Source organism: Nycticebus coucang, chromosome X, assembly GCF_027406575.1.
Source record: "Nycticebus coucang isolate mNycCou1 chromosome X, mNycCou1.pri, whole genome shotgun sequence".
NCBI lineage: Eukaryota > Metazoa > Chordata > Mammalia > Primates > Lorisidae > Nycticebus > Nycticebus coucang.
This window is the reverse complement of record NC_069804.1, coordinates 96,066,929-96,643,644: the sequence shown is the minus strand read 5'-3', so window position 1 is coordinate 96,643,644 and position 576,716 is coordinate 96,066,929. Positions and strand designations below refer to the sequence as shown.

The 576,716-nt window shown below is 36.2% G+C and overlaps 1 protein-coding gene, 1 non-coding gene and 3 pseudogenes across 2 annotated transcripts; 3 read left to right on the top strand and 2 right to left on the bottom strand.

Moving 5' to 3' along the window:
* Positions 1 to 77,497: 77,497 nt before the first annotated feature.
* On the bottom strand, positions 77,498 to 77,604 carry LOC128578720 (U6 spliceosomal RNA). Its single transcript, XR_008377856.1, has one exon. It is a non-coding gene; the product is annotated as a U6 spliceosomal RNA (small nuclear RNA).
* A 111,540-nt stretch (positions 77,605 to 189,144) lies between these two features.
* LOC128576911 (peroxisomal membrane protein 11B-like) lies at positions 189,145 to 195,400 on the bottom strand (annotated as a pseudogene).
* Positions 195,401 to 233,329: 37,929 nt separating this feature from the next.
* On the top strand, positions 233,330 to 551,023 carry HDX (highly divergent homeobox). Its single transcript, XM_053581081.1, has 10 exons — positions 233,330 to 233,456; positions 296,964 to 297,110; positions 329,233 to 330,348; positions 391,919 to 391,972; positions 485,955 to 486,101; positions 509,999 to 510,206; positions 527,307 to 527,386; positions 540,400 to 540,483; positions 545,983 to 546,105; positions 550,327 to 551,023. The coding sequence occupies exons 2-10, from the start codon at positions 296,964 to 296,966 to the stop codon at positions 550,450 to 550,452; spliced, it is 2,085 nt and encodes a 694-aa protein (XP_053437056.1). The 5' UTR covers positions 233,330 to 233,456; the 3' UTR covers positions 550,453 to 551,023.
* Positions 254,490 to 254,588, top strand: LOC128578789 (uncharacterized; annotated as a pseudogene).
* On the top strand, positions 534,902 to 536,878 carry LOC128578441 (ESF1 homolog; annotated as a pseudogene).
* Positions 551,024 to 576,716: the final 25,693 nt, after the last annotated feature.

The following is a 576,716-nucleotide window of genomic DNA, read 5'->3' as shown; positions in this document are numbered from 1 at the left end:
GAGATTCTGAAATTCAGATAGTAGACAGGTGCAGAACCCCAGCACGACTCAATCCCAATAAGACATCCCCCAGGCATATCACAATTAACTTCACTAAAGTTAATATGAAGGAAAAAATTCTGAAAGCAGCCAGACGTATGAAATCCATTACCTAGAAAGGGAAGAATATTAGAATGACTGCAGATCTCTCTGCTGAAACTTTTCAAGCCAGAAGAGGGTGGTCATCAACTTTTAATCTCCTAAAGCAAAATAACTTTCAACCCTGGATCCTGTATCCACCTAAACTAAGTTTCATTTATGATGGAGAAATTAAATACTTTAATGACATTCATATGTTGAAGAAATTTGCCATAACCAAACCAGCACTTAACGATATTCTCAGACCTATCCTCTATACTGACCAGCTCAATCCTCTACCACAAAAGTAAACTCACTTAGAAACTGTTGATCAAATTCCAACTTCCACATTGGTGAAAGGATTAAAAATGTCCATGGGACTTTCGAAAAACGTGATACCCAAAATTTTACCAGACATATCAATATTCTCCATTAATGTGAATGGCTTAAACTGTCCTCTAAAAAGACACAGGTTAGCTGAGTGGATACAAAAATTCAGGCCAGATATTTGTTGCATACAACAGTCACATCTTAACTTAAATGAAAAATGCCTACTCAGGGTGAAAGAATGGTCAACCATATTTCAGGCAAATGGTAATCAGAAAAAAGCAGGTGTTGCAATTTTATTTGCAGATACAATAGGCTTTAAACCAACAAAAGTATGGAAGGATAAGAATGGTCACTTCATATTTGTTAAGGGTAATACTCAATATGATGAGATTTCAACTATTAATATGTATGCACCCAACCAGAATGCACCTCATTTTATAAGAGAAACTCTAACAGACATGAGCAACTTGATTTCCTCCAACTCCATAATAGTTGGAGATTTCAACACTTCTTTGGCAGTGTTGGATCGATCCTCCAATAAGAAGCTGAGCAAAAAAAAAATTAGGTTTAAACCTAACCATCCAACATTTGGATTTAGCAGACATCTACAGAACATTTCATCCCAACAAAACTGAATACACATACTTCTCATCAGCCCACGGAACTTACTCCAAAATTGAACACATATTAGGTCACAAGTATAACCTCAGTAAATTTAAAGAAATAGAAATTATTCCTTGCTTCTTCTCGGACCACCATGGAATAAAAGTTGAGCTCAGTAACAACAGGAATCTGCATACTCATTCAAAAACATGGAAGTTAAATAACCTTATGCTGAATGATTGCTGGGTCAGAGATGAGATTAAGAAGGAAAGTGCCAAATTTTAGGAACAAAATTAAAATTAAGACACGAATTATCAGAGCCTCTGGAACACCACAAAGGTAGTCCTAAGAGGGAAATTTATATCACTGCAAGCCTTCCTCAAGAGAATGGAAAGAGAGGAACTTAACAACTTAACGGGACATCTCAAGCAACTGGAATAGGAAGAACATTCCAACCCCAAACCCAGTAGAAGAAAAAGAAAATAACCAAAATAAGAGCAGAATTAAATGAAATTGAAAACAAAAGAATTATACAAGAGATCAATAAATCAAAAAGTTGGTTTTCTAAAAAGGTCAATAAAATAGATAAACCTTTGGCTAACCTAATCAGGAGAAAAAAGAGTAAAATCTCTAATCTCATTAATCAGAAATGACAAAAACAAAATAACAACAGATTCCTCCAGAAATTAAAAAAATCTTTAATGAATATTACAAGAACTTTATTCTCAGAAACATGAAAATCTGAAGGAAATTGACCGATACTTGGAAGCATGTCTCTTTCCAAGACTTAGCCAGAAGCAAGTAGAAATTTTGAGTAGGGTCATATAAAGTTCAAAAATAGCAGCAACCATACAAAACATCCCTAAAAAGAAAAGCCTTGGACCAGATGGCTTCATGTCAGAATTCTACCAAACCTGTAAAGAGGACTTAGTATCTATATTAGTCAAAATGTTACAAAATGTAGAAAAAGAAGGAAGACTACCCAGTATGTTCTATGAAGCAAACATCACCCAGATCTCCAAACCAGGAAATGACCTAATAATAAAAGAATATTATAGACCAATATCACTAATGAATATAGATGGAAAAATATTCAACAAGATCCTAACAAACAGAATCCAGCAACACATCAAACAAATTATTCATCATGACCAAGTCGGTTTTATCCCAGGGTCTCAAGGCTGGTTCAATATACGTAAATCTATAAGTATAATTCAACACATAAACCAATTAAAAAAAAAACACCATATGATTCTCTCAATTGATGCAGAAAAGCTTTTGATAATATACAGCATCCCTTCATGATCAGAACACTTAAGAAAATTGGTATAGAAGAAACATTTCTTAAACTGATAGAGGCCATCTACAGCAAATCCACAGCCAATATCATATTGAATGGAGTTAAATTGAAATCATTTCCACTCAGATCAGGAACTAGACAAGGCTGCCCATTGTCTCCACTGCTCTTTAACATTGTAATAGTAGTTTTAGGCACCAAAATTAGGGAACAAAAGGCAATCAATGGTATCCATTTAGGGTCAGAAGAGATCAAACTTTTGCTCTTCACAGATGATATGATTGTATATCTGGAAAACACCAGGGATTCTACTACAAAACTCCTAGAAGTGATCAAGGAATACAGCAGCATCTCAGGTTACAAAATGAACATTCATAAATTGGTAGCCTTTTTATACACCAACAATAGTCAAGCTCAAAAAACAGTTAAGGACTCTATTCCATTCACAGTAGTGCAAAGAAGATGAAATATTTGGGAGTTTATCTGACAAGGGATGTGAAAGATCTCTATGAAGAGAACTATGAAACTCTAAGAAAAGAAATAGCTGAAAATGTTAACAGATGTAAAAACATGCCATGCTCATGGCTGAGAAGAATCAACATTGTTAAAATGTCCATACTACCCAAAGCAATATATAATTTTAATGCAATCCCAATTTAAGCTCCACTGTCATACTTAAAGATCTTGAAAAAACAAAACTTTGTTTTATATGGAATCAGAAGAAAACCTCAGATTGCCAAGACATTACTCATAAATAAAAACAAAGCAGGAGGAATCACGCTACTAGACCTCAAACTATATTACAAATCGATAGTGATCAAAACAGCATGGTACTGACACCAAAACAGACAATTAGATGTCTGGAACAGAATAGAGAAGCAAGAGATGAATTCAGCTACTTACCATTATCTGATATTTGACAAGCCTATTAAAAACATTCAGTGGGGAACAGATTCCCTATTTAAAAAATTGTGCTGGGTGAACTGGCTGGCAACCTGCAGAAGACTGAAACTGGACCCACACCTTTCACCATTAACTAAGATAGACTCTCACTGGATTAAAGATTAAAACTTAAGACATGAAACTCTAAAAATACTAGAGGAGAGTGCAGGAAAAACCCTTGAAGAAATTGATCTGGCTAGTATTTTATGAGGAGGACCCCCTGGGCAATTTAAGCAGCTTCAAAAACACACTACTGGGACCTGATCAAACTAAAAAGCTTCTGCACAGCGAAGAACACAGTAAGTAAAGCAAACAAACAGCCATCAGAATGGGAGAAGATATTTGCGGGTTATGTCTCCGACAAAGGTTTAATAACCAGAATCCACAGGGAACTCAAACGTGTAAGCAAGAAAAGAACAAGTGATTCCATCATAGGTTGGGCAAGGGACTTGAAGAGAAACTTCTCTGAAGAAGACAGGGGCGTGGCCTACAGACATATGAAAAAATGCCCACCACCTTTAATCATCAGAGGAATGCAAATCAAAACTACTTTGAGATATCATCTAACTCCAGTAAGATTAACCTATATCACAAAATCCCAAGACCAGAGATGTTGGTATGGATGTGGATAAAAGGGAACACTTCTACACTGCTGCTGGGAATGCAAATTAATACATTCATTTTGGAACAATATATGGAGAACACTTAGAGATCTAAAAATAGACCTGCCATTCAATCCTATAATTCCTCTACTAGGCATATACCCAGAAGACCAAAAATCACATCATAACAAAGATATTTGTACCAGAATGTTATTGCAGCCCAATTCATAATTTCTAAGTCATGGAAAAATCCCAAGTGCCCATCAATCTACGAATGGATTAAGAAATTGTGGTATATGTACACCATGGAATATTTTGCAGCCTTAAAGAAAGATGGAGACTTTATCTCTTTCATGTTTACATGGATGGAGGTGGAACATATTCTTCTTAGTAAAGTATCTCAAGAATGCAAGAAAAAGTGTCCAGTGTGCTCAGCCCTACTACGAAACTAATTTATGGCTTTCACATGAAAGTTATAACCCAGTTGTAACCCAATAATGGGGGGAAGGGGGAAAGGGAGGGGAGGGAAGGGGGAGTTGGGCTATTGGTGGGATTACACCTGTGGTGCATCTTACAAGGGTATATGTGAAACTTAGTAAATGTAGAATTTAAATATCTTAACACAATAACTAATAAAATGCCAGGAAGGCCACATTAACCAGTGTGATGAAAATGTGTCAAATGTTCTATAAAAGCAGTGTATGGTGCCCCATGATCGCATTAATGTAGACAGGTATGATTTAATTTAAAAAAAAAAAAAGAAAAAATTTAGAGATAAAGAATAATAGCATAGGGAAGAGAAGAGATGTTTGGAACAAGGGAAGAATTTAGCCTTCAGGAGTAATAGTATATACTTCTTCTGCAAGACAGGAAAAATGGTATAGTGGGGAAGTGGAGGACGGTAGTTGGGGAAGTTCTGCCTGATTGCTCCAAATGTCTTTGTAAGGTAAAATGTGAGTAGATCTGAGAATGAGGGTGGAGGCAATAGGGTTGTAGTATGAAGGAAAATGCTGAAAGTTTAAAATATCTTGTGAAGAAAATTCCAGGAATGCTTTGTTAACTAGTGTGATGAAAATGTGTCAAACTGTTTATAAAACCAGTGTAAGGTGCCCCATGATCATATTACTGTACACAGCTATGATCTAATACTAATAAAAAATAAATAAAACATAATTGAGTTTTGACTTAAGAGACAAGTCTAAGTGGAAATATAGGTTGGAAATTGTCTCCATTTGAGTAATAATAGCTAAAAATTATGGGGCTTTCCTTAAGGTGAAACTGCCAAAGAAAGGCTGTGTTTCTTAAACATTGGTTTGCATCAGGTTCACTGATAGGTCTTTAGGAGTTGCACATTTCTGGCCCCCACCTTCTCAGGAGTCTGCATTTTTAAGAAGTGCTTCTAAATGATTCTGATGTGCATAATATAAAAAATATCTTGAAAAACATTGGTTCAGAGGAAGCAGAGAAAAAAACACACCTCAAGATAAAATATTTGAGAATATTAACGTTTATGGGAAAAAAAGACTGGATCCAATAAAAGATACTGAAAAATAGTCATATAATTGGAAGAAGAAGTTAGAGTATAGTGTCATAAAACCCTATGGAAGAAAGAGTATCATAGAAGTGATCAACTGCATTTCAGATACATAAGATGAGGACTGAAGTTTTGGTAGAGAAGTTGGGATATATTCTTGGTTCCTATGGGTTGAGTAGTGGGTGAGAAGTGAAGGACTTAAATGTAGATTATACTTTTAGGAATCCTAGCTTAGAAGTAAGGAAGAAAGGCAATGAAATAATTAAAAAAAATATGGAATAAAGGGATTTTATTTGAGGTGATGGTAGAGATTTGTGATTATTTTTTGATTGAGAGGAAGAAACCAGTGAGTGAGAATAAAGTCAAGTAGTAAAAAAAAAAAAATGAAAAGGGGCAGTGCCTGTGGCTCAAAGGAGTAGGGTGCCAGCCCCAAATACCAGAGTTGGCGGGTTCAAACCTAGCCCCAGCAAAATCAATCAATCAATCAATAAATAAATAAGTAAATAAAAATAAAGAAAAGAAACAAGGGGTAGGATGATATAAGAAGATAAGAAGAGGATTAGAAAGGAGGAGAAATGTGATTCTCTATATTTGGAGAAAAGAAATAAAGTTGTCTGTGAATCAGAATTTTGTAAGTGGGAATGCAAGAAACTGAAAGGGTTAACATCTTTTCCTTTATTTATTTTTACACTGTGATAATTATATGCATTTCTTTACCTTTCTGATAAAACTAACATTTTATCTTATAAAAATATAAATCTTTATCTTTAGCAATTCTTTTTACCTTTAGATCATTGTATGATATTCCAGCTATCTTTTAGTAATTGTTTGCAAGGTATATCTTTTTTTAATCATTTTCACACATTGCATATTTTTGAATTTTAGATATGTCTGCTGTAAGAAGCCTCTAGTTGTTTTTTTTTTTCTACCTGGTATGAAATTCTTTATCTTTTAATTGGACCATTTAGTCTCTTTACATTTAATGTTATTACTAATATATATGGGTTTAAATCTACCTAACTACCTGATTTCTGTTTTTCTTGTGTATTTTTTCCATTTCTTCTCTTTTACTATTTTCTTTTGGAATATTAATACCAATTTTCTCCTCTTTTGATTGATAGTTATACATGACTTTATTATTATTATGGTAGGTATCACAAGCATCCATGGTTTATCATAGTCATATTTAAATTATTGGATAATGCAAGAATGTTAGAATATTTTACTCCATTTATCCTCCTCCCACCTAATTTGCTTCTGTTATAATAAGTTTAAATTCCATATAATTTAAATCCCATAGTATTATATTGCTACTATTTTATGTAGTCAATAATCACTTAGATTTACATACATATTCACCATTTTGTTGCTCTTCATTCCTTTCTTTATTCTTGAAGTTGTATCTGGGATCATTTTTCTTCTGCTGAATAATAAAACTCTCAAGGATTGTTTCCCAAAATATCTTTATTGCATTTTAATATTTGAAGGGTACTTTCATAGGAAATAGAATTCTAAGTTGATAGTTATTTTCATTCAGCACCTTCAGTTCACTTTTTGCAATATCATTCTATTGTGTTCTGGCTTGTATTGTTTTATAGTCTAGGTTTTCTTCTTCTCCCAGATCATTGTCTCATATATTTCATTAGTTGTTAGCTCTTCAATGTCTTTAATTTTTTTTAATTGTCAATCTTTCATGGTTGTTTTCAGTTGGAAGTTAGCCACAGAATACCAAGTCCATCATTATTGGAAGTACTCCCAAAAATTTTGTAACTGATTGGCCTAATATTTTTGTTGAAAAGGGAGGTAGGGCCATAAACCAAGATTAAAGAGGATCTGTAGTTGGATAGGGTGAATTTTTTGGATAGCTCTGAAATTTGAGATTATGAGAAATATTCTAAGTTTATGAGAAAAAAAAAAAAACAGCTGACCACAGGTCATCAAATTGATAAATAAGTGATATTAATGTTCCACATGAACTTGAGAGATAGCAGTGACGAGCAGGGATAGAAAGGGTTTAGACCTCTATTTATTAATTTTTTAATGTGTATGATAATATTTCCTGCTCTTTCCAGCATAGAGTAATTTTAATGACCTAATGAGATGATGGCATGCATTTCAAAAGAAATATGGATGTGAAAATTAAACTATGAAGTGGTACAAATATTGGCTATTTGCACACATGTAGAGTTTTAAAATTAAGGAAGACATGTGAAATTTCTTCTCTTATTCCAGAGAAGAAAATGTACTGAAGTGTGTCTTCCATAGTTTACTTTTTAGGATTATGTGTATTCTTTACATTTTCATTCACAGAAATTACATTCAATGCCACATTCCCATAGTACTGAAGTAAATATTCAGGGAAGAAAGGCTGTGGGCAGATAAACAACTGATTATACATACCACGATTGGATTAAATAGGAGAAAAAATGGAAGGAAAGAAGAGGGATAGAGCGGGAGGAGAAAGAAAACAAGATAAGGGCAGGTACTCTGTGCATTTCAAATATATAATTTCTTCTTTAATTTGAGATCTTATAAAGCACCTTCCTAATGAAGATAATTTAGTGCAGCCGTCTAACTCAGTCTAGCTGTTACTGGGAGAATATTAGAGTTGTTGACCAAATAATTACTTTAGAAAATTCCATTGATTCATAACATGAAAATATCTTCTACCATTCTGAAGGCTGTCTGTTTGCTTTGTTTGTGGTACCCTTAGCTGTGCAAAAGATTTCTAGCAAATTAAAATCCCAGTTATCTATTGTTGGTGTTGCTGCAATAGCTGGGGGTGGGTCTTCCTAATAAAGTTTTTTTCATGGGGGAATATCTTCAAGTGTTTTCCCCACATTCTATTCTAGAATTTTATTGTTTGGTGTCTTAAATTTAAATCTTTTATACAACAAGAATCAATTTTTGTTGATAGTGAGAGGTGCAGGTACAGTTTTAGTCTTCTACATGTGGATAACAAGTTCTCCCAGAACCATTTGTTAAATAAGGATTCTTTTCTCCTTTGAATGCTTTTGTTAGGCTTATAAAAGGTTGAATGATGATATGTGGCTGAGGTCATCTCTAGGTTCTCTATCCTATTCCATAGATCTATGTCTCTATTTTTGTGCCAGTAACATGATGTTTTGATCACTGAAATCTGGCAACATGATACCTCCAGACTTGTTTTTATTTCTAAGAACAGTATTGGATATTTGGTGTTTTTCTGGTTCCATATGAATCAAAGTACTATTTTTTCAAGCTCTTTAAAATGTACACCATGGAATACTATGCAGCCTTGAAGAAAGATGGAGACTTTACCTCTTTCATGTTTACATGGATGGAGCTGGAACATATTCTTCTCAGTAAAGTGTCTCAAGAATGGAAGAAAAAAATATCCAATGTATTCACCCCTACTATGAAACTAACCTAGGACTTTCACATGAAAGCTATAACCAAGCTACAACCTAAGAACAGGGGGAAGGGGGAAAGCGTGGGGAGGCAGGGGGAGGTGTGTAGAGGGAGGGGTATTGAAAGGATCACACCTGTGGTGCATCTTACAAGGGTACATGTGAGCCTTGGCAAATATGGAATGCAAATGTCTTGGCAAAGTAACTAAGAAAATGCCAGGAGGGCTATGTTAACTAATGAGATGAAAATATGTCAAATATTCTATGAAACAAGTGTGTGGTGCCCCATGATCATATTGATGTACACAGCTATGATTTAATAAAAAAAAAAGAAAAAAAATAAAGTATGACACTGGCACTTTGATGGGGATTTCATTAAATGTACAGATTGTTTGGGATAGTATGTATATGTTAACAATGTTGAGTCTTCCCAGCCATGAGCATGGTATGTTCTTCCATTTGTTAACATCTTCTGCTATTTCCTTTCTCAAAGTTTCATAATTATCTTTATGGAGATCTTTCACTTTTTTGTTAGATATATTCCCACATATTTAATCTCCTTTGGTGCTACTGTAAAAGGAATAGTCTTTGATTTTATTCTTAGCTTAATGATTGTTGGCATATATGAAGGATACTTATTTGTGAGTATTGATTTTGTAACCTGAGATGTTGTATATTCCTTGATCATTTCTAAGAGCTTTGTAGTTGAGTCCCTGGGCTTTTCCAAGTATTAGATTATGTCATCTGTGAAGATGGAGAGTTTGACCTCCTCTGTCCCCAAATGGATTCTGTTGATCTCCTTATATTTCCTGATTGTGATGGCTATAACTTACAAAACTATGTTAAATAGCAGTGGAGACAGTAGGCATCCTTGTCAGGTTCCATATTTGAGTTGAAATGCTATGATAGAATCTACAGAGAACACAAATTAAACAATAAGAAAAGTACATATAACCCTCTCTATAAGTGGGCAAGAGATTTGAATAGAAACCTCTCTGAGGATGATAGATGAATGATCAACAAACACAGGAAAAAATGCTCATTGTCTTTAATCATCAGAGACATGCAAATCAAAACTACTTTAAAATATCACCTAACTTCAGTAAGATTAGCCCACATAACAAAGTCCCAAAAGACCAGATGCTTCTACGGATGTGGAGAGTAGAGAACACTTCTATACTGCTGGTGAGATTGCAAACTAATACAGCCTTTTTGGAGAGAAGTATGGAGAATCCTCAAAGATCTAAAAGTAGACCTTCCATTTGACCCTGCAATCCCATTACTAAGTATCTATCCTGAAGAAAAAAATAATTTTACCACAAAGACATTTGCACTAGAATGTCTATTGTGGCTCAGTTTATAATTGCCAGGTCATGGAAGCAACCTAAGTGTCCATGAACCCATGAATGGTTCAAAGAATTGTGGTATAAGTATACCATGGAATATTATTCAGCCTTTAAACAAGATGGAGACTTTACATCTTTACATTTATCTGGATGGAGTTGAAATACATTCTTCTTAGTAAAGTATTGCAAGAATGGAAAAATCTGTATTCAATGTACTCCATACTAATATGAAATCAATGTATAAACAATTATGTGCTGATAAAAACAATAAAAAACTAATGTAGTCTCATTTGGGGGTAGAGGGAAGACATAGTAAGGGGGAGGACGTTTGTCAGAGGATGTTATGCAGAAGGAAGGAGGACATAAGGTGGGATCTTACCTAATGTGCACATTGTGAGGGTTTATAACAGGCCCCCTAGGTGGGGGACTCTTCTATAAATAGAACTTTACCCTTGAAATGAAAACAGTGTGGGGAGGAGACAAGATGACTGACTGAAGCCAGCTTCCCCAGAGGCTCCCGTCCAGAAGGAGAGTTAAAAAACAAAAATTCAGCAAGTAACCTGGTGGATTTGAGCTGCACTAAGACAGAAGGATGAAGAATGCACATCAACCCCACTGAGGTGAGCTGCGACCACAAGGATACTAACAAAAGGTACAAAATCCGTTACCAAGTGGACGGGAGTCCCCCTCAACCATGAGAATGGCTCGGAGTGCCCCACAAACAATCGGGCAGAGTTCAAAGGTCCTCCCACTACACTCCACGGGAGAGACCCTCTAAAAACTGGACCTACCTCCACTACTAGGGTGCTATGGCATCCTCCTGCCAGGGATAAAACTGTATAAAACTGTATATAGTCTCTACCTGGAATTCTGAGTCCCAGTGCTCCTCTCCACTCACACTGAGGTCTGGAGGCCAGTCCCCTGGGAGTTCAGAGTCTTGGGTGATTTCTCGAGGGGTGTGGACAGTGCCTGGACTGCAGCTGGTTGGTGCCAGCTCCGGGGCATGGGAATGAAGAGAGGATGGTCAGCAGAGAGGGAATGCACCGGAGCAGCAGTTCCCTGAGGCACAGTGTGACAGCTGTCTTTTGGCAACAATACGGCCAGGCATAAAACTGTGTAAAACTGTGTGTGTTCTCTGCCTGCAACCCTGGGCTCCCAGCGCACCCCTCTGCTCTTGCTCCAAGGTCTGGAGGTCTGTCCCCCAGGAGTCCAGACTCTTGGGCGATTGCTCAAGGGGTGTAGACAGTGCCAGGGCTGCAGCCGGTCGGTGAAGACTCTGGGGCGCAGGATCGGAGAGAGGACGATTGGCCAGAAGGGAGCTGCAGCGGAGCAGTGGTACCATGAAGCATAAAACAGCAGCCATTTTTTTTTTTTTTTTTGTAGAGACAGAGTCTCACTTTACCGCCCTCGGGTAGAGTGCCATGGTGTCACACGGCTCACAGCAACCTCTAACTCTTGGGCTTACGCAATTCTCTTGCCTCAGCCTCCCGAGCAGCTGCGACTACAGGTGCCCGCCACAACGCCCGGCTAAGCAGCACTCTTTTGCTAGAAATACAGCTCACTACTGAATATTCTGAAGCCACACACCCTGTCCCTCTGGGCAACCAGGGAATGTGAGTATAGCATTTGCCTGAGGCAACACCAGCTTGCAAACCGGGGAAACTCCCAGGGCAGGGCTGACCCAGAGGTCCGCTTTACTGAACCTAAGATGCACCTGGCCCTCAGGAGATCGTCAGCCTATAGACAATACAAGAGAAAAAACAAGCTGATTTGGAACTCAATCTAGCTTCGCTTCCGCAGGGGAACCACAAAGTTGTTCTGTTCTGTTCTGTCAGTAACATTAATCAGGGGCGAGACTGGACCTGAGTGAAAACACCCCAACCTTCATCAAGTGCTGGAGGTTGTCAGGCCTCACCTCCTCCTGCTGCAGAGAGGCAGAGTGCAGCGGACTGGCAGACTTCCTTGTGATTCAGGCAGGTGCAAACAACAGGAGTACTGGTTCACTACAGGCAACGGGGTCAGCCAACTGCAGGGCTATCAGTGACTGGGTGTGACAGTGGCGCAAGGTGGGGAAAGAGGCATCCACCTTCCCAGACTGATCTATTGGCTGGGTGGCTCCTCCTGACTCCACATAGCATTGGAGCTAGCCACACCAGAGTAGTCACCAGACCCCTGTGACCCAGTTCCAGAGACCTCTTAAACGCTATAACTGGGGACAGGTGCAGACTGAGACAATTGATTTGGACCTTTTGAACTGAACCAATCACCTGAGGACAAATCAGGTGGTGCCCTGGGTGCACAGTGGTAGGAAGGTTTGATTTTCCTTTTCCAATTGTTTGCCTGTGAAGGGTGGGGTGACTTAATTGCTGATATTTCTCCACAGCTGAGACGTCAATCCAGAGTATCTGTTTCACTAGGGTGGAACAGAAACCAGCTGAAAACCAGACAGAACCACTTAACCCCACCACACCAGACAGGGCCCCAGTTTATCAGGCCACAACAATGTACAGGCCCTCAACAAAGCCCCACGGGAAAAAATCAAAGGTAGCAAAACAACCATGGGGCAGAATCAGTGGAAAAGCTCCGGTAACATGAATAACCAGAATAGATCAACTCCCCCAAGAAAAGATATGGCAGATGTAACTTACGATCCCATTCATAAACAACTGGCTGAGATAACAGAAATCAAATTCATAATTTGTATTGCAGACAAGATTAATAAAGTAGAACTAGGAATTGAAGGAGAAATTAAAAAAGTTGTCTCAAGAATTTAACTAATTTAAAGACAAAACCACCAATGACTTACACACACTGAAGCAAGAATGAGCAGCCCTCAAAGATATGAAAAATACAGTAGAATCCCTCAGCAACAGAATGGAGCAAGCAGAAGAAAGGATTTCTGACATTGAAGACAAAGCCTTTGAATGCTCCCAAACTCTCAAAGAGGAAGAGAAATGGAGAGCAAAAAACGGATCATTCTCTCAGACAGCTCTGGGATAATTCGAAGAAGGCGAATATCCGAATCATTGGAGTGCCTGAAACAGATGAAGTGGCCTCGCTGGGCGCAGAGGCCCTTCTGCATGAAATTATGAAAGAGAATTTTCCAGACGTGCCTAGAGATACTGAAATTCAGATAGCAGACAGCTTCAGAACCTCAGTATGACTCAACCCCAATAAGACATCCCCCAGGCATATCATAATTAACATCACTAAAGTTAATATGAATGAGAAAATTCTCAAAGCTGCCAGGAGAAAGAAAACCATTGCCTTCAAAGTGAAGAATATTAGAATGACTGCAGATCTCTCTGCTGAAACTTTTCAAGCCAGAAGAAGGTGGTCATCGACTTTTAATCTCCTAAAGCAAAATAACTTTCAACGCTGGATCCTGTATCAAGCTAAACTAAGTTTCATTTATGATGGAGAAATTAAATACTTTAATGACATTCATATGTTCAAGAAGTTTGCCATATCCAAACCAGCTATTCAGGATATTCTCAGACCTATCCTCCATACTGACCAGCACAATCCTCTATCACAAAAGAAAACTCACTCAGAAACTTCGGATCAAACTTGAACTTCCACACTGGCAAAAGGATTAAAAACGTAAAATGGACTATTGAAAAACTCGATACCCAAAATTTCACCAGACTTATCAATATTCTCCATTAATGTGAACGGCTTAAACTGTCCTCTAAGGAGGCATAGGTTAGCTGAATGGATACAAAAACTCAGGCCAGATATTTGTTCCATACAAGAGTCACATCTTAACTTAAAAGTCAAATACAGACTCAGGGTGAAAGGATGGTCATCCATATTTCAGGCAAATGGTAATCAGAAAAAAGCAGGTGTTGCAATTTTATTTGCAGATACAATAGGCTTTAACAAAAGTAAGGAAGGACAAAAATGGTCAGTTCATATTTGTTAAGGGTAATACTCAATATGATGAGATCTCAATTATTAATGTCTATGTACCCAAACAGAATGCACTTCAATTTATAAGAGAAACTCTAACAGACATGAGCAACTTGATTTCCTCTAGCTAAATGATAGTCGGAGAATTCAACACTCCTTTGGCAGTGTTGGATCGATCTTCCAACAAGAAGCTGAGCAAAGAAATCTTAGATTTAAACCTAACTATCCAACATTTGGATTTAGCAGAAATCTACAGAACATTTCATCCCAACAAAACTGAATACACATACTTCTCATCAGCCCATGGAACTTACTCCAAAATTGATCACATCTTAAGTCACAAGTCTAAGCTCAGTAAATTTAAAGTAATAGAAATGATTCCATGCATCTTCTTGGACCACCATGGATTAAAACTTGAGCTGAGTAACAAAAGGAATCTGCAAACTCATACAAAAACATGGAAGTTAAATAACCTTATGCTGAATGATAGCTGGGTCAGAGATGAGATTAAGAAAGGAATCGCCAATTTTTTGGAACAAAACGACAATGAAGACACAAACTATCAGAACCTCTGGGACATTGCAAAGGCAGTTCTAAGAGGGAAATTTATAGCACTGCAAGCCTTCCTCAAGAGAATGGAAAGAGAGGAAGTTAACAACTTAATCGGACATCTCAAGCAAATGGAAAAGAAAGAACATTCCAACCCAAAACCCAGTAGAAGAAATTAAATAACCAAAATCAGAGCGGAATTAAATGAAACTGAAAACAGAAGGATAATACAACGGATCAATAAATCAAAAAGCTAGTTGTTCGAAAAGGTCAATAAAATAGATAAACCTTTGGTTAACCTAATTAGGAACAAAAGAGTAAAATCTCTAATCTCATAAATCAGAAACAACAAAGACAAAATAACAACAGACTCTTCAGAAATCAAAAAAATCCTTAATGAATATTACAAGAAAATTTATTCTCAGAAACATGAAAATCTGAAGGAAATTGACCGATATTGGAAGCACATCACCTTCCAAGACTTAGCCAGAAGCAAGTGGAATTGCTGAACAGGCACATATCAAGTTCTGAAATAGCATCAAGCATACAAAACATCCCTAAAAAGAAAAGCCTGGGACCAGATGGTTTCACGTCAGAATTCTACCATACCTTTAAAGAGGAATTAGTATCTATATTAGTCAACCTGTTCCAAAATGTAGAAAAAGAAGGAAGACTACCCAACACATCCTATGAAGCAAACATCACCCAGATCCCCAAACCAGGAAAAGACCCAATAATAAAAGAAAATTATAGACCAATATCACTATTGAATATTGATGTAAAAGTATTCAACAAGATCCTAACAAACTGAATCCAGCAACACATCAAACAAATTATACATCATAACCAAGTTGGTTTTATCCCAGGGTCTCAAGGCTGGTTCAATATATGTAAATCTATAAATGTAATCCAGCACATTAACAAATTAAAAAACAAAGACCATATGATTCTCTCAATCAATGCAGAAAAAGCTTTTGATAATATCTAGCATCCCTTCATGATCAGAACACTTAAGAAAATTGGTATAGGAGGGACATTTCTTAAAGTGATAGAGACCATCTACATAAAACCACAGCCAATATCATATTGAATGGAGTTAAATTGGAATCATTTCCACTCAGTCCAGGAACCAGACAAGGCTGACCATTGTCTCCATTGGTTTTTAACATTGTAATGGAAGTTTTAGCCACTGCAATTAGGGAAGAAAAGGTGATCAAGGGTATCCATATAGGGTCAGAAGAGATCAAACATTTGCTCTTTGCAGATGATATCATTGTATATTCGGAAAACAGTAGGGACTCTACTACAAAACTCTCAGAAGTGATCAAGGAATACAGCAATGTCTCAGGTTACAAAACCAACATTCGTAAATCGGTAGCCTTTATATATACCAACAATAGTCAAGTTGAAAAAATAGTTATGGACCCTATCTCATTCACAGTAGTGCCCAAGAAGTTGAAATATTTGGGATTTTATCTAACAAAGGATGTGAAAGATCTCTATAAAGGGAACTACAAAACTCTAAGAAAAGAAATAGCTGAAAATGTTAACAAATGGAAAAACATACCCTGCTCATGGCTGGGATGAATCAACATTGTTAAAATGTTCATACTACCCAAAGCAATATATAATTTCAACGCAATCCCTATTAAATCTCCACTGTCATACTTTAAAGATCTTGAAAAAATAATACTTTGTTTTATATGGAATGAGAAAATACCTCAAATAGCGAAAACATTACTCAGAAATAAAGCAAACAGGAGGAATTATGCTACCAGACCTCAGACTATACTACAAATCGATAGTGATCAATACAGCATGGTATTGGCACAAAAACAGAGAAGTAGATGTCTGCAACACAATAGAGAACCAAGACATGAATCCAGCTACTTACCATTATTTAATCTTTGACAAGCCAATTAAAAACCTTCAATGGGAAAATATTTCCTATTTAACAAATTGTGCTGGGTGAACTGCCTGGCAACCTGCAGAAGACTAAAACTCGACCCACACCTTTCACCATTAACTAAGATAGACTCTCATTGGATTAAAGATTTAAACTTAAGACATGAAACTATAAAAATACTAGAGGAGAGTGCAGGGAAAACCCTTGAAGAAATCAGTCTGGGCGAGTATTTTATGAGGAGAACCCCTTGGGCAATTGAAGCAGCTTCAAAAATACACTACTGGGACTTGATCAAACTAATACGCTTCTGCACAGCCAAGAACACAGTAAGTAAAACAAGCAAACAGCCCACAGAGTGGGAGAAGATATTTGCAGGTTATGTCTCCGACAAATGTTTAATAACCAGAATCCACAGAGAACTCAAACGCATTAGCAAGAAAAGAACAAGGGATCCCATAGCAGGCTGGGGAAGGCATTTGAAGAGAAACTTCTCTGAAGAAGACAGGCGTGTGGCCTTGAGACATATGAAAAAATGCTCATCATCTTTAATCATCAGATAAATGCAAATCAAAACTACTTTGAGAGATCATCTAACTACAGTGAGACTAGCCTATATCACAAAATCCCAAGACCAGAGATGTTGGCACGGATATGGAGAAAAGCGAACAGTTTTGCACTGCTGATGGGAATGCAAATTAATACATTCCTTTGGAAAGAGATATGGAGAAGACTTAGAGATCTAAAAATAGATCTGCCATTCAATCCTTTAATCCCTCTACTGGGCATATACCCAGAAGACCAAAAATCACATCATATGAAAGGTATTCACACCAGAATGTTTATTGCAGCCCTATTCATAATTGCTAAGTCATGGAAAAATCCCAAGTGCCCATCGATCCACGAATGGATTAATAAATTGTGATATATGTACACCATGGAATATTATGCAGTCTTAAAGAAAGATGGAGACTTTACCTCTTTCATGTTTACATGGATGGAACTGGAACATATTCTTCTTAGTAAAGTATCTCAAGAATGGAAGAAAAAGTACCCAATCTACACAGCCCTACTATGAAACTAATTTAGGGTTTTCACATGAAAGCTATAACCCAGTTACAGCCTAAGAATAGGGGGAAGGGGGAAATGGAGGGGAGGGAGGGGAAAGGTGGGTAGAGGGAAGGGGATTGGTGGGATTATACCAGCGGTGCATCTTAGAAGGGTGTATGTGAAACTTGGTAAATGTGGAATGTAAGTTTCTTGGCACAGTAACTGAGAGACTGCCAGGAGGCTATGTTAACCAGTGTGATGAAAGTGTGTCAAACGGTCTGTGAAGCTAGTGAATGATGCCCCATGATTATATCAATATACACAGCTGTGATTTAATAAAAAAATAATAATAAATGAAAACAGTGTAACCTAAAAGTTGTACCCTCATATTAATTTGAAAAAAAAAATAACCTCAAAAATAATAAAAAGTAGAAAAGGAAGTTTCAATGAGCAAACAACAAGCCTAGTGTAGAACTGTGAACTCCTGTTCTCCTGGGTCTTGCCACTTGAATGGAAACAAGACATCAGCTAAGTGACTCTAGGCTTCTCTTTCTGAGCAGTGATGAACTCTTTATATTTGACTATTTTGTAATATAGTTCATGATTTGCCATTGTCCAATGGGGATAGGGATAATTTAAACCTGGTTTCTAAAAAGGATGTAAGGACACATTTTGTGAGCTAAAGATTTTCATAATTTACTTTAGTGACACATTTTGGAAACCAAAGTACACCTTATAGTCAATGCAACTTTTTTCTGGCAGCATCAGGAAGTATCAAGCAAAAGTCAATGTATCTTAATAATGAAAATACGTTGTAGTCATGCAGTATTTCAGCATACAAACACATATGTTGTAATTCTTTTCTAACTGGGAATGGAAATGATTCCACTGGAAATGATTCCACTATTGACTTATTTTTAAAACAGACAAGTAAAAAATATTGGATAAATTTTGCATTGACTTAGATACAGTTACTTCTGAGTTGTTCCCCTTTTAGGGCATTAATTCTGATTTTTCCTGTCATCTAGTCACTTCTGATGACTTTCTTCTATTGTTAGTTAGTTTTCTCCACAAGGCATATTAACTTATGTCCATATTTATTAATTAGAATGTTATGTACTATATTCCAAAGGTAGAATTAAATTTTGTGTCTTTAATTTTCATTTTCAATGGCTGATAATGATAATTAAGGGTTGACATGGATGTTATACTTTCTTGGAATATTACTGATTTCAAAATTGACTGTAGTATCATTGACTACTCACAGCATTGTAATTTTGGAAACATTGTATTTTAGACAATTACAAAAAGAAAAAAGGGCACACATGTATAAAAGTTCATAGTATACAATGAAGATCTCAGATTTCACAGGAATTTATGGACTATAACAATGAAAGCTTATGAGATCTTCACAATTATTGATAAAGTCAGAGGTCACAATTACACAACAAGTGCACAGAAAATACATGGATCTAATCAACTTAGATGAAAGATGAGTGTGGCAAAATGCTGGTAGAGACAATACCAGTGTGCCAGTACATTTCCCTAGACATGAAATAATGGTCTCGGGGGGAACATATTAGTTATTCCGACTGGGGTTAGAACAGGCCCACATTTGTGGGTAGGTGTTTTTAGTCATCTAAATGAAAGCATCCTCTAATCTTTTCAACCAGGACAAACTGGTTGCAAATTTGTGGTGAGTATTTAGTGAAGTATAGCAGAAATAATTCAGGCTGTTGATTCAGAAGGAAGCCTACAGGCTTGGTGCATTCCTTGCTGACACAAAAGCTGTATCTATAGAGTACTTATTATTTCATTTTCAGTTCTGTTTACTTCTTTCATGGTATTTGTGTCCATGGAGTTAGAACTACTAAAGATAAGGAGTGGAGCCAGAGAGAAGTATGCAGGGGAAAAAACATTCCTAATCCCAGAAATAGATCTACCGTGAAGCCAATGAAACTTAAATTTCAGGAGCTTTTTCTTGCACAGGTCCTTTCCAAGCATCTAAGATTGTTTAATGTTTTCAATATTATTCACCTTTTTAAAATTTATAGTTTGTTGTGATTTTGTATCATTCAAAGTATTTAACTTTTAAATATGCATATATATAACTTTCTATTTATAATTTTGTATTTTTTAAAAAATGGGACCACCAAACTGTTTAAGATTCAGGCTCCTCAAAATAAGGATCTTCCCAATTTGTGTGCTTCAAGAATAGCCAGTAGAATTTTATCTGATATGTTCCAAAGTCCTACCATCCTCTCCCTTGCCCCAATACAGCAGAACCTTTAGGTAAAAGGCAAACATTTTGATGAACATCAATAACACTCAATCCATGTCTGTGTTAGGAATTAATTAACTACAAGGCAGATTATATGGACTAGTTAATTATTTTTTTGATAATCCACAATAAAAAGAAATAAAAATGTGGGCTTGCTAAACCATATTAGATTTATAGAACTTTAAGTGACCAAAATTGTCATTAACTTAACTCCTGCATTTTACATATGAGAAAACTGAGTATTAGAGAGAAAATATTATTTGTTTAAGTTCACATCTCGATAATTAGTGATTAAGCCGGAATTTCAAGAAAACTAATCCATACTTACACTAATTTCTGCTATTGTTCCAAATTCCTTGCTTCTTCATTTATGAAGCTTTTTTCCTAACATTTTTTAAATATGTATATTTTGCACAATAAGGTTAAAATCCATCTTGACTCTATATGACTGAAAGCCAAATTATTATTAAATATTTTAAATCATCACTTTGTGTACTTCTCTATCAGACTATAATGCCATGTTATTTTTGCATTCAGTTCACACTTTAATTATATCCTTGATCCAACTGAAAAATAATAGCTTCTATTTTTAAAAGTCTATCCTTTATTTTTTATGTCATTAACTAATTATTTCAACTCAAGTACTTCTACCCTCTCTTTCATTTAATGATTATGTTAAAATTAGATTTTTCATACAACTATAATAATAATTTTGCTATGCTAAAATAGATTATAATAAACATTTAGCAACTGATGAAAATTATTCTGAAAATATTAGTATGACATTTGAAAGGTTAGTTCTAATTATAGCTTGAGAAAAACTCACATTGTATCACTCTTTTTTTTGTTTTCTTCTGTTTTATGTTTTTGAGACAGAGTCTCCCTCTCTTGCCCCAGTTTAGAGTGCCATGGTATCATACCATTGTAGTTCATAGCAATATCAAACTCCTGGGTTCAAGAGATCCTCTTGCCTCAGACTCCCAAGTAGCTGGGACTACAGGCATGCACCACAACACCGGGCCCAGCTAATTTGAATAATTCTTTTTGTTGGACAAAGTCTGAAGTTTATTTTGCCCTTTGGGGAGATATAAGTCTTAACTGCATTGCTTTTTAATAGTCCTGTAAACAAACATAAAGACAAAGACATATGCAATCATATTGTGACTGAACCAAAACATAGCCCTTAAAAATGCAAGCTGACTTTCCTGGGAATTAATATTTAGACTTCTTGTTTCTAACATTAAAAATTCCCTATCTCAGTGTATTTTAAAAACCTTTATAATAAATTTGATCCATATACATATAAAATATAATGCACATAAATTACTATTAAGACCCCAATGGTTAAATGGAAAAGGGTAATGAATGGGCAATCCAGGCAGAAGGAAAATAAAATAACTGATAAATATAAGGGAAAACATTTAATATTGTAAATTATAAAAGAAATGATATATAACTAAGATTATATTTATGAGTACTTTTCTATAAATAATACTATTTTTTAAATAGTGAAAGTGTTATAAGTTGATTATACATGTATGCTCCTGATAGAAGTGTAAACTGATACAAGCATTTAGGAAAGAAATTTTCTAATATGTGTTAAGAAACTTAAAAATGTTCATAACCCTTACACCAATAATTACATGCCTAAGCAGCTTTTTCTGAAAAAAAAAAAAAAGCCTTATGTTTGAAGATGTATGATTATATGAATCATGGCAGTATTCATAATAATAAACAGCATGAATATGAATGATTTGAATATCAACAGTGAAGAAAATATCAATTAAATTACATTATGTCCACATGATCATATAATTTGGTCATGTATATCACATATGTGTGTATTACAAATGTAAGTAAAATATTAATAGACAAAGGACTGGAATATCTAAATATGATTAATAGGGGGAGACAAGATGGCGGACTGAAGCCAGCTTTCAACAAAGTCCAGAAGGAGAGTTAAGGGACAGGAATTTAGTAAGTATCCTGGTGGACTTGAGCCTCACCAAGAGAGAAGGCTGAAGAACGCACATCAACACCGCTGAGGCAAGTTGTGATCACAAGGACGCAAACAAAAGGTACAAAATCCACCACCAAGCAGACGGGAGTCCCCCTCCCCCATGAGACCGGCTCTAGAGCCCCACAATTGAACAAGCGGGCAGAAATTAAAGGCCCTCCCACTACACTCCACGGGAGAGACCTTCTAAAAACTGGACCTACCTCCCCTACTGGGGTGCCGAAGCGTTCTCCTGCCGGACATAGGGCTGAATAAAACTTTGGGAATCCTTTGCCAGCAACCCTGAATCCCCGGCGCTCCCCTCCCGCCCACTGAGGTCTGGAGGCCTGTCCCCCAGGACTTCGGATCCTTGGGTGATTTCTCAAGGGGAGTGGACAGTCCCCTAGTTGTGACTGGTGAGCGTTGACTCTGAGGCGCGCCGAGTGAGAAGAGGGCACCGGGCTGAGGGGGAGTCACGCCTCGCGGCACTTCCCTGCGGTGCAGTGCACCAACCCTCCCCTGGCATATGGGGCCCAAGACTGAATAAGACTCTGGCCTCCCCGCTGAGAGCTGAGAACCCCTACTCTCACTCGGGGTCTGAGGGCCTATCCCCCAGGAGTTCGGCTCCTTGGGTGATTTCTCGAGGGGAGTGCACAGTGCCTGAGCTGCGTCAGGTCAGCGCTGACTCTGGGACACGTGAGCGAGGAGAGGGCACTCTGCTGAGGGGAAATCAAGCCTTGGCGGCACTTCCCTGCGGTGCAGTGCAGGAGCCCTCCCCGGACCATAGTATTGCGTGAAACTGAATGAAACTCTAGCTTCCCCCCGCCCCACTCCCAATCGGGGTCTGGGGGCCCATCCCCCAAGAGTTCTGATTCTTGGGGGATCTCTTAAGGGGTGTGGACCCAGCACAAACTGCGGCCGCTCAGTGCTGACTCTGGGGCGTGGGACAGAGGAGAAAAGGGTCGCCTGAGTGCCCACACCAGAGCAGCAGTTCCCTGGAGGTAGATCAACAGCCGTTTTTTCTTTAACGGCAGAACTCTCACTTCTGGATATTCTCAGGCCACACCCCCTGTCTCTCTGGGCAACCAGAGGAGGCCACCGGTGACGGCTCACAAACCCGGAAGCCTCCAGGGCGGGGCCGACCCAGAGAGGTGTTCAGACGCAATTCTCCAGCAGCAAAGACGTTTGAACTCAAAACAGCCCGTCTCCTGTAGGCGACGACAGGAACAGAGACAGAACCTCACAAAGTTGTCTGTTCTGTTCTGTTCTGTTAGCAGCATGCATCAGGGACGGGGCTAAGCCTGAGTGAACACCTCCTTCCCATCACCTGCATCAAACACTCAAAGATGTCAGGCCCCATCTCCTCCTGCTAGATAGCGGCAGTCTGCGGGGGCCTGGCAGACTTCCTTGTGATTCAGGCAGGTGCAAACACCTGGAGTGTCTGTTCACTGCAGGCAACTGGGTTAGCCATCTGCAGAGATACCAGTGACTGGGTCCGATGGAGGGGCAAAGTGGGGAAGGAGACGTCAACCTTCCCAGACTGCTCTGTTTGCTGGGTGGCTCCTCCTGACTCCACGCTGCACTGGGGTGAGCTGTGTCAGAGGAGTCACCGGGCCCCTGTGATCCAGTTCCCAGAGACCTCTTAAACCCTTCCACCCGATACAAGTGCCGATTCAGACAGCTGATTCGGACCTTTTGAACTGGGCTAATAGACTGAGGACTTTTCAGGCGGTGCCCTGGGTGTGCAATTGTAGGAAGGTTTGATTCTCCTTTTCCAACTGGGGCCAGAGGTGGGCAGGCGGGGTGACTTAATTGCTGATTTTTCCACACAGCTGAGACTTCAAGCCAGAGTAGAAGTTGCAATAGGATCGAACAGAAACCAGCTGAAAACAAGACAGAACCACTTTGCTCCACCACACCAGACAGGGCCCCAGTTTCTCAGGCCACAACACTGTACGGGCCCTTGATAAAACCCCAGGGGAAAAACCAAACGGAGTAAACCATGGGGTGGAATCAGCGGAAAAACTCTGGTAACATGAATAACCAGAATAGATCAACCCCCCCAAGAAAAGATACAGCAGATGTGTTTGAAGATCCCATTCATAAACAACTGGCTGAGATGTCAGAAGTCAAATTCAGAATTTGGTTTGCAGACAAGATTAATAAAATGGAATTAGGAATTCGAGGAGAAATTCAAAAACTGTCTCAAGAATTTAACGAATTTAAAGACAAAACCACCAAAGACTTAGACACACTGAAACAAGAACTTACAGCCCTCAAAGATATGAAAAATACAGTAGAATCCCTCAGTAACAGAATGGAGCAAGCAGAAGAAAGGATTTCTGACATTGAAGATAAAGTCTGAGAACGGTCCCAATCTCTCAAAGAGGAAGAGAAATGGAGAGCAAAAACGGATCACTCACTCAGAGAACTCTCGGATAATTCGAAAAAAAAACAACATAAGGGTTATAGTAATTTCGGAGAACGATGAAGTAGCTGCCAAGGGCACAGAGGCCCTTCTACATGAAATTATGAAAGAAAATTTTCCAGACATGCCTAGAGAATCTGAAATTCAGATAGCAGACAGCTTCAGAACCCCAGCACGATTCAACCCCAATAAGCCATCTCCCAGACATATCATAATTAGCTTCACTAAAGTTAACATGAAAGAGAAGATTCTCAAAGCAGCCCGGCGAAAGAAAACTATAACGTACAAAGGTAAGAATATTAGAATAACTGCAGATCTCTCTGCTGAAACTTTTCAAGCCAGAAGAGGCTGGTCATCAACTTTTAATCTCCTAAAGCAAAAAAACTTTCAACCCAGGGTCTTGTATCCAGCTAAACTGAGTTTCCTCTATGATGGAGAAATTAAATACTTCAATGACATTCATATGTTGAAAAAATTTGCCACAAGTAAACCAGCTCTTAAGGATGTTCTCAGACCTATCCTCCACAATGACCAACCCAATCCTATACCACAAAAGTAAACTCACTCAGAAACTTCGGATCAAACTCCAACTTCCACACTGGCAAAAGGATTAAAAATGTCCACTGGACCTTTGAAAAACTCGATACCCAAAATTCCACCAGACTTATCAATACTCTCCATCAATGTGAATGGCTTAAACTGTCCTCTAAAGAGGCATAGATTAGCTGACTGGATACAAAAACTCAAGCCAGATATTTGTTGCATGCAAGAGTCACATCTCAACTTATAAGACAAATACAGACTCAGGGTGAAAGGATGGTCATCCATATTTCAGGCAAAAGGCAACCAGAAAAAAGCAGGTATTGCAATTTTATTTGCAGATACAGTAGGCTTTAAACCATCAAAAGTAAGGAAGGACAAGAATGGTCACTTCATATTTGTTAAGGGTAATAGTCAATATGACGAGATCTCAATTATTAATATCTATGCACCCAACCAGAATGCACCTCAATTTATAAGAGAAACTCTAACAGACATGAGTAACTTGATTTCCTCCAGCTCCATAATCACTGGAGATTTCAACACTCCCTTGGCAGTGTTGGATTGATCCTCCAGAAAGAAGCTGAGCAAAGAAATCTGAGATTTAAAACTAACCATCCAATATTTGGATTTAGCAGACATCTACAGAACATTTCATCCCAACAAAACTGAATACACATACTTCTCATCAGCCCACGGAACTTACTCCAAAATTGATCACATTTTAGGTCACAAGTCTAACCTCAGTAAATTTAAAGGAATAGAAATTATTCCATGCTTCTTCTCGGACCATCATGGAATAAAACTTGAATTGAGTAACAACAGGAATCTGCATACCCATACAAAAACATGGAAGTTAAATAACCTTATGCTGAATGATAGCTGGGTCAGAGATGAGATTAAGAAAGAAATCACCAATTTTATGGAACAAAATGACAATGAAGACACAAACTATCAGAACCTCTGGGACACTGCAAAGGCAGTTCTAAGAGGGAAATTTATAGCACTGCAAGCCTTCCTCAAGAGAACGGAAAGAGAGGAAGTTAACAACTTAATGGGACATCTCACGCAACTGGAAAAGGAAGAACATTCCAACCCCAAACCCAGTAGAAGAAAAGAAATAACCAAAATTAGAGCAGAATTAAATGAAATTGAACAAAAAAGAATAATACAACAGATCAATAAATCAAAAAGCTGGTTTTTTGAAAAGGTCAATAAAATAGATAAACCTCTGGCCAACCTAATCAGGAAAAAAAGAGTAAAATCTCTAATATCATCAATCAGAAACAACAAAGATGAAATAACCACAGACTCATCAGAAATCCAAAAAATCCTTAATGAGTATTACAAGGAACTTTATTCTCAGAAATATGAAAATCTGAAGGAAATAGACCGATACTTGGAAGCACGCCACCTTCCAAGACTTAACCAGAATCAAGTGGAAATGTTGAACAGACCCATATCAAGTTCAGAAATAGCATCAACTATACAAAACCTCCCTAAAAAGAAAAGCCCGGGACCAGATGGTTTCACGTCAGAATTCTACCAAACCTTTAAAGAGGAATTAGTACCTATATTACTCAACCTGTTCCAAAATGTAGAAAAAGAAGGAAGACTACCCAACACGTTCTATGAAGCAAATATCACCCTGATCTCCAAACCAGGAAAAGACCCAACAAGAAAAGAAAATTATAGACCAATATCACTAAGGAATATAGATGCAAAAATATTCAACAAGATCCTAACAAACAGAATCCAGCAACACATCAAACAAATTATACATCATGACCAAGTTGGTTTTATCCCAGGGTCTCAAGGCTGGTTCAATATACGTAAATCTATAAATGTAATTCAGCACATAAACAAATTAAAAAACAAAGACCATATGATTCTCTCAATTGATGCAGAAAAAGCTTTTGATAATATCCAGCATCCCTTCATGATCAGAACACTCAAGAAAATTGGTCTAGAAGGGACTTTTCTTAAACTGATAGAGGCCATCTACAGCAAAAACACAGCCAGTATCATATTGAATGGAGTTAAATTGGAATCATTTCCACTCAGATCAGGAACCAGACAAGGCTGCCCATTGTCTCCATTGCTTTTCAACATTGTAATGGAAGTTTTAGCCACCGCAATTAGGGAAGAAAAGGCGATCAAGGGTATCCATATAGGGTCAGAAGAGATCAAACTCTCACTCTTTGCTGATGATATGATTGTGTATCTGGAAAACACTAGGGACTCTACTACAAAACTCCTAGAAGTGATCAAGGAATACAGCAGCGTCTCAGGTTACAAAATCAACATTCATAAATCGGTAACCTTTATATACACCAACAACAGTCAAATTGAAAAAGCAGTTAAGGACTCTATCCCATTCACAATAGTGCCAAAGAAGATGAAATATTTGGGAATTTACCTAACAAAAGACGTGAAAGATCTCTATAAAGAGAACTATGAAACTCTAAGAAAAGAAATAGCTGAAAATGTTAACAAATGGAAAAACATACCATGCTCATGGCTGGGAAGAATCAACATTGTCAAAATGTCCATACTACCCAAAGCAATATATAATTTCAACGCACTCCCTATTAAAGCTCCACTGTCATATTTTAAAGATCTTGAAAAAACATTACTTCGTTTTATATGGAATCAGAAAAAACCTCGAATAGCCAAGACATTACTCAGAAATAAAAACAAAACAGGAGGAATTGCACTACCAGACCTCAGACTTTACTACAAATCGATAGTGATCAAAACAGCATGGTATTGGCACAAAAACAGTGAAGTAGATATCTGGAACAGAAGAGAGAACCAAGAGATGAATCCAGCTACTTACCGCTATTTGATTTTTGACAAGCCAATTAAAAACATTCAGTGGGGAAAAGATTCCCTATTTAACAAATGGTGCTGGGTGAACTTGTTGGCAACCTGCAGAAGACTGAAATTGGACCCACACCTTTCACCATTAACTAAGATAGACTCTCATTGGATTAAAGATTTAAACTTAAGACATGAAATTATAAAAATACTAGAGGAGAATGCAGGGAAAACCCTTGAAGAAATTGGTCTGGGTGATTATTTCATGAGGAGAACCCCCCAGGCAATTGAAGCAGCTTCAAAAATACACTACTGGGACTTGATCAAACTAAAAAGCTTCTGCACAGCTAAGAACACAGTAAGCAGAGCAAGCAGACAGCCCTCAGAATGGGAGAAGATATTTGCAGGGTATAACTCTGACAAAGGTTTAATAACCAGAATCCACAGAGAACTCAAACGCATCAGCAAGAAAAAAACAAGGGATCCCATCGCAGGCTGGGCAAGGGATTTGAAGAGAAACTTCTCTGAAGAAGACAGGCGCACGGCCTTCAGACATATGAAAAAATGCTCATCATCTTTAATCATCAGAGAAATGCAAATCAAAACTACTTTGAGATATCATCTAACTCCAATGAGACTAGCCTATATCACAAAATCTCAAGACCAGAGATGTTGGCGTGGATGCGGAGAAAAGGGAACACTTCTGCACTGCTGGTGGGAATGCAAATTAATACATTCCTTTTGGAAAGATATATGGAGAACACTCAGAGATCTAAAAATAGATCTGCCATTCAATCCTGTAATTCCTCTGCTGGGCATATACCCAGAAGACCAAAAATCACATTATAACAAAGATATTTTTACCAGAATGTTTATTGCAGCCCAATTCATAATAGCTAAGTCATGGAAAAAGCCCACGTGCCCATCAATCCACGAATGGATTAATAAATGGTGGTATATGTATACCATGGAATACTATGCAACCTTAAAGAAAGATGGAGACTTTACCTCTTTCATGTTTACATGGATGGAGCTGGAACATATTCTTCTTAGTAAAGTATCCCAAGAATGGAAGAAAAAATACCCAATGTACACAGCCCTACTATGAAACTAATTTGGGACTCTCACATGAAAGCTATAACCCAGCTACAACTTAACAATAGGGGGAAGTGGGAAAGGAGGGGGTGGGTAGAGGGAGGGGAATCGGTGGGATCACACCTGTGGTGCATATTACAGGGGTATTTGCGAAACTTGGTAAATGTAGAATGTAAATGTTTTGGCACAGTAACTGAGATAACGCCGGAAAGGCTATGTTAACCACTGTGATAAAAATGTGTCAAATGGTTTATGAAGTGAGTGTATGATGCCCCATAATCATATCATTGTATACAGTTATGATTTAATAAAAAAATTAAAAATAAATAAATAAATAAATATGATTAATAGTTAAATAATTAAATGTTTTACTATATTCTATGGATTTTATATAATAAACAGTTAATATTTTGAAGCTTAAATAATAATTTTAATAAAAAGTTATAAAATAGATAATATAGTAAATGCACATATAGAATATATAAAAATTGTCCAAGCAATTAAATATATACTAAAATAAAAGTGAAGACTCATTTTCAAATTCTGGAAAAATAAGGAAGAAAAATAAAACCCAACACAGGTAAGAATATAGAGTTTAATTTTGCTGAATTCTTCTGGTAGTTAATTGAATAATACAAATAATCGTAAAACAGTTGTACACTCTTTCATCATAATCAGAATCGTAGTAATATATTCAAGGAAATTGTTCAAATGCTTAAAAGTACAAGGTACTTCACAAAGATACTATATCAGCTCTGTCTATAACATGTAGAAACTTGAAATATCCTAAATAATCCAACAATAATTGAATGATTAAATAAATAACTGTATGTAAATACTATAAAATGCATTTACTTGAAATTATTAATTAATACATGAAAAAAAGAGATGTAATTATATAATCTTCCATACTGTGATCATTGAGAAGGAAACAAAATTCCCGAAATAATTGCTGTGATAAAATAGAGAGGATTTAAGGGAGATTTACCAATTTTTTATAAGTGCTTTATATTAATGATAAATCTTTTTCTAAAATTGCTTACCAATGGCACCATATGTGGCCTCTCTTCAGGGGTAATAAATTCTGGAATATGTGTTTCTGGCCCTGGAAGATCAAGTGGCTTAACAATTATCTAATGTCAGATTTTAGTTACATCCTTGCACTAAAAAGGAAGGAAAAAAAAATAGATGTATGAAACTCATACCAAAGTTATTAACTCAGTGCTACCATATAATTACTATAATTTGCATAAAATGAATATATTCAAAGAAAAATATTCCAAGAGTTATGTATGAAAAGTGTGAAAAGTGTATTTGTTTGGCCAACAAGTAAGAAGGATTTCCAGAATTAACTATATATTATCAACACATAAAACTGGACACAATTAACTTTAGGTAATATGCAGATGGGTGAGCATAGTTGAAAGTACATTTTAAATGTTCATTTATTATGAAATACATATTTTCATGGAAATCATAAAAAAGCAGATGAGCCTAAGAAGAAAATAATCATCACCCCAAATCCCACCAAGAAACAAGTTAAGATTAAATTCATTTATCATTGCATCTATAAGTATCTATTTACTGTGCTTTTATTTCAAAACACATTTTGGAAGGAATTTTTGTATATCCCTGTGTATGTGCCTCAGGGATCATGGTGTCATTTCCTTTCAATGTAGCAAACTCCCTGGAGAAAACATGAATTGTGTAAATTTTAATGTTATGATACAATACAAAGAATTTCATTTTAAAATGCTAGTATCTGTAAGGCAAGGGATTAAAATTTTTAAATACAAAGAAAGCTCTACGAATAATTACCCCCCAAATGACCTACCTATCAGTAAGTCTAAATCTCATAGTAAGAAATGTAGTTTATCAATACCTTTTTAATTCTCATCAATTATATATATACATATATATGTGTGTGTGTATATATATATAGAGAGAGAGATAGACAGAGATATCTATCTTTTTCCAGGGATATATATATCTTATATATATCTATATCTGTCTATATATAATGTATATACATAGAGAGAGAAAGAGAGCTTTAACTTTTAGAAGGGATATATATATATATATCCCTTGAAAAAGTGTGAGAATTGATTTTATGCTTTTATATGTGGGGATATAAAAGATAATTATATATATGATTTTATATGTATATATATAAAATATCAAGGGATATATATATATATATATATATATATATCCCTTGAGAGAGAGTTGCATTGTTACTCTTGGACATTAAAAAAGTACAGAAAAATTAAATATAACAATGGTGTTAGATAGAGGGGTTCCTAAAAACAATGGTTATTTTTATTTCAGATTAATGTGAGGCTACAATCAACTAGGTTACAATATTTGCATTTGGTAGGTGGAGTCCAACTTGTAGTTGTGTCCTGCACTTAAGAGGTATGCCATATACCTTTACATTATGTCCATTAAGTGGAAGCACATCAGTATCCCTTCCTCCTCCCCTCTTCCCCGTCCCTCATGATCCCCCAAGTTGAATTGAATCGAGTTTTTCTCTTATGTGGGCGTGATTAGATCATCTACTGGCTTCATATTAGTATTGAGTACAGGGTAATTGCTTTTCCATTCTTGTGATGCTTTACTAAGAACAATGTGTTTCAACTCAATCCAGGTTAATATAAAAGATGTAAAATATCCCTCTTTATTGTGGCTAAATAGTATTCAGTGGTACACATTTACCACAATTTGTTAATCCCTTCCTCGGTTAGTGTGCATTTAGGTTTTTCTGTATCTTGGCCATTGTTAATTGAGCTGTGATAAACAATTTAGTGCAAATGTCCTTATGATAAAATATTTTTCATCTGGGTAGAAGCTGAGCAAAGGGATTGCAGGATCAAATGGGAAGTTTAATTTAAGTTCTTTGAGGGACTTCCATACTTCTTTACAAAGAGGATATATTAATTTGCAGTACCATAAACTGAGGAAAAGAATCCCTATTAAATAAATGGATAGTGCTGGGAGAACTGGATAACCACATGTAAATGATTGAAACTGGACCTTCACCTTTCACCACTTACAAAAATTAATTCAGGTGGAATAAAAGATTTAAATCTAAAGCATGAAACAATAATCATCCTTGAAGAATGTGTGGAGAAAACACTTGAAGATAGCGGCCAGGGGAAAGATTTTCTAAAGAAGACTTCTGTGGCAATTGCAACAATAATAAAAATGAATAAATAGGTCTTTTTCTGTATTTTATAAATTTGAGGTGCAGGTGCTTGTGTTTGCATTTTCATTTATTTTGAAAAATTTCAAATATTTTTCTTAATCTGCATTGAACTAGTAATTCGGGAACATATTGTTTAATTTCCATGTGTATTTACAAATTATAATGTTCCACTTATTATTGATTCCTAGTTTTATTTCATTGTGGACAGAAAAATTACTTGATATAATTTCATGTTTTTTGATTTTCAAGACTTGTTTTGTGGCCTATATATGGTCTGTTCTTTAGAATGGTTCATGAGCTGAGGAACAGCATGTGCATTCTATGCTTATTGGATGAAATGTTCTATAAATATCTCTTAGGTCTATTTGGTTATAATGCAGATTAAATACAAATTTCTTTGTTAACATTTTGTCAGAGTGATATGTCTAATGCTTAAAGTGGGATATTGAGGTCTACAGCAATTTTCGTATGGGGTCTATCTCTATAGGTCTGATAATATTTGTTATGTAAATACACACACATACATATATATATATATATATATATATATATATATATATATATATAATCTTACTCTGTGCCCAGATTAGAGTGCTATGGCATCACAGAGGACATCAACCTCCAACTTTTAGGCGCTCGGGCAATTCTCTTGCCTTAGCCTCCTGAGTAGTTGAGATTACAGGTGCCTGCCACAAGACCTGGCTATATTTCACATATATGAACATAACTAAACCAAAAGGCAAGGAAAGGAATATACAGAGTAATTTTCTAATTGTCAAAGTCAAATATTATATTTTTAAAATAAATTTTAAGAGTGATTCAAATTTCCTTACACTGTACAGCTTCTTTATCCAATTTACACCAAAGGAAAACCTATTTCCCACATCCTTAATCATTGATATGAATTAACATTGAAAAAGTAAACTATCATCTGTTTATATTCTGTTTACTCTTACCTTGCTAGAGTTCTCAAAGTTGATAATGCCCCTCACCATAGTCCTATGAACAATTGCACTATTTTATAAACAGTGGATAAGAAGATCTCCCAGGAGAGGGGAAACAAGATGGCAGAGTGAAGCCAGCTTTCAACAGAGGCTCCCGTCCAGAAGGAGAGTTAAGGGACAGGAACTGAGTAAGTATCCTGGTGGACTTGAGCCACACCAAGAGAGAAGGTTGAAGAACGCACATCAACACTGCTGAGGCAAGCTGTGATCACAAGGACGCAAACAAAAGGTACAAAATCCACCACCAAGCGGACGGGAGTCCCCCTCCCTCATGAGACCGGCTCAAGAGCCCCACAATTAAAAAAGCGGGCAGAAATTAAAGGCCCTCCCACTACACTCCAAGGGGGACCTTCTAAAAACTGGACCTACCTCCCCTACTGGGGTGACGTGGCGTTCTCCTTCCGGGCATAAAACTGAATAAAACTTTAAAAATACTTTGCCAGCAACCCTGAATCCCCAACACTCCCCTCCTGCCCACTGAGGTCTGGAGGCCTGTCCCCCAGGAGTTCGGATTCTTGAGTGATTTCTCAAGGGGAGTGGACAGTCCCTGATTTGCGACTGGTCAGCATTGACTCTGAGGCACGCGAGTGAGGAGAGGGCACCAGGCTGAGGGGGAGTCACGCCTCCACGGCACTTCCCTGTAGTGCGGTGCAGCAGCCCTCCCCGTGCACCAATACAGCCAGGCATAAAACTGAATGAAACTCTAGCTTCCCCCCCACTCTCACTCGGGGTCTGGGGGCCTGTCCCCCAGGAGTTCGGATCCTTGGGTCATTTATCGAGGGGAGTGCACAGTGCCCAAGCTGCAACAGGTCAGCGCTGACTCTGAGACATGTGAGCGAGGAGAGGGCACTCTGCTGAGGGGAAATCAAGCCTTGGTGGCACTTCCCTGCGGTGCGGTGCAGCAGCCCTCCCCGGGGGTGGCAACAGAACGTCTGGGCATAAAACTGAATGAAACTCTAGCTTCCCCCCCACTCCCACTCGGGTTCTGGGGGCCTGTCCCCCAAGAGTTTGGATTCTTGGGGGATCTCTCGAGGGGTATGCACCCAGCATAAACTGCGGCCGCTCAGTGCTGACTCTGGGGTGCAAGACAGAGGAGAAAAGGGTCAGCTGAGTGCCCACACAAGAGCGGCAGTTCCCTGGAGGCAGAGCAACAGCCGTTTTTTCTTTAACGGCAGAACGGCTCACTTCTGGATATTCTGAGGCCACACCCCCTGTCTCCCTGGGCAACCAGAGGAGGCCACCAGTGAGCGGGGGATTTCCTGACACTTCTCACAAACCCGGGAAGCTTCCAGAGCGGGGCCGACCCAGAGAGGTGATCGGACGCAAGCCTTCAGCAGCAAAGAGGACACAAACCTCCAGCAGAAAAGATGTTTGAACTCAGAACAGCCCGTCTTCTTTAGGCGATTTCGGCAAGAACAGAGACAGAACCCCGCAAAGTTGTCTGTTCTGTTCTGTTAACAGCATCCATCAGGGACAGGGCTAAGCCTGAGTGAACACCTCCTTCCCATCACCTGCATCAAGCACTCAAAGATGTCAGGCCCCATCTCCTTCTGCTAAATAGCGGAGGTCTGAGGGGGCCTGGCAGACTTCCTTGCGATTCAGGCAGGTGAAAACCCCTGGAGTGTCTGTTCACTGCAGGCAACTGGGTTAGCCATCTGCAGAGACACCAGTGACTGGGTCCGATGGAGGGCTAAAGTGGAGAAGGAGACGTCAACCTTCCCAGACTTCTCTGTTTGCTGGGTGGCTCATCCTAACTCCACGCTGCACTGGGATGAGCCGTGTCAGAGGAGTCACCAGGCCCCTGTGGTCCAGTTCCCAGAGACCTCTTAAACTCTCCCACCTGAGACAGGTGCCGATTGAGACAGTTGATTTGGACCTTTTGAACTGGGCTAATACACTGAGGACTTTTCAGGCGGTGCCCTGGGTGTGCAATTGTAGGAAGGTTTGATTCTCCTTTTACAACTGGGCCAGAGGGGGGCAGGCGGGGTGACTTAATTGCTGATTTTTCCACACAGCTGACACTTCAAGCCAGAGTAGAATTTGCAATAGGATTGAACAGAAACCAGCTGAAAACAAGACAGAACCACTTAGCTTCACCACACAAGACAGGGCCCCAGTTTCTCAAGCCACAACAATGTGCGGGCCCTTGATAAAGCCCCAGGGGGGAAATCAAAGGGAGTGAAATAACCATGGGGGGGAATCAGCGGAAAAAATCTGGTAACATGAATAACCAGAATAGATCAACCCCGCCAAGAAAAGATACGGCAGATGTGATTGAAGATCCCATTCATAAACAACTGGCTGAGATGTCAGAAATCAAATTCAGAATTTGGATTGCAGACAAGATTAATAAAATGGAATTAGGAATTTGAGGAGAAATTCAAAAGTTGTCTCAAGAATTTAACGAATTTAAAGACAAAACCACCAAAGACTTAGACACACTGAAGCAAGAATTTACAGCCCTCAAACATATGAAAAATACAGTAGAATCCCTCAGCAACAGAATGGAGCAAGCAGAAGAAAGGATTTCTGACATTGAAGATAAAGTCTTTGAATGCTCCCAATCTCTCAAAGAGGAAGAGAAATGGAGAGCAAAAACGGATCACTCACTCAGAGAGCTCTCAGATAATTTGAAAAAAAGCAATATACGAATTATTGAGATTTCTGAGAATGATGAAGTGGCCTCGAAGGGCACAGAGGCCCTTCTGCATGAAATTATGAAAGAAAATTTTCCAGACATGCCTAGAGAATCTGAAATTCAGATAGCAGACAGCTTCAGAACCCCAGCACGATTCAACCCCAATAAGTCATCCCCCAGACATATCATAATTAGCTTCACTAAAGTTAACATGAAAGAGAAGATTGTCAAAGCAGCCCAGCGAAAGAAAACTATTACGTACAAAGGTAAGAATATTAGAATAACTGCAGATCTCTCTGCTGAAACTTTTCAAGCCAGAAGAGGGTGGTCATCAACTTTTAATCTCCTAAAGCAAAATAACTTTCAACCCAGGATTTTGTATCCAGCTAAACTGAGTTTCCTCTATGATGGAGAAATTAAATACTTCAATGACATTCATATGTTGAAAACATTTGCCATAAGTAAACCAGCTCTTCAGGATATTCTAAGACCTATCCTCCACAGTGACCAACCCAATCCTATACCACAAAAGTAAACTCAATCAGAAACTTCGGATCAAACTCCAACTTCCACACTGGTGAAAGGATTAAAAATGTCCACTGGACTTTTGAAAAACTTGATACCCAAAATTCCACCAGACTTATCAATATTCTCCATCAATGTGAATGGCTTAAACTATCCTCTAAGGAGGCATAGGTTAGCTGACTGGATACAAAAAATCAAGCCAGATATTTGTTGCACACAAGAGTCACATCTTAACTTAAAAGACAAATACAGACTCAGGGTGAAAGGATGGTCACCCATATTTCAGGCAAATGGTAACCAGAAAAAAGCAGGTGTTGCAATTTTATTTGGAGATGCAGTAGGCTTTAAACCATCAAAAGTAAGGAAGGACAAGAATGGTCACTTCATATCTGTTAAGGGTAATACTCAACATGATGCAATCTCAATTATTAATATCTATGTACCGAACCAGAATGCACCTCAATTTATAAGAGAAAATCTAACAGACATGAATAACTTGATTTCTTCCAGCTCCATAATCGTCGGAGATTTCAACACTCCTTTGGCAGTGTTGGATCGATCCTCCAGCAGGAACCTGAGCAAAGAAATCTTAGATTTAAACCTAACCATCCAATATTTAGATTTAGCAGACATCTACAGAACATTTCATCCCAACAAAACTGAATACACATACTTCTCATCAGCCCACGGAACTCACTCCAAAATTGACCACATTTTAGGTCACAAGTCTAACCTCAGTAAATTTAAAGGAATAGAAATTATTCTATGCATCTTCTCGGACCATCATGGAATAAAACTTGAATTGAGTAACAATAGGAATCTTCATACTCATACAAAAACATGGAAATTAAATAACCTTATGCTGAATGATAGTTGGGTCAGAGATGAGATTAAGAAAGAAATCGCCAATTTTTTGGAACAAAACGACAATGAGGACACAAACTATCAGAACCTCTGGGACACCGCAAAGGCAGTTCTAAGAGGGAAATTTATAGCACTGCAAGCCTTCCTCAAGAGAACGGAAAGAGAGGAAGTTAACAACTTAATGGGAAATCTCAAGCATCTGGAAAAGGAAGAACATTCCAACCCCAAACCCAGAAGAAGAAAAGAAATAACCAAAATTAGAGCAGAATTAAATGAAATTGAAAACAAAAGAATAATACAACAGATCAATAAATCAAAAAGCTGGTTTTTTGAAAAGGTCAATAAAATAGATAAACCTCTGGCCAACCTAATCAGGAAAAAAGAGTAAAATCTCTAATCTCATCAATCAGAAACAACAAAGACCAAATAACACCAGACTCATCAGAAATCCAAAAAATCCTTAATGAATATTACAAGAAATTTTATTCTCAGAAATACGAAAATCTGAAGGAAATTGACCGATACTTGGAAGCATGCCACCTTCCAAGACTTAACCAGAATCAAGTGGATATGTTGAACAGACCCATATCAAGTTCAGAAATAGCATCAACTATACAAAACCTCCCTAAAAAGAAAAGCTCGGGACCAGATGTTTTCACGTCAGAATTCTACCAAACCTTTAAAGAGGAATTAGTACCTATATTACTCAACCTGTTCCAAAATGTAGAAAAAGAAGGAAGACTACCCAACACGTTCTATGAAGCAAACATCACCCTGATCCCCAAACCAGGAAAAGACCCAACAAGAAAAGAAAATTATAGACCAATATCACTAATGAATATAGATGCAAAAATATTCAACAAGATCCTAACAAACAGAATCCAGAAACACATCAAACAAATTATACATCATGACCAAGTTGGTTTTATCCCAGGGTCTCAAGGCTGGTTCAATATACGTAAATCTATAAATGTAATTCAGCACATAAACAAATTAAAAAACAAAGACCATATGATTCTCTCAATTGATGCAAAAAAAGCTTTTGATAATATCCAGCATCCCTTCATGATCAGAACACTCAAGAAAATTGGTCTAGAAGGGACTTTTCTTAAACTGATAGAGGCCATCTACAGCAAACCCACAGCCAATATCATACTGAATGGAGTTAAATTGGAATCATTTCCACTCAGATCAGGAACCAGACAAGGCTGCCCATTGTCTCCATTGCTTTTCAACATTGTAATGGAAGTTTTAGCTACCACAATTAGGGAAGAAAAGGCGATCAAGGGTATCCATATAGGGTCAGAAGAGATCAAACTTTCGCTCTTCGCAGATGATATGATTGTGTATCTGGAAAACACTAGGGACTCTACTACAAAACTCCTAGAAGTGATCAAGGAATACAGCAGTGTCTCAGGTTACAAAATCAATATCCATAAATTGGTAGCCTTTATATACACCAACAACAGTCAAGTTGAAAAAGCAGTTAAGGACTCCATCCCATTTACATTAGTGCCAAAAAATATGAAATATTTGGGAATTTACCTAACAAAAGACGTGAAAGATCTCTATAAAGAGAACTATGAAACTCTAGGAAAAGAAATAGCTGAAAATGTTAACAAATGGAAAAACATACCATGCTCATGGCTGGGAAGAATCAACATTGTCAAAATGTCCATACTACCCAAAGTAATATATAATTTCAACGCACTCCCTATTAAAGTTCCACTGTCATATTTTAAAGATCTTGAAAAAACAATACTTCCTTTTATATGGAATCAGAAAAAACCTCGAATAGCCAAGACATTACTCAGAAATAAAAACAAAACAGGAGGAATTGCACTACCAGACCTCAGACTTTACTACAAATCAATAGTGATCAAAACAGCATGGTATTGGCACAAAAACAGAGAAGTAGATATCTGGAACAGAAGAGAGAACCAAGAGATGAATCCAGCTACTTACCGCTATTTGATTTTTGACAAGCCAATTAAAAACATTCAGTGGGGAAAAGATTCCCTATTTAACAAATGGTGCTGGGTGAACTTGTTGGCAACCTGCAGAAGACTGAAATTGGACCCACACCTTTCACCATTAACTAAGATAGACTCTCCTTGGATTAAAGATTTAAATTTAAGACATGAAACTATAAAAATACTTGAGGAGAATGCAGAGAAAACCCTTGAAGAAATTGGTCTGGGTCAGTATTTCATGAGGAGAACCCCCCGGGCAATTGAAGCAGCTTCAAAAATACACTACTGGGACTTGATCAAACTAAAAACCTTCTGCACAGCTAAGAACACTGTAAGTAAAGCAAGCAAACAGCCCTCAGAATGGGAGAAGATATCTGCAGGGTATATCTCTGACAAAGGTTTAGTAACCAGAATCCACAGAGAACTCAAACGCATCAGCAAGAAAAAAACAAGGGATCCCATTGCAGGCTGGGCAAGGGATTTGAAGAGAAACTTCTCTGAAGAAGACAGGCGCTCGGCCTTCAGACATATGAAAAAATGCTCATCATCTTTAATCATCAGAGAAATGCAAATCAAAACTACTTTGAGATATCATCTAACTCCAGTGAGACTAGCCTATATCACAAAATCTCAAGACCAGAGATGTTGGCGTGGATGCGGAGAAAAGGGAACACTTCTGCACTGCTGGTGGGAATGCAAATTAATACATTCCTTTTGGAAATATATATGGAGAACACTCAGAGATCTAAAAATAGATCTGCCATTCAATCCTGTAATCCCTCTGCTGGGCATATACCCAGAAGACCACAAATCACAACATAACAAAGATATTTGTACCAGAATGTTTATTGCAGCCCAATTCATAATTGCTAAGTCATGGAAAAAGCCCACGTGCCCATCGGTCCATGAATGGATTAATAAATTGTGGTATATGTACACCATGGAATACTATGCAGCCTTAAAGAAAGATGTAGACTTTACCTCTTTCATGTTTACATGGATGGAGCTGGAATATATTCTTCTTAGTAAAGTATCTCAAGAATGGAACAAAAATTACCCAATGTACTCAGCCCTACTATGAAACTAATTTGGTGCTGTCACATGAAAAGTATAACCCAGTTACAACCTAATAATAGGTGGTCGTGAGAAAGGGAGAGGGGGTGGTGGGTAGAGGGAGGGGGATCGGTGGGATCACACCTGTGCTGCATCATACAGGGGTATTTGCGGAAGTTGGTAAATGTAGAATGTAAATGTTTTGGCACAGTAACTGAGATAACGCCAGAAAGGCTATGTTAACCATTGTGATAAAAATGTGTCAAATGGTCTATGATGCGAGTGTATGATGCCCCATGATCACATCAATGTATACAGCTATGATTTAATAAAAAAAAGGAAAATAAAAAAAGTAGAATAAAGAATGAAATAGAACAAAAGAGACCACGAAAAAAATAAAAATAAATAACATTAAAAACGTTAAAAAAAAAAGAATATCTCCCAGGCGGCACCTGTGGCTCAGTGAGTAGGGCGCTGGCCCCATATGCCGAGGGTGGCGGGTTCAAACTCAGTCCCGGCCAAACTGCAACAAAAAAATAGCCGGGCGTTGTGGTTTGCACCTGTAGTCCCAGCTGGTCGGGAGGCTGAGGCAAGAGAATCGTGTAAACCCAAGAGTTAGAGGTTGCTGTGAGCCATGTGACGCCAGGGCACTCTGCCCGAGGGCGGTACAGTGAGACTCTGTCTCTACAAAAAAAAAAAAAAAATGAAGATCTCCCAAATGCTCACACCATGCGACATTAGTGGTCTGCTTCAGTTTAAAATTTCAAATGCAATTATCAACTTAGAGACACATATTTGGAAGCACCAAAGAATCTTTAAGCCAAAATTATTATCCTCTACCATAATTTAAAAGGATAAAAGATTTGATTTTACTGAAGAGTGCACAATAGAATACTCCCAATAGACTAGTCAGGAGCTAAAAGAGACATGATGTTGACCCTAAAATGATCACTAAGCACATTTGTAAATAATAAGAATCATAAAAGCAAATTACCAGATACAATAGTTCAAATAGCAGCTTACTATTTATTAAATGGAAAGCTACATAAAGAGATGGAAAATTTGCAATCCAACTGCAGCATAGAATTTCAACTTATTACACATAGATTATCTTAGGCAAATAAGTTTTCTGACACTTGTCTTTATCATTTTTAAAATAAGAAATACAGCAGCTTTCCTCACAGACTATTCATTGTGCATCTACTTCATGTTAGGCAGTGTGGTGAGTGCACGGGTATGTTGTGTGTGTGTCTGCACAATTAATTTAATTTAACTTAAAAATAACTTTATGAGTTAGGTTATTAGTCCCAACTATCAGAAGAGGATATCAAGTGATATTAAATGATGTACCTAAATCATATATATGATAAGAGGTAGAGATAGTATTTGACCCTGTATCTGCTGTGTTTCAAAGATTATGCCTGACCATTATACAATATTGTCTCTCTCAACATACAAAACAGTGCCTTTAAAATTACAACAACTTATAGCTGTTTAATGTGGTATCATCATTATTGTATTTAGACCTAATAAAATAAAAAGTACAGTTGGTCTAAGCAGTAGAAAGGATGAAGCAGGGGCACTTGGCTGGATGACATGATTTTTTGGTTTTTCTTTTCTTTTCTTTTCTTTTTTTTTTTTTTTTTTAGCTCCAGAAATCTTTAGTTGAATGTGTAAAATAATATGTTCATCTATGTGATTAATTATAACACAGACAGAAAGATTTACTTAAGCCATTTATCTCTTTAGTTTGTGGTGGGGATGCTAAGACCTCCTATTTGTAGATTTATTAAGACTCATGGGATCAGCATATGGTTGTACTCCTGTCTAAGATTTATTCTAGTGGTATAGCAAGAATATACAGCAGGCTGATAAGAGAAAAATGACAATGGCAAGTCTGAAGAAATCCATAAACAAACTTCCTTATGCTCTCTCCTTATTATTGAGGAGCCACACATTGCATGCTTCCCCTAGCAGTAAAAATGCAGGAATATGTGTACAATGTTTTTACCCAGATTACCATTGGAAGATCAGTACCCAAGGTTTGTTTGGGGGAGGGATAAGATAGGTTAGAGGGGTGGTTATGTAGGCACCCACTCCCTAGTGAACAGCAAAATGTCAGATAACCAGAAATAAGTGGGATATTTAACACAAACCACATTGTACACTGCAGAAACTTCTCCATAGCTTTGAGAAAAAAGGAATTTCCCCAAACACATTCTATGAAGCAAACATCACCCTGATACCAAAACCTTGAAAAGACCCAACCAAAAAGGAGAATTACAGACCAATTTCACTAAAGAATATAGATGTAAAAATACTCAACAAAATCTTAGTCAAGAGATTATAGCTAATACACACACACACACACACACACACACACTACAAACAAGTAGTCTTCATCCAAGGGATGCAAGTCTGGCTTAACATAGACAAACCCATAACTGTAACTTACCACATAAATAGAAGCATAGAAGCAAAAAAAAAAAAAATCCTCTCAATCGGTGTAGAAAATGAATTTGATAAAATTCAGCATTCTTTTCTAACAAGAACACTTAAGAATACAGGCATAGGTGGCTCATTTCTTAAACTAGTTAAGCTATCCATGAAAAACCAACCTATAATATCAAACTTAATGGTCATAACTGGGTTATAGCTTTCATGAGAAAGCCCTAAATTAGTTTCATAGTAGGGCTGAACACATTGGATACTTTTTCTTCCATTCTTGAGATACTTTACTAAGAAGGATATGTTCTGGAGGGGGGAAAGGAGGGGAGGGAGGGGGTAGAGGGTAGACAGAGGGGGATTGATGGGATTACACCTGCGGTGCATCTTACAAGGGTATATGTGAAACATAGTAAATGTGGAATGTAAATATCTTAACACAATAACTGGGAAAATGCCAGGAAGGCTATGTCAATGATTGTGATGAAAGTGTGTCAAACGCTCTGTGAAACTAGTGTATGATGCCCCATGATCATATCAATGTACACAGCTATGATTTAATAAAAAAAAAACTGAACGGAATAAAACTGAGTGCTTTTGTACTTAGGACTGGAACCAGATAAGGATGTCCTCTTATCGGTACTACTATTCAATATTGTGCTGGAAGTTCTAGCTGAAGAAATCAGGCAAGATAAGGGTATAGAGGACACCCATCAGTGGAGGTCAAACCCTCAACAATGATATGATCTTATGCTTAGAGAACTCCAGAGACTCAACCACAAGACCCCTGGAAGTGATAAAGAAATACAGTAATGTCTCAGGATATAAAATGTAGTCTTTTTTTATGTTAATAACAGTCAAGTTGAGAAACTAATCAAGGAACAATTCCCTTCACAGTAGTTTCAAAGAACATGAAATGCTTAGGACTATACCTAAGAAAAGAGGTAAAGAACCCTACAGATAGAATTATGAAACCCTAAGAAGAGAAATAGCATCTGTAGTTTTGGGGGAACACATCTACACTGCTGGTGGGATTGAAAACTAATACAACCTTTGTGGAAAGAAGTATGGAGAATATGCTAAGGAACTAAAAATTGAAATTTCATTTGATCCTGCAATTCTATTACTAGGTATCTACTCAGAAGAAGAACAATCATTTTACCACAAAGATATTTGCACCAGAATGTTTACCTCAGCCCAATGTGTAATTGCCAAGTCATGGAAGCAACCCAAATGCCCATCAACCCATGAATGAATTAACAAATTATGGTATATATATACCATGGAATACTATTCAGCCAAAAAAGATGAAGATTTTACATCTTTTATGTCTACTTTGATGAAATTGGAACACATTCTTATTAGTCAACTATCTCAAGAATGGGGGAAAATGTACTCAATACTATTAAGAAATCAATACATAAGCACTTACACCCTCATACAAATGATGAAACAAAAATATAGTCTAGTAAGGGGGAGACAAAGAGGGGGAGGGGAGGGAAAGGAGAGGATGATTGTTGGAAAGAGGGAGCGCATTTGATGGGATATAACTTAATAGAAACAATGCAAGGGTATATTTGAAAATAACTGAGAGTAATTTTTTATTTTTTTTTAAAGAGACAGAGTCTCACTTTGTTGCCCTCGGTAGAGTGCCATAACATTACAGCTCTCAGCAACCTCCAGCTCTTGGGCTTAGGCAATTATCTTGTCTCAGCCTCCCGAGTAGCTGGGACTACAGGTGCTCGCCACAATGCCCGGCTATTTTTTTGTTGCAGTTTGACCGTGACTGGGTTTGAACCCACCACCCTCAGTATATGGGACCAGCATCCTACTCACTGAGCCACAGGTGCCACACAAATAAATTTTTAATGCCTTACAACAATGGACAAATAAAGGAGGAGATGGAGATGTTAGTAAGTTTGATTTAAGCATTCCACACTGTATATCAAATTATCACATTGTAGCAAACAAATGTATATAGTTATGATTTTAATTAAAAATAAATTTCTAAGAAAGGATGAGAAATAGCAGATAGCTTGACAAATGGAAGAGTATACCATGCAACTGGCTGGGAACTATTAACATTGTTAAAATGTCTACACTTCTTAAAGTAATCTACAGATTCAATGAAATCCCCATTAAAATACCAACATGATACTTTGAAGAACTGGAAAAAATACATTTTAAGTTCATATAGAACCAACCCCCCCCAACAAACAAACAAACAAACAAAAATACCCATATAAACAAGCCAATTTTTTTGTGATAAAAACAAAGCTGGAAGCATCACCCTACTAGATTTTAGGCTATATTATAAATCCACATTAATCAAAACAGCACGGTGTTGGCACAAAAAATAGACATAGACATTTGGAAGCAAATATAATACCAAGAATGAAACTGGTTTCTTACAGCCATCTGATTTTTGATAAAACAAACAAACACGTAAATTGGGGAAAAGAATTCCTATTCAATAAATGGTGCTGGGAAAACTGGATAATTATATTTATCACACAGAAAGTGAGCCTGCATCACTTACAAAAATTGACTCACAATGGGTAAAATATTTAAATCTAAGACATGAAACAATAAATATCCTAGGAGAATGTGTGGAAAAACCTCTCAGAGATGTTAGCCTGGGGAAATATTTTATGAAGTAGTCTTCTTTGTTGTTGCAACAAAAGCAAAAATAAATAAATGAGACTTAGTTAAAACTAAAAACTTCTCTCCACAGCTAAGGACACAACAATCGATGCAAATAGATAACCTTCAGAATGGGAAAATATTTGCAGATTAGAAATCTGACAAATACTTGATAACTAGAATGTATAGAGAACTTAATCAACAACAAGTCCCCCTCCCCCAAAGAGCTAACAGTCCCATCTATCACTGGGCAAGAGACATGAACAGAACCTTTTCTGAGGAAGGACAGACTAATAGCTAACAAACATTTGGGAAAAAATGCTCATTGTCCCTAATTATCAGAGAAATGCAAATCAAAACCACCTTGAGATATGACCTAACCCTAAAGAGAATAGCCCACATGACAAAGTTCCAAATTTGTAGGTGCTGACATAGATGTGGAGATAAGTGAAGGTTTTTAACACTGTTGATGGAGCTGCAAACCAATACAGCCTCTTTGTAAAGAAGTATGGAGAGGCTTGCTGTCCGCAGCTCAGTGAGTAGGGCTCCAATCACATACACCAAGGCTGGTACATTCAAGCCCAGGCCGGCCTGCTAAATAACAATGAAAACTGCAACAACAAAATAGCCAGGCATTGTGGCATGTGCCTGTAGTCCCAGCTACTCTGAGGCTTAGGCAAGAGAATCACTGAAGCCCAAGATTTTGACGTTGCTGTGAGCTGTGACTCCATGGCACTTTACTGAGGGCAACAAAGTGAGACTGTCTTAAAAAAAAAGAAGTTTCAGGACTGGAATAAATTCATAAGGCAGTTAGAAATAAAAGGCTGCAGTCATTGGGAAATTCCTTCAATTGTTCTGGCTCAGAGCAAGAGGACCTGGGGGACACACCACCCAGTGAGACATTAGTGATTGCATCCAAACCAGTGACTGTGTCATTTCTACCTCAACTGCAGGAAGTGCAACTCAGGGAATGTTTGTTTCCACTTGGGAAAAAAGGAAAGTGAAGGGTTCAAAGGACTCTCCTTTTCAACTTGGATACTAGCTTAGCCACTGTAATATAAAATACCAAGCAGATACCTTAAGACATTCAGAGATGTACCCTGGTCTAGAAGGAAACCTGCAGACTTGAAAAAAGGACTGAATTCTAGAAGGATTCATGATGTGATTATTAAAGAGAACTTGGGCTTTGAATAAACATGAATGATAGCCAAGCAGAAGATACTATAGGCTTTGATTGAGTCTGGGCATACTCGAGTGTGACTTGATACAGTCTCAGCAGCACTGAACATGACAGATTGCCAATGTCACTGTTCTCCCAAGTGTAGCACCACAGCACAGAGATTGAGGAAAGAGAGTGAAAGACTCTCCAAAAATCTCCTCTATCATATTCATTTGCATCCAGGTGGTACCACCATAAGTCTGTGAGATTGATAACATTACTGGCTTAAGATGGCCCCAGTATGGATATGGGTGCAGGGACCAAAGGCTTAGAGCAAAATTTGGACTTTACCTAACAGATGCAAACAATGTAATCTAATCATTTGTACCTATATATTAATCTGAAATTATACAAAAGAAAAAATCAATTGATAAACCAGAAAAATGCATCCAAGTCTCTCAACAGCAGAAATAATTCACGAGCTTGAAGACAATTTAGAGATACACAGAAGAGAAAAGTTGGGGGATAAAAGGAGAGAAAAAAGTGGCTGGGTGCAGTGGCTCACGTCTGTAATTCTAGCACTCTGGGAGGATTAGGTGGGTGGATTTCCTGAGCTCAGGAGCTGAAGACCAGTCTGACCAAAGTGAGACCCCATCTCTACCAAAAATAGAAAAACTAGCTAGGTATTGTGGCAAGCACCTGTAGTTCCAGCTACTCAGAAGGTTGAGACAAGAGGATCACTTAAGGCCAAGAGTTTTAGGTTTCTGTGAATAAGGAAGCCATGGCACTCTGCCCAGGGTGACTGTGTGACACTGTCTCAAAAAAAAAAAAAAGGACTTATGCATACATGTACAATCTAGAAAATAGCCCCCAAAGGGCAAAACTAAGACTAATTTGCCTCAAACAGGAGGTAGAGAGATAGCAGTAGAATGTTTATTTTTTAAAAATGAGAGAAAACTTTCCAAATGCAGAGAAAGATATCAATATTCAGTTACAAAAGATAATAGAACACGAAGCAGATTTAACCCAAACACACAACCTCAAGGCATTTAATAATCAATCTCTCAAAGGTCATAGATAAAAGAAAACATCTTTACGGAAGCAAGAAATAAGAAAAGCATAACATTGAAGGAGATCCAATATATCTGGCAACAGACTTCTCAGTGGAAACTGTACAGACCTGGTGAGAGTAACATGACATATTCAAAGTGATGAAGAAGTAAACAAACAAACAAAAACTAAACACTAGGATAGTAGTATATCCTGAAAAAATATCTTCCAAACATATAGAAGAAATAAAGACTTTCTCAGACAAAAGAGATGAGGAATTTCATTAACAGGAGACCTATCTACAAGAAATACTAAAAGGAGTCATTTTATATGAAAGAGATATTAATGTATAATAAAAATTAACCTGAAGTTATAAAACTCAGTGGTAATAGTAAATACACAAGTGCTAAATATTATATTGCTAAAATTTATCTCTATAATCAACATGTATTAAACAGGAAGAATAAATTAATATTTATCAAATATAATAACTACAACATTTTTTGAGAGATAGCTAATAAAAAAATTATAAATGGAAAGACAAAGGTAAAAGCAGAGGGAGGATGAAGTTAAGTTATAGAATTTCTTTAGATTTCTCTATGCTTGTTTGTTTGTTTGTTTGTAAGTAGAGTTACATTGTCATTAAATTCACCAAGATGATCTAACAATTGTAAATAGATATGGACTTCACCTCAGTCTGGTGTGGTGGCTCACACCTGTAATCATAGCACTCTGGAAGGCTGAGGTGGGTGGATCACTTGAGCTCAGGAGTTTGAGACCAGCCTGAGCAAGATTGAGATCCATCTCTACTAAAAAACAAAAACAAAACAAAAGAAACCTAACCAGGCATAATGGCAGGTACCTGTAATCCCAGCTACTCAGGTAGCTGAAGCAAGAGGATTGCCTGAGCCCAAGAGTTTGAAGTTGCTGTGAACTATGATGTCATGGCATTGTACCCAGGGTAAAAAGAACAACAACAACTCTCTCTCTCTCTCTCTCTCTATATATATATATATATATATATATATATATATATATATCTCAAAAACTGGAGCTCCCATATATATAAATATTATCAGAGCTAAAGAGACCCCATACAAAAATTGCTGTAGATGTCAATATCCCACTTTAAGCATTAGACAGATCACTCTGGCAGATATATAACAAAGAAATTTGTATTTAATCTGCATTATAACCAAATAGACCTAATAGATATTTATAGAACATTTCATCCAATAAGTCTAGAATGCACATGCTGCACTTCAGCTCATGGAACATTCTAAAGGACAGACCATATTTTGGCCACAAAACAAGTCTTGAAAATTAAAAAATATGAAATCATATCAAGTAATTTCTCTGTCCACAATGAAATAAAATTAGGAATCAATAAGTGGAACATTATAAATTGTAAAAACACATGAAAATTAAACAATATTGTCCTGAATTACTAGAAGTTCAATGAAGAGATTAAGAAAAATATTAGAAATTTTTCAAAATAAATGAAAATTTAAACACAAATTTATAAAATACCCATTGATTCATTTTTGCAATTGTCACAGAAGTCTTCTTCATAAAATCTTTCCCCAGGCTGCTATCTTCAAGTGTTTTCCCCACACATTCTTCAAGGATGATTATTATTTCATGTCTTAGATTTAAATATTTTATCCATCTTGAATCAAATTTTGTAAGTGTGAAAGATGTGGGTCCAGTTTCCGTCTTTTACATGTGGTTAACCAGTTCTCCCAGCACCATTCATTGAACAGGGATTCTTTTCCCCAGTGCATGACTTCTGCATAGTCAACAACCAAAGCAAGGAGACAACCTTCATAATGGGAAAATATATTTGGATATTAGAAATTGTACAAAGTCTTGATAACTAGGATCTATATGGAACTCAAACTAATCAACAAAGAAAGAACTAACAATCTCATATATCACTGGGCAAGAGACATGAATAACACCTTCTCTAAGGAAGACAGACTAATGCCTAACAAACATGAAAAAAATTCTCATCATTCCTAATCATCAGAGAAATGCAAATCAAAATCTCCCTAATATATCACATAAGTCTCCAAATTACAGATGCTGGTGTGGATTTGGAGAGAAGGAAACTCTTTTACAAGGCTGGTGGGACTACAAACTGATTGAACTTTTTTGGAAGGAAGTACAGAGAATCCTCAAACAACTCAAATTAAACCTCCCATTTAATCCTACAAGCCCATCTCTAGTCATCTATCCAGAAGGAAAAAAAAATTATCATAAAGACATTTGCACTAGACTGTATCATAGCTCAATTTACAATTGCTAAAATATGGAGACAACCTCAATGCCCACCAACCCAGGAATAAATTATCAAGTTGTGCTATATGTATTCCGTGGAATAGTATGGAGACTTTACATGTTTTGTATTATCCTGGATGGAGGTGGAACACATTCTTCTTAGTAAAGCACCATAGAAAGGAGGAGCAAGAATTCTGATGTAATCAATTCTAATATGAAGCTAGTAGATGATCTAATACAAGGTGGGGGTAGAGGAATGAGGAAATTGGGAGAGGGGAGGTGGGAGGGATTTGGGCATCACAGTATATAGCACACCTTTTGGGGTAGGAGACAAGTATAAGAGGCACTTTACCTAACAAATGCAATCAGTGTAACCTACTTCTGTGTACCTTCAATGAATCCCAAACAAAAAAAAGAAAAAGAAAAAAATACTAAATGGAAAGCTCATAACAATAAGTACCTACATGGAAAAAAATAATGTTACAATGCCATTCATAGATCTAGAAAAACAAGAACAATTAAAACCTCAAATTAGTTGAAGAAAAATAATAATGATCAGAGGATAAATACATAAAATTAAAAAAAATACTCAAAAAGTCACCAAAAAGTAAACTTGATTTCTTATACCCTAATCATATGTACTTTTACATTAATCTTAAATAACAAAATTAATATAAAAATGCTATATTGAAACAGACAAATAAAAACCCTATCCTATCAAAGAGGAACCCAGGAATGGATGGCTTCACTGTTAAATTCCATCAAACATTCAAAGAGGAACTAATGCTAATCCTAAACTATTTTGAGTATTTTTTTTTTTTTTTTTTTTTTGGTTTTTGGCAGGGGCTGGGTTTGAACCCGCCACCTCCAGCTTATGGGACTGGCGCCCTACTCCTTGAGCCACAGGCGCCTCCCAATCCTAAACTATTTTAAAAAATCAAGGAGAAGAGTATATTCCTAAACTCTTTTTACAAGGCCAACATCACCCTGATACCTAAAACAAAGACCCAACCAAAAAAAATGTAGGTCAATATCTCTATTTAACATACATTCAAAACTCCTTAACAAAATACCAGCAAACTGTATTCAACAACACACTAAAAAGATTGTTCATCATGATCCAGTAGGATTCATTCCAAGGATACAATGTTGATTCAGCATACACAAATAAATTAACATCAAGAGAATAAAGGACAGAAACGATGTGGTCATTTAAACTGATGCTAAAAAGCATTCAATAAAATTAAACATCTCATGATAAACACTCTAAAAAACTGGGGTATAAAAGGAACTTACCTCAACATAACAAAAGCCACATATGACAAACCCACAGCTAATATCACTGCATGAAGATAAACTCAAAGGATTTCTTCTAAAATGTGGAACAAGACAAAGATGCCCACTTTAAGTAAAGTTGTAGGGTAAACAAGCAGCATACAAATCAGCAGCATTTCTATATGCCAACAGCAAACAGTCTCAAAAAGAAACCAAGAAAGTAAACTCATTTACTATGCTAGATGTAACCAAATAAGTGAAAGATCTCTACAATGAAAACTTTAAAATATCTTTTTGGGGAAAGACACAATTGTAAAAAGGACTTTACCTAACCAATGCAATCAGTGTAACCTGGTTTCTTGTACCCTCAATGAATTCCCAACAATAAAAAATAATAAAATAAATAAATAAATACTTTAAAATATTGATGAAATATAATCAAGAAGATACAAAAAATGTACAAATATTCCATGCTCATTGAGCGGAAGAATCAGTATTTTTTAAAATGTCCCTACTATCCAAAGCAATCTTTAGATGCAATGAAATCCCTATCAAAATACTAATGAAATTTTTCACAGAGACAGAAAAAAAGAATCGTACAATTTCTATGGAACCTCAATAGACTTAGAATAGTTAAAACCATCCAGAGGGAAAAGAACAAAACTGGAGCAATCACACTACCTTACTTCAAATTATACCATAGAGTTGTAGTAACCTAAGCAGCAGGGTACTGGCATAAAAACAGACACATGTATCAATGGCTCAGAATAAAGAACCTAGAAACAAATCCACACACTTCCAGTGAAATTATTTTAGACAAAGTTGCTAAGAACATATATTAGCAAAAGGACAGCCTCTTCAATAAATGACACTTGGAAAACTGGTTATCCATATGCAGAAGGATGAAACCAGAACCTTATCTCTTGCATATACAAAAATAAATCAAAAGGGATTAATGATTTAAATATAAGGCCTGAGCCTATGGAAATACTAAAATATAATACTAGGGAAAACTTCAGAACATTGTCTGAGATATGATTTCTTGAGCAAATACTTCAAAATATCTGACCAAGGGCAGATAAACAGCATATGTAAAGAACTCGAGCATATCAACAAGAAAAGAGCAAATAGCCCCATTAAAAACTGGGGAAAAAAATATGAACAGAAACTTTTCCTATGATGATAGATTAATGGCCAAACAACACATGACAAAATTCTCATCATTTCTAATCATCAGGTAAATGATGATCAAAACCATATGGAGATGTCACCTAATCCCAGTGGGAATGGTCCTCATCATAATATCCCAAAGCAACAGCTAAACAGTTGCTGGCATGGATGCAGAGAGAAGGGATACTCATACACTGCTGGTGGGACCAAAGCTAGTACAACCCCTAAGGAAAGTAGTATGGAGATTTCTCAAGCAAAAGGAAGTAGACCTATCATTTGATTCCGCAGTTCACTACAGGGTATATACCTGAAGGAAAATAAGACATTTTATTATAAAGGCAACTGCACTCAAATGTTTAGAGCACCACAATTCACAATGGCAAAGTCAAGGAAACAACCAAAGATATAAGATCTCCATCTTTTCTCTAATTTTTCCTTTCTTCTGCGTGTCCATTTATTACATAATATAAATAAAATTTCTGAAGAAGCATGTCTTGGAGAGAAGATATAACTACAATTGTAAAGGTGGAGTCTTATGTCAAGACACATATGCCAGTCCCTTCAGAAGTTAGGTGTTCTTATTAGTTTCTGAAGATTGACATATTCCAACAGCATGTACATTTTTTTAATAAAATGAACACATTCCCTATATTTCACACCAATACTTTACTCTCAGGTCTCATATGGAGCAGTGAGAGAGAAGACTAGAAAAAATTAAAGAAAAAATAAATGGTTAGGAAGATAATATGAAGGATAAAGAAAAATAAAATTGAATGGAAGACAAGGTGTGCTGGATAAAACAGGGTGGAAAATAAGTAGGAATTATGTAACAGCTAATATATGCTTATTAAATACCATTAGGAAAATGCATTTTATAATCTACTTAACCATATTTAAGAAGTAATATTTACTATGAATCTCAAAATATGTTCAATTTCAACGCACTCCCTATTAAAACTCCACTGTCATACTTTAAAGATCTTGAAAAAACAATACTTTGTTTTATATGGAATCAGAAAAAACCTCGAATAGCCAAGACATTACACAGAAATAAAAACAAAACAGGAGGAATCACACTACCAGACCTCAGACTTTACTACAAATTGATAGGGATCAAAACAGCATGGTAATGGCACAAAAACAGAGAAGTAGATATCTGGAACAGAATGGAGAACCAAGAGATGAATCCAGCTACTTACCGTTATTTGATCTTTGACACACCAATTAAAAACATTCAGTGGAAAAAAGATTCCCTATTTAACAAATGGTGCTGGGTGAACTGGCTGGCAACCTGCAGAAGACTGGGATTGGACCCACACCTTTCACCATTAACTAAGATAGACTCTCATTTATTAAAGATTTAAACTTCAGAAATGAAACTATAAAAATACTAGAGGAGAGTGCAGGAAAAACCCTTGAAGAAATCGGTCTGGGTGAGTATTTTATGAGGAGGACACCCCGGGCAATTGAAGCAGCTTCAAAAATACACTACTGGGACTTGGTCAAACTAAAAAGCTTCTGCACAACCAAGAACACAGTAAGTAAAGCAAGCAAACAGCCCTCAGAATGGGAGAAGATATTTGCAGGTTATATCTCTGACAAAGGTTTAGTAACCAGAATCCACAGAGAACTCAAACGCATCAGCAAGAAAAAAACAAGGGATCCCATCGCAGGCTGGGCAAGGGATTTGAAGAGAAACTTCTCTGAAGAAGACAGGCGCGTGGCCTTCAGACATATGAAAAAGTGCTCATCATCTTTAATCATCAGAGAAATGCAAATCAAAACTACTTTGAGATATCATCTAACTCCAGTGAGACTAGCCTATATCACAAAATCTCAAGACCAGAGATGTTGGTGTGGATGTGGAGAAAAGGGAACACTTCTGCACTGCTGGTGGGAATGCAAATTAATACATTCCTTTTGGAAAGATATATGGAGAACACTCAGAGATCTAAAAATAGATCTGCCATTCAATCCTGTAATTCCTCTGCTGGGCATATACCCAGAAGACCACAAATCACAACATAACAAAGATATTTGTACCAGAATCTTTATTGCAGCCCAATTCATAATTGCTAAGTCATGGAAAAAGCCCAAGTGCCCATCGATCCACGAATGGATTAATAAATTGTGGTATATGTACACCATGGAATATTATGCAGCCTTAAAGAAAGATGGAGACTTTACCTCTTTCAAGTTTACATGGATGGAGCTGGAACATATTCTTCTTAGTATAGTATCTCAAGAATGGAAGAAAAAGTTCCCAATGTACTCAGACCTACTATGAAACTAATTTGGGGCTTTCACATGAAAGCTATAACCCAGTTACAACCTAACGATAGGGGGAAGTGGGAAAGGGAGGGGAAGGAGGGGGGTGGTGGGTAGAGGGAGGAGAATTGGTGGGATTATACCTGTGGTGCATCTTACAGGGGTATTTGCAAAACTTGGTAAATGTAGAATGTAAATGTCTTGGCACAATAACTGGAATAATGCCAGGAAGGCTATGTTAACCACTGTGATGAAAATGTGTCAAATGGTCTATGAATCAAGTGTATGATGCCCCATGATCATATCAATGTACACAGCTATGATTTAATAAAGAAAAGAAAAAAAAGAAAGTAATACAAGGCATCCAAGTAAAAAGAGGAAAATTAAAAAAAGAAAAAAAAATTGTATAACATATAGTCAATACAACATTCCGGTCTATACCAGCATAAAGAATTTAACAAAAGAAATGATGTGCTTTCCATGATTTTTAAAGTAGGATAATCTGAAATACAAGACATCTTTTCAGATTATAATGAAACAGATGGAATGATTTATGACAAATACATAATTGGAATCACTTTATTTTCAAGTATAACTTTGATGGCTTTTAGTTTCTTTTTAAAGTCAAATTAGTTTTTATAGCTAGCTAAAAGCAATGCCTGTCCCTAAGAAAAACTGTCAAGTAGTCTATTTTTCCTTCTTCCTTTTCTTCTCCAGTTTAAGAATTCTGTATTCTTGTGCTACATTTCAACTTGACCTAAAAAAAAAAAAAAAATACTTATTTCAGAAAGGACACCCAAACTATCTTGCACTTTAAAGGAAAATGTGAGTTACTTTAAATGTCCATTTCACATGGAATTTTCATTTTTAAAAGTTTTAAAGCCAAAGAAACTACTTTAAAAAATAAGCAAACTAGAAAAGTAAGTAATTTACAAGGCATAAAGTTCATCTCTTTTGTATATGATTTTGTGTTAAAAGCTGAATTGGTATCAGATGCTTTGTTTTCACGTGAACAACTGCTAAGCAATGGACAATACCCCCAATGAAATAAGAAATGCTCTTAAGCCATTATATTCATATGAGTGTTTGATACTCTTAAACTTCCTTCAAATGAATACCAGCTTGATCTAGAAAGAAATAAATATAATAAACTAATGCAAAATGTAATAAATATGTTTATAATAAAATTAATCTTCTAACTGATTCAGCCACATTTAAAGTATCTCAGGCAATCTATAAATCTACAGAATTTTTAAACAAGGAGCAAACATAGGTACCAAAGATGGGGTTTCTGTTAATAGCACTTGTTGAGGAAAATTGCTTTCCTAACAGTGGCATTATTATGAAGATCAATTCCCCCCTGTGAATACTTGATATAAATAATTTCAAAGAAATTTTCAAGGAATTTTTATAAAGCGTATTAAGGTCTGTTCTCTTAGGTAATTAAAGACTCCATAGAACAGTTATAGTCTTTACCAAAAGAAAGCTTCACACATGTTAACCAGTTTGATGAAAGTATTTCAAATTGCATACAAAACCAGCACATCGTACCCCATAAATGCATTAATGTACACAGTTATGATTTAATAAAAAATCATTTCATAAGGGAAGAGTGTCCCAAATCATAAATGCCAACAAAGAAACCAGTTTTTTTTACAGAATATGCTAAGATCCTATTCACTTTTGTTCATTATAGTATACTGTCTTCACTGAGTTCCTGGTTTATTTTCCCCTCATATTCTAGAATATTTTCTTCTATAAGACATATTTAATATTTTCCTTGTTTTATCCAATTTATGTCATTAAATAAACCAAAATTTACTTTAAAAATTTACTATATATTTATCCCTCTTAATTTTTATATAGAATAATAAAGAATAATAATTATGTAATTTTTCAGTACCCTAGTATCAAGAATAATGGAATGCTCATGAAATATTTTATTTTATAAAATGAAGTCTAACAAGGCTGCTTACCACATCTATCACATCAGGATTCCATTTCATGGTTCAGATAAGACTATAAGAAAAAGGAAAAAAAAGTTAGTCTCTAATTGTTAATATAAAATCTGTTACTTATTTAAGGGCACAGAATAAATATTAACTATGAACACTAGTGTGTTTAAAATCTTTATTTCTAAGCTACAGAAGGGAATTCTTCAGAATCTGAGGGAATAGACAAACTGAAAGTCTCTGTCTTTTAACAGATGGCTTTTACCTATTTATACTTATTGTGGTTATGATACATTTGGATTTATTCTACCTCCTTGATCTTATTTCTTCTATATACCATGTTTTTTTACCTGGCTCCTTTTTCTCTCCTTCCCTACATTCTATTAAATTTTCTTCATTCCCTTTGTTTCCCCTTTTATTAGAAGGATATTTCATATTCTACTTATAAACCTTTAACCTGAAAGTTTTAACATTAATAGCAGACTTATTGTGGTTAGTCAATACATATGTTCTTTAATAAATGAAATGACATTAAAACCCTATACTCCTTTCATTGATCTCTTATGTTATCATTGTGAATATTTTCATTAGTTAGATCTCATCAACTATTAACATTAGTCTTATTTGACTTGAAAATCTTAAAAAGGTAAACATTTCAATTATTTTGCTGTTCACCGTAGCTTCTTCTAAATTAATCCATTTATTTATTTTATAATTAATAACAGACTAGTGCTATAATAATAAATATACTGCTTGATAATATTTTTACATATGTATGTTGCTATATGATCATAAAAGAAGAATATAGAACCTTTCTAGCACCCCATAAAATTCCTGCATGTTTCTTCCCAGTCTCTACTGCCAAATGGTAACTAATATTCTGAATTATCTCATAATTATTTTTTTGAACTTGATATAAAGGAAAATAAGCTGCAAATATTATTTTGTCTGTGGTTTCTCTCTTCACCATACTGTAGTTTCATTTATATCTATCATTTTTATAAATTTGCTTTGTTCCATTTCTTTTTTTATTCCTCTTTCTTGTTTCATTTATGATTAAATATTTTATTCTATTTCTTCTCATCCACTAGGCTTTGACTTATGCCACCTGTTACTATTCTTTCTACAGATACTATACAGCAGGTTGTTATTTTTTTTTCATTTTTTAGAATAAACTTTATTTACAAAAATTCAACTCAATCTGCTTTCATATCACTATTGACAAAATGCATACTGATGTATTAAAAGAGATACATTTAATTTAGCTTCACATAAAACCAGAATCCAATATTATTCCAGTTTCTTCTTCCTGTATGGCTCTGAATGCAGCTTTAAAAACAAAACAAAACAAAGCAAGACAAAACAACTCTTTATACTGTACAATGGCTTAAGCAAACCACTTTAGTTTTTTTTTTTTTTTTTTTTCCTATTTAAGGGTTGGGAGTGAGACTACTTATCTAAAATTTGCTATTTACAGGGAAATCTCTAGAGAAGAGGATAACTTAAAGACAAAGTTTATCTGGCTTTCATAACACAATATCACAATGCCTTTAGAAGAATGCAAATAAATAACATTAATAGACAGTATAGATCAATAATTTTCTGACAAACCTAATAGGATTTTATGGTGTATTTTGGAAAACTATGTACTCCCAAGATCACTTGCGGAGGTTCATGAGTTCAAAATTATTTTCATCCATTCGTGGATCGATGGGCATTTGGGTTTTTTCCATGACTTAGCAATTATGAATAGGGCTGCAATAAACATTCTGGTACAAATATCTTTGTTACGTAGTGATTTTTGGTCTTCTGGGTATATGCCCAGCAGAGGAATTACAGGATTGAATGGCAGATCTATTTTTAGATCTCTAAGTGTTCTCCATGTATTTTTCCAAAAGGAATGTATTAATTTGCATTCCCACCAGCAGTGCAGAAGTGTTCCCTTTTCTCCACATCCACGCCAACATCTCTGGTCTTGGGATTTTGTGATATAGGCTAGTCTCACTGGAGTTAGATGATATCTCAAAGTAGTTTTGATTTGCATTTCTCTGATGATTAAAGATTATAAATTGTGGTATATGTACCATGGAATACTATGCAGCTTTAAAGAAAGATGGAGACTTTACCTCTTTCATGTTTACATGGATGGAGCTGGAACATATTATTCTCAGTAAAGTATCTCGAGAATGGAAGAAAAAGTATCCAATGTACTCACCCCTACTATGAAACTAATTTAGGACCCTCACATGAAAGCTATAACCCAGTTACAGCCTAAGAATAGGGGGAAGGGGGAAAGGGTGGGGAGGGAGGGGGGAGATGGGTAGCAGGAGGAGCATTGAAAGGATCACACCTGTGGTGCATCTTACAAAGGTATGTGTGAGGCTTGGTAAATGTGGAATGTAAATGTCTTAGCAAAGTAACTAAGAAAATGCCAGGAGGGCTATGTCAACTAATGTGATGAAAATGTGTCAAATGGTCTATGAACCAAGTGTATGGTACCCCATGATCATATTGATGTACACAGCTATGATTTAATAAAAAAAATTATTTTCATAATAATAATAAGAGAGTATTTCCCTTGTTCACTCTCATTTTTAATTAGTATAAAGTGAAATATTACAGAGGGTTAATACATAAGATATCACAAAATATTAAGTGCAGAAGCAAATATGAATATTCAGCTATATTCTATTAAACCACAATTAAAAACAATTGGAAAATATAAAATGATGCAATTTTTCTCCTTGATTTTTGTTTGGCTTAAAATGTAGTTATTTTTATAAAAATGTACTACTTATATTATTATGTAGTGGGTTTATTAAAAAAATTAAATAAACTAATACTTATTTTCTAAATTCATTAGTTTAGTTTTTAATATGGAATCTATTGATAGATTTAACCCACATAAACAAAGGCTCTTTGTGACCCACAATGATTTTTAAGAATATAAGAGGCTCTTAAGAAGAAAATGTTTGCTAAATAATACACTGAAGATTACAATATGTGTCTGACTTATTTCAGTCCACACTTTAATGGGATATTCTACCACTTCTAAACACTGTCCAGAATTTTAAATGAAAATCCGTGGCATTGTTGTCATATGTTTGACTTCTTAAAATGTTATCCATAACATAAAATGTTTAATCCATAAGACATTAATATTGTTGTTCAAACATGCAAATATTCTTTCCTCTTTTATCCACACTTTTTCTAGGGTCCTTCATTTCTTTGTATAGTTTCTTACTTACACCTGAGATAATTTTCCTTGGTGCAGAACGCCTCCCTTTACTGTAGTGCAGGTCTCCAGAATTTATTGTAGTTCACCCATCCTTTCATCAATTTTTTATCTTAATTTTGTCTTTAGTTTTGAAGGACATTTGCATATACTGAATTTTGTCCTCAACTATGAAGAGCAGAATCCTAATCAGCAGGGTAGTTTCTTTTCACAGCTTTAAAGTTATCACAAAATTGTCTTCCAGCTAGAGTGACTAATGCTCCTGGTTTGCCTAGTTCTGTTCAAGTTTGAACAACAAAAGGCCTATTTCATGGCAATCCTTTAGTCCAGAGAAAGTTTGAATGGTTTGTCATTCTACTTTTGGCTTCCATTGCTTCTGCTAAAAAGTCAGTTACCAGTGTGGCTCATTTGAAGAAAGTCTTCTTTCTGTGGCTGATTTTAAGATTTTTTTTCCACCCATCTTTGATGTTTTTATTATTTCAATCATTTGACAATAATGTGTGTTAACGAGATTTTCTGGTTTGCTGAACTTTAATTTGTGGGTTGCTGTCTTATACATAAGTTAGTTAGAACTTTTGAGCCTGGTATACATGCTCTGATTTTGTGGTTGTGGTTTGCTGAACTTTAATTTGTGGGTTGCTGTCTTATACATATGTTAGTTAGAACTTTTGAGCCTGGTATACATGCTCTGTTCTTGGTTTTTACGTTTTTAGTCTCTCAGTACTTTAGTTTGATTATTTTCAATTGACTTATCTTCTAGTTTACTAAAACTGTCTGCTGTTGAATCCATTTATCAACATAGCTTTAATTTCAGATATGATATTTTGCAGTTCTATATTATACAACTAAATATTATTATACATTTTGATTACCTCTTGGAAAAAAATCATCTTTTCATCTATTTTAGCCATACTTTTTATATTTTATTTAATATAATAATCATAATTATTTTGAAGCCTTTCTCTGTTAACCCTAATATCTCTGGTGTTATCTGTCGTATACTGTTACTGAGTATTATTTTTCTTGCTTATTAATCATTTTTCCTGTCTCTTTGTATATTTTGTAATTTTTATTATATTCAAAATATTGTTGTTGGTAAATTGCAGAGACTTTTAGTTATAGATTTTATTTTTTTTGTTAAATCATAGCTGTGTACATTAATGTGATCATGGGGCACCATACACTAGTTTCATAAACCGTTTGACACATTTTCATCACACTGGTTAACATAACCTTCCTGGCATTTTCTTAGTTATTGTTCTAAGACATTTACATTCCACATTTACTAAGTTTCACATATACACTTGTTGAATGCTATTGTAGCTGACAGTTCAATTACTAGCAGATCACCTTAATCCTGTTAAGATTTAGTTTTAGAGTTTATTAAGATAATTCACCTGGGCGGTGTCTATGGCTCAAAGGAGTAGGGCACCAGTCCCATATGCTGGAGGTGGCAGGTTCAAACACAGTCCTGGCCAAAAACTGCAAAAAAAAAAAAAAAAAAAAAAAGATAATTCTCCAAGAGTATGCTCCTGAGGTCCTTTCACCATGGTTTTTTCCAAACATAAAATTCAATCGCTCAAAGACAGTGCAGCCTTTAAAATAACTTCCAAGCATTCCAAGTTTCTAAAACCTGATGTCTCATAAAACTTTCAGAGTTCTATCATATGGATTACTTAGAAATAAGTTAAATAACCAAGGGAGATTTTATTCATATTTTTTCAACTATTTCTCTGTAGTCTCTCTGGGGATTACTGGAGCTCCCCATGTTGCCATGGAGGCCCTCAGACCATCTTTCCAGAGAGGCTATTATCTGTGCTTGTGCTTTATTACTCTGTATTGTCATTTTTAAAATTCTCTTAGGGAAGATGCAGAGAGTAACTGGGGCTTACTTCACATACTTCCTCTCAAAGACTGCAGCCCTACTTGTTTTTCATTTCTTGAAAATAGTTGTTTTATATATATTATACAGCCTTTTATAGCTGTATGTCAAGGAAGTGTAATTCTAAGACTAGCTATCACTTACCATAGCTTCTTCCTTCACCATTGCTTCTCACATCCCTACCTTCCTTTAAGATCTCCTTAACAGTTCTTTAAGTAACAACATGTAAATAGTAATAAACTTTTGCAACTTACTACTATTCTGCAGCAAATACTTAATTTTTGTTTCTCTCACGAGTTAAATACTTCTACATTAAAAGTCTTTGTATTCAGAATTGAACATTATTTGATTATCTTCTGGTGTACATATATATTTTGCTAATGGGAAAATTGTTATTATTCTAATTGTCGTTTTATATCTATTTTTTTCTCTGAGGAAGATATTAACATGATTTTCTGTCTTTGATGGTATGCAATTTCACTGTTACATTTATAGATGTGTATGTAATTTTCACTTTATTAAGTTTTGGATAGGCTGAATTCTGTAAATCTAAGGACTCATATACTTTAACAGTTCTGGGTAATTTTTAGCAGTATATCTTGAAATATTGTTTCTTTTAAATTATCTCTATTCTCTATTTTAGAAAATTTTAATTAGATGTATGTTGAAACTTTTTATTAAATTCTACATGTTTTAATTTCTTTTCCATATTCATTTCTTTCAATAGAATACCTTCTGGATTCGCTTCTCTTTACCTGTTTTTTAAGATGCATTACATCATCTTTGGAATACTTAAATGTCAATTACTAAAGCTTCCTTTTTCCAAAATAGTATTTGCTTCTTTTTAAATCTCCCTGTAATTTTTTCATAGTGCTCATGTTTCATTTTATTTTTGTTAAATCATAGCTGTGTACACTAACGCAATTATGGGGTACAGTGTGCTGGTTTTATATATAATTTGAAATACTTTCATCAAACTGGTTAACATAGCCTTCACCTCATTTTCTTAATTATTGTGTTAAGACATTTATATTCTACACTTAGTAGATTTAACATGTACCCTTGTAAAATGAACCATAGGTGTGATCCCTCCAATTACTGTCCCTCCACCCTTCCTCCCCCTCTGCTACCTTCCTCCTCCTCTTTCCCCTTCATCTTGGGCTGTAGTTGAGTTATAGCTTTCAGGTGGATGTGTGGGTGTTTATAAATTGGTTTCATAGTAGAGCTGAGTACATTGGATACTTTTCCTTCCATTGTTGAGTTACTTTGCTAAGAAGAATATGTTTCAGCTCCATCCATGTAAACATATAAAAGGCAAATTCTCCATCTTTTTAAAGGCTGCATAATATTCCATGTTGTACATATAGCACAATTTATTAATCCATTCATAGGTCATGGGCACTTAGGCTTCTTCCACAACCTAGCAATTATGAATTGGGCTTAAATAAACATTCTGGTGCAAATATCTTTGTTATAAAGTGATTTTTGGTCTTCTGGATATATATACATAGTAGAGAAATTGCAGGATCCAATGGCAGGTATATTTTTAGATCCCTAAGTAATCCTCAACATTCTTTCCAAAAGGAACATATTAGCTTACATTCCCACCAGAAGTGCAGAAGTTTTCCCATTTCTCCACATCCACGCCAACATCTACGGTTATGCGATTTTGTGATGTGGGCTAATTTTACTGGAGTTAGATGATATCTCAAAGTGGTTTTGATTTGCATTTCTCTGATAATTAAAGATGATGAGCATTTTTTCCTGTGTATGTAGGCTGTGCACCTGTCTTCTTCAGAGAAGTTTCTATTCAAGTCCCTTGCCCACACTGAGATGGTACTATTTGTCCTTTTCTCACTAATACTTTTTAGTTCTCTGTGGATTCTGGTTATTAAATCTTTGTCAGAGACATAACCTGCAAATATCTTCTCCCATTCTGAAGGCTGTCTGTTTGCTTTACATACTGTGTTCTTAGCTTTACAGAAGCTTTTTAGTTTTCTCAGATCCCAGTAATGTATTTTTGGTGTTGCTTCAATTGCCCAAGGGGTCCTCCTCATAAAATATTCTCCCTGGCTGATTTATTCAAGTGTTTTCCCTGCACCTTTTCCTACTATTTTTATAGTTTCATGTCTTAAGTTTAAATCTTTATCTGGTGAGAGTCTATCTTTGTTAATGGTGAAAGGTGTAGGTACAGTTTCTGTCTTCTACATGTCGCCATATAGTTCACCCAGAACAATTTGTTAAATAGGGAGTCTTTCCCCACTGAATGTTTTTGATTACCTCACCGAAGATCAAATGATGGTAAGTAGCTGGGTTCATCTCTTGGTTCTCTATTCTGTTCCATACTTCTACCTCTCCATTTTTCTGCCAGTACCTTGCTGTTTTGATAACTATTGATTTATAGTATAGTCTGAGGTCTCGTAGCATAATTTGGCCTGACTTGTTTTTATTTCTTTTTCTTAATTTTTATTTTTTATTAAGTCTTTTGTACATAGATCATAAATACATTTATGTCATTTTCAATGTGGTAATTATTTGTACAAATTGGACTGCTTACATCATACTAATGAACATAGCTTTCACCTCATTTACCCAATTATAGCATTAGGACATTTGTGTTCTACACATGATAAATCCAACTTCTACTTGCAATGTGCTCCATAGGTGTGGTCCCCCTACCATGCCCTACAATCCCTCCCACCCCCTTCCCTCTATTGTCCCTCCACTTCCTCCTTCATCCTTGGCTAAAGTTGTGTTTCATTTTTCATATGCAAGTGTGAGTGATTATAAATTAGTTTCACAGTAGTACTAGTACATTGGACATCTTTTTTTTCCATTCCTGAGATACTTTACTAAGAATAGCATTTTCCAGCTCCATCCATGTAAACATAACAGAGGTAAAGTCTCCTTTTTTACTGCTGCATAGTATTCTATGGTATATATATACCACAATTTATTAATTCATTCATGGCTCGATGGGCACTTGGGCTTCTTCCATGACTTGGCAATTATGAATTGAGCTGAAATGAACAATCTGGTGCAAATATTTTTATTGATTTTTGTCTTTTGGATATATACCTAGAAGAGGAATTGCAGGATCAAATGGCAGATGTACATTTAGATCCCTGGGTGTTCTCCAAACTTCCTTCCTAAAGGAACATACTAGTTTGCATTCCCACCAGCAGTGCAGAAGTGTTCCCTTTTCTCCACATCCATGCCAACATCTGTTGTTTTGGGATTTTGTGATGTGGGCTACTCTTACTGGAGTTGGATGGTATCTCAGAGTAGTTTTGTTTTGCATTTCTCTGATAATTAAAGATGATGGGCATTTTTTCATGTGTCTGTAGGCCATGCATCTGTCTTCTTCACAGAAGCTTCTGTTCATGTCTTTTGCCAACAATAAAATTGGATCACTTGTTTTATGCTTAGTAATAAGTTTGAGTTCTCTGTGGATTCTGCTTATTAGACCTTTGTCAGAAGTATAACTTGCAAAATTCCTCTCCCATTATGAGGGCCATGTATTTGCTTTACTTAGTGTGTTCTTGGCAGTGCAGAAGGTTTTTAATATGATCAGATCCCAATAATGTATTTTTGATGTTGCTTCAATTGCCTGCGGTGTCTTCCTCATAAAGAATTCTCCCAGGCCAATTTTTTCAAGTGTTTCCCCTGCACTCTCTCTAAGAATATTTATAGTTTCATGTCTTAAGTTTAAGTCATTTAACCAGTAAGAATAACTTTTTGTTAGAGGAGAAAGTTGTGGGTCCAGTTTCAGTCTTCTACAAGTTGCCAACCAATTCATCCAGCACCATTTATTGAATAAGGAATCTTGCCCCCAATTTATATATTTAATAGGCTTATCAAAAATCAAATGAAGATAAGTGTCTGGGTTCACCTCCTGGTCTTCAATTCTGTTCCACACATCTACCTCTCTATTTTTGTGCCAGTACCATGGTGTTTTGATCACTATCGATTTATAGTATAGTCTTTAGTCTGGAAGCGTGATTCCTCCTGATTTGTTTTTATTTCTGAGTAATGTCTTGGCTATTTGAGGTTTTTCCTGTTTCCATATAATTTTTCCAGATCTTTAAAATATGACAGAGATGCTTAAATAGAGATTGCGTTAAATCTATAGATTGCTTTAGGTAGTATAGACATTTTAACAATGTTGATTCTTCCCAGCCATGAGCATGGTATATTTTCCAATTGGTAACATCTTCAGCTATTTCTTTTCTTAGCATTTCATAATTCTCTTTATAGAGATCTTTCATGTCCTTAGTTAGATACACTCCCAGATATTTCATCTTCTTTGGGACTATTGTAAAGGGAATAGAGTCCTTGATAGTATTTTCCCATTGACTATTGTCCGTATATATAAAAGCTACAGATTTATGAGTGTTAATTTTGTACCCTGAGACATTACTTTATTCCTTGATCACTTTTAGGAGTTTTGTACTTGAGTCCCTGGGTTTTTCCAGATATATAATCATATCATCTGTGAAGAGTGACAGTTTGATGTCCTCTGGTCCTATTTGGATTCCCTTGATTGTCTTCTCTTGCCTGATTGTGGTGGCTAAGATTTCCATTACAATGTTAAAAAGCAGTGGAGACAGTGGGCATCCTTGCCTGGTTCCTGATCTGAGTGGAAATGATTTCAATTTAACTCCATTCAGTATGATGTTGGCTGTGGGTTTGCTTGCCTCTATCAGTTTAAGAAATGTGCCTTCTATATCTATTTTCTTTTTCTTTTTTTTTTTAAGACAGAGTCTCACTTTGTCACCCTTGGTAGAGTGCTGTGGCATTACAACTCACAGCAACTTCCAACTCCTTGGCTTAGGTGATTCTCTTACCTCAGCCTTCTGAGTAGTTGGGACTTCAGGCACCTGCCACAATGCCTGGCTATTTTTTTGCTGCAGTTTGGCTGGAGCTGGGTTTGAACCTGCCACCCTCGGTATATGGGGCTGGCACCTTTCCTACTCAGCCACAGGCACCACTCTCTATACCTATTTTCCTAGGTGTTCTGATCATAAAAGGATGCTAGATATTATCAAAAGTTTTTTATGCATCAATTGAGACAATAATATGGTCTTTGTTTTTTGTTTTGTTTATGTGATGTATTATAATTGTAGATTTATGTGTATTGAGCCATCCTTGAGACCCTGGGATAAAACCAACTTGTTCATGGTGTATAATTTGTTTGATGTATTGGTGGATTCTGTTTGCTAGGATCTTATTGAATATTTTTACATCTATATTTATTAAATATTTTGGTCTATAATTTTCTTTCCTTGTTGGGTCTTTTCCTGGTTTGGGGATAAGAGTGATATTTACTTCATAGAATGTGTTAGGAAGTTTTCCTTCTTTTTCCATGCTTTGGAAAAGAAGTTTTTTGTAGTATTTATTAAGATTTTTTTCAATTTCTGAGGTTTCGGATGTTATTTCACATTTGTCATGTAATATTGGTACTAGTTCCTCTTTAAAGGTTTGGTAGAATTTCATTGTGAAGCCATCTGGTCCCAGACTCTTCTTTTTTGGGAGACTTTGTATAGCTGGTGCTATTTCAGTACTTGATATAGGGATGTTCAAGATTTCTAATTATATCTGGGTAGGTCTAGGAAGGTGCCGTGTTTCCAAGTATCGGTCAATTTCTTTCTGATTTTCGTATTTCTGAGAATAGAGTTTTTGTAGTATTCATTAAGATTTTTTTGAATGTCTGAGTTTTCTGATGTTATTTCACATTTGTCATTTCTGATTGATGAAATTAGTGATTTTTATTTTCTATTTCTGGTTAAGGTAGCCAAGGGTTTATCTACTTTGTTAAACTTTCCAAAAAAAACAACGTTTTGACTCACTGATCTTTTGAACAATTGTTTTATTTTCAATTTCATTTAATTCAGCTCTAATTTTGGTTATTTCTTTTCTTCTGCATGGTTTGGAGTTGGAGTGTCCTTCCTTTTCTAGTTGCTTGAGATGTCCCATTCAGTTGTTGACTTCCTCTCTTTCTGTTCTCTTAAGGAAGGCTTAGAGTGCTATAAATTTCCCTCTTCGGACTGCCCTTGTGGTATCCCAGAGTTTCTGATACTTCATATATTATCATTCTGTTCCAAAAACTTGGTAATTTCCTTCTTAATCTCCTCTTTGACCCAGTTACCTTTCAGCATAAGGTTATTTAGTTTCCATGTCTTTGTATGGGTATTCAGATTCCTGTTATTGGTGAGTCAACTTTTATTCTGTAATGATCTAAGAAAATACAAAGGATAATTTCTATTCTTTTAAATTTGCTGAGTTTAGCCTTCTGACTTAAGACGTAATCAATTTTGGAATGGACTGATGAGAAGAATGTGAATTCTATTTTGTTAGGATGAAATGTTCTTTAGGTGTCTATTAAATTCAATACACATCTACAGAACATGGGCTGATGAGAAGAATGTGAATTCTATTTTGTTAGGATGAAACGTTCTGTAGATCTCTGTTAAATTCAATTCTTGTATGGTTATGTTTAATTAAAGAATTTCTTTGCTTAGTTTCTTCTTGAAGGATCTCTCCAATACTGCCAAATGGATCTTAAAATCTCTTACCATTATGGTGCTAGAAGATGTTAAATTGTTCTTGTCTGTTAGGATCTTGCTTAGAAATTGAGGAGCATTTTGGTTTTGCACATAAAGGTTAATAATTGATATCTCATCAAGTTGAGTTTTTCCCTTAACAAATTACGAGTGACCATCCTTGTCTTTCCTTATTTTTGATGGTTTGAAGCCTAATGTATCTGCAAATAAAAGTGCAACCCCTGCTTTTTTATGTTTTCCATTTGCCTGGATTATAGTTGTCCATCCCTTCACCTCGAGTCTCTGTTTATCCTTTAAGATCAGACGAGATTCTTGTATGCAACAGATATCTGTCCTGAGTTTTTGTATCCAGTAGGCCAACCTGTGCCTCTTTAGCAGACAATTTAAGTCATTCACGTTAATTGAGAGTATTGATAAGCCTGGTAGTATTTTGGGTCTCAAGTTTTTTGAGAGACCAGTGGACATTTTTAATCCTTTTCCCACTGTGGAAGTTGGGTTCTGATCAATAATTTCTGAGTGAATTAACTTTGGTGGTAGAGCATTGTGGTGGTCTATGGAGGATGGGTCTGAAAATATCTTGAAGAGCTGGTTTAGTTATGGCAAATTTCTCCAACGTGTGAATGTCATTAAAGTATTTGACTTCTCCATCGTAGATGAAACTCAGTTTAGTTGGATAGAGGATCCTGAGCTGAAAGTTGTTTTCTTTTAGGAGATTGAAGGTTGATGACCATGCTCTTCTGGCAAGAAAAATTTCAGCAGAAAGATCTGCATTCATTCTAATATTCTTCCCCTTGTAGCTTATGATTTTCTTACATCTGGCTGCTTGCAGGATTTTCATATTAACTTTGGTGAAGTTAATTACAATGTGTTTAGTGATGCTTTATTTGGATTGAGTATGCTCAGGTTCTGAAACTGTCTGCTATCTGAATTTCAGTATCTATTGCCATGTTTGGACAGTGTTCCTCTAAAATCTCTTGGAGTAGAGCATCTGTGCCTTTCAGATCATTTTCATCATCTTGAGGAATTCCAATAAGGAGAATGTTTGCTTTCTTGGAGTGGTCCCAAAACTCTCTCAACAAATGATCTATCTTTACTCTCCATTTCTCTTCATCTTTGAGCATTTGGGAGTATTCAAAAACTTTATCTTCAATGTCTGACATCATTTCTTCTGCCTGTTCCATCCTATTACTGAGGGATTCTACTGTATTTCTCAGGTTTTTAAGGGATGCAACTTCTTGTCTCAATTTGTCAAAATCTTAGTTGGTTTTATTTTTTAATTCATTGAATTATTTTTTTAACATGTTATAAATTTTTAATTATGATTGCGTATTATTTTTATAATAACAAATTAATTTAAAAATTTTTATTCTTGAAATTTCTGGGCATTCAGACATGTAGTGACTTATATTGCACAAGTTTGATGAGGAACAAAATAGGAAGGAGGATGTGTTTCCCCCAGTCCTCCTCCTCTGCAGGGAGGTTTCATGCCCTTGAACTGGACACTTTTTGAACCTGCTTTTATTATGAAAATGACACAGTCTCTCCTAAGCACCATGCATTAGAGGGAGCATGATGGAAAGTGGCCATGAGATCTTGGACCTGACTTCTTGACTACCCTTTTCATTCTCTGTATTTCTGTGTTGTATGGAGGTATGTGTTATGCCTTGGCTTATGCTTCCTGCTGTAGAAGAGGTCAATATGAGGCTGTGTCACAATCTGTAACATACTAAATAACAGAAATCCAGAGGATCTTTTGCTTTCTTTGGAATTTCTTAAAAAGAGTTAAATAGCAAGAGTCCTGTTGACATAATGCTGAGATGGGAAGACCACTGGGTGCACCAGGGGCCATAGACCATTGTTACAGGACAGTGAGATGGGAACCAGAAACGTCCAGATTCCTTGTAACCAGTTTTGTGGCCTTGGGAAAGTCTCTGGTATTTTCTGAATCTTGCTTCTTTCACCTATAAGCTGAAGGAGTTGACAAGATGATCTCTGACGTTCTTTCAGCTGAATGTCTGTGCTTTCCTGACTAGATTCACAGAGATGGAATGACCACAACCAGAAGGCAATGTAATGCTTTTTGATCTGTCTCATGCAGCTTTAATTTCTTTCTTTCTTTTTTTTTTTTTTTTTGAGACAGAGACTCACTAGATCACCCTCGATAGAGTGCCATCGTGTCACCTCTCACAGCAACCTCAAACTCTTGGGCTTAAGCAATACTCTTGTCTCAGTCTCCCAAGTATCTGGGACTACAGGCACCCACCATAATGCCTGGATATTTTTCGGTTGTAGTTGTCATTGTTGTTTGGCAGGCCCAGTGGGTTCGAATGTACCAGCTCCAGAGTATGTTGCTAGGGCCCTAGCTGCTGAACTATGGGTGTGGAGCCTGTGCCTTGGATTTCTGAAAGCCCACTTTTTGTTTGTTTGTTTGTTTGTTTGTTTCCCAGAAGCTAGAATATCCATCAATGGATTTCTGTCATGCTCCAGCAATGAAAATCTATTTTAAAGGAGCTGCCTGAGCAGTATTATCCCTAAGAAGTAGCAGTTGGTATTCAGGACACTTTCCATAACAGCAGCAAAGAGTTGGACAATCTCTCATAACTTCAGTTTCCTTGTTTGAACTATTCCCAGTTGATCTCCAGGGCTGTTTCATTTCTAGTACAATTCTTGAAACACAGCAGCGGCTAGAACTGGACTAGAAGATCCTGAATTCATTGAATTCTTGAACCAACTTTTAAATTACTCCTTGAACTTCTAATTCCAATTTTATTCACTTCTGTTAATCTTATTTGCTATCCAATTTCTGAACTCAATTTCTGACATCTCAGTCATTTGTTTATGGAAAGCATCTTCTGTTGCATCTCCTTTGTTGTACCTTGGGGGAGTTGAGCTACTTTGTTATTCATGACTGCCTTTGCTCTCAATGATCTTTTCAATGACAGCAAACATCCTTTCAAGATGGAGATAATCTGATATTGAGGCAGGGAAGCTTACTTCTCATTATAAAAGATTCTGTTCCCCTGAGCTCAGATTTCCTTTTTGTAACCCAAGTCACTTTGTATTCTGGTGTCACTTGATTCTCTTCATATTATTACCTTATGAAAAGCGGGGCTCTGTGAACTTGAGCAAGAAAATGATGATAATCTGGTTATTGCTATTGCTATGGATAACAAATTAAAAAGCCCATTGGTTCTTGACAAGGAGTCTTATATATTGTGCCAAGATCCATATTACTGCAGCAGGCTAAATTATTAATTTGCTAGTAGGTTAAATATGACATTTCACTGATAATTTTAGTGATGAGGTTGGGCTTCTAATAGAGACATAGTTTTCTGGAAGAGCAAGAATAAAGGTCTTATGGATCAATTAATGGTATTTGAAGGAAGTCCATTAGAATGTGTCACAAACATGTTGGCAAAAATTTATAGCCAATTAGATAATAATGATCTTGAACTTTTCTGCTGGAAGAAATTTAAGTTATAGCTACTGGAACAAGGTACAGAAATTTTTATAATGACTTTCTATGTAAAGAAGAAATAATCCCTCAGACACTTGGAGTTACAGGAGAGGGAGAGATATTAAAGTTTTTTTTTTTTTTAATACCACTCCTAGCACCTTTGCCACAAAAGAAAATACTCCATGGTTTTTCCATACTTTTGCATAAACTTTATATTTAACAGAAATACCTTGTATTTTGAAGTTACAGAATGTTTTTTCATTTTCTTTGAAAATACAAAAGCTTTTACTGGTTATAGATATTTTGTGTTAGTTTCCCAAATTTCTGTTCTCATACAGTACTGATGGCATAACTCAGATTGTACACATGGACAAATTACATTCTTGAGTTTACAACTTCTTAAGAATATATATAATTTTTCCATTAATATTCCAAAAGGGTACAAAAATCTTCTCTATTGATTTTCTGGACTGATTGGAAGAACGTTTGCAGCCCAATTATCATGAATAGAGAAACACTTTCAAGTTGCTTACCCTACATTACAGTTTCTTTTCCATCTCTCGAAGTAAAGCCTGTCATATTATATATTCATTTGTGTTAAAACTTTGCCCTAGAAACATAAGATATATATTTGTGTCTAATAGATATGTCATTGAATCTTCAAATAATTTTTCTATTCTCTTTTTTAGTTCACTAATTTTATTAATATACAGCATCTATGAATTTCTATTTCGTGATTTTGAGCTCAAATGTTGTAAGGTGAACAAACAGCCTGAAAATTTCTGGGACAAAACAGTACATCTGAGCATATAATAGAGCAGTGGTTCAATAATGAATGCCACTCAGTAAGATACCATCAAATGTTGACATAAACACAGGTGTGAGAAACTGATAACCAAGGTTATAAAACCTTACCAAATTGCTTTTATAGTTCTGACAACATAAATACATAGTGGCAATTTCATAAACTTAATTGCCCAACCTCATACAGCATCTCTGATGGTCATTCCAGAAAGAGTTCCAAAATTGCTTTTAAGAGTGGACTAGGCTCCAGCATCAGTGTGTAGCTCCCTGAGGTGAATTCTTTAAAGTTGACTATAGTGATATGTAGCACTTTGAGTAGACTGTATTTCTGTAGTTCTATATGTATTGTACTAACTTAATTGTTAGTACTCATACATAAAAAATCCAAAATAATATACAAGAAAACTATTGCAGGTAATAAACATTTCACAAAAGTTACAAGATCAACACTCAAAAATAAGCTATATTTCTATATACCAGCAATAAAAAAACTTATACTGGCATTAAGCAAGGAATTCTATTTATAATAGCATATAAATAAATAAAATATCTCAATATAAATTTAACCAAAGAGATGAGGACTCGTGGGCTTAAAAATATAAAACAAGTATTAAAAACCTTAAAGACTTAAATAAATAAAAAGCACACATGCTCACAAATTGGAAGACCTGGCATTAAATTGACAATACTACTTAAAGGCATATACATATTCAGTGAAAACCCTCTAAAAATTCCACTGTCTTTTTGCAAAAATAGAAAAGTATATCCTCAAATTCATATGAAATTGCACCTCCTGAATAGTCAAAATCACCTTTAAAAAGAAAAATAAACTTGTAAGACTCACACCTCTCAATTTCAAAAATTTTCTACAAGGTTTCAATTATCAAACCAGTGTGATATTGGTATGTGGGTCACTACAAAAGTTTTGAGACAGACTGTGTTATGTTCCATTATTTTCCTTCCAAGAAATACAATTGACACTGTCCTTTCTGATTCACCCATGAAAATTTTAACTTTCTGAGCTTATTGGTGTTGCTGGGAGGGCATCGCTCGTTTCCATCATATGTATTTTACATTTCTTGTTTTTTGCGTATCTCAAAATTTTCATGATAACCCATGTATAAGGATAGACATATAGACTGAAGGGATAGAGTCCAGAGTCCAGAAATAGTACCTTAAATCTATGGCAAATCACTTTCAAGCAAGGGTATAAAGCCCATTCAACCAGGAAAAAATAAGTTACTCAACAAATGGTACTGGGATGGACAAATGGTCTTCCACATACGAAAGAATGAAGCAAGACCCCTACTTCACATGGCATATGCAAATATTAATTCGAAAAGGATCAATGACCTAAATATAAAAAGCTAAAAACATAAAACTCTTAGAATAAAACAAAGAGCAAACTTTCATGACCTAAACTTAGCAATGGATTCCTGGATGACACCAAAAGCAAGAGAAGCAAATTAACACAATAGATAAATTAGACTTCAGCAAAATCAAAAACATTTATGTATTAGAGAACATTGTCAAGAAGATGAAGTCAGAAAGTGAAAAAATATTTGCAAATTGGGCAGCGCCTGTGGCTCAAGGGGTAGGGCGCCGGTCCCATATGCCGGAGGTGGCGGGTTCAAACCCAACCACGGCCAAAAGCCAAAAAAAAAAAAAAAAGAAAGAAAAATATTTGCAAATTACTTGTCTGACAACGAATTAATATTCAAAACATATAAATATATTTAAGTCGAAATGCAAAGGCAATCTAATTTTTTAAATGTGCAAAGGATAAGAATAGTGGCCGGGCATTGTGGCTCATGCCTGTAATCCTAGCACTCTGGGAAGCTGAGGCAGGTAGATTGCCCTGAGCTCAGAGGTTTGAGACCAGCCTGAGCCAGGGTGAGACCTCGTCTCCTAAAAAAAAACAAAAAACAAAAAACATAAGAGTAAACATTTCTCAAAAGAAGATACATAAATGGACAATAATTGTTTTAAGAAAAAAGTGATGATTATTTTATGTTCATGCATTCCAGATGCCAATAGCAGTAAAATGAGAAATCAATAAAAGAATTCTGTCAAATAGTCATTAATTAGCAAAATGTTGCTCAAGATCATTAGCAATTATGGAAAAGTAAATCAAAGCTGAAATGAAATACTATATCATACATATTAGGATGGCTATAGTAAAACAAAATAACAATGGTAAGCATATGTAAAGATAGAAATATTTTTACATTACTGGTGGGAATGCAAAATTGTTCAAATATTGTGGAAAAGTTAGGAATTTTCTAAAAACATTAAATATACAATTCCCATATGTTCCAGCAATTCCTCCCCTAGATGTTTACCCCAAATAATTAAAAACAGGGACAAAGACACTTGGATGCAAATACTCACTGCAGCATTAAAAGTAGCAAAATAGGATAAAAAGTTCAAGTGTCTATCAACAGACGAATGAATAAATAAAATGTGGTATACACCTACAATGTAGCATTATTCAATCATAAAAAATGAATGAAGTTCTAAGACATGCTGTAACATAGATGAAACTTAAAATCATTATGCCTATTGAATTACACCAGACACAAAAGTATAATTTTTTATTATTACACTTATATGAACTGTCCCAGAATAGGTAAACTCACAGAGATACAAAGTAAATTATTTTTTACCAGATGACTAAGGAAGAGAAAAATAGGCAGTTATTGCTTATGGGTACAGAACTTTTGTTTTAAGTAATAAAAACTTATAAATAGATAGTGACAATGGTTAAATAAATAAATAAGTAAAATAAATATAATTATTGTCACTAAAGTATATGCTTAAAATTGTAAATTTTATGTTATATACAATTTTCCTACAATTACAAAAATATGAATGCCTGTTTAAAGTTTAATTAGAAAAGGAAAAAAAAAACAGCTTGAAACTTTATTTAACCACCAGGCAGAAACAATTATCCAACCTAATTTTAGAAATCTAATACAGACAGTCTCTGATATACGATGGCTTGAATCATCATTTCAGAACTTTACAATGGTGTGAAAGCAATATGCATTCAGTAGAAACCATAATTTGAGTATCTATAAAACCATTCAATTTTTTCCAATTTTAGTACATAATTTAATATTTTGCATGAGATATTAAGCACTTTATTATAAAATAGGCTTTGTATTGGGTGATTTTGCCCAACTATCGGTTACTGTGAGTCTTCAGAGAATGTTTAGGGAAGGCTAGGATAAGCTATGGTGTTTGGCAGGTTAAGTGTATTAAGGGAGTTTTTTACTTACAACATTTTCTATTTACAATTGCTTTATCAAGACCTAACCCCATTTTAACTATAGGAATATATGTACACAAATATTGAAAAAATTCCTCAGAGTGACAATTTTTGTATCACAGCTAATTCATAAATAATAAATTCACTGAATACATAATCAAGTAATGCTTACCTCTGGAGATGAGTAAGAAATCTTAAAACCATTACTTCAATCCACTCTATTTTTCATGTTAGGGTTATGTGAACTGGTTTTTAACAGATAAGCATCATATCTACACTCTAGGTGCTTAAGGATTATTCTATTAATTTAATTTATTTTTTTCTCAGATCATAACTGTGTACTTGACTGCATTTGTGGGGTACAATGTGCTGATTTTATATAAAATATGGAATGTTTATATCAAATTGGTTAACATAGCATTTGCCTCATGTAATTGTTGTATTTAGACATTTATACTCTACTCTTAATATATTTGACGTGTACCAATACAATATACACAATAGGTGAGGTCCCACCAGTTACCTTCCCTCCACCCACTCCCCCTCCCCACCTCATGTTCCCCTCTTCTCTCCTTCTTTCTGGGCTATAATTGTGTTTTATCATTCATATGAAAGTGTGGGTGATTATATATTGGTTTCATAATAGTACTGAGTACATTGGGTATTTTTTCTTCTGTTCTTGAGATACTTTACTTAGAAGTATATGATCCAGCTCCACTCATGTAAACATAAAAGAGATAAATTCTCCATCTGTTTTATGGCTGCTTAATATTCCATGGTATGCATATGCCACAATTTGTTAATTCATTCCTGGGACAATGACACTTGGACTGCTTCCATGACTTGGCAATTATGACTTGAGCTGCGATACACAATCTCGTGCAAATGTCTTTGTTGTAAAGTGATTTCTGGTCACCTGTACAAATACCTAGTGGGGAAATTGCAGGTTCAAATGGAAAGTCTACCATTATTTCACTAAGTGTTCTCCAAACTTCTTTCCAGAAGGGATGTATTAGTTTGCATTCCCACCAGCAGTGCAGAAGTGTTTCTTTCTCTACACATCCATGCCAACATCTATAGTTTTGAAATTTTGTTATGTGGGCTAATCTTACTAAAGTTAGATAATATCTCAAAGTGATTTTGATTTTCATTTCTCTGATGATTAAAGATCATGAGCATTTTTTCATGTGTCTATAAGCCATGCACCTGTCTTCTTGGGAGAAGCTTCTGTTCAAGTCTCTTGCCCACAGTGAAATGGGATCACTTGTTATTTTCTTATTGATAAGTTTGAGTTCTCTGTGGATTCTGGTTGTTAAACCCTTATCAAAAACACAACCTGCAAATATCTTCTCTAATTCTGAAGGCTGTCTGCTTGTTCTACGTACTGTGTTCTTGCCTGTGCAGAATCATTTTAGTTTGATCAGATCCCAGTAATGTATGCTTGGTGTTGTTTCAGTTGCCTGGAGGGTCCTCCTCATAAATTATTCTCCAAGACCAGTTTCTTCAAGTGTTTCCCTGAACTCTCTCCAAGAATATTTATAGTTTAATGTCTTAAGTTTAAATCTTTTATCCAGTTAGAGTCAATTTTTGTTAATGGTGAAAGGTGTGGGTCCAGTTTCAGTCTTCTACAAGTCACTTGCCAATTCACCCAGCACCATTTGTTAAATGGGAAATCTTTCCCTCAATGTATGTTTTTAATAGGCTCATCAAAGATCAAATGATGATAAGTGTCTGGGTTCATCTATTGGTTCTCTATTCTGTTCCATACATCTACCTGTCTATTTTTGTGCCAGTACCATGCTGTTTCGATAACTATGGATTTATAGTTAGAAGTATAGTATGAAGTCTCTTAGCATGATTCCTCCTGCTTTGTTTTTATTTCTGAGTAATGTCTTGGATATTCAAGGTTTTTTTCTAATGCCATATAAAATAAAGTACTATATTTTCCAGATCTTTAAAGTATGACAGTGGTGCTTTAACAGGGATTGCATTAAATTTGTATATTGCTTTGGGTAGTATGGACCTTTTTTTTTTTTTCTTTTGGTTTTGAAATATAGAACGATTCATGAATTTGTGTGTCATTCTTGCACAGGGGCCATGCTAATTTTCTCTGTATCATTTGAATTTTAGTATATGTGCTGTCAAAGCAAGCACTAGTATGGAAATTTTAACAATGTTGATTCTTCCCAGCCATGAGCATAGTATGTTGTCACATTTGTTAACATCTTCAGCTATTTCTTTTCTTAGAGTTTCATAATTATAGAGATCTTTCATGTCCTCTGTTAGGTAAATTCCCAAATATTTCATCTTCATTGGCACTACAGTAAAAGGAATAGAGTCCTTGACTGTTTTTCCGCTTGACTATTGTTGGTATATATAAAAAACCACTGATTTGTAAGTATTGATTTTGTATCCTAGGATGCTACTGTATTCCTTGATCACTTCTAGGAGTTTTGTAGTTGATTCCCCGGGGTTTTCCAGGTATAAAAGCATATCATCTGCAAATAGTGAAAATTTGCTCTCTTCTGATCATATTTGGATACCCTTTATCACCTTCTCTTGCCTGATTGTGATGGCTAGGCTTCCATTACAATGTTAATTAGCAGTGGAGACAATCGGCATACTTGCCTAGTTCCTGATCTGAGTATAAATGTTTTTAATTTTACTCCATTGTGTAGTTTAATCCTTTGTGCCATTTTAAGAGCCAAATTCTGGCCTCTGGCTTCTGGATGTATACTTTTGTGGTGGTCCATTGTGGTGTTCAGTATTGAGAATAGGTCTAAGTATTTCCTGCAGAGCTGGTCTTATTGTGGCAAATTTCCTCAGTGCTTGTAAATCCACAAATGCTTTGATTTCTCTGTCAATTTTGAAGGTATGTTTTGCAGGATACAGAATTCTACTCTGAAAATTATTTTGCTTAAGGATGTTGAAAGTAGATGACCATGCTCTCTTGGCTTGGAAGGTTTTAGTAGAAAAGTCTTCTGTCAATTTGATGGTTCTGCCCTTGTAGGTCAGTTGGTGCTTATTCCTAGCACCTTCTGAGATTTTCTCCTTCATCTTGATTTTGGACAGATTCATAATAATGTGTCTGAGAGAGGTTTTGTTAGCGTTCAGATGTCCCAGGGTTTGGTATCCATCTGAAAGGAGTGTGTCAGGATCTTTAGTAAAACATAGGAAGTTTTAATTCATTATAGCCTCCAGTAGGGCTTCCATACCTCTGGGATGGTCATCTCCCTCAGGGATTCCTATTATCCATATGCTGGAATGCTTTATGGCATCTCATATTTCTCTAAGCACCTGCTTTGCTTTTTCTCTTTTCTTTTCTGACTCTGTTATTATCTGTGTTAACTCGAAGATTTTATCCTCTAATTCTGACGTTCTTTCTTCTCCATGGTCTAATCTATTTTTGATGCTTTCGATCACTTCTTTACATTCCCTGGTTGATTCCTTCATTTATTTAAGCTCATCCATATCTTTTCTATATTCTACATATCTCTCATCTAACTTTTGGTTCTGTCTTTCCTTTTTCTTTTCCAATCTCTTCATTGTCTTAATCAACTATATTTTAAATTCCCTTTCTGTCAAATCTATTAAATCTTTATAGGAGGAGTCTTTTTATAAATTGCCTCATGGTCCCTTGGAGGAGTTGCTCTAATTTGGTTATTCATGGTGCCTGAATTTTTGTTTTGGTTCCTCCTCATGTGTGCTTTCTTCTTGTTAACTTCCTTGTGCACCTTTTTCCTTCACACTTATTCCCTTGCTTCAATTTACCTTGTCTCAGAGTTTAGGTGAGAAAGAGGCCTCTTGCTATAGGGTCAGAAGGCAGAGAAGTGTTACAGAAAGCAAAGAGAAGCAAGAGGAAAGGAGAAAAAGAAGAAGGGAAAAAGGAAATACAAAATAAAAAGGGGGAAAGTGTAGAAGAAAAGTAAAAGGAAGAAAAAGAAAGGTAAAAACAAGGGGAGAAGGGGGACTAATAAAAGAAAACTGAGAAGCAGGTCAGATGGAGGACAGTAAGGGAGGATAAGAGTGATAGAAGAGATGTTGTTGTTCAGCATGGTGCTATGGCCACTTCTATAGCTCGAGGGTTGTGAGGAACTGATCTGGGTAGGTTCCTCAAAGTTAGGCCCACCTTACTTGTCTGACTACAGCCTGTCAAAAAAAAAAAAATAGGAAGAGAAGAAGAAATGCAAACACAAAACCTAAAAAGAAAAAATTGGATAAGGAAGAAGGTAAAGGAAAAAAAAAGTAGAAAATATCTGTAGTGTGGTCTTCCTACTACTTTCTTCCTGAGCCCAAGATTAGAAAGATCTCCTAGCTTCTTTGAGCTAGGATACTGATGCAGTCAACCTTCTAGTCCACTACTGTGTCCCACTCGCCCTCAGCAAAGAAAGGGTGCAAAAAGAAAGAGAAAGAAAGAAATGCATAGATCAAGGAAAATTAAATATAAATGCATAGATCTATATAAATGCATAGATCAAGGCAAATTGAACATGCTATTGGATCAAATTAAGGGGAGGGAGGAGGGATAAAGAATGAAAATAGAAAGGCAACAAACCAAAAAAAAGAGAGAAAGACAATACTAGAAACGGGGTGGGAGTAATGTCTTGGCTGATGCTGAAGTGCTTTATGTGGGAGAGATGGGGACTCTATCAACTGAGATAATGCTGTTGAGGGTGCCAGGATGAGGGAGTAGTTCGAGCTAAAATACTATAGCCAATACCAAAAAAAAAAAAATTAAAATAATATAGAAGTTCTTGCTCTTGTTGAATGTAAAAAATGGAATCTAGGAGAAGATCCACCCTTACTAGTTAGCAAAATGCAACGCACATTGAAATAAAATATTAAAAAAGAGAAACAAAGTAAAATAAAAAAAAAAACAAAAAAAATACTAAGATAGCCTGATATAAGCACTCTTGGCAACCAAGTGAGGAAGCTAAATTAAAGGCAAGAGGTAAGGGAAAAAAAGCAACAGCAATCAAAAGAAAAAAATTAGATATTTTTTATTTGGTGTCTGCCCGCCCTGAATAATAAGGCACCATGAATAACCAAATTATACATATAAATATATACATAATAATAAATTATATGTATATTAGGGATTCTATTTCTGTAGTATATTTGTGCTGTAATATACTTCTTGGACACCAGGTGGCACTGTGAATCTGGGGGACAAACAACACAGGTATTAACCTCTCTCTGGATCCCAGTCTTAAAGGAGTATGCCAGCTTATTTGTTCCAGGTAGTTGCCCATCCACCTCAGCACTTAGCTCCCAGCTCTGGGATTCCACACTTCTCAACAGTTCCTCAGTGACAGGCCTCTGCAATCCTCCACATGGGGAAGAGGGGTCCCTGCGCCCCTCCCAAGGGAAGGATCACTCCCTTCAGGCTGAATCCTGTCCACCACGCCCTATGTCCCCAGCAAGAAGCCCGCCAGCACCCTGGGGCGCTCTTTCTGACAATTGTGCGACACTGATTGGGAACTTTCTCCCTGTATAGATGTCTCCCCCTGTTCCAAGACACAGCAAGGCCACACCATACAGCACTCCAAACTGGCCCTCAAATTCCATTTGGGAGTGCCTACTTCTTCATTATTTACAGAATCCCTGAGCCTGACACAGGAATATTTCCGCTTCCTGGTGGGCGCCCAGCAACACGTGCGCTCTCACTCTCTTCTGAGGCTCTCCTCTGTCCAGGAACCCTTTGGATGTTCCACCGGTTGCCACCTGCGTCAGAACTGTTCACGCCAGCAATCGGATCTGGCCACCTAATTCTGCTTGGGAAAGCAGTGTTTAGTCTCATAAAAGGAAGGTAGAAAATATCCCCAGGATTGTGCCATATCAGTCCAGTGCCACTGCAGCCCCAGGCGTCTGCCCGCCCAGAACCACTGCGGCCTGGAAAGCCTGCCCAACTTGCCAAGATGTGATAGTTCTCTGCAGCTCTGGCCAAATCCCACTGTCCACTTCCACACTGCACACTCCAAGCCACTGTAGTATGTCGATATTCCACACTGGGATCCATGTAGCCCTCTCCCCTTGCCCCTTTGCGCTAGAGCTTTGAAATTTTTTTAATGTAGTTTATTCTCACTGGGGTTGTGGTATTTCAGGGTGGTTTTGCTTTGCACTTCTCTGATGATTAGGATGATGAGCATTATTTCATGTGTTTCTTGGACATTTGTCTTTTTCAAAGAAGTTTCTGTTCAATTATCTTGCCCACCTATACATGGGAATGTTTGCTCTTTGTTGTTGACTCATTTGAGTTCTCTACAGATTACAGTTATTAGCCCTGTGTCTGATTTATAGCATGCAAATATTCTATCCCATTTTGAAGATTATCTGATTGCTTTAGTTTTACCCTTAGCTATGCAGAAGCTTTTTACCTTGATCATTTCTCATTAATTTATTTTTGGTGCTGCTCCAATTGCCAAGGGGGTGTCTTCATAAATTACTTTTCCAGGCTGATTTAGTCAAGAGTTTTTACCATACTTTTGTCTAAAGTTTTTATTGTTCCATGTCATAAATTTAAATCTTTTATACAGTCAATTTTTTTTCAGGGGTGAGAGGTACAGGTCCAATTTCAGTCTTGTACATGTGCCAAACCAGTTCTCTCAGCACTAATTATTAAATAGAGATTATTTTTCCCAGTGTATTCTTTTGTTTTGTTTATCAAAAATCAAATAGTGATACATGGCTGGGTTCATCTCTAGGTACTCTATTGAACCCTACATACCTGTATCTCTGTTTTTGTGCCAGTACCATGCTGTTTTGTTCACAGTTGATTTGTACTATAGCCTAAAGTCTGATAATGTGATGCCTCCATATTTGGTTTTCTTTCTTAAAATTGAATTGGCTATTCAGGATTTTTTTCTGAAAAATATATGATATGAAGTACTATTTTTTTTTAATTCTTCAAAGTATGATGTTGGTGCTTTGATGTGGATTGCATTAAATTTATAAATCACATTGGAGCGTATGGACACTTTAACAATGTTGATTCTTCCCACCCATGAGCATGGTATGTTCTTCTATTTGTTAATGACTTCTTCTATTTCTTTTCTGAGGGTTTCATACTGTAGAGAGATCTTTGATGTCTTTTTGTTGGTGTATTTCCAGGTATTTCATTTTGTTTCAAGCTACTGTGAAGGGTATTTTATCTTGGAATTAATTATCAGGTTGTCTTTTATCCTCAGATATGAAACAAATATCACAGTGACACCAAATACAGGAAAGGACCCCCAAAAAGGAAAATTACAGATCAATATCATTAATGAATATTGATGGGAAAATGTTGAAATAGAATACAGCAATACATTTTAAAAATTACATGTTTGACCAACCTTGTAACACTGGGATAAAACCAACTTGATCATGATGTATAACTTTTTTGATTTGTCATTGAATTTCATTTGCTAGGTTCTTACTAAATATTTTTGCACTGATATTCACTAATTATATTGGTCTATACTCTTCTTTCTTTGTTAGCTACTTTCCTGGTTGGGTTTCAGGATTATATTTGCTTCTTAAAATGCATTGGAGAGGATTCCTTTCTTTTCTATGTTTTGATTCCAAAATAATAATATTGTACTAGTACAATAATAATATTGATACTAGTTCCTCTTTGAAGGTTTGGTAGAATTCTGATGTGAAACCATCTGGTCTTGAGCTTCTCTTTCTTGGGAAATTTTGTATAGTTGATACTTTTTCAGTGATTGATATAGGTCTATTGAAAATTTCCATTTTTTCTGGTTGAGTTTAGAAAGGTGCTATGCCTCCAGTTATTGGTTTATTTCCTCCACATTTTAATTTTTCTGAGAATAGTGTTTTAGTAGTAATCATTGAGTATTTTTTTATATTTTTGTGGTATCTGTTGCTATGTCCCCTTTATCATTTCTAAGTGAAGTTATTAGCGATTTTACATTTCTGTTTCTGGTTAGTCTAGGTGAAGGTTTATTAATTTTATTAATCATTTCAAAGAACCATCTTTTCTTTGTTGTTAAAATTCTGAACCATTCTTTTGTTTCCAATTTCATTTCATTCTGCCTTAATTTTGATCATTTCTATTTTTGTTCATTTTATTTTCTTGTTTATTTTTATTTATTTATTGGTTAAGGTTCGTTGAGGGTAAAAAGAATTAGGTTACATTGTTTGCATTTGTTAGGTAAAGTCCCTCTTTTAATTGTACCCCACCTCCACTAATTTTGGTTAATTTTTTTTTTTTTTCTGCTGGGTTTGGGGTTGGATTGATCTCCCTTTTCCAGTTGCTTAAGTTGGCTTGAAAAGTTGTTGACATGCTCTCTTTCTGTTTTATTGATGAAGGCTTCTAATGCTATAAATTTACCTCTTAGGATTGCCTTAGCAGTATCTCACAGGTTTTCACAGTTTGTGTTGTCATTATCATATTGCTCAAAAATTTTATGATTTATTTCTTTTTTATCTTTTTTTTTCCTTTCATTAAGTCATATACAGATAGATCATGAATACATTTATGCATTTGTGGGGTACAGTGTGTTGATTTTTCTTTTTTTTTTTTTAATTTTTTTATTAAATCATAACTGTATATAATGATATGATTAGAGTGTGTTGATTTTTCATACACAATTTATTTATTTATTTTTATTAAAGCATAGCTGTGTACATTAGCATGATCATGGGGCACCATACACTTGGTTCATAGACCGTTTGACACATTTTCATCACACTAGTTAACATAGCCTTCCTGGCATTTTCTTGGTTATTTTGCTAAGACCTTTACATTCCACATTTACTAAGATTCACATATACCCTTGTAAGATGCACCGCAGGTGTAATCCCATTAATCCCCCTCCCTCCACCTACCTCCCCCCTCCCTCCCCTCCCTTTCCCCCTTCTGCCTATTCTTAGGTTGTAACTGGGTTATAGCTTTCATGTGAAGGTCCTATACCCAGAAGACCAAAAATCAAATCATAATAAAGATATTTGTACCAGAATGTTTATTGCAGCCCTATTCATACACAATTTATTAATCCATTCATGGATTGATGGGCACTTTGGCTTCTTCTGTGACTTGGCAATTATGAATTGAGCTTCAGTGAATGATCTGGTGCAAATATCTTTATTTCAAAGTGATTTTTGGTCTTTTGGATATACACCAAGTAGAGGAATTCCAGGATCAAATGGCAGGTGTATTTTTAGATCTCTGAGTGTTCTCAAAACTTCTTTCCAAAAGGAACGTATTAGATTGCATTCCCACCAGGATGGCAGAAGTGTTCCCTTTTCTCCACATCCATGCCAATATCTGTAGTTTTGGGATTTTGTGATGTGGGCCTTACTGGAGATAGATGATATCTCAAAGAGGTTTTGATTTGCATTTCTCTGATGATTAAAGATGATGAACATTTTTTTCATGTGTTTGTAGGTCATGTGCCTGTTTTCTTCAGAGAAACTTCTGTTCGAGTCTCTTGCCCACAATGAAATAGGATCACTTGTTCTTTTCTTATTAATACTTTTGAATTCTCTGTGAATTCTGGTTATTAAACCTTTGTCAGAAACATAACCTGCAAATATCCTCTCCAATTCTGAGAACTATCTACTTGCTTTATTTATTTACTTATTTTTTGTAGTTTTTTTCTGGCTGGGGCTGGGTTTGAACCCGCCACCTCCAGTATATGGGGCCAGTGCCCTACTCCTTTGAGCCACAGGCACCACCCTGTCTGCTTGCTTTAATTACTGCGTTCTTGGCAGTGCAGAAGCTTTTTAGTTTTATCAGATCACAGTAATGTATTTTGGTATTGCTTCACTTACCTGAGGGGTCCTCCTTATAAAATATTCTTGTAGGCCAATTTCTTCAAGTATTTCCCCTATGCTCTCTCCAAGAATTTCTATAGTTTCATGGTTTAATTTAAGTCTTTTATCCAGTGAGAGTCAATTTTTGTTAGAGGTGAAAAGTGTGGGTCCAGTTTCAGTCATCTACAAGTAGCCAGTCAATTCACCCACCACCATTTGTTAAATAGGGAATCATTTTCCCAATTTATATTTTTGACAGACTTATTAAAGATCAAATGATGATAAGTGTTTGAGTACATCTCTTGGTTCTCAATTATTTTTAATACTTCTACCTCTCTATTTTTATGCCAGTGCCATGCTTTTTTGATAACTATAGATTTGTAATATAGTCCGAAGTCTGAAATCATGATACTTCCTGATTTGTTTTCATTTCTGAATAATGTCTTGACTATTCAAGGTTTTTTTCTGTTTCCATATAAAATGAAGTACTAATTTTTCCAGAACGTTAAAGTATGACATAGGTGCTTTAATAGGGATTTCCTTAAATCTGTAGATTGCTTTGGGTAGTATGGACATTTTAACAATGTTGATTCCTCCCAGCCATGAGCATGGTATGTTTTTCCATTTGTTAACATCTTCAGCTATTTATTTTCTCAGAGGTTTGTAGTTCTCTTTATAGAGATCTGCCATATTCTTTGTTAGGTACACTCCAAGATATTTGATCTTTTTTGGCACTACTTAACTGTTTTTTCAGCTGGACTATGGTTAGTGTATATAAATGCCACTGATTTGTGATTACTGATTTTGTATCCTGAGACACTGCTGTAATTCGTTGATCACTTCTAAGAGTTTTGTAGTTGAGTACCTGGGGTTTCCAGGTATATAACCATATCATCTGCAAAGAGTGAAAGTTTGATCTCCTCTGACCCTATATAGATACCCTTGATCACATTCTGTTGTCTCATCACAATAGCTTCCATTACAATGTTAAAAAGCAGTGGAGACAGTGGGCAACCTTCCCTGGTACGTGATCTTGGTGCAAATGTTTTCAATTTTACTTCATTGAATATGATATGGCTGTGGGTTTGCTGTAGATGGCCTCTATCAGTTTAAGAAATGTTCCTTCTATACCTATTTTCTTAAGTATTCTTATAATGAAAGGATTCTGGATCTTATCAAAAGCTTTTTCTGCATCAGTTGAGAGAATCATATTGTCTTTTATTTTTATTTTGTTTATGTGCTATATTGTATTTATAGGTCTACATATATTGAATGAGCCTTGAGACCTTGGGATAAAACCCGCTTGGTCATGGTGTATAATTTGTTTGTTGTGTTGCTGGATTGTGCTTCCTAAGATCTTATTGAATATTTTTGCATCAATATTCATTAGTGATGTTGGTCTATAATTTTATTTTCTTGTTGGATCTTCTGATTTGGAGATCAGGGTGATATTTGCTTCATAGAATGTGTTGAGAAGGACTCCTTCTTTCTCTATGTTTTGGAAAAGGTTAAGTAATATAGGTACTAGTTCCTCTTGAAGGTTTGGCAGAATTCTTATGTGAAGCCACCTGGACCTGGACTTTTCTTTTGGTGAGATTTTGTATAGTTGATGCTATTTCAGAAATTGATATAGGCCTATTGAACATTTCCACTTCTTTCTGGCTAAGTCTAGGAAGGTGGTGTGCTTCCAAGTATTGGTCTATTTTATTCAATTTTACATTTCTGATAATAGAGTTTTTAATAATATTCATTAAGAATTTTTTGAATTTCTGAGGTGTCTATTGTTATTTCACCTCTGTCATTTCTGATTGATGAAATCACACATTTTACCCTTTTTGTTTCTGGTTAGGTTAGCCAAAGTTTTATCTATTTTATTGATCGTTTAAAAAAACCAAATTTTTGATTCATTGATCTGTTGTATAATTATTTTGTTTTCAATTTCATTAATTCTGCTTTAATTTGAGTTATTTCTTTTCTTCTGTTGAGTTTGGGATTGGAATGTCCTTCCTTTTCCAGTTGCTTGAGATTTCCTATTAAGTTGTTGGCTTCCTCTCTTTCTGTTCCCTTGAGGAAAGCTTGCAATGCTATAAACTTAACGTCTTAGAACTGCCTTTATGGTATTCTAGAAGTTCTGGTAAATTGTCTTTATTATTGTTTTGTTCCAAAAAATTGGTAAATTCCCTTCTTAATCTCATATATGACCTAGCTATCATTCAGCATAAGATAATTTACTTTCCATGTTTTTGTATGAGAATGTAGATTCTTGTTGTTACTGATTTCAACTTTTATTCCATGATGGTCAGAGAAGATACAAGGAATAATTTCTATTCTTTTAAATTTGATGATGTTATACTTGTGACCTAAAATGTGATCAATTTTGGAGAATGTTCCATGGGCTGATGAGAAAAATGTGTATTCAGTTTTATTAGGATGAAATGTTCTATAGATGTCTATTACATCCAATTGTTGAATGGCTAAGAAACTTTGCTTAGTTTCTTACTGGAGGACTTAGCGAAAACTGCCAAAGGGTTGTTAAAATCTCCAACTATTATAGTGCTGGAGGAAATCAAGTTGCTCATGTCTTTTAGAGTCTCTCTTATAAATTGAGGTGCATGCTGGTTGAGTGCATACATAATATTTGAAACCACATCATGTTGAGGGTTACCCTTAACAAATATGAAGTGACCACCATCCTTATCTTTTCTTACTTTTGTTGGTTTAACTCCTATTACATTGTATCTGTGAATAAAATTGCAACACCTGCTTTTTTCTGATTTCCATTTGTCTGAGTTATAGATGTCCACCCTTTCACCCTGAGTCTATATTTATTTCTAAAGGTAAGATGAGATTCTTGTATTCAGCAGATATCTGGCCTGAATTTTTGTACCCAGTTATCCAACCTGTGCCTCTGTAGAGGACAATTTAAACCATTCACATTAATTGAGAATATTGATAAGCCTGGTAGTATTTTGGCTGTCGAGTTTTCCAAAAGTGCAATGAACATTTTTAATCATTTCACCACTGTGGAAGTTGAGTTTTGATCAAAATTTTCTGTGTGAGTTTACTTTGGTGGTAGAGCATTGTTCTTGTCATTGTGAAGGATGGGTAAACATGTGCTGGATAGCTGGTGTAGTTATTACAAATTTTTTCAACACATGAATGTCATTAAAGTATTATTTTCTCCATCATAAATGAAACTCAGTTTAGTTAGATACAGGATCTGTGGTTGAAAGTTGTTTTGTTTTAGGAGGTTGAAGGTCGATTATCATCTGATTCTGGTGAGAAAAGTTTCAGCAGAGAGACCTGCAGTCATTCTAATATTCTTCCCCTTGTAGGTTATGGTTTTCTGACATCTGGCTGATTGTAGAACTTTCTCCTTCATGTTATCTTTGGCAAAGTTAATTATAATGTGTTTGGGAGAAGCTGTATTTGGGTTGAGTCATGCTGGGATTCTGAAACTGTCTGCTATCTGAATTTCAGTATCTCTTGCCATGTTTGGGAAGTTCTTTTTGATTATCTCTTGGAGTGGAGATAATCGAAGATTATCTGTGCCTTTTCAGAACAATCTCGTCACCTTCAGGAATTCCTATAAAGTGAATGTTTGCTTTTTTGGAGTTGTCCCTCAGCTCTCTGAGAGAATGATCCATTTTTACTCTCAACTTCTCTTCCTCTTTGAGCATTTTGGAGCATTCAAAATTTTTGTCTTCAATGTCAGAAATCCTTTCTTCTGCCTGCTCCATTCTATTACTGAGGGATTCTCCTGTATTTCTCATATCTTGGAGGGCTTCAAATTCTTTTCTCAACGTGTCAAAAACTTTGGTGGTTTTGTCTTTGAATTCATTGAATTATTGAGACAACTTTTGAATTATTCCTAGAATTTCTAATTCCTACTTTATTTCTATTCTATTTATTTTCTTTGCCATTCAAATTCAAAACTTGATTCCTGACATCTGAGCTATTCATTTATGAATGGTATCATCTGGTGTGTCTGCTTTCTCGTTCCTTGGGGTGATTGATCTACTCTGATTATTCATGTTGCCAGAGTTTTTCCACTGATTCCGCCCCATGATTATTTTTCTCCATTTTACTAGATGTGCACGTAAAGTGAAATTGGATTTGAGACTCCTGGAAATGTGATTAACCAGTGTTTCACCAAAGACTAGGACTGGTGACTGCAGCTTTTCCCCTACAGCTTTGCAAAGGACCCATACAGTAGTACAGCCTGATACTCTGGGGAACTGCTTGGTGTGGTGGGCCTGGTGGCTCTGTTTTATATTCAGCTGGTTTCTGTCCAATCTTAGTGAATCAGTAACTCTGGGTTGCATTCTCAGCTTTGCAGAAATAATAGCAACTAATACACCCTGCCCAACACAGGCAACAAATGGAAGAGGAAAATCAACCTTCCCACTAAAACACAACCAGGGTACCAACTTGGAGTGTCTTCGGGTGATTGTCCCAGGTCAAGAGTTCCAAACCAATTGTCCCAGTCAACACCAATTCTCAAGTGGGAGTGTTCAAAAGTTCAAAACAGATAGCAGGGGTCTACTGGCACACAAGTGTTGTCTACTCTGGTGCTCCATGGAGTCAGAAAAGCCCACCCTAGAGAATAGTCGGACCAAGGGTGCTGGTGCCTCTTTCCCCACCTTGAACCTCCTTCATCCCCAGTCACGGGTAACTCCATGGAGCTGTGGCCCAGTTCCCTCCGATAAGCAAATGTGCCAGGGCTTTGTACCTGCCAGAGTCAAAGGAAAGTCAATGACACCTCAGCCCGTCCACCACCCTCTGCCACCAGCCGGCAGGGGGAGCTGATGCCTACCTGCCTCAGGTACTCAATGACAACTGGGGAGTGTTTTACCTGAGCTCAGTCCAAACCTGAGGATAACAAGTTAGCAAATGTTTTTCTCCCTCTGCCACTGCACCTTTATCTCAGCTGCTCTGCAGCTCTGGTGTCCCTATAGGGCAAGGACTGGCTCCTCTGGCAGTCCTCAGAGTTGGGGAGGTGTCTCTCCAAAATTAGTCCCAAGTGGGATTGCTCTACTATCACTGAAGTTTTGTGGGAGGTGTCACTGTGTGGCTCCCAGTTGGCTTTCATGGCTCCCATGGCTCTGGCAGTTGTTGCAGCAGCTCAAGCAGGTCCTGCGGCAGCTTACATGGGTGGCTCAGTCAGGTCATATGGCAGCTAGCACAAGTGGCTCTGGTAGCTGGCTCAGAGGGTCCCATGGCTAGCATGCCTTCATCTGCTGCTGGTATGCACTTTTGCAGAGCAAAGACCGACAGGCCTCCCACCTTTGCCTGTCTGTACTACTACTGGGCTCACTATTACAGCACAGCTTCACTACCACAGCTCTTGCAATTCCTGGTCCTGGCAATATAACTCAGACATTCCAGTCTCTGTAGAGTTTTGGCTTCTGGACTGTCACAAGATGGGGGAGGAGTGTACTGGGAGTTCAAAATGGCAGGGAAAACATTTGTTCAACTTTCATGCCTGGCTACAGAATGCCCATGCTCAGATCAGGGTCCTTCTCCAGGGTCCCTCTGGAGCAGTAGTCCCTGCTTCCAGCAACTCCTTCCCGTGGGGTGATACATGAGGTCCTCAGTTCATTGCTTGCTTGTGGAGATCTCAAAGTGAAAAAAAAAATCTGTTGGGGGAGGATACGGACACTCTTTGTCTTTGGGATGGTTATGTACTTGAAATGTGCTTCCTTGGAGTCATAGGTTCCCTCAGCAGAGGTGACATGCAGTTATCACTCTTGTCTCTCGGCTTGGCTCCCAATCTTCAGCTTTATTTGGTAATTTCTGGTCATTATCCTTCCCTCTGGATGGAAGCTTCTGTTGAAAGCTGGCTCCAGTCTGCCGTTTTACCCCTCCCCTTGATTTCTTTCTTAATCTCATCTTTTACCCAGCTACCATTCAACCTAACATTATTAGCTTCCATGATTCTTATTAAGTATGAAGATTTCTCTTGCTCTTGAGTTCAAATTTTATTCCTTGATGGTCCAAAAAGAAACAAGGAATAATGTCAATTCTTTCAAATTTGTTAAGGTTAGACTTGCATCCTAAGGTATGATTAATATGTTCTAAAAATATAGTACACCACATAAATAAAATCCAAAACAAAGGCCATATGATTCTTTCAATTGATGCAGAAAGGTTTTGATAATATATTGCATCCTTTAATGATTAGAACATTTAGTAAAATAGGCTTAGATGGGAAATTTCTTAAACCAATAGAGGCCATCTACAGCAATCCACAGCCAATATGATATTAATTGGAGTAAAATTAAAAGCATTTCCATTCATATATGCAACTAGACAATGATGCCTATTTTCAGTACTGCTATTTTACATAGTACCGGAAGTCCTAGCCATGAAAATCAGGCAAGAGAAGGAGATCAAGGATATTTAAGTGGGGACAGAGGAGGTCAAACTGTCACTCTTCATGGATGACATGATCTTATACTTGGAAACCCCTAGGGACTCATCTATGAAGCTCTTAGAAGGTGATCAAGGAATATAGAAGTGTCTTGGGATACAAAATCAATAGTATCTATATATAACAACAATAGTCAAGCCAAGAATATAATAAAAGCCTATTCCTTTTATAGTAGTGCTAAAGATGATTAAATACCTTGGAATATGTCTAACAAAATATGTGAAAAATCTCTATAAAAAAACAAGTGAACCCTGAGAAAAGAAATAACAGAACATGTTAACAAATGGAAGAACATACCATGCTTGTGGTTGGGAATAATCAACATTGCTAAAATGTCCATACTACCCAAAGCCATCTATAGATTTAAGGCAATACCAATCAAAGCACCAATGTCATACTTCAAAGAACTTGAAAAAATAGTACTTCATTCTATATGGAAGCAGAAAAACTTCTGAATATTCAATATAATTCATAGATATAAGACCACATCAGGAGACATCATATTATCAGACTCCAGGTTATACTACAAATCTATAGTGATCAAAACAGCATGGTACTGGCACGAAAATAGAGACATAGATCTATGTAATAGAATGGAGAATCTACAGATGTACCAAGCCACATATCATCATTTGATTTTTGATGAGCCTAACCAAAGCATGCATTGGAGAAAAAAATCCTTATTCAACAAATGGTGTTGGGAGAACTGATTAGACACCTGTAGATGATTCAAACTGGACCCACACCTCTCACTTTGAAAATAAAAAAAGATTCTTGCTGGATAAAATATTTAAATTTAAGACATGAAACTATTAAAATACTAGAAGGGAGAACAGGGAAAATTCTTGAAGATATTGGCCTAGGAAAATATTTTATGGGGAAGGATCCCTAGCAATTGCATCAAAACTAAAAATATATAACGTATTTGATCAAGATAAAAATTTTCTGCACAGCTAAAGACAATGAAACTAAAGCTAACAGACAGCCTTCAGAATAGAAGATTTTTGCATGTCATTATTCTAACAAAGGTCTGATAAGCAGAATCTACACAGAACTCAAATTAATAAGAAAAGAGAAAATAACCCCATTTCTCTCTGGGAAGAGACATGAACAGAAATTTCTCTGAGGATGACAGATGAATGGCCAATAACACATGAAAAAATTGCTCATCATCTTTAATCTTCAGAGAATTACAAATCGAAACCACTTTGATACATCACCTAACTCCAGTGACATTAGCCCACATTATAAATTCCCCAAACTGCAGATGCTGAGGTAATTGTGGAGGGAAAGGAACACTTCTACACTGATGGGGGGATTGCAAACTAATACAACCTTTATTGAAAATAATATGGAGCATCCTCAAAGAACAAAAAGTTAATCTTCCATTTGATCCCACAATCCCATTGCTAGGTATCTACCCAGAAGAACAAAAATCATTTTACCACGAAGACTTTTGCACCAGAATGTTTATTGTAGCCCAATTCTTAATTGCCAGGTTGAAGAAGCAATCCAAATGCCAATGAACCCATGAACAGATAGGCAAACACAGATATACAAAGTGTTATATGTATACCACAAAATACTGTTTTGTCATAAAATCATAACTATTTTGTGGAAGGCTGACACCACAGCATCTATTTTGTAGGCCAAGTGCTATTTCCGGTACTAACAGACTTAAGTTTCTATTTCCCTGCAAACGCCAGGCCTCTTCTCGTAAATCACGTGAGTGAAACTTGGAAGCTTGTCATTTGGAACTTATCTCCACCAAGGCCAGGTTGCTTGGATACCTGGTGACGTAAACCTCCTCCTTCACCTACCCTTATATACCCTGGAAGAACTTTGCAATAAACGAGACTTGATCAGACTGTTGTCTTGTCTCCATTCTTCACGCCCCTTGCCCCTTCTCATTCTCACCCCCTCCTCCAGGTATCCCTGTCGACTGACCCACGGGCCGGGTCATGTGGCGCCTGACCTGGGACCTGGATACGAGGGAAAATGGTGAAGAAGCTACTGGAGGCAGCTGGCCGGCTCAGAGAAACATTGGGAGCTGGCCACGCAGTAGCCTGCTGCGCTGGAACGAGGATCTTGGTGAGTAGTAGCGATCATGGGGCAAGAAGTCAGTCAGCATGAGTTATTTGTGGAACAGTTAAGAGATGCACTCAAGACGCGAGGAGTAAAGGTCAAAATTAAACAGCTATTTCATTTTTTTGACTTCTTAAAAGAAGTCTGTCCTTGGTTTCCTCAAGAAGGAACCACAGACAAGAAAAGATGGAAAAGAGTAGGTGATGCTTTAAATGATTTTTATCAGGTATTTGGACCTGAAAAAATACCAGTCACTGCTTTCTCGTACTGGAATCTCATTAATGATATTATTAGCTATTGCAGTGTTTGTCCTGCAGTTGCAGATGTCATAAAAAAGGGAGAAGAACTGTTACATCACCACAAAGAAAAGGATATTAAATCCCAAGATCCGTTCCAGGATTTTAGGGCTGCTGGAGGCACTCCTCCTAACTGTCAGCTTAATGAGCAAGAAGATCTTATCTCACTAGAGAGTGATGAGGAATCAAACAAAGAGGAATCAGGCATTCCCAGCCCTCTATAAATTACTGGAAAAACAGACAAAAAAGGGCTAGGAAATTTATCTTAAGGGCTATTGACATTCCTGCATACCATGCAGATAAGATCACTTGGAAAAGTGACAAGCCTGTGTGGGTTGATCAATGGCCCCTATCAAAAGAAAAATTAAAAGCCGCTCAGCAGTTAGTACAGGAACAACTAAAAGCTGGGCATATAGAGGAAAGCAACTCCCCATGGAACACTCCAATCTTTGTCATAAAAAATAAATCAGGGCGATGGAGACTATTAAAAGATTTAAGAGCTGTAAACTCTAGTATGGTCCTCATGGGGGCATTGCAACCAGTATTACCCACTCCTGTGGCCATCCCTCTTGGTTACTATAAAATTATCATTAATCTTAAAGACTGTTTTTTCACTATACCACTCTATCCATTAGATCAAAAAAGATTTCCATTCAGTCTCCCCTCTATTAACTGCAAGGAACCTATGAAAAGATTCCAATGGAAAGTTTTAACACAAGTCAGGGCCAACAGCCCCACCTTATGCCAAAAATTTGTTGCCGCAGCTATTCAGGAAACTAGGCTTCGCTGGAACTCCATGTACATCATTCATTATATGGATGATATTCTTATTGCTGGAAAGAATGCTCAGCAGGTTTTACTATGTTACAGTGATTTATCATCCTCCCTCACATTTCAGGGACTTCAAATAGCCCCGGAAAAGGTTCAGCTAAAAGATCCCTACCTTTACCTTGGTTTCCACCTAACTGGACCCAGAATTACTAATACTCAAGCTGCCCTCAGATTGGACAAATTAAAAACACTAAATGATTTTCAAAAGCTCTTAGGGGATATAAACTGGCTTAGACCTTACTTAAAACTAACCACAGGGGATTTAAAACATTTATTTGCTATTTTACAAGGTGATAGCAACCCCAATTCTCCTAGAACATTAACAGAAGAAGGCCATCAGGCTTTAGTATTTGTACAACAAGCTATTCATTCACAATTTGTTACAACCATAGATTACACTCAGCCCCTGAGTTACATCATTTGTAAAACTTCTCTTACACCCAAAGCAGCATTTTGGCAAACTTCCCCCATAATGTGGATCCACTTACCTGCTTCTCCCACGAAAGTTATTTATCCTATTATCAGGCTGTCGCGGATATCATCATTATGGGAAGGGAAAATAGTAAAAAATACTTCGGTAAAGAACCAGATATCATTATACAGCCTTAAACTCAGGCACAAATTAATTGGTTATTTCAAACTACAGAACATTGGCCTATTGCTTGTGCTTCTTATTCAGGTAAACTTGACAATCATTATCCACCCAATAAATTATTACAATTTATTAGTACACATGACTTTGTATTTCCCACAAGAACTTCCAATTCCCCATTGCCCAATGCCTTATTAGCTTTCACAGGTGGCTCCTCTTCTGGTCATGCACCTTACATCTTTAATACAGAGATTGTACAATTTCAGGTAAAATCAAATTCTGCACAAATTGTAGAACTTCAAGCAGTTATTGCAGTTTTCTCCGCATTTCCCAATCGAGCTTTGAATATTTATACTGATAGTGCTTATTTAGCTCATTCAGTTCCCTTATTAGAGACAGCAGTGCAAATCAAGCATGTATCAGAAACTGCTACCTTTTTCTTGCAACTCCAAAATCTTATACACCAAAGGACCCTCCCCTTTTTCATTGGACAGCTTAGAGCTCATTCCAATTTACCTGGCCCCCTAACTGATGGTAACCACAGAGCGGACAGAGCCACTCACTTAGTCTATACTGCCCAAACCACCACAAAGCCTGATCGGATTGCATTAGCCTCCGCTGCTCACCAATTACATCATCTAAACGCTCACACCCTTAGACTCATGTGTCAAATTACCCGGGAACAAGCCCGCCACATCGTAAAGCAATGCCCTTCTTGTGTAATTCTACTCCCTACTCCCCATCTAGGAGTAAATCCTCAAGGTCTCATACCCAATGCCATCTGGCAAATGAATGTTACTCACCTACCTGAATTTGGAAAACTGAAGTATGTTCATGTAACCATAGATACCTTCAGTGGATTTATTTATGCCACTGGCCAGTCAGGGGAGGCCGGCAAACATGTCATTGCCCATGTACTAGCCACCATGGCTATACTAGGCACCCCTAAACAAATTAAAACTGATAATGGTCCAGGATACACAGGACATGCATTTAACGCCTTCTGTAAACACCTCAGTATCAAACATGTCACTGGTATACCATTTCACCCACAAGGGCAGGGCATAGTAGAACGTGCCCACTTATGTCTTAAAAACACTCTAGAAAAAATAAAGAAGGGGGAATGGTACCCTGTTAAGGGGTCCCCAAGAAATCTCTTATCCCATTCATTACTCATTTTAAATTTTTTTACACTGGACCAAGACGGCCGGTCTGGAGCAGACCGCTTCTGGCACTCAGATACTAAACGGGATTTTGCCACTGCCCTATGGAAAGATCCATTAGATAATAAATGGCAGGGCCCCGATCCAGTTTTAATTTGGGGTAGAGGTGCCGTATGCATATATTCACAGAAGATGGAAGCAGCATGATGGTTACCTGAACGACTGGTCAAACAAGTAGATAACATCATCACCTCTAAATCCGGGGAGCAAGAGGCCCCCTGAGAAGGCTTTCTTTTCTTTGCAGGTAACTATGAGCACCTGGATATGGCTACTGCTGGGAATCTCTCTCCTAATATGAAAAAATGAAGGTGGTTTTGGTAATCCCCATGAGACTCGGGCACTCTTACAAAAATTAACTCTTACTCCTTGCGAGTGCTGTGGTGGCACCTGGAACAGTGAGACAACCCCTCTCCTAAATGTAGATTGTGGTGATAAAACAGCATAGTTAGTAATGAGACAAAATATTCATGGAGCACAGGCATGGGTCTGTAGCAAAAAGGCTAAAATTATCCCCACCTCTAATAACAAGCCTGGACCATGCCCTTGTATAGAATTCCATCCATCTGTACATAATACGTGTTATGAGCAGGTTCAACTATGTAGTGGTACAGATAATAATACCTATTTTACAGCAATCTTGACCAGTAATTATTTGGGGACATTTGGAGGTGAGTGGGACACAGTCCCTCAGGTCCGGGGGACCTCAAATAAATATGCCCAATCTGGCTGTCCCGATACAGTAGGAAATACAGTTTGCTGGAATAAGACTCCACCTGTGCACGTCTCTGATGGAGGTGGACCCCAAGATCAGGTGAGACAGAATATAGCCCAAAAGCAACTGGAAAACTTTGTAAACCACGTCTCCTAAATTTAACTACCGTCCAATAACTTTTCCCAAAAATAGGGATGCAAATCTAGACCCCCAAACCCTGAAAATGCTGGACATCACACATAGGTTACTTAATCAATCCAACCCTTCTTTGGCTCAAAATTGCTGGTTATGCCTTCATTTAGGACTATCTATGCCTATTGCTATCAACATTAATTCCATTGAATTATCATCTAATAACTGCATGCCCATCATGCCTTTACCAGTACAACCTGTCTTTTCTGAAGCACCCTGTATTGTCTCCCCTTATAGAGATGACAGTTATGCTATTGATATTGGCATACTCTCTTTGACCAATTGCACTGACATCATCAATATTACTTATTCCCTGTGTGCTCCAAATTATATGATATTTGTTTGTGGCAATAACTTGGCATATACCATTCTACCCACTAATTGAACAGGATTATGTACTATCGCCCTTTTGCTACCCAATATAGATATAGTCAATGGAAATGAATCTTTACCTATACCATCCTTTGATTATATATCTGGCCATTCTAGAAGGTCTATCCAATTTCTCCCTCTCTTGGCCACTCTGGGAATCACTGCTGGCATGGCCACTGGTACCACCAGTATGGGCATTGCTGTACATAAATATACTGAACTATCTCAACTTATGGCAGAAGATATACAAGCCCTATCAGGCACAGTTAAAGATCTTCAAGATCAATTAGATTCCTTAGCTGAAGTAGTACTACAGAATAGAAGAGGTTTAGATCTTCTAACGGCTAACCAAGGAGGCATCTGCTTAGCATTACAGGAAAAATGCTACTTTTATGCAAATAAATCAGGAATTGTTCGAGACAAAATAAAGAAATTACAAGATAATCTAGAGGAAAGAAAAAGAAAAATTATGGACAACCCGTTTTGGAGCGGGCTAGATGGCTTTCTGCCTTATCTCCTTCCATTTTTAGGGCCCCTCCTTGGCTTACTAATATTACTGTCGCTAGGACCTTTTCTTTTTAACAAAGTAATGTCCTTTATAAAACAAAAAATTGATGCTATTAAAATGCAGCCCCTCCAGGTTCATTATCACAGACTTGCTATGGAAGATGAATGCATAACCGTAACTACTTAGGGGACTGGCTAGTCAAGGATGGGTAATGAGGACCCTCATCTCAGACTTTGCTTATCCTACCAACCTAAGACAGGAGCCCGGTCAGAAAGCTACCGTGTATCCCATGACGGGTAAGGAGGATCAGCTGAGATGGTAAGGCGGTCCCAACCTAAGACAGACATAGTCACCCCACCCTCTCGGTTGAGAGCTGGCAAAACTTTAAAGGTAAAATGTACATTTAAAAATATTATAAAAAAGGGGGACCTGTGGAAGACTGACACCATAGCATGTATTTTGTAGGCCAACTGCTATTTCCGGTACTAACTGACTTAAGTTTCTATTTCCCTGCAAATGCTAGGCCTAAGTTTCTATTTCCCTGCAAACGCCAGGCCTCTTCTCGTAAATCACATGAGTGAAACTTGGAAGCTTGTCATTTGGAACTTATCTCCACCAAGGCCAGGTTGCTTGGATACCTGGTGACGTAAACCTCCTCCTTCACCTACCCTTATATACCCTGGAAGAACTTTGCAATAAACGAGACTTGATCAGACTCCTGTATTATCTCCATTCTTCACGCCCCTTGCCCCTTCTCATTCTCACCCCCTCCTCCAGGTATCCCTGTCGACTGACCCGCGGGCCGGGTCACTATTTTACATCTTTTATGTTTATGTGTATGGATTTGAAACACATTCTTCTTAGTAAAGTATCTCAAGAATGGAAAAGAAAGTATTCAATGTATTCAATACTATTATGAAACCAATATATGAACACACACTCATACACATGATAAACAAAAATATAATCTAGCAAGGGGAAGATGAAAGGTGGGCGAGAGTACAGGAAGAGGGGAGGGTATTGGTGGGAGAAGGGGAGGAATTTTGTGAGATGTCACCTAATGTGCACAATGCAAGGTTATATGAAATTAACCAAGAGTAAATTTTTAATGTCTTACCATAAAAAATAAGTAAGTGAAGTGATTGTGATGTTAATCAGTTTTATTTATCCATTCCACATTGTATATCAGATCATCACATTTTACAGAATAAATGTATTCATTTATGATTTTAATAAAAAATTAATGAAAAAGAGGATGTACCATATGAAAAAACAAATTTGAGTTAATGTGTCTAATGTGGCCCAGTCTTAGGGGGCCCTGACTTTTTCAAGATTTACCTCCAGACTTTCTCACTCCAGGATTGTGAGAAGGATCTGAGAAAATTCTCCTTGTGCTTCATGAAGAAGAAGGGAAAAGTTAACATTTTAAAATAGGCACATTAATCTCTGTTCTCCTTAGTAAGGGAAACTGTTATAGCCTAACAAGCTACAGATTGAACAAAGCATAATTTATCTGATAAAAAAGAAATATCCAATTACATCCCCCTCTAAGCTTTCACATGAGGGAAGGGAAATAGTCAACAGACATCAGACATACTTTATAAGAAATGCTAAAAGAAGAAAAAAATGCTAAAATGAGTTTTTCAGATTGAAAAAAATTGGTAATGAGTAATGTGAAAATATCTGAAGATGTAAAAATCAGCAGCAAAATTCAGTATACAAATTCAGAAAATTCAATACTGTAATTGTAGAATGTAATCCACACATATCTTATGAATTACTATTAAGAGAAAAAAACATTAAAAACAATAATAGCTGTAACTACTTGTTATGGGATATACAATATAAAAATTGTGGTATTCAAAATTAAACATTTGGAGGAAAGGGAATTTAAATAAAGATTTGAGATATTTTAACATTTTTGGTGATCAAAGTTAAAATGTTATTTTAAAGTAACTTCTTCATCTTCTTCTTCTTTTTTTTTAAGAGACAGAGTTTCACTTTGTTGCCCTCGGTAGAGTACCCTGGCATCACAGCTCAGAGCAACCTCCAACTCCTGGGCTTAAGCAATTCTCTTGCCTCAGTCTCTCTAGTAGCTTGGACTAAAGGCCCCTGACACAATGCCCGGCTATTTTTTGTTGCAGTTTGGCTGGGGCCAGGTTCAACTAGTTTGAACCTGTCACCCTTGGTATATGGGGCCAGCACCCTATTCACTGAGCCATAGGTGCTGCCCTTAAAATAACATCTTATAATTATTTATAAGGTTTTTAAATTTTTTTAGTCTTGCTTACAAGATATTTTCTGTATGTCTTGGGGTAACCACAAAAATACAAATGCTTCTGTAATAGATTCACTGGAAATATAAAGCAAGGAATCAAAATATACTACAAGAAAAAGCATATAAGTACACAGGAAGATAGTAAGAGAGAAATAAATGTTTCAAAGAATAATAAAAAGAAACCAACAAATAACAATAGCAAATCCTTACCTATCAAAAAAACTTTGAATGTAATGGATTAAATTGTCCAATTGAAAGACACAGTATGACTAAATGGATAAAAAAACAAACCTCTGTTCTAGAAAAGAGTGTAGGGGGAACACTTGTAAAATTGGCCTGGTAAAAGATTTCATGAAGACTTCCTTGGCAATTGCAGCAACATCAAAAATAAATAAATGGGGCATAATTAAGCTAAAAAAGCTATTATAGGGCAGCACCTGTGGCTCAAAGGAGTAGGGTGCTGGCCCCATATGCCAGTGGTGACAGGTTCAGACCCAGCCCTGGCCAAAAACTGCAAAAAAAGAAGAAAAAAAAAAGAATAAAGAAAGGTATTATGCAGCTAAGGGTACCACAACCAAAGCAAATAGACAGCTTTCAGAATGGGAGAAGGTGGCTTGGTGCCTGTAGTTAGTGACTAGGGTGCCAGCCACATACACTGGAGCTGGTGGGTTTGAACCCAGCCCAGGCCTCCCAAACAACAACGACAATTACAACAAAAAAATAGCTGAGCATTGTGGCGGGTGCCTGTAGTCCCAGCTACTTGGGAGGCTGAGGCAGGAGAATTGCTTAAGCCTAACAGTTTTGAGGCTGATCTGAGCTGTGACGTGACCAGCACTCTACCAAGGGTGACCTAGTGAAACTCTGTCTCAAAAAAAAATAGAGAATGGGAGAAGGTATTTACCTGTTATGAATGTGACAAAGGGATGATAAATACAATCTCCAGAGAACTTAAATTAATCAAGACTAAAAAAAAAAAAAAAACCTTAAGTGCCAAGAGACTGGAACAGAAATTTCTTCAAAGATGACAGACTAATGGCCAACACAATTATTGTGTCTAATTATCAAAGGAATTTAAATCAAAAAAAGTTCTGAGATATCACCTAAACTCCAGTAGACTAGCTGACATCACAAAGTCCCAATACCTCAGATTCTAGCATGTATGTGGGAACACTTCTACACTGCTGGTGGGATTGCAAACCAAACCAATATAACCTTTATGGAAAAAAGCATGGAGAACTTTTTTTTTTTTTTTTTTTTTTAGTTTTTGGCCAGGGCTGGGTTTGAACCCACCACGCTCCGGTATATGGGGCTGGTGCACTACTCCTTTGATCCACAGGCACCACACTATGGAGAATTCTTAAAGATGTAGAAGTCAATCTTCTAATTGATCCTGAAATCTCATTACTAGGTATCTACCCAGAAGAACAAAACATTTTACTACAAAGATATTTGAACTATAATGTTTACTGCAGCTCAATTCACAATTACCAAGTCATGGAAGCAACCCAGATGCCCATAGACACATGAATGGATTAACAAACTGGCATATGTATACTATGGAGGACTATTTAGACATAAGAAAAATTGGAGACTTACATCTTTTTTATTTACCTATATGGAGTTGAAACATATTCTTTTTAGTAAAGCATCTCAAGAAATGAAGAAAAAGTATCCAGCGTACTCAGTGCTAATGTGAAAACAATATACAAAGAACTACATGCCCATAAGAAAGATTAAGCACAAGTACAGTATATTCTAGCAAGGAGCAGGATAGAGGAGGAAAGTGAGAGGAGGTAGAGGGAGGAAGATTAGCAGGAGAAGAGAGGACAACTGGAGGAATCTCACCTAATGTGCACAATGTGAGGGTGTTTAGCAGGAGCCCTATGTGAAGAGCTCAATTAAAAGTTGAATTTTATCTTGGAATTGAAAACAATGTAACCTAAACATATGAACCCCCATATTAATTTCAAATAAAAAAAGACCCAACAATATGTCATTTAAGAGAGACTTAACTTCCATTGTAAAGACACACCTAGGCTAAAATTAAGGAGATAGAAATAGATACTCCATGCAATTAGGAACTAAAAGGCAGCAAGAATAGTTACAACTGTATCTGATAAAACAGACTTTAATCAAAAACTACAAAAAGGGAAAGAAGTCCATTATATAATGATATGGATATCAATTAATCAAGAGAGCATAAAAATTGTAAATTATAAATATATATGCACACATTAAAAACAATACTAATATATCTAAAGCAGCAGTTCTCAACCTGTAGGTTGTGACCCCATTGTAACAATGAAAATACATCCTGCATATCAGATATTTATATTACAATTCATAACAGTAGCAAAATTACAGTTATGAAGTAGCTATGAAGTAACAACGAAAATAATTCTATGGTTGGGAGTTGCCACAACATGAGGAGCTGTATTAAAGGGTCATGGCATTAGGAAGGTTGAGAAGTACTGATCTAAAGGGAAAGATTTACTGTAATATAATAATAGTAGGGGACTCCAACATCACACTTTCAGCAATAGACAGATCATTCAGAATAAAAACCAATAATGAAAATTCAGTTTTAAATTACATGCGAGACAAAATAAATCTAACAGACCTTTATGAAACATTACATCTAACAACTACAGACTACATATTCTTCTCAACTATACCAGAAACATTCTCCAGCAAAAAACATATATTAGACTGCAAAGCAACACAAATATAAGAATATCCAAATCCTATCAAGCATCTTTTCTGACTACAATGGAATAAAACTAGAAATAAATAACATTAGGATCTTCGGAAATTTTACACGTACATGGCAATTAAGTGACATGCCCAAGAATAATTGATACCTCAATGAAGAAATTGCAAGGAAAAATAAAAACTTGTTCAAAGAAAAATGAAAGCACAATATACAAAACTTATCAGGTACAGAAAAAGAGATCCTAAGAGGGACCTACATAATAAAGAAGAAAAAATCTCAATATAGATCCTAACATTGCACTTCAATATTCTAAAAAATCAAGTACTAAAATAAAAATTAGTAGAATAAATCAAATAAAATTATCTGTACCTATATAAAGACAAAAATACGAGAGATCGATGAAATTAAGAGTTGGTATTTTGGGTGCAGAGCAAAATGGCAAATGAGAAGGATCATTCAGCTGAGCTCTCCTAGTACTACTGGGGAAAAAACGAGAACCCAGACATAACTGCCATGAGGACCTTACCCAGAATTGTATCTCAGGGACCACAGCAAGGAGATGGTGACCTGGATACAGCGTGTAATCAAGAATGGTGGAAATCTGACTCAATAGGCAAGTAATTGGCACCTTCCAGGATCAACCAGCCTGCCCCATAGAGGTGAGGGAAGCTGCACATTGAGTGGAAAGCTTGGAAGAGTGGGTAGACTTGAACAGTATACAGTATCCAGATTTAAATAACAGTTGGAGTGGATTTTCCATCTGTTTGGTGACTGGCAAGACAGCCACCCTGGGAAGATCTCAGTGGCCAGGGAGATCTGGGAACTCCACTCAGGACAGGCTGAGGGACACCCGCAGCCCATGGGAACTGATATCAGAAGACACTGAGAGACCTGCTATGGAAGGATTCTGGAGATTTTTAAGATTCCCAACCCAGCAGGGCCTGAATGCTGGGGAAACAATCAGGTGATCACTTAGGGCAACTCAGTTAGGAATAAGAACCACAGAGGTTGCCAGCTGTATTTTCTGTCTCCTAAAAAAATATAAGCGCCACCTGGTATCCTGAAGGCATATTGCAACATACATATTCCTATTAAACTTGGTCCCTTTTGCTATATATGGATTGTTTTTAATTTTTAGGGTTTAAAATTTTTTTATTCTTATTTTCTATTTTGTTACTATTTTCTCCTTTAATATTATTTTCTCCTCTTCTTTGTTGCTGAAGTCCCTGCAGTTTTTATCTATTTGAGGTTTTCTGTTTTTCTTTTTTTTTTTTTTTTTTTTGTGTGTGTGTGTGCTGTATTTTATTTTTGCTAATTTGGTTGGTTAGTTCTATTCTTAACCTCAATTTTTAATTTCATCAAGAGCAAAGACTCCTGTATTATTGTTCATGCTCTGAGAGAAAGTAATTTGAAGCAAAGAAGGAAATGAGAAGGAAAAGCAGGACTAGAAAATGAATGAGAAAAAAGAAAACAAGGAGAAATCAACAAAAATATTGTGGCAACACGAAAACCCAAAAAAGAGGAACTCCCCCAAGGGACCATGAGGCAGCTACTGAAGAAGACTACACCTATAAAAAAATAATGGATATGACAGAAAGGGAATTTAAGATATGGATGATTAAGACAATAAAAGGAATGGATAAGAAAATGGAAAGACAGAACCAAAAGTCAGACAAGAGAGATGTAGAAAATAAAAACATTGATGGAGCTAAAGGAAATGAAGGAGACAATCAGGGAATGTAAATATTCAGTGGAAACTATCAAAAACAGATTAGACCATGGAGAAGAACCTCAGAGCTACAGGTAAAGTTTTTGAGTTAACCTGGGTAGTCAAAGAGGCAGAAAACAAGACAGAGAAAGCAGAACAGTTGCCTATAGAACAACAAGACTCCAAGAAGCGTTCATACACACACATTTTATTTTCAGATACTAAAGAGATTTAAAACAACTAAAGTGAAAGATGATTGTCTCAAAGCAATAGAAGCCTTACTGTATACTATCACAAATGAAAACTTCCCATGTTTTACTAAACATCCCTACACACTCCTTTCAGTAAGCACAAACTGATGTACAGAGGAAGAGGCATTAGGATGACAACAGACTTTTCAACTGAAACCTTCAAGGAAGAAGAGTATTATCATCTACCATCAACATTTTTAAACTAGACAATTTTCATACCAGAATTCTGTATCCTGCTAAACTAATCTTCAGTATTGATGGAGAAATCAAATCTTTTGTGAATATACAAGCACTGAGAAAATTTGCCACTACAAGCCCAGCTCTACAGGAAATACATAGATCTATTCTCAACTGATGACTACAATGGACCACCAGCGAAGTAAACACAAAGAACCTAAAGGTCAAAACTTAGCTTTGACAATCATGCAAAGGATAAAACTACATGATAGACTTTCACAAAATAAGATGAATAGAACTCTAGTGCACTTATCAATACTCTCAATAAATGTCAATGGACTGCATTCATCACTGAAGAGACATAGGTTGGATAACTAGATAAAAAAAGCACAAGTCATACATATTCTGTCTCCACGAAAAACACCTACCTTTGAAGGACAAATCAAGACTCAGTGTTAAGGGATAGAAAACAGTACTTCAAACAAATGGAAATCAGAAGGAAGGAGGGGTTGCAATTTTATTTTCAGATACAGACCATTTTAAAGCAACTAAATTTAAGAAAGACAAAGATGGACACTTTATACTGTACAAAGGAAAAATAAAACAAGAAGGCATATCAATTTTAAATATTTATGGAACCAAGCTACATGCTCCCAGATTTATGAAACAGACCTTGATGAGCCATATGATATCCTATAACACCACAATAGCTAAGGACTTTATCACTCCCTCGACAGAAATGGACAGATCTTCCAAACAAAAACTAATCAAAGATATGAAGGACTAAAATGTGACCCTAGATGAAATAGTTTTAATAGACATATACAGATAAAGATAAGATAAAGAATATATATTTTTCTCATCAGCCCCTGGTACATAATCCAAAATGGACCACACCTTAGGATATAAATAAAACCTCAGAAAAATTAAAAGAATAAAAATTATACCTTGTATATTCTCAGAACCTAAGGCAATAAAGTTGGAACTCAACTCCGACAAAAATGGTTATTCCCACACAAAAACATTGAAATTAAACATCCTTATGCTGAATGACAGTTGGGTTCAGGAAGAGATAAAAGAGGAAATCATTAAATTCCTCAAACATAACAACAATGAAAACACAAGTTACCAAAACTTGTGGGATACAGGGAAAGTAATATTAAGAGAAAAATTCATCACATTAGATGCCTATATAGAAAAAAACAGAAAGAGAGAGTGCAGCAACAAACTGATGTACCATCTTATGCAATTGGAAAAAGAAAAATCTATTGCCAAACCCAGCAGAAGAAGAAGGAATCATCAAAATTAAATTAGAGATTAATGAAATTGAAAATGAAAAAAATCATTCAGATAATTAACAAATGGTTAGTTTTTCAAAAAATAAATAATATTGATAAACCTTTGGCCAGATTAACTATAAACAGAAAAATAAAATCTCTAATAACCTCAATTAGAAATGACAAAGGAGAAATAACCACAGAGGCCACAGAGATACAAGAGATTATCTCTGAGTACTACAAGAAAATTTATGCTCAGAAGTTTGACAATGTGGAGGAAATGGAACATTGCCTGGAATTACATCCTATCCCTAGACTTAACAAAGAAGAAATAGATGTCTTAAACATACCAATTTTAAGAACTGAGCTCTAGGAAACAATAAAAAAAATCTCCCAACAAAAAAAATGCCCTGATCCAAATGGCTTCACACAAGAATTCTATCAAATCTTCAAAGAAGAGCTTATACACATACTACATCAATAATTTAAAAAAATAGAAAAGGAAGGAATCTTTCCCAACACATTCTATGATGCAAACATCACCCTGATGCCAAAACCAGGAAAAAACCCAACTAAAAAGGAGAACTTCATACTAATTTTACTAATGAATATAGATGTAAAAATTCTCAACAAAATTCTAGCCAATTGACTGCAGCTACACATTATAAAAAATCATTCATCACAATCGAGTAGGTTTCATTCTAGGGTGCGAGGCTGGTTTAACATAAGCAAGTCCATAAATGCAATCCACCATATCAACAGAAGCAAAAACAAAGACCATGTATAATCCCCTCAGTAGATGTGACATTCGGTAAAATTCAGTACCCATTATTAATTAGAACACTGAATAACAGGGATAGATGGCACATTTCTTTTTTTTTTTTTTGGTGGGGGGAGGCCAGGGCCGGGTTATAACCCACCACCTCTGGTATATGGGTCCAGCACCCTACTCCTTTGAGCCACAGGTGCCACCCATAGGTGGTACATTTCTTAAACTGACCAAAGCCATCTACAACAAACCCACAGCTAACCTTTTACTGAATGGTGTAAAATTGAAAGGTTTCCCCTTAGAACTGGAACCAGGCAAGATTGTCCTCTATTGCCAATACTATTCAACACAGTGCTGGAAGTTCTAGCCAATACAATCAGGCAAAAGAAGGAAATAAATGGCATCCAAATGGGGCAGAGGAGGTCAAACTCTCCCTCTTTGCTGATGATATGATCTTAAACTTAGAGAACCACAAAGACTCAACCACAAGACTCCTGGATGTGTACAAAAAAATACAGTAATGTCTCAGATATAAAATCAATGTCCAAAAATCAGTAGCCTTTGCATTTGGCAATAAAACATAAGATGAGAAGGCAATCAAGGACAATATTCCATTCACTGTGGCTCCATAAAAAATGAAATACCTAAGAATATAACTAACAAAAGAGGTGAAGGAACTCTAAAAAGAAAATTACAAAACTCTAAGAAAAGAAATAGCAGAAGATATTAACAAATGGAAGAACATACAATGCTCATGGGTGGGAAGAATCAACATTGTCCAAATGTTCATATTTCAGGTGGTGCCTATAACTCAGTGAATAGGGCACCAGCCCTATATACTGAGTGTGGTGGGTTCAAATCTGGCCCTGGCCAAACTGCAACAAAAAATAGCTGGGCATTGTGGCAGGCACCTGTAATCTCAGCTAGTTGGGGGTCTGAGGCAAGAAAATTGCCTAAGCCCAAGAGCTGGAGGTTGCTGTGAGCTGTGAAACCACAGCATTCTACCAAGGGCAACAAAGTAAAACTCTGTCTCATAATAATAATAATAAATAAAAATAAAAAATAAATAAAAATGTCTATATTTCCCGAAACAATCTACACATTCAATGTGATCCCCATTAAAATACCATCATCATTCTTTGAAGATTTGGAAAAAGTAATTCTTCATTTTGTATGGAACCAGGAGAAAAAAAAAAAAAACACCTTACAGTCAAGGCAATTCTTAGTAGTAAAAACAAAGCCAGTGGTATCACCCTACCAGACTTAGGCTATACTACAACACCATGATGATGAAAACAGCATGGTACTGGCAAAAAAAGAGGGACATTGACATTTGGAACCAAATAGAAAACTATGAGAAGGAAGATCTTACAGTCACCTGATCTTTAATAAACAAAACAAGAACAAACACTGGGAAAAGTAACCCCTATTCAATAAATGACATTGGGAGAACTGGATAGCCATGTGTGAAAGACTGAAATTGGCCAATACCTCTCACCACTTATAAGAATTGACTCTAGATAGAATAAATATTTAAATCTAAGGCAAGAAACAATAAAAATCCTCAAAGAAAGTGTGGGGAAAACACTTGAAGGTATCAGGCTGAGGAAAGATTTATGAAGAAAATCTTCTGTGGCAATTGCAACAACACAAACACACACACACACACAAAATGTGACTTAATTAAACTGAAAACCTTCTGTACAGTTAAGAAAACAACAACCAAAGCAAACGGACAACCTTCAGAATGGGAAAAGATATTTGCATATTATGAATTGGACATAAACTTGATAACTAGGATCTGCAGAGAACTCAAGGGAACATAAAATAGCCAACAATCTCATATGTCACTGGGCAAGAGACATGAATTGAACCTTCTCTAAAGAAGAAAGATGAATTGCTAACAAACATGAAAAAATGGTCATTATCCTTGATCATCAGAGAAATTCAAATCAAAACTACCCTGAAATATCACATAACCCCAAGAATGGTTGACATCACAAAGTCTCATAGCTAGAGATGCTGGCGTGGACGTGGAGAGAAGGAAACACTTTTACACTGCTGGTGGGACTTCAAACTAATACAACCATTTTTGAAGGAAGTATAGAGAATCCTCAAAGAACTCAAATTAGACCTCCCATTTGATCCTGCAATCCCAGTACTAGGCATATACCTAGAAGAAAAAAAAATTCTTTTATCATAAGGATATTTGCACTAGACTGTTTATTTCAGCTCAGTTTACAATTGCTAAAGTGTAAAAACAGCCTAAATGCCCACCAACCTTGGAATGGATTAAGAAGTTGTGGTACAGTATACAATGGAATACTATTCAGCCATTATAAAGATGGAGACTGTACATGTTTTGTATTAACCTGGTTGGAGGTTGAACACATTCTTCTTAGAAAAATGTCACAAGAATGGAGAAGCAAGAATCCAATGTACTCGATTCTAATATGAAGGCAGTAGATGAGCTAATACAAGGGATGGGATAGGAGAATGAAGGAGAGAAAGAGAGCAGGAGGGAGGCGGGTGTTGGCTCATGTTGTACATCACATCTCTTGGTAGCTGGACTCAATTATAAGAGGGATTTTATCTAACAAATGCAACCAGTGTAACCTAATTCTTTGTACCCTCAATGAATCTCAAACATTAAAATAAATAAACAAATAAAAGAGTTGGTATTTTGAGAAGATAAGCAAAACTGAAAAACCTTTATTTAGACTAAGAGAAAAAGAGATAATATCCAAATGAATAAAATCAGAGATGAAAAGGAAAACAATAGAATTCATACTACAGAAAGAAAAAGTATCATGAGGTACTATTATGTGATCTTTTGGGGGTACTGAGATGGCCTGATTTTTCCACTTATCTGGGATTTTTATGCTGAATGTTTCTCATCTTGGGCTTATTCTCTCATCTCAAAGCAGATAGAAGATATGGTATACCTGTTATCCTCTGCTATGACCTTTGTTGCTTGGTGATGATGGAGGTGGGTCTATGAATGGTGTTCTCAGGTCTTAGTCGAGAAGCTTGACAAGTCAGGAGTGGGGTGAAGATTTCAATGCTGCTGTTCTGATGTGTCCTCCTGTCAATGGGATGCTATGGCAGGACTGGGCTCCAGTGCCAGGTATGCACATGAGGTGGGCTGGTTGGCGGGACAGAACATGTGTGTGGGATATAGTAGGGCTGATGGTTGCATCAGACACACTTTCAGACCTGGGAAGCTGAGATGCCAGGTGCATGGTAGGGTGATGTGAATGTAGGGCATAGTAGTTGTGCAGGGTGCATCAGGCCTACAGGGTGTAGCAGGACAGCAGCATAGAGAAGCCCATAGGGTGTGGGACAGAATGTGTACCTGTTATGGAGCAGGCTAGGAGGTTACAGTTTACATACCAGGCATAACATAACCCAGGGACAGAGTGAACCTGTGGAGTAGGGCACCTATGCAGGATGAAGCAGGTCCACATACTGTAGTGGTCATACATGTGAGCTGCGGCAGTCATGAAGAAGGCTGATGTAGGGCATACACAGAATATGGAACTAAGGGCACTTGTGCAGAGTGGTGAGGGTTTGGGATGTGAAGTCTTCCCAAATCCAAAGGCAGCAGCTTCACTGGCTTTAATCCCATTCAGGGTCTATGAAAAGTGTGGTTGAGTGGTATCACCCACGTCACAGCAGCAGACACCACGTACATGATTTCTTGCTCTGATCAGGGCTCCCAGTGTCAGTGGTAGTAGAGGAGTGCAGCTCAACTATCTTTTGGGTTCACATGAGCACAGAGATTCTCCACTCCCTCCACATTTGGCAGGGGCAAGGGGAAAGCAGACGTTACAGATCTGACCCCTGGGAAAAAGTAGCAAGTACTCCAGAGTTGAGATTTTGTAATGGCACCAGCAGCAGCTCCCAGGACTGAGAAGCCAGCTGTTCCTTCCTTCTGAAGCAACACAGCTGCACAGACTCTGGTCAAGATTCTTTATCAGTCAAGAGGCCAGCTGTAGAGAAGGGATCCTCCCACCATTCTGTTTGCAGTATCCTTAAGAGAAGCAGGGAGCTTGAGATTCTCTCCTCTGACCCTTTCCTATGTGTGTGGACTTTCCCTAATTACTTCCAGGCCTGCGGAGCAGCTCATCTCACTTGTCTTCTTCATTCTTGCCTCCTCTCTGTGGATTTTCAGTGCTCTTGCTCAGATGATTGATACAAAAGTGGATATCTATTCGTTGCTTTTGATCCTCTTCATGAGAGCAGCATTTGTCAGGCTGATTCTAGTCTGCCATCTGGGCCTCCTTCTTCTTTTTACATTTTAAAATTGGCTTGTTTATCTTTTTATCACTGCATCATATGAGTTATTTTATATATACATACATACATGTACATGTGTATATATACACATGTTTATCTTTTTATCACTGCATCATATGAGTTATTTTATATATACATACATGTACATGTGTATATACATGCATATATACATATATATTCTAGAAATTAAACATTTCTTACATATAATTTGGGCAAACATTTTCTTGATCCTAAAAAAGTCACTTCCTTCTGTATAATATCCTTTGATGTGTATATATGTTTTTTTTTTCTTTTTTTGTTTTTGTTTTTTTTTTGAGATAGCATCTCACTCTGTCACTTTAGGTAGAGTGCCATGGTGTCATAGTTCACAACAATCCCTTGGCCTCAGATTCCCGAGTATCTGGAACTATAGTCATGCACCACCAACACCACACCCAGTTAGTTTTTCTTTTTTATAGTAGAGACAGGGTCTCACTCTTGCTCAGTTTGATCCTGAACTCCTGAGCTCAAGCAATCTACCACCTCACCTCCCAGAGTACAAGGTTTATAAGCTTGAGCCACTGCACTTGGCCTCATATTATTTTTAAATTTGATTAAGTCAAATTTCCTTTTTTTTTCTTTTTTTACTCATTATTTTGGTGCCTTATTCAGAAATCCTTGACAAATCCAAGGCCATATTTATCCTTATTGTTTCTTATAAAAGCTATATGCTTTTAGCTCCCATATTCAGGTCATTTATCCTTTATGAGTTAATTTTTGCATAATGTGTACATTGAGGGTCCACCATCATTCTATTGCATATGGAAATAGAGTTGCCTCAGAAAAATTTGTAAAAAGAAGAGGATCTTCTTTTCTGATTGAATGAAATCATTTATACATAGGTATATCAATTTATTCCTGGACTTTCAATTTTATTGTATTGATTTATATGTTTATCCTTATGCCAGTAAGACACTGTTTTGATTCCCATGGGTTTGCATACAGCTTTAGAATATGGAAGAGAAAGCTATCTGCTACTGTTCTTTTTAAAGATTATTTTGGCTATATGGGCCTTTTACAATTCCATATGAATTTGAAGATCAGCTTTTCCATTTCTTCAAAACAAGGCACTTGAAATTTTTATAGGGATTGCTTTGAAACTGTAGCTCACTTTGTGTATTGTTGACCTATTAACAATGTTAATTCTTCCCAGCTATGGATATATTTTCATTCATATATATATATAATATATATGTTATATACATATTTCCATCCACTTATTTAGTTCTTCAATTTATTTTAGCCATGTTTTGTAATGTTTAGTGTATGGCTTTCATCTACTTTGGTGAATTTATTCTTAAGAATACTATTCTTTTAGATGCTACTATAATTGGAATTTTAAGCTTCATTTTCAGATTTTTGCAGATATTATAAAAACACAACTGATTTTCATTGCCATGCAACTTTGCTGATCTCATTTATTAGTTCTCGTAACTTTGTTGTATATTCTTTGGGATTTCCTATATATAGGATCATATCATTCGCAAATAGAGATAGTTCTGCTTCTTCCTTTCTAATTTGCAAGTCCTTTATTTATTTGATTTCTCTTGCTAGTGTTGCTGTACACCAGCCCAATCAACAACACAGAGATATCACTGCAGACGGAATGATTTATTAAGGGAAGACTGAGGCTTGCTCAGGCCTACAGTGATTGTACATCTTTATTCACTGTATTATATATCCAGACTCATCAGATAAGAATAAGTAAGAATAAAGAACAAAAGCATTAATTGAGACTGCTATAAAAAATTTCTCCTCAGTATGAATGTTTCAAACCATGTACACATCATTTCTAAGTTTGGAGCATTTAACTTAAAGACAAACTACAAGAACACCAGGCTGTCTGTTCTTTTGCCCACCTCCCTAAAAGGTTAAATTAAACTTTTGTGTAATTTGAAGTTAGGGAATGAAGAGTAACAGTTTATCTACAGACAGGTGCTAAAATCTCCAGCTACGATTTAGAGGGGACCTCAGGAAAACATTTCTCAAGGCCTTTTCAGCAAGCTGGGAAGAATTAACCTCTACATTTCTGCTGTTTTAGCAAACAGGGAAGAATTAACCCCTGAGTCTCACTTATAGCTGAGGATGGAATTTTCCTGTCTTAGTTTCTCATACCACAAGGAGCACATATGAGACAAAGACACTTTCTGGGGTGCTGAAAACCGTGCACTTTCAGGCTAGAACTTCCATAACAATGTTCAGTAGTAGTGGGTAAAGTAGGTATCATCATGTTCCTGATCTTGGGTGTAACTTTCAGTTTTTACCATTGACACATATTAAATATATTAAAAATTAAGCATTACTTATTCAAATATCTCATTATGTGGTAAAATTTTAAGGTAATTAATTCTCCCTTATTGTATGCTCCATGACATCTTGCATATGTATCTGCACAAAAGATGATGAAATTTAAATAATCTTATGAAACATCATCTGCTGAATTCTATGAACCAGAAACTAGAAAAGAAGGAGGATTCACCTTGTTTGACTGGTGGAAGGATGAATGTATAAATGGTAGCCTGGATGAATGGATGAATGAATTAAATAACTAGTCATTTTAAAAAGTATATTTAGTTAAGGGGAAAACTTATCATAATAGATTCTAGATGGAGCAAATAGTATAATAAAAAGCACAAAGATTGAAATACACAAGAAACATTTAAAGTTGAATGAATAAAATTGAAGAATGGTAGTATGGGGTCACATAAAATTGAAGGATAAGTAATAGATTATTGTGGGCTAGGTAGGGCCTTGAAAACTAATTAATCAAGTTTACACAGTGTTCACTAGATGACAGTGATCTTTTTGAAGGTTTCTAATCAGATCAATACCTTTAAAAAAAATCCAGAAATAGTGGTAACTTCTGATTGAACAGAAAATAGATTTTAGTTGACAACTGCATTTTTTGACAATATATGTATTTTAGAAGGTCCTGAACTTCAGTTTTGTTACTGGAAATGGTAAAAAGAGAACTAAAAAGACTTGACAAATAAGTGCATGTAAAGATGTATGGATAAAAGCACAACAAAAACTATGGCTTACCTGTTCAGATAAATGTTTCAGTAAGTTGACATGTTTAATGAAGTGGTTTTTCAGACTGGAAATCAAACGACATGCAATCCCTGACATGCAATTATATGGAGGACTGTCAGGGAAGGATGGCAAGAGATTCCATCAGGTTGAGTTTCACTAAATTACTCCATCTTTATAATTTAGGAAATTAAAAATCATAATCCATAACATAGAGAACTTTAGATAAAATGTAAAAATGGTAACTCAAATTCTAAATATCACATTATTATATCAAAACAATAACAGAATTATTATATGAAAGATTACAAACATAATATTTACATGGCCTCAATAAACTGACAGGAAAATAGGAGCAAAATTTGTAATAGTTATACCTGTTTTCAAATTAATATAAAAAGGTGGAAGGCAGAGTAAGTCTCTTTTATATTATTTACTTTTTCTTAACTTCCTTACTGTACAAATATAACATGAAAAAGGATATAATGGGTAAAAATTACTTAACTATATAATAGGCAAGTAGATTATGTATTTCTTGAAAAATAAAGACTGGCAGTTTTCTAGTAATTCATTTTGTTTGCCACAAATAAAAAAATATTTTATTTAAGACACTAAAGCTAATTAAAATGTTTGGACTTTATTATTTTCATCTATTATGGTTTTTAGTCTTGTGTGGTTTTAAGGATCTGCAGTCAAAGTAGAAATGAGTGTGAGGTCATAAAACATATGCAGTTTTGTTGGAAATGACTACCCACATTATCTGTACTATTAAGGGTATTCAAAAAATAGAAAACAATTTTTCAGACATCACTAGTAAAATAAGAAGCTTTGCAGTGCTGAACCCATACTTAATCTCACAAGGGAAATTAAGTTTTTATAGGAATTTATAGGAATTAGCAAGAAAAAGTAATTTGTAAGCCCCCTGCAAAAACAATTCCTAAAAAACTAAAATATCTATTGTTTGTATGCAAGTGCCACTTTCTGAAGGTCTATTTCTAAGTCACATAACATGGGCAATGTTCAAATTACTTCTTCTAATTGATCTTATAAAATTATGTCGTAAAAGTAGCTGCCAGAATCCACAGGAAATCTGTACCTCTGTCCAAGGTATGAAACATGGGCAAAATTATTTGGGTAGTTTTTCCCTTCTCATCTAGCTCTAGACCAAAAAGAAATTATGAGCAAATAGACAAGAAAACATTGACATACTTTTCTTAAATGGAGCCTATCCTCGTCATTCTACCCTACCTCTTAATTTTTGACATGAGAAATGTTGAATTTTTATTTCCTTACAATTGTAATCTTGGTTAGTTTTATTTAGTTAAGTGATCATGAGTTAATGTATAACCCCGCCACAATGAATTTTTTTTCTATTTTTGTGTATTTATTTATTTTTTATTAAATCATAGCTGTGTACATAGATATGATCATGCGGCATCATACACTAACTTCATAGACCATTTGACATATTTTCATCACAATGGTTAACATAGCATTCCTGGCATTATCTTAGTTATTGTGCTAAGAAATTTACATTCCACATTTACTAAGTTTCACATATACCCTTGTAAGATGCACCGCAGATGTAATTACCACCAATCCCCCTCCCTTTACCCTCTCTTCCCTTTCACCCCTCACTTTCCCCTTCCCCTTATTCTTAGGTTGTAACTGGGTTATAGCTTTCATGTGAAAGCCCTAAATTAGATTCATAGTAGGGCTGAGTACATTGTGTACTTTCTCTTCCATTCTTGAGATACTATACTAAGAAGAATATGTTCCAGCTCCATCCATGTAAACATGAAAGAGGTAAAGTCTCCATCTTTCTTTAAGGCTGCATAATATTCCATGGTGTACAAATACCATAATTTATGAATCCATTCGTGGATCGATGGGCACTTGGGCCTTTTCCATGACTTAATAATCATGAATAGGGCTGCAGTAAACATTCTGGTACAAATATCTTTGTTATGATGTCATTTTTGGTCTTCTGGGTATATGACTAGTAGAGGAATTGCAGGATTGAATGGCAGATCTATTTTTAGATATTTAAGTGTTCTCCATATATCTTTCCAAAAGGAATGTATTAATTTGCATTCCCACCAGCAGTGCAAAAGTGTTCCCTTTTCTCCACATCCATACCAACATCTCTGGTTTTGAGATTTTGTGATATAGGCTAGTCTCACTGGAGTTAGATGATATCTCAAAGTAGTTTTGATTTGAATGTCTCTGATGATTAAAGATAATGAGCATTTTTTCATATGTTTGAGGCCACATGCCTGTCTTCTTCAGAGAAGTTTCTCTTCAAGTCCCTTGCCCAGCCTGCGATGGGATCCCTTGTTCTTCTCTTGCTAATGTGTTTGAGTTCTCTGTGGATTCTGGTTATTAAATCTTTGTCGGAGACATAACCTGCAAATAGCTTCTCCCATTCTGAGGGCTGTTTGCTTGCTTTACTTACTGTTTTCTTGGCTGTGCAGAAGCCTTTTAGTTTGATCAAGTCCCAGTAGTGTATTTTTGAAGCTGCTTCAATTGCACAGGGGGTCCTCCTCATAAAATACTCACCCAGACCGAATTCTTCAAGGGTTTTCCCTGCACTCTCCTCTAGTATTTATGTAGTTTCATGACTTAAGCTTAAATCTTTAATCCAGTGAAAGTCTATCTTAGTTAATGGTGAAAGGTGTGGGTCAAATTTCAGTCTTCTGCAGGTTGCCAGCCAGTTCACCCAGCACCATTTGTTAAATAGGGAATCTTTTCCACACTGAATGTTTTTAATTGGCTTTTCAAAGATTAAGTAATGGCACGTAGCTGGATTCATCTCTTGGTTCTCTCTTCTGTTCCAGACATCTATTTCTCTGTCTTTGTGCCAATACCATGCTGTTTTGATCACTATCGATTTGTAGTATACTCTGAGGTCTGGTAGCATGATTCCTCCTGCTTTGTTTTTATTACTAAGCAATGTCTTGGCTATTCGAGTTTTTTTCTGATTCAACAAAAAATTAAGTATCGTTTTTTAAAGATCTTTAAAGTATGACAGTGGAGTTTAATAGGGATTGCTTTGAAATTATATTTGCTTTGGGTAGTATGGACATTTTAATGATGCTGATTCTTCCCAGCCATGAGCATGGTATGTTTTTCCATTCGTTGACATTTTCAGCTATTTCTTTTCTTAGAGTTTCATATTTCTGTTTATAGAGATCTTTCACGTCCTTTGTTAGATAAATTCCCAAATATTTCATCTTCTTTGGCACTACTGTGAATGGGATAGAGTCCTTAACTGTTTTTGAACTTGACTATTATTGGTATATATAAAGGCTACCGATTTATGAATGTTGATTTTGTAACCTGAGATGCTACCGTATTCCTTGATCACTTCTTAGAGTTTTGTAGTAGAGTCCCTAGTGTTTTCCAGATATACAATCATATCATCTGCAAAGAGCGAAAGTTTGATCTCTTCTGACCCTATATGGATACCCTTGATCACCTTTTCTTTCCTAATTGCGGTGGCTAATACTTCCATTGAAATGTTAAAAAGCAATGGAGATAATGGGCAGCCTTGTCTAGTTCCTGGTCTGAGTGGAAATGATTCCAATATAACTCCATTCAATATGATATTGCCTATGGGTTTGCTATAGATGGCCTCTATCACTTTAAGAAATGTGCCTTCTATACCAATTTTCTTAAGTGTTCTGATCATGAAGGGATGCTGGATATTATCAAAAGCTTTTTCTGCATTGATTGAGAGAATCTTATGGTCTCTGTTTTTTAATTTGTTTATGTGCTGAATTACATTTATAGATTTACGTATATTGAACCAACCTTGAGACCCTGGGACAAAACCGACTTGGTCATGATGTATAATTTGCTTTCATGTGTTTTTGGATTCTGTTTGTTAAGATCTTGTTGAATATGTTTGCATCTATATTCATTAGTGATATTGGTCTATAATTTTCTTTTCTTGTTGGGTCTTTTCCTGGTTTGGGGATCAGGGCAATGTTTGCTTCATAGAACGTGTTGGGTAGTCTTCCTTTTTCTACCTTTTGGAACAGGTTGAGTAATATAGGTACTAATTCCTCTTTAAAGGTTTGGTAGAATTCTGACATGAAAACATCTGGTTCTGCGCTTTTCTTTTTAGGGAGGTTTTGTATGGTTGATGCTATTTCCGAACTTGATATGTGCCTGTTCAGCATTTCCAATTGATTCTGGCTAAGTATTGGAAGGTGATGTGCTTCCAAGTATTGGTCAATTTCCTTCAGATTTTCATATTTCTGAGAATAAAGTTTCTCATAATATTCATTGAGGATTTTTTTGATTTCTGGGGACTCTGTTGTTATTTTGTCTTTGTCGTTTCTGATTGATGATATTAGAGATTTTACTCTTTTTTTTCATATTAGATTGGCCAAAGGTTTATCTATTTTATTGACCTTTTCAGAAAACCAGCTTTTTGATTTACTGATCTGTTGTATTATTCTTTTGTTTTCAATTTCATTTAATTCTGCTCTAATTTTGGTTATTTCTTTTCTTCTACTGGGTTTGGGGTTGGAATGTTCTTCCTTTTCTGGTTGCTTGAGATGTCCCATTAAGTTGTTAACTTCCTCTCTTTCTGTTCTCTTGAGGAAGGCTTGCAGTGCTATAAACTTTTCTCTTAGAACTTCCCTTGTGGTGTCCCAGAGGTTCTAATAGATTGTGTCTTATTTATCGTTTTGTTCCAAAAAATTGGCAAGTTCTTTCTTAATCTCATCTCTGACCCAGCTATCATTCAGCATAAGGTTATTTAACTTCCATGTTTTTGTATGAGTACGCAGATTCCTGTTGTTACTCAGGTCAAGTTTTAATCCATGGTGGTCCGAGAAGATGCAAGGAACAATTTTTATTCCTTTAAATTTACTGAGGTTAGACTTGCGACCTAAGATGTGATTGATTTTGGAGTAGGTTCCGTGGGCTGATGAGAAGTATGTGTATTCAGTTTTGTTGGGATAAAATGTTCTATAGATGTCTGCTAAATCCAGATATTGGATGGCTAGATTTAAATCTAAAATTTCTTTGCTCAGCTTCTTTTTTTTTTTTCTTTTAATCTAGAATAAGATTTATTACGAGAAAATTCTTTCACTTTGTGGCAGTCCTTGAATGGCCATTTTGCTTTCAGGTAAAAGTTAAAGTTTGATGTAATAGTTAAATACACAAGGAAATTAAATAAATTTGTGTTTAAGCTACATGCTGAGACAGTTATTTATTTATTTGTGTGTTTAGTTATTAAGAGACAGAGTCTTTCTCTCTGTCACTCAGGCCGGAGTGTGGCCAGAACGCAGTGGCGTCACCATAGCTCACTGCAACCACATATATATGCAGAGATTTCTTAATTCTACTATCATAGTTCCCAAACTTAATTTCATTCCTCAGCACTGAGTAAGACTTCTCACATGTACTCTTTTTTATTTATTTATTTATTTATTATTATTTTTTTTATTAAATCATAACTGTATACATTGATATGATCATGGGGCATCATACACTCACTTCATAGACCATTTGAAACATTTTGATCACAGTGGTTAACATAGCCTTTCCGGCGTTATCTCAGTTACGGTGCCAAAACCTTTACATTCTACATCTACCAAGTTTCGCAAATACCCCTGTAAGATGCACCACAGGTGTGATCCCAAAGATCCCCCTCCATCTACCCACCTCCCCCTTTCCCACTTCCCCCTATTGTTAAGTTGTAACTGGGTTATAGCTTTCATGTGAGAGCCCCAAATTAGTTTCATAGTAGGGCTGAGTACGTTGGGTACTTTTTCTTCCATTCTTGAGATATTTTACTAAGAAGAATATGTTCCAGCTCCATCCATGTAAACATGAAAGAGGTAAAGTCTCCATCTTTCTTTAAGGCTGCATAGTATTCCATGGTATACATATACCACAATTTATTAATCCATTCGTGGATCGATGGGCACTTGGGCTTTTTCCGTGAATTAGCTATTATGAATTGGGCTGCAATAAACATTCTGGTACAAATATCTTTGTTATGTTGTGATTTTTGGTCTTCTGGGTATATGCCCAGCAGAGGAATTACAGGATTGAATGGCAGATCTATTTTTAGATCTCTGAGTGTTCTCCATATATCTTTCCAAAAGGAATGTATTAATTTGCATTCCCACCAGCAGTGCAGAAGTGTTCCCTTTTCTCCGCAACCACGCCAATATCTCTGGTCTTGAGATTTTGTGATATAGGCTAGTCTCATTGGAGTTAGATGATATCTCAAGGTAGTTTTGATATGCATTTCTCTGATGATTAAAGATGATGAGCATTTCTCCATATGTCTGAAGGCCGTGCGCCTGTCTTCTTCAGAGAAGATTCTCTTCAAATCCCTTGCCCAGCCTGAGATGTGATCCCTTGTTTTTTCTTGCTGATGCGTTTGAGTTCTCTGTGGATTCTGGTTATTAAACCTTTGTCAGAGATATACCCTGCAAATATCTTCTCCCATTCTGAGGGCTGTCTGCTTGCTCTGCTTACTGTGTTCTTAGCTGTGCAGAAGCTTTTTAGTTTGATCAAGTCCCAGTACTGTATTTTTGAAGCTGCTTCAATTGCCCGGGGGGTTCTCCTCATGAAATACTCACCCAGACCAATTTCTTCAAGGGTTTTCCCTGCATTCTCCTCTAGTATTTTTATAGTTTCATGTTTTAATTTAAATCTTTAATCCACTGAGAGTCTATCTTAGTTAATGGTGAAAGGTGTGGGTCCAATTTCAGTCTTCTGCAGGTTGCCAGCCAGTTCACCCAGCACCATTTGATAAATAGGGAATCTTTTCCCCACTGAATGTTCTTAATTGGCTTGTCAAAAATCAAATAGTGGTAAGTAGCTGGATTCATCTCTTGGCTCTCTATTCTGTTCCAGATATCTACTTCTCTGTTTTTGTGCCAATACCATGCTGTTTTGATCACTATCGATTTGTAGTAAAGTCTGAGGTCTGGTAGTGTGATTCCTTCTGTTTTGTTTTTATTTCTGAGTAATGTCTTGGCTATTCGAGGCTTTTTCTGATACCATATAAAACGAAGTAATGTTTTTTCAAGATCTTTAAAATATGAAAGTGGAGCTTTAATAGGGAGTGCTTTGAAATTATATATTGCTTTGCGTAGTATGGACATTTTGATAATGTTGATTCTTCCTAGCCATGAGCATGGAATGTTTTTCCATTTATTAACATTTTCAGCTATTTCTTTTCTTAGAGTTTCATAGTTCTCTTTACAGAGATCTTTCACGTCTTTTGTTAGGTAAATTCCCAAATATTTCATCTTCTTTGGCACTACTGTGAATGGGATAGAGTCCTTAACTGCTTTTTCAACTTGACTGTTGTTGGTGTATATAAAGGCTACCGATTTATGGATGTTGATTTTGTAACCTGAGACGCTGCTGTATTCCTTGATCACTTCTAGGAGTTTTGTAGTAGAGTCCCTAGTGTTTTCCAGATACAATCATATCATCTGCGAAGAGCGAAAGTTTGATCTCTTCTGACCCTATATGCATACCCTTGATCGCCTTTTCTTCCCTAATTGCAGTGGCTAAAACTTCCATTACAATGTTGAAAAGCAATGGAGACAATGGGCAGCCTTGTCTGGTTCCTGATCTGAGTGGAAATGATTCCAATTTAACTCCATTCAATATGATATTGGCTGTGGGTTTGCTGTAGACGACCTTTATCAGTTTAAGAAAAGTCCCTTCTAGACCAATTTTCTTGAGTCTTCTGATCATGAAGGGATGCTGCATATTATCAAAGATTTTTCTGCATCAATTGAGAGAATCATTTGGTCTTTGTTTTTTAATTTGTTTATGTGCTGAATTACATTTATAGATTTATGTATATTGAACCAGCCTTGACACCCTGGGATAAAACCAAATTGGTCATGATGTATAATTTGTTTGATGTGTTGCTGGATTCTGTTTGTTAGGATCTTGTTGAATATTTTTTGCATCTATATTCACTAGTGATATTGGTCTATTATTTTCTTTTCTTGTTGGGTCTTTTCCTGGTTTGGGGATCAGGGTGATGTTTGCTTCATAGAACGTGTTGGGTAGTCTTCCTTCTTTTTCTACATTTTGGAACAGGTTGAGTAATATAGGTACTAATTCCTCTTTAAAGGTTTGGTAGAATTCTGACGTGAAACCATCTGGTGCCGGGCTTTTCTTTTTAGGAAGGTTATGTATAGTTGATGCTATTTCTGAACTTGATATGGGTCTGTTCAACATTTCCACTTGATTCTGGTTAAGTCTTGGAAGGTAGCGTGCTTCCAAGTATCGGTCAATTTCCTTCAGATTGTCATATTTCTGAGAATAAAATTTCTTGTAATATTCATTAAGGATTTTTTGGATTTCTGATGAGTCTGTTGTTATTTCGTCTTTGTTGTTTCTGATTGATGAGATTAGAGATTTTACTCTTTTTTCCTGATTAGGTTGGCCAGAGGTTTATCTATTTTATTGACCTTTTCAAAAAACCAACTTTTTGATTTATTGATCTGTTGTATTATTCTTTTCTTTTCAATTTCATTTAATTCTGCTCTATTTTCGGTTATTTCTTTTATTCTACTGGGTTTGGGGTTGGAATGTTCTTCCTTTTCCAGTTGCTTGAGATGTCCCATTAAGTTGTTAACTTCCTCTCTTTCCGTTCTCTTGAGGAAGGCTTGCAGTGCTATAAATTTCCCTCTTTGAACTGCCTTTGTGGTGTCCCAGAGGTTCTGATAGTTTGTGTCTCCATTGTCGTTTTGTTCCAAAAATTGGCGATTTCTTTCTTAATCTCATCTCTGACCCAGCTATCATTCAGCACAAGGTTATTTAACTTCCATGTTTTTGTATGAGTATGCAGATTCCTGTTGTTTCTCAATTCAAGTTTTATTCCATGATGGTCCGAGAAGATGGATGGAATAATTTCTATTCCTTTAAATTTACTGAGGTTGGACTTGTGACCTAAAATGTGGTCAATTTTGGAGTAAGTTCCGTGGGCTGATGAGAAGTATGTGTATTCAGTTTTGTTGGGATGAAATGTTCTGTAGATGTCTGCTAAATCTAAATATTGGATGGTTACGTTTAAATCTAAGATTTCTTTGCTCAGCTTCTTGCTGGAGGATGGATCCAACACTGCCAAAGGAGTGTTGAAATCTCCGACGATTATGGAGCTGCAGGAAATCAAGTTACCCATGTCTGTTAGAGTTTCTCTTATAAATTGAGGTGCATTCTGGTTGGGTGCATAGATATTAATAATTGAGATCTCATCATGTTGAGTATTACCCTTAACAAATATGAAGTTTCCATTCTTGCCCTTCCTTACTTTTGATGGTTTAAAGCCTACTGTGTCTGCAAATAAAATTGCAACACCTGCTTTTTTCTGATTAACATTTGCCTGAAATATGGATGACCATCCTTTCACCCTGAGTCTGTATTTGTCTTTTAAGTTGAGATGTGACTCTTGTATGGAACAAATATCTGGCTTGAGTTTTTGCATCCAGTCAGCTAACCTATGCCTCTTTAGAGGACAGTTTTAGCCATTCACATTGATGGAGAGTATTGATAATTCTGGTGGAATTTTGGGTATTGAGTTTTTCAAAGGTCCAGTGGACATTTTTAATCCTTTCGCTAGTGTGGAAGTTGGAGTTTGATCCAAAGTTCCTGAGTGAGTTTACTTTTGTGGTATAGGATTGGATTGGTCATTGTGGAGGATAGGTCTGAGAATATCCTGAAGAGCTGGTTTACTTATGGCAAATTTTTTCAACATATGAATGTCATTGAAGCATTTAATTTCTCCATCATAGATGAAACTCAGTTTAGCTGGAGACAAGATCCTGGGTTGAAAGTTATTTTGCTTTAGGAGATTAAAAGTTGATGACCACACTCTTCTGGCTTGAAAAGTTTCAGCAGAGAGATCTGCAGTTATTCTAATATTCTTCCCTTTGTAGATAATAGTTTTCTTTCGCCGGACTGCTTTGAGAATCTTCTCTTTCATGTTAACTTTAATGAAGCTAATTATGATATGTCTGGGGGATGACTTATTGGGGTTGAATCGTGCTGGGGTTCTGAAGCTCTCTGCTATCTGAATTTCAGATTCTCTAGGCATGTCTGGAAAATTTTCTTTCATAATTTCATGCAGAAGGGCCTCTGTGCCCTCAGAGGCCACTTCATCGTTCTCAGAAATCCCTATAATTCTTATATTGCTTTTTTTCGAATTATCTGAGACCTCTCTGAGTGAGTGATCCGTTTTTGCTCTCCATTTCTCTTCCTCTTGGAGAGATTGGGACCGTTCGCAGACTTTATCTTCAATGTCAGAAATCCTTTCTTCTGCTTGCTCCATTCTGTTGCTGAGGGATTCTACTGTATTTTTCATATGTTTGAGGGCTGTAAATTCTTGCTTCAGGGTGTCTAAGTCTTTGGTTATTTTCTCCTTAAATTCGTTAAATTCTTCAAACAACTTTTGAATTTCTCCTCGAATTCCTAATTCCATTTTATTAATCTTGTCTGCAATCCAAATTCTGAATTCGATTTCTGACATCTCAGCCAGTTGTTTATGAATGGGTTCTTCAATCACATCTGCCATATCTTTTCTTGGGGGGGTTGATCTATTCTGGTTATTCATGTTACCAGAGTTTTTCCGCTGATTCTGCCCCATGGTTATTTTACTCCCTTTGGTTTGTCCCCTGGGGCTTTATCGAGGGGCCGTACAGTGTTGTGGCCTGAGAAACTGGGGCCCGGTCTGGGGTGGTGGAGCAAAGTGGGTCTGTCTTGTTTTCAGCTGGTTTCTGTTCGATCCTATTGCAACTTCTACTCTGGCTTGAAGTCTCAGTTGTGTGGAAAAATGAGCAACTAAGTCACCCTGCCTGACCACCTCTGGCCACACTTGGAAAAGGAGAATCAAACCTTCCTACAACCACATACCCAGGGCACCGCCTGAAAAGTCCTCAGTCTATTAGCCCAGTTCAAAAGGTCCAAATCAATTGTCTCAATCGGCACCTGTCTCGGGTGGGAGTGTTCAAGAGGTCTCTGGGAACTGGATCACAGGGGCCTGGTGACTCCTCTGACACGGCTCACCCCAGTGCAGCGTGGAGTCAGGAGGAGCCACCCAGCAAACAGCAGTCTGGGAAGGTTGACGTCTCCTTCCCCACTTTGCCCCTCCGTCGGACCCAGTGACTGGTATCTCTGCAGATGGCTAACCCAGTTGCCTGTAGTGAACAGACACTCCAGGGGTTTTCATCTGCCTTAATCGCAAGGAAGTCTGCCAGGCCCCTGCAGACTGCCGCTATCTAGCAGGAGGAGATGGGGCCTGACATCTTTGAGTGCTTGATGCAGGTGATGGGACGGAGGTGTTCACTCCGGCTTAGCCCCGTCCCTGATGGATGCTGATAACAGAACAGAACAGAACAGACAACTTTGCGGGGTTCTGTCTCTGTTCCTGCCGAAATCGCCTACAGAAGACGGGCTTTCTGAGTTCAAACGTCTTTGCTGCTGGAGGTTTCACCTCTCTGGGTCGGCCCCACCCTGGAAGCTTCCCAGGTTTGTGAGCAGTGTCAGGTAATCCCCCGCTTACCGGTCGCCTCCTCTGGTTGCCCAGGGAGACAGGGGGTGTGGCCTCAGAATATCTAGAATTGAGCGTTCTTCCGTTAAAGAAAAATGGCTGTTGATCTACCTCCAGGGAACTGCTGCTCTGGTGTGGGCACTCAGCCAACCCTTTTCTCCTCTGTCTCGCGCCCCAGAATGAGCACTGAGCGGCTGCAGTTTATGCTGGGTCCACACCCCTCAAGAGATCCCCCAAGAATCCGAACTCGTTGGGGATAGGCCCCCAGACCCCGATTGGGAGTGGGGGTGAAGCTAGAGTTTCATTCAGTTTTACACCCGCCCGGGGAGGGCTGTTGCACCACACCACAGGGAAGTGCCGCCAAGGCTTGATTTCCCCTCAGCAGAGCGCCCTCTCCTTGCTCACGTGTCTCAGAGTCAGCGCTTACCTGATGCAGCTCGGGCACTGTGCACTCCCCTCGAGAAATCACCCAAGTATCCGAACTCATGGGGGACAGGTCCCCAGACCCCGAGTGAGAGTGGGGGGGAAGCTAGAGTTTCATTCAGTTTTATGGCTGGCTGTATTGATGCACAGGGAGGGCTGTTGCACCGCACCACAGGGAAGTGCCACCGAGGCGTGACTCCCCCTCAGCCTGGTGCCCTCTCCTCACTCATGTGCCTCAGAGTCAATGCTGACCAGTCACAACTCGGGGACTGTCCACTCCCCTTGAGAAATCACCCAAGGATCCGAACTCCTTTGGCACAGGCCTCCAGACCTCAGTGGGCAGGAGGGGAGTGTTGGGGATTCAGGGTTGCCGGCAAAGGAGTTTTAAAGTTTTATTCAGTTTTATGCCTGGCAGGAGAACGCCACGGCACCTGAGTAGGGGAGGTAGGTCCAGTTTTTAGAAGGTCTCCCCGTGGAGTGTAGTGGGAGGGCCTTTAATTTCTGCCCGCTTGTTTAATTGTGGGGCTCTTGACCCGGTCTCATGGGGGAGGGGGACTCCCGTCCGCTTGGTGGTGGATTTTGTACCTTTTGTTTGCATCCTTGTGATCACAGCTTGCCTCAGCGGTATTGATGTCCGTTCTTCAACCTTCTCTCTTGGTGAGGCTCAAGTCCATCAGGATATTTACTAAATTCCTGTCCCTTAACTCTCCTTCTGGACGGGAGCCTCTGTTGAAAGCTGGGTTCAGTCCGCCATCTTGTCCTCATCCCCCTGCTCAGCTTCTTATTGGAGGATCGATCCAACACTGCCAAAGGAATGTTGAAATCTCTGACTATTATGGATCTGGAGGAAATCTAGTTGCTCCTGTCAGTTAGAGTTTCTCTTATAAATTGAGGTGCATTCTGCTTGGGTGCATAGATATTAATAATTGAAATCTCATCATATTAGTCTTACCCTTAACAAATATGAAGTGACCATTCTTGACCTTCCTTACTTTTGTTGGTTTAAATCCTATTGTATCTGCAAATGAAATTGCAACACCTGCTTTTTTCTGATTACCATTTGCCTGAAATATGGATGACCATCCTTTCACCCTGAGTCTGTATTTGTCTTTTAAGGTAAGATTTGACTCTTGTATGCAACAAATATCTAGCCTGAGTTTTTGTATCCAGTCAGCCAACCTATGCCTCTTTAGAGGACAGTTTAGGCTGTTCACATTGATGGAGAATACTGATAAGTCTGGTGAAATTTTGGGTGTTGAGTTTTTCAAAGATCTAGTGGACATTTTTTTTTTTTTTTGCAGTTGTTTTAGCCAGGGCTTGGCTTGAACCCACCACCTCTGTACCTCTGGCTTATGGGGCTAGTGCCCTACTGCACTGAGCCACAGGTGCCAACCTTTTTTTTTTTTTCTCTAGTGGACATTTTTAATCCTATTGCCAGTGTGTAAGTTGGAGTTTGATCCAAAGTTTCTGAGTTAGTTTACTTTTGTGGTATAGGATTGGATTGGTCATTAAGGAGGATAGGTCTGAGAATATCCTTAAGAGCTGATTTGGTTATGGCAAATTTCTTCAACATATGAATGTCATTAAAGTATTTAATTTCTCCATCATAAATGAAACTCAGTTTAGCCGGATACAAGATCCAGGGTTGAATGTTATTTTGCTTTAGGAGATTAAAATCAATGACCACCCTCTTCTAGCTTCAAAATTTTCAGCAGAGAGATCTGTAGTCCTTCTAATATTCTTCCCTTTGCATGTAATGGCCTTCATTCACCTGGCAGCTTTGAGAATTTTCTCCTTCATATTAACTTTAGTGAAGTAAATTATGATATGCCTGGGGGATATTGGGGTTGAGTCGTGCTGGGGTTCTGAAGCTGTCTGCTATCTGAATTTCAGAATCTCTAGGCATGTCTGGAAAATTCTATTTCATAATTTCATGCAGAAGGGCCTCTGTGCCCATCGAGGTCACTTCATAGGTTTCAGGAATTCCAATTATTCGTATATTGCCCTTCTTCGAATTATCCCAGAGCTCTCTGAGAGAATGATCTGTTTTTGCTCTCCATTTCTCTTCCTCTTTGAGAGTTTGAGAGCATTCAAAGGCTTTATCTTCGATGTCAGAAATCCTTTCTTCTGCTTGTTCCATTCTGTTGCTGAGGGATTCTACTGTACTTTTCATATCTTTGAGGGCTGCAAATCCTTGCTTCAGTGTGTTTAAGTCTTTGGTGGTTTTGTTTTTAAATTTGTTAAATTCTTGAAACGACTTTTGAATTTCTCCTTGAATTCCTAATTGCACTTTATTAATCTTGTCTGCCATCCAAATTCTGAATTTGATTTCTGACATCTCAGCCAGTTGTTTATGATTGGGATCTTCAATTACATCTGCCATATCTTCCCTTGGGGTGTTGATCTATTCTGGTTATTCATGTTACCAGAGTTTTTCTGCTGATTCCTCCCCATGTTTGTTTTACTTTCTTTGGTTTTTCCCCTAGGGTTTTGTCGTGGGCCCGTATAGGGTTGTGGACTGAGAAACTTGGGCCCCGTCTGGTGTGGTGGGGCTAAGTTGTTCTGTCTTGTTTTCAGCTGGTTTCTTTTCCACCCTAGTGAAACATTTACTCCTGGTTGAAGTCTCAGCTGTGGAGAAACATCAGCAATTAAGTCACCCTGCCCACCTCTGGCACCAATTGGAAAAGGAAAATCAAACCTTCCTACAACCGCACACCCAGGGCACCACCTGAAAAGTCCTCAGTCTATTGGTTCAGTTCAAAAGGTCCAAATTGATTGTCTCAGTCGGCACCTGTCTCTGGTGGGAGAGTTCAAGAGGTCTCTGGGAGCTTGGTCACAGGGGTCTGGTGACTACTCTGATATGGCTTACTCCAGTGCTGCATGGAGTCAGGAGGAGCCACCTAGCAAATAGGTCTGTCTGGGAAGGTTGATGCCTCCTTCCCCACCTTGCCCCTTTGTCAGACCCAGTCACTGATATCACTGCAGATGGCTGACCCAGTTGCCTGTAGTGAACAGATACTCCAGGTGTTTGCACCTACCTGAATTGCAAGAAAGTCTGCCAGGCCTCTGCACTCTGCTGCTGTCTAGTAGGAGGAGGTGAGGCATTACATCCTCGGGTGCTTGATGAAGGTCTGGGGGCATTCATTCAGGCTCAGCCATGCCCCTGATTGATGTTACTGACAGAACAGAGCAGAACATAACAGAACAGAACAACTATGTGGTATTCTGTCTCTGTTCCTGGTAAAATCGCCTGCAGAAGTTAAGCTGTTCTGAGTTCCAACCTCCTTGCTGCTGGAGGTTTGTATTCGGTTACCTCTCTGAGTCGGCCCCACCCTGGAAGCTTCCTGGGTTTGTGATTAGCCTCAGGCAAATCCTTTACTCACGGTTGGCCTCCTCTGGTTGCCCATGGAGACAGGGGGTGTGGCTTCAGAATATCCAGGAGTGAGGCGTTTTGCTATTAAATAAGAATGGCTGTTGATCCGCCTCCAGGAACTGCAGCTCTGGTGTGGCTCACACCCAGCCAACCCTTCTCTCCTTGCTCCCACACCCCAGAGTCAGCACTGACCAGCCACAGTTTATGCTCTGTCCACACCCCTCGAGAGATCACCCAAAAGTTTGAACTCCTGGGGGACAGGCCTTCAGATCTCAGAGTGAGGGCGAGGGAGGGTGAGGGTGAAGGAGAGTGCTGGGAGCCCAGAGCTGCAGGTAGTGAGCACAAACAGTTCCACACATTTTTATGCCTGGCCGCACCACTGCCAGAAGACAGCTGCAGCTCTGTGTCCCAAGGAGCTGCCGGTCTGGAGCAGTTCCCTTCCAGCCAACCATCCTCTCCTCGTTCCTTCACCCCAGAGTCAGTGCAGCTCAGGCACTGTCCACACCCCACGAGAAATCACCCAAGAATCCAGACTCCTGGGGGACAGGCCCCCAGACCCCAGAGCAAGTGTGGAGGGGAGCGCTGGGAGCTCAGCATTGCCAGCGGGGAAGATACACAGTTTCACTCAGTTTTATGCCTGGCCGTATTGCTGCCCAAGGAAAGCTGTTGCAACACACTTTGAGGAAGTGCCGCCTTGGCGTGACTCCCCCTCAGCCGACTGCCCTCTCATTGCTCCCATGCCCTAAGGTCAGCGATGACCAGCCGCAGCTCAGGCACTGTCCACGCCCCTCGAGAAATCACCCAAGAATCCGAGCTCCTAGGGGACAGGCCTCCAGACCTCAGTGTGAGTAGAGGGGGGTGCTGGGAGTTCAGGGTTGCAGGTAAAGGATATTTACAGTTTTATATAGTTTTATGCCTGGCAGGAGAGAGCTATGCACCCTAGTAGGGGAGGTAGGTCCAGTTTTTAGAAGGTCTCTCCCGTGGAGTGGAGTGGAAGGTCCTTTGATTTCTGCCCATTTGTTTGTTTGTTTGTTTGTGGGGCTCTTGATCTGGTCTCGTGGGGGAGGGGAGGACTCCTGTCCACTTGGTGATGGATTTCGTACTTTTTGTTTGCATCCTTGTGGTCACAGCTCACCTCAGTGGGGTTGATGTGCGTTCTTTAACCTTCTCTCTTGGTGCAGCTCAAATCCACCAGGTTTCCTGCTAAATTTTCATCCCTTAATTCTCCTTCTGAACAGGAGCCTCTGTGGAAAGCTGGCTTCAGTCTGCCATCTTGTCTCCCCCTCCCCTACAGTGAATTTTGTCAAACATTCTCTTTACCTCAAATAAGTAAACCATTTGGAAGTTTAATAACTAATGGAAATACTGGGGAAAATCCTCATCAACAGACTGTAAAAATTTTCATCTAATATCCTTTAAATACCCTTAACTTTTACAGTAAACCTTAAAATATATCTCCCATTACTAATAAAGTATCACTAAAATACATCTCTATTGCATACATATAAGCTTATCATACTTATAGAGTCAAATTTTTTTGTATGCTAGAGTTTAGTTGAAAAAGTTCAAGCAACTAACTGTAAAGGCTACATATTTCAGCAATATACACAAAGGATCAGGAAATTCTTCTTGAGAAGAGAGCAGATTAAAAAAAATGTTTTTGCCTTTTATTCATGATGACATCTTGAATTAAACACGTGAATCAATTTCAATTCTCATAGCTACTTATTATTTCTATTACCAAGATGACTCATGAGGTTTATATCTTCTTTTTAATAAACCTGAAATAATTTTTAGGTCTGAAATCACAGATTTGATTAAACAAGGCTAAATGAGGTCAAATAATAGCTTCACGTGCAATTTAGTAAAAATTCAATATTAAAATTAATAATGGAAAATCTACATTTTAACAGTGTCTTTCCCATGTTTTGGTTTAGAAACATAGAGATGAGGAAAATTTTAGGATAAATCACAGAAGTAATTTTCCTCAGGAACATAGTCATTCAATCTCAGATACAAAAGCAGGAGAAATTTCTCTAATTAATATTCAAACCAGATCTGTGTCAAGGACAATTTTTATTGTTGTATAAGAAATTCAACTTGTCTGAGATATATACTTCATATTGCTATCTTGAATAAAATAACCCTTATGAGTCCCTGATACTAATTTTAAAACATACAAATTTCCTAAGAATCTTTATAAAATCAGAAGTTACTCAAACTAAGTAATTTAAAAGTTTATAAAATCCATGTTCAATATAAGACAAGCTATTGTGATTTTTGATGTGTTTAATTCATAAAGTTTTGGTGTTCAAAGATCATATTTATAATGATCAATGAGATTTAAACTTAGTAAAAAGGTTATTGAATATGAATGCTTCTTATTTAATAATCACTAGTTTTAAGCAAGAATTATGAGAATGTGTAGGCTTTTAAATTAAAGTTTAAAATATTCAAACAGAAAAGAAGATATGAAGATAATTCATAAATTCATCATTTTTGAAAGCTTCTATATGAGATAATTTTGTATAGATTATCTGATTTCTGAAAGATGAATCTGACTGATTGTCTTAAGAACTGTTTACTATAAAATACAGGACAAGATGAGTCCCCATTAATCTTACATGGTTCTACTGATAAGAGCAAATAAGCTTTTAAATTGGTCAATTTAGTAAAATTGTTCCAAGAAGTACGTCTTAATACTGACATCATAATGCAAATTTTGTAATGGGACTACTTTGATAAATTGAGAAAATCCAATGCTGTAAATTGTCAACTATTAGTGAAGCAGATATTTATTTGGGAGATTCCCTCTTCATTGCCACTAAATTTTTTGACTGTCTTTGCTGTATGCTCCAAATATCCCTTTCCCTACTTTTCTTCTTAAATTGAGTTTATTCCAAGGATCCAACTTGTTTGCTTTCTGATTGTGGTTTCTAGGATTTCCTTGTTTCAGCTTGTTTCCATATGGATGTCAGTAAGGAGCTCAGAGGAAAAGGGAGTAGAAAAAATGAAGATTTTGGTGAATTTCCTCTCTAATTCAACTTAAAATTTCTTTGACAAATGGAACACTCACTTCATCCCTTTTTATTTGAACAAATACATTTGTCCACCATATATTAGTTTCAATAGAAAGAGATGATAATAGATCATTATCAGAGCAGGTAACAAAGAAGTATGGAGAAAAGTATCACAATGACTTTGCTCATTGATCATTGAAGCATGGTTCTTTTCTCTCACTATACAACCTCTACTATCTTTGGGATATTATACTTAGCAAAACAAAAGGCCTAGGAATGAGTATTCACAAAATGACTCATTTGCATGTAGAATTAAGATTCAACCATAATATTTGATCAATTAGGAAATTGAAATATTAATATGTAACCTAAAATTTATTGTCAAAGCAAGATTAGAAATCATTTGACTTTGATTTCCATCAGCCTACTCTTAGTAACACAGGGTTTTAAAAACAGGATTAACTCTTGTTTACTAAAAATATCTAATTCAATTAATATACAAAGGAAAATAAAACTATAATATATCTTCCATAGTTGACTATCTCCCTATATTGACTACCTACTTAAGTTGATCTAATTTTCATGGACCAATCATGCATCACATACATGTATCAGGTCTAATTCCTTACATTAACCACCTCTGTATGGTGACTTGTTCTTTTTTTTTTTTTTACACTTCCTTGGGTGATCAACTTATAGAGGTTCTACTGTATTTTGTTGCAAAGAGTAAAGACGTGGTAATTTAGAAATTTGATATAATTTTTATGCATTTCTGAAAAAACAAAGAAAGACAAGTGTTGTTTAATTTGGCAAAAATCAATGAAAAGAATTCTGTTGTAATTAACTGACTGTATGAAACTGATAATAAAGGGTGCTATATATTTAGGCTGGGTGCAGTGGCTCATGCCTATGATCCCAGTGCCTTGGAAGGCCAAGGTGGAAGGATCACCAGAGGCCAAAGAGTTCAAGACTAGCCTGGGCAACATAGTAAGACATCTGTACCACAAATAGATGTTTTGAAAAAAAACTCAAGTGATAGAACACACGTAGCTGCTTGTCAGGTTGAAGCAGGAAGATTGCTTGAGCCCAGAAACTCAAGGTTGCAGTGAGCTATAACCACACCACTACACTCAAGCCTTGGTAAATAAAAAAATAAAATAAATAAAATAAAAAGTAAAATGCAGCAGTGGAGTTTTTTTTATATATATAAAATAAACCAAATGTGAATACTCCTTAGTAAAACAAATACTATTTTAATAAAATATATTGTTATATAAAAGGCAAATCAAATATTGTATTATTTAAAAGGAACTGAATGACTACTTCTGTATCCTAAGGAGATAATCAGAACATCAATAAAATATTTGTGAACATATTTGAAAGAAACTGTGGAAATAAAATCCAGTTCACACATAAAGTTAATGAAGGGGGAAAAAATCTATGTCCTTGGGGTTTTAAAGATTAGATATTAAGAATTAACTTTCCAGAATGTTTAGTAGCATCTTGACCATATTAATCAATTCTGGTGCAGCTGTAAGAATGTTATGGGGTGGTTGTTCATTAGTGCCATGTAGACTTGATGTCCTTCTTTCTGATATCATGACAAGAACGTGGTTAATAGTATGCTCAAAATGTTCACTTTATTTTACAAATCTGGTAGGCATATTTTTTTCATTCTGAAATTAAAGTGGGAGTTTCTGGCAAGAAATGAAGGAACATTTATTTAACACCCTATAAATACGGAATAAGTTCAACACTAACATCATTTAGCCAAAGGAATGTAGAGGGATTCAAAATTATCATGAAACACTTTCCATTCTTTATGCATTGTTTCTGGTAATACTTGCATCACTTGTGGTAGTCATTATATAAAGGACATGAAATAAATAAGGTTTAGCAATAGGAATACTGATGTATCTAATTTTAGAATCTGGCAAAAATTATTTGCTTAAAATGAGGGCATATTAATTATGATATTGGCTTATTAATAAATCTACCTCATTTCCTTTCTAGTATAATCTTTTGAAGAAAAACTCATACTTTGTATTCTGAACAAAATTGTATATAGATAGAAGACAGGAAAGAGATCCTTACTTTTCATTTATGTCAGAGCCCTGGAAACTACGCATATTACTTTTTGAGATTTGGTAATTTAAAGATGAATGAATTGTATGATTCTTAATTAGGGACTTCCATTTAAATAGACTTCTCTCGTTTACCTTTTTACTCTTTGTATGACCATGTATACACATATTTTTATTCATCACACTTTTGCTCAGGGCCTCATCAAAAACTAGCAGCACATCACACATTGTGTGCCATGCTTTACAAAGAGCACTCCTCCTTGCCCAGCATCAGTTGACAAAATATGGAAAAATGCAAACAATTCTTTGATTTTCCTGTCAATCAATTTTCATAACAAAATTAATTATAGTCCCTTATCTATTATTAAATTTTTAATCCCAGCATGGCTTCTATAGAAAAGAGAACCCCAAAAGAGAAAAATAATGAATGAAAGAAGGTTTTTCAATGAAAAGTTGACAGATGACAACTATTTTGATGATGAAAATAGAAACTCAGCCAAATTAGCAGCGAATTTGTGCATGTTTTCAAAGATTACAATTAATTATAAAAGGAATTATATGCAAAATAGTTGCCACATTCAATGTAAAGGAAGGATTGAGTTGTAAGAACAAAACAGTGGAACTGAAGAAAGTCTATCTTCTCAACTAAAACATTTTTTAAAAGTTACAAGTCAAACTCTACTGTAAAAACTAGTTACAGGATAGCACATTTAATACCCCCCCAAAATAAAAATTACTGATAAATTTGTAAAGCAACATATGGAAGCCAGGAGAGATATAATTTTCCCTGAAAAATTAGTGTATATTTTTAAGTGTTTTTCTTATCAGACTATAGCCAACTGAACTGAAGAGATTGGAAAGTCTATCAAAAAAAGTTTGGAGAATAAAGCTTCTAATTTAAAATTTTAATCTTTGGCTATGGATGACAGCACTGATACTACAAATACAGCTCAACTTGCCATTTTTATTAGAGGTATTGATTATAAATATAATATCACGGAAGAAATGGCTTCTTTAGTACCGTAAGGAGACACGACTAAATGAAGACATTTATAGGAAACATTAAAAATATGTTAAAATGATTTTCTTTGTCCATTTTGCAACATATCTAGTATAGTTATTGATGGTGCCCTGGAAATGATAGATAAAAGGGAGGTACTTATTAAATTAACAGAAGATGAAGTAACTTCCATTCAAAACTCACATTTGATGATGTATCATTGCACAGTACATCAAGAAAGATTATGCATAAAAGCTTTAGAAATGGATAAAGCATGAAAATGATCATCAAGACTGAATTTCATAAAGCCCAAGGGATTGAATGATCAATTCCAGGAGTTCCTGGAGTTGAAGCACATTTTTCATACTAAAGTATCACAAGAATGCAAAAGCGAGTATCCAATGTCCTCAATATAAATATGTAACCAATAAACAACTACATGCCACATGAGAGAAAAAAATACAATTAAACTCAAGTGGGGGAAGGGATAAGGAGGGAAAGAAGAGAGGGGAGGGGGGGTGACTGGTAAGTTCTCACTTAATGTGCACAAGGTCAGGGTGTTCAGCACACCCCTTGGGTGAACCAAGAGATGAAACAACTCTCTTACAGCCATCTGAACTTTGAAAGACAAAACAAAAGCATATACCAGGGAAAAGAACTCCTATTCAATAAATGGTGCTGGATGTACTGGATGACCATGTATAAAAGACTGAAAGCTCAATTGCAACTTGAAATTTACCATAGAAGTGAGAACAATGTAATTAAAAATTTGTACCCTAATATTAACAGAATGGAGCAAGCAGAAGAAAGGTTTTCTGACTGAACACAAAGTTTTTGAATGCTCCCAAACTCTCAGACAGGAAGCAAAATGGAGGGCAAAAAACATATCACTCTCTCAGTGAGCTCTTGGATAACTAGAAAAAAAACAATATTTGTCTTATAGAGATCCCCGAAAGCAATGAAGTGGCTTCACAAGGCACAGTCTCTTTTCCATGAGATTATGAAAGAGAACTTTCCAGACATGCCAAGAGATTCTGAAATTCAGATAGCAGACAGTTTCAGAACTCCAGCACGACTCAACCCAAATAATGCATCCCCCAGACACATCATAATCAATTCCACTAAAGTTAATATGAAGAAGAAAATTCTGAAAGCAGCCAGATGAAAGAAAACCATTATCTACAAGGTGAAGAATATTAGAATATCTGCAGATCTCTCTACTGAAACATTTCAAGCTAGAAGAGGATGGTCATCAAATTTTAATCTCCTAAAACAAAATAATTTTCAACACAGGATCCTATACCCAGCTATACTGAGTTTCATTTATGATGGAGAAATTAAATACTTTAATGTTGAAGAAATTTGCCATAACTAAACCAGCTCTTCAGGATATTCTCAGACCTATCCTTCACAAAGACCAGCATAATCCTACAACACAAAAGTAAACCCACCCAGAAAATTTTATCAAATTCCAACTTCCACACTTGGAAAAGGATTAAAAATGTCCATGGGACTCTCGAAAGGCTTAACAATATTCTCAATTAATGTGACTGGTTTAAATTGTCCTCTAAAGAGGCACAGGTTGGCTGATGGGATACAAAAACTCAAGTCAGATATCTGCTGCATACAACAGTATCATCTTACATTAAAAGACAAATATAAACTCAAGGTTAAGAGATGGCCATCTATACTCCAGGCAAATGGAAAGCAGAAAAAAGCAGGTGTTGCAATCCAATTCGCAGATGCAATAGGCTTTAAAGCAACCACAATAAGAAAGGTTAAGGATGGACACTTCATATTTGTTAAAGGTAATACTCAATATGATGAGATTTCAAATATTAATATTTATGCACCCAACCAGAAGGCACCTCAATTTATAAGAGAAACTCTAACAGACATGAGCAAATTGATTTCCTCAAGTTCCATAGTAGTTGGAGATTTTAACACCCCTATAGCAGTGCTGGATATGTCTTCCAAAAAGAAGCTAATCAAAGAAATTTTAGATTTAAACTTAACCATCAACATCCGGACTTAACAGATATCTACAAAATATTTCATCTCAATAAAACTGAATACACATTCTTCTCATCAGCCCACGGAACATACTCCAAAATCGACCACATCTTAGGCCACAAATCTAAACTCAGCAAATTTTTAAAAATGGAAATTATTCCTTGCATCATCTCAGACCATCATGGAATAAAAGTCGAACTATAACCTTATTCTGAAGGATAGATGAGTTATAGATGAGATTAAGAAGGAAATCCCAAATTTTCAGAACAAAACAACGATGAAGACATGAATTATCAGAACCTCTGGGATAATGCAAAGGCAATCCTAAGAGGGAAATTTATAGCACTGCAAACATTCCTCAAGAAAGTGGAAAGAGAAGAAGTCAAAAACTTAATAGGACATCTCAAGCAACTGGAGAAGGAAGAATATTCCAACCCCAAAACCAGCAGAAGAAAAGAAATAACCAAAATCAGAGCTGAATTAAATGAAATCGAAAACAAAAGAATTATACAACAGATCAATAAATCATAAAGTTGGTTTTTTTGAAAAGATCAATAAAATAGATAAACTTTTGGCCAACCTAACCAGGAAAAAAAGAGTAAAATCTCTAATTTCATCCATAAGAAATGGTAAAGATGAAATAACAACAGACACCTCAGAAATTCAAAAAATCCTTAACGAATATTACAAGAAACTTTACTGTCAGAAATATGAAAATCTGAAAGAAATAGACCAATACTTGGAAGTATGCCACCTACCAAGACTTAGCCAGAATCAAGTGGAATTGTTGAACAGGCCTATATCAAGTTCTGAAATAGCATCAACTATATAAAATCTCCCTAAAAAGAAAAGCCCGGGACCAGATGGCTTCATGTCAAAATTCTACTAAACCTTTAAAGAACTAGTGCCTATATTACTAAACCTCTTCCAAAATATAGAAAAAGAAGAAATACTACCCAACACATTCTATGAAGCAAACCTCACCTTGATCCTCAAACCAGGGAAAGACCCAACAAGAAAAGAAAATTATAGACCAATATCACTAATGAATATTGATGCAAAAATACTCAATAAGATCCTAACAAACAGAATCCAACAACACATCAAAAAACTTATACACCATCACCAAGTGGGATTTATCCCAGGGTCACAAGGCTGGTTCAATATATGTAAATCTATAAATGTAATTCAGCACATAAACAAACTAAAAAATAAAGACCATATGATTCTCTCAATTGATGTAGAAAAAGCTTTTGATAATATCCAGTATCCCTTCATGATCAGAACACTTAAGAAAACTGGTATAGAAGGGACATTTTTAAAACTAATAGAGGCCATCTACAGCAAACCCACAGCCAATATCATACTGAATGGAGTTAAATTGAAATAATTTCTACTGACATCAGGAACCAGGCAAGGTTGCCCATTGAATCCATTGCTTTTTAACATTGTAATGGAAGTTTCAGCCATTGCAATTAGTGAAGAAAAGACGATCAAGAGTATCCACATAGGGTCAGAAGAGATGAAACTTTCACACTTCGCAGATGATATGATCGTATATATGGAAAACACTAGGGATTCTACTAAGAAACTTTCAGAAGTGATCAAGGAATAGAGCAATGTCTCAGGCTACAAAATCAACACCCATAAATCTGTAGCCTTTATATGTACCAACAATAGCCGAGCCGAAAAACAAGTCAAGGACTCTATTTTTTTCACAGTAGTGCCAAAGGAGATGAAATATTTGGGAGTTTATCTAACAAAGGGCGTGAAAGATGTCTATAAAGAGAACTATGAAACTTTAAGAAAAGAAATAGCTGAAGATGTTAACAAATGGAAAAACATACCATGCTCATGGCTGCGAAGAATCAACACTGTTAAAATGTCTATACTACCAAAGCAATATGTATTTTTTCTTTTTTTATTAAATTATAGCTGTGTACATAAATGTGATCATGGGGCACCATACACTAGTTTCATAGACTGTTTGACACATTTTCGTCACACTGGTAAACATAGCCTGCCTGGCATTTTCTTAGTTATTGTGCTAAGACATTACATTCCACATTTACTAAGTTTCACATATACCCTTGTAAGATGCACCACAGGTGTAATCCCACCAATCCCCCTCCCTCTGCCCACCTCCTCACTCCCTCCCCTCCATTTCCCCCATCCCCCTATTCTAAGGTTGTAACTGGGTTATAGCTTTCATGTGAAAGCCATAAATTAGTTTCATAGTAGGGCTGAGTACATTGGATACTTTTTCTTCCATTCTTGAGATACTTTGCTAAGAAGAATATGTTCCAGCTCCATCCATGTAAACATGAAAGAGGTAAAGTTTCCATCTTTCTTTAAGGCTGCATAATATTCCATGGTGTACATATACCACAATTTATTAATCCATTCGTGGATTGATGGGCACTTGGGCTTTTTCCATAACTTAGAAATTATGAATAGGGCTGCAATAAACATTCTGGTACAAATATCTTTCTTATGATGTGATTTTTGGTCTTCTGGGTATATGCCTAGTAGAGTAATTAAAGGATTGAATGGCAGATCTATTTTCAGATCTCTACCTGTTCTCCATATGTCTTTCCAAAAGGAAGGTATTAATTTGCATTCCCACCAGCAGTGTAGAAGTGTTCCCGTTTCTACAAATCCAAGCCAAAATCTCTGGTCTTGGGATTTTGTGATATAGGCTAATCTTACTAGAGTTAGATGATATCTCAAAGTAGTTTTGATTTGCATTTCTCTGATGATTAAAGATGATGAGCACTTTTTCATATGTCTGTAGGCCGTGCGCCTGTCTTCTTCAGAGAAGTTTCTCTTCAAATCTTTTATGAGATCACTTATTCTTTGATTGCTTATACGTTTGAGTTCTCTGTGGATTCTGGTTATTAAACCTTTGTCAGAGACATAACCTGCAAATATCTTCTCCCATTCTGAGGGCTGTTTGCTTGCTTTACTTACTGTGCAGAAGCTTCTTGGCTGTGCAGAAGCTTTTTAGTTTGATCAGGTCCCAGTAGTGTATTTTTAAAGCTGCTTCAATTGCCCTGGGGGTCCTCCTCATAAAATACTCACCCAGACCGATTTCTTCAAGGGTTTTCCCTGCACTCTCTTCTAGTATTTTTATAGTTTCATGTCTTAAATTTAAATCTTTAATCCAGTGAGAGTCTATCTTAGTTAATGGTGAAAGTTGTGGGTTCAGTTTCAGTCTTCTGCAGGTTGCCAGCCAGTTCACCCAGCACCATTTGTTAAATAGGGAATCTTTTCCCCACTGAATGTCTTTAATTGGCTTGCCAAAGATTAAATAACAGTAGGTAGCTGGATTCATCTCTTGGTTCTCTATTCCGTTTCAGACATTTACTTCTCTGTTTTTGTGCCAATACCATGCTGTTTTGATCACTATTGATTTGTAGTATAGTCTGAGTTCTGGTAGTGTGCTTCCTCCTGCTTTGTTTTTATTTCTGAGTAATGTCTTGGCTATTCGAGGTTTTTCCTGATTCCATATAAAACGTAGCATTGAAGACTACCCAACACGTTCTATGAAGCAAACATTACCCTGATTCCCAAACCAGGAAAAGACCCAACAAGAAAAGAAAATTATAGACCAATATCAATAATGAATATAGATGCAAAAATATTCAACAAGATCCTAACAAACTGAATCCAGCAACACATCAAACAAATTAAACATCGTGACCAAGTCTGTTTTATCCCAGTGTCTCAAGGCTGGTTCAATATCCATAAATCTATAAGCATAATTCAGCACATAAACAAATTAAAAATCAAACACCATATGATTCTCTCAATCAATGCAGAAAAAGCTTTTGATAATATCCAGCATCTCTTCATGATCAGAACACTTAAGAAAATTGGTAAAGAAGGGACATTTCTTAAACTGATAGAGGCCATCTTCAGCAAACCCACAGCCAATATCATATTGAATGGATTCAACTTGAAATCATTTTCACTCAGATCAGGAACAAGACAAGGCTGCCCATTGTCTCCATCGCTCTTTAACATTGTAATGGAAGTTTTAGCCACCGCAATTAGGGAACAAAAGGCGATCAAAGGTATCCATATAGGGTCAGAAGAGATCAAACTGTCGCTCTTCACAGATGATTGATTGTATATCTGGAAAACACCAGGGATTGTACTGCAAAACACTTAGAAGTGAACAAGGAATACAGCAGCGTCTCAGGTTACAAAATCAACATTCATAAATCGGTAGCCTTTATATATACCAAAAACAGTCAAGTTGAAAAATCAGTTAAGGACTCTTTTCCATTCACAGTAGTGCCAAAGGAGATGAAATATTTGGGAGTTTATCTAACAAAAAATGTGAAAGATCTCTATAAAGAGAAACTCTAAGAAAAGACATAGCTGAACATGTTAACAAATGGAAAACATACCATGCTCATAGCTGGGAAGAATCAACATTGTTAAAATGTCCATACTACCCAAACCAATATATAATTTCAACACAATTCCTATTAAAGCTCCACTGTCATACTTTAAAGCAATATATAATTTTAATGCAATTCCTATTAAAGCTCCATTGTCATTTTTTAAAGATCTTGAAAAAAGAATACTTTGTTTTATATGGAATCAGAAAAAACCTAGAATAGCGAAGACATTACTCAGAAATAAAAACAAAGCGGGAGGAATCATGCTACCATACTTCAGAGTATACAATAAAATTATAGTGATCAAAACAGCTACCTACTGTTATTTAATCTTTGACAATCCAATTAAAAACATTCAGTGGGGAAAAGATTCCCTATTTAACAAATGGTGCTGGGTGAACTGGCTGGCAACCCATAGAAGATTGAAACTGGACCCACACATTTCACCTTTAACTAAGATAGACTCTCACTGGATAAAAGATTTAAAGTTAAGATATGAAACTATAAAAACACTTGAAGAAATTGCAGAGAAAACTCTTGAAGGAATCGGCCTGGGTGAATATTTTATAAGGAGGACTCCCCAGACAATTTAAACAGTATCAAAAATACATTACTGTTACCTGATCAAACTAAAAAGCTTCTGCACAGCCAAGAACATAGTAAGTAAAGCAAGCAGACAGCCCTCAGAATGGGAGAAAATATTTGCAGGTTATATCTCCAATAATGTTTTAATCACCAGAATCCACAGAGAACTCAAACGTATTAGCAAGAAAAGAACAAGTCATCCCATCTCAGGTGGGCAAGGGACTTGAAGAGAAACTTCTCTAAAGAAGACAGACGCACTATCTACAAACACATGAAAAAAAGCTCATCATCCTTAATCATCAGAGAAATGCAAATTAAACCTAATTTGAGATATCACCAAACCCCAGTAAAAGTAGCCCACATAACAAAATCCCAAATCCAGAGATGTTAGCATGGATGTGGAGAAAAGGGCACACTTGTACACTGCTGGTGGGAATGCACACTAATTGGATCCTTCTGAAAGGATGTTTGGAGAATACTTAGAGATCTAAAAATAGATCACCCAACAAACCTGGGTATATACCTATAATTCCTTTACTAGGTTTATACCCAGAAGACCAAAAATCACAATATAACAGAGACATCTGTACCAGCATGTTTACTGGGGCCCAATTCATAATTGCTGAGTCATGGAAGAAGCTCAAGTGCCCATCAACCCACAAATGGACTAGCAAATTGTGATACACATTTCCCATGGAATATTAAGCAGCCTTAAAGAAAGATGGAGACTTTACCTCTTTCATGTTTACATGGATGGAGCTGGAACATATTCTTCTTAGCAAAGTATCTCAAGAATGGAAGAAAAAGTATTCAATGTACTCAGCCCTACTATCAAGCTAATTTATAGCTTTCATGTGAAAGCTATAACCCAACTATAGCACAAGTATATGGGGAAAGGGCCAAGGGAGGAGAAGGGAGTGGGTGGTTAGCTTGGAGGGAGGGCAATAGGTGTGGCCACACCTACGGTGCATCTTAGAATGGGTATAGGTGAAACCTACTAAATGCAGAATACAAATGTCTACATACAATAACTAAGAAAATGCCATGAAGGCTACGTTGAACAGTTTGATGAGAATATTTCAGATTGTATATGAAATCAGCACATTGTACCCCTTGATTGCAGTAATGTACACAGCTATGATTTAACAATAAAAAAATAAAAATTAAAAAATTAAAAAATTCCACGAATTCCTTGAAAGTATTGATTCTGACTATGGTGCCATCATTTGATTTTCTGAAGTAAGATGGTTAAGTTGAGGCTATGTATTGAAAAGATTTTATGATTTCTAACATATTATCAAGTTCTTCATGGAATAAAAAAACAAATTTGTGCCATAACTTGACAATAAAAACTGGCTTGCAGTTTTAGCATTTGTAATGGATTTAACTACTAATTTAAATGAATTAAGCATGTGATTTAAAAGTTAAAAACAACTTACTTACCAATACAATAATACAATGCTTCAGATAGGTACAGTTTTCCAAATGGAACTGGTATTATGACAAGCTCAAATTGAGGTGAACAACTTCATGCATTTTGACACCTTGGCTAAACTGAGTCCTATGATCAGAAAAAGATATGCAGGCTTAATTTTTAATATGATACAAGAATTTGAAAACAAATTCAAGCTTTTTGGGAAAATAGTATTTTGGTTCATTTGCACCTCCATTTTCAGTCAACATAAAAATGTTACTTCACAATTTTCAAATTGAATGCAGAGAGCTGCAATCTAACATTTGACTTAAAGAAAAATTGAAGCATGTCTCTTTGCTGGACTTTTATGGCTCTTGTCTTCCAAGAAACAAATATCCCTCACTTCACCAACATGCCTTATTCAAATGTTACCACTTTTTTGTGGCAGCTACATTTGTGAGCAACTCTCTTCAAGAATGGAAAACATTAGTAGCAAAATTAGAACCATAATATCTAACAAGCACCTTGAGGACACACTAAAAATTGTAACCACCTTCATTGAATCAGATACTGATGCATTAGTTTCTCAAATATAATGTCAAATACCCCACTACTTTAATTTTATCTGCTTTTTTATTTTTATAATAAAAATATGAAAGAACAAAGATGTTTTAGTACTTAGGTATGTACAATTTCTATATTAATGATTGCAAACTCGGAACATACTTGAAGATATTAAAAGACTCTCTGAACAGTCCCCTGCATAATTAGAAATTATTATGTGAGGACTTTTTTTGCTTATCTGTGATGGCAAATATAAAAATTATTCACATAAATGTCTTTTTTTTTTTTTTTTAGTTTCATTAGTGTCCATGTACTTTAAGTATGATCCAAGTCAATTCTTTTTCCACTGTGAGCCGAAGAAGCCAAACATTGGACATCCCTGTCTTAGAAAATTAATCAGTAATGCTTATGAAACCAGATGGCCTATTCTGATACCACAGTTTGTGTTGAAGCAGTAAAAAGTAGTCAAATAAATACTCATCTAATATCCTGGAGATAAAGAATGTCAGTGGTACTAGAGGATAATATTCTGATCCTGAGTAAATTTAACTATAGACAGTAAAGAGAAGGTGAAGTACACATGTTTCTTATAATTGTATGACTTTACTGCACTAAACAAACTGTGTTGAGTGGCAACTATGTGCCAGACAGTGTTGAATACTGTAATAAACTTGACAGAATGGTCCTTGCATTCACATAGCTTATATTCTAAATAGAGAAGGTGGCCAACACAGAAGAAAACACAAAAATGAAAAAGTTATGTTATGCTTCCTTTGCAGTTACACAATAAATTCCTTTAAATTAAAAAAAGAAAATGAATAAGTTGATGATGTTTGAGAAAAGGCAAAATCAAAATATGTTGACACAGATTCATCTTCCAGTATGTTCCCTGGAATGTTGATTATAAATAAAAACCAATTCTACACTAAAATAATGCTCTACCTCTGACTTATTCAATAAGATAATACATTTGGCTAGTTTAATGGAAAAAAAATCCCACTATGGATGTTTTTATCCACATCACCTTTGGTAGTAAAGAAGGTGGTGTGCCCATATAAGAGGATTAAGGGCAGAGAAATTCTCTTATGATGATATCTTACACCTTTTACATAGGTAAAGGAATCGCATTTTGCTGGTAGCTATGGTTTTATTTAAATATTGCAATCATTTGTTATGGTATGAATAATTGTGTTTTCCCCAGTTTCATCTGTTGAAATCCTAACTCCAAAGACATACATAGTATTAAGACATGAGGTCTTCACAGTTGATTAAGTCATAAGGGTAAAGCCATAATGAATAGGATTAGTGCCATTACAAAAGAGGCTCCAAAGAGATCTCTTGCCTTTTCTGCTTAGTGAGGACACAGCAAAGTGATGTCTATCTATGAGGAAGCAGACCCTCACCATACCCTGAATCTCTTGGTATTCTGATCTTGAATTTCTCAGCTTCCAGAACTGTAACACATAAATTTCTATTGCTTGTAAGTCACTAGGTTTATGCTACTTTTTACAGCAGTCTGAATATACTAAGCCATCATCTAACACATTTATCTGTGTGTATATGAGTATGTGTATGTGTGTGTGTGCGTTAGAGAGAGAGAGAAAGAACATGAACTAATAACTGAATTCCTTTTTTTTTTTTCTTCCTTTCTTTTTTTTTTATTGTTGGGGATTCATTGAGGGTACAATAAGCCAGGTTACACTGATTGCAATTGTTAGGTAAAGTCCCTCTTGCAATCATGTCTTGCCCCCATAAAGTGTGACACACACCAAGGCCCCACCCCCTCCCTCCTTCCCTCTTTCTGCTTCCCGCCCCATAACCATAATTGTCATTAATTGTCCTCATATCAAAATTGAGTACATAGGATTCATGCTTCTCCATTCTTGTGATGCTTTACTAAGAATAATGCCTTCCACGTCCATCCAGGTTAATACGAAGGATGTAAAGTCTCCATTTTTTTTAATGGCTGAAAAGTATTACATGGTATACATATACCACAGCTTGTTAATCCATTCCTGGGTTGGTGGGCATTTAGGCTGTTTCCACATTTTGGCGATTGTAAATTGAGCTGCAATAAATAGTCTAGTACAAGTGTCCTTATGATAAAATAATTTTTTTCCTTCTGGGTAGATGCCCAGTAATGGGATTGCAGGATCAAATGGGAGGTCTAGCTTGAGTGCTTTGAGGTTTCTCCACACTTCCTTCCAGAAAGGTTGTACTAGTTTGCAGTCCCACCAGCACTGTAAAAGTGTTCCCTTCTCTCCACATCCATGCCAGCATCTGCAGTTTTGAGATTTTGTGATGTGGGCCATTCTCACTGGGGTTAGATGATATCTCAGGGTTGTTTTGATTTGCATTTCTCTAATACATAGAGATGATGAACATTTTTTCATGTGTTTGTTAGCCATTTGTCTGTCGTCTTTAGAGAAAGTTCTATTCATGTTTCTTGCCCATTGATATAAGGGATTGTTGGCTTTTTTCATGTGGATTAATTTGAGTTCTCCATAGATCCTAGTTATCAAGCTTTTGTCTGATTGAAAATATGCAAATATCCTTTCCCATTGTGTAGGTTGTCTCTTTGCTTTGGTTATTGTCTCCTTAGCTGTACAGAAGCTTTTCAGTTTAATGAAGTCCCATTTGTTTATTTTTGTTGTTGTTGCAATTGCCATGGCAGTCTTCTTCATGAAGTCTTTCCCCAGGCCAATATCTTCCAGTGTTTTTCCTATGCTTTCTTGGAGGATTTTTATTGTTTCATGCCTTAAATTTAAGTCCTTTATCCATCTTGAATGAATTTTTGTGAGTGGGGAAAGGTGTGGGTCCAGTTTCATGTAGACATCCAGTTCTCCCAACACCATTTATTGAATAGGGAGTCTTTCCCCCAAGGTATGTTCTTCTTTGGTTTATCAAAGATTAGGTGGTTGTAAAATGTTAGTTTCATTTCTTGTGTTTCAATTCGATTCCAAGTGTCTATGTCTCTGTTTTTGTGCCAGTACCATGCTGTCTTGAGCACTATAGCTATGAAGTACAGACTAAAATCTGGTATGCTGATGCCCCCAGCTTTATTTTTGTTAGAGAGAACTGCCTTAGCTATACGGGGTTTTTTCCAGTTCCATACAAAACGCAGAATCATTTTCTCCAAATCTTGAAAGTACGATGTTGGTATTTTGATAGGAATGGCATTGAATAGGTAGATTGCTTTGGGAAGTATAGACATTTTAACAATGTTGATTCTTCCCATCCATGAGCATGGTATGTTCTTCCATTTGTTGATATCCTCTGCTATTTCCTTTCTAAGGATTTCATAGTTTTCTTTATAGAGGTCCTTCACCTCCTTCGTTAGGTATATTCCTAGGTATTTCATTTTCTTTGAAGCTATGGTGAAGGGAGTTGTGTCCTTAATTAGCTTCTCATCTTGACTGTTATTGGTGTACACAAAGGCTACTGACTTGTGGACATTGATTTGATATCCTGAAACATTACTGTATTTTTTGATGACATCTAGGAGTCTTGTGGTTGAGTCTTTGGGGTTCTCTAAGTATAAGATCATGTCGTCAGCAAAGAGGGAGAGTTTGACCTCCTCTGCTCCCATTTGGATTCCCTTGATTTCCTTGTCTTGCCTAATTGTATTGGCTACAACTTCCAGCACTACGTTGAATAGTAAAGGCGACAGAGGACTACCTTGTCTGGTTCCAGTTCTAAGAGGAAAAGCTTTCAGTTTTACTCCATTCAGTAAAATATTGGCTGTGGGTTTGTCATAGATAGCTTCAATCAGTTTTAGAAATATGCCACCTATTCCTATACTCTTCAGTGTTCTAGTTAGAAAAGGATGCTGGATTTTATCAAATGCTTTTTCTGCGTCTATTGAGAGGATCATGTGATCTTCATTTTTGCCTCTGTTAATATGGTGGATAACGTTTATAGACTTGCGTATGTTAAACCAGCCTTTCATCCCTGGGATGAAGCCTACTTGATCATGATGAATGACTTTTTTGATGATAAGCTGTAATCTATTGGCTAGGATTTTGTGGAGAATTTTTGCATCTATATTCATGAGTGAGATTGGTCTGAAATTCTCCTTTTTGTTTGGGTCTTTTCCTGGTTTTGGTATCAGGGTGATGTTTGCTTCATAGAATGTGTTGGGGAAGATTCCTTCTTCCTCAATTTTTTGGAATAATTTCTGCAGTACAGGAATAAGCTCTTCCTTGAAGGTTTGATAGAATTCTGGAGTGAAGCCATCTGGACCAGGGCATCTTTTGGTTGGAAGATTTTTTATTGTTTCTTTGATCTCAGTGCTTAAAATTGGTCTGTTCAGGAGCTCTATTTCTTCCTGGCTGAGTCTAGGGAGAGGGTGTGATTCCAAATATTGATCCATTTCTTTCACATTGTCAAATTTCTGGGCATAGAGTTTCTGGTAGTATTCAGAGATGATCTCTTGTATCTCTGTGGGATCAGTTGTTATTTCCCCTTTATCATTTCTGATTGAGTTTACTAGAGATTTTACTTTTCTATTCCTCATTAGTCTGGCCAATGGTTTATCTATTTTATTTATTTTTTCAAAAAACCAACTCCTTGTTTCATTAATTTTCTGAATCATTCTTTTGTTTTCAATTTCATTGATCTGTGATTTGATTTTGGATATTTCTTTCCTTCTACTGAGTTTAGGCTTAGATTGTTCTTCTTTTTCCAATTCCATAAGATCTCTTCTGGGATTGTTGATGTGCTTTCCTTCTGTTTTTCGAATGTAGGCATCTAAAGCAATGAATTTTCCTCTCAAAACTGCTTTTGCAGTATCCCACAGGTTTTGGTAGCTTGTGTCTTCATTGTTGTTATGCTCAAGGAAGTTAATGATTTCCTGTTTTATTTCTTCCTGCACCCATCTGTTATTCAACAGAAGATTGTTTAATTTCCATGCCTTTGGGTGGGGTCGAGCATTTTTGTTAGAGTTGAGTTCCACCTTTAGTGCCTTATGGTCTGAGAAGATACAAGGTAAAATTTCAATTCTTTTGATTCTGTTGATATTTGTTTTGTGTCCCAGGATATGATCAATTTTGGAGAATGTTCCATGGGTGATGAGAAGAATGTATATTCTTTATCCTTGGGATGGAGTGTTCTATATGCGTCTATCAAACACAGTTGTTCTAGGGTCTCATTTAAATCTCTTATATGCTTGTTTAATTTCTGTTTAGAGGATCTGTTCAGCTCTGTAAGAGGAGTGTTAAGGTCCCCTGTTATTATGGTATTATCAGATATCATATTGCTCAGACTGAGTAAGGTCTGTTTCAAGAATCTGGAAGCATTTAAATTGGGTGCATAAATATTTAGAATTGAAATGTCTTCTTGTTGTAGTTTTCCCTTGACCAATATAAAGTGACCATCTTTGTCTTTTTTGACTTTAGTTGCTTTAAATCCACATGTATCTGAAAATAAGATTGCAACTCCTCTTTTCGTCTGAATTCCCTTTGCCTGAAAAATTGTCTTCCAACCCTTGACTCGGAGCTTTAATTTGTCTTTTGAAGCCAGGTGTGTTTCTTGCAGACAGCAAATGGATGGCTTGTGTCTTTTAATCCAGTCAACCAATCTATGTCTCTTTACTGGGGAATTCAAGCCATTAACATTTATTGAGATAATTGATAAGTGTGGTAGTATTCTATTTGTCTTATTTGGTGAGAGTCCATTGCTTAGTTTTATCTTTTGCATCAGTGTGGAGGGTAGGTTCTGTCCTTTGTTTTCTGAGTTCTTACTTTGCTGCTGATCCATTGTGGTGGTCAGTGTGCAGAACAGGTTGAAGTATTTCCTGTAGAGCTGGTCTTGTTGTGGCGAATTTCCTCAATGTTTGTATATCCGTAAATGATTTGATTTCTCCATCAATTTTGAAGCTTAGCTTAGCAGGGTACAGATTTCTGGGCTGGAAATTGTTCTGTTTAAGTAAATTAAAGGTAGATGACCATTGTCTTCTTGCTTGGAAAGTTTCATTAGAGAAGTCTGCGGTCACTCTGATGGATTTGCCCCTGTAGGTCAACTGGCGCTTACTCCTGGCAGCTTGCAGAATCTTTTCTTTTGTCTTGACTTTGGACAGGTTCATCACAATGTGTCTTGGAGAAGCTCCATTAGAGTTGAGGTGACCTGGGGTCCGATAGCCCTCTGAAAGCAGTGTATCAGAATCTTTGGTGATATTTGGGAAATTTTCTTTTATAATATTCTCTAGTATGGCTTCCATTCCTCTGGGACATTCTTCTTCCCCTTCTGGGATTCCTATAACTCATATGTTGGAACACTTCATAAAGTCCCATAATTCTGACAGTGAACGTTCTGCTTTCTCTCTCTTCTTTTCTGCCTCTTTTACTATCTGAGTTACTGCAAAACTTTGTCTTCTACCTCTGAAATTCTTTCTTCTGCATGGTCTGACCTGTTGCTGATACTTTCCATTGCATCTTTAAGTTCCCTAATTGACTGTTTCAGTTCCTTCAGCTCTTCTATATCCTTTTTATATTCTTCATATCGTTCATCATTAATTTCATTCTGTTTTTGAATTTCCTTTTGGTTATTTTCCACTTTATTAGCAGTTTCCTTCATTGTTTCCATCATTTCTTTCATTGTTTTCACATGTGTATTCTAAATTCCCTTTCTGTCATTCCTAACGTTTCTTTATAGGTGGACTCCTCTGCAGTAGCTACATCATGGTCCCTTGGCGGGGTTGTTCTGGACTGGTTCTTCATGTTGCCTGGAGTTTTCTGCTGATTCTTCCTCATGAGTGATTTCTTTTATCTGTTTCCTTGCCCTAATTTTCCTTTCACTTCCTCTTGCTCTTTAAGTTCTTGTGCCTGTGGACTAAGAGTTACAGGACCAGAAGGGTGAGAAGGTTGAAGAGCAAAAAAGGGATGAAAGAAAGGAGGACCGAGTGTTAAGAAAAAAAAAAAAGAAAAATAGAGAAAGGAGAGGGGGTGGGTAAAAGGAATATTGAGAAAAAGAAGAGAGGCACAGAAAGAGGGAGACAGAGCAATATAGGTGTACAGTAGGGTACTTTGATAAAACCTTAAAAAAAAACCACCTTCTGTGGGTGCCCAGTTGGTTGGTTGCCTTGAGGTCAGCAGCTCTTTGCTAACCTGATCAGACACAGTACCCCACCTCCACCAAGTAGAGAGGAAAGAAAAAATGCTATAAATCAAACCAAAACAAGCAAACAGAAAACTTTACGGGATAAAATTGAGTGGAAAACCAAATAATAGCGGTAGAAACACTAATAAAAATGAAGTTCTAATTATTGAAATAGGCAGCAATGGGAAATTATAATTAAACTAGAAAAATTGAGAAAGAAAAAGGATCTGTATGGAAAAGGTTGAACTTAAAAAACAAAACAACGTCAACATCAAAATAAACAAAAAAAACAGCCAAACCAAAACAACAACAACAAAAAAAAAAAAACACAACCAAAAACAAAGCGGTATGTATATGTTATTGAATATTGTCTGGGTAACACGTGGTCTTCTGGGGTATGAGATGTTAATCACAGTTCTGATACGACTGGAGGCTGCTAGTTTCTCAAACCCCAGAAGGTAGACACCCTAAATCTCTCTTCAGCCCACTTAAAAGACACTTTGAACTTGTTCACTTGCTGAGCAGAAGCTTTCCCAGGGAAGTGCTTGTCGCTGGAATCACTGCTGAAGTGGCTATCCACTTACCCTGTGTGCCAAAACTGGTTTCCCTCTGCCCTGGAGGGTTAGGGCTGCAAGGCGGCTCAAACCCCGCCCTTAGGCTACTTGGTCGCTGGGTTACCAGCTCCCACCCAATTCTAGCTCTGCAACACTGAGCGTGGAGCTTGCCGGGGCAGATTGCTCACAATGGCTGCCTGTGACCCAGAGCCAAACACTATTAGCTCCGTCTGGCTCAGCGGCTCAGACTGGGGCCCTAGACAAAGGCCAAAGTTCTCCGCACTCCCACTCAGGCTCTCCCCAAGGCAGTTCAGCTGAGTGCCAAGTCCAAAGACACCAAAACAGTTCACAGGTAAGGCCTTTCTGGTTTGCAGTCTCGCTGCTACTGAACTTACAGTTGCGGGCGGGTTTAGACGGATTGAATACATGCGACCACTTGCCAGTTTTCCACTGTTTTAGTCCTCCTCTTGGGGTCCAGAAGTCTCTCGCTGACTCCCTGTATCCTCTCAGGGGTGATGATAGGCAGATCCAACCAGCCAGAGATGCCTGGAGTCCTATCTCCCCAGACTCACGGTGCCCAGATGCAAGGAAGCTGTTACTCGGCTGCCATCTTGCTCCGCCTCCTGCCTGAATCACAAGGAAGTCTGCCAGGCTGCTGCGCTCTGCCTCTCTCCAGCAGGAGGAGGTCCTTTTTTTCTTTTTTTTGAGACTGATCAGTTTGTCACCCTCAGTAGAGTGCTATGGCACAATAGCTCGCAGCAACCTCAAACTCTTGAGCTCAAGCGACTCTCTTGCCTCAGCCACCCAAGTAGCTGGGATTACAGGCACCTGCCACAATGCCCAGCTATTTTTAGAGATGAGGTCTCACTTTGGGTCAGGCCAGTCTCAAAACTATGAGCTCAGGCAATCCACCTGCCTCAGCCTCACAGAGTGCTAGGATTAAAGGCTTGAGCCACTGTGCTCTGCAAATAACTGAATTCATTAAACTGACCTCATGAATTATGCTTATTTTATGTCTGTTTATCCTTTATTTCAATGGCCAATTGCTTAAGCAAGTGATTCTATTTCAACTAAAGCTTTTGAATGCATTAAATCTTGTGCCTGAAACTTGACTTCCTGGTGGGAAATACCAGACTTGCAAATGAAAACATACTTGCTGAATAACGATACATTTTCATAAAGTAGTTGATTTGATTCTAAAAAAGATGTAAACATTTCCCAGAATATATAATGAATTTTGAAGATTTTGCTTCTTATAATACAGACCATATCAACTACTAAACTATTATTGATTTTTGTTCACTTTTAAAATTTTCAAATGGTTTAGGATGTTATATATAATGGATGTATTTTCTTCCTTTGCAGAGGAATATTAAATTTATAAATGTTGCAGTAGAGTATTAAAAACCACAGTAACTGTGCAGTACAAATACTAACAGTGAAAAATTGCTAGGTCCTTCTGAGCACAAACTATAAATAATAAGATGATGTTCAACATAGCTCAGCTTTTTGGAAAAAGAAACTGATTTTTTTTTGTTTGTTTTTGTAGTTTTTGGCCGGGGCTGGGTTTGAACTGGCCACCTCTGGCATATGAGGCTGGCATCCTACTTCTTTGAGCCACAGGTGCCACCAAAAAAAACTGCTTTTTTTTGTTGTTGTTGTTTTTCATTGCACTTATCTATTTAGTCCCTTAATTCTATAGCAGTGATTGGCAATATTATTCCTATAAATATATCACAGGTAGAAATTAGCACATGAATAGTCAGTTTGGTTTAAAATAAGATGGTTCAAATTGAGTAACAAAGCTTCAGACTAGCACATTCCATTATATTTCTCTTTAAATATACTTTTCAGTAATTTATCATCTATGCCATATTTATCCATATGTCACAATAAGACTCCACATTTCTCAGAGAAAATTACAAAACTAATTTATCCTAAGTATTCCTTTAAAAATACTTTATGAGGTGGGGAATGGTGGCCCATGCATGTTATCCTAGCACAGTGGGAGGCAGTTGTGGGTGTATTGCTTGAGCTCAGGAATTCAGAGACCAGCCTTAGCAAGAGCAAGACCCCATTTATACTAAAAAAAAAAAAAAAATAGCTGGGGCCTTGTGGTAGGTGCCCACAGTCTCAGCTACTTTGGACGTTAAACCAAGATGATCTATTGATGCCAAGAGTTTGAGGTTGTTGTGAGTGATAATGCCATGGCACTCTATACAAGACAACAGAGTGAGACTCTGTCTCAAAAAAATATATACACTATGAGTTTAATAAAAATAGAATATAGACAGTGTTCAAAGTATCTGATCTGTGGGCAACAAAGTCTTTACAAATGCCAGAAAATTGTAGTTAGCACGGCAATCTTGAGCTTGCAGGTACTAGTCAATTTTAGGTGCTATGACATATGTGTTTCCAAATATAATAGCAAATAAGAAAACTGCTACAATTTATTTAACAGTAAAATAGTATGTCACTGAGTTGGCATAAAAAGCACTTTCATTTTATTATGGTCATGGAGAAATTAAGATAAAATTGTTTTTCATCAACATAGGAGATGAATCACATCAAGCAATGAGCTGTAATGGTAAGGCCTTACATATTTCAACAACATTTGTTACAAAGTGCATATAAAGAGCATCAAGTATGGAGATAAATCTAGTGAAGAAGTTGACCCCAAACAAAGTAAACTAAGGCAAGTGAACAAACTTCAGATATTAAGCGTGTGGTCTTGTTATTTTTCAAGTCTAATCATTATGGAGTAATTTTTAACAGTTATTTGAGGTTGAAATATTTTATATGCTCACAAATTTCCCTCCAGTAACAGCTCAATGACACACTTAAAATATTATAGCATTGACAGAAGGCACCTGTGGTTCAGTGAGTGGGGTGCTGGCCCCATATACTGAGGGTGGCAGGTTTGAACCCAGCCCCGGCTAAACGGCAACAAAAAATAGCCAGGCGTTGTGGTAGGTGCCTATAGTCCCAACTACTTGGGAGGCTGAGGCAAGAGAATTGCCTAAACCCAAGAGCTGGAGGTTGCTGTGAGCTATGATGCCATAGCACTCAACCAAAGGTGACAAACTGACACTCTGTCTCTAAGAAAAACAGACAAACAAAAAAAAAATAGCATGGAGGCTTTGATTTCAGAAAGTTTATGATTAAGAATGACCTGTGTTATTGAATGATATGTGCTCAAATGCTGGGTTTGGTAGTATGTGCTAAGGGACATGGGACGTTACTGCCTGTTGTCTACCCCTTGGGATCTAATATAGAAGTAGCGTGAGACGCCTGTGGCATCCATTTGTCATTTCTAATGTTTGCGCTCCTGATAGGAGATTGATAGAAAAGGCATGAGGGTGCCTCTACTGAAATTCACAGCTGAATTTTATTAGATCTACAAAGAAGATTTTGCACCCATACTACAAAATTTATTCCATAACATTGAGGAGAAACTCTTCCCCAACTCATTCTATGAAGCTAGTATTCCCTTGATAAGCCAGGAAATTACACAACAACAACAACAACAAGAACTACAGAACTTATGAATGTAGAAACAAAAATCATCAATAAAATATTAGCAAACTAAATTCAACAGCACATAAAAAAATAAGCCACCACAACCAAGAGAGCTTCATCCTAGGGCTACAATGCTGATTCAACATACATAACTCAATAAATTTGATTCATCACATAAACAGAAGCAAAAAAAATCATATTATCATCTCAGTAGATGTAGAAAAAGCATTGAACTGAATTCAGCACCCTTTTACAATAAAAAACCTTCAGCAAACTAGGCATAGAATGGACATACCTCAAAATTATGAAAGCCATATATGACAAACCCATAGCCAACATCATACTAAAAGGGAAAAAGTATAAAGCATTCCCACTAAGAACTGCAAGAAGAAAAGTATTCCCACTGTCACCACTTCTAAATGTAGCACTATGAAGTCCTTGGCACAGTAATCAGGCAATAGAAATAAATTAAGGGTATCCTTAATGCAAGATAAGGTCAAACTCTTGCTTTTTGCTGATGATATGATCTTGTATCTAGAAAAGCCCAAAGATTCTTTGAAGTCATTCCTCAAATTGATAAATAAATCCAGCAAAATATCATTTTACAAAATCAATGTACATAAATTAATACCATTTCTATACACCAACAACAGTCAAACCTACTCATATGAAGAACTCAGTACCATTCATAATAGCCACAAAGAAAATAAAATAGGAATATACTTAACTAAGGAGGTGAAAGATCTATGAAAAGAGAACTATGAAATACTGAGGAAAGAAACAATAGATGACACAAAGACATGGAAAAATATATCATGCTCATGGATTAGAAGAATCAGCCATGTTTTTATTTATTTATTTATTTATTTATTCGATACCCAGTCTCAAGCTGTACAGTTTCACACTACCCATTCACCGCCCTTGGTAGAGTACTGTGGTGTCACAGCTCACAGCAACCTCAAACTCTTGGGCTTAAGCGACTCTCTTGCCACAGACTCCCAAGTAGCTGGGACCACAGTTGCCCACCACAATGCCCAGCTATTTTTCGGTTGTAGTTATCATTGTGGTTTGGCAGGTCCGGTTTGGATTTGAACCCACCAGCTCTGGTATATGTGGCTGGCGCCCTAGCCGCTGAGCTACAAACGCCGAGCCAGCATTGTTTTTTAATTGGGAAATGAAGATAATTGTATACTCTCTGGATCCAAGAGCAAGAAGGCTGAATAAGAAACAAATGAACAGGGCGGCGCCTGTGGCTCAGTCGGTAAGGCGCCGGCCCCATATACCGAGGGTGGCGGGTTCAAACCCGGCCCCGGCCAAACTGCAACCAAAAATAGCCGGGCGTTGTGGCGGGCGCCTGTAGTCCCAGCTACTCGGGAGGCTGAGGCAAGAGAATCGCTTAAGCCCAGGAGTTGGAGGTTGCTGTGAGCTGTGTGAGGCCACGGCACTCTACCGAGGGCCATAAAGTGGGACTCTGTCTCTACAAAAAAAAAAAAAAGAAAAAAAAAGAAACAAATGAACATCATGTAATATAATTTTTAAAACAAACCAATTTGCATAAATCATACCTTCCCATTTTAACTTATCTATACAAAATACTAGAAACCACTGAAGTACCTACTAGGGTATTAGAACAATCTAAAAATACATAAATACTAAAATAAGACTAATTTCTTTTTTTTTTTTTTTTTTTTGTAGAGACAGAGTCTCACTTTATGGCCCTGGGTAGAGTGCCGTGGCCTCACACAGCTCACAGCAACCTCCAACTCCTGGGCTTAAGCGATTCTCTTGCCTCAGCCTCCCGAGTAGCTGGGACTACAGGCGCCCGCCACAGCACCCAGCTATTTTTTGGTTGCAGTTCAGCCGAGACCGGGTTTGAACCCGCCACCCTCGGTATATGGGGCCAGCGCCTTACCGACTGAGCCACAGGCGCCGCCCCAATAAGACTAATTTCTTAAAAACTCAGCCAGAACATAGCACAGCGTAAAGTTACAACTTTTCACATTAAAAGCCCTTTCATCTTATATACCACCAAACAATTTTAGACAGTAAAATGGAAACACAACCTATCCAACTAGTGCCACCCTTTTCAAATCAATATTGATGTTAAAAAGCTATCACCCCATTAAGATCCACATTTCACTTCTTTAACTTCATCATCTAACTCCTAGGATCTATCTAATAATTCTTCAGCCTATTCAAATTGCATGTCTTCCATCTCTGTTCTTCATTAGCCATTAGCTTGTGCAGTCACATTTTGGACCTCATCAGTAAGAATAGAAAAGAAAAGATGGATTCAAACAAACTACAAAAGAAAAACCAGTAGATCTTGGTAATTAATTGTATATTGAGTATCCAAATTAATAGAAATTTTAAAAATCAAAGGCAGCTATAGTTTCACATGACTAAGTAGCCAAACATACCGTAATGGAAAAAGTGTCTTTTGATTCAAAGGAAACCCATTATTATCTGTTGCTGATAACCAATTAAAAGTCTTTGTTACAAACCACAATGATATATTCATTTATCCTTAAAATGATTATAATGGATTAGCTATGCCAACAGTGAAAATTTGATCCATTAATGTCAGAATACAGTACTTTGGGATATTTTTCACTGGGAAATATAATCATTTAACAAGTATGTATTCTAAAGGTGATACATAACTGATGACCTAGGACTAAATGTAATTTACTTCAGATGGAACATAGTCAATAAAACATAACTATAATAATGGTTATCATGTATTGAACCCCTATTATGTGCTGGGCACTGGACTCCGGATTCACTTATACTATTTCTCACCCTTTTCTCATAAAACAGGAGATCTTTTTGATCCCTAACTAGCAGATGAAGAAACTGAAGATCAGAGAGGTTAAATAACTTTCCCAAAGTCATAAAGTAGCAAAGTAAGGATTAAATACCAGCTGTCTGAGGTAAAAAGGTAGAGAGGGTTTAACCTAACATGATATAACCTCCCCGCCAACACCTTGAGTATTTAGTCATTTTCACTTAAAGATGAATAAAATGTCTAAGAGAAGACGTTCCTAGGGGATATATGAAATAAAAATGGTAGGAGAGCACTATCCCTTAACACCAAAAGGGGTAAAAGCAGAAATAAAGGTCAGGGACCTCAAATCTTGCCTGTGGAAAAGTTCTGCGATGGTAAGCAGAATAATGGTTCCCCAAAGATGTCTATGTAATAATCCACAGAACCTGTGAATGTGTTATGTTACATGGAAAAGAAAAAAAAAATTTTTTTTTTGGCCGGGGCTAGGTTTGAACCCACAACCTCTGGTAGATGGAGTCAGCGCCCTACTCCTTGAGCCACAGGTACCACCCTGGAAAAGGAAATTAATGTTCCTGATAGAACTAAGATCACAAATGAGCTGACTTTGAAATATGCACATTATTCTAGATTAACTGAGTGAACCCAGTACAGTAGCATAGGCTTTATATTATTTTATTATTGTTTTTAGGTTTATTAAATCATTATTATTATTTTTATGAAGTCTTTTGTACATAGATCATAAATACATTTATGCTCATTTCAGTGTGTTGATTATTTGTACAAATTGGAGTGCTTACATCATACTAATCAGCATAGCTTTCATGTCATTTACCCAATAACAGCATTAGGACATTTGTGTTCTACACATGATAGAACCAACTTGTACTTGCAATGTGCTCCATAGTTGTGATCCCCCTACTATTCCCTACTAAAGAGAGAGGCTGAAAAGCAGGTATTTCCTTTTTTTTTTTTTTTACAGACAGAGTCTCATCTTATCTCTCTAAGTAGGGTGCCATGGTGTCACACAGCTCACAGCAACCTCCAACTCCTGGTATTAGGCAATTCTCTTGCCTCAGCCTCCCGAGTAGCTGGGACTACAGGTGCCCGCCACAATGCCAGATAAGAAAAGCAGATCATAGAGATGATAGAATGGAAGAAGAGGTAGGAGAGATTCAAAGAATAAGAGAGACTCAACTAGCTATTGTTGGCTTGGAAGAGAAAGGAAACGTCCTATGAGACAAAGAATGTGGGCAGCCTTTGACTCTGGGAATGGTCCTCGGCTAACATCCAGTAAGGAAACAGATAACTTCAGCCCTACAACTGCAAGAAACTGAAATTCTTCCATAAACCTAAATGATCAAGGAAATAGATTCTCCCCTAGAACATCCAGAAAGTAAAGCAGCCCTGAAAACACCTAGATTTTAGCCCACCATGACTCATACTAAACTATGGATCCACAAAAATCTCAAAATAATAAGTTTGTGTTTTTTTTAAGCCACTCAGTTTGTCATAATTTAAGGCAACAAGGGAAAAGTAAAATATCTATAGATACCTATTTCAGGGCTATTATTGAGGGTTGCCTCTTGCCACCACCTCAGTGTTCAACTCACCTCCACTCCCTCCAGACTTTACATTTCTTCTTAATTTGTTTTCTATCTTAATGTTTCCTAGTCTTTTTTTTTTTTTTTCTTTTTTTTTTTTTTGTGTGTGTGATTTTTTTTGGCCGGGGCTGGGTTTGAACCCGCCACCTCCGGCATATGGGACCGGCGCCCTACTCCTTGAGCCACAGGCGCCGCCCAATGTTTCCTAGTCTTATAATATTTATTGGTGTGTTCACTGTTTAAAAATTTATTAACTGTTTCCTAAGGAAATATGCTATAAAAAACCCCATAATAATAATAAAGATAACATTCAGGTAGAGTTAGAGATAGTAATCATTTTAATAACTATTTATTTCATTCACTGAGTTCTTCTGTATGATTAATAACAATGATTCAATATTATTGAAAACATACAAGATTACTTAAAAATTCTTAATGAATCAATAACACTAGTTATTTTTCAGTAGTATACTAAAGCTGACTGGGTTTTACTGGCTTGCTAAAGGCAACTGTCAAATTGTCAGGAATTATACACACCATTAGTTAAACACAACTGTTATTAAACATAAATAAATATACAATAAAATATATCATCTAAGAAAAGATTAAATTGAGTAATAAATGCCCAAAACCCAGCACTTCTTTATTATTTTGTTACATTTTACTTTTTTTGTGCTCTTGAGTTAATTTCATCTATTATATTTACATGGTGGTTTGCTAATAATTATCTCTTTCCAATTCAATTGATAGCTTAAAATTGAACATACAGGGAGTATTTACATCATGGAAAATGGCAAATCCTACAAATCAGGGCTTGATTTATTGTTTTGTTGAGTGTCCAGATTTATGAAAGTGATGGAGAAATGTTAATAAAATCAATCAAATTTAGAAGTGGCTGTCTTGTCTATGGCTATTATATTGTGAATAGAACAAAATGTTGGAAAAATATTCTGCTGAATTTCAAGAACTATCATTTGATTCAACAAAGATGTAACCCAAGTTAGTAATTAATGAGATATTTTTCAGCATGCATTTTGTTTCTCTTTTATTTTAGTTATTAATGTAAATAAAATATAACTTAACATACATGGCGAACTTACATTCATTTGTAAGTTGTACCAAACATAGTTGGCTACAATACAAGAGAGTCAAAACTCAATCACAGTATTACTTGAGAAACAATTGGCTATATGGGATTTACAACAAAAAATACTGTGTATTTTACTGTTATTTGTAAATTATGTACTATGCATTTGTGTTTTTTTTCTTTTTTGATACAAGGTCTCATTGTCCCCATGTTGATGTCTAACACCTGTTAGATTGTTAAGCAATCCTTCTGTCTTAGCCTTCTGGGTGACTGGGATTGTGTGTACACACCACTGCTCCCGACTATGCCTTTACAATCAGTAAAATCTATATGTACAACTGATTTATTCTTTCATTCATTTTCAGTAATCATGCCTACGAAAAGAGTAAATCCAAAACTTCTGCCATCTACAAAGGGCATAACTTCCAAGGTTAATGAGAAACTGATATTTTGACAAGTGACAGAAGCTAAGGTAACAAACACTGTTTTTATTTTTATTTTTTATTTTTTGCAGTTTTTGGCTGGGGCCAGGTTTGAATCCACCACCTCTGGTATATAGGGTCAGCGCCCTACTTCTTTGAGCCATAGGCACCGCCCAGCACTGTTTTCATATTTTCTGTACAAGGTGTCATAATAAACCAAAACATGAGGGAAAAGTAACCTACAAAAATGACCCTGTGCAAAAAGCCAACATCAATCTCTTTGGCTTCATAAGTCAAGGTGTTAGAACCCTATATTAGAATTTGGCATTACCACAACTTTTCTTCCTGGAGATAATAAAGCATTACAATCATCCATATTGATTCTCCAGCTTGATCTTCCTTTACATCCCTATAGGAAAAACTATGGTCTTTCACTATTTCCTAAACACACATTGCACTTTCTGATCTGTGTTCCTTTTCTGAAACTCTTCTTTTCATTCACTTGAAGTGATCCCACCTTACAAACTCTTAGGTGAAGAGTCTTAGACACAATACACCCCTAGGAACTTGACCATTCACTAATCTGGCTCTTCCAATAAGGCTTATGGAATTTTCTTCAAAAAAGGAGTCCTCGGGACATCAAAAACTCACCCATTATGTAGGTATGTTGGCCTTCTAGCCAAACCCTTGCCCGTTGTCTGAGTGAAGATAAACATCTATCAGGAAAGGATCTGAAAGCATTTTGTAAGTCTGAAATTATGTGTGTCTATATGATACGTTAAATATATGGTTATATATGTGTGTGTGTATGTTTTGCAGATGATAAAGGTTTATACAAATGTAAGCTGTTAATATGATTGTTTTCGTTAATATCATTATAACTTTTCAAGATAGTTGGCCTCCTTTCCTTTTCATTCATACTACCTATTGTTTCTGATCAGTAACAGGAAGGGGATTTCATAACCTTAAATAAATTAGGAAAGTTATTAAAGGTTAAAAATGAATCAGAGAGCTAGAATTTGGGCTAAGCATTAAATACAAAAGGGGGGAGATGGTAGGAAGAGGGGATGGTTGCGTAGTTGTGGAAGGAAGAGAGGGAGGAGGAAGGAGAGAAATAGCAGGGGTAGATAATATTTATTCAGCACTATGTACAAAAAAACCCAAACATTAATTATCACAAGTAATATTTACAACTTTTAGCATTGTCATCATCTCCATTCTGCATATAACGCTGGGCAAGTTCTGAGTCGCATTTGTGCACAAGGTCATACGAGTAAGCTAGTAAGTGTTACCTGGAATGTAAACCCAAGCAGACTGACTCAAGAGCCTTCCCACTGAGCCATTTTGCTGAATAATTTAGTGATGTGATTTTTTCAAGGTTGCCACATACCCAGCTAAGAGAATGTATTCCCAATAGATTTATTGAATTAAAAACAAATAAACAACCTGTATCCAAAGTATCCGTGGATAAATTAATATGATGGCTCCAGATAAAAATAGTTCAAAGTAGCAGTTTGATAAAATTTCGGCTAATAACTATAAACTTTACCAAACTTCACTTAGAATTCCAATATGTTTGTCCTTTCCTATTATAAAAGTAATTACAGTGGGGGTGGCGTCTGTGACTCAAGGAGTAGGGCGCCGGCCCCATATACTGGATGTGGCTGTTTGAAGCCTGGCCCTGGCCAAAAACTACAATAAAAAAAAAAAAATCAGTGAGAAAATATGTGAATCTCCATGAATCTCAGATCACAAAAGGGAGTTCATATCAATCCTTGCAAGTGGCTAAACAGAGAAACTTAAAAATGTAGGCTAGGTTGAAGATATTTATCTTTTTTACTATTAATAATGAATCTTCAGATTTTCTAATTGAGTGTTTACATATTCCATTTAACCGCACCAGAGATATAATGACATATTATTTTAAAATGATGAACACACATATATAAATAATGTATACTAATTTTCTTGCTTACAAGGCAATTTACAAATAATTATCCAGTTCTCCTTTACAAACCTTCCATGACTAACCATATTTAATTATTAATTTCTGTTAAGTACTGTGACTGAAAATGGATAAACTAACATCATTTTGATGACATTTATCCATGTCTTCATAGACCCTCTGTGTCTTCACTTTTTAAAACCTTAATTTTTTTAGTACAATGGTAAATTATAGATAAAATATATCTGGTAAACAGATATGCTACCTACAAAAAGAAAATGGAAATAATAGAAAAATTCCTACTTGTTAGAAACTCTTATATGTGGTAGTAAAAGTATAAAATAACTTGTTTTACTCCAGGAATAACTTGAACAACTTTGTATGCTACACACACACACACACACAGTCCAAACAATGATGAAGAAAAGGGAAGCAATAATGTATCAGTGAGTAGGGTGCCGGCCCCATATACTGAGGGTGGCAGGTTCAAACCCGGCCCAGGCCAAACTGCAACAAAAAATAGCTGGGCGTTGTGGCAGGTACCTGTAGTCCCAGCTAGTCAGGAGGCTGAGACAAGAGAATTGCCTAAGCCCAAGAGCTAGAGATTGCTGTGAGCTGTGAAGCCACAGCACTCTACCAAGGGCGACAAAGTGACACTCTGTCTCTAAAAAAAAAAAAGAAGCCAAGAGCAAAAATGATCAGGTTCTCAAACTGTTACAGAAACAGCATTAAACAGTCCCCATGCAAAGTGAACCAAATAGTCTTCCAGATATTTCCATCTGAATATATGGTTTTCTGATGAAAAAATGATCCTATTTTACTTGCTTGTGCTCATACTGTGGACGACTGTTAATAGTAGCAATTCTGAAGCAACTACATCTTAAACCATGAAAATTTAAAGCTGAGTACATCATCCACCTCATCATACTGATCCTTAGTGTTATAAATAATTATTTTTCTTTCATTCTTCTTAATAGTGTTTTTGTTGTTGTTACCGTTGTTGTCATACCCACTGTTCTCCTTGCATAATTTTTTCTTCAATTTTGTTCTAAAGTATGTAAGGGGAATGAATTATGAAGAAAATACAGCCAAGAAATAAGAGATGGGATTATAAAAAGAAGACATTAAAAAAGAATTGTAAGGTGAACTATGGGGGTATATTCTGCCTAGGGTGTTTCAGTTCTATTTATGAGGAAATTAAGTTTAGATATATTAGTTAACACTATTTTTGTTAAGTTATTTAATCATCTACAAAACCACCTCACTAAATCCATCCAAGATTTCAATATCTTTTAAAATATTTACAACCTAAGAATAGGGGGAAGGGGGAAAGGGAGGGGAGGGAGGGAGGAGGTGGGTAGAGGGAAGGGGGTTGGTGGGATTACACCAGCGGTTCATCTTACAAGGGTATATGTGAAACTTGGTAAACGGTCTGTGAAGCTAGTGAATGATGCCCCATGATTATATCAATGTACACAGCTATGATTTAATAAAAAATAAAATAAAATAAAATAAAATATTTACATTCTGAGAAACCTTACAAAACAGCCATTCATGATTAAAGAAAAAAATCTGTTTACAATATTTTGGCATATCTCCCATTCAATATTACTTACTCTGCTTCTAAATTCATACATTTATGCTTTTAGTTCCCACACCCATACCTAGAGAGAAAATTCACCAGAATCTGAAGAACTTGGTAATTTCATCTCTCTGAAAAGAAAATCATGATAAGTCAGTTTCTCAGGTCCACATTCTGACTAAGAAATAAATGAATATTTAGAAGTGATTAAAGCCTTGGGGGAGAGTGACCATATCTCTTTATGGATAGTAAGTAGTAGCAAAGGAAGGGCATGGTAAGCATAGACAGACACATGTCTTGCTATTAGTAGAATGATATTTCCACCAGCTGTCCAAATAGTTAAAGTCCACTGTGAAAATTGTAACCTCCCTCAGATTCAATGTAAAAATCAACCAACTACCAGTTCTTGAATTTAAATAACTATGAGTGAATTTGAGGAACTTCCTACTCTATAGGCTGTGTAAGTGATAAATAACCTAATGAGATAGCAACATAATTTCTCTAACTTGTGCTTGCCATGGAATCTGCTACTGTAGAACAAGATATCTAGTCAGCTGGCCAGAAATTAGTTTTTGGCACTACAGAGATTTAGTTCTTACATTTATCTTTAATTTTTATTATAACAGGACCAGAAAAATGAGATTGTAGGGAAAAAGTGAAAAGATAGGGTTATTTGGATGGCAAGGACTTATAAGCATTTAAGGCTTTTTTTTTCTCCTTGAATGCTGAGGAAAAGAAAGATATGAAGATGAATTTTAATTGAAAATGTACACTGATGGTAAGGCACAATGAGGATTTTAAAGTTTAACAATTATAAAATTGAGTTTCTTTGAGTGAGAAGGCTTAAATATGCAAACACTGAGTTCAGATCATTTCAACATAATCATCAAAAAAGAATGAAAAGGAGACAGGAAAAGCAATAATGTTTTAGAACATGCTATTAGTCATAACTATAGTATCACAGATGGCATAGTAAGACTATGTCTAGTTTACATGAAAAGAAATCTCAAACTGGCTAGGCACCTGTATCTCAGTGATTAGGGTACTGGCCAAATACAGTGAGGCAAGCAGGTTCAAACCTGGTCCAGGCTTGTTAGACAACAAGGACAACTGCACCAAAAATTAGCTGGGTGCTGTGGTGGGCTCCTGTAGTCCCAACTGCTTGGGAAGCTGGGGCAAAAGAATCGCTAGAGCCCAGGAGTTTGAGGTTGCTGTGAGATGTGATGCTATGGCACTCTACTAAGGGCAACATAATGAGACTCTGTCTCAAAAAAAAAAAAAAAAGAATCTCAAACTATAAAACCCATCTTTCTCATGATTATGCTACAACACCAGTATTTTTATATCAACGTACTTCTCTTGTTCATTATAGTGCTAGTACTTCAAATTTTGCTATTCATTAATGCATTGCTTCAATGTAATCAGTACATTTTAAACTGAGAATATTTTTTCTATTAAATTGGCTTAAACCTACTGAAATCTAATTCCATTTCACTGAAGAAAATGAAAGTATGAAGGGCATTTTTAACGAAAGCATCTGTGTGTGCCAGAAAGGTATACATGTCTTTGATGGACAATAAGACTTTTTGATTTTGTACTTAGATAATCTCTAAAGAGAAGTTTGGTGAAGGTAAATTAATTTAAATAAAATGAATCTTGAATGTCAGTTAATTTCCTTCCAACTGCTGAACAGTAACTATCCACTTTGTCATCATTTAGATCACATTTCATTCTTCTAACGTAGTTTACAACTTACAACCATTTGTTATAGCAATGTGAAACTAAAAGCAATGGGATATATTTTTAAAGGAAACTATATGGTAATCTCTACATTCCACAGGGTCCAGGGAGGAGACTTCACTGGAATTTTTTTAATTTGCTTCATGTAATAGTTCTACCACAGAAGTACAAGGAAAACAAGTTTTATATACCTTTACCTAATCCTAGTACCTGAGATACTAGCATTATAATTTTACTTAATACTTCAAGGGGAGTAATGTAAGAAGATAGACTTTTAATGTGTCTAGTGTTGTGCAAACTTCAAACCTGTAAGATATTACCAAAGCTGAACAATAGTACCCTTAAGAAGGCAACAGAATGTTTTCTTTTGTATTTTTCTAAATTTCTCAGAGAAAAAAATAATCCATAAAATAAACTATTTATATTAATTTTATGGCATTTTCTGGACTGAGAAGTTGGATAACAGAAGTCACAGCTTAGGTTTGTTATTAAGATGCATAAACCCTGCTCCAGATTTAAGGATGAGATAGTCTTGAGGGAAAATTCAGAAAAGATCACAGAAATAAATTGTGCATATAATAAAAGAAAACCCTAATTTGTTTGCATTACAATATGAGCTTTTTGAAACATGATTTTCAGCATTCCTTAATTTTTTATTTTTGAAAATATTATTTCCTACTTATTATTTCCCAACTGCTATTTTTGTTAGAATAAATGGTAAATTTGGAATACTTTCCAAGGTTCCCCAAACTCTCTAAATGGAACCAATAATAATTATGGTGATCTGTAATACTGAACAGCTGAAGTTCAACTAATCATTTTTATTTCTTTTTTTTTATTTTCATTTATACATGTGTTCATTAGGCTTCCACTTTTTTCCTTCACAAAATCAAAAGCCTTAAAATTTAATAACAATAACAATGTTTAAGATAGGGACCAGAAACAAAAACCTCGCAAAGAACGAACAAAGAAAAATAAATTCAGAAAAGAAATCAGACGATTGCTGCAATGAAGTATTAAGCAATAATAATAATAGTAATGCAAAGAAAGTAACATTCACATTGTCAAATAAGAGTATGTCTATTATTAAATGCTTTGACTCTGAGGTTCAGTATGGAGACATCAATTAAATACTTCTTTTTTTTTCTCAAGGTATCAAAGAATAGATAACTAATATTTATAAATAAAAATAAAAGATAATTTCAAAAAACAGATCATGCCAAATCTTATAGGCAACAGAAAAAGAAGAAATACTTCAAAATCATTCTACTTAATCTGGATACACCTGATATTAAAACTAGAAAAACTGTATTATTATAAAGGGGAAATTACAAACATAATTCACTTATAAATGAGGATGCAGTATCCTGTATCCTAAACAAGATATTAACAAGTTCAAGTAAAAATTACTGTTTAAGTAATGTACTTTAGTCAAAATCGAATCCAATTTATGTGAGAATTAGTCACGATTTTCTTCCTTCTTTTTTTTTCTTTTCCTTACCCTCACCCCTCCCTCTTTCTGTCTTCTCACCCCTTCCCCCATGCTCTACCATGTCATTGATTGTCATTAATTGCCCTTATATCAAAGTTAAATGCATAGGAAGCATACTTCTTCATTCCTGTGATGCTTCACTAAGGATAATGTGTTCCACTTCCATCCAAGTTACCACAAATGCTGCAAAATCTCTATTTTTGTTAACAGCTGAATAATATTCCATAGTATACATATACCACAGCTTGCCAATCTATTCCTGGGTTGAAGGGCATTTAGGCTATTTCCAGATATTAGCGATTGTAAATTGGGCTGCAATAAACAACCTAGTACAAGTATCTTTATAATAAAAGGTTTTTTTTGTTTGTTTTTGTTTTTTTTTCTTTCTGAAGATGCCCAGTAATGGAATTGCAGTATCAAAGGGGAGGTCTAGGTTGAGTTCTTTAAGGTTTCTCCATACTTCCTTCCTTAAAGGATGCAGTCCCATTAGCAGTGTAAAAGTGTTTCTTTTTCTCCAGATCTGCGCCAGCATCTGCAGTTTTGAGATTTTGTGATATAGGCCCTTCGCGCTGGGGTTAGATGATATCTCAAGGTGGTTTTAATTTGCATTTCTCTAATAATTAGGGATGATGAGCATTTTTTCATGTGTTTTCTGGCCATTCGTCTGTCTTCTTTAGAGAAGGTTCTATTCATTTTTCTTCCCCATTAATATATGGGATTGTTAATTTTTCTCTTGTGGATTAATTGAAGTTCTGTATAGAACCTAGTTACTAAGATTTTGTCTTATTCAAAATATGTGAATATTCCTTCCCATCGAGTAGGTTGTCTATTTGCTTTGATTGTTATCTCCTTGGCTGTACAGAAGCTTTTCAATTTAATTAAATCTCATTTGTTTATTGTTGCTGTTGTTGCTATTGCCATGGCAGTCTTCTTCATAAAGTCTTTCCCCAGGCCAATATCCTCCAGTGTTTTTCCTATTCTTTCTTTGAGAATTTTTATTTTTTTCAAGCCTTAAATTTAAGTCCGTTACCCATCTTGAATCAATTTTTGTGAGTGGAGAAAGGTGTGGATCCAGTTTCAGTTTTTTACATGTGGATATCCAATTCTCCCAGAACCATTTATTGAATAGGGACTCTTTCCCCCAGTGGATGTTCTTGTTAGGTTTATCGAAGATTAGTTGGCTGCAAGTTGCTGGTTTTATTTCCTAGTTTTCTGTTTGATTCCAAATATCTATGTCTCTATTTTTGTGCTAGTACTGTGCTGTCTTGGCCACTATGGCCTTCTAGTACAGCCTAAAATCTGGTATGGTGACACTCCTGGCTTTGTTTTTATTACTAAGAACTTCCTTATCTATACAGGTATTTTTCTGGTTCCATAAAAAATGCAGAATCATTTTTTTCCAAGTCTTGAAAATAGGATGTTGGTATTTTAATAGGGATGGTGTTGGAATCTGTAAATTGCTCCAGGAAGTATAGACATTTTAACAATGTTGATTCTTCCCAACCATGAGCATGGTATATTCTTCCATTTCTTAATGTCCTCTGCTATTTCCTTTCTTAGGGTTTCATCATTTTCTTTGTAGAGGTCCTTCACCTCTTTTGATAGGTATATTCCTAAGTATTTCATTTTCTTTGGTACTATGGTAAAGGGAGTTGTGTCTTTAGTTAACCTCTCAGCTTGGCTTTTGTTGGCATATACAAAAGAAACTGACTTGTGGACATTGATTTTATATCCTTAAACATTACTATATTTTTTAATGACTTCCAAGAATCTTGTAGTTGAGTCTTTAGGGTTCTCTAAGTATAAGGTCATATCATTAGCAAAGAGGGAGAGTTTGACCTGCTCTGCTCCGATTTGGATGCCCTTTATTTTCTTATCTATTCTGATTGCATTGGCTAGAACTTCCAGCACTATGTTGAATAGTAATGGTGACAGAGGACAACCTTGTCTTGTTCCAGTTCTAAGAGGAAAAGCTTTCAGTTTTACTCCATTCAGTAAATGAAATACTATAAATGAAAACTTCCCAAATATCATCAAAGATTTTGACATACTCCTTTCAGATGGATATTGGTCCCCTTGTCACCTCAACTCAAATAGGGCTTCTCCAAGCACATTGTGATGAAACTACCTAAAGTCAGGACAAAAGAAAAAATTTTGCAAGCTGTCAGGAGTAAGCCCCAACTGACATACAGGGGCAAATCTATCAGGGTTACCATGGACTTCTCTAACAAAACTTTTCAAGCCAGAAGACAATGGTCATCTACCTTTAATTTCCTTAAACAGAACAATTTCCAGCCCAGAATTCTATATTCTGATAAGTTAAGCTTTAAAATTTATGGATAAATCAAATATTTTATTGATATGCAAACATTGAGGAAATTTGCCACAAAAAGACCAGCTTTACAGGAAATATTTCAACCTGTTCTACACACTGACCATCACAATGTACCTTCAGTAAAGTAAACATCCAGAAATTAAAGGACAAAACATACTTTCCACAATGATGTAAAAGACAAAACTAAGCAATGGACTTTCACAAAATAAGCTGAATAGATCACTACCACACTTATCAATTATCTCAATAATGTCAATGTCTTAAATTCCCCACTGAAGAGGCATGGATGAGCTGATTGGATTAAAAAACACAAGCCATCTATTTGCGGTCTGCAGGAAACACACCTCACATCAAAAGACAACATAAAACTCAGAGTTAAGTGTTGGCAGTCAGTTTTTCAGGCAAACAGAATTCAGAAGAAAAGATGGGTTGCAATCTCATTTTCGGATACATGTGGATTTAAAGCAACCAAAGTCAGAAAAGACAATGATGGTCACTTGATATTGGTCAAGGGAAAATTACAACAAGAAGATATTTCAATTTTAAATATTTATGCACCCAATTTAAATGCTCCCAGATTCTTGAAACAGACCTTGCTTAGTCTGAGCAATATGATGTCCTATGACACCATAGTAGCAGAGGACTTTAACACCCCTCTCTCAGAGCTGGACAGATCCTCTATACAGAAATTAAACAAAGATAATATAGATTTAAATGAGACCCTAGAACAACTGTGCTTGATAAACTTATGTAGAACATTCCATCCCAAATATAAAGAATAGACATTCTTCTCATCATCCCATGGAACATTCTCCAAAATTGATCATATACTAGGACAAAAAAAAAAACCTCAACAGAATCAATAAAATTAAAATTCTACCTGGCATCTTCTCAGATCACAAGGCAATAAAAGTGTAACTCAACTCCAACGAAAACATTCAACCTCACACAAAGGCATGGAAGTTAAATAACCTTATGCTGAATGACAATTGGGTGCAGGAAGAAATAAAATAGGAAATAATTAACTTCCTTAAGCATAACAACAATGAAGACACAAGCTACCAAAACCCATGGGATACAGCAAAAGCAGTCCTGAGAGGAAAACTTATCACTTTAGAAGCCTACATTTGAAAAACATAAAGAGAGCATATCAACAAATTCACAAGCCATCAGGTGGAATTGGAAAAAGAAGAACAATCTAAGCCTAAACCTAGTAGAAGAAAAGAAATATCCAAAATTAAATCAGAGATTAATGAAATTGAAAAAATAAAAGAGTCATTCAGAAAATTAATGAAACAAGCAGTTGGCTTTTTGAAAAAATAAATGAAATTGATAAACCTTTGGCCAGTCTAAGTAGAAACAAAAAAGTAAAATCTCTAGTAACCTCAATCAGAAATGATAAAGGGGAAATAACAACTGATGCCACAGAGATACAAGAGATTATCTCTGAATACTACCAGAAACTTTATGCCCAGAAATTTGACAATGTGAAGGAAATGGATCAATATTTGGAATCACACCCTCTCCCTAGATTTAACCCAGATGAAATATATCTGAACAGACCAGTTTCAAGCACTGAGATCAAAGAAACAATGAAAAATCTCCCAACCAAAAAATGCCCTGGTCTGGATGGCTTCGAACCAGAATTTTATCAAACCTTCAAAAAAGAGCTTATTCCTATACTGCAGTAATTATTCAGAAAGATTGAGGATAAAGGAATCTTCTCCAACATCTTCTATGAAGCAAACATCACCCTGATAACAAAACTAGGAAAAGAACCATCTAAAAAGGAGAATTTCAGACAAACTTCACTAATGAATATAGATGAAAAAATTCTCAATAAAATCTTAGCCAATAGATTACAGCTTATCATCAAAAGAATCATACATCAGGCGGCGCCTGTGGCTCAGTGAATAGGGCGCCGGCCCCATATACCGAGGGTGGTGGGTTCAAACCCGGCCCCGGCTAAACTGCAATCAAAAAATAGCTGGGCGTTGTGGCGGGCGCCTGTAGTCCCAGCTACTCGGGAGGCTGAGGCAGGAGAATCGCTTAAGCCCAGGAGTTGGAGGTTGCTGTGAGCTGTGTGAGGCCACGGCACTCTACCGAGGGCAATAAAGTGAAACTCTGTCTCTACAAAAAAAAAAAAAAAAAAAGTCATACATCATGATCAAGTAGGTTTCATCCCAGGGATGCAAGGCTGGTTTAATGTACACAAGTGTATAAATGTTATTCACCATATCAACAGAAGTAAAATCAAAGACTATATGATCCTCTCATCCTTTTCTAATTAGAACACTGAGGAGTATAGGCACATGTGGCATATATCTTAAACTGATTGAAGGTATCTATGACAAACCCACAGCTAATATTTTACCGAATAGAGTAAAACTGAAATCCTTTTTATTTCTTTCTAGAAAAAAGAACTACTTAGGGTACCAACCCCTTATACCGGAGGTAGCAGGTTAAAAAAACAGAATTCCTCTGAGAGAAATAAGTCCTTTTTGTCACAGACCTGAACTTTTACTAATAACAATATTACCTTATCATATTTGCCAGTAATTAATTATATTTAGACAACTTAAACTTTAATTATATGAAATATAATTTTCATTTACTAATGGGTATAAAATCTCAGTGATTACCATTTCATAAATATGCAAATTAATTTACTGTGTACACAGCCAAATGTATATGAACACATCTACACACATTCATAGTATTAATAATCTGCTTTTATTTCATACTGCTCTTGCTTAGTATTATTCTTTGTAATCAGCTAAAAGAGAACAGAAATCCCAGTAGTAAAATTGATAATGTCACTAAAAAACAGATTTTCATCTTCATGCATTAATGGAAAAGCCATTGAATATTTCCTGACTTCTTGTGGCCATAGAAGAAAAAAATTAATAATAATAATTATACCTTGATACAGTATCTCTCTGTAAACCCTCGTTTTCCTTGATATTTAATGTTCCTACCAAGGTTCTTAATAATATATGATACTACTTTCTTAATTAAGAAAATATAAATATGGGAAAGAATGAAAATTCAACAATTCCTACCTATCGTTTAGATGATTTAAAATATACAATGATGATAATAGGTATAGACCATAAAGCAATTTATATATTTTAAGAAGGGTGTAGTAGAAGTAGTACAGAAAAATTATGGTGGGTTAACAGATATCTCATTGTCACAAATACTTCATTTTTAATTTAGGAAAATATTCTGCCTCAAAACTTACCACCCATAAATTTGTGATATAAATTTTCTCTCTTTGTTGCATATAACCCTGCCAAAAATCCCCTACTTCTCAGAAAAATCTCCTTTAACTTTTAGTGATTTGCTGGGTTATCTGGGTAGTCACAAAACCACTCTCATCCATTCTCTCCTCTATCCCTCCTGATCCTTTTTCTGAATATTACTTTGTGCATAAGCACACTAAGCAAGAAGATCTGAATTCTAGACCAGTTCCATCATTTATTAACCAAGCAACCATGGAGTAAGACAATTGAACTTTATAATCCTCAGTTTCTTCATCCATAAAGCGGGCATGATAACATCTATCGTTGATGTTCCTTTCTTATCTCTCAAAGTTGCTATGAAAATAAGGCTAGACTGGGTGGAGACAAGGTGGCTGACTGAAGCCAGCTTTCCACAGAGGCTCCCATCCAGAAGGAGAGTTAAAGGACAGAAATTTAGCAAGTAATCTGGTGTATTTGAGCTGCACCAAGAGAGAAGGTTGAAGAAAGCACCTCAACCCCGCTGAGGCAAGCTGCGACCACAAAGATATAAACAAATTTTACAAAATCCATCACCAAGCGAATGGGAGTCCCCTCCCCCATGAGAACGACTTGGAGTGCTCCACAAAAAAACGAGCATAGTTCAAAGGTCCTCCCACTACACTCCATGGGAGAGACCCTCTAAAAATTGGACCTACCTCCCCTACTAGGGTGCCACAGCATTCTCCTGCCAGGCATGAAACTGTCTAAAACTGTATATATTCTCTACCTGCAATTCTGAGTTCCCAGAACTCCCCTCCACTCTCACTCTGAGGTCAGGAGGCCTGTCCACCAGATTCTTGGGAGATTTCTTGAGGAGTGTGGACAGGGCCTGGATTGCAGCTGGTCAGTGCTGATTCTGTGGCATGGGAGTGAGGAGAGGATGGTCAGCTGAGAGAGAACCATACCGGAGTGGCGGTGCCCCGAGGAGCAGACAAACAGCCATTTTGGCAACAATAGGGCTCACCCCCAGATATTTCAAAGTCACACCCCCTGCCTCTCTGGGCACCCAGAGGAGGCTGGGCATCTTCTCAGGTGGCAACCACTGTGGAACAGATCTGAGATGGAAACGCAGGCCCCGTGAGTAAAGGGTTTGCCTGAGGCAGAAAAGGCTTGGGTGGAGAACGGGGACTAGAAAACACACATGCAGAGCCAGGAGATTTCCAGAGTGGGGCTGACACAGAGGACCATTTTACTGAGCCTAAGATACACCTGGCCATCAGGGGATCATCAGCCTATAGACAAATGAAGGCAGGAGGCTAGAACTGACAGCTAACCCTACTGTGAATGCAAACCTGCAAAAGCAAAGACAGGGCCTGAAGCCCAGGTTCTGAGAACTCAAAACAGCTTCTATTCTGCAGGGGAATTTAGCAGGGAAAGAAACAAATTCCTGCAAAGTTGTTCTGTCAGTAACATAAATTAGGGGCGGGGCTGGAACTGAGTGAACACCCCCCAGCCTCCCAGCCTCCATCAAGTGCCTGAAGTTGTCAGGCCTCAACTCCCCCTGCTGAATAGAGGCAGAGAGCAGCGGCCTGGCTGAGCAGATATAGATTTCCTTGTGATTCAGGCAGGAGCAACCCCCTGGAGTATCTGCTCATTAGACACAACTGGGTCATATCCCTGTGGGGTTATCAGTGACAGTGTGTGACAGAGATGCAAGGTGGGGAAGGAGGCATCAACCTTCCCAGACTAATCTATTTGCAGGGTGGGTCCTCCTGACTTCACGGAGCACCAGAACAATTCATATTTGAGTTGTCAGAAGATCCCTGCAATATAGTTGCCAGAGACCATTTAAACTCTCCCACCTGAGACAGGTGAGTATGAGACAATTGATTTGGAGCTTTTGAACTGAACTAATCGCCTGAGGACTATCCAAGTGGTGCCCTGGGTGTGTGGTTGTAGGACGGTATGATTTTCCTTTTTGAATTGTTACCTGTGGGGGTGTGTGGGGTGACTTAATTGCTCATATTTCTCCACAGCTGAGACTTCAACCTAGAGTAACTGTTTCACTAGGGTAGGACAGAGACCAACTGAAAACAAGACAGAGCCACTTAGCCCCACCACACCAAACAGGTCCCCAGTTTCTCAGCCATAGCACTGTATGGGTCCAAAACAATGCTGCAGTGGAAAAGTCCAACAGTGTAAAATAATCATTGGCAGAATCAGCAGAAAAAAACCTGGTAACAGGAATAACTAGAAAAGATCCAAGGAAAGATATGGCAGATGTAACTGAACATCCCATTCATAAACAGCTGGCAGAGATGTCAGAAATTGAATTCAGAATTTGGATTGCAAACAAGATTAATAAAATGGAGAAAAAATTGGAATTAGAAATTCGAGGAACAATTCAAAAGTTGGAATTAGAAATTCGAGGAGAAATTCAAAGTTGTCTCAAGAATTTACCAAATTTAAAGACAAAACCACCAAGGTTTTGATGCACTGAAGCAAGAATTTGCAGGCCTCAAAAATCTGAAAAATACAGTAGAATCCCTCAGTAACAGAGTGGAGCAAGCAGAAGAAAGGATTTCTGACATGGAAGACAAAGCTTTTGAACACTCCCAAACTCTAATAGAGGAACAGAAATGGAGAGGTAAAATGGATCATTCTCTAAGAGAGCTCTGGGATAATTTGAAGAAGGCTAATATTCGCCACATAGGAATTGCTTAAAGTGATAAGTGGCCTTGCAAGGCACGGAGGCCTGTGATCATGAAATTATGAAAGAGAATTTTCCAGACATGCCAAGGGATACTGAAATTTAGATAGAAGACAGTTTCAGAACCCAAGCATGACTCAACCCGAATAAGACATCCCCAGGCACAGCATAATTAACTTCACTAAAGTTAATATGAAGGAGAAAATTCTGAAAGAAGCCATACATAACAAATTCATTACCTACAAATGTAAGAATATAAGAATGACTGCAGATCTCTCTGCTGAAATTTTTCAAGCCAGAAGAGGGTGGTCATTGACTTTTAATCTTCTAAAACAAAATAACTTTCAACCCCAGATCCTGTATCCAGCTCAACTGAGTTTAATTTATGATGGAGAAATTAAATACTTTGATGATATTCATATGTTGAAGAAATTTGCCATAACCAAGCTCTTCAGGATATTCTCAGACCTATCCTCCATAATGACCAGCCCGATCCTCTACCACAAAAGCAAACTCACTCAGAAACCTTTGATCAAACTCCAACTTCCACAGTGGCAAAAGGACTAAAAATGTCCATTGGACTTTAACAAAACGCGATACCCAAAATTTTACCAGACTATCAATAATCTCCATTAATGTGAACAGCTTAAACTGTCCTCTAAAGAGGCACAGATTAGCTGACTGGATACAAAAACTCAGGCCAGATTTTTGTTGCACACAAGAATCACACCTTACCTTAAAAGATAAATATCGACTCAGGGTGAAAGAATGGTCATCCATATTTCAGGCAAATGGTAGCCAGAAAAACACAGGTGTTCAATTCTATTTGCAGATGCAATAGGCTTTAAACCAACATAAGTAAGGAAGGATAAGAATGGTCACTTCATATTTGTTAAGGGTAATACTCAATATGACGAGAGTTCAATTATGAATATGTATGCAACCAACCAGAATGTGCCTCAATTCATAAGAGAAACTCTAACAGACATGAGCAACTTAACTTCCTCCAGCTCAATAATTGTCAGAGATTTCAAAACTCCTTTGGCAGTGTTGAATAGCTCCTCCAATAAGAAGGTGAGCAAAGAAATTTTAGGTTTAAACCTAACCATCCAACATTTGGATTTAGCAGACATCTACTGAACATTTCATCCCAACAAAACTGAATACACATACTTCTCATCAACTCACGGAACATACTCCAAAATTGATCACATCTTAGGTCACAAGTATAACCTCAGTAAATTTAAAGGAATAGAAATTATTCCTTTCATCTTCTTGGACTACCATGGAATAAAAGTTGAATTCAGTAACAACAGGAAGCTGCATACTCATACAAAAACTTGGAAGTTAAATAACCATATGCTAAATGATAGCTGGGTCAGAATGAGATTAAGAAAAAAATTGCCAAATTTTTAGAACAAAATGACAATGAAGACACAAATTATCAGGACCTCTGGGACACCACAAAGGCAGTCCTAAGAAGGAAATTTATAGCACTGCAAGTCTTCCTCAAGAGAACGGAAAGAGAGGAAGTTGACAACTTAATGGGACATCTCAAGCAACTGGAAAAGGAAGAGCATTCCAACCCCAAGCCCAGTGGAAAAAAAGAAATAACCAAAATTAGAGCATAATTAAATTAAATTGCAAACAAAATAATTATACAACATATTAATAAATCAAAAAGTTGTTTTTATTAAAAGGTCAATAAAATTGATAAACCTTTGGCTAACCTAACCAGGGAAAATAGAGAAAAATTTCTAATTTCATCAATGAGACACGACAAAGGTGAAATAACAACAGACTCCTCAGAAATTCAAAAAATCCTTACTGAATATTGTAAGAAACTTTATTCTCAGAAATATCAAAATCTGAAGGAAATAGACCAATACTTGGAAGCATGTCACCTTCCAAGACTTAGCCAGAATCAAGTGGAAATGCTGAACAGGCCAATATTAATTTCTGAAATAGCATCAACCATACAAAATCTCCCTAAAAAGAAAAGCCCGGGACCAGATGGCTTCACGTCACAATTCTACCAAACCTTTAAAGAAGAACTAGTACCTATATTACTCAACCTGTTCCAAAATATAAAAAAGAAGGAAGACTACCCAACAGGTTCTATGAAGCAAACATCATCCTGTTCCCCAAACCAGGAAAAGAACCAAGAAGAAATGAAAATTATAGGCCAATATCACTAATGAATATAGATGTAAAAATATTCAACAAGATTCTAACAAATAGAATCCAGCAACACATCAGACAAATTGTACATCATGACCAATTCGGTTTTATCCCAGGGTCTCAAGGCTTGTTTAATATAGTAAAACTATAAGTATAATTCAGCACATAAACAAATTAAAAACAAAGACCATATGATTCTCTCAATTGATGCAGGAAAACCTTTTGTTAATATCCAGCATCCCTTCATGATCAGAACGCTTAAGAAAATTGGTAAAGAAGGGACATTTCTTAAACTGATAGAGGCCATCTACAGCAAACACACAGCTAATATTGTATTGAATGGAGTTAAATTGAAGTCATTTCCACTCAGATCAGGAACCAGACAAGGCTGCCCATTGTCTCCACTGCTCTTTATCATTGTAATGGAAGTTTTAGCCATCACAATTAGAAAAGTAAACTCAATCAAGCGTATCCATATAGGGTCAGAAGAGATCAAACTTTGACTCTTCAAAGATGATATGATTGTATATCTGGAAAAGACCATGGATTTTACTACAAAACTCTTAGAAGTGATCAAGGAATACAGCAGTGTCTCAGGTTACAAAATAAACATTCATAAATCGGTAGCTTTTATATATACCAACAATAGTCAAGCTGAAAAAACAGTTAAGGACTCTATTCCGTTCACTGTAGTGCCAAAGAAAATGAAATATTTGGGAGTTTATCTAACAAAGCACATGAAAGATCTCTATAAAGTGAACAATGAAACTCTAAGAAAAGAAATAGCTGAAAACTTTAACATATGGAAAAACATACCATGCTTATGGCTGGGAAGAATCAACATTGTTAAAATGTCCATTCTACCCAAAGTAATACACAATTTTAATGCAATCCCTATTAAAGCTCCACTGTCATACTTTAAAGATCTTGAAAAAATAATACTTTATTTTATATGGAATCAGATAAAAACCTTGAATAGCCAAGACATTACTCAGAAATAAAAACCAAGCAGGAGTATCATGCTACCAGAACTCAGACTGTACTATAAATCAATAGTGATCAAAACAGCATGGCCCAAAAACAGAAAAGTAGATGTCCAGAACAGAATAGAGAACCAAGAGATGAACCCCGCTACTTACTGTTATTTGATATTTGACAAGCCAATTAAAAACATTCAGTGGGGAAAAGATTACCTATTTAACAAACAGTGCTGGGTGAACTGGCTGGCGACCTGTCAAAGACTGAAACTGGACCCAAACCTTTCACCATTAATTATGATAGACTCCCACTGGATTAAAGATTTAAACTTAAGACATGAAACTATAAAAGTACTAGAAGAGAGTGCAGGGAAAACCCTTGAAGAAATTGGTCTGGCGAGTATATTATGAGGAGGATCCCCCGGGCAATTGAAGCAGCTTCAAAAATACACTACTGGGACTGGATCAAACTAAAAAGCTTCTGCACAGCCAAGAACACAGTAAGTAAAGCAAAAAAACAGCCCTCAGAATGGGAGAAGGTATTTGCAGGTTATGTCTCTGACAAAGGTTTAATAACCAGAATCCACAGAGAACTCAAACCTATAAGCAAGAAAAAGAAAATGTGATCCCATCGCAGGCTGGGCAAGGGACTTGAAGAGTAACTTCTCTGAATAAGACAGGTGCACAGTCTACAGACATATGAAAAAATGCTCATCATATTTATTCATCAGAGAAATGCAAATCAAAACTACCTTGAGATTTCATCTAACTCAAGTAAGATTAGCCCATATCACAAATTCCTAAGACCAGAGATGTTGGCATGGATGTGGAGTAAAGGGAACACTTCTACACTGCTAGTGGGAATGCAAATTAATACATTCCTTTTGGAAAGATGTTTGGAGAACACTTAGAGATCTAAAAATAGAGTTGATTGAATTGCCATTCAATCGTATATTTCCTCTACTAGGTATATACCCAGAAGACCAAAAATCACATTATAACAAAGATATTTGTACCAGAATGTTTATTGTAGCCCAATTCACAATTGCTAAGTCATGGAAAAAGCCCAAGTGTCCATCGATCCACGAATGGATTAATAAATTGTGGTATATGTACACCATGGAATATTATGCAGCCTCAAAGAAAGATGGAGACTTTACCTCTTTCATGTTTACATCTATGGAGCAGGAACATATACTTCTTAGTAAAGTATCTCAAGAATGAAAGAAAAATTATCCAATGTACGCAGCCCTACTATGAAACTAATTAATGGCTTTCATATGAAAGCTATAACCCAACCTAAGAATTTGGGGAAGGGGGAGATACAGGGGGTGAAGGGGGGACAGATGGGCAGAGGGAAGGTGATTGGTGGGATTACACTTGTGGTGCATCTTACGAGGGTACATGTGAAACTTAGTAAATGTAGAATATAATTGTTTTAACACACTATCTAAGAAAATGCCAGGAAGGCTATGTTAACCAGTGTGAGGAAAATGTATCAAAATGTTTATAAAACCGGTGTATGGTGCCCCATGATCACATTAATGTACATAGCTATGATTTAATATTAATAAAAATTAAATAATAAAAAAAGAAAAAGAAAATAAACTCTAACAGATCTGAACAATGTCCTATCCTGCAACACCATAATAGCTGGGGACCTCAACACCCCACTGAGAGAACAGGACAGATCTTACAAGCAGAAACTAAACAAAAAATAGATTAGCTTAAAAAATTCTTTAGAAAAAATGGGCTTAACAGACAAATAGAATATATAGAACATTCCGCTCCAATAATACTGAATATACATTTTTCATCAGCTCATGGATCACCTCCAAAATTGATCATATCCCAGGACACCTAAACAAATTTATAATAATAGCAATTATACTATGTATCTTTTCAGACCACACTGGGGAAAAAAAAAGAACTCAACTCTAGCAAAAACCCTCATCTCCACACAAAGTCATTGATACCAAACAATTTTATGTGAATGACATCTGGGTCAAGGATGAGGTAAAGAATAAAATTATTAGATTTCTTGAATAAAATGACAATGAAGCCACACACTATCAAAAACTGTGAGATACTGCAAAAGCAGACCTAAGAAGGGAATTTATGACATTAAATACCCATATCCAAAAAATCAGAAAGAGCAAAAATCAGAAACCTATTGAATCATCTCATGGAATTCGAAAGGCAAGAGCAATATAATCCTATGCTTAGCAGAATAAAAAAAATAATAAAAATAGATGATAACTAAATGAAATCAAGAACAACAGTTCCATTTGGATGTTTAATCAAAAATAAAAAATTATTTCTTTGAAAAAATTAATAAAATCAATAAACTTTTGTCCAGATTAACTAGATACAGAAAAGTGAGATCTCCAATAATGTCAATCACAAACAACAAAAGGACAGTAACAATAGATAGCACAGAGATGCAAAAGTTCGTCACTGACTACTACCAAAAACTCTATGGCCAGAAATTTGAAAATGTGGAGAAAATAGACCAATACCTGGAGTCACACTGCCTCCCTAGACTTAACCAGAAATAAATAGAACTCTTAAACAACGAATATCAACCACCAAAATTGCAACAACAATTAAAAGGTTTTCATCAACAACAGCAAAAATTTTTGTCCAGAGGATTTTACAACAGAATTCTATGAAAGCTTTGAAGGATAGCTCACAACTATATTACAGATTCTATTCCAAAACATTGAGAAAGAAGAAACCCTCCCCAACTCTTTCTATAAAATGAATGTCACCATTATAACAAAACCAGGATCCAACAAGAAGAAAACTATAGACCAATATCATTAATTAATATCAACAGAAAAACAATATAAACCTTGCAAATGGAATACAGGTGCACATTAGAAAAAATTTATACATCACTATCAAGTGGGATCCGTCTTAGGGATGCAAGTCTGGTTCTACATACAGAAAACCATAGTTGTAATCACCACAGAAATAGAATCACAAAGACCATATAATCACCTCAATGGATGCAGAAGAAAGGATTCAACAAAATTCATCATCATCTCCTGATAAGAACACTTAAGAAAATGGGCATAGATGGGACATTTCTTACACTGATACAAGCCATCTATGACAAACCCACAGCCAATGTCACACTAAATGGAGTTAAAATGAAATCATTTCCACTTAGAAATGTAACCAGACAATAATGTCTACTTTTACCACTATTATTAAATACTGTGCTGGAACTCTCCAGGGGTCCTCCAACTTTTTAAACAGGAGGGCTGAACTGTAGTTAAAAAAAAAAAAAAAGAGGAAAAGCTTTCAGTTTTACTCCATTCAGTAAAATATTGGCTGTGGGTTTGTCATAGATAGCTTCAATCAGTTTTAGAAATGTGCCACCTATGCCTATACTCTTCAGTGTTCAAATCAGAAAAGGATGCTGGATTTTATCAAATGCTTTTTCTGCATCTATTGAGAGAATCATGTGATCTTTATTTTTGCCTCTTTTAATATGGTGGATAACGTTTATAGACTTGCGTATGTTAAACCAGCCTTGCATCCCTGGGATGAAGCCTACTTGATCATGATGAATGACTTTTTTGATGATAAGCTGCAATCTATTGGCTAGGATTTTGTTCAGAATTTTTGTGTCTATATTCATGAGTGAGATTGGTCTGAAATTCTCCTTTTTGTTTGGGTCTTTTCCTGGTTTTGGTATCAGGGTGATGTTTGCTTCATAGAATGTGTTGGGGAAGATTCCTTCTTCCTCAATTTTTTGGAATAATTTCTGCAGTACAGGAATAAGCTCTTCCTTGAAGGTTTGATAGAATTCTGGAATCAACATTGTTAAAATGTCTATACTTCCCAAAGCAATCTACCTATTCAATGCCATTCCTATCAAAATAGCAACATCGTACTTTCAAGATTTGGAAAAAATGATTCTGCATTTTGTATGGAACCGGAAAAAAACCCTGTATAGCTAAGGCAGTTCTCTGTAACAAAAATAAAGCTAGGGGCATCAGCAAACCAGATTTTAGTCTGTACTACAAAGCCATAGTGGTCAAGACAACATGGTACTGGCGCAAAAACAGAGACATAGACACTTGGAATCGAATTGAAAACCAAGAAATGAAACTAACATTTTACAACCACCTAATCTTTGATAAACCAAACAAGAACATACCTTGGGGGAAAGACTCCCTATTCAATAAATGGTGTTGGGAGAACTGGATGTCTACATGTAAAAGACTGAAACTGGACCCACACCTTTCCCCATTCACAAAAATTGATTCAAGATGGATAAAGGACTTAAATTTAAGGCATGAAACAATAAAAATCCTCCAAGAAAGCACAGGAAAAACACTGGAAGATATTGGCCTGGGGAAAGACTTCATGAAGAAGACTGCCATGGCAATTGCAACAACAACAAAAATAAACAAATGGGACTTCATTAAACTGAAAAGCTTCTGTACAGCTAAGGAGACAATAACCAAAGCAAAGAGACAACCTACACAATGGAAAGGATATTTGCATATTTTCAATCAGACAAAAGCTTGATAACTAGGATCTATAGAGAACTCAAATTAATCCACATGAAAAAAGCCAACAATCCCATATATCAATGGGCAAGAGACATGAATAGAACTTTCTCTAAAGACGACAGACGAATGTCTAACAAACACATGAAAAAATGTTCATCATCTCTATTTATTAGAGAAATGCAAATCAAAACAACCCTGAGATATCATCTAACCCCAGTGAGAATGGCCCACATCACAAAATCTCAAAACTGCAGATGCTGGCATGGATGTGGAGAGAAGGGAACACTTTTACACTGCTGGTGGGACTGCAAACTAGTACAACCTTTCTGGAAGGAAGTATGGAGAAACCTCAAAGCACTCAAGCTAGACCTCCCATTTGATCCTGCAATCCCATTACTGGGCATCTACCCAGAAGGAAAGAAATCCTTTTATCATAAGGACACTTGTACTAGACTGTTTATTGCAGCTCAATTTATAATCGCCAAAATGTGGAAACAGCCTAAATGCCCACCAACCCAGGAATGGATTAACAAGCTGTGGTATATGTATACCATGGAATACTATTCAGCCATTAAAAAAAAATGGAGACTTTACATCCTTCGTATTAACCTGGATGGACGTGGAAGACATTATTCTTAGTAAAGCATCACAAGAATGGAGAAGCATTAATCCTATGTACTCAATTTTGATATGAGTACAATTAATGACAATTATGGTTATGGGGGGGAACAGAAAGAGGGAATGAGGGAGGGGGGTGGGGCCTTGGTGTGGGTCACACTTTATGGGGGCAAGACATGATTGCAAGAGGGACTTTACCTAACAATTGCAATCAGTGTAACCTGGCTTATTGTACCCTCAATGAATCCCCAACAATTAAAAAAAAAAAAAAACTATGAAGAAATTCCTATGCACACTGCACATATCTTATTTTGAAGTAAAAAAACATAACGAGAACAAATACAGTCACACTGTCTCATGTGGCTCACGGGCCATAGTTTGAGGACCCCTGTTAGTCAATGCAATCAGACAGGATAAGGATATTGAGGGTATCCAAGTAGGGCATATGAGGTCAAACTTTTGCTTTTTGATGATTATAGGGTCTTATATTCTGACAATTCCAGGAAATCAACCATATGACATCTGAAAGTGATCAAGAAATGCAGTAATGTCTTGGGATACAAAATCAATGTCCACAAATCAGTGGCCTTCATATATGCCAATAAGAGCCAAGCTGAGAAACAAATCAAGGACACAGTGCCCTTCTCGGTAGACTCACTGAAAATTAAATACCTTGGATAGACTTAGCACCAGAGGTGAATGATCTCCACAGAGAGAACTATGAAACTCTGGGAAAAGAAATAGAAGACATTAGCAAGTAGAATGACATACCATGCTTATGGCTGAGATGAATCAATATCATTAAAAGCAAATAAGCATCAGTCTGTTCTACCCAAAGAAATAGACAGATTTAATGCTATTCCCATTAAACACCACCATCATAGTTAGAAGAACTTGAAAAAATAGTTCTTCATAAGAAGCCAAAAAAAAATATAGCCAGTGCAGTTTTATGAAATAAAACAAATCAGTAGGCATCACATTACCAGAGTTCAGTTTATATTAAAAGTATAGTGTTCAAAACAAGATGGTACTTTCATAAAAATAAAGACATAGATAAATCTATGGAACAGAATGAAGAACCCAGAGATGGAACCAGCTTCATATCACCATCTATTCTTCAAGACACCAAATAAACCAAATAAAAGCTTACACTTGGGAAAAGAAGCACTATTTAATAAATGGTGCTGGGATTACCGGTTACCCACATGTTACAGACTGAAACTGGACCCACACACCCCTCACCACTCTCAAAAAGTAACTCATGCTGGATAAAAGATTTAAATCTAAGACATTAAACAATAAAAATCCTAGAGGAAAGTATGGGGGAAATTCTTAATGATATCAATCTTGAGAAATAATTCATCAAGAAGACTACATTATCAACTGTAGCAGCAGCAAATATAAATAAATGGGACCTGATTAAATTAAAAAAAAATAATTCGCACAGCTAAAGACACAATCAACAAAGCAAATTCACTATCTTCAGAATGGGAGAAGACATTCACGTTATGAATTGGACAAAATGCTAGAAACCAAAATATACAAACATCTCAAGCAAATAATCAAGAAAAGAGCAAACATCTCCATCCATCATTAGGCTAGGGACATGAACAGAACCTTTCCCCAAGAAGATAGATAAATAGCCAACAAACTCTGGAAAAGATGTTCCTCATCCCTAATCATCAGAGAATACAAGGATTATATGACTATCCATAACATTGACTACTACCCAGCAATAAAAAGGAACAAACTATTAAAGCAAGCAAGAGCTAGGATAAAATCTCCAAAAGATTATGCTAGTTTTTTTAGTCTAAAAAAATGCATTGTCATGGTGAAAAATAGAAATAAACTACTTACAAACTATAAGAATCCATATATATAACATTCTTGAATTGATGAAATTATACATATGGAGAACAGACTAGTAGTTGCTAAAGGTTAAAAAAGATGGTGAGGTGGGTGTGACTACAATAGAAAAGCCTGAGAGACCCTTGTGTTAATGCAAATATTCTGTATCTTGACTGTAATTTCAATATCCTAGTTGTTATATTTTACTATAATGTTGAAAGTTATCATCACTGGTGGAAACTTTTTAAAAAGTACATAAGATTTCTCTGTATTATTTCTTACAAATGTACATAAATCTATAATTATTTCAAAATAAATGTTTAATTGAAAAATTCTCAAATAATATACTTTTTTCCCCAAAACAAATAATTTTGGGTGCCCCTGATGTTATAGTTTCTACTTTTTGAGCAGCACCATATTTGTTTTATTTGATTTATTTTGTATCAAGGGAATATGACATGACAAATTCTTTAGAAAATGCATATATATAACACACATATATGTTATAAATAATATATATTATAAATATATACATGTATACATTTATAATATAATTATATATATTATATATATTATATTATAAATGTATACATATATTATAAATATATGCATGTATATACATTTATAATATATGTATACATATATATATATGTGTGTGTCTTTGTCAATGAGCAAGGTGATTTTTAATCTGCTGTCTTAGAAGGCTTGCTCTCCATTGTGGGAATGAGCCACAGCTATTTACATAGAATCATTGCCAGTAGTTACAGCAAGATGCTAGACAGAATATCATTCTGGATAGGCAAAGAAGGGATAAAAACAGACTAGGGAACAAAGCTCTGAAATCAAATATAAGCAGAATTCTGAAGGGATGGGGATAGGGAAGAAAGAATAAGGGCTAAATCATGAGGGAGGTTGGTGAGGTAGACTTGAGGGAGTAAGAGGAAGCATCAAACCATCTGAGGTGCAGAGATATAAGGGAAGAGTCCATTGTGACATATAATCTAAAAATAATAATTAAGAGTCTGAAAAAGGAAAAATATGCCACAAGCCACCTCTGTGAGAAAAAGAAAGCAGTTAAAACCTTACAGAAAATACCTCACACCTTCCCTACCAAAAAGTAATTCTGCTGATTAAATTTCTGGATAGAGGACTCAGAATGTAAATAAGAGAGACACATAGACATAGACTTTAAAAATAGACTTAAGAGACACAAAGTAAAAAGTCAAGAGAGACACAGACAATTAAAGAAGAAAGGAAAAAATGCTCAGACATATCTGGACATTAGAATCATCCTACTGACCTCATGAGTCACCCATCCTCACCTCATCTTTCCCAAAGCTTCTTTCTATATCCCTAAATTTCTGAAATTTAGCCTTAACCAAGGAGTAGAATTAGAACAAAGCTGGTACATGGAGGACGATCCAAGATTCCATCTCACCAATTCAGATCCCCTCCTTTTCCTGTACCAGAATGTCAGGGCTTCACTTGTAGCCAGGGACATATTAGGGTTGAGAATAGACAAAATAGAGGACAGGAGCCCACAAAACCCCACAATCCTAGGGCCACAGCGCCAGAGCCCTAGTTCATTCAGTGAAATGAAGAGATCACAGGCATTTCTGACTACATCCAGCAGAAGTGGGGGATGGCCTCTAAAGACTCGAGCCAGGAGCAGGACTTGAATCTGAAGCTTCAGAGCCAGCTAGGGTAAACCTCCACCTGGTGTCCCTGGTCCACCAAGTCCACCAGTTTCAATTCCTCTTGGGATTCCTCCTCCAGAACTCTTCAGTTGCCAGCTACAAGCCGAAGACTCCTGTTCCATCAATAGGTGAATCTCATAAGCATCATGTCTCAAATTCATGATGAGGGAGACAGGCTAGGCCCAATTCTGATCCACAATGGGGAGCCAGTCCAAACTTTCCAGCCCACAGGACATTGTCATAGATGAGGTACGAGGCTCAATTGAGGTGACTAACAGTGATGCAGAATCTCAGAACATCTGAGAGGTGCACAACTCTTTTGCTGGACTCAAGGGCATCTGCTGAGTTACCCAGGTGTGGAAGCTTTCTTCCAAGGCTCCAGTTGACCCTGCAGTTCAAATTTGATTCTGTAACTCAGGACTGACCTCATGTCTCCACAGGGCATGATCCGAAGACAGCAAGCATATTGATCAGCCCTCTCATCTCTAGCCTACATTTGTGAGTTACTGTGTGCACATCTCCATCAGAGATGTATATTTTTATTCTTTACAGTTAAAGCAAAGTATTCCAGAAAGAGAGAAAATTGAGAATGATGTGAAAATGTCCCACTGTTGTTTTACTTAATTCTTAAAACTATACTATGAATTTTCTAAATCTAAGATCATCTATGGAAATGTAATTTCATCTATTCCTATTTCTCAGAAACCCAGCTTTGGTTCTTACAGTTTCAAAAGGTAGTCTGATACTGGGCTGGGCGTGGTGGCTTATGCTTGTAATCCTAGAACTCTGGGAAGCTGAAGCTAGTGGATTGCTTGAGCTCAGTAGTTCGAGACTAGCCTTTAAATGAATTTTAAGAACTAATGTTAAAAACAACTCTTAGTGGGTGGCACCTGTGGCTCAAGGAGTAGGGCACTGGCCCCATGTACCAAACCTGGCCCTGGCCAAAAACTGCAAAATAAATAAATAAATAAATACTCTAGTAATTGAGGGGGGGGGATGACACAATAGAAGCAGGCTGCCAAAATGTCACTCCCAAGAAAAGCAGGAAAATTTCAGGCAATTGCTTCCATCTGTCAGACTCTCGTGTTCAATGAATGGTACTGGGAAAATTGGATAGCCACCTGTAAAAGACTTAAGCAGGGCATGCACCTCTCACCACTCACAAAAAAATAATTCATGATGGATAACAGACCTAAACCTAACACATGAAAATATAATAATTCTAGCAGAAAATTTTGCAAAATCTCTTATTTGTACCAGCTTAGAGAGACAGTTTAAGAAGACACCAAAAGCAACACAAATAAACAACACAAATAAATAGTACCTGACCAAACTAAAGCATTTCTGTACAGCCAAAGACACAATCAATAGAACAAATAGACATTATATAAAATGGGAGAAAATATTTGCATGCTCCACATCAGACATAAAATAAAGAAACTTTTTTTTTATTAAGTCATATATACATAGGTCATGAATACATTTATGCCTTTGCGGGATTCAATGTGTTGATTATTTGTACAAAGTAGAGTAGATGCAAATCCTACTAATTAATATATATTTTTTACTTCATTTGCTTAATCACAGTGGTAAAACATTTGTGTTCAATACTTGATAGATTTGACTTTTACCCTTGCAATATGCTCCATAGGTGTAGTCCCACAATTAACCCTCCCTATATTGACCCCCCTCCCTTTCCAGCCCCCTCCCATTCCTTCCTTCATCCTGGGCTATAGTTAAGATTCATCTTTTTTTTTTTTTTTAAGGGTTTTTTACTTTTTTTTTTTTTTTGGTTTTTGGCCGGGGCTAGGTTTGAACCCACCACCTCCGGCATATGGGACCGGCACCCTACTCCTTGAGCTACAGGCACCACCCAAGATTCATCTCTTATATGAAAGTGTGAGTGATTATAAACTGGTTTCATAGTAGTACTGAGTATATTGGATTTATTTTTCCGTTTCTGAGATACTTCATAAGAAGAATATTTTCTAGCTCCATCGATGTAAACATAAAAAAGGTAAAGTCTCCATCTTTTTAATGCTGCATAGTATTCTATGGTATACATATACCATAATTTATTAATCCATTCATGTGTTGATGAGCACTTGGGCTTCTTCCAAGACTTGGCAATTATGAATTGAGCTGCAATGAACAATCTTCATTGCCAGTTGATTTTTGGTCTTCTGGATATACACCTAGGAGAGGAATTGCAGGATCAAATGGCAGGTCTACATTTAGATCCCTGAGCGTTCTCCAAACTTCCTTCCAAAAGGAATGTACTAGCCTGCATTCCCACTAGCAGTGCAGTAGTATTCCCTTTTCTCCACATCCATGCCAACATCTGTAGTTTGGGGATTTTGTGATGTGCGCTACTCTTACTAGAGTTAGGTGATATCTCAAAGTGGTTTTGGATTGCATTTCTCTGATAATTAAAGATGATGAGCATTTTTTCATATGTCTGTACAGTCTGAGCCTGTCTTCTTCAGAGAATCTTCTGTTCATGTTTCTTGCAGACCATATGATTCTCTCGATTGATGCGGAAAAAGCTTTTGATAATATCCAGCATCCTTTCTTGATCAGAACACTTAAGAGAATAGGTATAGAAGGAACATTTCTTAAACAGATAGAGGCCATCTACAGCAAACCTACAGCCAATATCGTGTTGAATGGAGTAAAATTGAAATCATTTCCACTCAGATCAGGAACCAGGCAAGGTTGCCCATTGTTTCCAGTGGTTGTTAACATTGTAATGGAAGTCTTAACCATTGCAATCAGGCACGAGAAGGCAATCAAGGGTAGCCAAATAGGATCGGAGGAGATCAAACTGTCAGTCTTCACAGGTATGATTGTATATCTGAAAAACCTCAGAGATTCAACTACAAAACTTCTCAAAGTATTCAAGAAATACAGCAGCATCTCAGGATACAAAAATCAATACTCAAAAATCTGTAACCTTTATGTATACCAATAATAGTCAAGGTGAAAAAACCATTAAGGACTCTGTTCCCTTTACCATAGTGTCAAAGACAATGAGTATCTGGGCGTGTATCTAACTAAGGACCTCTGAAAAAAGAAATAGAGGAAGATGTTAACAAATGGAAAAATATACCATGATCATTACTGTGAAGGATCAACATTGTTAAAATGTCTATACTTCCCAAAGTAATCCACAGATTTAATGAAATCCCTATTAAAATACCTCTGTCATACTTTAAATGTCGGGAAAATTAGTATTTTGTTTTATATGGAAACAGTAAAAACCTTGAATAGCCAAGACATTACTCAGAAATAAAAATAAATCAGGAGGTATCACGCTTCCAGACTTCAGACAATACTATACATCTATAGTGATCAAAACAGCATGGTACTGGCACTAAAATAGAGAGGTAGATGTATGGAACAGAATTGAAAACCAAGAGATGAACCCAGACACTCATTGTCAATTGATCTTTGATAAACCTATCAAAAATATAAATTTGAGGAAAGATTCCCTATTTAACAAATGGTGCAGGGTGAATTGGTTGGCGACTTGTAGAAGACTGAAATTGGATCCACACCTTTCTCCTCTAACAAAAATTGACTCTCACTGGTTAAAGGACTTAAACTTAAGACATGAAATGATAAAAATTCTTGGAGAGAGTGCAGGGGAAACACTTCAAAAAAATGGGCTGGGAGAATACTTTATAAGGAGGACCCCCCCCAGCAATTGAAGCAACATCAAAAGTACATTATTTGGAACTAACCAGAAAGAGTTAAATTACACTCTACCAATGGACCTAAAAGTTATTTACAGAAAATTCTATTTAAGAGTTACAGAATATACATCTTTTTCAACAGCACATGGAATGTTATCTAAGATAGATCATTTGTTATGCCACTAAACAAGTCTTCACATTAAAAAAAAAACCTAAACCATTTCAAGTGTCTTTTCTGACTACAGTGGAATAAAATTATAAATCAGTGGCTCTCATCCTTCCTAATGCCATAACCCTTTAATACAGTTTCTGTGGGTAACAACCCACAGGTTAAGAACCGCTTCTATAAATCAGACAAGGGTTACTTTGGAAATTGTACAAAAACACAGAAGTTAAATAATATGCTCCTGAACAATGAGTCAATGAAGAAATTAATATGGAAATTTAAAATTTTCTGAAGAAAAATGAAAATAAGAACAAAATATACCAAAATATATGATACGAAGTAAAAGAAGTTATAAGAGGAAGACTTATGATAATAAACTCCTATATCAAAAAAGCTGAAAAATTTCAATTAAACAACCTAATGATGTCCCTAAGGAACTATAAACACAAGAACAAACTGAACTAAAATTTAGTTGAATGGAAAAAGAAATATCAGAGCAGAAATGAAGGAAATAGAGGATAAAAAACCACAATAGATCCAGAAATAAATATAAACAAAATCTAAAAATCTTCAGTAGACTAAGGGGGTAAAAAGGAAAGATGAGCCAAATTAAAAACAAAGGCGAAAAAAGAGACATTGTAACCCATATCACAGATTAAAGGATAATAAAACACTATTGCAAACAACCATAGGCCAACAAGTTAGAAATTCTAGGGAAAATGGATAAATTCCTGGACACATAAAACCTACCAAGATTTAAGCATTAAGAAACACAAAACCTGAGCAGATCAATAATGAATAATAAGATTGAATCAGTAATAAAATTTTTCCATTAAAGAAAAGCCCAAAACCAGATGGTTTCTCTGCTGATTCTACAAAATAATTTAAAAAGAACTATTATCATTTTTCCCAATAACTCCAAATAATTGAAGGGCAGGAAATCTTCCAAACTCATTCTCTTAAGTTAACATTATTCTGATACCAAAACCCTACAAGGACACAGCCAAAAAATTAAAAGTATAGTACAAGACCACTAATGAACATAGATGCAAAAACCCTCAATGAAATACTAGAAAGCCAAATTTAAGATCACAATAAAAAATCATTCACCATGATCAAGTGTGATTCATCACATAGATGCAAGGATATTTCAACCTAAGCAAATAAATAAGCATGACATATCACATTGACAGAATCAAAGATAAAACCACATGTCCTTTCAATATACACAGTAAAATCATTTGATGAAAATCAACATCCATTCATAATAAAAACCATAAAAAATAAGGATAGAGGGAATGTACCTCAACATATTTAAGGCCATATGTAAAAATTGCACAGCTAACATCTTATTTATCATCGAAAGCTTTTTCTCTAAAATCTGGACACAGACAGGGATGACCACTTCCCTCACTACTTTTTTTTTGGGGGGGGGCTGAGTACAGGGAACTTTATTGATGTTGTATGACAAGGTGGGGTTCCTTAAGCCTCTCCCATTCTTCAAGGGATCTGGTGTGGAAAATGTGTCAAGGGGAGATTTTGAGTGAGTTGGGGGACTGAGTAGGCAGGGGCACCCCAGCAGCTAAGGGTCTCTCTCTTCTTCTTATGCTCTGGCTGGGGCTGGTGGTATGGGGCTCTTATTCTCTAGAGGCCATATAGGATTGAAGTTCCACCCCCCCATTTCTGTAGCCAAATTCAATGTTGTACCTGGCAATGGGTTTGACAAAGTGGTCATTGACGGCAATGCCAGCCCCAGCATCAAAAGTGGAAGAATGAGTGTCACTGTTGACGTCGGAGGAGATGACTTGGTGCTTGGTGTAGCCCAGGATACCCTTGAGGGGGCCTTCCAATGCCTGCTTCACCACCTTCTTGATATTTGGCAGCCTTCTCAAGATGACAGGTGAGGTCCATGACAAACACATTGGCAGGGAGACACAGAGGAGCTTCCCATTCAGCTCAGGGATGACTTTGCCCACAGTCTTCCCTGCACCAGTTGAGGCAGAGATGATGTTATGGAGAGCCTTGTGGCCATCAAGCCACATCTTCCCAGAGGGTCCATCCACAGTCTTCTGGGTGGCAGTGATGGCATGGACTGTGGTCATGAGTCCCTCCACAATGCCAAAGTTGTCATGGACGACCTTGGCTAAGGGGGTTGGTGGTGCAGGAGGCATTGCTGACAATGGTGAGGCTGTTTTTGTACTTCTTGTGGTTCACACCCCTCACAAACATGGGGGCATGAGCAGAAGAGGAAAATGACCGTTTTGGCAACTCTCTGTAGGTGAAAACGCCAGTGGACTCCACAATGTAGTCAGTACCTACCTCGCCCCATTTGATTTTGGTGGGATCTCACTCCTGAAAGACTGTTATGGGATTGTCACTGATGACAAGTTTCCTGTTCTTAGCCTTGACTGTGCCATGGAATTTTCCATGGGTGGAATTATACTGGAACATGTAGACCATGTAGTTGAGGTCAATGAAGGGGTCATTGATAGAGACAACATCCACCTTGCCAGAGTTAAAAGCAGCACTAGTGACCAGGTGCCCAATATGAACAAAGCTGCTAATTCTCACCTTCACTTTCACCATGGTGCCTCAGGGATGCAGCTGGTGCTGCATGAGAAGATGAAGCTGTATGACAAATGGGAGGAAGAGAGAGCCCACTTCCCTCACTTCTATCCTGAACTGGGCTAGATGTCCAAGCCAGAGCTATTGGGTAAAAGAAAGAGATAAAGAGTAATGAAATTTAAAAACAGGAAATCTAATTATATCTATTTGAAGATGACATGTTATATATAGAAAACACTAAAGGCTCCACCAAAAATCTAGCAGATCTAGTAGATCTAATAAATGAATTTAATAAAGTTGCAGGATACAATATCAACATACAAAATTCAGTACAATTTTTGTACACCAACAACAAACTACCTGAAAAAGAAATCATGAAAATAATATCATTTATATAGCTACAAAAAAATAACACCTAGGAGCAAATGTAACCAACAGGGTGAAACAGGGCTAAAACAAAATTTATGAAACATTTAAGAAAGAAATTCAAAAGGACACAAACACAGGAAAAAAATATACTGTGTTCATGGACTGGAAGAACGAATATTGTTAAAATTTCCAGATTACTGAAAGCAATCCACAAATTCAATGCAATCTCTATCAAAAATACTAATTAAATGCTTCATGGAAATAGCAAAAAACATCCTAAAACTTGTATAAAACCATAAAAGACCATGAATAACCAGAACAATCTTAGGCAAAAACAACAAAGTTGGAGGCATCTCCAATTATGCCCACATCACAAAATCCCAAAACTGCAGATGCTAACCTAGGTGTGGAGATAAGGGAACATTTTTCACTGATGGTAGGGTTGCAAACTAATACAACCTCTGTGGAAAGAAGTATATAGATTTCTCAAAGAGCTATATGTAGACTTTTCATTTGATCCTACAATTCTATTACTAGGCATCTACCTAGAAGAATAAAAAAATCACTTTACCACTAGGACATCTGCACTAGAATGTTTATTGCTGATCAATTCACAATTTCCAAGACATGGAAGCAACTCAAGCGCCCATCAACCTATGAATAGATTAACAAATTGTGGTACACATATACCATGGAATACTATTCAGCCATAAAAAGATGGAGATTTTACATCTTTTTATATTTACCTGGATGGATTTGTAACACATTCTTCTCAGTAATGTATCACAAGAATGGAAAAACAAGGATCCAATGTACTCAGTACGAATATGAAATCAATACATAAACAACTACATGTCTACACAAAAGAAAAACACAAATATATTCTACTGAGGGGGGAGGGGAAGGGAGAAGGGGAGGCAGGTGGGTGATTGGCAGGTTCTCACCTAATGTGCACAATGTAAGGGTATTCAGCACACCCTCTGGGTGAAGGATTCAACTGCAACTTGAATTTTACTTTAGAAATGTAAACATTGTAACCTTAACATGTGTACCCGCTAATTAATCTGAAATGAAATTGTAAAAAAGAAAAGAGTAAAGGAGAATTAAAAACAATACAATCTAAAAACATGTGCTATAAAAGTATAATAATGAAAATTTCAAGATAATAACACAAAAACAGAAACATAGACCAAATGAAGCCAAATAGAGAACCCAGACATAAATCCTCATATGTACAGCAACTATTTTTTAAGAAATATGTCAAGAAAATACATAGGGGAAAGCACAGTCTTTTCAAAAAATGTTGCCTACAAAACTTTATATCCATGTGCAAAATAATTAAACTAGTCCTCCATCCTTCAGCATATACAAAACTCAACTCAAATTGAATTAAAGACTTAAATTTAAGACACAATACTGTTAAAGTATTGGAAGAAAATATAGAGAAAATGCTTCATGACACTGATTTGAGAAAGAATCTTTGGATAAGACTGCAAAAGCAATGATAACAATATCAAAAATATAAAAAAGGATTATATCATGCTAAAGATTTTCTGCAAAACAAAGGAAACAATTGACAGAGAGAAAATATAATCTATAAAATGGGAGACAATATTTTAGGGAGACAAGATTTATAGACAAACTATAAATCTGATAAGAGGCTAAATCCGAACAAGGCGTTAATATCTATAATATACAAGGAAATCAAATAACTCCACTGTAAAATAAAATAATGTGATCAAAAAAATAAAATATTCAAATAGACATTTCTTCAAAGACATACAAATGACCAATGGATATATGAAAAATGCTCAAATTCACTCATCATTAGGGAAATTCAAATAAAAACCACAGTTTAAATGTCACCTCAATTTAATGTCCATTAAAATGACAAAAAATACTGAATTCTGGTGAAAATCTGGAGAATGGGGAACTTTTATATGTTGATAGCGGTAATGTAAATTAGTAAAAGCATTGTGGACAACAATAATGAAAATTTCCTTAGAAAATTAAAAAGAGAACTGTCATAATTGCCTACTAAATACTAACACTGGACATATATTCAAAGAAAATAAAATAAATGATTTGAGGAGATATCTATACTCACATACTGATTACAGCACTATTCACAATAGCCAAGATATGGAAACAATGTAAGTGTCTATCAACAGATGAGTGAATAAATAAAAATTTGATGTGCATATATAGATAATGGAATAGTATTCACCTATAAAAAAGAATGACACATTTTCATGGATGAACCTGACATGGATGAACCTGAAAGACATTATGTTAAATAAAATAAGCCAGACACAGAAAGACAAATATATGATCTTACTCCTATGTAGCATTAAAAATGCTGATCTTGTAGAAGCAGAAAGTATAATATTGGGTATCAGATCCTGGTAAGATGAAGGAGGAGGAGAATTATGGAGAGTTTGGTCAATGCACACAAAGTGATATTTTCAATCAACACTTATGTGCACGTATGGAAATAACAATCATTGGAAATCAAGCAGGTGGGACGTGGGAGGAAGAGATGGGTAGATTCACGCCTAACCTATACAGTGCACACTATGTGGGTTATGGGCACACTTATAACTTTGAATCGAATATTACAAAAGAAATATATGTAACCAAATGTTTGTTACACCTCACCCCCATAATATTCTTAAAGATGATGGGCACAAAGTTACAGTTAGATAAAAGCAATATGTTCTAGTATTCTATCACACAGTAGAGTGACTACAATAAAATAATAACATACTATACATTTCAAAATAGCTAGAAGAGAAAAACTTGAATGTTCTGACCACAAATTAATGATAAACACACAGCTACAATAAAATGAAACTTAGGATTCACATATACCCTTGTAAAGGTCTTAGCAAAATAACTAAGAAAATGCTACAAAAGCTATGTTAACTAATGTGATGAAAATGTGTCAAACCATCTATGAACCAAGTGTATGGTGGCCCACGATCATACTAATGTACACAGCTATGGTTTAATAAAAATAAATAAAAAAAAATGAAACTTAGAAATAAAACTGCCAGATACAAAAAGCTCTGTCACCAATTTGAAATAATAAAAAAGAACAGAGAGATGAATATTCTAAGAAAGAGTCAAAAACAAATGTTACAGATCAAAGACACTGTAACAAAAATGAAAAAAAATGCCTTTCTGAACATGGGTCAGAAAAGGGAAGAAAAGACTGAAAAAAGACAGTAGAATACCCAAGAACCATGGGACAACTACAAAAGGTATAAGATTATGTGCAATAAGAAAAACAGAAGGAAAAGAAAGAAAAAAAGAAACAATCAACATTTGAAACGATAATGAGTAAAAATTATCCCAAATTTATCTCAAACACCACATCACAAATCCAGGAATCTTGGGTAACGATGAGAAGAACACATTCCCCCCCCCCCCCCAGAAGAAAAAACATACTGGCCAGGTGTGGTTTCTCACACCTGCAATCCTAGTACTTTGGGATGCCAAGGCAGGTAGATTTCTTGAGTTCAGGAGTTTGAGAACAGCCTGAGCAAAAGAGAAACCCCCGTCTCTACCAAAAATAGAAAAGTTAGCCAGGCATGATGGTGCACACCTACAATCCCAGCTGCTTGGGAGGCAGAGACAAGAGGATCACTTGAGCCCTGGAGTTTGAGGCTTTGAGCTTGGGGCAACAGACTGAGACTCTGTCTCAAAATTTAAAAGAAAAATACTACACCTAAGCATATCATATTCAAACTCCAGAATATGAAAAAAAAGGGAAGGGGAATCATGAAAGAATCCATAAATAAAAAAAAATAAAAACAACTAACTTATAGAGGAACAAGTAGCACCAATCCATCCTTCTTCTTAGAAACAATGCAGAGACAGTGGAGTAAAATATTTAAAGTGCTTAGACCAAAAAAAAAAAAAAAAAAAAAAAACAACAGAATTTTTTATCCTATGATATTATCCCTCAAAAATGAAGAAAAAATACTTTTTTTTTAGAAAGAAATTATTTTCTCTTAAGACTTTTTGTATTGAAAGCATTTTTTTTTTAATCTTTCTTAGCCTAAAAGACAATTTTCCTTGGAACACATAAGAACTGTGCAGTAGCCATTTGTGTTAAAGCAGACATGCAAGATGAACCTGAGGGATGATAGAATACAAAGAATATATTTTTGTTATGGCTGGTTACCCCAGCCTTTTTTCCCTTGTGTGTGTAGTTCAAGTGTGCACTGGGAGGAGGCTGAGGCCTGCGACGTCAACCATATGCTCCTGCCTTGCACCTCCAATATGTTTTATTATTGTTTTTAATTAATGAATATATGTAATATTAATAGTTGTTATTTACTGGTGCAGGTGGTTGACATTTTTCCCTATTTTCCTCACTTTATGAAAGAGTTACAAAAGAACATTTCTAAAACCAGAGGACAAACAGGGTTAATGTTACTTTAAAATTACATTCTATATAAATATATATAAATATATATTAAAATACCAGTTTTTTTCCTCTGGGTGCAAAGATGCACATTCTTTTAAAAAATGTTTTAAAAAAAATTCCCCTTTCCTCCCCTCAAGTCAACTTTTGTGCTCCAGAAAATTTTCTATTCTGTAAGGCTGAGCGTAAAACTCAAGTATTAAAATAATTTGTACATGTAGAAAGAAAAATGACTTTTTTTCAAAAAATATTCAGGGGCAGCTGCCAAATTGGTGTATTATATATTGCTGTTTCTGTTTCTTGAAAGAATTTTTTTTTGTTATTTTTACATCTGACAAAGGAAAAAAAAATAAAAAGAGGGTAAGAAACAATTCGGGTGGGATGATTTTAACATGCAAAATGGTCCTGGGGTTTCTTTGCTTGTTTTCTTCCTCCTTGCCCTGCCCCCATCCACACACACACTTTCCATAAAACTTGAAAATAGAAAGCAAAAACCCTCAACTGTTGTAAATCATGCAATTAAAGTTGATTACTTATAAATATGAACTTTGGATCACTGTATAGACTGTTAAATTTGATTTCTTATTACCTATTGTTAAATAAACTGTGTGAGACAGACACCCTGAAAAACAAAAAAAAAAACAAAGTAAAAAGTCCAAATGTATTAACAACATATCATAGTGGGTTGGAAAAATAGTTTTTCACCCTACAAAAATCGAGGAAATCTCTTGTCAGTATATCTGCCTTATGATAAATATTAAAAAATGTTCCTCAGAGAGAAGGAAAATAATATAGGTCAGAAATTTGGATCTACATGAAGAAAAGCAGGCCAATAAAGACAGAATAAGTGATGATAGAAGAAAAACTGTTGTTTTTCTTATTTTCTTTAGTTTTAATTGATATAATATTGTGCTCAAAATAATTACAGCAAAAATGTATTACTTGATTATAGATTATGTATAAGTGAAATAGATGACATCAATGGCTTTAAAGCATAGAAGGGAGAAACTAGAAATATTTTTGTTATTGTATGGTATACCTGTGAAGCAGTGTAGAGATACTTGAAAGGAGCCTTGGATTATTTGTATATGTATAAAGTTAATTCTATAGCAACCACTAAGAAAAGGTTTAAAATGAATACAAATTAAAAAGTATAATTAATAGGCTATGAAAGGAGAGAATCATATAACTAAAACAGCAGAAGTAAGAAAAAGAAATAAAGAACAAGGGCAACAAACAGAACACAGTAACAAGTATGGTGCATATCAGTCCAACTATATCAATTACCACTGTAAATATTAATGATATCACTGACATCAATTAAAATATACAGATTATCAGAGTGTATCAAAAACCAAGATCCAAATTTATGTCATCCATAAAAAAACAACTTTAAATATAGAGATATATGTAAATTGAAGAGATGGGGAAAGATATACTAGGCTAAGATCTATCAAAACAAAGCAGGAATAGCTGCATTCATTTCAGACAGTGTAACTTCAAAGCAATGGAAATTATCAGACACAAAGAATGGGATAATACAATGACAAAGGAGTCAATTCTCCAAGAAAATATAATAATACTTAACATACATGTACTTACAACAGAGAATCAAAATGTGTGATGCAAAAATTAATAAAAAATAAGAATAAATAAAATCCACTTTTATACTTGGAGATGTAACACCCTATATCAGAAATGGACAGATCCAATAGACAAAAAATCATAAAGGATAAAGTTGATTCTAATGGTACCTTCAATCAATTGGATAAAACACACATCTATAGAATGTTTCATTTAACAATAACAGGATGTACATTCCTCTCATGCTCACATGATGAGTAATAAATGATAGCAACCAGAGGTGGGGATGAGAAGGAGAATAAAAAGGGTAGGTAAAAAGTAAACTTCCAGTATGCCGAGGAAGTCACCAACTTGTTAAAATAGATAATTAAGTTTCATCTGATATCTATTGAGAATTTTTTAACATGAAAAGTGAATTTAAATGTATCAAAATTAATGTAACTATCAATTGAAATTATATAAAGTCCTCATTATAAATATGAGCTAAATGATTATAAATAAATCATTTTCAAATAAAACATTTTGTGAGAATGATATAATTAGCTTAGCTGACTTGTCCTACATCCCTCTACAAATACATCCAAAGATAAATCTCTAAATCGGCTGATGCTCCAATAATTCACAAAAACAGTAAATAAGAGTTTCCTTGAGCTTCAGCAGAGCTCTCTTAAAACTTAAACTGTAGACATAAAGTGTCAAAACTGGAACGAATTTTAGCGATCTCTATTTTCATATTTTATTGATGATTTTGCTTGAAATGCTAGAATTTAGGTAAAGCCATGTTAATAGAAAAGACACTAAACAGAGTCAAAAGAGCAGCTTGATTCAGTTCTACCATATACCATCAATGTGAGCGTGATGTAACCTAATTACTTGACATTATGAGTATGAATATGCATCTATAAAATGGTAACAATATTATCAGTTTAACAATGCCTTGAAATTAAAAAAAAATATTAGTCAAAAAAGCGGACCACTAAAAAAACATTAAGTAACCAATACATTATTAACTACAGTCACCATGCTGTATGTCAGATCCCCAGAACTTATTTTTACTTTAAAGAAAATATTGCAGTAATTGCATTTAACTCCTCCTTTCATTGTACCTATTTCTCTGTATAGTCATTTCTCAGCATTGGGTCCTTCCAGTAGAAGAATGCACATCATATCTACTGGTGTGTTTCACTGCCCACCTACTGTCATTATTTTAGAATGTTTGGTTGCTTCCAATAATCAGATATTAATTCTATTAAGTCCAAAATCACACATTAATATATTAATTAAAATGTAATTAATAAATTAATTTCAATATTCATACAAGAAAGACATTCATAAAGACAAAGAAATTATTCTTGGACTGTGTTTATTAAAACATAATGTTGTAACCTTAAAGTTACATATTTCAGGTGCAAATCTTTAATATTAAAACACTTTTGCAAAGTGCTGCAAAATAGTATGTTTTTATGTATGAATATTCTGTGAAATCTGGGGAAGCTGAGTATATAAAACAAGATGAAATGTGACATGCAGAGATAAGACTCTAAGATGTTTCAGAACATCTTACCTTCTATCCACACATGAACTTCACTGGGAGAGGATATCACAGTAGGATCTCCTTGGAAAAGATGAAATTATTATGCCACGTCTCACAAAAAGAAAATTTTCTGGTGGTTAATGTGTGAAGCTTAGATAATCTGAGTATCTACAGATGAAATAATAGAACTTCATCAGGCTCAGGTTATATCTATTCATACAGACTGAATTATATTAACACATGTTATAAGGTGTGGCAGTTTTGAGGAAACTAGTCTCCCAACAGCTAATAATTAAACTACTATTTATTGAGTAACAATTTACTGAAATACAAAAATTCATATATAAATCTAACATAACTTCTATCCCACAGAAATTGTGAATCTTCTAAAAAGGATCAAAAATACACAGTGTTATTTACTAACTTGAGAGCAGTGGCATTGAAAGAATATGTTAAGGAGTTTATGCATAACTGAAAAGAAAAGAAAAAGCTTCGTGTATGAGGTAGCATCCGTGTCAAGCCAAAGAAGACTAGACAGAAAAGAATGTTGAAGGAAAAAAAGTGGTAATATCTGCCTTACCTACATCATGAGTATCTTGTGTGACGCATGAAGAGAAAAAAAAATGAAAAGAAAAGCACTTTCTAGAATGTAAAATATTCATTACAGAAATGTTAATCATTATTCGTGATAGTTTTAAAGGTCCAATTTGTCGGAGCTTGCAGTGTCTATGATTGTATTACTTGGCTCTTGAAACCCTCACATTAGGAAAGGTACAAATACCCTCACTTCCCTGTTTTTGTTCGTGTTCTGCCTCATGAGGTCCCTGTGAACAAGTCTCTTCTTTCATTTCAGAAAGGGCCACCAAACAGTGACCCCCCTACTGCTAAATTGTCAGTTGGCCAGCCTAACTGTCCCCCACCCCCCACCCCTTATTCGTCTTTGGATTCTGAGGGCAGTTTTTCAGTTCTGTCTTCACCCGAAATTCCCCCACTGGTCTGTCAGGACCTCCATTTGAAATGCGGGGCTAGTAACTGAGGGAACAGGTATGAGGCTCAGGCAGCCCGACTACCTGAGACTAACCACCCAGGGGCACCTGGTCATTCTCAATTCCTCCCTGCCCTTTTGCCCAGGCAGTACAGTCGACCTCTTCCCCTCCAAAAGTACTGCCGTTCGGGTCAGACCATGTTGAGGATTGGCGCTTTCAAAGCCATGCTCCTCTGAGCCATAAACACTACCCTGCTTTCCCCCACAGCTATACTCCAGAGCTACTGCAGACAAACTCATTACTGGGCTTCTCCTCTACCTTCTCTGGCCAGACTTTGGGGGTTGGATCACTTCTGCTGCCAAACCATCCGTTGGTTCTGGGAGAAGCAACTGATCTGGCTGCCCAGCACCTCAGTCACTACCAGCCCCCAGCTCCAGCTGGTGCCAAGAAGCTTCAGACTTCTGGTGATGTAACTTAGCTCTAGCCTGGCTGGAGGTGGGGCTTTTGGCTGGAGGGCTGGTTTTCTCCCTTTCCTGGCACATAATAGCTGTTTTAAAAGTTTGTTCTCCTTGAAAAATTGCCTGAAAATCTGTGGACGTGCTTTAAGGATTCTCACAAGAAAATTAAATACACCACAACACATTAACACAAATTGAGCACGAATTCGAGGGAAGAAGAAAACTGAGAGGCAAGTGATTACAAATTTCCTAATAAAAGGGATTATCTTTGGAATGCTGAGCCGAAGTGAAGACGTGACCCTCTCTAGCATCCCTCTATCAAACGTTTCCCTCTTTCTAAATCTAACTTTATAGACCATAAAACTAAGGCCCACACTTGTATAGTACCCACATTTATAGACCATAAAACTGAGACTCACACTAGCTTCTCCTGTAACCTTATACATTGATCCTTCCACTCTGATAATTAGTTTAAAAAACTCCCATATTGACCTGCCCAGTGGATTTAGATAATGTTGGTTTAAAGTGGACCCAAGCTAGTACACAGTGTTCATGACGAAACTTAGAAAAAATATTTTTTTTCATTTGAACACAAATGACTACCAGAACACTGGACCCTTGACCTTGTGAATTTGTGAACCTCATGTTAAACAAAGCTGAAATTATCCTTCTTTTCCTGCACTAAGTTTCCTAGAGCTGTGGGCACCAGACATTGCACAATAATGGATGGATGCATTTAATTTTAAAGGAAATAAAATTAAAATAATTTTAAAATAAAACATAAAATTAAATTTAAAAGATAAGAAGAACAAGAACAAAAATAAAAGAAGAAACTTTCGAAAGTTGTGATGAAGTAAATCAAAATTTCTATTAATGTCCACATTGATTGGAAAACATTTTCCTAGGAGCTTCATGTCCCCAAAGGAGGCCATCTGGTTAACCAAAGGACTTCCTGAATTCTGAGCATAGCTGAAATGTACCTGAAAAATAATTTTATCTAATTTTCATTTTTAGATAAGGGAACTGAGGCCCAGAAAGAAGAAATTTGTTCCAGGTTACACAATAATTTAGTAGCAGACCTAGAAAAAGTGCCAAGGAATCTATACCCCAGTGTAATGTTCCACCCACCAAACGTCATTCATACCAGAATTAAACAGTATTTCAGGAGAATGGAAAACGTTTTGTGAAAAAACCCACATAGGTTTCTCTCTCTAAGGATCTAAACACAAAAAAAGGGAGGGAAAAACAAAACAAGACAAGACAAAACATCCAAACACTAATGATGAGAGAGGAAAACAGCTGATGGTGAGTGAGGAGGTAGACGTAATATAGGAAAGAGTTACTGTTTTATCAGTGTGAAAGTACATGAAATCATTTCAACCAAATGAAAGTATCAGAACCAGTTAGCAACCAGTATAAAAGGTAGTGGCTGATACCTGGTATTACAAAGATAGACCTTTATCAGCTGTCTCAAAACAGCTTCTCTACTGTTTTGCTCAATATATACATATCTACTATACAAATTTAACATTTTGTTGTTGGTGATGTAACTTTTGGAATTCTGAAGCCAAAATTATCTTACTTTGGGTATTTAAATGTATCATTCAAATGCCTATGTATTCACAGAAGCAAGGTTAGAAATGGCATATTCAAATTATGGAAGTCTTACTTTTAGTTATGCTGAAAACCACTATTACTTATGTCTTTCTCTTTTCACCCTTCTTACATTTGTTTCACTGTTTTTATTTCACCACTTTTTTCTTTTTCTTTCTTTTCTCCTTCCTGTCTCAAAGTGCTTCAGCAGGGCACTTTGACTCACCCCTGCGATTCCATGACTCTGAGGGGATGGGCCAGGTGGGTCCCTAGAGCAAAAGCAAGATCCCATCTCTGCCAACACCTAAGTACAGAGACATGAATATTTAAATATAAAAGGAAGTGAGAGTAAAAAGTATGTGAAGGAATTGAACAAGATGAAAATATACATGAGGAGGACCCAACAGAAAAATTCTAAAAATGTGAAAAACCAGAACAGATAAACCACCACCAGGAACCATGGGCTTGGTTACAAAAGAGGACCCCACATATAAAGAGTTTATGTAATGAAAGAAAGGGAATTTAGAGTATGGATGGCAAAAATAATGAAGGGAATTGAAGGGAAAATGGAAAATTACCAAAAGAAAATCCAAAAATTGACATAAGAAAAGAATTAAATACATGATTAAATTAGAAAGGGTATATCAGAGCTTAAGGAATTGAAGGAGTAATTCTGGGAACTTAAAGATGCAGTAGAAACTATGAATAACATATAAGACCATGAAAAAGACTCTCAGAGCCAGAGGATAAGGCTCTTGATCTAACTGAAGCATGCATGAGGCATAAAAGAAGAGAGTAAAGCAGAAAAATTTCATAGGAATTATGTGACTTCATGAAATGTTCAAATATATAAATTACAGGTATCCCTAAAGGGGAAGAAGAATGACCCAACGTAATGGAAGTACTACTGGAAGATATCATAAATGAAAATTCCCCAATCATCACCAAAGATTCTGAAATACTACTTTTATGTTGTCATTCTGCTCCTAGGGATGGAACGACAAGGGGACAGCATGAAAAACAAACTCTTACATTAAGTTATTTTCAAAGAAATAATCTGTGAGGCTCAGAGAGGTGAACAATTTCACCAGGACAAAGAAGATTACAAGAAAATGCCACCCCACACTGAAATCTCATGGTGTTTTTATTGTGTTCCTAACAATGTTAACATTTCAAATAATACTGAAATCAAAGAGATAATCTGGGGATAGGGAAGGAACTTTGATCACATTCATGACACATGAATGATTTGTGTCAACATCAAAGCTTGGGGAAACAAAGTATAGGGAGATAGATAAGAGGAACTATGTCAAAATTTACCTTAAAAAGAACATACATTAACATGGATGGTAAATGTCAACTACATTCTAATCTAAATTACTGATCTATTCCAACGTGCCCAAATCGGTATTTTCCAATATGACTTATTAAACTGTTTCAAACTGGTCAAGCACTCTGCCCTTTATTGATGTCTTTAGCTTTAAAAGCTAAGGACACAGGTTCTTGCATTTTTGTATTCCTTAACAAATGCTTTACAGTTTTTATTTCATTTTAACTCTTCTAGCCTTAACCCACATACTTGTCAATTCTCTTAATAAACACGAATGGCTTGAATTCCCCTTGAAGAGTCACAAGCTGGCTGAATAGATAAAAGAGCACAAGCCGATTATCTGTTGACCCTAGGAAATACACCTAAGTGTGAAGGACAAAACAAGACTTTGGATGAAGGGTTGGAAAACAATATTGCAGGCAAATGAAAAGAATAAGAAAGGAAGTGTCACAACTATATTTTCAGACACAAGTGGATTTAAAGGAACTAAAGTTAAAAAAGATAAAGATGGTCACTACATATTGGGAAAGGGAACAATATAACAGGAGGACATTTTGATTCTAAATATTTACGAAACCAACTTAAATGCTCCCAGATATATGAAACAAACCCTAATTGTTCTGAACAATATGATAACCTACAACACCATAATACCAGGGGATTTTAATGCTCCTCTTATATAACTGGACAGATCCCCTAAACACAAACAAACAAAAAAAAATAGAAGGGATTTAAACATGACCCTAGAACAATTTTGCTTAATAAACGTACAGAACACACCACCCCAAAGCTAACCAATATACTTTCTTTTCATCAGCTCATGGATCATACCCAAAAATAAATCATATGCTACGACAAAAATCAAACTTCCACAAAATTAAGATAATTGAAATTATACCTTGTACCTTTTCACACTACAAGGGGATAAAGGTAGAACACAACTCCAAATACAAATTTTCATTCCCACACAAAGTCGTGGGAAATGAAACAACTTTATTCTGAATGACAGTTGGGTCAAGTAAGTGATAAAGGATGAAATTATTTAATTCCATGCACATAAAGGAAATTAAGCCCCAATCTGCCAAAACCTGTGAAATAAGAGGGAAATTTATTGCATTAGATGCCTATATCCAAAAAACAGAAAAAGAACACACTATCAACCTAATCAATCATCTCAAGGAAATAGAAAAGGAAGAGCAATCCAATCCTATCCCAAACCTAACAGAAGAAAATAAATAACCAAAATTAATTTAAAAACAAATTAAATTGAAAACAAAACATTATTCAGATAATTAATGCAACAAAAACTGGTCCTTTGAACACATAAACAAAATTTATAAACTTTGGGCCAGATTAACTACAAACAGAAAAGAAAAATCTCTAATAATCTGAATCAGAAATGAAACTGGGGAAATAACAACATATACCACACAGATACAAGAGATTATCTCTGACTACTACAGGAAACTCTATGACCCAAAATTTGATATAGTGGAGGAAAGTTCCAATACCTGGAACCACACAACCTCCCTAGGCTTAAACAGGAAATAATAGTTCTCTTGAACAGGCCAATATCAGGCACTGAAATTGAAGAAACCATAAAAAAACTTCCAACAAAAAACAAATTCCTGGAACTAACCACTTTTTACCAGAATCCTATTCAACCTTCAAAGAACTTCTACCTATACTGCAGAACCTATTCCAAAACATTGACAAGGAAGGAACCTTCCTCAACAAGTTCTATGGAGCAAACATCACCCTGATACCAAAACCAGGAAAAGATCCAATGACAAAGGCAAACAACAGAGAAATTTCACTAATGAAGATCAATGGAAAAATACTCAATAAAATGCTATTAAAAGATTACAGCTACACATTAAAAAATTATACATCACAATCAAGTAGGCTTCTTACAAAGGATGCAAGGCTGGTTTAACATACATAAATCCATAAATGTATTTCACCATATCAGTAGGGGCAAAAACAAAGATCATATGATCCTCTCAATAAATGCAGAAAAGGCATCTGATAAAATTTGCCATCCTTTCCTAAAAAGAATATTTAAGTAATATAAGCATCAGTGGCACATTTCTTAAACTGATTGAATGCATCTATGAGAAACCCACAGCTAACATCATACTGAATGGAATAAAACTGAAAGATTTTTCACTTAGAACAGGAACCAGGCAAGGATGTCCTCTATCACTGGTACTATTCAACATAATTCTGGAAGTTCTAGCCAATGCAATCAGGCAAGAGAAGGATATTAAGGACATACAAACGAAGGCAGAGGAGGTCCAACTCTTGCTCTTTGCTGATGATATAATCTTATATTTAGTAAATGCCAAAGTCTCAACCACAAGATTCCTGGGAGTGATCAAGAAATACAGTAATGACTCAGGGTTCAAAAACAATGTCCACAATATAGTAGACTTTATTGGCTAGTTGATACAAAATCAGTGTATAACAGTCAAATTGATAATCAATGAAGGACAGAATACCCTTCACCACAGCTTCGAAGAAAATGAAATACCTAGGAATATACCCAACAAAGGAGGTGAAAGATGTCTACAAAGAGTATTATGAAACCCTAAGAAAAGAAATAGCGGAGGATAATTACAAGTGGAAGAACATACCATGCTCATGGCTGGGAAAAGTCAACATTGTTAAAATGTCTACACTATCCAAAGCAACCTACAGATTTAATGCAATCCCCATTAAAATACCAACAGCATACTTTGAAGAATTGGTAAAAAATTCTTTTCATTTTGTATGGAACTAGAAAAAATAAAACAACCCTTATACCCAAGGCAATTCTTAGCAATAAAAATAAAGCCAGAGGCATCATTCTACCATACATCAAGTTATAATACAAGCCCAAAGTGATTAAAACAGCATGGTATTGGCACAAAAAATAGAGACATAGCCATATGGAATGGAATGGAATAGAAAACCTAGAGATGAAATGATCTACCTGTTACCATCTGATATTTTATAAACCAAACAAAAGCATACACTGAAGAATAGAAACTTTATTAAATAAACAATCCTGGGAGAACTGGTTAACCACATGTAAAAGACTGGAACTAGACCATTACTTTGCACCACTTACAAAGATTGACTCAAGATGGATGAAAAATGTAAATCTCAGATATTAAACAATAAAAATTCTAAAAGAAAGCTCTGGAGGAACTCTTGATGATGTCAGCCTGGGGAAAGATTTTATGAAGAAAACTTCAATGGCAAACACAACAACAATAAAAATAACACAATGGGACTTAATTAAGCTGAAAAGCCTCTGTAGAGCTAAGGACACAACAATTAAAGCAAATAGACAACATTCAGGATCTGAAAAGATATTTGCAATGTTATGAATATGACAAAGAGTTGATAACTGTAATCTACACATAATTCAAATTAATCAAAAGGAGAAAACATTCCCATATATCACTGGGCAAGAGACATGAACAGAACCTTCTCTGAAGAGGACAAATGGTCAGCAAATGTATGAAAAAAATGTTAATCTTCACTAGTCATCAGAGAAATGCAAATCAAAACCATACTGATATATTACCTAACCCCTGAGAGAATAGCCCACATCACAAAGTGCCAAAGCTTCAGATGCTGGAGTGTATTTGGAGAGAAAGAAACACTTTTACCTTGTTGGTGGGACTGCAAACTAATACAGCCTCTTTGAAAAGAAGTAGGAACTCAAAGTATACCTTCCATTTGATTCTAAAATCCTAGTAATTGGCATATATCCAGAAGAAAAAAAATTATCATAAGGACATCTTCACTAGACTGTTTATTGCAGCTCAATTTATAATAGCCAAGATTTGGAAACAACCTAAGTGACCATCAACCCATGAATAAATAAAAAAAAACTGCTGTATATGTATATCATTAGATACTATCCAGCCTTAAAAAAAAAAAGATGGAGACTTTATGTATTTTGTTTTAACTGGATGGAGTTGAAACACATTCTTGGTAAAGTATCACAAGAATGGTAAAGCAAGTGTCCAATGTACTCAATACTAATGCTAATAGACGAAATAATGCACACCCTCAGAAGGGAAAAACTAAATTCAATTTCAGTTGGGGTGAGGGGGTGAGGTGGGATGGGGTGGAGGAATAGGGATTGGTGTGCCCTCACCTAATGGGCACAATATAACTCTATATGCCACACCTCCTGGTTGTGGGATACAAATAAAATAGATACTTTACCTAACAAGTGTAAACATTGTAGTATAATGGTTTGTTCCCTCATATTAATCTGAAATTTTAAAAAAGTAAAAAAAAAAATAACATCACAAATACATGTTTCTACACGCACATAAGTTAACAGGACTTTCTTTCTGCCACACATCAACACTGAACACTACCATAAGCCACTGATATACCAGGGTTACGAAACCTTACCGAGTTGTTTGTCCAATGCTGCCAACATATGTACACAGTGGCAAGTTCTCAAACTTAATTGTCAGACCTCATACATTACATTCTTTGTACATTATAAGAACTTCTTCATCTTATAACTGAAAGTTTACACCCTTTGATAGACATCTCCTCATTCCCCTCTAAACATCTGGAATTGAAGTTTAGTCCTTGTAGTACAAACTTATTCTTTTCTAATCCTGTTTCTAATCTTAACAAAAGAGGAGGTAGGCAGTTTTGGAAGACAAACATTAGCACTGAAACTTCATCTCTTGTTGCAGAGATTGTGATCTGAGTGGTTTATGGCTAAGGTTAGAAACCAGGAGAATTTAGCCAAGATTCAAGCTTCAAGACCCTGAAAAGCTCAAAATGATTCAGGTATGATAACTGCTTTGCCTAGCAAATTAGAAAGGAAAAAAAAAAAAAAAAAAAAGCTCTTTGGCTACAACATTTGCATATGAATGTACCTAGTGGTTAAACCTTTAGGACGCCAAGAATACATGCACAAGTGCCTGAACACTTCTGAGATTTAGATCTCTAAGTTATTTCTTGATTCCTTCAAATAGGTTTCAAGAGAGATGACTAGCATCAATTTTAGTATATTTTTAATGATCCAGGTGCTAGGATTAAAACTGTTAGGGAACTAGAACATCAGTTATCTTGAAAACTTACAGACACATCCAGGATTCAGAAGCTCATGCTGGCCCTTCTCCTTCTTCTTCTCTTCTCCTTCTCCTTCTCTTTCTCCTCCTCCTCCTCCTTCCTCTTCCTCTTCCTCTCCTCTCCTCCTTCTCCTCGTTCCTCTTCCTTTTCCTCTCCTTCTCCTCTGTTGGGGATTCATTGAGGGTACAAAGAGCCAGATTACAATGATTGCATTTGTTAGGTAATATAATATTATTGTACCCCGCCCCCCAAAAGTGTGTCACACACCATCATTCATCCCTACCACCCTCCATCCTTCCCTTTCTCTGGTCTTCCCTTCCCCCACCTTCCTCCCTCCTTCCCTCTCTCTGGTCTCCCCTTCCCCCAAACCCCACCAGGTACTAGGTCATCAACTGTCCTTATATAAGAATTAAGTACATAAGAGTCTTGCTTCTCCATTCTTGTAATGCTTTACTAAGAATAATGTATTCCACTCCCACCCATTTGATCCTGCAACCCCATTACTGGGCATCTACCCAGAAGGAAAACAATCCTTTTACCAGAAGGACACTTGCACTAGACTGTTTATGGCTTTACTACTAATGACTGAATTTTCTGATAGTTTTGAGAGTTGTAATGTTTTGATGAATGTGTATCTATTCCCTTTCACCTCAGAGAAACTATGTTTCAATATCTGAAGCTTAGTCCCATAAAAGGAGAAGGGATTACTAGAATCCAAATCTTCATGTACCATCTTCTTAATGACTTTTTATTTTTAAAAATAATTAAATACTTTGGGCATATACAAACCATAAATAATAATAGTAATGATCTTGTATAGATTTATCAACTTAAGAAAGCATCATTTTGTTCAATTGACGTCTTCTATCCTGTGTCATTCTACTGACCCTCCATTGTTATATTCTTTGTCAAATTGTTGTATTAAATTTTTGTATTGTTTTACAATCCTGCCATTGGTGTATAACTTGTTGTCAGACTTCTACTTTTTGCCATTATTATCCATGTGATCTGATAATTTACTGTTGTTTTAGTATGCTCTCCATAATCTTTAGAAAAGTTGAATGTGTTTGTTTGACATTCTTCTTTAGTCTTCTATAAAAAATCTACTCACATCTTCTGACCATTTGGCATTTGTCATATTTGTAGAACTTTTAGAATCTCTTTTGAGTATCATTATTTGTAAGTAATAGACATTGCTTGTATATTCTCAGGTTAGTTTTTTCTAGTTTTTTATCATGACTTTTGATGCAGATAAGATTTTCTGAGAGAAAGATGGAGGTAATTTATAAAAGTTATTCATGTAGCACAGAACATAGTACATACTCAGATAGCGATTACTACGATGGTTTCTCTTTTTATAGTGGTAAAATATATGCAACATAAAATTTACCATTTTAAACGATTTTTACATCTTACTTGTAAAATTAAGTGGCATTAATTATATAAACTATGTTGTGTAACTATCATCACTGTCTATTACAAGTTTTTTAAAATTCCAAATAGAAACTATGTAGCCATTATGAATATCTCCCTATTTCTCCCCCCTCTTACCCCTGGTAACCTCTATTATACATTCCACATCTATAATTTTACCTTTTCTAGGCACCTCCTATAAGTAAGATTATATAACTTTTGTCATATAGCATAATATATTCAAGGCACTTCCTTATAGCATGTGGCATAATCTCCCCTATCTCTCCTCTTTTAAGGCTGAATAATATATATAATATGTATGTGTATATATGCTGAATAATATATATAATATGTATGTGTATATGTACAGGGTGTCCATAAAGTTCATGTGCAATTTTTCCCTACTTTGAGATCATGAAGATACCTTTAAACTGTCTTTGAAAAGTTTTATACTTTTCTCTTTCATAAACAGATTCTTTTTTTTTTTGGCTGAGTAGTTCCATGGTATACACATACCACAATTTATTAATTCATTCATGGGTTGACGGCACTTGGGTTGATTCCCCATCTTTGTGATTGTGAATTCAGCTTCAATAAACATTCATTCCAGTGTGAATGTCTTTATGGTAAAATGATTTTTATATGCATTTAAAACTATATATTTCTTCAAAGAACTATTTCAGCTGTACCAAGTGTATAAACAGATTCTTTAACATGACATGAAACAGTTTGACTTTCCACCCCATGTTGATACATCATATACCAGCACAATTTATTGAAAATTCATCGGTTCCTCCCTGCTCCATAATGTTACCTCATATATATATATATATATTCCATATATTCATGCTTTATGTTCTACTAGTTTATGTGTCTATTCCTGCATCATCACCACACTGTCTTAATTATCCAAGCTTTAACATAAGTCCTGATAACTGATAGGGCAATTCTTCTCACTTTTTTTTTCTTCAGTGTCTTGGCTGCTCTTGATCATTTTTCTTTTCATGTAAATTTCAGGATCAGTTTGTCAAGTTCCTAAAAAATGGATTTTTTTACTGTAATTACACTGTATGTATAGGTCAATTTAGGGACAATTGTCATATTTACAATATTGCTTTCCAATACTTTAATATGGTACATCTCTTAAGTTTTTAGATATTCTTTAATGTTTCTTGTTGCGTGACCAGAGACGCGAATGAACGGTAGCTTTGTGGTGGGTGTAAACTCGCTCCTGTAATTATTAAATCAAGAAACAGACTACACGAAATGAGATGGCATGTAGCAAAAATCTTTATTCCAGGTTTTGACTTTATACTTTTCTAGTCACATACACACTTAATCTATTATCTATTAGTTTCATTGTTATCTTATTTTACCTATCTGAAATTAACTTGAAAGGAAATATTTTGTTATCATATTAATATAATCACCTTTGTAGTAAACCTCTTCTTCTAAACATTGCTAATTCCTGAACAGGTATCTAAAGAAAGATCACAAAGAAGAAAGTAGCCACAGGGGAACAGAGTTAATAGAAGAATATCTTCAAGCATTCACTCAGTTTTCTCAGTATAAAGTAATAACTGTGTCTTTCCTTCAGGGCAGAGTACCTATAGACCTCTGACAATATGTTGTTAACATACGTCAACCCTCTGGCCCGTATCTCTGAGGAAGGGGGGCATGCCCTTTGATCTCAGGCTTCATGGGGTGCACAGTTTCAGAGAATGGACTTGTGGAATGTTTAACTCCAGGCAAGCCAACTCTGCATGTGTTCCATGGGGGTCCAGGTCCCTTAAGCCTCTGGAAGAAAAGCAAGTCATTTTAACTCACACTGAATTTACTTTATGTGCTTGATGTAGGATATGTTTATTTCTAAATATTATCCTACATCTCTAAATAAAGTGTAAAAAGTTTCTGTGTGGAATAAATGAGGACAAGAGATGGATGACACAGTGGGTGATCTGCATATATTGTATTTGATTTCTTCCTAAATAGACAGATGATAAATAGAAATGGACATTTTAACATTATTTTTTAATTGTTTTGTGTCAGTATATTAAATAATCATTTTTTCATATTCAGGAATAGTCTAAGGTCATTTATTAATTCTAACAATTTATCTATAGATTCTTTTGAATTTTTACATAGATAATTTGCATATTATTTATGCATTATGGCAAAACTTCCAGCTAAATGTTGAATAGAGAAGATGGCAGCAGTCATTCTTGTTTTTTATCTTGAATTCAAAGGTGATATTTTCAGTGTTTCATCATGAAATGTAATACGGTAGGTAGTTATTTTTTTCTAGATACCCAGAATAAGATTTGAAATATTTATTCCTATTTTTCCCTGCTAACAGCTTTCATTTTAGTCTTAAGTAAGTTTTATCTCACTTCTCTTAATCTAGTGAGATAATTTTTATACATTTTCTTTCTTGATTTGTTATGGTGATCAATGCCATTATTCAATTTTATAAAATTAAACATACAGTGCCTTCCAAGAATAAGTTCTATTGCTCATCATCTATTATTATTTTTGCCCACTGCTGTATTTCTTCCTTTTTAATTTTTTTCTTTTTTTAGAGAGAGTGTCATTCTGTTTCCATGGGTAGAGTGTGATAGCATCATAGCTCACAGCAACCTAGAACCCCTGGGTTCCAGAGATCCTCATGCCTCATCCTCCAGGGTAGTTGGGAATACAGCGGTGCACTGCCACAGTGCACGGCTGGTTTTTCTATTTTTAGTAGATATGAAGTTTCACTCTTGCTCAGGATAGTCTAAAACTCCTGACACCAGGCAATCCATCCACCTCAGCCTCCCAGAGTGCTAGGATTACAAGCATAAACCTCAGTGCCCATCCAACACTGTTGTATTTCTGTTTATATTTTGTTTAGAAAATTTATATCTATGTTCATGAATAATATTGCCTTTATCTTTTATCATACTGTCCTTGATGGGTTGTAGTGTCATGGATATTCTATTCTCATAAAATGAGTAGAGAAATTTCTCTCTTTTTCCTATTGTCTTATAGAATTTGTTCAATAATAACTTTTTTTTCTTAGAGTGTCATTGTTTATATTCAGCTAGGTTAGAATGCTGGTGTCAGCCTAGCTCAGAGCAATCTCAAACTCCTGGGTTCAAATGATTCTCCTGCCTCATCTTCCTGGGTAACTTGGACTATAGCCACCTGCCACAATGCCTGCCTGGCTAATATGTCTACTTTTAGTAAAGACCTGTCTCATTCTTTGTCAGGCTCATCTCAAACTCCTGAGCTCAATCTATCTATCCTCCCTCCTAGGCCTTCCAGAATCCTAGGACTACATGCATGAGTAATTGCTTCTGGCCTAACAGATGTCCTCTTTCTATTTCTATATTCATGAAAGAAAAACTTTTATCAGCTCTCAGCTTTTTGAGTTTCTGCATGGGTGGTGGTGAGTCCCATCTGTTTTTGATGGATCATATCAAAAGACAAGTTGCTCATTATGGTATTTCAAATGATCACAATTACAAAGCCTTGTGCACCCAATAACCCATCCTAGTGACATACATTATACATTTCCTTTTGTTACCTATTTTTTATGAATATTTTTCTCTGCTTATAACAATTATACCCATGTGACTATTATTTGTACACTTGAATGTTTATACTTGCAAAAATATGTATGTTATTATCGCCTATTTCACTATGTATAGTTGTCTAGGAAGTGTTCTTTCTTGTTTTTATGCTTCTCAGATAACCCCCCTTTAAAAATATTAATAATTATCTTGTAAATAATTACTTTTATTATTTCTTCCACAATTATATTTTTAGGATTATGGTGTTCAGAATTGTATCTTTTAGGATTATGATTAGCTCCTGAAGTGATTCATTTTATTTATAGTGATGGTTTGTTACATTAAAGTTTCATCTTGTCTGACATAGTTATTTGAGTTTTTCTAAAGTAAATAAAATAATTTTAAAACTATATTGATAAATAATAAATATATGAAATAAAGCATAACTGCTATCTTGTGGGTATTTCCTTTTTAGAGTTCACTTATTTTTGTCACATAAAAATTGTGTATATTTATAGTGTACAGCATGTTTGCTTGAAATGTATATACATTGTAAGTAGCCAAATCAGCCTAACCGACACTTTATCTCACATACTTACCTTTTTTGTGGTGAAAACACTTGAAGTTTACTCTCAGGTATTTTTAAGAATAAAGTACATTATTATTAACTGTAGGCACTATATTATACAATAGATTTCTGTAATTCATTCCTCCTATCTAACTGAAATTTTGTATTCTTTGATTAATCTGCCCTGGAACCCCATTCCCCACTATCAGGCCTTGGAAAACACCATTATACTCTCTACTTCTATGAATTCAAATTTTTACATTCCATATTGAATTGTGGTCATTCAGTGTTTGCCTTTCTGCATCTGGCTTATTTCACGTAACATAATATCCTTTATGTTTATCCATGTTGGTGTAAATGACAAGATTTCCTTATTTTTTAAGGCTGAATATATTCCCTTGAAGATATATACTACATTTTCTTTCTTCTTTCATTTATTGATGTACACTTGGGTTGACTATTCTGTATTTTGGCTATTGTGAATAAGTGAACAATACCCAAAATATCTTGGGAGAGAAAACATCTCTTCCAGACACTTATTTCTTTTCTTTTGAATATAAACTTGGAAATGTGATGCCGGAAACTCTATTTTTAGTGTTTCAGAGAACTTACATACTGTGTTACACAATATTAATTTGCCTTTCCCCAAACAGTGTGTAAATATTGCTTTGTCTTGATATCCTCTCCAACACTTACCTTGCATCCTTTTGGTAATAGCCATAGAAACTGTTGAGAAAGGACATTTCACTGTGTTTTTAATTTGAATTTCTATTATAATTAATGATACTGAGAATTTTTTCACATATCCATTGCCATTTGTATGTCTTCTTTTGGGAAACTTCTATTAAGATCCTTTACACGTTTATTAGAGTTGTTTTCTTGCTCTAAGTTTGAATCCCTTGTGTATTTTGGATACTGCCTTATTAAATGGGTGATTTACAAATATTTTCTCCCATTTCATAGGTCTTCCCTTCATTCTGTCTATTGTTTCCTTTGCTGTGCAGAAGATTTTTAGTATGAAGCAATCCCATTTGTCTTTTTTTTTTTTTTTTTTTTGCTATTGTTGCCTATGCTTTTGGGGTCACAGATAAAAGTATCATTGTCCAGACCAATGTCATGGAGCTTTTCTCTTTTGTTTTACTCTGGTACTTTTATGATTTCAGGTTTTACATGTAAGTATTTAGTCAATTTTGAGTTTATTTCTATATATGGTATCAAATAAGGATCTAATTTCATTCTTACGTATATGGCTGTCCAGTTTTCCCACCAGCATCTATTGAACAGACTGGCCTTTTGCATTGTATTATCTTGGGATCTTTGTTAAAAATTAATTTACTGTAAATGTGTGGATTTATTTCTGAGCCTTCTATTCTATTCCATTGATCTGTGTGTCTATTTTTATACCAGTATCATACTGTTTGATTATTACAGCCTTTTAGTATATTGTGAAGTCAGGTAGTATGAGGCCTCTAACTTTGTTCATTTTGCTCAAGATTACTTTGGCTATTCTGGAGTTTTGTGGTTCTGTATGAATTTTAGAATAGAAAAACTGCTATTTTAAAATTAATAGTTTCATGGTTTAAATTTTCCTATTATTTTTTCTTTAAAATTTCCCTCAGCTTTGGTTTTTATATAGTCCTTTTTTAAAGTTTACACTTATATTTTTCCCTACAATTTTATAAACTTTACTTTTGAAATGGAATACAAATTTACTTACATTTAACATGATCATTAATATGTTTGGATTCATATTGCCCATGTTATCTTGTGCATTGCATTAGTTTGGAGCATTATTTTCTATTTCTCTTTCTTTTCTGCCTTTCAATTATTTATTTATTTATTATTTATTTATAAATACATATATTTAAAATTTCTTCCTTGAAATGTGTAATGGGTGTCACCCAGAAATGAGACCAGAAGGGAGTTGTTCAGGCCAGGTTTATTGCAAGTACAGGGTGATCTTTCTCAGCAGTGAAAAGGTGGCATCTGCACCCAGGGGCCATTAGAGACCCCTTTTATATGGTGTTGTTAGTGTGGGGAGTGACTCTACAGCTTGTGAGTAAGGTAGAGTCTTTGGCATAAACTTATCATGGATGGGGCTAGCAAAATCCTTTGGGTCTTCCTTTTAGGAGGAAAAGAGGAGGAGAAGTAGGGGAAAGAGTTTGTATGTGGCTGCATTAGACCACCCAACATTTCCACCTCTTGTTCAAAAGGGTGATGGGCAATGGTCTGTCTTCCAAAACTGCTTCTGGCTGGATAGTGTTGTAACAGTCCTCAGTGGGATGATTTGGATGTTGGTAAGGCTGTGTACATTTGGGGTACACTTGGAGAGGGTTTGGAGAGGAGTAGAAATTGGGTTGTAACTGTGGTTGACACCTTTATTACCTTCTCTTGAATAAATGAGAACAAGAGTTGTATGACACAGGGGGAGATTGTTAATAACAAGAGGATTGCAGTGAAGGGGCCCAAGAGGGGTGCAATCGCCCTGGGTGGTTGAATCAGAATCCCTCATTTTGTGAGCATAGATGGATAACTTGTTCCTAGAGCCAGGTGATGCTCTCACAGACCAGATCAGACTTGTTAGTGTATAAACCACAGGTGTCTTGTAAAAAGTTTAAAGGCCCCTTTCCTCTGCTATAATTAGATCTAAGCCTCTAAGATGGTTGAAGGAAGGGTAATTGGAATATAATAAAAAAATATGAGCAAGATAATTGTATCTTCCAGAGAACTGAGTAACTATATAAAGGGGAGGCTGTATTTTTTTTTTTATTTTAATGATAGAGATAGAAGTGAGAAAGAGAGGTCTTTACAATTTAGGAAGACTAGAGGATATGGTTCTTCTATTTATTAGAATTAATTTACTTATCTGTGCCAAAGAGTAAGTTACTTAAGGCCATCTTGATGAGATGGCTGAGCTCATTTTCAAATCAGGTATGTTAGACAGTAGAAAGCCATTCCCATGTTGATTTAGGAGATTACTGGTTCCAGACGGTGAATGTAATCTTCTGTTTTAAAGGGAATATATTCTCCCTTCTAGGGCCTTTCTCCTTTGTTGAGAAGACATGGTTCCGAGATTCTAGCAAAAGTTGTCTTTTGGGGCATTTTATTTTAAGGACCCAGAGTCATAGTGGTGGGCAGGGCTCTTGTTCTATAGAAGGGTGTGGTCTTACTTGAGTCTTTTAAGTAACTGTCTCTGGAAAAGTTTTAAAGTGGCAGCCACTATTGATAAACTTTTCTGCCTTCAGGGCTGCTGTCAGTCCCATTTTCTCTCTTTCTCTATCCTCTCTTCATCTGAAGCCAGTGGGAAGAGGGAAGTTGGTGGACAAGGGGAGGGAAGACAGCAGGAGGGATGGGGGAGCTGGAGGTAGAATGGAAAGAAGTCTGTGCAGGGGGGCTAGGCAGCTCTGGGCCTGTGAGCCTGTCCTGCCCTGCCCCACCCTGGCATCCATGCTTGTTTCAGAAGGGGCCTAGGGAGCATATATAGCTTGCAGAGGGAGCCACTGGTCCTACAGTTGCGTGATTCTACCCTGTTTCCCCGAAAATAAGACATCCTCCGAAAATAAGACCACTTACAGGAAAGATAAGACCTAGTGTATCTTTGGGAGCACACCTTAAAATAAGACACTGTCTTATTTTCAGGAAAACAGGGTATGTCATGCACTCTGCAGCCCTGCAGCCCTGCCTGTGCTGTGTAAAGGGGTGAGACGCTGTTGGACAGGCAGAGAAAGCCATGAGAAGTTCAGGGATTGTTGGGGAGGGAGAGAGCAGAGGGTCTTGAGTCTCTGGGGGGTAGGTCAAGTGGTGGAGGAGCGGTAGAAGCGTGAAAAATCCCTGAAAGAAGGAAGATAGGGAGGAAGACTATGGAAAGTAGAGGGACGTGTTTGAGCAACGATTTGTTTAGGGTGGGGTAAGAGCAGAGGAAGAGAGAGTCCTGAAGATAGGCAATTTTGTTATATCTGCCATTCTTTTTGGAATAAATTATTTACGTTCTTTAAGATATTGAAATTAAAGGTCCCACTTTCCAATTTCTATTGAGGTTGAAAGTGAGAGACATCCCCAGGGTGTCTTTGTCGATGGGGTGGAAGGGCCAGCTCCCATGTCTGAGATTTCCTTCCCTACCTGGGTGGAAAATAAGTCCCTTGTTTTCCAAGAACCAGGAGCAAAATACGAAGAAGGACTGAGAAAGGTCAGGCTTCCCTATTTTCCCTCAGAAAACTTGAAGTCTCTGGGACCTTAAAAGCCTAAAAGAGGGTTCATGTCTGGGATTGAAGCAAAAACCAAAACAATCTGTGTTTTCTGGGACCTCAGAAAAGAGCTCAGTGCTGAAATACAACAGTGTAGTTAGGCACAATTGAACAATCAAAGAAGGAAGGGTTCAAAAGAAGGAAAGGTTCTTTCAAAGAAGTGAGAAGCCTAAACTGGGGTCCAGCACTTATTTGAGGTCCCTGGGACTCCAGAAGAGATCGCAGTGCTCAAATACAGCCTTCTAATTAGACTTGAATGAATAATGGAAGAAGAAGTGAGGGGGATGTGAGGATATAGAGGCACAGAGCCAGCCAAAGACCAAGCTGAGGGGGTTCTGTTTGAAGCTATTTAGGGACCTTATGTCTGAATGGCAGTTGGGGAGAAATCCTCTAGGATTCTATAACAGGCAAGTCAGCAGAGTTAGGTCTGGGCACAACCAGACTAGATTATGAGAAAACTGGGGTGGCTAAAGAGTCTGGCATCCAGCTGCCCCTCAGATTCCAGTCCTGGTTTTTTTCTATATGGGGCTGTGGGGGTGGACAAAGTCCTCAGCTTGCTTGGGAAGTTAGGGTCTTTGGTACAAACTCCTCAGGGGTGGGGCTAGCCAAATCCTTTGTGTTTTTGTCTTAGAAAGAGAAGAGAAAGAAAAACAGGGGAAAGGGTATATGTATGGCTGCGTTAGACACCCCTTCCCCCAATTCCTGACATTTGTTTGGAAATTATGGATTCTGTTTCTCATATTTTAGTGTTTTCTTTATAAATTAAAGTATCACACTTTAAAAATTAAAGTCTAAAGTTAATGGAATTCGTTTAATTATCTTTCAGACAATATAATATCCTCCTAACACTTTAATTCATTTTATTTTTACTTATGTTATTGGTATTTTAATACTTTTTAAATAAAGTTGTGCTTATTAAGGTAGTATAAGCACATGTAATATATGATATAATTTGGATCAAAACGTGTCTTCATTTATAGAAGATGGGCTTTACAATCGATCAATTTCCATACTTCACTCCCTACATGTCTATCTAGTTACTTTAAAATAAGTACACTCAATCCTAGTTGAATATGATCTAATAGTTCCACACTTATAGGGAATTTTTCAAGTATTTTGCTATTATACTCACTCCATTCTTATAAAACAAATAAAGTACTATTTCCCTTCTAGCTCTTCCAGTGTTAGGTAACATATTTTAAGGTTTTTATTTACATTTTATTAAAAATGTACTTCTTTCTAGAAATTTAGTGTTTGTCATTGAGATTAAAAATACACCATTTTAGAGAGGCACTTCAGATCTGGAATTCTCATGCCACAAATTGAGAATTAGGCAAAATGTGTCTTTGCTTCCACTTTCTCTGGGACATTCACTTCTTTTAATTTTCTTTTTTTATTATTTATTTATTTATGTATTTTTTATTGTTAAATCATAGATAGATATGTACATTATTAGTGCAATCAAGGGTACAATGTGCTGGTTTCATATACAATCTGAAATAATCTCATCAAACTGTTCAACGTAGCCTTCATGGAATTTTCTTATTGTATGTAGACATTTGTATTCTGCATTTAGTAAGTTTCACCTGTACCCATTCTAAGATGCACCATAGGTGTGGCCCCACCCATTACTCTCCCTTCACCCTAACCTCCTCTCTCTCTTCCCCTCCCTTGGCCCTTTCTCTATATTCTTGTGCTATAGTTGGGTTACAGCCTTCATATGAAAGCTATAAATTAGTTTCATAGTAGGACTGAGTACATTGGATACTTTTTCTTCCATTCCTGAGATACTTTGCTAAGAAGAATATGTTCCAGCTCCATCCATGTAAACATGAAAGAGGTAAAGTCTCCATCTTTCTTTAAGGCTGCATAATATTCCATGGTATACATGTATCACAATTTGCTAGTCCATTCCTGGGTCGATGGGCACTTGGGCTTCTTCCATGACTTAGCAATTATGAATTGGGCTGCAATAAACATTCTGGTACAGATGTCTTTGTTATATTGCCATTTTTGGTCTTCTGGGTATATACCTAGTAAAGGAATTATAGAATTGAATGGAAGGTCTATTTTTAGATCTCTAAGTATTCTCCAAACATCCTTCCAAAAGGAACGTATTAGTGTACATTCCCACCAGCAGTGTAGAAGTATGCCCTTTTTTCCACATCCACGCCAACATCTCTGGTTTTGAGATTTTGTTATATGGGCTACTCTTACTGGGGTTAGGTGATATCTCAAAGTAGTTTTGATTTGCATTTCTCTGATTATTAAGAATGATGAGCTTTTTCTCATGTGTTTGTAGATTGTGCATCTGTCTTCTTTAGAGAAGTTTCTCTTCAAGCCCTTTGTCCACCCTGCGATGGGATGACTTGTTCTTTTCTTGCTAATACGTTTGAGTTCTTTGTGGATTCTGGTGATTAAACCTTTATCAGAGGTATAGCCTGCAAATATTTTCTCCCATTCTGAGGGCTGTCTGCTTGTTTTACTTACTATGTTCTTGGCTGTGCAGAAGCTTTTTAGTTTGATCAGGTCCCAGTAACGTATTTTTGATACTGCTTCAGTTGCCTGGTTAGTCCTCCTCATAAAATATTCACCCAGGCCGATTCCTTCAAGAGTTTTCCCTGCATTCTCTTCAAGTATTTTTAGAGTTTCATGTCTTAAGTTTAAATCTTTTATCCAGTTAGAGTCTATCTTAGTTAATGGTGAAAGGTGTGGGTCCAGTTTCAATCTTCTACAGGTTGCCAGCCAGTTCACCCAGCACCATTTGTTAAATAGGGAATCTTTTCCCCAATGAATGTTTTTAATTGGCTTGTCAAAGATCAAATAATGGTAAGTAGCTGAATTCATCTCTTGGTTCTCTGTTCTGTTTCAGATATCTACTTCTCTGTTTTTGTGCCAGTACCAAGCTGTTTTGATCACTATCGATTTATAGTACACATTCTACAAAGCAAACATCACCTTGATCCCTAAACCAGAGAAAGACCCAAAAAGAAAAGAAAATTATAGGCCAATATCACTAATGAATATTGATGCAAAAATACTCAATAAGATCCTAACAAACAGAATCCAACAACACATCAAAAAAATTATGCACCACGACCAAGTGGGATTTATCCCAGGGACTCAAGGCTGGTTCAACATACGTAAATCTATAAATGTAATCCAGCACATAAACAAACTAAAAAATAAAGACCATATGATTCTCTCAATTGATGTAGAAAAAGCTTTTGATAATATCCAGCATCCCTTCATGATCAGAACACTTAAGAAAATTGGTATAGAAGGGACATTTCTTAAACTAATAGAGGCCATCTACAGCAAACCCACAGCCAATATCGTATTGAATGGAGTTAAATTGAAATCATTTCCACTTAGATCAGTAACCAGGCATGGTTGCCCATTGTCTCCATTGTTCTTTAACATTGTAATGGAAGTTTTAGCCATTGCAATTAGGGAAGAAAAGGCGATCAAGGGTATCCACATAGGGTCAGAAGAGATCAAACTTTCACTCTTTGCAGATGACGTGATCATATATCTGGAAAACACTAGGGATTCTACTACAAAACTTTTAGAAGTGATCAAGGAATACAGCAATGTCTCAGGCTACAAAATCAATACCCATAAATCTGTAGCCTTTATATATACCAACAATAACCAAGCCAAAAAAAAAAAAAAAAAACAGTCAAGGACTCTATTCCTTTTTTTTTTTTATTATTTTTATTTTGGCCGGGGCTAGGTTTGAACCTGCCACCTCCAGCATATGGGACCGGCGCCCTACTCCTTGAGCCACAGGCGCCGCCCAGGACTCTATTCCTTTCACAGTAGTGCCAAAGAAGATGAAATATTTGGGAGTATACCTAACAAAGGACATGAAAGATCTCCATAAAGAGAACTATGCAACTTGAATAAAAGAAATAGCTGAAGATGTTAACAAATGGAAAAACATACCATGCTCATGGCTGGAAAGAATCAACATTGTTAAAATGTCTATACACCAAAGTAATTTATAATTTTAATGCAATAACTACTAAAGCTCCATTGTCATATTTTAAAGACCTTGAAAAAATAATACTTCATTTTATATGGAATCAGAATAAACCTCGAATAGCCAAAACATTAATCAGCAATGAAAACAAAGCAGGAGGAACCATGCTACCAGATCTGAGACTGTTCTTTTCATTTTCTATCCCTTTCCTAATTTCAGTGCTTACATGGTCTCTTCCTCTATGACTAGTATGAAAAAGAGGCTGATGTGCTACTTTTAAATTACATTTTAGTGTTAAGACTTTCCAGATAAGTAACAATGTAATAATTTTTTCCTTTTTATTTCTCATTTCTCTAGAGTAGATGAAGAAAACTGAAAGGTGTCAGTTCTGGTCTCAGACCCAGGTAACAAATGTACAACAATGAAAACTGAGTAAGGATCTTCATTTTACTGAAAACTAGGGCCTGGTACCCTCTCACTAACCTTTCAATGACATCAAATGATTCTGAGGACTTCAAACACGCTGAGATTCTAAACTCTCTGGTGGTTTTACTGGTTTCCCTCAGCCTTGGTCTATGCAGATCCCTTATCAAGATGGAAGATGGTTAGAAATCTTTGTTGTTCTAATAATTTCTCAGAATGGAGGTGAGAAATGTATTGTTCAAACCAGCTATTGGCCTGCAACATCTGGGAAAGTCTGTATCACCATCACCAGGCCACTAGAAGAAAGCTATCTCTTTCTAAGTTCTCAGTTAACCCTTTTCCACTTGAGTACATAAAATTATTCTTGTGTAGTAACTTTTCCCTTGACTGCTGCCAAAATCAAAAACTGACTGCAGCTACCTTTTTATTCATTTGTTATTTTATTAAACAAATATTTATTGATTGTTTATTATGAGGCATGCACTGTTCAAACTTCTTAGGATATAGCTGTAAACAAACAGAAAAGACTTTTACCTCAGGGAACTTACCATCTAGGGGAGAAATGAGAAGCCAGTTCACAAGTACACAATAATTAATATAATATCACATAGGTGATAAGTTGTATGAGCAAAACTAAGTTTGGATAAGAGTGTCAGAAAAGAGTGTGTCTTTTATATGACAGGATGATTAAGGCATAATGAGCATACTATAACTTCCAGTAGACATGAGTTTCTATTACCCTCCAGTTGTTTTGGTATCCAAAACCAAATGTAGCTGATTCCTAGGAGAAAATAGGAAATGTGAACCAGTTGATTCTGTTATGTGTGACCTTTTCGATGGAAGGCATGGTGTGGGTAAGAATATGATAACATCTCCCCTTAGGCATTGAAAGCGAGCTAAGAGAAGGGTCATAGAGGGTTTGCTGGGTGTGTGGTTTCATGATTATTATTATTTCTTCTTCTTCTTCTTCTTCTTCCTCCTCCTCCTCCTCCTCTTCTTCTCCTCCTCCTCCTCCTCCTCCTTCTTCTTCTTCTTTCTTCTTCTCCTCCTCCTCCTCCTTCTTCTTCTGTTTCACTGTGTTGCCCAGTAGAGTGCTCTGGCATCACAGCTCATAGCAACCTCCAACTCTTGGACTTAAGTGATTCTCTTGTCTCAGCTTCCCAAGGAGCTGGGACTACAGGCGCCCTCCACAATTCCCAGCTATTTTTTGGTTGTAGTTATTGTTGTTTGGCAGGCCCAGCCTGGGTTCAAACCTGCCAGCTCTGGTGTATGTAGCTGACACCCTAGCTTCTAAGCTACAAGCTCTGAGACAGTTTCATTATTTCTTTAAAAATAATAATTATATAAAGTCTAAATATACACAAAAGAACCAAGAATCATGAAATTCCCATACACACAGACCTCAGATTCAACATCTGTCATTATTTTGCCAATGTGTGCTTTATTTAAACATTTTATTTTGTTGAATATTTCAAAACAAAAGTCATGCATCACATCTTTCTTCACCTCTACATATTGCAGTATGTATCTCTATAAGGATGGACATTTTCCTACAGAAACACAATGCTAATATTATACTTACCAAAATGAAAATTTCTTGGTACCACCTATCATATAGTTTTTAGTCAAATTTAAAGATAGGACTTTAAAAAAAAAAGAATGCAAATATCACATAAGCACAGAAGGCAATATAGTGAAGTACTTATAAATAATGGGATTTGAAATCCAATATAACTAAGTTTGAATCCTGGTTCTCTCACATATAATCTTGGTGAGGTTTACCTATGTAAGACTTAGTTCTTCCTCTGAAAATGGAGCCAATAATCTCCCATAGAGTTGCTGTAGAGCTTAAATGAGAGAATACGTGCAGTTAATTTATCACAGTATTTGGCATGTGGTTATGATTCAATAAAATCACAAATATTATTGTTACTAGGTGTGGTATGAGAAAAGGGGGACAGAGTACATCCTAAATCAGAAAAAATGTATATATTCCCTTTTCTAAGTTCTAACTATGAAAAAACATTAAAACTTCTGGTTTCACTGGACAAAACTCATGCTAATTAAGGTCATTTACATGACATGTTTACAAATTTCTACTTTATTGACATAATGATTATCCATATTCTGTGTTGTCACCTGTAAAAGAGAATTTACTCCCTCCTCTCTGGGTTGTGAAGATTAAATGATATAGCATTTGTGAATATATCCAGTATAGTGCTCAATATTGTGGAAGCTTTAGTAAATGTAGATTAGATCTGAGTTTTAAAATGTCTGACTTTCTAAGTTTTATTTGATTACTACATTAAATTATTCATACATGCTGAGTCTTCATAGTTTGTTGCTTATGACATACATGAATTAAACATATTACAAAAGTTATTGTTTAGTACCAACTTATTTAGGAAGAAGAGCATTGACTAGACGGAAGCATTGACTAAGTCCTTGAAAACCCTATAAGTCAAAGTTACATTGAGCATTATTTCCCACACTTTTAGAATACCAGTGCTTACCTGTGTCCAGGTAGAGATTGTTTTTATAATTTGAGAATACTGATCATTGTCTTCAGGTAAGTTTGTTCAGAACATCCAGAGCAGCCTCATTAAAACAAGGCATTGATGTACAAATAGCTTTAGTCCATGAATATCTAAAAAGGAGTTCCCATGATCTGTTGTGGTCTTTTACTGTTGGGGGGATATTTCATTTTATTTTTATGGACACCTAATAGTTATAGATAGTTATTGGGTACATGTGATATTTTGATACAAGCATATAGTATGTAATAACTAAATCAGGGTAATTGGGTTGTCCATCACCTTAACTATTTATAATTTTTTTATGTTGGGAGAATTCTAAATCTAACCTTTTAGTTATATTAAAATATATAATACATTATTGTTAACTGCCATCACCTTATTGTGTACCAAACACTAGACGTTATTCCTATTATTTTAACTGTATTCTTGTGTCCATTTACCAACCCCTCTTTATCCCCCTTTTTTGAGACTCTGATGACCATTCTACTCTTTGCCTACATGAGATAAATTTTTTAGCTTTGGCATATGAGTAAGAACATATATTTGTCTTTCTGTGCCCGCCTTATTTCACTTAACATAATGTACTCCAGTTCCATCTATCTTGTTGCAAATCATAGGATTTCATTCATTTTTATGGCAAAAAATAGAGCAGGAAAAAGTAGTGGGCAATAAGCCCAAACTTGGAACTTTATTGCTTTATTTTATATAATTTATTACCTGTTAATTATCTTATTGTTAATTTAATGGGAAGCATTTTTAGAGCTTTAAGCAAGGTAATGATATTATCTAATTCAAACTTCATAAAGAATATTTTAAGTGGCTAAGAAAAATATTGGAGAAGGATAATAATGGAAGATAGAAAACTATATAAGATGCTTTTGCAGTAGTTCAATCTAGGGGTCATAGAGACTTTAGTATAGTAGTGAAAGAGGAGGTAAACAGTGCTCAGATTTGGGACATATTTTGAAGGTACAGCCTTCAAACTTACTGATGGCTTGGACATGGAGTATGAGGAGAAAAGAGGAATGAACAACTGAATGAATTCAATTCCCTCTTTTTTGTATTCTATTTTCATTTGTCTTTCAACTATAAAACTTAAAAGGTAGGGACCTTGGTCTTTTCCTCTTACTTCAGTTCCAGGTACATAGTAGGTACTTAATGAATATGTTAATCTATCATCAGTAGGTCTTCTGTGAATGCTCCACTTTACCCTTGTCATTCCTTATCTGAAATGTCTCAGATTCCATCATTTGTATTCATTCCTATCTTAACACCCTGATGTAGGCCCAAGCCATCTAGAAGCTGGATTACCACTACAGCTGTGTAAACTGGTCTCTCTCACTCTAGCCTATCCCAACAGAATGGAAAATACAAATTAATCACTTTAAAAAATTTGCTTTCACTCATTCATACAAGGTCTACTTACTGAGCTCTTCTTGATGTCAGGTATGTAATAATAAACAAAACAAACAAAATTTTGACTTCATGGATTTTATATTTGCAATAATTAAAAGACATAGAGTAAATGTGATAATAATAGGTGCTGTTAAGAAAAATGAAACAGGAAGCCCATTTATAGGAAGCATTAAGACTACCACAATTTTAAATAGGGAATACCTTTTTAAATAGATTGAGTTTGAACAGAAATTTTAATCAAGTAACGGGGTAGTTCATACAAAGATGAGATGGAACAACAGGATAAGGTCACTGATATGGGCATGAGCTTGACTTATTTGAGAAATGTAGAGAAGACCATAATGATTAGAAAGTGAGTTAGTGGCTGGGTGGCAGGAGATGAGTTAAGACAGTGGTAAAATCCATCCAAATCACTAGGGCCTTGAAGACACAGTACACAATTCACATTTTATTGTATACGTGAATGGAAACCATTGAATAGTCTGGAGCTGGACATAGTCTGACTTTTGTTTCTTAAAAAACATACCTGTTTCCCTGTAGATCATTGACTGTAGAGGATTGAGTTCTCCTGCCCAAAGGCTTTGGTAACTATTTTTTTTTTTTTTTGAGACAGAGTCTCACTATGTCGCCCTCTGTAGAGTGCTGTGGGGTCACAGCTCACAGCAACCTCAAACTCTTGGGCTTAAGAGATTCTCTTGCCTCAGCCTCCCAAGTAGCTGGGACTACAGACACCTGACACAGTGGCCGACTATGTTTTTGTTGTAGTTGCCATTGTTCTTTGGCAGGCCCAGGCAGGGTTCGAACCCACCAGCTCTGGTGTATGTGGCTGGTGCCCTAGCCGCTGAGCTACAGGTGTGGAACCTGCTTTAGTGACTTTTAATCAAATTAAAGTTCCAGCACATTGTATCCCATAATTGCATTAATGTACACAGCTATGATTTAATAAAAAAATTTAAAAAGAATTTTAAAAACTTATCTGCCTATTTTCAAAGATTAGCCTATCCTATCTCCATCTAGTCCCCACCATATGCCCTCTATTTGTCAAGGTGATGTCATCATGGACCACCTCATGTGTTACATATTTATACTTCTCTACCTTTGCCTATTCTTTCCTTTTAAGTTAGTGCCTTCCATCTTTTCTAATCTACCATTCAAGAACCATCTCAAGTTTTAATTATAATATAAAATGCTTCCTCAACTTTCCCTCAACCGATGTCTCCAGACATTCAACAATGTAGCTCTTGTCTGTAGTTCATAACTTAACACATGATTATATACTCTATCTTATTGTTGTGAATGTTTACTGTATCCTAATCTTATCTTCCAAATTATGTTGCAAGTTCTATGATATCTGAGGACCAATGAATTATAAATACCTTATAGCATTCAGAAAATATGAGGAATATATTAAGTCACATACTGACATGTGTTTGGATATAGTTGATGTAATGGTGTAATGCTAATAACTCAAATAATTTCTGTCAGAACAGAGAATAAAGTCAGGTGAATGGAACCCATAATTTCTTACCCCAGTCACCAGAGTCAACCAGTCACATATAATAGTATACTTACTCTTAATGAAACTACAAAAGGCTCAATGGATACCTTCTGGATTTTAGTGAAACTGAATATACAATTGTGAACTGAACACTGACCATAAGAGACTGTAGGTCTCTACACTATCTTTTGGTTTTGGCAATATAAAACAATTTTGCTGAAAGTGACTCTCAAGTTGGAAGGTCTGGCAGAACCTGCTTAAATGGAGGCATGTAACTGTAGTCGCAGGAATGGTGGGTGTTCACCGCTATTCAGAGAAGGAGAGCTACAAGGGGCCTGGCCAAACATGCAACTGATATGTGCAGGAGAAAAGGCTGCCCAATGGCAAGCAGCCATGTCTGCTCTCCCCTCCCTACTGTAAGGTTCTGGGCTGAGGCCAGGGACTGTCCAGAGCTGATCCTGGGCTCCTATTGGCTGCTGTCTTTTGTGACGTCACGATCATGAGGAGAATTGATGATCGGACACGCTGATTTCATTGTCTGAGGCAGCAGTGGAGACCCAGGAAAAATCTCGCTGAATCTGCCTGTCTCAGCAGTAGCCTATCTGAGTTCCTTTAATCCCTTCCGTGAACACACCACGCCCGAGGTAAGCACCAAATCTGGGTGGGTACGCAGGGCGAAGGAGGGCGGGCAAGGCAGAGGGATAATACTTTGCTCACGGGTGGGGGTGGGGCGTAGGTTCGGTGTCCTAAACAGACAGCCAACAAACTGGTACTGCTTCTGGGGAGCCAAATGCCTGTACCCTCCGAGCGAAGGCTGTCAGCAGCTTCAGGTTAGAAACCTGAAGATAGGGATAGAGTGGGTGTTGCCAGAGAAAGAATAACCTTGCTCCGAGAGAGGACGAGGTTTGAGACGTGCTTCTGGCACGGTTGTAGGAGGAAGCGGCACCCCTGCTTTCTAAAAAAGGAGGGGTTGAATTCTACCACTTCTAGATTTAACTGGACAGATTCCTCACCGCCTTGCTTGCTCAACCGCAGCTAGGGCACTGCGCCTGCGCATTATCACCCTGAGGAGGGTGCTTCGAGGTGAGGCTTGGAACTGAGCTTGCGCAGACGCTTTTTCCGTTTTATTGGAGAAGGTAGGGTTGAGCTCTTTCTGAGCTGAATATGGGAAGGCTTGGGGAGTTGTGCTTATGATGTTTCCAGTACTAATTGATGGGGCAGGGTATCTGCCTGTTACTTTGACTCCGGCCTACTGAGTATACCCAGGCTCAAAATGGGCTTGACAAATTTGGAGAAGGCAGTTTCTTAATCCATAGATATTAGGTGTGGAACAATAGGAAACACTCAGAAATGAATTTGTGGAATAGAAATCCTCAAATAAGAAACCTTTGGAGAAAAATAAACACGAATTAGTGTTCCAGTACATCTATTAATCTTAAAGGAGCTCTTTGATGTGGGTTAACAGTGACTTTCAACTTAAACCCCGGAGACAGAGTGAAATCCGTTTTGGAAACTCAGCGTAGGAAATTTTTCTTTGTTTTCTTTTTTCCTTGAGATAGTGTCTTATAAGTCTTTAGTTTTGGTTCCAGATTTGGTGCTGAGTCCCTCTTTCTTCTTCCTGTGCATCTCTGCTAGAACCACTGCAGTCAAATACTATTTTGAGGGACCTCTTCAACACTACTTAATTCGGAGTGATTCTATTACTCAGAAATTGTGAGGAGCAACATGCCTGTATGTCCTTGGTGGAGAAATTGTACAGTAGTGCTATTAATTGCTCTCCACCATCTTATCATGGATGTGATCTATTTCACAGAAGAATCTGGATTTTTCTCCATTTCTTGTAGTTAAAGGATTGCTGAGTCTTGGTGAATTTTCCTTTGCAAGCCCTCTCACACAATTCCCCCCTTATTTCACATCCTAAAATCCCATCACTACCCCTCTCATCACAACAGACACTTGCTAGGCAGTCTTTACCTATGCCCCAAAGCCTTAATTTATACCACAATGCTAATAGTCTCTGAATACTTCTTTCAAGGTATTTTCTTTCACCAAAATATTTTGGGCTCCCTACTTTCTATTGTTCCAAGACAAATTCCACCTGGATTTAAAAGAATTTTGTAATCTGGTCTCATTGTACCATAGGAATCTTATTTTCCTTTATTCTTTAATGCACAACTCTCCTGAATGTTCCCTGAAAAATCTTCCTCCATTCCAGTCCTCACACTTATCACATCACTGCCATACCTTTCACTTAGGATGTCCTCTCTTCTACATTCTCCACATTGCCCACTTTGGAAGCTCAGCTCAAAGCTGAGGCACCCATAAGTGCCTTTTAAGTCTAACCCAATTGTTAGCTGACTTTTGCTAGAATTCCCACATTAATTCTTTTATTTGTTACTTTCATGTAACCTGATTTGTATTATCTTTTTATTTGGTTTGTGTATGCATGTGTGTGTTGTTAGAATGGACTCCTCAGAGAGATTTTCAATCTCTTCTTAAGGGTAAGGACCATGACATTTACTTCTTTATCATCTTCCCACAGCACCTGACTGACTAATCAAAATAGCTCTAGCTACATATGTTCTTTTTTTCTCCCTAGAAAACAATTTCCTGTGAAACAATGTGATATTGTTATAGAGCAAGCTGTATATGTGTTAAATGCAAAAACTTATTGTTAGCAGGCAAGGGACCCCTGCAATGACGAAATAAACTTGAATATAAGTCAGATAAAGGGAAATATGGAGATCTATATAGTGGGTAGGCTCCAAATACATCATATTTTCATAAACATGTTCAAGGGAACATTAGCCCAGAAATGGTTCTGTCTGTAATTTTCTCAGTTTGAAAAATACTAAATTAAGAGGTATTCCATTTTTCTGTATTTCTCTTTGGTGAGATTGCATCATGTACCTTTTAGAATATTCTAATTATTTTTCATTGCTTTATATATTTAACCTTTTTACATTGATTATCCCTGATAGCTTTGATTTGTATATCCAGTGAATCACAGATGATCATTGTGATGGTTGCTATTATGGATTGGTAGTCAATTTCCTACTAGTTGGGTTTTAAACTTCATTGTTCACACAGCTCAAGTTTTATATGAATGACAGTGTGATTATGGTTTAATACAGAGGCTTTTTACACATTTGACTTTGCTGCCTCACTTTGAGACACCATCCCAATATCACATAAAGATTTTCTGCTTAGGAAAGGATTAAAAAGAAGTCCAGCAGGGTGTTATAACCTGTACATTAGAAAATCATTATAGATATTGTAAGGGCACTATGAATGTGATTTAGTATAAGGTAAAATCCTTTCTATTTGACTTTTTTTCTTATTACCCATATTGTGTGGATACCTTCAAAGATATTTTAGCCTATAGCCAGCTTTCATAGTAATTAAGACCTCCTAGATATTTGCATGTATACCAACAGAGAAAACTGTTCAAAATTAGGCAACTTTGGATAGAATGTGATTTTAGTTTGTTGTTAATTTTAGAGATCCTAAAATAGAATATGAAAAAGTAGAGTGTGGTGTTTGTATTTTAATATTTGTTTTATAATTTTTATCTGAATGAAAGAATAACATTGGATTTTGTCTTTTAAGCTGTAGAGTTTGAGTAAGAAGGGATATTCAAATCATAAGCCATTCTTCCAATTTTATAAATGATTAATCTGAAGTTTAGGTGAGTGATGTACCTTACCAGAATTAGGGATCACTAATATTTATTAAGCACTTAGTGCCAGGCATTGTGCTAAAAAATTTATGTGTTATCACATTTAAACATCACAACATCCTTAGGAAATGGCTTCTAGTAAAATATCCCGTTATACAAATGACAAAACAGGTGTTCAAGGCAATTGAGTTTTGTAGGGCAATGCAGCTACTAGATGTCACAATTGGGAAACAAATGTAGGTCTGTTTGACTTGTAATCACCAGCTTCTGCTTGACCAAGGCTATGCAATGAATTTTTGGCAGAGATTTAACTAGGATCTAAATCTCTGTAATCTTAGCCCAGTTCCAAATTGTGTATGCTTGTGGATGTGTTTGTGTGTGTGTGTAAGAGAGAGAGATGCGGGGTTTCCATTAACACCATACCAATGATTTTTAAGATTGACCAAATGCAGTATGCTTACATCTAATTTAGGGTTTGTTTTAAACACAGTGTCTCAGTCTTCATGGAAAAAAGATGGTATGAGATTTTATATAAAATATATATTTAAAAACACTTAATTCATTGTGCTTTCACAATTTTATTGTACTTCCAGAAAGAATTACATTTTTGTGTAGTGTAATCCAAAATTAGATAAAAAATTTGAATTGTTTAATTTGATTTTACAGTAGAATCAGTGAGTTAAAACTGAAATTGTTGACGTCTTAATTTACTTGCTTTGAGTACTCTGTAGTAGGGCATACTGGTTGAAAAGTAAACAACGATAATTCTATAGAGATGTAGTCTGCATAAGAAGAGAGCTAGAGTATTCAGAAACTGTCACCGACACCCTGAGACCTTTCCAGTATGCATAAAATTTCAAGGCAATAAATAGAAGCTTGTCTGTCAAATGGAATCATCCTTGTGCCAACTAATAGCAAAAATTCCTGGATACCAGAGATCTAGGTACATGGCAACTAAATACTTGATGTTATACTCTCAGTTAATTAAACATCACTGTATATCTGCCATATGTAAAGAAACCTGTAACAGCACCTGTTCTACTGTTGCGTACAGGCACAAGAGAGGGATCTCTTGAGACCCGATGGAAGGAGGAAGAGTTGACCTCAGTGGAAAGGTGGGAAATGAAGAGGGACACACACAAGAACAAAACAACATGAGAAGAGAGATAGGATGGCATCCGGAGGACTGACTCAGTTGTTGGCTGCAGCCAGCCTCTGAACCATTAAAACAGCTTTATTTATACAGCATCTTAACAAGGTTGCATAAATCTTAGCACATAGGGTAAGGGAAGAACTGTGCTTGCCCATAACAAAGAAAGTATGCATGGGCTATGTGTGACTTCTGGCAGGTGGAAAGAATGTTGTTAGAGGAGGAGAAGTGGTTGGGGGTTGCTCCCTGAGCATTTCTCAGGCTGTGGGGGCCCTGCCAGCCATAGCCCACTCACCACATCCTACTTTATTGGTGTCCTGTTGTTTTACAACTAGACTTATGTCCAACTGGGTTTACCCTTAAAATACTTAAACATGGTAGTTGGCAGAGTGGCAAAAATTCAAGAAAAATCTCCTTTCCCTCTCTTCTCTTGGAGTTGGGAAGATTTTCTTTTGTGATTGTTAAAAAAGACATGTAAACATGTGGCTTACGTATCTCCTGTAGGCACTTTTTTCATGAAAACAAGCATTTGTGGATGGTGCTTGGACAAGGTCATTCAACTATTAAATGGTAGATGTCATTCTAAATGCTGCATGCTTAACTACTAGGCTATTAGGTTTTAGGTTAAGGAGCTAGAGTGAGGCATATCTTTTATTTTTTTTCTAATTTCCTTTATATCTATAAAGATATATTTTTCCCCAACTTCTCTCTCTTTATGAGCCTCTAATGCCCATGGAAATTCTCTTTTTCTCTCAGTGGAAATGACTTTTTAATATAAAGGCTAATGTTTATGGGAAACGGGGTCAATGTGTTGACATATAATGGCTTAATTGGCAGAAAGCATGTGGACCCATATTCTTTTTTTTCAGTTTTTTTCTTTTTTTTTTTTTGGCCAGGGCTGGGTTTGAACCAACCACCTCCAGCATATGGGGCTGGCACCCCACACCTTTGAGCCACAGGCGCTGCCCCCATATTCTTTCTTACTATGAAGCAAACCAATGATAAAATCACTTCTTCATTGGATTTTATGGAAGAATAGTTTATAAGATTATATAAGTTTTCTGTCACACTAATTTGTTGCTTTAACACGTTCTTATTTGGTGACTTTGATCTATTTACTGCGTGTTTTGTGGATGGAATTGTGCTATTTGAGAAGGTAATTATCTGAGCCCCATTTTCCAAATAGCTTTGCCCTTACATAGATCAGGTATTTGTTTTGTTAAAATCTCCTGAGCAAGCAACAATTGGAAGAGACCCAGGGCATCATAAAATGTAGAAGAAGAAATATATTCTCCATTCGTGTGGATCATTGCATCAAGGATTAGAATGCTCACTCTTGACACATCCTTACAGTTCTTTAACAACAGTGTAACCAAATGAATTTATTTTTGAATACATATGCCAGCAATCAAAGTAGCCAGTCTGACATTGTATTTAGATCTTATAGGCTGACTTTTATCATCAATGAAATGTTAGAAGATATTCAAAGTCAGTTTGAGTTTTTTTTTCCCCCTACCAACTACTAATACTAGTGTAGAAAGAGGTTTTTTGAATTCAGTATTGCTTGTGATATGGAGCCAATTTACATTTTTGGTAGGGATTGTTAAATTCTATCTATTAAATTCTTGCTACTCAAGCGTGTGCCACACGATGACAGAATAGGCATCACCTGGCAACTGCTTAGAAACTGCAAAATATCCTGTCCCACCCTAGACACACTGATAAGAATCTGAATTTTATTTTATTTTGTTATTTTATTTTTTTAAGAAAGAGTTTCACTTTGTCACCCTCGGTAGAGTGCTGTGGTGTCACAGCTCACAGCAACCTTAAACTCTTGGGCTTAAGTGATTCTCTTGCCTAAGCCTCCCAAGTAGCTGGAACTACAGGCGCCCACCGCAATGCTGGGCTATTTTTTAGAGACAGGGTCTTGCTCTTGCTCCAGTTGGTCTCGAACTCATGAGCTCAGGCAATCCACCCTCCTCAGCCTCCCATGTGCTGGGATTATAGGCATGAGCCACCACAACCGACCCCAGAATCTGAATTTTAACAAGATCCCTAGATGATTTATGTACACATTAAAGCCTAAGAAGCACCCATGTAAAATAAAATCTGACTTCTTATACAAGATAATATATTTCATAAGTTCAAATCTCATCTGATTACAACAAAGGTTTATAATTATGAGGAAAGACACAGAAGCATGCTAGTTGTATAACAATCACTACCTTTGTGTCTTATATGCACATGAGAAATATGACTAGGCAGGAGAAATGTGGTGCCAAGGAAAACATTAGGAGATAATGTTAATCCTATTATTTAAACATAGATATGCCTATGATTTGACAGTAACATGCGCTTTCTACCTTACTGCCACAGACATGATACAAGATAGTGTCTCTCAAATTGAGGACTGCAGAGCCTTAGCAGTTCAAGTACATATTTTCAGAGGTCTTCAAGTTTTATGACAATTTTAAAATTTGATGTTTTTATTTAACTAGTAATCTTAAAAAGAAACCCTGCAACATGCATATACACACACGCAAAGCTTTTTCACCAGGTTTGAAGATAACGCTTCTCTTTCATAGTCATAAATCACAATTGAAATACATTTAATGGAATAAGAATTGAATATCTTAAGGCAAAGTACCCCAAACAGAGACCCAAGAATAGATTTTTCTGGTCTAGGAAAGATTTTGCTTTCATTTTTGTCTTCTTTTTTTGATGTATAAGAAAGGGACTTTTACTTGTGGCTATGAGATTTGGGGTTGTATTTACGGGGGAAGCTTTTACGTCATTAAGCAACTTCTAGGTCTATTATAAGTATTTGTAGGGATTTTTTTATTTTTATATTTTATTTTTAGCTGATAAAAGAAAATTACATACTTATGTTGTACAACATGATGTTTTGCTGCATTTGTACATATTGTGGAATTGTTAAATCAAGTAATTAACATATACATTATTTACATACCACTTTTTGAGGTTAAGACATTTAATATCTACTTTCAGCAATTTTTGAGTATACAATACACTGTCATTAACTATAGTCAAAATATTGTACAATGGATCTGTTAAACTTACTCCTCTTGTCTTACTAAAATTTTTCATCTTTTGACCAACATCTACCTAGTCCCCCACTTCATCCCCAGACACCACCATTCTACTCTCTGATTCTATGAATTAGACTTTTTTAGATTCCACATACAGACAAGATCATGCAGCATTTGTCTTTCTGTTTCTGGCTTATTTTGTTTAATATAATGTCCTCCAAATTCACACATGTTATTGCAAATGACACTATTTCTTTCTTTGTTAAGGCTCAGTAGTATTCTGTTGTATATGTATAACACATTGTCCTTATCCATTCATCTCTGTGAACATGTGGATCAATTTAATGTCTTGACTATTGTGAATAATACTCCAATGAACATGGGAATGCAGAAATGTTGTCAACATACTGATTTCATTTCCTTTGCCTATACATGAGTCACTATAAAAGTTTGAGGCAGACTAAGTTACAGTCTATTATTTAACTTCTGAGAAACATAGTCTACAACATTATTTCTGACTCACCCATGCAAGTTTCATCACGCTTGGCATATTGGTGTTGCTGGCAGAGTTTCATTTGTTTCCATACACACGGAACTTACATTTCTTGATTTTTGTGTATCACAAAGGGTTCATAATTATGACCCATGCATACCCAGAAGTGGAATTACTGGATCATATGGTAGGATGTTCTATTTTTAATTTTTTGAGGAAATTCTATACTATTTTCCTTAATATATACTAAGTTGTAATGCCACCAACAGTGTGCAAGGATTCTCTTTTTTTTTGTGGGTATAAATTTATTCTTTCACTATTTGATTGATTAAATTTGTGTGTATTTATGTATTGTTTGTATAACATTACATACTTACTGGTAGATGGTGTGCTTTAAGGATCTTCCTCTAACTCCTAAAGAATGGTTATATACTTAAACTTTATTCCCCTAAGATTTTTGCAGATTAGAGTGAAATTAGGAATGGGAGGTATTAGAGAATTGGTTAGACCATATTTTTGTTCATGAGCAAACTACCCTGAATTCTTAACATGTACTATGCAAATCTGATTCAGGACACACTAAAAGAATGTCTAATCTCCATGAAGAAACGAGGTTTTAATCATTTATGTTTTATTTCAGAATACTATATTTTGGTTACATAGTTTGCCTTTGTATATTTTAAGTAGAATTCTAAGTGTGCTCTTCACCCAGAAAGTGTGAATTTGCTCACCCACTCTTCCCTCCTCCTACCTACTTGAATTCTATTTAGTATTGCTTTCTTTTCTTTTCTTTTCTTTTTCTTTTTTTTTTGCAGTTTTTGGCCGGGGCTGGGTTTGAACCCGCCACCTCTGGTATACAGGCCGGCACCCTACTCACTGAGCCACAGACGCTGCCCATAGTATTGTTTTCATATGTGCACATTAATGTTAACCAACGTGTTCCAATTAATATTGAGTACATGTGGTGTTTGTTTTCCCATTCTTGTGATACTTTACCTAGGAGACTGTCTCCAGTTACATCTAGGTTGTTACAAAATACTAGGTCATCATTATTTTATGGATGAGTTGTATTCCATTGTATACATATGCCAAATTTTATTAATCCACTTATGTATTGATGGGCACGTGGGTTGTTTCCACATCTTTGCAATTATGAATTGTGTTGCTATAAACATTAGTGTGCAATTGTCTTTTTAAATGAAATTCCTTTTTTTCTTTGGGTAAATATCCAATAGTAGGATTGCTGAATCAAAGTGTAGGTCTATGTTTTGTTCTTTGTGGTATCTCCTACACTACTTTTCATAAAGGATGAACTAGTTTACTTCTTGATATGCATCATTCTCACTGGGGTTAGGTGATATCTCAGTGTGGTTGTGATTTTCATTTCCCTGATGATTAGAGATGTTAAGCATTATGGAGAATTTTGAAACATTGAGGAAAGAAATTGCAGAGGATGTAAACACTTGGAAAAACATATCATATTCATGGATTGCAGCATCAATATTGTTAAAATATATATACTACCAAAAATGATTTACAGATTCAATGCAATCCCCCTTAAAGTACCAATGTCATTTTTCACAGATCAAGGAAAAGTAGTTCTATTCTTTGTATAGAATCAGAACAGACCCAGAATAGCCAATGAAATCTTACACAATAAGAAGAAATCTGGAGGCATCACTTTACTACACTTCAAGCTATACTATAGGGATGTAGTAACCAAAACAGTATGGTACTAGACAAGAGACATAAACTTATGGTTATAAAATGGAGAACCCAGATTTGAAGCTATCCTCATATTCTCATCTGATTTTTGACAAAGCATACAAAAGCATATAGTGAGAAAAAAAATCTCTATTTAATAAATGGTGCTAAGAAAACTGTATAGCCACATTTAAAAGACTGTAACAAGATCTGCACCTCTCAAACTCACAAGAATTAATTTATGATGGATAACAGACTTAAATCTAAGACATGAAACTACAAAAATTCTAGAAGAAAATGTTGGGAAATCTCTTATGTCTAGGCAAAGAATTTATGAAGAAGAAACCAAAAGCAATCAAAGCAACAACAAAAATAAAGAAATTGGATTTTATCAAACTAAAAAGTTTCAACATAGCCAAGGATACAATCAATAGAGCAAATAGACAACCTACAGAATGGGATAAAATATTTGCATGTAATACGTCCAATAAAGGACTAATAACCAGAATCTACACATAACTTAATTAAATCATCAAGAAAAGATCAAACGACCCCATTAAAAAGTGGACAAAAGACATAAATACAAACTTTTAAAATGAATATACACTAATAGCTAACAAGAACATGAAGGTTTTAATCTTTTATTTTATTTATTGATTTTAATCTTTTAAACAAATTTTAACCACCAATCAAACATTGGAGCAAGGTGATAAAGAGGGTAGAGTAATGTGGATGATAAAAAAATAGTTGAGATACAATGAATATGTATATATTCTTAATATAGTGAAATTCAAGGGACACAAATTATTTTGAAATAACGGACAATTTATTTACTATAAATTTTTCAATGTGAGAATATAGGAAATTTTATAGTGATTCCCTCATTAGTAAATTAAAATACAACCTACATTTTAAACATATTAACCTAGACCATGAATTGCAAGATTGTGAAATGTTAACAGTTAATGCTTCTCATAGTTCAAATGCTTTATCCAGTGAAAGGTAGAAGTGATTATTTGCACAATTTATTTTGAATTAGGTATGTAAAAACAAAGAAAATTTATTCAACAAATATTTATGGATCAAGGTGCTATTAAGCTCACCTGGAGCTAGTACTGTATATCACTGCTCATTATTTGTCATATATTCTGTCTGGGTGTATACACGTAGGATTGTACAAAAACAGAGCTAAAGATACAAGGAAATCAGTTATCCAGTTGAGTCCCTGTTTATGTTTCTGTCTTACAACTTGAGATTATCCATTTGAAATTGGAATTTTTGGTGTAGGGAGGGTAATGGGTGGGGCCACATCTATGGTGCATCTTAGAATGGGTACAGGCGATTGCACCAATGTACACAGCTATGATTTAACAATAAAAAAAAGAAGAAAAAAATAATATGAATTTTGGCGTCCGAGTGTATAAATTATTTATAGTTCATAGGTATTTTTTATTTTAACATATTAACCACGATAAAAGCAAGTGTCATTGAATGCTAATAAATTATTATTATTGATGAAACATCCTGAGATACAGGATATGTACTTCCTAATGCTTTTTTTTTTTTTTTTGGTGAAACATTAACTCTCTTTAGAATTTATTCACTAGGGTTGTAACTATAGATGTTTATGTTGCTTTAGATGTATATATTTTCCCATATTTGTATGGAGGATATGTACATTAAAATGTCTTGAAATTCCTATGTATGTCACTTTGAATATATATGTAGATTTTTATGTAGCTGGAATGATGAATATTTATAAGACAGAATTTTAATATTTTTACAGTGAGGTCAGTTTACAATTTGTGCCCTGAGAAAGTCATGTGCTAGGTTGTTATTAAAACCTTCTTCCATATCATATTTACATCTAAGTGATAGAGGCCAATTGCAATGCTAAAAAGGTAAGATATGTGTACAATGCATTTCAGTAAATGATAACCCAACAAACAGATAATGAATATCTTTTCCACAATATTAGAATAGACAGGATATCTGTTACTAGACTTTATGCTTAGAAGATATTGGAATTTATTTTTGCAATATCTGTAAATTCTAGAAAGTTAATTCTTAAATAAGATAAGTAGAGAGCTATTTTTGTGAAGAAGAGGATCTTTAAAAGTAAATGATAGGTTAAAGTGATAGCTCCTGAAAACGGATTTATAATTGCAATTATCTTAAATGTATTCAAATTTCATTAAGTTCAAAGTATCACTTCATTACTGTATATTAATCAAACATTTGCTAAATAAAACATTATTCAATAACTTAGTTCAAATAGAATAATTCACCTAGTTTAATATAATATTCTTTTATTTTCAATATTAAGTTCATAATATTTCTGCACAGGCCTCTACATATGTACACAGCTATTGATGTGCTTAACTTTTGAATTCTTCAACATTTCAAAAGGTCAAACTCTTATCACATAGGCAGAGGTCACAGGATCAGTCTCCCTTTAGCCATGAAAATATAGTTATGTACATTTCCTTCACATGAGGTTTATATATAGATGGTATAGGAGTGCATTGGTACCTGTGAAAATATTTTTTCCAAGTAGGAATGGCCAGTTGGTGATATAAACAGCAATTGTTTAAAAAAATTAAACTGGATAACACATTATAGTTTATCAAGTATAAAATAATTCATCATGTAAAAAAGAAAATAGGTATTCTGACCCTATTTTCTAGAAGAAGGAACTGAGGTTCAAGACAGCAGTTACCTCTGCTAAGGTAAAAAGACTAGTAAGAAATAAAGTTTAACAAGTATGGAGGTATCCAGACTCTTCATGTTCCCACTTTAAAAAGGCCACCTGAACTTTTATGCAGCCATGATGAAGTAACATAAATAGGCTTTACTCTTTCATCTTAAATATCAAATACACACAGAGAGAGAGAGAGAACAAAGAGAAACAATGAATTTCTGAACCTTGACAAAAAGCATCAGATGACTGTGGTTCCTGAGAGAAGGGGAACAGATATGACAAGCCTTATGAGTGTCCCATTTCACTGCCTTGGGAAAGTTTCCAGACAAAAGCTCAGTGAAAGTAAGTCCAGATATCCCAGTAGTATCTCTAAGTTGAGGAGACAGAATTCAGAGTTCAGGGCAGGGGCTAGAATTTGAGATAAATCAAGAATAAGGGCAATTCTAGATTTTTCTGACATAAAGAAACATCAAGAGGGAGTCCTGTGGGGGCACTGGCCCCATATACCAGAGGCGACGGGTTTCAACTGGGCCCCAGCCAAAAACTGCAAAAAATGAAAAAATAAAAAATAAAAAAAGAGAGAGTACTGTGCTTCTTGATCACTCCCAGGAGTCTTGCAGTTGAGTCGCCAAGGTTTTCTAAGTCTAAGATCATACCATCAGCAAAGAGCAAGATTTGACCTCCTCTGCCCCCATTTGGACTTCCTTATATTCTTCTTTTGCCTGATTGCATTGGCTAGAACTTCCAGCACTATGTTGAATAGTAGTGGCGATAGAGGACGACCTTGTCTGGTTCTAGTTCTAAGTGGAAAATGTTTCAGTATTACTACATTCATATGATGTTAGCTGTGATTTTGTCACAGAGGGCTTTAATCAGTTTAGGAAATGTGGCACCTATACCTATTTTCTTAAGTGCTTTTGTTAGAAAAGGATGCTGAATTTTACCAGATGCTTTTTCTGCATCTATTGAGAGAATTATATGGTCTTTGTGTTTGGTCCTATTGATATGGTGAATTATATTTGTGGTTTTGCATATCTAAAACCAGTCTTACATCTCTGGAATGAAGCCTACTTGATCGTGATGTATAATTTTTTAAATGTGTAGTTGTAATCTATTAGCTTAGATATTACTGAGTATTTTTGCATCAATATTCATTAGCAAAATTGGTCTGTTGTTCTTTTTAGTTGGGTTTCTTCCTGGGTTTGGTATCAGAGTGATATTTCCTTCGTAGAGTGTGTTGGGGAAGGTTCCTTCCTTTTCACTGTTTTAAGGAATAGAGTAACATCTCAGGGTATAAAATCAGTGCCCACAAATCAGTAGCCTTTGCATATGCCAATAACAGCCAAGTTGAGAACCAAAGGACACAATTCCCCTCACACCAGCTTCAAAAAAATGAAATACCTAGGAATATGCCTAACAAAAGAGGTGAAGTGTAGATGATTATATATTGATTTCATAATAATATTGTATACAATCACCTACACTTTCATATGAAAGGTAAAACACAATTGTAGCCTAGAAAAGAGAAAAGAGAAGGGCAAGGGGAGGTGAGGGGGGTGAAAAGGTGGAGGGAAGTTAATTGGTGGTACCTCACCTACTGTGCATATTGCAAGGCTATATGTCAAATATATTAATAGTAGAGTATAAATATCTAAACACAACAATTAAATAAGTGAGCTGAATGCTATGTTAACCAGTTTGATGTAAATGTTCCAAATTGTATATAAAATCAGCACATTGTACCCCATAAATTATTGCAGTAATATACACAGTTATGATCTAGTAAAAACAATCCATCAAAGTATAAAATTAAAATGAATTACATTTATTATTTTAATTGTTATTAATTTGTGAAATTATAGGTTGTACCTCAATACAGCAAATAAATAAATAAATAAATAAATAAATAAAATATGTAGTTTCTGGCTGTTTATCTTATTTGATTCTACTGTTAAAGCATTCAACATTATTTCTCCATTAAATATTGTAATAAAGAATTATTTTTCTAATAAAAAAAAGTGAAGGATCTCTACAAAGATAATTATGAAGCCCTAAGAAAGAAATAGTAGAAGACATTAACAAATGGAAGAACATACCATGCTCTTCTCTGGGAAAAATCAACATTGTTAAAATGTCTACACTATCAAATGCAATCTACAGATACAATGCATTCCCCATTAAAACACTTACAGCATACTTAGAAGAAATGGATAAATTAGTTCTTCGTTTTGTATGGAACCATAAAAATAACCCATATAGCCAAGGCTATTCTTGGAAAAAAATACAAACAAACCTGGAAGCATCACTCTAGCAGATTTTAGGTTATATTACAAGTTGACAGTGATCACAACAGCATGGTATTGCCACAGAAATATATACTTAGACATATGGAACTGAATAGAAAACCAAGAGATGATACCAGTCTCTTATTGCCATCTGATCTTTGATAAACCAAACAAAAGCATACACTGGGGTAAAATATCTGTATTCAATAAATGGTGCTGGGAGAAATGGATAGTCACGTGTAAAAGACTGAAACTAGACCCACACCTTTCACCATTTACCAAAATTGACTGAAGGTGGATAGAAAACTTAAAATGTAAGACATGATAAAAATCCTAGAAGAAAGTAGAGAAAAACTTATGATGATGTCAGACTAGGGAAAGATTTCATGAAGAAGACTTCAGTGGCAATGTCAACACAATAAAAATAAACAAACAAGACTTAATTAAACTGAAAAGGTTATGCGCATCTAAGGACACAACAGTTGTAGCAAATAGGCAACCTTCAGAATAAGAAAAGATATTTCTGTGTTAGAAGTCTAATAAAGGGTCGAAAACTAGAATCTACAGAAAACACAAACTAATCAACAAAAAGATTAAACAATCTCATCTTATTGGGCAAGAGATATGAACAGAACCTTCTCTGAGGAAGACATATGAATGGCTAATAAAATATATGAAAAATGCTTATTGTTCCTAATCATCACAGAAGGGAAAATCAAAACCACCCTGAGATATCACCTAACCCCAGTGAGCATAGTTCACATCACAAAGTCCCAAAGTTGTAGATGTGGAGAGAAGTTAACACTTTTACACTGTGGGTTAGACTGCAACTAATACAGCCTCTTTGTAAAGAAGTATGGAGAATTCTCAAAGAACTCAAATTAGACCTCCAATTTGATCCCACAATCCCATTATGGAGCATCTACCCAGAAGAAAAAGAAATAATTTTATCATAAGGACATTTGAACAAGATTGTTTATCACAGTAAAATTAACAATTGCAAAAATGTAGAAGCAACCGAAATGCTCACCAACCCAGGAATGGGTTAACAAACTATGGTATATTAATACCATAGAATACTATTCAGCCATAAAAAGATGAATGCTTTACATTTTTTGTATTTATATGATGGAGTTGAAGCACATCTTCATAAAGTATAAGAATGGAAAAACAAGTATCCAATATACTCAATATGAAGCCTGTAGATGACCTAAAACATGCCTATATTAGATAAAAAAAAATCAATTCAATTGAAGGTGGGGGGAGGGTGAATGGGGAGGTGGGAGAATGGAGGAGTTTGGGGAATTGGTGTGCTCCCACTTAATGGGCACAATGTAAGGATATATGGCACACCTCCTGGGTGGGGGACACGGCTACAAAAGGGACTCTACCTAGCAAATGCAAACATTGTAACCTAGTTGTTTGAACCCTCACATTAACCTGAAAAAAAAAGAATAAAAATTTAAAAGTAACCTCAAAATAATCAAAACATTTCCTAGTAGCTTAACTATATCCAAGAACAAAGCCCAAACCTAGTAATAAAATTCACAGTATCTACCATTAAGTGAAAAATTACCAACCATGAAAAGAAACAGAAAAATTTACAACCCATAGTCCAGTGAAAAATCAAGAATGAAAAAGAGTAAAAAATAATAGATACAGAATTAGTGGAAAAGAATGTTGAAGCAACTGTTATTGTTGCTTTCCAGTATGTTCAAGAAAGTAGAAGGAAGCACAAGTGGAATTAGAAAGAGTGGAAGACTTTCTTTAAATATACATATTGAAATTCTAGAGGCAAAATACAGCATATGAAATGATGACTTCACTAGACATCTCTAATAACAGAATAGCCACTACAGAGGTAATAAATTAGTGAACTTGAATACATAAAAGTGGAAATTATCCAAAATGAAAAATAAAAAAATACTGGATGGGGAAAACACTTGAATGTATTGGGTTGGAGAGACTTTATGAAGAAGACTTCAGTGGCAATTGCAACAGCAGCAAAAATAAACAAATGGGACTCAATTAAACTAAATAGCTTCTGAATAGCTAAGGAGACAACAACCAAAGCAAAAAGACAATCATCAGAATGGGAAAAGATATTTGCATATTATGAATCGGACAAAAGATTGGTAATTAGGATCTACAGAGAACTAAAATTAATCAACATAAAAAGAGCCATAAAAAGAGCCAATTATAACAATGGGCAAGAACATGAATAGAACCTTCTCCAAAGAAGACAGATCAATGGTTAACAAACATATGAAAAAATGCCCCCTGCCCCTATTTATCAGAGAAATGCAAATCAAAACCACCCTGTGATATCACCTAACCCCAGTGAGAATGGCCCACATTATAAAGTATCAAAGTTGCAGATGCTGGCATAAATGTGGAGAGAAGGGAACACTTTTACATTGCTGGTGGGACTGCAAACTAATACAACCTTTTTGGAAGGAAGTATGGAGAATCATCAAATAACTCAAACTAGGCCTCCCATTTGATCCTGCAATCCCATTACTGGACATCTACCCAGAAAAAGAAAATAATTCTTTTATCGTAAGGAAAAAATTACTTTTCCACATCCCATTTCTGGAACTCAAAAAAAAAAAAAAATATATATATATATATATATATGTATGCTTGGTTGAATGACATTGTTTCAGAGCTCACTGTTCCTCCATTAATCTTTCCAGTATTTTTTTTTTTTTTTTGGGTTGGGGATTTACTGAGGGTAAAAAGAACCAGGTTACACTAATTGCTTTTGTCAGGCAAAATCCCTCTTGTAAATATGCTCCTCCCCCAGAGGTGTGCCAAACACCATGATCACCCCCAAACTCCCTCCCTCCTTTACTTGCTCCACTCCCCCATTCCCCTATCTTCTACCATGTATTATGTCATTAATTGTCCTCATATCAAAATTGAATACATTGGATTCTTGTTTCTCCATTCTTGTGATGCTTTACCAAAAAGAATGTGATACAATTCCACACAAGTTAGTAAAAAAGATGTATAGTCCCCATCTTTTTTAGTGGCTGAATAATATTTCATTGTATACATACACCACAATTTGTTAATCCATTCCTAGATTGGTGGGAATTTAGTTTGTTTCCACACTTTGGAGATTGTAAATTGAGCTTTGAAAAACACTCTAGTGCAAATGTCCTTATGATAAAAGGATTATTTTCTTCTTCTGGATAGATGTCCAGTTATGGGATTGCAGGATCAAATGGGAGGCCTAGTTTGAGTTATTTGATGATTCTCCATACTTCCTTCCAAAAAGGTTGTATTAGTTTGCAGTTCTACTAGCAATGTAAAAGTGTTTCCTTCTCTCCACATCCATGCCAGTATCTGTAACTTTGAGACTTTATAACTTTGGGCCATTCTCACTGGGGTTAGGTGATATCACAGGGTGGTTTATCATGTCTTACATTTTAAATTTTCTATCCACCTTCAGTCAATTTTGGTAAATGGTGAAAGGTGTGGGTCTAGTTTCAGTCTTTTACATGTGATTATCCAGTTCCCCAGCACCATTTATTGAATACAGATATTTTACCCCAGTGTATGCTTTTGTTTGGTTTATCAAAGATCAGACAGCAATAAGAGACTGGTATCATTTCTTGGTTTTCTATTCAGTTCCATATGCCTAAGTATATATTTCTGTGGTAATACCATGCTGTTTTGAACACTGTCAACTTGTAATATAACCTAAAATCTGGCTGCTAGAGTGATGCTTCCAGGTTTGTTTGTATTTTTTTCCAAGAATAGCCTTGGCTATATGGGTTATTTTTATGGTTCCATACAAAACGAAGAACTAATTTATCCATTTCTTCTAAGTATGCTGTATGTGTTTTAATGGGGATTGCATTGTATCTGTAGATTGCGTTTGATAGTGTAGACATTTTAACAATGTTGATTTTTCCCAGAGAAGAGCATGGTATGTTCTTCCATTTGTTAATGTCTTCTACTATTTCTTTCTTAGGGCTTCATAATTATCCTTGTAGAGATCCTTCACTTCTTTTTTTATTCGAGAAATAATCCTTTATTACAATATTATCATGGAGAAGCAAGAACCTCAGAACTAGAGGATAAAGTGTTCAAGTTAACCCAGATAGTTAAAGAGGCAGAGAGAAAGTGTGTGGGGTGAAACGAGAGAGAGAGAGCGAGAGCGAGAACAGAACAGTTGCTTAGAGAACTACGAGAATTCATGAAGCATTCAAACCTATAAATATTAGGGATCTGTAAAGGGGAAGAGAATTGTCTTAAAGTAATGAAAGCCCTACTGGATACTATCATAAATGAAAACTTTCCAAGGTTTACTAACACTCCCAACACACTCCTTTTGGACAGAGTGTGTTGAACTCTGGGTCATCTCAATTCAAACAGAGCTTCTCCAAGACACATTGTAATGAACCTGTTTAAAGTCAAGATAAAACAGAGGATTATGCAAGCATCCAGGAGTAAGTGCGAACTGACATAGAGAGCACAGCCATTAGGATGACAGCAGACATTTCAACTGAAACTTTACAAGTCAGAAGAGAATGGTTATCCACTTTCAACATTTTTGGACAGGACAATTTTCAGCCCAGAATTCAGTATCCTACTAAGCCAAGCTTCAAGATTGATGGAGAGGGCAGGACTTTTATGGATATACAAACACCAAAGAGGTTCACCATGACAAGAACAGCTCTACAGTAAATACTTGGCCCTATTCTCAGCACTGAACATCTCAGTGGATGCCCAACTAGAGTGAATGCTCAAAAGCTAAAGGTCTAGCCTCAGTTTCCTCAGTTGCACAAGGGATGGCATTTCACAGTAGACTTTTGCAGAATGTGATGAATGGAATTCACCACACTCGTTATATAAAAACAGTTCATGTCAATGGATTGAATTTCTTACTGAGAAGGCACAGGCTGACTGATTGGATGGAAGGGCACAGGCCATCCATATATTGTCTTCAGGGACACACTTGGTTTGGGGGGACAAATCAGGACTCAGGATTAATAGATGAAGAATGATGTCTCAAGCAGATGAAAGTCAGAAGAAAGGAGGGGTTGTATCATTGTATCATTGTATTGTTTTCAGATACAAGTAGATATAAAGTGGGTGAAGTTGGGAAAGACAAAGATGGACACTTCATAATGGTAGAGGGCACAGTGCAACAAGAAGATATTTCAATTTTGAATGTTTGTACACCCAACTTGAATGCTCCAAGATTTGTGAAACAGACCTTGAGTGGCCTCAGCATTGTGGTGTCCCATAGGACCATGCTAGCTGGAGACTTTGGCACCCCTCAGGCAGAGGCTGAATGAGGATACCAAGGACTTAAATGTGACCCTAGAACAAATTGGATTCATGGACATGTACAGAATACACTATCACAAAGTTGAAGAATATACATTTTTCTCCTCAACCCATGGAACATGCTCCAAAATAGATCATATCCTAGGATACAAGTCAAAACTTAGCAAAATTAAAAGAATAGAAATTATACCTTGTATCTTCTCAGACCACAAGGCAATAAAGTTGGAACTTGTCGCCAATGAAAATGTTCATCCCCACACAAAGACATAGAAATTAAACAACCTTATGCTAAATGATAGACAATTGGGTTCAGGAAAAGATAAAAGTGGAAATTGTGAAATTCCTCAAACATAACAACAATGAAGACACAAGTCGCCAAAACCTGTGGGATAGAGCAAAGGCAGTCCTAAGAGGGATATTTATCACATTAGATGTCTACATTTGAAAAACAGAAAGAGATCATATCAAGAAACTCAAGAACCATCTTATGCAGTGGTTTTCAACCTTCCTAATGCTGCAGCCCGTTAATACAGTTCTTGTGGGTCACAACCCACAGGTTGAGAACCACTGATCTTATGGCATTGGAAAAAGAAAAACAATCAAATCCCAAACCCAACAGAAGAAAAAAATCAACAAAATTAAATCAGAGAGTAATGAAATTGAAAAAAAATGAATCATGAAGAAAATTAACAAAACAAAACATTGGGGCTCGGAGGCTATAACACAGTGGTTATGGTGCCACCCACATACACTGAGGGTGGTGAGTTCGAACCCTGCATGGGCCAGCTAAAACAATGATGATAACTGCACAAAAAATAGCTGGGCATTGTGGCAGGTGCCTGTAATCCCAGCTACTTTGGAGGCTGAGGCAAGAAAATCTCTTGAGCCTAAGAGTTTAAGGTTGCTGTGAGCTGTGGCAGATGCCATGGCACTCTACCAAGGGTGACATAATGATACTCTGTCTCAAAATAACAACAAAAACAACACCCTCTAAAATACAAAATGTTGGTTTTTCAAAAAAATAAATGAACTCGATCAACCTTTGACCAGATTAACTAGAAACTGAAAAGTAAAATCAATAATAACATCAAACAGAAACAATAAAGGGGAAATAACAACACATGCTACAGAGATACAAGAGATTATCTCTGAATATTATAAGAATTTCCATTCCCATAAATTTCACAATATGGAGGAAATGGATCAGTACCTTCAATGGATGACCCTCTCCCTAGACATAATCAAGAAGTAATAGATCCCATGAACAGACCAATTTCAAGGACTGAGATCAAAGACACAATAAAAAACTCCATGCTCGCTTCAGCAGCACATATACTAAAATTGGAATGATGAAGAGATTAGCCTCTGCACAAGGATGGCATGCAAATTCATGAAGCATTCATATTAAAAAAAAAATCTCCCAACAAAAAAATACCTTGGTCCAGATGGCTTCACAACAGAATTCTATGAAACCTTTAAAGAGCTTACACTCGTCTCAGTCAGCACCTGTCCTGGGTGGGAGAGTTCAAGAGGAGAACTCTGGGAACTGTATCACAGGGGTCTGGTGACTACTCTGATATGGCTTGCTCCCGTGCTGCGTGGAGTCAGGAGGAGCCACCCAGCATATAGATCAGTCTGGGAAGGTTGATGCCTCCTTCCCCACCTTGCCCCTCTGTTGGACCCAGTTACTGATATCCCTGCAGATGGCTGAACAGTTGCCTGTAGTGAACAGATACTCCAGGGGCTTGCACCTGTCTGAATCACAGGGAAATCTGCCAGGCCTCTGCACTCTGCTGCTATCTATTAGGAGGAGGTGAGGTCTGACATCCTCGGGCGCTTGATGAAGGTAAGGGGGTGTTCATTCAAGCCCAGCCCCACCCCTGATTGATGTAACTGACAGAATAGAACATAACAGAACAGAACAACTTTGTGGGATTCTGTCTCTTTCCTGCTAAATTCTCCTGCAGAAGAGAAGCTGTTGAACTGAACCAATAGACTGAGGACATTTTGCTTGGTGCCATGGGTGTGCTGTTCTAGGAAGGTTTGATTTTCCTTTTCCAATTGGTGCCAGTGGTGGGCAGAGTGACTTAATTGCTGGTATTTCTCCACAGCTGAGACTTCAACCAGAGTAAATGTTTCACTAGGGTCGAACAGAAAACAGCTGAAAATAAGACAGAACCACTTAGCCCCACCACACCAGACAGAGCCCCAGTTACTCAGGCCACAACACTGTACGGGCCCTCAACAAAGCCCCAGTGGAAAAATCAAAGGGAGTAAAACAACCATGGGGCAGAATCAGTGGAAAAACTCTGGTAACATGAATAATGAGAATAGATCAAGCCCCACAAAAAAAGATATGGCAGATGTAATTGAAGATCTCATTCAGAAACAACTGGCTGAGATGTCAGAAATCAAATTCAGAATTTGGATTGCAGACAAGATTAATAAAGTGGAATTAGGAATTCGAGGAGAAATTCAAAATTGTCTCAAGAATTTAACAAATTTATGGAATTAGGAATCCAAGTAGAAATTCAAAAGTTGTCTCAAGAACTTAACGAATTTAAAGACAAAACCACCAAAGACTTAGACACACTGAAGCATAAATTTGCAGCCCTCAAAGATATGAAAAATACAGTAGAATCACTTAGCAACAGAATGGACCAAGCAGAAGAAAGGATTTCTGACATTGAAGATAAAGCCTTTGAACACTGCCAAACTCTCAAAAAGGAAGAGAAATGGAGAGCAAAAATGGATCATTCTCTCAGAGAGCTCTGGGATAACTCAAAGAAGGCAAATATCCGAATCATAGGAATTTCTGAAACCAATGAAATGACCTCACTGGGCACAGAGGCCCTTCTGCAGGAAATTATGAAAGAGAATTTTCCAGACATGCCTAGACATTCTGAAATTCAGATAGCAGATAGCTTCAGAACCCATGCACGACTCAACCCCAATAAGACATCCCCCAAGCATATCATAATTAATTTCACTAAAGTTAATATGAAGGAGAAAATTCTCAAAGGAGCCAGGCAAAAGAAAACTATTGCCTTCAAAAGGAAGAACACTACAATGACTGCAGATCTCTCTGCTGAAACTTTTCAAGTCAGAAGAGTGTGGTCATCAAATTTTAATCTCCTAAAGGAAAATAACTTTCAACCCCAGATCTTGTATCCGGCTAAACTAAGTTTCATTTACGATGGAGAAATTAAATACTTTAATGACATTCATATGTTGAAGGAATTTGCTATAACCAAACAAGCTCTTCAGGATATTCTCAGACCTATCCTCCATAATGACCAACCCAATCCTCTACTACAAAAGTAAACTCACTCAGAAACTTCTGATCAAACTCCAACTTCCACAATCACGAAAGGATTAAAAATGCCCACTGGACTTTTGAAAAACTTGATACTCAAAATTTCACCAAACTTATCAATATTCTCCATTAATGCGAAAGGCTTAAACTGCCCTCTCAAGAGACGTAAGTTAGCTGACTGGATACGAAAACTCAGGCCAGATATTTGTTGCATACAAGAGTCACATCTTAACTTAAAAGACAAATACAGACTCAGGGTGAAAGGATGGTCATCCATATTTCAGGCAAATGGTAATCAGAAAAAAGCAGGTGTTGCAATTTTATTTGCAGATACAATAGGCTTTAAACCAACAAAAGTAAGGAAGGACAAGAATGATCACTTCATATTTGTTAAGGGTAATACTCAATATGATGAGATTTCAATTATTAATATCTATGAACCCAACCAGACTGCACCTCAATTTATAAGAGAAACTCTAACAGACATGAGCAACTTGATTTCCTCCTGCTCCATAATAGTTGGAAATTTTAACACTCTGTTAGCAGTGATGGATCGATCCTCCAACAAAATCTGAGTAAAGAAATTCTAGATTTAAATCTAACCATCCAGCATTTAGATTTAGCAGCAATCTATAGAACATTTCATCCCAACAAAGCGGGACACACATACTTCTCATCAGCCCACGGAACTTACTCCAAAATCGATCACATCTTAGTTCACAAGTCTAACCTGAGTAAATTTAAAGGAATGGAAATTATCCCATGCATCTTCTTGGACCACCATGGAATAAAACTTGAGCTGAGTGACGACAGGAATCTGAATACTCATACAAAAACATGGCAGTAAAATAACAATATGCTGAATGATAGCTGGGTCTAGGAAGAGATCCAGAAGGAAATTGCAAAATTTTTGGAACAAAACGACAATGACAACACGAACTATCAGAACCTATGGGACACCGCAAAGGCAGTTCTAAGAGGGAAATTTATAGCACTGCAAGCCTTCCTGAGGAGAACCGAAAGAGAGGAAGTTAGCAACTTAATGGGACATCTCAAGCAACTGGAAATGGAAGAACACTACAACCCCAAACCCAGTAGAAGAAAAGAAATAACCAAAATCAGAGCAGAACTAAAGAAATTGAAAACAAATGAGTAATGCAACATCAATAAATCAAAAATCTGGTTTTTTGAACTGGTCAACAAAATAGATAAACCTTTGGCCAACCTACTCAGGAAAAAAAGAGTAAAATCTCTAATCTCATCAATCAGAAATGACAAAGACAAAATAACAACAAACTCCTCTGAAATCCAAAAAATCCTTAATGAATATTACAAGAAACTTTATTCTCAGAAATACGAAAATCTGAAGGAAATTCACCGATACTTGGAAGCACGTTACCTTCAAAGACTTAGCCAGAATCAAGTGGAATTGTTGAACAGGCCCATATCAAGTTCGGAAATAACATCAACCATTCAAAACCTTCCCCAAAAGTAAAGACTGGGACCAGATGGTTTTACGTCAGACTTCTGCCAAACCTTTAAAGAGGATTTAGGACCTATATTACTCAACCTGTTTCAAAAGGCAGAAAAAAAGCAAGACTACCCAACACGTTCTATGAAGCAAACATCACCCTGATCCCCAAAGCAGGAAAAGACCGAACAAGAAAAGAAAATTATAGACCAATATCACTAATTAAATACTTTAATATTATTAAATTATTCAACAATATCCTAACAAACAGAATCCAGCAACATATCAAACAAATTATACATCATGACCAAGTTGGTTTTATCCCAGGGTCTCAAGTCTCGTTCAATATACACAAATCTAAAAATGTAATTCAGCACATAAACAAATTAAAAAACAAAGACCATATGATTCTCTCAATCGATGCAGAAAAACCTTTTGATAACATCCAACATCCCTTCATGATCAGAACACTTAAAAAATTGGTATAGAAGGGACATTTCTTAAACTGATAGAGGCCATCTACAGCAAACCCACAGCCAATATCATATTGAATGGAGTTAAATTGGAATCATTTCCACTCAGATCAGGAACCAGACAAGGCTGTCCATTTTCTCCATTGCTTTTTAACATTGTAATGGAAGCTTTAGCCACCGCAATTAGGGTAGAAAAGGCGATCAAGGCTATTCACGTAGGGTCAGAAGAGATCAATCTTACACTCTTCACAGATGATATGATTGTATATCTGGAAAACACTAGGGACTCTACTACCAAACTCTTAGAAGTGATCAAGGAATACAGCAGTGTCTCAGGTTACCTAATCAACATTCATAAATCGGTAGCCTTTATATATACCAACAACAGTCAAGTTGAAAAAACAGTTAAGGACTCTATCCCATTCACAGTAGTGCCAAAGAAGATGAAATATTTGGGAGTTTATCTAACAAAAGACATGAAAGATCTATATAAAGAGAACTATGAAACTCTAAGAAAAGACATAGCTGAGAATGTTAACAAATGGAAAAATATACCATGCTCATGGCTGGGAAGAATCAACATGGTTAAAATATCCATACTACCCAAAGCAATATATAATTTCAACGCAATCGCCATTAAAGCTCCACTGTCATAGTTTAAAGATCTAAAAAAACAATACTTCATTTTATATGGAATCAGAAAAAACCTCGAATAGCCAAGACATTACTCAAAAATTAAAACAAATCATGAGGAATCACACTACCAGACCTCAAACTATACTACAAATTTATAGTGATCAAAACAGCATGATACTTTCACAAAAACAGAGAAGTGCATGTCTGGAACAGAGTAGAGAATCAAGAGGTGAATCCAGCTACTTACTGTTATTTAATCTTTGACAAGCCAATTAAAAACATTTAATGAGCAAAATATTCTCCATTTAACAAATCGTGCTGGGTGAACTGGCTGGCAATCTGTAGAAAACTGAAACTAGACACATACCTCTCACCACTAACAAAGATAGACCCTCAGTGGATTAAAGATTTAAACCTAAGACATGAAACTATAAAAATACTAGAAGAGAGTGCAGGGGAAACCCTTGACGAAATTGTGTTGCACGAGGTTTTTATGAGCCGGACCCCCCAGGCAATTGAAGCTGCTTCAAAAATACACTACTGGGACTTGATCAAACTAAAAAGTTTCTGCACAGCCAAGAGCACAGTAAGTAAAGCAAGCAAACAGCCCTCAGAATGGGGCTTGTGTTGCGCGAGGTTTTTATGAGCCGGACCCCTCAGGCAATTGAAGTTGCTTCAAAAATGCACTACTGGGACTTGATCAAACTTAAAAAGCTTCTGCACATCCAAGAGCACAGTAAGTAAAGCAAGCAAACAGACCTCAGAATGGGGCTTGTGTTGCGCGAGGTTTTTATGAGCCAGACCCCTCAGACAATTGAAGCTGCTTCACAAATACACTACTGGGACTTGATCAAAAAGCTTGTGCACAGCCAAGAGCACAGTAAGTAAAGCAAGCAAACAGCCCTCAGAATGGGAGAAGATATTTGCAGGTTATGTCTCTGACAAATGTTTAATAACCAGAATCCACAGAGAACCCAAACGCATTAGCAAGAAAAGAACAAGGGAACTTATCGCAGGCTGGGCAAGGGACTTGAAGAGAAACTTCTCTGAAGAAGACAGGCACGCGACCTTCAGATATATGAAAAAATGCTCATCATCTTTAACCATCAGAGAAATACAAATGAAAACTACTTTGAGATATCATCTAACTCCATGAAACTAGGCTATACCACAAAATCCCAAGACCAGAGATGTTGGCGTGGATGTGGACAAAAGGGAACACTTTTGCACTGCTGGTGGGATTGCAAATTAATGCATTCCTTTTGGAAAGGTATATGGAGAACACTTAGAGATCTAAAAATAGACCTGCCATTCAATCTTGTAATTCCTATAGTGGGCAAATACCCAGAAGACCAAAAATCAAATTGTAATAAAAATTTTTATACCAGAATATTTACTGAAGCCCTATTCATAATTGCTAAGTCATGAAATAAGCCCAAATGGCCATTGATCCATGCATGGATTAAAATTGTGGTATATGTACACCATGGAATACTATGTAGCCTTAAAGAAAGATGGAGACCTTACCTCTTTCACGTTTACATGGATGGAGCTGGCACATATTCTTCTTAGCAAAGTGTCTCAAGAATGGAAGAAAAAGTACCCAATGTACTAACCCTTACTCTGAAACTAATTTAGGGTTTTCACATGAAAGCTATAACCCAGTTACAACCTAAGAATATGGAAGGGAGTGGTGGGAGTTGGGAGGTAGGTGGAGGGAGGGGGATTGATGGGATTACCCCTGTGGTATATCTTACAAGGGTATATGTGAATCTTTATAAATGTGGAATGTAAAGGTCTTAGCAGAATAACTAAGAAAATGCTAGGCAGGCTATGTAACCAGTGTGATGAAAATGTGTCAAACAGTCTATGAACCAAGTGTATGGTGCCCCATGATCATACTAATGTACACAGCTATGTTTTAATAAAAAAATAAATAAAATAAAATTAAAAAAAGAAAAAAATTTAATGAACTTAAAGACAAAAGCACCAAAGACTTAGACACACTGAAGGAAGGATTTGCAGCCCCCAAAGATAGGAAAAATACAGATGAATCCCTCAGCAACAGAATGTAGCCAGCAGAAGGAAGGATTTCTGACATTGAAGATAAAGCCTTTGAACACTTCCAAACTCTCAAAGAAAAAGAGAAATGGAGAGCAAAAATGGTTCATTCTCTCAGACAACTGTGGGAAAATTCGAAGAAGGCCAGTATTTGAATCATGGGAATTTCTGAAACTGATGAAGTAGCCTCGCTGGGCACAGAGGCCCTGCATGAAATTATGAAAGATAATTTTCCATACATGCCTAGAGCTTCTGAAATTCAGATATCAGACAGCTTCAGAACCCCAGCACGACTCAACCCCAATAAGACATCCCCCAGGCATATCATAATTAACTTCACTAAAGTTAATATGAAGGAGAAAATTCTCAAAGATGCCACGAAATAAAAAACCATTATCTACAAAGGGAAGAATATTAGAATGACTGCAGATCTCTCTGCTGAAATTTTTCAAGTCAGAAGATGGTGGTCATAGACTTTTGATCTCCTAAAGCTAAAATACTTTCAACCCCAGATCTTGTATCTAGCTAAACTGAGTTTCATTTATGATGGAGAAATTAAATACTTTAATGACATTCAAATGTTGAAGTAATTTGCCATAACCAAACCAGCTCTTCAGGATTTTCTCAGACCTACCCTCCATAATGACCAACCCAATCCTATACCGCAAAAGTAAACTCACTCACAAACTTCGTATCAAACTCCAACTTCCCCACTGGCAAAAGGATTAAAAATGTCCACTGGAGTTTTGAAAAACTTGATACCCAAAATTTCACAAGACTTATCAATATTCTCCATTAATGTGAACAGCTTAAACTGTCCTCTAAAAAGGCATAGGATAGCTGACTGGATACAAAAACTCAGGCCAGAGATTCGTTGCTTACAAGAGTTACATCTTAAGATAAAAGACAAATACAGACTGAGCATAAAAGGATGGTCATCCATATTTGAGGCAAATGGTAATCAGAAAAAATCAGGTTTTGCAATTTTATTTGGAGGTACAATAGTATTTAAACTAACAAAAGTAAAGAAAAACAAGAATGGTCACTTCATACATTTTTTTTTTGTAAGGACAGAGTCTCATGGTACCCCCCTCGGTAGAGTGCCGTGGCGTCACACGGCTCACAACAACCTCTACTCTTGGGCTTATGCAATTCTCTTGCCTCAGCCTCCCGAGCAGCTGGGACTACAGGTGCCTGCCACAACGCCCAGCTATTTTTTTGTTGCAGTTTGGCCTTGGCTGGGTTTGAACCCGCCACCCTCAGCATACGGGGCCGGCACTCTACTCACTGAGCCACAGGCGCCACCCTTCATATTTGTTAAGGGTAATACTCAATATGATGAGATTTCAATTATTAATATCTATGCACCCAACCAGAATGCACCTCAGTTTATAAGAGAAACTCTAACAGACATGAGCAACTTGATTTCCTCCTGCTCCATTATAGTCGGAGAATTCAACACTCCTTTGGCAGTGTTGGATCGATCCTCCAACAGGAAGCTCAGCAAAGAAATCTTAGATTTAAGCCTAACCATCCAACATTTGGATTTAGCAGACATCTACAGAACATTTCATCCCAACGAAACTGAATACATATACTTCTCATCAGCCCACAGAACTTACTCCAAAATCAATCACATCTTACGTCACAAGTCTAACCTCAGTAAATTTAAAGGAATAGAAATTATTCCATGCACCTTCTTGGACCATCGCGGAATAAAACTTGAGCTGAGTAACAACAGGAATCTGCATACTCATACAAAAACATGGAACATAACCTTATGCTGAATGATAGCTGGGTCAGAGATGAGATTAAGAAAGAAATTGCCAAATTTTTGGAACAAAACGACAATGAAGACACGAACTACAAGAACCTCTGGGAAACTGCAAAGGTAGTTACAGGAGGGGAATTTGTAGCACTGCAAGCCTTCCTCAAGAGAACGGAAAGAGAGGAAGTTAACAACTTAATTGGACAATTCAAGCAACTGGAGAAGGAAGACATTCCAACCCCAAACCCAGTAGACGGAAAGAAATAACCAAAATTAGAGCAGATTTAAATGAAATTGAAAACAAAAGAATTATACAGCAGATCAATATATCAAAAAGCTGTTTTTTTGAAAAGGTCAATAAAATAGATAAACCTTTGGCCAACCTAATCAGGAAAAAAAGAGTAAAATCTCTAATCTCATCAATTGGAAATGACAAAGACAAAATAACGACAGACTCCTCAGAAATCCAAAAAATCCTTAATGAATATTATAAGAAACTTTATTCTCAGAAATATGAAAATCTGAATGAAATTGGCCGATACTTGGAAGCACGTCACCTTCCAAGACTCAGCCAGAATCAAGTGGAAATGTTCAACAGGCCCATATCAAGTTTGGAAATAGCATCAACCATACAAAACCTCCCTAAAAAGAAAAGCCCAGGACCAGATGTTTTCATGTCAGAATTCTACCAAACCTTTAAAGAGGAATTAGGACCTATATTATTCAACCTGTTCCAAAAGGTAGAAAAAGAAGGAAGACTACCCAACACATTCTATGAAGCAAACATCACCCTGATCCCCAAACCAGGAAAAGACCCAACAAGAAAAGAAAATTACAGACCAATGCCACTAATGAATATAGATGCAAAAATATTGAACAAGATACTAACAAACAGAATCCAGCAACACATCAAACAAATACATCATGACCAAGTCGGTTTTATCCCAGTGTCTCAAGGCTTGTTCAATATATGTAAATCTATAAATGTAATTCAGCACATAAACAAATTAAAAAACAAAGACCATAGGATTCTCTCAATAGATGCAGAAAAAGCTTTTGATAATATCCAGCATCCCTTCATGATCAGAACACTTAAGAAAATTCGTATAGAAGGGATATTTCTTAAATTGATAGAGGCCATGTACAGCAAACCCACAGACAATATCATATTGAATGGAGTTAAATTGGAATCATTTCCACTCAGATCAGGAACCAGACAAGGATGCCTATTGTCTCAATTGCTTTGTAACATTTTAATGGAAGTTTTAGCCACCACAATTAGAGAAGAAAAGGTGATCAAGTGTATCCATATAGGGTCAGAAGAGATCAAACTTTCGCTCTTCACAAATGATATGATTGTATATGTGGAAAACACTAGGGACTCTACTACAAAACTCTTAGAAGTGATCAAGGAATACAGCAGTCTCTCAGCTTAGAAAATCAACATTCATAAATTGGTACCCCTTATATATACCAGCAATAGTCATGTTGAAAAAACAGTTAAGGACTCTATCCCATTCACATTAGTGCCAAAGAAGATGAAATATTTGGGAATTTATCTAACAAAGGATGTGAAATATGTTTATAAAGAGAACTATGGAACTCTCAGAAAAGAAGTAGCTGAAAATGTTAAGAAATCGAAAAACATACCATGCTATTGGCTGGGAAGAATCAACATTGTTAAAACGTCTATACTGCAAAGGAATATATAATTTCAACGCAATCCCTATTAAAGCTCCACTGTCATAATTTAATTTCTTGAAAAAAACAATACTTTGTTTTCTATGATATCAGAAAAAAACATTGAATAGCCAAGACATTACACAGAAATAAAAACAAAGCAGGAGGAATCATGCTACAAGACCTCAGACTATACTACAAATCAATAGTGATCAAAACAACATGGTATTGGCACAAAAACAGAGAATTAGATGTCTGGAACAGAAGAGAGAACCAAGAGATGAATCCAGCTACTTACCGTTATTTAATCTTTGACAAGCCAATTAAAAGCATTCAGTGGGGAAAAGATTCCCTATTTAACAAATTGTGCTGGGTGAACTGGCTGGCAACCTGTGGAAGACTGAAACTGGACCCACATCTTTCTGCCGCGGACCGCCGGTCGATGGGCCTCAGTCCGAGGGTGCTCAGGGAGAACGGTACAGGTTGGCTGAAAGGTCGACGCAGGATAAAATGACAGACTGCCACACACCACGAGTGATGAAGAAAGCAGCTGTACTTTACTGAATTTTTGTATTGGTATTTATACATTTTTGACAAAGCATTACAAATTACAAAAGGTATTTTTACAACTTGCTGAGCCTTACAAGTTATTATCTAACCTTGTAGATGTGAGTATTCAACCATCCCACTTGAACAATGTCCTGCCCGCAAGGGGTTTTGCCCGCAAGGGGTTCTGCCCGCAAGGGGGAATAAAGGTTATTGGTTATCAGTTGTGTCTTTCACTACCCCTTATCTAAGTAAATGCTTCAAAGGTTAAAGTTTTAAAACGTGAAAATTCTTTCTTTATAACTACTAGTATTAGTAATAATTCACAAATTATTTACTTCTAATGTGATTAAAAGATTTCATATATGTGTGGGTTATGTAAGTGATTATAGTATTAGGAAATATATGAAATGTAAGGGTATGTGGAAAGTTTTAAGTCGTGGGTGGCTGTGGGTGGTGTAAGCACATATCTAGATGGAACATCTTGTTTGCTGTTCCTGCATTGTCTCAATGCACTGTCTCAATTCACTGACATTTATGATAGGGGCGTGCTATTGCACCGTTCCCCCTGGAGACACTGAGTCTCCACAGGCATTCTTACTATGTTTAATTATGGATCAGTAAGTCATTATGTTTATTCTTAGTTTTCTAAAGACAATCAGGCATTCAACTGAACACACAGGTTTCATTCACAGGCATTCCTCAGGCTTTTATGCCGCACCTTAAGTAATTACGTTCAACAAACAGCATGCTAGGCAACTTCTGCGCTGCTGTGGCATACTAGGGGTGCTGGGGGCTTCGCTCCGGGGAGCACAGACCACCTACCCATGCGTCTTACAACGCGGACAGCGCCACCTCGCTGCGGCTTGATGCCGAGGGTGCGGCATCTTTCACCATTAACTAAGATAGAAACTTAAGACATGAAACTATAAAAATACTAGAGGAGAGTGCAGGGATAACCCTTGAAGAAATCAGTCTGGGCGAATATTTTATGAGGAGGACCGCCCCCCCCCCAGGCAATTGAAGCAGCTTCAAAAATACACTACTGGGACTTGATCAAACTAAAAAGCTTCTGCACAGCCAAGAACACAGTAAGTAAAGCAAGCAAACAGCCCTCAGAATGGGAGAAGATATTTGCAGGTTATTTCTCCGACAAGGTTCATTAACCAGAATGCACAGAGAACTCAAATGCATTAGGAAGAAAAGAACAAGGGATCCCATCACAGGCTCGACAAGGGATTTGAAGAGAAACTTCTCTGAAGTAGTTTCAGAGAAACATCAGACATTAAAAAATGTTCATCATCTTTAATCATCAGAGAAATGAAAATCAAAACAACTTTGAGATATTATCTAACTCCAGTGAGACTAGCCTATATCACAATATCCCAAGACCAGAGATATTGGCGTGGATGTGGAGAAAAGGGAACACTTTTGCACTGCTGGTGGGAATGCAAATTAATACATTCCTTTTGGAAAGAGATATGGAGAACACTTAGAGATCTAAAAATAGATCTGCCATTCAATCCTATAATTCCTCTACTAGGCATATACCCAGAAAACCAAAAATCACGGCACAACAAAGATATTTGTACCAGAATATTTATTGCAGCCCTATTCATAATTGCTAAGTCATGGAAAAAGCCCATGTGCCCATCGATCCATGAATGGATTAATAAATTGTGGTATATGTACACCATGAAATATTATGCAGCTTTAAAGAAAGATGGAGACTTTACCTCTTTAATGTTTACATGGATGGACCTTGAACATATCCTTCTTAGTAAAGTATCTGAAGAATGGAAGAAAAAGTACCCAATGTACTCAGCCGTACTATGAAACTAATTTGGGGCTTTCACATGAAAGCTATAACCTAGTTACAACCTAAGAATAGAGGGAAGGGTGAAAAGAAGGGGAGAGAGGGTCGAGGTGGGTAGAGGGAGGGGAATTGGTGGGATTACACCTGCGGTGCATCTGACAAGGGTATATGTGAAACTTGGTAAATGTGGAATGTAAATGTCTTAGCACAATAACTAAGATAATGCTAGGAACATTATTTTAATCAGTGTTATGAAAGTGTTTCAAATGGTCTGTGAAGCTAGTGTATGATGTCCCATGGTCATATCAATGTACACAGCTGTGATTTAATAAAAATAAAAAAAATAAAAAGAAATAAAAATTAAAAAGAGCTTATACTCATACTGTAAAATTATTCCAAAAATATGAGAAGGAAGAAATTTTCCCCCAATGTTTTCCATGAAGTGAATGTTACTCTGATACCAAAATCAGGAAAAGACCCAAGTAAAAAGCAGAACTTCAGACTAAGTTCAATAATAAATATAGATACATAGACTCTCAATAAAATCATAGCCAATAGATTACAGCTTATCATTAAGAAAACAATACACCACGATCAGTTATGTTTTATCCCAGGGATACAAGGCTGGTTTCACCTATGCAACGCTATAAACATAATTCACCATATCTGCAGAAGCAAAAACAAAGATGATATGATCCTCTCAATTGTTGCAGAAAAAGCATTGAATGCAAATCAGCATTTTTTTTCTAATTAGAACACTTAAGAATACAGGCATAGGTGGCACATTTCTTAAACTGAGCAAAGCTATCTATGACAAACCCATAACTAATATTTTACTGAATGGAGTAAAACCGAAAGCTTTTCCACTTAGAACTGGAGCCAGACAAGGTTGTTTTCCATCACCACCTCTATTCAACATAGTGCTGGAAATTTTAGAGACTATAGTCAGGGAATAGAAGAAAATAAAGGGCATCCTAATGGGGGCAGTGGACATCAAACTCATGCTCTTTAATGACAATATGATCTTAGAGAACCCCAAAGAGTCAGCCACAAGACTCCTGGAAGTGATCAAAAAAATAGGGTAATGTCTCAAGATATAAAATCCATGTCCAGAAATCAGTAGCCTTTGTATAAATCAAAAACAAGCAACTTGAGAAGCTAATCAAGGACACAATTCCCTTCACAGTTGCTTTAATAAAATGAAATATCTAGGAATATACCTAACAAAAGAGGTGAAGGAACTCTATAAAGAAAATTACAAAACCCTAAGAAAAGAAACAGGAGAAGATAATAACAAATGGAAGAACATACCATGCTCTTCTCTAGGAAAACATCAACATTGTTAAAATGTCTATACTTCCCCAAAAATCTACAGATTCAGTGCAATTCCCATTAAACTACCAACATCATACAATCAAGATTTGGAAAAAAAAATCAAAACAGCATATTTGGCACAAATATAGAGACATTGAAGTTTAGAACCAAATAGAAAACCATGGAATTAAAATAACATCTTACAGCCACCTGACCTTTGATACACCAAACAAGAACATAAACTGGAGAAATGAATCCCTATTCAATACATAGGGTCTGAAGAACTGGATATCCACAGGTAAAAGACTGAAACTGGACCCAAACCTTTCACCACTTAGAAAAATTGATTCAAGATGGATAAAAGATTTAATTCTAAGTCATGAAACAATAAAATCCTTGAAGATAGTGTGGGGACAACACTTGAGGATATCATCCTGGGGAATGATTTTATGAAGACTTCCATGGCATTTGCAACAAAAATAAAAATAAACAAGTGGGAATTAATTAAACTGAATTGCTTCTGTACAGTTCTGGAGACAACAAACAAAGCAAATAGACAACTTTCAGAATGAATTGCACAAAATCTTGATAACTAGGATCTACAGAGAACTTAAATTAATCAGAAAACAACCAAACATCAACAACAAATAAAAACACAACAGCTAACAGTCCCATGTATAACTGGGTAAAAATCATGAATAGAACCTTCTCTAGAGAAGACAGACAAATGGCTAACACATATATGAAAAAAATACTCATTGTCCCTAATCATAAGAGAAATGCAAATCAAAACCACCCTGTGATATCACCTAATCCCCAGTGAGAATAAGCCACATCACAAAGTTTCAAAGCTGTAGATGCTGGCATGAATGTGGAGAGAAGGGAACACTTTTACACTGCTGGTGGGACCACAAATTGATGCAATCTTTTTGGAAGGAAATATGGAGAATGCTAAAAGAACTCAAGTTAGACCTCCTATTTGATCCTATAATCTCATTACTGGGCATCTACCCAGAAGAAGAAAAATTATTTTATCATCAGGATATTTGCACTAGACTGTTTATCACAGCTCAATTTACAATTGCCAAGATGTGGAAACAACCTAAATTCCCACCAATCCAGGAATGGATTAAGAAATTGTGGTATATATATACCACGGAACATTATTTGGCCACTAAAAAGATGGGGACTATACATCTTTTGTACTAACTTGGGTGTAGTTGTATTGCATTCTTTTTAATAAAGCATCACAAGAATGGAGAAGCAAGAATATAATGTATTCAATTATAATATAAAAGCTGTAGATGACCTAATACATGGTAGGGGGTAGGAGAATGAGGGAGTGTGGAGAGGACAACGGGGAGGTGGTTGCGGGTCACGGTGTATTTCACATCTCTTTTGTCCAGAAACAATTATAAAAGGGAATTTACCTAACATACTCAGTGTAACTAATTCTTTGTACCCTCAATGAATCCCAAACAATGAAAAAAAAATGCTAAAACCAGTAGGAAGAAAAATAAATAACTGTTTAAGACTTGAACAATATTTTCAGTCCATTTGACATAATAGGATAGTATATTTCTCCAAACAGCAGCAGAATACACATTATTCTCCACTGTATTTGGGCTATAAAACAAACTGTTCAAAATTAAAAATTTAAATAATATAAATGATATTTTCTGATCATAATGTAATTAATCGAAAATAAATAAAAATCTTTAAAATTTGCAAACATTTGGAAAGTATATGATACTCTTGTAAATAATCAATGAATCAAAGAACGTACCATAAGAAAGTGCTTTTAATTAGTAAAAATGAAATAAAAACATATTAAAATAATAAAATGCAGTTAAATCTATGTTTAAATGATAATTTATAGCATTAAAAACTTGGAGTGTGTCAATGAAAAACTTGAACATTTACTATTTATGTGTCACCTTAACAAACCATTCCTAGAAGAGTATATTATTCCCACAGCAAGACTTTAAGAAAAAGAATAAAAATAGGAGCACTAATAGAAATAAATGAAATAAAAAATGGCAAAGCAATAAAAAAATACACGAAATCAGACTCTGAATCTTTCAGGAAAGAAAGAGACAGAGGACACAATTTACCAATATTGGAAATGAGGAAGAAGGTATCACAACACAATGTATGGACATTAAAACGTATCCTGAGAAACTTTTAACATTACACTTACAAATTCAAAAACTTAAAGAAAATAGATGGAAAATACTAAAATACTAAATACTAGATACTAAAATTTGCTTGTGGTTCTTCACTAGTAAATTCTACAAAACATTTCAGAATGAAGTATTATAAATTCTACACAAACTGTTTAAGGAAATGGAAGTAAAGATAGTATTTTACAACTCATTTGAGCACTATGTCTTAGGTATTGTTCTATATGCTGGTTAATAAAAAAAGATGAAAATTTGATTCCTGTCCTCCAGGACCTTATTGTATGTGGGGTGCAGTTAAGGAGCACCATCTCCCTCTGCCATACACTTATTTTTGTAAAATTGGTTAAGAAAGACCAAAACACAGCTATGATTTAATAAAAAAAGAAAAAAAAATGGAGAAAAAGAAAAATGGTAAGCTGTGATGCTCTTACTATGCTTTTCAATTAAAAAAATAAATCAATCTTGTGAAAAAAAAAAAAGAAAGACCAAAACAGATTATTCTGCAATGTATAGCAAGTTGAAGATAAAACACTTTCTCTGTAAAATCAGCAGTGGTGATCTTGGCCTGCTCACTTTGCTAATATTGATGTTCAAAAATTGATACATGTAGGAGTGGAATACCTAAGTTTGTTCATTCCAAGGCCCCCAAATACTATAGTAACTTTGTCCTTCCCACCTCAGCCTCACTTTCTCTGTTTTGTTTGTTATAAATAATTTTATATGTCATCTAATGTTTTTTGTTTGCCTTATATAGTCATCATTAAGCAAAACAGGTAACAGTTGTTCAATTTATTAAGCAACTAGTGACATAAATTGTATTTCACCAGAAACACATACCCACATGTTTTTAGGTGCTGGTTTTAATCAAAATTTCTATTCCACTATTGCTCAGTTAATAGTTTGTGAAACAAAACAACCATGTTAATTACTATAGGCCTTCACTAGAGTAAAGGAGCATATTAATAATCCCTCTTATATATGGAATGCCTCCAGCAAATTTAAGAAAATAAGTAACCAGAAAATAAGACCCAAATGATAGAGTCATGTTTAACCCTCTCAGGCTTTTCTTTAAAATATCTCATCTTTTACCCGAGTAAAGAAACTTATTAATGAAAAAAAAAAAAAGGAAATTAAGAGTGATAGGGAATTTCTAATGGCAATCCCACTGACAACATAAAAATGATGGCAGAAAATAAGGAAAGCAAGAGATAAACTATAAAAAGCAGATGTAAGGATCTAATGTCTTGTAATGAAGAATCAAAATTTCTAAACAATTATTAAACCATCATTTAATAAATCATGTTTATAATGATAACCCAGTCTCATAAAAGATAGCTTAATCACTTCATACTATGTATTGAAAAAGTTAGGAGAGTTCATACTGTTGTTTAGAAATTTTTCCATCTAAAATAGTTAAAACTTAGGTAAAACAAAGTTGTATTGCTTGAAGGAATATGTACCTTAGCTTTCCAGAATGATTCATTTCCCAAGATATCTTAAATAGGAGAATATAGTGGTATCTGGAGAACCTTTAAATATGTTCACACCAAGTTATGCAGAACAACTTGAGAGTACACAATCACAGATGAATCATGCATTGTCATGATCAAAAAAATTAAAATGCCAAGAGAAAATGTCTGGAAATACATTATTACTAAAATATTTTGTGTGCTTCAAAATTTGTCTAACCTTTAATTTATTCAACAGTGTAGTTCTTCATATTTTCATTTTGTTAAATTCTTTTAAAAATCATAACTGTGTACATTAATGCATTTATGGGGTACAATGTGCTGATTTGCTATACAATCTAGAATGCTTACATCTAACTGATTAACATAATCGTCTCCTTGCCTACTTATTTGTTTTAGCAAAAACATTCATACTCTTAGGCAAAAGACAAAATGTCTTCTGTTGGTGTGTGTTTAAATTTTCAACAAGTAATAGCCCAAAAGTATTGCCTGTAAGCAAAAATTAAATAAATATAAGCTTATTCTGACTTTAAATAAAGTTCCTTAACTCATGGGGGTCTTCAAACTGCGGCCCGCGGGCCACATGAGATGGTGTGATTGTATTTGTTCCCATTTTGTTTTTTTACTTCAAAGTAAGATATGTGCAGTGTGCATAGGAAATTGTTAGTAGTTTTTTTTTTTTTTTTTTTTTAACAATAGTCCGGCTCTCCAACGTCCAAGGGACAGTGAACTGGCCCCCTGTTTAAAAAGTTTGAGGACGCCTAAGTTTAGTATTATCTAAAATTTAAAAATATAATTCTAGACTTACAATTCTGACCAAGATGTAGTAAGCTTACTAAAATATTCTTTCCTGATTACTGCACCTAAATTCTTTGGACAGAATTTTTAAAAAAGTACCTGAGGACTCAGAAAAATAAACAAAAGCACAAAGATTAGGGAGAGGAGTCAGAATTAGGAAAAGAGACCATGTGTGTGATTTTCCCTATTTGTTTTCCTCCTTTCTTTTAAGGCTTTGACCCAAGGTTGGATCCTATCCGCAGAACTATGGAGTAGTCCATTACTGCTTAATTTGTAATAGCGGCTTGCAGTCCTAACAATGTTGGGGGAAATGCTGAATAATTCTTAGTTTCTGTCTCTTTTTCTCTCTTCCACATTTACCTTAAGGGTAGTTCGAGTCGCTAAGCTGTGCTGCAGTGAAACTAGAGAAACTAAAATACCCTCTAATAGAAGCTCTGTATTTCTGATTAGAACATTAGTAAAAGTGGTCCATGAAGGCTGAAAAATTTGTAGGGAATCTTGGAGAGGAAAAAGCTGAAAAAGAGTCTTTTAATAGTTGTATAAACCTGTAAAAAGCCAAGGCTTGCCATTGAGCTGCTCATGAGTTGGACAGACCCAAAGCTTTTAGTAAAGTCTTTGGAGATAAAACTGGCATTGAAACCATACCCAAGTGGCACTAGTGTGAGAAGAGACCTAAAGCAACATAACCAATTACTTGAAATCTATACTGACCTTCTTGCAGCCTGAATCTAACGGAATTGACTGCCTGCTGTCTCTACCAAATCAACAACTCAAAAGAACCGAGGTGTGATTTAAACTTACACAACAAGAGGTGCCAACATCAGTATGACCTACATGTTGGAATTATAAGAAAAGATTTTAAAGCAGCTATTATAACTATGCTTACTTAGATGAAAATAAACACTTTGGAAAAGAGTGAAATGTTAGAAGTTCTCAGCAGAGTAATAGAAACTAGAAAGTAACCCCAAATGGAAATTATAGAGCCGAAAAATTTAAATGTGACCATATGAGCTCAGTAACAGAAGAGTGATGACAGTGGAGTCAGTGAAATTTAAGATAACTTAATATAAATTATTCAATCTGATAAACAGAAAAAAAGATAGAAAAATATGAAAAGAGCCTCAGGACCTGAGAGATAATATAATAAATTGAGGAGTCATGTCACTGATGTTCCAGAGGCACAGAAGAAAGATCAGTATAAAAAACATTTCAAGAAATACTCACTGAAAATTACCCAAATTTGGTGAAAGAAAAAAAAATACAGATTCAGGAAGATCAAGGAGCTTGAAATGAGATTAACTCAAAGAAAATCATACTCAGACACATCACAACAAAACTGTTGAAAATCAAAGACAAGAAAATTTTGAAAACTGCCTGCTCATAGGGGAACAGGAATTTGAATGACTATAGGTTTCTCATGAGAAATCATGAAGAACAAGGACAATAGAAAAACACCTTTAAAATCTTGGGTGAATAAAAAGAATTGTCAACCCAGAATCCTATAGCCATGAAAGTATATATCAGGAATTATGAAATGAAGACATTCCCAGATAAAAGATAACTAAGAGAATTTTTCACTATCAAATCTTTTCTTTAAAATGTTAAAGTTCTTCAGGCTGAATAGAAATGATACAGAAGAACATTTTGAAATTCAGGGAAGATGTCAGACTAGAGTCATCTACTTTGCCGCCACTTGTGATGATAGGGAAGGAAGGACCCCAGCTTCTTCTGCCTTGGGGGCTCTACCCAGAAATATCACTTTGGGGGCATACAAAGGCAACAGGAGACTCCAGGGGCTATCAAGAGGTTGGGAGCAATGGAGAACCAGCACAGAAGGCAAATGTTTCCATGCTGGCAGAGGCTGGCTGGTTTGGTGGTGGATTTCAGACACAGAAGGTCTGCTTTGCAGGCTTTCTTTCCTTTTTCTTTCTTTCTTTCTTTCTTCTTTTTCTTTTTTTCTTTTTTGGACTTGGGCACTCAATGTAGTTACTTTGGGAAAGCTTGGGTGGGCAAGTGATCTTAAACAGTGCCTAGGGGCTGGGATTGACCATAGCTCAGGTGGAGCATAGGTCTCGGCATTCAGCTGATTGCTGGATCCAGCCACTGTGGGAGAAATGCCTGGGAGAAACAGCCTGTAGGGCCTTACTGCAAATCTGGTTATGACATGTCTGTTGAGCTTGGCAGCCACCCATGGGGAGACTTGAGTGGAATCTGCTCTCCTGGGAAAGTCACTGCATAGCCAAGGGACACTGTTTGGAAAAGTCAAGGCGTCTATTAAGTAGGATGATGAGAGCTTCAGGCTCCCAAACCTGCAGAAACTAAAGGCAAAGAAATCAAGAAGATGGGACCAGGTTGCCTCAGCATGATAGTGATTTCCAGCCCCCATCTTATACAGCCACAGTGATTAGCATCTTATACCCATCAGAACATCACCTGATCTTCAGGCAATATATGATGTAGTTTTTGATACAGTTTTTCTCTTCCTTTTATTATTTTCTTCTACTTTTTCTCTTCAGGATTTTGTTTTTTGTTTGTTTTGTTTCCTTGTATGTTTAGTTTTCTATTTTTACTTTCTTGAATGATAAGGCCTCCATTTTTACTATGGTTGTTTTACATCTTTTATTCTTTCTTTCCATTTCTCTTCTTTTTTTCTGTATTTGTAAAGATTTATCTACTCTCTCAAATAAGTTTCTCAAACAACAACTAAGATGTACCCTTTTTTATGTCTTATATAATTTTATTTTCAATTTCCTTTACATATTATTTCTTTTTTGTCTGATCTCTCTTATTATTTGTCAATGTGTATTCTGTTTATGGAACACAGCCTCACTTTGAGGTCTGGGCTAGGGTGCAGAAAATTGGCCTATTCAAGTAGGCTTGATCCTCTGGTCTGTAGGGTGGTCCTTTTAGCTTTGGCCTTTCAAAGGACCCTATTATTAGGTCCCCACTGTGACATAGTGCTGGGTTTTATTTTCTTCTCTTTTTGGTGGAGATGTGGTCTTGCTTTAGCTTAGGTTAATAAGGAGCACCTACCCTCAAGGCACCTACCCATTACAGCTCCCCAGAGGCAAGGAATTGTGGGTGTGGGTCAAAGTACCCTACTGAACACTACTATTACACTTGTATCTCTCTCTGTTTATTATTCTTTCCTTTATTTCAAGCTTTCTCTTTACCCCCCTTTTCTTTTACTTTTATTTTTTTATCCCTCTTTGGTCTTGACTCTTGTCTTCCTTTTGGTCTTATACCAATAGGACACTACAACACCTAAACACAGAGACAAAATAATTTAAAGACAAAGAGAAAGTAAAAGAAAAAAGCAGGGGAAGTAAATAGATAATAAGAAAACACTTATGAGGAGGAGCCAACATAAAAATCCTGACAACATGAAAAAGCAGAACAGAGCAAATCCTTAGCAAGAGACATGAGGTAGCTACCGTAGAGGATTCCACCTATAAAGAAATGATAGAAATTACAAAAGGGGAAATGAAAATATTTAGGGTAAACTTAATGAAGGAAATTTCTGAGAAAGTGAAAAATAACCAAAAGTAAATCCAAAAATAGAACCAGATAAGGGATCAAAAATATAAAGATTGTAGAAAGGATATACTGGAGATTAAGGAATTGAAGGAGTCAATCAGGGAACTTAAAGATGCACTAGAAACTATTACTAACAGATTAAAATATGGAGAAGAAAGAATTTCAGAGCTAGAGGATAAAGTTTTTAAGCTAGCAAAGACAGTTAAAGAGGCAGAAAATAAGAGATAGAAAGCATAACATATGCTCAGAGAATTATGGGACTTTATAAATCATTCAAACATATGAATTATAGGTATACCATAGGGGTAAAAAGAACACCCCAGAGAAATGAAAGCCCTACTAGAGGATATCATAAATGAAAAATTCCCAAGTATCACCAAAGATTCTGACACACTCCTTTCAGAGGGATATTGAACCCCAGGTCATTGCAACAAAAAGAGAGCTTCTTCAAGACACATTGTCATGAACCTGTCCAAAGTCAAGAGAAAAGAAAAACTTTTGCAAGCAACCAGAAGTTAGAGCCAAATGAGCTACAGTGGCAGATCCATCAGGGTGACAGCAGATTTCTCAAATGAAACTATTCAAACCAGATGAGAATTGTCATCTATATTTAACCTTCTTAAACACAACTATTATCAGCCCAGAATTCTATATTCTGCTAAACAAAGGTTTATAATTGATGGAGAGAGCAAATTTTTAACTGATATAAAAACATTGAGGAAATTTGCCTCAAGATCAGCTCTGCTGAAAATAATTAGACCTATTCTACACACTGACCATCACAATGGACCAACAGCAAAGTAAACACCCAAAACGCCAAAAACTAAAGGACAAAACCTAACTACCATAATGACACAAAGGATAAAACTAAGTAATGGACTTTCACTGAATAAGATGAATAGAACTCCACCACACTTACCAATTCTCTCAGTAAATGCAAATGGCTTGAATTCCCCACTGAAGTGGCACAAGCTGGCTGATTGAATAAAAAAGCACAAGCCATCCACAGGTGTCTTCAGGAAACACACCTAGCCTCAAAGAACAAAACAGGACTCAGGATGAAGGGTTGGAAATCAATATTTCAGGCAATGGAAATCAAAAGAAGAAGGTGTCACAATCTTATTTTCAGATACAAGTGGATTTAATTCAAAAAAATACAAGAAAGACAAAGAGGAGATTTAAATTTAAATATTTATGCTATTTGAGCAATATGATATCCGTTGATGCCGTTATGTCACCCCATTATCCTTGTCAGTGCTGCGTTGGCACCTCATTACTGCATGCAGGAACCAGCTGGTACACAGTTTATAAGTACAAGCTTGCAAGAGGTGGACTCTCCATAGGTGCAGGAGAGCCCCGAGTAACCTCTGCCATGGACTTTTATTGAAACAATATACAACAGGTTTGGGGGCCCTCACGTATAAAGACTACCTGCTTATTTATTTATTTGCAGTTTTTGGCCAGGGCTGGGTTTGAACCCCCCACATCCGGGATATGGGGCCAGTGCCCTACTCTTTTGAGCCACAGGTGCTGCCCAGAACTACCTTCTTAATGATTGCTATGTGCTCTTTTCCCACAGGCTCATCACCCACCCTGTTGCACCACAAATGTTCAAGGTCCAACATCTGCTTGCTAACAAGTGACCAATCTTATCTCATTAACATGCGCAGTTGCTTGAGGGCTTGTCTCTGGGCTGCAAAACATCTCCATGCTGGCTAGGAGATTGTCCTGTTCTCAGTGCCTCCCTCAAGTACCAGTGGCCACTTCTATAAGCCTTGTGCTCAGTCTCTTACAATATCCTATAACATCATAGTAGAAGGGGACTTTCACACCCCCGTTACAGAGATTGGAAAATCCTCTAATCAGAATCTAAACAAAGATATAAGGGATTTAAATATGATCCTAGAACAACTGTGCTTAATAGACATATACAGAACATACCATCTCAAAGCTAAGGGATATACATTCTTCTCATCAACACATGGAACATTCTACAAAATGGATCATATCATAGAACACAAAGCAAACCTCAGCAAAATTAAAGTAATTAGAAATATACCTTGCATCTTCTCATATCATAAGGCAACAAATGTGGAACTCAACTCCAACGAAAATTTTCTTCCCCATACAGAGGCATGGGGACTAAAGTACTTTATGCTGAATGAAAATTGGGTCCAGGAAGAGGTAAAGAAGGAAATCATTAACTTCCTCAAACATAACAAAAACGAAGACACAAACTACTAAAACATTGCAACATTGTAAAACAGTCCTAAAAGTGAAATTTTTCCCATTATATTCCTTGTTTTGAAAAATCTAAAGAGAGAAAATCAACAACCTCATCAACCATCTTATGGAATTGGAAAAAGAAGAACATTCTAATCCTAGATCCAGAAGAAGAAAAGAAATTACCAAAATTAAATCATAAATAAATAAAATTGAAAAAAGAATCATTCCGAAAATTAATGAGACAAAAAGTTGGTGCTTCAAAAAGATAAATAATATTGATAAACAATTGATTAAATTAACTAGAAACAGAAAAGTGAAAACTTTAATACCCTCAATCTGAAATAAAAAGGGAGAAATAACAACTGATACCAAAGACATAAAAGAGATTATTTCTGACTAATACAAGAAACTCTAGGCCCAGAAATTTGACAAAGTGTAGGAAATGGATCAATACCTGAAATCACATCATTTACCTAGACTTAACCAGGAAGGAATATATCTCTTGAACAGACCAATATCAGGCACTGAAGTAGAAGAAAACAGTAAAAAAAAAAAAAAAAAAAAAAAAAAAAATCTTCCATTAACAAAAAAAAAAAAAAGCCCTGGACCAGATGGCTTCACATCAGAATTTTATCAAACCTTCAAAGATGAGCTTGTACCTACACTACAGAATCTATTCCAAAGCATTGAGAAGGGGGGAACTTTCCCCAACATGTTCTGTGAAGCAAATATCACCCTGATACCAAAATGATGAATGGATGCAATCAAAAAGGAGAACTTCAGACTGATTTCACTAATGAAAATCGATGCAAAAATACTAAACAAAATCTTAGCCAGTAGATTTCAGCTACACATTAAAATATATATACATAACAATCAAGTACACTTCATCTCAGGGATACAATTCTGATTTAACATATGCAAATCCATCAATGTAATGCACCATATCAATAGGGGCAAAACAAGGACGATCTGATCCTTTCAATTGATGCAGCAAAAGCATTTGATAAAATTTAGCATCTTTTTCTAAAAAGAACACTTAAGAAAATAAGTATAGGTGGCACATTTCTTAAGCTGATTGAAGCCAACTATGACAAATGCACAGCTAATATCATGCTGAATGTAGTAAAAATGAAAGCTTTTCCTCTTAGAACTGGATCCAGGCAAGGATGTCCACTATTGCCACTACTATTCAGCACAGTGGTGGAAGTTCTAGCAATGCAATAAAGTTGTGAAGCAAATAAAGGACATAGTTCCCTTCACAGCAGCTTCAAATAAAATGAAATACCTAAGAATATACCTAGCAAAAGTGGTGACTGATCTCTTCAGAGAGAATAATGAAACCCCAAAGGGGGAAAAAAAATAGTAGAAGACATTAACAAATGTAAGAACATACCATGCTCTTGACTGAGAAGACTCAATATTGTTAAAATGTCTACACTATCCAAAGCAATCTCCAGCTTCAATTAATTCCCCTTAAACTACCAACAGCATACTTTGAAGAAATGTAATACAATAGTACTACATTTTGTATGGAATCAGAAAAATACCATATAGACAAGGCTATTATTAGTAATAAAGCAAAGCTGGAGGCATCACTCTACCAGACATCAGGTAATAATATAAGTCCATAGATATCAAAACATGACATTATGGTCACAAAAAAGAGACATAGACAGATGAAACCGAATGGAAAATTAAGAGGTTAAACCCATCTCTATTTGCTCTCTGATCTTTGATAAACGAAACAAAAGCATACACAGGGGCAAAATAAACTATTCAAAAAATGGTGCTGGGAGAACTGGATAACCACGTGTAAAAGACTGAAACTGGACCCACATCTTTCACCACTTACCAAAATTGAATGAAGGTGGATAGAAAATTTAAATCTAAGACATGAAATAATAAAAATCCTAGGAGAAAGTTGAGAAAAACTCTTGAGGATGTCAGACTGGGGAAAGAGTATATGATGGAGACTTCAGCAGCAATCTTAACAACAAAAATAGACAAATGGGACTTCATTAAGCTGGCAAGCTTTTGCCACAGGTAAGAATGCAACAAGTAAAGCAAAAAGATAACCTTTGGAATGGGAAAAGATATTTGCATTTTGTGAATATTGTGAATTGTGAATATGACACAGATAAAATTATTCAACAAAATAATCAAAAAAATCCCATCAGACACTGAGCAAGAGATATGAACAGAACCTTCTGTGATGAAGACAGATAAATGACTAAAAACTATTTGATGAAATGATCATCATCCCTGATCATAAGAGAAATGCAAATGAAAAACACCTAAGATATGACCTAACCCCAGTAAGAATAGCTCACATCACAAAGTCTCAAAGCTGCATATCCTGGTGCGGAATGGGAGAGAAGGGAACGCTTTTACACTGCTGTTTGGACTGCAAACTAATATAACCTCTTTTGAAGGAAATACGGAGAATCCTCATAGAACTCAAATTAAACCTCCCATTTGATCCTGCTATCTCATTACAAGTCATCTACATCTCTTAAGAAAAAATATATAATTTTATTATAAAGACATTTGCACTAGATATTTTATTGCAGATCAATTTCCTTTTGGTAAGACGTGGAATCAACCTTAATGCTCACCACCAAAGGAATGGATTAACAAACTGTGGTATATCTATATCATGCAATATTGTTCTGCCATAAAAGGATTGAGACATTACATATTTTCTATTATTATTCTTCTTAATAAATTATCACAAGAATGGAGAAGCAAGAATCCAATGTACTCAATACTAATACAAAACCATTAGATGATCTCATATACACTCACATAAGAGGAAATTGTAAATATATTTAAGGTGAAGTGTGGGGAAATGAGGAAGGGGAGAGAACACAGAAGGGATGGGTGTGTTCCCACTTAAAGGACACTATGTTAGGATGTATGGCACACCTCTTGAGTGCAAGACACAATTATAAGAGGAACTATCAAATGCAAACATTGTAACTTAATTCTTTGTAACCTCAAAATTACCTGAAATGATAATAATAAAAAGAAAAATAAATTTATAAACAATGGAAGAGTAAGCAAAATGGTAAATATCTGTTTAGTTATGAAGTAGAATTTTTCTCTTCTTAGGTACCTTTTTTTTCTTTTTTCTTTTTTTAGAGTTTCATTTTGTTGCCCTTGGTAGAGTATGATGGTGTTACAGCTCACAGCAATCTCCAGCTCTTGGGCGTAGGTGATTTTCTTGCCTCAGCCTCCCAAGTAGTTGGGACCACAGGCACCTACCACAATGCCCAGCTATTTTTTTGTTGCAATTTGACTGGGGCCAGGTTCAAATCCTCCACCCTTGGTACATGTGTCTGGCACCCTACTCACTGAGACACAGGTGCCGCCTATCTTCTTAGGTTCCTTAAAATAGGTACAACTACGGAAAATTATAACATTTTATAGTGGGTTTTTCAATAGATATAGAAGTACAATATATGGTAACTATAGTGTAAAGGAGGGAGGGTAAAGGAAACTAAATGGCTGCATTTAAGGTTGTAAAATATTAACTGTGTAAAAAGAAAAAAATAGGAATGTATATTTTAATCCATGAAACAAACACTTTAAAAATATGCAAAGACATTTGTATCCTTGTTAGGTTCAGTGTAGAGGCTCTGTCCAGTTCTGTCAGAAGGGTGGTGAAGTCCCCAACTATTAAGATGTTATGAGATATCAGATTGCTCAGACCCTTCAACGTCTGTTTCATAAATCTTGGAGCATTGAAGTTAGGTGTGTAAATGTTTAGTATGGAGATGTCTTCATGTTGTATTGTTCCTTTGACAACTATGAAATGTCCATCGTTGTCTTTCATAACTAAGGTTAGTTTGAATTCATTTGTGTCTAAGAGTAAGACTGCAATCTCTCCTTTCTTCTGATTTCCAATTGCTTGATACACTATTTTCCACCCCTTAACCCTGAGTCTTGATTTGTCCTTCAAGGCTATGCGTGTCTCCTGGAGACAGCAAATGGATGGCTTGTGTTTTTTCATCCAATCAGCCATCCCGTGCCTCTTCAGTGGGGAATTCAACCTATTGACTTTTATTGAAAGTATCAATAGTTGTGGTAGAATTCAATTCATCTTATTGTGAGGTAGTTTGTTGTGTAGTTTTATCCTTTGTGTCATTGTGAAGGCTAAATTTTGGCCTCTGGCTTCTAGATGTATACTTTGGTGGTGGCCCATTGTAATGTTCGGTATTGAGAATAGGTCTAAGTATTTCCTGTAGAGCTGGTTGTGATCGAAACAGCATGGTATTGGCACAAAAAGAGAGACGTAGACATTTGGAATTGAAAAGAAGATTAGGAGAGGAAATAAACAGCTTACAGCCACCGAATCTTTGATAAAACAAACAAGAACATAAACTGGGGGAAAGAATCCCTATTCAATAAATGGTGCTGGGAAAACTGGATATCCACATGTAAAAGACTAAAACTGGATACACACCTTTCTCCACTCATAAAAATTGCCTCAAGGTGGATAAAAGACCTTAATCTAAGGCATGAAACAATTAAAATCCTCAAAGAAAGTGTGGGGAAAATACTGGAAGCTATTGGCCTGGGAAAGGACTTTATGGGGAAGACTATCACGTCAATGGCAACAACAGCAAAAATAAACAAATGGGACTGGATGAAAATGAAAAGCTTCTATACAGCTAAGGTGACATCAACCAAAGCAAACAGACAACCTGCACATTGGGAAAAGATATTTACATATTTTGATTCAGACAAAAGCTTGATAAATAGGATCTACAGAGAACTCAAATTAATAAACATAAAAAGAGCCAACAATCCATTAGAGCACTTGGCAAGAGAGATGAATAGAACCTTCCTTCTCTAAAGAAGATAGACAAATGGCTAGCAAACATTAAAAAATGCTCATAATCCCTGATTGCAAAATCAATTGCAATCAAAACCACCCTGAGATATCACCTAACCCGAGTGACAATGGCCCTCATCACAAAAGTCTCAAAACTGCATATGCTGGCCTGAATATAGAGAGAAGGGAACACTTTTACACTGCTGGTGGGACTGAAAACTAATGCAACGTTTTTGGAAGGAAGTACAGGGAATACTCAAATAACTCAAGCTAGACCTCCCATTTGATCCTGCAATCCCATTGCTGGGCATCTACCCAGAAGGAAAAAAAATCATTTTACCACAGGGACACTTGCACTAGACTGTTTATTGCAGCTCAATTTACAATCGCCAAAATGTAGAAACAGCCTAAATGTCCACCAACCCAGGAATGGAATACAAACTCTGGTATACTATGGAATACTATTCAGCCACTAAAAAAGATGGAGACTTTACACCCTTTGTATTAACCTGGATGGATGTGCAACACATTATTCTTAGTAAGCATCACACTAATGGAGAAATAAGAATCCTATGTACTCAATTCTGATATGAAGACAATTAAGGTCCTAGTACACAGTTGGGGGCGGGGAATGGGGAGAGCGGAGGAAGAGAAGGAGTGGAGGGTTAAGGTGTGTGGTATAACTTTTGGAGGTTGGACACAAATACAAGAGGGTTCTTACCTAACAAAAGTAATCAATGTAACCTGGTTCTGTGTACCCTCAATGAATCCAAAACAATAAAACATATATGTATATATATAATTATCAGCTCTCTTAAATATATAAAAAACATGCAGAAATTTAACCAAAATCTGATGAATTATAAAAATAATTCTAAAATGTATTCAAATAATCCAAAGCAGTAGGAAAAGAGAACAGAATAAGATGTTAGAGAGTCAAATAGAATACGCCTAATAAAATGGAATACCCACATTCAACTGTACCAGTAATTATAGTAAATATAAGTAGTCTAAACACACTAATTAAAAGACATAAGAAAAGCAATTATGCACTTTTTGAAATGTTCTTTATACCTAATGATGTAGGCAACAGTAAAAGTAGACAAAATGACATACTATGAGATAGCAAACAAGACATATCTGGAGTGTTTTATATTGGTGTTTGACAAAATAAAATGTAGAACATGGACTAGTACCAGGAATAAAGAGTGGAATTACATAATGACTAAATAAAAGGGTTAATTCACAAAACAAGGTGTAACAATGCTAAATGTGTATGCACATAACAACAGATCTTCAAAATAAGTAAAGCAAAAGCTGATAGAAGTAAATATCAAATGAGACAAATATAGTTATACTCAGAGATTTCACCATTCCTCTTTCAGTAGCTGATTAAGTAGACAGAAAATCAGTAAGGATGCAGAAGACCTGAATAGTACTATCAGTCAATATGCCCTAATTTACATTTTTATAACTGACAGCCCCAAAATAGCTGAATACACATTCCTTTCAAATGTACATGAAACCATATTCTGGGCCATAAAGCAAACTTTTAAAAATTTTAATTGAAATCATGCAAAGTATGTTCACTGGTCCTAATTAAACTAAACTAAAAACCAATAACAGAAAGATTTATGGCATATACTCAAATATTTTAATTAAACACTAAACAACAAAAATTAGGACATACTTCTAAGTAAATGGTAATTAAAATTCCCTCTATCAAAAAAATTAGAATGGTACCAAAAATATTTAGAAGTAAAATTATAACATTCATATTTTGTATTTAGAAAAGGAAGAAGGTCACAGATTAATGCTGCAAGCTGCCATATTAAGAAACTAGAAAAAGAAGTGTAATAAAAAAAAGACTGATGAGAATAGTAAAGACAAGAACTCAGTGAAAGCCAAGACAGAGGGCAGAGACAAGATGGCTGACTGAAGCCAGCTTTCCACAAAGGCTCCCATCCAGAAGGAGAGTTAAAGGACAGAAGTTTAGCAAGTGATCTGGTGGATTTGAGCTGCACCAAGAGAGAAGGTTGAAGAAGGTACATCAACCCCGCTGAGGCGAGCTGCGACCACAAGGATACAAACAAAAGGTACAAAATCCATCACCAAGTGAACGAGTCCCCTCCCCCATGAGAACGGCTCGGCATGCCCCACAAACAAATGGGCAGAGTTCAAAGGTCCTCCCACTACACTCCACGGGAGAGACCCTCTTAAAACTGGACCTACCTCCCCTACTATGGTGCCACGGCGTTCTCCTCCCAGGCATAAAAATGTATAAATCTGTATATATTCTCTACCTGCAACTCTGAGCTTCCAGCACTCCCCTCCACTCTCACTCTGAGATCTGGAAGCCTGTCCCCCAGGAGTCCAGACTCTTGGGTGATTTCTCGAGGGGTGTGGACAGTGCCTAAACTGAAGCTGGTCAGTGCTGACTCTGGGGCATGGGAGTGAGGAGAGGACAGTCGGCTGAGAGGGAGCCACACCAGAGCAGTAGTTCCCTGAGGCACAGAGCAGCAGCCATCTTTTAGCAACAATACGGCTCACTCCTGGATATTCTGAAGCCACATCCCCTGTCTCCCTGGGCAACCAGAGGAGGCCAGCAACCACCACAAACAGATCTGGGATGGAAACGCAGGCCCCATGAATAAAGGATTTGCCTGAGGCGGTACTGACCTGGGTGGAGTGCAGGGACTAGAAATGCACTCGCAGACCCTGGAAGTTCCCAGGGCGGGGGTGACCCAGAGGACCACTTTACTAAGCCTTAGATGCACCTGGCCCTCGCGATCGTCAGCCTATGGACAAAGGAAGGCAACAGGATAGAATTGACAGGTAACCGAATACAAACCTGCAGGAGCAAAGACAGGGCCTGAGGCACAGTCTCTGGAAACTCAAAACAGCTTCTCTTCTACAGGGGAATTTAGCAGGAACAGAAAAAAAAAAAAAAACACACAAAGTTGTTCTGTTCTGTTGTGTCAGTAACATAAAACAAGGGCCGGGATGGAACTGAGTGAACACCCCCCAGCCTTCATCAAGCACCCAAGGTTGTCAGGCCTCACCTCCTCCTGCTAGGTAGAGGCAAAGTGCAGCAGCCTGGCTGAACAGAAATAGATTTCCTTGTGATTCAGGCAGGTGCAAACCCCTGGAGTATCTGTCCATTACAGGCAACTGCGTCAGCCAACTGCAGGACTATCAGTGACTGGGTGTGACAGAGGTGAAAGGGTGGGAAGGAGGCATCAACATTCCCAGACTGATCTATTTTCTGGGTGGTTCCTCCTGACTCCACGCAGCACTGGAGCAAGCCATATCAGAGTAGTCACCAGACCCCTATGATCTAGTTCCCAGAGACCTCTTAAACTCTCCCACCCGAGACAGATGCTGAATGAGACAATTAATTTGGACCTTTTGAACTGAGCCAATCGCCCAAGGACTATTCAGGTGGTGCCCTGGATGTGTGGTTGTAGGAAGGTTTGATTTTTCCTTTCCAATTGTTGAATGTGGTGGGCAGTGTGACTTAATTGCTGGTATTTCTCCACAGCTGAAACTTCAACCCAGAGTAACTGTTTTACTAGGGTCAAACAGAAACCAGGTGAAAATAAGACAGAACCACTTAGCCCCACCACATGAAACAGGGCCCCAGTATCTCAGGCCATAGCACTGTACGGGCCCTCGACAGAGCTCCAGGGGAAAAAAATGAAACAGTGTAAAACAATCATAGGGCAGAATCAGCGGAAAAACTCTGGTAACCTGAATAATCAGAATAGAGCAACCCCCCCAAGGAAAGATATGGCAGATGTAACTGAAGATTCCATTCATCAACAACTGGCTGAGATGCCAAAAATAGAATTCAGAATTCGGATTGCAAACAAAATTATTAAAGTGGAGAAAATTTGCAATAAGAAATTCGGGCAGAAATTGAAAAGTCAGAATTAGGAATTTCATGAGAAATTCAAAAGTTGTCTCAAGAATTTAACGAATTTAAAGACAAAACAACCAAAGACTTAGACACACTGAAGCAAGAATTTGCAGCCCTCAAAGATTTTCTCTACTGAAAAATACAGTAGAATCCCTCAGTAACAGAGTGGAACAAGCAGAAGAATGGATTTCTGACATTGAAGACAAAGCCTTTGAATGCTCTCAAACTCTCAAAGAGAAAGATAAATGGAGAGCAAAAATGAATCATTCTCTCAGAGAGCTCTGGGATAATTCCAAGAATTCTAATATCCATCTCATTGGAATCCATGAAACCAATGAAGTGGCCTTGCTGGGCACAGAGTACCTTCTCCATAAAATTATGAAAGAGAATTTTACAGACATGATAGAGATTCTGAAATTCAGACAGCAGATAGTTTCAGAACCCAAGCACGACTCAAACCCAATAAGATATGTCCCAGGCATATCATAATTAAATTCACTAAAGTTAATATGAAGGAGAAAATTCTCAAAGCAGCCAGACGTAATAAAGCCATTACTTACAAAGGGAAGAATATTAGAATGACTGTAGATCTGTATGCTGAAACTTTTCAAGCCAGAAGAGGGTGTTCATTGACTTTTAATCTCCTAAAGCAAAATAACTTTCAACCCCAGATCCTGTATCCAGCTAAACTGAGTTTCATTTATGATGGAGAGATTAAATACTTTAATGACATTCATATGTTGAAGAAATTTGCCATAACCAAACCAGCTCTTCAGCATATTCTCAGACCTATCCTCCATAATGACCAACCCAATCCTATAACACAAAAGTAAACTCACTTGGAAACTATTGATCAAACTCTAACTTCCACACTGGCGAAAGGATTAAAAATGTCCACTGGACTTTTGAAAATCTCGATAACCAAAATTTTACCAGACTTATCAATATTCACCATTAATGTGAACAGCTTAAACTGTCCTCTGAAGATTCATGGGTTAGATGACTGGATACAAAAACTGAGGCCAGATATTTGTTGCATACAAAAGTCACATCTTATCTTAAAAGACAATTATACACTCAGGGTGAAAGGATGGTCATCCATATTTCAGGCAAATGGTAATCAGAAAAAAGCAGGTGTTGCAATTTTATTTGCAGATACAATAGGCTTTAAACCAACAAAAATAAGGAAGAATAAGAATGGTCACTTCATATTTGTTAAGGGTAATACTAAATGTGATGAGATTTCAATTATTAATATCTATGCACCCAACCAGAATGTACCTAAATTTATAAGAGAAACTCTAACAGACATGAGCAACTTGATTTCCTCCAGGTCTGTAATAGTCAGAGATTTCATCACTCCTTTGGCAGTGTTTGATCGATCCTCTAATAAGAGGCTGAGCAAAGAAATTTTAGATTTTAACCTAACCATCCAACATTTGGATTTAGCAGACATCTACAGAACATTTCACCCCAACAAAACTGAATACACATACTTCTCATCACCCCATGGAACATACTCCAAAATCGATCACATCTTAGGTTACAAGCCTAACCTCAGCAAATTTAAAGGAATAGAAATTATTCCTTGCATCTTCTTGGACCACAATGTAAGAAAAGTTGAGCTCAGTAATAATAGAAATATGCATACTCATACAAAAACATGGAAGTTAAATAACCTTATGCTGAATGATAGCTGGGTCAGAGATGAGATTAAGAAGGAAATTGCCAAATTTTGGAACAAAATGACAATAAAGATATAAAATTATCAGATCCTCTGGGATACGCAAAGGCAGTCCTAAGAGGTACATTTATGGCACTGCAGGCCTTCCTCAAGAGAATGGAAAGAGAGGAAGTTAACAACTTCATGGGTTAAGTTGAGTTAAGAACAACTCAAGCAACTGGAAAAGGAAGAACATTCCAACCCCAAACCCAGTTGAAAAAAATAAATAATCAAAATTAGAGCAGAATTAAATGAAATTGAAAACAAAAGAATTATACAACAGATCAATAAATCAAACAGTTGGTTTTTAGAAAAGGTCAATAAAATATATAAATCTTTGGCCAATCTAATCCAGAAAAAAAGAGGAAAAATCTCTAATCTCATCAATCAGAAACAATCAAAATGAAATAACAACAGACCCCTCAGAAATTCAAAAAATCTTCATGAATATTACAAGAAACTTTATTCTTAGAAATATGAAAATCTGAAGGAGGGTGGCGCCTGTTGCTCAGTCGGTAAGGCACCGGCCCCATATACCGAGGGTGGCGGGTTCAAACCCGGCCCCAGCCAAACTGCAAACAAAAAATAGCCGGGCGTTGTGGTGGGTGCCTGTAGTCCCAGCTACTCAAGAGGCTGAGGCAAGAGAATCGCTTAAGCCCAGGAGTTGGAGGTTGCTGTGAGCTGTGTGAGGCCACGGCACTCTACCGAGGGCCATAAAGTGAGATTCTGTCTCTACAAAAAAAAAAAAAAAAAAAGAAAATCTGAAGGAAATTGACCAATACTTGGAAGTATGTCACCTTCCAAGACTTAGCCAGAATCAAGTGGAAATGTTGAACAGGACTATATCAAGTTCTGAAATAGCATCAACCATACAAAAACCATCTAAAATGAAAAGCCCAGGACCAGATGGTTTCACGTCAGAATGCTACCAATCCTTTAAAGAGGAATTAGTGCCTATATTACTCAAAAGGTAGAAGAAGAAGGAAGACTACACAACACGTTCTATGAAGCAAACATCACCCTGATCCCAAAACCAGGAAAAGACCAACAAGAAAAGAAAATTATAGCCCAATATCACTAATGAATATAGATGCAAAAATATTCAACAAGATCCTAACAAACTGAATCGAGCAACATATCAAACAAATTATACATCATGACCAAGTTGGTTTTATCCCAGGGTCTCAAAGCTGTTTCAATATCCGTAAATCTATAATTATAATTCATCACATAAACAAATTAAGAAACAAAGACCATATGATTCTCTCAATAGATGCAGAAAAAGCTTTTGATAATATACAGCATCCCTTCATGATCAGAACACTTAAGAAAGTTGGTATAGAAGGGACATTTCTTAAACCGATAGAGGCCATCTACAGCAAACCCACAGCCAATATCATATTGAGTGGAGTTAAATTGAAATCATTTCCACTCAGATGAGAAACCAGACAAGGCTGCCCATTGTCTCCACTGCTCTTTAATATTGTAATGGAAGTTTTAGTCACCGCAATTTGGAAAGAAAAGGCGATCAAATGTATCCATTTAGGGTCAGAAGAGATCCAACTTTTGCTCTTCGCAGATGATATGATTGTATATCTGGAAAACACCAAGGATTCTACTACAAAACTCTTAGAAGTGATCAAGGAATACAGCAGCATCTCAGGATACAAAATCAACATTCATAAATCAGTAGCCTTTATATATACTAACAATAGTCAAGCTGAAAAAACACTTAAGGACTCTATCCCATTCACAGTAGTGCCAAAGAAGATCAAATATTTGGGAGTTTATCTAACAAAGGGCATGAAAGATCTCTATAAAGAGAACTATGAAACTCTAAGAAAAGAAATAGCTGAAAATGTTAACAAATGGAAAAACATACCATGCTCATGGCTGGGAAGAATCAACATTGTTAAAATGTCCATACTACCCAAAGCAATATATAATTTTAACACAATCCATATTAAAGTTTCACTGTCATACGTTAAAGATCTTGAAAAAACAATACTTCATTTTATATGGAATCAGAAAAAACCTTGAATAGCCAAGACATTCCTCAAAAACAAAAGCAAAGCAGGAAGAATCATGCTACCAGACCTCAGACTATACTATAAATCGATACTGATCAAAACAGCATGGTACTGGCACAAAAAAAGAGAAGTAGATGTCTGGAATACAATAGAGAACCAAGAGATGAATCCAGCTACTTACCGTTATTTAATCTTTGACAAGCCAATTAAAAACATTCAGTGGGGAAAAGATTCCCTATTTAACAAATGGTGCTGGGTGAACTGGCTGGCAACCTGCAGAAGACTGAAACTGGGCCCACACATTTCACCATTAACTAAGATAGACTGTCACTGGATTAAAGATTTAAACTTAAGACATGAAACTATAAAAGTACTAGAGGAGAGTGCAGGGAAAACCCTTGTAGAAATCGGTCTGGGAGAGTATTTTATGAGGAGGACCCCTGGGCAATTGAAGCAGCTTCAAGAATACACTACTGGGACTTGATCAAACTAAAAAGCTTCTGCACAGCCAAGAACATAGTAAGTAAAGCAAAAAAAACAGCCCTCAGAATGGGAGAAGATATTTTCAGGTTATGTCTCCGACAAAAGTTTAATAACTAGAATCCATAGAGAACTCAAACGTATAAGCAGGAAAAGAACAAGTGATCCCATCGCAGGCTGCGCAACGGACTTGAAGAGAAACTTCTCTGAAGAAGAAAGGCGCGCGACCTACAGACATATGAAAAAATGCTCATCATCTTTAATCATCAGAGAAATGCAAATCAAAACTACTTTGATACATCATCTAACTCCAGTAAGATTAGCCTATATCACAAAATCCCAAGACCAGAGATGTTGGCGTGGATGTGGAGAAAAGGGAACACTTCTACACTGATGGTGGAAATGCAAATTAATACTTTCATTCTGGAAAGATGTTTGGATAACACTTAGAAGTCTAAAAATAGATGGTCATATAGCAGAATACCACACAACAATTAAAATGAGCAAAGTACAGCTACACAAAATAATAAGGATGGCTCTCACACATATAATATGAAATGAAAGAATACAGAAACAAAAAAATACATACATGTGATTATATATATAATATACAATTTCATTATATAAAGTATAGAAAACCAAAGCTGTGTTGTTTAGGCATGCATGCTCTGGAGGTGAAACTGTAAAGAAAAGCAAAGAAGTGATTATCATAAAAGAGAGTTTGCAAAGGTTTTTGCCTTTGGAAGAGGAAAGGGTTAGTGGTTAGAACCAGAGAGTGCTGTATATGTTCTATTTCTTAACCAGTGGTGAGAGGTGTTATACAGATACTTAATGATAAAACATCTTTGTTTTGTGTACCTGTATTATAATCTATAATAAAAAGTTTAAAACTTAAAAAAAAATAAATAAAAATAGATGTGCCATTCAATCCTATAATTCCTCTACTCGGCATAAACCCAGAAGACAAAAAATCACATCATAACAAAGATATTTGTACCAGAATGTTTATTGCAGCCCTATTCATAATTGCTAAGTCATGTAAAAAGCCCAAGTGCCCATCGATACACAAATGAATTAATAAATTGTGGTATATGTACACCATGGAATATTATGCAGCCTTAAAAAAGATGGAGACTTTACCTCTTTCATGTTTACAAGGATGGAGCTGGAACATATTCTTCTTAGTAAAGTATCTCAAGAATGGAAGGAAAAGTATCCAATGTACTCAGCCCTACTATGAAACTAATTTAAGGCTTTCATATGAAAGCTATAAGCCAGTTACAACCTAAGAATGGGGGAAGGGTGAAAGAGAGGGGCGAGAGGGGAGGTGGGCAGAGGGAGGGAGATTGGTTGGATTACACCGCTGTGCATCTTACAGGGATATATGCGAAACTTAGTAAATGTGGAATGTAAATGTCTTAACACAACAACCAAGAAAATGCCAGGAAGTCTATGTTAACCAGTGTGATGAAAATGTGTCAAACGGTCTATGAAACCAGTGTATGGTGCTCCATGATCACATTAATGTACATAGCTATGATTTAATTTTAAAAAGAAAGTGAAGACAGAAAACAACATATGAAAATAATGAAACTAAAATCTACTTCCTGTACAAGATCAATAACAGGGACAAACCTCTTTCCTAGATGAAATATAAAAAGAAACAGAGTACCAATGTTAAGAAGTAAAGATATCCATCACCACAGAACCTACAGACATTCAAAGATTAAGAAGTAAATATTAATAAGTAACTTTAAATCATTGGTTCAACAACCAAGATAATGGATCAATTTTGAAAGTCACAAACTACCAAAATTCACTCAAGAAATAATAGAGAATCTGAATAATATAGAAATGTAAATTGTAGTTTAAAACTTTGCAACAAAGGAAACATTATATTCAGATAACTTCACTGATGATGTCTAATGAAGGATTTAATGAAAAATAATAATAATCCAAAAAATAATAATTCTATGTAATCTTTGCAGAATATATAAATGGAGAAAATACTTTATTCATGACTCTAATACCAAAACCAAATATAGTACAAGATGAAAAGGAACACAAACAAATGCACCTCACAGAAATAGACTAATGAATTCTCAACCAATTACTTGCAAATCAAATAAAATCATATATATGAAGTCTGACAACTAAGTTCATGAACTCATCCTAAAGGTACTTCTAAAGCAACAAATCTAAAATAATTTACTCATTGCTCAGCTTTTTTCTTTTTTTTTTGTAGAGACAGAGTCTCACTGTACCGCCCTCTGGTAGAGTGATGTGGCATCACGGCTCACAGCAACCTCTAACTCTTGGGCTTATGCAATTCTCTTGCCTCAGCCTCCTGAGCAGCTGTGACTACAGGCGCCCGCCACTGCGCCTGGCTATTTTTTTGTTACAGTTCAGCCGGGGCTGAGTTTGAACCCGCCACCCTTGGTATATGGAGCCGGTGCCCTACTCACTGAGCCACAGGCGCCGCCCAGCTTTTTTCAATATAACATGTTTAGCTTAATATAATATTTTCTCAATGTCTTAGAGTTCTCATTAAAACATTAATTCCTAAATTTGAGAGACCTGATAAATTCCATACCTGAACATGATAGCGTTCATATATCATACTTTACTTAGAGCAACCAAAACTGGAAGGGAAGACATTTTATAATCTACCATTTTACAGACTAAGAAGTAGATAATCACAGAAAATAGGTTATTTACCAAATAATCAGCAGTGTAGCTGAAGATAGAACACAGGTCATCTTGTTCCTATGGATGAGCATGTCTTGAGTGGGTGATAAGGTATAAAGAGGATTAGACCGGAAAATCTTGAGATAAGGCAGAATGAGTTGATATTTCAGCATTTAATCCTCAATTCAGCCACTCTCTCCACCCCAACCTCAAAGAACTCAATTCCCAGACATCAAATGGCTTATCTTTTTACCTTTCACATAAATAAGAACTACACTTTAAAAGTGAATATTTTATAAACTTTCTTCCTATTTTTTACAAATGATTAAGAAAGAACTTTGACTGTGCAGATGTTCAATTTCTTACCACTTCACAAACTAGAAAACTAGCATGAGTGGAGAATGACAGTTATCTTGCTCAAATAGAGTCATATAATTGTTGCAGTAAACAACGACAAATAAAGCAAAGAAAAGCAAAACAAAACAAACAAACAAACAAAAAAGTTCCTATAATTAGTAGGCCTCTCGAGCAAAGTGGTCTTTCTGCTGTTGCTACTGAATTTAAGGGAAAACCTAAAAAGGTTTAAGTATTGTCTGTTGGCTATTGGGAAGGACCTGCTGTGCTTTGGCTTTGTAAGGTTCAAAGCATACTTAGATAAGCATAAAAGTTTTATCCAGGTAATAGAAAAACACTTCTATATTATTAATATTTTTTATTAAACCATATCTGTGTACATTAATGCAATCATGGGGCACCATGCACTGCTTTTATACACAATTTGAAATATTTTCGTCAAACTGGTTAACATAGCCTTCCTGGCATTTTCTTACTTATTGTTAAGACATTTATATTCTACATTTAGTAAGTTTCACATGTACCCTTGTAAGATGCACGGTAGGTGTGGTCCCAGCAATTACCCTCCAACTACCCATCCTTCCCCCTCCCCTCCCCTCCCTTTCCCCTAAATATTATGGAACTTATCGTCACACTTTACTATCACCCCATTATCTTGCACTTTAGATTTTCTGCAGTAGGTACAACCTTGCAGAGGAGGATCAGAGCCACTATTACTCAGATTATGTGTATGTGTTATTGGAGTTCACCATCGTGCTCAGAACCCATTTTAAAGTATCTTGCTTCTAAATTTACACCAGATGAGGTATTTCAGGAATTTGAGCTCCGTTGTTCGGCTCTTCTCAGGATTGTGACTGAACCATTTTAGAAAAAGAACCTTATTGCTCTGAAAGCTAGCAGCCATGATAGCAAAAATTGCTTTTTATTATTATTAAATCATAGCTGTGAACAATAATGCAATCATGAGGTACAATGTGCTGGTCCCCTATACAGTCTGAAATATTTTCACCGAACTGGTTAACATAGCCTTCATGGCATTTTCTAGCTACTGTCTACCCATTTGGTCAGGTATGGGCTTACACATTAGTACACTTGAATGAAACCTTCAGAGTGCTGGTGCAGGTCTTTATTTCTGATGTTTCAGGGAGAAACTCTACTCCCATCTTTCCTGGTGCCCTTTCCCACATCTGATTGTGTCCTATCAGATCTTTTAACACTTCATAAGGAAATAGATGCTTGTATGAGCAAGAAAGTCAGTAGCATAAATTATAGTAGATGGCTGTATGACTGTCTTTAATTTCCTTATTAGATGGCTTTATTTTTCAAAGTATTTGGAAAAAGAGAAATTAGTTTTAAATTCCATGTCAATGTATTTGTTTGTTTCTATTCAGAGTACACTAGAAAGATTTCTGTTTGGTTTGACTTGTAGTATTTCATTATTGCTATTTTTCTAAATTTGAAAAGACATTTAACTTCCCTTGGGAAAGTTTTTTTCTGTCTGTCAACTTTTAGGACCAACAATTTCACTGTAATAACTGTTAACAAAAACATGAGATTGATTTAATCAAATTACAAGGGTTCTTTATAAAATGAACTACTACAATTAATCCTTTTCAAAAAAGAATTTGACTTGACTTTTATTCTTTAGATTTACAGAGATGCTTTTCCTTGATACTAAACATTTTGTCTGCTGGCATGAAACACGAAAGTGTTTATTTTTACTTACATGTCAATTTAACTAAAAGTTACATAGTTTTTATATGGTTTATTTTTAGTAAACTATACATGATTTTGAATTTTGATTTACATGTTATAATTATTAAAATAATTATTTTGATTAGTATTGCCTAAAGCAAAGACTTTCACATTCACTATCCATTACTGTTAATTTTTAAGCTTTAAAGAGAATTTTTGTTTTAGTATGTAAAAAGAACCTCTTTATTCCAGAAAGAGGAAAATTAAAAGCACCCTTTTATTCCACAGCACAGCTTCTAGCTGTAAGATATATGCCAGATGCCTTGCTTGACAAAAAACAGTGAGTGTCCTTGTCAATAATTGACCACATACAGCTACCAACATCTCTGGCTTTATTAGCCACAAATATTTATTTCAATGAAAGAAACTCCCCCCACATGTACTCACACTAAGCAGATAAGAGCTTTCCTCTTTTTTGTCTTTTATTTGTAAGAGCTTTCCTCTTTTTTATCTTTTATTTTTTCATCTTTAAAATTGGTATATTTTCTGAACAAATCAATAAATGATTGCTTTATGCATATTTTTCTCTGAGAAGTTGTTTCCCTTTATTTAGCATACAAATTATTTCCCATTACCTGGGATTAATTCGCTTAAAGAAATATTGTGGCTTGGAAGCACTGAAATTGTATCAAAGAAAATGTACAAATTCTACACATACCAATTTTTTATTGCAATTTTCAGAGTATCTTTTTTTATTTTTAGATGAATCTGCGTTCTGTATTTACTGTAGAACAACAAAGGATTTTACAACGTTATTATGAAAATGGAATGACAAATCAAAGTAAAAATTGCTTTCAGCTCATATTACAGTGTGCACAGGAGACTAAGCTGGACTTCAGTGTAGTCAGGGTAAGTACTGAATGTATAGCTTTTTATTACAAGTAGTATTTGTTTAATATGAGAAAAACTATTCAGGGTATGGAGTCAATAACATTATAAATAGCTTCATTTCCCTGGCATAACAATACTTTTTTTAATAAAAGTAAATAATTGTTTAGTATGTATTTACTTCTATAATTAACTCGAAAACACTAAAACCTTTACAGTGTAAACATATATTTTTAAAAACTCAGTTCTTTAAACTAACAAATACTTTCAAGATTAGTTATTGATATTGTGCTTTCTTTAAACCCAAAATTAATGTAGACATAAACTCTCCAAAATGAGATCAATAAATCAGGCAGGGACAGAGGGAATAATGTGTACCTAATATATTTTGTATTTTAGTTTTTTACCAGGCATTTATAACTTTGGTATTTTTGTGCTTTTAGAAAAATCTAGTATATTGTATGAATACCTTCTCCTCTTAGGTAAAACTTGCGTAATTTAGTGGGTTAGCAAGAAAGCGACAAGAAATACCAAGAGAGGAAATTTTCCTTATCACAATATTATTCAGCTGTACAAATCAAGAGCTGATTTGCACATTTCTGATATGCAATGAGAAGGTGATAGAGGGAAACCAAGAGATAGGTCTAACAGAACTAGTCGCAGGTTTTGTTGAATGCATAGATACTTTTATGTTTGTCTGAACATGCAAAAATTCTCTTGGTGTGAAATTGTAGCGATTCAAAGTTAGCAAATTTCCCATCTTTGGCACTCGTTAGGCTAATTTAGGAAAGAGGAAGGACATCTGTTTTTAAGTTTATTTTTTTGTTGGATGTACCTTCAAATACCTTAAGGATAAAAATCTCTTGATAAGAAGAATTATTTGGAAAATATATTTCTTAAAGACTAAAGGATATATTAACTTTCAAGTAGGGAATTAAATGACATTAATTCTACAGAAAAATATCTGGGATATCTGTTATTTATTGAAATCAGCCTTCATACTCAGATATGTGTGAAAATATCTATTATTGATAGCTCTAAATGCCCTATTTGAAGTACCTTTACTAAACTTCACAGGGAAATGTTTGTCTTAGAAGGAACAATGTAAAAATGTATACTATTTCAAGTTGATATGATTGCATTTTATATGTACTGAGTTTTTTTTCCTGCAGTCATTTCCTGCTTTTATTTGTTTCTTTTATCTTACCTTTCCCTTAATGTGAAAAGCTTTCCCATGCAGTTGCATTGCAGACTGTTATCATTTGTATTTTTAATTTTTATTGCAATTTTCCTCATTATAATGTACTTGATTGATTGAGAATTGAGCATTGAGAATATTGAAATACAGAGATTTATATTTATGCTTCATGTGGTGTGAAATCTAAAAAAAGAAAACAATTAAAATGAATAATATTAATTCTTTATTTTATTTTTTATTAAGTCATATATACATAGATCTTGAATATATTTATGCCTTTGTGGGATTCAATGTGTTGATTATTTGTACAAATTTGAGTGTTTACATTCTACTAATTACCATAGCTTTCACCTCATTTACTTAATCACAGTATTAAGACATTTGTGTTCAATACTTGAAAGATTTGACTTGTACCCTTCAATATGCTCCATAGGTATGGTCTCACCATTAACCCTCCCTCTATCAAACCACTTACCTCCCTTCCCATTTCCCCTTCCCTCCTTCATCCTGGGCTATAGTTGTGATTCATCTCTCATATGAAAGTGTGAGTGATTATAAATTGGTTATATAGTAGTACTGAGTACATTCGATATTTTTTTCCATTCCTGTGATACTTTACAAAGAATATTTTCCAGTTCTATCTATGTAAACATAAAAGAGGTAAAGTCTCCATCTTTTCTTAATGCTGCATAGTATTCCATGGTATATACATATCACAATTTATTCATCCATTCATGGTTTGATGGGCACAATCTGGGGCAAATATTGTTGTTGCCAATTGATTTTTGGTCTTCTGGATATACACCTAGTAGAGGAATTGAAGGATCAAATGGCAGGTCTACATTTAGATCCCTGAGTGTTCTCCAAACTTCTTTCCAAAAGGAACGTACTAGCTTGCATTCCCACTAGCAGTGCAGATGTGTTCCCTTTTCTCCACATTCATGCCAACATCTGTAGTTTTGGGATTTTGTGATGTGGGCTACTCTTACTGGAGTTAGATGATATATCAAAGTGGTTTTGCTTTGCATTTCTCCGATGATTAAAAATGATGTGCATTTTTTCATGTGTCTGTAGACCATATACCTGTCTTCAGAGAAGCTTCTGTTCAAGTCTCTTGCCCACAATGAAATGGGATCACTTGTTCTTTTCCTATTAATAAGTTTGAGTTCTCTGTGGATTCTGGTTATTAGACCTTAGTTGCCAGATGTAAGAAAACCATAACCTACATGGCCAAGAGTAATATTAATTCTTACAATGTAAGAGTACAAGTAAAGTGTTGTATGTTTTAAGAAATTGTATAAAACGGATTCATTCTATCCATTCTAGGAAGGCATAAATTGCACAAAAATTCTGTCTTCCTAATAAATTCTAATTCAATTTTGATGGCTTTTCCAGTTTCAGGAAAAGAGAGTAGTTTGAAGATTGCATTGCACAACTTCACTCTCCTGTTCCTGATATTTTGCTAGATCTATATGTGCTACTTAAAAGAGACCTTTCTTTATTATTTTTAGTATATTATATGTTGTGTTTTTCTTCAAAAGAACTTAAGTTCCATTGTACTAAGTATTTGATTCCAATGTAACGAGAAGTTAAAAGATTAAAATATCTGAGCAAAAATAAATTTCGTGGGGTGAAAGAACATTTAAACAAAGAAAGATATAGAAAAAGGAAAATAGGTTTAGAGACATTGAATTTCCAAGAGAGAACTAGAAGATAATTTTATGTGCAACAAGAATTGGAAACCCAAATTACTTTCCTTTCTTTTTCCTATGTAGAATGGCTTTGTTAGCACCTAACCTCCAAATCTCATCATATCAATTTTATGTGACTTTTTTCCTCATCAATGAGACATTTATGAGAAGAATCATTTATATCTCATAAGCATTGGTAGATTTTGGATCCTATTACTGAACAACTTTTATTAAAATCTAATTTAGTGTTTAGAAAACTTCAGGAAACAAAATTTCTTTGTTTTCAACATTTTAAATACAATTATTTATTATATACTTTCCTACTTACACACTTTCTGATTTTTTTTTAGTTGAGAATATGGAAAATAATTGAACCCATACTTTTTGAATCAAGGTTTTCATTATGGAAATAAATTATTATACTGTGCTATAAAATAATAATGCTCACAACAGAGTAAGGTATATGGAGTTATATTCTCTTTCATTAAAGAACCCTAGATTGCTATTTACTGATTTATCATATCAATTTTATTATGTTTTCCCTTTCTTTTTATTTTTAGTGAGCAATGGTTAGTGAACATTTCTAATTTGGGTACTATTGGGATGCTTCCTAACAGCAATCTTTAACACCAATGCCCCTTCTATTTTGTTATTTAAAATTTGTTGCAAGGTAAAGTCCCTCTTACAATTGTGCCCCACCCCCAAAAGGTGTGTCAAATGCAATCAATGTAACCTGGTTCTTTGTACCCTAAATGAATCCCCAACAATAAAAAAAAGAAAATGCAATAGGCAGAGATGATTAAAAAAATGTTGTAGATTGGGATACCAGAATTGTTTAAATTATGTATAAAATCAGAGAAGTGGTTTTTAAGGTTAGAGGTTGTCCTATTAGTGAAGTACATGGATCTTGTGTCATCTACATTGGCTGTGATCTGGACAAGTAAGGTTGCTAGGTTGTTAGATGGCTGAATTTCATGTATACGTGGATATTATTCTATGCATTTCACTTTTAATGAGTACATAATATAAATATCTAGTAAAGCATATAACTACATATAAGTATAAACTATAGAGCTATGTAAGTAATACTTAAATTTCAGTGCACTAGGGTGACAAGTAGGTATTGTGTGATGAAAAAATAATACATTACGGTTTTCTTTTTTTTTGAAATGTCACACGGCTGCCTTCCAATGTGGTAGTTATTGAATTCAAATTTTACCAACTTGTGCTTTTCTATTGAAAGTTTACTTTTAATTTAACCCTCATATATTTTTGTAAAAAATTTAGCAAATACATCATATTTACCACATTTGTATAATTTTCCTTGAAAAGCAATAACACGGCAACTTACTTTGAATACTTGTAAAATTTACATTTTCACATTTTTTTAAATATTTCCTTTTTTTTTCTTTTTTTAAAATTTAAATCATAGCTGTGTACATGAATGCAATTATGTGGTACAATGTCCTGGTTTTATATACAGTTTGAAGTACTTTCATCAAACTGGTTAACATAGCCTTCACCTAATTTTCTTAGTTATTCTGTTAAGACATTTATATTCTAAACTTAGTGGATTTGACATGCAACCTTGTAAAATGCACCATAGGTTTGGTCCCAATTATCCTCCCTCCACCCATCCTACCCCATATCTTTCCCTTTCTTCTTGGGCAATAGTTGGGTTATAGCTTTCATATGAAAGTGTGGGTGTTTATAAATTGGTTTCATAGTAGGGCTGAGTACATTGGATACTTTTTCTTCCATTCTTGAGATACTTTGCTAGTAAGAATATGTTCTATCTACATCCATATAAACATGAAAGAGGTGAAGTCTCCATCTTTAGGCTGCATAATATTCTATGGTGTACATATACAAGGATTTATTAATTCATTCATGGGGGGATGGCACATGGGCTTCTTCCATGACTTAGCAATTATGAATTGGGCTGCAGTAAACATTATGGTGTAAGTATCTATGTTATAAAGTGATTTTTGGTCTTCTGGATACATGCTTAGTAGAAGAATTGAAAAATCAAATGGCAGGTCTATTTTTAGATTCCTAAATGATCTCCAAACATCTTTCCAAAAGGAACATATTAGTTTGCATTCCGACCAGCAGTGCAGAAGTGTTCCCTTTTCCCCACATCCTCGCAAACATCTATGGTTTTGGGATTTTTGTGATGTGGGCTAATCTTACTGTAGTTACATGGTATCTCAAAGTGGTTTTGATTTGCGATTCTCTGATGATTAATAATGATGAGCAATTTTTCATGTGTCTGTAAGGTCATGCCCCTATCTTCTTCAGTGAAGTTTCTCTTCAAGTCCCTTGCCCACACTGATATGGGATCACTTGTTCTTTTCTTGCTAATACATTTGAGTTCTCTGTGGATTCTGGTTATTAAACCTTTGTCAGAGACATAATCTGCAAATATCTTCTCCCATTCTGAGGATTGTCTGCTTGATGTATGTACTGTATACTTGGTTGGCTGTGTAGAAGCTTTTTAGTTTGATCAGATTCTAGTAATGTATTTTTGGTGTTGCTTCAATTGCTCTGGGGGTCCTCCTAACAAAATATTCTCCCAGGCCAATTTCTTCAAGTGTTTTCCTGCCCTTTCTTCTAGTATTTTTACAGTTTCATGTCTTAACTTTAAATCTTTAATCCAGGCAGAGTCTATTTTAGTTAATGGTGAAAGGTGTGGGTCCAGTTCCAGTTTTCTACAAGTCGCCAGCAATTCACCCAGCACCATTTGTTAAATAGGAAGTCCTTTCCCCACTGAATGTTTTTAATTGGCTTATCGAAGTTCAAATAATGGTAAGTAGGTTGGTTCATCTCTTGGCTCTATATTCTATTCCATACATCTACTTTTTTATTTTAGTGCCAGTACCATGCTGTTTTGATCACTATAGATTTATAGTATAATCTGAGGTCTGGTAGCATGATTCCTCCTGATTTGCTTTTATTTCTGAGTGATGTCCTGGATATTTGTGTTTTTTTCTCATTCCACATAAAACTAAGCATTATTTTTTCAAGGTCTTTAAAGTATGACAGTGGTGCTTTAATAGGGATTGCATTAAAATTGTATATTGCTTTGGGTAGTATGGACATTTTAACAATGTTAATTCTTTCCAGCCATGAGCATGGTATGTCTTCCATTTGTTAACATCTTCAGCTATTTCTTTTCTTAGAGTTTCATAGTTCTCTTTATAGAAAATTTTCACGTTCTTTGTTAGGTAAACACCCAAATATTTCATCTTCTTTGGCACTACTGTGAAAGGAATAGAGTCCTTGACTGTTTTTTCAGCTTGTCTATTGTTGGTATATATAAAGACCACTGATTTATGAGTGTTCAATTTGTAACCTGAGATGGTGCTGTATTCCTTGATCACTTCCAAGAGTTTAGTAGTTGAATCCCAGGTGTTTTCCAGATATACAATCATTTTGTCTGTGAAGAGTGAATGTTTGGTCTCCTCTGACCCTACAGGGATACCCTTGATCTCCTTTTCTTGCCTGATTGCAATGGTGAAGACTTCCATTGCAATGTTAAAAAAACAGTGGAGACAATGGGCAACCTTGCCTGGTTCCTCATCTGAGTGAAAATGATTTCAACGTAACTCCATTCAATACGATATTGGCTGTGAATTTGCTGTAGATGGCCTCTATCAGTTTAAGAAATATCCCTTCTATACCAATTTTCTTACGTGTTGTGATCATGAAAGGATGCTGGATATTATCAAAAGCTTTTTCTGCATCAATTGAGAGAATAATATGGTCTTTATTTTTTAATTTGTTTATGTGCTAAATTATATTTATAGATTTACGTATATTGAACCATCCTTGAAACCCTGGGATAAAACCCACATGGTCATGGTATATAATTTTTTTTTGATGTGCTGCTGGATTATGTTTGCTAGGATCTTATTGAATATTTTTGCATGAATATTCATTAGTTATATTGGTCTATAATTTTGTCTTATTGGGTCTTTCCATGGTTTGGGGATCAAGATGATGTTTGATTCATAGAATTTGTTGCGTAGTATTCCTTCTTTTTCTATATTTTAGAAAAGGTTAAGTAATATAGGAACTAGTTCCTCTTTAAATGTTTGGTAGAATTCTGATGTGAAGCTGTATGGTCCTGGGCTTTTCTTTTGAGGGAGATTTTGTATAGTTGATGCTATTTTAGAAATTGATAAAGGTCTGTTCAACATTTCCACTTCATTCTGGCTAATTTTGGAAGGTGGCGTGCTTCCAAGTATTGGCCTATTTCCTTCATACTTTCGTATTTCTGAAAATATAATTTCTTGTAATATTCATTTAGGATTTTGAATTTCTGAGGTGTCTATTATTACTTTGTCTTTGCCATTTCTGATTGATGAAATTAGAGATTTTACTCTTTTATTCCTGGTTAGGGTAGCCAAAGATTTATCTATTTTATTGACATAAACCAACTTTTTGATTTATTGATCTGTTATATAATTCTTTCGTTTTCAATTTCATTTAGTTCTGCTCTAATTTTAGTTATTTCTTTTCTTATGCTGGGTTTGGGATTGGAATGTTCTTCCTTTTCCAGTTTTATAAAAATAAAAAAAAAAACAATTCCTATTAAGTTATTATCTTCCTCTTTTTCCATTCTCTTGATGAAGGCTTGGAAAAGGCTTCCCTTTTAGGACTGCCTTTTCAGTATCCCAGAGTTCTGGTAAATAGTGTCTCCTTTATCATTTTGTCCCCGAAATTTGGTAATTTTCTTCTTAATCTCATCTACGACCCAGCTATTGTTCAGGATAAGGTTATTTAGTTTCCATGTTTTTGTATGAATATGCAGATTCCTGTTGTTACTGAGTTCAACTTTTATTTTATGATGGTCTGAGATGATCCAAGGAATAATTTCTATTCTTTTGAATTTTCTGAGATTAGACTTGTGACTTAAGATGTGATCAGTTTTGGAGGACGTTCCATGTGTTGGTGAGAAGTATGTGTATTCAGTTTTGTTATAATAAAATGTTCTATGGATGTCTATTAAATCCCATTGTTGAATGGTTATGTTTAAGTGTAAAATTGCTTTACTTAGTTACTTTCTTTCTTTCTTTCTTTTTTTTTTTTTTTTTGTGGAGACAGAGTCTCACTTTATTGCCCTTGGTAGAGTGCTGTGCCATCACAGCTCACAACAACCTCCAGCTCCTGAGCTTAGGTGCTTTACTTAGTTTCTTATTGGAAGATCTATCCATCAGTGCCAAAGGGGTCTTAAAATCTCTGACTATTATTGTGCTGGAGGAAATCAAGTTGCTCTTATCTCTTAGAGTCTCTTTTATTATTTGAGACAGATTCTGGTTGGGTGCATAAATGTTAATAATTGAAATCTCATCATGTTGAGTGTTATCCTTAACAAATATGAAGTGATCTTCCTTATCTTTTCTTACTTTTGTTGGTTTAAAGCCTATTATATCTGCAAATAAAATTGCAACACCTGCTTTTTTCCAATTTCCATTTTCCTGAATATTATAGATGACCATCCCTCACCATGAGTCTATATTTATCTTTTAAGGTAAGATGAGATTATTTATTTAGCAGATATCTGGCCTGAGTGTATCCTGTCAGCCAACCTGTGCCTCTTTAGAGGACAATTTAAGCCATTCATATTAATTGAGAATATTGATAAGCCTGGTACTATTTTGGGTATCGAGTGTTTTGAATGTCCAGTGAACATCTTTAATCCTTTTGCCACACTGTAAATTGGAATTTGATCAAAAGTTTCTGAGTGAGTTTACTTTGGTGGTAGAGGATTATGCTTGTCATTATGAAGAATAGGTCTGAGAATATCCTGGTGGCTGGTTTGTTTATGACAAATTTCTTCAACATGTGAATGTCATTAAAGTATTTAATTTGTCCAGCATAAATGAAACTCAGTTTAGCTGGATACAGGATCCTGGGTTGAAAGTTATTTTGTTTTTGAAGGCTATAGGTCGGTGACCACCCTCTTCTAGCTTGAAAATTTTCAGCAGAGAGATCTGCAGTCATTGTAATGTTCTTCCCTGTGTAGGTTAAGGTTTTCTTACATCTGGCTGCTTGCAGAATTTTGTCCTTTATATTAACTTTGGCAAAATTAATTATAATGTGTCTGGGAGATGATTTATTTTGGCTGAGTCATGCTGGGTTTCTGAAACTGTTTCCTATCTGAATTTCAGAATCTCTTGCCATGTTTTGGAAGTTATCTTCCATTATGTCTTTGAGTAGAGCATCTGAGCCTTTCAAAGCAACCTCCCCACCTTCAGGAATTTCTATAAGATGAATATTAATTTTCCTTGAATTATCCCAGAGATCTCTGAGAGAATGATCCATTTTTTCTCTCCATTTCTCTTCCTCTTTTAGCTTTAGGGAGTGTTCAAAAGCTTTGTCTTCAATGTCTGAAATCCTTTCTTCTGCCTGCTCCATTCTGTTACTGAGGAATTCCACTGTATTTCTCAGATCTGTGAGTGGTGCAAGTTCTTGCCTCAATGTGTCATAATCTTTGTTGATTTGGTCTTTGAATTCATTGAATTCTTGAAACAACGTTTGAATTGGTCCTTGAATTTGTAATTCCAACTTTTCTTTCATTTTGTGAATCTTATTTGCAGTCCAAATTCTGAATTCAATTTCTGACATCTCAGACATTTATTTATGATTGGGATTTTCTGATATGTCTGCCTTGTCATTCCCTGGTGGAGTTGATTATTCTGATTATTCAGTGTTGTCTGAGTTTTTCCACTGATTCTGCTCCATGATTATTTTTCACTGTTTGGCTAGATGAGCAGATAAGGTGAAATTGGGTTGGGGGCTCCTGGACTAGAGTTTAACCAGCACTTTGCCCAAGAGCTGGGACTAATGACTGCAGCTTTCCCCTCACAGCTTTGCAAAGGACCTCTACATTACTAGGGCCTGAGACACTGGGGATCCTCTTGGTGTGATGGGGCTAAGTGGCTCTGTCTGGTTCTCAGCTTGTCTCTATCCAATCATAGTGTCTGGGTTGAAGTCTCAGCTGTGGATAAATACCAGCAACTAAGACATCCTTCCCTCAGAGGCAAAAACTGGAAAAGGAAAATGGAATCTGCCCACAACATAACCAGAGTCCAACCTTGGATGGTCCTCATGTGATTGACTAAGGTCAATAGTTCCCAATCAATTGTCCCACTCAGCACCCAGTCTCAAGTGGGAGAGTTCAAAAGGTCTCCAGCAACTAGATAGCAGGGGTCTGCTGTCAGCTCAAGTATGAATTGCTCTCTTGCTCCTTGGTGTCAGAAGGGCCCATCCAGCAAATGAATTAGTGTGAGCATGTTGATGCCTCCTTCTGCAATGTGTACCTCTTTCACACCCAGTTACTTGTAACACTGCAGGGCTGTGTCCTAGTTCCCTCCAATGAGCAGATACCCCAGGGGTTTGCACCTGCTTGAATCACAGGGAGATCTATGTCTCCTCAGCCAGGCCACTGTACTCTGCCACCAGCCAGCAGGGGGAGCTGAAGCCTGACAATCTTGGGTGCTTAATGGAAACTGGGAGTTTCACTCATTTCCAGCCCCACGTGAGATTGATGTTGTTGCCATTTATGTTCTCTCAGAATTTGCATTTCTGTCCCAGCTATATTCCCCTGTGAGACGGGGGATTTTTGAATTCACAGAAACTGTGACTTAGCTCCACCCTGTTTCGTTGCTGCTGTGTCATTTCTCACGGAGCTGGCATCTCAGTCTCCGCTGCACTGTGTTGGGGCGGGCATGGTTAGCGCTCAGAAATGGTTCTGAGTTCCTGGTCCTCTGTGAGCTGATGCATCTGCCATGGCTGCTTTTGTCCCAGCTATGTTCCCCTGGGGGCTGGTTACATCTTGGGCTCAGAAAAGCAGCAATTCTGACTCAGCCCAACTCTGGGAGTATGCCACCTCTGCAAGCATGCAGATTCTATTCTCCACCCCTGCATCACCCTGCCTGGGCAGGTTTTGCCTCAGGCATACCCTTTGCTCACAGTATTGCAGGAAGACGAAGCCCAACAGAGAGAAAGAGCACCCAAACACCAAGTTTATAAGAGCAAGGAATTTATTCACCAGCCAGGAGCTTATGGCATAGAAGAATTCCAAATGACCCTGCTCCCCGACTAGCTTGGTTTTTCCCTTTTTATTCACAGTCAAAAAGATCCACCCCACAGGTACTGTTCTCATTGGTCAGTTTGAATCAAGTGGGAGATGCTATTCCAGCTCCTACAGAACTACAGAATTTCACAGAACTTGGACGCAGCCTTCTTGGGTAGGGTGTCCTAAAAGGAGGTCATCAACATATTAGAGCAGCACACATTCTAATTCCTCAGGTGGGAATTTCTGGAGGTCATGAGCCAGCACTTCTCCAAAAATTGTGGGTGTTTTGAACCCCTGTGGCAACCTGGTCCCTGTGTACTGGATTGCAGTTACCATGTCTGGTCTCTCCCACTGGAAAGCAAATAGTCCCTGGCTTCCCGGAGCCAGCTTTATACTGGAAAAGGCATCTTTTATGTCCAGGCAAGTGGGCCACTTGGCTTCTACTGGCAGTAGACTCAGCAGAGTGTATAGATTAGGCACAGTACTATGAAGTGTTACAGTTATACTATTTACTGGGAAATTCTCATTCAGGTCCTAATTTTTCTTGAGGTATCTATATAGACACAGTAGATAACATTTAATTCTTCACAAATTTTTCCAGTGTAGCCAATGGGCAACCTTTGTTGAGTCTTAATCCTTCAGAGTAAATATAACTACTGTATATAGTTGTATACTCTTTGTCCAATCTCTTAGTCCCATTTAACAGATCAATTCAGTAAAACAGTTATGTCTCATTTTATGAGCTGACAGTACAGACAAGACTGGGATCTAATTTAGGTGGGTCATAGCCTCTTTTCTCTTTCAATCATTTTTCTCTCTCCAATTTCTCTCTTTACTAAATACAAATTATACCAGAAATAACTTATTTGCCAAAATAAACTGCACATTCAGTGTACTGGGTCTGATTATTAATTATTAGCCATCTAGGCTCTTTTTTTCTTTTAAAATTGGTTTTCATGGAACCTTTTGTAAGGAATCTCAGGCTGGACTTTCTTAAAGCCTTTTTTTTTTTTTTTTTTTTAATTTTTTTATTAAATCATAACTGTATACAATGATATGATTATGGGGCATCATACACTCACTTCATAAACCATTTGACACATTTTTATCACAGTGGTTAACATAGCCTTTCCGGCGTTATCTCAGTTACTGTGCCAAAACATTTATATTCTACATTTACCAAGTTTCGCAAATACCCCTGTAATATGCACCACAGGTGTGATCCCACCGATTCCCCTCCCTCTACCCACCCCCCCCTTTCCCACTTCCCCCTGTTGTTAAGTTGTAGTTGGGTTATAGCTTTCATGTGAGAGTCCCAAATTAGTTTCATAGTAGGGCTGTGTACATTGGGTATTTTTTCTTCCATTCTTGGGATACTTTACTAAGAAGAATATGTTCCAGCTCCATCCATGTAAACATGAAAGAGGTAAAGTCTCCATCTTTCTTTAAGGCTGCATAGTATTCCATGGTATACATATACCACAATTTATTAATCCATTCGTGGATCGATGGGCACTTCGGCTTTTTCCATGACTTAGCAATTAAAGCCTTTCAGAGCCCAGGTTTCATTTGTTCCATTAGATACCTGTATGCTACCTGTATGCATTGGGTAAATTCCTCTTCTCTTGAGGTCCCCAAGAACATTTTCGACCCATCAGCAAGCGACCTTTGTTATTTACCTCAGATCAGGAAATGTTACTGATGGGTATCTGTCCAGTTTTCCAAAGGGATTTTTTATTAGCTTTATAAAGTCAACCTTAATTCCTTAACACAATCTGGACACCTCTGGAAGTGCTAATTCAGCCAAAGCCTTGGTAAAATAACTAGTGCCTTCATCATGTCCTATAGAACAAAACAGATTCTTATTGAACTTATTCAAATAACTGTATTGTCAGAAATTAAGAATACTTACAAATGGCCTTCAAATTCTGGAAAAATCAAGGAGAGAGAAAGAATACATGTTTCAAATTCTGCTCATAAGTACATACATTGCTTGAAAAGCTACAAATAGCTCAAAACACAGACAACTATTTTCTTGATTTCTGGAAAACAGAACACAGAAAGAATCAATAATATTTCAAACAAAAAGCCATTACAAACTAGCCCAGTTCCACATAACATATTTCTGTTCTGTTTGAAGTTAGGTTAGCATTACTCATAGATATGTTAACTTTCCAATGAAAGTTCTAAAAATCTGCTTTTAGTCTGAAGGTATTCAATTTCCAAAGACATCAGAAATTTGAGAGAATTCTTTAGCCTCTCTTAATATTTCTTTTTATTTATAGGATAAACTTTGGACTCAGCCAGTTATATAAAAAAACACTTTTGGAGAACTGTTGCTTATATGGATACAGCCTCATCCAGCTGTATTTACACTCTTCCCCAGATTTTCACGGGCCATTCAGAGCTCTCTGGACTGCCTGAATCACAACACTCTCCAAGGCACAGACACTCTTCACTCCCTCTGCATGCCCCTCAGTCCAACAAAATATCATTTTACCATTTATCTGTGGCCCATGGGCTCAATTCTCAAATTCCTGAGGCTTTTGATTCTCTCAGTTGCACCATATCCACACACTCTCACACACCTCTCAACAGACCTAACAGTGATCTAATACCAAAGGAGTTGATCAGGTTCCTTCTTCCACCTAAACTGTACTGGGATCCCCAGATAGATGATAACTTGCCTTAGACATCTCCCTATGTAGGTACCTATTCCTGCATGTCAGTTCCTCCTGGTGTTTGACCCCTTGGAGACCCGCTGAGGGGATCCTTTCTCCACCCAGCCTAGGCATTCACACAAAGAGGCTAAATTGCCTCCCTGGTGTGTTCAGTGGTTCACATTGGCCTGGCCAATCAGGGGTCCCCGTGTGGGCATCCAGAGGATTGGTGGCAAATACCAGATGTGTATTCTCTCCAAGGGTGATCTTGTTTTCCAGTCAAGGAACCAAAAATGTTGCAGGAAGATGAGGCCCAATGGAGAGAAACAGCACCCAAACACCATGTTTATAAGAGGAAGGAATTTATTCACCAGCCGGGAGCTTACAGCATAGAAGAATTCCAAATGGGCATGCTCCCTGACTGGCTTTGTCTTTCCCTTTTTATTGACAGTCCATAGGTACCCTTCTCACTAGCCAGTTTGAATCAAGCAGGAGATGCTATTCCAGCCCCTACAGAACTACAGGGTTTCTCAGAACTTGGAAATTTCTAAGTTTCAGAAAGTTAAGTTTATAAATTCCCAAGAGCTGAGTCACCATGGAGAGGACCCTGCAGGTGTATTTTTGTGGTCTTCTTGAGACGACCTTTTCTCCTAGATCTCAACCTTTTCAAGTATCCTCTCTCAACAGTGCCTGTGTTTCTATCCCAATCTTCCACTCTGTGGCTGCCAACAGAGTAGACACCCAGCTCCCTCTGGTTGCTAAGAGAGAGGGGAAATGTCTCTCTAAAATATCTCCAGGGGTGTGAGCCATATTGTTCCCACCACTGCTGCTGCTGCACTGTGCTGTGGGGCACTGGTTCTTTCTCGTCCATATGGCTCCCTCGACCCCCAGTCCCACTCCACACCCACGCCACCGAACCAGCACAGACCTGCAACGTGCAAGCCCTGTCCACGCTGCTCTATAAAATGCCTAAGAGCCTGGGCTCCCTCGGAGACAGGCTTCTGGACCTAGGGGTGAGATTGGAAAGGAGTGCTGGAAGTTTGGAATTGCAGGTAGAGTCTATGTTTAGTTTTATGCCTGGTTGGGAGAGTGCCATGGCACACTAGTGGGTCCTCTCTAGGGAATGAGTTCTGGTTTTGGAGGGTCTTTCTAATGGAATAAAATGGGAGAGGATTTGAACTCTGCTTGCTTATTGTAGAAAGTGTACTGAGAGCCTTTCTCATGGGGAAGGGGACTCCTGTCTGCTTGGCGATTTATTTTGTAGCTATTGTTTGTTTCCTTGGGGTTGCAGCTCACCTCAGCAGGGTTGATGTGTGCTCTTCAGCCTTCTCTCTTGGCTCAGCTCCAAACCATCAGCTTACTTGCTAAACTTCTGTCCTTTAACTTTCCTTCTGCATTGCAGCCTCTGTAGAATTCTGGCACCAGTCGGCCATCTTGCCTCCTCCCTAAAATATCTTTTGAGTGCGTACTTTAAACCATTTAGTTCTTCTTCCTGTCTTCTGTGACTTTTAGATCCATATGTCTTTCTGCTTAGAACCATCACTCCTGCTGTTTTGTGAAATTTAAAATCCCCCACCTTGGGAGAGGAACACATTTATAAGAGGGTCTTTGCCTAACAAATTCAATTAGTGTAATCTGGATCTTTGTGTCCTCAATGAATCCACAACCATAAAAAACAAATAAAATAAAATTCCCACTGCCTCATGTGAAGTATCACAGGTTTTGGAACTGTGGCCCATAGAGATAATTATATCAGGAGTTCCTAACTTAAACAGTGTGTTAATGGAATAATATTCAAAGAATTGGCTTTGAATCTTTTCTCTGCCACTTGCTACCCAGGTATCTTTTGACAATTTACTAGTTATTTCTGAACCTTAGTTTCTTCATTTATACAGTTAAAGAAAACACCTTCCAAGAGAGGTAATACAAATAAAGAAGACATCATAGAGATTTAGTACATGCAAGCTTTTATTTAGAGCATTATGGCAAGATAAATGTTGTACATAATTATACTTTGTATAAACATATTTTGTACATAAAAAGTGGAATTTTTGTGGTCTTTAAAAGCACATTTATACAAAAGTTAAACAAATAAACCCTGCACCAGGTTTTCCCAAGGCTAATTCATTTAAAATTTTTATTTTATTCATTGATTTAATTTAATTCTTAATATTTTAAAGTGCTTTGGTAGTCTGTAATATGGTATGCCTCTTTTGTAATAATCATTGCATATAAATAAGTTTAGAAATCACATTGTGGAACATATATCTTACTACAATTGCATATTTTAAGAACCATGATTCAGAACAATAATACTAAGATAATTATAGTAAATTGCCTGTACAAAAGTATGTATTGTGCAATCAAGTGCTAAATGTCAACCACTGGTATTATTTTTGCTAATACAATTTTCTGTTTATAAAAGCAATATGTATTCATTGTGTAAAATTGGTAAGTGGAAAAAGTATACAGAAGACTATAAGTACTGTAAATCAATGACAGAATGAAAAAAACTTCAACTATTGACAATATGTTATTATCTTTGGGATATAATTTCTCTTACAGATCAATTTAAAACAGAAATAAACCATTATAAAAATGTGTAAAGGTAATGGATGATCAATGCCATGCAAACAATATTGTAAGTGTAGAAATTGAAATCAAAACAGCAATTATATTACGTTTATTAACTCCTGGCCTAGTAAAGACTACAAATATGTAATGCAAACTGTTGATGAGCATGTGAGGAAACCAGAACTCATGCACTGGAGGGTACTTTAAAAAATATCAGAGCCAGAGGAGACAAGATGGCTGACTGAAGCTTTCCACAGAGGCTCCAATCCAGAAGGAGAGTTAAAGGACAAAAATTCAGCAAGTAACCTGGTGGATTTGAGCTGCACTAAGAGAGAAGGTTGTAGAACGCATGTCAACCCCACTGAGGTGAGCTGCGACCACAAGGATACAAACAAAAGGTACAAAATCCATCACCAAGCGGACGGGAGTCCCCTGCCCCATGAGAATGGCCCAGAGTGCCCCACAAACAATAGGGCAGAGTTCAAAGGCCCTCCCACTAAACTCCACAGGAGAGACCCTCTAAAAACTGGACCTACCTCCCCTACTAGGGTGCCGTGGCGTCCTCCTGCCAGGAATAAAACTGTATAAACTGTATATAGTCTCTACCTGGAATTCTGAGCTCCCAGCGCTCCCCTTCACTCACACTGAGGTCTGGAGGCCAGTCCCCCAGGAGTTCAGAACTTGGGTGACTTCTCGAGGGGTGTGGATGGGGCCTCGACTACAGCTGGTTGGTGCTGGCTGCGGGGCACAGGAGTGAGGAGAGGATGATCGGCAGAGAGGGGACTGCACCGGAATGGCAGTTCCCTGAGGCACAGTGCAACAGCCGTCTTTTGGTGACAATATGGCCAGGCATAAAACTGTGTAAAACTGTGTGTGGTCTCTGCCTGCAACCCAGGCTCCCAGCACTTCCCGCACTCCACTATGCTCTTGCTCCAAGGTCTGGAGGCCTGTCCTCCAGGAATCCAGACTCCTAGGAGATTGCTTGAGGGGTGTAGACAGTGCCAGGCTGCAGTTGGTCGGTGCAGACTCTGGGGTACAGGAGCAGAGAGAGGACGGTTGGCCGGCAGGGAGCTGCACCAGAGCAGCGGTTGCCTGAGGCATAAAACAGCAGCCCTCTTTTGCTAGCAATATGGATCACTACCGAATATTCTGATGCCACACCCCCTGTCTCCCTGGGCAACCAGAGACTCCGAGTATAGGATTTGCCTGAGGCAACTCCAACTTGCAAACTGGGGAAACTCCCAGGGCAGGGATGACCCAGAGGTCCGCTTTACTGAACCTAAGACACACCTGGCCCTCAGGGGATTGTCAGACTATAGACAATACAAGAGTAAAGACAAGCTGATTAGGAACTCAATTCAGCTTCTCTTCTCCAGGGGAACTGCAAAGTTGTTCTGTTCTGTCAGTAACATTAATCAGGAGCGAGACTAGACCTGAGTAAAAACCCCCCAACCTTCATCAAGTGCCCAAGGTTGTCAGGCCTCAACTTCTCCTGCTAGAGAGAGGCAGAGCGCAGCGGCCTGGCAGACTTCCTTGTGATTCAGGCAGGTGTAAGCCCCTGGAGTACTGATTCACTACAGGCAAATGGGTCAGCCAACTACAGGGCTATCAGTGACTGGGTGTGACAGTGGTGCAAGGTGGGGAAGGAGGCAGCAACCTTCCCAGACTGATCTATTGGCTGGGTGGCTGCTCCTGACTCCACGCAGCACTGGAGCAAGCCACACCAGACTAGTCACCAGACACCTGTGATCCAGTTCCCAGAGACCTATTAAACTGTCTCACCGGGGACAGGTGCAGACTGAGACAATTGATTTAGACCATTTGAACTGAACCAATCACCTGAAAACAAATAAGGTGTTGCCCTGGGTGCACGGTGGTAGGAAGGTTTGATTTATCTTTTCCAATTGTTTGCCCGTGGGGGGCGGGTGACTTAATTGCTGACATTTATCCACAGCTGAAACTTCAATCCAGAGTATTTGTTTCAGAAGGGTGGAACAGAAACCAGCTGAAAACAAGACAGAACCACTTAGCCCCACCACACCAGACAGGGCCCCAGTTTCTCAGGCCACAACACTGTACATTCCCTCGACAAAGCCATAGGGGGGAAAATCAAAGGGAGTAAAACAACCATAGGGCAGAATCTGCAGAAAAACTCTGGTAACATGACTAACCAGAATAGATCAACCCCCCCAAGGAAAGATACAGCAGATGCAATTAAAGATCCCATACATAAACAACTGGCTGAGATGTCAGAAATCGAATTCATAATTTGTATTGCAGACAAGATTAACAAAGTGGAATTAGGAATTCGAGCAGAAATTCAAAAGTTGTCTCAAGAATTTAACGAATTTAAAGACAAAATGACCAAAGATTTAGCCACACTGAAGCAAGAATTTTCAGCTCTCAAAGATATGAAAAATACAGTAGAAGCCCTCAGCAACAGAATGGAGCAAACAGAAGAAAGGATTTCTGACATTGAAAATAAAGCCTTTGAACGCTCCCAAACTCTCAAACAGGAAGAGAAATGGAGAGCAAAAATGAACCATTCTCTCAGAGAGCTCTGGGATAATTCGAAAAAGGTTAATATCCGAATCATTGGTGTTCCAGAAACAGATGAAGTTGCCTCGCTGGGCACAGAGGCCCTTCTACATGAAATTATGAAAGAGAATTTTGCAGACATGCATAGTGATTCTGAAATTAAGATAGCGGACAGCTTCAGAAACCCAGCACATTTCTCTGATGATTAAAGATGATGAGCATTTTTTCATATGTCTGAAGGCCACTCGCCTGTCTTCTTCGGAGAAGTTTCTTTTCAATTCTCTTGCCCAGCCTGTGATGGTGTCCCTTGTTCTTTTATTGCTAATGGGATTGAGTTCTCTGTGGATTCTGGTTATTAAAACTTTGTCAGAGACATAACCAGCAAATATCTTCTCCCATTCTGATGGCTGTTTGCTTGCTTTACTTACTGTGTTCTTGGCTGTATCACAAAATCTCAAGACCAGAGATGTTGGCGTGGATGTGGAGAAAAGGGAATACTTTTACACTGCTGGTGGGAATGCAAATTAATACATTCCTTTTGGAAAGAGATATGGAGAACACTTAGAGATCTAAAAATAGATCTGCCATTCAATCCTGTAATTCCTCTGCTGGGCATATACCCAGAAGACCATAAACCACACCATAACAAAGATATTTGTACCAGAATCTTTGTTGCAGCCCTATTCATAATTGCTAATTCATGGTAGAAACCCAGGTGCCCAACGATCCACGAATGTATTGGCAAATTGTGGTATATGTACACCATAGAATACTATGCAGCCTTGAAGAAAGATGGAGACCTCACCTCCTTCATGTTTACATGGATGGAGCTGGAACATATTCTTCTCAGTAAAGTGTCTCATGAATGGAAGAAAAAATATCCAATGTACTCACCCCTACTATGAAACTACCTTAGGACCTTCACATGAAGCTATAACCAAGTTTCAACCTAAGAACAGGGGGAAGGGGGAGAGCGCAGGGAGGGAGGGGGGAGGTCGGTGCAGGGAGGGGGATTGAAAGGATCAAACATGTGCATCTTACAAGGGTACATGTGAGCCTTGGCAAATGTGGAATGTAAATGTCTTGGCAAAGTAACTAGGATAGTGCCAGGAGGGTTATGTCAACTAATGAGTTGAAAATGTATCAAATATTCTATCAAACAAGTGTATGGTGCCCCATGATCATATTGATGTACACACCTATGATTTAATAATAAAAAAAAATAAACCCAGCACAACTAAACCCCAATAAGACATTCCCCCAGGCATATCATACTTAACTTCACTAAAGTTAAAATGAAGGAGAAAATTCTCAAAGCTACCAGGAGAAAGAAAACCATTACCTTCAAAGGGAAGAACATTTTCCAGACATGCCTAGAGATTCTGAAATTCAGATGGCGGACAGCTTCAGAACTCCAGCATGACTCAACCCCAATAAGACAACCCCCAGGAATATTATAATTAACTTCACTAAAGTTAATATGAAGGAGAAAATTCTCAAAACTGCCAGGAGAAAGAAAACCATTACCTTCAAAAGGAAGAACCTTAGAATGACTGTAGATCTCTCTGCTGAAACTTTTCAAGTCAGAAGAGGGTGGTCATCAACTTTTAATCTCTTAAAGCAAAATAACTTTCAACCACGGATCTTGTATCCAGCTACACTGAGTTTAATTTACAATGGAGAAATTAAATACTTTAATGACATTCATATATTAAACAAATTTGCCATAACCAAACCAGCTCTTCAGGATATTCTCAGACCTATCCTCCATAATGACCAACCCAATCCCATACCACAAAAGTAATCTCACTCAGAAACTTCTGATCAAACTCCATTTTCCACACTGGTGAAAGGATTAAAAATGTCCACTTGACTTTTGAAAAACTCGATGCCCAAAACTTCACCAAACTTATCAATATTCTCCATTAATGTGAACAGCTTAAACTGTCCTCTAAAGAGGCATAGGTTAGCTGACTGGATACAACATTTCAGGCCAGATATTTGTTGCATACAAGAGTCACATATTAACTTAAAAGACAAATACAGACTCAGGGTGAAAGGATGGTCATCCATATTTCAGGCAAATGGTAATCAGAAAAAAGCAGGTGTTGCAATTTTATTTGCAGATACAATAGGCTTTAAACCAACAAAAGTAAGGAAGGACAATAATGGTCACTTCATATTTGTTAAGGGTAATACTCAATATGATGAGATTTCAATTATTAATGTCTATGCACCCAACCAGAATGCACTTCAATTTATAAGAGAAACTCTAACAGAAATGAGTAACTTGATTTCCTCCAGCTCCATAATAGTCGGAGATTTGAACACTCCTTTGCTAGTGTTGGATGGATCGTCCAACAAGAAGCTGATCAAAGAAATCTTAGATTTAAACCTAACCATCCAACATTTGGATTTAGGAGACATCTACATAACATTTCATCCCAACAAAACTGAATACACATACTTCTCATTAGCCCACGGAACTTACTCCAAAATCGATCACATCTTAGGTCAAAAGTCTTACCTCAGTAAATTTAAAGGAATATAAATTATTCCATTCATCTTCTGGGGCCACCATGGAATAAAACTTGAGCTGAGTAAAAACAGGAATCCTCATACTCATACAAAAACATGGAAGTTAAATAACCTTATGCTGAATGATAGCTGGGTCAGAGATGAGATTAAGAAAGAAATTGCCAATTTTTTGGAACAAAACAATAATGAAGACACAAACTATCAGAACCTCTGGAACACCACAATGGCAGTTCTAAGAGGGAAATTTATAGCACTGCAAGCCTTCCTCAAGAGAATGGAAAGAGAGGAAGTTAACAATTTAATGGGACATCTCAAGCAACTGGAAAAGGAAGAACATTCCAACCCCAAACCCAGTAGAAGAAAAGAAATAACCAAAATTAGAGCAGAATTAAATGAAACTGAAAAGAAAAGAATAATACAACAGATCAATAAATCAAAAAGCTGGTTTTTCGAAAAGGTCAATAAAATAGATAAACCTTTGTCCAACCTTATCCGTAATAAAAGAGTAAAATCTCTAATCTCATCAATCAGAAACAACAAAGATGAAATGACAACAGACTCTTCAGAAATTAAAAAAAAATCCTTAATGAATATTACAAGAAACTTTATTCTCAGAAATATGAAAATCTGAAGGAAATTGACCAATACTTGGAAGCACATCACCTTCCAAGACTTAGCCAGAGTCAAATGGAAATGTTGAACATGCTCATATAATGTTCGGAAATAGAATCAACCATACAAAACCTCCCTAAGAAGAAAAGCCCGGGACCAGACGGTTTCACGTCAGAATTCTACCAAACCTTTAAAGAGGAATTAGTACCTATATTATTCAACCTGTTCCAAAAGTTAGAAAAAGAAGGAAGACTACCCAACACGTTCTATGAATCAAACATCACCCTGATCCCCCAACCAGGAAAAGACCAAATAAGAAAAGAAAGAAAATTATAGACCAATATCACTAATGAATATAGATGAAAAAATATTCAACAAGATCTTTACAAACAGAATCCAGCAACACATCAAACAAATTATACATCATGACCAAGTCAGTTTTATCCCAGGGTCTCAAGGCAGGTTCAATATATGTAAATCTATAAATGTAATCCAGCACATAAACAAATTAAAAAACAAGGACCATATGATTCTCTCAACCCATGCAGAAAAAGCTTCTGATAATATCCAGCATCCCTTCATGATCAGAACACTTAAGAAAATCGGTATAGAAGGGACATTTCTTAAACTGATAGAGACCATCTATAGCAAACCCACAGCCAATATCATATTAAAAGGAGTTAAATCGGAATCATTTCCACTCAGATCAGGAACGAGACAAGGCTGCTCATTGTCTCCACTGCTGTTGAACATTGTAATGGAAGTTTTAGCCACTGCAATTAGGGAAGAAAAAGTGATCAAGGGTATCCATATAGGGTCAGAAGAGGTCAAACAACTTTAGCTTTTCGTAGATGATATGATAGCATATCTGGAAAATACTAGGGACTCTACTACAAAACTCTTAGAAGTGATCAAAAATACAGCATCGTCTCAGGTTACAAAATAAACATTCATAAATTGGTAGACTTTATATATACCAACAATAGTCAAGTTGAAAAAGCAGTTAAGGACTCTATCCCATTCACAGTAGTGCCAGAGAAGATGAGATATTTGGCAATTTATCTAACAAAGGATGTGAAAGATTTCTATAAAGAGAACTATGGAACTCTAGGAAAAGAAATAGTTGAAAACGTTAACAAATGGAAAAACATACCATGCTCATTGCTGGGAAGAATCAACATTGTTAAAATGTCCATACTACCAAAAGCAATATATAATTTCAATGCAATCCCTATTAAAGCTCCATATCATACTTTATAGATCTTGAAAAAACAATACTTTAATTTATATGGAATCAGAAAAAAACCTCGAATAGCCAAGACGTTACTCAGAAATAAATACAAATTAGGAAGAATAACGCTACCAGACCTCAGACTATACTACAAATCGATAGTGATCAAAACAGCATGGTATTGGCACAAAAACAGAGAAGTAGATGGCTGGAACAGAATAGAGAACCAAGAGATGAATCCAGCTACCTACTGTTATTTAATCTTTGACAAGCCAATTAAAAACATTCAGTGGGAAAAAGATTCCCTATTTATCAAATGGTGCTGGATGAACTGGTTGGCAACCTGCAGAAGGCTGAAACTGGACCCACACCTTTCACCATTAACTAAGATAAACTCTCACTGGATTAAATATTTAAACTTATGTCATGAAACTATAAAAATACTAGAGGAGAGTGCAGGGAAAACCCTTCAAGAAATCGGTCTGGGCGAGTATTTTATGAGGAGGACCCCCCAGGCAATTGAAGCAACTTCAAAAATACACTACTAGGACATGATCAAACTAAAAAGATTCTGCACAGCCAAGAACACAGTAAGTAAAGCAAGCAAACAGCCCTCAGAATGGGAAAAGATATTTTCAGGTTATGTCTCCGACAAAGGTTTAATAACCAGAATCCACAAAGAACGCAAATGCATTAACAATTATAGAACAAGGGATCCCATCACAGGCTGGGCAAGGAATTTGAAGAGAAACTTCTCTGAAGAAGACTGGTGCATGGCTTTCAGACATATGAAAAAATGCTCATCATCTTTAATCATCAGAGAAATGCAAATCAAAACTACTTTGAGATACCATCTAATTCCAGTGAGACTAGCCTATATTACAAAATCCCAAGACCAGAGATGTTGCCGTGGATGTGGAGAAAAGGAACACTTTCGCACTGCTGTTGGGAATACAAATTAATACATTCCTTTTGGAAAGAGATATGGAGAACACTTAGAGTTCTAAAAATAGATCTGCCATTCAATCCTGTAATTCCTCTACTGGGCATATACCGAGAAGACCAAAAATCACATCATAACAATGATATTTGTACCATAATGTTTATTGCAGCCCATTTCATAATTGCAAAGTCATGGAAGAAGCCCAAGTGCCCATCGATCCACGAATGGATTAATAAATTGTGGTATATGTACACCATGGAATATTATACATCCTTAAAGAAAGATGGATACTTTACCCTCTCATGTTTACATGGATGGAGCTGGAACATATTCTTGTTAGTAAAGTATCTCAAGATGGAAGAAAAAGTACCCAGTGTACTCAGCCCTACTATGAAACTAATTTAGGGTTTGCACATGAAAGCTATAACCCAGTTACAGCCTAAGAATAGGGGGAAGGGGGAAAGGGAGGGGAGGGAGGGGGTAGGTGGGTAGAGGCAAGGAGATTGGTGGGATTACACCAGCGGTGCATCTTACAAGGTTATATGTGAAACTTGGTAAATGGTCTGTGAAGCTAGTGAATGATGTCCCATGATCACATCAGGGTACACAACTATGACTTAATAAAAATAAAATAAAATAAAAAATACCAGAGCCAGATATTTCTCTTCTAGTATTGAAGTCCTAATAGGCCATCAGCACAGGTATGGATATAGGATGAGATATATTACAATATGATTTTTTTTGTGTGTTTGTGTGTGTATGTGTGTTTTGTTTTTCCTTTCTTTTTTCTTTTTTTTATTGCTGGTGATTTATTGAGGGTAAAAAAAACAGATTACACTGATTGTGTTTGTTAGGTAAAGTCCCACTAATAATTGTGTCTTGCCCCCAAAGGGTGTGTCTCACACCATGACCCCCACCTCCCTTCCTCCTTTACTCTCTCTGCTCTTCCCATCTCCCACTCCCATCCCTCCTTCCCTCTCCCTGCTATTACTTTACCCCTCTCCTTTCTTCTGTCTTTCTACTGACCCCTTCCCCTACTCCTCACCATGTGCTAGGTCATAAATTGTCCTTATACCAAAATTGAGTATATAAGATTCATGCTTCTCCATTTTTGTGATGCTTTATTAAGAATAATGTGTTCCACTTTCAGCTTAATACAAAGGATGTAAAGTCTCCATCATGATTATGGCTGAGTAGTATTCCATGGTATACATATAACAGAGCTTCTTAATCCATTCCTGGGTTGGTGGGCATTTAGACTGTTTCCACATTTTGGCGATTATACATTGAGTGGCAATAAACAGTCTAGTGCAAGAGTCCTTATGGTAAAAGGATTTTTTTTTTCCCTGCTGGGTAAATGTCCAGTAATGGGGTTGCAGGATTAAATGGGAGGTCTAGCTTGAGTTCTTTGAGGGTTCTGCTTATTTCCTTCACAAAAGATTGTATTAGTTTGCAGTCCCACCAGCAATGTGAAAGTGTTTCTTTCCCTCCACATCCACGTCAGTATCTACAGTTTTGAGATTTTTTGATGCTGGCCATTCTCACTGGGGTTAGATAATACCTCAGGGCGGTTTTGATTCAAATTTCCCTAATAATTAGGGATGATGAACATTTTTTCATATGTTAGTTAGCCATTCATCTGTCTTCTTTAGATAAGGTTCTATTCATCTCTCTTGCCCATGGATATATGAGATTGGTAGATTTTTCATGTGGATTAATTGCACTTCTCTATAGATCCTATTTATCAAGCTTTTGTCTGATTGAAAATATGCAAATATCCTTTCCCATTGTGTAGGTTGTCTATTTCCTTTGGCTGTTGCCTCATTAGCTCTACAAAAGCTTTTCAGTTTAATTTATTCCATTTGTTTATTTTTGCTGTTGCAATCAATTGTCATGGAAATCTTCATGAAATCTTTCCCCAGGCCAATGTCTTCAAGTGTTTTTCCTATGTTTTCTTTGAATATTTTTATTCTCTCATGCCTTCAATTTAGGTCTTTAATCGATATTGAATCAATTTTTGTGAAGGGAGGAAAGTACGTGTCCAGTTTCAGTGTTTTACATGTGGATATCCAGTTCTTCCAGCACTATTTATTGAATAGGGATCTTAGTCCAGTGTATGTTCTTGCTTGGTTTACCAATGATTAGGTGGCTGTAAGATGTGAGTTTCATTTCCTGGTTTTCTATTGTATCTCAAATGTCCATGTCTCTATTTTTGTTCCATTACCAAGCTAGTTTGATCATTGTGTCATTGTCGTACAACCTGAAGTCTGGTATGCTGATGCCCCCAGGTTTGTTTTTATTACTAAGAAATGTCTTAGCTCTCTGGGGTTTTTCCTGGTTCCATACAAAAGGAAGAATAATTTTTCCAAGTCTTGAAAGTATGATGTTGATATTTTAATATGGATGGCATTGAATCTGTTAATTGCCTGGGGATGTATAGGCATTTTAAGAATGTTAATTCTTCTCAGCCATGAGTATGGTATGTTCTTCCATTTGTTAATATCCTGTGCTATTTCATTTCTTAGGGTTTCATAATTTTCTTTATAGAGGTCTGTTATTTCTTTTGTTAGGTATATTCCTAGGTATTACATTTTCTTTGATGCTATGGTGAAGGGAATTGTGTCCTTAATTAGCCTCTCATCTTGGTTGTTATTGAAGATTACAAAGGCTACTGACTTGTGGACATTGATTTTATATCCTGAGACTTTACTGTATTTTTTGATGATGTCCAGGAGTCTTGTGATTGAGTCTTTGGAGTTCTCTAAAAATAAGATTATATCATCAACAAGGAGGAAGAGTTTGACCCCCACTGCTCCCATTTGGATGCCCTTTACTTCCATCTCTTGCATAATTGTATTGACTGGAAATTCCAGCACTATGTTGAATAGTAGTGGTGATAGAAAACAACCTTGTTTGGTTCCATTTATAAGTGGAAAAGCTTTCAGTTTTACTCCATTCAGTAATATATTAGCTGTGGGTTTGTCATAGATAGCTTTGATCAGTTTGAGAAATTTGCGGCTTATGCTTATACTCTTCAGTGTTCTAATTAGAAAGGGATGCTGGATTATATTGAATGCTTTTTCTGCATCTATTGAGAGGATCATATGCTCTTTGTTCTTGCTTCTGTTGATATGATGAATAAAGTTTATGGAATTGTGGATGTTCAACCAGCCTTGCATTCCTAAAATGAAACCTACTTGATCACAGTGCATGAATTTTTAATGATAAGCTGTAATCTATTGGCTAGAATTTTGCTCATAATTTTTGCATTTATATTCATGAGTGAAATTGGTTTGAAGTTCTCCTTTTTAGTTGGGTATTTTCCTGGTTTTGGTATCAGGGTGATGTATGCTTTGTAGAACATGTTGAGGAAGATTCTTTACTCCTCAATTTTTTTGAATTATTTCTGCAGTATGGTAAGAAGCTCTTCTTTGAAGTTTTGATAGAATTCTAGTATGAAGCCATCTGGACCAGGGCATTTTTTGATTGGGAGATTTTTTATTGTTCCTTTGATCTCATGCTTGAAATTGTTCTGTACAGGAGCTCTATTTCTTCCTGCTAAACCCAGGGAGAGGGTGTGATTCCAAATATTGATCCATTTCCTTCACATTGTCAAATTTCTGGGCATAGAGTTTCTTGTATTATTCAGAGCTAATCCCTTGTATCTCTGTGGCTTCTGTTGTTATTTCCCCATTATCATTTCCAATTGAGGGTACTAGAGATTTTACTTTTCTATATTGGTGTTTTCAAAAAACCACTCCTAGTCTTATTAATTTTCTGAATGATTCTTTTGTTTTCAATTTCATTAATCTCTGATTTAATTTTTGATATTTCTTTTCTTCTGCTGGGTTTAGGCTTAGACTTTTTTTCTTTTTCCAATTCCATAAGATGGCTGGTGAGTTTGTTGATGCGCTCTCTTTCTGTTTTTCAGAAGTAGGCATCTAAAGCAATACATTTTCCTTTCAGAACTGCCTTTGCTGTATTCCACAGGTTTTGGTAGCTTGTGACTTCATTGTTGTTATACTCAAGGAAGTTAATGATTTCCTCTTTTATCTCTTCCTGTACCCAACTGTCATTCAGCATAAGGTTGTTTAATTTCCATACTTTTGTGTGGAGCTGAACGATTTTGTTGAAGTTGAGTTCCACCTTTAGTGCATTGTGGTATGAGAATATACAAGGTAAACTTTCAATTCTTTTGATTCTGTTGAGGTTTGTTTTGTGTCTTTCAATATGATCAATTTGAGATAATGTTCCTTGGGCCGATGAGAAGGATGTATACTCTTTATCTTTGGGATGGAGTGTTTTATTTACGTCTATCCAGCACAATTTTTCTAGGATATCGTTTAAGTCCCTTATATCTTTGTTTAATTTCTGTTTAGAGGATTTGTCCAGATGTGTAGGAGGAGTGTTAAAGTCCCCTGTTATTATGGTATTATAAGATATCAAATTGCTCAGATTAACTAAGGTGTGTTTCAAGAATCTGGGGACATTTAAGTTGGGTGCATAAACATTTGGAATTGAAATGTCATCTGGTTGTATTTTTCCCTTGACCAATATTAAGTGTCCATCTTTCTTTTTTTTTTTTTTTTTTTTTTTTTACTTTAATTGGTTTAATTCCCCTTGCATCTGAAAATAAGATTGGGACCTCTCTTTTATTCTGAATTCCATTTGCCTGAAAAAATGGTTTCCTAACCCTTAACTCTGAGTTTCAATTTGTCTTTTGAAGATTGGTGTGTTTCTTGAAGACAGCAAATGAATGGCTTGTGTTTTTTGATTGAATTGGCCACTCTATGCCTCTTCAGTTGGGAATTCAAGCCATTGACATTTATTGAGATAATTGATAAATGTGGTAGTGTTCTAGTCATCTTATTTCATGAAAGTCCATTGCTTAGTTTTATCTTTTGCATCATTGTGGAAGCTATGTTCTGTCCTTTAATTTCTGGGTACTTGCTTTGCTGGTGGTCTATTATGATGGTTTGTAGAACAGGTTGAATTATTTCCTGTAGAGCTGATCTTGTTATGGTCAATTTCCTGAATGTTTGCATATCAGTAAAATATTTGATTTCTCTGTCAATTTTAAAGCTTACCTTAGTGGCATATAGAATTTAGGGCTGGAAATTATTTTGTTCAAGTAGATTAAAGGTAGATGACCCTTGTCTTCTGGCTTGAAAAGTTTCATTGGAGAAGTCTGCAGTCATCTTGATGGATTTGCCCCTGTAGCTCAATTGGCACTCACTCCTGGCAGCTTGTAACATCTTCTCTTTTTGTGTTGACTTTGGACATGTTCATCATAATGTGTCTTGGGGAAGCTCTATTTGAGTTGATGTGACACTGGGGTCTGATATCACTCTAAAATGAATGTGTCAGAATTTTTGCTTATATTTGGAAAATTTTCATTCATAATATTCTCTTGTATGGCTTGTATTCCTTTGGGGCATTCTTCTTCCCCTTCTGGGATACCTATAACTCATATATTTGAATGCTTTATGAAGTTCCATAATTCTGTCAGTGAACATTCTGCTTTCTCTCTTCTTTTCTGTCTCTTTATCTGAGTATCTCAAGAGTTTTGTCCTCTACCTCTGAGATTCTTTCTTCTGCATGGTCTAATCTGTTGTTGATACTTTCTATTGCATCTTTAAGTTCCCTAATTGACTGCTTCAATTCCTTTAGCTCTGCTATATCCTTTATATAGTCTTCATGTCATTCATCTCTTATTTAATTCTGTTTCTGGATTTTCTTTTGGTTATTTTCCACTTTCTCAGTAATTTCCTAAATTGTTTTCATCATCTGCGTTTTAAATTCCCCTTCTGTCATTTCTAACATTTCTTTATATTTGGAATCGTCTGTAGTAGCTTCTTCAAGGTCCCTTGCAGGGTGGAGGTGGGCAGTGTGTTGCTCTGGACTGGTTTTTGATGTTGCCAGGATTTTTCTGCTGATTCTTCCTCATGAGTGCTTTCTTTTATCTGTTTCATTTCCCTAATTTTCCTTTCACTTACTCTTGCTGTTTAAGTTATCATGCCTCTGGCCTAAGATTTCAATGAGTCCTTTTGATACGGGACTAAAAGGATGAGAAAAGTAAACAGCAGGAAGGGAAAAATGATTTTTTAAAAAGGGAAAAGAGAAAGGAGAGGGGGTGAATAAAAGGAAATATTGACAAAGTGAAGTAAGGCTCAAAAAGAAGGTGGAGTAATAAAGGTTTACTGTAGGGTAGTTGATCCACACCTTTAAAACCCCCAACCTCTGTGGGTGTTGGTTTGTGTGGTTCCCTTGAGGTTAGCAGCTCCTTGCCAGCCTGAGTTGAAATGGTACCCAACCTCCACCAAATAGAGAGGAAAGACAAAAATACTATAAATCAAACCAAAACAAACAGAAAACCTTACATGATAATATTGGGTAAGAAACCAAATAACAGGAGAAGAAGCACTAGCAAAAATGAAGTTCTTATTATTAAAGAAGGCAACAGTGGAAAACCATATTTAAACTAGAAAAATGAAGAAAGAAAGAAAAGGAAAATTTAGGGGGAAAATGTTGAAAATTAAAAAAAATAAAGACCAAAAACAAAGCGCTATATATATCTTGCTGAATATTGTCTGGGCAACATGTGATCTTCTGAAGTATAAGATGCTAATCACAATGCTGATACAGCTGTATGAGATGGATACTGATGGCCTCTGTTAACTTCTTTGCCATCAAACCCCACAGGGTTGAGAGCCTGAATCTCTCCTCAGCCCAATTAAAGGACACTTTAAACTGTTAGCCTTGGTTAAGCAGAAGGTTTCCCAGGAAAGCGCTTGTCACTGGGATCCTTCTTGAATTGGCTGCCCGCTTATCTGGTGCAGCAAAACTGCCCTTACTCTATGCCACTGATGGTCGAGGCTGCAAGGCGTCCTGCTACTGCCAAACACTGAAAGCTCCACTCTTTCTTGGTGTCTCTGTCCAGCCTTTGGCACTGCTCACAGTCATTAGATCACTCGTCCATGATCTCCCAGCCCAGGCCTCACTCTGCGACCCTGAGGGCAGAGCTTACAGAGCAGATCTCCCACAGTGGCTGTGCACAGCCCACAGCCAAACAATGTTGAGTCCATTCCACCCCAGGCCCAGCAGCTCATTCCTGGACCCTGGACAATGCTTAAAGTCACCTGCACTCTAACTCTTGCCCAAGTCCTCCCAAGGTATTTCCACCGAGTGCCCAAGTCAAAAAAAAAAAAAAAACGCAGGAAGGCCTTCCCATTCTGCAATCTTGCTGCTGTTTTAGTTGCTACAGCTGCAGCAGCTTCAGACTGATCACAATCACTTGTCAGTTCTCCACTGCTTTTGTCCTCCTCCTGGGGTCCAGAAGTCTCTCACTGTCTCCCTGCATCCCCAAAGGGATGTTTCTGGGCAGAGCTCCCATCCAGAGATGCCTGGAGTCTTTTCTCTCCCATCTACCCACTTCCAGTTGCAAAGAGGCTGTTACTCAGCCACCATCTTGCTCCTTCCCTTCTACAATATGATTTTTAATAATGAATATTGTGTTAAGATACAATCATAAAATAGAAATCATGGAACCTGAATATTGCAGATACATATTTGTTTAACAATGCTCTGAGCATTTTCTAATTTAAATAATCTACCTTTAGAATGCTTTCAGTTTTTCCCTGTTATAAATAAATATGTGATGAACATAATTGCATATAACTTTGTCTACATCTGAGATTATTTTTAGGGTAAATTACTCAAAATGTTTTTATTAGCTTACAGGGTATAAACATGTTTAGGTTTATTGAAACATTGATTTGATGGGAAGAGGAGGAGAAGTAATAAGTAATATACTCTAAGAGTATATTTTGAGAAGAAGAGGAGCAGTAATAAGTAATATACTCTGCTGACAAAGTTCTAGATATATATTAAATGTGAGTCCTTAATAATCTTTGATCTTATACTTTAGTTACTTTTCCTTTTATTGTGTCTTTTTCTTTTACCTTTGTGGAGGCACTGGTCTTATGACAAATGAGAATATATCACATGAAAATTTGTTTTTTCTTAATTTATCATTGAGATATTTTTCATAATATCATTTTTTATCCTTCCAGACGTGGGTTGGCAATAAGAGAAGAAAAATGAGTAGTAAGAATTCTGAACCAGGAATGGCAACAACAGGAACTGCTTCTAATAACTCTTTGACAGCTCCAGACATCACAGTCAGAAATGTGGTTAATATTTCTGGACCCTCAAGCCAACAGTCTTCTTGGACATCTGCCAATAAAGATGTCATTGTAACTGGTGTATACAGTCCTGCCAGTTCATCAAGTAGGCAAGGGACAATCAAACATACAAATACACAAATTACAGAAGCACATAAAATTCCTATTCAGAAAACAGCCAGTAAAAACGATACTGAGTTTCAGTTGCACATTCCTGTCCAAAGACAAGTAGCACATTGTAAAAATGCGTCCTTGCTTCTAGGTGAAAAAACAATTATTTTGTCAAGACAGACAAGTGTGCTAAATGCTGGAAACTCCGTATTCAATCACACTAAGAAAAACTATGGAAGCTCTTTAGTGCAAGCTTCTGAAATGACGGTATCTCAAAGGCCATCTTTGTGCCACCGACCTTGCAAAATTGAACCAGTTGGGATTCAAAGGTCATATAAGCCTGAATACACAAGTCTGGCATCACGTAATTTATGTGGACAAAAGGCAACTATCAGAGACCCTTACTGCAGAACACAAAATTTGGAAATCCGTGAAGTGTTTTCGTTGGCACTTAGTGATTGCCCCCAGAGAATTCGGGGAGGAAATGCCCCACAGAAGCCTATCTCAACAGATGGAACTTGTTTGTCCATTGCAATGGAGACTGGAGATGCTGAGGATGAATATGCCAGAGAGGAAGAGTTGGCATTGATGGGAGCACAGATACCAAGCTACACGAGATTTTATGAATATGGCAATTCCTTTCAAGCTGAGAACCAAAGTACAACTTTGCCTGGGCCTGGAAGAAATATGCCAAATTCACAAATGGTGAATGTTAGAGAATTATCAGACAATGTACTTCATCAGAACAGAGACTACCATCTGACACCACGGACCTCATTACATACAGCATCAAATACAATATACAATAATACGAATCTATCACGGAATAATTTTTCTCCACATTTTGCATCATCAAATCAACTGGGACTATCACAAAACCAAAATAATTACCAGGTAATGTATAAATTTATTTCATAAAAGTTTTTCTTTTAAAACTGTGTTTGTACCCAGTTAGACTTGGGATCTGGATCACTTAACTCATATTTTGAAGTAACTCTTTTAAAAACTTTTAAAAGTTTTTCTTTTAAAACTTGGGATCTGGATCACTTAACTCATATTTGAGATTTCTGCTTCAATAGTGGTTTGGGGGTCAACTCAAATCTCATGCTTTCTTTGCCATGTTGATTTTTCCCTCACAGAATATTGTCTTTTTTTATAACATGACAACTTTCCTCTGACATTTAAAATGATTTTGTTCAAGAAACGGTAGCTGTATGGGAAACATGGCATTTCTCATTGTTAAAATAGTATTAAATTGGGTAGGCTCATCCTCTTGAACATAGATTATTCTTGTAATATTTTTTGCTTACATGTTAGGGATATATAATTAGATGAGTGGTACTTTTCCTGAGTACACAGCCAGGCAAGTCAATCATTTCTCTTGAGGTCTGAGAAGTCAAAACCTGTGGTATTAATCCAAATGTTTTTTCTAAAAGTAAATGCTTTATTAAAACATTAATTGAATTTTTTAATTTTATAGAGAAAAGACATTCAGAGTAATAATTAAAGACACTTTAGTACGTTTCATGAAATAATTGTAATTTCTTTACTGTTTCACATATGTACTTGTTCAAATGTGCTTCAAACACTTTAACAGTGAGGTGTAAATCTAACACAGAACATCTCTTAAGGCTATTGATCATATCTTTAAAAAAATTTTTTTAGAGAATTTTAATAGAAATTTAAATTATCAACCAATTTAAGGACCCATACCCTGTCAACCTCTGCCATCTTACTGGTCCCCACTTAAAAATGAAAAACAATAAAATGGTACAGGACCAATCCCCCTGGCACATGGCCCTAACACAAGAGAGATTCCATCATCATCATTAGAAATCATTCCTTATTGAGAATTAATTCATTTTCATTTTTGTGTTTGCTCTTTACTAAAGTATGCTTAAAGTAACAATGAATCATAACATTAACCCATTTTTACTCAACGTTAACCTTTTTGAATTTTTTTTGCATGACATTTTGACAAGCTCTCAGGATGCCAGTATCTGCAGCAGTGACTAACTCTATCAACCATGTGATAAAATGTACCCCCAGGAGGCAGACATGTGAAAAATCAGATCTCAGGGATGACCTTGAACAGAATATAAATAACTACAACATCACTAGCATTACAATAATGGAATGTGAGACATAAATAGGTTGAGATCATCCCCAATTCCTCAACTTTCATTAACCTACTCTTTTGTACTTTTTTACCCTTTCAGTGTTGTTCTTAACTAACAATGATATTTAGCATTTGTTGAGGGCCTACCACGTACCTGGCACTATCAGTCACTTCATATGCCCCATCCCATTTAAAATCCCCCTGATGATTTGGACAAATAAACATTTTATCCATATTTGAATTGCTTGTCTACAACCAACAGAGACTAACAGTATTTCACCTCAGGAATTTATTATTCATCTATTTTTTTCTCTTTTACCATACAGCAAAACTATTTCAACTCTTTTCACATACTAGGAGGCCTGAGACTACAGAGCATAATTTTTAATTTTTCACAAACTCACCACTCCCTTAGGATAATTTAATGCATGACTTCACCTTCTTATACTCTCTATTTTCTGACAGAACTTTTGACAAAATTAATTTTTTTATATAAAGGAAACTTTTAATGCAATAAAATTTAAGTAATTGTTTTATGTCTAGTAATCTTACAAGAAAAACAATCTGACCTAACAACTTAGAACATGAGCTTAGAGTCTGGACAGACCTTGATTCAAATCCAGGATCTACCACTTTCTACTTGTGTGACTTTAGTCAAGTTATTTCCCTTCTCTGTGCAATATCTTCTCCATTTGTATGATGTGGTTAATAACACCTACTTCACAGAAATGTTGTGATATGAGTTGACACAATCTATATAAGTTCTTTGTATCTTCCCTGGACATGAACTTTCTAATACATATGAACTGGAAAATTAATGAAACTCTGCAAATCCAGGACTCATTTACATTGAATGTCAAGTAAAATATTAGAGTCCTCAATTTTCACCAGGTAATTGAAGAAAAAAATAGCATATTACCAGCTGAGAAAAGACAGGGGATCAGCTATCATCTTCACCATAACCATTATAAAAGTCCATGCATTCTTATTTATATAATACCAGACTTCCTTTAGCCAACTTGACTTGAAACAGTATGGAGAGAGCTTGCAGAAAACCCTTGGGACATTTCTTTGTCCCATCTTGTTTTTAGTTTGTCAAGATTTGAGAAAACCAAGGCAGCCTGGGAAAGTGGAATCTATGGAGGTCAGCCTCCAAAGTTTTGATGAAATGTTCCTCACCCACACTATTGGAGCAAGACCTAGAATAGAACCTATGGTCATCTTTACAGCTTTCTAACTATGAAGCTGAGAGCAGCCAAGGATGTCTCTTGGATTTATGACCCTCAAACTGTATGATAGGGATGTCTGCCTCTTTTCTCTGTTACACCAGATGTCTTCAAACTGAGATCCTATTATTGGAGGACAGTCTAGTTCCAATCTACTTAGGAGAATGAGTAATATTTGAGGAAATACTAGAAGATGCTAAGAAGTTGAAAACAGCTCTGGTTTAAAGCCTCTTGAAAATACCACATTAATGTTTGTGGTGGTATTAAGGTAATTGGCAGAATGTGACTATGTCAGGATATCATAGCTCAATTCCATTCCCAAATTCTCTAGGCTAACCTCATCCATGGAGCCATATTACAGCCCTATTGGTCCACCTCCACACTTGCTGTTCAGACAACTTATTTATTATAAGAGCGATGCTGTGATTAGTTTATTAATGCTCATCAATTATTTTGGAAGACCGTTGTTATAAATATAGAATTCATAGTCTCAATTATTATTATGGCTTGATAATTAACTGCATTTCCATGTCTTATAGACTTAATAAAGTCTTAAAAAGGAATAAAAGTAGAGCACTAGAACTTCCTTTCTAAAGCACTTTGTAAGTACAATATATTCTTATTAGTAAAAGTGGTTTGGTAATATCTCCCAACTTCTTTCAGTACTTGTGGACTTCTGCTTTTAAAAACTCATGAAATTTAATTTTTAAAGTTTCTATAACTTTAAACATCATAACACCCTCACCTAAACCACCACAAATGTTATTTTTACTTGGGGAAAATGAGGGCCAAAATGACCTGACAAAAATAACTGTCAGGAAAATATTCAAGTTTTTTAAAAGTAACAATAATCTGTGTTGAGTGGGTAGAGTCAGCAAAGATCATTTTAAAACATTTATATTAAGATATAAGTTACATAATATATAATTTACACATTATTAAAAGTGTACAATTCAGTGATTTTTAATATATTCACGCTTGTGATTAATATCACAATCCAATTTTAGAACATTTCATCATCTCAATAATAAGGCACATAGCCATTAGTATGCCATATCCTCTAGCCCAGTACTAGAAAGCCACTCACTAATCTATTTTCAATCTCTATGGATTTACCTTTTGTGTATATAAAATGCAATCATACAATGTGTGACTTTTAGGGTCTAATTCTGTCATCCATGTTGTAGTGTGTTATTAATACTCGATATTAATAATAGTATGTCTTCTGATCCATGAATGTGGTATATCTTTTCATTAGACCTTTAATTTCTTTCAACAATGTTATCTACTTTAAGTAGACAAGTCTTGCCCTTCTTTTGTTAATTTTTTCCTAACTATATTACTCTTTTGTTGCTAATTTAAATGGAATTGCTTTCTTAATATATTTTTGCTTATTTTTAATAGAACAATATCACTTAATTATAATGATGAATGCTCTGACCACTTCTTTTTTTTATGTATCTAGGAAGCAGCATGATTTTTATTTATGCATTGGATTTTTAGCTTATTGTATTTTTTATGAACACACTAAAGTTTTTTAAATCATTACATTTGCTTTCAGGGAAACACCATTTGTCTTATTAGAAATCTTGATTTAATACATTCCTCAGAAGGTATACTTGTGTGAGGTGGCTGATATTACCTTTATTTTTTCAAACTTATCAAGGTATAATTGACTAAAATAAACATTGTGCATAAAACGTACTGCCTGATGTTTGATTATGCATATATGGGGAACTGATTACTACAATCAAGCGAATTAACATGTCCATATCCTCACAGTTACCACTTTTTTGTGTGCGTGGTGAGAACACTTGAGATCTATTCTCTTACAAAATTTCAAGCATGTCATATTTTATTATTATAGTCACCATGTTATACATTAAGTCTTCAGAACTCATTTAGTTTACAACTAAAGTGTGTACCCATTGACCAAACTCTTTTTTCCTCTCTAACCTTATCCTTAGTAAATACTGTTCTTCTCTCTGTTACTATGAGTTTGATTTTTTCTTTCAGATTCCACATGTAAGTGAGGTCATCATTATTTGTCTTTATGTGTCCAGATTATTTTTCTTCACATAGTATCCACCACATTTATACATGTTGTCACAAAGGCAGCATCTCCTTATTTTTATTTTATTTTATTTTTATTTTTATTTTTTTTAATTTTTTTATTAAATCATAAGTGTATACAATGATATGATTATGGGGCATCATACACTCACTTCATAAACCATTTGACACATCTTATTTTTAAAGCATGAATAGTATTCCACTGTATGTGTACCTATATGTACATTCACATTAAACATATTGATATTAAGAAAACAATTGCATTTATAAAAATAGCATCAAAAAGAATAAAATGTTTAGGAATAAATTAAACCAAGGAGGTGAAAAAATCTGTACAATGAAAACTGTATGAATTTTATGAAATAAATTTAATAAAACATAAATAAATTAAGATACCCCATCATCAAAGATTAGAAAAATTAATATTGTTAGACTATTACCCAGAGTGAGATGCAGATTTGATGCAGTCCTTGTCAAAATTCCAATGTCATTTTTCACAGAAATAGAATAAAACTATCCTAAAATTCTTTGGACACACCAAAGACGTGAGTTTTTCACATGCCCTTTATTATGTTAAGTTATGCTTCTTTTTTACCCTGATTGTTGAGAGATTGTATCATGAAGGGATTTGAAATTAAATTATTTTTCTGAACTTACAGAGATAATCATAAAGTTTTTGTGTTTTTTTATTAAATCATAGCTGTGTACATTAATGCATTTATGGGTACAATGTGCTGGTTTTACATACAATTTGAACTATGTACAACAAACTGGTTAACATAGCCTTTCCTGCACTTTCTTAATTATTGTGTTAAGACATTTATACTTTACACTTAGTAGACTTGACATGTACCCTTGTAAAATGCACCATAGGTGTCGTCCCACCAATTAAGCTCTCTCCACCCATCCTACCCCTTCCTCCACTCCTCTTCATCATGGGCTGTAGTTGGGTTATAGCTTTCATATGGAAGTATGGGTGATTATATATCGGCTTCATAGTAGGGCTAAGTACATTGGATACTTTTTCTACCATTCTTGAGATACTTTACTGAGAAAAATATGTTCCATCTCCATCCATGTAAACATAAAAGATGTAAAATCTCCATCTATTTAAGGGTGCATAATATTCCATGGTGTACATATACCAGGATTTTAAATCCATTCATAGGTCGACGGGCACTTGGGCTTCTTCCATGAGTTAGCAATTATGAATTGAGCTGCAAAAAACATTATGGTGAAAACATATTTGTTATAAAGTGATTTTTGGTCTTCTGGATATATACCTAGTAGAGGAATTGAAGGATCAAATGGCAGGTCTATTTTTAGAGCCCTAAGTGATCTCCAAATATCTTTCCAAAATGAGTGTATTAGTTTGCATTCCCAGCAGCAGTGCAGAAGTGTTCCCCCTTTTCTCCATATCCATGCCAACATCTCTGGTTTTGGGATTTTGTGATGTGGGCTGATCTTACTGGAGGTACATGGTACATCAAAGTAGTTTTGATTTGCATTTCTCTGATGATTAAAGATAATGAGCATTTTTCATGTGTCTGTAGGCCATGCACCTGTCTTCTTCAGAGAAGTTTCTATTCAAGTCCCTTGCCCACACTGAGATGAGATCACTTGTACTTTTCTTGCTAATACATTTGAGTTCTCTGTGGATTCTTGTTATTCAACCTTTGTCAGAGACATAACCTGCAAATATCTTCTCCCATTCTGAGGGCTATCTGCTTGCTTTACGTACTGTGTTCTTGGTTGTGCAGAAACTTTTTAGTTTGATCAGATCCCAGTAATGTATTTTTGGTGTTGCTTCAATTTCCTGGGGAGCCCTCCTTATAAAATATTCTCCCAGGCCGATTTCCTCAAGTGTTTTCCATGCCCTTTTTTCTAGTATTTTTATAGTTTCATGTCTTCAGTTTAAATATTTTATCTAGTGAGAATCTATTTTTCTTAATGGTGAAAGGTATGCGTCTAGTTTCAGTCTTCTACAGGTCACCAGACAGTTCACCTTGCAACATTTGTTAAATAGGGAGTCTCTTCCCTGCGGAATGTTTTTGATAGGCTTATCAAAAACAAGCTATGATAAGTAGCTTGGTTCATCTCTTGGTTCTCTATTCTGTTCCATACATCTACCTCTCTATTTTTGTGCCAGTACCATGCTGTTTTGATCACTATAATTTTATTGTATCCTCTGAAGTATGGTAGCGTGATTCCTCCTGATTTGTTTTTATTTCTGAGTAATGTCTTGGCTAATTGAATTTTGTTCTGATTCCATATCGAACAAAGTATTGTTTTTTTCAGGTCTTTACACTATGACAGTGGTACTTTAATGGAATTGCATTAAATCTGTAGATTGCTTTGTGTAGTATGGACATTTTAACAATGTTGATTTTTCCCAGCCATGAGCATGGTATGTTTTCCATTTGTTAACATCTTCAGGTATTTCTTTTCTCAGAGTTTCACAGTTCTCTTTGTGGAGTTCTTTCATGTCCTTTGTTAGGTAAATTCCCAAATATTTCATCTTCTTTGGCACTATTGTAAAAGAAATAGAGTCCTTGACTGTTTTATCAGTGTGACTATTGTTGGTATATATAAAATCTACTGATTTGTGAGTGTTGATTTTGTATCCTGAAATGTGCTCTATTCCTTGTTCAGTTCTAAGAGTTTTGTAGTTGAATCCCTGGGATTTTCTGGGTATAAAATAATATCGTCTGTGAATAATGAAAATTGACTTCTATTACAATGTTAAATAGCAGTGGAGACAATGGGCAATCTTGAATGGTTCCTGATCTGAGTGGAAATCTTTTCAATTTTACTCCATTAAAAATTATATTGGCTGTGGGTTTGCTATGGATGGCCTCTATCATTTTAAGAATTGTCCCTTCTATACCAATTTTCTTAAGTGTTCTGATCATTAAAGGATGCTGAATATTATCAAAAGCTTTTTCTGCATCATTTGAGAGAATCATATGGTCTTTAGTTTTTGTTTTGTTTATGTGTTGTATTACATTTATAGATTTACGTATGTTGAACCAACCTTGAGACCCTGGGATAAAACCAACTTGATCATGGTGTATAATTTGCTTGATGAGTTGCTGTATTCTGTTTGCTAGGATCTTATTTAATATTTTTGCATCTATATTCATTAAAGAATTTGGTCTATAGTTTTCTTTCCTTGTTGGGTTTTTTCCTGGTTTGGGGATCATGGTGATATTTACTTTGTAGAATGTGTTGAGGAGTTTTCCTTCTTTTTGGGGGGGAGGGGGGAAACGTTATGGAATATGAGTACTATTTCCTCTTTAAAGATTTGGTAGAATTGTGAGGTGAAAACATCTGGTCTCAGACTTTTCTTTTTTGGGAGATTTCATGTACTTGATGCTATTTTAGTACTTGATATAGGTCTATTCAACATTTCCAATTCCTTTTAGATGAGTTTAGGAAGGTGGTGTGTTTCCAGGTGTTGCTCTATTTCCTCCAGATTTTCACATTTCTGAGAATAAGGTTTTTTTTTTTTTACACAGAACCTCAAACTGTTGCCCTGGGTAGAGTGCCATGGCATCATGGCTCACAGCAACCTCTAACTCCTGGGCTCAAGCAAGTCTCCTGCTTCTGCCTCACAAGTAGCTAGGACTACAGGCACCAGCCACACGCCTGGCTATTTTTTGTTTGCAGCCATCATTGTTGTTTGGTGGGCCCAGGCTGGATTCGAACATACCAGATCAGGTGTATGTGGCTGGCACCTTAGCAGCTTGAGTCACAGGTGCTGAGCTGTGAATAAGGTGTTTTAGTGTATTCATTAAGGATATTTGTAATTTCTGAGTTGTGTGTTGTTATTTCAACTTTATCAATTCCAATTGATGACATTAGGGATTTTACTCTTCTGCTTCTTGTTAGGTTAGATAAAGATTTATCAATTGTATTAATCTTGTCAATGAACCAACTTTTTGATTTATTCATCTTTTGAATGATTCTTTTGTTTTCAATTTCATTTAATTCTTCTCTAATTTGGTTATTTCTTTTTTTTCTGTTAGGTTTGGGGTTGGACTGTTCTTCCTTTCCCAGTTGCTTGAAATGTCTCATTAAGTTGTTGACTTCCTGTCTTTCTGTTCTCTTGAGGATGGCTTGCAATGCCATAAATTTCTCCCTTAGGATTGCCTTTGCGATATTCCATAGGTTCTGATAATTCATGTCTTCATTGTCACTTTTTCCCAAAAATTTGGTAATTTTCTTCTTAATCTCGTCTATGACCCAGCTATCATTCAGTATAAGGTTATTCAGCTTCCAAGTTTTTGTATGTGTATGCAGATTCCTGTTGTTAGTGAGTTCAACTTTTATTCCATGATAGTCCAAAAAGATACAAGGAATAATTTCCATTCTTTTAAATTTGCTGATTTTGGAATTCTGACCTAAGATGTCATCAATTTTGTACAATGTTCCATGGTCTGATGAGAAGAATGTGTATTCAGTTCTTTAGGATGAAATATTCTGTAGATGTCAGTTAAGCCAAGTTGTTATATGGTCAAGTTCAAGTCCAATATATCTTTACTTAGTTCAATCTTGTAGGATATATCCAACACTGCCAAAGGGGCATTAAAATCTCTGACTATTATGGTGCTGGAACATATCATATTTTTCATGTCTGTTAGGGTCTCCTTTATAAATTGAGGGCCATTCTGGTTGGGTGCATAAATGATTGAAATCTCTTCATGTTAGGTGTTTCACTTGACAAATATGAAGTGACCATCCTTATCTTTCCTTACCATTGCTGGTTTAAAGCCTGTTGTATCTGAGTATAAAATTGAAACACCTGCTTTTTTTCTGATTTCCATTGGCCTGAATTACAGATGTCCATCCATTCACCTTGAGTTTATTTTTATTCTTTAATGTAAGGTGCGATTCTGGTCTGAGTATAAGTATCCAGTCAGCCAAACTATGCCTATTTATTTATTTAGTCATTTGTACATAGATCATGAATACATTTATGCCATTGTGTGATTCAATGTGTTGATTATTTGTACAAATTGGAGTGCTTACATCTTAGCAATTAAGATAGCCTTCACCTCATTTACCCAATTACAGTGTTAAGACATTCGTGTTCTACTCCTGATAGATCCAACTTGTACTTGCAATGTGCTCCATAGGTGTGGTCCCCCTATTAACGCTCCCTCTATCAGCCCACTCCCCAACTTTCTTGTCCTCCTCCTCCCCTTGCCTCCTTCATCTTAGGCTATAGTTGTGATTCTTCTTTCATATGAAAGTGTGAGTGATAATAAATTGGTTTCATAGTAGTACTGAGTACATTGGATATTTTTTTTCCATTCCTGAGATACTTTACTAAGAAGAATATTTTCCAGCTCCATCCATGAAAACATAGAAGAGGTAAAGTCTCCATTTTTTTAATGCTTCATATTATTCCATGGTATACATATACTATAATTTATTAATCCATTCATGGATCGATGGACACTTAGGCTTCTTCCATGACTTGGCAATTATGAATTGAGCTGCAATGAATAATCTGGTGCAAATATCTTTGTTGCCAAATGATTTTTGGTCTTTTGGATATACAATTAAAGAGGAATTACAGGATCAAACAGCAGTTCTACATTTAGATCCCTGAGGGTTCTCCGAAGTTCCTTCCCCCAAAAAACATACTAGCTTGAATTCCCACCCGCAGTGGAGAAGTTTTCCCTTTTTTCCACATCCATTCCAACATGTGTAGTTTTGGTATTTTGTGATGTGGGCTACTCTTACTGGAGTTAGATTGTATCTCAGAGTGGTTTTGGTTTGCTTTTCTCTGATGATTAAAGATGAGCATTTTTTCGTGTGTCTGTAGACCATGTGACTGTCTTCTTCAGAGAAGCTTCTGTTCATGTCTCTTGCCCACAATGAAATGGGATCACTTCAGCAACGTTTCAGGATAAAAATTAACACTCACAAATCTGTAGCCTTTACATAACCAACAGTAGTCAAGGGGAAATAACAATCAAGGACTTTATTTCCTTTACAATAGTGCCAAAGTATATGAAATATCTAGGACTGTATTTAACTAAGGACGTTAAAGACCTCTATAAAGAGAATTGTGAAACTCTGAGGAAAGAAATAGCTGAAGATGTTAACAATTGGAAAAATATACCATGCTTATTGCTGAGAAGAATCAACATTGTTAAAATGTCTATACTACCTAAAGCTATCTACAGATTTAATGTGATCCCTATTAAAGCACCTCAGTCATACTTTAAAGATCTGGAAAAATTAGTACTTTGTTTTATATGGAAACAGAAAAAACCTTGAATAGCCAAGACATTACTCAGAAACAAACAAACAAAAAAAAAATTGGAAGAAATAACACTTTCAGACCAGACTATACAATAAATCTATGGTGATCAAAGCAGCATGGTACTGGCACAAAAAGAGAGAGGTAGATGTGTGGAAAAGAGTTGAAGACCAAGAAATAAACCCATACACTTGTCAGCTTTTGATCTTTGATAACCCTATCAAAAATATAAATTGGGGGAAAGATTACCTATTTAACAAATGGTGCTGGGTGAATTGCCTTGCAACCTGTAGAAGATTGAAACTGGACCCACATCTTTCTACTTCAATGACAATTGACTCTCAATGACTAAAGGACTTATACTTACGACACGAAACTATAAAAGTTCTTGGAGAGAGTGCATGGGAAAGGCTTGAAAAAATTGGCCTGGGAGAATACTTTATGAGAAGGACACCCCTGGCAATTGAAGCATCATCAAAAATACATTACTGGGACCTGATCAAACTAAAAAGCTTCCGCACTGCCAGAAACACACTGAATAAAGCAAATAGATAGCCCTCAGAATGGGAGAGGATTTTTGCAATTTATATTTTCAACAAAAATCTAATAACCAGAAATATGTGCCTCTTTAGAAGACAATTCAAGCCATTCACATTTATTGAGAGAATTGAAAAGTATGATAGTGTTTTTGGTGTCATGTTTTTCAAATGTCTAGTTTGTGTGTGTGTGTATATATATATATATATATATATTTTTTTTTTTTTTTTTTTTTTTTTAGTCCATAGCCTACTGTGAAAGTTATATTTTGTTCAAAAGTTCCTGGGTGAGTTTACTTTTGGCCGTTTAACATTCTTCTGGTTGTTATGTAGGATGAGACTGAGAATATCCTGGAGATCTGTTTTAGTTGTGGCAAATTTCTTCAACATCTCTACGTCATTAATGTATTTGATTTCTCCATCATAGATGAAGCTTAGTTTAGTTTGGTATACAATTCTGGGTTGGAAGTTATTTTGTTTTCAGAGATTGAAGGTTGAAAATGAACTTCTTCTGGCTTGGAAGGTTTTGGCTGAGAGATCTGCAGTCATTCTGATATTTCTCCCTTTGTATGTAATGCTTTTCTTATGTATGGGTGCTTGCAGAATTTTCTTCTTCGTTTTAACTTTGGTGAAGTTAATTACAATGTGCCTAGAAGATACTTTATTTGGATTAAGCCATGCTGGGGTTCTGAAACTGTCTGCTATCTGAATTTCAGTATTCCTTGAAATGATTTGGAGATTCTCCTCCAAAATCTCTTGAAGTAAAGCATCTGTGCTTTTAGAACCATCCTCTTCTCCTTCAGGAATTTCTATAACATGAATGTTTGATCTTTTGGAGTGATCCCACAACTCTCTCAGGGAAAGGTCAATTTTTGCTCTACATCTGTCTGCTTTTTGAACGTTTGGACATGTTCAAAAGCTTTGTCTTCGATTTTAGAAATCCTTTATTTTGCCTGTGCTACTCTATTACTAAAGAATTGTACTGAATTTTGGAGCTCCTCAAATAATTTTTTTCATTTCACTGAGTTTTGTTATCTGTTTTCTCATTATGTCCATATCCTTGGTAAATTTGTCTTTGAATTAATTTACCTCTTGAGACATATTTTGTACAACTTTTTGGATTTCAATATCCATCTTTTTCTCCAATTTATTCATCTTATTTGCCACATTCTGATTTCTATTTCTGACATTTTTGGACATTTGTTTATGAATAGCATCTTATGACGTATCCCTTTTGTCATTCTTTGGGAGAGTTAATTTTCTCTGATTATTCATGTTGACAGAATTCCTCTTTTGGTTTTGCACCATGCTTAATTTCCATACTTTGGGTATTAATACTGAAAGGGTGTGGTTGATTGGGGGTTGTAAGAATGTAGTTAACTAGCCTTTACCAAAGTGCAGCAATTAGTTCTTGTGCCTTTTTCCTTACTGCTTTACAAGGATCCCTTTCAGACCTGCAGCTAGAGACTCTGAGAACCAAATTGTTGTGACATGGCTAGTTGGCTCTTTCTTGTAGTCAGCCAACCACTATCCAATCCTATTGAGTCACAAGATAAAGATACAATCACAGCTAGGGGTATATACAGGAAACTGAGTTCCCCTGCCCCTCCCCAGCACCTATTGCAGGAGGAGTTAGTCCCTCCCTGTTCAACACAACCTCAATTCAACCTTGGAGGGTCCCTGGGTGGACTGCCCGAGTTGATAGTTCCAAAAGCAATTGTCCCAGGCAGTACAAAACACTGCTTCACTGCAAGAGTTTGATTGGTGACCAGCAACCTGGCAGTAGGGTTCCACAGGGAGCTTGGACCCAGAAACCCAAGACGTTGGAGTTTGGCTCTCTCTAGTGGTCAAGGGGCCAGGAAGGTCTGCCCAGGCCAAGAGTCAGACCAGAGGAATTGGTGCCTCCTTCCCCATCTTATGTCATAGCCTCACCCCACTACTGGTAGCTCCCCAGCTCTGTGGCCCAGCTCCCTTCAATGGGAGGAAGTGACAGTGATATGGGCCTGCCTGAGTCAAGGAAGATCAATGCCTCCTCTGTGGAATGATGTGCCACCAGAGCAACCTCTTGGGTCTGAAGTCTGGCTCCCTGGCTCTCACTATTGTTCAATGGCTTCTTCGTCCTGGGCTGGTGCCACCTCTGCATCTCTGTCCCTGCAGAAGTCTGTGGTGGGCAGGGTGAAATTAGAGCTCAGAGAGGGTGTGTCTCTGACCCAGCCCCTCCCTGGGGTGTTTGTGACTCTGTCCCTGCTATACTCCACTGCAGGTTGGACATATTACAAGTCAACAAAAGCTGTGCCTCTGTGCTGCCGCTTTGCACGAACTCTAGTTTCAGTTATGGCTGCGTCCTGCCCAGGCAGGTACCACTGCAAGCATGCCCCCTGTTCACGGAGCCTGTGTTTTTGTCCCAGTTCTGCTCCACCCATGGCTGCCCCCAGCGTAGATGCCCAGCTTCATCTGTTTGCCAAGAGAAACAGGAAATATGACCCAGGGTGTGAGCCCTGTTGCCACCATGTGCTGCCACCTTACTCTCTCTCCTGCTTCGCTCTGTCGCTCCACAATCCCTACTTTCTGCCCATTCAGCTGTTTCAGCACAGACTTGTATCAGCCCACACCGTGCCAGTACCTTTCAAGAGATTACCCAAGAATCTGGACTCCACAGGGGACAGGCTTCCAGACTGCAAGGTGGGAGTGGAGGGGTGGGTGGGAGTTCAGAATTGCAGGTACAACATATGTTCAGTTTTATTCCAGGCAGAAGAATGCCTAGGCTCACAAGTGGGATCTCTCTGGGGAAGGAGATGCAATTTTTAGCGGCTCTCTCCTGTGGAATATAAAAAGAAATCTGAACTCTGCTCACTTGTTTTTAGAAAGCTCACTGCAAACTATTCTCATGGGGGAGGGGACTCACATCTACTTGGCAATGGGTTATGTACCTATAGCTCGTTTCCTTGGAGTTGCAGCTCACCTCCACAGGGGTGATGTGCATTCCTCAAATTGTTATTATTTCTTAGATGATGATGATGATGATGATTATTTCTTCCCTATTAGTACTTTTTTTGCATCCCGGAGGTTTTAGTATGTTGTGTTTGTTTGTTTGTTTGTTTGAGACAAAGTCTCATTACATAACACTCAGTAGAGTGCTATGGCATCACAGCTCACAAACCTCAAACTCTTGGGCTTAAGCGATTCTCTTGCCTCAGCACCCCAAGTAGCTGGGACTACAGGCTGTGTTTTTGTTTTTATTTGTTTTCAGAATTTTTTTAACTCTTCCTTAATTTCTTCCTTGACCCTATGGTCAATCCAGTCGTAAGTTTTTAATGTCTGTGTATTTGTACAGGTTCCAAAGTTCCTCTTGTTATTCATTTCTCATTTTATTCCATTGTGATATGAGAAGGTCATTGATATGACTTGAATTTTTAAATTCATTGAAACTTTCTTTGTGTCTTAACCATAAAGTTTACCCTGTAGAATGTTCCATGCGTTGATGAGAAACATGTATACTGTACAGGTGTTGGATGAAAAGTTCTGTAAATATCACTCTATTAAGTACTTTTGGGTCTCAAATGCAATTTAAGTCCAATGCTTTTTTTTTTTTAAACTTTCTGTAGATAATCTATTTAATGCTGAGAGTGGGCTGGTGAAGTGCCCAATTTTTATTATGCTGGACTTTCTCTCTTACATTAGATCTAAATAATATATATGCTTTTTCCATGACTTAGCAATTATGAATTGGGCTGCAATAAACATTCTGGTACAAATATCTTTGTTATAATGTGATTTTTTCCCTTCTGGGTATATACCTAGTAGAGGAATTATAGGATTGAATGGCAGATCTATTTTTAAATCTCTAAGTGTTCTCCAAACATCTTTCCAAAAGGAATGTATTAACTTGCATTCCCACTAGCAGTGTAAAAGCGTTCCCTTTTCTCCACATCCACGCCATCATCTCTGGTCTTGAAAATTTGTGATATGGGCTAATATTACTGGAGTTTGATGATATCTCAAAGTAGTTTTGATATGCATTTCTATGATGATTAAGGATGATGAGCATTTTTTCATATGTCTGTATGCCATACGCCTGTCTTCTTCAGAGAAGTTTCTCTTTATGTTCCTTGCCCAGCCTTTGATGGGATCACTTGTTCTTTTCTTGCTTATACGTTTGAGTTCTCTGTTGATTCTGGTTATTAAACCTTTGTCAGAGACATAACCTGCAAACATCTTCTTCCATTCTGAGGGCTGTTTGCTTGATTTACTTACTGTGTTCTTGGCTGTGCAGAAGCTATTTAGTTTGATCATGTCCCAGTAGTGTATTTTTGAAGTTGCTTCAATTGCCCAGGGGGTCCTCCTCATATAATACTCGCTCAGACCTATATCTTCAAGGGTTTTCCCTACACTCTCTTCTAGTATTTTTATAGTTTCATGTCTTAAGTTTCAATCTTTAATCCAGTGAGAGTCTATCTTAGTTAATAGTGAAAGGTGTGGGTCCAGTTTCAGTCTTCTACAGGTTACCAGCCAGTCCACACAGCACCATTTGTTAAATAGGGAATCTTTTCCCCACTGAATGTTTTTAATTGGCTTGTCAAAGATCAAGTAACGGTAAGTAGCTGCATTCATCTCTTGGTTCTCTATTCTGTTCTAGACATCTACTTCTCTGTTTTTTGTGCTGTTTTGATCACTATTGATTTACAGTACAGTCTCAGGTGTGGTAGCATGATTCCTCCTGCTTTGTTCTTATTTCTGAGTAATGTCTTGGCTATTTGAGGTTTTTTCTGATTCCATATAAAACGAAATATTATATTTTCAAGATCTTTAAAGTATGACAGTGGAGCTTTAATAGGGATTGCATTAAAATTCTATATTGTAATGGGCAGTATGAACATTTAACAATGTTGATTCTACCCAGCCATGAGCATGGCATTTTTTACCATTTGTTAACATTTTCAGGTATTTCTTTTCATAGAGATTCATAGTTCTCTTTATAGAGATCTTTCATGTCCTTTGTTAGATAAACTCCCAATATTTCCTCTTCTTTGACACTACTGTGAAAGGAATAGAGTCCTTAACTGTTTTTTTCAGATTGACTATTGTTGGTATATATAAAGGCTACCGATTTATGGCTGTTGATTTTGTAACCCGAGATGCTGCTGTATTCCTTGATCACTTCTAAGAGTTTTTTTTAGTAGAATGCCTGGTGTTTTCCAGATATACAATCATATCATCTGCGAAGAGTGAAAGTTTCATCTCTTCAGACCCTGTATGGATACCCTTGATTGCCTTTTCATCCCTTATTGTGATGGCAAATCTTCCATTACAATGTTAAAGAGCAGTGGAGACAATGGGTAGCCTTGTCTGGTTCCTGATCTGAGTGGAAATGATTTCAATTTAACTCCAGTCAATACGATATTGGCTGTGCTTTTGCTGTAGATGGCCTCTATCAGTTTAAGAAGTGTCACTTCTTAGTAGGGCTGAGTACATTGGGTACTTTTTCTTCCATTCTTGACATACTTTACAAAGAAGAATATGTTCCAGCTCCATCCATGTAAACATGAAAGAGGCAAAATCTCCATCTTTCTTTAAGGCTGCATAATATTCAATGGTGTACGTATACCACAATTTATTAATCCATTCATGGATCAATGGACACTTGAGCTTTTTCCATGATTTAGCAATTATGTATTGGGCTGCAATGAGCATTCTGGTACAAATATCTTTGTTATAATGTGATTCTTTTGCCTTCTGGGTATATACCTAGTAGAGGAATTATAGGATTGAATGACAGAGCTATTGTTAGATCTCTAAGTGTTCTCCAAACTAATTTATGGCTTTCATATGAAAGTTATAACCCAGTTATAACCTAAGAATATGGGGATGGAGGAGAGGGAGTGGAGGGATGGGGGAGGATGGGTGAATGAAGGGTGATTGGTTAGATTACACCTACAGTGCATCTTACAAGGGTACATGTGAAACTTAGTAAATGTGGAATATAAATTTCTTAACACAATAACTAAGAAAATGCCAGGAAGTCCATGTTAACCAGTGTGATGAAAATGTGTCAAATGATCTATCAAACCCGTGTAAAGTGCCCCATGATCGCATTAATGTACACGGCTGTGATTTAATAATAAAAAGATAAGTTAAAAAAAAAGAAATGTCCCTTCTATACCAATTTTCTTAAGTGTCTTATCATGAAGTGATGTTGGATATTATCAAAAGCTTTTTCTTTGTTAATTGAGAGAACCATATGGTCTTTGTTTTTTAATTTGTTTATGTGCCGAATTATACTTTTAGATTTATGTATATTGAACCAGCATTGAGACCCTGGGATAAAACAGACGTGGACATGATGTACAATTTGTTTGCTTTGTTGCTGGATTCTGTTTGTTAGGATCTTTTTGAATACTTTTCCATCTATAGTTATTAGTGATATTGGTCTATAATTTTTTTGTTGTCGTTGTTAAGTCTTTTCCTGGTTTGGGGATCAGGGTGATGTTTGCTTTATAGAGAGGGTTGGGTAGTCTTCCTTCTTTTTCTATATTTTGGAATAGGTTGAGTAATGTAGGTAGTACTTCCTCTTTAAAAGTTTGGTAGAATTTTGAAGTGAAGCCATCTTGTCCCGGGCTTTTCTTTGTAGGAAGATTTTGTATGGTTGACGCTATTTCAAAACACATTATTGGCCTGTTCAACATTTCCACTTGATTCTGGCTAAGTCTTGAAGGTGACGTGCTTCCAAGTATTGGTCAATTTTCTTCAGATTTTTATATTTCTGAGAATAAAGTTTCTTGTAATATTAATTAAGGATTTTTTGAATTTATGAGGAGTCTGTTGTTATTTCGTCTTTGTCATTTCTGATTGCTGAAATTAGAGATTTTATTCTTTTTTTCTGGTTAGATTAGCCAAAGGTTTATCTATTTTATTGACCTTTTCAAAAAACCAACTTTTTGATTTATTGATCTGCTGTGTTATTCTTTTGTTTTCAATTACATTTAATTCTGCTCTAATTTTGGTTATTTCTTTTCTTCTACTGGGTTTGGGGTTGGAATGTTCTTCCTTTTCCAGTTGCTTGAGATGTTCCTTTAAGTAGTTAACTTCCTCTCTTTCAATTCTCTTGAGGAAGGCTTGCAGTGCTGTAAATTTCCCTCTTAGGACTGCCTTTGCAGTGTCACAGAGGTTCTGATAATTTGTGTCTTCATTGTCATTTTGTTCCAAAAATTTGGCAGTTTTTATCTTGATCTCATCTCTGACCCAGCTATCATTCAGCATAAGGTTATTAACTTCAATATTTTTGTATGAGTATGCAGATTTCTGTTGTTAATGCGTTCTTTTATTCCCTGGTGGTACGAGAAGATGCAAGGAATAATTTCTATTCCTTTAAATTTACTGAGGTTAGACTTGTGACCTAAAATGTGATTGATTATGGATTATTTTCTGTGGGCTGATGAGAACTATGTGTATTCAGTTTTGTTGGGATGAAATATTCTGTAAATGTCTACTAAATCCAAATGTTGGATGGTTAGGTTTAAATCTAAAATTTATTTGCTCAGCTTCTTATTGGAGGATCTATCCAACACTGTCAAAGGAGTGTTGAAATCTCCGACTATTATGGAGCTGGAGGAAATCAAGTTGCTCATGTCTGTTAGAGTTTCTCTTATAAATTGAGGGCACATTCTTGTTGGGCGCATATATATTAACAATTGAAATCTCATCATATCGAGTATTACCCTTAACAAATATGAAGTGACCATTCTTGTCCTTCCTTACTTTTGTTGTTTTAAAGCCTATTGTGTCTGCAAATAGAATTGCAACACCTGCTTTTTTATTATTGCCATTTGCCTGAAATATGGATGACCATCCTTTCACCCTGCATTTATATTTATCTTTTAAGGTAAGATGTGATTCTTGTATGCATCAAATATCTGGCCTGAGTTTTTTTTTTTTTAATTTTTTTATTAAATCATAACTGTATATAATGATATGATTATGGGGCATCATACACTCACTACATAAACCATTTGACACATTTTTATCACAGTGGTTAACATAGCCTTTCTGGCGTTATCTCAGTTACTGTGCCAAAACATTTACATTCTACATTTACCAAGTTTCGCAAATACCCCTGTAATATGCACCACAGGTGTGATCCCACCGATTCCCCTCCCTCTACCCACCCCCCCCTTTTCCCACTTCCCCCTATTGTTAAGTTGTAGCTGGGTTATAGCTTTCATGTGAGAGTCCCAAATTAGTTTCATAGTAGGGCTGTGTACATTGGGTACTTTTTCTTCCATTCTTGGGATACTTTACTAAGAAGAATATGTTCCAGCTCCATCCATGTAAACATGAAAGAGGTAAAGTCTCCATCTTTCTTTAAGGCTGCATAGTATTCCATGGTATACATATACCACAATTTATTAATCCATTCGTGGATCGATGGGCACTTGGGCTTTTTCCATGACTTAGCTAGGGATTTGAAGAGAAACTTCTCTGAAGAAGACAGGCACACGGCCTTCAGACATATGAAAAAATGCTCATCATCTTTAATCATCAGAGAAATGCAAATCAAAACTACTTTGAGATATCATCTAACTCCAATGAGACTAGCCTATATCACAATATCTCAAGACCAGAGATGTTGGCGTGGATGCGGAGAAAAGGGAACACTTCTGCACTGCTGGTGGGAATGCAAATTAATACATTCCTTTTGGAGGGATATATGGAGAACACTCAGAGATCTAAAAATAGATCTGCCATTCAATCCTGTAATTCCTCTGCTGGGCATATACCCAGAAGACCAAAAATCACAACATAACAAAGATATTTGTACCAGAATGTTTATTGTGGCCTGAGTTTTTGTATCCAGTAAGCCAACTTGTGCCTCCTTAGATGACAGTTTAAACCGTTCACATTTATGGAGAATATTGATAAGTCTGGTAACATTTTGGGTATCAAGGTTTTCGAAATGCAATGGACATTTTTAATCCTTTCACCAGTGTGGAAGTTGGAGTTTGATCAAAAGTTTCTGAGTGAGTTTACTTTTGTCATAGAGGATTGGGCTGGTCATTATGGAGGATAGGTCTTTGAATATCCTGAAGAGCTGGTTTGGTTGTGGAAAATTTCTTCAACATATGAATGTCATTAAAGTATTTAATTTCTCCATCATAAATGAAACTCAGTTTAGCTGGATACAAGATCCAGGGTTGAAAGTTATTTTGTTTTAGGAGATTAAAAGTCGATGACCACCCTCTTCTTGCTTGAAAAGTTTCAGCAGAGAGATCTGCAGTCATTCTTCCATTTGTAGGTAATGGATTTCTTATGTCTGGTTGCTTTCAGAATTTTCTCCTTCATATTAACTTTAGTGAAGTTAATTATGATATGCCTGGGGGATGTTTTATTCGGGTTGAGTCATGGTGGGGTTCTTAAACTGTCTGCTATCTGAATTTCAGAATCTCTAGGCATGTCTGTAAAATTCTCTTTCATAATTTCATTGAGAAGGGCCTCGGTGCCTTGTGAAGCCACTTCATCACTTTCAGGTTTTCCAGTGTGGCAGATATTAGCCTTCTTGGAACTATCCCAGAGCTCTCTGGGATAATGATCCATTTTTGCTCTCCATTTCTCTTCCTCTTTGAGAGTTTGGGAGCTTTCAAATTCTTTGTCTTCATTGTCAGAAATCCTTTCTTCTGCTTGCTCCCCTCTGTAACTGAGGGATTCTACTGTATTTTTCAGATCTTTTAGGGCTGCAAATTCTTGATGCAATGTATGAAAATATTTGGTGGTTTTGTCTTTAAATTCGTTAAATTCTAGAGATAACTTTTGAATTTCCCCTCGAATTTCTAATTCTGACTTTTGAATTGCTCCTCAGATTTCTATTTCCAAATATTCCTCCATTCTATTAATCTTGTTTGCCATCCAAATTCTGAACTTGATTTCTGACATCTCGGCCAGCTGTTTATGAATGAGATCTTCAGTTACATCTCCCATATCCTTTTTTAGGATGTTAATCTATTCTGGTTATTCATTTTACCAGAGTTTTTTTGCTGATTCCACCCCATGATTATTTTACCCCATTGACATTTCCCCTGTAGCTTTGTCAAGGACCCTTACAATGCTACGGCCTGATCAACTGGGGACCTGTCTGGTGTGGTGGGGCTAAGTATCTCTGTCTTGTTTTCAGCTGGTCTCTGTCTGACTTTAGTGAAACAGTTACTGTGGGTTGAAGTCTCAACTGTGGAGACATACCACAAATTGTCACCCCGCCCCCCACAGGTAATAATTGTAAAAGGAAAATCAAACCTTCCTACATGCAACACTCCCAGGGCACCACTTGGATAGTCCTCGGCCAATTGGCTCAGTTCAAAAGGTCCAAATCAATTGTCTCAGTCAGCACCTGTCTCAGGTGGGAGAGTTTAAAAGGTCTCTGGCCACTAGATCATAGGGGTCTGTCTGACAAGTCAAATATAGCTTACTCCGGCGCTCCGTGAAGTCAGGAAGACCCACCCAGTAGATAGATTAATCTGGGAAAGTTGATGCTTCCTTCCCCACCTTGCACCTCTGCTCCTCAGCCAGGCCATGTCTCTTTGCCTCTATCCATCAGGGGGAGGTGAGGCCTGACAACTTCGGGCACTTGATGGAAGCTGGAGGGTGTTCAATCAGTTCCAGCCCGCCCCTCATTTATGTTACTGACAGAGCAAAACAATTTTGCGGGAATTTTCTTTTGACCCTGATAAATTCCCCTCAGAAGAGAAGCTGTTTTGAGTTCCCAGAATCTGTGCCTCAGGCTCTGTCTGTGCTGCTCTACAGTCTCAGCTATTTGTATTTGCAGCATGGTTACCTGTCAGATCCAGCCTCTGTCTGCCCTCTTTGTTTAAGCTGATGTTTCCCTGGGGGCCAGGTGTGTCTTAGGCTCAGTAAAGCAGTCTTCTGGGTCAGCACTGCCCCAGGAATCTCCCAGCTCTGCGCGTGTGTTTTCTATTCCCTGCGTCCACCCAGGCCGGTACCACCTCAAGCAAACCATTTACTCATAGGGTCTGCATTTCTGTCGCTGATCTGTTCCGTGGTGGTTGCCACCTGAGAAGATGCCCGGCCTCCTCTGGTTGCCCAGAGAGACAGAGGGTGTGACTTAAGAATATCCGGGAGTGAGCCCTATTATTGCCAAAAATGGCTGCTGATCTGTGCGTCGGGGCACCGCCGCTCCTGCGTGGTTCCCTCTCAGCTGACCATCCTCTCCTCACTCCCATGCCACAGAATCAGCACTGACCATCTGCAGTCCAGGCCCTGTCCACACCCCTCGAGAAATCACCCAAGAATCTGGACTCCCGGGGGAAAGGCCTTCAGACCTCAGAGTGAGAGTGGAGGGGAGTGTTGGGAGCTAAGAATTGCAGGTAGAGAATATACACAGTTTTATACAGTTTTATGCCTGGCAGGAGAGCATCATGACCCCCTAGTAGGGGAGGTAGGTCTATTTTTAGAGGGTCTCTGCCATGGAGTACAGTGGGAGGACTTTTGAACTCTGCTCGTTTGTTTGTGGGGTACTCCAAGCCATTCTCATAGGAGAGGGGACTCCCGTCCACTTGGTGATGGATTTTGTGCCTTTTATTCGTATCTTCATATCCTTCGGGTTGCTGCTCGCCTCAGCATGGTCCATGTGCGTTATCAACTTTCTCTCTTGGTGCAACTCTAGTCTACCAGGTTACTTCCTAAGTTTCTGTTATTTAACTGTCCTTGTGGACGGGAGCCTCTGTGGAAAGCTGGTGTCAGTCAGCCATCTTGTCTCCGCCCCCTCTCTCGATGATTTTAGATTTCTATCTTCATCTTTGTCTTTTTGACAGTTTTACTGAAATGTTCAATAGTGAAAAACTTTTTGAATATATCTGTTTGGTTCACCTATGAGCTTTGTGCAATCATATGTCTAAATATCTTTCTAGACTGAGGACTGTTCAACTATCATTTTATTAGATAGGTTTGTATACATTTTGTTTTCTCTGTGACTTCCTGTATACTGAAAATTTGAATATTTGGTCATTTAATGTCTCTTATGTCACTTAGGCTTTTTCATTCTTTATAATTCTGCTTTTTAAAAATTTTTCCCTGACTACATTACTTGAAGATCCATTTTTTCAAGTTTTGTAACTCTTTCTTCTGTTTGATCTAGTGCATTAAGATTTTGAATGTATGTTTGTATTTCCTTCAATGAATCCTTCAGTTTCAGAATTCCTGTTTGATTTTTTCATGATATCTATCTCTTTGGTAAATTTCTCACTCATAATCTGATTTTTTTCCCATTCATTTGCTTTGTTTTTTTTTTTTTTTTTTTAACTTCTCCTGTATTTCACTGATCTTCTTTACTATCTTTGAGTTATATTTTCAGGACTTCATCAATTTCTTTTTCATTGGAATCTGTTGGTGAAGAATTATTGTGTTCCTTTGGAGGAGTCATATTTTGTAGTGTTCCCCCCCCCCATGTTTCTTGTGTCCTTACATTGGTACCTGCACATCTGGCATAATAGTTGTTTCTTATAATTTTTGAATTTGCATTCATGAGGGGACTTTTTCCTGAAAATTTTGATTGGTGTTTTTTGGATAGACCACTTTGTCTTTGATTTTGGGTGCACATATTAGTGTAATCACCATATTATTTTGTAAGCCGTAAACACTATCAGTAGTGTTATGTAGCTTATTGTGTTAAGGGAAGCTGTGTCAAGTTTTCCTTGGAATGGGAACATCAAGTGGACTATTCTGTGGGCTGTTATGGTGGCAGCAGTGGGGCAAGTGTGCCTGTCCTTTTGCCCCATGTTGGTGTACTCTGGAACCAGGGTTAGAGGTTCAAGATGGGCTAATTCTTGGGTCTGTGTGTGGCTTTCTTATGTGCTGGAATTTGCAGTTGTTGGCTAAGCAGGTAAGCAGGTCTTCCAACTCCTGGCTAGTGGATGTGTCATGAGCAATGGTAAGTGGCAGTGATAAGACAATACTTTGGCTACAAAGCAGTCCATGCTGGTGTTATCAATTGTTCTGATAGGCCAGGAAAGCCAGTCCCTAGGCCTGTATATGGTATGTGCAGGTTTATGCCAATTGTGATTGTGGTAAGTTGGATGGACCCATCCTCCAGCCCTCAAGAGGAGTGCTTTGGTGCAAATCATTGCAGTTTGGGTAATCTAAAGGGTCCTGGACAGTGTTATTGGGCACCGAGGGGGTGAAATGGAGTGGGACCAATCAGACACGTCCTGAGACCCCTCCCACAGTGGTGCATGCCGGAACTGGCTATGGTAGGCATGGGTGGGGTGATCCCTAGAGCCCTGGTTCAATGTTTGGATTGTGGACAAAGTGGTTATGGCATAGCTGTGTTGCTGGGGAAGGCAAGGTTGCTGTCAGTGGCAGCATTCATAAATAGGTGGGTGTAGACTGCATTATTTTGCCCTAGATGATGGCTATATGGGGAATACCTTTTGCTCTGGGAGATTTTAAATGTACAGTTACCCTTCTCTTTGGGGCTTAGAGGTTGAGGTTTATGGCTTGTTCTTTAGTCCTGGTAGTAACAGACAGCAGCAGTGCTCAACATCATGCAGTCAATGTTAATAGGGCTTCAGAGATGTGGAAATATATGGGTTGTTGGGCCTCAGTGCAGGATGCATCCTGGTGTGTTGTGTTCTCAAAGTGGTGCTGTGCTATAGCTGCTCATGTTTTGAGGGGTAGGGTTGGAATCTTGCATGACACCCCTCTCTGGGGTAATCATATTATTTGGCTTCCAGGAAGCTCCCTGTGCTGGTCTCAGGACCCACCTGGGTTGAGGGAATCTTATATGGCTAGGACTGAAGGAGTTGGTGGTGGGAATTTGGGCTACTTAAAGTCATTCAGTTATCCATTTTCTGTGTTGAAAAGCATCTTCAGGCTCCAAGCACGCTGCTTGATTTCTGTCTCCTTCCTTTCCTTAGGTGTTTCTTGGCACTTGTTTATTGAATTTCAACCTTCTCTCTTATGTGATCTATTTGAAATGTGATTATTTACTTACTATTTTTGTTCTTTATGGAAGAGGTGAATACAAGATACCTCTGAGCAGCTATTTTGAAGTTCATTATCTACATGTATGCCTTTGAATGTATTCATTTTGCTAAGAGTCTCATTCTTGTTTCTTCCTGAACTCTTAGCTGTTTTAATGTATTCCTCAATCAGTAGTCTCTTTCCCTGGGTGTCTGTGGATCTTCAGTCTCCTTGAGGTTTTCACAAGCCTTGGTCATTGCTTCCTGCCACTTATAGCCTGAATGCTGAGCTGGGGCACTTTTGGTTATCTGAAATCCAAATTAGAATAAAGAAACCATACAGTTTATAATGTTCAAAAATCAGTGAATTTCACTCTTACTTGTTTGCAGAAGACTGGGGATCAGGGTAATACTTCCCCCAAACCAGGTCATGCCATATCAAAAATGGATGTGACAAAGACAATTAACACCAGGGAATATTCAGTTTTGAATGCAGCATTTTCTTAATTGGGCACTCACATGGTTGCTGTGAATGTGATTTCAAAGGTACTACAGAGTTATTTAAGTCACTAGTTGTTTATACAAGCAGGTACCTGGTAAAATAGGTTCTATAGGTTTGTTCTTAAACTGAATTTGTATGTAACTTGGAACAGGTGCATTTACCTATTTCCTGTAATAGCCTCTATTTGTAAATGTGAGTCATTTGTCAGTTGGATGTTTGTAACTTGAGGACTAACTACATAATTGTTTACAGGAGGGACAGAAGTCTAAGGATTCCTAGCCCTTCATCTTTCTGACTTCTCTCTGCTTTTTTTTTTTTTTTAATTTCAGAGATAATGTATCAGGTCATGTACTGTTAGGGTATCAAACAGCCAGAGTGTTTGATTTCTTTAAAAATCCTATCTTTTGGCTCAATAAGGAGCCATGTGCAAAGTGAAGATATGGAGCCATTATTAATTGTGAGCACTCTAGTCTAGCCCAGAAATCATGGTCACTTGATAAGAGAAGAAATTATTTTGCTGTTGTTTGGAGAATTGATCTATGAATATAGATACAGTATTCATTTCAGGTATATAAATATATTTAGCATTTAAAGCTAACATTTGACAGTTTGTTTCCCAAAATAGTACTTTCATATTCCACAAATTACCATCTGTTTTACATGAGTACAATTGAGATGATATTTTGAAGTATGCTAGAAAGTATAATTTTAAGAGATTCATATTTGTAATCATACAGTGTCTTAGGATCTGAAGATAATCATTCAATATACTAATGTGTATTATTTTCCTTTTATTCTTTCGTAATTTCTAACAGCCACTATCTCAAAAATTAAGGACAACGTCAAGTTTTTTTGTGTGTGTTATTTTTGAGTACTCTTGAAAACGTTTGAAAAGTTTGGAATTCCTGTTTTCCTGATCTTAATCTCTTGTGGTCTATAAAATTTAACTAACAAAATTATGTAGGAAAATAACAAATTCCAAATAATCTTTTTGTTGTCAACTGAAGTTTTCAGGCTAATAGACTTCTAACCACTAGTTTCAATGTCTCTTAATATAAGATACACTGATTGTTATGTTTTAAGGTATATTAATTGCTTGTTGGAAAGTTATTGTGTCAAAATTTTAATTTGTAAAGGTTATCCAATTGTTAAAAGTTTTTCCAAAGCATTGGTGGAGAGATAAGGGGAAACTATTTTTATATATGCCAGGTCATCTTTTCCTTTTTGCTCTAGAATATGTTATTCTCAATCAGAAGCACCTTACTTCACTTACCCACTCCTTAGCCTCTGCTAGTCATATCTATATTGCCCTTTTGGCCTTTTGTTGAATTTTGGCAAGTCATATTAACAAATAACAAAATTCCAAGTTATTTTAATCAATCAATAAGTAAATAATCATTGAGTGTCTATCACAAGTCCAGTAGTGTTCTCTGTGCTGTACATTTCATAATTGAAAAATACCTGGGCAACCCAGCCAACTAAAGTAGAATGACTGACATGTTTCAATGCTCACTAAGATAATACCAAAATAGTTGATGGAAAGCTAAAATATTAATTTGTGATACTCTTCCTGCTGAACTTCTCTGAGAGACCTGGTTGTTATTTGATTGTTTCATTTAATCAAATTCCATTTTATAAAATGATAATCAGATATTCAATGTTTCTGGCTTACATAAAATATAGTGTATTCATATAATAGCTTTACTGGACTAATAAATTGATTTAAAATTTTAAAAATAATGTGTACAGCATATGTGTAGAATTTTATTTGTTTAAAAAAGATTTTTGAAGTGAACTGAATGCTTTTTTACATGCAATTTCTGTGTGACCATATAAAAATAGACTAATTATTTTAAACATGATTACTTTGCCCTAAAAAATCTAATGGTTTAGCAGAAAAATTACAGCAGAGTCACATGTAAAGTCTAAACACTAAAAATTCTTTTAAAATCCCTTGAATCATCCATAAAAGTTAACTAAATGCATGCCATCTTGTAAATGTACAGACATGTGCATTAATAAGTACATATAATAGTTAATTAATACTCAGATATATTAATCCTATTTAAAGTATAAGTATAATATTGCATGAGAAAGACAAGTGTGTTATAGTTGAATTCACAAACTTTATGTGTATGATGTTACTCCAGTTTACATCCAAATAAGTGTTTTACCTCCTTTAATGTATCCATTGTTAGCCATGAGATAAGTGTTTCTAAGAGTAAGTAGTTCCTTGCATTTATATATATTTAAAATTATGATCCTCCAGTACGTTAAGCAGATCAACTGTTTCAGGGGAATGTTTTATTATGGCCATAAAAAATACTATTTCCATTATCTCTAGGTTGTCTAGTTCTCTTCTATCTCACATACAAGACCTTACTCCAGAAGTAACATTTTATGTCTCTTTTCAGTCCTTATCTCTCTTACCCTACTTCTGAGCCTGGATACTTCTTGCCAAAAATATTCTAAAAGTTTCTATACTTCTTTATTTCACTCTACAAAAATAGACAAACTAAGCTTCCTAATATATAAAAATATAATTCTGACTATACTATACATCTGCTTGAAAGGTTTCAACAGCTCCCTCCTTTTCTTTCTTTATTTTTTTTTTTTTGTAGAGACAGAGTCTCACTTTATGGCCCTCAGTAGAGTGCCGTGGCCTCACACAGCTCACAGCAACCTCCAACTCCTGGGCTTAAGCGATTCTCTTGCCTCAGCCTCCCAAGTAGCTGGGACTACAGGCGCCCGCCACAATGCCCGGCTATTTTTTTTTGGTTGCAGTTTGGCCGGGGCCGGGCTTGAACCCACCACCCTCGGTATATGGGGTCAGCGCCTCACCGACTGAGCCACAGGCACCGCCCAGTTCCCTCCTTTTCTACACTTACATATAAATGTACTTTCGAAATCATGGTCTCTACAAAGTGACCTTAACTGCATTTTCTAATTCTAGTCGTATTGACAATTCTCTAAACACAAGCTACACTTTTTTTTTTTTTGGAGTTTTTGGCTGGGGCTGGGCTTGACCCCATCACCTCCAGCATATGGGGCCGGCACCCTACTCCTTTGAGCCACAGGCGCTGCCCACAGGCTACTCTTTAATTCCACTATGCTCATGCCATTCTTTTACCCTATAGTGCTCTCTTTTTATTTTTATCATAAATACTACCCATCTTTTAAGGTTTAGCTGCAATATTAACACACAAGAGGATAAAATTTTGCTATATTTTGAACTTCTGTTACACTTCATTTATTGTACCTCCCTTTTGACACTTATCATACATAGTCTTCTAGGTATCTGTCTTCATATCTAGTTCTTTCAAATCATAGCTCTTGCCTTTCGGGAATTATATTTCACCAATCTCCTTAAATTATTTTCACCAACTAAAACAGCACTTTGTATTTTAGTTACCCTAGAAAGTTATATATATAGTTATATATACTTATTTCATTAATGGTCAATTTGTCAAAAAGTTATTGGAAGTTTTAAAAATGCTTTAAGAGCCTATGGGATTCGTTTAAATGATTTCAGTAGTGAGAAATCATCATTTGAGGGAAAAATTGGATTTTGGAAAATAGAATTCCTTACTAGCCACAAAGAAATAATGTGGATGTTCAATCTGGGCTGTAATATTTTCAGCCATGAATAATATGGACGTTCAATCTGGGCTGTTACATTTTAAAATAAAAGGAGTGTGGAGTAATGAGACACAGGATCTCTGGGTGAGGCATGTACAGACAATTCCAAAAGAAAGGTTTCCTAAATGATTTCAACAGTGGCAACATCATTGTAATTAGTTTATAATATCTCCAGTTTTTTCTTTGAAATATACAGCACTTACTTGCATGTGATGTGTATGTTCTGGAATAGACAACTATTTTAAATTGCACACAATCTTTATGGATGCCATGTATACATACATATATATATATATGTATATATATGTAATTTTTAAAATCTATCTTGTCTCCTTGCAAATTTGTTTTGTAGTTTTCCAACCAAGGCTGTTTAAAATATGCTTGGAATTGAAATATCATTTCATCTAGAAGTGTATTACCCTTATCATTTGGGTACTGTTATTTTATAGTTTCTAGTGAGTGAAAAAAAACAAAACTTCTCATATTTAGGAAAACATACAGTACTATAATTCAAAAAAGTCTATATATTCATCTACTTTGCTTGGATTTGATTGAATTTTACAGGAAATATAAGGAACTGAAGAATAGATTTGAAATAAGCAGTAGAGGTCAGTTTGATATAGCATTCAAGTGTCATATAATTGTTGTCCCAGAATTATAAAACCAAAAAGTGAAATTTTATCTCTTCCTAAATCACATGGAATTTATAATACTTGTATATTGATGTTCTTATAGGAGTTTTTAATTTCCTTGATTATATATACAATTGACTTAAATGGAAAATCAACTTTTATTTTCTTAAAGTGAAAATGTTAATGCTTATAAAAATTCTGCTAACATATTTGCTGTGTCATCTGTATTATTTCATGTGACTTTTCAGTAGTTGTTTCTGGTTTTGTTTTGTCTTTGTAAAACATTTGGTTCAACATATTTTCTCTAGAAATTCTATATAGCCAGTTTTGAGTTATCCTCACTAATGGATGAGAGTATATGCATAGACTATCCAAATAGTTGAAAATCTATTTTTTCCTGGAGTTTATTATGTTATTATTTTAGAAGATTCACCTCTATATTGAGACTAACAATCAATTTACTTTGCAAATCTAGGACTTATTGGTGGGAGAAAAAATATAAACATTTTGAAGAATTTTTAGAATAAATTTATCACCCTCAATTCATCATTTTTAAAAATCAATCATTCACACCTTGTCATGACCTCCTATAATTCCACTTAATTGCCATTTTATTGTAATCATATTTTACTTTGAGTAAAAATACTTTTTAAATTTATTCTTAAAATTATTATTTGGGGTTAGTTTTGCTGCTCTGTGTGACCCTGCCATTAGATTAAATTAAACAAGGAATGACATAAACACCAAACATTGAAGAGGCACATCCATTCGGCGGGGAGGGTTTGTAACCATAACGTGGGAAAAGTTTAGATCCTTCAGTGCACTTAGACTGGCAGTGCCCGTCCTCCCCTCCTAGGAGGTCCAAGGCGGCGTTCAGCCACTATAGAAGATGGCAGCCGAGTAACAGCTTCCTTGCATCTGGGCACCATGAGTCTGGGGAGATAGGACTCCAGGCATCTCTGGCTGGTGGGATCTGCCTATCATCACCCCTGAGAGGATACAGGGAGTCAGCAAAGGACTTCTGGACCCCAAGAGGAGGACTAAAACAGTGGAAAACTGGCAAGTGGTCGCGTGTGTTCAATCAGTCTAAACCCGCCCGCAACTTCACAGGCACGAGAACTTAAAGAGCAAGAGGAAGTGAAAGGAAAATTAGGGCAAGGAAATAGATAAAAGAAATCACACATGAGGAAGAATCAGCAGAAAACTCCAGGCAACATGAAGAACCAGTACAGAACAACCCTGCCAAGGGACCATGAGGTAGCTACTGCAGAGGATTCCACCTATACAGAAATGTTAGGAATGACAGAAAGGGAATTTAGAATACACATGTTGAAAACAATGAAAGAAATGATGGAAACAATGAAGGAAACTGCTAATAAAGTGGAAATTAACCAAAAGGAAATTAAAAAACAGAATCAAATAAGAGATGAATGATATGAAGAATATAAAACGGATATAGCATAGCTGAAGGAAATGAAACAGTCAATCAGGGAACTTAAAGACGCAATGGAAAGTATCAGCAACAGCTTAGACCATGCAGAAGAAAGAATTGCAGAGGTAGAAGACAAAGTTCTTGAGATAACTCAGAGAGTAAAACAGGCAGAAAAGAAGAGAGAGAAAGCAGAACGTTCACTGTCAGAATTATGGGACTTCATGAAGAGTTCCAACATACGAGTTATAGGAATTCCAGAAAGGGAAGAAGAATGCCCCAGAGGAATGGAAGCCATGCTAGAGAATATTATAAAAGAAAATTTCCCAAATATCACCAAAGATTCTGACACACTGCTTTCAGAGGGCTATCGGAACCCAGGTCACCTCAACTCTAACCGAGCTTCTCCAAGACACATTGTGATGAACCTGTCCAAAGTCAAGACCAAAGAAAAGATTCGGCAAGCTGCCAGGAGTAAGTGCCAGTTGACCTACAGGGGCAAATCCATCAGAGTGACCGCAGACTTCTCTAATGAAACTTTCCAAGCAAGAAGACAATGGTCATCTACCTTTAATCTACTTAAACAGAACAATTTCCAGCCCAGAATTCTATACCCTGCTAAGCTAAGCTTCAAAATTGATGGAGAAATCAAATCATTTACGGATATACAAACATTGAGGAAATTCGCCACAACAAGACCAGCTCTACAGGAAATACTTCAACCTGTTCTGCACACTGAACACCACAATGGATCAGCAGCAAAGTAAGAACTCAGAAATTAAATGACAGAACCTAACCTCCACACTGTTGCAAAAGATAAAACTAAGCAATGGACTCTCACAAAATAAGACGAATAGAGTACTACCACACTTATCAATTATCTCGATAAATGTTAATGGCTTGAATTCCCCACTGAAGAGACATAGATTGGTTGACTGGATTAAAAAACACAAGCCATCCATTTGCTGTCTGCAAGAAACACACCTGGCTTCAAAAGACAAATTAAAGCTCCGAGTCAAGGGTTGGAAGACAATTTTTCAGGCAAATGGAATTCAGAAGAAAAGAGGAGTTGCAATCTTATTTTCAGATACATGTGGATTTAAAGCAACTAAAGTCAAAAAAGACAAAGATAGTCACTTTATATTGGTCAAGGGAAAAATACAACAAGAAGACATTTCAATTCTAAATATCTATGCACCCAATTTAAATGCTCCCAGATTCTTGAAACAGACCTTACTCAATCTGAGCAATATGATATCTGATAATACCATAATAACAGGGGACCTTAACACTCCTCTTACAGAGCTGGACAGATGCTCTAAACAGAAATTAAACAAGGATATAAGAGATTTAAATGAGACCCTAGAACAACTGTGCTTGATAGACGCATATAGAACACTCCATCCCAAAGATAAAGAATATACATTCTTCTCATCACCCCATGGAACATTCTCCAAAATTGATCATATCCTGGGACACAAAACAAATATCAACAGAATCAAAAGAATTGAAATTTTACCTTGTATCTTCTCAGACCATAAGGCACTAAAGGTGGAACTCAACTCTAACAAAAATGCTCGACCCCACCCAAAGGCATGGAAACTAAACAATCTTCTGTTGAATAACAGATGGGTGCAGGAAGAAATAAACCAGGAAATCATTAACTTCCATGAGCATAACAAAAATGAAGACACAAGCTACAAAAACCTGTGGGATACTGCAAAAGCTTTTGAGAGGAAAATTCATTGCTTTAGATGCCTACATTTGAAAAACAGAAACAGAACACATCAACAATCTCACAAGAGATCTTATGGAATTGGAAAAAGAAGAACAATCTAAGCCTAAACTCAGTAGAAGGAAAGAAATATCCAAAATCAAATCAGAGATCAATGAAATTGAAAACAAAAGAACCATTCAGAAAATAAATGAAACAAGGAGTTGGTTTTTTGAAACAATAAATAAAATAGATAAACCATTGGCCAGACCAATGAGGAATAGAAAAGTAAAATCTCTAGTAACCTCGATCAGAAATGATAAGGGGGAAATAACAACTGATCCCACAAAGATACAAGAGATCATCTCGGAATACTACCAGAAACTCTATGCCCAGAAATTTGACAATGTGAAAGAAATGGATCAATATTTGGAATCACACCCTCTCCCTAGACTCAGCCAGGAAGAAATAGAGCTCCTGAACAGACCAATTTCAAGCACTGAGATCAAAGAAACAATAAAAAATCTTCCAACCAAAAAATGCCCTGGTCCAGATGGCTATACTCCAGAATTCTATCAAACCTTCAAGGAAGAGCTTATTCCTGTACTGCAGAAATTATTCCAAAAAATTGAGGAAGAAGGAATCTTCCCCAACACATTCTATGAAGCAAACATCACCCTGATACCAAAACCAGGAAAAGACCCAAACAAAAAGGAGACTTTCAGACCAATCTCACACATGAATATAGACTCAAAAATTCTCAACAAAATCCTAGCCAATAGATTACAGCTTATCATCAAAAAAGTCATTCATCATGATCAAGTAGGCTTCATCCCAGGGATGAAAGGCTGGTTTAACATACGCAAGTCTATAAACGTTATCCACCATATTAACAGAGGCAAAAATGAAGATCACATGATCCTCTCAATAGACGCAGAAAAAGCATTTGATAAAATCCAGCATCCTTTTCTAACTAGAACACTGAAGAGTATAGGCATAGGTGGCACATTTCTAAAACTGATTGAAGCTATCTATGACAAACCCACATCCAATATTTTACTGAATGGAGTAAAACTGAAAGCTTTTCCTCTTAGAACTGGAACCAGACAAGGTTGTCCACTGTCACCTTTACTATTCAACGTAGTGCTGGAAGTTCTAGCCAATCCAATTAGGGAAGACAAGGAAATAAAGGGAATCCAAATGGGAGCAGAGGAGGTCACTCTCCTTCTTTGCTGACGACATGATCTTATACTTAGAGAACCCCAAAGACTCAACCACAAGACTCCTAGAAGTCATCAAAAAATACAGTAATGTTTCAGGATATAAAATCAATGTCCACAAGTCAGTAGCCTTTGTGTACACCAATAACAGTCAAGATGAGAAGCTAATTAAGGACACAACTCCCTTCACCATAGTCTCAAAGAAAATGAAATACCTAGGAATATACCTAACGAAGGAGGTGAAGGACCTCTATAAAGAAAACTATGAAATCCTCAGAAAGGAAATAGCAGAGGATATTAACAAATGGAAGAACATACCATGCTCATGGATGGGAAGAATCAACATTGTTAAAATGCCTATACTTCCCAAAGCAATCTACCTATTCAATGCCATTCCTATCAAAATACCAACATCGCACTTTCAAGATTTGAAAAAATGATTCTGCATTTTGTATGGAACCGGAAAAACCCCCATATAGCTAAGGCAGTTCTCTGTAACAAAAATAAAGCTGGGGGCATCAGCATACCAGATTTTAGTCTGTACTACAAAGCCATAGTGCTCAAGACAGCATGGTTCTGGCACAAAAACAGAGACATAGACACCTGGAATCGAATTGAAACCCAAGAAATGAAACTAACATTTTACAATCACCTAATCTTTGATAAACCAAACAAGAACATACCTTGGGGGAAAGACTCTCTATTCAATAAATGGTGTTGGGAGAACTGGATATCTACATGTAAAAGACTGAAACTGGACCCACACCTTTCCCCACTCACAAAAATTGATTCAAGATGGATAAAGGACTTAAATTTAAGGCATGAAACAATAAAAATCCTCCAAGAAAGCATAGGAAAAACACTGGAAGATATTGGCCTGGGGAAAGACTTCATGAAAAAGACTGCCATGGCAATTGCAACAACAACAAAAATAAACAAATGGGACTTCATTAAACTGAAAAGCTTCTGTACAGCTAAGGAGAAAAAACCAAAGCAAAGAGACAACCTACACAATGGTAAAGGATATTTGCATATTTTGAATCAGACAAAAGCTTGATAACTAGGATCTATAGAGAACTCAAATTAATCCACATGAAAAAAGCCAACAATCCCATATATCAATGGGCAAGAGACATGAATAGAACTTTCTCTAAAGACGACAGACGAATGGCTAACACACACATGAAAAAATGTTCATCATCTCTATATATTAGAGAAATGCGAATCAAAACAACCCTGAGATATCATCTAACCCCAGTGAGAATGGCCCACATCACAAAATCTCCAAACTGCAGATGCTGGCGTGGATGTGGAGAGAAGGGAACACTTTTACACTGCTGGTGGGACTGTAAACTAGTACAACCTTTCTGGAAGGAAGTATGGATAAACCTCAAAGCACTGAAGCTAGACCTCCCATTTGATCCTGCAATCCCATTACTGGGCATCTACCCAGAAGGAAAGAAATCCTTTTATCATAAGGACACTTGTACTAGACTGTTTATTGCAGCTCAATTTACAATCGCCAAAATGTGGAAACAGCCTAAATGCCCACCAACCCAGGAATGGATTAACAAGCTGTGGTATATGTATACTATGGAATACTATTCAGCCATTAAAAAAAATGGAGACTTTACATCCTTCGTATTAACCTGGATGGAAGTGGAAGACATTATTCTTAGTAAAGCATCACAAGAATGGAGAAGCATGAATCCTATGTACTCAATTTTGATATGAGGACAATTAATGACAATTATGGTTATAGGGGGAAACAGAAAGAGGGAATGAGGGAGGGGGTGGGGCCTTGGTGTGTGTCACACTTTATGGGGGCAAGACATGATTGCAAGAGGGACTTTACCTAACTATTGCAAAAAAAAGCTATCCTGACCAAAAAAAAAAAAATTATTATTTGGATGTCACATCATTATATGTCTATCCCTAGCATATTTACATATTTAGAACTTAGATTAAATACAGGTCCATAATAGTTTACCTGAAACTTAGTTAATTGAAAATATAACTTTACTTATTTACAGTGACTTATATCACTACTCATCAGTAGGCATAATATTACATATGCCATTATTGTATATAATTTATCAAAAAACATTAAATGCCATGTTCCCACCAACACTGCCTACTGAGATTGATTTGACTTGTCAGTATGTCAGAAGGTATGAATTTGGAAGAGTAGAGCACAAGTGCAGTTTGGAGTATTCCTCAATCTAAGTGCATCCCATGAAAAAGTACGGTTAAGTCCTGGATAACCAGAACCACAGCTCCTAGGACCACTTTGGTCTTTGCAAACACTTCTGATAATTCCACTAGAGTACCATATATCTCCTTCTATGGCAATTCTGAGATAATAAGTTGCTGTTGGCCATTCGCTTTAGTAATTTCTCAAAAAGGGATCGCCATATATTCAAACAGAATTTTATAGAAGCATTATTTCAACTTAAGGTGTGAGTGCATAGGTAGATGAGAGGGTATTGAAAATGAATATATCGGGCGGCACCTGTGGCTCAAGGAGTAGGGCGCCGGTCCCATATGCCGGAGGTGGCGGGTTCAAACCTAGCCCCGGCCAAAAACCACAAAAAAAAAAAAATAGAAAATGAATATATCTTTAGCTACCACAATACCCTTATCCATTTGTAAAAGTCTAAATCTTTCACTATTTCTGGGAAATTATTAGAAAGTATTTCTTCAGGTGTGAAATACTTGCATACTATGTAACCTTGGAAAACTTCAGTACCAATAATAAGCATGTGGAATGTAACTAGAAAAGAACAGATTTCATTGGAGACATGTTTTTATATAGAGAAGTTCAATGCATACATAATAATGGTTGTTCACATTTTCTCCCTTTTACAATTATACATTATTGACACACAAGAATCTTTCTTTAAATCAATGGACTTATTATGATCTATAATACATCATTTTATAAGAAAGGGTGGAAGGCATGGTGAATAGACTTCTAATGAGGCCATAGTTTGGAGAAATTATATTTCAGATGATTTTACTGTAGGTATAAGATTTGTATTAAGAAGGTGGATTTAGTAATAACTCTGTTAGTACTCATTTTTCAAAGTAAATATAAGTAGTATGTTTAAAGGAGTTTATAGAATAAAACTTTCATTATGAAGTTTTCTCTTGTCAAATAAGATGTCTTATTTGACAAGTGACTGCAATAGTCCTACCTTATCCACAGTTTTGCATTCCATGATTTCAGTTATATACAACATGCAACTATAATTTATTTTGAAACATAGACCACATTCACATAACCTGTATTACAGTGTATTTTTATAATTATTCTATTCTATTATTAGTTATTAATTTCTTATTGTGCTTAATTTATAAATTCAACTTTACTGTAAGTATATTTGTTTACTGTATGTATGTACTTTACTGTATGTATACATAATATATATGTATATTATACCTTCGCAAAAAGATATAAACAACAGTAGAGATACATACATTATGTATATGTATATATGTACATTATACTTTCACAAACAGATACAAACAATAGTACAGATAGAGTTAGGTACTATCTATGGGTTAAGGTGTTGACTAGGGATCTTGGTACATATCCCCAGTGGATAAGTGGGAACTACTATATTTTATATATTTTGCAAATTTTTCACCTATTCCACAAAGCATTGCATTTTTATTATTATAATTGTACTGACCATATATTTTCAAACCCCCAGTAAGTCCTTAACAGTACCCCTGATTTTTGTTTTAATTTCCAGGGGAAATTTATGCCACTTTTAAAATTTCTTTTTTTCATTTTTAATAGTTAATTTAAAAAATCAGTAGATTTAGAGAGTACAAAGATATTTTGTTACATAGATGAATTGTACTATAATACTGAAGTAAAGGCTTTAGTGGATCATTCAAAAGAATAATGTACATTGTCTCTTATAGGTAATTTTTACCCTTCACACCACTTGCCTTCCCCCTTTAGGTTCTCTTGCCTCAGCCTTGGAAGTACTGGGACTACAGGCACCCTCCACAATGTCCAGCTATTTTTAGACATGAGGGTCTCCCTCTTGCTCAGGTTGGTCTGGAACCTTTGAGCTCAGACAATCCAACAGCCTCGGCCTCCCAGAGTTCTAGGATTACAGGTGTGAGCCACCATGCCTGGCCTTGTTCATCTCTTTAATATACTTTTTTCTTCAAATCTGGAAAATAGTTTATTTCTTTCTTTGTTTTTGTTTCAGCTTCATTGAGAGCACAAAGAATTAGGTTATACTGATCGGATTTGTTAGGTAAAGTTTCTCTTATGATTGTGTCTCACCCCCTAAAGGTGTGACATACACCATAACCCCTCATACCCGCCATCATCCTTTTTCCCAGCTTCTTCGTTCTCCTGCCCCTCACCTTGAATTGATTTGAGTTTTTCTCCTATGAGGCTATGTATTAGATTATCTTCTGGCTTCATATTAGAAGTCAGTACATTGGATTTTCTCTTCTCCATTCTTGTGATAGTTTACTACCCCGTTTTCCTGAAAATAAGACATCCTCAGAAAATAAGACCTACTTACAGGAAAGATAAGACGTCTTCAGAAAATAAGACCTAGCGCATCTTTGGGAGCACACCTTAAATAAGACACTTTCTTATTTTTGGGGAAACAGGGTAAGAAGAATGTGTTCCAACTCAATCCAGGATAACGAAAGATGTAAAGTCTCCACCTTTTTAAATGACTGAATAGTATTCCATGGTATACATATACCACAGCTTGTTAATCCATTCCTGTGTTGGTGGGCATTTAAGTTGTTTCCAAAGTTTGGCAATTGTAAATTTAGCTGCGATAAACAGTCTAGTGCAAATGTAGTTATGACAAAATTATTTCTTTTCTTCTGGGTAGATGCTTAGTAATGGGAATGCAGGATCAAATGGGAGGTCTAATTTGAGTTCTTTCAGGATTCTCTGTACTTCCTTCCAAAAAGGCTGTATTATTTCGTAGTCCCATCAGCAGTGTAAAAGTGTTCTTTTCTATCCATATCCACACCAGCATCTGCAGCTTTGAGACTTTGTGATTTGGGCTATTCTCACTGGGGTTAGGTGATATCACACAGTGGTTTTTAATTGCATTTCTCTGATGATCAGGGATGATGAGCATTTTTTCAAATGTTTGTTAGCCATTAGTTTGCTTTCATCAGAGAAGGTTCTGCTCATATCTCTTGTCCAGTGATGCATGAGATTGTTTACTCTTTTTTGTTGATTAATTTAAGTTCTCTGTAGATTCTAATTATCAATTCTTTGTGAGATTGATACCTGCAAGTATCTTTTCCCATTCTGAAGGTTGTCTTTTAGCTTTACTTGTTGTTTCCTTAGTTGTACAGACACTTTTCAGTGTAATTAAGTCCCATTTGTTCATTTTTGTTGTTGTGATGGCCATTGAAATCTTTTTTCATAAAATCTTTCCCAAGTCCAACATCAAGAGCTTTTCCCACACTTTCTTCTAATATTTTTATCATTTCATGTCTTAGATTAATATCTTTTTTCCATCTTGAATCAATTTTGTATAAGCAGTGAAAGGTGTGGGTCCAGTTTCAGTCTATTACATGTGGTTATCCAGTTCGCACAGCACCATTTGTTAAATAGAGATTATTTTCCCAAGTGTATGTTTTTACTTGGTTTAGAAAGATCAGATGACAAGTAGAGACTGGTTTCATCTCTCGGTTTTCTATTCCAATTCATATGTCTATGTCTCTATTTTTCTGGCAGTACCATACTGTTTTGATTAATGTGGACTTGTAAAATAGCCTGAAATCTGGTAGGATAATGTCCCAGGCTTTGTTTTTATGACTAAGAATAACCTTAGCCATACGGGGTCTTTTCTGGTTTTATACAAAGCAAAGTACTACTTTTTCCGGTTATTCAAAATATGATGTTGGTATTTTAATAGGGATTGCATTCAATGTGTATATTGCTTTGGGTAGAATAATGTTGTCTCTTCCCTGCCAAAAGCATGGTATGTTCTTCCATTTGTTAATATCTTTTGCAATTTCTCTTCTTAAGGTTTCATAATTCTCTCTGTAAAGCTCCTCCACCTCTTTTCTTAGGTATATTCCTAAGTATTTCATTTTCTTCAAAATTACTGTGAAGATAATTATGTCTTTGATTTGTTTCTCAACTTGGCTCTTGTTGGTGTATACAAAGGCTACTGACTTGTGGACATTGATTTTATACCCCAATTCATTACTATGTTTCCTGATCACATCCAGGAGTTTTGTGGTTTAGTCTCTGGAGTTTTCTAAGTATAAGATCATATCATCAGCAAAGAGCGAGAGTGTGATCTCCTCTGCCCTCATTTTGATGTCCTCTATATCCTTCTCTTGCCTGATGGCATTTGCTAGAACTTCCAGCATAATGTTAAATAATAGTAGTGATACTGGGCATCTTTGTCTGGTTCCAGTTCTAAGTGGAAAAGTTCTTAGTTTCACTCCATTAAGTATGATGCCAGCTGTGGATTTGTTATAAATGGCTTCACTCAGATTAGGCAATGTGACAACTCTGCCTATTTTCTTAAATGTTCTCATTAAGAAATGATGCTGAATTTTGTCAGCATCATTTATTGAAAGGATCAGATGGTCTTTGTTTTTGCTACTATTGATATGGTCTATTACATGCATGGATTTGCATAAGTTAAAACACCCTTGCATCCCTTGGATGAAGCCTACTTGATCGTCACGTATAATTTTTTTAATGTGTAGCTGCAATCTATTAGCTAAGATTTTGTTGAGTGTTTTTGCACTGATTTTCATTAGTGAAATTTCTCTGTAGTTCCCCTTTTTAGTTGGGTATGTTCCTGGTTTGGAATAAAGGTGATGTTTGTTTCATAGAACGTGTTAGGGAAGGTTCCTTCCTTCTCAATATATAGATTCTGCAAAGAATAGGTTCTGCAGTAGAGATACAAGCTCATCTTTGAGGTCTGGTAGAACTTCTGATGTGAAGGCACATTCCCAGGCTTTTTTGTTTGTTTGTTTCTTTGCTTGTTTGAAGCTCTTTTATTGTTTCTGCAATCTTAGTGCTTAATATTGTTCTGTTTAAGAGATCTATTCTTCCCGGTTAAGTCAAAGGGCATGGTGTGATTGAAGATGTTGCACCATTTCATCATCACTGAAAAATTTCCACGCATACAGTTTTTGGTAGTAGTCAGAAATAATCTCTTGTATCTATTTGGTATCAGTTGTTATTTCCTCCTTTTCATTTCTGATTGAGGTTATTAATCATTTTACTTTTCTGTTAGTGGTTAATCAAGCCTATATTTATCAATTTTGTTTATCCTTTCAAAGAACCAACTTTTTGCTTGATTAATTTTCTGAATGATTTTTTCATTTTCATCTTAATTTATTTCTGAGTGAATTTTGGCTATTTATTCTCTTTTGCTAAATTTGGGATTGGATAGCTTGTCCTTTTCCATTTCTTTAAAATGATTTATTTGATTATTGGTGGGTGGTTTCTTTTTGTTTTTCAGATGTAGGAATTTATTTTTCTTATTTTTTTATTAAATCATAGCTGTGTACATTAATGCAATTATGCGGTACAGTGTGTTGGTTTTAGATACAATTTGAAATACTTTCACCAAACTGGTTAACATAGCCTTCACCGCGTTTTCTTAGTTATTGTGTTAAGACATTTATATTCTACACTTAGTAGATTTGACATGTACCCTTGTAAAATGCACCATAGGTGTGGTCCCACAAATTACCCTTCCTCCACACATCCTCCCCACTCCCCTCCCCTCCCCTCAGCCTCCTCTTCTTCCTTCATCTTGGGCTGTATTTGGGTTATAGCTTTTATATGGAAGGGTGGGTGATTATATATTGGTTTCATAGTAGGGCTGAGTACATTGAATACTTTTTCTTCTGTTATTGAGATATTTTACTGAGAAAAATATGTTCCAGCTCCATCCGTGTAAACATAAAAGAAGTAAAAATCTCCATCTTTTTAAAGGCTACATAATATAGTGTACATATGCCACAATTTATTAATCCATTCATGGGTTGATGGGCCCTTGGGCTTCTTCCACAACTTAGCAATTGTGAATTGGGCTGCAATAAACATTGTGGTGCAAATATCTTTGTTGTAAAGTAATTTTAGTCTTCTGGATATATACCTAGTAGAGGAATTGCAGGATCAAATGGCAGGTATATTTTTAGATCCCTAAGTGAACCTCAAATATCATTCTAAAAGGAACATATTAGTTTGCATTGCCACCAGCAGTGCAGAAGTGTTCTCTTTTCTCCACATCCATGCCAACATCTATGGTTATGGGATTTTGTGAAGTGGGCTAATACTACTAGAGTTAGATTAAATCTCAAAGTGGTTTTTATTTGAATTTCTATGATGATCAAGGATGATGAGCAATTTTTCATGTGTCTGTAGGCTGTGCACCTGTCTTCTTCAGAGACGTTTCTCTTCAAGTCCCTTGCCCACACTGAGATGAAATCACTTGCTCTTTTCTTGCTAATATGTTTGAGTTCTCTGTGTATTCTGGTTATGTCAGAGACACAACCTGCAAATATCTTCTCCCATTCTGAGGGCTGTCTGCTTGCTTTATTTACTGTATTCTTGGCTTAGATATTATCAAAAGCTGTGCAGAAGCTTTTAAGTTTGATCAGATCCCAGTATGTATTTTTGCTGTTGCTTCAATTGCCTGGGGGGTCCTCCTCATAAAACATTCTCCAAGGCCGATTTCTTCAAGCGTTTTCCCTGCACTTTCTTCTAGTATTTTTATAGTTCCATGTCTTAAGTTTAAATCTTTTATCCAGTGAGTGTCTATCTTTGTTGATGGTGAAAGGAATTCTACCAAACCTTTAAAGAGGAACTAGTACCTATATTACATAACCTTTCAAACCTTTCAAAAGCATATAAAAAGAAGGAATACTTCCCAACACATTCTATGAAGCAAATATCACCCTGATTCCCAAACTAGGAAAAGACCCAACAAGAAAAGAAAATTATAGACGAATATTTTTAATGAGTATAGATGCAAAAATAGTCAATAAGATCCTAACAAACAGAATCCAGCAATACATTAAAGAAATTATGCATCATGACCAAGTTGGTTTTATTCCAAGGTCTCAAGGATAGTTCAATATACATAAATCTATAAATGCAATACATCACATAAACAAACTAAAAAAAAAAGACCATATAATTCTCTCAATTGATGCAGAAAAAGCTTTTGATAATATCTAGCATCCTTTTATGTTCAGAACACTTAAGAAAATAGGTATAGAGGGACATTTCTTAAACTGATAAAGGCCGTCTACAGCAAACCCACAGCCAGTATCATATTGAATGGAGTTAAATTGAAATCATTTCCACTCATATCAGTAACCAGGCAAGGTTGACCATTCTCTCTACCGCTTTTGAATATTATAATGGAAGTCTTAGCCATTGCAATCAGGCAAGAAATGGCGATCAAGGAGATCCATATAGGGTCATAGGAGACCAAAATTTCATTCTTTGCAGATGATATGATTGTATATCTGGATAACCCCAGGGATTCAACTACAAAACTCTTAGAAATTATCAAGGAATACAGCAGCCTCTCAGGTTACAAAAATATTCACAAATCTGTAGCCTTTATATATACCAACAATAGTCAAGGTGAAGTAACAGTCAAAGACTCTATTTCTTTTTCAATAGTACCAAAGAAGATGAAATATTTTTGACTTCACATAACAAAGGATGTTAAAGATCTCTATAAAGGGAACTATGAAACTCTGAGAAAATAAATAGCTGAAGATGTTAACAAATGGAAAAACATACCATGCTCATGGCTGGGAAGAATTAACATTGTTAAAATGTCCATACTACCCAAAGCAATATACAATTTTAATGCAATCTCTATTAAAGCACCACTGTCATACTTTAAAGACCTGAAAAAAATACTTCTTTTTATATGGAACCATAAAGAACTTGAATAACTAAGACATTATTCAGAAATAAAAACAAAGCAGGAGGATTCACACTACTAGACCTCAGACTATACTGTAAATTGATAGTGATCAAAACAGCATGGTACTGTCACAAAAACAGAGAGGTAGATGTATGGAACAGAATAGGGAACCAAGAGGTGAACCCAGATTTTTACCATTATTTGATCTTCAATAAACCAATTAAAAACATTCAGTGGGGGAAAAGACTCCCTATTTAACAAATGGTGCTGGGTGAATTGGCTGGTGGCCTGTTTAAGACTGAAACTGAACCCAGATGTAGGAATTTAATGTAATAAATTTCCTCCTTAGGACTACTTCTGAAGTGTGCCACAGGTATTGGTAGCTTGTGTCTTTATTGTTCTTATGCTTAAGGCAGATAACGATTTCCTTTTTTATCTCTTCATTGACCCAATTTTCATTCAGCATAAGGTTGTTTAGTTTCATGCCTTTGTGTGGGGATGAAAATTTTTGTTGGTGTTCAGGTCCATCTTTATTGCCTTTTGGGATGACAAGATACAAGGTATAGTTTCAATTTTTTTGATTTTGTTGAGGTTCGTTTTGTGTCCTAGGATATGATCTATTTTAGAGACTTTTCCATGGGCCAGTGAGAAGAACATACATTCTTTAGCTTTTAATGGTGTGTTCTGTATATATCTATTAACCACAGTTATTCTAGGCTCATGTTTAAGTCTCTTGTATCTTTGTTTAGTTTTTGTTTAGAGGATCTGCCCAGTTCTGTAAGAGAAGTGTTTAAGTCCTCTGCTATTGTGGTGTTGTGGGATATCATGGTGCTCAGACCAATTGAAGTCTGTTTCATTAGACTGGGATCATTTAAGTTGGGTGCATAAATATTTAGAATTGAAATGTTATCCTTATGTATTTTACCCTTGATCATCTTTGTCTTTTTTGACATTAGTTGCTTTAAATCCACTTGTATCTGAAAATAAGATTTCAACCCCTATTTTCTTATGAATTCCATTTGCCTGAAAAGTTGTCTCTATCCCTTAACCCTGAGTTTTAATTTGTCCTTTGAAGCTAAGTGTGTTTACTGCAGACATCAAATGGATGGCTTGTGTTCTTTTATCCATTCAGTTAGTCTATGCCTCTTCAGTAGTGAATTCAATCCATTAACATTAATTGAGATAATTGATATGTGTGGTGGCATTCTACTCATCTGATTTTGTGAAAGTCCATTGCTTAGTTTTATCTTTTGCATCATTGTGGGATCTAGGATTTATCCTTTATTTTCTGGGTGATTACTTTGCTGGTGGTCCATTGTGACAGTGTGTAGAATAGGTCTAAGTGTTTCCTGTAGAGTTGATCTTAATGTGGCAAACTTCCTCCATGTTTGTATATTAATAAAATATTTGATTTCTTCATTAATTTTAAAGCTAAGCTTAGCAGGGTATAGAATTCTAGGCTAAACATTGTTGAAGTAGGTTAATGGTAGATGACCATCCTCTTCTGCCTTGAAAAGTTTAATTTGAGGCTTCCACAGTCACCCTGATGGATTTGCTCCTGTAGGTCACTTGGCCCTTAGACCTGGCTGCTTGAAAAATCTTTGCATCTTGACTTTGGACAGGTTCATGACAATGTGTCTTGGAAAATCTCTGTTTTAGTTGACATGACCTGGGGTAGGATATCCCTCTGAAAGGAGTGTGTCGGAATCTGTGGTGATACTTGGGAAATTTTCATTTATGATATCCTCCAGTAGGGTTTCCATTTTTCTGGGGCATTCTTCTTCTCCTTTTGGCATACATATAATTCATACATTTGAACACTTCATGTTCCCATAATCCACTCTGTGAATGTTCTGTTTTTTTCTCTCTTTTTCTTCTGTCTCTTTAACTGCCTGTGTTATCTCACAAGCTTTATCCTCTACCTCTGAAATTCTTTCATTTGCATAGTCTAATCTGTTATTGATACTTTCTATTGCAAATTTAAGTTCCCTGATTCACTGCTTTAATTCCTTAAGCTCGACTATATCCTTTCTATGTTCTTTATATCATGCATTTCTTATTTGATTCTGTTTTTGGATTTCCTTTTGGTTATTTTTCACTTTCTCAATTTTCCTTCATTATTTTTACCATCCATATTTTAAATTCCCTTTCTGTCATTTCTAACATTTCTTTGTAGGTAGAATACTCTCCAATAGCTACCTGATTATCCCTTGAGGGGTTGCTCTGTTCTGTTTTTGTTTTTGTGTGTGTGTTTCCAGGTTTTTTCTGCTGTTTCTTCCTCATGAGCATTTTCTTTTTGCCTGTTTCCTTATCCCACATTTCCCTTTAATTTCATCCTCCTCTGTAAGTTACCATGTCTCTTACCTAAGATGTTGAAGTGTCCTTTTGGTAGAGAACCAAATGGAAGAGAAGAGTAAAGAGCAAGAAGGAAGTTAAGGTAAAAAAAAATGAAGAAATAAGAAGGAAAGGGGCTGAGTAAAATGGGAGATTGACAAAAAGAAGAGAGGTACAGAAAGAGAGAGACAGGAGTAATAGTGGTATACAGTAGAGTACTTTGACCCACATCCACAAATGCCAATTTTTGGGACCCTGGGTTGTATGCATCCCTTGAGGTAAGTAACTCTTTGACAGCCTGAGCAAACACAGGACCCTAGATCTACCATATAGAGAAGAAAAGCAATAGTACTATAGATCAAAACAAAGCAAACAAATAAAATCCGTAAGGGTTAAAATTGGGGGGAAATATTATAACAGGAGCAGAAAAACTGACAAAATAGAGCTTATTATTGAAGATGGAAACAATTAAAATGTATAACTGTAAGAGAAAAGGAAAAAAAGGAAAAAGAAAAATCTAAGGGGAAAGAAGTTGAAAAAATTTTAAAAGAAGAAAAATAAATAATATATATCACACCGTATATTTCCTGGTCAACAGATGATCTGGTGTATGAGATGCTAATCTCAACAGTAATACAACTGTGTAAGATGGAGGCTGGAACCCTCTTTGATGCCAAGGATACCAGGTCTCGTCTTCCTGAGTTGTTTGCTGTCAGTCCCCATAGGGTTGGTATCCTAAAACTGTTCCTCTGCCCACCTCATTGACATTCCTCCTCCTTTTCACACTGTGTCCCTTTGACATACAGTAGCTTTCCTAGGAAAGCTTGTGTTGCTCAAATCGCCCCATGACTGGCTGCCTAGTTTATGAGATGTGCCAGAACCCTTCACACTAGGGCCCTAAGTAAAACAGCTTTTTCAGAATGATTGATCCTGGCTAGTAGTCAAACAATGAAAGCTATGCTCCACCCAAAATCACTTTCTTGCTCACCTATGCTCTCCCAAGGTAATTCAATCAAGTGCCCATGTCCAAAAAAAAAAAAAAAGAAGGAAAGAAAAAGAAAGTAAAGAAAAGAAAAGTAAAATGAAGAAGAAAAAGAAAAAATCTGCAGAGCAGGCCTTCGCTGTCTGTAAACTGCCACCGCTGCCACACTTGAGGCCTTTGCCATATGCAAGTATTTGCTCTTGTGGCGCTTCTTAACTTCTTCTGACCTCTTGGGGTCCTGAAGTCTCCTGCTGCCTCCTTGTGCCCCAAAGAGATGTTTCTGGGCAGAGTTCACAAGTCAGAGGTCCCTGGAGTCTTTTCTCTCCAAACTCACCATGCACAGCCTCAAAGAAGCTGTCTCTCATCTGCCATCTTGCTCTGCAATTTTAATCTACTTTTTGATGAGGTTGTCTTTGTTTTCTTTTTATTTATTTGTTTTTTTCAAATTTAGTTCATTTATTTGTAGACTCTGGATATAAGTTCCTTATTGAATACGTAGTTTTGAAATATTTTCTCCCTTTCTCAAGGTTGTATATTTATTCTTTATTATTATTATTATTACTTACTCTGCATAAGCTTTTCAGTTTAATTAAATCCCATATGGTTAAATTTGTTGTTACCGTATTTGATATGGGAGACTTATTCTTAACTTCTTTGCCTAGTCCAATGTCCAGAAGAGTTTTTTTTTTCTAGTTTTCTTCTAGAATTTTTATAATACTGTATCTTACAATTGAATCTGTAATACATCATGAATTAATTTTTGTGTATGTTGAAAGGTAGGGATCTAGTTTCATTATTCTGCATATTGTGCTCCAATTTTTCCAGCACCACTTATTAAATAGTGTGTTCTTTTCCCAGTGTGTGTGTGTGTGTGTGTGTGTGTGTGTGTATTTTTTTTATCCTACACTGTTGAAAATCAGTGTGTAATAGCTATATGGTTTTATTTTTTGGTTCTCTCCTTCATTCCGTTGATCTATCCTTTTACCTTGATACTAGTTAGTATGCTGATTTGATTCCCACAGCTTTATAGGATAATTTGAAGTCAAGTAATGTAATGCGTCCAGATTAGTTGTTTTTACTTAAGATTTATTTCACTATTTGTACTCTGTTTTGGTTACATATGAAGTTTAGGATTTTTTTTCTAGTTATTTAGGAAATGACACTGGTATTTTGATGGTAATTACATTGACTCTGTAAACCACTTTGGGCAGTGTCAACATTTTAAATAATAATGATTCTTCTGATCTTTAAATATGGAATGCTTTGCAGTCCAGATATATCAACAAATATTATTTTCATCAATGTTTTGTAATCATCCTTGTAGAGATCTTTCATCACTTGGTTAAATATATTCCTCATTATTTTTTTGAAGCTATTGTATATAGTATTGAGTTCTTGATTTGACTGTCAGCTTGAATGTAATTAATTTACAGAAATGCTACTGATGTATGTACATTATTTTTTAACCTGAAATCACGGATTTATCAATTATAGGAATCTTCTGGAGGAGTCTTTGGTGTTTTATAGACACAATACTTGTGTTTTTCCATTTCATTTACTTCTGCTCCGACCTTTGTTATTTCTTGTATTGTGGTAGCTTTGGGTTTGGATTTTTCTTTTTTTATTTCCTTGATTTGTGACATATGGTTGTTAATTTGTGGTTTCTCTGTATCTTTGATGTAGGCATTCAGTACTATGAACTTCACTCCTAGTACTTCTTTTTCTATATTGAACAGATTTGCGTAGTGTGTAAAATTGGGTATTGTTAAATTGGGTATTGTTAAATTTGGGTATTGTTAAATTTTAAAAATTGTTTGATTTCTTTGTTTGTTTCATGATTTAGCCAAGGTTAGTTCAGCAGCAACTTGTTTAATTTTAAGTTTTTGTTTACTTTTGAGAGTTCCTTTTGTAATTGATTTCTAATTTGATTAAACTCTGGTCTGACAGGGTACCAGGTAGGATTTTGATTTTAAAATTTGTTGAAACTTCTTTGTGGCCTAACATAATGATCCATCTTAGATAATATTCCATATGCTCATGAGAAGAATGTATATTCGGCAGTTTTGGAGTAGAATTTTCTACAAATGTCTATTAGGTCCTTTTGCTCCAATGTTTCACTTAAGTCAAGTATGTTTAGTCTTCTTAAATAGAATAACTACTAAGAGTGTAATATCCTACAATACTAAGTTTCATATATGAGGGAGAAATAAAGTATTTCCAAGGCAAGCAAACAATAAGGAATTTTGTGACATCTAGACCTACCTAATAGGAAATCTTTAAGTGTGCTCTACACATCGAACAATGTGATCACTGGATACCAGTGTAAAAGTAAAAAGAAAAAATTCACAGCTCTTATAAAACAGCAACTCAAGGGAGAAAACAAAGAAACTAGGGAGCAGTCAACATGATGACTGGTATAGCATTTTAGATATCAATATTACCACTTAATGTAAATGGTCAAAGTACCACACTTAAAAGATATAGATTGGCAGAATGTATTTTTTTTTGCTTGTTTGTTATTTATTGTTGGGGATTCATTGAGGGTACAAGAAACCAGGTTACAATGATTGCATTTTTTAGGTAAAGTCCCTCTTACAATCGTGTCTTGGCCCCCAAAGGTGGACAACAAGGTCCCACCCCCATCCATCATTCCCACTCTCTGTTCTTCCTTTACCCACCCCTCCCTCCTTCTTTCTCTCTCTGTTCTCCCCTTCCCCCATGCACACTGTGTCCTTAATTGTCCTCATATCAAAATTGAGTACATAGAATTCATACTTCTCCATGTTTGTGATGCTTTACTAAAAATAATGTGTTCCACTTCCATCCAGGTTAATACAAAGGATGTAAAGTCTTCATTTTTTTAATGGCTGAATAGTATGCCATGGTATACATATACCACAGCTTGTTAATCCATTCCTGGGTTGGTGGGCATTTAGGCTGTTTCCACATTTTGGCGATTGTAAATTGAGCTGCAATAAACAGTCTAGTGCAAATGTCCTTATGACAAAATGATTGTTTTCCTTCTTAGTGGATGCCCAGTAATGGGATGGAACCAGGCTAATATCTTCCAGGGATTTTCCTATGCTTTCTTTAAGGATTTTTATTGTTTTATGCCTTAAATTCAAGTCCTTTATCCATCTTGAATCAATTTTTGTGAGTGGAGAAGGGTGTGGGTCCAGTTTCAGTCTTTTACATGTGGATATCCTGTTTTCCCAGCACCATTTACTGAATAGGGAGGCTTTTGTCCAAGGTATGCTCTTGTTAGGTTTATCGAAGATTAGGTGGTTGCAAGATGTTTAGTTCCATTTTCTGGTTTTATTTTCAATTCCAAATGTCTATGTGTCTATTTTTGTGCCAGTACCATGCTGTCTTGACCACTATGGCTTTGTAGTACAGCCTAAAATCTTGTATGGTGATGTCCCCAGCTTTATTTTTATTACCAAGAACTGCCTTAGCGATACAGGTTTTTTCTGGTTCCATACAAAACAAAGAATCATTTTTTCCAAATCTTGAAAGTATGATGTTGGTATTTTAATAGTAATGGCATTGAATAGGTAGATTGCTATGGGAAGTATAGACGTTTTAACAGTGTTGATTCTTCCCAGCTGTGAGCATGGTATGTTCTTCCATTTGTTAATACCCTCTACTATTTCCTTTCTTTTTGTTTTCCTTTTTTTTTTCTGTAGGTTCAAGTCTTTTGTATATAGATCATAAATACATTTATGCTCATTTCAGTGTGTTGATTATTTGTACAGATGGAGTGCTTAAATCATACTAATCAGCATAGCTTTCGTCTCATTTACCCATTTATAGCATTAGGACATTTGTGTTCTACACATGATAGAACCAACTTGTACTCACAGTGTGCTCCATAGTTTTGGGTAGTGTGTTATCCCCTGCTATACCCGACTATCCCTCCAACCCCCTTCCCAACACTCCCCCTCCCCTTCCCTCCTTCATCATAACCTAAAGTTGTGTTTCATTTTTTTTTTATTTTTTTGCAGTTTTTACAGTTTTTGGCCAGGGCTGGGTTTGAACCCACCGATTCCAGCATATGGGGCCAGCGCCCTACTCCTTTGAGCCACAGGCACTGCCCCAGTTGTGTTTCATTTTTCATATGTAAGTGTGAGTTATTATGAATTGGTTTCACAGTAGTACTGAGTACATTGGATACATTTTTTTTCCATTCCTGAGATACTTTGCTAAGAAGAATATTTTCCAGCTCCATCCATGTAAACATAAAGGAGGTAAAGTCTCCATTTTTTTTTACTACTGCATAATATTCCATGGTATACATATACCACAATATATTAATCCATTCATGGGTTGATGGGCACTTGGGCTTCTTCTATGACTTGGCAATTATGAATTGAGCTGCAATGAACAATCTGGTGCAAATACCTTTATTGCCAAATGATTTTTTGTCCTTTGGGTATACGCCTAGTAGAGGAATTGCAGGATCAAATGGCAGGTCTACATTTAGATCTCTGAGTGTTCTCCAAACTTCCTTCCAGAAGGAATGTACTAGCTTGCATTCCTACCAGCAGTGTAGAAGTGTTCCCTTTTCTCCACATCTACACCAACATATGTTGTTTTGGGATTATGTGATATGGGCTACTCTTACTGGAGTTAGATGGTATCTCAGTAGTTTTGGTTTGTGTTTCTCTGATTAAAGATGATGAGCATTTTTTCATATGTCTGTAGGCCATGCACCTGTCTTCTTCAGAGAAACTTCTGTTCATGTCTCTTGCCCACAATGAAATAGAATCACTTATTTTTTGCTTAGTAATATGTTTGAGTTCTCTGTGGATTCTGGTTATTAGAACTTTGTCAGAAGTATAACTTGCAAAAAATCCTCTCTCATTCTAAGGGCTATTTGCTTTACTTAGTGTATTCTTGGCAGTGCAGAATCTTTTTAATTTGATCAGATTCCAGTAATTTATTTTTGATGTTGCTTCAATTGCCCGGGGTGTCCTCCTCATGAAGTATTCTCCCAGGCCAAATTTCTCAAGTGTTCCCCCTGCACTCTCTCTAAGAATATTTACAGTTTCATGCCTTAAGTTTAAGTCCTTTAACCAGTGAGAGTCAATTTTTGTTAGAGGAGAGAGGAGTGGGTCCACTTTTCGTCTTCTACAAGTTGCCAGCCAATTCATCCAGCACCATTTATTGAATAGGGAATCTTTCTCCCAATTTATATTTTTAATAGGCTTATCAAAAATCAAATCATGATAAGTGTCTGGGTTCACCTCTTGGTCTTCAATTCTGTTCCATACATCTATCTCTCTGTTTTTGTGCCAGTACAGTGTTTAGATCACTACCGATTAATTTTTTTGTTTGTTTTGTTTTTTGTTTTTTGGCCGGGGCTAGGTTTGAACCTGCCACCTCTGGCATATGGGACTGGCACCCTACTCCTTGAGCCACAGGTGCTGCCCACTATCGATTTATAATAAAGTCTGAAGTCTGGAAGCGTGATTCCTCCTGATTTGTTTTTATTTCTGAGTAATGTCTTTGCTATTTGAGGTTTTTATCAGTTTCCATATAAAATGAAGTACTATTTTTTCCATGTCTATAAAATATGAGAGAGGTGCTTTAATAGGGATCGCGTTAAATTTGTACATTGCTTTAGGTAGTATAGACATTTTAACAATGTTGATTCTTCCCAGCCATGAGCATGGTATATTTTTCCATTTGTTAACATCTTCAGCTATTTCTTTTCTCACAGTTTCATAGTTCTTTTTATAGAGATCTTTCACTTCCTTAGTTAGATACACTCCAAGATATTTCATCTTTGTTGGCACTATTGTAAAGGGAATAGAATCTTCGATTATTTTTTCCCCTTGACTATTGTTGGTGTATATAAAGGCTACAGATTTATGAGTATTAATTTTTTTATCCTGAGACATTACTATATTCTTTGATCACTTCCAGGAGTTTTGCAGTTGATTCCCTGGGGTTTTCCAGATATATAATCATATCGTCTGCAAAGAGTGACAATTTGATCTCCTTTGGTCCTATTTGGATCCCCTTCATTGCCTTTTCTTGCCTGAATGTGGTGGCTAAGACTTCCATTACAATGGTAAAAAGCAGTGAAGAAAGTGGACATCCTTGCCTAGTTCCTGATCTGGATGGAAATTTTTTCACTTTTACTCCATTTACTATGATATTGTCTGTGGGTTTGCTGTAGATTGCCTCTATCAGTTTAAGAAATGTTCCTTCTATACCTATATGGCCCTTGGTAGAGTGCCGTGGCCTCACACAGCTCACAGCAACCTCCAACTCCTGGGCTTAAGCGATTCTCTTACCTCAGCCTCCCAAGTAGCTGGGACTACAGGCGCCCACCACAATGCCTGGCTATTTTTTGGTTGCAGTTTGGCCGGGGCTGGGTTTGAACCCGCCACCCTCCATATATGGGGCCGGCGCCTTACCAACTGAGCCACAGGTGCCGCTCTATACCTATCTTCTTAAGTGTTCTGATCAAGAAAGAATGCTGGATATTGTCAAAAGCTTTTTCTGCATCAATTGAGATAATCATATGGTCTTTGTTTTATAATTTGTTTATGTGATGTATTATGTTTATGGATTTATGTATATTGAACCATCCTTGGGACACTGGGATGAAACCCACCCGATCGTGGTGTATAATTTGTTTGATGTGTTGTTGGATTCTGTTTGCTAGGATCTTATTGAATATTTTTGCATTAATATTCATTAGAGATATTTGTCTATAATTTTATTTTCTTGTTGGGTCTTTTCCTGGTTTAGGTATCAGGTTGATATTTGCTTCATAGGATGAGTTGGGAAGTATTCCTTCTTTTTCTATGTTTTGGAAAAGATTAAGTAATATAGGTACTAGTTCCTCTTTAAAGTTTGATAGAATTGTGATGTGAAGCCATCTGGTCCCGGCCTTTTTTTTTGGGGGGGGGATTTTTTTTATAGTTGATGTTATTTCAGAACTTGTTATAGGCTTGCTCAACGTTTTAACTTTTTTCTGGCTATGTCTGGGAGGGTGACATGTTTCCAAGTATTGATCTATTTCCTTCAGATTTTCATACTTCTGAGAGTAGAGTTTTATGTAGTATTCATTAAAGATTTGCTGAATTTCTGAGGAGTCTGTTGTTATTTGGCCTTTATCATTTCTGATTGATGAAATTAGGGATTTTACTCTTCCACTTCTGTTTAGGTTAGCTAATGGTTTACCTCTTTATTGACCTTTTCAATAAAACAACTCGTTGATTGTTTGATCTATTGTATGATTCTTTTGTTTTCAATTTCATTAACTTCTGCTCTAATTTTAGTTATTTCTTTTCTTCAGCTGTATTTAGGTTTGGAAAGTTCTTCCTTTTCCAGTTGCTTGAGATGACCCATTAAGCTATTGACTTCCTCTGTTTCTTTTGTCTTGAAGAAGGCTTACAATGTTATAAATTTTCCTCTTAGTACTTCATTTGCTGTATCCCAGAGGTTCTGATAGCTCATTTCTTCATTATTGTTTTGTTCCAAATATTTGGCAATTTCCTTCTTAATCTCGTTTATGACCCAGCTATCATTTAGCATGAGTTTATTTAGTTTCCATGTTTTTGTATGTGTGTGGAGATTCCTGTTCTTACTGAGTTCAACTTTTATTCCGTGGTGGTCCGAGAAAATACAAGGAATGATTTCTATTCTTTTAAATTTGCTGAGGTTAGACTTGTGACCTAATATGTGATCAATTTTCAAGGATAATCGATGGCCTAATGAGAAGAATGTGTATTCAGTTTTGTTAGGATGAAATGTTCTATGGATGTCTGTTAGATCCAAATGTAGAATGGTTAAGTTTAATTCTGAAATTTATTTGCTTAGCTTCTTTTTTGAGGATCTATCCAACACTGCCAGAGGAGTGTTAAAGTCTGCAACAATTATGGTGCTGGAAGAAATCAAATTGCTCATGTCACTTAGAGTTTCTCTTATAAATTGTGGTGCATTCTGGTTAAGTGCATAGATTTTGATAATTGAACTCTCATCATGTTGAGTGTTGCCCTTAACAAATCAGAAGTGATTATCATTGTCTTTTCTTACTTTGATTGGTTTAAAGCCTATTGTATCTGCGAATAAAATTGCAACACCTGCTTTTTTCTGATTTCCATTTACCTGAATTATAGATGACCATCCCTTCACCCTGAGTTCATATTGATCTTTTAAGGTAAGGTGCAATTCTTGAATGCAACAGATGTCTGGCCTGAGTTTTTGTATCCAGTCATCCACCCTGTGTCTCTTTAGAGGGCAATTTAAGCTATTCGCATTAATTGAGAGTAATGATAAACCCGACAGAGTTTTGGGTATCAAGTTTTTCGAAAGTCCAGTGGAAGTTTTTAATCTTTTTGCTACTATGGAAGTTAGAATTTGATCAAACGTTTCTGAGTGATTTTACTTTGGTGGTGGAGGATTGTGTTGTTCATTATGGAGGATAGTTCTGAGAAGGTCCTGAAGAGCTGGTTTGGTTATGGCAAATTTATTCAACAAGTGAATGTCATTAAAATATTTAATTTCTCCATCATAGATGAAACTCAGTTTAGCTGGATACAGGATCCTGGGTTGAAAGTTATTTTGTTTAAGGAGATTAAAGGTCAATGACTACCCTCTTCTAGCTTGAAAGGTTTCCGTGGAGAGATCTGCAGTCATTCTAATGCTCTTCCCCTTGTATGTAAAGGTTTTCTTACTTCTTACAGCTTTCAGAATTTTCTTTTTCATATCAATTTCAGTGAAACTAATTATAATATGTATATGAGAATTTTTATTCTGGTTGAGTCGTGCTGGTGTTCTGAGACTGTCTGCTTTCTGAATTTCCAAATCTCTGGGCATGTCTGGAAAATTCTCTTTAAATATTTCATGAAGTAAAGCATCTGTATTCTTTGCAGCAAGCTCATCACTTTCAGGTATTCCTATAAGGCGAATATTAGACCTCATCTAATTATCCCAGAGCTCTCTGAGTGAATGATCCATTTTTGTTCTCCACTTTTTTTCCTCTTTGAGTGACTGGGAGTGTTCAAAAGCTTTATCTTTAATATCGGAGATTCTTTCTTCTGCCTGCTCCATTCTGTTACTGAGGGATTCTACTGTATTTTTTAGATCTTTGAGGGCTGCAAATTCTTGCTTTAATGTGTCAAAATCTTTGGTCATTTTGTCTTTAAATTCGTTAAATTTTTGAGACATCTTTTGAATTTCTGCTTTAAATTCTAATTTCATCATTTCCTCAATTTTGTTGATCCTATTTGGTATCCAAATTCTGAAGTCAATTTCTGTCATCTCAGCCATTTGTTTGGAAATAGGATTTTGTACTTTATCTGCTTTATTGTTTCTTGGGGAAATTGATCTATTCTGATTGTTCATGTTGCCAGAGTTTTTCCCCTGATTCCACCTCATGACTGTTTTTCACTGTTGGCTATGTGGTCTTGCAAGGTGAGATTGGATTGGGGCTTCCTGGGGTTGTGGTTAACCAGTCCATGTTAAGAATCCGAGACTGATGACTACAGCTTTTTCCCTTTTAGCTTTGTAAAGGACCTGTACAGTATTACAGTTTGAGGCTGGGGAAACCTGCTTGGTGTGGTGGGGTTCTGTGGCTCAGTCTTGTATTCAACTGGTTCTTGTCCTTTCCTTGTGGATAAGTGACTCTGGAAATGTTTTAGCTGTAAAGAAATACAAGCAATTAAGAAATCCCACCTCCCAGACAACCACTGGAATGGGAATAATCGACCCTTACTGTTACTACACAACCAGGGTATCCCCTTAGAGGGTCCTTGTGTAGAATGTAAATGTTTTGGCACAGTAACTGAGATAATGCCGGAAAGGCTATGTTAACCACTGTGATAAAAAATGTGTCAAATGGTTTATGAAGCGAGTGTATGATGCCCCATGATCATATCAATGTATGCAGTTATGATTTAATAAAAAAAAAGAATTGAAAAAAATAAAATAAAATAAAATAAATAAAAATAAATAAAAATATCTTCAAGTAAAAAAAAAAAAAAAGATATCCCACCTCCCAGACAACCACTGGAATGGGAATAATCGACCCTTACTGTTACTACACAACCAGGGTATCCCCTTAGAGGGTCCTTGTGTAATTGTCCCAATTTGGGGGTTCTGAACCAATTGACTCTGTCAGTACAAACTCTCAGGTGGGAGAGTTTGAAAGGTCTCCAGCAACTAGATAGCAGAGGTCTACTGAATGCTCATATTTGGCTCTCTCTGGTGCTCTATAGAGTCAGAAAGGCCCACCTGGTAGCACAGTAGGACCAGGGGGCTGAGTCTCTTTCTCCACTTTGTTCCTTTTTTACGTCTAATCACTGGTGACCCCACAGGACTGAAGTCCTTTTTCTTCCAATAATGCAAAGGATTAGCGCCTGTCAGAGTCAAAGGAAGGTCAATGCCCCCAAGGCCCAGCCACTGCCCTTGGCTACCAGCCAGCTGTGGGAGCTCAGGCCTGCCTACCTCATGTGTTCAATTTCCACTGATGAGTGTTCCTCTTGGTCTCAGTCTAATCCTGGGGGTACCAGACCTGCAAATGCTTATTTCCCTCAGCCACCACACCTTTGTCCCTCTCGCTCTGCAGCACCATTATCCCTATAGGGTGACTTCTAGTTTCCTCTGGCAGTGCACAGAGTCTGGAAGGTGTTTCTCCAAGATTGGGCCCCAGCGTGATCACTCTATTGTTGCTGGATCTTTGTGGGAAGTGCCCCTGCACAGTTCCAATACCGCTGCCAAAGCCAGAGAATTCTGGCTATAGGAGCAGCTCTAGGAGTGTGCTGCACATGGACCTGGCAGCAGGGTGGGGTACACTGCATAGATTCTGGCATTATCTAGCATCTGGTGACTTCAGCAAGATCACTACTCCAGTGGTGATTCTGGTTGGGCGGGGGCCTGGTGCGGAGGCCGGGCAGGCTCAGTGCGCAGCTTCAGTGGTCTCTGGATGGGCGGGGTGTGGTGCATGGCCTCAGCAGACTCTGGGTGGGCAGGGTGCGGCGTGCAGTCTCCACAGTCCACGCAGGTCAGGTGTGGCACAGCCTCGGAGGTCTTCGGGTGGGTGGGGTGTGGTGTAGAGGCAGGGAGGGAGCGGGGGACCGACCAGGCTGGGGGCATGTTACTCCTTCATGCAGGATGGGAGGGGAGGGAACTGCTCATGTCCCTCAGTCTCTGTGGTGGTTAGGAATCTGGTTTATCTGGTTAGGGGGAAAGGGTGGACTGAAAGTTCAGAATGGCAGGGAAAATGTAGTTTCAGTTTTTCTGTCTGGTAAGAGAATGATCAGAGTCACCGCAGAGTCCCTCTGGAGGAAGAAGTCCCCACTTTTAACTGCTCTCACCCATGGGTTGAGACAAGAGGTCCTCAGTTCACTACTTGCCTGTAGAAATCCCACAGGAGCAAACAAAGAGCAAAAGGAAAAGGAAAAAAAGAAAAGAACCCACAGCTTTCTTGGGGGAGGGATCGGGCATTTTTCCTTTTGGTTGAGTTTTGTACCTGGAGATTGTTCTCTTGGAATCATAGCTTGCCTCTGCAAGGGTGACCTGTAGTTATCTCTCTTCTCTCTCGGTTGGGCTTCCTGTCTTCAGCTCAATTGGATACCCTCTGGACATTATCCTTCTCTCTGAGCCTTTGTTGGAGGCTGCATCCAGTCGGCCATCTTGCCCCTCTCTGCTATTTCCTTTCTGAAGATTCCATAATTTTCTTTGTAGAGGTCCTTCACCTCCTTTGTTAGGTATATTCCTAGGTATTTCATTTTCATTGAAGCTATGGTGAAGGGAGTTGTGTCCTAAATAAACCTCTCATGTTGGATGTTATTGGCGTATACAATGGCAACTGATTTGAGGACGCTGATTTTATATCCTGAGATATTACTGTATTTTTTGATGACTTTCAGGAGTCTTCTGGTTGAGTCTTTAGGGTTCTCTCAGTATAGGATCATGTCATCAGCAAAGGTGGAGAGTTTGACCTCCTCTTCTCCTATTTGAATTCACTTTATTTCCTTTAATTACCTAATTGTATTGACTAGAACTTCCAGCACTATGTTGAAAAGTAATGGTGACAGAGGACAACTTTGTCTGGTTTCAGTTCTAAGAGAAAAAGCTTTCAGCTTTACTCCATTCAATAAAATATTAGCTGTGGGTTTGTCACAGATAGCTTCAATCAGTTTTAGAAATGTGCCACCTATGCCTATACTCTTCAGTATTCTAATTAGAAAAGGATGCTGGATTTTATCAAATGCTTTTTCTGCATCTATTGAGAGGATCATGTGATCTTTATTTTTTGCCTCTGTTAATATGGTGGATAACGTTTCTGGACTTTCATGTGTTAAACCAGCCTTGCATCCCAAGGGATGAAACCTACTTGATCATGATGTATGACTTTTTTGATGATAAGCTGTAATCTATTGGCTAGGATTTTCTTGAGAATTTTTGCATCTATATTCATGAGAGAGATTGGTCTGAAATTCTCCTTTTTGGTTGGGTCTTTTCCTGGTTTTGGTATCAGGGTGATGTTTGCTTCATAGAATGTGTTGGGGAAGATTCCTTGTTCCTCAATTTTTTGGAATAATTTCTGCAGTACAGGAATAAGCTCTTCCTTGAAGGTTTGATAGAATTCTGGTGTGAGGCCATCTGGACTAGGGCATTTTTTGTTTGGAAGATTTTTTATTGTTTCTTTAATCTCAGTGCTTGAAATTGGTCTGTTCAGGAGCTCTATTTTTTCCTGGCTAAGTTAGGGAGAGGGTGTGATTCCATTCCCTTCACATTTTCAAATTTCTGGGCATAGAGTTTCTGGTAGTATTCAGAGATGATCTTTTGTATATCTGTGGCATCAGTTGTTACTTCCCCTTTATCATTTCTGAATGAGGTTGCTAGAGATTTTACTTTTCTATTTCTAGTTAGTGTGGCCAAAAGTTTATCTATTTCATTTATTTTTTCAAAAAACCAACGCCTTGTTTCATTAATATTTGAATATTTCTTTTGTTTTCATTTTCATTGATCTCTGATTTAATTTTGAAGATTTTTTTTTTCTTCTACTGGGTTTAGGCTTAGATTGTTCTTCTTTTTCCAATTCCATAAGATGGCTTGTGAGTTTGGTAATGCACTCTCTTTCTGTTTTTCAAATGTAGGCATCTAAAGCAATAAATTTTCCTCTCAATACTGCTTTTACAATATCCCATACATTTTGGTAGCTTGTGCCATCATTGTTCTTATGGTCAAGGAAGTTAGTGATTTCCTGTTCTATTTTTTCCTGCATCCATCTGTCATTCAACAGAACATCATTTAATTTTCATCCCTTTGTGTGGAGTTGAATGTTTTTTTGGAGTTGAGCTCCACCTTTAGTGCCTTGTGGTCTGAGAAGATCAGTATATAATGATGAAGGGATCATATCAACAGAGGTAGTAAATAATTACATATTTACAATACTAAAAAATGATGATCAGTATATAATGATGAAGGGATCATATCAACAGAGGTATTATAATGCTAACTAAGGGTGGACATGAATTTTGTGTGCAAATAATGATAGTTGTAACTGTAAATTGCAAATGAACTTTATACATACCCTGTATATATGCACCTAACATAGGAGTGTCCAAGTTCACATAAAAATCTTAGACTTAAGGAAAGAAATAAATAGCAACATTATAATACTTGAGACTTCAACACTCTACTGACAGAACTGGATAATTTTTTGAGGCAGAATATCAACATCTAAAATTTTTTCACAAAGAACATACCTTTATATCTGTTGAGTTTAACATGGGAACAACATTGCCTATGTGTGGAATATGCTCTGAATACAGATTTGTGTTGACATCTTGTATGAATTCATTCGTGTTGATCAACATTCTAAGTAGTAACAATGCATACCTTAGTAATATTCCATTTATTTTTTCCACAGATTTCAGGAAACCTTACTGTGCCTTGGATTACAGCATGTACTAGAAAAAGAGCAGTAAGTAATCTTTTACTTAAAGTAGAACATGGTTTTCTTTTGTGTTGTTAATAGACATGTTATTGAGAAAATTCTGATTTTTCATTAGTTGGAAAAATTGAACCTTGAAAAGACAACGTTGTCTTAAGGGACCTTTTTGTGAGATAATAGTATACACACACTTATACATATGTATATATATATTAATATATGTAATGTTAAATAAAATACAGTAATGAGCACACTATTTTTTAATGTTATCATAATAAAACATCAGTAAAATCACTTTTTCTCAAAGAATCTAATTCAACGAATCTGTGTAGAACTTATAAATATGCTTTTCACTTGCATCACAGGAGATCTTTCTGTAACACATCCATAAATAGGAAACTACAACAATTTTAACCATAAAACAGTTATTATTAGCCTGTAGGAAAGACAACTAAGGTTACCACATAATGTATAGATTTGGGGATGAATAAAACTGAAGCTAGAGCTATTTAATATTATGGATATTGTCTAGATTTCACTCTCTCTTCTCTTCTTCACAAAGCAGAACTATTAACCCTGGAAATAATATACGAGGCCACCAAAAGGGTGCTCTGAAAAATGCGAAGAAACAGTCAACTGCATAAGGACCCCATGACTTAGAGGAAATACAGGGTATTTTGTTCCACACTTAGCAGTATAAAGCTACTCAAGCAAGGAAACTCACTATCCTCAATCTAGCAACAGAAGGCAGTTTGTGTAGATTCATTCTTACCCCTACTGGAGCAAGAATCTCACAAACATCATGAAACAAGCCTGACAACACCAGCAAGGAAAGTCATTTGAATGCTTTGCTAACAGTACACTATCAGGGGGAGTATTTCCTTCCTTTCTGGTCCTGAAACTTTTCTCCATCAGCTTGAGTCACCAGGTACCAATGTCAAGAAAAATGCTGCCAGACAGAGCAACTTTGCCTGGGAACCCTCTTTGGTCCTCTTTGAGGTACAAAAAGTCCTTTTGCCTCTTCAGATGGCATGAACAATGACCAGTGTAAACATTAGTGTCACAAGACTAATTAAGCAGATGATGTTCACACCATGAAAGGTTTTGGAAATATAATTATTATTGGAATCATAACTCAGAAGAATTGGCCAATATCTGTATGCTAAACAAAAGTGGGTAATTGCCTGAAAAAATAAAAATAGTTAAATTAGGTAATGTCCTCTTAAGTTAATGGCCTCCTATGATAATGGCTAAAATATCTAGAAAACAACTGAAAATTACCCTTCATAGGAAATACCAGGAAAATCATAACTTGAACGATAAAAGATAATCAGCTGGTAAAAACACTGACATGAATCAGCTGATATAATTATTTTATAAAGATTTTAGGGCACTCATTTTAAAAATGCTTTAACAAAGAATTTGTAAATTATCTAAAAATGAACGAACAATATAGAAAATCTCAGGTAAGCAATAGAAGTTATCAAATAGACTCAAATAAGAATTATGGAATAAAATAATTTAATCACTAAAATTAAAACAAAAACAAATTCCTAGGTGGCTCAATATTAGAGTGGAGATTAAAAAGGATAGAGTGTGTGAACCTAAGGACATATTAGTAGAATTTGAAATATTTGAACAACAGAAAGAAAATAAAATGGAAAATAAAGAACAGAGACTTAGTGTCCTATTGGCCAACAACAGAAGCTCCAATATTTGTGTAATTGGAATCCCACAAGAACATGAGAGAGTGGGGACTAAAACATATACAAAGAAATAATGGCTATACTCTCCCCAAATTTGTAATAAAACTACCTAACCCACAGATTCAAGTAGTTCAATGAACCCCAAATAAAAGAAATTCAAAGAAATCCACACCTGGGCACCTCATCACTAAACTTCTGAAAACTAAATACACAGAAAATAATCTCTGTATCAGCTACAGACAAATGATACATTACCTATAGGAGAACACCAATTAAAATGACAGTGGACTTCTCTAAAAACTTAGAGGTAAGAAAGAAGTCACAATATGTTTTAAATGTTGAAAAAGATCTGTCAACTGATAATTCTTTATCTGCATAACTATCCTTCAGGAATGAAGGATAAATAAAATTATTCTTTTTTATTTTAGCAATACCACATTTAAAAAATTTTTGTAGTGCTACAATTAGTCTTCAAATTGGATGGTATAATTCTTCTAATTAAAGATATTCTTGGACACACAAAAAAAGAAAAACTGAAATGATTTGTTGATAGCTAAACTACCCAAATAAAATCACTAGTTAAATGTCTTCAAAGGGAAACAAAATAATAGAGAAAAAGAAACTTGGAATACCAGGAAGGAAGAGCAATATAAAAAAGGAGAAGTATGGATATCTTACTCATCGTGAATTTCCTACACCATATTTGATCATGGAAACAAAAGCTATAGCACCATCTAGGACTCAAGTCAATGGCACATAGAATAGAAGTATAAGTTGTGAAAATACAGGCACGTAAACAGAAATAATTTTACCACCCTTTACTTGAAGTGGTAAAATATTGATACTAGTACACTACAAGTCAGTAAAGACAATATACATCATCCAATTACAAAACAACCACTTTGAAAACTATGCTAAGTAGTACACTAAAAAACAACAAAAATAAATCAAGATGAAATCTAGAAATAATATTCAGATAACCTCCAAAAAGGCAATGAAAGAGAAACACAGAAAACAGAAAACAATGAATGACACATAAGGCCTAATATGTCAATAATTACCTTAAATATAGATGTTCTAAATACATCAAGTAAAATTTATGAATAGAAAAAATATACCACCCAAATATTAATTTTAAAAACCAGGAGTTAGTGGCTATATTAATATCAGATAAAATAGACTTTAAAACAAAAAAAAATTAGTATAAACAAAGACACATTATATGATGTGAAATGAGTGAACCACTAGGAAGGCATAGCAGTCCTGCATGTGTATATATCAAGCAACTAGGAGCCTGCAAATACATGAACCAAAAGCGTATAGGGAAGAAGGGAGAAATATACAAATCTACAATTATATGTGTTAACTTTGACATCCTTTTCATTGAAACTGATAGAATACTAGATGGAATATAAAGAATAAGAGACTAGAATAATACAATCAAGCAGGAACAAAACAACATATATATTTTAGAACTCTTCACCAAATAAGAAAATGATATATATTTTAAGAACCTAGGGAACATTACCAAGATAGACCTTATACAGAACTGTAAAATAAACCTAAATGAATTTAAAATATCAAAATCATAAAAAGTGTGTACACTGTTCATAATGGAATCACTGGAAATCATCTAAATATGGGGGAAAGATGGACTACTGGAAGCAGCCTCTTACAGAAGCTCCTGTCCAGAGGGAAGGATAACGTCCAGAAAGTACTCAATTATGCTGAAGACTGGGAGCCAAGTCGAGAGACAAATGAGATAACTGCAGGCCACCTCTCCTGAGGCAAGCAGTGACTCCAAGAAAGCAATCTTCAGCTAAGACTTCACCGGAGTCATTGATCCAACAAGATCAGAGAAGAACCAGCTGAATACAAGACAGAGCCACCTAACCCAACCATACCAAGCAGGTTTCCTCAGCCTCAGACTCTAAGACTGTACAGGTCCTTTGCAAAGCTAAAGGGGAAAAAGCTGCAGTCATCAGTCCCAGATCCTTAACAAAGGGCTGGTTAAACACAACTCCAAGAACTCCCAATCTGATTTCACCTGGCCTGACCACCTAGCCTACAGTGAAAAGCAATAATGAGGCAGAATCAGCAAAAAAACTCTGATAACATGAATAATCAGAGTTCATCAACTCCCCCAAGAAACAATAAAGCAGACACAGCATAAGATCCCATTCACAAACAAATTGCTGAGATGTCAGAAATCGAGTTCATAGTTTGGATAGCAAATAAGATCAACAGAATGGAGGAAATGATGGAATTAGAATTCAAAGCAGAAATTCAAAGATGTCTCAAGAATTAACGAATTTAAATACAAAACGACCAAAGATTTTGACACATTGAAGCAAGATTTTGATCTCTCAAAGATCTAAAAATTACTGTACCATCTCTTAGTACAGAATAGAGCAGGCAGAAGAAATGATGTCTGACATTGAAGACAAAGCTTTTGAATGCTCCCAAATGCTCAAAGAGGAAAAAAAGTGTAGAACAAAAATGGAGCATTCTCTCAGAGAGCTCTGGGATAATTCTAAGAGATCTAATATTCGCCTCATAGGAATACCTGAAAGTGATGAGGTGGCTGTGAAGGATACAGATGCTTTGCTTCATGAAATAATTAAAGAGAACTTTCCAGACATGCCAAGAGATTCTAAAATTCAGACAGCAGACAGTTTTAGTACACCGGCATGACTCAACCCAAATAAAAATTCTCATAGACACATTATAATTAACTTCGCTAAAGTTAATATGAAGGAGAAAATTCTGCAAGCTGGAAGAAGTAAGAAAACCAAAACATACAAGAAGAAGAACATTAGAATGACTGCAGATCTCTATGCTGAACACTTTCAAGCCAGAAGAGGGTAGTCATCAACCTTTAATCTCCTTAAACAAAATAATTTTCAACCCAGGATCCTGTATCCAGCTAAACTGTTTCATCTATGATGTAGAAATTAAATATTTTAATGACATTCACATGTTGAAGAAATTTGCCATAACTAAACCAGCTCTTCAGGAAATTCTCAGACCTATCCTCCATAATGAGCAACACAATCCTCCACCACCGAGGTAAACACACTCAGAAATGTTTGATCAAATTCTGACTTCCATAGTGGTGAAATGATTAAAAATGTCCACTGGAATTTCAAAAAATTTGACACCCAAAACTCAATCTGGCTTATCGTTACTCTCAATTAATGTGAATTTCTTAAATTGCCCACTAAAGAGACACAGATTGTCTGACTGGATACAAAAACTCAGGCCAGAGATCTGCTGCATTCAAAAATTTCACCTTACCTTAAAAGATAAACACAGACTCAGGGTGAAGGGATGGTCATCTATAATTCAGGCAAATGGAAATCAGAAATAAGCAGGTGTTGTAAGTTTATTCACAGATACAATAGGCTTTAAACCAATTAAAATAAGAAAAGATAATGATGGCCACATCTTATTTGTTAAGGGAAACACTCAACATGGTGGGATTTCAATTACCAACATTTACCTACCCAACCAGAATGTGCCTCAATTTGTAAGAGAAACTCTAACTGACATGAGGAACTTGATTTCCCCCAGCACCATAATTGTTGGAGACTTTAACACTCCTCTGACAGTGTTGGATAGATCTTCGAAAAAGAAGCTAAGCAAAGAAATTCTAGAACTAAACTTAACCATTAAACATTAACATCTAATAGACATCTACTGAACATTTCATCCTAATAAAAATAAATACACATTCCTCTCATCAGCCCAAGGAAAATCCTCCAAAATTGATGACATCTTAGGTCACAAGTCTAACCTCAGCAAATTCAAAAGAATATAAACTATTCCTTGTATTTTCTCAGAACATCACAGAATAAAAGTTGAACTCAGTAATAAAAGGAATAACCACATGCATACAAAAACATGGAAACTAAATAACCTCATGCCAAATGATATCTGGGTCATAGACGAGATTAAGAAGGAAATTACCAAAATTTTGAAACAAAATGATAATGAAGACATGAACTATCAGAACCTCTGGGATACAACAAAGGCAGTCCTAAGAGGGAAATTTATAGCACTGCAAGTCTTCCTCAAGAGAATGGAAATAGAGGACATTAACAACTTAATGGGACATCTCAAGCAACTGGAAAAGTAGGAACTTTCCAACTCCAAACACAGCAGAAGAAAAGAAATAAATAAAATTAAACAGAACTAAATGAAATTGAAAACAAAAGAATAATACAACAGATCAACCAATCAAAGAGTTGGTTTTTTGAAGAGGTCAATAAAATAGATAAACCTTTGGCTAACCTAACCAGAAGTAGAAGAGTAAACTCTCTAATTTCATCAATCAGAAATGATAAAGGCCAAATAACAACAGACTCCACAGAAATTCAACAAATCCTTAATGAATACTACATAAAACTCTACTCTCAGAAGTATTAAAATGTGAAGGAAATAGAGCAATACTTGGAAAGATGCCACTCTCCTAGACTTAGCCAGAAAGAAGTGGAAATGTTGAGCAAGCCTATAACAAGCTCTGAAATCGCATCAACTATTAGAAATCTTTCCAAAAATAAAAGCTCGGGACCAGATGGCTTCACATCAGAATGCTACCAAACCTTTAAAGAGGAACTAGTGCCTATATTACTTAATCTTTTCTAAAACATAGAAAAAGAAGGAACACTACCCAACACATTCTATGAAGCAAATATCACCCTGATACCCAAACCAAGAAAAGACCCCCAAAGAAAAGAAAATTATAGACCAATATCTCTAATGAATATTGATGTAAAAGTATTCAATAAGATCATAGCAAACAGAATCCAACAATACATCAAACAAGTTATGCACCACAGCCATATGGGGTTCATCCCAGGGTCCCAAGAATGGCTCAATATACATAAATCCATAAATATAATACACCACATAAACAAATTGAAAAACAAAGACCATATGGTTCTCTCAATTGATGCAGAAAAAGCTTTTGACAATATCCAGCATCCTTTCTTGATGAGAATGCTTAAGAAAATAGGTATAGAAGAAACATTTCTTAAATTAATAGAGGCCATCTATAGCAAGCCCATAGCCAATATCATAGCAAATGGAGTAAAATTGAAATCATTTCCACTCAGATCAGGAACCAGGCAAGGATGTCCACTGTCTCCACTGCTTTTTAACATTGTAATGGAAGTCTTAGCCACCGCAATCAGGCAAAAAAAGACAATGAAGGGGATCCAAGCAGGACCAGAGGATATCAAACTGTCACTCTTCACAGACCATATGATAATATATCTGGAAAATCCCAGGGAATCAACTACAAAACTCCTAGAAGTGATCAAGGAATATCACTAGTTATGTCTCAGGATACAAAATTAACACTCATAAATCTGTAGCCTTTATATACACCAACAATAGTCAAGGGGAAAAAACAATCAAGGACTCTATTCCCTTTACAATAATCCCAAAGAAAATGAAATATCTGGGAGTGTATCTAACTAAGGATGTGAAAGATCTCTATAAAGAGAACTATGAAACTCTGAGAAAAGAAATAGCTGAAGATGTTAACAAATGGAAAAATATACCATGCTCATGGCTGGGAAGAATCAACATTGTTAAAATGTCTATACTACCTAAAGCAATCTACAGATATAAAGCAATCCCTATTAAAGCACCTCTATCATACTTAAAAACCTGGAAAAATTAGTATTTCATTTTATATGGAAACAGAAAAAACTTTGAATAGCCTAGACATTACTCAGAAATAAAAACAAATCGTGAGGAATCACAATTCCAGACTTCAGACTATACTATTAATTGATAGTAGTCAAAACAGCATGGTACTGCGCAAAAATAGAGAAGTAGATGTATGGAACAGAATTGAAGACCAAGAGGTGAACCCAGACACTTATCATCATTAGATTTTTTTATAAGCTAATTAAAAATATAAATTGGGGGAAAGATTCCCTATTCAATAAATGGTGCTGGATGAATTGGCTGGCAACTTGTAGAAGACTGAATGTGGACCCACACCTTTCTCCTGTAACAAAAATTGACTCTTACTGGTTAAAGGACTTAAACTTAATACATGAAACTATAAATATTCTTAGAGATTGCAGGGGAAACACTTGAAAAAATTGCCCTGGGAGTATACTTTATGAGGAAGACACCCTGGGCAATTGAAGCATCATCAAAAATACATTACTGGGATCTGATCAAATTAAAAAGGTTCTGCACTACCAAGAACACACTAAGTAAAGCAAATAGCCCTCAGAATGGGAGAGAATTTTTGCACGTTATGCTACCCACAAAGGTCTAATAACCAGAATCCACTGAGAACTCAGTTTTACTACTAAGCAAAAAACAAGTGATCCCATTTCATTGTGGGGAAATTACATGAACAGAAGCTTCTCTGAAGGAGACAGGCGCATAGCCTACAGACACATGAAAAAATGCCCATCATCTTTAATCATCAGAAAAATGCAAACCAAAACTACTCTGAAATACCCTCTAACTCCAGTAACAGTAGCTCACATCACTAAATCTCAAAACAACAGATGTTGGCGTGGATGTGGAGAAAAGGGAACACTTCTGCAAGGCTGGTGGGAATGCAAGCTGGTACGTTCCTTTTGGAAGGAAGTTTGGGGAACACTCAGGGATCTAAATGTATACCTGCCATTTGATCCTGCAATTCCTCTTCTAGGTGTATATCTAAAGGACCAAAAATCATTTGGCAATAAAGGTATTTGCACCAAATTGTTCATTGCAGCTCAATTCATAATTTCCAAGTCATGGAAGAAGCCCAAGCTCTCATCGACCCATGAATGGATTAATAAATTGTGGTATATGTATACCATGGAATACTATGCAGCAGTAAAAAAATGGAGACTACCATCTTTATGTTTACATGGATGGAGCTGGAAAATATTCTTATTAAAGTATCTCAGGAATGGAAAAAAGAAGTATCCAATGTACTCAGTACTACTGTGAAACCGATTTATAATCACTCACACTTGCATATGAAAAACGAAATACAACTATAGCCTAGGATGAAGGAGGAAAGGGGAGTGAGAAAGGAGGGGATGAGGTGGGAGGGATAGTAGGGGATAGTAGTAGGACCACACCTATGGAGCACATTGCAAGTACAAGTTGGATCTATCATGTGTAGAACACAACTGCCCTAATGCTACACTTGGGTAAATGAGGTGAAATCTATGTTTATTAGTATGATGTAAGCACTGCAATTTTTACAAATAATCAACACATTACAAAAGGTATAAAAGTATTTATTATCTATGTACAAAAGACTTAATAAAAACAATAAAAGTAATAAAAATAAGTATGACAAGTTTAAAGAAAGAAATCATCTAAATACATGGAAATTATTATTATTTTTTTTGAGACAGTCTCTTTTTATCGCCCCCAGTAGAGTGCTGTAGCATCACAGCTCACAGCAACCTCCAACTGCTGGGCTTAGGCGATTCTTTTGCCTCAGCCTTCTGAGTAGCTGGGACTACAGGTGCCCACTACAATTCCAAGATATTTTTTGTTGCAGTTTGGTCAGGGCCAGGTTCGTACCCGCCACCCTTGATATATGGGGCTTGTGCTCTACCCACTGAGCCACAGGCACCACCCTAAATGGAAATTTAAAAACATACTCTAAGTAATCCGTGGATCAAGGAGGAAGTCTCAAAAATTATGTGGAACTGTATGAAAATGAGAATACAGTACATCAAACTTGCAGGATATAACTAAAGTGGTGCTGAAAAGGAATTTTTTAACACCACGTGCTTACATTGGAAATGAGAAAAAGACTCAAATTAATCAAATGAGTGTAAAATAGACCTAAAGCAAAGAAATAATCTTATGAGAGCAGAAACCAAAGTAATTAAAAATAAGTTGAAGGAATTGTTAAAATTAACTCTAATACTTACATGATCAATACATCTTATATACACAGACACTTATTTCAATCTCCTCTCTTCTCTAGCTTTTAACCCCAGTCCTACTTTTCATCACCCATGACTTTTCTCCATCTGTTTCTATAACACAAATGATCTGTGATCATTGCTCTAGGGTTAATCTGGCACTTCTCTCTCTAATGCTCTTTATTTCATTTTTCTTAAATAACTTTCCCTAAAAACATATTACGCTGAAATGCAGTCTGAAAATGAGATTGTGGAGTCATGTTAGCTTCCATATATTTATTCAACTGAAATATGGATTAGAGTGTCTACTATTGCACTGTCTAATACAGTTTCCACTAGCACCTGTGGCTAGGCTATTGGCCACCTCAAATGTGGCTAGTGCAAATGGGGATTTAATTTTCATATTTAATTTAATTGTTTTGAATTAGAATATAAAACCTAGTGCATGGAGTTACACCTCTGGTCAAGACAGAGTAATAAAGACTGGGTTTATGATACCACCTGGAGCAACAACAAAACTGAAGTAAATATATAAAATAGCAGTTTTCAAAACACTGGATATAGGACAACTGCATTAAATATCTGTGGCTGCATATCAAATTACCACAATCTTAGCAGCTTAAAATAACACACATTTATGTTTATCTCACAATTTATGTGGGTCAAGAGTCCAGGTATGGCATGAGACCCTCTATTTTAGGGTGTCATGAGGATGCAGACAAGGTGTTAGCTATGACAACTCAAATAGAAAGGCTTAGTGAGTATGAATACGGTTCTAAATTTCTGGAAGAAGTAATTTTCTTGTGACTGTAGGACTATAAGACTGAGGACCCAGCTTTTTACTGGCTATTAGCCAGAGGTTGCCTTTTTGTGCTAGAAGAGGTTGACTACAGCTCAAGAGGCCAATTATCAGTTTCTAGGCAATGCTCATAGTTTCTACATACTTCCCACAGTTTATTATCATGTGGACTATAAAAACATGACCACTTACTATATCAAGGTATCAGGGAGAGTCTCTAATGTGAGTATGCTAGCAAACAAAAGTTTTTGATAAAGTAACAACCACAAGAGTGACATCCCATTATTTTTGCCATATTCTGTTGGTTAGAAGCAAGTCGCAGGTCCCATCTCCAATCATTTGGAAGGGATATAAAAAGTAATTAAATATAAAAGTAATGAAAGCATCTTATATGGATTATGGGGGTGCTACCTTAAAGACCCTTAATAACATGAAATTAATGGCAGTGACTAAATTAATGGCTAAACTTTACTGGCACATATTACTGCCTTGAGAAAGTTACAGAATTTTGTGCATGGAGGAGGACCTCAAGTTGCTTTGAAACTTGCATTGAAAGGATGGTGCTAAGAATCCAGGGAACATAAAAGGGCTACAGCATGCAGTAAAGATACTGGATAAACAAGAACTGTACAGAGGGAGAACTCAGAAGATCTGAAGAATGCTACCCTTGAATTTTCCACTGACTACTAAGTACTCACATGTTTAGGAAGATAAGTCCTTAAAAGGAACCATCCATAAAGATTAGAAAGTTGAGAAAAGTATAGGTGTTTATATGGGCCTGCAATAATGTCTGTCCCCACTAGCCAAACTGAATGACCTGATAACTCATTGATTTTTTTTGGTTTTATTTTGTTTTGTTTTTTGTAGGGCCACATTATGGCCCTCGGTAGAGTGCCGTGGCATCACACAGCTCACAGCAACCTCCAACTCCTGGGCTTAAGCGATTCTCTTGCCTCAGCCTCCCGAGTAGCTGGGGCTACAGGCACCCGCCACAACGCCCAGCTATTTCTGGTTGCAGTTCAGCAGGGGCCGGGTTTGAACCCGCCACCCTCGGTATATGGGGCCGGCGCCTTACCAACTGAGCCACAGGTGCAGCCCAGCTCATTGAATTTTGTGTACCACACACATAAAGTCAATTCTAGACTACTGTTCTATTCTGCAAAAAGCAATTCCAGAAAAGATTAATCATATTCCAAGTAACCTATGCCAATGCCATATTGGCATTCCTAACACAAAGATCAATATTTATTTTCAGGAATATAAAAAATGTATAACAATAAAGTAAAATGTGCATATGTGTTATCCAGACCCCCCCAAAAAAAGCTAGAATGCGAAAAAGCAAGAAAATATGAACTATGATGAGGAGAAAAATCAATGACCTGCATAAAATCCAGAATTGACACATGTTAGATTATTTTAGTAGAATATTAAAATAGTTATTATGGCTGTATTTCACATGTTTCAAAAGTTAAGTGGATAAAACAAAAAGATTAGTGGAAACATAGAAGATGTAATAATACCCAAATAGAATGGAAGAAAAAGTATCCAATGTACTCACCCCTACTATGAAACCAATTTATAGCTTTCACGTGAAAGCTATAACCCAATTATAGCCCAAGAAGATGGGGAAAGGGGTGAAGGAGGGGAGGGGAGGTGGAAGGATGCATGGAGGGACGTGATCTGTGGGACCACACCTACAGTGCATCTTACAAGGGTACCTATGAAATTTACTAAATGTAGAATATAAATGTCTTAACATAATAACTAAGAAAATGTAATGAATTCTATGTTAACCAGATGAAAATATTTCAAATTGTATATAAAACCAGCACATTGTACCCAATTGCATTAATGTACACAGCTATGATTTAATACAAAAATAAATTAGTGGAAACATAGAAGATGTAATAATACCCAAATAGAATTTTTAGAGATGAACACTACAGTGTCTGTGGGGAACAACACACTGGGTGGGATTAATTGAAGAGTAGGAATTATAAATGAAAATATTACTGAATTTGAAGACATGACATAGAAAGTATCCAAAATGAAACAGAAGAAAATATAACTTTAAGAAAAACCATTAGTCAGCTGTTGAACAACTTTAAGCATCCCATCAAATGCATAGTTAAAGTCCCTGAAAATGTTGGTGGGAGGACAGAAATATATTAGAATAAAAATGTGTGAAAATATTCCAAATTTGGTAAAATGTATAAGCACACATGTTCAAAAAGCTCAATGAAGCCCAAGTACAGGAATCACATGTAATACTACACAAAGGCACATACTAATCAAATTGTTCAATACAAACGATAAAGCAGTAAATTAAAACCAGCCCAAGGAGGAAAAATGCATTACAAATAGTGAAATTAAGATAAGTACAGCATAATTTTTCTCATCAAATACAAATGAAAAAATAGTGGAAAAACATCTTTAAAGTATTGGGAAAAAAAAAGTCAACCATAATATTATACCTAACTCTAAAATATTAATATTATTCACAACTGACAATGAAATAAAGACTTTTATGTATACACCAACTAAAATAATATATCTGCAGTATATTGGCTTCCTTCATGCAAAAGGAGTATGGCACTAAGTAGAAATCTGTATGTATATAAAGAAACAAAGATCACTGCAAATGTTAATGATATAGGTAAATGTATAAAAATTTTCTATTATTTATATATAAAATAATCAAATATTTAATGATAATATCATTTATAGCATAAGTAAAAGTAAAATATAAGACAATAATAGCAGAAAAACTTAGAGGACAGAAAAAATAAATCTATAAAAGTTCTCAAAGTATACATAAAATACATATCATGTGAAGGTAAGATAGAATAAGTAAAAGTTATTTTCTATAAATCATAAAGTAGTGGTTCTCATTTAGAAGCTATTTTACCACCTATGGGACATTTAGTAATGTCTGGACCCTTTTTTTATATCTCAACTGGGGAAGAGATGCTACTGGTATCTAGTGGCAGAAGCCAGAGGTGCTGCTAAACATCCTGCAATGCAGAGCCCAGACTCCCGTGGCTAAGAATTCCCGAGCACCAAATGTCAATAATACTGCTATTGAAAAACCCTGCCTACTCTAAAGCAACCAGCACAACAAAACGAATATTATACCTAATATGCTAAAAGGGCAGATGAAGTGGAATGATAAAAAATATTCCATAATTGCTTCCTAAAAAGCAGGAAAAGGGGTAGGGAAGAACAAAAAAAGAGAAAATAAAAATAGAAAACTCATTTATTAGCAAAATAAAAAAAAATCAAGTCAATAATCACATTAAATATAAATATTCCAATCATCCCAATTAAAAGTTACAGACAGATTGCATAATAATATTCAAGACCCAACTACAGTTACATGTTAATGAGGATATGTTCTGACAAATAAAGATGATCATTTCTTATTGATTAAGAAGTTAATTCATCAAAAGGACAGATGTAAACATTTATGCACCTAGTAACTGAGCTTCAAAATATACACAGCCAAAACTGATAGGACTGCAAGGAAAAATAAACAAATACACAAATATGGTCAGAGATTTTGATACACTTGTCTCAAAAATTGATAAAAAAAGTAAACAGAAAGACAGAAGATGTAAATGACACTGTTAAGCAATTTGAACTAATTGTAGAACTCTCTGTTCACAAGAACATGTCATAAAATATTTTCAAGTACACATATTACATTTTCTAAATGATACCTAATTGTGGGCTATATAACATGTCTGAATAAATTTCAAAGTATTTATGTCATAAAAAATATATTCTGAGATTATCAAGAAAGTAAATTAGATCAATAACAAAAAGCTCTCCAAATAAAACCCCAAATATTTAGAAGATAAATAGCACACATATAAGTAACTTGTGGGTCAAGGAAGAAATCAAATGGGGAATGAGAATGTATTTTTAATTAAATAGAAAACAGCATTTTTTAGGATGCAACTTAAGAAGTATTTAGGGATAAATTTACAACATTAAATGTTTATATTATTTGTTAGAAAGTAAGAATTCACCAAAATTTGTCAAATTAATTACTTGAAATTTCATAACAACCCAATATAAGCAAAAACATAAAGTATCAGTCAGAGTGGTAATCAACAAAAGAGAAAATAAAAACCTAATACAGCAAATAATTAAAATCATAACATGATTTTTTAATAAAAATGTATGAAATTGACAAACCAAATTGATTAGGAAAAAAAGTGAAAGGACACAAATTACCAATAACAGAAATGAGTGATTTGGCATCCATATGGTTTCTACAAATATTAAAGTAAAAAGTGAATTATATGAGCAGCCCTATTAAAATGAACTCAACAATTTTGATGAAATGGAACAACTAAACAAGCTCCTTAGAAGAAATAGATAATGCAATAGCCTTATATCAATTAAATAAATCAAAGTTAAAAAAAAAAAAAGAAATACATTCCCACAAAGAAAATATTTACTGGTAGTTCTACAAAATATTTAAGGAAAACATACTAGCAATTTTATAAAAATTACAGAAAGTTACAGAGAAAGAATGTTTACAGCAGATTCAATGATACCAGCAGTATACTGATACCCAAATCACCCACATCAGACAAAGATATTATGAGAGAACAACAGAACATTATATCTCATGAACATAGGATGAAAAATTCTAAGTAAAAACTGAGCAAGTCAAATCCAGTGGAGTTTATCCTAGATAAAAATGATTGATTTAACATTAAAAAAATATAATTCATAATACTGGAAAATAAAAAGGAAAAACATAATTATTTCAATATACACAGAAAGAACATTTGACAAAATTCAATGTATTTTCTGGGTATTTTGAAAACTAGTAATAGAAGGAAACTTTCTCCAGTGATGAGTACAAATACACATTTGATAGTTAAATTCTCTTCCTGAATTGATTTCTTTATTATTATGTAAGAACTTTTTTTTACAACTTTTGGCTTAAAGTGTTTTCTGTATGATATAAGTATAGCTATTCCTGTTTTCTGGGTTTTTTGTTTGTTTTTTGTAAATTTCAGATTGTTATAAGGTTGCATATGATTTAGATACATAGTATGCCTTTATGTGTCAGAGTTATAAATGTGTCCTTGTTCCAGAAAGTGTACAATATACACATGCAATGGGTGGGAATTTGGGTGGGAATTTACCCATCCCGTACCCCTTCAACTTAAATTTCATTGATCTTATAGGTATTGAGAAACTAGTTCCAATTTAGTATTGAGTACATAAAGTGTTTGTTTTCTCATTCTTTTGATGCTACACTTAGGAGAATCCTCCAATTCCATGCAAGTTGTTATGAAATATAATAGGTCATAATCTTTTTATGGTTGAGTAGGATTCCATGATATACATATACCACATTTTATTAAACCATATATGAATTGGTGGCCACTTGGGTTGTTTCCACAACCTTCTGATTGTGAATTGCAATGTTATGAAAATTTAGATGCAAGTGTTTTTGTTTTATTTTAATAACATGTCTTTTTTGGGGGAAAAGGACAAATCCCTAGAAGAGGGGTTGTAGGATCAAATGGTAGGTCTACTCTTAGCTCTTTGAAGGGTCTCCATACTACTTTCAAAAGATGCTGTACTAATTTGGAGTTCCATCAGTGGTGTGTGAGTGTTTCTTTCTCTGCATCTATTATTTTTGGGCTTTATGATGTGAGCCATTCTCACTAGGCTTAGATGGGATCACATTGTGGTTTTAATTTATGTTTATAGATGATTAGAAATGATAAATATTTTTTCATTTATTAGTTGGCCATTAATCTATCTTCATAAGAGAAGTTTCTGTTCATGTCTCTTGGACACTTTTCAATGGTTTTGTGTGATTTTTTTCTTGTTGATTTGCTTGAATTAATTGTAGATTCTGGTTATTAGACTTTTGCTAGATGTGTAGCATAAAAACATCTTCTACTATTCCGTAGGCCATCTATTGGCTTTGAGGATTGTGTTCTTCACTGTGCAAAACTTCTTAACTTGATCAGATCCCATTTATTTGTTTTCATTCTTGTCAATGTGGTCTTCTTCATAAACTCTTTCCCTAGGCTGCTAACTTCAAAGGTTTTCCCCACACTTTCTTGTGCCATTTTTATAGTTTCATATCTTTGATTTAAATCTTTTATCCATCATGATCTAACTTTTGTGATTGGTGGGAATTTCTGGTCCTTCATCAGTCTTTTACATCTGGCTATCCAGTTCTCCCAGAACTATTTAACGAGTAGGGATTCTTAACTCCAGTATATTTTTCATTTGATTTGTCAAAGATCATGACCACATAGTGATAGTTTCATGTCTAGATTCTCTCTTCTGTTCCAATGGTCTGTGTCTCTATTTTTAAGCCAAGACCATACTGTTTTGTTCATTATAGTGTTGTAGTATAGCCTGAAGTCAGGTAAAGTGATACCTCCAGATTTGTTTATTTTGTAGGAATATATTGGCTATTTTGAGTCTCCTCTGGTTCCATACAAAGCATTTTCATAACGTTGATTCTGCCAATCCATGAGCACAATATGTTTTCCCATCCGGTAACATCCTTTGCAGTTTCCTTACTCATTGTCCCATAGATTTCTCTATAGAAATCCCTCACCTTCTTTGTTAAATATATTCCAAGGTATTTCATTTTCATTGATTTTAATGTGAATGGAATTGTGTCTTTGCTCTGATTCTCAGCTTGACTGTTGCTGACATTTATGAAAGCTCCTGATATGTGTTTGTAGATTTTATATCCTGAGACTTTGCTGTATTCTTTTATCACTTGCAGGAGTCTCTTGGATGAGTTCTTTTAATTTTCTAGGTATAGGATAATGTTTGGTGAAGGTGGTAATTTGACTTCATCTGTTCTTATTTGATAGCCTTTATGTATTTTTGTTGTCTGATTGCTCTGTCTAGGACTTTTAGAGCTGTGTTAAATAGTAGAGGCAACAGGTAACATTCTTGTTGCTTTCCAGTTTTAAGCAGGAATGTTTTCCATTTTTCTCCTTTCACTATGATATTGGCTGTGGGTTTTTCATATATGGCTTCTAGCAATTTAAGGAATATCTCTCTATGCCAATTTTCTCAAGTGTTCTTGTCCTGAAGAGGTGGTGAATTTTCTCAAATGCTTTTTCTGCATTTATTGAGAGGATTATATCATCTTGTTTTTACTTCTGTTTATGTGGGGAATTAAATTTTTAGATTTGCATATGTTGGACCAGCTTTGCATCTCTCAGATGAAGCCTACTGGGTTAGGATGACTTTTTTTATATGAAGTTGAATTATGTTTGCTAAGATTTTATTGAGTATTTTTACATCTATATTCATTAGAGAGACTGGTCTGTAGTTTTCTTGTTTTGTCTTGTCTTGTCTTTGACATCAGGGCGATTTTTGCATTGAAGGAGTTGGAGAGGGTTGTTTCTTTCTTGATGCTATTGAATAGATTCTGCAATTTAATACAAGCTTTTCTTTGAAGGTTTGAAAGAATTCTGGCGTGAAAGCATATGGTCTAAGACTTTTTGTGGGAACATTTTTGCTGTTGTTTCAATTTTGATACTTGATATTTCTTCCTGATTGAGTCTAGTAATGCAGTGTGATTCCAGGAATTTGTCCATTTCGTCTACATTTTCAAACTTATGGGCATAGAGATTTTTACAGTAATCAGTGATGATATGTTGAATTATGTGGTATCTGTTGTTATTTTTCCCTTTATTGTTTGTCATTGAGCTTATGAGAGACCTTTCTATTTTGTTTCTGGTTAATCTAGCCAAAGGCTTATCAATATTGTATATATTTTCAAATAATCAACTTTTTCTTCATTAACTCTCAGTGTGCTTCTTTTCTCAGTTTCAGTTAGTTATAATCTGATCTTGGTTATTTCTTTAATTCTGCTGGATTTTGATTGATTTTATCTTCTTTTACCAGTTCCTTGATATGATTTTTTAGATGGTTGATTCATGATATTTCAGATGTCTGGACGTTGGCATTTTAGACAGTTAGTTTCTCCTGTAAAGAACTTCTTCAGTACTATCCCAAAGGTTTGGATGGTTTGTGACCTCATTTTCATTTCGTTCAAGGAATCTGTTGATTTCTAGTCTTTATTTCCTCCTGGACTCAGCTATTATGGAGCAATAAGTTGTGTACTTTCAAAAACTTTGTGTGGGGATGAATTTTTCTATTGGAATTGATTTCTAGTTCTATTCCACTGTGGTCTGTAAAGATACATGGTATAATTTATATTTATGTAAATTTATTGAGGCTTGTTTTGTGACCTAAGATATATAATTAATCTTGAAGAATGTTCCATAAGCTGATGAGAAGATTGCATATTTGGTAATCTTGGGGTAGAATGTTCTGTAGATGTCTGCTGAGCCCAATGTTTCTAGAGTCAAATGTAAATCCAAAATTTTTCTGTTTAATTTCTGCTTGGAGGATATGTCCAGTTCTGTCAGTGGTATGTTGAAGTCCTCAGTTATTATGATGTTCTTGTTCATCATTTTATTTATATCAAGCAGAATTTTATTAAGAAAACTGGGAGCACCTAAGTTGACTACAATAATATTTAAGATTCATCTGTCTTCTGGTTGAATTGTTTCCTTGACCAATGTATAATGACCATCTTTGTTTTTCTTTATTTTTGCTGCTTTAATGTCAAAGGTATTTGCAATGAGAATTACAATGACCACTTTCTTTTGGTTTCCATTAAATGTAATATTGTTTTCCAACCTTTCACCCAAGTCTGGTTGTGTCCTTGTGGGTTAGATGCATTTCCTTAGGACATCAGATAATTGGCTTGCATTTATTTATCCAATCAACCAGCCTATGTCTCTTCAGAGGGTAGTTCAGGTATTCATGTTTATTGAGAGAGTTGATAAGTGCAGTGGATTTCTGTTCAACCTATCATGTGAGACTCTGTTGCTTTGCTTTATCACTTGGGCCATTATCGTATGTAGGTGTTGACCTTTAGTTTCTGGATAGTTTTATACTGGTGAAAATTTATTGTGCTGGTCTGTGTATAGAGAAGTTCTAAGTACTTCCACAGGGCAAATCTAGTTGAGGCAAAATTTCCAGAGAGCTGACTTGTCAGGAAAAGATTTGATTCTCTATCACATATGAAGCTTAATTTTCCAGGCTACCAAGTCCTATCAGTTATTCTACTTAAGAAGATTGAAGAAAGAGACCTACTCCCTTCTGGATTATAGTGTTTCAGCTGAGAAGTTATTTGTTAACTTGATGGATTTACTCATTTTGGCCAGATTTTGCTTACAATAACCTGCTTGAAGAATTTTCTCTTTCGTTTTGACTTAGGCCGGGTTAATTTCAATGTGTCTAGGAGAGGCTCAATTTGAATTCAGTCTTCCTGGAATTGAATATACATCTAATGTCTGAATGTCTGTGTCTATGGTGGAGTTTGGAATTTTGTTAATGAGAATGTCTTCAACTAAAACTTCCATGCTTTTGGACTCTCTTCTTCTCCCTTATGGATACCTATAATCTGTAGGTTTGTACATTTTGCATAGTCCAGTATCTCTCTATAGATTGCTCTGTTTTTGTTCTCTTCTTTTTTTTTTCTTTTTTTTACCTATTTGAATGGCTAGATTAGCTCAAAGCCTTGTCTTTAAGTTCTGAGATTTCTCATCATAGTTTATACTGTTGTGTTTTGAAATTCCCTGAATGCTTCTTTCAATTCTTTAAGCTCCATTACATCCTTCCTAATTTTGTCCAGATATTTGGTGACTTTGTCTTTAACTACATTAATATCTGAAGACATTTTTTGTCCTTCTTTTTGATGGTTTTCAACTTTCTCTTCAATTATATTCATCTTATTTACCATCCACATTCTGAATTCCATTTCTGTCATTTCAAAGATTTCTTTATGTTTGGAATTTTCTTCTGTTTATCCATTGTATTCCCTTGGAGTTGTTCTGTTCTGAGTTTTCATGTTGTCAGGGTTCTTTTGCTTGTTCTTCCTCATGTGTATTCTCTTTTTTATTATCTTTAAGCTAAAGGGTTAAGATGCCCCTTAGTTGGAGTTATTTTTGTTTTGTTAAATAGGGAAAGATCACTAGATGGCATTCTCATTAGTGGTAACAGCAGCTGCTAAATGTGCATTTCCATCACTGAGCCTAGCTGGCTCCAGTGTTCAATAACCTGTCAGCTCAGAATTAAAGTAGGGTCTTCCAGCTCTTCTCTGGTAGCAGAAGCTCTAGGGTGAGGCTCTGTGGGCCAGGTGAAGCACTGAAACTTGGGGGTGGTGTCATATGCCTGAGCGGGATGTTGAGATCTCATGAGTCCCTGAGATGAAGCCTCTGGGGGTTGGCTTGTGTGGGCACCAAGATTCAGTGAATCAAGGAGGGCCCAGAAGCTGGAAGGAGGTCTGTGGAGGGGCCGTGGTTACTCTGATCTATTTGACAAAACAAGGGGGCTGATTCAGAGGTGGAAACCCTTTTCTGGAGGGCAGAGTTCAAGCCAGACTCTGAAAACTGAACTGTTGGTCTTCCTACACCTCTGGGAAGCTGTATCAGGATGAGCTAATGAGACAACCAGTAGCCCAGGGTTATGGGATACTCCACACCCCTTCTGTGTCCTGCTGAAGTGGAGCAGTAGTCTATTATTTCCCCAGTGAATAGCAGCCCTCTGGTCCCCACCTCTGCCTGTTTCCTTGCCCAGATTCACCTAAAGTTCATAAGGGTGGCCCTTGGGTTCAGGTCCCTATCTGTGGCTTAGAGAAGGAGTGAGTTGATATGGTCCTTCCATAGCTCATCATAGGCTCTCATGATGCATTTGGCAGTTTGGGATGGCCCTAGCTGCTGTATATTTCCCTTCACAGCTTTTTTTCAAGTGGGTAGCTTCACACAAAAATTCAGGTCAGGTCCTAGGCCAACCAATCTGAGGGGTGTGAAGATCTCTGAGAATTCCCCATATGGAGTCTCTTGTTCTGTGCTAGTAAACTCTCTATCACCTGTTCCCTTTGTTATTTCCATTTGTTTTATATTTTCCATTTCTGGTGTCCCATGCTGTCTCTGTTCCTTCACAGAGCTTTTTCTTCATTGAGTAAATTGAATGGTGGCTGCTGCCTGTGTTTCTCCCTACTTTTCCTGAGAGAAGGTGACTACTTGCTGATTCTAATCTCCCATTTTTTCCTATTCCCTACTATCTTTTTGTTTCCTTTGGTGTGAAATGTCTTTTTTCCTTATTTAACTTTCAATTTACACAAGTCTTTAAAAGAGAAGTGAGTTTCTTGAGGGTACTATATAGCTGGGTAATACAGTTTGGTCAAACAAGACCAAAACAATGAGATCTATAAAACACATGCAATTAATTCTAAAGGGACACATGATTCCAGTACAATAATAGTTGGGGACTTCAACATTATCAAAGAAAAATTCCAATAATTGTGGACATTTCCTGTGTATATTTTCATTACACTTACAGCATTGGTCAGATCATTTAAACAGAAAATCCACACAAAAAGCATTGTATTTAAATTGCACCAAAGATAAAATGGACATAACAGACATTTACAGAACATTTCACCCAACAGCTACAGAATATGCATTTTTTCACTAGCACATGGAACATTCTTTAGAATTTACCATATATTAAGACAAGGTGTTCAAGTATCAAAAATTATTTTAAAAAATTGAAATGAGGCATTGGTTCCAATGTGGTGGATCAGAGACATCCCTCACCAGCTGCTCTCAGTAAGGTTAGAGTGAGCAGAATCCATCCACCTCTTACTGCATTGTCCCTCCCAGAAACATCATTTTGAGGGCACATTGAGATACCAAGGAACCTCAGGAGCAAAGGAAGTCAGGAGAGGAGGAAAACTAGCACAGAAAGTGGGTGTGGGGGTATCTAGCATCCCAGAGGCAAAACCTGCACAAGGAATCCCCGAGAGATCAAGCCCACAGGATAGTTTCCCCCACAGCAACCCATGGTGGTAAAGTGGGAACTGGAATGAACTCTGGGATCATCTCTCCTTTGGGCAAGGAGAGTGGGGAAGGGGGGAAGTAAGCAGGATCTGAGATCCCCCTTGTCTCTTAGGTGTGTTCAGAAACCAGTTCTTTGCAAAGGGCTGGAGAGAGGGAAGGCATTCTACCACTTTTTGAAGTTGGGAGCACGCTGGAACCACGTTGAGTGGGTCTGCACCAACAACCAAACTTTAATGGTGCTAGATAGATGGGTTTAGACACTTAGACTGCTTGGTGGGAGGCAAGCAGATGGGGCACCACCATTGTCAAAAACCCCAGGGTCTCAGTGCATAATTAGCTCTGACTCTACCTATGTGGGCAGATACTCTTGGGCTGACTCCTGCAGAGACATGGGCAAGTTGGACAGATCTCACCAAATGCACAGGTCTCTAAGTGGCCTTGAGGAACTGTTTGGAGTGTCAAGGTATTTCTTTCACATAATCTGGCATAAGCTTCAGGTCCCCAACACTGTGGGGATAGAACCTAGTGAGTCAGATTAAAATCAGATTAAAACCAAATTAAAAACCCAGATTAAAATCAAATAAAGAAGGAAAATAAGCCAGGTCTCCACAGCAGCTAGCTACTAACTTCCTGCTCCCACCACATGCAGCCCAAGAAACATCTTTTATTTTCCATTTCTTACCCCCAGAATGCCACCTGGTTTCCAGGCAATACATCACATGTGCATATATATGTGTGTATACATATACATATATACACACATATATGTACACATTCTTTTCATAGTGCTACCTGGTGTCCAAGCAACATATTGCTATATATATATATATATATATGAGATATATACATATATATGAGATATATATATGTGTGAGATATATATATATATATAGAGAGAGAGAGAGAGAGATTTAAAAAAGTGAAAGAAAAAATATGTGTGTATATATAAGTATGTGTGTATATTATATGTACACACATATTTTTTCTTTCACTTTTTTAAATATCAGAGTTATTGTCTTTGTTATACGATTTCCTGCCCCTTTCCTTCTTTTCTCTATTCTCTCTATTCTTTCTTTTTTGAGTGATTTATTTTCATTTTATTTTATTTTTTACATTTCTCAGAATTCTCTCATAAATCCCTCAGGTGAGGAAAAAAAATATATATATATATATAGTGGTCTGTTTTGTTATATTTTCTTCTGTATTTTATTGCTGTAACAGATCACTTCTCTGAGGCATCAGCTGGAGTGCCATGGCATTGGCCTGGCTCACAGATACCTCAAACACTGGGGCTAGTGCAGCCCTCTAACTTTGGCCTTCCAAGAGACCATAATAGCAAATTTGCTGGGACACATGGCTTATTTTCTTCTATATTTAGTGTAAGTGGAGTCTTGCTATTTTTCAGGCTGGTAAGGAGCTCCTGACCCAAGGGGAAAACAAGTCCTAGCTTTCAGGTTCCTGGGATAATGGATGTGGGCCACTAGGCCATGCTCAACACCATTAGTATTCCTGTTTTTTTCTATTCATCATTTGTTTCTCCTTTTTTTTTCACTTTCTTACCTTCTTTTCTCCCTTCTAGTTCTCTTCTCTTCTTTTCTTTTTGTCCCTGTACCAAAAGGTCACTCCACCATCCAAGAACAGAGAAAAGAAAAATTAAGGAGAAGGCAGAAACAAGAGAGAAAAGTAAGGGAAGTAAGTGCACAAGAAGTAAGCATACATGGGAAGGAACCAACAAAAATTTCTGGCCACATGGAAAACCAGAACAGATCAACCCCACCACCACCAAGAGATTACATGGCACCTACTACAGAGACATTTAACTTTAAGGACACTGTGGAACTGACAGAAAGCGAAGAGAATTTAAAGTAAAATGAATTCAAAAATTGACCCAAGAAATGAATGAAAGACACGATGAAATTATAAATGATATATCAGAACTGAAGGAATTGTAGGAGTCAGTCATGGAACTGTAAGAGGCTTCAAAAAGTATTATTAACAAATTAAACAATGGAGAAGAAAGAATCTCAGAGCTACAAGACAAGGCTCTTTAGCTAACTCAGGCATTTAAAGAGGCAGAAAAGAGAGTAAAAACAGAGCAATCTCTTAGAGAATTATGAGACTTCACAGAGCATAAAAACATATGAATAATATGTATTCCTAAAAAAGTAGAAGAGTTTCCCAAAGGTATGGAAGACCCAATGGATGATATCATGACTAAAAATTCACCAATCATCACCATTGATTCTGAGGCAATACTTTTAGATGGATATCAAATCACAGAGCATTACTTAGACATATTTTAATGAACCTAGACAAGGCCAAAATGAAATTGAAAATTCTGCAAACAGCCAAGGGTAAGCATCAATTGACCTATAGGGGCAAATCTATCAGGGTAATAATGGACTTCTTAGCTGAAACTTTACAAGCCAGAAGATATTGTGTTATGAATTTCAACTTATTTAAATAAAACAGCTTGCAGTGTAGGAGCTTCTATCCTGCCAAACTAAGTTTCACATTTGATGGAGAAATCAAACATGTTACTGACAAGCAATTATTGAGGAAATTTGTCAATGTAAAACCAGCTTTTCTGGAAGTACTCAAATCTATGCTACACAAAAACATCACAATGAACCACCAAGAAAACAAGGATACCCAGAAATGGATGGCCAAAGCCTACCTTCCACAAAGGCCCAAGTGATAAAATTAGACATCAGACCTCCACAAGAAAAGGCAAGCCAAACTTCAAATACATCAATTATCTCAAAAATAGTGAATGATTTAAACTACATACTGAAGAGGCAGAGGCTGGCTGATTGGCTAAAAAGGCACAAGCTAACTATATGATTTCTTCTGGAAACACATCTAACTTGTAAGATCAAAACAAGACTATGCATGAAAAGATGCAAAACTGTCCTCCAATCAAAGTTGAATATATAGGATACATACTTCTCCACTCCTGTGATGCTTCACTAAGGATAATGTGTTCCACCTCCATCCAGGTTAGTACAAACACTGAAAAATCTCCATTTTTTTAATAGCTGAATAATATTCCATGGTATACATATACCACACCTTGTCAATTAATGACAATCAATGACATGGTGGGGCATGGGGGAAGGGGCAAGCAGACAGAGAAAGAGGAGCGGTGAGGGTAAGGAACAGAAAAAGAAAGAAAGAAAATAGTGACTAATTCTCACATAAATTGAATTTGATTTTGACTAAAGTACATTACTTAAACATTAATTTTTACTTAAACTTGTTAATATGTTGTTTAGGATATAGGATACTGCATCCTCGTTTATAAGTGAATTATGTTTGTATTTTCCCCTTTGTAATAATATATTTTTTCTAATTTTAATATCAGGTGTATCCAGATTAAGTAGAATGATTTTGAAGTATTTCTTCTTTTTCTATTGTCTATAAGATTTGGCATAATCTATTTTTTGAAATTATCTTTTATCTTTATTTATAAATATTAGTTGTCTATTCTTTGATACTTTGGGGAAAAAGATAAGAAGTAGTTTATCGATGACTCCATACTGAACCTCAGAGTCAAAGCATTCTATAATAAACATACTCTTATTTGACAATATCAATGTTACTTTCTTTGCATTACTATTATTATTACTGCTTAATATTTTGCTGCAGCAATTGTCTGATTTCTTTTCTGAATGTATTTGTCTTCGTTCATTCTTTGTGAGGTTTTGTTTCTGGTCCCTATCTTAAACATTGTTATTGTTATTAAATTTTAAGCCTCTTTAATTTTGTTAAGGCAAAAAGTGGAAGACTAATGAACACATGCATATGTGAAAATAAATAAATAAGAAAAAAGAAAAGATGGAAAACAATATTTTAGGAAAATGTAAATCAGAAGAAAAGTGGGACACAATTTTATTTGCATATACAAATGGATTTAAAGCAAGAAAAAGAAAGACAAGATGATCACCATATACTGGTCAAGTAGACATGTCAGTTCTGAATATATATGCACCCAACTTAAATGTTTCTAGATTTGCAAAATGAATCCTAACTAGCCTGAACAATATGATACCATACATTACCATAATGGTGGGGGACATAAACATTTACATAACTGGCCAGAAACTAATTTAACAAGGAACTTAAATGTGACCCTAAAATGATTAGGCTTAATAGACATGCAAAACATACCACCACAAAAATATCGAGTGTGCATTTTTCTCATGAGCTCATAGATCATACTCCAGAACAGACACATTCTAGAACACAAATCAAACCTCAATAAAAAAAAATAAATTACACCTTGTATCTTTTCAGAATATAAGGGAATAAAGACAGAACTCAACTCCAACAAAAACACTCATAAATGCACAAAGTTGTGTAAATTAAACAACCTTATGTTGAATGACAGCTGGATCATGGAGGAGATAAAGAAGGAAGTTATTAGATTCCTCAAAGAAACAAACAAAACAGAGCTACATAATATCAAAACCTGTAGGATACTACAAAATCAGTGCTAAGAGGGAAATTTATTGCATTAGATGCCCACATTAAAAAAAAAAAGAAATAGTGCATATAAACAACTAAGAAGCCACCTTAAGGAAGTAGAAAAAGAAGAGCAATCCAATTTTAAATATAGCAGAATAAAAAAAAATTAATCAGAAATAAGTGCAATTGAAAACAAATGAATTATTCAGTAAATTAATGAAACAGAAAGTTGTTTCTTTGAAAAGATCAACAAAATTGATAAACCTTTGGCCAGCTTGAACAGAAATAGAAAAGTGGTATCTCTAATAACTTCAATCAGAAAATAAAAGGAGAAATAACAGATACCACAGAGAAACAACAGATAATCTCTCATTACTAAACAAACAAACAAAAAAAAAATTCTGCTCAGAAATTTGACAATGTGGAGGAAATTGACCAATTGCTGGAATATAAAACCTCCCGAGACATAAACAAAAGAAACACATCTTTTGAACAGACCAATATCAAGCACTAAAATTTTAGCAACAATAAAAAAGCTTGCAAAAACAAAGCCCTGGACCAGATGGCCTCAAACCAGAATTCTATCAAACCATCAAAGAAGAGCTTGTAATTATATTGAAGAATTCATTACAAAACATAGAGAAGGAAAAAATCCTTCCCAACACATTATTTGAAATATTAATCACCCTTATATCAAAACCAAGAAAGGACACAACATAAAAGGAAAATTATAGTCTAATTTCACTAATGAATATCAATGCAAAACAGTGCTCCTCAGCAACCATGGGTGAAAAAAGAAATTGAAAAGGAAATAAAATTTTTCTTAAAACAACAACAACAAAAAGACATAGAAACACAGCATACCAAAACAGAAAAATCTATATTAAGAGGCAATCTGTATTAAGAGGCAATCTGTATTAAGAGGCAAGTCTATTTCTGTGGTATATGTTGTTATTTCCCATTTTTATTTCTGATTGAGGTTATTAGAGATCTTACTTTTCTATTTCTGGTTAGCCTGGCCAAGAGCTTATCTATTTTATTAATCTTTTCAAAGAACAAACTTTTTGAGTCACTGATATTTCAAATAGTTCTTGTGTTCTCAATTTTATTTAATTCTGTTCTTATTTTGGTTATTTTTTTTCTTCTACTAGGTAGGATATTGGATTGTTTATCTTTCTCTAGTTGCTTGAGACGATGGTTCACTAGGTGTTGACTTTTACTCTTTTTTTCTTTTTTCTGGATGAAAGCATCTATTTTTTTAAATTTCCCACTTACAACTGCCTTTGCAGTATCCCACAGGTTTTGATAGCTTGTGGCTTCATTATCTTTTTGTTGGACAAATATAATGATTACCTTCTTTCTCTTATCCTTAACCCAGATGCCATTCATCATATGGTTGTTTAATTTCCATGAATTTAGTTTGGTATGAAGGTATCTGTTGAAGTTGAGTTCTACTTTAATTCCTTGGTGCTTGAGAAGATACAAGGTATAATTTAAATTGTTTTAAATTTGTTGAGGTTTCATTTGTGCCAAAAATATGATGAATTTTGGAGGACAATACATGTGCTGACAAGAAGAAAGTATACAGAACAGATACCACAGAAATACAAAATATCATCAGTGTTACTAAAAAAGCTCTATGCCCAGAAATTTGAAAATGTAGAGGATATGGACCCATACCTAAAATCATGCCATCTTCCTAACCTCAACCAGAAAGAATTAGAAAGGTTGAATGCACATACATAAAGAACTAAAATTGCATCAACAATATAAAATCTTCCAAAAAAGAAAAGACCCATGCAAGATAGTTTCACATCGGAATACTACCAAACCTTCAAAGAGGAACTAACTAGTAGCTATATTGCATAATCTATTCCAAAACATAGAGAAGGAAGGAATCCTCCCCAAACATTCTATGATGCAAATATAACCCTGAAAACCAGAAAAGGACCCAACAAAACATGAAATCTATAGACCAATATCATTAATGAATATTATGCAAAAATATTCAATAAGATCCTGGTAAACAGAATACAGTTACACATTAAAAAAATTATCCTGCAGGATCAAATGTGCTTTATCCAGGTGAAGCAATGTTGGTCCAACACATCTAAATCTGTAACTGTTTTGACACATAAATAAAAGCAAAGAAAGACCATACAATCCTCTCAATTGATGCAGAAAAAGCCTGTGACAAAATTCTGCATCCTTTTCTGACAATAACACTTAAGAAAACAGTCATAGAAGGGATATTTCTGAAACTGATATAGAACATCTACAACAAACCCATAGCCAGTATCATTGAATGAATTAAAATGGAAAACATTTCCACTTAGAAGTGGAACCATACAAGGATACCCACTGTCACCACTGCTATTCAACATAATGCCGGAAGTTCTTTCTAGCCAACACAATCTGGCAAGAGAAGGAGATCCAGGTTATTCAAATGGGGACAGAAGAGGTCAAATTCTCACTCTTTGTAGATGACATGATCATACACATGGAAAACCCCAGAGACTGAACCACAAGGTTTTTAGAAGTGATCAAGAAATACAGTAATGTCTCAGGGTATAAAATCAATGTCCAGAAATCAGTATCTTTCATATATGCAATAATAAGTAAGCTGAGAATCTAATCAAAGACACAGTACCCTTCACAGTAACTACCAGGGAAATGAAATGCCTGGTAATATATCTAACAATAACATAAAGGATCTCTGTAAAGAGAACTATGAAATCCTGAGGAAAAAAATTGCAGGAGAAAGTAACAAATAGAACATACCATTCTCATGGCTGGGAATAATCAATATTGTTAAAATGTCCATACTACCTAAGAAAGATCTGGAGATTTAATGCAATCCTCATCAAAGCACCCATGTCATACTTTGAAGAATTTGAAAAAAAAGTACTTTGTTTTATTTTAAACCAGAAAAACAAATAGCCAATGCAATTTTAAGAAATTAAAACAAATATGGAGTCATTATATTACCAGATTTAGGGTTACAGTTTAAGTTTATAGTGGTCAAAACAACATGGTACTGGCACAAATAGAACATAGAACCTAGTGAAAAACCCATCCACATATTTCCATCTGATCTTTGATAAACCAAACAAAAGCATACACTAGGGAAAGAATCCCTATTTATTAAATGGTGCTGGGAGAACTGGTTAGCCACATAAGGAGTCTAAAATTGCATCCTCACCTCTCACCACTAACAAAAGCTGACTCATGATGAATAAGATTTAAAGTTAAGACAGAAAACAATACAAATCCCAGGAGAAAGTGGGAAACCCTTTTGACAAAATCAGCCTGGAGCAAAATTTTATGAAGAAGAACCCCTTGACAATCACAGTAACACCAAAGTAAGTAAAAGGGAGATGATCAAGCTAAAAAGGCTTTTGAATAGCTAAAGGTACAACAACTATAGCAAACACCCTTCACAATGGTAGAAGAAATTTGCATGGTATGAATCTGACAAAGGGTTATAATTAGAATCTACAGAGAACTCAAATTAATCAACAAGAAAAGAATAAGCAATCTCATTTATAAGCAGGCAAGAAACTTGAACAGAAACTTCTCTGAAGAAGACAGATGATTGAACAATAAACAGATGGAAAATGCTTATCATCTCTAATTATCAGTGACATGTAAATCAAAACCACTGTGAGATATCACCTATCCCCATGGAGAATAACCCACATGATAAATTCCTGAAGCAGAAAAAATGCTGTTTTGGATGTGGATAGAAGGAAACACTTTTTTTTTTTTTTTTTCAGAGACAGACTCTAACTCTGTTGCCCTCAGTAGAGTGCTGTGGCATCACAGCTCACAGCAACCTCCAGCTCTTTGGCTTAGGTGATTCCCTTTCCTCAGCTTCCCCAGTATCTGGGACTACAGGCACCCACCACAATGACTAGCTAGAGAAGGGAACACTTTTGCGCTGCTGGTGGTATTGCAAACTAATGCAACCTCTATGCAACGAAGTATGTGGAATTCTCAAAGAACTAAAAATAGATTTTTGATTTTGTCCCACAATTCCATCACTAGGTACCTATCCAGAAGAAAAGAAATAATTTTGTCACCGACATTTGCACTAAAGTCTTTATTGCACCTGAATTCACAATTGACAAGATGTGTTAGCAACCCGAGTGCCCATCAATCCATGAATGGATTAAAAAACTGTGGTATGTGTATACAATTAATTACTATTCAGCCATCAAAAAAGAGGGAGATTTTATATCCTCTGTCATTACCTAGGAGTTGAAACACATTATTTTACGACAAGAATGGAAAAGCAAGCATTCAGTATAGTCCATACTAATACTAAACCAAAATATAAATGACTGTATGCCCACATAAAAGAAAAAAACAGCATATTCAAGTGGGAGGGCATGAAGGGTAGAGAGAAAAGGGAGGAGGATGGCAATTGACAAGTTCTCACCTAATGTGTACAGTATAAGTGTTCACCACACACCCCCTGGGTGTAGAGCTCAACTACAATTTTAACTTCACCCTAGAAATAAAAATAATGTAACCTAAACAATTGTATCCACATAATAATCACAAGTGAGGAAGTAGCAAGTCTACAGACATAATTGCTTGTTTTCACAGACTAGGAAGATTTCAAATAAATCATTTATTGCATCTTAAGGAACTCAGGAACAAACCAAACTCACAATTAGTGGAAAGAAAGAAATAATAAAGATCAGTGCAAAAAATACATGAAATTGCGACAAAAAATAAGACCAATTAAATAAAACTTTTTAAAAAGATATACATACAACATTTAAAAACGATTGTGTACACTAGCTGTGAAAAAAAAAAAAGAGAGAAAGCCAAAATAAAGGAAGTTAGAAAGTAAAAAGGAGATGTCTCAACTGATATCCCAGAAATGGAAAGGATTATTGGAGATGACTATGAAACACAATACACCAATATAATTGAAAACTATAGGAAAGGGATAAATGTTTGTATCCCAAAATCCCAAGAGAAAATAGAAAACCTGAACAGATCAATAACAAGTAATAAGATTGAGTAAGTAACAAAAGGTCCCCTAACAAAGAAATATCTAGAACTGATTGGCTTCGCTACTGAATTTTACTGAATCATTAAAGAATACTTAATATCAAATCTTTGGAGACCTGCAACTTCTGCCTAGCACATTCTATTAAACCAGTGTAACCCTGATAGGAAAACCGGACAATCATGCAACAAAAAAGAAAACCACTGACAAATATTCCTGATGAACATAGACATAAAAATCCTCAACAAATTACTGGCAAACTAATAGTAAGTCTGAAACATAATATAGCCTCTATGGAGATCTGTATGAAATTTTCTCAAAAAAACTACAATGAGAACTACCATGTGATCCAATGTTTCTACTACTGGGAATTTATTCCTAAAAAGGAAATTATTACATTGAAAAAGACTTCTGCCCTCTTCAACATTTATTGCAAAACTTCACAATAGCCAACTTTTGGAATCAGCCTAAGTATCCATAAACAGATGAATGGATAAATAAAATGTGGTATATATACATAACAATATGATTCAGCCATACAAAAGAATAAAATGATATCAGTTGTGGCAACATGATGGAACTAGAGAACATCATGTTGAGTGAATTAAACCAAGCACAAAAAGACAAATACCACGTGTTCTCACTCATATGTGGAAAGTAAAAAAAAAAAAAAAAGTCTTAAAAGTAAAAAGTCAAACAGGATAATAAGGACTGGGAATTATGTAGGGAAGAAGGGGATAGGGAGAGATTTGTTGAAGATAGAAAATTATAGCTAGATAGAAGAATAAGTTCTAGCCTTTTATACCTAGTATACTATACTTTTTATAGTTTAAAATAGGTAGGAGGACATTTAATATTTGAAACACATAAAAAACTGAAAAATATTTTAGATAATGGCACACTAATCACATTGAACTGGTCACTACCTTATACTATTAAACATCATTATATACCCCATAAACATACACAATTATCATATGAAATTAAAAATGAAATTATATACTAAAAATAAATATCCAAAAATACAAACAAATAAGGGAACTTTCTCAACATAGTAAAATACATGTATAAAGAAAACTCTATCTAGCATAATGCTTAATGCTGAAAGACTGAATGTCTCCTTACTAAGTTTTGGTATAAGATATGTATTTCCCTTCTTAATACTTGTATTTAGTTTTTTACTGTAGTTTCTAAACAGTTCAGTAAGGTATAATATATAAAAATTATCCAAATTGGAAGAGAAAGAATGAATGTGTCATTTTTCCAGATTATATGATAATATGTGTAGAAAAATTCATGGCATTTATGAAAAAGCTATTAAAACTGATAAATAAGTTTGAGAAGGCTATCAGAAACCTATAAGATGAATACACAAATAAATTAATTGTATATTTATAAACTACCAACAAATAATCAAAAATTGAAATTTAAAAAAAGACTAAAAATGTAAAATATGAAATACTGAGGTATAAATCTGAAAAACATGCAAAACATGAACACTAAAAACTGCAAAATGTTGCTAAAAAATTTAGAAAGATTTTAATTACATATATATTTTAATATATATGTATATAATGGGTGAAAATACTTAATGTTACTAAGAGCTCATCTTCTCCACAATTTTCTATAAATTAAAAACAATTTTAGTTAAAATTCCAATGCACTTTTTTGTAAATAATGACAAACTTATTCTAAAATTCCTATAATAATACAAGGACTAAAAATACTCCAATGACGGGTTGGGAGCCATGGCTCAAGCCTGTGATTCTAGCACTCTGGAGGCCAGGCAGGTAGATTGCCTGAACTCCCAAGTTCGAGACCAGCCTGAGCTAGAGTGTGACCTCATCTCTAAAAATAGCTGGGAATTGTGCTGGGTGCCTGTAGTCCCAGGTACTCAGGAGGCTGAGACAAGAAAATTGTTCGAGCCCAAGAGTTTGAGGTTGCTGTGAGCTGTGATACCATGGCATTCCACCAAGGATGACAAGTGAGAATCTTGTCTCAAAAAAATATTCAAATGACTTTAAAAACAGTATAATTAGAAGTATAATTTTGCATACTTTTATAACTTATTATAAAGCTACAGTAATTTAAATGATGCGGTATTGGGGTAAGGCAAATAGATTAATGGAATCTTATAAGGTGCCTAGAAATAGATACATACACATACAGACAAAGGATTTTCCAAAAATATGTTAAAGCAATTGAGTGGAAACAGGATAGTTTTTTCAAAAAATGATTCCGAAGTGATTGAATATCCAGGTGCAATAAAAAAAAGTTTTGATCAACAAATTACATTATATACAAAAATTAACTCAAAATAGATCATAAACATGATTTTAGAAACCTAAAATTATCTTTAAAACCTAAAATGAAGCATAAAATCTTTTGTCACATTGGGTTAGGCAAAGATTTCATAGACTTGACATTAAAAGCATGGCCCATAAAAGAACAAATTGGTAAATCAGAATTCATTATAATGAAAAACTCCTGCTTCTCTAAAGACACTGTTTACTTGAATAGAATGGAACTTCCTCACCTGATAAAGGATACTAATATGAAGGCAGTAGATGATCTAATACAAGGTGGGGTTAAGGGAATGAGGGAGAAGGGAGGAGGAGGAGGGTCACTGTATATGGTATGCCTCTTGGGGTTGGGCCACAATTATAAGAAGGACTTAACAAATGCAATTAGTGTAACCTAATTCTTTGTACCTTCAATGAATCTCAAACAGTAAAAAAGCCTACAATGAACTAACGGCTGACATGTGCTGCATTATAGATGAATTTCAAAAATATTATGCAAAGTGATAGAAGTCAGAGAAACTACATATTGTATGATTCCATTTATAGAAGAACAAAAATCATTTTACATTTGTACCAGAATGTTTATTGCAGCCCAATTCATAAATGCCAAGTCATGGAAGCAGGACAAGTGCCCATCAACCCAAAAATGGATTAACAAATTGTGATATATGTATACCATGGAATACTATTCAGCCATAAAAAATATGGAAACATTACATCTTTTATGTTTACCTGGATAGAGTTGGAACATATATTCTTCTTAATAAAGTATCTCAAGAATGGAAAAGAACATATCTGATACTATTATGAAACCAATATATAATCACTTACACACTCATATGAATGATAAAGTGCAAATATAGTCTAGCAAGGGGGACAGTTGAAGAGGGAGAGGGAATGGGGATGGCAATTGGTGAGAGGAGGGAGGCCATTTGGTGGGATCTCACCTAATGTGCACAATGCAACTGTATATTTCAAAATAACAAACAGCAATTTTAAAATCTCTTACATTAAACTGATTAAAATGTTAATCAGTTTGATTAAAGCATTCCACATTGTACTCAATAAACGATACAGTTATTATTTTAGTTAAAAATTAAATTAAAGAAAAAATCCTAGTGTAAGTTAACACATTCCAATATTAAAAGTTAAAAATCCTTCTGTAATTTAAAAAATTCTAGAAATAAAGAGATTATAAAAATAAAAAAAAATGTACAAAAAAGACAAATACCAACTTATAGAGGTAGAATGTAGATAAATGGTTCCAAGGGGCTAGGGATGATAGTACGGAATAACTTCAAATGGACATAAAATATATTATCAGGAAAATTAAATGTTCTAATCCTGGTATGTGGTAATTTTTGCACCAGTAATAAAGTGGTAGAAGACATTTAATTGTGCACTTGAAATAAGTGAATTTTATTGTTTGTAATATACTACAATTATGTTGGCTTATAGAAAAACACCAGTAAGAGAATGAAAATACGTGCCACTGACGGGGAGAAAACATTACAAAAGTTGTATCTGATAAAGGATCTGCATTCAGAATATTAAAGAATTGTCAAATCTCAATAATAAGGGAACAACACTGAATAAGATATGGGCAAAATATTGAAAGACAATTCAACAAAGGATATATAGACGTGACAAATAGCCATATGAAATAGTGCTTAACACCATTTGTCATAAGGGAAATGTAGCCAATACATTACCCAGAAATAAAAGCAAATCAGGAGGTATCATGTTACTTTAGCCTATATTATAAATCCATAGTGATTTATAAACAGCATGATACTGGCACAAACATAGAGAGGTAGATATATGGAAAATAATAGAGAGCCATGAGATGAACCCAGTCACTTACCATCAGTTTTATTAGCTGTAGTCATCATACTGGGCATCAGATCTCTAGATTTCTTCATCTTACATAATTTCAATTTTATCCCCTTTGACCAATATCTCTTAATTTTCCTCACTTCTCCACCCCAGATAATCACTGTTCTACTCCACTTTTATGTCTTTGACATTTTTAGATTCTAAATATAAGTAAAATCATTCCATAATCTTTCTGTGTCTGGCCTATTTCATTTAGCATTATGTCCTTCAGTTTTATCCCCAGTGTTTCCAATGGCAGAATCTCCTTATTTTAAAACTGAAGAGTATCCCATCATATATAGTATGTATATATCCTTGGGTGTCCCAAAAGTTGCCTCTAAAGTTATCATACATAGGGAAAATAGGAAATTGTAGCTTGATATAGCTTTCAAAATTTTATAAAATATTTATGATATATTCTTTACATGTCAGTCACTTCTTTGTAAAAATTTTCTAATGAATATTTTGTAAATAAAGTTACATTTAGCTTTAATTTTCCATTTTCCATCTGTATGCTGACTTTTAGGAAACCGTGTATATATTAATTGCTTTTTTCAATCATCTGTCAACTGACACTTAGAATGTTTCCATATCTTGGCAGCAACGCCACAAAGATATATCTTTGTGGTACTAATTTTGTTTTTTCGGGATTTATATACCCAGAAAGTAGATTGTTGTTTTATATGGCAGTTCTATTTTAGTATTTTTGGAACCTCTGTACTGTTTTCCATAATGGCTATACCCATTTATATTCTTACCAAAAGTATACAATAGTTCTCTTTACTCCATATTTTCACCATTTGTTATCTTTTGACTTTAGGTAATAGCCATCTTAACAAGCATGAAGTGATAACTCATTGTGGTCTTCATTTGCATTTCTCTGAGGATTACTGTTGTTGAGCACCTCTTCATATATTTGCTAGTCATTTGCATGTCTTTGGAGAATGTTGTTTGGTTCTTTTGCTATTGTATTATAGAAGCGTCTTACACGTTTTGTATATTAACCCCTTATCAAGTACATGGTTTGCAAATATTATCTTTGGGTAAGTTCCCTCTTCACTTTGTTGATTGTTTCTGTTGTTGTAATTTTTAGTCTATTGTGGTCCCACTTGTTTATTTTTCCTTTTGGTGCCTGATCTTTTTAGTATTACATCAAGAAATCATTACTAAAGCTATTATCAAGAAGGTTATTTATGTGTTCATCTAGTAATTTATGGTTTCTGATCTTCTTTAAAATTTTCAGATTAATTTACAATCGCCAAAATGTGGAAACAGCCTAAATGCCCACCAACCCAGGAATGGATTAACAAGCTGTGGTATATGTATACCATGGAATACTATTCAGCCATTAAAAAAAAATGGAGACTTTACATCCTTCGTATTAACCTGGATGGAAGTGGAAGACATTATTCTTAGTAAAGCATCACAAGAATGGAGAAGCATGAATCCTATGTACTCAATATTGATATGAGGACAATTAATGACAATTAAGCTTATGGGGGGGAAGCAGAAAGAGGGATGGAGGGAGGGGGGTGGGGCTTTAGTGTGTGTCACACTTTATGGGGGCAAGACATGATTGCAAGAGGGACTTTACCTAACAATTGCAATCAGTGTAACTGGCTTATTGTACCCTCAATGAATCCCCAACAATAAAAAAAAAAGAATAAAAAAAAATTTCAGATTAATATGAGGGTACAGACAATTAGGCTACATTGTATGCATTTGTTAGGTAGACGTAAAGTTGTAGTTGTGCCCCTAAACCAGAAGCTATTCCATATACCATTGCATTATGCCTGTTAGGTGACAGCACACCAATCCCATCCCTCCTCCCTTCTCTCCCCTACTTGGATTTAATTGTGTTTTTCTCTTGTATGGGTGTGTATTTATTTATCTACTGGTTTCATGTTAGTATTGAGTACATTGAATACTTGCCTTTCCAACCTTTTGATATTTTTACTAAATAGAATGTTCTCCAATTCCACTCAGGTTAGTACAAAAGATGTATGGTCTCCATCTTTTGGGGCTGTATAGTATTCTATGGCATACATATACCACGGGTTATTAATCCAGTCAGGGGTTCATGAGCACTTGGGTTGATTCCACATCTTTGCAATTGTGAATTGAGATGTGATAAACATTCTTGTGCATATGTTCTTATGGTAAAATAATTTTCTTTCTTCCATGTAGATACGTAGCAATTGGGTTGTCATAACAAATGGATAATCTATTTTTAGTTTGGTTCCCCCCTTATATTTAAATCTTTAACCCATTTATAGATAATTTTTCTGTATAATGTAAGAACAATATACAACCTCTTTCTTAATTCAAATTGATATGCAGCTTTTTAAAGACATTTATTCAATAGGCTGCAATTTCTCCCCCTTTTATGTTCTTGGCATCCTGGTGCATATTTAGCCAAATTTACCTGTTTATTTACAGGCCAATTTTGTTCTGTTGGTCTGTGTGTCTGTTTTTCAATGTCTATTATTGATCTACAGTTTCATTCATTGTTGTCAGGAAAGGCATTTTTTCAATCATAAAAGTGTTAAGAGTTGTTTTGTGACCTAACATATGTCATATGTCCTGGAAAAATGTTTTGTGTGCAAAAAAGAAGAATGTATTCTACTACTTTTGCGTGGAATATTCTGTGTAGGTTTTGGCCTATTTGTTTTATAGTGTTCAAACCAGTTTCTTTTTTTATTGTTTCATAACAATATAAATAGCCACTGTGAGTTTATGAAATGTCCCATCTAAGCCTATATTCTTAAGTGTTCTGAAAATGAAAGAATGCTAAATATTATCAAAAGCTTTTTCTACATTACTTGAGAGAATCATATTGCCTTAGTTTTTTTATTTTATTTATGTGGTGTATTATATTTATAGATTTATGTATATGGAACCACACTTGTAACCCCAGGATAAAACCAACCTGATTGTGGTATATAATTTTTATCATGTGTTGTTGAATTCTGTTTGCTAAAATTATATTGAATATTTTTGCATCTATATTCATTAATGATATTGGACAATAGTTTTCTTTCTTTTTTTATTTTTTTTCTTAAATCATAGCTGTGTACATTGATATATTCATGGGGCATCATTCACTACCTTCACAGACTGTTTACCAAGTTTCACATATACCCTTGTAAGATGCACTGCTGGTGTAATCCCACCAATCCCCTTCCCTCTACCCACTTCCCCCCTCCCTCACCTCCCTGTCCCCCTATTCTTAGGTTGTAACTGGGTTATAGCTTTCATGTGAAAACCCTAAATTAGTTTCATAGTAGGGCTGAGTACATTGGGTACTTTTTCTTCCATTCTTGAGATATTTTACTGAGAAGAATATGTTCCAGCTCCATCCATATAAACATGAAAGAGGTAAAGTCCCCATCTTTGTTTAAGGCTGCATAATATTCCATGGTGTACATATGCCACAATTTATTAATCCATTCGTGGATCTCTGGGCACTTGGGCTTCTTCCATGACTTAGCAATTATGAATAGGGCTGCAATAAGCATTCTGGTACAAATATCTTTGTTATGATGTGCTTTTTGGTCTTCTGGGTATATGCCAAGTAGAGGGATTACAGGATTGAATGGCAGATCTATTTTTAGATCTCTTAAGTGTTCTCCATATCTCTTTCCAAAAGGAATGTACTAATTTGCATTCCCACCAGCAGTGCAAAAGTGTTCCCTTTTCTCCACATCCACACCAACATCTCTGGTCTTGGGATTTTGTGATATAGGCTAGTCTCACTGGAGTTAGATGGTATCTCAAAGTAGTTTTGATTTGCATTTCTCTGATGATTAAAGATGATGAGCATTTTTTCATATGTCTGAAGGCCGCATGCCTGTCTTCTTCACAGAAGTTTCTCTTCAAATCCCTTGCCCAGCCTGCGATGGGATCCCTTGTTCTCTTCTTGCTAATGCATTTGAGTTCTCTGTGGATTCTGGTTATTAAACCTTTGTCAGAGACGTAACCTGCAAATATCTTCTCCCATTCTGAGGGATGTTTGCTTGCTTTACTTATTGTGCTCTTGGCTATGCAGAAGCTTTTTAATTTGATCAAGTCCCAGTAGTATATTTTTGAAACTGCTTCAATTGCCTGGGGGGTCCTCCTCATAAAATACTCCCCCAGACTGATTTTTTCAAGGGTTTTCCCTGCTCTCACCTCTAGTATCTTTATAGTTTCATGTCTTAAGTTTAAATCTTTGATCCAGTGAGAGTCTATCTTAGTTAATGGTGAAAGATGTGGGTCCAGTTTCAGTCATCTGCAGGTTGCCAGGCAGTTCACGCAGCACCATTTGTTAAATAGGGAATCTTTTCCCCACTGAATATTTTTAATTGGCTTGTCAAAGATTAAATAACGGTAAGTAGCTGGGTTCATCTCTTGGTTCTCTATTCCATTCCAGACATCTACTTCTCTGTTTTTGTGCCAATACCATGCTGTTTTGATCACTATCGATTTGTAGTATAGTCTGAGGTCTGGTAGCGTAATTCCTCCTGCTATGTTTTTATTTCTGAGTAATGCCTTGGATATTCGAGGTTTTTTCTGATTCCATATAAAACAAAGTATTGTTTTTTCAAGATCTTTAAAGTATGACAGTAGAGCTTTAATAGGGATTGCATTGAAATTATATATTGCTTTGGGTATTATGGACATTTTAACAATGTTTATTCTTCGCAGCCATGAGCATGGTATGTTTTTCCATTTGTTAATATTGTCAGCTATTTCTTTTCTTAGACTTTCATAGTTCTCCTTATAGAGATCTTTCACATCCTTTGTTAGCTAAATTCCCAAATATTTCATCTTCTTTGGCACTACTGTGAATGGGATAGCGTCCTTAATTCTTTTTTCAACTTTACTATTGTTGGTATATAAAGGCTACTGATTTATGAATGTTGATTTTGTAACCTGAGACGCTGCTGTATTCCTTGATCACTTCTAAGAGTTTTGTAGTAGAGTCCCTAGTGTTTTCCAGATATACAATCATATCATCTGCGAAGAGCGAAAGTTTGATCTCTTCTGACCCTATGTTGATACCCTTGATCACCTTTTCTTCCGTAATTGTGGTGGCTGAAACTTCCATTACAATGTTAAAAAGCAGTGGAGACAATGGGCAGCCTTGTTTGGTTCCTGATCTGAGTGGAAATGATTCCAATCTAACTCCATTCAATATGATATTGGCTGTGGGTTTGCTGTAGATGGTCTCTATCAGGTTAAGAAATGTCCCTTCTATACCAATTTTCTTAAGTGTTCTGATCATGAAAGAATGCTGGATATTATCAAAAGCTTTTTCTGCATCGATTGAGAGAATCATATTATCTTTGTTTTTTAATTTGTTTATGTGCTGGATTACATTTATAGATTTACGTATATTGAACCAGCCTTGAGACCCTGGGATAAAACCAACTTGGTCATGATGTATAATTTGTTTGATGTGTTGCTGGATTCTGTTTGTTAGGATCTTGTTGAATATTTTTGCTTCTATATTCATTAGTGATATTGGTCTATAATTTTCTTTTCTTGTTGGGTTTTTTCCTGGTTTGGGGATCAGGGTGACGTTTGCTTCATAGAACGTGTTAGGTAGTCTTCCTTCTTTTTCTACCTTTTGGGACAGGTTGAGTAATATAGGTACTGATTCCTCTTTAAAGGTTTGGTAGAATTCTGATGTGAAACCATCTGGTCCTGGGCTTTTCTTTTTAGGGAGGTTTTGTATGGTTGATGCTATTTCCGAACTTGATATGGGCCTGTTCAAAATTTCCACTTGATTCTGGCTAAGTCTTGGAAGGTGACATGCTTCCAAGTATCGGTCAATTTTCTTGAGATTTTCATATTTCTGAGAATACAGTTTCTTGTAATATTCATTAAGGATTTTTTTTTAATTTCTGAGGAGTCTGTTGTTATTTCCTCTTTGTTTCTGATTGATGAGATTAGAGATTTTACTCTTTTTTTCCTGATTAGGTTGGCCAAAGGTTTATCTACTTCATTGACCTTTTCGAAAAACCAGCTTTTTGATTTATTGATCTGTTATATTATTCTTTTGTTTTCAATTTCATTTAATTCTGCTCTAATTTTGGTTATTTCTTCTCTTCTACTGGGTTTGGGGTTGGAATGTTCTTCCTTTTCCAGTTGCTTGAGATGTCCCATTAAGTTGTTAACTTCCTCTCTTTCTGTTCTCTTGAGGAATGCTTACAGTGCTATATTTGTCCCTCTTAGAACTGCCTTTGCGGTGTCCCAGAGGTTCTGATAGTTCATGTCTTCATTGTTGTTTTGTTCCAAAAATTGGCGATTTCTTTCTTAATCTCATCTCTGACCCAGCTATCATTCAGTATAAGGTTATTAAACTTCCATGTTTTTGTATGAGTATGCAGATTCCTGTTGTTACTCAGCTCAAGTTTTATTCCATGGTGGTCCGAGAAGATGCATGGAATAATTTCTATTCCTTCAAATTTACTCAGGTTAGACTTGTGACCTAAGTTGTGATCGATTTTGGAGTAAGTTCCGTGGGCTGATGAGAAGTATGTGTATTCAGTTTTGTTGGGATGAAATGTTCTGTAGATGTCTGCTAAATCCAAATGTTGGATGGTTAGGTTTAAATCTAAGATTTCTTTGTTTAGCTTTTTTTTGGAGGATCGATCCAACACTGCCAAAGGAGTGTTGAAATCTCCGACTATTATGGAGCTGGAGGAAATCAAGTTGCTCATGTCTGTTAGAGTTTCTCTTATAAATTGAGGTGCATTCTGGTTGGGTGTATAGATATTAATAATTGAGATCTCATCATATTGAGTATTACCCTTAACAAATATGAAGTGACCATTCTTGTCCTTCCTTACTTTTGTTGGTTAAAGCCTATTGTATCTGCAAATAAAGTTGCAACACCTGCTTTTTTCTGATTACCATTTGCCTGAAATATGGATGACCATCCTTTCACCCTGAGTCTGTATTTGTCTTTTATGTTAAGATGTGACTCTTGTATGCAACAGATATCTGGCCTGAGTTTTTGTATCCAGTCAGCTAATCCATGCCTTTGTAGAGGACAGTTTAAGCTGTTCATGTGAATGGAGAATATTGATAAGACTCGTGAAGTTTTAGGTATCGAGTTTTTCAAAAGTCCAGTGGGAATTTTTAATTCTTTCGCCAGTGTGGAAATTGGAGTTTGATCCAAAGTTTCTGAGTGAATTTACTTTTGTTTTATAGGATTGGTTTGGTCGTTATGGAGGATAGGTCCAAGAATATCCTGAATAGCTGGTTTGGTTATGGCAAATTTCTTCAACATCTGAATGTCCTTAAATTATTTAATTTCTCCATCATAAATGAAACTCAGTTTAGCTGGATACAGGATCCAGGGTTTAAGTTATTTTACTTTAGGAGATTAAAAGTTGGTGACCACCCTGTTCTGGCTTAAAAAGTTTCAGCAGAGAAATCTGCAGTCATTCTAACGTTCTTTCCTTTGAAGGTAATGGTTTTCTTTCTCCTGGCAGCTTTGAGGGTTTTCTCCTTCATATTAACTTTAGTGAAGTTAATTATGATGTGCCTGGGGGATGTCTTATTCGGGTTGAGTTATGCTGGGGTTCTGAAGCTGTCCACTATCTGAATTTCAGAATCTCTAGGCATGTCTGGAAAATTATGTTTCATAATTTCATGCAGAAGGGCCTCTTTGCCCAGCGAGGTCACTTCATCTGTTTCCGGAACTCCTATGATTTGGATATTCGCCTTCTTCAAATTATCCCAGAGCTCTCTGAGAGAATGATCCCTTTTTGCTCTCCATTTCTGTTCCTCTTTGAGAGTTTGGGAGTGTTCAAAGGTTTTATCTTCGATGTCAGAAATCCTTTCTTCTGCTTGCTCCATTCTGTTGCTGAGGGATTCTACTGTATTTTTCATATCTTTGAGGGCTGCAAAATTCTTGCTTCAGTGTGTCTAAGTCTTTGATGGTTTTGTCTGTAAATTCGTTAAATTCTTGAGACCACTTTTGAATTTCTCCTCAAATTCCTCATTCCACTTTGTTAATCATTTTTTTTTACTTTTTTATTTATTTATTTATCATTTATTTTTTATTTTTTTATTTTTTTGTGGTTTTTGGCCGGGGTTGGGTTTGAACCCACCACCTCCGGCATATGGGACCGGCGCCCTACTGCTTGAGCCACAGGCGCCACCCCACTTTGTTAATCTTGCCTGCAATCCAAATTCTGAATTTGATTTCTGACATCTCAGCCAGTTGTTAATGAATGGGATCATCAATTACATCTGCCATATCTTTCCTTGGGGGGGGGGTTGATCTATTCTTGTTATTCATGTTACCAGAGTTTTTCTGCTGATTCTGCCCCATGGTTGTTTTACTCCCTCTGATTTTTTCCCCTGGGGCCTTATTGAGGACCTTTACAGTGTTGTGGCCTGAGAAACTGGGGCCCTGTCTGGTGTGGTGGGGCTAAGTGGTTCTGTCTTGTTTTCAGTTGGTTTCTGTTCCACCCTAGTGAAACAGAGACTCTGGATTGAAGTCTCAGCTGTGGGGAAATTTCAGCAATTAAGACACCCCACCCCCCACCAGCAAACAATTGGAAAAGAAAAATCAAACCTTCCTACCACCGTGCTCCCAGGGCACCACCTGATTTGTCCTCAGGCGATTGGTTCAGTTCAAAAAGTCCAAATCAATTGTCTTAGTCTGCACCTGTCTCGGGTGAGAGAGTTTAAGAGGTCTCTGGGAACTGGATCACAGGGGTCTGGTGACTACTCTGGTGTGGCTTGCTCCAGTGCTGTGTGGATTCAGGAGGAGCCACCCAGCCAATAGATCATTCTGGGATGGTTGGTGCCTCCTTCCCCACCTTGCACCACTGTCACACACAGTCACTGATAGCTCTGCAGTTGGCTGACCCAGTTGCCTGTAGTGAATCGGAACTCCAGGAGTTTGCACCTGCCTGAATCACAAGTAAGTCTGCCAGGCTGCTGCGCTCTGCCTCTCTCCAGCAGGAGGAGGTGAGTCCTGACAACCTCTGGCGCTTGATGAAAGTTGGGGGGTTTTCACTCAGGTCCAGTCTCACCCCTGATTAATGTTACTGGCAGAACAGAACAGAACAACTCTGCGGTTTCCCTGCAGAAGAGAAGCTGAATTGAGTTCCAAATCAGCTTGTCTTTGCTCTTGTATTGTCTATAGGCTGACGATACTCTGAGGGCCAGGTGTGTCTTAGGTTTAGTAAAGTGGACCTCTGGGTCAGCCCCACCCTGGGAGTTTCCCCAGTTTGCAAGTTGGAGTAGCCTCAGGCAAATCCTATACTCAGAGTCTCTGGTTGCCCAGGGAGACAGGGGGTGTGGCTTCAGACTATTCAGTAGTAATTCGTATTGCTAGCAAAAGAGGGCTGTTGTTTTATGGCTCAGGCAACCCCTGCCCCGGTGTAGCTCCCCTCCGGCCCACCGTCCTCTCTCCACAACAGTACCTCAGAGTCTGCACTGACCGGCTGTAGCCCAGCACTGTCTACACCCCTCGAGCAGTCGCCCAAGAGTCTGGACCCCTGGGGGACAGGCCTCCAGACCTTGGAGCAAGAGCATAGGGTAGTGCGGGCAGCGCTGGGAGCCTGGGGTTGCGGGCAGAGAACACACACAGCTTTACGTAGTTTTATGCCTGGCCGTATTGTCACCAAAAGATGGCTGTCGCACTGTGCCTCAGGGAACTGCCACTCCAGTGCGGTCCCCTCTCCGCTGACCGGGACTGGCCCCCAGACCTCAGTGTGAGTAAAGAGAAGCACTGGGAGCTCAGAATTACAGCTAGAGACTATATACAGTTTATACAGTTTTATGCCTGGCAGGAAGATGCTGTGGTTCCCTAGTAGGGGAGATAGGTCCAGTTTTTAGAGGGTCTCTCCCGTGGAGTGTAGTGGGAGGACTTTTGAACTCTGCCCGATTGTTTGTGGGGCACTCTGAGCCATTATCATGGGGGAGGGGACTCCCTTCCACTTGGTGATAGATTTTGTACCTTTTGTTTGTATCCTTGTGGTCGCAGCTCACCTCAGCGGTGTTGACGTGTGTTCTTCAACCTTCTCTCTTAATGCAGCTCAAATCCACCAGGTTACTTGCTGAATTTTTGTACTTTAACTCTCCTACTGGATGGAAGCCTCTGTGGAAAGCTGGCTTCAGTCAGCCATCTTGTCTCCACCCCCCTATAGTTTTCTTTCTTTGTTTGGTCCTTTCTTAGTTTGAGGATCAGGTTGATATTTGCTTCATAGAATGTGTTGGGGAGGATTCCTACTTTTTCTATGTTTTGGAAAAGGTTATGTGTAATAGTTACTAGCTCCTCTTTGAATGGTAAAATTCTGATGTGAAGCCATGTGGTCCAAGGCTTTTCTTTTTTGGGGAGATTTTGTATAGTTCATGCTATTTCAGTGCTTGGTATAGGTCTATTCAAAATTTATAACTCTTTCTGGTTGAGTCTAGAAGGTGTTGTTCCTGGTATTGTTCCATTTCCTCCAGAGTTTCATATTTCTCAGAATAGCATTTTTTTTTTTTCAGAATGTGTATTCAGTTTTATTAGGATGAAATGTTTTATAGATGTCTACTAAGTCCATTCGTTCTAGGGTTAAATTTAAGTCCATTATTTCTTTGTTTAGTATCTTTTTGGAGGATCTATCTAGAATTGCCAAAGGGGTGTTAGTATCTCCAAATATTATATTGCAGGAAGATGTTAAATTGTTCATATCTGTTATGGTTTGCTTTATAAATTGAGGAGCATTCTGGTAGGGTGTATAAATGTTAATTATTGAAATCTCTTCATGGTTAGCATTTCCCTTGACAAATATGTAGTGTACATCCTTATCTTTCCCTATCTTTGTTGGTTTCAATCCTATTATACCTGCAAGTAAAATTGCAGCACCTGCTTTTTTTCTAATTTCCATTTACCTGTGTTATAGATGTCCATTCCTTCACTTGGAGTCTTTTTTTATTCTTTCAGGTTAGATGAAATTCCTGTAGGCCACAGATAAGTATTATGAGCTTTTGTATCTAGTCAACTAACCTATGCCTTTTTTAAGTACAATTAAAACCATTCACGCTAATTGAGAGAATTGATAGGTATAGTAGTGTTTCGGCCATCATATTTTTGAAAGATCCAGTGCATATTTTTAATCCTGTCACCATTGTGGGCGTTAGGTTTTGTTTGATAATTTCTGAGTGAGCTTACTTTGCTTGTAGACCATTGTGCTGGTTATTATGGAAAATGGGCCTGAGTATTTCCTGTGGAGATGATTTAATTATGGCAAATTTCCTCAACATGAGTATGTCAGTGAAGTATTTGATTTTTTTCATCACAAATGAAACTCAGTTTAACTGTATTCAGGATCCTAGGCTGAAAGTTGTTTTGTTTTAGTAGACTGAAGTTCAATGACCATCCTCTTGTGGCTTGAAAAGTTTCAGCTGAGAGATCTGCATTTATTCTAATATTTCTCCCTTTGTAGGAATGTGTTTCTTATATCTCCTTCATATTCACTTTGAAAAAATTAATTACAATGTGTCAAGGAGATGCTTTATTTGGATTGGGTCTTGCTGAGATTCTGAAACTATCTACTATCTCAATTTATTAATTTCTTGCAAAGCTTGGGAAATTCTCCTTCATAATATTTTGTAGTAGAGCATCTGTGCCTTTAGGACCATCCTCTTCTTCAGGAATTCCTATAAGTTGGATGTTTGATCATTTTTAATGATCCCACAATTCTTTCAGGGAATGTTCTGTTCTTGTTTTCTATTTTTCGGCCTCTTTGAATCTGTAAGATTGTTCAAAAACCTTGTCTTCATTTTCTGAGATCATTTCTTCTTCCTGCTCAACTCTGTTACTGAGGGATTCTACTGTACTTTAAAGTTTCTCAAATAACTTTTGCATTTCTTTCATTTCTGCTCTTTTCTCACTATGTGTCCTTGATGACTTTGTCTTTGAATTCATTAATTTCTTGAGACAACTTTTGATCTACTCTTTGGATTTTTATATCCATCTTTTTCTCCATTCTATTCTTTTTATTTGCCATTCATATTCTGAATTTTATTTCTGACAAATCAGCCATTTTTTAATGAATGACATCTTCTCTTATATCTCCTTTGTTTTCCCTTGGGGAAATTGATCTACTCTGGTTATTCATGTTGTTAGAGTTCTTCCACTTGTTCCAACCCATGAGTATTTCCCACAATTTTTCAATAAAACTGGTAAGGTTATATTGGATTGTGGGCCCCAGAAAGTGGAGTTACCAATGAGCCGGGACTTGTGATTTTTGCCTTTTTCCCTATAGCCTTACAAAGGTCCCTTTCAGTGGTGTAGCCAGAGACTCTGAGGATCTGCTTTATGAGATAGTGCAAGGTGGCTCTGTTTGAAGTCAGCCAGCCTTTACCCAATCCTAACGAGTCATGGTACAAGGCTGAAATCTCAGCTGGGGAGAGATACAAGCAACTTCAGTGCCCCCCCCACCATTGACAGCTGAAGGAGGAGAATCAGTCCTTTCTGACTACAAAATAGCTACAGCTCAACCTTGGAGGGTCGCCAATGGATGGCCCAGGTCTAGAGTTCTAATCAAATTGTCCTGGGCAATAAAATCATTGCTTAACAGGGAGAGTTCAGTGTGTCTCCAGCAGCCTAATAGTAGAAATCCACAGGAAGTTCCATCCCAAAACTAGAGGGGATGCAGCCTGGAAACTTCTGTTGAGCCACCACGTCGGAAGAGATCATCCACTATGCACCATCACAGCACATCTCTCTCTCCTGCACATCCCTTTCTTCCCACACCCCTAGCTTCCACTCAAGTCACTATTTCTGCACTGCTGTCCAGCAGCCCACACAATTTGCATGCCTCTCTGGGAATTGCCAAAAACTTTAGGCTCTTCAGGAGGCAAATTTCAGACTGACAGACAAGTGGGGAATGGTGGACTAGGAGTTCATAATTGCAGGGAAAATATTTGGTCAATTTTATGCCAGACAGGATGATGCCTAGGCTCACAAGTGGGACCTCCCTGGAGAAGGGTGGCTGGTGTTTAGTGGCTCTCTCCTGTGGGGTAAATGAGAGGTATTTTGTTCCCTGCTCACTTGCAGAGAGCCCACAGTGAACTTACTATTTGGGGAAAGGGGTCTCTTGTCCTCTTGGTGATGGGTTTTCTACCTGGCATTTGTTTTCTTGGATCACCTTTCTTGGAGTTGCAGCTTGCCTCAGCAGAGATGATGTGCACTTTATCTTCTTTCTTACTTCAGCTGCCCACCTGCAGCTTCACTGAGTCCACTTCTGTCCAGTATCTCTTCCTTTGGACAGGAGCCTCTGGTGAAAGCTGCCTCTAATTGGCCATCTTCCTCAATATCCCTGTTCAATAAATCTAATGATTTCTTTTTACCTCGTCCTTGACCTAACTGTCATTCAGCATAAGGTTGTTTTACATCCATTACTTTTTGTAGGGATAAAAGTTTTTTATTGGAATTGAGTTCCACCTTTTTTTCTTCATGGTCTGAAGAGAAAGAAGTCATAATTTCTATTCTTTTAAATATGTTGGTATTTGCGGGCGCCTGTAGTCCCAGCTGCTTGGGAGGCTGAGGCAGGAGAATCGCTTAAGCCCAGGAGTTGGAGGTTGCTGTGAGCTGTATGAGGCCACGGCACTCTACAGAGGGCCATAAAGTGAGACTCTGTCTCTACAAAAAAAAAAAAAAAATATGTTGGTATTTGATTTGTGTCCATGGATATTATCAATTTTGGAGAGTGATCCATGAGCTGAAAGGAGAATGTATATTCATTGTTATTGGGGTGGAGTGTTCTGCATATATCTGTTAAGTCCATTTATTCTCAAGTTGTGTTTAAGTCCATGATTTATTTGCTTAGTTTCTCCTTGGAGGATGTGTCTAGTTCTGTCAGGGAAGTGTTGAAGACTCTGGATATTATGGTGTTTCAGGATATTATGTTGTTGAGACCTGTTAGGGTTTGTTTCATGTATCTGAGAGCCTTTTGGTTGGGTGCATAATTATTTAGGATTGAAATGTCCTTTTTTTATATTGTTATCTTGATCAATATGTAATGTCCATCTTTGTCTTTCTTTACTTTTGTTGCTTTAAAGCCCAATGTATCCTCAGATTGGATTGCAACTTCTTCTTTGATTTCCATTTGCCTAAAACATTGTTTTCCAACCCTTCACCTTGAGACTTGTTTTGTCCTTCAAGGTTAGATGAGTTTTCTCTGGACAGGATATCCTTGGCTTCTGTCTTTTTATCCAGTCAGCCAGCCTATGACTCTTAGGTGGGGAATTCAAGATGTTTGAATTTATTGAGAGAATTTATAAATCTGGTAGAGTTCTATTCATCCTATTTTGTGGCATTCTGCTGGCTAGTTTTTTCACTTGGGCCATTGTGGAAGCTACGTTTTGCCATTTAGTTTCTGGGAGTCTTTATTTTACTGGTGGTAGATTGTGATTGTCCTTGTATAGTAACAGGTCTGAGTACTTCCTGCAGAGCTGTTATTATAGTGGAAAATTTCCTTAATGTTTGCTTTTTTTTTTTTTTTTTGGCCAGGGCTGGGGTTGAACCCACCACCTCCAGCATATGGGGCCAGTGCCCTACTCTTTTGAGCCACAGGCACAACCCATTGTTTGCTTTTCAATAAAAGATTTGATTCTCCATCAAATTTGGAACTCAATTTAGCAGGATAAAGAATCCTAGGCTAAAAGTTTCTTTGATTAAGAAGATTAAATGTAGGTTACCAGTCTATTATGGCTTGTAAAGTTTCTTCTGAGAAGTCTTCTGTCAACCTAATTAATGATTTTATCCTTTTTTTTTTTTAATTTTTTTATTAAATCATAAGTGTATACAATGATATGATTATGGGGCATCATACACTCACTTCATAAACCATTTGACACATTTTTATCCCAGTGGTTAACATAGCCTTTCCGGCGTTATCTCAGTTACTGTGCCAAAACATTTATATTCTACATTTACCAAGTTTCGCAAATACCCCTGTAATATGCACCACAGGTGTGATCCCACCGATTCCCCTCCCTCTACCGACCCCCCCCTTTCCCACTTCCCCCTATTGTTAAGTTGTAGCTGGGTTATAGCTTTCATGTGAGAGTCCCAAATTAGTTTCATAGTAGGGCTGTGTACATTGGATATTTTTTCTTCCATTCTTGGGATACTTTACTAAGAAGAATATGTTCCAGCTCCATCCATGTAAACATGAAAGAGGTAAAGTCTCCATCTTTCTTTAAGGCTGCATAGTATTCCATGGTATACATATACCACAATTTATTAATCCATTCGTGGATCGATGGGCACTTCGGCTTTTTCCATGACTTAGCAATTATGAATTGGGCTGCAATAAACATTCTGGTACAAATATCTTTGTTATGTTGTGATTTTTGGTCTTCTGGGTATATGCCCAGCAGAGGAATTACAGGATTGAATGGCAGATCTATTTTTAGATCTCTGAGTGTTCTCCATATATCCCTCCAAAAGGAATGTATTAATTTGCATTCCCACCAGCAGTGCAGAAGTGTTCCCTTTTCTCCGCATCCACGCCAACATCTCTGGTCTTGAGATTTTGTGATATAGGCTAGTCTCATTGGAGTTAGATGATATCTCAAAGTAGTTTTGATTTGCATTTCTCTGATGATTAAAGATGATGAGCATTTTTTCATATGTCTGAAGGCCGTGCGCCTCTCTTCTTCAGAGAAGTTTCTCTTCAAATCCCTTGCCCAGCCTGCGATGGGATCCCTTGTTTTTTTCTTGCTGATGCGTTTGAGTTCTCTGTGGATTCTGGTTATTAAACCTTTGTCAGAGTTATACCCTGCAAATATCTTCTCCCATTCTGAGGGCTGTCTGCTTGCTCTGCTTACTGTGTTCTTAGCTGTGCAGAAGCTTTTTAGTTTGATCAAGTCCCAGTAGTGTATTTTTGAAGCTGCTTCAATTGCCCGGGGGGTTCTCCTCATGAAATACTCACCCAGACCAATTTCTTCAAGGGTTTTCCCTGCATTCTCCTCTAGTATTTTTATAGTTTCATGTCTTAAGTTTAAATCTTTAATCCAATGAGAGTCTATCTTAGTTAATGGTGAAAGGTGTGGGTCTAATTTCAGTCTTCTGCAGGTTGCCAGCCAGTTCACCCAGCACCATTTGTTAAATAGGGAATCTTTTCCCCACTGAATGTTTTTAATTGGCTTGTCAAAAATCAAATAGCGGTAAGTAGCTGGATTCATCTCTTGGTTCTCTATTCTATTCCAGATATCTACTTCTCTGTTTTTGTGCCAATACCATGCTGTTTTGATCACTATCGATTTGTAGTAAAGTCTGAGGTCTGGTAGTGTGATTCCTCCTGTTTTGTTTTTATTTCTGAGTAATGTCTTGGCTATTCGAGGTTTTTTCTGATTCCATATAAAACGAAGTAATGTTTTTTCAAGATCTTTAAAATATGACAGTGGAGCTTTAATAGGGAGTGCGTTGAAAGTATATATTGCTTTGGGTAGTATGGACATTTTGATAATGTTGATTCTTCCTAGCCATGAGCATGGTATGTTTTTCCATTTGTTAACATTTTCAGCTATTTCTTTTCTTAGAGTTTCATAGTTCTCTTTATAGAGATCTTTTACGTCTTTTGTTAGGTAAATTCCCAAATATTTCATCTTCTTTGGCACTACTGTGAATGGGATAGAGTCCTTAACTGCTTTTTCAATTTGACTGTTGTTGGTGTATATAAAGGCTACCGATTTATGAATGTTGATTTTGTAACCTGAGACGCTGCTGTATTCCTTGATCACTTCTAGGAGTTTTGTAGTAGAGTCCCTAGTGTTTTCCACTAGTAGAGTCCCTAGTGATACACAATCATATCATCTGCGAAGAGCGAGAGTTTGATCTCTTCTGACCCTATATGGATACCCTTGATCGCCTTTTCTTCCCTAATTGCGGTGGCTAAAACTTCCATTACAATGTTGAAAAGCAATGGAGACAATGGGCAGCCTTGTCTGGTTCCTGATCTGAGTGGAAATGATTCCAATTTAACTCCATTCAATATGATATTGGCTGTGGGTTTGCTGTAGATAGCCTCTATCAGTTTAAGAAAAGTCCCTTCTAGACCAATTTTCTTGAGTGTTCTGTTCATGAAGGGATGCTGGATATTATCAAAAGCTTTTTCTGCATCAATTGAGAGAATCATATGGTCTTTGTTTTTTAATTTGTTTATGTGCTGAATTACATTTATAGATTTACGTATATTGAACCAGCCTTGAGACCCTGGGATAAAACCAACTTGGTCATGATGTATAATTTGTTTGATGTGTTGCTGGATTCTGTTTGTTAGGATCTTGTTGAATATTTTTGCATCTATATTCATTAGTGATATTGGTCTATAATTTTCTTTTCTTGTTGGGTCTTTTCCTGGTTTGGGGATCAGGGTGATATTTGCTTCATAGAACGTGTTGGGTAGTCTTCCTTCTTTTTCTACATTTTGGAACAGGTTGAGTAATATAGGTACTAATTCCTCTTTAAAGGTTTGGTAGAATTCTGACGTGAAACCATCTGGTCCCGGGCTTTTCTTTTTAGGGAGGTTTTGTATAGTTGATGCTATTTCTGAACTTGATATGGGTCTGTTCAACATTTCCACTTGATTCTGGTTAAGTCTTGGAAGGTGGCGTGCTTCCAAGTATCGGTCTATTTCCTTCAGATTTTCATATTTCTGAGAATAAAGTTTCTTGTAATATTCATTAAGGATTTTTTGGATTTCTGATGAGTCTGTGGTTATTTTGTCTTTGTTGTTTCTGATTGATGATATTAGAGATTTTACTCTTTTTTTCCTGATTAGGTTGGCCAGAGGTTTATCTATTTTATTGACCTTTTCAAAAAACCAGCTTTTTGATTTATTGATCTGTTGTATTATTCTTTTGTTTTCAATTTCATTTAATTCTGCTCTAATTTTGGTTATTTCTTTTCTTCTACTGGGTTTGGGGTTGGAATGTTCTTCCTTTTCCAGTTGCGTGAGATGTCCCATTAAGTTGTTAACTTCCTCTCTTTCCGTTCTCTTGAGGAAGGCTTGCAGTGCTATAAATTTCCCTCTTAGAACTGCCTTTGCGGTGTCCCAGAGGTTCTGATAGCTTGTGTCTTCATTGTCATTTTGTTCCAAAAAATTGGTGATTTCTTTCTTAATCTCATCTCTGACCCAGCTATCATTCAGCATAAGGTTATTTAACTTCCATGTTTTTGTATGGGTATGCAGATTCCTGTTGTTACTCAATTCAAGTTTTATTCCATGATGGTCCGAGAAGATACACGGAATAATTTCTATTCCTTTAAATTTACTGAGGTTAGACTTGTGACCTAAAATGTGATCAATTATGGAGTAAGTTCCGTGGGCTGATGAGAAGTATGTGTATTCAGTTTTGTTGGGATGAAATGTTCTGTAGATGTCTGCTAAATCTAAATATTGGATGGTTAGGTTTAAATCTAAGATTTCTTTGCTCAGCTTCTTTCTGGAGGATCGATCCAACACTGCCAAGGGAGTGTTGAAATCTCCAACGATTATGGAGCTGGAGGAAATCAAGTTACTCATGTCTGTTAGAGTTTCTCTTATAAATTGAGGTGCATTCTGGTTGGGTGCATAGATATTAATAATTGAGATCTCGTCATATTGAGTATTACCCTTAACAAATATGAAGTGACCATTCTTGTCCTTCCTTACTTTTGATGGTTTAAAGCCTACTGTATCTGCAAATAAAATTGCAACACCTGCTTTTTTCTGATTACCATTTGCCTGAAATATGGATGACCATCCTTTCACCCTGAGTCTGTATTTGTCTTTTAAGTTGAGATGTGACTCTTGTATGCAACAAATATCTGGCTTAAGTTTTTGTATCCAGTCAGCTAACCTATGCCTCTTTAGAGGACAGTTTAAGCCATTCACATTGATGGAGAGTAAGGATAAGTCTGGTGGAATTTTGGTTATCGAGTTTTTCAAAGGTCCAGTGGACATTTTTAATCCTTTCGCCAGTGTGGAAGTTGGAGTTTGATCCGAAGTTTCTGAGTGAGTTTACTTTTGTGGTATAGGATTGGGTTGGTCATTGTGGAGGATAGGTCTGAGAACATCCTGAAGAGCTGGTTTACTTATGGCAAATTTTTTCAACATATGAATGTCATTGAAGTATTTAATTTCTCCATCATAGATGAAACTCAGTTTAGCTGGATACAAGATCCTGGGTTGAAAGTTTTTTTGCTTTAGGAGATTAAAAGTTGATGACCAGCCTCTTCTTGCTTGAAAAGTTTCAGCAGAGAGATCTGCAGTTATTCTAATATTCTTACCTTTGTACGTTATAGTTTTCTTTCGCCGGGCTGCTTTGAGAATCTTCTCTTTCATGTTAACTTTAGTGAAGCTAATTATGATATGTCTGGGAGATGGCTTTTTGGGGTTGAATCGTGCTGGGGTTCTGAAGCTGTCTGCTATCTGAATTTCAGATTCTCTAGGCATGTCTGGAAAATTTTCTTTCATAATTTCATGTAGAAGGGCCTCTGTGCCCTTGGCTGCCACGTCATCAGCCTCCGAAATTCCTATAACCCTTATGTTATGTTTTTTCGAATTATCTGAGAGCTCTCTGAGTGAGTGATCCGTTTTTGCTCTCCATTTCTCTTCCTCTTTGAGAGATTGGGAGCGTTCGAAGACTTTATCTTCAATGTCAGAAATCCTTTCTTCTGCTTGCTCTATTCTGTTACTGAGGGATTCTACTGTATTTTTCATATCTTTGAGGGCTGTAAGTTCTTGTTTCAGTGTGTCTAAGTCTTTGGTGGTTTTGTCTTTAAATTCGTTAAATTCTTGAGACAGTTTTTGAATTTCTCCACGAATTCCTAATTCCATTTTATTAATCTTGTCTGCAAACCAAATTCTGAATTCGACTTCTGACATCTCAGCCCGTTGTTTATGAATGGGATCCTCAATCACATCTGCCGTATCTTTTCTTGGGGGGGTTGATCTATTCTGGTTATTCATGTTACCAGAGTTTTTCCGCTGATTCCGCCCCATGGTTTACTCCCTTTGGTTTTTCCCCTGGGGTTTTATCGAGGGCCCGTACAGTGTTGTGGCCTGAGAAACTGGGGCCCTGTCTGGTGTGGTGGAGCAAAGTGGTTCTGTCTTGTTTTCAGCTGGTTTCTGTTCTATCCTATTGCAACTTCTACTCTGGCTTGAAGTCTCAGCTGTGTGGAAAAATCAGCAATTAAGTCACCCCGCCTGCCCACCTCTGGCCCCAGTTGGAAAAGGAGAATCAAACCTTCCTACAATCGCACACCCAGGGCACCACCTGAAAAGTCCTCAGTCTATTAGCCCAGTTCAAAAGGTCCGAATCAACTGTCTCAATCGGCACTTGTCTCAGGTGGAAGGGTTCAAGAGGTCTCTGGGAACTGGATCACAGGGGCCTGGTGACTCCTCTGAGACAGCTCACTCCAGTGCAGCGTGGAGTCAGGAGGAGCCACCCCGCAAACAGAGCAGTCTGGGAAGGTTAACGTCTCCTTCCCCACTTTGCCCCTCCGTCGGACCCAGTCACTGGTATCTCTGCAGATGGCTAATCCAGTTGCCTGCAGTGAACAGACACTCCAGGGGTTTGCACCTGCCTGAATCGCGAGGAAGTCTGCCAGGCCCCCGCAGACTGCCGCTATCTAGCAGGAGGAGATGGGGCCTGACATCTTTGAGTGTTTGATGCAGGTGATGGGAAGGAGGTGTTCACTCAGGCTTAGCCCCGTCCCTGATGGATGCTGCTAACAGAACAGAACAGAACAGACAACTTTGTGAGGTTCTGTCTCTGTTCCTGTCGTCGCCTACAGGAGACGGGCTGTTTTGAGTTCAAACGTCTTTGCTGCTGGAGAATTGCGTCTGAACACCTCTCTGGGTCGGCCCCGCCCTGGAGGCTTCTGGGTTTGTGAGTCGTGACACAGGTGGCCTCCTCTGGTTGCCCAGGGAGACAGGGGGTGTGGCCTCAGAATATCCAGAAGTGAGCGTTCTGCCGTTAAAGAAAAAACGGCTGTTGATCTACCTCCAGGGAACTGCTGCTCTGGTGTGGGCACTCAGGCGACCCTTTTCTCCTCTGTCCCGCGCCCCAGAGTCAGCACTGAGCGGCCGCAGTTTGTGCTGGGTCCACACCCCTTAAGAGATCCCCCAAGAATCAGAACTCTTGGGGGATGGGCGCCCAGACCCGGATTGGGAGTGGGGCGGGGGGAAGCTAGAGTTTCATTCAGTTTCACGCAATACTACGGTCCGGGGAGGGCTCCTGCACTGCACCGCAGGGAAGTGCCGCCAAGGCTTGATTTCCCCTCAGCGGAGTGCCCTCTCCTCGCTCACGTATCCCAGAGTCAGCGCTGACCTGACGCAGCTCCGGCACTGTGCACTCCCCTCGAGAAATCACCCAAGGAGCCGAACTCCGGAGGGATAGGCCCTCAGACCCCGAGTGAGAGTAGGGGCTCTCAGCTCTCAGCGGGGAGGCCAGAGTCTTATTCAGTCTTGTGCCCGGGGAGGGCTCCTGCACTGCACTGCAGGGAAGTGCCGCCAAGGCTTGATTTCCCCTCAGCGGAGTGCCCTCTCCTCGCTCACGTATCCCAGAGTCAGCGCTGACCTGACGCAGCTCAGGCACTGTGCACTCCCCTCGAGAAATCACCCAAGGAGCCGAACTCCTGGGGGATAGGCCCTCAGACCCCGAGTGAGAGTAGGGGTTCTCAGCTCTCAGCGGGGAAGCCAGAGTCTGATTCAGTCTTGGGCCCCGTATGCCCGGGGAGGGTTGGTGCACTGCACCGCAGGGAAGTGCCGCGAGGCGTGACTCCCCCTCAGCCCGGTGCCCTCTCCTCACTCGGCGCGCCTCAGAGTCAATGCTGACCAGACTCAACTCGGGGACTGTCCACTCCCCTTGAGAAATCACCCAAGGATCCGAAGTCCTGGGGGACAGGCCTCCAGACCTCAGTGGGCGGGAGGGGAGCGCCGGGGATTCAGGGTTGCCGGCAAAGGATTCCCAAAGTTTTATTCAGCCCTATGTCCGGCAGGAGAACGCCACGGCACCCCAGTAGGGGAGGTAGGTCCAGTTTTTAGAAGGTCTCTCCCGTGGAGTGTAGTGGGAGGGGCTTTAATTTCTGCCCACTTGTTCAATTGTGGGGCTACAGAGCCGGTCTCATGGGGGAGGGGGACTCCCGTCCGCTTGGTGGTGGATTTTGTACCTTTTGTTTGCGTCCTTGTGATCACAACTTGCCTCAGCGGTGTTGATGTGCGTTCTTCAGCCTTCTCTCTTGGTGAGGCTCAAGTCCACCAGGATACTTACTAAATTCCTGTCCCTTAACTCTCCTTCTGGACGGGAGCCTTTGTTGAAAGCTGGCTTCAGTCCGCCATCTTGTCTCTCAGTCATGATTTTATCCTTGTAGGTAACATTTTGGATACACTTAACAGACTGTAGAATTTTCTCTTTTATTTTGACCTTTGGCCAAATTATAACAAAGCATCTAGAACAATGGTTCTCAACCTTCCTAATGCCTCCTAATGCCCTGACCCTTTAATGCAATTCCTCATGTTGTGGTGACCTCCAACCACAAAATTATTTTTGTTGTTACTTTATAAGTGTAATTTTGCTACTGTTGTGAATTTTAATGTAAATATCTGATATGCAGGATGTAGTTTCATTGTTACAAAGGGGTCACAACCCACAGGTTGAGAACCTCTGGTCTAGAAGATGCTTTGTTTTAATTGAGTAATCTTGGAGTTCTGCAACTCATATCTATTTGTATTTCTGGGTCTTATTACACTCAGAAAATTTTCCACAATCATTTAAAGTAGAGATTTAATGCTTTTAGGGCTCTTTTCTTCTCCTTTAGGGATATGTTTTACACATTTTGCAGTCCTATATCTCTCTAAGACATTGCTGTACTTTTTGTTTCTTCTTTTCTGGCTCTTTAAATAATTGGGTTAGTTAGAAAGTTTTGTCTTTGAGTTCTGAGATTCTTTCTTCTTCATGTTCTATGTTAATGCTGACTCTCTCTGCTGAGTTGTGAAATTCCTTGACTGCCTCTTTCAGTTCTATAAACTCGTTATATCTTTATTAATTATGTCTATATCCTCAGTTACATTTTCTTTAATTTTGTTAATTCCTTGAGAAAGTTTTAGAAATTCATTTTTTGCATCCTCATCAATTCCATTCATCTTATTTGTTATCCATATTCTGAATTGTATTTCTGTCATTTTGACTATTTCTTTATGGATGGTATTTTTCAATGCTTTCTCCATTGTAATAATGGAGGAGTTGATATGCTCTGAATTTTATGATTCCAGGGTTGTTCTGCTAATTCCTCCCCATTCGTGTCTTCTATTTTTTTTTTTTTTTTACTTTTAAGCTAAAATGCTAAATCACTGTTGAAAGACATTCTCATCGGGCTAACTTAACTGGCTCTAGGAGGCAGTTGTGGCCTACAGCCAAAGCCTATGTCTACCAAGTGTTACACACTTCCTCCAATATTAGTGCTGTTGAGTGGGCTCTGAGGCTGTTGGATGCCCAGCCAAGCATACTGGTGATGGCACTGGCTGCCCCAAAGTGCAGCGTTCTGCTCTCCATTTCTAGTGCTTTCAAGTACCAAGAAACATCTCCTTGTTTTACCAGCTGATCAGTGTGTTTCAAGGCTGTTTGCCTTCATTACCAGTAGGCTGCTATCAGCTTCATAGGCCCTGAGAGTGGACCTCTTCACATTTATTCCATGATGTACTCATGCAAAGTAGCTATTTTTTTTTTTTTTTTTTGCTGTCGACCTGTCATTAGATTATTAAGACTATTGGGATGCCTAAATCAAGGGACTGATGTCAAGATCAGAAACCCCATGATGTGGAGCTCGCCCCACCCTTTCCAGGACTTTCCGAAGCAAAGCTGTGGCTTGCTGCACAGCAAGGCTGCTCATCAGGTATTTAAGGCCATTTGGTTACTAAAACTAGCAGCCTGATTATCAGTTTTAAGGTCTTTGGGGTGTGGTGTTCATCATGGCCAGTTCAGAGCCTGTCAGAGCACTGTGGTTTCTTGATGTTTCAGTGACCCACTCAGCAGGGTTTTAAAGCCATTTGCAAGCTAAAACTGGTGGGCTGGAATCTGAATTAAAGGCCCTAGTATAGGGTTCTCACCACTCTTCCTCATAACTCACTGTTAAAATGAACCACTGCTTTTCCTGTGGCCCTTCCCACATACAGTCTCCTAAAGCTGCTTTTCAGAGTTACAGAGTATGCACGTATGGACTACTCTTCTAACTTCTAAGTCAGGAGAATTGGTTCTATGAACAGAGCCTCTGGGAGATGCACTTAGGCCAGCAGCAGCTCGTGGACTGAGGCCCAAACTGTACCAGAGGATTGGACCAGAATGAGCCAGGTGAAAGCCACATACAAAGTGTCAGTCCTGCCAATCACAGACTCAAAAAGTCAGGACTTTCTCCTCAGTTGGGAGAGGGTAATCTGCAACTTTTGTAGTTTGCCTACCAGGGTAACCAAGGCTTGGCCCATCCTTGTCCAAGCAAGAAAAGTCAGTGCTGGTAGCAGAGACTCCAGGTAAAACCCCTAGGCAAGGGGCAGTGTGCAGATGGTGGTCCAAACTGTTCCACATGTTGGGGACAGATCCAGTCAGGCAGAGAGCATGCCTCGCTCAAGCACCAGTCTTGCCACTGTCAGTATAATTGAGCTACTATTTATTTATGTGGGACAGAGAAGGGTGCTCCTGGTTTACAGCCTGCTAGGGTTACAAATCATAGGAACGCTGTACAGAGGCCCCCTAAGTGCCAACATATATGGGGGGGATGCAGGGCCCATCTCCCTTCACTTTTGCACTCTGCTCTGCAAGAAGTTGTTCCTTCTTGATGCTGGTGATAGTGAGGCTGGCCACCACAGTGCTTGCTTACATGGTCACTATGGATAAAGGTTAAGGCCCAGACTTCCCTAACTGCTTCAGGTCCTAGGTGTGAGGCAGCCCATCCAGCAAGGCTGAGCCAGGGTAGTGTTCACACCAACACCAGGGAAGAAGTGGGCCTTAGCAGGGGCCATTCTGTCAGGTTGCTAATGAAAAGAGGGGTACAGGCTTTGGCTTCAAGCCAGCTGGAGCCAAAGGTGCTTTCTATTCTCCTAGGCAGGAGGATTCAGAAGAGGAAACCCTTAGGTGCAGCAAAGATGGGTCTCTGGTCCCTCATGACCCTCTCCCATGATGTGAGAGTTCCTATGATTTGATGCCCCAGTAGAGCATGCCCGAGGAATGATAGGTCCCCCAACTCTTCTATTCAGCTGTAGGCTCCCCCAAATCTGGTCCACTTCATCACTGTTCTCTGATTTCTCTCTTCCTATATCCATTTTTTTGTCCTCACACTTCCCTTCAGTGGGTTGCCGAATGCATTTATTTCTTCTTCATGAAATCTATGAGCCAGTTTATTTCTTTTGTTAAACTTTAAATTAATATATGGGTACAGATAATAAAGTTACACTGTTTTCATTTGTTAGGTAAAGTCCAAGTTGCAGTTGAGCTCTTCACTCAGTAAGTATGCCATATAACCCTACATTTTACCCATTAAATGAGAGCTTACCAAATTCCATCCCACCTCCCCTCTGTGCACTTCCTTGTCCCCCCCACTTGAACTTAATTGCGATTTTTTTTCTAGTGTGAGCTTGCAGTTGTTCATCTGCTAGTTCATTGAATTCATGCTTTCCGATTCTTATAATACATTACTTAAAGGTTGTTCTCCAAATATCCAGACAAATACAAAAGATGTAACATCTACATCTTTCTTTATGACTGAATAGTATTCCATAGTATACATATGCTATAGTTTATTTATCCATTTGAGGGACAATGGGTATTTGGGTTATTTCCATATCTTTTGATTGTGAATGAAACTGGGATTAAACAATCCAGTCCAAATGTTTTTATGGCAAAATGACTTTTTTTTTTTTTTTGTCTTGGTAGGTATCTAGTAATGGGATTGCAGGATGAAAAAGAAGGTCTACTTTTAGATCTTTGGGGATTCTCCATACTTCAGCCCAAGGGGTTGTATTAGTTTGCAATTTCACCAACAGTGTATAAGTGTCCACTTCTTTGTATAGCCATGTCAGCATCTGAATTTGGGGAACATTGTGATGGGTTATTCTCACTGCTCATATATCAAGGTAGATTTGATTTCAATGTCTCTAATAATTAAAAATGATGAGCACTTTTTCATGTGTTTATTGGCTATTCTTCGATCTTCCTGGGAGAAATAGGTATTCAATTTTACAGTGTATATTTTGTTTGGTTTTGTGCAGATCAGATAGCAATATGTGGCTGGTTTCATCTCTAGGTTCTCTATCTTATTCCAAGGATCTATGTCTTTATATTTATCTCAGTATCATGCTGTTTTGATCAATGTAGACTTGTACTATAACCTGAAGTCTGATAATGTGATACCTCCAGATTTGTTTTTATTACTTAAAATTGTGTTGACTATTCAGGGTCTTTTCTGGTTCTACATGAAAGGAAGACCTATTTCTTCAAGTTGTTTAAAGTACGAAATTGGTGCTTTGATGGGGATTGCATTAAATCTGTAGATCACTTTGAGTATTATGGATATTTTAATGATCTTGATTCTTCCCAGAAATTAGCATGATATGTTCTTCCATTTTATTTTATTTCTTTCTCTCGCTCTTTTCTCTTTCTTTTTTTTTTTTTTTTTTTTTTGGCGGGAGCTAGATTTGAGCCTGCCACCTCTGGCATATGGGACCGGCGCCCTACTCCTTGAGCCACAGGCACCGCCCTCTTTTCTCTTTCTTTTCTTTTTTCCATTTTTTCATTTTATATCATTTCCATTTTATTTTATTTTATTTTTATTTTTATTTCATTTCATTTTACTTCATTTCATTTTCATTTTAGTTCATTTTATTTTAATTTCATTTTATTGTTGGGAGTCCTTGAGGGTACAAAGAGCTAGGTTACACTGTTTGAATTTGTGAGATAAAGTCCCTTGAGTAATAAGTGTCCTGTCCTCAAGAGGTGTGTCACAAACTGTGGACCCCCAACCCACTCAATCCTTTACTTTCTTCACTCCCCCATTTCTACTCCCCACACCTGGTACTAGCATCAATTTTCCCCATATGAGAATTGAGTACATTGGACTTTTGCTTCTCCATTCTTGTGATGCTTTACTAAGAAGAATGCATTTTAACTTCATCCACATTAATACAAAAGATGTAAAGTCACCATCTTATTACTGGCTGAATAATATTCCGTGGTATACATATACCACAGCTTATTAATCCAGTCCTGTGTTGGTGAGCATTTAGGTTGTTTCCACAGTTTGGTGATTGCAAATTAAGCTGCAATAAAAAGTCTAGTACAAATGTCCTTATGATAAAATTTTTTTTTCTTCTCTGTCGAAGCCCAGTAATGGGATTGCAAGATCAAATTGGAGGTCTAGTTTGAGTTCTTTCAGGATTCTCCATACTCCCTTCTGAAAAAGTTACATTAGTTTGCAGTCCCACCAGCAGTGTAAAAGTGTTCCCTTCTCTCCACAACCATGCGAGCATCTACAGCTTTGAGACTTTTTGATGTGAGTCATTCCCACTGGGGTTGGGGATATCCCACCATGCTTTTGATTTGCATTTCTCTGATAATTAGGGGTGATGAGCATTTTTTCATGTTTTTTAGCCATTCGTCTGTCTTCTTTAGAGAAGGTTATATTCATTTCACTTGTAAATTGATATATGGGATTGCTGGCTCTTTTTTGTTGCTTAATGTGAGTTCTCTGTGTAGATTATGGTTATCAGGCTTTTGTCCAATTCATGATATGTGAATATCTTTTCCCAATTCAATGGTTGTCTTTCTGCTTTGGTTATTGTCTCCTTAGCTGTGCAGAAGCTATTCAGTTTAATTAAGTCCCACTTGTTTATTTTTGTTGTTGCTGCAATTGCCATGGATGTCTTCTTCATAAAGTCTTTCCCCAGGCCAATCAATACCTTCAACTGTTTTACCCACACTTTCTTAAAGGATTTTTATTGATTCATTCCATAGATTTAAATCTTTCATTCATCTTGAATCAATATTAGTGAGTGGAGAAAATTGTGGATCTGGTTTCAGTCTTTTACATTTGGTTATCTAGTTCTTTCAGCACCATTTATTGAGAAGGGATTCCTTCCCCCAGTGAAAGTTCTTGTTTGGTTTATCAAAGATCAGGTGGCTGTAAAATTTTACTTTCATCTCCTAGTTTTGTATTCAATTCCAGATGTCTATGTCTCTATTTTTGTGCCAATACCATGCTGTTTTGATCACTATGGTCTTGTAGTACAGCCAAAAGCCTAAGGCTAATGCGCAGGCATTGTTTTTATTACTAAGAATTGCCTTAGCTATATAAGGTTTCTTTTTCTCTGATTCCATACTAAGTGAAGAATTATTTTTTCCAAATCTTGAAAGAATGATGTTGTTACTTTAATTGGGATTGCATTGAATATGTAGATTGCTTTGGGAAGTATAGACATTTTAACAATGTTAATTCTTCCCAGCCATGAGCATGTATGTTCTTACTTTTGTTAATATCTTGTGCTACTTCTTTTCTTAGTGTTTCATAATTTTCTTTAAAGAAATCCTTCACCTCTTTTGTTAGGTATATTCCTAAGTATTTCATTTTCTTTGAAGCTACTGAGAAGGGAATTGTGTCCTTGATTAGCTTCTCATGTTGGCTGTTACTGACATATATAAGTGTTACTGATTTGTGGACATTGATTATATATCCTGAGACATTAATGTATTTTTTGATCAATTCCAGAAGTCTCAGGGTTTAGTCTTTGGGGTTCTCTAAGATCATATTGTCAGCAAAGAGGGAGTATTTCACTTCACTTCCTCTGTGCCCATTTAGAAGCCTTTTATTACCTTGCCTGATTGTATTGGCTAGAACTTACAGCACTATGTTGACTAGTAGTTGTGATAGAGGACAACCTTGTCTTGTTCCCGTTCTGAGTGAAAAATCTTTCTGTTTTACTCCATTCAGTGTAATATTAGCGGTGGGTTTGTGGTAGATGAGTTCGATCAGTTTTAAAAAATGTGTTACCTATGGCTATATTTTTCAGAGTTCTAGTTAGAAAGGATGTTGAATATTATTGAATGCTTTTTCTGCATCTATGGAGAGAATAATATGGTCCTTGTTTTTGCTTTTGTTGATATTGAATTACATTTATGAACTTGTGTATGTTAAACCAGCTTGCATCCCTTGCATGAAACCTGCTAGATCCTGATATATTGCTTTTTAATGAGAAGCTGTAATCTATTGGCTAGGATCTTTTTGAGAATTTTTGTGTCAATGTTCATTACTGAAATTGGTCTGTTGTTCTCATTTTTAGTTGGGTCTTTTCTGGGTTTTCGTATCAGGGTATTGTTTGCTTCATAGAATGTGTTGTAGAAGATTCCTTCTGTCTCAATTTTTTGGAATAGTATCTTTAGCTTGTGTATAAGCTTTTCTTTGAAGGTTTGAGAGAATTCTGGTGTGAAGCCATCTGGACCAGGGCATTTTTTATGTTGGGAGTTTTTTTATTGTTTCTTTGATCTCACTGTATGATATTGGTCTGTACAAGACATCTATTACATCTTGACTAAGTGTAGGGAGAGGATGTGATTCCACATTTTGATATAGTTCCTCCACAATGTCAAATTTCTGAGCATGGAGTTTCCTGTAGTAATCAGAGATAATTGCTTGTGTCTCTGTGGAATCTTTTATTTCCCTATTATCATTTCTGATTGAGGTTACTAGAGATTTTACTTTTCTGTTTCTAGTTAGTCTAGCTAAATATTTATCTATATTATTTATTTTTTTAAAAATACCAACTTCTTATTTCATTAATTTTCTGAATAATGAAATTATTCAGAAAATAAGAGATCAAAGAAACAAAAAAAATGAATTTTTTCATTTTCAATTTCATTCATTTCTGATTTGATTTTTGGTTGTTTCTTTTCTTCTACTGTGTTTAGGGTTAGATTGTTCTTCTTTTTCCAATTCCATAATTTGGTTTGTGAGTATGTTGATGCATTCACTTACTTTTTTTCAAATGTAGGCATCTAGTGCAATAAATTTGACTCTCAGTGCTGCTTTTTCTGTATTCCACAGGTTTTGGTAATTTGTGTCTACATTGTTGGTATATCTGAGGAATTTAACAATTTCTTCTTTTACATTTTCTTGAAAGAAACAATCATTCAGTATATGTTGTTTTCAATTTCAGTGCCTTTGTGTGGGGATCTAAGTTTTTTTACAGTTTTATCATAATATTTATTTACTTTCTTTAAATTATAACTGTGTACATTAATGCATTTATGGGGTACAATATGCTAACTTTATATACAATTTGGAATGCTTACATCAAACTGGTTAACATAGCCTTCACATCACTGACTTAACCAGTGTGTTAAGACATTGATTCTACTCTTAATAGATTTTACATGTACCCTTGCATTATGCACAATAGGTGAGGTCCCACCAATTACCCTCTCTCCACCCAGCCTACCTCCCCCTATTCACTCCTCTTCCCTCCTACACTCTGGGCAATAGTTGTGTTTTACCATTCATATGAATGTGTAGGTGATTGTATATTGGTTTCATAATAGTACTGAGTGTTTCGGATACTTTTTCTTCCATTCTTGAGGTACTTTACTAAGAAAAATATGTTCCAGATCCATCCATATAAACTTAGAAGAGGTACAGTCTCCATTTTTATGTCTGCATAATATTAATTGGTATACATATACCACAATGTATTAATCCATTTGTGGGTCGATGAGCACTTGGGCTGCTTCCATGACTTAGCAATTATGAATTGGGTTGCACTGAACATTCTAGTGAAAATATATTTGCTGTGAAATGATTTTTGGTCATCTGGATAAATACCTAGTAGGAAAATTGCAGGATCAAATGTCATATCTATTTTTAGTTCCTTAAATGTACTACAAACTTCTTTCCAAAAGGAATACATTAGGTTGAATTCCCTCAAGTGGTGCAGAAGTGTTCCCTTCTCTCCACATCTATGCCAACATCTGTAGTTTTGGGGATTTTGTGATGTGAGATCCTCTTACTGTTGTTAGATGATATCTCAAAGTGGTTTTGATTTGCATTTATCTGATGGTTAAGGATGATGAGCATTTTTCAGTGTGTCTGTAGACCATGCACCTGTCTTCTTTAGAAAAGCTTCTGTTCAATTCTCTTGCCCACAAAGAAATGGAGTTATTTATTTTTTCTTAATAATTAGTTTGAGTTCTTTGTGGATTCTAGTTATCAGACCTTTGTCAGAAACATGATCTGGAAATATCTTCTCCCATTCTGAGGGCTGTCTGGTTACTGTGATCTTGGCAGTGCAGGCTTTTTAGTTTGATCAGATCCCAGTAATATGTTTTTGGTATTGCTTTAATTAACAGGGGTTATTCCTAATAAAATATTCTCCCAGGCCAATTTTTTCCAGTGTTTCCCCTGCACTGTCTCCAAGAATCCTGATATTTTCATGTCTTAAATTTCAATCTTTTATCCAGAGATAATCGAGTTTTGTTATTGATGAAAGATATGGGTCCAGTTTCAGTCTTCTACAGGTCGCCAGCCAATTCACCCAGCATCATTTGTTAAATAGGGAATTTTTCCCCTAATTTATGTTTTTGATAGACTTGTCAAAGATCAAATGATGATATGTGGCTGGGTTCATCTCTTGATTCTCTATTCTTTTTCATACATCTACCTCACTATTTTTGTGTCAGTATTATACTGTTTTGATAAATATAGATTTATAGTATAGCCCAAAGCCTAGTCCATAATTCCTCCTGATTTATTTTTATTTCTGAGTAATGTCTTGGCTATGCAAGGTTTATCCAGATTCCATATAAAACAAAGTACTATTTGTTCCAGATCTTTAAAGTATGTTAATGGTGCTTCAATAGGGATTGCATTAAATTTGTATATTGCTTTGGCTAGTATGGACATTTTAACAATGTTGATTCTTCCCATCCATGAGCATGGTATATTTTTCCATTTGTTAATATCTTCAGCTATTTCTTTCTCGGTGTTTCATAATTCTCTTTATAGAGATCTTTCATGTCCTTTGTTAGGTAAATTCTCAAATATTTCATCTTTGGCACTACTATAAAAAGAATAGAGTCTTTGCCTATTTATTCAGCTTGAATATTGTTGGTATGTATAATAATGTTGGTATGATTTGTAAGTATTGATTTTGTAATCTGAGACACTGTTATATTCCTTGATCACTTCTAAGAGTTTTGTAATTGAGTTTTTGGTGTTTTCCAGGTATGAAATAATATCATCTGTGAAGAGTGAGAATTTGATCTCCTCTGACCCCATTTGGATACCCTTGATTGCCTTCTCTTGCTTGATTGCAATGGCTAAGACTCATAGTACTATGCTGTTCTTTTTTTTTTTTTTTTTTTCATAGAGCTAGAGTCTCCCTTTACTACCCTTGGTAGAGTCCCATGGCATCACACAGCTCACACGAACCTCCAACTCCTGGGCTTAGGCAATTCTTTTGCCTCAGTCTCCCGAGTATCTGAGACTACAGGCACCCGCCACAATGCCCAGCTATTCTTTTGTTGCAGTTTGGCCAGGGCCGGGTTTGAACCCACCACCATCAGTATATGGAGCTGGCACCCTACCCACTGAGCCACAGGTGCCACCCTAGTACTATGTTGAATAGCAGTGAAGATAATGGGCATCCTTGTCTAGTTCCAGAACTAGAACTAGAAGTTCCAGTGTTAACGTTTTCAATATTATACCATTAAATATTATATTGGCTGAGGGTTTGTTGTAGATGGCCTCTACTGGCTTAAGAAATGTCACATCTAAGCCTTTTTTCTTAAGTGTTCATATCATGAAAGAATGCTTGATATTATCAAAATCTTTTTCTGTAGCAATTGAGAGAATCATATAACCTTCGTTTTTTATTTTGTTTGTGTGATGTGTAATATTTATATATTTACATATGTTGAACCAACTTTGAGACCCTGGGATAAAACTAACTTGGTCATGGTACATAATTTGTTTGATGTGTTGCTAGATTCTGTTTACTAGGATCCAATTAAATATTTTTGCATCTATATTCATTAATGATATTGGTCTATAATTTTTTTTCATTGCTGGGTCTTTTCCTGGTTTGGGGATCAGTGTAATATTTGCTTCATAGAATGTGTTGGGAAGTATTCCTTATTTTTCTGTTTTGAAAAGAGTTATGTAAAATAGGTATTATTTCCTCTTTTAAGGTTTGATAGAATTTTGATGTGAAGCCATCTGGTCCTGGACTTTCCTTTTTTGGGAGAATTCATACAGTTAATGCCATTTCAGTGCTTGATATGGGTCTATTCAACCTTTTCAATTCTTTCTGGCTGAGTCCAGGAACTGGTCTATTTCATCCAAATTTTCATCTTTCTGAGAACAGGATTTTTTGTTGTATTCATTAAGAATTTTTTTTTTTAATTTCTTAGGTGTCTGTTATTTCTTAACACTTTTTATTTTTTTATTTATTTTTTTTTATTTTGGCCTGGGAAATGTTTGAACCCGCCACCTCCGGCATATGGGACTGGTACCCTACTCCTTGAGCCACAGGCGCCACCCAGGTGTCTGTTATTTCTCCTTTATCATTTCCGACTGATAATAGTAGGGATTGTACTTTTCTGATTCTGATTAGGTTAGCCAAAGGTCTATCAATTTAATTACTCTTTTTAAAAAAATCAACTTTTTGATTCGTTGATCTTCTGAGTTATTTTTTTGTTTTTAATTTCATTTAATTCTGCTCTAATTTTGGTTATTTCTGTTGTTATTCTTGGTTTGGGATTGGAATGTTCTTCTTTTTCCAGTTGCTGAAGATGACCCATTATGTTGTTGACTTCCTCTCTTTCTGTTGTCTTAAGGAAGGCTTGCAACGCTATAAATTTTCCTCCTAGGACTGTCTTTGCAGTACCCTGCAGGTTTTGATAATTTGTGTCTTCACTATCATTTTGTCCCCCAAATTTGATGATTTTCTTCTTAATCTCATCTTTGACCCAGCTATCTTTCAGCATAAGGTTATTTAGTTTCTGTGACATTGTTTAGGTAAGAAGATCCCTATTGTTATTGAGTTCAAATTTTATTCCTTGGTGATCCAAGAAAATACAAGGAATAATTTCTATTTTCTTAAATTTGTTGAGGTTAGACTTGTGAACTAATATGTGGTCAATTTTGGAGGAAGTTTCATGCGCTGATGGGAACAATGTGTATTCAGTTTTATTAGGATCAAATGTCCTGTAGATTTCTGTTAAGTCCATTTGTTGTTGGGTCAATTTTAATTACAATATTTATTTATTTAGTTTATTCTTGGAGATGTATCCAACACTACAAAAGGGGTGTTAAAATCTCCAACTATTACAGTGCAGGAAGATATAAAATTGTTCATGTTCGTTAAGGTTTCCTTTATATATTATAGAGCTTTCTGGTTGGGTGCATAAATGTCAATAATTCTCTTTATGTTGAGTGTTTCCCTTGACAAATATGAATTGACTGTCATTATCTTTCCTCACCTTTGTTGGTTTAAAGCCTATTCTATCTGAGAATAACATTGCAATCCCAACTTTTTCTGATTTCCTTTTGCCTGATATATAGATGTCCATCCCTTCTCCATCAGTCTATTTTCATCCTTTAAGGTAAGATGAGACTCTTATATGCAACAGATATCTGGTTTGAGTTTTTGTATCTGGTCAGACATCCTGTACCTCTTTAGAGAACAATTTAAGCCATTCACATTCATAGAGAGTATTGATAAGCATATTAGTGTTTTGGTTGTCTTGTTTTCCAAATGTCCAGTAGGTATTTTTAATCCTTTCATCATTATGGATGTTAGGTTTTGTTCAAGGCTTTCTGGGTGAGTTTACTTTGGTAGTAGACTATTAAGCTGATCATTATGGAGGATGGGTCAGAGAATATCCTGGAAAGCTGATTTAGTTATGGCAAATTTCATCAGCATGTGTATGTTCCTAAAGTACTTGATTTCTGCATCACAAATGAAACTCAGTTTATGGTGGTGCCTGTGGCTCAGTGGGTAGGGCACTGGCCCCATATATTGAGGGTGGTGGGTTCAAACCCAGCCACATCCAAACTACAAGAAAAAATAGCTGGGCATTATGGGAGGCACCTGTAGTCCCAGCTACTAGGGAGGCTGAGGCAAGAGAATTGCCTAAACCCAGGAGTTGGAGGTTGCTGTGAGTTGTGTGACTCCACAGCACTCTACTGAGGGTGATAAACTAAGACTCTGTCTCTACAAAAGAAGAAGAAGAAGAAGAAGAAGAAGAAGAAGAAGAAGAAGAAGAAGAAGAAGAAGAAGAAGAAGAAGAAGAAGAAGAAGAAGAAGAAGAAGAAAAAAGAAAAATGAAACTCAGTTTAGCTGAATACAGGATCCTGGGCTGTAAATTGTTTTGTTTTGGGAGATTGAAGTGTGATGTCCATCCTCTTCTGGCTTGAAAAGTTTCAGCTGAGAGATCTGTAGGCATTCTAATATTCTTCCTCTCATAGGTTATTATTTTTTGTGTCTGGCTGCTTGCAGAATTTTTTTATTCATATTAACTTTGGCAAAGTTAATTACAATGTGTCTAGGACAGACTTTATTGGGATTGAATTGTGCTGGGGTTATCAAACTGTCTACTATCTGAATTTCTATATCTCTTGCAAAGCTTGGGAAATTCTCCTCCATTACATCATGGAGAAGAGCTTCAGTGCCTTTAGGACCATACTCTTCTCCTTCAGGAATTTCTATCAGGTGAATGTTTACTCTCTTGGAGTGATCCCACAACTCTCTCAGGGAGTGATCCATTTTGCTTTCCACTTCACTGCTTCTTTGAGCATGTGGGAGCATTCAAAATCTTTGTCATCAGCATCAGAGATCCTTTCTTCTGCTTGCTCCATTCTATTACTATGGGATTCTACTGTATTTTTTCAGTTCTTTGAGGACTGCAATTTGTTTTCTCATTATGTCTATATCCTTGGAGATTTTGTCTTTGAATTCATTAATTTCTAAAGACAAACTCTGAGCTACTCCTTGAATTTCTAATTCTACCTTTACTTCCATTGTATTAATCGTATTTGCCATCCATATTCTGAATTCTGTTTCTAACATTTTAGCCATTTGTTTATGAATGGCATCTTCTGTTGTATCTACTTTGTCATTCCTTGGGGGAGCTGATCTACTCTGATTATTCATGTTACCAGAGTTTTTCCACTGCTTCTACCCCATCATTATTTTTTAGTTTGGCTAGAGAAGCGGGTAAGGTTAAGTTGGATTGAGGGCTCCAGGAATTATAGTTAACCAGCCCTTTATCAAAGAACTGGGACTTGTGACTATAGCTTTTCCCCTGAAGCTTTACAAAGGTCTCTTTCAGTCCTGCAGCCTGAGACTCTCAGGACCTGATTGGTGTGATGGGGCTAGGTGGCTCTATCTTGTATTCAGCCAGACTCTATCCAATCCTAGTGAGTCAGTAGCTTTGGGCTGAAATCTCAGCTGGGGAGATATACAAGCAGCTAAGACATCCCATCTCCCATGGGCAACAATTGAAAGAGGATTATCTGTCCCTCCCACTACAACATAGCCGGGGCTCAACCTTGGAGGGTTCCTGAGTGTTTATCCCTGGTCAAGAGTTCCAAACCAATTGTCCTGGACAGCACAATTGCTGTTCAAGTGGGAAAGTTCAAAAGATCTCCAGCAATCAGACAGTAGAGGTCCACTGGAAGCTCAAGTGTGACTCACTCCACTGCTCTGTGGAGTCAGAAAGGCACACCCAGGAAAAGAGTTAGTACCGGGGGGTTGGTGCTTCCTTCCACACCTTGCATGTCAGTCACACGCAGTCACAGGTAACCCCATGGAGTTTGTCCAGATTCCCTCCAATAAGCAGATGCATCAGGGATTTGCTCCTGTCTGAGTCAAAGTGGAGTCAATGCCTCCTCAGCAGGGATGGCATACTCTGCTGGAGTTGAGTTTCATATTTTTAAGCTTGTGGTCTGAGAGGAAACAAGGTATAATTTCCATTCTTTTAATTTTTTTTTTGCTATTTGATTTGTATCCTAGTACGTGGTGTATTTTGGAGTATATGACATGGGCTAATGAGAAAAATGTATATTTTTCTTTGGTATAATATGTTCTGTAAATGTCTATTAAACCCTTTGTTCTATGGTCACATTTAAGTCCTTTGTATCTTGTTTGAGTTTCTGTTTAGAGGATCTCATCAGTTCTGTCAGAGAACTGTTAAAGTCCCTCACTATCATGTAAGGGATAGCATATTGCTCCGATCAATAAAGATCTAAGTCTCGGAGCATTTAAGTTAGGTGCATATTTAAATTTGAGAGGTCTTGTACTTTTCTTTTGGCCAGTATTTCGTTCCTTTGACAAAGTTTCTATCTTTGTCTTTTTTTAGTATACGTGCTTTAAATCTGCTTGTTTCTGAGAGAAATATTGCAACCCCTACTTTCTTCTGATTTCCATTTGCTTGAAATACTGTTTTCCATTCCTTAACCTTGAGTCTTGATTTTTTTTTTTTCCTGGCTAGGTATGTCTCTTGGAGACAGCATATGGATGGCTTGTGCTTTTTTATACAATCAGTCAGCCTTTGCCTCTTCAGTATTGAATTAAATTCATTGACATTTATTGAGAGTATCAATAAGTGTGGTAGAATTTAATTCATCTTGTTATGAGAAAGTCTGTTGTGTAGTTTTACTCTTTGCACCATTGTGGAAGCAATGTTCTGGTCTGTGGCTTTTAGGTATTTACATTGGTGATGGTCAATTGTGGTGTTCAGTTTTGAGAATAGGTCTAAGTATTTCTTGTAGAGCTAGTCTTGTTATAGCAAATTTCCTCAGTGCTTGCATATCTGCAAAAGATTTAATTTCTCCAATTTTGAATCTTAGTTTAGCAGGATACATAATTCTGGGCTGAGAATTAGTTTGTTTAAGGATGTTGAAAGTAGATGACCATGTTCATCTGGCTTGTAAAGTTTCAGTTTAAAAGTCTGCTCTGAGGGTGGGGGTAAGATTGCCGACTAGAGCCAGATTTCAATAGAGGCTCCCTTCTAGATAATGACCTCAATGAAGCTGAGGATCTGGAGCAGAGTGAAAAAAGATTGACGAGTGCACATCATCCCGGCTGAAGCAAGCTACGATGACAAGAAAACAAATTCCACATCAAACCACATTGCCAAGAGGATGAAAGACCCACCCCCAAGAGAGTGTCTTGTTGTGTGCTATCTACAAGTGAGTAGTGGACACTCACTTATTTTACCCCACAGGAGAGAGTTGCCAAACTCCAAGTCTCCTTCTCCAGAGAGGTCCCTCCTGTAAGTCTAGTCAGTCTCCTGAATGGCATAAAATTGAACAAATACTTACTCTACAATTCTGAACTTGCAATCCACCCATCCTCCCTTACCTGGTAGTCTGAAAGCCTGTTCCCTGCAGAGCCCAGGTGTTTGGCAGCTCCTCAAGAGGACTGTATGTCGTGTGGGTGGTTGAACAGATGCATGGAAACAATTACTTGAGTGGAAGTTGGGGGCAAAAGAGGGACTCATTGGAGATAGAGAAGTGCCACACCATGACGGTTCCTTGTGGGAACCTGGGCTCATGCCCCAGGTCAGACTTTGGAGAGCACATCTTCGATTCTGTTCACCACCAGAGGGAGCTAGGCTTCAGTCTCTTTGGGTTGCTGGTGGCAGAGTGCAGCTGGCACAGTGGTGCAGATGGTATGGGAGTGAAAAATGCACTGCAAGGGTGCCTACTGGTGGGCAGAGGTGCTCATGCCCCAGGACAGATTCTGGTTTAGCAGTTCCTAGATTCCGTTGAGCACAGGAGGGAGTCAGAAACAGCCCTTTGGGGCTTCCAGTGGCATTGTGTGAATGGGGAGAAGGCACTGACTCCCTTTTGACACTGGCAGGCACATATAGGTGACACCATAACTCACTGGAGGCAGCTCATCCCCAGTCCTGTAGGGTTACCTGTGGTGGTTCGTGGCTATAGTGCAAGGTGGGATGGAGGCATCGACCCCCACTGGCCTGACTTTTTGGCTGGGTGGGCCTTCCTGACTCCATTAAGCACCGAATGGAGATGACTTCAGCCTTGTGGGGTTTCAGGATGGAGCTGCCTGTAGATCCCTACTGTCAGGATTCTGGAGACATTTGAACTCTCCTAGTTGAGCAGTGATTATGTTGCCTGAGGCAATGGGTTTGGAACCTTGACCATGGCTGTCTACCCAGGGACCCTCCAAGTTTAAGCTGTAGTTGTGTTGTAGTGGGTGTGATTGATTCTCGTAGTCCAGTTGTTGCTGGTGGTGGGTGGGATGACTCATTTGCTTGTATCTCTCCTCAGCTGAGACTTCAGCCTAAATCCATGACTTGTTAGGATTGTATAGAGGCTGGTTGAATACAAGAAAGAGCCAACTAGCCCTATTACACCAATCAGGTCATCATAGTCTCTGTAGGTGTGAAAGGGACTTTTGTAAAGCTGTGAGGAAAAGACATAATCACATTTCCCAGGTCTTGGGTAAAGGACTGGTTAACTACAATTCCTGGGGCCCTCAATCCAATCTCACCCTACTATTTTTATTAGCCAAACTGAGGAAAATAATGATGGGGAAAAACCAGCAGAAGAACCCTTGAAACATGATAACCAAAGTAGATTGACTCCCACAAGGAATGACAAAGGAGATACACCAGAAGATAATATTCACAAACAAATTGCTTAGGTGTCAGAAATAGAATTCAGAATATGGATGGCAAATAAGATGAATGAATGAAGGAAAAAATGGAAATAAAAATACAAAGTGTTATTCAAAAATTGTTTCAAGAAATTAAATTTCAGTGCAAAATCACCGAGGATATGGACATAATGAGAAAATAGAAAGAAGAGCTGAAGGAAATGAAAAAGTTATTTGAGGACCTTTGAAATACAGTAGAATCTCTCAGTAATATAGTTGAGCAGGCAAAAGAAAAGATCTCTGAAATTGAAGACAAGGCTTTCGAATGATCACATGCACTCAAAGAGGCAAAGAAATGGAAAGCAAAAGTTGATCATTCCCTGAGAGAGTTGTGGGATCATTCCAAAAGATCAAACATAAATCTTATAGGAATTCTTGAAGGAGAATAGGACAGTCATAAAGACATAGAATCTCTACTCCAAGACATTATGGAGGAAGATTTTCCAAGCATTACAAGAGATACTGAAATTCAGATAGTAGACAGTTGCAGAATCCCAACAATATTCAGTCCAAATAAAGTATCCCCTAGACACATTGTAATTAACTTTGCCAAAGTTAATATGAAGAAAAAATTCTGCAAGCAGCCAAACATATGGAAAGCATTACCTTTCAACGGGAGAAATATTAGAATGACTGCAGATCTTTCAGCCAAAACCTTTCAATTCAGAAGAGGAATTGTCATCTATCTTCACTCTCCTAAAACAAAACAACTTTCAGCCCAGTATCCTGTATCCAGCTAAACTGAGTTTAATTTGTGTTGTAGAAATCAAATACTTCAATGATATACACATGTTGAAGAAATTTTCCATAACTAAACCAGCTCTCCAGGATATTCTCATACCCATTTTTCATAATGACCAGCACAATGGTCTACCACCCGAGTAAACTCACCCAGAAATTATTGAATAAAACGTAACTTCCACAATGGTGAAAGGATTAAAAATATCCACAGGATATTTGGAAAATATGACACCACTATCATGCCTATCAATTATCTCAATTAATGTGAATGGCTTAAATTGTCCTCTAAAGAGGCACAGGTTGGATGACTGAACACAAAATCCCAGATCAAATATCTGTTGTATACTAGAGACTCATCTTATCTCAAAGGACAAAAAAAGACAGAGGTTGAAGCGTTGGACATCTATAATACAGGCAAATGGAAATTAGAAAAAAGCGAGTGTTGCAATTTTATTTGCAGATAAAATAGGTTTTAAACCAACAAAGATAAGGACAAATAAAAATGAACAGTACATATTGTTCAATAGTTTTTGATAATTAACATTTCTGTGTCCAACCTGAATGCTCCTCAATTTATAAAGCAAACCCTAACGGATATCAACAATTTGATATCATTCTTCACTAAAACAGTTGAAGATTTTAACACCCCTTTGGCAGTTCTGTATAGATCCTCCAAAAAGAAACTAAACGAAGAAATAATGGACCTAAATTTGACTCTAGAACAAATAAGCTTAAGAGAAATCTACAGAACATTCCATCCTAATAAAACTGAATACACATTCTTCTTATTAATCCACGAATCATCCTCCAAAATTGATCATATCTTAGGACACAAGTGTAACTTCAACAAATATAAAACAATAGAAATTATTTCTTATTTCTTTTTGGACCATCATGGAATAAATGCTGAACTCAACAGCAACAGCAATCTTCGTACTCAAACTAACCCATGAAAACTAAATTACTGTGGGCTGAATGATAATTGGGTCAAAGATGAGACTAAGAAGGAAATCACTAAATTTTTAGAACAAAATGACAATGAAGACACAAATTATTAAAACCTATGGGATACTGCAAAGGGAGTCCTAAGAGGGAAATTTATAGCACTGGAAGCCTTTCTTTTTTTATTGTTGGGGATTCATTGAGGGTACAATAAGCCAGGTTACACTGATTGCAATTGTTAGGCAAAGTCCCTCTTGCAATCATGTCTTGCCCATAGGAAGAAAGTTTTGGCATGATCACAATACAGAATTTATCTGTTTTGTTTTCATCCCTGCTAGACTTTTCCTTTTTGTTTTTGCTTTTTCTTTTTCTTCTCTTCCTATTTTCTGGCAGAAGAAGAGTCTGGCCCCACTCAGGCTGGGAAGGAGTAGCCTGATTTCAAGGAACCCACCAAGCCCAGCCCCTCAAAATCCTTGAGTTACAGGAGTGGCCTAAGCACTGTGCTGATCAATATCATTTTTTCCATCATCCTCATCCTCTCTTTCTGAACTCTTTCTCTCCTCTTCTTCTAGTTTTTCTCTTGCTCCCCTTTCCCATTCTTTTTATTTTTCTTTTCATTTACTCTTTTCTTCACTTTTCATCTTTCTTTTTTTCCCTCTAATTCCTCCCTTCTTGATTTTTACCCTTCTCCTCCTTTAGTGCTCATACAAGAGGTTACTTAATCATCAAAATAAGCAGTTCTCAACCTGTGGCTTGATACCCACAGGAACTGTATTAAAGAGTTGCAGCATTAGGAAGGTTGATAACCACAGATCTAAACTGTTCCAAAAGGTAATTTAAAGCAAAGGATAAAGTGAGAAGGAAAAAGGACTACAAAGAGGTGAACAAAAGGAAGAACACATGAGGAGGAACCAACAGAAAAATTCAGGCACCATGGAAAACCAAAGTAGAGCAACTCCTCCAAGGAACAATAAGGCAGCTATTATAGAAGACACCTCCTATAATGGATTAATGTATTTGACAGAAAGGGAATTTAAAATATGGATGATTAAGATAGTAAAGGGAATGGATGAGAAAATGGAAAGACAGACCCAAAAGCAGACAAGAGATATATAGTATACAGAAAGGATATGGCAGAGCATAAGGAAATGAAGGAGACAATTAGGGAATGTAATGATTCAGTAGAAAGTATCAAAAATGGATTAGACCATGGAGAAGAAAGAGCATTAGTACTGGAGGATAAAGTGTTTGAATTAACCCAGATAGTTAAGGAAGCAGAAAAGAAGAGAGAGAAATCAGAGCATGCACATAGAGAACTACGTGACTCATGAAGCATTCACACACATGAATAACAAGAATCCCTGAAGGGGAAGAATATTTTCCAAACGTATGGAAGCCCTACTGTAGACTATCATAAATGAAAACTTCCCAAGTTTTACTAAAGATCCTGAAATGCTTCTTTCAGATAGATATCAAGACACATTGTAAGAAACCTGTCCAAGATAAAGATGAAGAAAATTTTGCAAGCAGCTAGTTGTAAAGCACCAACTGAGCTACAAGGGCAGAGCCATTAGGGTGACAGCAGAATTTTCTTTCTTTTTTTTAATTAAATCATAACTGCATACAATTATGGGGTACAGTTTGCTGATTTGATATACAATGTGGAATGCTTATATCAAACTGATTAACAGAACTATCATTTCATTTATTTGTTGTGGTCAGACATTTATACTTTACTATTAATAGGTTTGAAATGCATCAATGCATTGTGCATAATAGGTGAGATATCACCAAATACCCTCCCTCCTCTCACCCTCCCTCCTCCCTCTCCCTCTTCTACCCTCCTTTTTTTGGACTATAATTGAGATTTATCATTCATAAGGGTGTGTAGGTGATTATGTATTAGTTTCATAACAGTATTGAGTACATTGGATACTTATACATTTTTTTTTCCATTCTTGAGGTAGTTTACTGAAAAGAATATGTTTCAGATCTATCCAGGTAAATATAAAAGATGCAAAGTATCTATCCCTTTTTATGGCTGCATTGTTAATCCATTTATGGGTCGATGGGCATTTGGGCTACTTCCATGACTTGGCAATTATGAATTGGGCTGCAATAACATTGTGGTGCAAATGTCTTCATTGCAAAATAATTTTTGATCATTTGAGTAGATATCTAGTAGAGGAATTGCAGGATCAAACAGTAGGTCCACTTTTAGTTCCTTGAGAATTCTCCAAACTTATGTCCAAAAAGACCATATTAGTTTGCAGCCCCACCAGTTGTATAGAAGTGTTCCCTTCTCTCCACATTCACAACAACATCTGTAGTTTTGGGATTTTGTGATGTGGGCTAATCTTACTGGAGTTAGATAAATATCTCAAAGTGTTTTTGATTTCCATTTTTCTGATGATTACAGATGTTGAGCATTTTTTCATGTGTTTGTAGGCCATGGGCCTATCTTCTTCCAAGCAGGTTCTGTTCAAGTCTCTTGCCCACAAAGAAATGGAGTTATTTCTTCTTTAATTTGAGTTCTCTGCGGATTCCAGTTATCATATCTTTGTCAGAAACATAGCCTGTAAATATCTTCTCTAATTTTGAAGGTTGTCTGTTTGGTTTACTTACTGTGCTCTTGGCTGTGCAGAAACTTTTTAGCTTGGTACCAGAAATATATTTTTGGTATTGCTTCAATTGCCTGGGGGAGTCCTCCACACATAAAATATTCTCCCTTGCCAATTTCTTTAAGTGTTTTCCCTGCACTCTCTCCAAGTATCTTTATAGTTTCATGTCTTAAGTTTAAATCTTTTATCCAGTGAGAATCATTTTTTGTTAGTGATGAAAGGTGTAGGTCCAGTGTCAGTCTTCTACAGGTCACTAGCCATTTACTCAGCACCATTTGCTAAGTAGGGACTCTTTACCCCAATGAATATTTCTGATCACCTTATCAAACATCAAATGATGATAAGTGGCTGGGTTCATCTCTTGGTTCTCTATTCTGCTCCATATATTTACCTCTCTATTTTTGTGCCAGTACCATGCTGTTTTGATCATTACAGATTTATAGTACAGGCTTATGTCTGGTAACCTGGGATTTGTTTTTATTTCTGAGTAATGTATTGGCTATTCGAGTTTTTATTTCAATTCCATATAAAACTAAGTTCTGATTCCATATAAAATGAAGTACTAGTTTTTTTTTTTTTTCAAGATCTTTAAACTATGACATTGGTGCTTTAATAGTTATTGCATTAAATCTGTAGGTTGCTTTGGGTAGTATGGACATTTTCACAGTGTTGATTCTTCCCAGCCATGAGCATGATATGTTTTGTCATGTGTTAACATCTTCAACTATTTCTTTTCTCAGAGTTTCATAATTCTCCTTATAGATACCTGTCACATCCTTTGTTAGGTGAATTCCCAAATATTTCACCTTCTTTGGTACTACTGTAAAAGGAATAGAGTGCTTGACTATATTTTCAGCGTGATTTGTAAATATTGATTTTTGTATCCTGAGATGCTGCTGTATTCCTTGATCACTTCATAGAATTTTGTAGTTTTGTTCCTGGGATTTTCCTGGAACCTATAAAATCTTGTCATCCACAAAGAGTGAGAGTTTGATTGTCTCTAAGCCCATATGGATACCCTTGATCACTTTCTCTTGACTAATTGCAATGGCTAAGACTTCCATTACTATGCTAAATAATAGTGGAGACAATGAGCATTCTTATCTAGTTCCATATCTGACTGGAAATGTTTTCAATGTTACTCCATTCCACATGGATTACGTTGATTCAAAAATCTTGTTTTTGAATTCTTAGATTCTTTCTTCTTTATGCTCTACTATTCTGCTGAGACTTTCTGCTGTGTTTTGGAACTCCTTGGAAGCATATAGACATTTTTTAGTCTCTGCTATGTCCTTCCTAATTATGTACAGATCCTTAGTGACTTTATCTCTAATTGTAATGATTTCTTGAAATAATTTTTGGACTTATTTTTGGACTTTTTCCCACATTCTTCTCAATTCCATTCATCTTATGTGGTATCCATGTTATGAATTCTATTTTTGTCATTTTGAGAATTTATGGATTTTTTAAAAATTCTGTCTTCCTTGTCATTTCTTGAGTGTTGATCTTGTGTGATTTTTCATGTTACCAGGGTTCTTCTTTTTAATTATCTCCATCTGCATTGCCAGATTATTTATATTTACACACACATATACATATATTTTTTAAAAAATTAAGCTATAATATTAATGTTTTCCTAAATGGTTGTTTATAAATATTCTAGTTATGATCCCTTAGGCAGCTCCCAGGAGGCAGTTGGGACCTGGAAAGTGGGGCCTGGGATGACTGAGCAGCACACTTTTCTGCTGGCAATAGTGCTGTTCAACTCTCTCATGGGGATTTTTGGTTGTCAAGTCTTGTAGGCTGGTGATGGCATCAGCTTCCCTGAAGTACAGAGCTCTTCACAATTCTTCTAGGACTTGCAAATGGCAAATAGCATCCCCTTGTTTGTCCAGCTACTCAGCGGGTATTAGGGCCATTTGGCTGCCTGCATTAGGATGATTGGATGCCTAGTCTGAGGAGCCGATGTCAATTTCAGAGGTCCCAAGAATTGGGGCTTTCCTCAACTCTTCCAAAACCTGCCAGAGCAAAGAAGCTGCTTGCTAAACAGTTTATTTAGTAGGGATTTTTGGCAATTTGGATTCTAAAACAGGCTACCTAATATCATTTTCAAGGGCCCCAGAACATGGAGTGGTATACCATGCCACTTCCAGGGCCTGTCAAAGAGATATGGCAGCTTTTTGTAATGCTGCTTCACTCATCAGGACTTTAAGGCTATTTGTAAACAAAAACTGATAGGCTAGAATCAGATCCAGAGGCCTCATGATATGGAGATCACCACTCCTCTTCACCTCTGACTGTTTAAATGATCAGCTGCTTTTATTCTGCCCCCATACTGCCACCCAAAGCTCCCTTTTGGAAACACAAGCTGTGGTGGTCCCTGAGGACTGGTCTTAGGAGCATCACTCTGATGCTCTTAGGCTGAGAGCAGACATATACATCCAATATAGGACTAATAACTAGAATCGACAAATAATTCAAGCAAATAAACAAGAAAAAATCAAACCCCATCAAAAAGTGTGTAAAAGACATGAACAGAAGCTCCTTCAAAGACAGTAGACAAATCACCAATAAACATATTTAAAAATGCTCAATGTCAGTTGTTATCAGAGAAATGAAAATTGAGGGCAGCACCTGTGGCTCAGTGAGCAGGGCGCTGGCCGCATATACCAAGGGTGGCGGGTTCAAACCCAGCCCCAGCCAAACTGCAACAAAAAAATAGCCAGGCGTTGTGGCGGGCGCCTGTAGTCCCAGCTACTCAGGAGGCTGAGGCAGGAGAATCGCCTAAGCCCAGGAGTTGGAGGTTGCTGTGAGCTGTGTGACACCACGGCACTCTACTAAGGGCAATAAAGTGAAACTCTGTCTCTACAAAAAAATAAAATAAAGTAAAATAAATGAAAATTGAAACCACAATGAAATATCACCTTACTTTTGTCAACATAGCTTTTATAAAATAATCTCCAGGAAACAGTAGATGCTTGTGAGGATGAAAAGGGAAAGGAATGCTTCTACACTGTTGGTGGGGTGTGAGTTAGTACAACCTCTATGGAAACAGTATGGTGATATTTCAATGGATTAAAAGTAGACCTGCCATTTAATCTAGCATTAAATTTACTACTGGAAATTTACTTGAAATTTACTTGAAGAAAAAGAAGTCATCTTATTAAAAAATACTCCTGCCCTCAAACATTTATTGCAGCACAACTGACAATTGCAAAAACATGAAATCAACCCAAATGTCCATCAGTTCATGAGTGGATTAACAAAAAGTGATGTATGTATATCACAGAATGCTAAGTACCCATGAGCAGGCGTGACTTAATGCCTTTTGCAACAATTTGGATGGAAATGGAGACCATTATCATAAGTGAAGTATCTAAATAATGGAAAGACAAACACCACATATTCTCATTTTTAAATTGTAAATAACCGGTGGGCACACATGTTCGTAAAGGGAAATAAAACTCAGTGGAAATCAAAGCGAGGAAGGAATGGGTCAAAACCTACCTAACAGGTACAGTGACAGTATTTGAGTGACAGGCACACTTACAATCATGAGTCAGCATTATAAAAGTGATCCATACAGCCAAAAATAATTGTACCCCCATAATAATTGGAAATTTTTAAAAGTCATGTAGGTGGGTGGTGTTTGAATATTGGATTTACAGGGTTCACTTGAGCATAAAATTCACACATTCAAATACACATATTATCTATGGATAATGCTAGAGACTATGTATTTAAAGCCATACCCCAATGCTAACTACCGGTGTAAGCATAAGAAAATTACTATACTCAATCTCTCTGAATGTCAGTTCCAAAATCTATAATAATTCATATAATAATATATACCAAGCACAGTGATTTTGAGAATTAAATGATATAAATTTACAAGTGCTTACAAAGGTTATATATTGTTTCTAAATATATTTTTTAGGTATGCCACTGAGTTTTATTTCCCTTTATGAACATGTGTGCCCACCGGTTATTTCCAATTTCCAATTTCTCGATTAGAGTTTAACTTATGCAGAAGTACTTATATAAATAGGTTATGTTTCAAATAAAATTGGCTCCAAGTAAAACACAGATTCTTTTAATACACATAGATTGATACAATTTCCTAACACTTTTAAAGCCTGTCAAACACTCAATTCATAGTTCTGAAGAGGAAAGTGAAAGAAGAATAGTATAAATCAATTAGCCATCCACTATAGTCATTAAACTGAGTCTCTGAGGAAGTGATAGGGGAGTATCATTTCCAATAGCTGAACATGGGATACTCTTTAATCATTACAATGTAAAAATGTGATTGAAAATGGTTTTAAATCACTTCATGGTACTTTCAAGAAACATTTATATTTCTCTGATCCTTTTATTTTAGGTGTACTTCTAAAAAGATTGTTAGCTAGTGTATTTATTTAAAATGTAGAAACTGTGAAAAATGAAAATATTGGACCAGTTTATAGAAGGTTGTAATTTATTTTATACAGAACATCTAAATCATTGGGGAACATAAGTTAGAGTGATTATGAGTATTCATATTTTTACAAGATGAGATTAATTTTATGGGTATTGAACTTTTCTAAAAAGGACAGATGATGATGATGACAGTGATAAACATTTGACTTAAAATCTTAAAAGTTCTTGTGTTTTAGTTGGGCATTGTGGCAGGAGCCTATAGTCCCAGCTACTTGGGAGGTTAAGGCAAGATAATTGCCTAAGCCCAGAATTGGAAGTTGCTGTGAGCTGTGTGATGCCACTGCACTGTACCGAGGACGATAAAGTGAGACTCTGTCTCTACCAAAGAAAAAAGAAAAAAAAGATCTTGTGTTCTGCAGCTATTTTCTTGCTGTAGTATTTACTATGAACAAAAACAATCAACCGTGCAACCATGTTTGCTTTTCTCTTCATATTTATTTGGAATCAATGTAAGTAAAATCAGTTCAATTAATATTCTTACATCAAAAATTTCATCTAAAACTTTGTATGCAAATGTGGATTTTTATGATGGAAAGCCCAGTGAAACAAGTGTGTGTCTCATTTTCTGCTTATTTAGTTGTCCATCTATATTACAAGAAATAAGTGATATTATGCACTTGTAAAAGGGGAAAAATCTCTTAAGAACTTTAGTCACAAAGTAAGATTTAAGTCCTCTTATTCTATTTCACAAATCTCCCCTTTCAAATGTCCTACTCATATCAAATGAAACTTTCCACTCAATGTACTTAACTCAAGTAACTTGACAGATAAACATAGTTAAAAGCATAAATATTTGTGTAACAACTGCTTTCTCCTTTTCACTTATTTTCAATAACTCTACTCACATCTCACTTCTATAAACCGAGAATGCAATAGTCTTAGGTTTGTTTTAATAAAGTCCCCAAGTTAGTCTAGTCATTCAATTATCCATTCCACAAATATTAACTTGGAGTTTTTATTGTTTTCTAAGCATTGAGACCTAGACATATGTCAGGAATCATGTAGATGAAGATCCTTGTCCTGTAGAGTTCACTTTGTAGTCAGAGGAAATAGTATTCAATTTAATATAATATACAAAAGTATTATTCATTAGAATATTTTTCTGACTGCTTAATCAAAAATCAATTGGTTATAGCTATATGGTTTTATAATGGGTTCTCTATTCTGATCCATTGGTCTATTTGCCAATTTCCATACTGTTTTGGTTGCTATGCTTCATAGGATCTGTCCTTTTCACTTAGAATTTCTTTGGCTATCAGGGTCCTGATTCCATGTGAAATTTAGGATTGTTTTTTCTAATTCTGTGGAAAATGATGTTGGTATTTTGATGTTAATTGCATGGAATCTGTAAATCACTTTGGACAGTATGGTTATTTTGACAATAACGATTCTTCCAATCCATGAGTATGTGATGTTTTTCATTTCATTTGTTTGTGTCATCAAGTATTTATTTCATCAGTGTTTTATAGTTCTACTTGGAGAGATCTTTCATCTCATTGGTTAAGTATATTCCTAGACATTTTATTTTATTTTTGTATAGATACTGTAAATGAGACTGAGTTCTTAATTTTATTGTCAATTTGACTATTATTAGTGTATAGAAATGCTACAGATTTGTATATAGGAATTTTTAAACCTGAGACTTTATAGAATATTTACCAGTTTTAGGAATCGATTGGAGGATTCTTCAAGGTTTTCTAGATATAAGAATTTATCATCAGCAAACAGAGATTGTTTGAGCTCTTCTTTCCCAATTTTCTTACCTTAATTTCTTTTTGCTTGCCTGATCACTCTGGCTAGGACATCAGTTCTATGTTGAATAGAAGATGTGACAGTAGGCATCCTGGTCTTTCTTCCATTTGTAGAGGGAATGCTTTCAACTCTAACCCATTCAGCATTGTGTTGACTATTTTTTTTTGTCATATTGCTTTTATTATGTTAATATATGTTTCTTCCACATTTCCTTTGTTAAGGGTTTCATTGGTAATAAAATGTGCTGGATTTTATCAAATAATTTTTCTGCGTCTACTGGGATTATCATATGCATTTTGTTTTTATTACTGTTTATGTGGTGAATCCATTTTTGGATTCACATATGGTCAACCATCTTTGCATTTCTAGAATGAAACCCACTTGATGGTGTTGATTTTTTTTGATGTGCTTTTGCATTCATTTTGCTAATTTTTATTTATGTAATCATTTATTTTTGTTGTTTCAGGTTCATTGAGGGTATAAAGAATTAGGTTACTGATTGAATTTGTTAGGTAAAGCCTTCTTATAATTGTGTCCTGCACCAAAGAGGTATGCCATAAACCGTAACTCCCATCCCCTACCCTCCTCCCCTCTCACCACTCCCTTGTTCTCCTTTCACCCACTTTGAATTGATTTGAGTTTTTCTCTTACATGGATATGTATAAAATAATATACTAGCTTAATTATTTTGCTAATTTTTTGATAACTTTTTGCATGCACATTGATGAAGGATATTGGCCTATAGTTACATTTTGGTTGTTGCACTTTTTTTTTTACTTTGGTATCAGTGTGATAATATCTTTGTATAATGAATTAGGAAGCATTTCTTCTTTCTCAGTGTTACAGAACAGATTCAGTAACTAGGTACCACTTCTTCTTTGTGGGACTGGTAAAATTCACCTGTGAATCCAGCTAGCCCAGAGACTTTGTTGTTACTGTTGTTGGGAGACTTTTTTATTATGGATTCAACTAGCTGTATATTATTGTTCTGTTAAGAATTTCTTATTCTTCTTGAGTCAAACTTCATAGGTTATGTCTTTCCAAACGTCCATTTCTTCTAGGTTTTCTTACTTATTTGCATAGAGGTGTTCATTTTTTTCTCAGATGATCTTTTTTATTTCTTTGGTATCAGTTGTAATGTGTACTTTTTATTTTTTATTGAGCTCCCATTGATCCCTTGTACTGTGTGTGTGTGTGTGTGTGTGTGTGTGTGTGTGTGTGTGTGTGTGTGTGTGGTTTCACTATCATTTAGTTCTTTTCTGATCATTATTACTTCTTGGCTTCTGCTAGCTTTGAGTTTAGTTTGTCCTTTTTCCAGCTCCTTGATGTGTGACATTAGGTGGTTGATTTGTGATTATTCTGTCTTTTTAATGTAGGCATTTAGTGCTATATTAAATGCCTTTTGGCACTGCTTTTGCTCTACTGCAGAGATTTTGGTGGGTTATATACCATTGTCATCGGATTCCAAAAAAAAATTCATTTTCATCTAGATTTAATTATTTACTCAAAGATTGTTCAGCAACAAATTAATTTCTATATATTTGTTTATTTTTGAGAGTTCCTTTTTTAATTGATTTCTAGTTTTATTCCACTTTGCTCTATGAAGTGACACGGTATGATTTCAACTTTTTAGGAAACTTTGATGAGACTTGTTTTGTACCCTAACATATTATCTACCTTGGAAAATGTTCCATGTCATGATGAGAATAATGTGTATTTTCTGGTTTTTGAGTAGAATGTTCTGTAAATATTTGTAAGAGCCATTTGTATTAGTATCCCATTTAAGTTCAGTGTTTCCTTGATTTTCTGCCTCAATGATTTGTCTAGTCTTTCAGTAGAATGTTGAATTCCCCTATTACTATTATTCTGCTGTTTATTTCATTTCTTAGGTTTAGTAGTATGTAGTTTATGAATCTGGGAGCATTAGTGTTAGTTGCATATGTATGTAGAATTGTTAAATAGTCTTATTGAATTAAACCTTTTATCACTGTATTAAAATAATAACCATCTTTGTTTTTCATTTTACTATTATTAATTGAAAGTCTGTTTTATCTTATGTTAGAATAGCTACTCTGGCTTGCTTTTGGTTTCCATTTGTGTTGAATATTTTTTTCATCCCTTTACCGTGAATCTATGACTCTACCAGTTAAATGGTGGACAGCAGTTGTTTGTTTGTGTTTTTATTCATTCCATATATCTATATCTTTTGTGGGAAATTTAAACTATTTACATTCAACATTAATATTGATAAGTAAGATACTATTCCAGTCATCATGTTGATTATTACCTACTTGCTTTTTATTCTCCCCTGTGTTACTGCTAAATAAGAGGTATGAGTTTTTACTCTCAAGTGTGTTTAAACTGGTCAGTATTGACCATTTTTTTCAGTGTTCAGAGCTCTTTTGAGCATTTCTTGTAGGTCAAGTCTATTGATGACACATTCATTAGCATTTGCATTTCTGAGTAATATTTTATTTCTCCTTCATTTATGAAACTTAGTTTCACAGGTTACAAAATTCTGGGCTGACATTCTATTTAAGAATACCAAAGATGGGGCCCCGAACCCCCCAACCCCTTCGTGCCTGTAATATTTTTAATAACAACTCTGCCATTAGACTTACATATTATTTTCCTTTGCAAGTTACTTGAAGTTTTTGTCTTGCAGCCTATAGTATTTTCCTCTTCACTTTGACTTGAGCCATATTGATGAGTATATTCCTTCATGATAGCCTGTTTGAAGGACTCTTACATGAGTTCAATAAACTTCTTTAAAATGAATGTTTGCATATCTAGGAACACCAGGGATGCTTTACTCCACTGTACCCTCAAATAGTTTTAAATGATTTTGTGTTTTCTCCTTGTCCCTCAGAGATAGAATTTTTTAATTTGTGCATTTTTCATAGTAACTTATTTCTTGGAAACTTGGTTCATTTCTCTTGATTTCTTTTTCTTTTTTTTTTTTTTTTTTTTTGCTGCTGTTTTTATTTTTTGTGTGTGTGTGTGGTTTTTGGCCGGGGCTGGGTTTGAACCCTTCACCTCTGGCATATGGGACCGGCGCCCTAATCCTTGAGCCACAGGCGCCGCCCTTCTTTTTCTTTTTTTTTTGACTCCCTGGATTAGTTTGAAAGCCTTGTCTCTAAGCTCTGAAATTCTTTCTTCAGCTTGGTCTAGTCTGTTGTTAAACTTTCCATTTGATTTTGAAATTCCCTAAATGACTCATTTCCGAAGACCTGTTATGTATTTTTCTTTTATAGCTATCTTTTTACTGAATTTTTTTTTTTTTGAGACAGTTTCACTTTGTGGCCCTCAGTAGAGTGGTAGAGTGCTGTAGCATCATAGCTCACAGCAAACTCAAACTCTTGGGCTCAAGTGATTCTCTTGCCTCAGCCTCCCGTGTAGCTTGGACTACAGGTACACACAACAACATCCAGGTATCTATACTGAATTTTTGATTCATGTCCTGAACTTTTTTTTTTTTTTTGCTTTATCTGTGTTGGTTTTCAACTTTTTAATCAATCCCATTGTGCTTACTTGTGATCTATACTTTTAATTCCATATCTGAAATATCTAGACTTTCCTTTTGAGTGGACTCCATTGCTAGAGTGCTAGTGTGGTCCTTTGGGTGGTGTTGAAATAGCCTGTGTTCTCATATTGCCATAGTTCTTATGCTGGTTTCCTTTCATCTGGCACCTTCTCCATTATCTCAAAACAGATAGCTTTGTAGTTCATCTGTTTTCCTCTGAAAGGAACTCTGATGCTTACTGTAAAGAGGGAGAGGTACATTGACTTTTGGCTCATGTGGGTAGGTACCAATTTTGTTGTTGCTGGCAATTGGGGTTACTTGGACCTCCAACACCAAGAAGAGTGTTGAGGTCTCAATGGTTGTGAACTAGGTTATTTAATTCCAAGTTCCAAGGTTCTTGGATGGTATGTTTGAGTCCTGGGTGATCAGATTGAGCCTGTGTTAGCAAACTTGCCATTAAGTCTTCCTGTGTTCAGATGCTGACTATGATTGTGAATGGGTGGGTGATATTTTACTCTTGGAAAATGCTCAGTCCGGAGAAAGCTTAATGCACTTTGAACCTGGGACAGGAGGTTAGGGAGGGCCCTATTGATGACCTAACCAGAGGCAGGCAGCGTTGGGGCATACAAGCCACTTACACCTTCCTCTCTCAGCAATGATAGCAGTCTCTGCCCTTTTAGGCCACAAAAGTACCTAGATTCCCAGTTCCCACCCTGACCCAGCTGTGGCACTGTTGGTGGAGACAGCACAGCCTGCTGAGTACTAGGCTTCCAGACTGGCTGTGGGGTGTGACTGAATTTTTCTGGCAGGGGGAGTATGATTGTGCCAGGGACTTGCCTCCAGGAAAAGTGAGCTCCTGCCAAGAAGATACAGGTGGCTAGTACAGTTAGTCCTGCCTTCCCTTAGTGGAGGCAGTAGTTTTTGTTCCCACATAGCATTATTTTAAGAGCGAAATAATATTCTATTGTTTGTATCTGCTATCTTTTCTTTATTTATTCATCATCTGATGGACATTTACATTGTTTTTATATTTTGTCTATTTTGAATAATGTTTCAATAAACATGGACAGGCAGATAGCTCTTGAAGGGTGATCTCCTAGACTCCTACAATATGACACCTGGTTGGCTGGCTACTTCCATCGTATCTACTGGTAATTTCCTATAGCTCTTAGATGCAAGCTCTATTTGCCCAGTTCACTTAGTAATGCATAAAATTAGGAAGAGGTTAGTGAAAAATAAATCAAGATAGGAAACCCACATCAAAATGTAATTTGAAAGAATTCTCTTGAGGCAATAGAATCAGTATGTAAATATCTCAGAATGGCCAGACCTAATGAAACATCAGCTGCTGAGACAGAAAAGACAAGGGCAGGGGAGGGAGACAGTCACAGAAAATGAAGGTAAGAGCAGTAACAAATTGGGTAGTTAAGTACTAAGGAAAACTTACATAATTTTCCTTACATATTTCTCACAATCTTATCCCAATAGCAGAAAGTGTCATTATTTCTTTAATATTAAATACATTTTTTGCATTCATATTGAGTTATCTATATTACTATTTCATATACAATTTTAAGACATATTTAATGAAAATTTTCACATACCCTTAAATGAGGCAGGAAATAGGTGGTAAATTTTCTACTAGATAGGGTGTTTATCAGTCAGTCAATTTAACATTATTAGTTATTTACTAGGTATATGGTACATAAATATAAGGCAGTACTATTTATTGGTTTATATTTTCATTATATTTATATTATAACTATTTTTCATTTCTATGGATTAATATGAGAGTACAAACAATTAGGATACAATACTTGCATTTGTTAGGTAAGGTCCATGTTGTAGCTATGTCCCACACCTATGAAATGTGCCATATATCCTTACATTGTGTCCATTAGGTGGAAGCATACTGATCTCCGACCTTCTCTCCTCTTTCCTTTCCATAATCTTGAATCCCTCCACATCCACTCAACTTGAATTGAGTTTGTCTCTTGTGTGGCAAGTGCATTTGTTCATCTACTGGCTTCATATTATTATTGAGTACATTGGATACTTGCTTTTCCATTCTTGTGATACTATACTAAGAAGAGTGTGTTTCAAATCCATCCAAGTTAATAGAAGAAGATATAAAGTCTCTATCTTTTTATGGATGAATAGTATTCCATGAAGTATACATAACCATGTTTTATTATACCATTCATGGGTTGATAGGCACTTAGGTTGTTTCCACATCTTGGCTATTGTAAATTGAACTGTGATTAAAAAAAAAAAAAAAAAAAACTAGTTCAAATGTGCTTTTCATTCTGTTTTATTTTGAAAATTTTGTTTCACAAGTATTGTGCAATCAATGTAGGATAAACAGTTATAGGATTTTTTGTTGTAAATTACTTGAAGGTTATTACTCGTGATTGAAAAACTTGGATGACATGTTTTGATTCATTTATTAGGAACATGTCATTTAGTATTAGTACTTAGAATAATTATTATTCATTGGGCTTTTTTCAAATAGGGGAAACAGATTAACTGATAATTAAATATATTAGCACACATACACCAAAAGTATTATATATCTTATGAAGAGATGTGCTTTAATTATTCAATCTAACTTCATTGTCTTGGTAGTATACCAATAATTCATGTGTTGCTTTTCCGTATGGTGGCTAAAATCACTTTTCAAAACATCACAGCTTTAAAAATATAAACAAATTTAGAATTCCATCAGTTTTAGATATGGTTATCCCTTTTAATTAAGTCATATTTTATATATTATATATAAATTATTTTCTACTGAATCTAATGTAGGAAAAGGTTTATTTTAAATTCATTTAGAGTGGAAATATTGAAAGCAATATATGTCTAGAAAGCATTTGAATTCTAGCCTCTGTGTGGGATAAAACCATATCATCTTAGGCACAGGGAAACAACACAATCTTATACATAATGCCATGATTTGCAATATTTGTCTCCAACTCTTATTCTCACAGTCACTCTCTGTCTTTCTCTTTTTCTTTCATCACAAATGCACAGGGATTTTCAAGAAATATATATACACACACACACAGTATATATATATATATATACATATACAGTGTGTGTATATTATATATAATATACTATGTGTATACTATTACACACACATACTATATATAGTATGTGTATATATATTCCTGAAATATATGTGTGTGTATATATATGTATAGTGTGTGTATATATATAGAGTACATATATATATATATATATATAGTATTAGTACTTATAGTATGACCCACTATATATATAGTGTGCGTGTATATATATATATGTTAAATTCTGTATTTGGATTTTTTCAATTACTTTTTGAGATAATTGGAGGCAATACAGAGATTAGACAACCAGAAAAAGATCAGGTATTTCTACTTTTAGCTCTGCCATGGAATCTCTCTTTCTATTTAACTAGACCTTTGACCTTGTTTTTCTTAATATATTATGAGCAAAATGGAGGTTGTTACTGTATCTAATTTACTACCATTTCTAATTTACTTTCTAGGAATGCTTTCAGAGTTTATTGTATTGAAACAATGTATAAAGTCCATAGACTATTGAATAGAAAATGCCTAAGAACAAAAAGGGTAGGCTTATTATGGAACCTTCTGAAGCCATAAATACAATGATATTTAGGGTTATATTACCTTCTTACATTTCTCTTATCTACTTTTAAAATTAACTAGAACATAAGTGGGGAGACAAATGTCTACACTTACATTATATGAAAAATCTAGATTAATTTATCAAAAGGGAGCACATTGATGCCACCCTATCTTTTTTTATATGTAGTATACAAGTGATGTGAATATCTGTATTGTGGAAAAATGTTTGAAAGAATATACATTAAAATGTCAATAGTTGTTATTTCCAATTTGTGGGTAATTTATGTTCTATTATTTCTTTATGTATATTTCCTACAATGGACCCTAATTATTTCTGTAATTAAAACTGTTTAAAGTCAACAATGCTTAATTGCTATTAATTTAAACAATTTTATTCATTTCATCCCAGCACACTGAATTAGATTATGAAATAAAAACAATAAAAAGTTATCATTTTCAAAATTAGAGCACATGGAGTAAGAATTGTGAAATGAACTTAGCTGCTATTATTTGTTGAAAATAATACAGCGCATCTCTCCTTAATGATCCTCTCCATACCATTATTTCTTTTGATTATTCTACATTTTAAAAAATGTGCTTTTCAGCTACAGGACCGCACACAGTTCAGTGACAGAGACTTAGCCACCCTTAAGAAGTATTGGGACAAAGGCATGACCAGTCTGGGCTCTGTTTGCAGAGAGAAAATTGAAGCTGTTGCAACTGAATTAAATGTTGACTGCGAAATAGTTCGGGTAAGATATTTTCAATAATTTTCATTCTGTAGTTGATGAGTGTTATGAGTGAAAGCTTAAAAAATTGCATGAGGTACTGCAAACAATACCATCAGTAAAGTAAAAAGATAGATATGTTGTATATCTGTTAAGAAACTTGTATCTACAATAGGTCAGGAACACTTACAACTCTATAAGGGAAAGGTAATTAACACAATTTAAAAATAAACAAAGTATGTGAATAGACATTTCTCTAAGGAAGATACACAATTTACCAATAAACACATGAAAAGATTTTCAACATCATTAATCATTATGAAAGTAGAAATTAAAACCACATTGAGATACACCTTCATATTCACTATAAGAAAAAATAGTTAATAACAAGTATTGGCTAGGATATGAAAAATTATAATCTTTTATGGTGTTGATAAAAATGAAAAAATGTTTTAGCCACTCAGGAAAATAGTACTCAAAAAGTTTACCACAGTTATTTTATTTTTTATAATTTTTTATTAAATCATTTGTACATAGATCATAAATACATTTACGATGTGTTGATTATTTGTACACATTGGAATGCTTACATTCTACTAATCAACATAGCTTTTGCCTCATTTACCCCATTACAGGTTTAAGACATTTGTGTTCTACACCTGATAGATCCAACTTGTACTTGCATTGTGCTCCATGGGTCTGGTTCCCCTACTAACCTCTCCTACTAACCCTCTCTCTATCAACCCAACCCCTCCCCTCCCCACTCAGTCCCTTTCCCTCCTTCATCCTAGGCTATAGTTGTGTTTCATTCTTCGTATGTAATAGTGAGTGATTCTAAATTGGTTTCACAGTAGTACTGAGTACATTGGATATTTTTTTTTCCATTCCTGAGATACTTTAATAAGAAGAAAATTTTCTGGGCGGCGCCTGTGGCTCAGTGAGTAGGGCGCCGGTCCCATATGCCGAGGGTGGCGGGTTCAAACCCAGCCCCAGCCAAACTGCAACAAAAAATAGCCGGGCATTGTGACGGGTGCCTGTAGTCCCAGCTGCTTGGGAGGCTGAGGCAAGAGAATCGCGTAAGCCCAAGAGTTAGAGGTTGCTGTGAGCCGTGTGACGCCATGGCACTTTACCCGAGGGCAGTACAGTGAGACTCTGTCTCTACAAAAAAAAAAAAAAAAAAAGAAGAAGAAAATTTTCCAGCTCTATCTATATAAACATAAAAGAGGTAAAGTCTCCATTTTTTTAATGCTGCATAGTATTCCATGGTACAAGTATACCACAATTCATTAATCCATTCATGTGTCGATGGGTGCTTGGGCTTCTTCCATGGCTTGGCAATTATGAATTGAGCTGCAATGAACAATCTGGTGCAAATATCTTTATTGACAAATGATTTTTGATCCTTTCGATATACATCTAGAAGAGGAATTGTAGGATCAAATGGCAGGTCTACATTTAGATCTCTGAGTGTTCACCAAACTTCCTTCCAAAAAAAAAAAAAGTGCTAGCTTGCATTCCCACCAGCAGTGCAGAAGTGTTCCCTTTCCTCCACATCCACACCAACATCGGTACTTTTGGGATTTTGTGATATGAGCTACCCTTACTGGAGTTAGATGGTATCTCAGAGTAGTTTGGTTTGCATTTCTCTGATAATTAAAGATGATGAGCATTTTTTCATGTGTCTGTAGAACATGTGCCTGTCTTCTTCAGAGAAGCTTCTGTTCATGTCTCTTGCCCACAAAGAAATGGGATCTCTTGTTTTATTCACAGTAATAAGTTTGAGTTCTCTGTGGATTCTGGTTATTAGACCTTTATCAGAAGTATAACTTGCAAAAATCCTCTCCCATTCTGAGGGATGTCTATTTGCTTTACTTAGTGTGTTCATGGCAGTGTAGAAGCTTTTTAATTTGATCAGATTCCAGTAATATAAATGTTGATAATTGAAATCTCATCATGTTGAGTTTTGCCCTTAACAAATAACAAGTGACCATTATTATCTTTCCTTACCATTATTGGTTTAAAGCCTATTGTATCTACGAATAAAATTGCAACACCTGCTTTTTTCTGACTTCCATTTGCCTAAATTATAGATGATCATCCCTTTACCATGAGTCTATGTTTATCATTTAATTTAAGGTGAGATTCTTGAATGCAGCAGATGTCTGGCCTGAGTTTTTGTATCCAGTCAGCCAACCTGTGTCTCTTTAGAGGGCAATTTAAGCCATTCACATTAATTTAGAGTACTGATAAGCCAGATAGAGTTTTGGGTATGGAGTTTTCTGAAAGTCTATTGGACATTTTTAATCCTTTCACCACTGTGGAAGTTGGAATTTGATCAAATGTTTCTGAGTGAGTTTACTTTAGTGGTGGAGGATTGTGTTGTTTGTTATGGAGAATAGGTCTAAGAATATCCTGAAGAGCTGGTTTAGTTACGGAAAATTTCTTCAACATGTGAATGTCATTAAAGTATTTAATTTCTCCATCATAGATGAAACTCAGTTTAGCTGGATACAGGATCCTGGGTTGAAAGTTATTTTGTTTAAAGAGATTAAAGGTCGATGACCACCCTCTTCTAGTTTGAAAGTTTTCAGCAGAGAGATCTGCAGTCTTTGAAATGTTATTCTCCTTGTAGGTTATGGTTTTCTTATGTCTTACAGCTTGCAGAATCTTTTCCTTCATATTAACTTTGGTGAAGTTAATTATAATGTGTTTATGAGAATTTTTATTTGGATTGAGTTGTGCCAGTATTCTGAAACTGTCTGCTATCTGAACTTCTGAATCTTTTGGCATGTCTGGAAAGTTCTCTTTAATTATTTCATGAAGTAAAGCATCTGTATCCTTCGCAGCAACCTCATCACCTTCAGGTATTCCTATAAGGCCAACATTAGATCTTTTAGAATTATCCCAGAGCTCTCTGAGAGAATGATGCACTTTTGTTCTCCACTTTTGTTCCTCTTTGAGCATTTGAGAGTGTTCAAAAGCTCTGTCTTCAGTGTCTGAGATCCTTTCTTCTGCCTGCTCCCTTCTGTTACTGGGGGATTCTACTGTATTTTTCAGATCTTTGAGGGCTGCAAATTCTTGTCTCAATGTGTCAAAATCTTTGGTGATTTTGTCTTTGAATTTGTTGAATTCTTGAGACATCTTTTGAATTACTGCTTGAAATTCTAATTCCATATTTTCCTCCATTCTGTTGATCCTATTTGCTATCCAAATTCTGAACCCAATTTCTGACATCTGAGCCATTTGTTTATGAATGGGATCTTGTGCTGTGTCTGCTTCTTCATTCCCTGGGGGAGTGGATGTACTCTGATTATTCATGTTCCCAGAGATTTTCCCCTGATTCCCCCTCATGGTAGTTTTTCGCTGTTGGCTAGGTGGGCAGGTAAGGTGAAATTGGATTGGTAGTTCTTAGAGTTTTGGTTAATAAGCCCTTTGTTAAGGACCTGGAAATGATGACTGCAGCTTTTTCCCTTTTAGCTTCGCAAAGGATCCGTACAGTGTTACAGTCTGAGGCTGAGGAAACCTGCTTGGTGTGGTGGGGTTAGGTGACTTTGTCTTGTATTCAACTGGTTCTTGTCCAATCCTAGTGCATTAGTGACTCTGGTGAAGTCTTAGCTGTGGAGAAATACAGGCAACTAAGACAGCCCAATCCCCATGGACAACAACTGGAAGAGGAAAATCAACCCTTCCTATTACTACACAACCATGGTACCATCCGAGAGGTTCCTTGGTTGATTGGCCCAGGTTAGGGGTTCCAAACCAATTGACACAGTCAGTAGGAACTCTCAAGTGGAAGAGTGTGAAAGGTCTCCAGCAACTAGATGGCAAAGGTCTACTGGTTGCTCAGATTTGGTTCTCTCAGGTGCTCTATGGAGACAGAAAGGCCCGCCCAGTAGCAGAGTTGGACCAGGGGGCTGAGTCTTTTTCTCCACTTTGCTTCTCTTTCATGCCCAGTCACTGGTGACCCCACAGGGCTGAGGTCCTGCTCCCTACAAAAAGCAGATTTGCCAGGGCTTAGCACCTGTCAGAGTCAAAGAAAGCTCAATGCCCCCGTGGACTGGCCACTACCCTCTATTACCAGCCTGCTGTGGGTTCTGAGGCCTGCCTGCCTTGGGTACTCAATAGCCACTGGCAAGTGTTCCACTTGGACTCAGTCTAATCCTGAGGGTAACAAGTCTGCAAATGCTTTTTTCTGTCAGCCACCATGCCTTTGCCCCTGCCACTCTGCAGCACCAGTATCTCTATAGAGTGAGTTCTGGTTTCTTTTGGCAGTCCTCAGAGTTGAAGAGGTGTCTCTCCATGATTAGACCCCAGTGGGATCACTCTATTATTGCTGGATCTTTGTGGGAAGTGATCCTGCACAGCTCCTCTGTGACTGCCACTGCCAGGGAGTTCTGGCTATAGGAGCAGCTCCGGGAGCGTGGACCCCATGGATCCAGCAGCAGGGTGGGGGACACTGCACATTATTCTGGCAGTACCTGGCACCCAGTGACCATTGCAAGGAGAGTTCTTGGCTCACGATCCTTGCCAGGCAGGGGTGCAGTGTGGAGACAGGGTGGGTGCACGGGGCAGGGCCCTGGACACGCGGCTCTAGCAGTCTCTGGCTGGTGGAGGGCTCAGCGAGGAGGCAGGGAGGCACCGAGAGCAGGGCTCTAGCAGGCTTTGACTGAGTCGGGGGTGGAGCGTTTGGTCCGGCAGACGGGAAAGGGGGTCTCTGCTCAAGAGCCTCCTCTCATAGTCTGGGTAGGGGATAGGTTTCTGGTTCATCACGTGATGGGGGAAGGGTGGACTTAAAGTTCAGAATTGCAGGGAAAATGTTAGTTCAATTTTTCTGCCTGGCAAGAGAGTGTTCAGAGTCACAGCAGTGTTCGTCTGGGGAAGTAGTCCCCACATTGTACAGCCCTTGCCTGTAGGGTGAGACAAGAGGTCCTCAGTTCACCGCTGGCCTTTAGAAAACCTACAGGAGCAACGAATAGATAAAGGGGGGGAAAGCATTTTTTGGGGGGAGGGAATGGACACTTTTTCTTTCAGATGAATTTTGTACCTGAAGTTTGCTTTCTTGGAATCACAGCTTGCCTTAGCAGAGGTGACCTGCAGTTAACACTCTTGTCTCTCAGCTTGGCTCCCAGTTTTCTGCTTAATTGGGTGCTTTCTGGACATTATTTTTCCCTCTGGACAGGAGCTTGTGTCAGAGGCTGCCTCCGGTCAGCATCTTGTCCCTCCCCCTGTAGTTATCTTTTGATCTAAAAATTCCACTCCTAGAACAGAATTCAATGCAATCAAAAGAATGAAAAATCTATACATCCAACTCAAAAACTTGCACACTAATATTTATAACAATAATATCCATAACAGCCCAAAGTGGAAAGAATTCAAATGTCCACTAAATGAATGAACAGACAACAAGAGGTATATGCATATAATATTATAGAGCTATATAAAGTAATGAAATATTGAGACATGTTACACAGTGGATGAACTTGGAAAGCATGCTAAGTGAGAGAAGCTACTCACAAAAGTCCACATATTATGCGATTCCATTTATATGAAATATCAAAAATTGGAGGCAGAAAGTAGATTAGTGGTTGTCAAGACCTAAGAGGATAGAGGAATGGAGAATGTCTCTACTGGGTATGGAGTCATGACATGATGAAAATGTTCTGGAATTAGATAGTACTGATTGTTGTACAGCTCAGTGAATATATTAAAAACTTTTTAATTGTATGCATTAAATAAGTGAATGATATAGTATGCTAAATATATCTCAGTAACATTGTTTAAAAAATTCCATGGGGTGATATGAACTACATTTCACATATTACCTAGAAATTATACACAAAAATTATACTAATCAGTTGTGAGAATGGTAATTTAATTTCCTATCACTTCTCAGCCTTCTGGCTAAGAGCAAGTGTAGGAATTTAATTTCCATTTGAAAGATGTTGATATAAAATTTAGATAGTGATAGTGCTTGTAAATATTTAACAGTTACTTCTTTAAGAGGAAAAACCCTGATTTATCATATTTGCTGATCTCCATGATGTAAATATTTTTATTATTAGCTTATTGCAAGTCTCACTCAATGCAGAGTTGAGAAGAGATGCTAACAATTAGCTCTTGTGAGGAAGCATAAGTTGTCTTAAGCACACACTGGACAATCACCCCAGAAGATCAAGAGGGAAGTTGCATCAAAGAACAAATGACAAAACATAACTCTCCTGTGAGAAAAGATAACGTATTTTCTCACACATATATGAAGAAAGAGCAATATAGGGAGAAGTGGTAGAGCACAGGTTTCTCAAAATAAATTCCATCCTTGAAATAAATACTGTCTTGTTCAGGGGACAGGATCCAGACGGGAAATCAAATTTAATTCTGTAAGTACTGAGCAATTCTGTAAGTACTGAGCATGCTACTATGTGTTAGAATACACTAACAAGGAGAGAGAAGTGGATTAGACACTATTTCTATTTCTTTTATTTTTTATTAAATCATAAACCTATACATCATATATATATTAATGCATTTATGTACAATGTATTAATTTCACAAAGAATTAAAAATGCTTACATCACGCTGGTTAATATATACCTCATCTTGTTTACTTAATTATTGTGTTAAGATATTTATACTCTATACTTAATAGATCCGACATATACCCTTGCATTATGCACTATAGGTGTGATCCCACCATTCACCCTCCCTCGATCTGACCTCCTCCCTCCCTTCCCATCCCCTCCTCCCTCCTTCATCCTGGGCCATAGTTGTGATCAATTCCTCATATGAAAGTATGAGTGATTGTAAATTGGTTTCATAATAGTACTGAGTACATTGGATATATTTTATTCCATTCTTGACATACTCTACTAAGTAGGATATGTTCCATCCATGTAAATGTAAAAGAGATAAAGTCTCCATCTTTTTTAAGGCTGCTTAATATTCCATGGTATACATATACCACAATTTATTGATCCATTTGTGGATGGATGGGCACTTGGACTTCTTCCATTACTCGGCTATTATGAATTGAACTACAATGAACAATCTGGTGCAAAATATCTTTGTTATAAAGTGATTTTTGGTTTTTTTGGATATACTCATAGCACAGGAATTGCAGGATCAAATGGCAGGTCTAACTATTTTTATTTTTAATAACTTACTTAGCATCTAGCAAGAGAACACTATTTTTATTTTTCATAGCTTAACATATAGCAAGGATGATGACCCAAGACCACAAACTACTGAAGTATAATTGGAGCATGGTCCTAGTATGAGGAGCCTAAACAGAGGCAAAAAAACAGAGAAATATAGAGCATGTGTTTTTGTCATCATTGTTAATTTTTAAAATTAAAGCAATAAATTATGTAGCTTAAGTAGTCAAGTTTTATAGAACTTGCTTCAAAGCCAACATTTCTCACTCCTGTTTTCCTACTATTTTCCAGTAGCCAGAGCCAAACACTCTTTACTCTTTTAGATGATTCTTTTGGTGTCTACCTACGTCTGAGAGCCAACCACTTTCTACTTTTTTAGATGATTCTTTTGGTATCTACCTTCCTCTCTAAATGATGTGCTGTATTAATCAGAATTAGGTTTAGCTGTGAGAAACAGAAATATTCAAAAGTAACCGTGACTCTGACAAGATGTTTCAAATCCAAGTCTAAATCCAAGGGTGTGCAGTTTACAGACGGCATGGATTTCTTTTTTTTTCCTACTTTTTTTTATTAAATTATAACTGTGTACTTTAATGTATTTATGGGGTACAATGTACCGATTTTATATACAATTTGGAATGCTTACATCAAACTGGTTAACATAGCCCTCACCTCATTTAATTACTTCGTGTGTTAAGACATTTATACTCTACTCTTAATAGATTTGACATGTACCCTTGCATTATGCATAATAGGTAAGGTCCCACCAATTACCCTCCCTCAACCTGGCTTCCCACCTCCTCTCCCCCTCCCGTTCCCTCCTTTATTCTGGGCTATAATTGTGTTTTATCTTCCATATGAAAGTGTGGGTGATTCTGTACTGGTTTTATAATAGTACTGAGTACATCAGATACTTTTTCTTCCATTCTTGAGATACTTTACTAAGAAGACTATGTGATTTCTGCACTACAAAATCATCAGAGCCACTGGTGAACTCCAATTTACATTCTGCCATTCCTATGATAAAACCCTTGTCCTCAACGTTCAAAATAATTGCATATGTAGGCAAAGCAGCACAAAAGACATGAGGAAAAAGGGGAAAAATTTGTGTACCTGCTAGATTTCAATAGGGTATTTCCTAGAAATTGCCATAAGGCACTTTTACTTATGTCCCCTTAAATAAAGATCAGTCATACGGTCATACCAAACTTTAAGAGAAGTTGCAAATATAGTTTTACTCTGGGCAGCTATGTGTCCAGCTAAACCTTCTATTATTCTGGAGGAAGGTGAGGACATAAAGGATGATTAGCTATCTGTCTCTCTCATGTTTGTTTATATTGCTAATTCTTGAATTTTCAGTGCTGGGGTGGTCTATTTATTTTTACTTGTGAAATGCAAAGCTTTAAAAAAATTCTTTTAATATCTCTTCATTGATTCTTTCACTTATATGCATACTTCCTCTCTCTTTGTTCTCTCTTAATTTTGATTAGTTTGACATTCAATGTTAACATTACTGTGATTGTGTAAATGCTTTACACATTTAAATTTTATAGTACGACATCATTTGTTTGCTTTTCTGTTTAACGTTTCCATGGAGTTCATTATTTACTTATTTTTTGTTTTGAAATTTATGTTTGTTTGATTTTTCTAGGTACTCATTGCAAATTTATACTCAAATGCTTTCCAAGTTATATATATCTCCTCTCAATAAATTCATACACATTTTGTCCTGTAATAATTTCATCTTCTTAAAGAAATCTGTCCTAAAATTTTCTGATCTGCTTCAATATAGAGGGATTATCCTCTGCACCTGGAATACAATTATAACTATGAGATTTCCATTTTTAATCTGTTTGCCCTTTTGCTCTACTTTTAGTAAGATATCTTCAAATTTATCTGCCACCTTGTCTAGGTGAATTTGAATTATTTTGAATGAAAATAATGAATTTTTCATTATTTTCTATACAATCTCTCACTTAAACCAATCAGAACTTTGTTTCATGACCATAACTTCAGTTAAAGCTTCCTTAAGACTCCCATACTTCAAGAGATAGGAAACAGGGATATCATCTCTTTAACTGCATATACTCCCAGACCAAAATACATCCACAGGATTCCTTGACAGGATTCTCTCTGATATCAAGGGATTTTAGACTTAATTACTGTAAAAAGTCACCAAAGCCACTAATATGTACTGGTAGGGCCTTCACTTAGCTATTATTATTTTCAGAAACTTTTGTCCCTATACAAATTCCTAATATACAGAAAAAGGAGAATTGATACCATTTTCTTCTTACTTCAGGTTAGTTAAAACTCCTACTAGATGAAAGAATAGGTAAATGCTTACTCTCCTTTTGTTTCTAGTGGCTTTCCAACATTACAGAAGATTCATAGCAGAGAGAAAATTTGAAGAGGTAGTGTGTTATAAAGGACCTTTTCTGCAACATTGGATAAATTACTCTGAAGAAGACAATGTTTGCCACATAAATATATTCTTGAGATTTCAGGTGAAATAATTTAGATATTTTTAAGTAATAGACTTTCTAGTCACTGATCATCAAAATAAGCTTTGGCTCAGGATGTCTAGTTAACCATTATTTTTGTTATGATTTGGAAATCTTAGATTAATTTTCCTTGTTATATCTTGTTTCTAAGAGTTTTAAAGAAAACTTGGGTATATTTTTCTTTGACGTTATTGATTATTATTAATTATGCATATGTGTTTCTTTATTTTGAAATGCTATTCCAGGATTAGTGTCTGTTATTTAATGAATTACTTATTTAGCAAAGGTAAACTGAACACCTGTTATGTGCCAGAATTTTCAGAGTGCATGGCCAAACATTTTATTGTGTCCAAGTTTCACTTATCAGTCAATTGGATAATATGTAAGAGGGCTATTTTGGGATATCATATGTGGACAATACCTTTGAAACACTGTAACTCAGTAAAAGTTAGTTTCATTCCCTGTCTTACTATAATTCAATTTAATGCCTGTGCTTTCCATCTATGTTTGAGTTATAGTTGGAAGTACACCAAAAAATACTCTTATGTGGTCAAATATTTGTATGAACAACACATGTTTGATTATTTCAAACACATTTTGCAAGAATTCAATAAACTTTGTAAAAAATAGATACATATTTTTACATTGTAGGTTATATCTATTTCAAAGGAACCTGGCTAGATTTGAAATGTCTTTAAATAGAACAGTGTTTTTCAATTATACAGCAAGCCAATATCTATTATTATAGACATTGATTCAAAGCTGGGGGACAACTTGAGCTTGAGTTCAATGTCCTTATCATGTGTGTATATAGGAGGGGTGTCCAGAAAGTATCAATCCATATATGTCTCTATTTTTCATTTTAAATGGCTGGATTATTTCTGGACAAACCTCATATATATTTATATGTATATATATATATTTATATGTATATATATATATTTATATGCATATATATATATAGTGTGTGTATATTTATATGTGAATATATATGTGTATGTATGTGTATATATGTAGATATTTGTGTGCATACATAAATAAATGAGGCCATATTGGAAAATGGCTTACCCAAGATCACACAGTCTGTGGATAGAGGCCAAGTTTCTATAGTCTTGGTCTAATATTAGTTCCAGTTTTAACTCACTAGTATATGTCTTGTCATAAGAAATACCTTGGGTATGTCTTAAAAATACAGCTCACCCTTGTCTAGATCTAGTGAATCAGGATTTGCAAGAAAGAATCTGCAAACTTGTATTTTTTTCTCTTCCCCTCAAAATTCTTACAATCAGGTAAATTTGGAAAAGACTTCAATGTAGTATTTAATTGTGACTAAATATTTTAGCTGGGATTTTTCTCTTCATAATGCTTGGTCAAAATTTATAATTATATTTTCTTGTACATTTGTTTATTGTCTATATCTCCACTAGAATATAAATTTAATGTCAATGAAGATATAGACCATGTCTGTTATGTTTACCATTGTATCCCTGGCACCAGAACAGTGCTTGGTATATAGTAGATATTTAATAGTTATAGAATTAATATCTAACAGAAATGAATACTATCTCTATATAGCATATTCAGATTAACAAAATATAATAATATACATTTAAAAGTTTGGAATATAGTTTTATATTGTTTTAATACCAATTTACTTAGAAATGTAGAGGGCTTCAAAGTGTCCATCTTTAACAGTCATTATGTTTGTGCTGTTAATACACAGAAGTTCTAGTTGAAAAGATACAGTACTATTTTCAGATTTATGATGATCCTGGAGGAACATTCATTACCCAGAAAGTAAAGCATTTGGAAAGCATTTTTCTCATTTGGCATATAAGGAATTCAAGGCCCAAAGTTATAAAATAACTGGCCCATCAATCATATAAAATGTTTTAAAATAAATATTTTTAAAGTAGGTGTGTTTAATTTGAGAAAAAATTATCATTCAAATATTTGATACCTAGGATATAGGAAAGGGAGCTTGGCCTGAAGAAGATCCAGAGCAAAGAATCAGAAATAATATCTGTAAGAATAAAACAATAGATATTCAGTTAAAGCAAGAGTATTTGGGGGGAAAAAAACTTCACGAATTGTACTTGGAAATCATGCAGAGTGTTATATTCCATATTTCCAAAGTTTTCACGCAAAGACTGGATGAAAACTTCAGGCCCTCAATGGACTGCATCATGCCCACTCACATTGGTCTGGGAAATCTTTACTTAGTCAACCTACTCAAATGCTAATTTCTTCTAGAAACACCCTCAAGGACATACTTAAAAATAATTATTTACCACTTATCTGGGTATCTCTAATCCCAAGCAAGTTGACACATAAAATTAACCAACAAAATACTGTAGAGTGGGTGGCTTATAAAAAACAGAAATTTATTTCTAATAGTTCTGGAGGGTGAAAATTCTAAGATCATGGCGCTGGTATACTCTATGTCTGAGCAGAGACCAATTCCAAGACAAGTTAAATTTAGCTATAATCTCATATAGCACAAGAGACAAGACAAGCTATAATCTCATATAGCACAAGAGCTCTTTATGAAGGTACTAATACCATTTATGAATGATCAGTCCTCATGACCTAATCACCTGTCAAAGTTCTCAATTCCTTTTTTATTTATTTATTTATTTTTTATTGTTGGGGATTCATTGAGGGTACAGGAAACCAGGTTACACTGATTGCATTTGTTAGGTAAAGTCCCTCTTACAATCGTATCTTGCCTGCAAAAGGTGTGGCACACACGAAGATACCAACCCCCTCCCTCCCTCCCTCTCCCTGCTCTTCCTTTCCCCACCTCTCCCTCCTTCTTTCTCTCTCTACTCCCCCTTTCCCCCACCCCCATCATGTCCTTAATCGTCTTCATATCAAAATTGAGTACATTGGATTCATGCTTCTCCATTCTTGTGAAGCTTTACTAAGAATAATATGTTCCACTTCCATCCAGGTTAATACAAAGGATGTAAAGTCTCCATTTTTTTTAATGGCTTAATAGTATTCCATGGTGTACATATACCACAGCTTGTTAATCCATTCCTGGGTTGGTGGGCATTTAGGCTGTTTCCATATTTTGGTGATTGTAAATTGAGCTGCAATAAACAGTCTAGTGCAAGTGTCCTTATGATAATTTTTTTTTCCTTATGGGTAGATGCCCAGTAATGGGATTGCAGGATCAAATGGGAGGTCTAGCTTGAGTTCTTTGAGGTTTCTCCATCCTTCCTTCCAAAAAGGTTGTATTACTTTGCAGTTCCACCAGCAGTATAAAAGCGTTCCCTTCTCTCCACATCCACGCCAGCATCTGCAGTTTTGAGATTTTGTGATTTGGGCCATTTTCACTGGGGTTAGATGGTATCTCAGGGTAGTTTTGATTTGCATTTCTTTAATAAATAGAGATGATGAGCATTTTTTCATACATTTGTCAGCTATTTGTCTGTCTTCTTTAGAGAAGTTTCGATTCATGTCTCTTGCCCATTGATATATGGGATTCTTTGCTTTTTTCATGTAGATTAATTTGAGTTCTCTATAGATTCTAGTTATCAAGCTTTTGTTCCAAAATATGCAAACATCCTTTCCCATTGTGTAAGTTGTCTATTTGCTTTGGTTGTTGTCTCCTTAGCTGTACAGAAGCTTTTCAGTTTAATTAAGTCCAATTTGTTTATTTTTTGTTACTGTGGCAATTGCCATGGCAGTCTTATTCATGAAGTCTTTCCCCAGGCCAATATCTTCCAGTGATTTTCCTAAGCTTTCTTTGAGGATTTTTATTGTAACATGCCTTAAATTTAAGTCCTTTATCCATCTTCAATCCATTTTTGTGAGTGGAGAAAGGTGTGGGTCCAGTTTCAGTCTTTTACATGTGGATATCCAGTTCTCCCAGCACCATTTATTGAATAGGGAGTCTTTCCTCCAAGGTATAATCTTGTTAGGTTTATTAGATGGTTGTAAGATGTGAGTTTCATTTCCTGGTTTTCTGTTCGATTCCAAATATCTATGTCTCTGTTTTTGTGCCAATACCATGCTGTCTTGACCACTATGGCTTTGTAGTACAGCCTAAAGCTGGTGATGCCCTCAGCTTTATTTTTATTACCACAAACTGCCTTAGCTATACGGGTTTTTTTCTGGTTCCATACAAAACGCATAATCATTTTTTTCCAAATCTCGAAAGTACGATGTTGGTATTTTAATAGGAATGTCACTGAATAGGTAGATTGCTTTGGGAAGTATAGACATTTTAACAATGTTGATTCTTCCCAGCCATGAGCATGAGAGGTCTCAATTTCTTACGCTATCATTTTGGGGGTTAGAGTTTTAGCATTAATTTGGGGGAAGGATAAAAATTTTCAGATCATAACAGCCTCTAAGATCACTTTATCACAATTCTGTAAAATTGTAATGAACTCCTTGGCATTTTCATTATACATTGGATCATTTTTCCCAATGCTTACCAGTTTTGAAGACCATCCAAAGAGGAAATATTTTAGTTTTGGTATACAGTGAAATATCACATGCTTCCAACATTCACATTATATAATTTCTCTTTTATTATTGTGTATTCCATTATTGCTCATTTATACAAAGTAGCATGAAAAGGAACTTGAAGATAAATGAAAATGTGGTTTCTGCTTTCTTTTCTCTTCTCCCTTCCCCAGCTTTTACAGCCCAAAAGAGCAAGAAATCCTATGGAGATTAATATCTTTCTTCTTTTACCCATATCATCATTTTATGAGCATGAGGGATTAAGATTATTGTAAAAGAAAAGCTTCTGCATTAACTATTTGATAAAGTATTCACAGATAGAAATTAGGGAAATATATGACAATTTTAAGGAGATTTAGTAAGAAGTTATAGTTGTTTTTATTTTTTCTGAAGTCTATCAATCTGTGTTCAGAGAGACAGTATAATGGGAAATTGAAATGTGATTATAGTTTTCAAACTAGTACTTCTCTAATAGAAGAAGTTTGCAAAGCTAGAATAAATAATATCATTTTTGTTTGTTTGTTTCTATTAGGTCATTTTCACTTAAGAGTTCATAAGACAGTTCATGTGTTTTTCTCTCTCTCTCTCTCTTTTTTTTTTTTTTAAGACAGAGTCTCAAGTTGTCACCCTAGGTAGAGTGCCATGGCATCACAGCCCACAGCAACCTCATACTCTTGGGCTTAAGTGATTCTCTTGCCTCAGCCTCCCAATTAGCTGGGACTACAGGTACCCACCACAGTGCCCAGCTATTTTTTGGTTATATTTGTCATTGCTGTTTGGCAGGTCTGGGCTGGATTCTAATCCACCAGCTCTGGTGTACGTGACTGGCTCCCTAGCCTCTGAGCTACAGGTGCTAATCCTCTTCATTTTTTATCATTGAATGCTAGGTATATCTAAGGAAATAAATTTTTTGAAGTTGACAGGGAAATAACCCTCAACAAATATAAAGAAGAATTAGTCTTTTTGGACTAACTGAATAGTTCTCCAGTTATGCTTTGCATATTTTTTTTTTTTGAAAAACACTACCAAATAACAGTTAACTTTGTTCATGTTTTTTTTACTTATTCATGTAGGCCTGTTGTAAGGAGAAATTCTAGTGGTTATACAAAGAAAAGGTATCATAATAAAATTCAGACCTAAAATTATAAAATGTTACTTCAAGTTTTAAGAATTCTTTGGTACAGTGTAGAGTGGCATGGTAAAACTAGGCAGTTTACAAATATTAGCCAAATAAAATGGGCTTTGTGAGAATTGCCTGAGAAATTTCGCACTAGAATTCATTTCATACTGCTGCTTACAAAAAAAAAAAAAAAAAAAAAAAATAGAGTAAATGTAATTTCTCATATTCTTACCACTAAGCACAACTAAAATCCCTGGGCATTATATCACAAACAAACATAAGAAGACTCTGAAGAGTAGAAAGAAGTCACATCTGCTAGAGACCAGGGGCTCAAGGAATGACACTTCCACAGTGGTGAGTTTTGTGGGCATTTTTTTTCTTTTTCTTTTTCTTTTTTTGCCTGATAAACCCCAATCGTTAATGGAGAAGCTGATAACCGAGAAATACCAATGGGTGCAAACACAAACAGCCAAAAAACCAAGAGATGGGCACTCTAATAGACAGAAAATATTTAGATAAGAATGTCTCCTCCAGCCAATACTATGGAAAAAAGCTGAAGTTCACATCCACCCCTATCACAAACAGGTCAAAGAACCAAGAGATGGGCACTCTAATAGACAGAAAATATTTAGATGAGAATGTCACCAGATTGGGGCACAACTAGATGTCCCAAACATTCACTAATGGGGTGGTGTTAGAGAAGGAAGAGTGGAGAACTAGGACTAAAATTCCTTTCTTTCTCCTTCTCCTGTCATGTCAGTAGAAGGCGTCCACCTCTCCCTCCACCTGTAAGTAATGATGATTCATTACTCTCCCAATTGGGGTGCTTTAAGAAGAGACCTAATGAACCTCTCAGACTCCCAACTCAACCCAGGGGTAAAAGGAGACCCCTCTCCCACTGGGTGTTAATGGAAGCTCATTGGAGAATCTGGACTTTTGTGATAGTCCATCATAAAATAGATGAATAGCCTGGGTAAACCACTAAAAAGTCACACAAAGGAATACAGAAAAATTCTGTAGATAAATACAAATTAAGTTCTAAATATGTTCAAATAACTCATAGGAATGCAGGAAAAAAATGAAAAAAAAACCACAAGGAAGAAATGGAAGGCAAAAGTAAAATAAGTACTAGCATAACAATAAGTACATTAAATTTAAATTATCTAATTTTACAAATTAAAAAACAAAAATTTTAAAATTGGATTTTTTTTTCATGTTTTAAATTTCAAAATATTAAGGGAGTACAAATGTTTTGTTACATGACTTGACTCAGGGCTGTAAATGTGCTCATCATCTGTACCCATTAGGTGGGATTTTGCCCCTCTGCTTCTCCTCTCTCTTGCTTGATTTCCAACGACTTATCCTCTCTTCTGTGCACTTGTGTGGCTATCAGTAATTCTAATTTATTAGAGCGTCAATGTAGTATTTGTTTTTTCATTCTTGAGATACTATGCATAGGATAATGTTCTCCAATTCCTTCCAAATTGCTTTAAAATGCATTAATTCATCATTTTTTATGGCAAAGTAGCATTGCACAGTATACATATACCACATTTTGTTATTCCAGAAAGAAAGGAATGCTTATACACTTTTGGTGGGACTGCAAATTAGGACAACCTGTTGTAAGGAGACATTCTAGCAGGTATACAAAGAAAAGGTATCATAACAAAATTCAGGGAAATTTACATCTTTATAGTGTATGTGCTTTGTTAATATTTGATCATTTTAGTAATTAAAAATGGTATTATATTTTAAATTTGTTTCATTCAATTAAAAATACAACATATTAAATGTACAGACTTGGAGAAAATATTTTCAAGCCACATATCTGACAAAGGAATCATACTCAGAATATATAAAAAACACTCAGTATTCAACATTTAATAGAAACAAACATTTCAATAAGTAAATGAAGAGAAATTTCCCTGAAGAGGATATACATACCGCAAATAATCACATGGAAAGATGTTTAAAATCACTAGCCATCAGGAAAATTCAATTAACAACTCAATGAGCTATTACTTTGCATACCTATGAGAACAGCTAAAATTAATACACACACACAATAATAAATTATGGAAAGAATACTAACAAACTGAATCCTCCATACATTGCTGATAGGAATATAAAGTCACACAGCTCCTTTACAAATTCCTTTGGCAGGGGCGGCGCCTGTGGCTCAGTCGGTAAGGCGCCGGCACCATATACCGAGGGTGGCAGGTTCAAACCCGGCCCTCCCAAACTGCAACCAAAAAATAGCCGGGCGTTGTGGCGGGCGCCTGTAGTCCCAGCTACTTGGGAGGCTGAGGCAAGAGAATCACTTAAGCCCAGGAGTTGGAGGTTGCTGTGAGCTGTGTGAGGCCACAGCACTCTACCGAGGGCCATAAAGTGAGACTCTGTCTCTACAAAAAAAAAAAGAAAAATTCCTTTGGCAGTTCACAAAACTTATAATGGTATGTTCTATGCATTGCATTATTATGCATCTATCCTAGAAAAATGAAAACTTAAATCTGCACAAAAACCTATTCACTACTCTTCATAACAGCTTGATATATAATAGTCCAGAATTGGAAACAAGTGTCCTTCATCAGGTAAATAGCTAAAAAAAAGTGGTACATACATATCATGGAATGCTGCTTAGGAATGGACTATTGACACACCCAAGTTGAATGAATCCCTGGGGAGTTATGTGAATGAAAAAATCTAATTTATGGGGGTGGAGGCAAGATGGACAACTGGAACCAGCTTTCCACAGAGGCTCCCGTCCAGATGGAGAGTTAAAGGACAGAAGTTTAGCAAGTAAGCCAATGGTTTGGAGCTGAGCCCAGAGAGAAGGTTGAAGAACACACATTAACCCTGATGAGGTGAGCTGCAACCACAAGGAAACAAACAATAGGTACAAAATCCATTGCCAAACGGATGGGAGTCCCCTCCCCCATGAGAACAGCTCACAGTATGCTCCATACAAACAAGTGAACAGAGTTCAGATCCTCTCCTATTTTATCCCATGGGAGAGACCCTCTTAAAACTTGAACTCCTTCCCAAGAAGAGTTACAAATGTGCCATGGCACTCTCCTGCCAGGCATAAAACTGTATAAAACTGTATATATTCTCTACCAGCAATTCTGAACTCCCAGCATTCCCCCACACTCTCACCCTGAGGTCTGGAAGCCTGTCCACATGGAGTACAGATTCTTGGGCATTTTCTTGAGAGATGTGGACAGGGCATGGGCTATTGCTAGTCTGTGCTGATTCTGTGGCATGAGAGTAAGGAAAATATGGTGAACTGAAGCTGAGAGAACCCTATGGGAGGCGGAAATGCAGTGTCCCATAGCATAGAGCAGCAACAGCAGCAGTGGGAACAGTAGGGCTCACACCCCTGGAGATATTTTGAAGAGACATTGCCTGCCTCTCTGGGCAATGAGAGGAAGCTGGGCATCTTCTCTGGTGGCAGCCACTGGCAGAACAGATCTTGGACAGAAACGCAGGCCCCATAAGTAAAGAGTATACCTGATGTGGTACCTGCCTGGGCAGAGTGTGGGGACTAGAATATGCATGCACAGAGATGATATGCTCACAGGGCAGGGTTAAGCCAGGACTGCTTTAGTGAGGCTAAGACACACCTAGCCCTCAGGGGATCATAGCTGAAACAAAAGCAGACAGGAACCCGAAAGCTGAGTGTGAACTCTAACCATGCCTGCCCCAACACAGACTGCAGCAGAGACAGATACCTCAGCTCCAGGCAGTGACAAAGACCGGGCTGAGTCGCAGTTTCTGTGAACTCAAACAGTGTCTGATCAGCAGAGGGACATAGCTGGGACAGAAACAAATTCTGCAAAATTGTTCTGTTCTGTCAGTACCATGAGTCAGGGGTGGGGCTGGAAGTGAGTGAAACACCCCAGCCTCCATTAAGCACCAAGGTTGTCAGGTCTCAGCTCACCCTGCAGGACAGTGGCAGAGAGCAGCGGCCTGGCTGAGGAGACATAGATATCCCGGTGACTCAGACAGGTACAAACTCCTGGAGGATCGGCTCATTCGAGGGAACTGTGTCACATCCCTGTGGGGTTACCAGTGACTGAAACTCTAGGAAAAGAAATAGCTGAAAATGTTAACAAATAGAAAAACATACCATGCTCATGGCTGGGAAGAATCAACATTGTTAAAATGTCCATACTATCCAAAGCAATATACAATTTTAATGCAATTCTTATTAAAGCTCTGCTATCATACTTTAAAGATCTCAAAGAAATAATACATTGTTTTATATGGAATCAGAAAAAACCTTGAATAGCCAAGACATTACTCATAAATAAAAACAAAACAGGAGGAATCACACTACCAGATCTAAGACTATACTATAAATTGATAGTGATCAAAACAGCATGGTACTGGTACAAAAAAAAAAAAAAAAAGAGAGGTAGATGTGTGGAACAAAATAGAGAACCAAGAGATGAACCCAGCTACTTATGGTTAGTTGATCTTTGACAAGCCAAATAAAAACGTTCATCTTTGACAAGCCATTTAAAAACATTCAATGGGGAAAAGACTCCCTATTTAACAAATGGTTTCAGGTGAACTGGCTGGTGACCTGTAGAAGACTGAAACTGGACCAACACCTTTCACCATTAACTAAGATAGCTTCTCACTGAATTAAAGATTTAAACTTAAGACATGAAATTATAAAAATACTAGAAGAAAGTGCAGGGAAAACACATGAAGAAATAGGCCTGGGTGAACATTTTATGAGGAGAACCCCTGGGGCAATTGAAGCAACACCAAAAATACATTACTGGGACCTGATCAAACTCAAAAGCTTCTCCACAGCCAAGAACATAGTAAGTAAAACAAGTAGACAGCCCCCAGAATGGGAGAAGATATTTGCAGATTATGTCCCCAACAAAGGTTTAATAACCAGAATACACAGAGAACTCAAACATATTAGCCAGAAAAAAACAAGTGATCCCATCTCAGTGTGGGCAAGGGACTTGAAGAGAAACTTCTCTGAATAAGACAGGTGCACAGCCAACAGATATACGAAAAATGTTCATCATCCTTAATCATCAGAGAAATGCAAATCAAAACTACTTTGAGATATCATCTAACTCCAGTAAGATTAGCCCACATCACAAAATCCCAAAACGAGAGATGTTGGCATGGATGTGGAGAAAAGGGAACACTTCTGCACTGCAGGTGCAAATGCAAACTAATATGTTCCTTTTGGAAAGATGTTTGGAGAACCCTTAGCTATCTAAAAATAGACCTGCCATTAATTTCTACAATTCCTCTACTAGGTATATATCCAGAAGACCAAAAATCACTTTATAACACATATGTTTGCACAATAATGTTTATTGCAGCCCAGTTCATAATTGCTACATCGTGGAAGATGCCCAAGTGCCCATCCACCACGACTGTATTAATAAATTGTGGTATATGTACACCATGGAATATTATGCAGCCTTAAAAAAAGATGGAGACTTGGGCAGCACCTGTGGCTCAAAGGGGTAGGACACTGGCCCCATATGCCAGAGGTGGTGGGTTCAAACACAGCCCCGGCCAGAAACTGCAAAAGAAAAAAGTGATGGAGACTTTACCTCTTTCGTGTTTACATGGATGGAGCTGGAACTTCTTCTTCTTCTTAGCAAAGTATCTCAAGAATGGAAGAAAAATTATCCAATGTACTCAGCCATACTATGAAACCACGTTATAGCTTTCATATGAATTATAGCCCAAGAATATGTGGAAAGGAGATGGGGAGGGGAGGAGAGGGAAGAGGATGGGTGGAAGGAGGGTGATTGGTGGGACCACACCTACAGTGCATCTTACAAGGGTACATGTGAAATTTACTAAATGTAGAACACAAATGTCTTAACACAATAAGTAAGAAAATGTCATGAAGGCCATCTTAACCTGTTTGATGAAAATATTTCAAATTGTATATAAAACCAGCACATTGTCCCCCACGATTGCATTAATGTATACAGCTATGATTTAATAAAAAAAGTCTGATTTATAAAAACAATATGCTCTGATTCTATTTATATATTATTCTCAAAAGTCACAGTTATAGAGGTAGGAAACAGATTAGTGGTTGCTGGGGGTTGTGGATAGTGGAAAGGATGGGAAGAGAAATAATGTATTAAAGGGACATAAAACTGTACACATACATTGTACAATATCAATTTCTTTCTTTTGATATAAGATGTAAGTTGGAGAAAATTGAAGGAAGTATATATAAGACTTATCTTTGAAACTTCCAGAGACTCTATCATTATTTCAATATTAAAAAAATTAAATTGATTCTAAATCTAATAAAATGAAATTTCTGAATACTTTAAATAGACAGGTAACCATATGGAACCAAAGTTAATACAGAGCACATTTTTACATAGAAAGACCAAGATTGGAAATGGGATATGAATTACAGTTATGCCTATATGCCTGAGTACATTTGAAGAAGAACCAATTCATTTTTCTTTCTTTTTAAATTTCAGATTAATATGAGGGTACATATTATTAGGTTACACTGTTTGCATTTGTAAAGTCCTAGTTGTAGCTGTGTCTTACACCCTAGAAGTGTGTCATATACCTGTGCATTGCACTACTTGGTAGGAACTTGCCAACCCCAATCCCCTAACCTCCAACTTGAATTTAATTTTTTCTCTCATGTAGGACTATAGCTGTTAATCTATTAATTTCAATTTATTATTGATATTGTACATGTGATGTTCGATTTTTCCATTCTTGTGGTTCTTCTTGTGCTTAGAAGATGGTTCTCTAAATCCCTCCAAGTTGTTACAAAAGATACAAAATGTCCATCTTTTAATGACTAAATAGTATTCTATGGCATACATACACCACCATTTTTAGTACAATCATGGTTTGAAAGCCACTTGGTTCATTTCCACATATTTTGTGACTGTGAATTGAACTGCTATAACTATTTGAATGCAAATTTCCTTGTCATAAAATGACTTTTCTTTCCTAGTAGATGCCTAGTACTAGGGTTGCAGCATCAAATGGAAGGTCTACTTTTAGTTCTTTGAGAAATCTCCTTTCTTTCTGTAAAGTATGTACTAGTTTGCAGTCCCACCAACAGCACATGAGTGTTCCCTTTTCTTTGCGCCCACACCAGCATCTACTACTTTGGGATATTTTGATGTGGGCCATTCTCACTGTGGTTAGGTGATATCTCAAAGTGGTTTTGATTTATTTATTTTTGATAATTAGGGAAGATGAACATTTGTTTTATGTATTTGTTGACCATTCATCTGTATTCATGAGGAAATATTTTGTTCATGTCTCTTACCCAGTTTTTAATGGGGTTGTTTGGACTTTTCCTGTTTATTTGCTTCAGTTCATTGTAGATTCTAGTTATTAGCCTTTTATCAGATTTGTAGTATGGAAATATCTTCTCCCACTCTGAAGATTGTCTCTATGCTGATTGTATCCTCAGCTGTGCAGAAACTTTTTAACTTGATTAGGTCCCATTTATTTGCTTGTTTTGTGATTGCCAATGGGATCTTTTTAATAAATTCTTATCCTAGGCTGATGAGATTCAAAGTTTTTCCCACACTTTATTCTAAGGATTTTATAGTTCCATGTCTTAGATTTAAATCTTTGTACATGGTGAATTAATTTTTGTAAGTAGTGAGAGGTGAGGCTCCAGTTGCAGTGTTTTATATGTGGCTAACCAGTTCTTCCAGCACCATTTATTTAATAGAGATTCTTTTCTTCAGTGTACACTTTTGTTTGCTTTATCAAAAATAAGATAGTGATATAATATCTAGGCTATCTGTTCTGTTCCATAGATCTATGTCTCCATTTTTATACCAATACCATGCTGTTTTCATCACTATGCACTTGTAGTATAACTGAAATCTGGTACATGATGTCTCCAGATTTGTTTATTTTCATAAAATTGTATTGGTTATGTGAAGTTTTTTATGGTTCCATATAATGCATAGAATATTTTTTCAAGATCTTCAAAGTATGACATTGGTATTTTAATGAGGATTTCATCAAATCTTTAGATTGCTTTGTATAGTATGGACATTTTAACAATGTTGATTACTCCCAGCCATGAGCATGATATATTCTTCCATCTGTTAACATTTTTGGCTATTTCTTTTCTCAGTATTTCATAGTTCTCTTTGTACAGATCCTTCACATCCTTTGTTAAATATACCGACTCATTTTTATTTACCATATTTGGTGAATTGTTTTCTCCAGAAACAAAATGAAAACGGAAACAAAAATGACTTGTAATAGACTACAGAATGTCTGAATATTTACATAAACCCTTTTCTACTAATAAAATATTTTAAAGTAAATCATAATTATTAAACTATAAAGGTTTGATATATTTGAGATGCTAACTACATTCATTTGACTATTATACACTGAATTTGTTTGTTGAAACCTCACACTTACCCCATAAACATGTACAATTATATATGTGTCAATTATGAACTAAATAGATTTTAAGAATTAAAAACATAATTATTTTTGTTTTGGCTTATTGACATAACATTTTATTACTCAATATACCTATTTATTCTTTTTCATCATATTTTGTGCAGTATATGTTCAATAAATTATTTTAATAGCCAGAACTACTAAGTTTTCTATGTTTACAAAACTTCCTCTTGTATTTCTCCTATAAAGACATGGATTGGGAATCGAAGAAGGAAATATCGTTTGATGGGGATTGAAGTTCCACCTCCAAGAGGAGGTCCTGCTGATTTCTCTGAGCAGCCCCAAGCTGGTTCGCTGTCTGCACTCACACAAGGAGAGGAAGCTAGGCCTGAAGTAGTAGAGGATAATGACAGAAATGATGAAGTATCCATCTCTTTGTCTGAAGGAAGTTCTCAAGGTACTTTATATGCTGACACTCATAATAATAGCCTTTATAAATTTGATGAATTTTTTACCTGCTTTTCAGCTCACTGCAATTCAAATCTAGTCTTTAAAATATTAAGCCAATCATTTGAAAGTAAATATATATATTTTTGGTTGGTAACTTAATTTTTATTCTTCTACAGGATTTTAAAAATAAAAATAAAATTATGATTAATCTATATTCATGGAAAACAATATATGCATACAGTAGTAGTAGTCACAGAAATGACAACAGGGAGCCTCAGGTGCAAAGACAAAACACAAGAATCACCAGAAATGTAAGAAAAGTAACATCTTGAAAGTGTTAATAAACTCAAAGTCAAGAAACCCAAGTAAACAGAGTTAATGGTGCACCAAAAAGCCTTTGTATATGTCATAATTATTATCTTCACAGGTATAAGAGAAGACAATATATTCACAAATGAGAAGACTTTCATATTAAAAAAACTACTTGAGCATCTTTTAATTATAAACATAAACTTTAAATCATAAAGATATAAATATATAAATTATAAGCAGAAGAATGAAACAACTAATGACTGTATTGGAAAGTAGGAATATTAAAAATTAAGCAATCTTTCTGCAAAAGAAAACAAAGAGGTATAGAAAATAGCTCCATAAACTCAAAAATAATTATGGTAGATGTTGCAGAATTGTAGAATAAGAGGTTAAAAAAGTCAAGAAGAAGAAATACCAAAAAAAATAGTAGAAGAAAATTTCCCTCTAAAACATTTTTAATGCCTCCACCTACACAGTCTGACACATCAAGTCATAACAAAGAACATTAATCTACCACAATAAAATCTACCAAATTTAGAAATATTGGTTATAACAATTCATACATTAGAGTCAAGTAAATGATTATTTTTATTTTATTGAAATTGTAGTCAATTTATGTTAGAGCATTATAAATTCATTGTAATGATAGAACGTATAGGATAATGCTATGAATACCAGGTTAGTATCCAGACAACCTGGACACAACTTCTAGCTTTTGCATTTGCTGCTTATGTGACTTTGAGAAAGGTATTTTAATTCATTGAGCTTTAGTTTTTTTTTTATCTGAAAAAGGGAATCAGACTGGATCATCTTTATAATCTTTCTCAGTGTTTCCCTGAATGAAAATTAAAATACACTATTTTGTGTATTTTATCACAAGTACACCATTTGTCCATCAGCAGTATGGACAAATCAAAGTACACCATTTGTCCATCAAAAGTATCTTTCATTTGCGTTCAAGTATAGAAACATTTATTTTCTAGACACCTTTCTTATTAACACTTTTAATAAGGTTTAATTTACATATTATAAGAACTAACCATTTTAAATATAGAATTCAATGATTTTCAGCAAATTTTGTATATTTGTACAATCATCACCATCACTAAAATCCAGTTTTAGATGATTTTCATCACTCCAATAACTCCATTGAGTTCATTTGCAGTCAATCTCCCTCTAATCTCAGCTCCAGAACCACTGATCTGCTTTCTGATTATATAAAATTATCTTTTCTGGGCATTTTATATAAATTAAATCATATATAGTCTTTTTTCATCTGTAAGTGAAAACCTGAGGAAGAATCATTCATTTTCCTATTTTCTTTTTCTTTTATCCAGCCCTATTTATGATAGTAAAGCCATATTTTCCAGTTCATTGTTTCCTTTATAAAAGATTTTGCTTAGGGTGTTTTCTGATATTAGAATTTTTGTTTATAATTTGTATGTTGTCAAGTCTACCAATACTTTCCTTCCTGAGTTCTAATTCTGGTGTCATGATTACAAAGTCCTTCTTTGAAGTACAGTTGTGTAAGCATATCCTTATGGCTTCATTTTTACAAGTTGACATTATTTCATGTAATATTTATTTTGCTTTAAGATGTATGAAAAAGGCTCAGTGTCTGTAGCTCAGCCACATACATCAGGGCTGGCAGGTTCAAACCGGCCAGGGCCTACCAAACAACAATGACAACTACAAAAAAAATAGCCAGGCATTTTGGCGGGCTCCTATAGTCCCAGCTACTTGGGAGGCTGAGGCAAGATAATCATTTAGGCCTAAGAGTTTGAGGTTGCTGTGAACTGTGATGCCACGGCACTCTACCAACAGTAACATAGTGAGATTCTGTCTCAAAAAAAAAGTATAAAAAAATTAATTTTATTCATGCAAATGGTTAACCATTTCAGTTGTCACTACACTATTTGTTGAATAATCCATCCTTTTTCCAGTGAATTTTTTTATCAAATATATGCACACATTTGCAAGGGTACATATTTAAATATACATGTGAAAGCATGTACAGGTGAATCAGATTCTACTTATATGTAAATACACATGTGCAGACATACACATGTGGATCAAATTCCAGATTTCCTATTAAAGTACCTCGATCTGATTATTTGTAATTGTGCCTTTAAAAATTCTTAATATTTGATTGTGCTCTTATTATTCTTCTTAGCTGTTGTAGCACATTGGTTCTTTAGAATTGTTTAGTCATAGCTTTTCCTAATTTTCTTTCCCAGATATAGTTGATATTACATTAAATTGATAAGAAATATAGGGATATAAATTGAATTCTACATTTATTTCATTTTTTTATTTTAATTATTCTAGAGGTACATAATAGCTGTGTATTTTTATAGGGCACATACAATGTTTTGATACCTGTATAAAATGTGAATTAATCAAATAAGAGTAATTGGGTATCTGTCCCCTCATTGTAGATGGTAGCAGAACATCCGTGTAGAGCTGTCCAGTTGATAATAAGGGTATGGAATTCATAAGAAGTATTAAAACATGAGAAGAAAAGTGGGAATCACCCATACTGAGGCCAAAAACATCTAGCCACAGAAATAGAAGGTTTAGTTAAGGTAAAAACTGAAAACTAAGTAAGGACAATGGGAAAGGGCTGCTTGTTGATAAATATCCAAATTTAGGGGCTGGAGGAAAACAGTAGCCATTGAGGTGGTAGTGCAAGATAGCAGAATTGAGACAGCCTCTTTGCAGCCATGTGAGGTGAGATTGGGGATAAAAGACTCCAGGCACCATTGGCTTGTGGGCTCTGCCCACAAACATTGCTTGAGGGGCATAGGGAGGGAGCAGAAGACTTCAGGACACCAAAAAGAGGACAGAAGCAGTGGAGAACCGGCAAGTACTTGCATGTGGGCATAGTTGGTGACACAGTTTACAGAGAGAGAAGGTCTGCCCTGTGTTTTTTGTTTATGTGTTTGTTTGTTTTGGACTTGGGCACTTGGTTGAGTTACTTTGGGAGAGCTTGGGTGAACAAGCAGGAGATTTTGAACAGTATCTAGGGGCAGGGACTGAGCCACCAGGTGGAACAAAGATTTTGCTGTTGGGCTGCAGGTGGGGTGTAGCCATTGTGGGAAAGCTGCCTTGCAGGCTCAGCCCTCAGGGCCTTGGCATGCCCGATAAGCAGGGAAGCCACTTCTGAGGACATTTGAGTTACACATGCTTTCCTGGGAAAGCCACTGAGTAGCGAAAGGACATGGTTTGGAATGATCCAGGTATGTGTCTATTAAGTGGGCTGATGAGAGCTTCTGGCTCCCAACCCTGAAGGGATTTAGAGCAAAGAAGTAAGGAAGATGGGACCAGGTTTTCTTGGCAAGACAGAGGCTCCAGTCTCCATCTTATACAGCTGTAGCACGATTGTGATTAGCATCTCATACCCCAGAAAATCACCTGTTACTGAGGCAATATGCAGCAAAACTATATATATATATTCCCATTTTAAAAATATTCATTCAACTCCCCCCCGGATTTTTCATTTTCTTTTTTCTTCTTTTTTCTCATGTAATTATAAATTTTCATTACTTCCCTCTTTAATAATAAGATCTTCATTTTTGCTAGTTTTTATGCCACTGTTATTCTTTTTTCCTCCAATTTTATACCTTAAGGTATCTGTTTGGTTTGGTTTGAATTACAGTATTTTTGTCTTTTTTCTCTATTTTGTGAATGTGGTGTCTTGTATCTGTTCAGGCTGGTAAAGAGCTCCAGACCTCCAAGGACCCACCCACTCAGCCCCCTAGAGGTTATGATTTGTGTATGTAGGTCAAATTACCCTACTGTATACCACTATTACTCCTGTCTCTCTCTTTCTGTTCCTCCTTCTTTTTGTACCTTTTACTCCCCCCATTTCTTTTCTCTCTTTTTTTTTATCATCTATCCTTCAAGCTCTTCACTCTTCCTTTTAGTCCTTTACCAAAAGGACATTTTGACACCTTAGGTCAGAGGCATGATAACTTAAAAACCAAAAGGAAGTAAGGGAAAGGAAAAAGCAGGGCAAGGAAACAGACAAAAATAAAACACTCATGAGGAAAAAACAGCAGGAAAAGTCCTGCCATTATGAAAACCAGAACAGAACACCCTCAACCAAAGGATCGTGAGGTAGCTACTGCAGAGTATTCCACTTATAAGGAAATATGAGAAATGACAGAAATGGAATTTAATGTATGGATGATAAAACAAGTAAGGAAATTGCAGAGAAAGTGTAAAATAACCAAAAGGAAATCTAAAAACAATCAAATAAGAGACCAACTATAAGAAGAATATAGGGGAGCTTAGGAATCTATTTTATAGAAAAGATATAGGGGAGTTTAAGGAATTGAAACAGTCAATCAGGGAAGTTAAAGATGCATTAGAAAGTATCAATAACAGATTACACAATGCAAAAGAAAACATCTCAGAGGTAGAGGATAAAGCTCTTGAGCTAACACAGGCAGTTAAATACACAGAAAAAAAGACATAGAAAAATGTTCACTGAGAGAATTATGGGACATCATGAAGTGTTCAAACATATGAGTTATAGGTATCTCAGAAGGGGAAGAAGAACACCCCAGAAGAATGGAAGCCCTACTAGAGGATATCAGAACTGAAAATTTCTCAAGTAAACCAAAGATTCCAACACACTCCTTTCAGAGGGATTTTGAATCCCAGGTCATCTCAGCTCAAACAAAACTTCTCTTAGGCACATTGTCATGAACCTGTCCAAAGTCAAGAGGAAAGAGAAAATTCTACAAACAGCCAGGAGTAAGTGCCAATTGACCAACAGGGGCAAATCCATCAGGGATATCACAGACTTCTCAAATGAAACTTTTCAAACCCGAAGAGACTGGTCATCTACCTCTAATCTACTTAAACAGAATAATTTTCAGCCCAGAATTCTTAATCCTGATAAGCTAAGCTTTAAAATTGATAGAGAAATTAAATCTTTTACGGATATGCAAATATTGAGGAAGTTTCCCACAACAATACCAGCTTAGACCTATTCTGCACAATGACCATCCCAATGGACCACCAGAAAACTAAACACCCACAAATTAAAGGATAAAACCTAGATTCCACAATGATGGAGAATATTTAACTAAGCATTGTACTTTCACAAAATAAGATGAATAGAAATCCACTACACTTACCAATTCTCTTAGTAAATGAGGATGCCTAGAATTCTCACTGAAGAGGCATCAGCTAGCTGAATGCATTAAAAAGCACAAACCATACATTTGATGCCTGTAGGAGACACATCTAGCCTCAAAGGACAAAGTAAAACTCAGTGTTAAGGAATGGAAAACAACCTTTCAGGCAAATGAGAATCAGAGTAAAGGATGGGTTGGAATCTTATTTTCAGATACAAGTGCATTTAAAGCAACTAAATTCAAGAAGGACAAAGATGGACACTTCATATTGGTCAAGGAACAATAGAAAAAAAAAAGACATTTCGATTCCTAGTTATGCACCCAACTTAAATGCTCCCGGATTTATGAAACAGTTGAATTAGTCTTAGCAATGTGATATCCTATAGCACCATAATAGCAGGGGACTTTAACACTCCTTTTACAGAGATGGATAGATCCTCTAAACCAGTGGTTCTCAACCTTCCTAATGCTGCAACCCTTAAATACAGATCCTGTGGGTCACAACCCACAGGTTGAGAACCGCTGCAACAGAAACTAAACAAAGATACAAGAGACTTAAATGTGACCCTAAAACAACCATGGCTAATAGACATACACAGAACACTCCATCCCAAACAAAGAATATACATTCTTCTCTTTAGCTCATGGAACATTCTGCAAAATATATCATATCCTTGGACAAAAATCAAACCTCAACAAAATGAAAATAATTGAAATTATATGTTGTATCTTCTCACATCACAAGGAAATAAAGTAGAACTCAATTCCAACAGAAATTTTCATCCCTTTCATACTTTGAATCGGACAAAACCTTGATAACCAGGACCAACGAAGACCTCAAATTAATCAACAAGGAGAAAGCCAACTATCCCATATATCAATGAGCAAGAGAGATGAATAGAACCTTCTCTAAAGAAAGCAGATGAATGGCTAACAAATATAAGAATAAATGCCCATTGTCCCTATTTATTAGAAATTGCATTATAAATGCAAATTAAAAGCACCCTGAGATATCATCTAACACCAGTGAGAATGGCCCACATCACAAAATCTCAAAACTGCCGATGCTGGCATGGATGTGGAGAGAAGGGAACACTTTTACACTGCTGGTGGAACTGCAAACTAATACAACCTTTTTGGAAGGAAGTAAACAGAACCCTCAAAGAACTCATACTAGACTTCCCATTTGGTCCTGCAATCCCATCACTGGGCATCTACTAAGAAGAAGAAAATCATTTTACCATAAGTACACCTGCACTAGACTGCTTATTGCAGCTAAATTTACAATCACCAAATTGTGAAAACAGAATGAATGCCCACCAACCCAGGAATGGATTAATAAACTGTGGTATATGTATATGTATATGCATATGTATACCATGGAATACTATTCATCCACTAAAAAAGATAGAAACTTTACATCTTTTGTGTTAACCTGGATGGAAGTGGAACATATCCTTCTTAGTAAAGCATCACAAGAATGGAGAAACAAGAATCCTATGTACTTAATTCTAATATGAGGACAATTAATGACCTATTACATGGTGGGGGGTGAGGGAAGGTGAGAGTAGACAGAGGGAAGGAAGGAGGGGGCTGGGGGTTCACAGTGTGTGACACACCTTTTGGAGGTGGGACACCAATATAAGAGGAATTTTACCTGACAATTGCAATCAATGTGACCTGGTTCAAAAAACTTAAAAAAAAAAAAAAAGTTATTCACCCTATAAAATACTATATCACAGGACCCCTCCCATTTTAAGAAATTTACCAGGCACCCTGAGAGTACTGGAAGAAACAAAATTTACTTACTTACTAACCAACTAATGTCACTGGGAAAAATAATGAAAAAAAGTTTTCAGAATAGGTGAATGATAGATATCCTATTAGTTTATCACCTCCAGTCCATCACCACTGTCCAGGTAACCAGGTGTGGATTAAAGATTGGAACCTGAGCCTACTGAAACCATGATGAAAAGGCCCCTACCTGGTGATCCTGTCCACACCAACAACAGTGAAGGTGAATGGCATCACTGCCTGGATACATCACTCATGTATGAAACCAGCCAGTGATGGGGAGTAGATGGTCCAATAACACCCAAAGCATCCCGACCCTCTTACACCGAAAAAACAGACAACAGCCCTGCACCAGTCACATACCAGGAGCTGACTGGTCTACACATGGCAGAAGCTTGAGGATGAGCAGCAGCAACATGGGACTGATTACTGATTATTTGCTTTAGACTTTTTCACCTTTTTGAATCTAAGGTGTAAGACATGATGAAGGTTGTGATAAATGTATCCAAAAGGTAACCCAAACTAGACAAACTGTCAAAATTGTGTAATTGATTTACTCTTATTACGAATATACAGGAAAGCCTGAAGGTACTTCGGGTACCCCCAGTGGGCCAGGTGTTTGCTGCAATCCTTCTGAAACCCCAGAGCAAACTGAATATGCTATGTGGTATACTGATATCCCTAGAAAGACAATAACTCAAGTTACAACAGAAGGAATACCTGAAGAAATAAAAAAAAATAATAATTAATAATTTTGCAATACATACAGACATGTCTTTTATATTTTCAATTATAACCAAAATTTTTCCGTGTAGAAATACTATATATTTCTGAAGAATTATTTCTATGTATTTCATATTTTGTGTTCTCATGTTAACTTTAATTCTCTAATTCTTAATGGTATACAATGGATATTTGTATATTGAACTTAAAAATAATAGAATAATGGTAAATATTTAAAAAAGACAAACTTTATTTCCTGTCATATCTGTTATTACCCAGTGTAAATGTCTAAGTTAATTTCTTATGATTAATGTTTTCTTGAACATAAAAATAAAATGTCATCCCCGTACAAAGGCATGGAAACTAAACAACCTTATGCCAAATGACAGGTCAAAAGGAAGAGCTATAAAAGGAAATCATTAATTTCCTTGAGCATAAAAACAGTAAAGACACAATATATCAACTTAAAACCTTTCCACTTAGAACTGGAACCAGACAAAGATGTCCACTATTGCCACAATAATTCAACTTAGTGCTGGAAGTTCTAACCAAGTGCATCCACATGGGGGCAGAGGAGGTCAAAATCGTGCTCTTTGCTGATCTTATATTTAGAAAAGCCCAGAGACTTGACCACAAAACTTCTGGAATTGACCAGGAAATACAGTAACATCTCAGGGCATAAAATCAGTGTCCACAAATTAGTAGCCTTTGTATACACCAATAGTTGCCAGTTGAGAAACAAATCAAGGATACAATTTCTTTCTAAGTATCTTCAAAGAAAAAGAAATACTTAGGAATACACCCAACAAAGAACTGAAGTAATTTTCCTTTTTTTTTTTTTTGAGACATAATTTCACTTATTAACCCTCAGTAGAGTGCCATGGGGTCTGTCACAGCTCACAGCAACCTCCGAATCCTTGGGCTTAGGTGATTCTCTTGCCTCAGCCTCCCGAATAGCTGGGATTACAGGCGCCCACCACGACGCCCGACTATTTTTTTTTGTTGTGACAATTTGGCCAGGGATGGGTTTGAACCCACCACCCACGGTATATGGGTCTGGAGCCTTACCCACTGAGCCACAGGCGCCGCCCTGAAGTAATTTTTCAAAGAGAAATATGAAACTATAAGAAAAGAAATAGCAGAAGACACTAACAAATGAAAGAATATACCTTGGTCTTGGCTGGGAAGAATCAACATTGTCAAAATGTCTGTTCTACCCAGAGTAATCCACAGATTTAATGCAAGCCCCTTCCTTGAGAAAAATAAGATAAAATAAAATAAAATAAAATAAAATAAAATATCAACATACATTTTGAAGAACTGTAGTATATAATACCTTGTTTTGTATTGAACCAGAAAAAAACCTGTACAGCTAAGGCTATTCTTAGTGATAAAAACAAATTTGGAGGCATTACCCCACAAGACTTCAGGCTATATTACAAGTCCACAGTAATAAAAACAGCATGGTATTAGCACAAAACAATAGAGACATATACATGTCATATAGAAAAGAATAGAAAACAAAGAGATGGGAGAAATCTCTAATTGCCATCTAATATTTGATAAACCAAACAAATGCATACACTGGGGGAAAGAATCCCTATTCAACAAATGTTGCTGGGAGAACTGGCTAACCACACATAAAAGATTGAAACTTGGGGTGGCACCTGCAACTCAAAGGAGTAGGGCACCGGCCCCATATACCTAAGGTGGCAGGTTCAAACATGGCCCAGGCCAAAAACTGCAAAAGAAAAAAAAAAAAAAAAAAGACGGAAACTTGACCCACAGTTTTTGCTAGTTACAAAATTTGATGCAAGATGGATGAAATACTTAAATCTAAGACATGAAATGATAAAAATCTTCGAAGAAAGTGTGGGGACAATTGTTGAGGATGTTGGACTGGGGAAAGATTTTATGATGAAGACTTCAGAGGCCATTGAAACAATAAAAATGAACAAATGAGATTTAGTTAATCTGATAAACATTTGCACAGCTACGGACACAAATAAAGCACAAAGACAACCTTCAGAATGGGCAAAGATATTTGTGGGGTATGAATCTGACAAATGGTTCATAACTAGAATCTACAGAGAACTCAAATTAATCAACAAAAAGAGTAAACAATTGCATCTATCACTGAGCAAGAGATATGAACAGAATCTTCTCTGATGAAGACATACAAATCACTAACAAAAATTTGAAAAGATATTTATCATCCCTGATCATCAAAGAAATACAAATTAAAACCATCCTGAGATATCACCTAACCCCTGTGAGAATAGCCCACATCACAAAGTCTCAAAGCTGCAGATGCTGGCATGGATATAGAGAGAAGGGAACACTTTTATACTGCTGGTAGGACTGAAAAGTAATACAGCCTTCTTGGAATTAAGTATGCAGAGTCCTCAAAGAACTCAAATTAGACCTCCCATTTCATCCTGCAATCTCATTACTAAGCATCTACCCAGAAGAAAAAAAAATCATTTTATCATAAGGAAATTTGCGCGAGACTGTTTATCACAGTTCAATTTACAATTGCCAAAATGTGGAAACAACCTTAATGCCCACCAATCCAGGAATGGATTAACAAACTGGGGTATATGTATACCATAGAATACTATTCAGCCATTTAAAAATATGGAGACTTTACATCTTTTGTATTAACTTGGATTGAGTTAGAACACATTCTTCTTAGTAAAGCATCACAAGAATGGAGAAGTAAGAATCCAATGTATCCAATTTCGTATCAATTCTAATATGAAAGTAGTAGATGATTAAATATAAGGCGGGTGTAGGGTATCAGGGAGCAGGGACGGGGGGATGGAAGGTCACTGTGTATGGCACATCTCTCGGGGGCAGGACACAATTATAAGAGATATTTTACCAAAATATTGCATTTAACAAATGCAATCAGTGCAACCTAATTCTTCATACCCTCAATGAATCCTAAACAATAAAAAAAAGGTAAAATAACCATTGAAAGAACATTCAGAGGGCAGCGCCTGTGGCTCAAGGAATAGGGTGCCAACTCCATATACCAGGGGCTGCTGGGTTCAAGCCCAGCTGTGGCCAAAACTGAAAAAAAAAAAAAAAAAGAAAAGAGAGAACATTCAGAAACCAGAGAACCAGGCAGGATCCCTTGAGGCCAGGAGTTGAGACTGCAGGGCACAGTGGTTAAACCTGTGAATAGCCACTTCATTTCAGCTTGGGTAACACAGCAAGACTCTGTCTCATAAGAAAAAAAAAAAAAAAAAAGGAAGGAAATGGAACAATACTTGGAATCACACCCTCTCCCTAGACTTAATTAAGAAGAAATAGATCTTCTGAACAGACCAGTTTCAAGCACTGAGAACAAAGAAGGAGTAAAAATTCTCCCAACAAAAAAATGCCCAGGTCCAGATGGCTTCACACCAGAATTCTATCAAACCTTCAAAGAACAGTTTATACCCATACTGTAGAAATTATTACAAAAAATTAAAGAGGAAGTAATCTTCCCCAACATGTTCTATGAAGCAAACATCAACCTGATATGAAAACCAGGAAAAGATTCAACTAAAAAGGGCAACTACAGACCAATTTCATTAATGAACATAGATGCAAAAATTCTCAATAAAATCCTAGCCGTAAGATTACAGCTTATCATTAAAAAAGTCATACATCATGATCAAATAGGATTCATCCCAGGGATGCAAGGCTGGTCCCATTTGATCCTGCAATCCCATTACTGGGCATCTACCCAGAAGAAAAAAATTATTTTACCATAAATGACACTTGCACTAGACTGTTTATTGCAGCTCAATTTACAGTTGCCAAAATGTGGAAACAGCCTAAATGCCCACCAACCCAGGAATGGATTATCAAGCTGTAGTATATGTATGCCATGGAATACTATTCAGCCACTAAAAAGATGGAGACTTCACATCTTTTGTATTAACCTGGATGGAAATGGAACACATTATTCTTAATAAAGCTTCAGAAGAATGGAGAAGCAGGCTCGACGCTTGTAGCTCAATTGGCTAGAGTGCCAGCCACATACACGGGAGGTGGTGGGTTTGAGCCCAGCGCAGGCCTGCAAAAAGCAATGACAACTACAGCCAAAAAAATGTCTTAGCAAAGTAACTAAGAAAATGCCAGGAGGGCTATGTCAACTAATGTGATGAAAATGTGCCAAATGGTCTATGAACCAAGTGTATGGTGCCCCATGGTCATATTGATGTACACAGCTATGATTTAATTAAAAAAAAAATAGCTGGACATTATTGAGGGCACCTTTAGTCCCATCCCAGCTACTTGGGAGGCTGAGGCAGGAGAATTGGTTAAACCCCAAAGAGTTTGAGGTTGCTGTGACCTGTGACACCACTGCACTCTACGGAGGGCGACATAGTAAGACTCTGTCTCAGAAAAAAAAAAAAAAAAGAGAGAAAAGAAAAGAAAAAAGAATGGAAAAGCAAGAATACCATGTGCTTAATTCTGGCATGAGGACAATTAATGACCTAGTACACAGTGAGGGTGGGGGTTGTCGAGAGCATAGATAGGGAAGGAGAGAGGTGGTGGGGTTTCATGGGGTGTGGTATACCTTTTGGGGGTGGGACACAATTATAAGAGGCTCTTTATCTCTCAAATGCAATCAGTGTAACCTGGCTCTTTGTACTCTCAATGAATCCCCAACAATTAAAAAAAATGTAAAAGAAAAAAAGGAAAGAAAACGATGAGAGATTTTGAAGCTATTGAATGCATATTCAATAGGATTTTTGTAAAAACAATTGCATGGGGAAGGGGAAGAAAATTAGATTGCTGTAAATTGAATAATGGAAGGGAAAGAAAAGCTGTTAGCATTAAGAGGACCATGTGTTTTAAGACCAGGTGTTTGGAAGGTTATCAATGTGAATATTCTCTCTCTCTCTCCTCCCCTACTTCAATATTTTTGATAATATTTATAATAATAGAGAATTTATTGTACAGGAAATCTGTGAGGCAGATTTTTAAACTATTACGAAAAAAGAAGCATCAGGCCATTTTCAAGCCTTTTTTTTTTTTAATATAGTTGGTCTATTAAATCATTTTGTTTTCTGTTAGTCTTTACCAAATTGTTTGGCCCTGAGGATACTTCGTTATTCCTAGTGACTCATGACTGGCTACTTAGAGCCTGACGACTGGCAATCTACATGAGGGAGAGTGGAGAAATAGGAATTTGTGTGTTTCTATGGGTGGGTGGGAGAGCCGCGAGGCAATATTCTGATAAAGGAAAGTATGGACAGTCCTAAGTGGAATTTCATTACCCAATTTTTACTTCTCCATCTAATGGATAATGTTAGAAAGTAAGTAGTTAAGGCAAAAACAATGAAATTAATTTCAAATTCTACTTTAATGGTCCACTTTTAATGGACCACTGCTCCTACACTGGTATTTTTTTGTCATTTAATAGCATGTTCTCTAAATAGCTGGCATAGTAATAAGACCTAATGAGGAAAAGAGGAGAGAGAATTTAATGTGTAATTCTAAAAACACTTGATGAGAAGCACAATTACCTGGAATTTGTCTCAATGGCTTATTTTTCACAGTTGCGTGGTGAACTTTTTCATTTTCATCAGAAATTGCAAGAGAAAGGCATGAAAGCATTTTCAAACACTGAAATTGTCCTTTATGGCATGGTTTCCTACTACTTCTGTACTATTAACTTTCCCCTTTTGTTAATGGTAAATGCTAATATGATTAGTTTGACTATGTGATCCTTTTATAATAATTAAGTGAATTGTATAACCTAGCCTAAATGAATACCACACCTTTAAAATATGCTAACCATATTATCTTCCAGTTTATAAAAATGTAGTTAAATGTATTGCTACTTTGAAATTTCCATAAACTGCATCTTGGAAATATGGAAATAGAATAATCATATTACCCATACTACAGTATTTCTGAAACCCAACAATTGAAATTTGAAGTCTTTTAAATATATTTTAATATAGTTGTTGATTACATGGGATTAGACGCTTCTAAATGTCTACAAATGGTAAAAAAAAAAGCATTAAATCAGGACTTACAATTTATTTGATGTTAAAAATTAAAAAACAAAATTTTTCTAGAAAAAACTGTACAAGCAAAAATAAAGATTGTATTTTAAAATGCAGTAAATGGCAGGTTAAGGCAAAGCCAACAAAAAGTACTGCTTATCTTTTAGCATTTTCAGTTCCATTCTTTTGTTTCAAAAAGGTGTGCGAGTGAAAAATGTCCCTGGGTTCACTGTTCTCACAACTTCAAACCAAAGTAATAGTTGCATGATTAAACTCCTTAATTTAAAGTTCTGTGTCTATAATTAATGTCAAAAAATAAAATATACTAGGCTATTAGTTATCCTCATATCAGAATTGAGTACATAGGATTCTTGCTTCTCCATTCTTGTGATACTTTATAGAAGAATGTGTTCCACTTCCATCCAGGTTAACACAAAAGATGTAAAGTTTCCATCGTTTTTAATGGCTTATTGGGGGAAGGGGAGAGCAGATAGAGGAAGGAGAGAGAAGTGTGGGGGTCACGGTGTGTGACACACCTTTTGGGGACTGGACACAATTATAAGAGGAACTTACCTAACAAATGCAGTCATTGTAACCTGGTTCTTTGCAACCTCAATGAATGTCCAACAATAAAAAATAAATAAAAATAAAATAAAATATATTTATGGTTGAGCACTTTTAAAGATTTTTACTCCCAAGAGGTGAATTGTTTAAAGTATGATAACTATAAACATATGTAACATTAAATTTTAAAGCAAAGCTTCTTTTTCAGCTATATCTATTATGTGTATGTGTACATAACAGATAATTCTAAATACAGTTTAGTGTAAGCATATAGCCACCACATAGAGTGCCCTTTAGAGTGTTCCCTGATGAATAATTTTATTTGTTTATTTTTTCTATTAGCAGAGTTACTTTTCTTGAGGAATTACCAGACACATGACAATATTTTGCTTTCAAACTTTCACTAGTGTTACAGCTATCTGTAAGCAAAAGAAACCATTCCTTATTCAACTTTTATCACTTCTCAACCTTTAAGAATTCCTCAAAAAAGGCTTTATTTAAATCTTTCCATTTAATAAAACTTTGCATAAATAAGTTTCCAGTAAAGCAGAATCATGTACAAAGTTATAAGCAAGTGGGAACAGAAATATAAGGCCTATATGGAATGGGTTGATGAACAACAAAACCTCTCCTCTGAGTGCTACTACCAGCTCTGCAACTAAAGCTGATGAATATCTTTCTTTCCTTCATTTCATTTAGATGTCAGTTACATACGACTTGAAATTTCTGTGATTTGAAATATATAAATAATGAATAGGTTGTTTTCTTTCTCTAGGAACCATTATTTTTGAGAAAGTAAATCAATATTTTTATTAATATTCCACATGTAATTGACATGGTGAAGTATTTTTCTGTGTCCTGTTTATTCCACTTATGTCCTTCATATTCATCCATGTTGTGTCAAATAGTGAGGGAAGAAATCAAATATACAGACATAAAGAATAAAACAGCCATTACCAGGATCAGAGTGGAGAGGAAGACATGAGGAGATGCAAGTCAAAGTGTATAAAGTAGCAAATATATAATACAAGCAAGTTGAAAGAGCTAATGTACAACAAAAGGAATATAGTTGATGACAGTGTATAGTATTCAAAATATTTGCTAAATTATAGCTGCTCTTGGGAGGGACGTGGGTAACTGTGAGAGAATAGGTATGTTAATTTGTTGCAGTATAATACCTATTTTATTATATATATGTACACGTATCTTATAACTTTGTTCACTTATACCACTTTATCCACTTATATGGCTTTTCAAGTTATTTTTATATCACTTGTATACCTTAAATATATGCAATGAAACTTATTTTTTGAAAATCTAGTGAAGGAAAAAGAGGAAATAAAGAAATTGAATTTATAAGGACTTTGTATTAAAACACTGGTAAGATTTTTCTGGATATCTTAAACTTGAATTCTCTAAATGCTTCTATGTGAATTTCTGGAGCAACTCTGTTTTCCTGCTGATTCATCCCCCATGCACATACAAGGCACCACTCACTATATGTCTATTCATGAGAACGACTGAATGTGGAGAAATCTTGGGAAGGCTAATAAATATTTTTGTTCAGCTGTCTAAGGTTAAAAAAAAAAAATAGCCACTTCCCTTGAGCTTTTTAGTAGATTGGTTACTTTGAATTATTTTTTTTCTTATTTTCTCATTTTTAGCATATTAAACTGTGATCAGAAAAGGCCTTCATGTTCATTGAAGAAATATTGGGAAATACAACAAAAATAGAAATAATCCTACCCCTCAGTGATAACTCTTCTGAAAATAGAACATTTTTTTTTTTGCCGGCATTTTCTCTTTGCATTCATACAGGTGTGTGTGTATGTGCATGTGTATATATATGCATTCACCTATACATGCCTTTCTATAAAATTAGAAATGTGCTATATTTATGTTTTATTTCATATATTTGAAAATTATTTTATCACTTTTCCCTTATTACAATGATCAGTAAATATTCTTTCTGAAAAAATATTTAAATATATAAAAGCAAAAAAAATTCAAGGAAAATATCACCTATAATTCTGTCCAGAAATGATAATGACAATGTTTTTGTGTAAATAGTGCCAATATTTTAGTCTCCATGATATTTATACTTACATGTTCTTTTAAAAAATTAAAGTTATATTTACCCACATAATAGGTCTTATCACCTTTATTTTTTTACTTTCCAGTAGATCATGTATATTTTCCTCATTGTTAACTGTTTTTCTACTTCATTTTTAGTAGTTTCATAGTATTTATTTATAGAGATATGTCCTAAATGATTTCTGCAATCCTCCATTGTTAAGAATATATGTTTCTTGCATTTTTTTTTTCAATTACAAAAACCATAGTTGTGCTGATCTTTGTATTTGCCCCATCTACACTTACTTAGTATTCTCGGAATTCTTAGTATTGTTTGAGGCAGAATTGATCAACAACGCATGTGTGAAGTAAATTTGCCTTTTATGTCTTTTTACAGTAGAGAAATTAAGTGAAAAAAGCATTTCCAATAAAGTTTTGAGGAATAAAAAATGAAATTATGGCTTTTTTTAATTTTGGTAGAAGAGTCCAATGAAGTTGCTCCAAATGAGTCAAGGGCTCATAAGGAGGAGGACCACCATGAAGTATCTGCAGATAATGTGGTATGTACAGTTTGAAATCCTTTCTTCATTACATGATGGATTTCAAGGATGTTTCTAGTTGGTGACAACATCAGTGTTGTCAAAATAAAGTCTCTGATGCACTTTTCAGACCAAAACAGAGCTTTTTACAATGAAATAATATATCTCTGAAGATTTAGTAAATGAAATTTAAAATGCTATCATTTGTACCTCTAATTTTTTTATTTATATGTCACTTTTTATTTTATTTTTTTATTGTTAAATCATAGCTGTGTACATTTTATGCAGTCAAGGGCTACAGTGTGCTGGTTTCATATACAACCTAAAATATTCTCATCAAACTGTTCAACGTAGCCTTCATGGCATTTTCTTAGTTATTGTATGTAGACATTTGTATTCTGCATTTAGTAAGATTCGCCTGTACCCATTCTAAGATGCACCGTAGGTGTGGCCCCACCCATTACCCTGCCTCCACCCTAACCTCCCCACTCCCATCCCCTTCCTTGGCCCTTTCCCCATATTCTTGTGCTATAGTTGGGTTATAGCCTTCATGTGAAAGCTATAAATTAGCTTCATAGTAGGGCTGAGTATATTGGATACTTTTTTTTTCCATTCCTGAGATACTTTGCTAAGAAGAATATGTTCCAGCTCCATCCATGTAAACGTGAAAGTGTAAAGTCTCCATCTTTCTTTAAGGCCGCATAATATTCCATGGTATACATGTACCAAAATTTTCTAGTCCATTCGTGGGTTGATGGGCATTTGAGCTTCTTCCATGATGTAGCAATTGTGAATTGGGCTGCAATAAATATTCTGGTACAGATGTCTTTGTTATATTGGGATTTTTGGTCTTCTGGGTATAAACCTAGTAAAGGAATTATAGGAATGAATGGCAGGTCTATTTTTAGGTCTCTAAGTATTCTCCAAACATCCTTCCAGAAGGAACATATTAGTGTACATTCCCACCAGCAGTGTAGAAGTGTGCCCTTTCCTCCACATCCATGCAAAGATCTCTGGTTTTGGGATTTTGTTATGTGGGCTACTCTTACTGGGGTTAGGTGATATCTCAAAGTAGTTTTGATTTGCATTTCTCTGATGATTAAGGATGATGAGCTTTTTTTCATGTGTTTGTAGATCATGCATCTGTTTTCTTTAGAGAAGTTTCCCTTCAAGTCCCTTGCCCACCCTGAGGTGGGATCACTTGTTCTTTTCTTGCTTATACATTTGAGTTCTCTGTGGATTCTGGTTATTAAACCTTTATTGCAGGTATAACCTGCAAATATTTTCTCCCATTCTGAGGGCTGTCTGTTTGCTTTACTTACTATGTTCTTGGCTGTGCAGAAGCTTTTCAGTTTGATCAGGTCCCAGTAGTGTATTTTTGATACTGCTTCAATTGGCTGGGGAGTCCTCCTCATAAAATATTCACCCAGGCCGATTCCTTCAAGAGTTTTCCCTGCTCTTTCTTCAATTATTTTTATAGTTTCATGTCTTATGTTTAAATCTTTTATCCAGTGAGAGTCTATCTTAGTTAATGTTGAAAGGTGTGGGTCCAGTTTCAGTCTTTTACAGATCACCAGCTGTTCACCCAGCACCATTTATTAAATAGGGAATCTTTTCCCCACTGAATGCTTTAATTGGCTTGTCAAAGATCAAATAATGGTAAGTAGCTGGATTCATCTCTTGGTTCTCTGTTCTGTTCCAGACATCTACTTCTCTGTTTTTGTGCCATTACCATGCTGTTTTGATCACTATAGATTTATAGTACAGTCTCAAGTCTGGTAGCGTGATTCCTCCTGCTTTGTTTTTATTGCTGAGTAATGTTTTGGCTATTCGAGGTTTTTTCTGATTCCATATAAAACGAAGTATTAGTTTTTCAAGATCTTTAAAATATGACAATGGAGCTTTAATAGGAATTGCATTAGAATTATATATTGCTTTGTGTAGTATAGACATTTTAACAATGTTGATTCTTCCCAGCCATGAGCATGGTAAGTTTTTCCATTTGTTAACATCTTCAGTTAATTCTTTTCTTAAAGTTTCATAGTTCTCTTTGTAGAGATCTTTCACGTCCTTTGTTAGGTATACTCCCAAATATTTCATCTTCTTTGGCACTACTGTGAAAGGAAGAGTGTCCTTGACTGTTTTTTTGGCTTGGTTATTGTTGGTATATATAAAGGCTACAGATTTATAGGTGTTGAATTTGTAGCCTGAGGCATTGCTGTATTTCTTTATCACTTCTTTTTTTTTCTTTTTTTTATTAAATCATAACTGTATACATTGATATGATCATGGGGTATCATACACTCGCTTCGTAAACCATTTGACACATTTTTATCACAGTGGTTAACATAGCCTTTCCGGTGTTATCTCAGTTACTGTGCCAAAACATTTACATTCTACCTTTACCAAGTTTCGCAAATACCCCTGTAATAATTTGTACTAGAATCCCTAGTGTTTTCCATATAAGCAATCATATAATCTGCGGAGAGTGAAAGTTTGATCTCTTCTGACCCTATGTGGGTACACTTGATCACCTTTTCTTCCCTAATTGCAATGTCTAAAACTTCTATTACAATGTTAAAGAGCAATGGAGACAATGGGCAACCTTGCCTGGTTCCTGATCTAAGTGGAAATGATTTCAGTTTAACTCCATCCAATATGATATTGGCTGTGGGTTTGCTGTAGATGGCCTCTATTAGTTTAAGAAATGTTCTTTCCATACCAATTTTCTTAAGTGTTCTGATCATGAAGGGATGCTGGATATCATCAAAAGCTTTTTCTACATCAATTGAGAGAATCATATGGTCTTTAATTTTTAGTTTGTTTATGTGCTGAATTACATTTACAGATTTACGTATATTGAACCACCTTGAGACCCTGGGATAAATCCCACTTGGTCATGGTGTATAATTTTTTTGATGTGTTGTTGGATTCTGTTTGTTAGGATCTTATTGAGCATTTTTGCATCAATATTCATTAGTGACATTGGTCTATAATTTTCTTTTCTTGTTGGGTCTTTCCCTGGTTTGGCGATCAAGGTGATGTTTGCTTCATAGAATGTGTTGGGTAATGTTCCTTCTTTTTCTATATTTTTGAAAAGGTTAATAATATAGGTATTAGTTCTTTAAAAGTTTGGTAGAATTCTGACATAAAGCCATCTACTCATGAGCTTTTCTTTTTAGGGAGATTTTGTATAGTTGATGCTATTTCAAACCTTGATATAGGCCTGTTCAACATTTCCACTTCATTCTGGCTAAGTCCACGTAGGTGGTGTACTTCCAGATATTGGTCAATTTCTTTCAGATTTTTGTATTTCTGAGAGTAGAGTTTCTTGTAGTATTCTTAAAGGATTTTTTGAATTTCTGAGGGGTCTGTTGTTATTTCATCGTTACCATTTCTGATTGATGAAATTAGAGATTTTACTCTTTTTCCTGGTTAGGTTAGCCAAAGGTTCATCTATTTTATTGATCTTTTCAAAAAACCAACTTTTGGATTTATTGATGTGTTGTATAATTCTTTTGTTTTTAATTTCATTTAATTCTGCTCTGATTTTGGCTATTTTTTTTTTCTTCTGCTCGGTTTGGGGTTGGAATGTTCTTTCTCCAGTTGTTTGAGATGTTACATTAAGTTATTAACTTCCTCTATTTCCGTTTTCTTGAGGAAGGCTTGCAGTGCTATAAATTTCCCTCTTAGGACTGCCTTTGCAGTATCCCAGAGGTTCTGATAATTCGTGTCTTCATTGTTGTTTTGTTCGAAAAATTTGGTGATTTCCTTTTTAATCTCATCTATAACCCATCTATTCTTCAGCATAAGGTTATTTAGCTTCCATGTTTTTGTATGGGTATGCATATTCATGTTGTTATTGAGTTCAACTTTTATTCTATAAGAAGATGAAAGGAATAATTTCTATTTTTTTATATTTTCTGAGTTTAGATTTGTGGCCAAGAAGTGGTCGATTTTGGAGTATGTTCTGTGGGCTTATGAGAAGAATGTGTATTCAGTTTTGTTGGGAGGAAATGTTCTGTAGATGTCCGTTAAGTCCAGATGTTGAATGGTTAAGTTTAAATCTAAAATTTCTTTCCTTAGCTTTTTATTTTAGAGGATCTATCCAGCACTGCTAAAGGGGTGTTAACATCTCCAACTACTATGGAACTGGAGGAAATCAAGTTGCTCATGTCTGTTAGAGTTTGTCTTATAAATTGAGGTGCATTCTGGTTGGATGCATAAATATTAATAATTGAAATCTCATCATATTGAGTATAACTTTTAACAAATATGAAGTGCCCATCCTTATCCTTCCTTATTTTGGTTGGTTTAAAGCCTATTGCATCTGCGTATAGGATTGCAACACCTGCTTTTTTCTGCTTTCCATTTCCCTGGAGTATAGATGACCATCCCTTCACCTTGAGTCTATATTTGTCTTTTAATGTAAGATGAGATTCTTGTATGCAGCAGATATCTGGCTTGAGTTTTTCTATTGAGTCAGCCAACCTGTGCCTCTTTAGTGGACAATTTAAACCATTCACATTAATTGAGAATATTGATAAGCCTTTCGAGAGTCCAGTGGACATTATTAATCCTTTTGCAACTGTGGAAGTTGGAATTTGATCAAAAGTTTCTGGGTGAATTTACTTTTGTGGTGGAGGGTTATGCTGGTCTTTATGAAGCATAGGTCTGAGAATATCCTGGGGAGCTGGTTTAGTTATGGAAAATTTCTTCAATATGTGAATGTCATTGAAGTATTTAATTTCTCAATCATAAATGAAACTCAGTTTAGCTAGGTACATGATCCTGGGTTGAAAGTTATTTTGTTTTAGGAGATTAAAAGTTGATGACCATCCTGTTCTATCTTGAAAGGTTTCAGCAGAGAGATCTGCAGTTATTCTAATATTCTTCCCCTTGTAGGTAATGGTTTTCTTTCATCTGGCTGCTTTCAGAATTTTCTCCTTCATATTAACTTTAGTGAAATTGATTATGATGTGTCTGGGGGATGTCTTATTCAGGTTGAGTCCTGCTGGGGTTCTGAAACTGTCTGCTATCTGAATTTCAGAATCTCTTGGCATATCTGGAAAGTTCTCCTTCATAATCTCATGGAAAAGAGACTCTGTGCCTTGTGTAGCCACTTCGTCGCTTTCGGGGATCCCTATAAGATGAATATTGGTTTTCTTCAAATTATCCCAGAGCTCTCTGAGATAGTGATCAGTTTTTGCCCTCCATTTCCCTTCCTCTTTGAGAGTTTGGGAGAGTTCGAAAGCTTTGTCTTCAATGTCAGAAATCCTTTCTTCTGCTTGCCCCATTCTGTTACTGGTGGATTCTACTGTGTTTCTCAGATCTTTGAGGGCTGCAACTTATTGTCTCAATGTGTCAAAATCTTTGGTCATTTGGTCTTTGAATTCTGAATTCTTGAGATATCTTTTGGGTTACTGCTTAGAATTCTAATTTGATCTTATTTGCTATCCAGATTCTGAATTCGATTTCTCACATCTCAGCGATTTTTTTGTGCATGGGATCTTGTGCTGTGTCTGTCACATTGATCCTTGGGGGAGTTGATCTAATCTGATTATTCATATTGCCAGAGTTTTTCTGTTGATTTTGCCTAGTGATTGTTTTTCACCATTGCCTCTGGCCATCCTCAGAGTTGGGGCGGTGTCTCTCCAAGATTAGACCCCAGTGGGATCACTCTATTGTTGCTGGATCTTTGTAGGGAGTGACCCTATGTAGTTTCTCTGGGGCTGCCCCAGCCAGGGAGTTCTGGTTGTGAAAGCAGCTCCGGAGTGTGACACTCCTGCATCCAGCAACAGGGCTCCTGAATCCAGCAACAGGGCTGAGGGTGGTGCACATGGTTCAGGAGTGCCTGTTGCCCAGTGACTTTGGCACAGAGAGCCCAAGGCTCCAGCAGTCTATGGCCAGGATAAGGGCTCCGCACAGAGGCAGGGAGGGCTCTGAAATTCACCCAGCTACCAGAGTCCTGGAGCAGTGTAGAAGCAGGGAGGGTACATGAGGGAGGACGCGGGGTTTCGGCGCTCCTGCAGTTCCTGGTCAGGGCATGTGGAGGCCCTGCGGGTGGGCGCAGTCGTGGGTCAGGGATCGCTGAGCAGCTCTTACTGATGTCCGGGTGGGCGCTGATCACGGTAGCTGTGCAGCTCTTACAGAGGTCCCAGAAGTCCAGCTCTTACGGAGGTCTGGGCAGGTGCCAATATCAGTTGCAGGCAGCTCTTATGCTCCAGGCTGGCCCCGATTGCAGTCTGGTGCAGCTCTTACTGAGGTCTGGGGTGGTGCCAATCGTGGTCATGCCGTAGCTCTTACGGAGATCCGGGAGGGCACTTATATTGCTGTCAAGGCGCTTATATGCCACTTTTTAAATGAATCTGTTCATACATCTTGGTGGTTTTCCTCTGGAATGTACATCCTCTTATTTTCATTGACCATTGACCAAGAATTGCTTTAAAAGGAGAATCCACGAAGAGGCAGTAATGTAAAAACACCCCCAAGTGCGTCTGGATTAATCCTTCCTCCGAGGTCGGTGGCTCTTGTGCAAAATTCAAGGAAACCATGGGTCTGCAGTATTTCTTATCCCCTCAGATGATTATCTGATTCCCATTATTGCATCAAATACCCAGAACTGCTCCTTTCCACTATTGCCTCCCTTAGCGAGGTTGTCACAATGGGCATTTTCAAGTCACAGGAAAAAGTGCATTTTATTCCTGGAGCAGAGCGATAAGGAAGTTGAGGACAACATCTTGGAGATGCTATGGCTGTGTCCTTGTCCCCACAGAGCCTCTCGGTAAGCATGGTCACCCTCAGGAAGACAGCAGGCTGGCTGGGGGCTCCCCCAGGCCCACAGGCCAAGCCCTCTAATTTTTTGATTGAAGAGATTTCCAAATATAAAAATCTAACACTTAATACAGTAGGTACTTAAGAAATTATTTTTCTTCTACAGACTTAGTAAAGAGCAGGTTTCCTGTCATTTCACAGATGACAAAATTAAAAGTGAGTTTAGGCTGAAATTATGAAAGAAGCCTTTGTTAGTTCTGGCAGTTGTGTCCAAGAACTTTTGACTCTGAGTTCTCTGGTGAGACTACACCTGTCTATACCGTGTTTTGACTCTTTTCTTCTTTATAGTTAAATTGGACTGTGTTATTTACCTTAAAAATCATGGGAGGAGGGAGAATTATGGGTGTGGGTCCCTCTTGAGGCTGTGAGAGAGCTTCTGGATGTATTTGGTTTCTGCAAGAATTTGTTCAAGACATTTAAAAATGTTGTCCAAACAAGAAATAATGAGTGACCAGAGGTTTAGGCAGGTGGCAAAGGACCCAAGATTTGGGGAAATGCCAGAAAAGAATTGAAAAGTCAAAATTGACAAGAGATTTCGAACCCTGTTTCATGATAAAAAGTTTAAGTTGAACTATGCTGTGGATAAAAGAGGATGCCTAATCAACCATAGCACTACAGAAGACTTAAAATGTTTTTATGATCTTTCAGATTCTGATTCTGATCTTTCTGATGAAGACATCAAAACATTTAATCAAAAGAAAATGAAGAACAAAAAAACCTCATATGAAAAAGGAAGTAGATCCAAAAGATCTGTTTGAGAAAAAGAAAGAAACCAAGAAAGTTAATCAAAAGGATTTGAAAATGAAAGTGATTTACATAATTCTGAAAGAATTCAGAAAATGAAAAACACATGTAAATCTCAGGTAGATTCAAATGCAAGTCCGAAGAAGGATAGCCAAGATTTTACTCAAAAAAGTAGATGAGACAGTAAAAACATTGTTCAACATAATACAGATTCTTGTCCCAAAGGAAAACTAAGAACAATAGACTCTGACACCTCTGAAATTGTGAAATATTCTGAGATCACGTGTTCTAAGACAAGAGGAGAATTGCGATCAGTAGTTTCACCCATAATGGCAAGAGACAGTGATGCTTATGAAAATTCAATGGAAAGCAAAATGTTTGAAAAGGTGCTCTGGAGGAAAATTCAGAAAGTGTTAGTGAAATAGGAAGTGATGAAAAATCTGAAAGTGAGATGACAGGTGTTGATAGAGCTTCAGTTGATGATGATAGTGTGGAGGAAGACAAGGAAGAAGATGAAGGATAATGAAGAGAATGAAAGTGACAATGGTCCTGATCTTGAAAAGGTTAAAGGAAAAATAAAAACTAGTTATGAAGAAGATGATATGGCAGATTTGTTTCCAGAAGAATCTGGTTTTGAGCATGCCTGGAGAAAATTAGATAAAGATGCTCCTCAGACTGATGATATTACACATCGATTAGCAGTTTGTAGCATGGATTGGAATAGATTATAGGCAAAAGATTTGCTGGCTCTGTTCAATTCATTTAAACCTAAAGGAGGTGTTCTATTTTCTGTGACAATATATCCTTCATATTTTGGAAAGGAGAGAATGAAGGAAGAACAAGTTCAAGGACCAGTAGAGTTATTAAGCATTCCTGAAGATGTCCCTGAAAAGGACTGAAACTCTAGAGAGAAACTGAGAGATTATCAGTTCAAATGGCTGAAGTACTATTACACAGTAGTAGACTTTGATTCTCCTGAAACAGCCAGTAAAATTTATGAGGATCGTGATGGCCTGGAATTCGAAAGTAGTTGTTCATTCCTAGATCAAAGGTTTATACCAGATGATATTACTTTTGATGATGAACCCAAGGATGTAGCCTCAGAAGTGTATATAACAGCATATAAACCAAAATATTTCACATCTGCTGCAATGGGAACATCAACGGTGGAGATCACTTGGGATGAGACTGATCGTGAAAGAATTACAACATTCAATAGGAAGTTTAAAAATGAAGAACTTTTGGATATGGATTTTCAAGCCTACTTAGCTTCTAGTTAAGATGAAGAGGAGATAGAAGTGGAGTTACAAGGTGCTGATAGAGTTGATAGATGGAAAAATAAAAGTCAGGGGCGGCACCTGTGGCTCAGTGAGTAGGGTGCTGGCCCCATATGCCGGGGGTGGCGGGTTCAAACCCAGCCCTGGCCAAACTGCAACAAAAAAATAGCCGGGCATTGTAGTGGGCGCCTGTAGTCCCAGCTGCTTGAGAGGCTGAGGCAAGAGAATCGCGGGAGGCTGAGGCAAGAGAATCGCATGAGCCCAAGAGCTGGAGGTTGCTGTGAGCCGTGTGACGTCATGGCACTCTATCTGAGGGCGGTACAGTGAGACTCTGTCTCTACAAAAAAAAAAAAAAAAGTCAGAAGGATGATGAAGAACAGATTGCCAAATATAGGTAGCTCTTGCAGTTTATTCAAGAAAAAGAAAAGAAAATGATACGGAAATGGAAATTAAGTGGGTTCCAAGTCTTAAAGAAAGTGCAGAAGAGATGGTCAAAAACAAATTGGAAGGAAAAGATAAACTGACTCCTTGGCAACAATTTTTAGAAGAGAAAAAAAGACTGAAAAAGAAACAGAAGGCTCTTGCCGAAGAGGCCAGTGAAGAGGAACTTCCCTCTGATGTTGATTTGAATAACCCATACTTTACTGAAGAAGTTTAAAAAAGTAGGTATAAAGAAAAAATCAATAAAAATTGCAAAAGATGACATGCCTCCAGAAGAAGAAACTTAAATGGAAAGACAAAAGGCTGAAATGGCTTCGCTTGTGATGGATGAGGAGGAAGACAGCAAGAAACACTTCAATTATGACAAGATTGTTGAGCACCAAAATCTGAGCAAAAAGAATAAATAACGGCTCATGAAAAAGAAGGAATTATTAGAAGATGACTTTGAGGTAGCCAGGGATGTACATCATTAGTCTTTTAAAAAGCAAGGATTGAATCTAAAGTGAGCTGGCACCTGTGGCTCAAGCGACTAAAGCGCCAGCCACATACACCTGAGCTGGTGAATTCAAATCCAGCCCTGGCCCACCAAACAACAATGATGGCTGCAACCAAAAAATAGCCGGGCATTGTGACTGGCACCTGTAGTCCCAGCTACTTGGGAGGCAGAGGCAGGAGAATCGCTTGAGCCCAAGAGTTGGAGGTTGCTGTGAGCTGTAATGCCACAGCACTCTACTACCCAAGGTGGCAGCTTGAAGCTCTGACTCAAATAAATAAATAAATAAATAAATAAATAAATAAATAAATAAAGTGAGCTGTGCAGAGAGAAAAAACAAAATCGTGGGAGGAGGAAAGACGGTATTAAGAGTTAATAGATGGGTGGCACCTGTGGCTCAAGGAGTAGGGCGCCAGTCCCATATGCCGGAGGTGGTGGGTTCAAACCCAGCCCCGGCCAAAAACCACACACAAAAAATAATAATAATAATATAAAATAAATAAATAAAGAGTTAATAGACAGAGGCAGACTGTGTGTGGATTAAACTGTTTTGGCAGTGTCTGTTTATATTCTGACCCCATCAAGTAATGCTGAAATCAATATAATATTAAAATAAAGTCAAACATAAAAGAGAATGTCATTGTACTTTGGCTTTTGAATCAGTACTGTGTGCTGATTACAACCATTAAAAAACAACTCCTATATTAGATGTTTTGCTACAAAATGGCTGTGACTTCATGATTTACCTTCCATTACAAACATTATTTATTTGACACTATAATCCTGCCACATCTTTTTGATAAGAGCTGAACAAACTAGATACACTTTTGCTATTATTTTTAAACATGAAAAATATAAACCAGTATTTTCCACATCCAGAATATAGTTTAGGATTGCATTTTCTTTATTTCAGTCCTGGTTGAATTTGGTATTTGACCCTTCTGACATTAAGTTCAACAGGACTTAGGAAAACAGGCAAAACAAGCTTTGGTTTTCAGGCAAAGTAATATTTTCATCAAGTAGTAATAATTGTTTTCCATAATTGTGAATTATACTAATCTTAAATTTCACCAACTAATAATCTCTTTCTGCTATAGATTATAATTATTGTTATTCACATTTAGAAATTACAATCTCTTTTCTTTTAGAGACATGCTCACTTTTAGCCTGAATTTTTCTACATTGAATCTCCCCTGCAACAGACTAGAAATTTGAAAGTCATGAATGAAGTCATGGCATGGGATGACTCACAGTCACTTATGAACCTAATTTGTCAAAAGCAATTGATTTTCATAGTCAAAACTTTAAACTTTCAAAGGTCAATCTTTTCTGCCTGTAACTTTTGAATTCCCCCAATTATTTACGGATGACAAATCATGTAGATATATAAGACTTATTTATATGCACAAATCTATACAGTGGTCTTTGGTGCCTTCCTCCTTGAATTGACTAAGCTCCTAAATAGGTAGACAATCTAAAAAATCCTCATAAAAGCATCAAATCTGAAGTCTATGGAAAAACAACATGATTAAGTCCCAAGTATGTAACAATCGTAATGGAAAACGAAACATTAAATTCATCTCCAGGCAACAGAAAGCACTTTCATTCCAGCAGTCCTCTTGACTCAGAAATCTACAGGTTATAAACCCTATAATAGAATGATATCCTCCTTGTAGGCAGTATATCAAATGTGATCCTCCAAATTGTGTTTGGTAGAAAGCTTGCTTTCTAATTCTGCCTCCAACATATTATTATTCATGTGCTTATTCTCAAAAGACTGTCTAGTAGCTAACTCTAGCTTACCTTTTCTCTTTTAAAAATCTTTGGGGGTTGGCAGGATTTAAATATTTGTTTTCTTTTATTTTTTATTATTCAACAATTGCAGTAATCATAGAAAAAATGTTTATTTAGATAAAACTTAGATTTGGTACAATTATGATCTGACATGGCACTATCTAAACATTTTAATTTTGCAGAGTTGTGGGTGCTTCAATTATCTTTAATAATGAACAATTAAAAAAAAAAGTTATCCCAAACCTTATTTACTTCAATATGAACATAGCTGTTTCTTAACTGTGTATGTTGAGAAATAGCCAACAAGTTAAAAATTCTGAGTGCTTAAAGATGAAATCTTTGTATTGGGTAAAATAATATTTTTGTAACTTTGTATTTTAAACTTAATTTTTATGATATTTAAAAAATATTTATAGTGTCAAAATAGTAGGATACGTGCTAATTTTTGATATTAAAATGAACCCACAGACTGTTTTTCTATGTCAATATATATGTCTTGAAACCACAGAAAACTATTTAGACTTATAAGACTATCTACTGAAGAAAGCTACATTTTTACATGGCCTGTAAAATTACTCTTATCCTTTAGATTTAAATATTTAAAGGTGTTTGTCCTCAACTGTGTTTTTTTACATGAAAAATAAAAAAATAGAGTTGATTTTGTTTATGTCTTTTGTTTTTCCTTTTTAAAAAAGTTACATGTTTCGATAACTTGCTTTACCCCCATTGATAGTCATTCTTTTCAACAATACTAGGCTGTTTTAGTTCATTTTTTTGGACAGGTACTTAATTAGTACATACTGTGGGCATAGTAATATGCTATACCTCAAGTTAAAAGTGAGTGACTCTCTCTATCTCTCTCTTTTCCTGGCCACTTCACATCCCCAATGTTATTGTACAGTGAATGAAACAAATCACCATGCAACTTTCATCATTACATCATTAGATGTCAGCTTTTAATTGTCTAGCTAATGGAGTACAGTAAATATATGGATTAAAGAAATAACTTTGGAATATATGTCATATGTTGGCACTTTACGTTAGAAGTTGTAAAGTGGCACATGGAGACTTTAAAGAGAAAGCCCATCCTATGAGCTTTATATGTTTACCATTAAAATAGATTAACCTTACAGAAAGTAAGTTCCCCATCACTGGATGGTGATATATATTAAGCAGAGTTTGGATGCATATTTTCTCAGGGATATTGTGAAAGAAATTTTCTATTTTAAATCGTATTAAAATAATTTTAGTTACTAGGCAGTCATCAACTAAAAGTAAAGTGTGGTGGCTCGGGTAAACTCTGTGTTACACTGAGCAGCCAGTTATCAGAGCTCGTACCAGGTAACCTAGAGTAGATAACCTGAACATTGAATGCATATGTTCTATATATTAGGAGTATTGTGATAATGATATAATATATATTTATGAAAACTTTTCTACTTGTGTTACAGAAAATAGAAAGTATTGATGATGAAGAAAGTGACATGATAAGTAATTCTGAAGTAGAACAAGTAAATTCTCCCTTGGATTACAAGGTAATTTGAAATTCTGAATTCATTAAGAGAAGGTATTAAATGAGGCAGATTTTCACAATACCTATGTTACTCCAATTTGATAAGGTAATCATTTGGGGGCTTTGTATTGATTTTCTCAGGCAATCTCAATATCAGTCAGAGTTCTGAGCATTTTAATTATTAATGGCTGGTTTAGTGGTTATGAGAGATTGCTGATCCACAGAAGTATTGATGGTATATTGATGGCAAGGTGGGGCAGTGCAGGTGTATTATCAAATTTTAAAAATAGACTACAGAGAAGTTTTAAATAAAGAAAAAATTAGCAAGAGTCACTGGAAAAAAATTTCTCCCTTTTGCCATCATTAAAAAATGAACATTGGCTTTAGAAAGGCTTTGTCATAAATTTCATACTAACCAACACTATGTACTGCCCAAGGTGCATTTTACAAGGGTACATGTTAAATCTACTAAGTGTAGAATAAAAATATCTTAACACAATAACTGAGAAAATGTGAAGGCTATGCTAACCAGTTTGATGAAAGTATTTCAAATTGTATATAAAACCAGCACATTATACCCCATAATTGCATTAATGTACATAGCTATGAATTAATAAAAAATTTTTTCAAAGCAAATATACAATTAATAGGAATAGAGTTGACCTTTTTAAAATATCATTTGTTACTAGATTGAAAGGCTTACTTTGACAGAGTGTCATACATAATTTTGTTTTTATTAAATTTTGACATAAACCATCAGTCTGTATGTCAATAAGCTTTCTGCATAGATATATAAATACTGTCATTTTGTTAATTAGTATCCTGTCTTAGTAGGTTGCCTTGGATTCTTCTATGATTTTGGCCACATAGTCCTCCTTTTCATATACAAAATTACTTTTTATCGATTATCATTAGTATTCTAAAGCAGAGACTAGTAATCTTAAAATGTTAACAGAAAATAACATTTAATCAAAAAAGGCAATAGCTGTCATTTTCTCAAAAATCTTTTTATGCTTTACTATAACTAAAATTTATGTTATTCAACATATTTCATTTTCCACGTGTTCATAACATATCAGGCTTTAAAATATTGAACATTATAAACAAAGAAGAAAATATTTTTTGAAATTTATTTGCTAAGTGGGCAGAGATCACAATACATAATGCTGTATTTAAAATATATTTCCAACTAATATAATTATAAAGTTGTTGGTTCAGAAGTACAAGAGTTAATGCAACTCTCTCCTACATAGTCATATAATATTTCTGAATTAACTGTTCAGTATTAAAATGGCTCTGCAGACCACCACTTGGCAGAGGCTGTGGATACAAAGAAGAGAGGACTGGATTGCACCGCTGTTCAGTGTGCTCCACTTAGCCCTCTCAAACAGGTTGAGAGGGTTGAGCCCACAACTCAGAGGATTCTTTACAGGACCTCTCTACCCTCTGGAGCGGAAGCCCACTTGAAGGGGTTTGGAGCTGAAGATCATATGGGCCAAATGAAATATTGTTATGTGGCACATCATGACTATATATTTGTCATAAACTTCTTGAGATGCAAAGAATCACCCTATTCATCTCTATGATACCTGGGTGAGAGCCTGGCACATAGGAACTTGTAACTATAGTAGTTGCTGAATGAGTGAATAAACAAATTAATTTATCTTTGGAAATAATTTTTATTACTGTTATGTAAGTGCTCATTTATATAAAACCAATTATGATAAGAAGTTGTATCATTATAAAAATTTTTCCATACTGAATTAAACAGTCTATTCTTATTGCAAGCTGAAAGAATGTCCTGTGGTGCATTTCAAGCCTAGTGGAATTTCTGGTTAATATACAATCAGTAGAAATCATTTTCTAGGAGTTCTAACTATACAAAATTCTTATAAGACAAGGTGATACCTTGTCTCAAAGTGATACTCTGTACCTAAGGCATGAGTGGCTATATCATAAAATAGCATCTCAGGCTTGGAAGCAATTAATAGACTGCTCAGAGATCAAAGCTCTTGTCCAGATAGAACCTGGATTTATTCCCATTGTCATCTTGGAGAAGAATAGATAAAACTTGCTGGGAATAAGTAATAGAGAGTTTTAACATCAAGAAAAATGAAGTAGATCTTGTTTTGTGAAATTGTAGTGACTGATGTTATCTTGTTTCTCTCACAAGCATTTCACTTACTTAAGAAAAATCTCTAAAATGCACATAAATGACTAACTGTAATCTAGGAAGTGTTTGATAGGCTGGCAAATAAAATTCACCTCTTTAAGTATGCATTTAGATGAATTTTTTGACAAGTGAACATAGCTGTGCAAACACCAGCACTGTTTCCATTCTGCACAGTTTCCAGTTTGGAGCTATTATTAATAAAGCTGCTGTGAATATTCATCTATGTCTTTGTGTAGCCATGAGTTTTGTGTTTGTATTCCTTTTGAGTAAACACCTAAGAGTGGAATTGCTGAGTAAGAGAGACCATGCTGAATGTTTTAAGACACTGGCAAAATGTTTTCCAAGGTGACTTTACCATTTTACACTCCCCAAAACAACTTAGGAGAACTTCTAATTCCACCACATTCTCAACAGCACATGGTATTTTCAATCTCTTTAACTTTCATGATTACAGTGTGTCAGTAGAAGTATCTTATTGTGATTTTAATTTTCATTTCCTTAATGAAAAATCATGTAAAGTATCTTTTTAGATGCTTATTGGTCATTTGTTTTGTTTTTGTTTTTGTTTTTGATGAAGTGTGTGTTCAATATTTTGCCTGATTTTTATTCTTTTACTGGTCCTATAATTTAGTTGCAAGAGTTCTATATATTTGACACAAGTCCTTTTTTCAGATATGTGATATGAAAATATTTTCTCCTAATATGTAGCTTTTACTTTAATTTTCTATACGGTATCTTTTGAAGAGACAGAATTTATGGGTCTTTCTTCTTTTGTCTCATACTTTTTGTGTTCTATTTAAGAAATTTTTGCCTAACGCAAATTCCCAAAGATTTTCTACTGTATTTTTCTCTAGACATTTCATTGTTTTAGGTTTTACATTTTAGGTCTATGACCCATGTCTTGTTACATTTTATCTGTGAGGTCAGGCTTGAAAATCTTTTCTTTTCTCTTTTGCATGTGGATTTACATTTCTTTCTTTTCTTTTCTTTCTTTTTTTTAAGACAGAGTCTCACTTTGTAGCCCCAGTAGAGTGCCATAGCATCACATCTCACAGCAACCTCAGACTTTTGGACTCAAGTGATTATCTGGCCTCTGCCTCACAAGTAGCTGGGACTACAGGCACTCACCACAATGCCCAGCTAATTTTTTGGAGATGCGGGCTCTCACTTTTGCTTAGGCTGGTCTCAAACCCATCAGCTCAGACAATCCACCTGCCTCCACCTCCCAGAGTGCTAGGATTATAAGCATGAGCCACTGCGCCCAGTCTGGATTTACATTTCTTTGACCACTGTTTGTTTGAAAGACTACACCTTTTTTCCCCATTTTATTTCATTCATTTATGTTTTTGTAATATCTTTTTTTGTATTAAATCATAAATACATAGACCATGTATACATTAATGCATTTATGGGGTACAATGTGCTGATTTCGTACAGAATTAGGAACGCTTACATCACACTGGTTAATATATACCTCATCTAGTTTACTTAATTATTGCGTTAAGACATTTATACTCTATACTAATAGATCTGACATGTACCCTTGCATTATGCAACAAAGGTGTGATCCCACCATTCACCCTCTCTCAATCTGACCTCCCCGTCCCCTCCTGTATGCCCTTCTCCCTCCTTGACCTTGGGCCATAGTTGTGATCTATTCTTCATATGAAAGTGTGAGTGATTGTAAATTGGTTTCATGATAGTACTGAGTACATTGGATATTTTTTCTTCCATTTTTTTTATTAAATCATAGCGGTGTATATTAATGCACTCATGGGGTACAATGTGCTGGTTTTATATACAGTTTGAAATATTTTCATCAAATTGGTTAACATAGCCTTCACGGCATTTTCTTAGTTATTGTGTTAAAACATTTATATTCTACATTTAGTACGTTTCACATGTACCCTTGTAAGATGCACCCTAGGTGTGGTCCTGCCAATTACCCTCCCTCCACCCATCCTCCTCCTTCCCCTCCCCTACCTTTTCCCTTTCCCCACATTCTTGGGCTATAATTGGGTTATAACTTTCATATAAAAGCTATAAATTGGTTTCATAGTAAGGCTGAGTACATTGGATACTTTTTCTTCCATTCTTGAGATACTTTACTAAGAAGAATATGTTCCAGCTCCATCCATGTAAATGTAAAATGGGTAAAGTCTCCATCTTTTTTAAGGCTGCATAATATTCCATGGTATACATACACCACAATTTATTAATCCATTCATGGATCGATGGGCACTTGGGCTTCTTCCATGACTTGGCTATTATGAATTGAGCTGCAATGCACAATCTAGTGCAAGTATCTTTGTTATAAAGTGATTTTTGGTCTTTTGGATATACACCTAGTAGAGGAATTGCAGGGTCAAACATCAGGTCTACTTTAGATCCCTGAGTATTCTCCATACTTTTTTTCCAAAAGGATGCATTAGCTTGCAATCCAAGCAGCTGTGCAGAAGTGTTCCCTTTTCTCCACATCCATGCTAACATGTGTAGTTTTGGGATTTTGTGATGTGGGCTACTCTTACTAGAGTTAGATGATATCTCAAAGTGGTTTTGATTTGCATTTCTCTGATGATTAAAGATGATGAGCATTTTTTCATGTCTCTGTAGGCCATGTGCCTATCTTCTTCATTTTGTATACATATATATACACATACACACACACACACACACACACACCCTGTTATGCCAATACTACACTTTCTTGATTATTGTAGCTTTAATAGGAAACTTATTTAGAGCACTTTCATGGTCGTTACAACCCTCAAACCTAGAAATGCTAAAGGATTGAAAGATAATATCAATTTTACTAATGAGTAAAGAAGTCTCATAGAGGTTAGAAATATCTTCTGAATAAATCTCCTACTTTATTCAGGGGGCTCAGCAAACCAGTTAAGATAGTTTTAGTAAATTCAGTTCCTTCTTGATACAAAATAACTTTTTTAATTCTTGGTATTTGACTTTCTGAATGGTACAGTCTGTATCACTGCATTTGCTATTGGGATTAATTGGGCTCTATTTATTCTTAATCCTATTCCAAGGGTTAATTAGATTTGACATATAAGTGGTCTTTCCATGAATGGAACTGTTTCTTGGTTTTTCTCTTAATGAAATTTACTTGATTGGATTTTTAACCTTTGTAAATTATTTTTTGTTGGTGATTTGCTTCAAAGGTAGCCTTTGAGGAACAGGACAATTTCCTGCTGCAATTTTTATTCAGTATGCTAACATTTTATTTTTATTGTCCCTCCAATTTGTTTGCTTTTTAGAGTTTTATTTGCATCCAACATGTATAGTCCTAGGTTTATATAAGGTAATTGTATCATTTGATATTTTCTCCTTCAGAATGAAGAAGTGAGATTCATTGAAAATGAGCTAGAGATTCAAAAGCAAAAATACTTTAAGCTTCAGACTTTTCTTAGAAGCTTGATACTAGCTATGAAAGCTGAAGATAAAGAACAACAGCAAGTAGGTACCAAAAGAGACTAGTAAACTGTGATGTAACAAGTTGAAAAATTGCATGTCACACTTGAGTTCTTCGTATCTTTTCATTTTTATGCAACATTTCTTCTTGACATAGAGGAAGAGTTTGTTGTTTTGTGACCTTTTTTAAACACAGTTTTCTGGAGAATAATTATTCATATTTTGTGTGCTGCTTTAGTGGAAAATCAAAATAACTGATTAATATACTTTATAAATCTCAGGTTAACTCTTATGTAGGAAAAACGGGACACAATTACAAGAGGAACTTTACCTAACAACCACAATCAGTGTAACCTAATTCTTTGTACCCACACAATTAAAAAAAAAAAAACTTTAAAGAAATTCTTCAAAATGTTAATAAAGATGGGGACCCCCTACCTAGAGAGGCATGTATTTTTATTTGTCTCTCTGCTGGACCTTAGTTTCCTGCCAGCTCCAGCTAGAGTTCACAAATGTTTGGATATCTTATATTCTGTATTGTATTGCTCAGCACTAAGAAAACATGAAATTACTTTGTGAAATTCTTTGTGACCATAGCACATCACTTACTTTCCCTAATTTACATAAAGTTTTTGAGTCTCTATGGGTAACATATAAGGTCTTTTGTTTCTTGCTGTGGATTTTTGTTTGCAAATTCCTTCCAAATTATGTTTTGTCTTCTATTTTGTGTTAAATCTATACAATAATTTATTAGGCTTGGTAAAAAAAAATGTAAAATTAAAACATATGCTCCATGTAATATTAAACAATTAAACAATTAAAAAATTGCTTTGAGTTTTTGCCACTACACTTATTCCTTGTCAGAGAAGTTCTATATGAGTAGTGGGAGACACAGGTAATGATTATTTAAGAAGCAGTCTCAGAGTTTTATATTCATCAAGGAATATCAGGAGTACAAAAATTCATCCCTATACCCAAACAAAACTGCACATGTATAACCCATCCCAGATATCTGTAGGGGAAAAGGTAAGAGTTACAAAATTCCCTAAGTCTCCCTTTGGTCAATGAAAAGAAGTCTTTATATGTTTTACTTAAGTGCTGAATCACAAAATCTAAACTAAAATAATTTACTCTCAAGGCTCAAATCAGTGTACATATTATATGTTCTGTTTCATGAATTTTGCTCCCTTAGCCCCACTCCTACAAGACATCCCAAGACACACTAGCCTTCAGTTACCTTTGTCAGTTTCATTTATGCATATTGCTTTATTATGTGAATTATGCATATTCCATGACATACTAAAATTATGCTTATTTTTTTAGGAACCTAAAATACAGAATTTAAATGACTAAGAATATTAGTCCTGAACATGGTCCCAAGGGTACTATAAATTTTAAATAGTTGTTTGAAAAATTAGGTCTAACCATAGGATTAACTTGGAGTGTTGCCCTAGTCTCAAAAGTAATAGTATGGCTTTGAATTAAGAGTTGTATGGTCAAGTAACTAGCAGTTATCTATGTCTCTTGACATCTAGGAATATCACACTGGCTCCATTTTATTTTCTAATTCTAACTTCATTCTAGGCTTGGCTCTTTTTCCCTCCTCTTCTAGTTTTCCTCTGATGAAACTCTAGTAAACTAAGTAAGATATGGACAAAAAGTTGGCTAAAAGAGAAAGGAACACAAAAACTGTACTGAACATTGTAGACAATATAATCAGTATGCTAAATAGAAACTGTTGTTTTTCACACTTAATATCGGGTATAATGAATCTCAAAATATAGGAGCCAGCAGTAGTAGTCATCTAGATCATTTCCTAAACTAGTGGTCTTGACATTATGAAATATTTAGAGGTTTATTTCTGGAAGGGATTAAATTTTGTTCTACCTAATAAAAGAAAGCCATCATGTCATTGGTTTTTCATCAAAAAAATAAAAAAACTTCAGTGCTTTTCCATACATTTTGATTTGGGTAATTGAGTGAGATGTGTGGCCCACAGAATATTTTGGCCCTTTGAAAAAGTCCTGGGTTTGAAGAAATATTATACTCTCTGAGTGAAACATTAGAGCACCCAAAGGTTTACTGTTGCTTTTTAGATCAATAGCCATTTAAAAATCAAAATAAGATTGTCAGCATTGCATTTCGTCAGTAGTTATGGTCTTTCTTCCCCTGGTAATTCATTATGTGATCTTAACCAAGTTAATTGACATCCTTGAGCATAAATTTCTCCACTTTGCAAGAACAATCAGAAGTATTAATATCATAGAGTTTGGTATTAATACCTTAGGACCTAGAATAAGTGTTACAGAGACTGATCATATACTTGGGAAGTGCTTTAAATTCTTAAGAAGAATGACACCAGGTCAGACCCTGAAGATATCTGCCACTGATGAAGACCCTATAATAAATTTCATTGTCTTTACTTAAGTATTTATGAAAAAGAAAGTTTCAATAATTGGTATAATCCAAAACTGTGTTAATTGTGCCAATGTTGCACTCCAGTAAGATATTGAAAGAAGAACTTTGAAGTTGACCTCATGCACTAGTAGTGCTGAATATTACCTCAGATATTAGTTTTTTACATTTTTACTACATTCATTTTAATCAGTCAACTATGTGTAATGCAATGACAAAGAAATAAATAGTAGTCTTTGTCTTATTTGCAGGAGTCCCCACTAGAAGGTAGACTATCATTAAATTTCCTCATCCATTTGACTTTACAACTCTAAGCACATGTTCAGTGAGTGTTAATTTGTACACTTTGCCCTCTTTAATATAGAATCTTCAAAATTGTAAAGTGAACTAAATCCAATATTATATTTCTGACCAGGCAAAGGCTTTGTAGCACTTGGACTGTGAGAGTGGTAAACCCTGTTCTAGAAGAAAATGGCTGAGTCATATTGCTACAACCTAGCACCTTAGAAAACAGGCAGCACTTTTAGGTTACTTTGCTGTGTAAATACCCTCAATGTCATCAAGAAATTTATGGGCAGGCTCGGCACCTGTGGCTCAAGCGGCTAAAGCGCCAGACACATACACCTGAGCTGGTGGGTTCGAATCCAGCCCAGGCCCCCCAGACAACAATGACAGCTGCAACCAAGAAATTTATGGGCAATTTAATCATATAAAATAAATATAATAACAGCTTTTCCTCCTGATAGGAATTAATCTTTTCTTGCACATCCTGAAAAAGGAGAAAGGTTTGATCTTGCCTCTGTGATACAAGGCAAAAGGTATAGGATTTGTAGCTATCACTTCTTTTAATAAAGAAATTAGTTGAATACTGTCTTATAGTAACAGTGGATTTTATATGTTCTCCAAGATGTCTTGTCTTTCTGTTCTTTAATTGGGTAGTGGCAAGCTTTCATTTGTTCCTGTTCCTTCTGTCTCTTTACACTGAATCCAAAGCCCACAATACAAGGAATGCTGTTTAAAAATTGCCAGATGTGCTACATTATTTTTAGTATATCAATCATTTGGTTCACAATTTATTTAGGTCAAGTGGGGCATCAGCACCATCAGCCATATAATACTTGATTGATCATTAATTTCTGTAGTATTTGAATGCATGTTCTACAACTCCAGATGAAACAGTTGGACCATGGTAAAGCTTAGTTAGTGATTCTTAGCTTACCCTAACTACTCCCTCTAGATATATCATTGCAACAGCTAGATGCAATGATTTATCTGTGCCCTGGTGGATGCTTTGCCATCTGTAGTTATAGAAATAGTCTAAGTAAAGAGAAAGAATTAGTCTTTTCAAGTTGTTAAAGTTCAGTCTAAAGAAGAATAACTAAACATTTTTTCTAACTTCAAAGTTCATTCTTCCACAAAAGATAAAAAAAGTCTTTTGTGAAATGTGTTTTTGCTAAAAGATAGCATAACTGTGCATGCATATTTTAATAATGAATACAATGTTAAAGCTCGTTTTCAATTTAATATTCAAAACTGGTATGAAAATCGCTTACCTCACAAACTTCAAAGCACTTGGTTTAGAATATTTCTTCATTTCCTACCTGAATTCTCCTATATTCAGAATTCCACTCTATATAATCAACACTCTCAACATGTATTATTTTGGTACCTCTTAATAGTGTATGAAGAACTTCTTTTGGGTAAGAAATTGTATAAGATCCTGAAAGAGAGATGATTCTTTATTTAAATTCACAAGAATACAACTATGTGAAAGTACTCCAACTATTAACGTAAAATTGGAAAAAAAATGTATCCATGTACTAATGAAAAAAATTGATTTTTCTGACTCAGGCACTGCTGTCAGATTTACCTCCTGAATTAGAAGAGATGGATTTCAATCATGCCTCGCTGGAGCCTGATGATACCTCATTCAGTGTTTCTTCTTTATCAGAGAAAAATGCCTCAGACAGTTTGTGATTTGAGGGGGAGATAAATTACGCAGTCTTTTGGCTGCCTAACAGGTGTGCTTTTCAAAATAACTGCACTATGTTATCCTGATAATTCTTCAGTTGGAAAAATACATTGTTGAAACAAACATATTCTATGAAAGATTGACAAGATATAATGGCTACAGTGCAGAAAAAAATGTATGTGAAATTTAAAAGCATTGTTTGAAAGGCTTTTATTTTTGTTTTCTTTTACAAAGTGATGGAACTCTGGAAAAATTTATATTTACTTTTGAGCAGTTCGGGCATGAAATATATTATGTCTAATCTCTGAAAGATTTTTGTTTGGATTGGAATTGGATTTTTATAGAAGAATCCCAGTTTTAGTAATGGTTTTAGAGACACACAAATAAAAATATTTTGATATTATTTTTCAAGTTGCTAGTCTTGGTTTTGTAGCCATTGTATCTTCTTTCTTCCTCTTTCCTTTTCTATTATACACATACACTTTTACTCAGGAATGTGAACTAAAATTAAAAACAAAACTTGAAAAGATATTTTACCTGGATGAGTCCAGGAACTTATTTTTCAATCCCTATGAGAATTTGACTTAAGCTAATGATTGAAAATTCAAGTGATTACAAGTATGTAATTGTAAATTGTCGGTATTCTATTATCCAGCCCAAACATTTGCAAGGGAGTGGGAAGAAGCAACTATCAAAAGTTAATTCGCTAACATAAAGTCAAATAAATTAATAAGTGTACAGAAACAAAATGTAGTAAAAGGTTAATGAATATTCATCATTACTGCAATTGACAAATGTTTACAAGGTTCTCATTCTACAGGTAAATTTGTGTTACTGAATTAGACGAAATGTTGCACAAATATTTCAAGTTTATCACCATATTAATATTTTTTCAGTTCTTCCATTTTATAAAACAGGAAGTAGAGGTAAGCTACTGAGATTTATTTTTAATTTAGTCACTCATCTTTGGCCCACAATTTGCCTGATTTATATGTGAGATCTGTACAGAGCCATCCCCCAAGTATATAATTTAAAAAGATTTATACTACTTTGGTTGTAAATTATAGTCCTCAGGATTTCCTGGATACTATTTTGTGAGTACACACATAAAATGGGCATGTTACTCAGCTGTTCTAGTAGTTGGTACCAGATGGCAACACATTATAGACAGTTATTTGCAGATATTCCCTTCCAGGGTACCAGATGGTATTACAAAAGCCACAGAAGGGAAAATCCCATTTTCCTTCCTAAGGTCACAGTGTCATATATTTGTGACTTGGAGGTGTGGAATTACATTTCATGATTAAATAACTATCTATACCTAAAGATTAACGAAGTAGCTAGACAGCTGTTTTGACCATAAAGTTTCTATTGTAGATATTTTCAAAATTTTTCACTAGTGAGTTTTGATCTTGAAATTCACTAATATCAACCTATGAATGCAGAATGGCAGTCATTAATATCTTTAAACTTGAAATGTCCTCTCCCTCCCCCTCAAATAGGTAAGGTTCATTGGTGGTCCTTCATTTTGTCAATTATTTGTGTGATTTGATATTGCTTCCATACTACTGCTATAGTTACTTTGTTAGCAGGAATATTTCAGTAGTCAGGTATACTCCATTTTAAGGTGAGAGCCATATACTATTTTCGAAACAGTGTTCAGTGTCCTTTACAGACAAGTTGTGTTCAGTTCAGAGAAAAGGGCAGAGAGTAACACAACCTCAGATATTAAGATTAAACTTATAAGTAATACCAATTCCTTCATGAGATAAAGAGTCCCCATTAAATACAACAAATACAGAAAACATTTCTTAAGTAGCATGAACAAATTCCAGGCCTTCAAGTCTCTCCTGGGGTTTATTTCCTAGACATCGACTTTGTCTTTCAATTCTAATTTCTAATTTAAGCCCCTTCTTATTTCATTCTGATTGCAAAGTAAGGATAGGAGATTCTCTCCTTCATATTTCAACACTATGGACTGTATTTGTCACACTTCAACAATTAATCACTAAATAATAATATATATATTATATATTCATTAACTATTGTGGTCGTTGGACTTCTCAGCAAGCAGCAAACTTCACAAGGACATATTTCTTGTTAAATTTTGCCAGGATATTACTAAAACTTAAGTATTACACCTGCAGTGCATCTTACAAGGGTATATGTGAAACTTAGTAAATGTGGAATGTAAATGTCTTAGCACAACAACTAAGAAAATGCCAGGAAGGCTATGTTAACCAGTGTGATGAAAATGTGTCAAATGGTCTACGAAACCAGGGTATGGTGCCCCATGATCTCATTAATGTACACAGCTATGATTTAATTAAAAAAAAGAAATTTTAATAGATTTAATAATTCTGCTTAGGTGTAATTTCTAGAAGGAATCTTATTATACAAGTTTGAGAGGAGGAATATATGATTCCCTGCCTCTGTTTAAAGTTCCATTAAAATAGAAACTATTGAAATTGTAGCAGCACACTTATGACTCCTTTTGTCTTGGAATTTGTGTTTAACCATCAGAATTATTTATTATCATTGGAATTAAGACACTTCTAAAATGAAATGTAGCAGGAATCAAAGGAAATAGTACATTCAGAAAAAAAAAGAATCACAATTAGCAGGCTGAAATTTTGCATAGTAAAATTTGAAATATTCAAGGTACAGTATCTAAAGACTATTATGAAGAATGTATTTTTTCACATATGTAGATTGGAGTTGATTTTGAAACATTTTAAGACAGGAAAAAATATCTTATGACTGCTCTTGTGAACAATTTTATAGCTGGGAATAAAAATCTAATAATGTTTCTTTCTTTGGGATTTTGACAATATTAAAATAAACCGTACTATCTGAAGCATCTTTCTGAGAGACAGAAGCCAACGTAAAAACTAAATTAACTACATTTTGATATCTGCCTTAAGCTTAGGATAGTCAAGAAGTTTCTAAACAGAAAATGTGTAAGAACAAATACCTTCCAAATTGTGACTTAAAAGAAAAAAAAAAAAAAAAAAAAAACAGCTTCCTCATTTTAGCCAAGCTAAAGTTAGTCATAAGAAAACCAGAATTGCAGTTGCCCTAGACAATCAGAAAAGCAGCACATGCAAGGAAAATATTAAAAGAAAATTGGGCTTTTCAAGCAACATGGGGATGTTTTGTTTACAAGGTCTGTTATCAACCACAGAACTTTTGCACTGCCATTATAATCAAATGATAGAAGTATTTGCTGTTTTTCCAGAAGAAAAGGATAAGATCCAATCACACCCAGACCTCCAAAGATGTCCAACAGGCCATTTCTCCAAAGTCAGACTCCATTTCTCTAAACATGGCAACATTTGTTTTGAGGCGCTTTATGGAATTTTGTAGAATAAAATATAAGTGGTGGATTTAAAAGAATTTTGAACTCTAAAAATTGTCTTTGTTGCTTTTTTTTTTTTTGTAGAATGGGGTAATTCAGTTCATTTCCTCATCTCATCCTAAGGGGTTATGACCATTTTTAAAAGAAATTCTAAAAATTTTAACTTCTAAACTTCCTCCACATTACATTTTTTTTTAACATAGTAGATTTTAATTCAGATTCTAAAAATGCAAAAATTTGATGGCTTAGCTTTTTAAGGGAGTTATCAGTACTATAGTATCTAAATGATGAGTAAGTGGTAGATTTCTCTTTGAAATTGGTGTTATCCTTGGCAAATAGCACTGTATCACACTCTTTACCATCTTATGTTCTATAATACTATAATGCGAAAGCCTGCTAACTTGTGAGCCTACGGTCAAAGTCTTGTTTCTCAAAACAAACCTTTACCAAGAGCAGATTTTTTAAGGGAGAAAAGAGAGTAAATTAATAGTTCATAATTGTTCCATTAAAGTGTATACTGAGTATATATTTCTCCATATTGGAATTTTATTTTGCATTAACTTGTTAGGTAATTTCTTTTAGCAATCCCACATCCCATTGTACTGGTACTACCTCTGAAACATACTATCATATTAAAACCATAGCAGATTGTAATGTGAATTTTTGTAGGGTTTCTATTTAAACTTTTATAGAGGCAATAAATGATTTCCAGCTAAAAGACACGTATTTCTTCTAATAGTTTTTATAAGTCTTTGTGTTGTAAGAACCTTTCCCTCTTAAAGTGGATTATTTCCTTCTCAAAATAAGGTTCTGGAAAAAAAGAAAAATGTCAACTTACAATAAAGCATTGGGGGTCAAAGAAGGGAGAACATGAAGTGTTCATGTGAAAGTTTGGTTGACTTACAATCTGACATGTATATCATCCTTACTTGACTTTACTTAGCAACTTGACTTTACTTACTCCAACACCAATGGAATAAAGTGAATATTTTGTAGCAGACAACAGATTTGTCCACATGCTAGCATACTGAAATCGTAAAATCAACCAGCAAGTAAATTGTCATAGTAGTATAAACAATGAATGGTAATTTTATAACAGATTTTTACTTTTTTTTATGGTGCTGCATCTAACTTTTTCTGGCTTTCTTTGGCACCAATTGAGCATGCTTTTAATTTTGGTGAAATATGCTAATGGATTCTTTGTCAAAACCTCCTAACATTAAAACTCTTTATGTCGGGCGGCGCCTGTGGCTCAGTCAGTAAGGCGCCAGCCCCATATGCCGAGGGTGGCGGGTTCAAACCCAGCCCCGGCCAAACTGCAACCAAAAAATAGCCGGGCGTTGTGGCGGGCGCCTGTAGTCCCAGCTACTCGGGAGGCTGAGGCAAGAGAATCACTTAAGCTCAGGAGCTGGACGTTGCTGTGAGCTGTGTGAGGCCACGGCACTCTACCGAGGGCCATAAAGTAAGACTCTGTCTCTACAAAAAAAAAAAAAAAAAAAAAACTCTTTATGTCACCTAACTAGCTGGAGAGGAAAATGGAAAGGTAAGGGCACTTCTCTTTAATATTTCAAATAGCTTTTTTTATTATTAAATCATAGCTGCAATCATGGGGCACCATACACTGGTTTTATAGACCGTTTGACACATTTTCATCACACTGGTTAACATAGACTTCCTGGCATTTTCTTAGTTATTGTGTTAAGACATTTATATTCTACATTTATTAAGTTTCACATGTACCCTTGTAAGATGCACCGCAGGTGTAATCCCACCAATCACCCTCCCTCCGCCCATCTTCTCCCCTCCTTCTCCTCCCTCTCCCCTTCCCCCTATTCTTAGGTTATAACTGGGTTATAGCTTTCATGTGAAAGCCATAAATTAGTTTCATTGTAGGGCTGAGTACATTGGATACATTTTTTTTTCCATTCTTGAGATACTTCACTAAGAAGAATATGTTCCAGAGCCATCCATGTAATCATGAAAGAGGTAAAGTCTCCATCTTTCTTTAAGGCTGCATAATATTCCATGGTGTACATATACCACAATTTATTAATCCATTCGTGGATCGATGGGCACTTGAGCTTTTTTCATGACTTAGCAATTATGAATAGGGCTGCAATAAACATTTTGGTACAAATATCTTTGTTATAATGTGATTTTTGGTCTTCTGGGTATATACCTAGTAGAGGAATTATAGGATTGAATGGCAGATCTATTTTTAGGTCTCTAAGTGTTCTCAAAACATCTTTCCAAAAGGAATGTACTACTCTGCATTCCCACCAGCAGTGTAGAAGTGTTCCCTTTTCTCCACATCCACGCCAACATCTCTGGTCTTGGGATTTTGTCATATGGGCTAATCTTAACTGGAGTTAGATGATATCTCAAAGTAGTTTTGATTTGCATTTCTCTGATGATTAAGGATGAGCAGAACAGCAGTTTTCTAATTGATACATTTTCAAGATTGTTGCATGGGTAAACTCACATATAAACACACATTTCAAATGGCCTATGCCTTCCTCAGATGGCAAAAACACTGACTTAAGATAGGAAAATCCTTTGATTTTATAAAAGTGAATGGGGATCATTAAGAGTCTATTTATGTAAGTCAATGGATAAGACTATCCATAAGATTGAATAATATTTTTCACACATTTTGAGACTAAAAGAATTCTTACATTTTTGTTTGTATCTTTTTATTAAAGTAATAGATGTCCAGCTCATAAGAACAATAAAACAATAATATTGTCCAGTTTGGGGGTAGAAGGAAGCTGGAGGGGGAGGGAGAGGACATTTGGCAGAAGAAGGGAAGGCCTGAGGCAGGATCTCACCTAATGTGCACATTATGAGAGTATATAACACGCTCTTTGAGTGAGGAGCTCTTCTATAAATGGAACTTTACCCTGGAAGTGAGGATAATGTAACATAAAAATTGTACCCTCATATTAATTTGAAAAAATAAAAAAATGCTTAAAAAAATTAGTGGATGTCCATTGAAGAAATTTCATAAAATGTATAAAATAAAAGGAGAAATAAAACTGTTTGCATTCCTACCATGCAGCAACAATCATTAACAATTAGTATATTTCATTCCATAATTCAGTGTAATATGCATATATATACATATACATAGCAAGACTCAAATTATACTGAATATGCAGTTATATGTCCTTTTTATCCTAAGAATATAATGAGAGCATTTTTTGATGTGACAATTTGTCACCAAAGAATTTCACCATTAATTACATCTGAACATAAAGGGAAACATATTTTTTTAATTTATTCAGAAGCTAAAAGAAAAAATTCTATTGATGAAAATACATTTTTTCCAGATAATTGATAAGTAGCTACTTTACATGAAGATTTTAATAGATTCATTTTCTTATATTGCCATATAAACTTTTGTATTCATTTTCTATTTTAAAAGCATTAGCCCCAGATGAGATCAGGTGCATTCAGGGTGGTGTGGCCATAGCTATGCTGATTAGTATGATGTAAGCACTCCAATTTGTACAAATAATCAACACACTGAAATTGGCATAAATGTATTTATGATATATGTACAAAAGACAATTAAAAAAGCATTAGCATACGTGCTAATGAAAAAACAGCAACAATAACTAAAGTTTAAGGCATAAAATGTAAAGCACCTTAGGTTCTCTTAGATAGAAAACACTGACCTACTTGAATATAAATTGTTATTGGAAATTGGTAAGAAGAAAAGAGGTTAGGTGTAGCAATTAAAAAAAAAAAAAAAAAACTGGGCGGCGCCTGTGGCTCAGTGAGTAGGGCGCCGGTCCCATATGCCGGAGGTGGCGGGTTCACACCCAGCCCGGGCCAAAAAAAAAAAAAAAACAAACACACACACAAAAAAAAAACCTCTAGTACCAAGACAATTTCAAATTTGAAATGTCATAAAGCTACTCTCCAAGAATTAATGTTCCTCTCTATCCTAAACAGAAACTCATAATATCCTAAGCTTTTATTCTTCTATCATTTTTTTTTTCTTTTACTGATACATTTTCAGTAGAAAGGGCTAAAATTTTGAAGATGGAAAGTTTTTGATCCTAAAACCTATGGCCTAATGTCTTGTTTTCTTCAATAATATATGATCTTGTGTGGTATAGTAAAAACAGAAATAGCATACACAATATTGTTCAAGCTATGAATTCTTTAAGCTTCAATTTCCTCATCTGTGAAATGGAAATAATAATACCCCTGCTCTGATTACCTCTCACAGTGGTTGTGAAAATCTAATGAACTAATTTTAAAAGCACTTTACAACTTAATAAAGCACCACAGAAATGTAAAAGATTTAAATCTATTAATAAATTATCCACTGATTGCTTATGTATTCAAAACTATATGGGCCCTGGGAGACATTCAGAAAGGCATATGATTCCTGGCTACTAACATCTTGATGTACCTTGAGAAATTTGGCTTAAGCACATGAAAGACATGCAAGACAGCATATTGTTGAATGTTAAATGTGATTGTGAGGTTGCAAAGGGATTGGTGGAAGAGTTTCTAGGAGGGGAACTCAATAATAGGTAGCTAACAAATGAAGTTTTGTGAAAATGGATAAATTTGAGTTGAACTGGATTCAGCTGAGGTCTATCCAGTCAACTGTTCATCTCAGATGGCCACCAAGGGATGATGTGAGTAAAATATATAATTGGCCTCATTGGTTTAAAGATAGCTCCCTAACGTACTGTCCATTATATACTCACAACCTGAGAATTTATTTAATACGTACTTGAAAATATACATACTTTGTCTGCATTCACATAATAAATATTTATTGAACTAATATTACCTTCCAGTAATTGTGCTGGGTACTAGATCCTATGACCTCTTGGAATAATTTACATTAATTTAAAGTCCTCTCTGTAGATTTATAGAATGTTAGGGCTGAAGATTTCAGAATTTCTCTGGACAAATCTTTCAGACTTGTACAGAGAAGAAAAGGTACTCAACAAGATGATATCCTAACTCAAGATCCCACAGGCGATAAATTGGAAAGCCAGGACTATATCCTGGATCTCCTTCTGCCCAGGATAGGGTGTCTTTCATCATATGAGATTATATAGAAAATGCCAAAAATGTATATACATTTTAAGAAAGGAGAAATATGTATTAAACTTGTAACACTCAATGTAAGTGGATAGCATTTGTCATCCTGTATATTGCATCTTGTATGACTTGAGTCTTACAATTTAATACAGTTTTTTTCTTTCTGAAAATTTGTGTACATTTTATGGAACCTTCTGTAAAATAGTATTTTATTTTTCTGATCCTACTACTACCTCTTTAGACCAATGGCTCTTTTTTTTTTTTTTTTTTTTTGTAGAGACAGAGTCTCACTTTATGGCCCTCGGTAGAGTGCTGTGGCATCACACAGCTCACAGCAACGTCCAGCTCCTGGGCTTAAGTGATTCTCTTGCCTCAGCCTCCAGAGTAGCTGGGACTACAGGTGCCCGCCACAACGCCCAGCTATTTTTTGGTTGCAGTTCAGCCAGGGCTGGGTTTGAACCTGCCACCCTCAGTATATGGGGCCAGCGCCTTACGGACTGAGCCACAGGCGCCGCCCCAGACCAATGGCTCTTAAACTTAAAAAAGTCTAGGAGTAAAGGAATTGTTAATTTAAAAATATATACCTAGAAATTTGGGCCTGATATGTAGAGATTCTGAAAACAATAGATGTGGAAATACCAATGCCATTCTTCATAAAAATAGAAAAACAGCATTTTAAAATTTATACAAAACCACGAAAGGCCCAGAATAGAGAAAAAAAATAATTTTTCTATTATTTCATTCATGTCTAAGCTTTCTTTTTTAAAATTTCAGATTAGGTCACTTCATACTGGTTAAGAGAACACTACATCAATAGGACATTTCAATTATGAATATTGATGTACCCAACTGAAGTGCTCCCAGATATATGAAACAGACCTTAATCAGTCTGAAAAATATGATATCCTACAGCAATATAATTTCTGGGAACTTTAACACTCTTCTAGTAGAACTGAACAGATCCTCTAAATAGAAACTAAACAAAGGTACAAGGGACTTAAATGGACTCTGGAATAAACAGGTTTAATAAACATATAAGAACACACCATCCTAAAGGAAAATAAATATATATTCTCCCCATGTTTGCGTGGAACATACTCCAAAATAGATCATATCCTAGGAAACAAATCGAACTTCAACAAAATTAAAATAATTAAAATTATACCTTGTATCTTCTCAGACCACAAGGCAATAAAGGTGGAACTCAACTACAACAAAAATTTTCATCCCCACACAAAGGAATGGAAATTAAACAACTTTATGCTAAAAGACAGTTAGCATAAGGAAGAGAAAAGGAGAAAATTATTAAATTCTTCAAACATAACAATGAAGACACAAGTACCAAAACCTGTGGGATACTGCAAATGCAGTCCTAAGAGGGAAATATATCACACTAGATGCCTACATCCAAAAAACATAAAAAGAGCACATCAACAACCTAATGAATCTTCCTAAGGAAATGGAATAGGAAGAGCAATCCAATCCCAGACCCAGCATAAGAAAAGAAATAAACAAATTTAAATCAGAAATAAATGAAATTGAAAACAATAGAATCATTCAGAAAATTAATGAAACAAAAATATCTGGCTCTTCAAAAAGATAAATAAAATCACAAATTTTTGGCTGGATTAATTAGAAACAGCAAAAGGAAATAACTAATAACCTCAATCAAAAATTGAAAAGGGGAAATGACACAGATACCACAGAGATACAACAGATTATCTCTATGCCCAGAAGTTTGACTATGTGGAGGAAATGGACAAATCCCGGGATCATACTATCTCTGTAGACTTAATGAGGAAGAAATAGACCTCTTGAACAGACCAATATCAAGCAATGAGATTGAAGAAACAATAAAAAAGCTTACAACAACAAAAAAACCCTGTACCAAATAGCTTCATACCAGAATTATATCAAACCTTCAAAGATGAGCTTGTACCTATACTGCAGAATCTATTCCAAAATACTAAGAAGGAAAGAACCTTCCCCAGCATCACCCTGATACCAAAACCAGGAAAGGACCCAACTAAAAAGGAGAACTACAGACCAATTTCACTAAATAATACATAAGCAAATACTCAATAAACCTTAGCTAATAGATTACAGCTACACATTAAAAAAATTATACATCACAATCAAGTAGGCTTCATCACAGGGATGGCTGGTTTAACATATGCAAATTCATAAATGTAATTCACCATATGAATAGAAACAAAAACAAAGACCATATGATCCTCTCAATAGATTCAGAAAAAACATTTGATAAAATCCAACATCCTTTTTCTAAAAAAAAACACTTAAGAATATAGCCATTAGAGGCACATTTCTTAAACTGATTGAATGCATCTATGAAAAACTCACAGCCAATATCATCATGAATGGAGTAAAAAGAATGTCCTCTCTCCCTACTACTGTTCAACACAGTACTGGAAGTTCTATCCCAATCAGGCAAGAGAAGGATATAAAGGACATCCAAATGGGGTAAGAGGAGGTCATACTCTTGCTCTTTGACCATGATTTGATCTATATACTTATACCCAGGGACTCAACCACAAGATTCCTAGAAGTGATCAAGAAATACCTTTACATCTCAGAGTATAAAATAAATGTCCACAAATTAGTAGCCTTTGTATATGCTAATAACAGCCAAGTCAAGAAGCTGATAAAAAACATAATTACCTTCACAGTAGCTTCATAGAAAACTAAATACCTGGAAATATACCTAACAAAAGAAGTGAAGGACCTCTGCAAACAGAATTATGAAATGCTAAGAAAAAAATAGCAGAAGACATTAACAAATGCAAGATCATACCATGCTCTTGCCTGGGAGATTCAACATTTTTAAAATGTCTATGCTACCCAAAGAAATCTACAAATTCAATGCAATCCCCATTAATATGCCAACATCATACTTTAAAGAACTGGAAAAAATCATTCTTCATTTTGTGTAGAAGTAGAAAAAAATCCCATATAGCCAAGGCAATTTTAATAATAAAAAAATCCAGAGGCAACATTCTACTTGTTATCTTACAAGTCCACAGTGATCAAAAGAGCATGGCATTGGCATAAACGTAGACACATAGGCATTTGGAAACTAATAGAAAAGCAAGATACTGCAGAACCTATTCCAAAACATTGAGAAGAAAAGATGAAACCAGTCTCTCATAGCCATCTGATCTTAGATAAACCAAACAAAATCATATACTGGGGAAAAGAATCTATATTCAATAAATGGTGCTGGGAGAACTGGATTACCACATGTAGAAGATTGAAATTGGACTCACACCTTTTACCATTTACAAAAATTGTCTCAAGATGGATAAATGATTTAAATTTAAGACATGAAAAGATAAATATCCTAGGAGAAAATATGAGAAAAACTCTTGAGGATGTTGAAATGGGGAAAGATTTTTATGAAGAAGACTTCATCGACAATGGCAACAACAAAAATAAATAAATGGAACTTAATTAAATTGAAAGCTTTTGCATAGCTAAGGATGCAATTAAACCCAATAGACAACATTCAGAATGGGAAAATATTTGCACATTATAGATTTGACAATAACTTGATAACTAGAATCTATAGAGAATTCAAATTAATCAACAAAAAGGAGAAAACAATCCCATCTATCACTGAGCAAGAGACATGAGTCAAACCTTCTCTGAGGAAGACAAACAAATTGCTAAGAATCATCTGAAAAAATGCTCATCATGCATGATTGTCAGAGAAATGCAAATCAAAATCACCCTGAGATATACCCTAACTCCAGTGAGAATAGCCCACATCACAAAGTCTCAAAACTGCAGATGACATGGATGTAGAGAGAAGAGAACATTTTCATACTGTTAGTGAGACTGCAGACTACTATAATCTTTTTTGGAAGGAAGTGTGGAGAATCCTCAAAGAACACAAATTAGACCTCCCACTTGATCCTGCAATCCCATTACTAGGCATCTACCCAGAAGAAATAAAAATTCTTTTATTGTAAGGACATTTGCATTATATTTTTTTTATCCCAGCTCAATTTACAATCATCAAGATGTGGAAATCATCTAAATACCCATCAAGTCAGGAATGAGTTAACAAACTGTGGTATATGTATACCATGGAGTACTATTCAACCATAGAAAGATGGTGACTTTTCATCTTTTGTATTAACCTGGATGGAGTGAAACACATTCTTGTTAGTAAAGTATCACAAGAACAAGAATAGAAAAACAAATATTGAATGTACTCAATACTAGTATGAAGCCAGTAGACAATCTAATACACACCCACATAGTATAAAAACATAATTCAATGCAAATTGGGGGTGGAGGGAATGAAGGAGAGGGAGGGAGATATTTGTTTGTTACCACTTAGTGGGCACAGTGTAGACATATACGGCCCACCTTTTGGGTGCAGGACATAAGTGCAACCTAACAAATTCAAACATTGCAACCTAGTTTTGTACTCTTTCATTAACCCCCCCCAAAAAAAAATTCAACTATGAAAAAAATAAAAGAACTCAAAAAATAATATCAGATTAATATAAGAATACAAATGATTAGGTTACATTGTCTGTATTTGTTAGGTAAAGTCCAAGTTGTAGTTGAAACCTTCGTTCAGGTGTATACTGTATACCCTTAATCTTAAACAAAAATAATAAAACTGGAGGCATCACACAACCTAACTTCAAAATATACTACAAAGCTACAATACGAAAAACAGCATAGTAGTGGTATGAAAATAGACACATAGATGTATTGAACAGAATAGAGAACCCAGAAATAAATCTTAGCACTTACAGCCAACTAACTTTCAACAAAGGTGCCAAGAACACACAACAGGGAGAAAACAGTCTCCTCAATAAGTAGTACTGGGAAAACTAGATACCCACATGCAGAAGAATGAAACTACACCCCCATTTCTCACCATATATAAAAATCAACTCAAGATTGATTAAATATAAGAAAGACCTCAAACTGTAAAACTACTCACGGAAAACTTGTGGGAGACACTTTATAACATAATCTGGTCAAATATATTTTGAATAAAAATTCAAAAGCACAGACAATAAAGGCAAAAACAGACAAATGGAGTTACATCAGGGTAAAAAGCTTCTGCACAAGAAAGTAAACAGTTAACAGAGGGAAAATGTAACTGACACAATGAAAAAAAAAATATTTGTGACCAGGCTTAGTGGACTCACATGTGTAATCCCAGCACTCTGGGAGGCTGAGGTGGGTAGGCTGCCTGAGCTCATGAGTTGGAGACCAGCCTGAGCAGGAGTGAGACTCCATCTCTAAAAAAATAGCTGAGTGTCCTAGCAGGTACCCTTAGTCCCATTTAATTGGGAGGCTAAAGCAAGAGAATCACTCGAGCCGGAGAGTTTGAGGTTGCTGTGAGCTATGATGCCATAGCAGTCTACCAAGGGTGACAAGGTGAGACCCTGTCTCAAAAAAAAAAAAAAAATGCAAAATATGTATTTGTACAGGGGTTACTATCCAAAATAGTACTTAAAAAAATAAACTTAATAGTAAGGAAACAAATATTCTGACTTAAAAAGTGGGCAAGAGACATGCATAAACATTTCTCAAAAGAAGACATACCAATGGTCAACAAGAATATGAAAAAATGTTCAAAATCACTTATCTTAAGACTCAAAAATTATAAAATAAATACCAAAAATCATTCACTCTTCATTAGGAAAATGGAAATGAAAACCATAATTGAGTATCATCTCACTTCAGTTAGACTAGTATTTATCAAAAAGGCAAAAAATTACAAATGCTGCAAATATGGAGAGAAAAATGAACTGTTGCACATACTTTTGATGGAAATGCAAACATTAATAGTATAGCCATTATAAAGAACTTAATAAGAACTTCCTTCAAAAGCTACAAATTGAACTATTATGAATTCTACAGTCACACTACTGTATATTTATCCAAAGGAAATGAAATCAGTATGTTGAAGATATATCTCTACTTGCATGTTTATTGCAGCACTATTCACAATAACCAAAATATAGAAACAACCTGTTGGTCTACAGAGGAATGGTTACAGAAAACATGGCATACACATTTATATTTATACATGTACATATATATATGCATACATACACTCATGTATATACACGCACATTTGAACATAAAAAAGAATGAAATATTGTCATTTGTGGCAATGTAGATGAACCTGGAGGACACCATGTCAAGTGAAATAAGGCAGGCACAAAAAACAAATACCATATGATCTCACTCATTTGTAAAATCTATAAAAGCTTATCACATAGAATAATGGTTGCCAGAGGCTTGGAAGAGGGGTAATGGGGAAAGATTAGTCAATGGATACAAAATTGCAGTCAGATAGGAGGAGCAAGGTCTTGTATTCTATTACTCAGTAGGATGACTATAGTTAAAATATTGTATTGTATATTTCAAAATAACTAGAAATGAACATTTTGAATGTTCTCTCTGTGAGGAAATGATAAAATTTTTAGGTGATGTATATGGTAAATGCCCGAATTTTATCATTATACAATGTATGAATGTATCAGAAATCACATTTTATCCCATAAATATACACAATAATTATTTCAATTAAAATTATTTTCATTATAAATTGTGTTAATTATTTTAAAAATAAATAAATAAAGAGCTTGCTCTCTGGCAAAAAAGGAAAAGAACAATAAAACTTAGGCTGTAGTTTTAACAAGTTTTGCCTTTTTTTGACCAAGTGATTGTGATGTAAGTGGTTCTCAGATTATATTCAGAAAGATTTCACAGTAAAGTTTCAAGTAATGACAATATACAGTTTCCTTGTTCTATAATGTGATGTTACCTTTATTAATATTCTTCATGATATTAAGGACTTCATTGTTCTCTATCAGCTTATGTCGTTGCAGATAGGAAAAGACTAAATTTTAAGCTTTTTTTTTTACAATGAAGGCATCTTTACTCTTGAAGTTTTTAGTTCCTTCATCAAAAGTAACTACATCATGCTCTTACTAACATGGCAATGGACCTAGCCTGAGTTGTTTGTTTATGAATCAACACCTGCCTGGAATTTTCAGAAAATTAGAAAGTATTTTGTATTAGAGCAGAGCAGCTGGTGCCTAACACAGGGTCTAGAATGATATCTTGATGAGAAGAGATGTAGATACCCCAAGGAAAAGTGCATTAAAATTTTATTCAAAACAACACACACACACACACACACACACACATCACACATAGCAGATATAACTACAGTCCACAAATAAGAGTGTCACTAACTAAGGGATCAGATTCTAGGAAAATAATTGGGTTACCTGATGCTAGTGGGTGGGATAACTATATATGAAAATACTGATATGAGGGTCTTGTGTATTTCTTTCTTGTGTAGATATGTGAGTATGCTTTTTTACCTCTTCCTCCCATGAACCTAGAGGGGTCAAAAAAGCATGGCACCCTGCTGCCTGCTCGTCTCTTCTCAAGCACAGATCCAGTTTCCTGTACTATGTAGCCAGTTGGAGTCTGGCATGGCTGATCTGAGTTCAGAAGGAAGAATAATACCTCTGTTAACCTTCAAGCCTCAGCAGTATTCTCCAACCCATTTTATAATAACCTCAGCACTGCAGTTTTACAATCCCAATTAATAATACAGTTGGACTTGGTTTTCATACTTACAATTGCTTCTTGTGTAATTTGTCCCTTAGGGATCTCAAAGTAGGATCTCTGATGTGGCAGAATTTGGATATTTGAGTTTCCATATCACTCCAAGCCTCAATAATAGCACTGAAATATTTTGTAATGAAGTATTATTGAATCTCTTTTATCATGAGAAAAATAATTTGCCCAAGATCCAAGCATTAGATGAGAACTCAGAAGTCAGTATAGAAAAGCCAGAAATCATTTTATGTCCTATACTCCTTGCACAAAGCAATTTCATGCTAAACAGCCATTTGGGGTTACCTATTCCCACAGTTAATAATACTATGTTTTTTGACACTTTCCAGAAACAAAATTAAATTACAATATACAGTTGTCCTTTGGTGTCCATAGGGATATATTCCAAAAACCCTATAGGTACCCAAATCTATGGATGCTCATGTCCCTTATATAAAATGGCATAGTTTTTCCATATAACCTAAGTGCATCTTCCTGTATTTTAAATAATCTCTAGATTATTTGTAATACCTAATATAATGTAAATGCTATGTAAATATTTGTTATCCTATATTTTTATTTATAATATTTTCATTTTTATTTTTTGCAATATCTGGAGACATTTCTTATTGTCAAGATTGGGGGTGGAAGAGGTACTAATTAGAGAGCAAGGATGATACTTGGCAATAAATAATCTGGTACCAAACATCTACAGTGCAACTATGTGAAACTCAGTATCATGTGATGGAAAAAATTCCATAGACTTTTACTGAGGGCCAACCGTGTTCCAGGCACTGAATAAACAGAATTGGATGAAATGTGTTTTGCCTTCAAGGATCTATGTTGTTCTGATATATTGGGTCTCCTTTTATGGTTTTTCTGTAATCATACATATTGTTGTCTTAGCAGTGAGAAAATATTGGTAATAACTGCTGTCAGAACATGTAGAAAAGGATGAAGGTCACAAACCTTAGGTTTCTATATTATATTATATTATTATATATTATATTATATTATTATATATTATATATTATATTATATTATTATATATTATATATTATGTATTATATTATTTACATTTATATTATATTTATATTATTATTTCAACAAAATTTTAGTAGAAGCAGTTTGAAAATTAATTAACATCTTTCATAACAACCTGGACAGAACTAGAGGCTATTTTCCCCAGTGGAGTATCACAAGAATGGAAAAACAAACACCATATACACATTCACTATCAAATTGGAACCAATCAATTAACATTCAGGTACTCATATAGAAGCAAAACTTAACAGAAATCCAAAATGTGAGATCAGGGAGAAAGAGATGGGCAAAATCCACATCTAATGGGTACAATGGACACTATCTAGGTGGTGGGCATGTACGTAAGTTTGACTCAAAGGTTACAAAATCAATTCATGCAGCCTAAACATTTGTATCCCCATGACATTCTGAAATTTTTAAAAAATTAATAGTATTATATTCACATCCATTTATGATCTAAATAGTTTGAAAGAAAATAAGTAAAACATAAGTGAAGTGAATTAACATGTGAGAAATGTAATACTTATTCATTGCATAAATTCATAAGATAATAATTTCATCTCCAAATCCACTTGAAAATAACTAGTTAATGAGAAGATTTCAAAACACACTTTGCACATTGTTTTTTAAATAAAACAGATAGTAATTAATAGGTAAATGCCTGTATATCTATGTTAAGGATGAAATCAACTTTCCTGAACAGAACTGAATGTGAAAGGATTGCACAGCCTGAAAAATTGAGCCTCTTACATATTTTCATTAAAATAAACTACCAGTAACAAAGGTTTGTGTTTTATTATCTGACAGTGCAGGAGTGCAATTTTAGTTAAGGACAAGAGATATAGATTTTGGTTTTTATTCTAAGTAGTAATAACTTTTCAAAAAAAACTGGGTAAACCTGCCTTTGTAAGTATCACTTAAGTGTATAGGGAACAGGGCATAAATTGAAATTAAACCTGTAATAGCTCTCTTACAAACTGTCAAGGGGGGCAATTGTGATTTACACTCACAAACAGGAAGGTAGTAGTGTACAAAAGAAGTGAGACTTCTTACAAAATACCAAATAAGATGATAGAAACAATCACATCAGATTAAGTTAGAAGCCTGTTTTTATTATGAGGAATTTTTTTTTTTATTATTTTAAAGCAGGAACTGCAAAGACTGGTGTACATGAGATTCAAAAGTAAATTACTGGGAAACTTTGATATCTTCCATTTAAATTTTCCATACTTATTGTATTAATATTTGTATTGATTTTTTTCTTCCAGTGTCAGCCGTTGGTTGAAACGCATGAGCCCTTGGATGTGGAGTACACACTGTATGAGGTGTTTTTAGAAAGTATACTTTCACACGTTCTACCTTAAGGGCTGGAGGCTTTTAATTTCTCACCAATATTTAATCAAAAAATTTCAGTGCCCATACATCTAATTTTAAGAATGAAGATAGCACCCTATATGCAATAGTCACTCAAAAATGCTTATTATGGTGATACCTTATTCCTGAAGTACTGATCCTGTGATCAAAATCCACTGGGTCAATTTCAGTATAGAATCTCATATGTGGAAGGCACCTTAAGCAGTTTTAGATGAACTTTTAAGACAACAAAGAAATCCCTAGCCTCTCATTCTCCAGCTTCTAGGCGAACACTTCTAGTGATGGGATGCTCGCTCTTTTAGAAAACAATCCCTTGTGAAATTCCTCAAGAATTCTAAATAGCTAAAATATTACTTCCTGTACCTTCCATCTATTGATTAAAATTTTTGCCCTCCTAAATGATACAGAGAAATTGTTCCTTTTGTATGTGAAATTCCTTCAAATACATTTGGGGGTCTGTGCTGCTAATTCCCTGTTTAAGAGTGATCAAACAGGGTTACGAATCTCTATTCATATCTACTGTTATAATTCTCTAAATTTCTGGGCAAAAAAAAATCTTCTGCTTCCTAAATTCTTAAGGACAAGCCAGTTTTAAAAGAACCACCCTTTTGTTTTCAGGAGGCATTGAGTATGACTTCCTCTATGTCTATGCTATGTAGTAACCTATCATTCATTCTGGCTATACTTGAACTTCCCACACAGTTGTAGAAAGGTTAATATACTACACACCTCCTTGTACAGACTACAAAATTCCTTTTAAAAATGCAATTTTAAAAATATGGGTCATCTCTATGAAAAATGAAATATTAAAGGTTAAATGTTTAGTGCTTTAGTTATGCACACTAAACCAGAAAACTAAGAAATTGTAAATAAAGAAGAAATGTGGACTCTACGAAGTACTTACTAGTTATCAGAGCTTTATCTAGAAGAATATGAACAATCTCTAAGGGATAGCATTATAGTAGGAGGAATGATGGTACATATTGTTAAGTCTGCACACTGCACATAGGCACCAAGGAAAAAGTTTAAATAAGTGTTATAATCCAACTTATGCACTTTTTGCCAAAACCTGAAACTTACTGGTGAAGATCAGCCCTAAAGAAGGGACCCTTTTTTAGTCTATCTGGCCAGTGTGGTACTATTTCATAATTTGCATAAAGACACTTTGACTTCACAACTTTTGTCTTACCTCCTTCCTGTTCCTTAGACATTTATATTTAGATGAAATCCGCTCCTAAGCATAAAGGAAAATACAAAATAAGGTATTCATTTGGATGGCTTTGAGGAAGATTTAGTTAGAAGGAGAAAGTCCATACCCTTGAAGAACATAGAACAATATAAATAATCTACAGTGTGCCAGGCATTGACACAATTATCAATAAGACAGGCACAATTTTTGCACTTATGGATGTTATTAATACTGCAACCTATTTAATCTAATGAGTGACTTTTAAATCTAGGAGAGCCATCCATCTCCGTTTCCCCAATAGTCTGCCTCTTCAAGTCACTTCCCACCTCCTAGAGCAAGCTAGCTTCCCACTGCCCAATAAACACACATGCATACACAAATCCTAAGTCCTGTTTCCACCCTGAACAGACAGCTCTGTTACTTATGAATGTTTTACACTCAAAGGAAATTGATGAATTAAAGATTATAAGAATGAAAAAGAATCATATTCAGAATGAAATATGGCTGATTTGGGGTCTTCTTAATACATTGCTATTAATTAGGAAGTTTTGCGGGTATTTTGTTTTGGTTTCCTGTTTTTATCTTTCACTTGAAATGCCCCTATTCTCCTTAAGTTTCTATAACAATTCTTTGAACTTTTTGCCAGCTTAACTATAACCAATATATACTGATCTTTCTGAATACGGAAACTTAATTAAAATGAGAAAAAAATAAGATTCCCTTTCATACCTAAAGATCATTTTGTAGTTTACCAAGCATGTTTATATCCATTATTTCTTCTGATTTTAGAGGTAGCTACCTGAGATAGACAAAGCAGCCTTATCTTTCCTATTTTCAGGTGAAGAAAAGTGAAGCTCATAAAGAACTACATGATGTGCCTCTAGTGATAAGACTAATAAATGTTTAGAGTCGATAATCAAATCCAAGTTTCTCACTCCAAGTTTTGTGTTCTTTTTATTGGGAATCAATTCATAAGTTAAAAACAGAATATTATACTACAACAAAATGTTCTACTACATATTTAATAAATATAATGGACTTTCATTATTTATAATGGTAAGTAAATGAGTCATTTAATTATCAGATTGCAAGGTCTATTCCAATTCTAACATTCTTGTACTTCCTTTGTGTGAGAGAGAGAGAGAGAAGAGAAATATTCTATTCAACAATTAACATCTCTTCAGGCTAACTGACCTTAAAAAAATATTTTTCTTGATTTAGAGTTACTGAGAATTAACAATGAATTATCTCACAATAGCTAGAAGAAAACATTTTAAATGTTTCTACTCTAAAAAATGATAAATATTTGAGGTGACAGATATCATAATTACCTAGATTTTAGCATTGCAGTGTATGCATGCATTGAAACATAACATTGTACCCAATAAATAAATAGGTATAATTACCAATTAAAAAGTATAAAAACTAACAAGCATATTATGTTTTCAAAATTGTTTAAATGGCTCTGTATGTAGGTTAATAACTTTGTTTTCTAGACACAGTCTAGATTTTTCCAGTGAATATGTTGAAAATAAATATATGTCACCTTGATAAGATAAAGAACAGTACCAATAGGACCTGACCTGGTATCTGAAAGAGAGTACATACTTAGTAATACAGTAGGGTCTTGGGTAATTGACTACCTTGGGTCAGGTTTACCTCTGACCACTTGTAGCATTATCTGTTACTCTAATATGATGTGCAGGGTATTATTTGCTACATATGTCATGGTGTGGAAAACATTGCCAAGCACTGTCTTACTATAAAGGGATTATCATAAATGAGAGGATTCTTCCAAGGGATTTACATGTTCCCGAGACCTGCTCAATCTATTCAAACAGGATTACACTTAAAGAAGTAAATATTTCTTTTTATTAGGGAAAGGTTGGAACCACTACTATGTAGAATGACAAACAGGCTGGGCCCAAAGCTATGCCGTAACTTTTCCTTTCCAGGAGCATTTAAGAAAGCTGAGTTACTTGCTAGGTGTGGCAGCTCACAACTGTAATCCTAAAATTTTGGGAAGCTGATACAGGGGGATCACTTGAGCACAGAAATTCAAGACCACCCCAAGCAAGAGTGATGACCCCCTCTCTACAAGAAAGAAAAAGAAAAAGAAAAATTATATGCACGTGGCATGCACCTGTAGTCCAGCTACTTGGGAGGCTGAAGCAGGAGGATCACGTGAAGCCAGGAGTTTGAGGATTCTGTGAGTTATGATGACTTAACTCCATTCTAGACTGTGCAACAGAACAAGACTCTATCAAAAAAAAAAAAAAAGAAAGAAAGAACGAAAAAGGAAAGAAAAGAAAAGAAAAGTAAAAAGAGTCAGCTAACATGTTAGATAGGCTATCTTGTTGGAACATTTCAAGTATGTTTTTCTCTTGCCATTACATATGATAGAAAGCAGCCTAAACCTTTGGGGTGGGGCATGCTAATTTGTATGAATCCATTGTTGTCTTTGTAACTCTAATAAGTTCACAACCCAAAACTGGGTTAGACCTAATGAGATATGAATTTGCCACTACTGGCCTACTGGTTTCTTGAATTCAACTCAACAAGCAGTTCTTAAAGCATGTTCTCTACCTGTATATAGCACAGCCTGATGCTATGGGAAATAAATAGGACACAGTCTCTGTCTTCACAGCACTTTTGATTTTCATAAGGAGACAAAGACAAAGTCATCAACAAGCATAATATTAAGCACAATAAGCAAAATAACACTGAGGAGTATCACAGATACTTAATGGAATTAAGGAAGGCTTCCTGGGAGCGATAGAAATTAATATAGACTTGGAAAGAGTAATAGAATTATAACTGGCAGACATGGAAGTTAATGTGAAATGTTACTTTCAAAATAGAAGAAATGTTGCAAAGAATAAAACAGGAGTAACATTAATAAATTAGTTTTTGCCTAAATGAAAACTTCATATGAGGAAGAAGTTGGGGGGCAAGACTAGATTGTTAGCCCCAACATTATATGAAAAGTATTGTCCGATGAGATAAAGAAGGAATGAAAAAAGAATGTTCACCTTTATTGTAGTATTTAATTTCAGATTTTTTCTTTTGGCTTTCCCTTAGCTTCCTACTTTACTTGTAGCAGTGAGGTGACACTTAGATATTCACAAAGCTTACTTTGTTAATCAAGTCTTTAACAGACTGCCTTCCGCCTCCACCTCTGCTCCAAGAGGCGCACTATTAAGAAGTTTAAATTCAGGGCAGTGCCTGTGGCTCAAGGAGTAGGGTTAGGGTGCCGGCCCCAGATACTGAGGGTGGCAGGTTCGAGCACGGCCCTGGCCAAAACTGCAAAAAAAAAAAGAGAGAGAGAGAGAGAAAAAAAAAAGAAGTTTAAATTCAGGTATTTGGTAAACATCAGTGGTCAACATCCTAGCCTGAGTGGCAAGGCTAAAATTTAATGACATAAAGTATTTAATGGGAATTATGAAAATGTATGACAGAATAAATTCCAGGTGAAAAAGACAAAGGCAATCTGCTATTGTTAGTAAGGAGGCATCAAAAATAGGTTTGCAAATTTCTCAATTTTGTCATAACTCACTTAAATTTATCAACATTATGAAGACCCATAATGTTCCATATATTTTATTATCAATTAGTTTAGTTATGTTTATGTTTCAAATGGCCACTCCAAAAAGAACATTAATGTTCTATTTTTGAAATAAGGCTAGTGATTACAAACCCAGACCTGGATAAGGAAAAGTTGAGTTGTTCATAAGGCTGAATTTAAATAATTTTAAGAACTATTTTTCCTGGGCGGTGCCTGTGGCTCAAAGAGGTAGGGCACCAGCCCCATATGCCGAAGGTGGTGGGTTCAAACCGAGCCCCTGCAAAAAACTGGAAAAAAAAAAAAAAAGAACTATTTTTCTTATAATTATATTCTTCTTAATTTTGTTAAAATATATTTTATGTAATGAATTAATTATAATGACATCAATAGCAATAATATAAATCAACAATTCTCACCCTGTGGGTCATGACCCCTTAGGACATCGAATGACCCTTTCATAGGGGTCGCCTAAATACATCCTGCATTATCAGATATTCACATTACCATTCATAACAGTAACAAATTACAGTTATGAAGTAACAATGAAAATAATTTTATAGTTGGGGGTCACCACAACATGAGGAACTATATTAAAGGGTCACAGCTTTAGGAAGGTTGAGAACCACTGATGTAAATGAACTATTTACTATATGCCAGGTACTCTTCTATACATTGTATGTGTACTAACTCATTTCATCCTCACAACAATTCCACAAGGTAAGTACTATTTTTTCCCCAGTTAATAGATCCTGGTAATAGTAGATGGTAGGGCATTTTTTAAAGTACCTTTATTGGTAAGATAAAAATTAGGAAACCAGGGCGGCGCCTGTGCCTCAAAGGAATAGTGTGCCAGCCCCATATACCAGAGGTAGTGGATTCAAACCCAGCTCCAGCCAAAAATTGCAAAAAAGAAAAATTAGGGAACCACATATTTTCACCCCACCTTTTTAGTCTAAAAAATACTAATAGCAAAAATTATCTAAATATTAAGGAGTATCACTAAGGAGTATCACTCCTTAGGCCTTTTTTGCCAGGGGGGAAGAACTGAAATAGGGGACCTGGAAAACTTGGAGATGATGTACTAAAAATAAGAAATGTTACAGACACCTGTAATCTTTACCTCCTTCACTATATCTACTTGTACACTCTAATTTTGGGAATACATATATGTATATCAGAGTAGAAGTCAGGACTTCTCAATTCTCTGCAAAGCTCTGGCTGTGATACTGATCATAACAGCAGCTGCATCCAAATGGGAGAGTTACAAACCTAGCTACTTTCTTTCCCTTTTAATTTATCCATTATCAAGAAACCTCCTTGGTTTGGAGATTTTGTTTGCTCGTTTGTTTTCTTTTGCTGGGCAGTCATAGAATCTTGTTTTAGTCATGATGATTTCTTTGTGCTTTGTTTTTTTCTCATTGTTATTGATGGCCAATGGGGTTCAATTTAAATGAATTTAACCTTGCGTAAGGACATGACAACAGCTATTTCTACTGCAGTCAGAATCCTAAGATTTTCTGGCAAACTGCTCAGAATTCTAAAGGGGTCTCCAGGCCTCCCTTTGACCCTATAAGTCTACTGAGCAGTAAAACGAGAACTAAGTCTTCAATTCCTCCTCCTCACAATTGTCTATGCTACATTCATAAATCTTGCTTGCATCCACATAGATGAAAGAGTGATATATTGATGATATTAGGGAGGGTTTTTTTAAAAAATAGCAAGGACAAAATTTTCAAATATAGGGGTTCAGAATGAACATAATCAGTTCAATTGGTAAAGAATAGAGAGCATGCCTTCCCAGACTCTGACCTAACTTTCTCACTCTCCCTCCCAAGTGCCCTGGCCTGGCTTCCTTACTCCTGGGACATTATTGTTTCAGCAAATGCAAATGCATTTTTATTTTTCAAGAGAAGTGGGTCTCACTATGATCACAGTGTATTGCAGCCTCAAACTCCTAGATTTAACCATTTTTTTCTGTTAAATCAGCCTACAGAGGAGCTGGAACTATAGGCCTTCACCACTCTAATGGGCTGCATTTTTAAAATTCATAAGTTACATTTCCAAAAGTAAAGAATGTGATTCTAAAGGAGAGGTGTGTAGGAAAGTTATCAAGATAGTATGTGAAAAGATACAAATGATAGTATAAATGGCTTTTCTGTTTATTTTGTTCTAGGCAAAAGAATGATTACAGCCAGAGGAAATGAACACATAAGTGAGCTTACAAGAATATAACTCCAATCTAATCCAAATTAGCTAATAAATAGCTGGCTACTCATTACCTGTTGCAGAGTACCTTGAGACTGCCTCTAGGACCATCTTCAAAGTAAAACTTCATAATGAAGGTAGGAGGGGCTCAGGGAAAAAAGGATATAATTGCAATACAATTAAATCCTGATGGTGATAAGAATCTGGAGAAGCCAGTGTGAAGATTCCTGTGTGTGCATGGTAATGTATCTGGCTGTCATCACAATCATTATTTGAAAGTTTCACAATGTTGGAGTACATAGAGCACTGTATTGGGAGACAGGAGCTTTGGGTCATAGCCTTACTGCTGCCACACCTTTGTGAGATCTTAGAAGATCCTCTTCATTTTCCCCAGCATCAAAAGGAGGTAATTGGGTAAAAAAAAACCTAAAGCAATTTCCAAATTAAGTGTTTTATGAACACAAGTATGCAGTTTCATGAGGAATTAAAAATTGTAATATTCAAATTATAGTCCAATATATGGCCTGAAACAAAATGTGCAAATGTGCTATGTTGTGACATGATAGCTGGGGTGGTCTCTGAATTTTCTTTCCTCCTCCGAGGTTTATTCATGCTATTCTTTTAACCATGTAAATCTTTTAACCAAAATTGTGCTTGTCAAACTCCTGCCATTCTGCAAAGCTTAGCCCAAAGATTAAATTCTCAAAAGCATTTTCTCTGATACTCTAAAGCAAAAAATAAACTCCTAATTGTCTATAAAACACTATTAGTCTCTCTCTTACAGCACTAATTACAGCTATCCATGTTAGTTGGAAATCTCTTTTCTCATTATATT

Bases quoted from the DNA above. Each gene is read 5' to 3' on its own strand.
- HDX (XM_053581081.1), top strand. From the start codon at position 296,964: ATGAATCTGCGTTCTGTATTTACTGTAGAACAACAAAGGATTTTACAA. The intron at 330,349-391,918 runs GTAATGTATAAA...TTTTTTCCACAG, and splicing joins AAAACCAAAATAATTACCAG to ATTTCAGGAAACCTTACTGT. The intron at 546,106-550,326 runs GTAGGTACCAAA...TTTCTGACTCAG, and splicing joins AAGATAAAGAACAACAGCAA to GCACTGCTGTCAGATTTACC.